This window comes from Camelus ferus, chromosome 3 (genome assembly GCF_009834535.1).
Source record: "Camelus ferus isolate YT-003-E chromosome 3, BCGSAC_Cfer_1.0, whole genome shotgun sequence".
NCBI classification, from domain to species: Eukaryota; Metazoa; Chordata; class Mammalia; order Artiodactyla; family Camelidae; genus Camelus; species Camelus ferus.
In genome coordinates this window covers 60266934-60797129 of record NC_045698.1, presented here as the reverse complement: position 1 = coordinate 60797129, position 530196 = coordinate 60266934, and the positions used below count along the sequence as shown (strand labels likewise).

Genomic DNA, 530196 nt, shown 5'->3' with positions numbered 1-530196 from the left:
AGTACGCTGTCTGCGCTTTCTGGTCTTCCGCTTCGACTAAACTTGCTAGTTTATCGTCTTGGGCACAAGGAACCCCTCTCCTTCCCCCAGACAGCGGGGCACTCCGCCCTAGGTACGCCACTGTAAATGCCACTGTTCCTTTTTGGGGAGAAAACCCAGTAATTGAGTCTTGTTCTTTTCCTAAAGGGACATTTAATGTTGAATAGGAAACAGAAAACAGTGGAAGGCACTGTGAGAAAAACAACGATCTCTAAATCACAACCCTGAGTTCACTGAGGTGGCACTTGCTGTCTGGGGTGAAAGTTTAACGAACCAAAAAACAATATGCCAAGCAAAAAAAAAAAAAAAAAAAAAGCATCCCATAGAGTATTAGTGATGCTCTGAAAGGAAAAGATTATAGGAAGCGCTGAAAGCTTCTCCCAAGAGCTGAAAAAACCACAGCAAACAGTATAGCTGGTATTTTTAGCAAAGTTAGCTGTTACCAAATGTTGAATGTATTCGTTGAATGCCCATTGCACTTAAATACAAACTCCTCACGTGAACTAAAAGAACCACATGATTCTCTCCCTCTTTTCTTCTGAAGCCTCATCTTGGATCATTCTCCCTCTTTTCACTGTATTCCTATCACACTGACCTTCTTTCTTTGGTTCAAACACATCAAAATCATTCCTGCCTCAGAACCTTTGCACAAGCTTCCCTCTCTGTCTGGCACACTGTTGCTAGAGATCTGCATATGGCTTGGCTCATTCTACCATCACCTTCATTTGAGGGGTATCTCAACTATCCCTTTCTTGGAGGTGTCTGATGATTTCTGTGGGCACTCTTATCTATTACCTTGTTTGATTTTCTTTTTCTTATTTATCCCGAATAAAGATCTCTTTTTTATTGAGTTATAGTCATTTTACAATGTTGTGTCAAATTTCAGTGTAGAGCACAATTTTTCAGTTATACATGAACATATATATATATTCATTGTCACATTTTTTTTCGCTGTGAGCTACCATAAGATCTTGTATATATTTCCCTGTGCTATACAGTATAATCTTGTTTATCTATTCTACATTTTGAAATCCCAGTCTGTCCCTTCCCACCCCCTGCCCTATCCCGAATAAAGGTCTTACTTGCTTTTTATGTGTTTTTGTCTGCTTGTAAGAATGAAAGCTCCAAGAAGGCAGTTTCCATGTCTCTCTCATTTGCTGCTCTATACCCAGTAGCTAGAATAGGCTCTGGAATATAGTAGAAAGTTAATGCACATGGGAGGGCGGTGGGGAGGGAGGAAAAGCCCTGTACAGGAAGACTGTGTGAAGAACCTGGAGGCTCTCATATCAAAAAGATTCCCAGAGCTTATTTCCTAATACTTCAAAATCCAACTTTAGAAAACATGAGTTGATCCCATGTTAAAATACAAATATGCCTGAATCGGAGAGATTTTAAACTTCTTCAATCATTTGTAGCTTAGAGGGACTTTGTTCTTCAAGTCATGTTTTGATAAGGAAAACAGAAAGGAAGAGGATTACTAGGCATCTGGAGGTGGGAGGTGGCAGGTGCCGCTGAGAGAGAGGGCTGTTGAAAGGAAAGTTGAAACTTCTGAAAGCAAGCTGGCCTAATTCTCAATTCTGCCTAAATGCAGCACTGATGGAGTGTAAACCTTTTTCCCTATAGTAATCTTGATGAAATCAATTCAATAACTCTAAATTTCACACTTTAGTAGTTTTTTTAAGCCCTATAAGAAAAGTACTGATGTCACACAATTTTTCTTCCTTCTCCAATTTAGTTAGTCTTGCATACTAAGTAAGCCTTATAAATCTTTTCTAAAGATTTTTTAGATCCTTGAAAAAGGTATTTCTCATACTTGACATGCTGAGTTTGGATATCTAAGTTTAAGTATGCATAAGGGAATTTCTTCAAAGGAACAAAACCAAGCATAAGCAGTCTCTACTTCCCCTCCCCTCCAAAAAAGCAGATGCAAGATGTTACTTCAAGATTACCCTGGTGAGGGAGGGTATAGCTCAAGTGGCAGAGCGCATGCTTAGCATACACAGGTCCTGGGTTCCGTCCCCGGTACTTCCTCTAAAAATAAATAAGTAAACCTAATTACCTCCCCCCTCAAAAAAACAAACAAAAAAAAGAGTACCCCAATCTGTCTGCCAGAGGCTTTGGGCCCAGACAGGGAAAAATGAAGACTTGTCAGGAGTTTGCCCTACACCTGGACTCTTTCTCTCCCCATTCCTAGGTTTGGACCCACCTAGGCATCTAGTCAACTGACTTTCCTCTCTTTCACCCCAATATATCATAGAGTTCTCAATAAATTTTAGTGTTTATCATCTTAGCACTTCATAATGAGAAAACAAACAGAGCTTAAACCCAAGCTGTCAAAGGGCCTGGTGCATTGTAGTAGCTCATTAAACGTCTGTTGAATGAGTGATGTGACTGGACAAATATGTGAGAAGGAGGCCCCACTGTCAGACCCAGGATTTCATTTTGTGAGCCAAGGGAAATCATTCTCTGCCACAAAAGGATCAGAGAATCCATTTAATCACTGAGAATACTTTAAGCTTGAGGTTCTGCTCCCAGGTCAGTAAAAGACAAATAATACTCTTGGGCTTTTGGGAAATAAAAAGCCTCAGAAAATCTGAGCAATTCCCTAAACTCTCTCCCACACAGAGCTATCCCTTGGTGCTCCCACTTCCTTGAACACTCTTCTCCAAACTGATTTTCATTTAATTAATCTCTTGCTTACTGATACATAAAAGCCCTCTGCCTCTGAGCTGTCAGACCTTGCTTTTTTCTCCTTTTCATAACACCATAATCCTGCGAGCCATGACACATCTTCTAAATGAGTATCTATTTAACCAGAAGTATGGCTAGACCCTCAGAATATTAACATGGACAAAACATGGTCTCTGCCCTCATGTAGTCCATATCGAATAGGAGAAAGACAATAAATCGTGATCATAGAAAGTACAATGTGACCATCCGAGAGATACAAAGACGGTTCAGAGAAGGGAGAGGCCAGATTACTGGATTGCATCAACATGGCTTTCTTCTTGGCTCTAACAGATCTGTCACATTCACCCTGCTCTGGTTTCCAGGGCTTGCTTATTGTCCTATCTCACAGAACAGCCAGGGGCTCCCAGTGACCTCTGGACCTGAGTTAACCATCCTGTGACTGTGTCACACTCAACAGGAAACATATATAAAAATAGTTTTAAACCTCTATGCCAGGGGTCAGAAAACTTTCTACAAAGGGCCAGACAGTACATATCTTAGACTTGCAGGTCATGTAGTCTCTGTCGCGACTATTCAATTCTGCCATTGTGGTGTGAAAGCACCCAAAGACAATATGTAAACAGGAGCATGGCTGTGTTCCAATAAAAGTTATTTATAAAAGCAGGCAGTGGCCAGACATGGCCAAGGGGCCATAGTCTGCCAATCTCTGCTCTATGCAGAAGCAAAAGTTACTCTAATTATCAGGGTTTTTTGATGCAGGTATCCTAAGTTGATTAATTCACTCAATACACATTTATTGAGTGCCAATGATATAAGATGTTTCAGAGATAAAAGGAGGAAGAAGAATATGGTCTCAGTCCTTAAGAAGTTTTCTGTAGCAGGATTTGCTGTCCTGTTCCACAAGTTACCTTTATATATTTGTGTGTGTGTGTGTGTGTATATATGTACTAGCCTTGATTCTTTGCAAGAAATCTGGACTATTCCCTGTCCTAGGTCTTCATTTTTATAATCTGCTGTCTTTTTTTCTCTACCAATGAGCTCTCATTTATTATGATACCACGGAATGTGCACTTTGTCAAAATCTTGACACTATCTGACCCAAGAGAACAGCCCATGCACTGGGAAGATCCCAGGAACAAGGGGCTCTGCACTTCCTGGAAGTAGCTGAAGCGGGTGATCAAGGAAGAAGCCACTTCAAGGAAACATGCAATGGGGAGGGCTCACAAAACACACCAGAACTAACCCATGTGCCTTTAAGAACGTCAGCATGCCTGTCACAAAGTGCATAGCGAGTCTGTATTATCCAAGAAGCAACCACAACCCTAAAGGAGGGTGCTATGTTGATAAGCCATCAAACGAAGAAATGTTTGTCCCTGTCCTAGTCTCCTTCTTAGCTCTCAGTATCAGGAAAGTCAGACCTTGATAAGGAAAATGTAGAGGAGAGAGGTATTCTAGAACCAGAATCACCAGACATACTCACACTCACACTCACACACACACACACACACACACACACACACACACACACTACATACTTGGACAACTAATTATGTCTCCTTTTCATTTCAGGCCCCTGGAGTCATTAGAAATGTGATATAAATACATACATACATATATACAAACATCAAAACTTTTTCTTTCTTGCATTTTTCACGTGAAATTCATATTTCAGTTTTTCTGTACTTGGTTATGTCTAAGTTTCTCAATCTCAATACTTAACTTTTCTAAAATTAGTGAGTAAAAATAAAGAATGAGTTAAGTATGATTTTATGTTCTACTGAAAATGTTTTAAACATTTATCTCCCTAAGTTAAATATCTTTTTTATCAAGAAGTCCATTAAAGAACCTGACACCTGAGATGCTGGGAGATCAGTAACAGAGATTCTATTTCTAAAGGTATAGAAGAACAAAAATAAAAACATCTCTCATAGTTAGGTCCAAATGATGTCAAGAGACAGTATAGTGTAGCTAGGCTAAGCAAACATAAATTTACTAATCTTTCATGCTTTTGCTTTCCTCATCTGCAAAATGGAAATTTTTATAACACTACTGTAGCACAGGCTGTGGGTAGATTGAAAGAGACAATAAAGGGGGAGGAATAGCTCAACTGGTAGAGCACATGCTTAGCAAGCGTGAGGTCCCGGGTTCAATGTATCTCCTGTAAGAAAAATAAATAAATCTAATTACCTCCCCCCACCAAAAAAAAAAAAGAGAGAGAGAGACAATGAAGCCTGGTACATCGTAAGATTCCAATAACTGACAGAAAAACAATGAAATTTTAAAAAATGATTTCCTCCTCTAGATATATTTTAGATGTAATTAAGAAAGTTTCTCTTGTGAGTTAACCTATCCAATATTGAAAACACTACATTGGTAACAAGATCCAAATAATTTGACAAATTTATAATTATGTATTTAAAAGCATTTTCTCATTAAAAATTTTAAATACTTTATTTTCATTCCTATGATGTGATTGTATCTGTCTTAATTTCTCTGGGTGTATTTTATACTAATAAAGAAAAGAATATATATGTAATTGCTAAAAGCTCCATCAGATGGCTATTAGGATCAAGTAATAACCAAGTGTACATATTATTTTCTAACAAGTAGTCTCATCTCATTATAAATCTGAATATACACAGTAGTAGTATTTGACAATATATATTATATTTTATTACTATTATTATTACCATATGCAATGTCTATTGCATTATTTAGAAAAGGGTGAATTAAGTACAATTGTATGTCCTCTGGAAAATATTTAAATCTTTCTCTTGCTAACTTAAAAACATTTTTTCCTCAAGAAATCTGTTTACAAAACATGTACAGAAAATGTTGTCTGAGACTTTTTTAGATTAATAATATTTTATATTTCTTAAAGAGAAGTATGTCTTAGAACAGTTTTTCTCGGATTCTAACAGGCATTTTCTCATAAATCAGATATGAGTGTATACGGAATTTTTAATCTTTTAAGAACAGCTAATTAAATCATTCCCCCCTCCTAGCTGTGTCTGGTTTAGGCACGCTGTGTGTGGTACTTCCCGCGGTTTGTCATTTTGCTTTAATGGCAGGGGGAGGAAACCAGCAAAGCTCGGTACTCCACTGCATATTAAAGTGTCGCCATGGCAGCGTTAGTCCACCTGTCAGAGTCGTTCTGAAATGACTCAGCCATTCATTTTGTTGAATCAATATTGAAGCTTTTGAGATTTATTACTTGAGGTTTGGGAGCAAGTGAGGCAAACAAATCCTTTCCTAATATCAGATTCTAATTGGGCAAAGATTATGATTTCTGTCGACACTTTATTTATGAGGAGAGACTATAAGGTTTCCACTCCTTGCATAATTATCTTGCCATAAGCTTACATTTACATGTTTGGTAAGACAGTGAAAAAGAATTTAAAGTTTCAAAAAATATTCTGTGGACTAAAATAAACTTACAAAATGCTGAATTCAAATAGCTAATTTCCTGGGAGGTATGGGGGAGGAGAGCAGGGAGGAGAGATGTAAAACTTTTGTGAGAAAATCTTTGACATGATTCCTTAAATTTCATTTTTATATATCCCATCTTAGAATCATAATTAATAAGAATCAGGATAAACATGCTATCTACGAACTGTTTCTATTTAATAATGCCCACTTTCCCCTTCAACAAATACAAAATTATAAAACTGATCTTTCTTTATTTTAAAATACTGAATTTCTTCGAAGACTTTTTTATAATCACAGAAGTCTCTAGTGGATAAGAACAGAAAATGAGTCTGATTTCTCAATCTAAACATTCACTGTGTGTATTTTCAGTTATCACTGGGCTAAATTTCATATAGAGCTCATCGATTTCATCCAACGATGAAATTATGAGAAATTTTTACAAATATAGATCTGCCTGACAAGACCCTCAAGTGCCTTTGAAGTTTCATTGACATATAGGGCAGGCTAACGTGGGACAGGGCCAGCCCCTCTTCAGTATTCCTCCTGTACATCTCTTCCCAGGGCTGAGGAGTCTCCCACTTCACATCTTACGACCTTGGCTAGTCCTACTAGGATCTGAAGAGGATGCTGCAGTGCAATCATCCTCAAAGTCTGCATCAGATAATCTGATGAAGTCATCCGTGTTGGGTCATGGGATCTGCTCTCCCAGGACCCTGAGTTCCATCAAGGACTTCTCCTAACTGAGGTAATGTTTATTTTACCAACAGCAGCAAGCAAACAAAGCCACTGCAAACAAAGCTCCCACTGCCTGTTTCTCACATGGGTGGGAAAATCAAGCCCAGTGGGAAGAGAGATTTGACTGGTGGTATGTTTGGGGATCATGCAGGGCCTTGCAAAGTGTATATACGTGTGGGTGCCTGTTCTACTTAACACAGACATCTCTGCCAGCAGCTTTAGATTTAAGTTTGGAATGCTTTACCTTCCAAATATCCAGTCAGTTTTCCTGACTTAATTTCATACAGCAATAGGAATTTCAACTCACACTGAAATGCATATGCATACTCTGTGCAGTTTCTGGCTAAGGTAATAAAAAGTTTTTGAAGTAGATCATGGTGATGTCTAACATTGTGAATGTAATTAATGCCACTGAAGTGTACACTTAAAAATGATTAAAATGGCAAATTTTATGTTATATTTATTTTATAACTTTTCAACATTAATAATGTTATATATCAAAAACATTAAACTGTACATTTTAAATGGATGAAATATATAGTATGTGAATTATAGCTCAAGAAAATGGTTTGAAGAAAGAATACTCTGCAGAAAGCTTCAGTGCTTTGTCTGTAGTTTGTACATAGTCAGGTCATATCAGAAAACTGACACTGGAATTGTCTCACTTTTCAGAACATCTAAACTCTTTTGAGTTTTCCTCTTTGTAGAGTTCTGAGAAAGAAATCACTTTTTGTTTTTTTTTTTAAGATTGTATCTGAAAGAGCACTGTGCAGACGAGCACAGCTTCAGCACTGCATTAGAGTAATCCTACAGGGAACACTCCCAAACAAAATTAAGTTCTCTAATACTCCTTAGTTTCTCTTTTCTTCCTTTTTTTTCTTTTCTTTTTTTCTTCTAAAAGCAAGGACGTGAATTGTGACTATTTCCTACAAGAAATGTTGAGCTGGTTAATTTTTGATAATTATAAAATCACGGGTGGTCACTAGCTCAAAGAAAATCTTTCCCAAATAAACCCAATTATAAGCAGAGACTTTAACTGTGTCCCTTTATCTACTGCCAGAATGCAGTATCAATAGAACAGAATGCGAAAGCTGCAGCTTTGATATGAAAGGTACTGAAAGTATTCATCTTTTGGTAGTTGTTCTGCCACCATACGAAAAGGAGTAAAAGGAGAAAGAATTATGCGGCATCAGCTTGAATTATGTATGCAACTGGAGGAAAGGAAAGGCAAATCATAACCAGATGTGTCTATGCATACATTTCTATTACAAAAATTTCCTTTGATATTACCAGGCACCCAACACATTCTACTGGCAATGTGAAGTAACTGAAAATAATATAAAAGAAAAAATTTAGACTAATATATACTATCATTCATTTTCAACAGAGAAATACTATCAGAAATGTCTTTAAAGGGGGAGAGTATAGCCCAGTGGTAGAGTGCATGCTTAGCATGTATGAGGTCCTGGGTTCAATTCCCAGTATCTGCATTAAAAAATAAATAAATAAACCTAAATTACCCCCCCCAAAATCTAAAAATAAATAAAGTAGTTTTTAAAAAAAGAAATGTGTTTAAAACATCAATATTAAGTTGAACAACATGAAATTGATATTTTCTTAGGTTAAAACAGTCAAACAAAGGCAAAATCATTGAACAGCAATTTTATATAACTCAACTGAATCCATAATTTTCCTCTGAATTTAAAATGGCAGCTTATTCTGTTCTTTATAATCATCACTCAATAGAATAAAAGTTATTTATTTGATTTCATCTATTTTATTTAATTTTAAATTATTTAACATTTTTAGCCCTTCTCTAAGAATGATTTCCTAAACACATAAATCAATGAATGTTCCTTTTTTACCCTTAATTAATAAAGATCTTGTAAGTTGGGTATACTTCCAATTACTTACTTAAAATTTTCCACTGTTGACCTACTCTCAGCCAGTCGAGGCACTTCAAGGGAGGCCCTGTCTATCTGAGATGATGGTAGGAGGAGGAAACTCTTCCTTAGATGGACTCTGCCCCTATAACCATTCAACAAAAGGGTGATGTAAACGATGTGTGAGGCTTCCCACCTTTGCAACTTTGAGGGGCCCATAAGCAGAAAGTGTGGGCACGCTGAGGGACTGGAGGGTCTGAGAGGGATGTGTAGGGTTGCTGAAGCTTGATCCTAATGGAACTATAGGGCAGAAGCCAACCCCAAGTGGATGATCATCCCACTTCCAATCAGGAACACCACAACTCCTCTAGGGTCTAGAGAGAAAGTTTAATGCTGGAAATAGAAGGTAGTGCCAAAGATTAGAAGCTAGCTCATCTTAGGAACAATGTTGAAAGGAGAGCAGAAAGGGAGAAGAGAAGAGGGGCAGAATGAGACTGAGTTGAAAGAGACAAAGAACTTTGCCACTGAGTGCTGCCTGCACAACCTCGTGCAAAGATGTAGCACTGGGAGTGGAATGGGGAAGTGGACAGGCACTGTGCATATTCCAGAACTCAGCAGCCAGTGCAGAATCAGGATCCAAACAAGTGCTTGGACTATGCTCAGGCTCCCACTGTAGGGGAAGAATTTGCATGGTACTAGTAAAAAAAATGTCATGTTGTCAGTGATAATCTACTCCATACAACAACTGGAAAAATTTCTGTTTGCAGTTCATAAAATTGTGTTCAGTACACAATTTTGGACTTTGGGATTTTCATAAGGATTGCATTAATACTATAGGTCCCTTTGAGAAATACTGTCATCTTAACAATCTTAAGTCTTCCAATCCATGAACACAGCATCAGTATGTCTTTACATTTACTGATGTTTTTTCATTTTTTTCAGCATTGTTTTATAGTTTTCTGTGTATGAATCTTGCACTTTCTTGGCTAAATATATTCCTAAGTGTTAATTCTTTTTGGTGCTATTATAAATGGAATTATTTTCTGAATTTTCTTTTCAGATTGTTCATTGAGGTATATAGAAATGCCAGTGATATAAAAATTTGTACATTAATATACTTCCATATAGGTACATGTATTAAAGAAAAGTCTGGAAGATGTGAAAAAAAAATTTTTAAATAAACTAGCTTGGAAACTTAAAAAAAAAAAAAAAAGAAATACCAGTGATTTTTATGTGTTGATCTTGTATCCTGCAACATTGCTAAAGGTTGCCCTAGTGACAGGTGGATTCTTATATTTGTTCTGCATTCAAACTGTTGCTATATATCGTTTTGGCTAAAGTACATGAAGAAAATCCAGCTTCCCACAGATACTCAGTTAAGATAGGAAAAAGGATTTTAACAGGTTTTTCAGATAATTGTAGATATTTATCTTTGATACTATATCAAGGCTCAATAAGTAGTGGTTTCTTAAAAGTTAGTTGCAATGTGGCTTATGAAATTATATCAACAAGTATTTTTTACTTAGTCACATTAAAATCCCTTGGCCTTACACTTTAAATGGATCTTTTATCTGTGTACAATACTGTAACATTGTACATTGGAAAGATATTGGTTCACTGAGTTATGCACATTTTCTAAGTGTTGATACTTTTCATCGTATGATATTTGAAAAACCACATTATTAAGCACCACCAATTTCATTACAAAATTCTTTGACTTTTGGGAAGCTACCAAATTTAAAGAGGCAATAAAAGTTTTCTAAAATCTAATTTTTGTATGAGATAAAACTTGAGTTTTATCAATGGTAGCAAACACTGTCTTGTTTTCCTTGAAGTAACCAGCTTACTCAGTTCATTTTCAAGAAAATGTTCACCAAATATCCAAGTCTTATTACATAGTTTATCTGTCACTCATTCTTTCTAGTAAAATTGTGTCCTGTGATAAAAATGGCTTGTACAGCTGCCAACCCAAGCAAGGGCACAAGAGATTTTCCTCCCAACAACCTTTGTACTTCGATATGCAGTGGAAGAGCTTTATGCATATTTCTCATTTCATTAGAAAAAATAATAAAAAACAAGTCAAGGTTTGAGATTTAATAATCAAGGAACATTCTTAAGTAAGCTTTTAAAAAACTGAGTATGAAGCAGTGGGCAATATAATGACTACTAATATAGTTTGATGTGACTGCCTTGATTCATGCTAAAGATGCACTTGAGTACTAATGATAACACAGTGAGCAAGGCAAATAACTTCTTAGAATTATTGCAAAAATACTTTTGACCATGAGGACTCCCTGAAAGAGTCTTGAGATTGGGAAGACCATCTTTAGAAAAGTGTGGCAGACCACACTTTGATAAAAGCTGGTATAGCTATTGAAATGTCAGTTTTGCATAGATTGCTTTAACTTCACAAATGTTGAGAGATGTTACCATTCTTCTCATCATCTCCTTGCTGAAGTTTTCCAGTCCCCAAGCAATGCATTCAGGTGCTCATTACACACACCCAACCAGCAATAGCAGTTCCTACTTCCAGTTTTGTGAAATTGGAATTTTAATGGCTGAAGGACAGAAATTTAGAGAAAGAAAGGTGAATATGGCTCAAGGAAGGTAAGATAAGGCGGGAAAAAAAAGATTTACCAAAAACGCTTTTGTGTATCCATATCACATTCACATCCAAAATCGATCCTATCTGACTCCTAAAACCAAATAAAGTAGAAGAGCTACTTTACCAGAGCTAACTTGACTTTCTGTTTTACCAGACTAGAATATGCAATGGTTTTAACAGCTTTTGTCTTACGAGCAATCATAATATTTTTGTACAAAAAAAGTCATTCAAGCTAATGCCTTCTTTTGCATCAGCATTAATTATAGAGCTTATATAAATCATCTTTCACAAAGCCAAGAGTAGCAAACAAGGAATTCCTTTTTGAGGACTCGTATAGTAAAGTATTTATCTTTCAATGAAATGACTGAAGCACTAAGATTAAGAAATCTTTACAAACCGAGTGTTCATTTATACTATGTTATGCTATAGATAACCAAATCTATGGGATAACCGTAAGGACAAGGTAATGAAAGAGAAATTAATCACATTGCTATTAATACAAATTGATTCTTCTACAAAATAACAGATTAGATTTAGAATACTTGAAAGGAAAATAAGTCCTTTCCAAAACAGCAGATCAAAAAAATGAACTTCAGTGTGTTTCTTCTTAACAGATTGCTCAGTGATCAGCATGTATCATTGCCAAACACTGTTGTGTGGAAACGAAGGAAGGTTCCACTACTCTTGCTATATGCCCCACCGAATAAATTCAAGGGCGAAATGCTCTTTGAAGTCAGCAGGCATTCTTTGCTTCAAATAATTCTGAAGGGATTTAGAAGCCAGATAGGATTAAAGCTTGGAAAAGGTGGGGGAGGGATCAGCTCAACCTTAACTGTAAATAAAAGAAAACATGGTGAGAAGGGAGAAGGGGAACTTTACTTCCATCCAACAATTGTGACAGTGGTAAATCTGGCTTATTTAGAATTTAAAGGGGAGAGTGACTGTAAGTACAGACTCACTAATAAAAGTATACAAAAAGGAACCAGTGGAAAATATTTTTAAAACCAAAATGGAGCAACCTCAGAGATTTGAGTGAAAAAAAGTCTTTTTCATCCAAATTAATCTGACATTTTTTCTCTCTGATTCAAGTCAACCTCCTTCCTGTCCAAGTTACTGCAATAGCCTTATAACTGACCTAACTGCTTCTAACCTAGCTCTCTTAAAGGATCCATTTAAAAGGTAGATCATTTCCTCCTCTGCTCAAAGCCCTCCTGTGGTTTCCCATCTTGCTCCAAGTCCTGGCAATGGCCTGCAAAGTCCTATCTGACTTGACTCCCTCTAACCTCATGTCCTACTACTCTCATACCTCATGCAATCCACTCCTGCCTGGTGTCCCTCTGGTACATACACTAGGCATGGGTCCCCTGGACCTGGCACTTAGTTGTTCCTTCTGCCTGGCAAGTTCTCCTCAGGTGCCAACATGGCTCCCAAACTGAATCTCTTCAGGCCTGTGTCAATCACCTTTTCATCCAGACCTTTCCTTAACCACCTGATGGCAAATGCAAACTCCCCCCACCCAAGACACCCCAACCTCCTTCCCTACTTACTTTTCCTCCATCAGATTATCACTAAACAAACCAATGTTCTATTTATTTATTTTGTTTTTATCTCTTTTCTACCACAGGAATATAAGCTCCATGAGAACAAGAACTTGGGCCTGATTGTTTACTGCATATCCCCAGTGCTTAAAACAGGGCTGGAAACACAGTAGGTACTTAATTAATATTTGTCAAATGATAAATGTAATTGCTGTCTATATTTTGTCAGATAAGCACGACTTTCAGTTTAGGTGTATGCATCTCGCCGGTCTATGATTCTTAATTTGAGTATGGAAGCTTTGCTTTGAACCTCTATCTTGGTTTTTCAAATACTGTTGGTTAATCTGAGGATTTTCAAGGAAGTAGTCTCTATCTAGAAAGATGTAGTCTAGAATAAAAAACACTTTCATGTCTTCATTTTGGATATATTTTCCATGTAACTCTTCATTTTTTTTATGCTTCCCGACCCCTGAGCTTCCTGACTCCATGAGCACATGACTCTATTTTGACTTGCTCTCCACTTCTGGATGCCCTTACCCAAATCCCTCGACTGGGTCAACCGTCATGTTTTCCTTTGGTGAAGTGGACTCACTTAATTCTGTCTGACCATCATAGGTCTTTGGAGAGTAGGCACAATAGCAAGCAAGTTACAGGTTATAGGGCATCCACCTTCATGATCCATCTGTGCGGCCATAGCGACTGTAAAGTTCACAGGATACAAGGCATTTCATGCTACAGTCTACTTAATTATAAACATATACTATTCCTTCTATATGTAACAACTAGCTAAAGAATTTAAGAATAGTATTTGTGAGGCTAGTTTTCATCTAGTAGTGTTTGTACAGAATAGAGACATTGGAAGTCATCATTCAAGTCATAGTTAATATTCCTGAATTATGTACTAACATTTATAAGAAACTCTGGATTCCTGAAGTACGCTTGACTCTCCTTTTATCCACATTATTGCAGAGCTGTGATTATGATAACCACTCTTTTAAAATCACAGGGTGAATAGCAACTAGGGAGCTCATCTGGTTTATTTCTAGCAGAACATATCTAAATCATGCAGTCTGGTTTTTTTTCCCAAGACTTCTAGAGAAGAGACACAATAATTTTTCTATACATATATTTTTGAGGACCAGAGATGAGGGGAGTTTTCTTAGGTTTCATCCCATAATCCAGCTTTAAATTCATTTGAGTTTAAGTATTTCCCTAGTGTACAACAGTCTTTTCCAGTTCTGCTTCTATAAAGTAGAATGAGAAGCAAAGGCTGATAAAAGGATACAAGAAGGAGCAGAGAGCAAAAAAGGAGAGATGAAAGAAATCTGGCAGAGGGAAATAAAGAAGAAATATGAAAAGAATTCAATATTCCATTGCGCTTTTATTTTTTGATTTCCAAGAGATTTGATCCGGTTCTTTTCTACAGGCACTCACTATTTGAATACAAAGTACAAACAGACTCAGGAATGACTAAGAGATGGATGGTTGACTACTGGCTAACTGTAGATAAAACAAGTCCAGTTATACAACAATAAAATGTGTTCAGTCTTAATAATTTTATATCATAAAAAGGCACATGGTAATAACATTCAATCTATATAGAGAAGTCTAAGAAGAAAAGGCAAAGTTTCCTGCCATATCTAGTCCTTTTAATCACTGTTAAAAATTTCTTCACTAATTTTCTAGAAAGAAAACTTTTTTTTTTTAAAGTACTGGGGATTGAACCCAGGACCTCATGCATGCTAAGCATGCGCTCTACCACTGAGCTATACCCTCCCCCGCAGAAAGAAAACTTAAATGCATTTCTCTGCATAGATATATGAATGCGTGTATGACCAGGGAGGCGGGGTCGGGGGGGCAGGGCGGGGGAGGGGTCGGGGAATGAGGGGTACGCATTTAAAATTTTATTCCAAAGGAATAAGGTCACAACTCCTATGCAATTTACCTTTTTTCCTTTAAAATACATTTTGGAGATCTTTCCATGTGCCTAGTCAGTGAGTATCCATGAGTAAGGAAACTTAGTCTTTTTAAGCATTGTATCTGCAACGCCTAGAACAAAGGTCTCACATATACTTTTTCTCCAGAAAAAATGTGGTAGGTACATGAATGAATAAATCAGAAAATACAGAAAAACAACTTCATTGTTTTCAGCAAAAGCGTTAATATTTCATTATTTAAATATTCCAGAAATATCCAGTCTGTTACTGATGAATATTCAGAATATTTTCAGACTTTTGGCTATCACTGTAGTAAACAATCCTGAACATATCTGTTAAATCTTATATATGCTTATCTGTAAGTGAGTCTCAGGTAATTACTTAGCAATGTAATAATTCAATCAGTTTCATTTTTAACTTTGATAAATATTTCCAAGTAACATTCCTAACCAGTTGCATCAATTTATACTCATTAAAATACAATTTTTAATCAGGGACAAACAACAAAACCTAAAATGTTTAATGACATAAATACACATTCCCAGGAACTACATATTCCTTCATCTACAGCCTTTTAATGAAAACTGTGTCAGATGAGATCTAAAAAACTTGAAAATCCTTATAGCCTTGCTCAGCACTGGGGACATCCTTTCTCTCAAAGATAAAGTACTTGTTCTTACTGGCCAGCTTTTTGGAACTTGGCCAAAATTCATGGCTAACTGCTTCCTTTGTTTATTCTAATAATAAAATATAATTCTATTATTGTTTTTTTGTAAAAAGTTCCATAACTGCACCTTTGTTAAATATAAATAACGATTCAAGAGCATGCAGATATCATTGAGAAAGTATTTATACAAAGAAAACAGGTAGCAGTCTTGTAGAAGTGCTTGAAATTCTATCACTTGGGGCTTTCACATGGATTCCACTGCCTATTGACATTAAAATAAGAAAAGTAACCTATATGCAGAAAGAAGGTTGTATTCACATTAACATTCATGAAGCCTGAGCAGCTGAAGCCCTACACATCAAGTAGGGAATATATCCTTTGTCTACTGATGAGAAAATGTCTCAGTGATAAATGGTTACAGACAGGGGTGTCATAAGGGCAACAGCACACAGAACAGCTCCGACAAACTTAAAAAAAAAACATTTTTTAAAAAGTCGTCTTCTCCTGCAGTTCTTTTTGTAACATTGTGGAGCAGTGCCTATCCCTTCAAATAAAAGAAAAATATTGCAACGCAGAATTCCTAACCTTTACTGAGGCACTTCCCAGAAAACAAAACAAAACAAAAAAACCCTTTGAAAAAGACTTAAAACAAAGCTTCAAAGGCTTCATGATGAATAAATATTCAGGCATTCTGAAAAGAACTGCGCTGCACCCTGCCTGTTTGGGCCTAAAATGTATATTGTCATAAGACTGCATGGTCGTCAAAGTGCAAAGTCTAATGTCAACACTGGGAGACAGGCACATGACCAAAACGCTTTACACTGGTTTACATAAATTCAAACATATTATCATACTTCGTAAATTTTTGAAAATATCATATATGAAGTCATGAGTTCGTCACTTAACAAACTAATTTCTCATTGATCCCAATTGTGACTTGGTAGACTTTAAGTTAGTTTTCAAAACAAAATAAGTTACAATTTGTAGACTGCCTTTTCTCAGTGAGGATAGGAAGCCTGAGAGCCAGGGCTAGAGGGCAAATTTCCCGGGGCTTAACTCTAGGTGGCTCACTTTCCTCACCTAAAAAATAGGCTAAAACAATCGTTCCCTGCCACCAAAGATTTTTTTCTCCAGTATTTTGTCCCTACTGCAGGAGTCTAGAAGATTCAGCATGAAGGGTAAGGAGCATAGAACTATCTTAAAAAACATGGATGTCAATACTATGTTTTCTCAACCCCACAGAAACCACCAGATGCAGAGCGAGAGGAAGAGCACAATAGCCCCCGACAAATCCTCAGCACCTCCCCTTTCAGTGTTTTGTAGACAGTCTCTGCCAGCGCTGTGTGGACGTAGGACAAAGGCGCAGCCGGCAGGTGGCCCTGGGTCGCAGGGTTCGCCGCGGACTTGACCCTGGAGCAATTACTGGGGATAAGGGGCGGGACGAAGGGGCGGGGCGCGGCGGGGCTGGAACGCCGGCGGAATCCCCGCGCCTGCGCGCTCGCGTAGGCCTGTGGTTGGGGAGCCCCGGCTTCTGGGCTCGCCCTCGCGCCCCCGCCCTCCTCCTCCTCCGGGTCCCTTCCCACCTCCGCCCACTTGACGCGATGACGCACGGCAGGTTTGCGGACGTGGCGGCGGCGCAAGGCCTGAAAGGCGGAGACGTTGGCGGCGGCGGCGGCGGCGGCGGACGTTGGCAGCAGAGAACGGAGGCTCGGCCATGAACTGGCCCAGGACGGCGGCGGCGGACCTGCTGGCCGTCTCCTCGCTGCGTCCCCACTGCTAAGGGGACAGGTAAAGATGGCGGCGAGAGGTGTGGGGTGCTCGGTCCCGGCCGGCTGGGTTGGGCCCCACCTACATCCTCCACGGAGGCGGCTCGGACTCCTCGGCCGCAGATGTGGCCTGGGCTGCCCGCGTGTTAAGAGTCTTAGAGGCCTGGGAGACCTTCCAGGCCAGCCCCGCCAAAGCCCCGTGTGTCGGGGAATGTGAGGCTCACAAGAAGGACTCCCTACCTGCCCGAATCTCGGCGCAGCGCGTTTCCAACCCAAACACACTACGTTTCTCCCACAACTTCGTGTTTGTGTTGAAAATTCGCCCACGGCGTCTCGCTCACGTCGTCCAAGTGTGATGGTGTGACATAGAGATCTGAGATTTAATCCTCGCAGGGGATAACTGGGAAAGAAGAAAACTAGACTTGTGGAATGGAGAAGGAAGGAAGTTAAGTTTTTAAAAACTGAATTGGCCCAGGCGGATACAGTCCCTGTGATACTGTCCCAGTGCTGAACTTAGCTTATGCCCTGTGGCCCTTTTATTTCTCCTTGCTTAAGGAATGTCAAAGAGAAACACCCAAATGCAGTTATGTTATACAGTATGAAGGCGTTTGGGAAATCACTTTCAGTTACAGAGTGACTTGATGAGTAATTTAACACAGTACTTGTTGGTAATTGCTTTTTGCCACGTATGTCATCTATCTAGTGTGCAGGCTTGTTTCAGTTTTCTGAAGAGGGTTTTGTGCTTTTTTTTTTTCTTCTGCCTTTCGAGAATTAAGACAGGTGAAGAGAATTGAGCCAGATGACTTGAATACTGTGTACTTTCTAATCTCTGTAGTTGGCTCAAATAATTATATGCCTAGGCCAGAGTCTAGCTTTTCACTTCAGTTAGGGACACAACTAATTCTTGATTATTTAGAAACGATGCCTAGTTTGTGGTATTCTGCTGCCTGCGTTTCATTACAAAGGGGAGTGAAGGGATTGTGAAACAGATCAAGTCCTACTCTTTAAATATTATTTAGCAATATATTGTGGAGAGATGTTGAAATAAATGTCTAAAATGGCTTTTGGGCATTGCTGAGTGAAGTTCAGCTATACTAAGCCAGTTTGGCGGTTCTGAGAACAAATTGTCAGGGAGAAAAAATCTAAAGGGCAGCTGAGTGGGTCCGTATAGCCACGTGTAAATTGCCATATATTAAGTGGCTCTTAACTTTTTAAACTTTTTGAGAATATGAAAACAATAAAATTAACCAGAAAAATGTATGTCATGTATAAAATTTTGTCTAGGAATCTACAGGATTCACAGACATTCCCTCTAATTAAAGACACAGGATAGAAAAGACTTGGTTAGATAATGGAAATAAAACTGTTAACTTTTTTAGGTGAAGATAAGATACTCTCAGTGTTTTGAGGAAAAAACAATGTTTTTGAAAAAAATAAAACTTTCTTAATTTAGTATGGCACTAAAACAAGTTTAATTTTTACACTTGTTAGAGTTGTCACTTGATAGAATTCCTTGAAGGAGTAGGTGTGACTTTGAAACTGCTTTTGAGATGTAAAATGTGGGTAGTTTTCTTTAGTTTGATGGTTGTTGAGTTAAGAACACCAGTACATTATAATAAATACTGTCGCTCTTGGAGGAATTGGTGAAATTATCTACTTAATATATAGCTGTTATTTATCTATTTATTCAAGAATTATCATTTATTTAATATAGTGGTACTAACTTTAGCCTGTTGACAATGTTTGACTTCCATTGTACTGTAGGTATTCAGTAGTGTTGTTATTTCCAAGTTAGGTTTTTAAAACTCATCCCTAAAAGTTAAAAATCAGTAATGTTTATTTCTTTTACTATTTTTTTTAATTGAAGTACAGTCAGTTACAATGTGTCAATCTCTGGTGTATAGCACAATGTCCCAGTCATGTATATACATACATATATTCATTTTCATATTCTTCTTCATTAAAGGTTATTACAGGACATTGAATATAGTTCCCTGTGCTATATAGAAGAAACTTTTTCAAAAAATACGTTTTTACATATAGTGGCTAACATTTTGCAAATCTCAAACTCACAAATTTATCCCTTCCCACCCCGTTTCCCCGGTAATTGTAAGATTGTTTACTGTGTCTGCAAGTCTGTTTTAGCTATTAGTTATTTATGGGCTCTGAATAAAAAGCTTTGAGTTTTTAGAGCATTACACTGTTGCCATAGAACAGGGTCAGAAACTGGTTTCCAAGGGTTGAATTCAGTTATGTAAAATAGTTCCCAAATTTTATAAGTATGTGTTTACATAGTATAATCTACTGTCATGTATATTACAAATTCAGACTTTTGGAATAGGTCTTTTCTGATTTTTTTCTTTTTCATTTAGTACTTTTCCATAGTACTCACAACTGAACTAAGACCTTTGAGACATCATTTTATCTTGGCTTCCACAGCACAACATTTTCATGGTTTCCTCCTCCTCTGAACACTTCTTTTTCTTCTTTGCAGGCTGATTTTCCTTCATCCAGATACTAAATGTAACAGTTTTCAATGGTCAGTCTTGGTCCTTCTTTTTCTTATTCTGTACTTTGTCCTTCTCGGTAATCTCATCTACACAGCTTCAGTTTCCACCTGTGTGCGGATGAGTCATGAAATTATATCTTGAACCCAGATCTTTCTGAATTTGACTATATGACATTCTTTTTGGTGGTCTTAGAGGAATTTATAATCACAGTCACTGACTTCCCTCCGACTCCCATGCTCTTCTTCTAGTGTTCCAAATCTTAGAGAATGGCACCACCATTTACTCAGTGATGCAAATCAGAACTTGGTGTGATCCTTAATTAATTTCCTCTCTTCATATCTGAGTCACATTATTAGGCCCAAAGTATTTTATCTACTCAAATTCCTCTTAATACCTGTCTACTCTACATCTTTCACAATAATTGAGAACAATCTACTACCCTTTTTTATGTGAACAATTAATATGAAGCTAAAACTAAATGTGGTATTATTTTTTACGTTCTTGTATTTTTTTTTTTTTTTTTTTTTTTAGCAGTGACAGACTTCATTGGTTGGGGCAGGGTACCAACTGGGATCCCACCCTCTCAAATAAAAAAAACACATAGAAAAGAAGGAATTTAGAAACCTTTGTATAATATCTACATCCTGGGCTCCCAGGGCAAGGGGGTGATTGCTGGGTGGAGGCAGGGTCCATGCTGCCTGCATGCCCACATCCACCCTGAACATGAGAGTGGAGGTGAGATGCTCTGGGAGGGGTGAGAGAGCCCCCTGGATGGGGCAGGTTGCCAGCAAGGGGCATGGCATATAGCCAGGCTTCAGCAGCACTTGGTACCATGGTTCCAGGGTATCTTTTTGCTGGCATCATCAGTGATGAACTTGTAGTCGTATGTGAGCTCCTCAGTATGCAGGATGTAGCATGTAGATGATGATGTGCTTCTGGCCCTCCACTTGGATGACTTGAGAGAAGCACTTAGGCTCACACGAGTGGTTGATGAAGTGGGCAGCAATTGCCACGCATCGTGGCTTCCCCCACATACAGTCATCCACTTGGAACATGTAGCACCCAGTGCCCTTCCCATCTTAGAACTTCTCCTGCTTATTGTTCTTTTTTAATGAGAATAGATCAGCTTGATGAAGGTGAGTTGAGAGTGACTACACTTAAGTTAGCTCTCATCTCAGTCTTAAAATGTCTTTTCTGAAGTAGAAATGAACATAGTGACTTATAATTTGTTCACGTCTTTATGGACCGTTAATTGAGTTTCATGAGGACTTGGGTCAGTTAAAGTTTGGTGAAAAGCTGCCAGGGAAGAAAAATCTCTGGTTGAGAGCAAAATCGTGACCTGCATAGAAGGCACATACTGTACTAAATATAAATACTGAAATCAGCGTGATCCAGGGAAGTAGGTAGGTAGTCCAAAAGATATTTCAATCCCATGGAACTTAAACTGAAGAACAAGCCAGAAAGTTTAGGGTCATAAAAATGTTGTGTATGTACATATAAAACATATACTTTGATTCCATCAGATATATAAATTGTATATATGATCACGTTTTTAAGACATAATACAAAATTATTTCCCTAGTTTTTTTCATATACTCAGAATAGGGAAACTTAATTATTTTGATCTAAAAATATTTTTAAAATTGACCTTGTTAAAATGTAATCATCCTCATGTTTTGTGATATATGACGTATATGAATAGATTACCTCTTCCTCCCATCCATTGTCTCCATTACCAAATATGTTCATTGTACTTCAGCAACTATGAAACTTGATCCTAAATTTTTAAATAACTAAAACCGTTCTTTAAAAAACCAAAAGATAAAGTGTCCTGAGTATAAGATTCATGTAAATCAGTCAAATGGATCAGCTACCTTCCAAAGTTTTCTTTGCCTTTTTTCCCTCCAGATTTTGACATTATGGCAGGGAGACATCAGAATCGTAGTTTTCCTCTTCCAGGAGTTCATTCAAGTGGTCAAGTACATGCATTTGGAAATTGTACAGACAATGATATGTTGGAGGAGGATGCTGAAGTGTATGAGCTTCGATCCAGAGGAAAAGAGAAAATCCGAAGAAGTACATCAAGAGATAGACTTGATGACATTATAGTATTAACAAAAGATATACAGGAAGGAGACACTTTAAATGCAATAGCTCTTCAGTACTGTTGTACGGTAAGTTTTAATTTGATTTTGCATATTGCAGCCCAAAATAATTTGTTCATAGCACCAATTGAGATTAATTGTATTCTTCTATCTTGTATTCCACCCCCCTCTTTTCCCTCTTTCCACAGAAATCTGTATCATGTTGGTGGATGTTAGTTTTTAAATTTTTAAGTTGATATTTGAATTTGTGTTTATTTCTAAATCATGATTCTATTTTCAGTATTGAAAAAGATGTGTTTATCTCTCCTTATGCAAGTTGTAAGAGAATTTCAAAATATATAAGGAAAAGTTTTTCCTTGCCCCAGTTTCCTAAGGTAACACACTTTGGTGTATTTCTTTCCATACCTTTTTGAGGGGGAAGATATGTATGTGTTTTTGTTTTTTAAATTGGTTTATGCTATACCTATTACTCTGCAAGTTGCGTTTGCCTTTTTCATTTCTTAATGTGTCATAGCCTTATAGTTCTGACATTATTTTATGGAGCTATATGATGTTCCATAGTATGGATGTACCGTAATTATTAAGTTGTTCTCTTACTCATGGATAGTTAGGGTTTTCTCCATGTTTTGCATTGTGCAGTGAATATCATCACAACTATATCTTCAAATGATGGTACTTTTATTTCTGTGGAATATATTCTCTAAAGTTGGATTTATAGATGAAAGGTATACTTTTTATTTTCCTAGGTATTAAATTCTGTTTTAAATCCATTTTGTATCTGTCATTATGTCCATCTTGCATCCTTAGCATGGAATTTGTTTTCATGTAAACACATTGATATGGCTGCTTTTCAAACTTTTTGTTCTCATACTCCCAATAGAATTTTTTCCATTTTTTTAATTTCCCCAGTAGAATTTTGAAACATGTACTGTGTATCTCCTTGCACATTTTATTTATTTATTTATTTATTTATTTATTTAACATTTTTATTGAGTTATAATCATTTTACAATGTTGTGTCAAATTCCAGTGCAGAGCACAATTTTTCAGTTATACATGAACATGTATATATTCATTGTCACGTTGTTTTCTTCCTCACACATTTTAAAATGAACTTCTTAAGTTAAATACTTCCTGACTTGAAAGTTACAAAGGATTTAATTTCCATAATGTTGTCAGTATTGATATTTGAAAATAAGAATACCGGTATACTCTTTAAATGTATGCATGGAATCCTAAATACTACCAGGATTTGCTACCTGAAATCATTCATTTAAAATATTTATATGAGCTCTTTTTTTAGTAACATGAAATTTTATATCTTTCCTTTTTTCTCCTTGATTAATGTTTTCATTCTCCCCCCTAAATCCTTCATAGTGTAAAATGTTTTTATATTTGAAAACTTTCACTGATTACCTGTCATAGTTCTTTGGTATAGAAACACATATATTTATAAATTTATATATATATTTAAAGTTTCATGTGGCCATGAGGGTAAATGTATTATTTTTTCCTGAATAATAATTGCAGTTATTCACAATTGATCAAAACAAATCCATTACAAATTTTAATTTAATTTTTAATAAAATATTGAAATATTTCTTGATGAGGTAAGAAAAGCTGGGTTTGGTTTTTTTTTTTGCACGACTTGTTCTTGTATGACAATAGCATGTATTGTTAAATCAGAAAATATCGGATTTCACTTTTTAATGCAAATAAAATTGTGAATATGTGTTTTGTAGAGAAATAACAATAATGCGAAATACTGAGAAAGCAGCAAAAAAAAGGCTTTATCATTTTAAAAATATGGTAGTGCTATATCCACTTGTAAATATTCAGCCTCAGGAATTATTAAAAGTATGCCTGTTGTAAAACAATGATAAGAGGAACAGAAAGTCTAACATTGCAATCCTAAATGCAACCAAGTAAGTTAGCTTGGCATAACAGAGAAAATGTAGGGATATTTAGAGAGATAACCTAGGTAGATACTAAACCTTGAAAGCCTAGTTCAGAAAGAGTGTTGAGTAGTTATTAGTCATACTATACAATACCAAACAAAAGAGCGTTTTAAGAGGATAGGATCAGGCTTTGGGGTTTGTCAATGATTATCTTCATTTGCCTTAAGAAAAAACAGTCTCAAAGTAGTAAAGGAGCAAAGCATTCTTTATCATTACTTTTCAGTCCTCTCTCCCTTTTCCTCCCACATATACATTTCAAAGGAATTGAATTTTTCAGTAAGAACTCTTAATTCTTCATTGGAGTTGATCAGTAATATGTAGTTAATCCTGGTCACCACTACCAGCTTAAAAGCCCTCTTTATTTGATAACCTTGTTTCTGCAGATTTGATTTTCCTACTATTAAAATTTAATAATAGCTAATTTGCATAACATACTATGTATCACTATTCTAAATGTTAATACATTTTAATACATTAATCTTCACAGTAACCCTGTGTGGTTGGTAGGTAGTATTATTACTGTCATTTTACATATGTGAAACTGAACTGCAAAGAGGTTAAATATTTTGCCCCAAATCATACAGCTAGAAAGTGTCAGAGCCATGCTTCAAACTCAGTTCACACTTTTAACCACCATCATATAGTGCTTTCCTGGCCTCTCTTTCTTAATCTCATTTGTGGATTTCTCTTACTCAGTATACCCCTCAAATGTTGGCATCCCTCAGGGATCTTTCCTATGTTACCTTTTTCTCCGAGTCTTTTTCTAGTGAATCTGTCTATTCTTAAGACTTAAATTCCCATTTTTGCTAGTAATCCACAAATCTGTATCTCTGGCTGAGCTGAATTTCACACATATGTCTGTAACCGTGTATTGGACATCTTCCACTTGTGTATTTCAAGCACCTCAAAGTCAACATGTTTGTGAAATCTGTATTTTTCTCCCTCTACAGTGTTCTGTGTCTCAGTGAATGACATCGTTCTCCATTGAGTTGACTAAGCTGAAATCTTAAGTTTTATCCTAGACTCATGTTACCTCTCTGACATCAAACAGGTGATAAATGATGAGGGCTTAGATTAAAGCATTGATGGGAATGATGAATGGGACTGATAACTTAAAGGTAGTTGGAGAGCCTGGCATAGTAATTGGTAATCTGAGAAACACTCCCCTGTTCCCCTTCGTCACAATGGCAGATGGATAGGATATGCAGACAGGTTAGGGACTATATAAAAAATACAAGGAAAGCTTAAAAAATGACTGATCTTGCAGGTAGTTGAATAAATGCATTTACACGGAGAAGTTTGGAGAGAAAGGGCTTCAGAAGGCAAGTGAAGGAGACAAAAGTGTCATGTTATATCAATTCTAAGGCTTTTTTTTTTTTTTTAACATATTTTAATGTCTTTGAAGTTAGAACGGTGACATGTTCAGTATTTGGTAGTTGGTTTTTTTTTTTTTTTTTTTTTTACCTTTATGATACATAAAAGAATAGCCCATCTTAGAGTCAATGGCATCTTAGTTTTGATGAAATATGGTAGTTTTAGTTGGGTAAGTTGACACTTGCCTGTACGCTAATTGCCAAATTGGAAGAAAGAACAGGTATCTGTAATCCTTTCTTCACAGATTGCAAGCAGCCAAAGTATGATATCTGTACATGATGTACAAAGAGAGCTATCAAAGGATCCTAGAATATACTTCAATAGCTAGTATTAGTGTTAATGAATTTATGGGTGATAGTAGAGTGGATTTGGTGATTTCTTAAGACTGGTAGATCGAGTGGTACAGAACTGTTATCCACAGTTAAAATCTCTCTGGTGCGATAACTTAATACTAAGTTCAATATAACATAATAATTAAGCTGAATTTTTTTCCTTCCCAAAGTAAATGGAATGAATGAATATTATTACTTCTATTTTGACCTAGAATTTAGTTGAATGTTGTGGTTTTTCTTTTTTTACAGGTAGCAGATATCAAGAGGGTTAACAATCTCATCAGTGATCAAGACTTTTTTGCTCTTAGGTCTGTCAAAATTCCAGTAAAAAAGTTTAGTTCATTGACTGAAACACTTTATCCTCCAAAAGGAAGACAGGCTTCACGTCCTTCATCTGTTCAGTACCTTGCAGAACAACAGGAAGTTCTGTCAGCTAATGATTCTCTTTCTTCCAGTGAATCAGCTGGTAGCTTTTTAAAAGAAGTAGACCGAGATATAGAACAAATAGTAAAATGTACAGACACCAAAAGAGAGAACCTTAATGAAGTGGTTTCTGCCTTGACAGCACAACAAATACGTTTTGAACCTGATAACAAAAACATTCAACGTAAGGATCCATATTATGGAGCAGACTGGGGAATAGGATGGTGGACAGCTGTAGTGATAATGTTGATAGTAGGCATAATAACACCAGTATTTTATTTGCTGTATTATGAAATTTTAGCTAAGGTGGATGTTAGTCACCATTCAACAGTGGATTCTTCACATTTGCATTCAGGAGTCACACCTCCATCACAGCAGAGGGAAATGGAAAATGGAATTGCTCCAACTAAAGGAATACCCTTTGGCCCACAAGAAGACCATAAACTATATAGTCAAAATTCTCAATTACCTGCTGCTCAACACAAAACATAGCAGTTAGTTCACAGTTACAGTGTTAGTGATCACGTGTGCATCTGGAATGTGGTGAATCGGTTATGTTCAATAACCACTTCAGAGGCAGCATTTAGGGAGACTGAAGATGCTTTGTTTTTACCTTTTTTTTTTTTTTTGAGACGTTTACAAATGAATTGAGTATAGAATCCCGATAGTTGTTAGTTGTTGATACTGAAAGCAGTAAATCTATATATAAACGTGTTACATCAATGCTTAAAGCAGAAATGAATTTAAATATGTGTCTAGGAGGTTCTTGGAAAATGCATCATTTTTCTTATTCAAGCCTGGTTATGTTTAAATTTTATTTTTAAAGTCATTAATTTTGGTTGAGGTCACTAATATTAAATTCATTAGGCAGAATAATGATAGCAACAGATGTCAGCAACTGAAGAAAATTTACTACTATGAACCATCAAAATACTTAGTTGCAAAAAAGTTGTTTGATTCTAAAATTATTGATGATAGCCCTTAATACTCCATTTTGAAAGTAAAAAAAAAACACGTTTAGTGTATATTATGAAAACATAAGTAGAACAGAAATAGGAAAGAAACATATAATGTCTGTAATAGAAGCTGAGACATATTACTTTTAAGCCCCCAGAATAATGTGTCACTGTTGGGAAGTTGCCGTTTGGTCACTAGAACACTCACTAGGTTATGTCAAGACCTAAAAGTAATCTTTGTCTCTTAAAGAATGCTGCCTCTCCTTCTGTTTTTTTGTGATTAAATTCGACTCTGATATTTGAAAGCACTTTCATTATTCTTTGATGAAAAGTGTTAACATAGATTATCCTTACATACTGTGATAAGTTGTTGCCGTGTTACGTGTAGTAACATGCCTTAATTACATTTAATGCCTTATATTACTTTATGTAAACTAATATAATTTTTAGAATTAAAGTTAAACATTATTTCAAATGATCCGATAGGATTCATAAGATGGGCTGTATAAATTTGTCTCCATGTTTCCTATGAAGCACAAGTTAATGGGATCAAAACAAGTTTTCATTGTCTGCCTGAGGTCTGTAGCAGAAAAGCAAAGTTAGAGACCTGCGTTAGCAAACAAATTGTTTTATTTATTGAGCCCTTAACCTCTGTTTTTCAGGGAGAAAATATTCAACTTAAACATTTTTTTCCCCTTAACTGGAGCATCAAATTGGGAAGAGAGGCCAAAGGTGTATGGATTGGTCGAAAGGGCTTGATAGTGCCACTTTTTAAGATCTGCTCTGCATCAGACAGAGTCTGGCTAAGTAAACATTTGCATACTGATTCCATCATCTAATTTTTAAAAATGTGTGTTTTTAAAATGTTACGAAAATGATTCATTAGAAGAAAGCTTTGGTGGAGTCTGAATTGCCTGTTTTGTGTATAATAAATATGTATCTTAAGATATATAATACCACCTCATTTTCCGGGCATTATTTTCTAACTTTTAATGTTTTAGCTTTTTGATAAGTTATTTTATATTGCAAACGCCAATCTTGATACAAAGTGGGGTGAATAAATAAATATGTTTAGTGAGGCTGAATGTATATTCAGGAACAGTATTTCATAAAATGACAGGACAAAGTAGTCAAACATTAAAGCCCTTGCATGTATTAGAGGACCTTAGACAATTACCAGAAAGTGTTAATATGGAAGTTAGAGCAAATTGATTTTTTGAGTAAGTCTTTTAGTTTAAAATTTAAAATACTTTTAATGTGCCTTGGGAGTCTTGTAAAGAGAAGTATGATCTTTCTAATTTATGTTCAGTGTTAACTTGGTCAGTTTACATTGTATTTATTAAGCCTGCTGAAAACCAAGTTTAAGAGAAGAGAATACAGATTATTTTAGGTAGAATGGGCTACATGTCCTTTGAAGAATTTTGTTTACATCAAATTGATGAAATTATAGTCAATGATTCCTTTTTGCTAGTGGTACTTTGAAATTGTGGTAGAGAAGTCTGATTTCCAAAATAAATAGCTTTTTAAAAAGGAATGAAGTATACTATGTTCTTGTTGATTAAAAACCATTTCTATCTTGCAGAGTGTCTTGTTCCTTGAAGGAAGTATAACATAACCTTATGACACAATCAGGCAGTTTCCTTTTTCCATATATTCGAATTATATATTTTTAATAAATTGAATATATTTAAATTATATATAATTCTAAAGAATATAAATAGAATTTTATATATAACATATAATACATATAGAATTCTATATGTTATATATATGGAATTCTAGATTCTAATCCTTGAGTGTCATTTGTAAAAGAAAAGATTTCCTAAGCATTTAACAGATAAAAGAATAATTTTAGCTTTTAAAAAGTACAGAGTAATACATCAAAATTTGTAGCAAATGCAGGTTACTTTGTAAAACTTAATAAAAGAAAAGTGATCATTTTATATTGTGGCTTTTAATTGTGTTGAAACCGTTATTTGAATTTACTTCAATGCTTTACATTAGAAGATATATATATATGTAAATATATATACACACACACACACATATATATATGCAGATGTAACAGTAACAGAACTGTGACTCTTTGCATTTGGTTCACTTTAAAAGTTGGGAGTTCCAAGTGAAGAGAAATTGCTATTTTTTAAAAGGGCAGATTCTTTAATTCTTAAAGTCTGGGTACAAATGGTTAAGGCAGTTTCAAACTAATGGATGCCATTTAAATTAAATATTTTTTGACAACCTACTCATAGGAGATTATGGGATTCATGTCTTCAAAAGATCAGTTATAGAGTCTGCTGGCCAGGCCACATTAAGAATTAGAAGATTGCCTAATGTTAAATTAACTTCTCCAGAGGACATTTTGGTTTTTAAAGCTTGTCTTTTTCTGGACTCTACTTACTTGTTCAGTGGCCTGAAGAGTTCTTTAATTGAACCACTATTTAGTCATTAGTTCTTTTTAAAGGTATCTACTTCTAAAACGATCAACTTGGGATTATGAAGGATGCAGTTAAGAGTTTTAAAAATACCAAGACTCAAGGATCCAGTCAAAGTGTCACAGGGTAAAAGTGGAGTTTTTAGAAGTATTTAAATGGTGCATTATGATAGGAATCATTCTTATTTTGAATTATAACAATGTTGCTCAGGAAATCAGTATTTTTCTTCCAAGTATGTGCATATTGCACTGTTAGATATAGAAATCTGAATGCTTTATTTAATTCTTTTATGTATACAAATTATATAATCTTTTGTATAATGTATTTTATACAAATGAAACATGGAATTGTAGACCATTATGTTAGCGTGTACATCTGTAAAACTGGTTTTTAAAACTTTCTGCCCCTTATTTTTCGTATTTTAAAGGATCTACAAAATGTAATAAAGTTTCTATTTTATTACTCAATCTAAAATCGAAGCTGGTGAACTTAATTGAATAAAGCAAAACCTCTCTTCTTTCTATTTGATAGAGATATTATGTAAGATAGACCAAATTGCCAAAGATCTACCAATTTGGATTTCCCCCTTGTCATACTGAAACAAAATCCACTGGATAATTTATAGTACGTCAGTAAAAGGAAATGAAAACAAATTTCAGATGGCTGTTCTTTGGCGGGGAGGGGCGCATCTTGGATGTCAGAAAAGAAGGCCTCATGAGGCATGGTCCACACCTTAGCAAGTTGTGGATCAGTCGTATGTCACTATATTTATATTATCACAAAACAAAAAACCTTTCCATTTTAAGAATATTACTTTTTAAAAATTACCAGTAGCAAAAAGGATTGATAAAGTTATTTGGGGCTTTTATTTATTTAATGGAGGCATTTGTGGTGTAATTCTTTTTTTTCCCCCACTTTTAAAAGCATCTTGATATTAAAGTTGTATTTATAGTTTTTCTTACAAATAGATTTTACTAACTCCAGAGCCTTTAACCAACCATATTAAGACAAACGCACTGATACTGTACACTTCAAGGTGGTGGGGGAAGAAGGGTTAACAGTGTCTTCTGAATTTCTTACCATTCTCTTATATCCAAATCTCTTAGTTTGTTATCACAACTTTAGTCACTTGGAGTTTTTTTTGTTGATGGTGGTTTGTTCAAGAACATTTGATACTGGCATTCCTGCTCAATAAACAGTTATTTTACTAGGTGAAATAAATATTAAATTTGTCTTCTCTATCAAATATAGTTCTGTAAGGTCAAAATAAAACATCTGAACATAAAACAAAAGGACACAATTTTGTAAGAATTTAATGTGTAAACAAATACAGAAAAAAATAAGCATTATAGCAACAAAACACTTTTGCATCTTATATAGAAATTTTAAAGACACTTCAACAAATTTTTTTTATACGTAAGAGGCTTATCTCTGCATTAAAGTTTAACTTCTTATGGAATAACTTCACAGTTTCTGAGATTTTAAGCCAGAAAAACAAGATTCATGCTGGTTAAAGCAACCTGCAAATATTTCCTGCCTGTTTTCGCAATTGGTCTACATTAAACTTATAAAAAGATCTTCCAACTGGGGGAGACAATGCACTTAAATGGAGATGGCTGGGGCCTCCCAAGGCAAATCCTTGCCCAAAGGGGATGCCTTACCATCTGCAGGACTAAAATGGTGGAGACAAACCGAAAGCTAGGAATTTTCCTTGTATCTTTGGTATTTTTGCCCAACTCAAGTGTTATCTGAAGATTTATAATAAAACAAACAGAACTATAGAGATAAGATTTCTATAAATTAAATTGTATTTGGCTACAGTACTAAAGAGGTGAGAGAACTAAAAAAAACTTATGTTAATTATCAATCCCAAGTGACTACTACAACTAGAAACTGTGTGAGGATTCCACTCTGAAGTACAGTAGAGTGCTACTTTAAAATGTTTTCATGTTTTCCATTTAGAATCTTTAAAGTTTTGATAAGCAACTTTAAACAAGAAATCATATGTGATCAACAGTACTGAATAATGGCCTTCACGCTCATCTTGAATTATCTGAGGAAGTATTAAAATTGAAAGGGATCTTTTTCCTGAGAAAGCCATGTTATAAAACAGCACAAGGCAATACACATTTTCTCCAATTTTCCCCAACAGAATATAAGAAAAGAAAATCAGATTACAATATATTTTGTGAGGAAAACATGTTGGTTTCTCCAAATGATTTGCAATCATTTTCCCAGCTACAATTTTTTAGAGAGAACCAAATTTAAATTTAAAACGATCACTTCTACAAGTTGAGAGAATGAATACGTATGGTAAACTTTGAAATTTAAGCAATTTTTATAGGAAACTGCTTACAAGTGGAGAAACTAAGGCACAGAAAACTTAACCAGGCTTGAGTTCAAGGTTGAATTTCATAGGAAAGTTAGAAATAGAATCCAGGGCTGATTCTCAGGTTAGAGGGTACTGGGTGATATCTTCCCAAGAGGGAAAAATTAATTTTTCTTTTGGTAGGTAATACTAATAAATCATTTTTGACATATATATAACATGAATTTCCCTGAAAATCTTTGGCATTTGTGAGTCTTTGGAGGCTGAAGTTTTTTAGATGTCTTCTCCCACACCCTAAAACAAAAAGGCAGGGAGCTAGTTTTTAGTTGAAACAAAATAGATTAATCTTAATTTCAAAATGACCTGAGTTTAATTCTGCATTGTTACATAAATCAGTTGGAAAGCTGAGTCCTGTGAAATGTAAGAGGCCACTACACCTCACAGATTTCACGTACATGCATTCTGCAGTGAGATTTACGAGAGTAGAACCACATTTTTATACAGTACAAAATTAAATAAGATGTCAGTCTAATTTTTGATAAGCCAAGTATTTGAATAATGTAGTAAGTGGGATGATTAATTCATTATATTGTATTGTAGGAAGGTGGTCTCAAATTCAGGAATTTCTAATATTCATCCCAGGTCTTAGTACTGGTTGAGATGTAAGCTGTGAAATTTATTTAGCTAGGATTGGCGTTTTTCCCTGTGCATATGTTTTCAGTCACTAAACATTTCATCTCATAAAATATGCACTTGTAAGAGCTCAGGAAGGTTTATGCAGTGATAATAGCACAGAACATATGTAAAAGTAAAAACATTATTTTCAAGTTTCTTTGTTTTTAAAGTGCTCCATGTGCAATATTAAACTAACTTTGAGATTATGGAAATCCATAATGATGACTAGTAGTAGTTTTAGAAAAGATCAGCAGTTAAATGAGAATAATTTGTTCAAGTATGGATACATAGATTAAAATATGCAAAAACTCTCTAGGCACATTCTAATCCAAATAATACAAAAAAAAATCCATTTGACTACATAAGAGGGATGAGAGGTGTGGGAAGGAATGTCAGAGTGTCATACTGACTGGTATGGTAACTATTATGTAAACTCAAAGTGGTTCTGAATATTTTAGTAACAAGTATTTGTCCAACAAAACAGGAATAAAAATAAAATACTTACTCCCTATCAGAAATAAAATAGAAAACAAGTCTGTCCCAACGTTCAGAAGCTGTATCATAAAAATTTTTGAGAAATTTCATAGCTAATAGGTTGCTTCATCCATGTTGTCATCACTGTCTGCACCAAAATCATCTCCATCTTCAAAGTATGAATTAATGTAGTCATTTTCCTAAGTGAAATGATACAGTCCTCAGTAAACATTAAAAGAATGAGTAGTAACATTATTAAAGAACATAATGTAGGCTGTCCCTTTAATATGTTTATAAATACCAACTTTAGCTAATTAGAAAATACACCAGGCTTGAAAGAAGTGTCTCTGCTATTTCAATGCTTAAAACACACACTTTCACACCATCTCCTACTATTCTCAGGCATCAACTAGCTAAGAGAACATAAATGGATCCCCATTACACCTCAGTAGGATGATACCTCTAACTCATTACACCTTACTAGGATGATACACGGTTTAGAGAGCTAAACCACTAAACACTTACTAACTCAGGAAACAAAGCCAATTTACACTAACATTCATTCGACTACACCAGAACTGAGGTTTTGAGTCACAATGCATAACTGAGCATAAGCAGAGATTTTTGCTTCCTATCAGAAAAAGACCTTAAGATACCAAATCAAATGTAGAAGATGCCATTGTTACATTCCATCCAGGGCCCTTCAGTTGTCTTTGAGTTACAAAGGATTAAGCCCTGGAAACATTCATTCCAATTCTTATGGCTTAGTAAGACTGTTATCCATGTAAATGACTCAAGATAGCTCTACTTTCTATCAAAACTTCAAAAATCCATTTGGATATATCTTAAAAGAAATTTAAGAGAGTTATTAATCAATTGCAGTGTATGGACTATATTTGGATTCTGCCTGGAATGAGCAAAAAAAAAATTTTCCAGGCAAAAAAATTTAAACACTGGCTTAGTATCTGATGATATTAAGGGATTATATTTTATTGTGTTAGGTATAATACTGATACTGTGATGTTAGAGAGCCCTTATTTTTGATTAAATACTGAAATATTTATGTATGAAATGATACAATGCCTGGGATTTGCTTTAAAATAATCCAAAGCAGCTGTGGGCTTAAAGTTGGGGACAGGAGCAGACTGGGTGAATGAGAGTGGTCAGGAGATAGCCCATCTCCCTAAGAACTGATCATTGTTAAAGCTGGGTGATAAGTCTAGTTTTTGTACATGATTGAAATCTGCCATAAAAAATTAATCCCCACATCTCTACTGTGTATAGCAGGAATTATGATAGAGTAAGAAATAGAGACTATTCTAAAAAAGAAAGTCTCCTGGATATCAGCTTTTCTAGTACCTGCATGGTGGGATTTTATATATAAATTTAAATAAATATAAGAAAGGTAACTTGTATTATTCAGATACATATTCACTACTTTGTCCTCCCTAAATACTTTAAGTTGCCGTATCTAGCTAAAACTCTTACCATCTCCAGGAAATTGACTTGGTCTCTGGTGTCAAGAAATCCAACAGTCTGGACCCCTGGCTGAATCCTGAAGCTAAATGTGCCAGGGAGGGGTGGCATGGTTGAGAGTTCAAGTGAGGCCACCATGTAAATGAGATCTTAGCAACAACACTTGTGTGAAAATATAAGAAAGCCAACTTGTACACATAAGTGGAAATGAGTAAGGAAGGGATACTTTATTTCAAATAGAGCGTATGTCACTTGTGTTTAGACATGAGCACCTCCAAGTATGTTCAGCGATTCACATTAGGTAATTTTGTGATATTAGTAATCCTGATACAGGTACAAAGTGAGAACCTGTTGAAACTGATGGTTTAAGTGGTTCTTGGCTTTCATTTGAGCCTTTGCTTTTTTTTCTTTAATTATAACATTCAAAAGACTGAAGAAAGAAAAAAGTCTGTATTTTCTCAATTTTATAAGTAGGTGTTACATAATCTGCTCCATTTTACTCTTTAAAACAACATGCTTATCAAATTGATAATGTATCAGGTGAGTTAATTCAGAATAATTTTTCATTAATTAGTTAACTGTTAAAAAGGGCAAAGAGAATAGCTTTAAATCTAGAAAGGCTTTAATCAAATTTCCCTTTTCATTCCTCACCCAGCCTCACTCAGAATATATACATCTCTGTTAAAGTATAGTTTTTTTTTAAATGAAATATATAAACCCACTGGTGGTGTTTAGGACTCTGTCAAGGCCCAGAACAGAATTCTGAAATTACTAGAATCCTAATGTTTGCTGTTCTTGTTGAATTTAAGGACAGATATTAAATTCAATACAGCTCAACTCAAACAGACTTTATACACAGCATTTCTAAAGCCAAAGAAAATACAGGAACATTCTGAAAAAGAAGGGTAATATGCTCTAAAAATATTAACAAATAATCAGAAGCTTCCATTGATTGGAACAGCTTAGTGATGGTTCAGAAATAGATCAATGGAACAGAGTTCAGAAATACATCTAAGTAGATGTAGGAATTTAATAGCTGATAAAGGATAATTTCCTATCAATGCAGGAAGAAAATTATTTAGGCAGGCAACTGGCTAGTCATTTGGAAACAGATAAAAATGGATCCATACCCTTCCCTGCACACCAACATAAATTTCACAGTAATCCAAAATTTAATGCAAAGTAATTGTAGTATATAATAAAGATTTCATAGTTGGAGCAGTTCAGGTGAAGAAAAGATTCAGAGTGTGATGTGAGAAGCTGAAATGGAGTGAAGACAATGGGTTACTGGAATGGAGAAGAAACTCTCAGCCTAGGTAACTTCAAGAGGCATCTACAAAGTTCCAAAGAGGCCGTGACCCACAAACTTGCCCTGCTTAAAAATATCTTCATTGACTCCAGCTTATTTTGAAATGCACCATGTTTCAAAAAGCTGGAAACCCAAACCCAAAACAGTGAGTCCTGATTCAGTCAGATACTTGAGGTTGGATTATAGTGTTCACTGCACTTTAGGATTTGAAACCTTGTGGTATTGCAGGGATTGCCCCTCAGGTCTATATGACTAAGCCCTTAATTAGCTGCAGGCTTAAAATTATAAGTAGAGAAATCTTAGTTAAACTAATCTGATCAATTTCCTTAACTTGTAGACTTCCACTTACAAAGCTACCTAGAAGGTTACCTTTACCTCCTATATTCCATCTGGTATTATTATAATTTCAACACTATAATAATTCTCTTGAGACCAAGGAGTTGATGCCAGTGATAATAATGTACCCATGGTTCCAATCAACTTGGTTTTTGTTTGTTTATTTTAATTACATACTATATATCTGACTTAATAGATCATCCTTAAGCTAAGTAGCTTTGTTACCCTCCCCAAATAGACCATTACCTCTTCTTGCTCTTCCTCGTCATATTCCTCTTGGTCTGCAGCATCATCCTCATCCTCATCATCACCTTCTTTACTTTTCTCTTTGCTTCCTTCTTTCTCTTCATTCTCCTCATCTGATTTTTCACCATCACCTCTCTTTTCCAATTCCTGGTATAAATGAGCTTCATTAATTCAAATGGAAATCACAAGATTCTGACTTCCATGCTCAACCCCAAGAGGACAGTTACCTATTACCTTATTTGAATCCTCCCTTACTGACACCTCCAGGCCACCACCAAGGACACTGAGTTAACTCAAGAAAGCAAGAACTCACTGGCCTGTCATTACACTGGTATTTTCTTTGATTTTGTTACTTGATAATGGGGTCTCAGGTAAAGCTGGGATATCGGCTCTAACGTGCAATGCTTTATTTTTATAATTTCTATCCTACCTCTTTCTAAAATACTGAGTTGATTCAGTTTATGGAGAAGAACTTTCAGAATGTTATTCTGTCTTCCTTTTAATGTGAAAGGAGAAAAGAGAACATAATGGGAACATTTCAAAATGTCTATGTTTTAGCTTATAAGTGAAATTGTTTAAAGCAATACCAAGTCATCTTGGGGTGAATTATCTTATTTGCAGATTATCCATGTTCTTATCTCTGTTCTCCCTCATTCTTTACTTCCCATTCCCAGGGATTTTTGTTTTTTAATTTATCTGGCAGGTTGAAAAGAACAAGATTAAAACTCAAATCTCAGTCAACATTAGCACTTATTAGCAACTGAGTGTGAAGGCAAAGAAGAGATGCAGTTAGAAAAGCTCTGATTACGTGATAGTTCCACTTAGCCACCTTGTTAAAATCAGTATGCTACCTTCTCATAACACACAGATTTAACTCTAAGATTACATCTTTATCTCTAAGATTACATCTTTGTATTTCTATTATGACTACCAAAAATTCTTTCCATTTTTCCATAAAAAGTGACCTGTTTTCATTACTGTTACTATCCATTCTCCAAATTGTTCTATGCTTAATTTGCATAAATGATAGAATCTCACAAGTTTTCTAGGTGAGGTATAACAATAACTTTAATATTTAATACTCATAATATGGCATAAGATTACTTTAGCTAAAATGTGATTATTCTTAGTCAATAATCAGAACACTAATTCATAAACCTGTAAATACCCTACCCTATTATAAGATATTTGCTCTGTAAACTACAGATAGAGAAAAAACATAATTTGTATTTGGAGTGACTGCAACTTAACTATTCCATTACTGGTTCTGAAATAGTTATTTTTAAAAATGCCTTTAATTACATTCAAATTTGAATTTAAGGAAATCAAAAGCAATGAAAGACTACATTAGAAGATAGACTCAATTTTTAATCAAAATTCAAACTCCACCTTTCCTCTTACCCTCACCCCACTAAGGTAGAACAAATAAGATCAAAGTAATAGACATAAGATGATTTATCTTCATACTGACACGTTAACTTGTAAAAGTTATTACTACCAGTATAATGTGTACAATTTTACCCATTGGCAATCCCTTTGGAAAACTGCAAGTAAAAAAAATAGTGTTTATAGATTCTTTTGAAGTGTTTATAAATACACACACATATATAGTGATGCTATGTTATCATTAATTAATGTATGGAATTTTTCCTTTTCTACTTTAATCAAACCATAGTAAAAAGGCCTACGACCCACAAGTTTGTGTAGTTAAAGGGGAAATGTAGTGCTATATTTAACTCTGTGCAAGGTATATACTATATCTGAAAAAATATGTTATTAGCTATTATTTCATAATTAGCAATAGAATTATTTAAACTAGTTATGTAAAAATATTTTTAAAATACAGAATTCATTCAGTGCTATGTAAGGACTAGGAAGTCTTGATTTCTACTGCCTCAAATATCTTTAAATAAATAACCTCAACTTTGTTTCTACCACATAGACCTAAATCAAACCAATAAAACAGCCAAATCGGTTAACAAATAGCAGATTTACGAAACTTAGAAAAAAGATCTCAGAACACACATATTGTCTCACTACTTCATTCTTTTTGTGTTAAGCCATTAGTTTTGGTTCGTCTACTCAGTAGTTTCCTTTTTCTCTTCTACTTTACAGATTTGTTTCAAGGATAATGTGAATAACACAATGTGAAAACACTTTGAAAACAGTTCATTTATGAACAGAAAACAATTCTCTTAGTTTAAATACTAGAGACCACCCTATAGAGAGAGCTACCTGTATGTCATGCAGAAATAAATTTAAATACCAGTTTACTGCTGTCTGATTATTCACACCCTAATCATGCGATTTGACTGTGTGTCATTCCTGATTCATTACAGAAGTTTTATCAAAGAAAACTTGCAACTACTTTTGCCTAAGAAATAAACAATAATAAAGTCATCTGGAAACTAACGTTGTCTATGGAAGGTGCTAGCTCATCGGGGTTTCTACATTTAAAACTCTAGTTTTAACAAGGTGTGTACTGAAAACGGTGTTAGAATAAAAAACACAATTTGTTCTGATGAGAAACCACATCCAGAGGTACAGATCAATCTTCCTTATAGCACATGTCACCTTAGCAACTTCTTTCCAGGATGCTTTTAAGAATAGTCAGAACCTGTGTTGAGTACAATACAAGATGGCTAGTTCTGCAACCCCATCCATCACTCCACCACAGTTAAACCTGACAGTTTATCACTGTTCCTTCAACAATCCTTCTGGCTTTATTTTCAGACATATGATCTCCAGCTCCAGCACTGGTCAAAAATAAAACTTAAAAAGATGAGTATCAGTTACCATGTAGGTATGCCAACTTGGCCAGGCAAGTAAAAGTTTTAAAGTCTCGATTTCCTCATCAGTAAGTAGGGAATAATAATATCCATCTCTGTTGTTATGAAATCTTAAGGACATAATGGATGTAAATAGCTCATCAAAGAGCCTGCTATAAAAAATGTTCTAAAAAAATGCTAGATGCTATCATTATCATCATAATAATCATCATCACCATCAATGCGAGGTAATACATGCACTGGTAAAGGGAGTAAATTGGTATAATCTCTATGGAAAATTATCTGTCAATATTTATCCATATTATCCATATTATGCAGTACACATAACAACTGAACTAACAGATCCACTTGTAGAAATCTATGCATGTGAAATGACATACTTAACAACAATTCACTGCAGTATTGTTTATAATAGTGAAACACTAGATGAAACATAGTCCATCAATAGATTATTGACTAAATAAATTATGGTTCACTCTTATAGTGCAGCCAAAGAAAAAAAAAATGAGGCAACTCTATACAGACTGACATGAAAACATTTCCAAGATATTTTCAGTGATTAAAGTGAAATTTCAGGAGTGTGATATGCTACCTTTTGTCATTAAAAAGAAAAAAAGCTGTATCTTCTATGCATAAAATGTTTCTGGAAGGATATATAAGAAACTGGTAACTGGTTGTCTACAGGAGGGGAACTGGATGGATGACTAGAGACAGGGATGGGAGGGCATATTTTCAGTTTATTAATCTTTTGAATTTTACATCTTTTTATTTTTTAAATATTAAAAAATAAGGATATAAAAATAAATTTCATAAGACAGGATTTTCCCTTAATAGAATCTTCTACACTTAATATAAGACCAAAAAAAAAGAAATACAAATACACCAAAAGGGGAAACACTGCAAGGTTTTAAAAAGTTATACAATTTAGGTGTGTAACTCCTTCATGTTTCTTTCCCAAGCATAATTCAAATGCAAGGGGAAAAGAGAAATACAGTGGAAAAGAAGGCAGGTGACAGAAAGTGAGGCGAGCTGACAGGTGAGTGGTAGGGAGGACAGGACAGAGCCCCCATTTCTCCCAGCCAGCAATGTTCAGATCTTTCTAGTTACTCTGTGCACTAAATGCACATGTTATTAAAAAGTGAGAGAATGTGGAAAGACTGAAGAAAGCAAAAAGAGGTACGACATTTTTTCAGTTTGTTCTAATAGTAAGAAGAAAACCTTACCTCAATTTTTTTCAATACATCTGCAGTATTAGTGAGTGAAGTGTCTTTGTCTGTATTTTTTGCCTTTTTGGATTTGGGGCCTGCTGAAGTAAAACCACCATTAACACATTTCTCTGTAACAGCAACTGTGTATTATATTTCTTTGCACTTTAATATGCCATCTAGAATGTGGTATGTCATACCATGTAGTCACACAATTTGCAGGCTGAATTAAATTTCTTAAAAAATAAACAAAATAAATCAGCACGTTTCACCAATTTTTCCATAATGAGGACACGATAATCACTTAATAGGATATTTTCTAAGACTGCAGCCAGATACCTCTTTACTAGTACTGAAAATTTGAACTGGCAATTAATATCATTTGGGCCAAAATTGTAACACTGTTCCCTCAGGTAGAAGCACTAAAGGGCCAGTGAAAGGTTCTCACAAATGTATCCCTGCACTGGCTTCCTGTTCACTGATCAGGAATTTCAAACAGGGCAATCTTACCAGATTTGGAAAAACAGAAAATAAATTTCCAGTTATAAAATATATAATCATGAGGATGTAATGTACAGCATAGGGAATAGAGCTTCTAACACTGTAATAACGTTGTATGGTGATAGAGGATAACCAGACTCACAGTGGTGGTCATTTCATAATGTATTAAAGTACTGAATCACTGTATTATAAACTTGAAACTAATATAGATTATTGCAAGTAAACTATACTTCAATTAAAAAACAAATAAGCAAATACAGAATAAATAAGCACTTGCCAAAGGTTAAAGAGATGAGAAAGAGGTTATATTCAGCGCAATATAGCATTATCTTTGGGATGAAGATTAAAATAGTTAAAATGAACACACTTATCATATGAATCTGAAAACCCTAAACAATATAAATAAAATGTTTGAATGGCTTTGGGATATGTAATTTTCAAGCCATAGCAAAAATATTACATTTTGAGGCTACTCTGAAACTTCAAGGTATAAATAGATCCTGCTAGTCGGTTACCAAAACATTATGATATGCGATAAAATTGTTCCATTGTGATCAAAAAGTATTACATAACAAAAAAAAAAAAATGAACTTACACAGACTTTACACCCTTCACAAAAATTAACTCAAAATGGATCACAGACCTAAAGGTAAAATACAAAACTATAAAACTCCTAAAATACAATATAGGAGAAAATTCAGACGATCTTGAGTTTGGTGATGACATTTCAGATGCAACATCAAAGGCATGGTTCATGAAAAAAAGAATTGATAATCTGGACTACATTAAAATTAAAAACTTCTGCTCTGTGAAAGACAGTGTAAAACAGATAAGACAAGCTACAGACTGGGAGAAAATATTTGCAAAAGACATTCTTGATAAAGGACTGTGTGAAACAATAGGAAAAATATACGTTGGTCTCGGCTCCAGATTCCTGGCACAGAAGTCCTAAAACCCTTATATCTTCCTAAGTGATAAGAGCAATAATGACTGGGGTCGAAGACTCTGGTTTCTGACACAGAGTGTGAAAATCCCTTGGAATTTACTGGGTGACAAGTGTCTTTTGCTCTAAGGAGGTGACTCTTGGTGGGCTCCTGGGGTAGCTTCTTGAAGATAAGGCTGGCTACCAGATAGACCAAGCCATGATTAGAGGCCTGAAACTTTCAGCCCCATCTCCCATCCCTTGGGCAAGGGAAGAGGGGCTGGAGATTGAGTTAATGATTGATCATACCTGTGTGATGAAGCCTCTGTAAAAATTCTTTAAGTATTTGGTTCTGAGAGTTTCTGGGTAGGTGAACACATCCACACACTGGATAATGGAACATCCCAATTCTACAGAGACAGAAGTTCCTGCACTGGGGAACTTCCAGACTTTACCTTATGTATCTCTTCACCTGACTGTTCATCTGTACCCTCTATCACAACCTTTATTACACAATAAACTGGTAAATGTAAGTAAATGTTTCCCTGAGTTCTGTGAGCTGTTCTAACAAATCAAATTCAAACTCGGGGGAGGGGGTGGTTATGGGAACCTCTGATTTGCAGTCAGGTCAGACAGAAATTGTGGGTAACCTGGAGATATACTACCTGCAATTGGCATCTGCAGTAGGGAGTAGTCTCCTGGAACTGAGCCTTTATCCTGGGAGGTCTAAGCTAACTCCAGTTAGTGTGAGAACTGAGCTGAATTGTAGAACACACAGCTGGTACTGCAGAGCATTGCTTGGTGGTGGGGGTGGAGGTGGGGAGAACTACATACATCTACTGTCAGAAGTGCTATCAGTGTTGTAGCAGTGTGGGAGGAAAAGAGAAACACAAAACAGGTGTGTGTTTTTCCTACAGACTATTATCCAAAATATACAAAGAACTCTTAAAACTCAACAATAAGAACACATTTAAAAAACCCAATTTCTCCAATGTCTCTCCCCCAACCTCATCTCAGTAAACTCGTACTAATCCTTCAATCTCTAGTTCAATTCCATCTCCTCAAAGAACTCTTCTTTGACCTCTCAGGAAGGACAGTGCATTGTATTCAATGTTCTTATTCCATTTGACCGTAAGTTCTGTGAGGACAAGGATTATTCCCTTTTGCCCAGTTTTATTCCTCTTAGTCCAGTGTCTGGCAATGACAGATGCTCAACAACTACTTACCCAGTAGAATTATGAAAGAACAACACAACAGAAACTTTCACTTTGATATTTTATGTACACCATAAAGTTCTATTCTACTAGTTCCCAAATGTTACCAGTTCCGAATGTTTTAAAAACTTAAAATAGACAGTATAACCATTGAAAAAGTTTCAAATATGCAAAAGAAAATATCTACATAATTGAAGTCTTTCCTAGCACATCAAAATTCCATAATTAAAGAAAGGAAAACAAATAAATAAAAAAATCAAAGAAAACAAAACAAAAAATTAACAAAAAAAAAGGTTCAACAAAATAATCAAGATGCCAAACATATTTTAAGAAAAAGCACTCAAAACTTTAGGTTGTAATTGACTTTAGCTTTAGGTTGACAACTCCATATTAGATAGAATTTAAGTAATAACCTTTTCATACCTGGATTCTTATTATATTAGTTAATGTACCTTTTTTGCATTTTTTTCTTGGCATCAACTCTCTGGGGAGTCTTCTCCAATCTGTGTGTACAAAAGGAGAAATATAAAAATTGCAGTTTCCTCTAGGAATTACTGGTGCTGGATATAACTATTTAAAGAACATGACAGTTGCTCATGCAATGAAAATCAAATCTCTTAATATCTGACTGTACAGATTTAGCCTGGGAACCAAATTATAATAGTGATATATTTTCTCCTATTAAGAAGAAAGGTTCATTAAAATAGCTTTGAAATAGTGCTATAAAATTTCTACAACATTCTTTTAATAGCTATAAAATATTTATATAATTAATTTTAAATACAGAAATTTTCATAAGAAAAATATTTATGGACATGAAGTTATTCATGATATACTGTTAAATAAAAAAGCTTCCAAAACAATATATATAGAATCCCATTTAAAAAATAAATCTAACATTTAAATATTTTTATACATATAGTATTTGTCAGAGAAAGCTCTAGTTGGGAACAAAATATCACAGTAATTCTTTGTGAGTGTTATGCTTACTGCTGTTCTTAAGTATTATTTATTCATGTTAACTATCTTGTATTTTGTAAGTTTTCTGTAGTATATATGTACTTCTTTTGTAATAAAGGATTTTTTTTCAAAAGTTAAAATATGTGATCAAAATTCTAAAACATGCAAAATTAAAAAAACAATTCTAATAATTATCTGAAAACTTTAAAAATACAAATAGCTATGGAAAAGTAAATTTCCTCCAATGAATGATTTTGCCTGTATTAACTAAACAATTCCTTTAATTTGTCACTTCCTTTTCATTTTTTTCCATTTATTTATTGACTTATTTTTACTGAAGTATAGTTGATTTACAATGTTTTGTTAGTTTCAGGTGTACTGATTCAGTTATACACACACATATATATATATTCTTTTCCATTATAGCTTATTACAAGATACTGACTATAGTTCCCTGTGTTATACAGTAGGTCCTTGTTGTTTATCTATTTTATATACAGTAGTGTGTAAATGTTCATCTCAAACTCTTAATTTATCCCTGCCTCTCCTTTGGTAACCATAGTTTGTTTTCTATGTCTATGAGTCTATTTCTAGTTTGTAAAAAGTTCATTTGTATCATTTTTTTTTTTAGATTCCACATATAAGTGATATATGGTATTTGTCCTGTGACAAGTATTTGTCTGACTTTACTTAATATGACAATCTCCTCTAAGTCCATCCATTTTGCTGCAAATGGCATTATTTCATTCTTTTTAGAATCTGAGTTCTATCTATCTATCTATCTCACATCCTCTTTATCCAGTTATCTGTTAATGGACATCTAGGTTGTTTCCATGTCTTGGTTATTGTAAATAGTACTGCTATGAGTATTGGGGTGCATGCATCTTTTCGAGGTAGGAGTTTTCCCCAAATATATGCCCAGGAGTAGGATTGCTGGATCATATGGTAACTGTATCTTTAGTATTTTAAGGAAGCTCCATACTGTTCCCCACAGTGGCTGCAACAATTTACATTTCCACCAACAGTGTTACGAGAGTCCTTTTCATTTTTAAGCATAGAGTTAATCAGAAAAACAAAGCAACATAAAAATGGATTAAAAAATGCTGCCTGCTAATAAAAAAGATTCAGTGTCTTTTGTAGAAAACATTTATATCTCAAGCTATTTTACCTGAACTAATAATTTTTGCTTTGAATATATTTCTATTTTTACAAATGATCCAAAGATGATCAAGAGAAAGTATTTAAAGAGAATCATTTTGGGGACAAATGTTTATGAAGGAGAAGAAATGAGAGACCTAAGAGAATGTTTCCAGAGGGACACAACCTGATCAATGATCAGCACTGAAAAGACAGAGCACTATAACCCAGGAAAGCAATAATGCTGTAAAGGCCATTTATGATTTTACAAACAGGCAGTTTCTACAACACACCAAGGACACAGATGTCAAAGGAAAGTGAGTTAAAATGAGGAGACCTTGGTTCTAGCAGTTCTGTCCAAGTTGCCCTGACAGGTCACTTCTTTTCTATGGCAACTGTTTTTCTTTTCTGCAAAATGAATGAACTGGATGAGATCTCTGCAGCCCCTTCCACTGTGTCTGTAGCCAAGGCAAATTTGCAAATGTTGAAAAAAACTCTCTTAGGTATGGTTCTATTGAAAAGGCATCTTAACAACCAAAACAGTCTATGCCATGGGCTTGGCTTAAAATATCCAGAAAACTAAACCTGTTTTCTCCTCAAAAGCTATAAGATCACCCAAGAGCACAGAAGTGAGGACTATAGATTAAAACTGTGATTCTGGCAAATGAAAGTGGAAAACTCAGTAGTCGGTTTGGTAAGTCCTATTTCATTAAAAAAAAAAGTATTCTAAGAACTTTCACAAAACACTTCAACTCTTCCTTGTTACAATATAAAAATCTTTTCATCTGAGTTTTCAAAAGATAAATGTCACTAATTAATTACAGGAAAATAGCCAGACCCTATTTTCCTATGGTGAAAATAGAAAATTTGTCCTAAAAAAACAAAACAAAACAAAACACAGCGTAGGGTGGTAGCTTTTAAAGATGACTGTAACATTTCCAGTTTTATAATTACCTGGTATCCACTCTTCTTTGTACACTTTCATATATCTTTTACTGTATCTTTCAATATCTAGAAAAAGAGAAAAAAGTATTCATTAGAAAAATAAAAAATTAACCTGAATTTAAGCCATTCATTTAAAATAATTGAAAACACCAGATAACATCTTTTGTTTCACATACAGACAGTTTCCTACATTGTACACAGTGTGTTTCTGGACACATACTGAACAGTTCAAGGAGTATTACATGCTTAAGGAAGAGGCAAGAAGCAGTGGGACATGAATGGCTGAACCTGAGTGGGGACCTAAACCCTAATCATGGTTCTTAGAACCAGACAATTTCACTCACCTTTGAGAATATTCACAAAAGCCCAAAGCCAGGTCAGGAAGCCATTTACACATAAAGGTAAGGGGTCTACTCGGCATCTTCTATTTCCTTCTTGTGATAGTGGCCTCCAGCTCCCAATCTTTAGACCTTACGTAACTGGGAGGTATTAAGTACTGAAGTGGGGGTGGAGGGCTGCTTACCTCCAGCACTTAATACACACACTCAGTTAGGCTTCTCAATGAGCCACTTTTCACAACCCTCTGGGGAAGAGAGTGGGAAAAAGGGCAGGAGTAGACAAGGTTGGACTTGATGGTACATGAATGAGCAGGCTGCAAGCCTTCCACATCACTGCTGACAACTCTGCAGGGACCTTTTGAGCTCACCAAAAACAGGAGAGCCACAACTGTGGCTCCTGTTCTGCTGTGCCCACTTTTCCACAAGAAACTCCCTCGATGAGAGCCCAAACCCTTTTCCAACAGCACAAGTTGGCAAGTGACACCATTACACAATTGCTTGAAACCATGGTTCATCATAAAAACTGGTTTAGGATTATTGTCATGAAAAGCAGAAGGTAATATAAAAGATAAAAATACAAAAATCATGGACCAAATACATACTGATTTTTCTTCCATGTTTAAAAAAAAAATGCTTCCGTAGACTCCCAGATACATTGGTTACCAGTGAGGAGAGGGAAGTGGGGAGGGGCAAGATAGGGGTAAGGAATTAAGAGGTACCAACTATTAGATATAAAATAAGCTACAAGGATATATTGTACAACACAGGGAATACAGCCAATATTTTATAATAACTATAAATGGTGTATAACCTTTAAAAATGGTGAATCACTCACTATATCATACACTTGTAACATATAATATTGTACATCATTATACTTCAATTTAAAAAAAAGCTTCCAAATAAAACTAAGACTATGGTGTTAGACAAAGATAACTAAAATAAGCAGTAGACCAGAAACTAAGAGATGAAGCTTTTCTAGATATTCAACTGTTTGACTTCAATCTTGCTCTCAAGCTTTTCATTTCTAAAGAGAAGGCAGCACAAATGAGTGATTCCCAGCATTTGCATTTAAAATTTTTCTCCAAAACAGCTTCGATATTTTGAAAAAATTAACCTTCAGTTTATCAAGAAAAAGCTATTACCATTTATTAATAATAACAGTTATTACCAGTGAACCACTTTTTGTATTTTTAAGTTACTTCCAAATAATTTACAGAAGAATAAGAGATATTGAAAACCAACTACTGGAACCCAATTAAAAACAAGCAAAGGACCTTCTCCAAAGAAGATATACAAGGACAAAAAGCACATGATATGATGCTCAACATCATTAATCACTAAGGAAACTCTAATCAAAACTACAGTGAGCTACCACTTTATACCCAGTAGAATGGCTGGAGCCAAAAAGATAACAACAAGTGTTGACAAGGATGTGGAGAAACTGGAACCCTCATACAGAGTTGGTAATATAAAATGGAACAACCACTTTGGAAAACAGTTTGGCAGTTTCTCAAAATCTTAAATAAAGAGTTGCCATATGACCCTAGATATGTACCTAATAGAAATGACAAATATACATACAAAAACATGTATATGAATGTTCATACCCAGGATTACTCATAATAGCCCCAATACGGAACTTACCCAAATGTCCATCAACTGATGAATGAACAAAACGTGGTATATACATATAATGGAATATTCAACCATAAAGAGGAATGAAACACTGATAAATGCTATACCATGGATGAACCCTAAAAACATTAAGCTAAGTGAAAGAAATCAGTCACAAAGGAACACATAATATGATTCTATTTATATGAAATGTCTAGAACAGACAAATCACTAGAGACAAAACAGAATACTGGTTTCTGTGGGCTGGGGGAGGGGACAATGGGGAGTGATATGGGTATGGGGATTTCCTTTAAGGATGATGAACAAGTTCTAAAAATTAGATAGCATTGTTGGTGGCACAATTCTATGAGCACATGAAAAGTCACTATATTGTATTCTTTAAAAAGCAAATTTTAGATATGTGAATTTTATCTAAATAAAACTGTTATTTTAAAAGAAAGAAAATTAATGGGAATATTAATAAGAAACTAGGTATAATAAACTCAAATTTATATTCCATTATTTTTCTGGTCTTAAAGGTATATCTACCCCAAATGGGTAAATGCATGCAGCTAACTGTGCATCAACTGTGCATTATGGGTTTGTCATGTACAAATCTTGAATATAAGCATTTCATATATCCTGATTCCAGATTTCAAATAAATCCTTAATTAATTTTAACTCATTACTTCTGGTTCTTCTTGCACTTGCACCACCCAAGTGATTCTAGATTAAAATTTATTTCTATTAATAGATTCAAGCTTATCATCACTTCCAATTCTTCTCCTTGTACTTGCACTATCAGAATCTAACAATTTAAAAGACATTTAGGACTCACACTTTTGTTGAAGAGAAGATGGCACAACTGTAAAACATTTTCATTATTAAATTTATAATTACCAATAAACATGGTCAATCCAATAAGTTGTTTCATTTCTACATAATCTATTTCTTTTCAATCATCTTTGTCTTTGCCTTCAGCATTTGTCCAGGTACAAACTATGTCAAATAAAATTTGGTGCATAAATACCATAAAAAAAGAAAAAAATATGGTCACATGTCATTTTTGCAAGCAGGATTTTTCCAGGTTCCTATCACAAAATATTATGTGATGAGGTACTTTTCAAAGATTAACTGTATGAAACGTCATACTTCCTGTTCATTCTGAGAGATACATTATTTACTCATTGATACCTGAGACTGAGAAAATTCATCTAGGATATTGTTATCTGAAGACTCAGTCTGAGACTTTGCTTATACAATCAATTTCAACAACATGATTAGCAAAAGAGTCTTTATATTCTCAAATACTTTATTATGTAGTTATCAAAGATAAAGAGCCTCTTGATCCAGGTACAAGCCAGCTACTCCCAGAAACCAGCACCAAAATTATGTCCTTAATGGCCCCGTCTGATTCACATAAATGTTTTCATGGTGTGATATACTTTTAAATTAGACATGTGCTTTAATACCAATACATTCAGTTAAGTACATCATCTAGACAAAAGACGAATTTTAAAAAGACTAAATTATACCCTACACTATTCTTTTTTCCAATAAGAATGAATATTTATTTATTCACTTAATCTTATTTAAACTTTTAAAATGAGCTTTATAGTGCTTTTAAACTCAAATAGATAAAAGCATGCAACATAATCATAAAAGTAAAAAAGCCAGTATTTTTTAGGTAAAAATATCCAATCATTCACTATACAACTTCAAGCAGCTATGTTTTTAAAAATTAAATGAATGTCTAAAATGCTTCTTATAAACACAGGTAATATTACTATATTAGACTTCTTTTTTGATTCTTAGCCAATTCTAAGTCTTTTAGGGAGAAGGAAAAATGGTATGCATTTTTAATACTAATGGAATGAGATGATACTATATGAATTTCTCATGTTTTAATGATGTTGTTTTGAAAACTCAAGGACGATATTGATCTCTCTAATTTCAAGGCAGAAGTCAAAGGCAGAAGCTGAAAATCAAAATAGTTCTACTGTGCTAAGTATGCAGAAACGGATTCCCTTCCTTTACCACTTCCCACTTCCAGTCTGAGACTGTCAAACGTTCTCCAACTGTAACTTCTCCTCTCTGTCTTTGGCATAATCAATTAATACATATTTTATATTTCACATTATATCTGATATATAAATGGTAAGCCAAAATACAGTCAAGACTTTAAAAAATTTTAACCAAAATATTAAATAATCGGAGACCTGCTTAAAGACTTATGCATAAGGATAGTAATTACAGCATTACACATATGAGAAAAAAAAACCGGAAACAATCTTAAATCTAACAGCAGGGAACTAGTTATAATTAATAATGTTATAGCCACACAATGCAATACTACATAGTCATTAAAAATCTTATTTCTTAGGAATACTAAGAACATGCAAAAATGCTAACAATATGCTATTAAATGAAGAAGGAAGATACAAATTAATATGAATCCAATTTTATAAAAGGAAAACACATACAGAAGAAAAGTCTGGAATATATAATAAATATTAATAGTAGTTCTCTAGACATAAGAAATACAGGTAATTTTTATTTTTAATATTTTCGTTTTTCATAATTTTTCACTGAACATATAAAACTTCTATTATGAAAGGTAATTTTAAAAATATTGAAAAGCTTAAAATATTTTTCTGTTAAATCAATATAAATATGCTTTTTCAAAGTAGTTGATAATTTCTGACTGAATCAAATCAATCAATATTGAAAATCATGTATCACCTGTATACAGTGAACCACATAGTCAAAGTTCAATACACACCTTGTTTTTCTTCAGGTGTTTCTACAAAATAAGGCATTCTTTTCATTGTTTCTCTCAACTCCTGCTTCAAGGCCAGCACATAATCTTCACCCTCTCCTGTTTTCAGTGGCACTGGTTTATAATCTGTATCCTATTTATATTAAGAGGCAATTTTTAAAAATAAATTAAATATTTTAATATCCGTTTGGCCTACATTCTGAAAAAGTCAGTTTTGTTGAAAAACTACACCTGATAGGTACTAGGTTTTACACACAACTTAAAAGATTTTGAGCTTTTATAATCTATGTAACCTTTGCGCCCATTTCCTACTTTGCTCTTATTTTAGAAATAGGAAAGATACTTCATTTTCCTACCTGTCCTAATTTTCCTACCGACCACACCAATAATCACTTTGCTATATATACAATCTGTTGACTGTGATTCTGTATCTTAAAAATGTAGGCTCCCAAATAAGAGTTTTAGTCTCCTATTAACCTCAATCAGTGGTGGTGGTATTGGTGGGAGCAGCAGCATAAAAATAGTAGTAGTAGCTATCATTTAACTAGTAGTTACTACAAACTGAAGGTACTCAACATTCAAAATCCATGATCTCATTTAAAGCATCATCGATATTTCCCCTTTTACCGTGAGTAATTGAGAAGTGAACAACCTGTAAGCCCATATAACATGTAAACGACAAAGCAGGAGTTTGAAATGATAACTTCAATTTTAAAAAATTACATGCACACATACACATATATGTATGTATGTGCATATATTCATAAAAAAGTGGGTCTTCAAGGTACATAGTAAAGACATTTCTGGTTTCAGAGGCTAAGCATATGGTACATTTCAAAAAATTTTACTCTGAATTTACTCATTCATTCTACAGCTATTTATTGAGTGCCTACTAGAAGCCACACATGGTTAGACAACAGGAGACAACAATGATGAACTAGTCAAAATTCCTGCCTGCATGGAATTTACTGTATAGGGGAGAAAAAGACAACAAATAAATAAATGAATGAGGTAATACACAATTTCAGATAGTGATAAGTGACATAGAAGAAATGAAGCCGGGAAGAGGAAAGAGCGTCTGACAGGGTACACAGCAAATCTTGGGGAAGTCATGTTTGAGCAGAGACCTGGATAAAATCAGGAAGTCATCCAAACAAAGTCTTGGGTAACCTGATGGCTCCAGCCAGGAAAACCAGCAGAGGACTACACCTAAGGGGACAAGGAGGCTGGAATGGCAAAGAAGTGAGAACAATAGTGGTACGAAAAAAGTCAGAGAGGCATCAGAAAGGCCAGATTAGACAGAGCCCTTTAGCCAGTAATGAGAAATTTCAATTTTATTCCATGTATAAAACCACAGAATGTACTAATATTCCCAGGCTTTAGAGGTAATCTCATACATGAAGAAGAGCTTATTGTAAAAGAAATCAATGTAAAGTGATACTATGTCTATACCTGAGATATTTATCTTTGTTTTTAAGCTACATTGAACATCAAAAAGGCAAAATATCAAGAGCAAAAGGTAGATACTCCCTAATGTGAGACATCTAGATCCCCAATACACTTGTCCAGGGTCCTCTACTTACAGAAATCTTTCAAGAAAAGATGTTTCCTTTTGAAACAGGGAAAAGATTCCCGGAGGGAGTATCTGTTTATTTGATTTTTTCATTTTTTTATACCACAACACATGCACATCTGGAAATGTAAGCTTACATTTTAAACTAAATATAAAGCAAAAGCATTAGATTAAAAATTATGCCAATTAAGTTTACAGCATGCTCATTAAATTTAAAAGCAATACTAAATGTAATAGAAATGCTTATATTTTGAGAAACAGTAACAAAATTCAAATTGACTTTAATAAAATAAGGAAATAAGCCAAAAAAAAAAAAAAAAAAAGGTTCAATGGCCAAGTGGTATAGTAGGGAGCAAAATTAAATTCTATAGATACAAGATGAAAAGAAAATTATTAAGTGAAACTCTGGTAGAGTGGGAAGTGAAGACCACTGTAAAACCTAACTTTACTTTTAAAAATATTATTTTACTATTGCAGTGTATCAATAACAGCAATAGTAGATGCAAGAATTGAAAATAATTCTTGGTTCACAAAATATTGAACGTAATCAGGGAAAGATGTATACAGTTTTCTGTATTTTTAAGAAGACAGTCTGAAAGTTAGGAAAGGTTCAGAAAAGGACAGTGAAAATATTTAAATTAAAGGTAAGTGAAACACACTCTCTTCTACTCTCTTACTCTTTAGGATATCATAATGATATCATATATTCAAGTCCTATATAGAATTTAAATTTTTTCTGACACATTAGAAAACATCTTGTGAAAATTCCGCTGTGAATGTACTTACAGGAAATAGTGGGGGTGGTTTCAATACTACATCAGGTAACTTTTCACCTCTGCTAAATCCAACTGCCTCAATATTAAAGGTATAAGCAGCACGTCCTCTTCCTTTATTCCCAGCCATTGGAACTAGTTATGCCAGAAAGGTGGGCAAATTCTGAAAGACACTATTAATGATTAAGATTTATTGAATCACAGGAAAAAAATGAAACCAACATTTTAAAGCAAAATACACTCTACCCCTTAAGTAGCAGGGCCCAGTTGAAATACTTCTGGAAGCAAAACTTGTAAAAAATAAATATGTGATAACCTGATTCCTGAAGCCATCACATCTAGTCATGTTTGGCAGGCGAGGTGATCATGGCCTCAACTATCTTGCCCAGGTCTCGGGTGGAGGGCTCACCTTGGGCCTCCTTTGTGATGCTGCCCCAACCACTGCACAGCTACCTGATGCAACTCTCTCCACCCTCTGAGGTTTGGCAAAAAGATCTCAGATATATGTCCAAAAAAATGTGGACAAAGAAAGGTTGGGCTGATGAAGAGAGGACATTTTGCTTTTTCATTCAACTTGAAGCCTATCAGTATGCATAGATACTTTAAATTTTTAAATGATTATTTACCCTAAAATTTGAGTGTTAGAAAGAACCCTTGAGAGATCTAGTCCAATAACCTTTTAGAAATGGGAATGGGCTCTAAGACTCTGAAGAGGTCCAAGTAAAAATAAAAATGTAAAGTTCAGAGAAAAATATCTGAAATAGTTAAATTAAAGGTAAGATAAACCTGTACTCTTTAACCTTAGGGACAGTAATGATATCACTCTTAAGTTCTGTACTGAATCTCTAAATCATCTGAAACATGACTACACTATACAGTTGACCCTTGAAAAACACAGGGTTAGGGGCACCAACCCCAATGCAGTCAAAAACCTGTGTATAAGTTTACAGTCAGCCCTCCGCATCCATAATTCTCCATTCTTGGATCCAACCAACCTCAGGCTGTGTAGTGCTAGTATTTATTGAAAAAAATCTGCATGTAAATGGACACAAGTTCAAACCAGTGTTGTTCAAGAGTCAGCTGTAATGTGAGAACTCGATATATTATCAGGGATTCCTATACTAGGGTTCTTTCACTACAACTTGGCATTGGACATAGTGAAGATTATAATGCACATTCTTTAAATCTTTTCCCCAATGAGTATCATTAACCCTGTAAGCCCAAGTTAGCAATAATATGCCCTCCCGTATCACCATAACTTCTTTTCCTAACCATCTATCTGTTGGAAAAAAAAGGTCACTGTCCTTTACAATGCTTCTCCAAATTTAAGGCACATGGAAATTACCTAGAAATCTTGTTAAAATGCAGAATCTGAAGCAGTTGGCCGAGGGTGGGACTGGAAAATCTACATTTCTAACAAGCTCTCTGAAGATATCAATGCTACCCGTTTGCAGACCACACTTTAAGAGCAGCAAGACTGTACAACTTCCCATATATAGGATGTGGTTTAACACATTCCTCTATTCCCTGTATTTTCTAGCAACTAGAGGCTTACTCAATTTGGGTTTGAGTTTTTGCAAGAATACTTAAAAGAGATGCTCTATTTCTCCTGCTGCATCACATCAGGATGCACACGAAGTCTCTCTGCGATGTGGGTTCAGGGGCTGTCAGTCTGTTTTATCTGGTATAAAGTTCCTATGAGTTTTCACCTAATGCTTTTTAAATCATAGCCACTGATGATTGTAGCCTAGATCTATTACTCCATTATGAATTGTAATGTGGTGATGTACATCTTTTATCAATCTTTATTAACGGGAATTCTACCAGGAATCAAGTTCCCTCACCTCCTATTTAGTTACTATGAAACACAATTCACACAGAAAAGGTACCTATTTTAATAACCAAGCTCATTCCATTTGTCCACACTAAAGGAGAGGAAAAACATCCAAATAGGCTTATTTTGATTGCTGAGTCACTAAAGCACATGCTGTGCCTACAGAAAGCAGGTCTTCCAAGTATGGAAACAGCTGAACAGAGGAGCTCACATCCTCTCTCTAAAGAAAGAATTGCAGGAGCTCAGTAGGCAAGGTCGAGACCATGAGACTAAATTCCAATCCAAGATTTGCCATTAATTAAAGATTAAGAACAATTGTAGGTAACATTTCCCAAACTTGCCTGCTCATGAGAATTCCCTGGAGGACTTGTTAAACATATAGAGTCCCAAGCGATTGTCAAGTCCTCAAACCTAAACAGAAACTTTGGAGGAAAGCCCAGGGAAGTAGTTTGGAAAACCCACCCTGAAAAGAGACTATATCAGCTGTCACTGCTTGATGGGCTATTCCTTGGGAAATATCATACTCTGCTGACTCTAGAATTTCATATTTATCAAGAAACCTGGGGGTGTATAAACTGATTACCATTAGTGAATGTATTTACTGCCTTAGTAGAAAAATCAGTCCTAGCTGTTGAGACACCCTTAATAATTACATGGCATTCTGGCCTACAAATCCACTTCTTTTCAGTTTGGTTATCATGAGTCAGTTCTCCTATATCTGGAGAAGCCGCTAAATTCATGTTCTTCTCTTGCAGAGATGAGTAGTCCCTGGACTCTGGTAACTGTCTCATGGGAAGAATGGCTCACAAGTGTGGCCTAAGCATCACTACTGAAATCCTTCAAGTCCATTCAAACACTACCTTGTTCTTTTCTCACCCTGCTAAATTTCTTGAATAAACAGTTGTTGTTTTTTTAACTAGATTTCCCCATTTCCTCACTATCCAAATCTTCCTCTACTTCATGTGGGTCAATTTCATCCAACTAATATTGAGCATTCCAGGCAGTGTGGTAGGACCCAGAGAGTACTGAACAAAACCAGGCCCCTGCCTTCAGGGCTTATATTTCAGTGGATTAAAGGACACAAGTAAACAAATAAGTATGAAACATAGTATTATGTGCTCCCATTGTGGGTTGAATTATGTCTCCCCCCAAAATACACTGAAGTCCTAACTCCTGGAACATGTGAATGTGACCTTCCTTATTTGGAAATAAAGTCTTTGAAGATGTAATCGAATTAAGATTAAAGTGAGATCAAATTAGATAAGGGTGAGCCCTCTTCTCATGACTGGTATCCTTACAAGAGGGAGATGTGGACAGAGAGACACACAGGGAAAACACCACGTGAAGAGGAGGCACAGACCAGAGTGCTGTAGCAGCAACCCAGGAGCACCAAGGAGTGCCAGGAACCACCAGAGGCTGAAACAGAGGCACAGAACAGATTCTCCCTCTGAGCCTCCAGAAGGAATATACTCTGCTGATATCTTGATTTCAGACTACTGGCCTCTAGAACTGTGAGAGAACACATCTCTGTTGTTTGGCATCACCCAATTTGTGGTAATATGTTACAATAGCCCTAGAAAATCAATACAGCTCTGAAGAAAAACAAATCATGGTAAGGGGTAGAGAGTAACAAAGGGGTGTGGTCATGACTTTTTCACACAAGGTGAGTCTTTCCGAGGAGGCTACACCTGAGCAGTGTGCTGTACAGGGGCTGTGAGCTATGAGATGGAGGAGTGGGGTGAAGATGGCTACGGACAGAAGGAGGAGCAAGGGCAGAGGAGGAAGCCACAAGCTGGGAGTGTCTGAGGAACGAGAAGATCATGGAGCAGCAAGGAGCAAGGAGAGGCTGGTTTAAGACCAGATCTTGTGGAGCCCTGTGTGAGCTGTGTTTAAGAGTTTGGCTTTTATCTTCCTTGTGATGGGAACTATACTCAGGCAGATGCTGAAATGCAAAGGTCCCGAGTGGTCCTCCATGGCAAAATCTACAGCCCCCTTTCCCTTATTTATGCTCTTGGACTTCAAAGCACACTGCTCATTATTGCCTCTTCCTTTTTAAAACTATCTCTTCAATAGGCTCTAATAAAATTCCCATGAGCATTTTTTTTGTCTGCTTCTCTTCTTAAACCTCCTAAATGTGGATTTCCTTAAGGGTGAATCTTTGCTTATGCTCTTTTTTTATCTTTGGAAAAAGCACCCACTCTCGGGGGTTGATGACCTCTCCCACACAATCACCTCCAGCACTGACCTCCTGTCCTGAGTTTCAGTCCATTTTCTTACTACCAAAAGAATATATGGACAGTGCTTTAAAATACTGAGATCATCTTCTCTCTATACTAACTAGCTTGCCCTTCATGGACAATGTGCCTATTTCTACCCATGGTATGTTATTTTGCGAGTCACCTACATTTGAAGATTTGGAGTGAATTAGTTTTGACTCCTCATTCTGTTCTATCCCTCCTATGAACTCAGTCATCTAACTGTTCCTTCAAAATGTCCCTTACTTTTCATTTTCTCTATCACAATCCAGCTCAGCCCTTTTCTATCTCACTTTTGATGAGCTGCAAATTTTGTAGTATTCCCTGTCCTTCCTGTTTATTTTAATTTACTCTCCCACGTTATTCATCCTAAAGCACAGTTCTGATCATGCTTCTCTCTTCATTTTCCCTCCTGGCTAGAGAATTAAATCCAAACTCCCCATCCAGGTATTCAGAGCCCTTTTTCAGTGGTGGCACTGATCCTTCTGACTCACTCGGCTGAAATCAAATCTTGACTACCGTTCTGTCCACTGGAAACCTCTTCTTCCTTGCCTGGCTGCATCCCTTTTCACCTTAAGATCCAGTTTAAATTCCTCAATATCCACAAGTCATTTCATCCCACCTTGCTCTTAGAAAGATCCTCCTACTAAAATAAATGGATTTTTAAAAAATTGAGGTGATGCATATAGCTACAGTCTTCAATTCTGGAAGAAATAAAGACAATTTCCCTTTTGGGAAATGGACTTTTTCCAAAGAGAAGGAGTTTCACTTCTGTTTTTGTTTGTTTGTTTGTTTGACTGTATTAGCAGGAGAGATTTTATATCCCCCACTGTTCAGCAGAGTGCTCTCTTTACAGCAACAGCTCCACAATCAATATTAAACTTTTCTTATTTATTTATTTATTTACTTACTTACTTAGTTACTTGCTGTGGCTTGATGAGAAAATCTACCCACAGAAATAAAATTCTGTCAGCCTACTATTAAGGTTTTTTGTTTTTGTTTTTTAACTTTCAGAACAAGTTTGGGACCTGGCTGTATGCTGGAATCATCAGGAGAGTTTTAAAAGAACAAACAAACCTACAAAAAACTCAAGCATCACCTCAGAACAACAAATCAGAATCTCAGGAGGTAGGAGTTAGGCATTAGGATTTTTTAAAGCATCCCAGGAGATTACAATGTGTAACCTAAACTGAGAACTACTGCTCCACAGTAAACTTTCCATTATATAGAACAGGAAACTGGGGGCCCTAAGAGGTCAGCTGAAAGTCTAAAGACACAAAGCTAATTCCTAACAAAGACAAGACTGGGTTACAGCTTCAGGATATCTTCCCATTGTCCTTGCATTTACATTACGCTGCTTGCAGCACACTTGGGTTAGTTGAAGACCTTTTAAATCCAAGCAATGTCTTTAATCCTTACAAAGAAGTGAAATAATAATGGCAAAATAGATTGGATTAAAAAATGTGAAATCAGATGCACCACCCTTCCACTTTGGGATGTTTCCTGAAAATTTCTATTCAGAATTGTTCTGAGATAGTTTGATGAGTACAGTTCGAGCATCCAAGAGCTGAAATGCAAAAGGCTATTCTAATTAACTACAGAAACAACCTTGTGGTAGAGGTTGAGCTAACCTCTGAAATTCCTCCTCGCTCAGGCAATTTTGAGTTATAACCGTGGCTTAAATATATTATCCTCCTCATCTCACACAGTCTCTTGCACATATTAGCTAGGTGAATAAACATACAAACAGATACAAGCGGGCTTGGAAGTTAGGAGAGGCACTGAAAGCCAGCGTACATCCCTTTCCTGATGAATGACACCTGAATTGCCCGAATCAGAAACTAACAGTTATGCTGACCTTGTCTCCCCTCCTTCTATCCCCTCATCTAATAGTAGAAGAATCTCAGCTCTGTGTCTCCTCTCATGTTTGCCTTTCTTCAACTCTGCTTTAGTTCAGACCTTCACCATCTCTTGCCTGGACCTCTAATACAGAACAAATAAACTTCCCATGGCGAGACTCCCCTTTCAATCCACTCTCCAGTCATCTCTCTAGAACACAAACCTTGATGCAGCACTCTCCTTCTTAGCTAACAGAGCTTTGGAGTCTAACTTTCTGCCTCTTGCTGCCTGCACCCCCAACCTCACTCTAATCACTTCCAACTCTGCTATACCAGCTCTGGCATGTAGCTTCCTTCTGTGTGGAATGCCTTCCTCCCATATCCACCTGAGCAAGCTCCATCATCATTTAAGAGACTATGCAAATGCCACTTCTCTGTGACCACTTCCTCCACCCTAAATGGAGGTAGGCCTCTCTCTTTTTTGTCTTTTTTGTTTCCCAAGTACCACACCGCTTTTATTACCCTTTTAAAAAAGTCATGTTGTAATTATCAGTTCTTGTCTATCTTCCCAGTAAGTTCTTCAATTATTCATTCATCAAGTATTTACTAAGTACCTTCTGAGTCAGACCATCTTCTGACTACATAGTACGAATAAAACAGTGAACAAAACAAAATCCCTGCTTTCATAGTGCTCACAGTCTACTATGGGAAACAGAAAAGATCTATTTTACAGGAAGTGTCAGGTAGTGATCCATGATATGAAGAAAAAACAGGAAACATGGGTGCTATTATGAAAAGGGTTGTTGAAGAAGTTCTCCTATATTCTGTAAGATATGAGCATAAACCTGACAAAGAGAAGGAAAACACTACGCTGAGAACTAGGAGAGGATATGCAGGGTAAAGTGTGATACAAGCAGAAGGATCTGTAAGTGTGAAGGCCTCTTTGAAGACTTATTCACCTTTTCCTGCCCTATCACTAACCACAGCCTGGCAGGATGTACATAAAAATTGGGTGAATTATTGCTTAGCTCGTGGCTTAGTAAGGATAACACTCCAATTCACCTCCCTTTGCCTAGAGGAAGAAGAAAACTACAGAGAGCACCGTACTTCCCTGCTGAGAATGTCCTAAGAAACAGTGGTCTTTTAAGGCCAGTTCAAAAGCCACTCTTCAACAGTCCCATCCATCTAAATTCTTAAAGCACCTGGTTTTTCACTTCCTCTGGGGTACTTACCCCATTTGCTTTATACTGCAAACATTTGTGTGCAAATATTATCTTCTCTCAAATTCTTGAGAACCCATATCATGACTTATTAAAAATACAACTCTGTTTCTCACACATCATCTAGCTCAGGGACTTGCACGTACGGATGGCCCTGAACAGAGTGACTGGATACATTCTAACTAGATAAGGCAAATATTCAGAAAGGCTGCATCCCCATCAATGACTTTAAGACAATAGGAGAGTACACCTCTTCCTCTATGAAGGCTTATTAGTAGCTGCCACAATAAGGGTTTTTTAATTATCTTTTACAATGCTGTCTCATGGGTCTCTTTATAATTTTTCCTGGCTGAGTAGGGAGGTTAGTGAAGTTCTCAAGAGAATTTTTGAAGCCTAAATGGATGTTTCAATAGCGGGGAGGTGTGGGACAGGGACAGTGACCTGGTGTTAACAGTGGGGGTGATTTCGGTGGCCGGTGGGGCCACGCCCAGTCATTAGCCACTTTTCCCGTCCTCACAAGGTGCGGCTGCCTCCACCTTTCCTTAGTTAAGCCTATCTACCAACTTTCTTAGCTCTCTTCCAAGAGCGGACGAACTAACCAAAACAAGGCAGAGTGAGGAAACAAACATAGAATTTAATTTTTTCAAAGAGAAAAAAAACAACATCACTCCCCACGATACAGAATAAATAAAGTGCTAACAGCTAAGAAAAGATACTGAATAGTCTGTCCTTAGCTGCAAGTCTGCGGCAGTGACTCGTGTTTGAACCAGTCATACCACAGGATTTGAAAGAGCATAAATTCCCTTCTTACTCACTGCAGACAGTTTTAGGTAGTGGAGACTAGGTAAAATCTGGAAACGACGACTTTAAAAGACTGTGACGGGATTAGGAGAAGGGGAGGTAAAGCTATCTCCCAACGACACTCAATTCAGAGGCGCTTTAATGAATTCCCACCCCTGACTTCCCCCACCTTCTCCACGTGCCCCTTTAACTACCCCCCCACCCTCTCCATCTCCTCCCAAGCCCTCACTTGCCTCCTCTGTTACCTGCTCACTAAGTCTCGAGGCTTGAGAAAACTGTGCGGCCGAAGTGCCGGCCGGCAAAGAAGGGGTGCGAACAGAATGTTCCGGCGCTCGGGTTCCACCTCTGGAGAAACGCGCTCCGCCCTCCACGCGGCCTTTCAGCCGCGTTCAGAGCCCAACCAGTTAGCCCCGCCCACTCCCAGCTAGGCCCCGCCCACCGGGCGAAGAGCTTTTTAGCCCTTGGCAGGCTCCGTAGTCGTCCAACCTGCTAGGCCTGACTCTCTGCGCCTGCTGGAAGTGCGCATAGCTGCGCTGGGTCGGTGGGCGGCTCTGTTGCCTCCCACGCCTTGCTTGCGGCCTCTGCAGTCAGACCCCGGAGGTGGGAAGAGTGTCGCCTTCTAGATCTCTCGTCTACTGCAGTGGCCCCGGCGTTAGCGCTCCCTTTTGCAGCGGCCACAGGCTGCGGTTGCTCCAGCGCCCCAGTGCGGGGAAAGCAGGCTCTGCTCTCTGCGGACCCGGCGGGAGAGTGCGATCGGACACTCAAGGCAGCGTCTCCGCGCGTCCTTCCTCCTCCTAGTTCTGCCCCCGCCCCATCCGCATACCCCGCCCCCTCCTCGCTCTGCGCCTTTTCCCTGGCTGCGGGCGGACTGCTCCGTCCCGCTGCAGCGCCAGATTCTGGACAGCCCGCGGGAGGCACACACGCGCACACCCACTCCGACCAGCCTCACTCCTGCCCATCATGTCGGCCCTCGAGTGGTACGCCCACAAGTCCCTGGGCGACGGCGTCTTCTGGATTCAGGAACGCTTCTATGAGTCCGGCAACCGCGCCAACATCTGGCTGGTGCGGGGCTCCGAGCAGGACGTGGTGATCGACACAGGCCTGGGGCTGCGCAGCCTCCCGGAGTACCTGTACTCCTCTGGCCTCTTGCAGGACCGCGAGGCCAAAGAGGACGCGGCGTGCAGGCCACTGCTGGCTGTGGCCACCCACGTGCATTTCGACCACTCTGGCGGCCTCTACCAGTTCGACCGGGTGGCGGTGCACCACGCCGAGGCCGAGGCTCTGGCTCGCGGGGACAACTTTGAGACCGTAACCTGGCTGTCCGACAGTGAGGTGGTGCGGGCGCCGAGCCCAGGCTGGAGGGCCAGGCAGTTCCGAGTGCAGGCGGTGCAGCCCACCCTCATCCTGCAGGATGGTAATGGCCTCTCACGGGCGCGCGCTCTCTCCTTAAGGGAAGGGATTGGGGAGAAACTACCCGAGGGATGCTTGTTGCAGACGTGAGTGCCTGTAAGAGTGCTTGTTTTGTCACATCGCTGAAGCACTACTTCTGCTTCTCCCTTCCCTGAGTCAACAGCCCACTCGGCCATCGATGAAAGGCCATCGCAGCCTTCCCTACCAGAGACTATTCTGGCACCGTGTAGGAATGCTGAGTACCCTAGTGAAAGCCGGCCCAACCCCCTACTCAGTTTCCTGTGTAAGGTACAGCAGTAACACTACAGAGGCTTGTGACTAGGATTCCCATTCTTTTCCCAAACACCTGTCTGACATTTCCAGGCAGTTTTCTAGCAAGAAGACTTTTAAAAAATAACGCCTGTTGGAGATTGCATGTCATGCTCTATGCTTTTGAGAACTGCTGACTTCATCTGCTCGGTCAGTGGTCGCCGCCCAGTACGAACAATTCCCACCTGTAGGTTTAGAAAACCATTAGAGAGCAGTGGTTCCAATCTGCTCTTGCATCTCTATCTTCCAGATAGGTTTCTGTTCTTGATGTTGCCTCACAAGAAGAAAAAGCTTGATAGTGAACATAAAGAGTTAGAAGATGTCTGAGTCTTACATTATGACAGCTCTCTGTTCTGGTTGAAAGCAAGGCCTGAGAAAGATTAACGAGGAGACTGTTCCCGAGATGGTGAAGTATGTGGATTAATGCATAGATAACCTTGGACCTCTTTGGCTCTGAAAAACAGGATGGGGTTCAGAAAGGAACTAGCGGAATAAAATAAAATAGAGTAGTACTATAGTCCTTCCAACCCCACACAGGCACTTAAATTATTGGGTCAATTAGTCACAGCAGTAATAATTGTATATTAATTTTCTCTTTTAGAATGCTTTTGTTGATTTCATTTTCTCAGAGTACATTTAAAGTGAGGCTGCTGACCCCCATTTTAATGGCTTGCCTAGAGTCCACAGAACAAGATAGTGACAAAAGTGAGGATTTGAACCCAGGCAAAATAGATCAAAGTATGCAGATCAGACATAAATTCTATCCCATAATATATTATGGTAATTCTGAGCAGGATGTTAAACCCCCTTTTGTCTTGAAACAATTTTAATTGCAAATTTCATTTATTAAAACGTTTCTCTAAGAGGTAGAAATATCCAGTTGCTGCAGTACAATAAGGCTCACTTTCTGACCAACCAGTAAGACAAATAATGAAATATTTTACAAAAATGAGCTTATCTTACAGATGAGATCTTGATCATTTGAGATATAAAAAATAGAACGCAAGATTCTATACCTCACACCCCACTTAAGTCTTTTCATTAAAATTTTAAATCTAAAGATTTAAGAAAAAACAGTTTAGATGGTTGTCTTATATTATGTGACAATTTGAGATGAAAGAAAACTACATTCATCCTAAATGTGCTTTTTATATGCATATTTGCCATCTTTTTTTTTAATTGAAGTATAGTCAGTTTACAATGTTGTGGCAATTTCTGGTGTACGGCATAATAGTTCATACACACACATACATACATTCCTTTTCATTCTCTTTTTCATTATAGGTTACTACAAGATATTAAATATAGTTCCCTGTGCTATACAGTAAAAACTTGTTGATTATTTTATATATAATAGTAGCTGCAAATCTCGATTAATTAAATGTGCTTTTAATTACTGTATTTCTTTATGAAATTGATGCTTTTATGAGAGGTAGGATTTCCATGCAGTTGATGGTTATTCAGACAAAATTAACTCTGACACCCAAACCAAAAAATGTTACATTAGTATTTAAAATATATTTAAAATTTATTTAGTTACTTTTGCTCCTGTGCCAGAAATAGGAAATCAATGGTGAAAGAATGATAGGAATTATTGTTTTATAGATGAAGAGTCCACACAGGCTTGAAAATCATGCCTGAGGTCACATAGCCAGTTAGGGTAAGAGCTGGGGCTAGAATTCAGGTTTCCTGAAATCCCAGTTTATGGTAGAATTATAGCAATTTGGAGTTGCAGGTTATCTTTGTGGTGCTTTAAGCCTTTGAAGTTGTGAAAAGAAAGCTTACTATTTACTAAACACTTTGAAGGTGGTAGTACTGTGTAAAATTAAAAGTTATTTTTCATTAGGAGCTGGATATCTCACCTTCTCAGTAGTATCTAATTCCCTCTTTCCTCTGAATGATATGGCCTGCTAACTTGATATTATCATAATCCAGATGCCTGGATGGAGATATGAAATATTTATATTAAAAATTCATACACAGTTACACACACATAAACAGCACATACCTAACAGTATAAAGCCTTCATTGTTTTGTTTAGAGAATAAGGAGGCTGAAGTCATTAGCTTATGACATTTCATTTAGTGTATTGATCACCTGTTATGGAGAAGCATAAATCTGTGCACTGTATCACTAACCCAAAAGCTGACTTACATGAAGGAGAAGGAGGACAAGGAGAGATCATCATCCAGTGCATCATCTTTGATGGAAAAACAACTCACCTGAATAACAGTGAAATACTATCTTCCTATAAGAAGATAGCAACCTTAGATTGATAAGCACATTCTTCTTGAATGGGCACACATTGTTCTCCCTATTTTTCACAATATTCAAGTCATATGACATGCAGGCATTTTTGTCCCCTGTTGTACATGTTTAAACAGTTTGTCCAGAGTCACCAAGATATTAGAGCAGCTGTTTCAGGTGGACTTAAATCATTTGGGGACATTAAAAAAATAGATTCCAGAAAGGTAGCAGATTGAATAAACACATCTAATTTGACTCCTCAAAAACTCCACTAAGATTACTGCAAGTGGACCATGGTTTATCTATTTGTTTTATGTATAAATCTACGTTGACTGAGGTACTGTTTTGGATGCTGGGGAGTAAATGAGGTGACTTAAATTAGCAGTTTTATCCTATGCCAACAATGGAAAATGAAGAGTCAATCCAGTTTGTACTGCAGGAGACTTAAAAGGCTCAGGATTTAGCAGTCACTGGTACCTTAGTGGGGACAAAGGGAAGAATACTAAAATAAGTAGAATTGGTTGAAAACCATTTAAGAAGCTGTTGAAATTCTGGAACCCTTCTCCCTAAGTGAATGCCCCTCTTCCATCCAGTTAGTTTGTTCTCTGGGGAGAATAAAACAGGGATTTCTTGATTGAGGGATGCCAGTTACTGTTGAGCTCAGGAGTTCAGGTGGAAAATAGGGCTGTGGGAAAAAAATAGATGGATAGATAGATAAACAGATAGACAGATATTTATAATATATATGTTCTTTACTAGTTTTCCAGAAGGTTGGAAGCCAAGCCTTTACCCCCCAGGTAGGAAGTTAGAAGAATCTTATCTGGAAAATCTGTCCAGCCCTAGAGAAAAGACTAAGATGCTGATCCCTAAGCAATCCTTGGCTTGAATTCTTCTACCTAGGTCACCTAGGCTCCATGCATGTGCTTCAGAAAGCCTTTTCACTAGCCCCTCCCCCCCTTAAACAGACAACCAAGCATTATGCAAAATCTGAGAAAATCCTCTCACATGGGATCAAATACTAAAACAGCATAAAGCAACTTGAGAGGAGAAGACAATCATTAATATCACCAGGGGGTAACAAGCTATTGCATTCAAGATAGCTGAGAGACAATAGGATGTCTTAAAAATAAGGAACAGACAGAACAATATCCACACACATAAAAGAACTCTTGGAATTTAAAATGTCAGAAATTATTTAGTAGAAGGTCTGGAAATTTGAAAAATTTGAAAAAAATTTGAAAAACTTACAAAAAGAACAGATAGGCAAAATGGAAACTAGGAGAGAACCAGTAAAGGACCAGTGTGAAAAATCTGACATTGGAAAAACAGGAGCACAGACAGAGCAAATAGAGAAAGTAGAAGAAAAGAAAGTAGAGATAATTTAAGAAAATACCCCATAATTAAGGGATGTAAATTTCCAGATCAAAATAGTTCATCGGGTTTCCTGCACAATGTTTGAAAATGTATTCAGCCCAAGGTACATTATTGTAAAATTTCAGAACACTGGGATCAAAGAAGAGTCTACAGGCTTCCAATTTAAAGAAAAAAGATCATCTATACAAACCAGAATTGTTTTGGAGCTAGAAAAGAGGAGCTATGCCTTATTTGAATAAAACTGACTTCCAATTTAGAATTCTAACATCTAAATTATTAGTCAAGTTCTCAAAAAATTATTTCCCACAATGCTATTACTTAGGAAGTTACTAAGATATACCTTTATCCTATTTAGTCCCTTCAAAACAAGGGAGGTACTAGGGATTGAACCCAGGACCTCGTGCATGCTAAGCATGCACTCTACCACTGAGCTATATCCCTCCCCACCCCTTTACTGTTTTTCTATCTACTTAAGAATTCTTCAGAGAGGAATATTTGAATCTTTAAGCATAACTGTTGAACTGTTTATTCTTATTTTAATTCTGTCAGTTTTTACTTTTTGAATTTTTATCCTGTTTTAGGTACATGTATATTTAGAATTTTTTTTCATGTGTTGACCCAATGTATATCCTTATAAAATGTACCTCTTTTCTCCAGTAATAGTCTTTATATACAAATTCATTTTGTCTGACAATATAGATACTCTAGTTCTCTTATTGTTAATGTTTATATGGTACAACTTTTCAACTTGTTTTTGTCTTTGACTCTATAGTTTCTTTCTTGTAGATTGTGTCTATCTCTTGCTTTTTTAATCTAGTCTGATAATCTCTACCTTCAAATAGAGTGTTTATACCACTCATTTAATATAATTATTGACATAGTTGTATTTAGGTCTGCTATTTTATTATTTGTTTTTTGTGTCTCATTTCTTGTTTATCTCTTTGTTTTTCCTTTATTTTCTTCTTTTATATTTAATAAATCCTGATTATTACACCATCTTAATTTAACTATTAATTTTGCCTATACTTCTTTGACCATTTCTGTGTATATATATATGTTTGCACTAGAGATAACAATGAATCTTTTAACTTATGATGATTTACTTAAGTTAGTACTGCAGTACATCCAGCACAAGAATAGTTTTGTATTCATATAGCTCAGTTTCCTCCCCACTGTCAAATAACTGAAAAGAGTTTGAAATTTTATGCTATTTGCAAGTTAGCAAGTTAACCTGCCACAGTTTAGTAGATTCTGACAGAAGACTTGAGGTTCCTGGGTAAAGACTGAAAACAGTTTATTACAGCAATAGCAGTAGCCAGAGCATCATTTGTACTGATTCTTCAAGCCTTAATTCCCATAGGGTGACAGAGCAAAGGGCAAAAATATAGAACTCTTCACTAGAATACCATTTGTGAATCTTGTCACCAGGATATTAGTACAGTGGATATTCTGAAAAATGGAAGTTTTGTGGTCAAATAAGTTTGAGAAACTATACAGTCATATCTCCCTTGTATATGTCCACGATGTATGTTAGCATACTAAATGTACATTAGCACATCTTGCAGAAAAGAAAGCTACTTAATTTTCTTTGAAGGAAGAGTTTCCAAAATTATTTGACCACAGAGTCATCTTTTCTGCTTTTCTTTTATGTATTATAACAACCAGCAGAAATAGTGGTCCGCATTATTCACTTTGGCAAACACTGATCTAGTAAACAACAGAAATGAAATATAGGTAACTTATTTTAAGAAGTAGAGTATTTTTGAAATAAAAGTAAAATAACTATCATCCTTCCCAACATTTTTGAAACCATTTAGCATTCTTCTATTCTTTAAGTGATTGAAGTCCAGTATATAACATGTTTATCTGTGAATTCTGTTTCTATTTTTAGGGGATGTGATCAACCTTGGTGACAGACAGCTCACTGTTATGCACATGCCCGGTCATTCCAGGGGCAGTATTTGCTTACATGACAAAGACCGAAAGATTCTCTTCAGTGGAGATGTCGTGTATGATGGATCACTGATTGATTGGCTCCCATACAGCAGGATAAGTGACTATGTTGGAACCTGTGAACGTCTGATAGAATTAGTGGACAGAGGTCTGGTAGAGAAGGTGCTTCCTGGGCACTTCAATACTTTTGGTGCTGAAAGGCTTTTTCGATTGGCTTCTAACTATATTTCAAAAGCTGGGATATGTCACAAAGTTTCTACTTTTGCCATGCGATCCCTTGCAAGTTTAGCTCTACGTGTAACAAATTCTAGGACCTCACCCTAGTATCTATACTGATAATCTATCTTGATTAGTTCTATAAATGAATCCAATTCATTTTGTGTTGTTTAAAATAGTGACCATTTCAAGAAGTGCTTTTATACTCCGATTGTATATTAGAGAAAAAAAGGTTGAGAATGAATAAGCCAAAAAAGGAACTTCCTGGTTTATTTATTTTTTTTTTCCAATTAAGAAACCACTTAAATAAGCTTATAATTTGCCAAAGCTGTCATCTTGTAATATTTGCTCTAGAAATGACATAGAAGTATATGGGGAAGCAAGGAGACATTTTGCAGTAAGAGAAAGAACAGTCCTTGCCTCCCATTTCTCTTATTTCCTAGATGACCTAGGAAAACAGACATAAAGAGTTTTATGTTTATAAAACTTGATATTTTGGTATATTATTTAAAGATAAAGTTTCTTGAGTTTAAAATACATTAGAATTCAAAACAAACATAAACTAATATTTAGAATGACAGCTAAAACAATGCATTGTTATGGTACGGAATTTGTATGCTTCATTTTATTTATTCTTAATGTAATTATAGTGTACATTATGTGTTGTGTAATTTTACTTACAAGAAGTACAATGAATTTTGTTTTATTGCAGAGCTTTAAATATAAATTGCAGATTACTCCAGTAAAAAAGCTGTTATATATTGTTGTTTGTTATTATGTAAGTGTAATATTTTCAATCATAAAAGTGAAATTCAAATGTCTGTAATCTAACTACAAATTGTCAGATTTCTCAAAAGGACACTGTCAGGCAAATTTGAAAATATACACATTGAGAATAATTTTTTATTATATCCTATTTTAATAATAACAGTTATTATAAACAAAGTTTTTCTTGTTAAATAGCAGCTTCAGTATATGTATCATATTTTATAGTACCAAAACAACTATAGAGATCTACAACATCTGATATTAACCATTCTTTTACTTAACATAACATACATATGTACCACAGAAGGCTTTTCAGATTAATTGCAAAATGTGCATTAGACACTGACTTGGAGTGAATTGCCTTTTTTATCCTGATTCACAACACCTATTCCTGTTCAGTATTCTTTGTCTTTGATGGAAAGAAGTCTACATTTAAAAAGTTGTAGGAAAGGTTATCCCACTGTTTAGTAAAATATTTTGGTTTGGTGCTCTTAATAATTTATTAAAAAGCCTTTTGGAATATTTCATAAAGGTTTTTTAAACAGTTTTTTCACTGCCATTTTATTATTGACATGTCCAAAACCAAACTGACACAGCTTTGGAAGTCAGCTTTTCAGTGTTAGGAAGGTCTAGCAATTCTGATTTCTGAAGAATTTGGAACTTCCTACCCTACCACCCCCCTAGGTTCTTTAGTTTTTTATTCATTCAACGCACACACACATAGTCACATAAATGCATTGCATACATTGTGCTAAACACTGTGGAAGCTTAAAAACTCAAAGAGATGATATCCTAGCTAGAAGCAGAAGACAAACAAAACATGAATAATAATACATGCAGGTTGAAGTTAGTACAAATTACACGTGAGTGTCAGGGACATAAATGGAGGGGTATGAAGTTTGATTAGGGAAAGTTTCCTGGAGGAGGAGCTTCTGAGTCAGATTTGGAAGGATGATTTGTTAGGTGGTGAGGGTAGGAAATAAGAATTGGGTTGTTTCTGCATCCTCTGTGAAGAATAGGAAGGGAAGCATTACTGGCTACAGTAGGCTATTCCTTGTGACAGTTTAACTTTCAGGAGTCTTAGATCTTCTAAACACCAAGTATTTAGCATGAGAAAGATGGGTTTGTGATTGTGTATATAAGAATCATCCTTAATGACAGACAAGCTGAACTGCCACATGCCACCAAATGAACCTTTACTTGAAATCAGTAAGGAGGCCATGATTATTCAAATGTAGAATATTATGGGAGTTTCTCTGTGAAAGTCATTTAAGGCAGTAGGTCTGTTTTAACTGATAGTGCAACATCAAGAATATAGATTTGGTTCAGGGCAACTACAAACAATCACTTAATGAGCCTTAAATATAGCCATTATTTTTATATCAATAGCACAAAAGAAAACCAAAAGTCCTTAACCATTGACCATTTTATCATATTTTAGGACTTTTTCTTTAAAAAAAATCAGGGTATAGTAGGCACTAAGTTTTATTGAAAAATATTTAAACCTGATGAAGGCTTTCCTTATTTCTTAAAAGTATGATTTTTCAAACATACTGATTTTATTTTTAAATTTCCCATTTTTTCTAGTTTTTCAAATTGTATCAAAACAAAGACTGTGATATTTTGCTATTGTTTCAATGTGAGTAAATTGGGGAAAGGATCTATCATTCATTTAGTGCCCATGCTATGCATTTTAAAATATGCATTATTTAATTTAATCCTGGCCCCAGTGCCAAGAAGTAACTGAATATAACCTAACAACACAACTTTGGACAAAGCTGGTAACTGAACAAAGGTTTGTCTGCCTCCCAAACTGTGCTCTTTCTCTTATACCTGCACAATAACATAAAATTGGCAAAGTGTATTTTTACTTTTCAAGATACCACATGTGCCAAGAATAAATCAAGTGATGTTAAAGCATAATAATAGCATATTTTAAAAAAGCTTTAAAACATATATTTTCACCCTGACAGTGACCCTTGATGTAATTTATGGTTTGGAGAAATAATAGTATGTAAGTATAATTCAAAGTTGTCAAAATATAAGACATTTAGAAACAATTTTTATTATTTATATTGTTAATAACTTAATTTTTAAAAATTCAGTTTCCTTATTTGGTCTTTCCATTTAACTGAGAAGTCTAAAACAAAACCTTGTGTGTTATCCTGATACAGTTGAATAAATGATTATGTGTAGTTCTTATATGGATAGTAATATGAATGTGACATGCCCAAATTGTCCTCTTATAATTTTCTGATAAGTGTAAGTAAGCATTCGTGTGATAACTATTAAAGTGGACATTTTATTTCAAACTATAGTTGTTTTTTTTTATGATGTTAGCAAATTTCCATTTAATGTCTTGCAAGGGTATTTTCTTTTTTTATTTTTTTTATTGAAGTATAATCAGTTTACAATGTTGTGTCAATTTCTGGTGTATAGCACAATACTTCAGTCATACAGGAACATACATTTATTTGTTTTCATATTTTTTTGACCATAAGTTACTACTAGATATTGAGTATGGCTCCCTGTGCTATACAGTATAAACTTGTTGGTTATCTATTTTATATATATTAATATCTGCAAATCTTGAACTCCCAATTTATCCCTTCCCCCCCGTAACCATAAGTTTGTTTTCTATGTCTGTGAGTCTGTTTCTGTTTTGTAAATAAGTTCATTTGTCTTTTTTTTTAGATTCCACATATAAGTGATATCATATGGTATTTTTCTTTCTCTTTCTGGCTTACTTCACTTAGAATGACAATCTCCAAGTTCATCCATGTTGCTGCAAATAGCATTATTTTATTTTTTATGGCTGAGTAATACTCCATTGTATAAATGTACCACAGCTTCTTTATCCAGTCATCTGTCAATGGACATTTAGGTTGTTTCCATGTCTTGGCTATTGTAAATAGTGCTGCTGTGAACAATGGGGTACAGGTGTCTTTTTGAATTAAGGTTCCCTCTGGATACGTGTCCAGGAGTGGAATTGCTGGATCATATGGTAAGTCTATTTTCAGTTTTTGGAGGACTCTCCATACTGTTTTCCATAATGGCTGCACCAAACTACCTTCCCACCAACAGTGTAGGAGGGTTCCCTTTTCCCCACAGCCTCTCCAGCATTTATTGTTTGTGGACTTTTTAATGATGACCATTCTGCCTGGTGTGAGGTGATAACTCAATGTAGTTTCGATTTGCATTTCTCTGATAACTAGCGATATTGAGCATTTTTTCATGTGCCTATTGGCCATTCATATGTTTTCATTGGAGAATTCCTTGTTTAGGACTTCTTGGACCATAGAGGGAACTTAGAAATGGAAACGTACATGGTGGAGAGGTGAAATAATGCTGGGTTATTGACGTTGTGGGGCCATTATACCAACTCTGGACGTTTATGTAAGCCACTGAGAGTCTGATTTTTTTTTCCTATTACTTTAACTGAATCTAATCCTAACTAACAAAATAGACATTTCAAATTTAATATTCCAAAAATGGATTTTCAATTTTTTTCTTCTCAAACCTCAGTAATAGCATCTTACATCCTTCCAGTTGCACAGGCTGAAATGTTTTTGGAAAAGGGTCTTTAACTTTGGGTTCATGAAGGCTCAAGGGGTGAAGGAGTCTATATAAACTTAGAGGGGAAAAATTTATACCTATAACACCATGAACCTATAACTGAAATATAATATTTCTTTCATTTATGATCACAATCAGTAAACCACAATAGTGTTAGTAGTATCTGTAACTCCTGTCACCAATAAAAATCACAGGTATTTTTGTATCACATTAGTTGTTGCAGAAATTTCAAAATATCTTTAAAAATTATCATCACTTTGAGTTATAGGAGCAATTATGAAGAATTACATATATTTCTCACATATTTTCTAATATTTTGATAATAAGATTTCAATATAATTGGCTTCCTTTGTAATCTTATGTATTTCATTTCACACACTTAAAACATTGTTCTGAGAGGGCAGTTCATAAGCTTCACCAAGGGCTAAAAGAGTCCATGGCACAGGAGGGGAAAAAACTCTTTCCTTTCGGTCACGCTTGACCTCTCAGTTTATTTCATACCCATGTGGCAGAGGGTGCTCGTTACCACCTGTATCCATTCTTCTTATTTCCTTAATATCAGAATCCTAGGGTTTTTGGCAGGGAGCAATAATCTTTCCTGGAAGACTTCATTTCCCAGACACTTGTAATTAAGCACATAGTTTTGTGACTAAACTCTAGCCAAGGAGTTATAAGTCAAAATGTTTTGTAGGACTTCTGGAAAGGTTTAAAAGGTCCAACTTAACTGGCTAAAAGACACAGTGAGCAACTACACCATCATTTGATGGCCTACTTCGGGAATTATTTTACATTAAAAAAGAAACACTGGTAGATTTCTGTTCCTAATTGCTGAATACAATTTCTAAATTCCTGGTACATTCCACTTATAACAAATCCTATTGGTTCTGCCTTCAAATTCTTACTCAAATTCAGAGTTTGAGTACTTATCACTATCTCTACCACTGTTAACCTTGTCCCAGATCCCACCAAATCTTACCTGAATTATTGCAGTAACAAATTCTAACTGGTGTCCCTTCTCCTGCCTGGCTCCCCGCAGTGTTTTCTCAACAAGTGTCCAGAGTGATATTTTAAAATTCATAAGGTGGATCACATCCTCGGCCTCATACCTTCAACAGTTTTTTTTCTCATTCCAAAGGAAAGTTAAGCCCTAATGATGACCTACTTAAGTCCTGATGATGACCTATGTAGTTTTATAAGATGATACCTATCTACCGCATACCTCTCTGATCTCTTTCACCACTCTACCCCAGCTCACTCAATTCCTGTCCCATCTGCCCCTTTGGTGTTCTTTGAATATGACAAACATAATCAAGGTAGGTGTTCAGTAATATATTCATCGAATAAATGACTGGGGAAGAAACTTGAAGGCTATTGGTGGCCACTTTTTGCCTGAGGCTGGAATTATTCAATGTGAATAAACCTGATTATTCCAAATGATCGAATTCCTATGTATAATATTGATAAAATAATTATTTATGGTGCCAATAGGCTAGAAAAACAACAAGAAAAGGTTTCAGTGATAGTGAAAGGAAGAGCTGTTGCATAATCACTCTGACTTAGGCATCTTGCCACAAAACAAACTCTCTTGACTTCCCCATTTCTCTCACAGGTACTCAGAATCACTCAGTTACCCTGACTCTTTCCTATTAAAAGTGTCATCATCTTTATGATATCTCTCAGGCTTATCTCTTACTTTTCATCCCTCTGCCTTCCATGTACTTCAAGATTATATCCTTAACACACAGATCACTTCAGAAACCTCCTACTGTGCTTCCCATCATCTCTCTTCCTTGTCCTGAGCACTACGATAGAATACATTCCCTAAAACACTGGCTTTACTAGATCCTCTCCAGCTCAGTATCATTTAATATTTATATATTTATTTGCTGATGGTAAAAACTGATGTGGATGAAACCTGTAACTAGAGGTAAAGAAGCTGAGGAGTCTGTTTGTTCTTATTGCTGTACTGTAAGTTACCAGCAAAATAATAATAATGATATTTAATTATCTGTAACATAATTGTCCACATAGTTGGTATAGTTAGATACAATTACAAAGCTACTTGACAGTAAGACTTGAAAAAAAGCACTTTTTTAAAAAACTATGTTTTATGCCTATATATGCATCCTCTATAATTCATTTCAATTCTTACTTATTTAACACTTACAAGATACATAGTACTGAATGAAATATGGGAATAGACAAATAAATACACAAGCAGAAAATACTGGGACTGTGTTCTATATTATCAAGGTAGATAGAGATTCTGGTAAGGTATTGGGGAAAATGAGACAGAATGGGGAAAGAAAAAAAAAGTAATTGAATCATTGATCAAGGAATCAATGAGAAATACATTTATTTTTAGGTGATTTGTTTCCACAACTATTTAGGTTACTTCAAGCTTTTAAAAAAACACTGCCATTAAATAGGCAATAAAATGAACTAATTTTTAAATACTTTTATGTTTCTTCTGGCAAAAACTGCAAAAATTACAACCTTAAAATGTAAGCCTAGCAATCATCATGATATTTTTAATAGAAAAGTATGATGTTGAGAGAATTACATAGGAAATGCCAAGGAAGACTCAATTTGACCCTGAGGTTCTATTTCCTGTCTTTTTAGCAACACTTTAACCCTCAGAGTCAGGATGGAAAGCACTTGAGAATCAGCTGTGAGAATCACCATGGAGACCACACCACATTCTCAGGTCACATTAATGAGGTCTCTCCATTCTGACAAGGACGAGTTTCCCACATCTGGCAATGCTGCAACTAGCAGATAGGGAATTAATTGTGTGGTTGCAAGTCACAAATACACACTCAAATTAGCATCAAGGAAGAGGGGGTTTATCTCAGGGATAAAACTGGCCATTTCAAAAACACTTGAAGAATAAAATACAGTTGGGCCACCTGGAAAATGGAAAAAGATGGTTATAAACCCAACAATTTCCTCTCATCCCCCGCAGAGTATTGCGGCCTCTGCTGTTCTCTGTGCTTCTGGGTTTACTTCTGGCATCTCTGCCTCCACATACATTACCTTGCACTTGGCTTTGATTTGCTGTCCTTTGTCATGTCTTGCCCTGACCTTTCAGATCAAGTATTTAGCATCTTCTGACTCATTGGCTCAGTATCTGTATTCAAAAGTCCTGAGGAAAAGAATCAATTTGTTCAGTTTAGGTCAGGGGTCTCCAGGTAGAGCAACAGGCTGTGGTGGTTGTGGAGGTCTTAGTATGTGTCCTCACAGGGGCTGTGGTCATTTAAAATACACATCATCTATAGTTTTATGAAATCCTGAAGAGATAAAGAGGGCTGTGGTGATAATATATTCCCAGCTCCATTCTGGAATCTCACCATTAATTTATTCACACCTTTCCTTTCTCACTGATTTTAAAGGAATTAAGACAGTACAGAGAGAGAGCAGCCAAGATGGTGGAGTAGAAAGACCGTGACTTCACCTCCTCTCACGAGCACATCTAACTGGGTGGGGACAGCCCTACCCATCAGCAGACAGGCTGCCTAAAGACTTCCTGAGACCACAGCAGCTTCTAGACATACTCCTAGACCCTGCCCATGGGTCAAGATCCAGCTCTACTCATCAGTGGACAGGCACCGGCTCTTTCCTCTAGGAAGCCTGCATTAGCCTCTCGGCGAGCTTCATCCAACAGAGGCAAGAAAACTAAGATCCTGTAGCCTTCACATCCAGCCCACCCACAACAGGCCAGACTCTACCCTGGGGCCACCTGGGCACTGGCATTGTCCACTAATAGGCCACCACAAGCTTTCTGACACCCTGGACCCCGTAACCAACTGTGTCAGGAACTGGCCCACTCCCACTAACAATCTGAAATGAGCTCTGGGATCCCTGGGTTGTGCAGCCACAAGGATCAACTCTGCCTGTCAGTAGGCCAGCACTAATCCCAGGACCTGACTTCACCTGCCAGTGGGTGGGCAACAGCCCTGATGAGTCAGCATTAGCTCCAGGGCCTCCTAGGATTCTGCAGCCAGCTGCCTCAAGACCAGGTCCTGCTAACCAGCAGCTAGCAATGCCTGCACAAGGCAGGGCCTGGCAACCAACTGGAATAGAGGCCAACCAAGCCTACCAGATTGTCCACATAGTCAGCCCACCACAACAGAGGAACCCATGCAGCCCTCTAAGGGGGAACACCTGAAGCATATAGCTTGGGTGATGAGAGGGGAGTACATGGCTGGGATGCATAGGACATCTCCTACAGAAGGCCACTTCTCCAAAGTCAAGAACATAACTAACCTACTATATACATAAAAATACAAATAGCAACTTAGACAAAACGAGGCAGCAGAGGAACATGTCCTAGATGAAGGAACAAGACAAAACCCCAGAGTAGAACTAAGTAAAGTGAAGATAGGCAATCTACCTGAGAGAGAGTTTAGAGTAATGATCATAAAGATGATCATAGAACTTGGGAGAAGAATAGATGCAGAGAGAGAGAAATTAGAAACTGTTAACAAAAGAGTTAGAAAATATAAAGAATGACCAGAGTTGGAAAATACAAAAACTGAAATGAAAAATATACTTGCAAAATACTATATGATATCATTTACATGTGGAATCTAAAAAATACAACAAACTAGTGAACATAACAAAAGAGAAACGGACTCACAGATATAGAGAACAAAGTAGTGGTTAGCAGTAAGGGGGTTGGTAGGCGAGTGGGAGGTACAAACTACTGGGTGTAAGATAGGCTCAAGGATATATTGTACAACACGGGAATATAGCTAATACTTTGTAATAACTGTAAATGGAAAGTAGCCTTTTTAAAAATTAAAAAATTAAAAAAAGATAATACACACACAGAGTGTCTAAGTTATAAAACAGCTGAAAAAATTAAGGTTGTTAAATTGATCCTTCTGCTTACCTTGTCATTTGAATGACAACTCAATAAGGAAATATTTACTGATTTTCTTCAGTGATCTCAGCTCTGGACAGCATTGGGGTTGCAGGGGTGAGGAGGACAATAAGTGATAAGTGCTCTGTGATGTTCTAGTTTTTCTAAGTTATGAGAAGTCCAAACCCCCAAAGGACCCTCCATTGCTGGTAATTTTCAACTGGCTCATAGGTATATAGTTTACACATTTTACACACACTTATTGTTGACCTGCTCATCCCCACGCTCAGTTCTTGCCGTTACTTCTGCAGTCACACTCTTACTTCTCAGAACTTGCCTCTTCAACAGTCCTCAAATGAGAGAAGGATTCTAGAAAGTTCTCTTAGGCTAATTTTGGGGAATAAGGGAAGACACATTATGTTTAATTTTTTGTTGTTGTTAAATGGCCAGCATCTTAAAAAAAATAATGGGGACAATATGGCTTTCTTGTTTCTCTTGAAAAATTTGAAACTCTGGCATTTTGGGATCTGTGTTTCCATATAGTATGACCTGAATAGTAATCTCCCTCTTTAGATGGGGAACAAGCTTCCCAATTTGTTATAGTGCCCCTGCTGCGTGCTGTATTACATCCAGCCGGCTCTACTCATTTTACTTCTCTACTTTGCCCTTGTAGCATTTGTGTTTGCAAATCTTGATCTTTCTTAGTTCACAAGATGTACTGTATTCTTTTATTTTTTTCCAAATCTAATCTCTGGACAAACTGGGACACATCTTCAGATCTGAGAATGTTCTGTTGACATTATACTCAAAATAACGAGCCAAGTCAGAGACAAATAATTTCTATTCTCTTTTGGGGACAATTTTTTGCTTACCTCCTCTGACATCTACTTCTAGAGGTAAGGAAACCCACTGTCTGCTTAATTTATTCCAAAAGTTAATGACAGTGTCCCTGGTTTAATCACTGGTCCTGGTCACCATCTGTGCAGGAAATCCAGTGCAAAAAATGCCTCCTTGTGGTTTGCCCTAAAATTGCAGCACAAGGAATAAGGCTCTTTCTGCAACCACATTGCTCATCCCAAATGACATAATTAGTAAAAAAAAAAAAAAATAGCAATGTTAGAAAAAATTGTTACTACTTGGATGTGGGCCGAAGAGATTACTGAGTTTAACAGGCATTCTGGGGATTATCTGATTATGTAAGCTTGTACAACTTTGATCGACTTTCTACTGAGGACGCTATTTTCATCTCAATATCATAGAAATTAACCTGTACAAAACTAATAGTAAAGCAAATCATTCTTGCACATAGCAATGAAAATTAATTAATTTTGTCTCATAGATATAAAATTAATTTCTGCTTTACATGAAAGATTACTACAAACGTTAAATTTTATTGTCCTATGGGTTATTAACCAGTTTTGCATCTATTAGCAGATTCTTTTCAACATTTCTGATTGTATATGTATGTATGCATGTTTTTGAAATTTTCTTTTAAATTGATTCTTTCATCATTAATGACCTGAATAAAATCTTTCACATGTGTCATTTTATAGATACATGAGAGTAAAAATATTTTTTCTTTTTGAACATAATACTTTAGCAATTAAATATCTGATGTTTTGATTATTGTATTTTAATGGCTCTAATTGAAAAAGAAACTCAGACAGGTTACTAAATATGTAAACCTAAATTACACAAAAGTTAGTTGTAGTGATCTTCAGGTAGAAAGAACATTTTGGGTACAGTGACTACAGTTTTTGCATGCAGGATGTAGTCTTTTTGTGGTAAAGGAATCTCCTCCATAAAGATGATTTGCTCCCAAACCCTTCCTTCCACTCTTTGCTGTGTTTTTTTAATCCATAAAGGGGGAAAAGAAATTTTAGAAATCATGTAATTAACAAGTTTATACTGTATAGCACAGGGAACTATATTCAATATCTTGTAGTAAATTATAATGAAAAAGAAAATGAAAACAAATACATGCATGTGTATGTATGACTGAACTATTATGCTGTACACCAGAAACTGACACAATGTTGTAAACTAACTATACTTCAATTAAAAAAAAAGAAATCATATAATTAGGTAAGAAAAGAAAAAAATGTGTGGTAAGAAATGAAGACAAGAGTCAAGAACATTATTTCAGCTATGTCTTTCAGTACTGAGTGTCCTTACAGGCCTAAAATCTTGGAGGTTTGTGTGCTCCAAAGTGAAGCCAAACTCCAAAGTGAGTTTTCATTTCAGTGACTCAGTGACATCTCTGGTTATTAAGGAAGGACATTAATTTACTATCCCAATACAATAGAGGACTCTTTAACTGGACTGGAGTTTTCACCTCTGGAGTTTTCTTCCTTCAGAACTGAGGAATAGCAATTTGGTAGTTGAGGTTGGAGCTTTAAAAAATATGATAATTGAGTGTTTTCTTAAAAAGCCATTTGTCTAGTGGATTCACAAAGAAACAAAGATATTGCCATCTAGTGGTTTAATTGAAGAAATTCAGTAAAACAATTTTTCTCATGAAGTTTCACATTAATAGTTTCTTTATATGACCCTAAGTTAAAAAAAAAATCAACTTGTTTTTAGAAAGTAATTTTTAATATATTTTTTAAAATTAATGTTTCGGATTTTGTCACTCTTTCTTTTCTGGTTATATTCCTTAACTTTAAACTCTGTAGAATATGAATTAGATCAGGCAAGACGTTTTCATAATTTGAAGAAAATATTAACAAAAGACTAATATTCCACTAAATAAATTGTCAGATGTTAAACAAACCACAAACCAAATGTTAAATCAAATCATAAAATCAAATTAATGATCAAATTAATACTTCATGTCATATTTTAAAAAGGAACTATTTAAAATAAATAGGTAGACATTACATAAAATTATAATAGCAGTACTCTCTAAAGTATGGTCTAAAGCTAGGCTCCTATACCAGCATCCTTTGCTTTTATTAAATAGCTCCATTACAGCAAATTGGCTATAAAAGAATATTTTACTAAATAATATATTATTTTATCATTGGTTTTAATTATAAAATAAAAATGTATTTCTACAAAAATCTCCAGCCCCCAATCTTTGACATTTAAATATAAAAATAATATTTGAAAGTCCAGCAAAATATTATTTCGAGGTAAACAGAAAATTCACAGATACTATCATTTATTTTCTGCGTTGGTATAAATTTTTATAGTCCTGTGTAAAAGACAATTACTGTGTGGTTCTATAGGACTATTTCTTTTCTAATAATAGCACAGAGAGAGAGACCACAGCTCCTGTAGATATTCTGACTCCTTCTGGCTGTTATAGGAATTTTCTCCGGTTCCCTTTAGATTTTCAGATAATCATGTACCCAGGGAGCTTCAAAAGGAAAATTTTACATAAAAATTTCTGAGTATTCTGATTCCACTTTTAAAACAAATTTTACACTCTGGGGACCATGATGCTAAACAGTGAACCTTAGCAGAGTCTTCTCATTCTTGGTCAGGAAAGTGCCATGATAGAATCCATCCAGCCTGGGACAAACAAGAGAAAAGATGTCTTTTCATGGCATCTTCTAAGGTAGATATCAAAAATCTAGGATGGGAGACAGAAAATAGACAGAGAGACAGGGATGAAACCTACACTGAAAATCGTACAGGGGCACAGACTGCCTTGACCCCTGGGTAGTGTTTAGAAGGAAGTAGTATTACTATGTAAACTTATTCTCATCTTGCAGCACCACCCTCCAGTTGTCAGAGTTCAGGTAACTACAGATCCTGTTGTGGCTGTTATAGAAAATAAGCACAGACTCAAGGTTTGGAGTAAGACTTATTTTGGCATCTAGTAAGAAAGCTGAATGCAGGAAGGAAGCCATGTGGGCACACACAAGCCAAAGTTGGATGACCACATTCCCAATTCTTGACCACATTCCCAATTTTGCTATAATGGAGCTATTTAATAAAACCAAAGTATCTTGGTAGATTAAGTATGTAATCTACCTTTATATATACCAAGAGCGAAGGAAAAAAAATAGACAATGTATTTTCTTTAGGTATATTAAGCTACCAGGTGAATCAACCAGCGCAAAATATTATAGCCCTGCTAAACTTCAAGAGCTATTCGCAAAGTATTCGATAATCTCTGTTGAAACAGGTCACAGTATTTGTCTAAAAGAAATAAAACATAAGTGTCTGTCAGTTTGTAGAAATGTCAGCTTTTTCTCTGACTATATAATAAACACATCTATTTATTATAGAGGATAATTCCTTTTTCAAGATGTTATTAAAAATATAGAGTCTGACCCCACCTCTCTCATATACTACTGAGTTAGAATCATGAGATTGGGGCTCATCCACCTCTATTTCTAACAAGCTCTCCAGGTCTCTATGATATATCTTAGTTTGAGATCTATTCTTCTAGATGCCATTAACAAGACCAGTAAGAATACTTTTCATGGAAAAGGTATAAAGGCAATCAAGGGTGAAAAAGTGGAACAACATGTCAAACTGAACAGCCACTTGCTGGAGAACTGGCAGAGTGCTATTAAGATTCCCAATTTACAACCTCATTGATACAGGGAATAATTTTTTAATGAGTCTTATTACCATATGTGGTAACGTGATAAGATCTCCGTAAAAGAGTGAAAATACTCAGAATGTAAAGTCATATTATTAATCCAAGAGTTACTTATTGTATACCAACTACATGCTAGGTGCTATGTTAGGCACTACAATTACAGAGAAAAAGCCTTTCCCCTTAGGAAGCTCTCAGTATAATAAACTGATTCTTAAAATGATTCTTCAGTGGGAATAAAAATCCCCGTGGATACTTGTTAAGAATGCAGATGCTCAGTATCTGATTATGAAGGACACTTGGTCTAATTAGTAAGAGAGAAAATAAACAGACATTTATAACGCAAGTGGTAAGTTTTGAGAGATATACAGAAATGTCTTTATTTGATCACTGATCTGGACCAAGAGGGAAGGGTAGATATCAGGGGTAGTTTTTCATACAAGGGGATATCAACTTGATATCAACTCTGAATAAAAGCTAGTAGTTTTCTAGAGGAATAAAGGTGGAGAAGAACATGAAAATGGCATTGAATTATAAGAATGTGTAGCATAGATGAGGAACCAAGGAAGGTTTCTTATATCCGAATTTAGGGGTTAAGAGTGAAGCACAGTGAGGGAAATGAGATTGGGGAAGCAGAACTAGATCATGAAGAGTCTTGTATCCTAAGCTAGAGTTTTATTTTCACCCCCAAATAAGTAATGAATCATTGAAGTATTTGAAGTAGAGGATAACTCCCCCTGAGTTGGGTTTTAGAAAAAGCATTCTGATAGCACTAAATGAGTAGGTTGAGTGGCGGTCAGGGTAGGGTAAGAAAGTAAGATTGGCAGGAAGGCCAATTAGAAGATTATATGATAATTCAAGAAAGAAATGTGAAATATCTGCTTTAGGAATGTTGCCGGGAGAGAGGAGAGAGAAGGGAGAACTGTTAAAGTGATTAACTTGATGGGATATGGAAAAAGTGATTACATTGACGGAACGAGAAAAAGAAGGTACTGTAAAGGATGACTTCCAGGTTTTAGCTGGAGTTCATTCATCTCATCTCCTTTTTAATTGGGAAGACATTTGTTAGTGCTTGCTATGTTCCAAATACCACCATGACAAATACATTGTCTCATAATAGAAGATGCTTTCAACACCCTGCCCATATCCTTTCACCCCCCCCCCCCCCCCCCCCCGCCGAGTTAGCCTGTAGCCTTGGTGTTCAATTCCTAGAAAAACCCAAAGCTTCAAGCCTTGGATATTTCTCTTTGAGGGCTCTCCCTGATCCTGAAGTGTGCCTGACCTGGGCTCAGGGTAAGCCAGAAGTGTTCAGTGAATGCCCAGGAACAACCCTCAACCAATGTGAAACAGGCTGTGGATAACTACCCTTCCTAGCTTCCTAGCCCCTCAGTGGAGGATCTCCAGTAGCCTTCCCTTCCCTGTCTCACTTTATGACACTCTCATCATGTTTTCTGGGATCACCTCCCCAGTAAACTACTTCAACCCAAATACTTGTCGTAGAGCTTGCTCTGGTGGAAATCAGAACTACTACTTTCAGACTCTGATCCTTATTATTATAAAGGCTGAACCTGAGACTTACATGCCAGCATATGTTTCCTCTCTTCATGTCTACTTCAGAGGGTTGAAAATTCATCATGTAGCTTCTTACCCTTACTGAGAACAGTAGTCACGCAAAACTTAAAAGCTGAGTAGATCATCTCTGAATGAGGACAAATGTGATAATGTAATGGCAGAAAGTGGTATAATACATCAACTATTAATTCTTTGCTCAGGTTACCCTCGTACTTTCATGGTTTAGTTCCTGGTTAAGAATTTGAAGTGGAAGTGAGTGATGAAAGGAAAAGGGTAACTGCTACTTGCGGTTATCAAAAATAATATATCCAGAACTCAGCAGCAGCTCATATTTTCCTCTCCTTGCCTGTAATGTAAATAACCTACATTGAAGGGAAATATGGAGGAAGAATATCAGAAATCAGAAGATCCAATTTCAATTCTTTCACCAATTAGCTGTGTGACATTAAGCAAATCACCTAGCTTCTCAAAATCTTGGTTGTCATCTGTGAAAAGAGGAGTTTCAAGTATAGATGACCTGTAAGTTCCTTTCTAGTTTTAACATTTCTGTGATTGCATCAAATTCTGATGGAATACTAGAGTTACTTGAATGAAGGAGCCTCAGCTTCAAATACGCTAGTCTACTTTCCGACTACCTGCACATTTTTTGCACTTTACTGAATTAATGCTTTTTTCCTTTCATTTTCCTTTCATCTGGAATGCTTTTGCTTCTCTTAACAAAATTTCAACCCAACTTTTAAAGTTCTTTGCCTTAATGATTGCAGAAATAATTGTACCCTCCTCTGAATCCTCAAACATTTATTATCATACCACTCATCTGTATGGTACATAGCATTTAGAGCCCAAGAAAACCCTGCAGGAGACATTACAATAGGCATAGGCTATGGGATTAACTGCTAAAGAAGTGGTTTGGACTGTGGTTCTCAACATGTGGTGGATAAATCACACTGAGTTTCTATGACTATTCCTTTCTCTTTCATTGGTCAGACCCACACTATTGTGTCTTAACACTCCAGGTTGAATATAATTAGTATATAAATGAACTCAAATACTTATATAGGCCATAATATGCACAAAGTAAAGCAGTTCATTTGCAGTAAAATGAGTGAAGGGGACTCTAGCAACGAGAGCTCAAGTTCCACAGAAAAGGAGCAGCAGTGCCCTGGCTGTGAGGGGTGCACCATCGATGACGCTATGACTATTTTAAATTAGTTCAGTCTGGATTTCAACAAGAACATTCCAGTAAATGTGCTCTTGCTGAAATTACCAATTTTGCCAAGTCCAACTGAGTTGACCACTTCCTCCTACTTGGTTTCCAGCACATTTTCTCCTGGTTTTCTTTCTTTCTTACATTGATCATTCCATTTCAATTGGCCAGGATTTCGTCTTGAACTTTACTTTCTTCTTAAAAAAAAAAACACACTACTTTTTCTAGTTGATTTTATCTAGTTATATGATTTTAACTACATTCAAATACTGATGACTCTTAAATTTATTCCTAGACTTCACTTTTTCCTGAAGCTTCACACGTCCACACAAACATGTTTATACAACACACATACATTTAAGAATAAATTTTATTGATATAAAGAATATGTTGCATAAACTTGTAAATATTAATAGACAATATTCTTTATTATAAATTTCATATAGTACATCAGTTCTTGCAGAATTCTCTTTGATTTTTGCCAAACCCTTGTGTCTGTATTCAATCTATAGTTGCAACCGATAAACAAATGTAGTTCCAGTATGAATGTCACTAATTCTTTTTATTACGTCAATAAGTAAGATGACACTAGCCAGCTCCAGTACTCCACTGATACTAGAATCCTCTCTGTTCCTGGATTCTGCCAAGTTTATTCCTACCGCAATAGTTTTTCATTTATTCTTCCTCTGCTTTTCAGTTCTTCCCTAGACTGGCTTCTGATCCCATCTCAAGTGTCCTAGAGAGGACTTCCCTGATCGCCCTAGACATGCAGCTTTACATACTTCATCTACTCTTTATCCCATTGTTCTCCTTTATTTTCTTCATAGAGATTTAGCGATTATCAGTTCTAAAAATGCAAGCTATGTATCTATATAGGTATTTACTTATTTGAATGGACAATTCATGCTCTCAGCAAAAAAATTTCAACAGTGCAAAAATATATCCAAGAAACTTCCACTTGCAGGAAGATGGAGTAGCTGTACTTTTCCAATTACAGTTGAAAACTCTGAACATAACATATAAAACAAACATATGAAGATTCTGATAGGTAAAGAGAAAACAGAACAGCTAAGGACTTCAGGATCCAAAGAACAAACAACATAGTGGTAAGTTCCCTGGGTTTCTTTTTGATGCACATAATCCAGAATGAGTGCTGGAGAAACCAGCAACCTGGAAATGCCAATGGGCACTGACAAAGGCCCAGCAAAAGCTCCTCCCTTGAGCCAAAGGACCGGAAAAGGGCAGCCTAGTAAGACATAAAACTTTTCAAAAAACCACAAATTTATCACAGAAGAAACTATGGCTTTACCCCAACACATACCAGCAAAGGTCAAGTGGGGAGCCTTGACTCTACTCAATTATATCTTTATTCTCCTATAGATGAAATTTGTTCAGATACCTAAGTTGCCCCTGCTTCCTGGGACCCCCTCAAATTACCCAGTCAAAGCCAAGTCCTTTCATACACTATTTTTCTGAGACATCTCACACATTTCCCTCATAGTGTTCACAGCAAAAAGAAAAAAAAATAGACTCGTTCAACTACAGGTATTTCTGGTAGTCTTTGGCTGAAGAGCACTGACATTGTGAAGTGGTCTTAATCTCTTTATTATTATCATTATTATTAACTCCATTGATGGTACGTTACATACACTGGTCTGTAATTTCTTTTATTTCACTTAAGGATATATTTCAAACATATTACATATTAGTGTGTACAGATCTGCCTTTTTCTTTTTAACAGGTGCATCATAATTCTGTGCTATGGATATAAACTAATATATTTAACCTGCCTTCTGTTCATGGACATTTCGTGTTTTTCTAATCTTTTTTTAAGTTGCATTGAATAGTTTTGCACATATTTTATGCACAAGTACAAGTATATCTGCAGGATAATTTCTAGGAAGTATAAATGCTGGTTCAAAGGGTATGTGCATGTAAAATTTTGATACATATGATCACCAAGGCTCTCAAAAGAGCTTTCCTAAGGAAGGCTTTTCCTGCTAATTCTCCATAGTAAGTTTGTAATTCCAGACTTAGACGTTTGCAAATCTAGTAAGTTAAGATTTATATCTCATTTTAATTTATTTGAACATTTATGTTATTTTTAGAGAAGCTGAGCAAGTCATATGTTTAAAAACTATTTGTAAGCCTTTTTATGTGAGCTGTCTTCCCATATATTTTAGGTTCTAATACAAAAACATATTAGATGTTATACATAAAAATATTTAATAACTTATATAAAATGTAAATTTTGATATTCTTATTTCACATGGCCTTTTATATTCTATTGAATTTTACTTGCAGAGTTTATTACATAATTTGGAAATACGAATATATTTCATCACCCTATCCTATGCAAGCTATTATTGTGATTGTTAGCTTCTCTGATACATTCACAAAGTTTATGTTTACTTTGATATTCAGATATTGACTAGTTTAAGCTCTAAACATAATTATTTCAGTGTTTCCTTTCTCTTCTAGTTACCAGTTACCACATTTTATTCTTCGGTCAAAATACTATTTTCTTTTTATCACTTTTACATAACCTAGTCCTCCCTCTCCTTCTCTTTTCCCTTTCTCTCTCTTTCTTCATATCTTAGCTGTTGCCACAGTAATCATTTTACATAATTAGATGCCCCAAATTTGAGAGGAAAGAGAAGAATTTTTCAAGAACATTACAATTCATTAAACTAAAGGAACGGTGATTTCCCTCCTGCTCTTGATGTTGTCTGCTTACAGTATGTAGGCGGTAGCTAAAAATAACCCTATTACTCTTCTCCTCTATCTTGTATGCAGTAGCAGTTTAGTGCCTCATTACTAATGAGAATTCATCCAAAAAAAGTAAAATCCTTTGTTTCTGACTGTTGTGATAAGAACACCATTTGAGTTCAAAGACATCCTAGGAATCTACAAACATGAATATCTAAGTGCAACTTATTTGGATTTAAAGAAATGTAAAACCAGACAAAGAAGCCATGACATTTATTTTTCATCAGCCAAAGCTCCCAAAAGCTGGCTACCAGATCGCTGCTGGCTACTAAATATTCTGATTTGAAGAGTAGATCTGAGATTAATAAATCATTTTCAGTTTTATGCAATGCTTCATAGGGAAGCTTTTAATCCATCAAAATAACTCAAAAGGCTAGATGGCTTACTTTTTAAGTGAAAAACAGCCTCTTAATAAGGATTTATATGTTCTACTTTATTCTTATTATATCTTTCAGCATATTTTGGTCTTAAGTTTTTTACTCTTTCTAGTCAATAGTATTACAGTTTTCCTGTATTCACAGTTGGAAGCAGGATGTCTGGATAATCCTAGAGCTATATTACCCTTAGCTCTGGGCACAAGAAGTCCCTGCTTAGGGTCCCATGCTTTGGAACCTACTCTGGTCCTTCTTCAGCAGTATTCCATATAAGGTGAGGTGTCTCAGGGGCCTAAGAAGATATACCCACCTAAGGAGTAGTAGAATATGCTACTTTAAAATGCGCCTCTGACCAAGAAAGTACTTTGAGCTGAAGACAATTAAGAAGCAGCAAATGCAGGAAAACTCTGTCTATACTTCCCCTAAAAAGAATAAAAATTCTGCCTTTACTAGAGACAGACTCTTATTAGCCCAGAGATGGCACCAGAGGAATCTGCAAACAAACCTTATTCCATTAGTTTTCCTCCCATATATTCACCTTTCCAGTTTGCTGTTCTTGAAAGTCTAAAATAGTTTGCCTTTATCCTGTCATTTCTCTACAGATTTATTGTTCTTTGTCGAAGATGCTATATAAGCTGAAGTTATAAGTCACTTTTTAGAACTGCTCAATTTTTCCCTGGGTATCTCCCATGTACACATGGGGTACCTGTAAATAAACTTCTGTTTGATCTTGTTAATCTGTACTTTATTACAGGGATCTCAGATAAGAACTCAGAAGGGTAAAGGGAAAATTATTTTCCTTTCCTACACACCCAAAAGCCACATAACCACTTTGGGACCAAGTTCCAGATACTTAGGACCCCAGAATTCCCTTTCCAAATGGCTCTGAGCCTGTCTCTAGGGCTTTTGCATGGCAAGGACCATACCATTGGGTTGTAAGCTCATGCTTGGCCAAGTGGCTCCTACTTGCCAAGGGTGAGAATGGAGCTTGGACTTGCAGGTTCCACACATGTACCCTAGAGGCCCCTCATAATGTAGGGCAGAGTTGGAAGAAGAAAGAAGAGGCTAAGTTGGTCTGGATCTTCCCACATTACCAGGGTTCAGTATGGAAAACCAAGGAATCAGAATTCTAATTTTGAACCTAGACTTCAGGTCATTATGAAGCTGTATTTGCCAAAGTAGGAAGATAGAACATATTTTATTTAATAGCTTGCCAGCTTGATTTGTAACCTTAAAATATTTGTACAAAAGGTATTTGTAGTCTGATTTGCACTAGCCCTCACAGATGTTAAGGAAGTGCCTGGGGACTAGGTTCCTTACTCTCTGCTGGGTCTTTTATCCTGACTCCAGATTATTCAGTGTGTTTTTCAAATTATTCATGGAGAATAATTTTCAGAAACTCTGGTCCTTTTTTAAGGGGAATTAACATTTATTGATTGTCTTATATGGATATTTTATTTACATTGGTTTATTTAATCTTCACAGCAACTCTGTGAGGTAAGTGTAATCCACATCACAGGGAAGAGGAAACTCAAAAAGTAAATAGCCCTTCAAAGCTGATGATATAGCTAACTGGCTTCATCAAACCCTCTACTCTACCTCCAGTCATCTTTTTACCCCACCTTCTGACTTTTAGTGGATGTCCTTACATTCTATTTTACTAAGAGGGCTGAGACCAGGTATAGTGAAAGTCCTCAACTTATCTTCACCCTTCCTATCTTTCTTTGCTCTAGCTTTGTTCTCTTTACTTAGATAACCCCTACTTTTGACTCTAACACATCTAGTCTTATCAACTTTCTCTTCTCCTCCCTTGCTCCCATCATTGATATGTACCTCTCCACTGGCTTCTCCTGTGATAAAGCATTCCCTATTCTAAAGGAATCTTTTAAAACTTTCTTTGACTTGTTGCTATCTTTACTAATTCCTTAATTTTCTCCTCCGTCTTCACAGCCAAACTTTTTCAAAGTAAAGTTAATCCATACCAGCTTCATCATTCCTTAACTCTTTATAATCGAGACTATTTTCTCTAATTCTATAAAAATTGCATCAAAGGCCCTGTGAGAAACTAATATTTTTAATGGATAGCATAACTAATAAAATGCACAAAGCACAGTAATCTTGTGTACAGTTAGAAGATATTTACATAAGCATACACTCTTGTAACCACCATGCAGATCAAGATATAGAATATTTCCAACACTTCATGAAGTATCTTTGTGCTTCTTTTCAGTACATACCACCAGCTACTATCCAATCCTTGCCTGCCCAAAGGTAATACTATTCCAATTTCTATAAATATGATTACTTCTGCCTGTTAAACTTTACAAAAAAACGGAATCATGCACTACATGTTCATTTGCATGCATTCTTTTGTATCTGACTTATTTCACTTAAAACAATGTCCATTGGTATCCATCTTTTTGTTGACTCTACCAATAGTTCTTTATTATTTTTTTCTTTTATCACTGATAGTATTCCACGGTACAAAAGACAATTTGATTGTCCTTTAACCTTAATGGAAGTCTGGGTTGTTTCCAGTTTGGGGTTATTACGAATAAAGTTATAATAAACATTCTTGTAAAAATTTTTTTAGAGAGACATACTACTTCTTTGGGCATATACCTAGGAATGAAATTGCTGTGTCACGAGGTAAATGAGTTTAACATTAGTAGAGACAAACAACTTTACAAAGTGGTTGTATTGTTTTACTCTCGTAGCAGCAATGTTTGAGAATTGGTCCTGGCCCACATCCTTGCCAGCATTTGATATTGTTAGTCTTTCAAAAAACTTTTATTTACTTTAACTTTAGCCATTTTGGTGCTTGTATGATAATATTCATTGTGGTTTTAACTTGTATTTTCCTAAGAACTAATAATGTTGAACACCTCTTTATATGCTTATTGGCCACTTGGATAACCATTTTTGCAAAAAGCCTATTCAAATATTTTATCCAATGTCTCATTGGCTTTTCAATCTTTTTATAATTGATTTGTAACACTTTGTCAGATATATGTACTGTAAATGTCTTCTTCCAGTCTGTGGCTTATCTTTTCACTTTTCTAATGGTGTCTTTGATGAGAGAAATGTAAACTTTTGATGACATCTAATTTATCAATTTTTAATTTTATGATTAATACTTTTTAAGTTCTGTTTAAAAAATCTTATCTGTCCTAAAGTCATGGAAATATTCTCCTATGTTTTCTTTTAGAAGCTTTATTACTTTTCTTTCACATGTAACTCTATGATCCACCTCAAGTTAATGTTTGTGTATGCTGAGAGGTAGGAATCATGTTTATTTCTTTTGTGTGACATCTGGCTGCTGCAGCAGAATTCATTGCAACATCTTCTTTTTCCTATTGAATGGTACTGGTGCCTTTGTAGTGAATCAACTGACGTATCTGTAAGTCTCCTCCACGGATAGACTTTACTTTCTCCAATGCCATACTCTCTTAATTATTATGATTTACTAATTTTGAAAAACAGAAGACTTTTCTGTGATAGTATTCCACGGTACAAAAGACAATTTGATTGTCCTTTAACCTTAATGGAAGTCTGGGTTGTTTCCAGTTTGGGGTTATTACGAATAAAGTTATAATAAACATTCTTGTAAAAATTTTTCTAGAGAGACATACTACTTCTTTGGGCATATACCTAGGAATGAAAGCAATTAGTCTAAAATAAACAGATGAACACCTAGAAGAATGTTTTCAAGGAAACATTCTAATCGTGTACTACTTGAATTTGCCAACCACTCATACTCTTTGTGAGGGAAAAAAAACAGGCATTGAAGGCAGGCAGATTCATCTTTAAAATATAGCTCTATTATCACATGATGGTGATATGAGACTAAAGGAAAGGATAAGAAAAAATACCCAAAATGTGGAAATAGTGCCAAAGGATGGTTGTATATCATAACATTGCTTAATAGATCTACCCAATAGTTATTTAATTCTCCAGGAAGCATACCTTTGTTTCATTTTTTATTTGCCACTGATTTGGGCTAACATTGAGTAAAATGTTAATGTGTAGATGTTTGCCCTGTAGAGATGCACATGATTTTTGTCTGGTAGGATAGTAACTCCAAAGTCCACAGTTTATTCTGACCTGTAAAGATATTAACCTGCAGGACATTGTAATTTACCAAATTTATTTTAGCACACCTTTTGTGACTACCTATGTATACACAGTTTCTCTAATTTTTCTGTAAATCAGCTTTATCATCTTGCTTGTTTCCTTATCAAAGAGTTAAATAGATCTTGGAAACATATTCATTCTACATTTGTACAATAGTCATATCTTTAAATTTTGAAAATCATATTTTGACAATAATGAGGAACTAAATGTTATTCCAACAAATTATATGAGCTGGGTGACTGGTGATATCCATGGTAGAGAACACATAAGAAGTCTTGTAGGAGAAAATGAGTTTTGACGTAGTATATTATCTTCCATTAAGATGGAAATGTATAACACAAATGTAAATCTAGGCTTGAAGACTAACAGTAGAGGACTAGAAGGAAAAAATTTGAGAAATTTTGGAGTTGTTAGCACGTTAGGTGATTGTTGTAATTTAGGAGATGAGAGGGCCTAGGGTAGCATGGAAGTATTAAGGACATAATCCTATAAAAAAAAATAAGCATTTAGGGAGTGAGTGGAGAAAAGTCATCAAAGGAAACAAGGAAGGAGTGGTAAAAAGTAACCATGAGAGCAATTTTAAAGAGTGAGTGGGCAACAGGCAGATGTGACTCAGGGGACAACTAGGATGGGAATTGAAAAGAAGCAATTGAACTTAGCAATTAAGAAGTCTTTGGTGACCTAGTAAAAGCTCTTCCAGTAGAGAGGTAAGTGGATGTTAAGTCAGATTTGCTGTGGGTTGGGAGAAAATGAGATATGAGGAAATGGATGCTGTAAATATAGATTGCTTCAGGAAGTTTGGCTCTAAAACTTAAATCAGATCATAATAATTCACTACTTAAAACATGCTGATGGATTTCCATTACACTTGAAATAAAAGTCATCCTCTCATCATGGTCTATTAGGTTCTATGTGATTAGGACTCTCTTTATTAATCTGCCTTCTTGTACCACACTGCGACTCTCATTATGCTTCAAACTTATTGATCTTTTTTTCCTTGAATATGCCAACCTTGTTCCTATTTTAGGGCCTTTGCTGTTTCCTCTGTTTGATATACTCTCCCTCCAGACCTTTGCAAGACTTGTGAGACAGTAATGAAAGTATACTGGTCAGATCTCCCTTTGAAAGAACCTCCTGCGAGGTGCATAGTTAATACCTTCCAGCTGCCATCTCAAACTCAGATCTACTCAAACTGAGGCCACACTTAACCTGAGCTGCACCTAGCCAATGAGTACAGCAAGGATACTAAAGCTAGCGTTAGGCTATTCCTGCCTAACACAGGACTCTTTGAACGGGCAATTTTTGCTTTGGGGTTTGTCATTGGCCTAAGATTTTTCTCACAACTACATTTCACTCTAAAGCTCTTCCTACCTAATCTGCCCACCACCCTGGTCTCCTTTCCTTGAAAACATTCTTCTAGGTGTTCGTCTGTTTATTTTAGACTAATTGCTTTCTAAGTCTCTTGTATTGCACCTTTTCTCTTTTCATTAAATTATGAGATATATTAGTTTTCTCTTGCTGCCATAAAAGATTACAACAAATTTAGTGACTTAAAACAGTACTCACTCATTATGTCACAGTTCTACAGATCAGAAGTCCAGGTACAGTGTGGTTCAACTGGGTCATCTGCTTAGAGTCTCACAAGGTGCTCACACAATGTGCTCCCTTCTGGAAGCTCTAGGATGAATTTGCTTCCAAGCTTAATCAGGTTGCTGCCAGGATTCAGTTCCATGCTTTTGTAGGAGTGAGGTCTCTGTTTCCTTGCTGGCTGTTGGCTAGGGGTTGTCTCAACTTCTAGTGGCTGCCCACATTCCTTGACTCATAACATCATTTCTTCATTTTAAAGCCAGGAATGGTGGATTCATTCTCCACATCTCTCTGACCTCTGCAGCCTCAACATATAGAAAGTTCCCTGCTTTATAGGGCTTGTGTGATTAGACTGAGCCTCCTGGATAATCCTCCCTATCTTAAGGTTGGTAACCTTAATTACATCTGCAAAGTTCCTTTTGGCATGTAACAAAACATACTCACAAATTTCAGGGATTAAGGCATGGTCATCTTTGGTGAGCCTATCACACTAGGTTATGATTCTTGTCTTTTATATCTAAATTGTTTTTGAATTCCACTCATTTTTATGGAGTATACATCTCAGAAAGCATATATGATGATTACATTTTCTGAAATCTTTATTATGTTCCAATGCTTGATTTTTGTCTTGACAGGGAACAGAATCCTAAGTTCAAAATAATTCCCCCTTACAGTTTTGAAGGTATTCTCTTCTATCTAATATTTCTGATAAGAAATCTAATGCAAATTCAATTATTATTCTTTATAAGCGATCAGATTCTTGTCTCTAAAAGCTTTTAGGCCTCTTATTTTTGATGTTCTGAAATGTTTTGTTCCTGTGGCTAGGTGTGATTTCTTTTAAGATTTATATTGCTCAGCACTAGGTATGTCTATCAATATGGGGACTCATGCTATTGTTTGGTTCCTTGAAATTTTTCTTCAAATATTACTTTAATATTTTTCTGCCTCTCCTCCATTTGTTGCTCTCTTTCTGGAATTCCTATTAGTCACATGATGAACATATTGGATTAATCGTCCATGTTTTTTCAATTTTTCCATGTTTTTGTCTGAATGCTATATGTTTTGGGATATTTCTTCAAAGAAATCATCTCACGATTGTATTAAAATTTTAACTTCTGCCATCATATTTATTTTCTTATTGTTAGAATGTTTCTTTTTCAAAGTATCCTATTCTCCAATATAGTATTTTCTTGACTACTTCTTAGAAAGCTTAATATTACTAATTTATTATTAATTTCTTTTGGTTCCTAAGCTGACTCAAGAGTCTTCCTAGACAGCTGTTTGTTTTCCTGCGTTTTAGCTTTCACGCCTTTGATTTCCTTCTTATCTCTGATGGGTTTTGATTTTTCATTCATTTTTAAGAGTGGGATTCTAGATAGATGTGAAGAGAGAGAATACTGAAGAGAGGAATCTGGAGGAACTGAAGTGAAGTGGTTTCCTAAAGAGCTTTTAAATTGACATACTGTATTTAGCCCTCTTCTCATTTCTACTCTACTGTATAACTCTAATCCTAGGGTCTCTCTGGGATTCTTGCCAGGCAGAGCAACTCTCCCTGAACCTTTAGTCACCTCCTGCAAATTCTAAGATGCCATTTTGATGATTTGTCTCATTTGTTAACAGGCTTCCAAATTTCTTTTGATCTTTCAGATATTTTTTGAAATACCTTGTCTGCTGATGGTACTTCTCTAGGTCACTGCAGTATTAGAAATTAATTTCTCAACTATTGTTTTATTAAGTTTCAGGAGGAAGACTAAACAAATACTAATCCCACTATCTTTTTAAATCAGAAGTTTTATCTACTTTTGGCTAAGGCTCTGGACTTACCATTCTGATTACCATATTCAGACTATTTTCTCAGATTATCTGCCCACAAAACCTATTCTCCACAAAATGACCCCAAACATCTCACAAAATTCTAGTGTTTCAGAGAGCAGGTGTGAGAAACACTAGCATTTTCTTAGGTATGTTATTCATCAAGTTAAAAAAAAGTACCTATTATACCTGGTTTATTTATACATATTAGGAATGGGTGTTGAGTATTTTCCAGTGCCTTTTTGGATATCTGAGACAATCACCTTTACCTAGAATTATGATTAATTAATTATGATTAATTAACACATTTATATTATGAACTATATTTCCTTTTCAAAAATAAACACTATTTGGTTATAGTGAAATGTTCCTTAAGACAATACCAAATTGATTTTGCCACTATCTAGGATTTTTGCACACATGTTCACTAGTGAACATCAAATATGAGGCAGGCACATACAGTGGTGAGCAACATGCACACACTCTCTTCATGGAGCATGCATTCAGTGACTTTAAGTGCTTTTTAAGATGCCAAGGGTTGTGCCAGCTTTAAAAATTAAGGTAAGAAGCTCTCCATCGTGCTTTTACTTTAAGGCACAAGAATTAATTCTTCAGGGGTTTTAAAAACTTACCCATAAGTCTGAGTAGGCTGGATGCCTTTTTATTTTGTGATACAGAACTGTGGCATCATTTTTTAGTCCTGTCTATAGTTACTAACCTAATTCAGTTTTCTACCTGTTTTATCTTTATTTTCCTTGAAAAGTGACTATTTCATTTTGGTATTAATATTTATTAGCACCGTGAAGTTGTATAAAGTACTTTCATAATTTTTTAAACCTCTCTTTTAAACTATCAACCTTATTAGTGGCAACATTCCCTTTCTTGTTACACTTCCATAACTCTATCAATTTTATTGGTATTGCCAAGAACCAGCTTATTATTAGATTATGAGAATATCCTACCAACTTGTAATTTTAACAATTTTCTTTTTAAAACTTGTTTTCTAATGTTTGTTATCCAACTTTAGCTCATCCTTCTAGGCGTAATATATGCCATCCCTTTCAAGAAGTCTTTCTTCTATCCTTCTCTAAACCTGTACATGTATCCCTTTGTACTTACACCATACTGTTTATATCTTTCCCGTTCCCCTGCTCCACACCCACCCTCAGGCTATTTTATTCCTTTATGAGATTGGCAGTTTAGCTCAGTACTTTGTGAGTTTTCACAGCAAGGTTCCATTTAATGCAACGAATATTTATCGAGCACCTATGCATCACACATTGTATTGGGCACTGTAATAGTGCTAAATGAAAGATGTAATTCTGGCCTTCAATTCTCTCTGCGTGAGAGACGAACAAATGAATATATTAAACATCCTTGAAGTGAGCTTCAAGAGACTTAGTTTGGTAGTGAAGATAACATCATGAGTCTAAGCAGCTTACAGCCCTGGAAAATAAAGGACCTAAGCGAACGAATTCTTTTGAAGGAGGAAGAGGGGAGCGAATGACCCCTTAGGTACAGCTTCACCGTAAATAGCCTAATATTCCAACCTGATAATAATACAAGTATAATCCATATCACCTGCCTCAGAATCACGGCGTTTGTAAGGGAAAAGAAATGCAGATTCACACCCACTAGAAAAGAATGAGGGAAAAGACCTTTTCAACTTGTGTTTAAAAAAAAACTCCCCAGGTACTTAAGCCATCCAAAATTTCAGAATACAATGGAGCCAAGTTTCGCAGACTGCTTTGTAAGCCACTCCCTCCTTTTAGCCGCAGGACAGCCTTTGGGGTGTCTGTTTCCTATCCTTCCCGCCCCTGGGACATTAGCCCACAGGCCACAGGCCTTCCAGCCCGAGGCTCAGCTCAGACACCCTCCGCGCCACGAGCACGGCGGACATTCAGACCCTCGCTTCGCAAAGCCTTCCGGGAAAAAGCAACAGGCCAATCTACACAGCGGGAGAGGCCGGTGTAGATCTCTTTGATTGACACGAAATTTGTCCAATGAAAGCAGAGGACGAGAGACGCTTCCGCCTCAATGGGCAGGACGTTAGCGAGTTCAACCAATCCCGCTCAGAAGTGTCTACCTTTTGGGAGGTCCTTGAGGCCGCCGAGGTCGTTGGCGTCTGTTGAACGGCTTGTGGAAGTCGTGCTGCCTTGTGTAGAGAGTTAAAAGTCGTTCTTGAGAGGAACGTCTCTGTCCGGAGAGAAAATGAGTTTAGCTCTGAGGTCGGTAATGAGGAGGTGGCAATGCTCTCCACACCCCGCAGCGGGCCCCAGGGCGGGTGTGTGGAAGGGAGGCAGCTTGGGCCGAGGCGAGGAAGGGAGTGCAGTTTGGGACGAAGGAAAGGAGCCTCAGGCATCCTTCCTGAGCCTGGACCCCTCACCTTGGGGGCCCTGGTGAGCTCCCTGCACTTCTGCTGAGGTGGTCATTTCTGTCAGGGCACTGGGCTTTAGACCGCCAGCAAACTGGACTGTTGCAGTCGCGGGGAGGGGGTGAAATATCGCGAGGTTTCTTCTCGCGTTGTTTCTGTGAGGAGCTGGGAAAGCAGGCCGTGCAGCGTCTTTCGTTCATTCCCCTTATTCCTTGTCCAGGGCTAGCACCTTAGCTGCCCTGATGGTAACGTACTTACCCGTAAACACGAAAGCCATTCCCCCTTCTCCTTGGGGCCCTGCTTTACGGTATAATCGGAGACCCTTTTTAGTGATTTTAGTAATCCCTTAGATTTCCTAAATTTCTTGTGTCTTTACTTTGAATTCAGTTCCAGCCTCTAACCTTCTGTTGCTTTCTCCCTCACCCTTTCTTGGCATTTTATCTTAAAAATACCAGTATAGTTACGCCACATTAAAAAGGTGCCGAGTTCTAATAAGGTAATCGTGGCAGCCTTGGAAGGGGTCAGTTGTTGGGTTGGGACTTGTCCCTTCAGAATCTGTGGTCTGACCCGGGGAATGTCCAAGCTTCTGTGAAGTCAGGTCTCTTGTGAAAGATCTTCTTGAGCGTTACCATACCTCTTTCGGTCACTTTCTAGCCATCTCTTTTTTATTTTTTGTAGATTGCAGACCACGAAACAACTTCAAATGCAGATAGATAACGTGTCCTAATAAAGTCAGCCAGGTTTTACATTTTTACAGTTTTATGTAATTCTTCTGTTTCAGAACTTGTTCTTATACAAGTGTTGCAATCCCATTTGAAAATTTTGAACACTTTGAGCGGCATCTTTTAAGGAAAACACTTCTGGCTTTTACAATGAATTCCTTTTTTTTTCTTTAAGTTTTTTTTCATAGTCTATGAGAAATTAAATCTAAATTTATATGTTACGTGAAATTCACAACACGGCTCTTTACATTTTTATATAGAATCTACACAAATATTTACTTTTTTGATGTTTAATATTTCTGGTATGTTTAAACTCATTATTTTGGCTGATTTGTTAATATCAATGGAAGAAATTACAAGTGCCAAAATGTTAAAAATGTGTAAACTAAAAACATTTTAAATCCACAATGCCAAAATACTTTGTAAACTAATTGATGAATTAGATGTTTTATGTAGTAATCTTGATAATTATAAGCACTATAAAAGTAAACCTAGTATACAGTGATCATCAGTTGTGAATTTTTTTTTAATAGTCTTTATTGTAGACTGATGGGAATAATAAGTATGAGTACTTTGTTTTTTTGTTGGGGTTTCTGATACCAAAGTAATGTTTCCTATTCACAGTTTTTGTTTCTTTCACAGTAATATTAATGGGAATAAATACCAAGCTAGGAGGAAGGAAAAGTTAGGTCTTCATTTTTTAAAATAATATGGAACACTTTTCAGTTTTAGGTAGTGCAGATTTATAGCAGCTTAGACTACGGAATGAGCAGGGCTTTGGCTCATGTAATGAAAATTTCTTTATATTTTTACAAAATAACTCCTGTTTAGAAATTAGAAAATTATTAATTGGCTAATTTTGTTTATTGCATTTTTGGAATCTTAATTGAATTATTTAGAGACATAGGAGAATAGGATTAAAGTGGACTAAATAGAATTTTTTCATTTCATAGAAATGAGCTTGTAGTAGACAAAACAAAGAGAAAAAAAAGAAGAGAACTCTCTGAAGAACAGAAACAAGAAATTAAAGATGCTTTTGAACTATTTGACACAGACAAAGATGCAGCAATAGATTATCATGAATTAAAGGTAATATATTTTAAAGTATCTTTTTCTGTTAAAATGATTTGCGTTTTTGACAGGTGATTGAAAATATATTTTAAATAACTATCTTAACTAAACTCGTTTTGGAAATATTAATCCATTTTAAACATTTGCCATTAACTGCTATGATAAAATTGAATAGTATTCCTAACATTCACATGGTACATTGAATAGTATTTTAAATGTAAAAATACATTCCTATGGAGGGACTTTTTTTTCATTTACATAATTAAAAAACTTCAAACTGTAGGATTTAAACAGTTCTTAATATATTCCACTTCCCACTTTGGGGGTGTGTGTGTGTGTCATCCACTTTTCAGATTGAGGGAATGTTACTTGTTTTTTAATTTGAACGTGTTAGTGACACAGTCTCAACCTACTTTCTCTGGTGCAAACAACATAGGTGATGTCTGATGTTGACACAATGCTAATGGGGAAAAATGTCAAATTTTAAGTTCTAGAATTATTTATAAAGATACAAGGGGAAATTGGTGTTTAAGGTACTATGGATCTTAAACTAAGCACAGTGAGAAAGGTAGCATTTTTGTAACTCTTTAGGTCTCTTTTCCCACTGTTTCTTTTAGTTACCTAGCTTCAATTAACTCTTCCTTTATGTCTTTCCATTTTTTGCCATTGTTATTATCTTGGTTTGGAATGGGATCTTATTTCATATCTGGAACTTTCTAAATGATTTCTCCATTTCCTGTACACTACCATTAGATTCATCTTTCTAAAATTTTTTCATCATATTGTTTATTGCTCAGAAACCTGTAGTGGCTCCTAATTGTCCACTGCATAAAGTTTGGATTTTTTTTTTTCAATTTTTACTGAATGCCCTCCACTTTTATTACCAACTACTTTTCTCATTTGCTAATTGCTTGCTTCCACCTGATCTTTTCCCATTCAGGTAAGGTAAGCTGCTCTGTTCACTGTCTTAAAGCATATTCTTTATTTCGGTGTGTGTTTTAATACCAGTCATTCTTTTCTAAATACCCTTCTACTTCACTTCATCCATACCTGATCTGAGGAACAACTTGAATCTCTCCAAGTAAGACTCCTTTTAACCAGTAACATGTCTCTTCTCCCTTGTTACGAGTAACTAGATTTCTTCTTTCTCTCAAGTCAGGGTCTTGGACTATTTATTTGATAACTAATTACATATAGTCTGATGAAAATTCTTATATTATCTCATCTGTTGCATAACTTCTTAATATTTAAGCTATGCTTTTTTTCCATTTTGGTTGTTAATCTTTTGAGAACAAGTAACCTGTTAAAATTGTGCACTAAAGTCAGTACAGTGTGTATTCTGTAAGCACTCATTGATTAATTTGTTGTATAAAAAGGTTATATAAATGAAAATTGACATTTAATTTCAGTATTGAAGAAAAACTATCACTGTTATTTTAGAGTATAAAACATGAAAACAAATGTGTTTATTGATGTATTGTCATCTCTTAAGTAGTAAAAACTTATTTAAGAATTAGAAATCACTTTTGTAAAGAGTGCTTTATAATTTGCTTTTCCCTTTTAATCCAAAAGGTGGCAATGAGAGCCTTGGGGTTTGATGTAAAAAAAGCTGATGTACTGAAGATTCTTAAAGACTATGACAGAGAAGCCACAGGGAAAATCACCTTTGAAGATTTTAATGAAGTTGGTGTGTATTTTTAATAGTCTTTGTGATCAGAAGTTGTTAGGAAATAATCTAGTTGCTATCAGTATGTTTAAAATTCTCTGGGTTATGGAATTTTTTTATTGGACATTGCTATATAATGTGGATCTTATTTGGCATCTTTTGGGGTACTTTTTTTTTTTTTTGCCAATTTTCAAGGAAAAAAATAAGACCTATACCTTCACTGTATATGGGATTAATCATTTTGTCTTTTGTTTTAATCTGAAGATTTTAACCAAAGACCTGTTGTGCATTTCTTATGGAAAGATGTCTTTCCAAGTAGTTTGTGCTCATAGTATGTGATAAAACTAAAAGAGTGATCAAAAAATTATACTCTCACAGTAAAAGATAAAATTGACTATTTTTTTTGTTTGTTTGGAAAATATTTCCTAAGACTATTCTATTGTGTGATTTTTATTGGCAAACTGAGAGAAGAGGAAACTGGTAGCAGTTGTTATCTCTGGCTGTAGATGAAGTGCATGTCTTCAGGTTGACAGAGCTTATGAAGGGCTACATACTCTGGATGACCTTAATCTCAGTGAAAAAAGCCATCTCTTTAAAATTGTGGGTAGGGAGAAGATTGTAGTAAGGGAGGCAGTTGGCAGATTGGGAGCAGGAGAAGACATTTAGAACAACCAACTGGGTCATAATATAAGCACATTATGTAGTTTTTAGATATTTAAAAAAATCTAGGAAAAATTCAGTTGTACACAGACACACACACACACAAACCCCTTCTTTTAATTCTTCATCAAGAAAAATATGAGAAACAAAAAGAAATGGCAATTAGTACATATGGAAAAAATTGACTCATATCATTAGTAGTTTTTTTTAATCTGAAAATTCAAACCAAAGGCAAAGAAGAAGGGAATTAGAGAATAAATCTAAAAGAGAAAAAAAAAAAAGCACAGCATAGAAGATCCCTAACTTAATGAACTGATAGATGATTATTTAAAGAGGCAGCTTGTCCATTTTGGGAGCATATTCTTTTTTTTCCTTTAATTTGTAGAATTACTTACTTGAGAGGGAGAGCGCCATCTTTATTCTCCCAGTGTTGAAGCTCTTCTGGGTTTATGATCTTAGTCCAAGTTTCAACTTAGATTGTTTATTTATAGAAACAATGTTTTAGGATACAATGGAAATGATACTACTAGGAGAGAGCTATAACACAAGTACATTTGGTATAATGTAGTGATTTAACATGGACATTTTAGAACCAGATTGCCTGGGTTCAGATCTTGGTTTTGCCACTTACTGGCTGTGTAACTTGGTCATTTTACTTCTCTGTGCCTCATTTTCAACTGTAAAATAGGGATAATTGCACTATCTCATAGTGTTATTATGAGGAATAAATAAGTTAAAAATATGTACAGTGCTTAGAAAAGGGCCTAGTATATAGTAAGTCCTATTAACTATTTTTTTTTTTTTTATTCTTACTTTAAAAATTAGTCTTTGTTTCAGTTCCTGGAAAAATCATGTATGTGTCACTAGAACATAAAAAATATTCTACGCTATGTATTTATATTTTTCTAATTACCTTTTTCCATAGTTGAAGGCTATTTTAAGCACTGTATAATTGTCACATAATTTTACGAAGCACATTATTTCATCTTAAATGAATATAGTTTAAAAATTTTAATTTTATTAGCTGTTGAGCCAGAGTCCCATGCCAACTCTACCTTTTCCTGACCCTCCATCTCTTCTATGTTATTAATAGAACAGAAATACTGAGTTCCTTCTAGAATAAATGGCATAAGTACACCTCAGTTTGACTTTCAAAGATCAATCTTTTGACAGGCTCAGCATATATTTTAGCTATCCTAAGGCAACCTATTCAGAATACCAGCTGTCAAATAAAAAATTATTACTGTTTGCGAATCAAATAGTCAAGAACTATGTATTCTCCCCATTTTTGGATTTTTTTTGAATAACTGACCACAGATGAATATATGTTTTATACTTTGGGACAAATAACTAAATCAGAACATTTGATTCTTAGTTGTTATGTATCATCTATTACTCTCTCAGGATATTGTTCCACAGATATTTACAAGTATTTCTAGGTAAAGTCTGTCACTTTAGATTCTTCCCAATGCTAGTAAAAAGCATTATAATATATTTAATGTAAGTTTAGAATTTAGACAGCCTGAGGCTAGTGAGTAATAGATATTTTAGGAATTGCTGCTTTAAAGTAAGACCAAGATCAGTCAGATATTTATACCCATCTATTTTTGGCATGTACTACTTATTATTTCATTGGCTATTTAAATAGAATATTACTGTTTTTTGTTTTGCTTATTTAGCAAACATGGGCTTAATTTTTAGATATTACGTACTGTGCTGGGATGAGGGAGAGGAATTAATGAAAAGCTATTGAGAGATTGTTTTTTCAAGGAGTTTATAATTTAAATGTAGATGACAACAAGCTGTGGTGCTGTATGGTAAATTGTAATTTTGTGTAGGGCAGGCGTTGGCAAACTGCAGCCCTTGGGCCAAATTCAGCTGTTGCCTCTGTGTTGCCACATCCATTCTTTTATGTGGCTTTTATGCTACCAGGGCAGAGCGAATAGTTTAGACGGAGACCTTATGTGTCCCACTCCCCCCAAAAAGCCTAAAATATTTACTATCTGGCCTTTGACAAGAAAAATTTGTCAATTATTGATATAGAGCAATTGAAGGAGACTTTGCAGAGGGGATTTTTAATCTAGGCCTTTGGGAATAGGAATAGATTTTTATCCCAAGGAGAAAATTATAGGTGTAGAGAAAGGCATTCCAAACAGAAAACAGTAACAACAAAGAGTGATAGCAGAAGTGTAGCGTGTTTGGAAAACTTCAGGTAGTCCCCTGCTCTAAAGGATATGGAAATGACTAGAAAGGTAGAATTGGGCTGGATAGATAGGTCTAATAGTCTTGCATAACATAGTTTGGACTTTAGTCAGCAGAAGGTCATTGTCAATTTTTAAAGAAGACGCTTTAGAAAGGTAGCTCTGTTCAGAGTATTATAGATGGGTGGGAGGGAAGAGAGACCTCAGGCAGAAGATGCAGTTGGCCCTCTCTATCCTTGGGTTCCGTATCATCCATTCAACCAACTGTGGATTGAAACTGTTGGGGGGGGTGGAATTTCAGAAATTTCCAAAAAAGCAAAACTTGAATTTGCTCAATGCCTGGCAACTATTTACATAGCATTTACATTGTATTTACAACTTTTTATATAGCATTTCCATTGTATTAGATATTATAAGTAATGTAGAGATGATTTAAAGTATACAGGAGGATGTGCATAGATTATATGCAAATACTCTCTCAGATTTTGGTATCTGAGGGGAGTCCTAGGACCAGTCCACCATAGATACCGTCGATACTGAAGGACAACTGTAATAAACTTTTTATGCTGAGGGTGGTGAAAGTGAAGAGAAGGGATACATTTATTAAGAGTGAAAAAAGTAGTATCCTCATACCATAGGATCTAATCATTGATTGGGTTTAAAGTTTTAATGTGATTTTTTAAATTTGCTTTTTTAAAGCAGTCTTAAGTGATTTTCATCATGTATAAGGTCTAACTATTTTGAGTCAGTACATTTCTGATAGTATAATTCAATCATTTGAAAATAGAATTTAGTGGTCAGAATTGTGAAATAGATTGAACCCACCTTTACAGCCTGAGCGTCAGTTGATTTATTTTCATCAAAAAAATGCATTTTTTTAATAATTAAAGTCTATTTTGTAGAATAGCAATAGAACATGAAGACATGCAGGAGAGTCACCAAAAAGTTGTAACGTTTTAGCTGTCCTGAATGATGGGTATTTATATTCCCAAGAAAAAGTGAATTCTAAGGCAAACTATTGATAAAAGATTATATAGACACAGAAATCTAAAGTAACTAACACAATTAAAGCACCAGTGGGGTAAGAATTTATACATCTTGGAGCCCCATCTGTTCCCCAGATCACCCTGTTGCTTCTTTAAGTACATTAATATTTTCAGCAAGCTGCTTTTTTGGTTCACCTGTCATGTAAATTATTTAATTGGTGAAGAAAAATTTTTTAACACTTTTTTTTCCTTGTCCTGCTTTTTTGTTGGGACTAAATTCAAAACAAGTTGAGTATGTGCCATAGAGTTAAGTGTGGTATTTTATTTTGGTGTTATGGCTGTATATATGCCAGCTCCTTTTGACTGAATATTTATGAGCTTTGGTGATTTGCATACTTATAGTAATATACTTCAGCTAGTTACTTGGAAGACTTTTTGGATAAAATTAATGGATAAAAGAAAACTATTGAATATATGTGTAGATGATTTAACGTAAGCTTGAATAGGTGCTTACTCTAAAGCTTATTCAACCAAGTATGATGAAATAGCAGCAAAACAACAATTTGAAGGGGCTTGAATTATATTTTTACTTCCGGGTGTATTAAACATTCCAGTACTCTCCATCTACAAGTATTTGCAAGTTTTTAATGATTCTATAAACCTCAATAGGACCGAGTTGTTTTAGTGGTACATAACATAAAAGGTCATAAATACATTTTGTTGTAGTGGTAGACTAGCATGTAAAATTACTTCAGAGATGTTTACTTCAGTATTTTAAGAATTTTATCTAGTAACTTAAAAAGTTTTATACTACAGATTTAAAATTTTTTCTTATTGTGGGTATTGATTAAAAATTGTAATATTAAAATATTGTTTAAATTTACTGTTATTATATATTTTTACATTTAGTATGTTAAAATATATTATTACTATTGAAGTCTGAAATTACTGACATTTAATTTTAATATAGCTGTCTGAGAGTTATTATCTTGCTGAACAAAATGGATTTGACTTTAGAGAGATCTCCTTTCCAGACCTTTTTTTTTTTCCTTTGCTGCAATGAGATTCAGTCCTTTTGATAACTGCTTTTGGGAAACCAAGAGGTTCTTCTAATCATGAAGATACCTGTGGAATTTTCATCTCTGAGATTGTGTCTGTATCAATGATGGCAGGGCATTTTATTGATTTGTCAGGGGTTTTTTGTTTGTTTTTAAGTTGGATTAAATTAGAGGAATAATCAGTATTACTATTAAGTTCAGCCAGCAAATAAATAGCTTTTATCTAGTTGGTTTCAATTGTTTTGTTGGTATATCATCTCTACAACTAGGTTACAAACTCCTAGACTTTGAGCTTGATGTCAGTGGAGGCTAGTACAATTCTTGATAATAGGCCTTAAATATATGGTATAAATACAGTTTTTAATAATTTTGTTGTGTGATATAAGTAGTTATGTTTACCTTTATAATAGGATAAATTGTTGATAATATAAAGGCTAAATTTCAAAATAAGGATTTTGTTTTTCTAATTTTAGGTTTATCTTTGGGTTTGGGGGCTCTTGATTTGGCATTTTTATTGTTAAACTAAGTGTTGATAGATTCACAGCTTTAATTCCCATCTATTATAGATCAGTACCTTTGTGACTATAAAGGTTTACTTTTCATCTTTTTTGAACTACAGTGACAGACTGGATATTGGAGAGAGATCCACATGAAGAAATATTGAAGGCATTCAAACTATTTGATGATGATGACTCAGGTAAAATAAGCCTGAGGAATTTGCGACGTGTTGCCAGAGAATTGGGTGAAAACATGAGTGATGAAGAACTTCGGGCTATGATAGAAGAATTTGATAAAGATGGTGATGGAGAAAGTAAGTTTTAAGTAAAACATATACTTGAAATATTCCTAATGTACACATAGAGTAAATTGTTCTAAAACCAAATGATTTTAAAGACCCTTTGCAAACTATCTCTATTTAGTGTAAGTGTTGTTCATTGTGTAATGGACTTTTTCTGTAAATATTACACATATTCAGTTTAGAATAAAGAGACCTTTAAAACCACAACTGTACAGATTGTAATAAGAGGTTCCACACTTCAAAAAAGTACTTTTCTTTGAGGATGAAATATCTTCCAAATTTCAGCCACTCAGTAAAATTTCAACCTTTAATGCCTTCCTCAACCTACATGCACATCTAAACTATTACTAAGTCCTATTGAGTCTACTGTTCAAATATTTTGAATCTGTTTTATTCGTTTACTGCTGCTGTCCTACTTTAGGCCCTAATTTCTTTATCAGAATGTCATTATAGCCTCCTTCATTATTTCCTTGAATGCCTGCTGAATACAGTGTCCTGTGTGCTGACTGGTGCTACCCAATAAAAAAACTGATGTTGTCCCTGCTGTCACTGACTTTACAGTCTCTTGAAGCCTCCTAATTGTCTTCCATGCCTGTAAGCTTCTGCTCTCTTTCTAATTCATTCTAATAGCATTCTTTTTCTAAAATACAGGTTTAGTGATGTCATTTTCCAGTTCAAACACTTAGAATGATTCTTTACTGCCTACAGAGTAAAGTCCAAAGCCTTCTATGATCTGTCCTACCATAAGTATCTAGTTTTATTTTCTACTGTGTTCTTTGACTTTCTACTTTTTAACCCTCTCTTCTCCCATATAGTATACACACTCTGACAAAATGTACTCTATCCCGTCTTTTCTATGGTGTGCCTTTCATCATGCTATTCTTTAATCTTAGAATCCTAATTGTCAATTTCTATCCACTAAAATGTTAGTCGTTCTCTCAAGATTCATTTTAAATTGAATCTTTTTTCAAAAGCCTCCCTCAATGGTCTCTGTTTTTAAGTTATGAGATTTCCATTGAGGACCCATAGCATTTAGAGGAACAAACTATTTTGACACTTTTATACACTGCCTTCTGTAAGTTATATGCATGTTGTCTCTTCAATTATATTGTGATTCCCTAAAGAGCAATATGGAATCATATAGTGTGAAAGGCCTGAGGCTTTGGAATTACACAGACCTGGATTTGAATTGAATTTTTACTACTTACTTAGTTGCTCTGTAATTTTGTGCAAGTTTTAAAATGTTTTCTGAGTCAGTTTCCCTGTTTATAAAACTGAGAATGGTAATATCTTCCAAGGTGGTTGTGAGTGTTAAATGAAGATATTTGAAGGTACCTGGCATTAAATGTAAGATTGTTTTCCTTTTTTTTCCATCTTTATATTCCCCTGCATTTTCTTGAACATGATGAGTACTCTGCTGTTTGTTGACTTAAGCTCTGAGCAGGAGTTTGTGTTACAGTAGATATATGTTGTTACAGTACTAACCATACATTATGCATAAATAGATATATATATTACCTTGAAAATACTGGCATGCTTTAATAAGGAGATAAGATGGTGGCAAACTAGTTATCACTCAGGTTTGTAGATTTTTGATTATAACTGTGCATTACTGTGCTATCTCATATTTATGTAACTATTAGTTGAGCTTTATACAGCTTTTCTATTTTTAGTACTAGCTCTTTGAAGTGGTATCAAAATAGTTATATTTTAAAACAGATGATCAAAACTTGAGAAAATTTAAATGATTTCTTAAGCTGTCACTCTAATGTTTGGACTTAACATCTACTTCCTTCATATTTAAAAAATTTTGTGTCTTCCTTAGCTGTTGATTATTACTCTAAATTAGCTTTAAAGGAATTCCTTTATGCAAAAGTGTCTCTTCAGTGGTAGAGTGAATTTTGATATGACTATTTCATAAATCTTTAATAACAGCTACTATGTATGTCAAAAGATCAGAGTTATAAATGGTTCCTTTTTCCTATACTAGGCACATGCAAGTTAGATTTTAGTTAATAGCTTCATTTAACATTAGAAGAAAATATCAATTAGGAAGATACCTCTTAAATTCAAACTTGATGTGAAGCTTTCCTTAGAAAATGTGTCCATTTCTTGCATCCCTTGTTAGACTGCTCTGCCTCCTGCTTTTGAATCTGAGTTCACACCTGTGCGCCATTGCTGGAAGATTTATATTAGTGCATCCTTAAAACATTTCTTCTGTCCTCACTGCTTGCATTAGTCCACTTTAAGTCACTGTACAACTGTTGCTTGGGCATCCTATTGCCATTTATTCAAATGATTAACAGGCAAATAACATTTTTTTCCTTTTTTCCAAGTCGTTAATTGCAAATAAAATACACCTAACACATAATCTTTTATTAAGATTTGTCCTTTTTGCTGGGGGAGGTGAGTGGTCTTATCATATTAAAATAGTCTAACTGGGTAGTTTCCAATCTGGGATGTGGGTCTTTAGGAGTGGTGGCCTTCTGAGATATTGCACAGGGTCTGGGATTTCACATATGCATCAAATATGGTCTGTAGACCATATGAATAATAGTATTGCACATGCATACATATACTGGTATTTTTCAGTTATATCTCTAAATGCTATTGTGATTGATTAATATACTTATTTTGCAGAATTTATAGTAGCAATTTGACATTATCTACTTCTCAAACAAGACATACTAAGGATAGCTATTACTGTGGCAAGTCCAGAAAATTATTGTTGAAAGGCATCTTCATATTCAAAAACAATGAGAACTACAACTTTAGTCTGTTTAGTGTGGCTTTGGAATACTACCTTAACTTATATTGAGTCTCTGCAGCTATCTGAAAATCTGCCCATTTTTGAAAAAGTAGGAAGTTAGATTTTATCATTATTTATTAATCTGATCACTTAATCTGGATTTCTTTTTGGCTACAGGCAGAGGTTTGCTTAGATATAACCTGTGCTCTTTGTGTATGTTAAACTGGCAAAGATCATAATACTTTGCTACTTTTTTTTTTGTGGACTTTAGTAATTGGTCTGTCTTAATGAAATTTCACAGTGTTCAGTATTTATGAGCAATGAAAATATTTTTTGTTGTATATATAAAATAAACATGGTGAATGAGGAATTAAAGGAAAAGAAGACATAATATGAAACATAAATAAAGCTGTGGAAATGATATAGAAAGAATCCCTCTCAAGATATATAAAGTAAAACACAGTAAATCTTTTTGGAAAAATAGAAGCAACATTTAAAAAGCCAAAGTAAATCATTTTCTAAATAATTACGATGAGTGCTAACATTTATTTAGTAGTTAGTGTATTTTAGATTCTGTGCTTAACATCTTAGATTGTGGATTATGTCACTTAATTTTCATGATAGCTTTTTTGAAGTAAACACATACGATAGATGCATGAATACATGAGGAAACTTAAGCTCTGAGATACTAATAACCTGCCCAACGTTATATCACAAAGCTAATACATGGCAGAGCCAGAACTTAAACTCATAAATCCATAATGACAAAGAATGTACTTTTAACCATAACACTGTATTGATTTTTGTGCTGTAAAGTGTTAATTACATTTATATGTTTATGGAGTATTAAAAATTGCATACTGTTATAGGAAGCAGCATATCAGTAAAATATTCAACTGGCACTTCAGGTGTTAAAATCTGTTTTTTCCGCTCTGAAGCCAGATGATCTCTAAGGTACTTAATCTACTTAATTTCTCTAAAATTCTTCATTTTCATGACATATAATAGGATTCACCATATGAAATGTTTGACTTATGAAAATTTTGTTTAAAAAGGCAGTGTAGAAAAAAAATGAAGTGCCGTATTTGTTTGATTCAGTAACTATTTTATCAAATGCTTATTTTAAGATAGGCATTGTGTTAGGTTTATTAGATATAAGAACTTGATATAAGATATGATTGCTAGAGAAGGATATAAAACCAAACCTACAAAGGCATCGCAAATTCTCCTAATTGTCTTAAAGGCTCGCTAGTAATAATGGAGCTGGTTTGATTTCCTTAGCCACTTTCTTCCCTTCAGCTTTTTAGTTCACTGTTTTGGACTTAAGTATTCTGTTTTTAGGTATGCAATTATGGAATACTTTAAAATACTTTTGAAATGCTACAGTACTTTAAAGTACTTATACATAAATAATATAAAAATTGTTTGTGGTTTTAGAGCTATGTGAATGTGAAGCTTAATTTGAAATTATAACATTGTAATTTTACAAATTGAGAGAAAAGTTTTTTATCTTTAACAAAAGTACTTTTCAGATTTTGAATATTTTAATCATGGCTTTGTTATGTTGTTAAAATGATTTATAGTCAAATAATTCTAAGGCTGCTTTCCTTATGTTGTTTTCCTTAAAAGTGTACTTTTGTTTCCTGTTTTGGTCTAGATGCCTCACTTTAGATTGACTAAATCAGGGGTTCTTAAATGAAGGTACATATTGGTGAAATTGTTTAAAATTTTTATGTATTTTGATTTCTTTTTTAACTAAGGAGAGAGGGGTCATAGCTTTCATAAGATATTGAAACAGATTCACTTAATTGCAAAGGTTAAAGATCAGTACTACAATTTATAAAATCATTTAAAGTATTTGGAGTATTACAGGTTTTATGTTCTGTTCTCTGTCTGTCGTAGTGTCTTGTAGGCTTTTAATATTGAATGCGTGGATTCATGGTACTTAATCAGCTTCTGGACAGTTCATTCTTCTTAACTCCATAGAGCTTATGTTTGCTTTTTGCACTATATTTTTCTTTAACTATGTTTCTGATGGTGTTCTACCTTAGCTTTCTTTCCACCTCCTATCTAACCAAATCCTGTATTTTTATTTTTAGAGCCCAAATCAGGATTTATTTTTACCTAAATTTTTCTCATCAGTGATAATTTTTCCCCATTATGATGGACTTTTTTTCTTCAACACTGATACCTGGTTTTTGTTTTAATAATAGGCCATGTTTTGTGTTATACAGCATTTGTTCTCTGTCTCAGGTGTAAAACATGACTAACATAATGATTAAAACTGGTTTTCTATATGGTTTCTGGAACCAGCGTACTTTTTTGTTATGTACATATTTTATCTTGTCATTTTTTAATTGGTTAATTTTTTCTAACTTTTAAATTATGACTCTTGTCAAACATAGAGGAAAAAATGTTAGACTAGTACAGTGAACACCTTTATACCTTCTACCTAGATTCAGTAATTAACATTTTACTTTATCTATATTTGCTTTATCTATAGTGTGTATTTTTTTCTGAATCATTTGAAAAATATATCATGAACTTGACCCCCCTAATATTTTAGCATGCATCTAGTAAGAATAAGGATAGTATCTTTCAAAACTATCATGCCATTGTTACTTCTAAGAAAATTAATAATTGTATAATATCACCCAATATCTTCTTCACTTCAATTTCAGGTATTCTAGAATAGGAACCCTCATATCTGTTCTGATATATTACACAACTTCTAGTATGGTGTGGTGTTCACCAAGGCACTTAAAAATGTTTGATTCAATGGAGTGTTTTCATTTATCATTAGGGTATTTAAGAGTTAGAAACAGCAGATCATGTCGTAGTTCAGTATTTTCAGTTGAAGAAATTGAGATGCAGAACTGTTCTGTCAGCGCTATGACTAGAATTTAGGTGTCTTTTTTCTCATTGTAGTATTCTTATTATCAAAATTATCATTCATAATTTGTTTCTTGTTAAGATATGTGTTAAGTCTTGGGGCCCATGAATTCACCTATTTTACAAAGTTGAAGCATTCTTTTCTGAACATTTCTCTTGATAATTCGTACGTATGTTGTTTTTTAAAGATTGTGTTTAATGAGATCACCTATTTATTTCTAGGTTGCTTTCTTAAATATACTTTATATGTTGGAGGTTCTTACTGAATTTTATTTATAGTTTTGGTAAAATAACTACTAGTCTCTCTGTTTATTTCCTGCATTTCTGTCTTGTTTTATGGTTGCATTATTACCTTGGAAATTAAAATTAAATCTGTATCTTTTAAAATTATTGTTTTTCTGGTTACTTTTGAGGTATGGTGACCTGGTTTCAACTAGTTTTTCTTTAAAATAGGCTTTTAAAAACTTTTAAAATGAGTTTTTTGTACTCATAAATATATGAGTACAAAAAACAACAATTAGACTTTTTTCTAATTCCAGTATATTTCATCCTTTAGAATTCTAATTTACATGCAGTCATATATTTAAGCTTACTTATTAAGGAAGGGTTTGCTAAATGAACTAGTAATACAAAGATTATAAAGAGAATTTAACCGTCTAAGAAATTAAACATTTCAAGTTTTTAAAACTATTAAGTGTGAATAAATATTATGATTATGATGGATTTGTTTGTAATTTATATACTATTGTGTCTTTTTGCTAGTTAATATTATAGAATACTAATTTATATTGTTTATCACATTTTATGTATATTTGTATCTATTAAGTTCAATTTAATTAACATATTCAATTTCCTAACAAAGAAGTAAAAGTAAAAAGCTATGTCTTGGTTTATTAAGAATTTTGTATAATATAAAATTTACAGGTACTTAGTGTAAAATAATAATATTGTTCTCTGAAGAAAAATTGTATTTCTGACTTACATTTTCTTTCTTACCACAGTAAATCAAGAGGAATTCATTGCTATTATGACTGGTGACATTTAAAGAATTACAAGGATAAACACTAAGAATGTTGCAGTTATCATCTTATATTCTATTTTTGTGCCTGGAGCTATGTTAAAAAAAAACCCAACTTAGTTCTTTTTTCCAGAAGGACCAAAAATAAGCATCTCACGTTCATATTTTACTACTGTCAAGTTCCTTTGTATGAACAGTATTGTTAGTACTCTAATAGTTTAGCTATGTGTTTATAATATAGCTTTTATAGATACAAAGTTTGAAAAATTAAATCATGTGATACACATTTTTTTGAAGGTTCTTTTTTCAGCATTGGTAGTCACTTTTGTGTTTGTGCACATGTTTTTCAGACTTTCATTAATAAAATGTTTATTTTATTAGTATTTTAAAATTTTGTTTTATTTGTATTCCAAATGTTTGTTAACCCTCAATAGTATCTATGTTAAATCTTTTCTCTTTACACTACTGGTTTCAGAAACAAAAATTGAAATACAAATGGCAATAGAGTAGCACATTTTTCCATTACAAGTTTGTCATTTGATGTTTCAGTACAAAATGATAACTTAATATAGGCATAATTCCTTTTTTAAAAGTCATGTATTTCAGTTTTGAGGGAAAAGGTATTGTGCATATAGACTCACATCCTCATGTATTATGTTCTATAGCACTTTTAGTGTCTTAGTGTAAGTTATGACAATTAAATCTGAATATTACCTTCTTAAACTAATTGAATACAGTTTGAATCATCTAACTTCTTGACAAAGTGAAAGATTTAAATCTTGGAATTTTGATCTGTTAAGATAATTATCACTCAATTAAATGTCACAGTGATGAAGATAGAAAACTGTAAACCACAGAAATCATTTATGGCTCTCTTTTACCTATATAAAGGAACATTCTATGATTCACCAGGGAACAGTGGAGACAGATTTTCCAGGTTTTGGTGAGTTCTTCCTTATAGAAATATATACTGGGGGGAAACATGTGGTTATGGGACATACGTCATAGGGAAATGGTACCTATGTTCATCCTTCACTAATAATCCTGTTCCTGGTGGTGTGGGTTCTCCAGGAAGAAAGTTCAGTTGTCTGTTTTGGTAGTCTTTCTTTAGGTTTCTTGTTTTTAATCTAAAGTACAGTAATAATTTGAGGCACTTTAAATGTTATGAGCCTCCTAGAATATTACAGAAAGAGTTATCCACTAGAAATTTAACAAAAAAATCAGTGGAAAATAGTATAACTGGTCACATTGCAAACAGTTATCTATAAAGCAAGTTAATTGTTCACCATATTAAAATTTATTTTTGAATATGAAATCAGCATTCACAGTAGTAACAATATCTGGGGCAATAAATGGACTTCGAAATTAAAAAAAATGTTATCACCCTTACTGATAACTTGCTTTCTACATCTCAATCACAAAATATGTTAATTTCCAGGAAATTGAAGAATAAAGAAAATGAGGAATGAAACATAAAAGTAAATTCAGCCTTACTGGTCTTCTACCACTTTATTGAAATAAATAACCCAAGCTCCTTTTTGTCATTTGCAGAGATAACTTCTTTATTCTTAATATAAATATTTACTCCTTGGGATGACAGCAATTTTGTTTTTTCAGACTGTGTGTTGAGGGAATAGTGCTCACCTCAGTTCTTATGTTTGTGGAAGCTTTCTCCTACAGAAGGGTATGAATTATTCTCAAGTTTTTTCCAGTGTTAATCAGTAATTGTATAGTAAAAAGGCTGATAAAATGGCTAGTAGAGGTGACAATAGAAGAAAGGAGTGAATTTGCTGTAAAAAAGAGGGAAGTGGAGGTGGGTTTTAGCCATTTATCATTATAGTTATACTTATTATGCAATGGCATTTCATGATATAAGAAAATAACTTTCTTACTAAACTTAGCTAGTGCATTTGCTGTTCTGGCATCCTGGTAAGCATTCATAGTTTGGGATTTGTCAGCTAAGATCTTTTCTTGTATATATAAGTTAATAAAGCCTACTTTCTAAAGAAGTTATGTGCCTATTAGCAGCTCTTGGATTAGGGTCTGGTGGCAAGGTAGTTGGGATAGGAAGGAAATAATATATTTATTACGTACTTAATATATGGCATAGATACTGTGCTAGGCTTGTTTAATCCTTTATTGCGGGAAATTCGTACAGCATTTCTAATGGAAGACTTTCAAATTTAGTTGATGTGTCAGTGTTAGCAAACACCATGATGAGTAGACTATCCAGTGGAGTCGCTGGTTGTCCCAACTCCCCAAGCCATCTTGGTGCTAATCTCTGGAAGTAAGTTCTCTTGGGAATTACTAGTGATGTGTTTTTTAAAAAGGTGATTTATAATATTCTGAAGACCAATATAAATAGGCCAAATGATGTCAAAAATCACTTAAAATATGTAATTAAATTTAAATGACATACGTAATATATAAGGACATTATATAAAGTAAATGCACAAATTCCCTTTTTTTTTTAAAAAAAAAACTCTCAATCCCATTTCCATTCCTCTGAATAGTATCAATTTCAGTTAGACTTTAGACAGGAGGAAGAGCACAACTGGATATTTTAACAGTGTGTAATATAGGGAATAGATTAAATTGGTACTGAAGAACGATAAAATCAGAAAGAACACCAAGATAGCTGAGAGAACAGAGGGTAGAGGTTGTGATTACTAAAACTAGAAGCTTGGAGGAGAGGTCCTGTAGAGCAGGGACTTGGACAGGGGTGCTGGAGGAGAGGGGAACTTTAAGGTGGTGCTAGTATTGTTGGGGAATGATGAGGCTGCTTTGGGTAATCTGGAGAAAACGATGGCGAGTAGAAATAAGTGCTGCTCCTGGAATGAGTAACTGTTGCTCTGGGGATGTTGGTAGGAACTGCCAGCAAATAGGAAACTGCAAGATCTTTCCCCCTTCTGCCTTCCTGTTGCATTCTTCTAGTCCACCTTTTAGTGGAGCCTAACAAAAATTCAGCTGGCAAAGGGAAAATGTAATTTACACAGTCCCAACCCCAGTATTACACATTTTTGTATAGAGTAGTGGTTTGGAGCTGCGGGGGAAAAAAGTTTAATAACCAACACATAATTTTGTTGTGCCTTGTTCCAGGCACACATAGGTATTTACATACATTATATATATTTATCCTTAATAACCTTGGGTAGATACTGTTGGATTGTCTTTATTTTGCACACAAGAACACCAAAGCTTAGAGGGCTTAAGTAACTTGTTCAAGGTAATAGGAACTGAAACTGGAATTTGATCCTAAGTTTTGACTCCAGAGCCCACTCATAGCCACTGGATTGTATTGTTTCCTTACAGTGACTTTTGTAGACCATCTCAGGGTGGAAAGAATCAGACTTTTAAAACTACAAAACTGAGAGATAGAATCTGGAATTCAGAAGCTCAGCAGCAAAAACATTAAACATTTATGTTTAATCTAGCATGACATTCATTGCAGTATGTCTTACTCCATGTGAGTTAGCATTTAATGCCAGACCTTTTGAAGCTCATAATCTTAGATAGACTATGTTTTTATAATTATGGAGGCAACACATTGAAAAAGTAGATGTTTAGGAAAGAATTAATTAATTAAAAATACAATATTAAGCAAATACTTACTAAAAATGCATATTATGGAGTACTAAAGACTCGTGAAAGATTTTCATTTTGAGAGTAAAATTTAGGAAAACATTTTTTCCAATTAACCTTTGTGGAGAAGATTCTATTTTAGGGGCTGCTTGAATGAAGAAAGAACTCTTAAATTCTTGATAGGAAATGGAAGGAACCTTGGGTTTAGGAGTATGGTTGGTAAAAGGATGTGTGGGAGGGTCTTTGAGGCATCTAGCTGAAGGGAGGAAGATTTATGGACCTGATAGTCTAATGCACAGCTCTTGTAAGTCTCAGTGGAGGGGCATCAGTCAAAGAGGGATCAATAGAGATTATTTTAATGGTAGAATGATGACTAGTATAGGATTTGGCTTGCAAGCAGGAATTCTTGGAATGAAATATGGCAGTCATCCGGATGGCAGTTTAGTTGGATCTTGGAGATCTTGGTTAAACAGCCTAGGCTCACTCGTTCAATTGAAATAGGTAATTTGCCTACATTGCCTGATTCTGAGTTCATTCATCCGTCATCCTATAGTTAAAGCATTCATTGAGGACTTTGTTCAAGACTCTGAAAGATTGCCAAGTACAATCTAAAACTAGTGAAATCAATCTCTCGTTTATCTGCGATAATTATGTTAGAGTAACTTCTGTGAGGTATACTGTAAATATTAAATGTAACTATTAGTTGTATTATCTAATCATCTACAAATATCAAAATTATCCTTTTTAGAATTTTGAAAACCTGTCTTGTGCTATTCTGAGAATATGTAAAATATTTTTTTCTTTATGTAATAATTTTAGGAAGATTACTGACATTTTATAGAATCAGAGATCAGCAGGGTTACTTCCATTTTATATTTAATTAAAACTATTTTTAAATAGTTTTTCTTTATTTTATAATAAAAGAATCAGGGATACTTACAGAATCCCTGGAGTCCAATATTTCTAATTTTAATATGCTTGTAACATTTGTCCCGCACACATCACTGTGTTCTTTGAAAAGAGTGGTCATTTTCTCCGTATGGCATTACCGTCGACTGTTTTTACCCAAGGTCTTCCAAAAGATCTGTGTAAGCTAGACAGCTAGTAAATGTGTACTGTTGTAGAACATAAATTCTGATGACTAATTGATGCAAGTCTATTATTGATGGATGGCCCTTTAGAGTAAAAAATCACTCAACATACGTCAGCTAAGTGATAAAAATATTTCCAAATCATATTCCCTACCACGGAGGACCTCCTTAAATTTAACAGCAGGGCAAACATTTGGGTTTGGCCTACTGAGAAGCAATCTTTCATTAGAAAATACATATTTTGCTTGTGTTGAAAACTCATGCATTTAAAGTCCTTGCCAAGCTGGTAGACTTAACCATACTTTAAGCAAGATCTACATTTTCTTTTTCATTTTCTATTAAAATAAGAATGTTCAATTAAATCTGAAATAGCTGGCCAAAACTAAACTTTCCAGGAGACTGTTTCTATACCATTCCTGCTGGGGATAATTATTCCTAACCTAAGTCCTAAGAGATGGTGTGATGTTTTTTCAACATTGGCAATAAAAACAAAACTCCTTCAAAGACGGGGAAAAAAGCCAGCAAGATTTGGATTCTAAGGATTAAGGATTTTCTTTATGAAAGAAGACTTTGTTCAAATCTAATTGGTTGGTTTCACTGCTATAGCCAAGATTAAAAGAAAAAATAACTAGGAAAATTTTTTTAAAAGCTAGAAAATTTAATATCTGTTATAACTACCTTATTTGGTTTTGGGAAAAATTAGATTATAGTTGTGAAATGTTTTGTGAATTGCCAAATTTTATTAAAATATGAATTGTTATAATTAGGCATATACTGTAGCTGGAATTATTGGTCTATGGGCCCAGGTGACTTACAGTTCTGTAGTGTGATCCTGGAAGTTCTGGGATCTTTAAGGCCTTTATCGGACTTGCAGGTGTACCCACACTCAGATAGTTAGGATATTGCTTTGGTGATAAATTGTAAACCCACATTAGTTTCTTCTTTGTATTGTTCATAAGCAGATGAGCAAGCCAAGTGTTCAGTCCATTTGTGTTTAGTCCATTTGAAGGAAATATATTCTTAGGGAGCCTGGCATATCTCAAAGTAGAGAAATACATAAATCATATACTGTTTACATTTGGTCAAAATAGTAATGTTAACTTTTCATTTGGTAGAAATAAACTTAAAATTATAATATTTTATATTTCTTAAATTATTATGATCCAAAGATTAAAAAAAAATCTTTAAAAAGCTAATCTTGTTTCCTAGCAACTGTTAGGGTCTTCACTTCTAAAGGATTAATTCATGTAAAAAAGAGGTAGAAAAGACAAAATTTTTTTCTTAGAGTTGTTTTCCATTTTATTGATAATTTATATCTCATCTTTTTCCAAAGAAGGATTTATAGCAACCTTCTCCATAACAAATACATTAAGGTTATTAAGTTAGAGACAATAAGTTGCAAACCAGATGAAAGGAAGAAGAGACAAATCAGAGTCAATTTCAGTTATTCAGCGCAAATTAACTGGCTAAGATACAGTAGAGACCTGGGACCATGTTTACCTCCCCATCATAAATAGTTACTTTTTACCACCACTGCACTCCCCTTCTTCCTTTCGTCTCTCTGGGATTGATGAAGTGCTGAGTTAACTGAGAAGCCATCTCTGGTTGCAGTGGGGAGGGGAGTGAGAATCTCCAGTAGTCCCTCATTCTCCAGCACATGTCCCCAACTTCTAGCACTATGGGGGAGGGGAAATGCTGGACTCCTCCTGTGCCTTAGTGTTGTCCTCTACAGACTAGTTAACTTGTTCCTAATAATCAAGAAACTTGTTCTAGGAATCCAGATCGAGGTAAAAGTTGGCCAAGAAGTGAAAAAATAAAGAGCTTGGTTTGGGATATGAGTTACTGCATCAATGTAGATGTTTCTGAAGTGCAGATTAATTCACATACTCATTATCTGCCCAATGACATACCCCATGTATTACTTTCTAAAGTAAGTCTAGAAACATGAAATTAAAAGAAATTAGGATTGCTGTAATGTGTGGCCCAGTATCTTAAAACATGGCTCAGGATTCTGATGAATTGGGGCATTGAAGAATACACTAACCATATCAATAGCTACTCAGAGGTTCCTAAGCATCAAGGAAGCCAGAGATTTAGGGGTGGTATCGGAGAAGCTGGCAAGAGTTGTCAGGAAAGGATGTGTGGCAGAGAGACATTGATGGCAAAGGACTGCTGAGTAGTTATTGGCTTGTGCGTTTACAATCTGATTTTGGATATTCTGGGATTTCTAGGACCTCTAGAGTGTGGAAAACTATCACCTAAATTTCAGTTTTTGTGCTGGGATTGACTCTACTTGACGTCAGTTTTCAAAAGGGCACAGGATGAAATCTGACTGAGTTCCATACTGTTATAAAGTGACTGTGGGTGGGCATCCACTGATGGAATTGTGTGGGAACACCTGGTTTTGGTTTCATTTTCATTTCAAAAACTTCTGTTTCATTCATGTGTAGTTGTTACACTTATTTCTCCCATTTTGTATTACTTAGAGTATCATCCTATGTAGCCTAAAAATGAAAAGTGTAACTCTTAGTACTTCAGCTTGGTAATATTCTTGTGAGTTTGCAATGAACAATGATTGTACTTTCCTGTCTAAGGAGCCATTTGCCTTGTATACATTCATAAATATAGACCAGTAAGAGGAGTCATTAGCTAGATCCTTGTAATCTGTGGGTCTACTTTTTAAAAGCTTCATAATTCAGTTTTGTTAACTTCTATTAACTAAAGCTTTGTTTTGAGGATGTTCTTTTTAGGGGGAGGGGTTTTAATTCTTGTAATTATGAATGTATTAAGAACAAATTTACATGTAGAGCAGATGACTCTCCATCCACAGGCCTTCTAATTTACTTCTTTAATCAGCCAATTCTTCTCTTAAACCTTCCCCTATGCATTTCCTTAAGGAAGAATGTAAATATATTTAATCTGACTGTTCAAAGAGGAAAATAGGACAAAATGTATTTTAAGCCTCCACCAGGGGGACCTATTGCTGCAACTAAAAAATTGAATCTGAGGAAGAACATGCATTTCACATGACAGTTACATGATATTAGTTTTTATTTTTTTGAAGTATACACACATTTGAAAAAATGTTTTTATATTCCACATGAATATTTCTCATGTTATAATTTTATTTTTACATTATATGTAAAAGTTAAAATAGAAAAATAAGATGAAATGTTCTTGATTCATTAGTTAACCTTATTTTAGTAAATAGCTATAAGATGAAATTTAAATTCAGTATTTGAGAATAATTTGTATTTAAAATATGTATAGGATGACCTACATAAAACAAAAAAATCTTTTCCATAAAACACACATTTCTAAATTTGCCAATTCAATGTATTTTATTCCCTATTCTACTGGCTTTTGTCTGGGATTTAAAGGCTTACAGTTTTTATGAAACATTCTCATTTATACTGTAATATTTATTATCATAAAATGGGTAAGTTCTGTAATCACAAAATTGATATATCTTTTTGCTTCATTTCTAGCTGTGAGGACATTCTCTTTTGTGCTTTAGGATTATACTTTTTTTTTTTTTTTAGCATCAGGTACTATTCTGTTTCTTTATACTCATATCTTAACCATAATATTTTTTATGGTTCAGGTAATTCTGTTTCTGTATTCCAGGTGTTTTTATGTGACTCATGTTACTACTTCCTGATTTTATTGATTAGAAGTAATTTACAGGAATGGTTCTCAGTGGTGAAGAGTTTACAGATTCTGTGGGGCAGATATTACCATTCCTGTTTTTCAGATTAGGAAATTGAGGCTGATGATGATTACCTTACTAATGTAATACACTCTGCCTTCTGATATTTTTTCTGCAATACCCGATATTTTCTCTGCAACATCACAGTTGATTTTAACGTATCCCAGATATGGACAAACCATCTTTCCAAGTGTAGTTCCTCAACTTAGGTTAGTGAACTTATAATTTGAGTTAGTGAACCTTCTGACTGGGTACATTCTTCTGTATGAGAAATGGCTTGCTGTAGATAAAGTATTTGGATAATTTCCATTGTCCTTAGTAAATACCAACACCTGATGTTTTTGATGTTTCAAGAGATGTTTTTTGTAGATACCATAATAATACATGTGGCTCAACAGTATTATAATGATGCCTTTGAATTTCTGTTTACACACACACACACACACACACACCTTTTTTCTCTCCAAAGAAAAGTTTTAATTTTACATTATGAAGAATGGAATGCAACTCAAGCAAAATGAGATGAAAGAGTGTAACAGACATGAAAAGTTCTACTCATTCTAAGAGAAATACCAAGTTTAAGTACACTGAGATACCATTTTCACATATTCTGTTATTTTTGTAATACACTGTGTTTAACACAGGCAGTGGGGGGAATAGATAAATACCAGACATTCTTCCACTGCTGGGATTAAAAATTGGTACAACCACCATGGAGGGCAATTGATAACATCTATCAACACTATAAATTATAGACATCACTTGGCCCAGCAAGGTGTTTCTTTGAATTTAGCCAATGGATATACTTGTGCACATGCAAAATTATTTATGTTTAAGATTATTCATAGGTTTATTATAGCAAAAATTGGAAATAAGTGTTCCTTGATAGGAGATTGGTTACATGGAATATTATACAGCTGTTAAAAAGAATGAGCAAGCTCTATACTGGTATGCAAAGAACTTTAAGCAATATTAAGTGAAAACTGCAAGGTGCAGAATAGTCTTATGTATTCAGGAAATAATAAGAATATTCATATTTCATTTTATATACGTGAAGAAACTCTTAAAGGATACACAAAGGACTAACACAGGTGATTATCTGCTTGGGATTGGAGGCAAAAGAGGCAACTGGGTATCTGAGAGATGGGTAAAAACATTTTCTTTAGAATCATGAGACTATTCTACCTGTTTTAAAAATGTGTATGTGAGAGAAAATGAAAGAGAATATGTAAATCAGAGATTAAGTCGATGCATATACTTTTGCTTCCTAAAATGACAGTAAAGGGCTGTTTTTAGAAAGGCATACATCCACAAGGACAGAGAGAATGGAAGAGGAAGAAAGAGCAAATTTCTGGAAGCTAGAAAGCAGATAAATGAATGGTACTGACTCAGCAGACCTAGAAAGCCAAATTCTTTGCTGACAGTGGGAAACACTGAGAAGCTTTCACATTGCAGAATATCCAAAAGGTTCAGGAATTGGCTTCTCCAGCTACCTCTGGAAATTAGATTGAAGGTGGGGCTAAAAATAGGAAGAATAGTTGAAAACCTCTTTAAGAAGCAGTTAAATCCCAGGCAAATTCCCTTCCCCAATCTTCAGGTTTAGTTTCTGAAGTGGGTTAAAAAAATACAAACGCACCAAACTCCCTGGTTGAGATGTAGTAGGAAGAGATAGGAGAGGAGTAAGTAACTTTTTGAAAACAAAATGAGTATTTGCATACTGAATACCGAGACTCCCTCATCTCTCTTTCCCCACTTGGTGCCCAGAGTGTTGACAATTCAGTCTAGGCTGAAGATGCTTCTTTATGAAATTTAACTGAGAGAAAACGTATCTGGGAAATCCAGTGAAGTGACAGCCTAAATACTGTTCAGTAAAGCTCACAGTTGACAAGGACTAGTATGAACTTAGAGCTTTCAAACAACTTTTTAGTGCCTCATTCTTAGATATGAAAAACCAACTATCACCAATTGAGGAAAGATAGACTGTAGTGGACGCTGTGTTGCACTACTCAGATTGGCCCTTCAAGAACTGAGGCATTCTTTCTTCCAGCTGCTCATAATGTTGACTACTGAGGGCCCAGAGCTGAGCAGTGAAAAGTCACTTTGCCCAGGGTTACATCTCCCCAGAGCACATCCAGTCTGGTTGAGATGTGGGATGTGAGTTGCAGTCATAAAGACATGGTTCCCTTGGCTCAGTTGGGGACAAAAATGGAGAACAATTCTAAAGGGGCGTTCCCTCTTTAGCTCCCAGTGGAATTGGCTGTTGAAGCTGCATCACAGTTGAGCTTAGTTGGCCCAATCCTGCCTCCCTCACTCACTTAAAGGTATTGTTCCCAAAGGCATTCCTCAGTTAACCACCTGCTCGTAAATCTCTGCATCAGGAAAGCCTATTTACAACAGAATCCAAAACAGATAGAAAAAAAGTGGGAAGAAAAAGATCAATAACCTCAGATAAACAAGAGAAGATATTCTATTCACGATGCAAAGGAAGAACATCAAAGAGCTTCTAAAAATAAAAATACATATAATGGCAGAAATGAAAACAACTCAACAGATAAGTTGGAAGATAAAGTTTAGGAAAATCTCAAAGTAAAACAAAAGGACAAAGAGAAAAGAAAAGGTGTTCTGAAGGTCAGTCTAAATACCTGGCATCTGAATAAAAATAGTTTCAGAAAGAGACAACAGAAAATAGGTGTCATAGGGGAGGGGATAAAGAGAAAGAAGTCATCAGCAAAATAATTTAAAAAATGTCTCAGAATTAAAAGAATATGAGTTTCCAGACTGAGTACTTGGCCCATGAATATAGATAGGGTATCTCACAGCAAAATTTCAGAATGCTGGGGGGCAAAAAGAAGATTCTGTAAACTTCCAGAGAGAATAGATAGGTCACATAAAAGGTATTAGGAATCAGAATGATTTCTTATCACAATGGAAGCTTGAAGACCATATATCAATAGGTTCAAAATGGTAAAGAAAAATGATTTCCAAGCTAATATGCCATATTCAGACAAACAAGTGTGAGTTAGAATAAAGACATTTGGAGACCTGCAAGTTCTGAAAAAATTTACCTCCCCATTTGTCTTCTTTAGAAGTTCTTAGAAGGTATACTCCCTTGAAATGAGGATGTGTAATAAGAAACCTCAAGATGTAGTGTCCATAAAAGAAGAATCTGAACACAGAAGCAGAGCAAAATCTCTACGTTGTGGGTTAAGTGCAATACCAAGATGTTGACTGTGTCCTAGGCTTTAGAGTAGACTAATCCAGATTGGAGCAAGTTCGAAAGCTCTGGCAGGAAGTATTCAAGAAGATGAAATTACTAGAATACTTACCGTGTATAAAAAATGGAAAAGAGGTTTAACAATTTTCAGAGAGTTTGGGGTTAAATTGGTGATAACTACACAGAAAATTAAGCAAACGTAAAAACGAGATTGCTACTAACTCCAGGGATATGAAAAATTATGCGAGAAAGATAAAGAATGTCTTTATTGCTTAACTGTAAAAAACACATACATAGTCATAAAAGATAAACATTGAATTTTGATATAACCAAAAATAATGAAATAATATTGAGAGGATGAGGGAAAAATGGATGTGTGTGTGCATGTGTGCACATGTATGTGTGCATGTGTTCATATGTGTATATTTGCTGAGGTTAGAGGTAAATGCTCATCTTCTACGAAGAGAAGTAGCAATATAAGAATGGAGCATAATTTAGTATTAAGAATATGAACTTTGGGTCCAGACTGCCTAGGTTTGAATGATAGCTCTGTTACTTTTCAGCAGTATGACTTTGGGCAAGTTACTTGACTTCACTGTACATCAGTACTCATCTGTAAAAGGGGGATGATAATACACATCACACAGGGTTATTGTGAGGAAAATAGATATATGAGCTTAGACCATCACTGTACTGCTATATAGTAACTGCCATATAAATATGTTCAATTTATGTTATCTATTAGGGACTGACTCGTGCCCTCCCCTACTACCAAACTGATGTGTTGAAGCCCTAATTTCCAGTACCTTAGAATGAAACTGTATTTGGAGCTAGAACCGAAGGGGTAATTAAGTTAAAATGAAGCCCTTATGGTAGGCTCCAGACTAATCTGACTGGTGTCTTTATAAACAAAGATTAAGATATTCACAGAGAGACACCGAGGATACATAGGGACAGAAAAAAGGATATGTGAGGACAAGTATGTCCTCACACAGATGGCACACAGAGAAGGCAGTCATCTGCAAGCCAGGGAGATGCCTCTGGAGAAACCAAACCTGCTGACACTTTGATCTTAGGGTTGTAGCTTCTCGAACTGTGAGAAAGTAAATTTCTGTTATTTAAGTTACTTGTCTGTGGTATTTTGTTATGGCAGCCCTAGCACACTAATACATTATATTCCAAAAGATTCACTTTAAAGAATCTAGGAGTGGTTGCCTCTGGGAAGCAGGGTATGATAGTAGGGAAAAGAGATTGCTTTTTTTAAATGAAAACTTCGTAGAACTCATTGACATCATAAACTATATTTATAGCTTTGATAAAAGCACAAACAAAAAAATGGAAAGCAGCATCTGATAAATCAGAGTTATCTCTTTGTATTTTTTTATCTGAGTCATTAAGAACTCTCTGTTCTCCTTCAAGCACTGTGGGCATCTGGGTCTCCATCAAAGATGCCACCAAATAGGGACGAATAACCCTTTGGACACTTTTTATTAATGCAGGCTAGACTTAATCTAGCCTCAATAACATCCAGGTAGCTAAATGGGACTCAATGCTCCTGGGTAGGAACCTGAATTCATCAATAACTCATTTGTAGCTGAGCCCCCTCAGAGAGAATTGTGAAATGATACTGCATATCTCTTACCTCACTTGACAAGAGTGTATCTGTTAGGGATATATATATATATATTTTTTCATATTATATTTTCATATAATTTTCCTTGTCTGGCCTCTGATTTCTCTTCCTGTGGCCCCCCCCCTTTTTTAAACATTTTTTTATTGATTTATAATCATTTTACAATTTTGTGTCAAATTCCAGTGTAGAGCACAATTTTTCAGTTATACATGAACATATATATATTCATTGTCACATTTTTTTCTCTGTGAGCTACCATAAGATCTTGTATATATATCCTGTGGCCCTTCTGACATTTTTACTCCAGGGTTTGTATAATCAGTGTGCTTTTGATTGTAAGTAATAGCCAACTAGAAGTGTTTAACCATAAGGAAATATTCTCTCACATAAACAGAAATCTTGAGATGGTTGGTTCAAGGTAGGCTGTCTAGCTCAGTGACCTTATTAAGGACCAGGTTTCTTTTTTAATCAGTTAACTCCATTTGCCATTCTTAGCATGATGAGTATTCTTGTCATAGGTGCAAGATAACTTCCTGCAACAGTTCCAGGCCTCATGTCCTCATAAACAATATCCAAAGGCTGCATGGGAGAAGAGGACATTCATATTTATGTCCCTCTTTAAGAAAGGAACAATTTGCCAGAAGCCCCTAGCATGTCTCTTACATGTCAATGACCATAACTGCATTGCATGTCTCTCATTCCTAAACTAAGTAGCCAGAGTAATGGAATTATCATGGTTGGCTTAATCCAAATAATTCTCACTCTTTGAAGTTGGGAGGGAGCTCAGGCTCCCCTGAAACACATCTCTGACTCGTACTTGAATAAAGTTAGGAATATATTGGCAAGGAATAAGGGAAGAGAAGGGCAAATGCCATGGAATAGGAAGAAGAAGGTTAAGGGTGATAGAAACACACCGATTCCTAGTGAAGGAACCCTTAGTCCTGACTTCTCAAGACATGGCTTATGAAATTGCAGGTCTTTTAGAGAAGTCCAGAAATTGGAATAAAGCCACATCTAACATGTCATGGTATAAGAGATTAGATGACTGAAGAATGGAGCTAGGTGAAGGGTGTGAGCATGTGTAGGTGCATTATAATCTGAAGTTCCTGCAGAAGGTGGATTTTGTGCTTGAAGATTGTGGTCAAGGCTCTCTGGGCTGCAACCAAAAGAAATGACAACCACATAGATCACAGGAGAGCTTCCCTACATCACTGCCTGAGATTATGAAACTTCGCACACTCTTTACTCTCTCTGGAAGGGGAAAAGAGAAGGAAGGGGAAAAGAGAAGGAAGGGGAAAAACAGTTTTGACAGAGATTTTGAACTTTGCATTGACTGAAGTCAGTTTAAAATGCAAATAGACTGAATTATATTTAATTGACAAATTTTTCTACTGGAATGGGGCTTCAGAATAAGAAGTGGTCAGTTGCAGAGAAAAAGTACCAGTTTTTTTTCCAAATATATAAATTTTGGCCATGCTATGTTTTACACATTTAAGGATTAACTTTTTTCTTATTAACCTTTTGGGGCATATTGTAAAAAGTGGGAAAGGAAAGAAGAATGTGAAGATGGAGATGCATAGGGGTCTCTTGAGAAATGGTTCCATGGTTTTACAGAACATCAGTTAGAATTATGTAAAAATAATGCAAAATTATTTAGCTAACTACTTTTCCCCCCAAAATTAATATAGTTAATAAATTATTTTTAGTATTTTTAGTAAACCTAATATGATGTCATTTAAGTGAGTTTTTAAAAATGCATGCATCAAAATGATTTTGTATTATTTGAGGATAACCATGATTCAGTACAGAAACAACCAACCAGGTTACTTATATTTACTTTGTTTACATTATGTTTTCTCTTTACTACATATGTTTAACCAGGTGGAAAACAACAGAAAATTTCCATTTTTTAAAACAAATATAACCTGGTCAGGAATTGAATTTACATTCTAATTACATTATAATAAATCAGGAATGTTTACAGTCGCATCTAGCACTCAGTTAAAACTCAACACATGTATAACAATAATAAGAAAATTTGTTGGCCAAAATGTAATAGCTACTAAAAATACATGAATAAATTTTAATATCCAGACAGGAAGAAACAGACATGCAGTGTGTATTTGAGGCACATGTATCATTTGAACAGGTGCCAGAGTTATGTAGCTAAAGATTAAAGTGTGATTTAGAGATATATTCTGCTCCGTATGCACGTGCATTGCCTCCATTAGCATTAATGGAATTTACATGCACACAGAGGAGAGAACTGAAATTTGTTGAAAGGCAAAGAAGGAATGATTTTTAATTTTGTCTATAATTCTGGGAGTGTGGGACTGTATTATTAAAAACTGTGAAGGGCCTTATTTTAGGAACTGAGATACAGAAGCTCTATATCAAACTATTACATGTATACTTTGTTTGTATTATTAGAGAAAGGTGAGCCAGGCAAGTTAAAGAATCTGTCAAAGGCTGATCTGGGATCATAGTACTGTAGAAATGGGAAACAATATATGCATTTTAGATGTAGATTAATTTGAAGAATATGAACAATTTTAAAAACAATTTTTAATCTGGGACAAAATGTGATGTTATTGTGTCCATTGGCGAGCACACATACACCTCCCCCCCAGTAACTTACAGTATCCCACATCTAAGCATCTATCCCCTACCCAGGCTTTAGGAAAATATAAATATTTTCAGCTTATTTGAGTGTATTTCTTTTTCTTGCTGCAAGATTATCAAATAAATTATTGAATTGAAGGAAGGTCTCAAGGAAATCTGGGGGAAAATTGGAGGGAAAAGTAAATTTGTATCCTCTTATTTACTACTTCCCAACAAATGGCTCTCATTAAATGTACCTATACCTTTAGTGAGTATCAAGAAGAAGTAAATTAGCTAAATAATAAATCATATCAAGATGGTGACAAGTGATAGACAACTTTCTGTGGAAAAAGTTATATTTAAAAGTACAGTTTATTTTGGAAAGTTCCTGTGCAATATATTCATTCATTCGTTTAAACATATTCTTAGTGAAGGTTTACTGTGTACCAGTCACTTTTCTGGCTCTGCTGACCCAGATGCAAATAAAACAAAGTTCCTGAACCCATGGATTTTGTTTTATTTTATTTTTTTATTTTTTTAACATTTTTTATTGATTTATAATCATTTTACAATGTTGTGTCAAATTCCAGTGTTCAGCACAATTTTTCAGTCATTCATCGACATATACACACTCATTGTCACATTTTTTTCTCTGTGAGTTATCATAACATTTTGTGTATATTTCCCTGTGCTATACAGTGTAATCTTGTTTATCTATTCTACAATTTTGAAATCCCAGTCTATGCCTTCCCACCCTCCACCCCCCGGTAACCACAAGTCTGTATTCTCTGTCTGTGAGTCTATTTCTGTCCTGTATTTACCCTTTGTTTTTGTTTGTTTGTTTTTGTTTTTGTTTTTTAGGTTCCACATATGAGCAATCTCATATGGTATTTTTCTTTCTCTTTCTGGCTTACTTCACTTAGAATGACATTCTCCAGGAGCATCCATGTTGCTGCAAATGGCATTATGTTGTCGGTTTTTATGGCTGAGTAGTATTCCATTGTATAAACATACCACATCTTCTTTATCCAGTCACCTGTTGATGGACATTTAGGCTGTTTCCATGTTTTGGCTATTGTAAATAGTGCTGCTATGAACATTGGGGTGCAGGTGTCTTCCTGAAGTAGATTTCCTTCTGGATACAAGCCCAGGAGTGGGATTCCTGGGTCATATGGTAAGTCTATTCCTAGTCTTTTGAGGAATCTCCACACTGTTTTCCATAGTGGCTGCACCAAACTGCATTCCCACCAGCAGTGTAGGAGGGTTCCCCTTTCTCCACAGCCTCTCCAGCATTTGTCATTTGTAGATTTTTGAATGACGGCCATTCTGACTGGTGTGAGGTGATACCTCATTGTAGTTTTGATTTGCATTTCTCTGATAATTAGTGGTATTGAGCATTTTTTCATGTGCTTTTTGATCATTTGTATGTCTTCCTTGGAGAATTGCTTGTTTAGGTCTTCTGCCAATTTTTGGATTGGGTTGTTTATTTTTTTTCTTATTGAGTCATATGAGCTGCTTATATATTCTGGAGATCAAGCCTTTGTCGGTTTCACTTGCAAAAATTTTCTCCCATTCCGTAGGTTTTCTTCTTGTTTTACTTCTGGTTTCCTTTGCTGTGCAGAAGCTTGTAAGTTTCATTAGGTCCCATTTGTTTATTCTTGCTTTTATTTCTTCTAGGAGAAAATTTTTGAAATGTATGTCAGATAATGTTTTGCCTATGTTTTCCTCTAGGAGGTTTATTGTATCTTGTCTTATGTTTAAGTCTTTAATCCATTTTGAGTTGATTTTTGTATATGGTGTAAGGGAGTGTTCTAGCTTCACTGTTTTACATGCTGCTGTCCAGTTTTCCCAACACCATTTGCTGAAGAGACTGTCTTTATTCCATTGTGTATTCTTGCCTCCTTTGTCGAAGATGAGTTGACCAAAAGTTTGCGCTGAACCCATGGATTTTACAGGTGAGCAATGTGCATTCAGAACTTTTATGTCCATACTGTTTGATTTAGTTATTATATTTTTATTAATCTCTTTTGATATTTAGAGAGTTGCACACAGATGAATGCACACAAATTCCCATTGTATCATTATTTGTAATGCAGAAAACCTATAATCTCCTTAAATGCCAAATAATATAATGTCATGTATCAAATGCCTAGATACTTTTTGTCTATAATAAGAAATAGATTTTCTATAAGAAAAAGAAGGCTAGTGAAAAGGAGTACTTTTAGTTGTCTTGATTCTTCTTGCCCTTTCTGAAACTTTTGAGCATATATTGCTTTTTAAATTTAAAATGATTTTAGGGTCCTTTTGATCTAAACAGGTAAAACTGATAGATTTTGGGGGTAGAAGATACTTGTGAAAAGCAAGGCCTCACTACTTCTTTTGCTTATACAAATCATCTTCCTCTGATTTCTGAAAGGTTGCTAGTGTCTGTGCCAGAATCTTTTACTGAATTTTTCTATATCATAAGAAGCTGACCCAGAAATATTTGAGGTGCTAGATATGAGCTGAGATGTTTGGACCAGACTTGAGCCTTTAGTGAGAAGAGGCTATGAAGGAAGCAGGGGTGGTTTCCACTTCTAACCCAGCAATGTGAATTCCCAGGTGTTCAAATGCAAAATATGTCATAATGTGTTCACAAGTGTTACATTCTACTTCCAGGTGTTTAAAAGGAGTGAACTCCCCACCTCCTCTGAAGTTAAGTGGCTATATTATGTCTTTTGGCTGATAAAATTAGAGCACCAATGATGTGTCAGCCACTGGTGGGAATGTTAAGAGCTGTGTGTGTGTAGTCTGGCATTCCCTTGCTGTGATGAGCATAAAGCTGTATGTTAAGATGGAACTTCTGTAGCCTGGATTTCTTAGTGACTTAGTGACAGGATTGAAATCTCCTGTGATCTACCTTTTAGTATTTAACAGGGAAAGAATTAAACTGGTTGTATTAAGTTACCACGTTTTGGAGGTTGTTTATTATTGTATCATAGTCCACTCTTGTTGGATCGATAAAAAAGTAAACAAAAAATATGATTTTTCGGTATCTTAACAACACAGATTTCCATTCACTGATCAGTCATTGAATAGTTGGTTTTTCAAATGAATGTATATATTTTTGTAACTGAAATAGCTATCATACACTATTGAGTCAGGAAGAGTTGAAATCGCAGACATCAAATAGCTTATATTTTCAATATTGACCCCTTCTAGTGCAAGGAGTCTTTCTAAGTTTTACCTTTAGCTTTCTCTGCAGGTCGCATTAGTCACAGGTAGTTCACAAGATGGTGTAGTTGTTCCAGCAGGGCTGTGAAATTAAATAAAACTGTGGTTCCTCACATAGAGCTCCTAAAACCCTTGTAAACAAGGGTACTAGGGTAATCTTTTGTTCTAAAATTTAGTCTTTGACCCCAGATCCTGACACAGAGCTCCTAAGATCCATGTAATTTCCTGAGTGAAAAGAGTGTCTGATGCTGAGCTCCTACAACCTGGAGTTTCCTGGGTGATTAGGAATGTGTTTTGTTCTAATTTGGGGGTTGATCACAAGAAAGACTAAGCCGTGCTTAAAAACTTGAAACTTTTAGTCCCACTTTTCTTTCTCCAGAGATAAGAGGGGCTGGAAACGGAGTTAATATTCCATCATTCCTACACAATGAAGCCTCCATTAAAATTCCCATAGTACAGGGTTTAGGCAGCTTCTGGATTGGCAAACACATCCATGTACCTGGAAGGTGGTGCATCCCAACTCCACGGTGACTGAAGTTCCTGTGATTAAGAACCTCACAGATCTCGCTCTTAGTATCTCTTCATCTGAGTGTTCATTTGTATCCTTTATCATATCCTTTACAATAAACTGGTCAATGTAAGTATTTCCTTGAGTTCTGAGAGCTGTTCCAGCAAATTATCAAGTCCTAGGAGGAGGATCATGGGAACCTCCAATTTTTAGCTAAGTTGTACAGAACTTGTCAGTACCTGGGGGACCTACTACATATAACTGGCCTCTTAAGTTGAGGGCAGTATTATAGGACTGAATCCTTAACCTCTGAGGTCTGTACTAACTCTGGTTAGTGTCATTATTGAACTGTAGGACTCCCAGCTGGTATAAGGAAATTACTTGGTGTGAGAATAAGCCCCACATATCTGGTGTCAGAAGTGTTGTGAGTGTGCTAGTATTGTGAGAGCAAAGAAGAAACACACAGAAGTAAGTTTTCCTTACAATGGCCCATTATCTAGAATCAAATCTGCTGATAGAGGAGCAGAGCACTGCCTGTGAGTTCTTTTGTGGCTCAGCCACAAAAAGCCATCTACAAAAATAGGGCTACTGCTTTAGATGTGGGTAAAAAGATCTTTGAAAACTTGACCTTGGGGAATGGTTTTATTTATTTGTTTTATTTGTTTATTTATATTTTTTATGTTAAACTAGGAGTTTCTGAGTATGATTCTGTGACTCACAATTGGCTTGAGGTCTCTCATAGGGTTGCAGTCAAGATATCAGCCAGGGCTGCAATCTCCGGAAGGCTTGAGTGGGGTTGGGGGATCCACTTCTTATGTGGCTCACTCACTTGACTGTTGGCAGGAGGCCTCAATTCTTCACTGGCTTTTGGCAGGAGAACTTAGTTCCTTGTTACCTGTGTCTCTTCATAGGGCTGCTTAAGTGTCCTTATGTCATGGAGGGCAGGCTTCCCCCAGAGCAAATGATCCAAGAATAGAGAGCAATGAGAAAGCTATGCAGACTTTTATGACCTAGTCACACACCATCACCTTTGCCATATGCTGTTCATTAAAAATGAGTCACTGAGTCCAGCCCACACTTGGGAGGAGGGAGATTAGGATCCACCTTTTGAAGGGAGGAGTGTCAAAAATTTGTGGACATATTTTTAAAACCAGTATAGAGATTACACTCTAGAATTAGTATTTATTTATTATTTATTAGTTATTAATTACTAAATACTAACAATTAATTAGTGATTATTAACTCTTCAAAGATGATAATATGATAAAATAATAAAGTAGAAATGTTGAACAGCCAGAATTCAGTAGCTAGAATTCATTATTTAACTTTTAGTGATTTTGAAACATTTTGAAAATCATAACATTATTGCTAATGTTTTAAATATTATTCACATTTTGAATATTCTTATTTTATAAAAATGTATTCTGCCTAAGTGAGATACTAGGATATCTCTCTACTTTACCTATGTATGTACCTATTTAGCTCTGAACATGTTTGATCTACTAACAGCTCTGTCAGTAACTGTGTTATTTTGAGTAAGTTATTTAATCTCTGTAGAATTCAGCTTTTTCATCTGTAAAATGGATTTAATACTATCTATTTTATAGAATTTGTCTGAAGATTAAATGAAAAATATTAAAGAGCTAAGAAAGTACTTGAATATTTTTATTTCATTTTATGAAATACATTTTATACATTAAAAATATAACAATTTATAAGGGATTAAAATGAAAAGTATAAGTTTAGCCTAGAGTGTAGCAGACTTTAGTGAATGTTTGGATAGAAAGAAAAAGTTTGTATCTTAGCCAAGCAGATAATTTTAAATTGTATTAAACATTGCTATGCTTAAAGAAAATGAAAAACTTTAGCTATTTCTTTAGCATGTACTCTACCCTCCTGCCAAACTGCTTACCTTTATCCTTCTTCATTCTTCCTCCACTCTCAGGCAACACCTTCCCCAAATTTCTTACATTTTTCATCCAGAGCAATTTAACCCTCTCTTTGTTCTCCTTTTATCTTTTAGGCCTGTATTTTCCCATCCAAATGGCTCATCAGGATATTTTCCTAAAGAAAGATAATTCTTTCTCTCTTCAAGAAGAATTCTGGTGCCAGCTATATAACATGTATTTTAAATTCTGCTACTTATAGACTAATTCTTAAAATATCGATTAACAACCCATGACTATTGACCATGCATCTTTTGTTGTAACTATGATTTTACTGAGCCGATGATCTACTCAAACAGGAAGGTGTGAAATACTAGGTCTGGTGCACACCATTTGTATGACACTGGCATATTCTTAATTACTGTGGAATGATGTATCATGAACATTGTTTTTAATAATCCCAAATATCACTTTGTATTTCATGTCACATAAATATGACTAATAAAAAATTTAAAACCTCAATTTACTAGGAGGCAACTAACCTCAGCTTGAAGTTTTGTTTTTTTTAACACTTTTTTATTGGTTTTTTTAAACATTTTTTATTTATTTATAATCATTTTACAATGTTGTGTCAAATTCCAGTGTAGAGCACAATTTCTCAGTTATACATGAACATATATATATTCATTGTCACATTTTTTTCTCTGTGAGCTACCATAAGATCTTTTGTATATTACCCTGTGCTATACAGTATAATCTTGTTTATTTGTTCTACAATTTTGAAATCCCGTCTATCCCTTCCCACCCTCCGCCCCCTTGGAGAAGTTTTTAAATATAGTTTTCTTGGAGGACAAAGGTGAAAGCCAGGGTTGTTGGCTCTTAGATTTTTTCCCAGGATTCTGTGCCTTCGATATCTAATTGCAGAGGTTTGGAAAAAATGATTAGTGGTCAGGATGATGTCTGAGGTGCTGTCAAGTCTTGCCATCAAAAAAGCTTTTATTATGTTTTGTATCCTTTACTTAATGCTTCTTAGTTTCATCTTCAGATCTGAATAAGAATCACTCCAGAGGTCTATGCCAGACATATATACCAAATTAGATACTCACAAGATGGAACTTAGAAATCCGCATTATAGCAAGTTCTCCAGTGCTTCTTTTGTACAATAACATTTGCTCTGCTTAGTAAAACAGAGTTGGAAAGATTTCCAATAGCAAACTTGAATTCACAAAAAGGATTTTCTCATTCATGATTAGTTAACCAAGAATTATATTAAAATGAAGACTCTCCCAATTGTTCTAATTGAAGTTTTATTATAATTTGGTTTGTTGATTGATTTTGTGTTAAGGATTCTATTTGTACCTTTTAGTCAGTGAATGAGGCAATGAATATTTAATGACTGATTTTGCTGAGACAGGTATTAGGAGAGTGAAGAAGTATAGAGTGAGAAAAAAATCTAGAACCCATGTCTCCTTACTTCTAGTCCAGTGCTGTTTGAATTGGTTTTATCTTTCTAGTATTGTTTTTTCCTGTCGTGCACTGTTTTAGTTTTAATATAATTAAAACTTTATTTGACTATTTTGATTTTAATCTTTCTCAGATTTTATTAGAGATGTTTCTTTTTGTGGTATAGTAGAAAGATCACTGGCTTTGAAATCAGACTGAATTGTGAATTCTAGTTCTGCCACTTTCTAGCTAAATGATGTGAGCAAATATAAGAAGTTCTCTGAGCCTCGATTTCCTCATCTGTTAAATGAGGGTAATAGTTCCTACATGATTAGGTTGTTGTAAGGATGAAACAAGTAGATACTTACATTCCCAATTCCTTTACTTTTTTCTCAAAGAACTTTTGGCCATTTAAAAAATCTTTAGATTAATTTAACCTGACTAAAAGTATTCATCATTTTCAAATTCTCATTTGTATTTACATTTTTCTAATAGGCAGTTTGAAGATGATTAAAGGTGTTTTTTCCCCTGATTAATTGGTTGTCCTTTCTGTTCATAGTATGTAATATTGATCTACCATCCTTTGTAAGGAAAGCTTGTATCAAAATTGCAAGATAATCAGCACTCTCTTACTCAAACCCTATCTCTTTTTTTAAGCAAGTGTTGGGATACATGCTGTAGGAGGTGTAAAGAAGAGAATTATAAGATATAATTAGTGCCCTCTGGTATGTTGGATTCACCAGTGGAGAGACATCATAAACAAGTGGAAAAGTGAATAAAAATAGAAGATTTAAAAAACATTCACAGCAACTTTGGAAGAGCTGCCCTAGGTAGTACCTGAGTCAGAACTCCCACCATTAGCATAAATATGTGCTAATGCAACTCTCTGAAGAATGGTTGACTTTCATATGAAATAAAAGCGTTCATCTGAAGTTGATACTGGCAACTAGAATTACATTGTTTCCCTTTTCTGTCTCTAGGGCAACCCAGGGAAGGCAAAGGAATACTCATCTTATTGTCTATAGTTATTTACCAATCTCTGTTGTAAAGTCTTGAGACATAAAACTTGACCTTCCTTCTTAGTGCTGGAAATTATTCTTGAGAATAGCATTAAAGTATGAAGTATTTAATCTTTTATCTGTAATGACCATGATAGGCAAAAAGAAGATGGATTAAAATGATCAAGCAAGTGGAATGTTTTATTTTTCCCACTTATGATATGAGAGCACATGATATAAAATAATTACTTAGAATTCTAAATGCCTTCCAAAAAGCAGACAGGGAAGCTGGATACCCAGACAAAGTAAAATAAAAAAATCAAACAAGAGTTAAACAAATTAATTAATTTTAGGCACTTATTTTGAATATTTCAGGTATATTTTTTCTTCACACTCTCTTGCCACCAGTGATTTAAAAAATTTTTTTTTACATATTTTCTACCTTCTTTATTTCATTTATGTTTTGTGAGATTTGTCTACGTGTGTGTTTGTAGGGGCTATATAGCAATGTTACTTACATGAACACTTCCCTACTTTCCGATTCCATGAGATATTCCAAGCCCATATTGAACTTTTTCTGCTCCAGCCCTTGAATCGGCTATTTCTCCAAGGAAGTCTGGTTCATTTTATTGATATCTTTTGAAATCAAGATCTGGGGATTAGGTGTGTTCATTACTATTATGGTGTCATTTCTTCTAGACCCTCTTAATGGACACATCAAGGAAACATTCTCTCTCTCTATGTCTCTCTCCCTTCTCTCTCTCTCTGTATAATAAAAACCACAATTTCTTACTGATATCTCTAATTCCAATCCAACACCACAGGATTCACTTTAGCCTTCCTTCTTTCATTATCTGTAAATAACAACAGTGAAATAGATACCTGGCTTTCATTATCCACAATATATTTATTTGCTAAATCAATATAGAATGTATATAGTTTAAGAATAATTTATTAATTAAGGTATAGTACTTACGTACAGTTTTTTTGTCTTTAGATTTAAAGTATATGTTAAAAATGTTGTTTTCCAATGTTACTTAGGTTAGTTCCTTTCCTCTTTGTCCTTTTAAATAGAGTTATATTATTCCTTTCTAATAGAAAGGATATTAGGATAATAGATTCATTTGTTGCTATTTATATTCTCTTTTGGGCTTTCTCCAAATCTTGTTTTATTTTAATTATTTATTTATAATTTGTTTATGTGAAACAAGTCATTGTTCTAAAAATCAGAGTTATACAAGAAGTTAAACTTAAAGATATTTATCCTGTTCCTATTCTTTCTTCCTTTAATTCTGTTCCCATCCCTTGTAGGTAGCCAATTTCATTAGTTTTTGGTTTATCTTCTCTATATATGTTTTCTTATATTTTGCTTTTCTTTTTCTAACATGAGTTTCAGAATACCAGACTCTCTTTTGCATTCTGTTTTCTCTTAACCAAATATCCTGGAAGTCACTCCATATCAGTTCATAGAGATCTTCCTTATTCTTTTTTTTTTTTTTTTATAGCTGCATAGTTCTCCCTTTGTGGATACAGCATGGTTTATTCATCATTATTCTATTTATGGACATTTAGGTGGTTTCTAATATTTTGCAGTTATAAACAATGCTGCAATGAATAATCTTGTGCGTGTGTATTTTTCTATTGTTGTCATAGATGTGGAATTGTTGGTCCAAAAAAGTACATGCCTATGTAGTTTTGTTATGTACTGTCAATTCCCCTCCAGAAGGGTATACAATACTGTATGAAAATGCCTGTCTTCCTACAGCCTCACCAACAGAATGTGTTCCCGTGCTTCTAAATTTTTATGAATCTGGTTTGTGCAGACTTAAAATTTAATTCTCTAAAATTTTACTGTTGATTTAGAACTAACACTTTGAGAAATCCTCTTCATTTTGCAGGATCTATAAGGTGGCTTCTTTGAGATCCTGTCAAGTTTTGTAATTTTTTTGGTTATAATCATAAGGTTTTATCTGTTTATTCGCTCACTACCCATTCAAAAAAATGAGTGATCTCTATTTCCCAGACAATGTGGTAAGACACAGTACTTGCCTTCAAGTTGCTTATTGACAGGGAAGGTGAGGTAGGCAAATAGATAGACCATTATAATACAATGTGATAAGTATCTCACTATTAGAAATGGAGTGGGATGATCAAAATAAGTACAAAGTATTTAGAGAGCACTAAAAGGGAACAATTCCTTTGTATTTGCAAGAAGCTTCCTGGAGAAAGTGATTTCTTAGCTGGGTGGATCTGTAACACCTTGTAGAAATGAACCAGCGGAAAGATAGAGTATTGATGAACTTTCCAAAAAGCCACAGTTTCGTACGGACAAGCATTTTCAGTGAGGAAGGAGAGAGCCAAATATATTCTGGAATTGCAAGTAGTTTAATGTGATTGGCATATAGAAGTCATGTATGCACTCACAGATGCAGTGAAGTGAGCGAGGAGCAGAGGGAAATACAGTTCAAGAGGCATGTTGAGAAGTTTAGTCTTTATCCGGTGGACAAAGGAGACGTACTAAAATGTTTTGAGCAGAGTAGAACTACAGTCAAGATTTTTATTGTGGTAATGGCAATGAGATGTTTCTAAAGAACTTGTGGTTTGTCCTCAAAGTGTTTAGCTATGTTGTATACATAGAAATATGTTCAGTCATGTAAAAGAAAGAATAATCCCTAGGCCAAGAACTGACTGTTCTTAGAGAAGTAGTGACTTTAAGAAAGGAAGAATGGACCAATCTGAATGTGGTTGGAGGTGGTATCTGAGAGGAGACCATTGTGTGTTTCAGTGGCTTTAAGTGAGTCCTTTTCTCAGGGCAGGAGCTGCTCTTGGTGTGCTGGGCTTTTCCAGTTGAGAAAGAAAACCATCTCTACCCATAACAGTTTATGGTTTGCACTGACATGATTTTACTTACTATTTTGGAAGGATAAAGTTGCCAATAACTTTGTTGTTCATTTCATAAAGGTCCTGGAAATCCATTTAAACCAATATTAGGCTATTCAAATTAAAGCAGTTTTAAACAGCTATTTACTCTTCAAGATTTACTTTGAAGCTCTTTTTTCAAATCTTTCCCCTTCCTGTGTCTACTAGTCTTAAACTATCAGATCACAAATATGCTCAATTATAATCAAGCCCTTCTTCTCACATCCAAATATCCACTTCAAACCAGACCCCCCAAATTTTATACATATCCTGTCTTTACCTTTCCTCTTCTGAAACACCATCATAATTCTTGCCAAGATAGTGGTCTCTCATACTGTGGCAAGCAATAAACTCAGGTTTGCTTTATTAAAATTGCTTTATTTTGGTTATTTTGGTGGTGTTTCCAGTGTGTAAAATACATAAAAGATTCATTTCTTGTTTCATCTACAAATGCTTTTGGTATAAGTGGTGACCCATAATTTGGAACTATAGGCCTAAATTAACAGTTCAAGAATATCTTTTACCTTTATAGATTTTTCTCTTTCTTTTAACATGACATATGACATTTATAGTCAGAGGGGCCTCAGGGAATGTCACTTGTTCAGTCATAAACATTGTTTTTCAAATTAGTGAGTCTGGAAATATATTATGACTTGAGGAATAAATAAGTGAACTATGTGTTCTATCCAATCAGCCTACATCAACCAAGAAAGACTTTTGAAAAAAGCTGTATAGATTTTATGTAAATTTGGTATTTATGAGCACCAAACTTTTAGCACTGACATCTGCCTGAGAAGAAACTTCATTTACAGCAGTGGCAGAAATGAAGTTCACTGTGAACTAGTTTTGGATACCATATGCTTTAACATGCTGAAAGGAGGGGGGAAAGAGGCATTTTAAAAAACAGATTTTTCTTGCTCTCACTGTGGATGATGTTGCATGACAACATTGTGACATCATAATTTTATTTGCTGTTGCTCCAATGTAGCATCAAGGCATGTAAAAGCACCTTGGATGTGTGTAGTGCTTTCCTTCCTTGGAACTTAAGGCACTTCACAGGCATTTTCTTTCTAAACCTCACAACATCTCTCTAAGGTATTGCCAAACTGGAGAGAAATTTCACAGTTTAATCATGTGGAACACATTGGTAAATATAGATGTGCCTTTTAGAAAGTTGCTTCAAAGTGTATTTTGCAGCTCACACGACGTTTCTCAGGGTGTAAACCAGTGGTGTAATGTAAAGCTTTTGGCCCTCCCCCACGTGAGCTGGGAGGGGAGATGTGCTTGGCAGCGCACAGTGGCTCAGGAGGAAAGGAGGGTCCTGGGGACAGGCAGGCTGACTCTTCTGTTACACGTCCTCCCCTTTTCTTCATATCTCCACTGAGGGGTGCCTCCTTTTCCTCTATCTAATTCTTTCCTTTTCAGCATCAAAAAAGAAAACTGAGTTAGAAAATTTAGCTGTGATTAAAAGTCTGATTAGATTTTCAGGTTAGAACACAAAAGTCCACTTAACTCACAAGGCCTGTTGATTTAATCCTGGCAATCTAACCAGTACTTACAGTTTTAATGGAAGGCAAGTTTTTCTTAGGACGTGGGAATGTGGCAACATTGCAGAAGTGCCATTTCTTGCTCTAACCTCTGCAAATCTCCTGTGAAAGGGAACAGGCCCTTTCTCTGAATATTTCTGGCTCCCAAACCCCACCCTTTTCCTTCCTAGTCACCCACACCTCCCAATGCCCTAGAAAAGATCTCCTGATATGGAGTAGAGACTGGACGTGAGTTCTAGTTGCGTCCTGGAATAGCTGTGTGTGAACCATGCATTGTGAAAAGTCTCTGAACCTTTTCCCGTATTTGTAATGTATACATACTATCTAACTCACAGGTTGTTGTGAAGATTAAATAAGATAATGTGTATAGAAGAGCTGAAGAGCTGTCCCTCAGACAAGAATAAGGCCAATCAGAAACATTTTGACTCTCCAGTTTTCTAAGGGATAATTTGTTCCACCCTTTTGGGTATCATCCAAACCAAGACATTTTTGAGAGAGAAAGACAGCTCCAGGACAATAACAGGTGGAAACTGGGACTGTCCCAAGCAAACCAGGATGTATGAACAATCTATTCACAGAGAACTTTCAGATGGGAAGTGCCTGTGCCTAATTGTACATGTTATTGTGGATATGGATCAGTTTTATGAATAAGAATATCATTTATTGCCACATGCGAGCTGAACCTGTACCACTTATCTTTTATTTTCACAGCTCCTTGTACAGCTTGTATTTGCTCAAGTGTGCTACATGGACAACAGGTGGCACCTGAGACCATTTCAAGTGTGATGTAGCAAACATTAAATTTTTTAAAGTACTGTGTTAAGTCTATATTTTTGGAAGTAAAATTTTTTATTTTAAAATAAATTTATTTAAACCAAGTTTGAGTTGGTTTAAAGAAAACAATTAAGTTAGTTATATTACATTTGGATTACAGTTGGATTTACAATTACATATACTACAGTTGGATTCAGATATAGGAATGTTGACCTGGAATGATGGATATGTGGGGAGCCCTACTTGATAATACACAGCCAGTAGAATGAAAGAATAAGCTACTCAGTATTTGAATAAACAGTATTATAATATATCACCTTGAATTCCAGGAAAAGTGCTTTGTAAGAGCTGGAGATATAACATATACCCAATCGTGGCCCAGGTGAGGGGAATAGAAGTGGAGTATTTGCAGCTAAGATTAGTCTTGGATATATTTCCTGGTAAGTCCTGGGTTTCACCACTATTTTTGTACGTTATTAATGTAAACTATGTATGAATAATTGTTAAAACTTGGCAAAATTTAATACATACACTGGTTTAAACTTTGGGGGACATTTTATTCGTGTTTATTCTTTGAGAGACATGATTTAGGATGGAGACTTAGTCTTGTCTTGAGAATTTCAGGAATAAAGAGTCTTCAAACGCTTTGAGTAGTTCATTTAATTCTCCAGGAATCAAAAAGGTCTTCCTAACATCTAGTCTCAGTCTCTTCTAGTTTGAATGCAGCCTCCAAAGAAACAGAAAAATTGAGGAGGTATTTATTGCCATTTTGCCTCTCGGTACTTGTTACCAAGATGCTGACAGCAGTGGACTTCCTAATCCTCACCTTAACTTGGTTTGCACTCAGTTTTCTTTTTGTTTCTGACTTCTGACAATGGAAAGCATGAATGCTTCTTACTGCTTTTGTTTGTTTGCTTCAAATGGAGACAGTTTAGATAATGTATCAAGACACTTTGGTATGAATGATGAGGTCAGCCATTAGCAATTATACTCTTTCCTAAAACATGTCAAAATATTTGAGAGATGGTCATTCACAGATATCTGTGTGCATTTGAGCTTCGGGTTTGTAAAGGTTTACAAGCATTTATGTATGGTTTTATGTGTATTTTCAGAGGGTTTTTTTTTTTTTTTCTCGCGGAACTTTGAAAAATGAAGAGAATTAAGTTGTTTCTAAAAAGCCAAAGCAGCCTGCCATCTCTTTTTCTTTTCTGGGCTGCAGTCCAATTTGCACAGCAGTTGCAAAGAAAAAGCAAACGCATCACTAGATTCAGCGAGAAATATTGTAACAGTATGTAATCTCTGTCAAGATAAAATTGCTTTGTGATTTACATTACAATAAATCCTGACCTTTAAGTGCTGCAGACTAAGCTAATCTGTGAAGTACTTTATTCCAGCACTGAATCAGCGAGTGAGGCTCAACCAAATTGAGTGCATTCTTCCCACTGTGGTGTGGGTAAAGAGCCTATATATATATCGAAGCAGATTACAGAGCATTGTTCTATGTGTACTATAATAAGTAGAATAATTGAAATATTCAATCTGTTTCATCATTGTGAAATAATAGAATTATTTTAACCTCCCTTCTGTTTGCCTATTATGGGAATTACAAGTAGCTTCATTTAAATATCATTAGGGCCTGATTTAGACAGATGAGAACAGAGAAATTCAGAATTAAGGATAAAATACCACATGACATTTCAACCTTAATTCTTTTCCCATGCATGTTACTTATTTTCATTTTCTCTTTCTCTCTTTCTCTCTCTCTCTCTTCTTCTTTTTTTTTTTTTTTTTGTAAAAGAGTTAAGATGTTACATTGAATTTCTCAATGCTAGCTTTGAATTTTTGGCTTTTTGTCTCCCCAAGTTAAGTAATAGGCTTATCAATCACTGGAAAATGGAATTTTCTTAGAGGTATTATGAATTAAAAAAAAAAACTAGGATTTACCAAATTTTGGAGACTTTTAACCATAATTTTTTCAAAAAATTTTTTTTTCCTCCTTTACTCTCTGGGCTTTCCTTTGGATTTCGATTTATACACATATTAGACAACTTTATATTGTTCCAGAGGTCAGTGACACTTTTTTTCCCCTCAGCTTTTCTTTTCTCTGTGTTTCATTTTGGATAGTCTCTATTCCATGTCTTCAAATCCACTTTTTTCCCCCTAGTAGTGCCTAGCCTGCTGTTAATCATATCCAGTATGTATATTATATTTATATTTTTATTTATTTATTTATTTCAGGTCCCCAATGTTTCATCTCTGAAAGTTCCATTAAAAAAAATCCGTTTCTCTTCTCATTGCCTTCATGTTAGCTAATTCTATCATCTCTGTCATATATGCCTCTTTTCCTATGTGGTGAATACTGAATGGATAATGAATATTGTGCTTTTTTATGGGGGGGTGAGTTTCTTGGTATTCCTTTAAATCCTTTTGAAAATAAAGCTTTTGTCCTGGCATGCAGTTAAATTCTTAAGAATCAGATTCCTTTGAGGCTAAGTTTTAAGCTTTGTTAGGCAGATCCAGAACAGCCTTTGCTGTAGGGCTAATCTGGCCCTGTGGCTAAGGCAGGGCCCTCTGAAGACTCTTCCTCATGCTTAGTGTATTACAGGTCTTCCCACTTTGGCTGGTGGGAACATGGACTCTTTCCATCCCTGTAGGAGATGTGGGAATTGATACTGCTTTTTGTTTCTTCTTTATTTGGTCAGAGGTACTATCTTTTCTTGCATGTACAGATTAGTGCTCAGCCAAAGCTGAGCCAAACCCTCCACAGAACTCTGGAAATCTCTCTGTGTGTACCTTCCTCCTCTCTGGCCTAGAAATTCTACCTGTCTTGGCCTTTTCTGAATGCCAACTTTTGTGTCTTCAACTCAGAAAGACCCCAGGGCTCATTTGGGGTTCTCTTCCCTCCCTGAGGACTGTTGACTGTCTTCAGGTAGCATGCTGGAGCCTTTCCCTCACAGAATTTCCCTTTTCTTAGGAACCTCACTCCTGTGTCGCCTACTGTTTGATGTCTGAAAACAATTTCTTCCTATGTTTTTGTCAAGTTTTCTGTTTTAGGTGGAAGGCTCCCTGTTAGTCTATTATGGCCAGAAGCAGTTGTCTCAAATAACTAGAGTTTAAAATATAGTTTAGGGGGAGTAGGTATAGCTCAGTTGTAGCATGCATGCTTAGCATGCACAAGGTCCTGGATTCAATACCCAGTACTGCCATCAAAAAAAAAAAAAAAAAGTAATTTAAGATTTTTATCTAACTATTTGTTCAGCAGTTCTTGCTAGGATACATTTCTGGAGACAACAAAGTAAGAAGGTTATTAAAACAAATTTTAGATTTGTTACAATAAACTGTAACGGCTGTCAATGCTCATTGTCCACCCACAAAACCATGGGATGGGATAATAATGATGGGATGCCATAATCCCCTCAGCAATTTAAAATCAGATTTTATTTTTACTTCTTTCAGAGTTAAACAGAAGAGAGTGTTTTGTGGAGTGCTAGAGGCCTCTTCCATTGTTTCTTATGGCAACTGTTGCTCTGTTCTATTTAAAATTTTAATTTAGTTAAGGGGAACAGTTTTTACTTTAGTAAGGCAAACTTTTGTTATTTTGTGTATTTTTTATTTTAGTTTTTATAATAAATTTATAGGGTGCCTTGAGGGTGGCCCAATTTGCATCGTAGGGGGCCACCTAAGAAACTCACCTGGGACAGACCACTCTGTTCTGCCTTGGAGCACTATTGCCTGGAACCAGAATTGTTCATGAGACACCCCACATTATAAATAGAGACATCCTCAGGGCACCATATCAATGTATACTGGAGGGTCTTCTCATGCATTTTGAGGGGGAAATAGCAGATTTGATATCCCCAAGATGACAGTGTACTTCTGATGCTAAAAGGATACTTGAACACTTAGCTGAAAAATTAATATTTTTAAAGGGCAATTTCATAGTTTCAAACAATCTCAAAATTAAAATATAGTGATTTCCTAGACTATGTGCTTTAGTGCCAAAAAAGAATATGAAACTAATAATTTGAAGGAAAGAGTATATAAAAATATTGATAGATTGGTATAGATAAGGGCACACAACACACATATACACGAATAGTCTTTCAAACTGCTATTTATTTTCCTGCTAATTTTTAAAAAGTGCCAACAATGGACTGTTATAACCTGATGATTTTGTAATATTCAAATTTTCTGTGACCTAATCTGCAGACTAGAGTGTAAGAATAGCTCACCAATCTTTTGTGATATCAATCAAATATTTACCTCTGAAACAGTGATTTCATTTTTATTAGGAAGAAACCTTGTTTCTTAGCCTGTAACACTTTCCAATGATTTGGGGTTTTTGCCATCCTCAGGTCGTCAGACTCCTCTCCACCTCCGTATACATGACTGCTGACTGCACAGGTCATGTAACTGTTGATGTTTTGTCCCTGTCTGCTTGATTTGGAGGTTTAACAGGATACCTATTTTGTTTTAGATGTTGGATTTTGGTTTTGCTGTTAAAATTGTTTTCTGTTTTTATGACAGAATTTGGGGAGTTTCAAAACTACCCTACTGCCACTCCATCTTCCCAGAATTTCCCCCTACCTTGAATTCTTAAAGCTTTTGTTTCTTCATCTGTTAGAAAAAAGAGAACAAAATGATATAACATTCTTTCCAATTCTAAGATCTGTGACTGTATAACATAACCCTAATTGGGCCCAAAATTTTGTAAGGAGTACATGACGTATAGCCTCACTCTCATATTTTTATGTCTAAGTTGCTGTATGCTGTGATTATATTTTGTCCTCTGAGTCAAAACTCATCCTTATATCCATCCAGCTATCCATCCATCTTAATAACAGTGAACCTCTGCTATGTACTAGTTTTGCTTCTCCAGGTACTGATCAGGTTTGCTGTGCTATTTGAAGCTGTAAATAGCCACAGTATAAATGTCATTTCTGAGATATATGATCACCTAAGCAGATCTGATTGTTACTTGAAGGTGAAATGTGAGTGTTATGGGGTTTTATTTTGGTTGTGGGGTGGGGTCAGGTGGGTAGGGATAAACTACTCCAGCTTTTTGACATAGAAGATTTCTTTCTTACCATCACAATCTGGACCACTTAGCATAATCAAACCAGGGTTTGAAGTTTCTCCAGGATTTAGCAATCAGTTAAAGAAAGTCAGCTGACCCCAGTGGGTTAGTAACCAGACTCAATGAGCTTGGAAGAACTGGATAAATCTAGGCTGGTGGCAGGTCACTGGGGTATACCTGCAGGACTGTGATAATTTAGTGTTATCAAATAGCCCACGTAGGCAGTTGCCCACTCTGTTCTGATAAGGGACTGTCCTGCCGAATAGTTGTTAGGAGAGACTCCAGCAAATGGAGGCAGAAGACACAATCAGGGAATGCACAAGGGTATCGTTTCCGGCTGTGCTTCATTCCTCCAGAAAGATCTTGAGTTCAACAAATGTAGATTATTTACTTTTTACCATATTCCCTGAGTTCATAAAATTTATATAATAAACATTTATGGAATACCTTTCATGTACCAGCCATTTTGTTAGGTACTTTCTCTTTTTTGTTAGCATAATTTTTTCTTATTAAAGTCATACTTGCCCATGCTTAAGAAGTCAAACAATATTTCAAGACATTAAAGTTAGCTGGCCCTGGTTTTATTTCTGTCCTCTTCTAATTCCGTCTCTCCAGAGGCAACTGGTTTAAATTGTTTTAAACTATTTATTCTTATATTTGCTTTCCTATATGTAAATAACAGCTTTTATTGCTATTTCTTGATTTGTCAGTTTTAAATATTATTTATTGACTTCCTGCTCTAGATTATGGTTTAGCTCTCTTATATCCCCATCCCTTCAACACAGATGTATTTCCCCTTCCCATACCTTCAGTAAAATTATATAATCATTTTTATTTAAGTCAATATTTGTTTACATTGTTATGATCATGTAAATATTATATACAGATAGTGAAACATATGTTATACTATGTTTCATTTTCTTTCAGGTATAGCATATTTCCTCTGAAATTTAAAAGAAAATTCTTTTTTTTTTTTTTTTTTTGTTTCTTACTTTTCTATGTAAATGTAAGTATCATTAACCCATTCCCAATTCTCTGACAGAACTGAAATCCTAACACTGTGTGTAAGGTATCCCTTCTAGAGGCCTCTTTCCTCCTGCTCTGATCTGCACTGGTTGCTCCTCAGGCCACATGGCTGTCAGCCTGAGAGTTCCACTCCTATGTCTGTTACACCTTTTTACTGTGCCTCATTTGACTCTAATGCTATTGCTGACTTTTTCATTCTTTTAGTCTCTTTAGTCTCTTCATGTTTCAGTTTTGGATTTTTTTTTTTCCAATGCAATATTTTCCAATTTATTAATTCTTTCTTTCTTTTGCTTGTCAAAACTTTTGTTACACCCATCTACTGATTTGTTAAACTGTTATTTTCTTTTTCAGTTCTAGAATTTTTATTGAATTCTTTTTAATATAGACTTCAATTTTGATGAAATTCTTCATCTTGCCATTTATTTTCTTGAATATATTATTATAGCTATTTTGAAATTCTCATTGACAACTCTAATACCTAGACACCTGTGGGTCTGCTTCTATTTTCTCTTTTTTTCCTGTTCGTTATTAGTAATTTTTGTCTTCTTGGCATGAATAAGTTTTGACTTAATGCTGGACTTTGTAAATTAAAAATTATAGAAGCTCTGGATGACTTTATCTTTGTATAGATATAGATATAGATATAGATATAGATATAGATATAGATATAGATATTTCCCCCTGGCAGGCAATTAGAGGAGGGATCACCTTGATGTATTTGTGGGTAGTTATTTCTAGTCTCTTCTTCCTCTTATAGTATTTCTGTTGTGGGATTCCAGCTAAGTCTGGAGGTCTTTACCAAGAACTCTTATCCTTGGCAGGCTTTGAACTCCAGTTTTTGTCTTCTTGACACTGTGGTCAGTTGAAGACTCTGCTTTGATTTTAACTCCTAACTGCAGTTTTCTGGTTAGTTTCTTGGCTCCTAATCTTGTACAACTTAATAATCTGCAAATACCTTGAGGATAGAAAATTTCAAGGAATGTCAGGTTTACCTCTCCCTTTAGGATACTGGATCCTCAAATTTTGGAAGCCTAGGTATCCCTGAACTTAAATTTGGGTCTCCCCAAACCATGGAGACTGACACAAACTCTAGGCCAACCCTTCTGGTTCAACTTTAGTGACCCACAATGAAAATCAACACTCTGAGGGGAAAGAGCATCAGTGAATATAAGGCTCACCTCAGTGAGTTTCCCCTTTTTCTGTGATTTTGGCTCTTCAAGTCCTCACTGCCTTTGTTGTTTCCAATGCTTTTTTTTTTTTTTTTAAAGCCTTATTTTTATCTAGCTTTTAGTTTGGAAACTTAAGACGTTCAGGATTTGACTTTTTTTCTTGTATTATTTCTATCACAATTTATTTCCTTCCATTTTCCTTGTTTTGTTTTTTCCTCCTGAAAACCCTGATATTTTGATACTGTGCTTCCTGGATGGATCCCTTAATTTTTAACTTCTTTCCCTCTTATTTCTCATTTCTATGTCTTTTCTCTTGGGCCAGTTGATTCAGAGAGGAATCTTCGATGTTATGTCTTGGGGTATGTGCTAAGAATGGCTACTGCTACTCTGAGAACCAAGTAGGAGTTGAGGAGAAAGATTGTTCTAAACATGAACTTGCACTCAGTGCCCCTGGTTTCAACTTGGTACTTTGCCCTTGCCTTCAGCTGTAACTTCTGTCTCTGGTTCCAGAACTTCCCTGGTTCATCCTCTCCAGATAGTAAACTTCAGTCTTTGGCACAGATGGAGGAGAGAGTTTTGTGTATCATTTTGTCTTCAGTCCCACTCCACACATAGCTTCAGAGTCCTTGGTGCTGTGAGTTCTTGAGACTCTCCAGGCTCTGTAGCACAGTTAGATTTTAGACTTAGGTTTCAACTACCACTGAAATGTTAAGACATTTGCCTTTTACTCATTTGCTTTTCAGCTTTTAAAATTATCTTGTCAAATTTTGTCTCCTACATTCTTCTTGTTTTTGTTGTTCTTATAGATTTTTACTTAAAAGTTTTTTTTGTTTTCTTGTTCTTTTTTTAATCTAGAGCTTTGGGGATGGACCAGAGAACAGGTGTGTTTAATCCACCATACTTAACAGGACATTTTAGGTGCTTTATATACATCACAACATATTTCCACAGCAGGTATTAATATATATAAAGAAAATGCTGAAGGAACATAGTAAATGACAAAGTTGGAATTAAATTCAGTCTGTCACCAAAGCTCTCATTTTAGAATAAGGGTTTTTTTTTTTCCTTTTTACTTTGAAATTTGAGCTTTACTCACAAGTCTGAAGAAATCCAGTCCTTTTCAAAATCAAGTGATTTATGAAAGAAGAATTTTTTTGCAACATGCCTTCACCTTCTCTGTTTAGCATTAAGTTCTTATATTCTTATTACACCATAATGAATTATACATTTTCAAAATCAAATGTAATTTTACTAGTATCTTTCTCATTGTAGTTTTTATTTTGTGCTTGAAATTACTAAAACTGCTCTGAAGAAATTATTCTCTAATTAAGACTTTTCTCTAAGTTAAGATGATTCTCCCCAATAGACTATATCCATTCTCTTTCATAGAAATTAAAGTTTCTTGTTTAACCTTTGTGTTATGTTTTGCTTAAAGCCCGAAAATTTCTAGGAAGTTTCTTATTCTGTTTCCTTTTGGGCTACTCCAGAATTCCCTTTTGCTTCCTCCCAGCATATCTTTGACCCTGGAGACGTGTAGTAAAAATTTCCCCATATATTCAACACACAATTAATGCTTTACTCTTTCTTATGGGTAACAAGTAAGATCTATGTGAAACAAATAAGATCTTTTTTCAGAAGACAGTTTTGTAATGAATGGAACATATAATGTCTGGCAAGATTCTGTAAGAAATCTCCATCTAAAAATTGTGCCAGCTTCACTTTAATATTTCTGCTAGGGAATGGAGAGGGCCCTGCCTACGGGACAATTTCATATAAGGAAATAGAATTATATGGGCTATCGTCACTTCCAAATATTTTTCTTCCTTGAGAGTCATAAAGGACCATTCCACTGATGCTGAAAAACTGGGTTTGAACTGCACAGACCTATGTATACTCAGATTTATTTCTATAGTAAATACTGCAGTACTATATGATTCACAGTTAGTCGACTCCCTGGATGCAGAATGGCAGACACAGAGGAATTGTGTTTTGGAAGAACTGTGGGTATGGAGGACTGACTGTAAGTTATATGTGGATTTTTGACTTCTCTGAGGGTCGGTGCCCTTAACCCGTGTATTGTTCAAGGGTCAGCTGTGTTTCCCTCTTGAGGCTGTCACTTACTTTCAGGCAAAACCTCTTTGTCTGCTCTTCCTTTCCTATTTTCAAGAGGTAGGAGAGTTATATCTACCAAACATTTGCAGGAAATATATCCAGATAATCAAAGAACTGAAACCAGTGTGGAAGCATGTGGTGTTGGATAACATTGTTTGAACTGAGACTAAATTGGGTCTCAAATCATTTCATTGGTCTCTAAATCTCTTGCCACTCTGAAACCTCCATGTTATTATCTGTTTTGAAAGAATTTGATTTTAAAATTACTTTTCTTTTCATCTATTTAAAAAAATTTCTACTTCCTAGGAACTCTCTCACCTTATTAGATCAGAAACCTTCACTTGCTCTGTATCCCCTTTGAGTGATTTGTATGTTTGGTTTACTCTATTTTTCCTTCAAGTTTTCCTTTTTTTTTTTTTTTTTTTCCTGTGGTGATCCTTGAACCATTCTGTGGTGTTCTGTGTCTCCCAACTAGATTGCAAGCTCTTACAGTTAACAAAGGAATGCCATGCTGGCATTACGTAAAAATATGCTCAATAAATGTTTTTCCCCTAAATACGAAAATGTGTGTTTGTATTTTAATTCTGTAGTGTGTGTTCTTTAGTGAAGAAACTGATGAAAGAGCTCGTTTCCATGGGGGATCCTGAATGGTTTGCCATGAGCAAAGAAACAACAGGTGGCTCTGATACAGGAGTCTTTTTAAACTAGGGTAGTATATCTAAGATATTCTCCCTGATATCCTACTGGCATACACAGACCAGAGGAAGATAAAAATGAAATAATTATAAGGAAACAGTTTCAAAATAAAGTAGTGAAAGCCTAGCTGAGTAAGTGGTCTATTAGCAGACAGAGGAAGACTGAAGAATTTTTCAAAACAAGCAAGCAAAGGGAAATCTAGAAACCACAAAAGAATACATATCTAGATCTATTATAAATCATAGTGACCTCTTCTATAACAGGGGCAGTTTCCAACAGGCAACTCTGGGCAAGAATTTAAAAATTGGTGTTAAAGCTAAGCAGGGAAAAATTAAATTGTAAGCAAGAATAGCTTCAAAATGACTTTGTTTCAAAGCCTTTTAATGATAACAAAATAGTAGCAAAGAGGAATAAATCCCTGAAGGAAGAAAGGCACAGGTAAGGATTAAAATTACAAATGTTAGAAAAAGGGAATCACAAATTAATGATGCAATTTTCCCTGCAAGTGTAGCAGAAAAAAAGATGTAAGTCATTTTGAGGAATTGAGTCTCCCTGATGTATAAAAATCACTTTTTCTCTTTTAATATATAAATTCTGCAGAAATGTAAGTTTTGGGTCAAACTTGGATCCTCTCTTTCCTGCCTCATGTGTGTCTTCCTCACGTCTTTTTGTTTGATCTGTTAGGAAGGAAGCTGGCATGACTTTGCTGACATGTGTGCGAGGCCTTGCTGATATTTTAGCCTAGACTGGAGGTTGAAGTATCAGAGACTACAGGGAACCTAGGAAAAACTGAGGACTAGCAGCTGGTAACTCAGGTGATTAGAACAGAAGATGGAGAAAGATGGCAGAAGCAGATGGGTACCAGTACCTTCCACATACCAGGGTCTTACAAATATTTGATGTAAGAATGAAAAAGATGAATACAGTTATAAACATTGGAAGAAACTGTCCCACACCAAAACAGATAATAGAAATAGCTACAATGCTTTCCACATGCTAAGTGTTCTTCTAAATATTTTTGTACCTTATTTAACATGTAAAACATCTTTAGAAGCTAAATATCATCCTCAATTCACTGATTAGGAAACCGAGCTCAGAGATGTGAAGTGTCTAGCCCAAGACCTCTCAGCCTGTAGCCACTGGAGTCAGGTCTGGAATTCAAGCCCATCTAACTGTTGAGCTGTCCAATGCTGTGATGATGCCTCTTCTCCCTGAACAAAATGAGTAAGGCAAGGACGTTCCGCCTGTTTCTTACAGGATGAACTGGGTTCCAACAGAACATGGTATAGTGTTTGTTGTTGTTGTTTAACACTCTGTAAAACTGCCTGTGGGACATCTTCATCTGGGTGTTCCTTAGGCCACAGTCAATGATTAAAGGGCCTAAAACTGATCTCATTGTCTTCCCTGAAAACCTCATCTCCTTTTCCTCTTCTTTGTTTTTTCCTTCATTATAGTTAATGGCACCATAATCTAGCCAGGAACCTGTAAATAATTCTGCTCTCACAGCCTTAACAGCCAGTTTTGTCACTAAATCCTGATCTTTCACCTGTATGAGATCCGTGGGATCTGAACCTTCTTTCTATTCCATTGATGATGCCTTTGCCAGGCCCTCATTTTGCTCACTTGTGCTACTTCAAGAAGCTTTTGTTTTTTTTTTTCATTGCCTCCCACTGTGGCCATCTCCAGCCTAACCTGCAGCTGGAGTCATTGCCCCTGGTTGAAAACTGCTGCCCTAGGGGAAAAAGAAATCTCTTTTGCTCCCATGACTTTGTTTACCATCTGTCTGCTGATAAATCAAAACTTTGTATCTCTAATCCAGGTTTCTCTTCTGAGCTTCCATACTAACATTTTCAACTCAGTAAACAATACCACCATCCACCCAGTGCCTCCAACATTCTCCCTCTAATACTCATCAGTTACAGGTTCTGGCAGTTCTACTTTCTGAATAGCTTTCTTTTCTGTTCACTTTCCTCCATCCAAACTGCCACTTTTACGGTCCAGTCTTACACTTCTGCAGTAGCCTGAGCCACTGAAGCAGCCATGATAATGCCCTAACTAGTGGCTCTGTATCCATGGTTTCCCACTTTTAATTCATTCTCCCTGCATATTATAGTTCATAAACTGTTACATATACTTTTTTCTTTTACATTTTAACTTCTCTCAAGTCCAGATATGTCTTACAATTGATTTAGTATCTATAGTTTGATTGGCAGCGTTTTTTTTGTGTGTGTCATTTATAAAATGATGGTGTATTTTATACTCAGTGGCATCTTAGAGCTGATGAAATATAATAATAGGAAAAATTATCTTTCTGAATAAGCTACTATTCTGCATAGAACCTTCAAGGATTCCCCATTGTCTTTAGAATAAAAGTCAAAATTCTCAACATGCCTATGAGGCCCTGCATAGCTGGCCCTTGTTTACCTCTGTAGAATCATTTTGTGCTAATCTTCTAGTTAGCTGTCCTTCAGCCACATTTGTCCAACAAACATTTACTGGGTGACTACTATATGCTAGGCCTATGACGACATATCAATGAACCAAAAAAACAAACATGGCTGTCGCCTCATGGTGCTGACTGTGCATTCATAGTTGCCTGGCCTATCTTGAATTTGCCATGTTATTTCTTGCCTCAGGACCTTTAAATACGCTAGTCCCTCTCTCAGGAAGGGCCTTCCTCTCCCCTCCTCCACTTTGCCCATCTGCCTAGCTAAAAGCCCTACCTATCTCCTACTCATTCTTTAGGGCTTATTTTACAGAGTACTCCCCAACAGTCATCCTCTTCATTACCCCCAGGACTCCTGCACTTCTTTTCCTGGCATTTTCAGTACTTACTTGGGATCTGTCTTCCCCTCTGGACTGTCGGGTCTGTGCAGGCAGGGTCTGTATCTGTCCAACTCACGGCTTTCCCTCCAGCCCTTAGTCCAGTGCCCAGATCATATTAGGGCCTCTTTAAATATTTATTGAATGACTAAGTAGCGGGATTGGAAACATGAATTCAATTTTGAATTACTGTGAGTTACCCTGAATTTGTTATCTCTTGCATATATTATTAAAACAAAACAACACAAAATGGAACCATCAACATATGGGGTTAAATGAGAAGTTTTAGGTTGACAGGTGAGAGAAGAAGATGCATTATCAGTTTCAAAGCTGAGATGCACAAAAGTTGGTATTAACTATTGTAAATATGTCCTTCCATAAAATAAGTGCTATAATACTCTAGCATCATTATTTTCATTACAAATCAATATACTGGCCAACATTTGTACAGCAGTTTTTGTGTCTTGATGGATTAGATCATATTCTTCCTCTGCTGGCTTTAAAGGCTTCCTTTTCTTTGGTCTACCCTTTGTATTGAAGATGAGCTGCCTTAGTGCATCATGGATTAGCTCAGCAGATTATACTTACGAACTAGTTGTAGATTCCATTCCAAGTGGGGAATTAGCCTAGTACTCCAGACATAGTCTGCTGTTTTACAAATATGGGTGCAGTTATATTCCCAAGAAAGCAATTCAAAAAGAAGTTTACTAATGTCATTTTGTTTTTAAATGTAGCACATTTTCCTTAGAGTTCAAAGCAATCTTTAATTGCTTGTCTTTATTTTGCTCTAAATACAAATCTTTCTTCCTTTATATATACTCTAGTTCATTACATAATTATGTGTTTCTTGTAATTGCCTCTACATTTATATTAGCATTATTTTCCTCTTGTTACCACAGAAAATTTTGAGAACTAGCCTACAAACAAACAAAAAAAACCTTGCCTTTAAAATACTCCACAACAGGTAGAGAAAGAGCCATGACTTTAGGTTTTCTAGTTATTAAATTTTAGCTTTCCTGTTTTTAGTAACATCTCTCCAAATCCTTGAATGAAAGGGCTATAAAATGTGAAATATTATTACCACAACCTATAGCAACAAACTACCTCAACATAGGTATAATCAAAAGGAAAATTTTTGTAAGCACATTCATATTCAAAGATCTTGTGATATAAGCCAACCTCTGTAGGGGTATTATTTTCAAACATAACAGGTTGACATTATATAATTACACACTGCTGGATATTGAAATATCAAAAAAGGAAAAAGTGCTTATAGTAGTACTCACAGCACACTATTATGAGTATTCACATTTATCCACACATCTTTAGAGAATTATTTCTAGTTACATATTACAGACTTTAGCAAAGATTTAGTGATTTATTTAATATCAATATTAGGTTTTGACATCAAAGTCTTAGCAAGCACAGGGAGGCATGGTCCTAAGACTCACTTCCACTCCACAAAGGGGCTCCAGGGTGAACCTCTTCTCCATTGTTCTGCATTTAGTTTGTTAAATAGACATTTCATATATGTATGTAAATATTAAAAATCCCACTTAATTATTTTTACAATTTGTGCTCTCAATCTGCTTAACTTTTCCCTTTATGTTGTTTCTTCTTTTGAGGATATTTTTCTTTTCTAAGATGAATTCTTCTTTTTTTGGTCCCACTTTACCATCCACTTCTCCTTTGTGCATCTTCTGTAGACATGATGGGGATTCGTCAGCACTTCTGATTCCTCAAATTCCTTTTCCACTATTCTCAGTGCAACCTTTCTCCCATTTAATCTCTGGATTGTAACCAGTTTTTGCCTTTCTCCCTTTCAAATGTCAGACTTCTAATCTTTCCATTCTCTTTGCTTAACTTGAACTTTTTAGTCTGTGCAGTGCACTATGAGATGCACTTTCATAAGTATTTAGGCCCCAAATGCCATATTCTTGGAACTTCACGTAGTCTCTCTCTTAAGGTGATCAGCTTGATAACCTTACATCTCTTCTCCCTACTATGTTATGTAGGTAGAATCTACTGGCTGCTTTTGAATTTCTCTCCTTTCTAGACTTCTTTTCTGAAATGAGATGTATATAGTTACAGGTGTATTATTTCATGTTTAATATTCTTGCAATTCTTTTCTAAAGTGACTTACCTATGGGAGAGGGTGACTGGGAGGAGAGGAGAGACAGAGAGCTAGAGCATGAGACAGAGACACAAATACAGTCTATTCTGGGAGGAGCATTAAGGTGGCATTTAAGAACGGTAACTATTTATGAGTAAATACCAGTAAAGAAATGAACTGGTAGAACATATAATAGTCTAGGCAATGGTAGGTAGTCAAGGGAACTACTCCCTCCCTTATCAGCAAAAGTCAGCCAACCATGCAATAACAGAATAAGTTGTCTCAATTAACAAGCCTGGATTTAAGTGGGTACATACTCGATAAAAGTGAACCAAGACTCTTCATAGTGGTTATAGGAGGCTCAAAGAGGCCCTGGAGTTTACTAAGCTAGCCATGTCACTAATTCGGTCATCTCTCCTTAGTTCTCTTGCTCTTTCATTCTGTTGCCACAAGCCAAGGATCCAGATGCTAGGATCAAAATAAGTCTTCAACTACCAGGATTTTGGCCCGTACCCCTAACCCATTCAGGGGCTGAGTTATAACCACAGTAAACATTTATAGATAGGAACTATAACTTGCAAAAGAAATTCAGTTACCCTAGTTTGTTTGCTTGTTTTTTTAGTAAATTATACTTGGTGAACCCTTACTAGGGGCATCTTTACTGGCCTTAAAAAACTTCTGTAGGTGTCATATTGAGGTATGTGACTGAAGTCATTATCTTTCAACCGAAATAAAATTGTAAATCCTGTTATCACCAGAAAACTAGAAAGAGGTGAAAGTAGGCATCAAATAAAAACCAAATGCAAATAGTTTGGAGATATAGTGTGACTACTTTGCTTTATCTCCCATAAAATCTGCTCTTCACACCCTGTGTGGCCACTTTGGGGTGTTGGTGTTCATGAATAAAAGTATTACTTTAAAAAACAAAACAAATTTCTTTGCTCTAATTAGACAGAATGAAAGCCTTGTGTTACAATTTATATTATTAAAATTTTGACATTTTCTAATGGCATAAAACAAGTTCTATTTTTAACGAAGTCCTATATTAGAAAAGTGCTTGATGAGATTTCCAAGTTCTAGTGAAGCTTGAGTTTTTGTAACTATTTGATACCAGAAATTGTGGTGTAATAAAATAACTTAGGTAGTCCCTGGTTCCATTTTAAATAGTAATGGACCTCTAGAACTATATGCACCCAGAATAATATGACTAATGATTAAAATTTAAAAAGATAATAATTACTAAAAGCATCATACATAATGGAAATTGTGATCTCTGGACAACAAAATCTTTAGGGTAAAACAGTCAAGTAGGATTTACCTACATCAAAACTACTTGAAAGGACTTTTTAATCTGGACCTTCATGAACACTACAAAGTTGCTGAGAATGACTGAACTGTATAACTGTATTTAAGAACAGCAAATGAAAAAGGACATAGAATTCTGATCTCCATGTTCAGTTATTTCTCATTAAGGAACTAAGAGGAACTGCTGTAAGCCCTAATTTTTTCTTCCATAGTTTACATAGTTTTAAAAAATATACTGTCTTATAAGATATATCTTTTTCTTGCATCAGATTCTTTATTTTTTCTTTTGAAATGTACAGTTACAAATGCTCAAAATTCACCTTGAAGAAAGCTTTATTTTGGAAATTTTGCTTTTTCCTTTTCCTATTCAATTTTCTAAAAGAAATGGCTATTTTATGCTGCAACTCTAGGTCTTATTCTATTCAAAACATTCTGGGTCTGTGTTCATTCTGTAAATATTTATTGAGCACCTTAGATGGTCAGGCATTGTGTTAGATACTATGGATACAATAGTGAATTAGATACTATCCCAGCCTCAGGGAACTTAACATGCTTGTGGGGAGTACAAACAAAAAGGAAATTGCCATACAGTAGACAGCTGGGATTGAGGTAAGAAGAGAATGCTAAGGAAACATATAAGAAGGGCATCTAGTCTAGTCTTCTTGGGTCTAAAAGGGCTTCCCAGGAGAAAAGTTAGTGAAATTGAACACTAAAGAGTGAGTAAGACTCAGCTAGATCAGGTGGGGAGGAAGAGTAGAAAGATTCCTCCAGGAAGAAGAAATAGCATGCAGGCTTGTAAACTGACTAGGTTTCCTTTTATTAAATATGTTTTGTATACTGGGGTGATGGGAATGACATTCTAAATAGCTCCTAGCAGAGAACAGTCACTACTCATTTTGTTTTAGTGCTAAAACTGATACCTTTGTATGGAGATGCATGGAGCCTTTTCATGGTTGACTACCCCCAGTAATAGCAACTAGCTGACTAATGCAATACAGTGAATGAAAACATATTTGTATGAGCTTGCTTGTAGTCATTAATAATCTGCACAAAACTGAAAAAAAGGAAGCACTTGGAAGGAATATGGCTGTTAACAGTTATAATGTGTTTGGCTGCAAGTAACAACAACAACAACAAAAATCCAACTGAGATTGGTTAAAAAATTCTGAAATTTGTTTTCTATAACTGGTAAGTCAGGAGTAAGCAGGCTTCTTGTCTTATCATTGCTGATGTGAAGTCATTGAGGATCCAGGTTTTTTCTGCCTCTGTGTTCTAGGATACACAGCATCAACTTCATCCCATTCTTGTTCTCTCCCTTGTGGTTACCATCAGGGCCTTCAGAGCTATGTGACTTCTTGTTCACATCCAAAAGGAGAAAGTGAAATCCTCTCCTTCAAGTATGGAATCAAGTCATTCCCTTCAGTCTAACTTGTGTAGCTTAGGACACATCCTACCTTAGCCCAAAAGCAGCCTTGAGAGTTACACAAATTTCTGTTTGCTCAGTGGAGAGGTACACCTCGAGACGGTGAGGAGTCAGGACATCCTCTCCTGAGTCATAGAGAGGAGACATAGATAGCTAAGGAAAATCATCCTTCTGTTAGGAAGGAGGAAGGGAGATTGAATGTGGGATAGAACAACAGTGTGTCCAACCAAGTTGTTTGCTGCTTCTTCATATTTGTTTAATTTAAATTCAGTCTCCTGACCAGAGAAAAAAATACTTCTACATCACTGGGGAAAAAGGGCATGACTCTAATGGATCCTAATTCTTTGAACTACGCGTGGGTTGGTAATTAGGCACAGATGAAGTAAACGCTGAGTTGTGGAGACCGCTGTTTTATCTTTCTTTTCCTTCACTTCCTGAATTGTACTTTTGAATTTCTACATTGGTTTTTGTGGTCCACATTTACCATAGAGTAGAAAGAAATTGCAGGCAATTATTTTGCTGTAAAAGTATTTTTAGATGTTTTGTGGGCTGTGTATCAATTACTGTATAACATAGAGTTAGGAAGGAATGTGCAAAATATATTTAGCAACCTTTTATAATATTTTAAGAGCATTTGATTCTGACACATGCTATATAATTTATAGAGATGCAGGTTACATCATTATAAGGTTACATATTGGGAAATCTACGAAAAAAATTCCTTAACAAAAATACCTTCTTGAAACACAGACTGAGGAATGTTCCCTCAAAGGAAAAATATGTGATGATTGCTCAGGTTTTTCTTTTCTTTTTTTTTTTTTTTCCACCTCTTTATTTTCTTTGTATTTCCTATGCAACTATAGTTTTGTAGCTTCTCGTCATGACAAATAGGTGACCGACCCAGAAGGAGTTTATGTCTATTGAATGATTGACCCTTATTTTTTATTCAGGACTATTCTTTCCCTCTGGCTACACAGGGTGGAGCGATGCGCTTGCCAGAGGCTGGGCAAAGATAAACATAGTGTCTTATGGAAGTGGCAGAGTGCAGCTACATAAGCGAGTGCAAAAGGGTTTTTTTTTTTTTGCAAGTTCGTTCAGGGTAAACTTTGATGGGCAGAAGGGAGAATAAAACTAGTAAGTTAAACTAGAAAAATAATGATTTGCATTTAATATTTGGATAGTGACATATTTTTCAGAGTATTTTTGTATACATTATCTCACATAATGGAGTAATCCTGTGATAAGAGAAGGATGGTAATATAACCATTTTACAGATTAGGAAATCTCTATATATGAGGGTTAAATGAATTGTCCTCAAGTTTAAGAATGAGGTTTAGGAACTTAAACTTTTCCTCCGTGTGTGCGTGCGCGCACGCGTGTGTGTGTGTGTGTGTGTGTGTATTTTCTAGTAAAATAATTCACTTCCCTCTCTTTTTTTCAAGAGAACAGAACAAAAGACAAGGAAAACAAAAGACAAAAGAGAGAGTTGAATAAAAAAAAAATCCTGCTATGTTAAATATACATAATCATCAATTTTTAAAGTATACACATTTGCTGGATTATGAGCTCTTATAAGGCAGCAATTGTGAATTTCTAGAAATTGAATGACTTAAAATACCTTAAAAAATCCTTTAAAATTCAGTATTTTCAGAGAAAGACAAATACCATACAACATCACTTATATGTGGAATCTAAAAAATGATAGACATAAACTTATTTACAAAACAAATAGACTCACAGACATGGAATTTATGGTTGTTAAACAGGAAAGAAGGGGAGGGATAAATTAGGAATTTGGGATTAACATATACACACTACTATATATAAATAGATAAACAACAAGGGAAGCACAGGGAACTGTATTCCGTATCTTGTAATAACCTAGAATGGAAAAATCCGAAAAAGAATAGACATATATTAAAAAAACACAGCATTTTAATTTTTACTCTTTATTTTTCTATCAGGTAGAGCTCTCACACATCCCCTTTAATCTCCTGCAAGCGCTTTTCTTATGCCTGTGCAATTATCCTCTTACTCCACCCTTCCCCCAAACCTAAACTTACCACTCTTATGAGGGTGTTTGAGGCTTAAATTACTTGTGAAGCTTCCACTCAAGGCCTGGAGACCATTAATGGGCTCTCTCATATTATTCAGAGGCATCTATTTAGAAAATACATTCAGGGGAAGGGTTGTTGCTGGGAGTCTTTGAAATCATATGTGTCACATGGTGGTTTACCCATTCCTCGGAATGCTCCCACATACAGTCTTAAGAATTTAATGATTGACACAAAGTTGCCTCTCACTAAACAGCTATAGATAACTATTGAGTTTGCTGCCGGAGTGACTGTGTTGTGTGATTTTGTGCTTTCTGAATACAAAATAGGTCTTTGAGTAAGGTATGCTTTTTGACAGCTGCTGATAACATCTGAGAGACAATTTAATTCCTCTTCAACTAGAGCAGCAGAAAATAAAAAAGTAAACAGGCTACATCACTACTCTTGCTTATTTGATGAATATCAATAAATATGGATGAAACACCTGAAGGAGCACACGAATGCCTAGTTAGCAAATTTGCCAAGTATGCAGACAATGGGTGTACTGCATGATTATGTTTGTTGAAAATAAAAACGGGAGACACATAAATAGGGCTAGTGAGAATGAAGATTCAGTGACAGCATCGCATAATGCTCATAAGGCATCTTTCATCTTGGGTAGTTGAAAGCATTTTAAAAGTGTCCTCATGACACCCTTCTGGTGCTAGTAGGTGGTAAAGAAATAACGGCTCCATTTAAAACAAAAGGGTTGCTGAAATGGGAGTTGAAAAGCGAAGTGAACTGCTCAGTGTCTCTGTCTCAGAAACGGAGACTGAGTCTGTCTGTGGCAAGTGTATGGTGTCATTTGCCCCCGAGCAATCTTTTTCTAGCTCTGTATAAATTATCTACCTGGCAAAAAGAAGACTGAAGCTGGGAGCAAAAATATGCTTCTGTGGGTGTAATTGTATTCGTGGCCAAATAGAATTTGGACTTCTTCCATTAGCAGGAATGCCTGGTGGTAGTACTAACTTTAAAACCCCGAGTCGTCAACAAACAGAAGGAGCCTAGCTGAACAGGATTAGAGAGGAAGAAATGAAAAGATAGAATGAATACACAGGCGCAACCAAGGATTTAATCTCAAACTTCCTTGAGGAAGATGAGTTTGTGGGAGGATTCTTTCCTCGGGGCTGGGCTCATTTCTTTCTCTTCCCTTCCCCAACTACTATTCTTGTCCCCTCTTGCTTCCTGGTTTCCCCAAAGTCAGGCCTGGGAACAACCAGCCTCCAGGGCAAGTTTCTTCATGGTGAGGAGTAGCAGTACTGAGGAGAGTCCTTCCTCCCGCTGAGGAGGCTGGGCATTTCCCTGCAGCACCTTGCTGGGTCACACTTTCATCTCATCTTTTACTTCTCTTGTCTTCCCTCACACCAGCTCCCACCACACTGGTCCTTGCTTTTGCTCATATAAACCAGACATGCTCCTGCCTCAGTCTTTGTACTTTCTGTTTGCTCTGCCTGGAATGTTCTTGTTACTCAAATACTGTTTTCATAATATGCCTTTTCTGGCCCCTCAGTCTAGATTTAGAGTGACAAGTATCATGTTTTGCTGGGACTGAAGATTCCTAGGACATGGGACTTCTAGTTTTAAACCCCAGTCAGTCCCAGGCAAACTACGATGCCTTGGTCATCCTAGTTTTAAATTGCACCTCCTTCTATCTGGCTTCCCTCCTTTACTGTTTTTCTTAGCATTTATCACCATCTATTTTACTATACATTTTATCTACTTGTTTATTATTGCTTGCTTTGTCTTCTCCCCCAATGCTAACTCCATGGGGGCACAGATTTTTAAAGCTTGGTTTTTTTTTCACTGTTACATCCCCTGCGTCCAGAATGACTCAAAGTAGGTACTTAGTAACTGTTTTTGAGTGAATAAATAAATGAACGAGAATTTTAGAAAGTGTTGATCATATATGAAGAAACTATGTTGAGGATATATTTCCTGAAGTGAATTACTGAGTCCATGAAGTTTTGGTCAAATGTAATTTGATTCTCGATTGCATTTTTTCATAATGAGTGATACATCTCTTGTTTATAATAATGTATGTAAGTAATACAATTATAATGTGCAGTACAGGCCAGTCACAGTTCTTACCAATTACTGCTCCATCTAAGGAGATTGCTCTGCTTAAAGCAGCCCCTAGTTGAGAAAAAAGCCATATGTAGTTCATATCTTGGTATGATGGCATTACCTACCCCATCTTTATGTCACTGCTGGTTGACTCAAGGAAGGACAATGTATCTGGTCTATAAGCTGTCCAGTGAATGCCCTATGAGGTGACATTTCTTGGAAATTTAAATAATGTTTTTGTTCATAATTTAAAATCAAAGTGCTATTTAATTCATTTAAAAATGGTTTTGTAAAAATTGACAATAGAATGTAGCATTACACTTAAATATCATGTTGGTGGATCATTTGTATGGGTTTAGGTCAACTGATTTTAATCTATTGGAATGTACTTGTAATGGAAATTCAGTTAGTTTTAACCCATGCAAGTACCTCATTTGCCCCCATGAAAAATTAGGCATATGTTTGATTAAGAAACATAACACTTTTCTTTCAATCGAGTTATCATTGGATGACTTCGAAAGGCAAACATACAGAAAACCAAGTGAATTATAATCTCTCACTGAACAAGAAATCAGAAGTCATGAGCTGCCATATACTTAGGATGGCATTCTTGGGTATCTGACTTTACTGATCTTAGACCTAATGTGGAAAGCCTGGCCAAGTTGTCCCATTGCTCTGTTATTTGCAAGCATTTGGGCCATCTCTCACATGTCCACGTTGATGAGGGGCTATGGGGAGAGCACTGAATCTGGGTGCAGCCCTGGGTCCTTGTACCTTCTCACCGTTTAACTTTTCATGTGACCTGACGTGATCACTCAATCTCTTGGAACTCGAAACTCATAATCTGTAAAATGAGGATGATAAAGGCCTACCTACCTTACCAGGTTGGTATAAGCTCAAAATAGGAGTGGAGATGCTTTGAAAATCATTAGGTGCTGTGTAGGGTAAGGTGAGGTGAGAGGTGAGGTGTTGTCCGAGTGCACGTGTCGTAGGTGATTGAGCAGCTGCTGCCGGATGGTTCTGAGCGTGGCTCAGGTTCACACCTGTATTCCACCTCACCGGTGAAGGTTTTCCCTCTCACCAGTGATATCCAGATAGCCTCAGGAATGGAACCTGCATTTTTCCCCTTTGGATCTAGGAGTCACTTAGATTTTGTTCTCGAAGTGCTTCGTTAGGGAGCTACTCTAGCAGCTTCTTATCTGGTTTAATCGAGTCACCGTTAGAGAAGCAGGTTTTGTCTTCTGTAAAATAGGCGTCAGTCTTCCATTTTCAAACTAGATTCTATCTTGGTAAATTGGTGGACAAAGAGGCTAAATAACGTAGTGGTTAAAATGGACCCTGGAGCCAAGCTGTTTATGATCAAATCCCACCTCGGCCGTTTACCAGATACTTGTCATTGAACAAGTGATCTATTCCGTATGTGTCTTGTTCTCCTCTACCTCACAGAATGTATAAGAATTAAAAGAGTTAATAACACAAAGTGCTTAGGACAGCTTCTGATGTGTAGGGAGTGCCATGTAATTGTTACTATGGTACTGACACCTCACTTAAATGGGGTGACTTAGGCCTCACCCCAGGCCTGGTTTCTGGTATTCTTTTTGTAAGGATCCACCAAGAGCACACTAATTATGCTTCATTTCACTTCCATGACACAATGCAAATTAAGTATGATCTCTAGGGGGTTGTATCCTCCTGCCAGTCTCTCCTCTCCCCACAGAAAAATCCATGGACTTCAGGTATAGTTTTGGATTATTTAGAAGCAATAATGTGCAGGACAGGCCAGTCACAGTTCTTACCAATTACTGCACCATCTAAGGTGATTGCTCTGCTTAAAGCAGCCCCAAGTTGAGGGAAAAACCACTTGTAGTTTCTTGCTATGACGGCATCACCAATCCCATCTTTATGTCACTACTGGTTGACTCAAGGAAGGACAATTGACTCAGTGCATCTGGGCTATATGCTGTCCAGTGAATGGCCTATAAGGTGAGTTTGTGAATAGGTTCTGGCAAAACACGGATGATTATTTAGGCCAACTCAGATGTTCCATTTGGGTACATCTTACTGAAGATGTGTGGAGAAAGCAAGAGTTATTTTATTAGCAGCAGTAGGGCTGAGTGAACTGAAGTGGTGAGTAAGCAGTCATTACTTAGAGGGTAAGCTATGAGCAGGGAGAAATCAGGCATAAGCAGAAGGCAAAAGGTACACTATATACAGCACCGAACGAGATGGTTGGCTTGGTCGTGGCTGAAGCAGAAGCAGCAGAGGTGTTGGTGACGGAGGGAGACTGACAAAATCCTTCTGTTAAGATAAAAGAAATTTTACAATTGATATTCTTATGTATTCTGTTTCATTTGCTTAATGTAATTTTTGAGAGTCATTCATACAGTGTGTGTTTCAGAAATCATTCCTTTTAATTGCTGTATTAGTATTCCAATTTATGAATACAACATAATTTATTTATTCTTTCTCCTGTTGATGGATATTTGGATTGTTTCCCATTTTGGGGGCTATGAATATTCCTGTATAAGTCTTTTTTGTGGCTATGTATTTTAATTTCTCTTGATTAAATACCTAGGTGTGAAATTACTGGATGACGGTATAGATGTATGTTTACCTTCACGAGCACATATCGACCCATTTTCCAAGGTGGTTGTACCATTAATACCCTTAAAAGCAAAGAACGAGCATTCCAAATTGCTCTACACTTTTGCGACATTTTATATTCCCATTTTAAAAAGTTGAGGTTTAACTGGTATATAACATTATATAAGTTTCAGATGTACAACATTATATTTGACATCTGTATACACTACAGAGTGATCACTACCAAAGGTCTAGTCACCATCCATCACTGTACAATTGACCCCTTCACTCTTTTTCTCTACCCCCAACCCCTTCTCCTTCTGGTAACCACCAATCTGTTCTCTGTATCTATGGGTTTGTTTGTTTTATTTGTTTTTGTTTTTAAATTCCACATATGAGTGAAATCATGTTATTTGTCTTTCTCTGTCTAACTTATTTCACTTAACATAATAACCTCAAGGTCTATCTATTTTGTCCCAAATGGTGAGATTTCATTCTTTTCTATGACTCAGTAGTATTTCACTGTGTGTGTGTGTGTGTGTGTGTCACATCTTCTTGTTATTTTTTTTAAGTTTTGTTTATATTAATGTTTTTGGAATTATATCCTACTGTGGTTTTCATTTGCATTTCCCTAAAAATTCATAATGTTGCATGTTTAAAAACTTTTTTAGTGACCCTTTGCAAATGTTTTTCTATGAGATGTTTAAGTCTTTTAGGCATTTTTTTTAATTAGGTTACTTGTCTTTTTATTGTTTTATTTATAAGAGTTTTATATACCTGATTCTTTTTTCAGGTAAAGGTCCTGAAAATATTTTTTTAGTCATTGGTTTGCTTATTCATTTTCATAATTTTTTAATAAACCATTAATAAAACCAGATGAGCAGAATTTTAGGCACATTTTGAGACTGTGAGTGTTCCTCAGAAAATTTTTAAGACAGTTTATTGTATGAATCAGAATATCTCTGAGTAAAATATTTCAGGGAAATCAGCTTTCCTGAAAATACCATTATTTTTTAGAAAGATAGAATTTAGTTTGGAGTCAAGAACATGAATTGTCTATGTGATATCTATACTCTCCAATTACTGTGATACTAATTCATTAGTGATGTTTATTATATACTGGTGGTTGTTAAAAATGTTCTCGTTGTTTTAGTCATGGGACCATTTTCAGGGAAGCAAGATTTTATGCCATACATAGAACACAAATGAAAGTTGTCATTTTAGCAAACAGAGCAGGTATGGATTTTAATTTATAGAGAGTTTATTTTTTAATATTAATTTGATTTTAAAATGAAATAAAATTAATTGGATTTTCTATTTAAAATGTGGAGCACATCAAATCATTGCCATCTTGAATTAAACCATTTACTTTCTCACTTAAATAGCTATCTTCTGCTTTTAATTTTTACCCTTTAGGTTCTAAAGTACCAGGATGGTATTTATTCTTAATATATATGTGCAAAGCAAAATTTTCCTGACCCATATGTCACCCAAATTTCATCCGATTCATATGTCATCACATTAACATTACTACTTAAATTATGGTGGCTTTGGGCATATGTCCCAAGAAACTGAAAGAAGTAGAGTCCTATATTTAGGACACCTTAAAAATCAGCTTTCCTGAAGATGCCTTACTTTTTTCAAAAAGATTGACAGATACAGATAACACACTAGTCAAGAGCATGGCATTTAGAACAGAATGGGCTTGAATTTAAGCTCTACCATTTACAAGCTGTGTGATCTTTGGTAAATTACTCATACTTTCCGTGCCTCAGTTTTCTTATCTGTAAAATAGGGATAAGGCCAGTCACTATCTCACAGTGCTGTTGTGAGAGACAAATGAATGATAAATGTAAAGCACTTAAGAGGCCCTCTATGTTAGCTGTTATTATCATTCTCCTCCATAGGAACCTGTGAGGGTGCCTGAGTGTGCCCCTCGTTTCATAAATAACACATCATGTCTTATTTTGGCTGTTTCCATATTGCAAATCTACTCTGACTCTAACCTTCCTCTGCTCAGAATGCTTTCTCTGGTCTCAGATGGATGACCATCCTTAGGTTGGAAGAGCTCCTCTGCACCTTCTATTTGATCCCATACATAAGCACAGATGCTCCTCAGTTTTCCACAATCTTCCAGAGACCTGGCTATTAGTTTTACCAAACTTTTCAGAAGTTTCCTGATTAACACAAGGTAAGAACAACAGAGATAATAACTTTACATTTGTACTAGAGGAATTCTGGGTTCCAGTAAAAACAACAAAAGGTCACCACAAAAAATACAACTCCCTATACCCTACTCCACAAATTAAATAAAATGTAAGTTGGGGGAAGAGTGTATGAAACCAGAACAGCATGGGATGCCAAACGGTGCTGCAGGGTGGCAGGTGCTGTGAGAAAGAACTGGGAATAAGATTTTCTGGCAGAAGTGGAACACAAAAGACACCAGCAAATATTCACCCTCCAAAAGAGGGGGCCCTACCTGGCTGAGAACTGCTGAGGGCAGGACTGAGAACAAGTAGGAGAGGGCTTTAGGACTTGGGGAAGCACTGAGAAAAATTGGAAAGATACAGCAGAAGATAGTAAAGAAAATACCTGTCACAGTAAAAACAGAAGGCAGATTCCTGGAGCTAAGAAACTGGCAAAACACCCTTACCTCTCTTCTCCCATCCACCAGGTTCTCCTGATAGTAAGTAAGCCAAAAAAAAAAACCCTCATTCAAATAAGAAGTAAAAATGCTGCATCCACATACAAAAGGAAAAGCAGAAAAGCTAGAGCTCGGCAATGGAAGACAGTTCACCAGAAAAACACTGCCACAGTCAGAAAATTGCAAACAATGTTCTTATAAAGGAAGGATATAAATACACACACACACACACACATACACACACACATCAGTTGAAGCTATAAAAAAAAAATCATGAAATAGAAATAAAGGAACTCAGAGAAAAAATGGCCAGACAATAGGAAGATGAAATTGGGACTTGATAGCATTCAAGAAAGAAACTGAAGAAAAAGGCAAAATTATTTCAGAAATGCAGACTAAACTATGAAAAGCACAAGATACTAGATATCATGGAACACAGTAAGGGTACAGGGAAGAAAATGAGAAAAAGGAGACATAAGACAAAAATAAAAGACAGACTAGAGAGGAAAATGATAGGCATAGATGACAAAGGAGATCTATAAATATGTAATTATAATTCTTGAGGATGAAAAAGAAAATAATGTAACGTAACAAATATTTAATATTATAATTTGGGGGATATCCCTAGTATCACATAAGATTTGAATTTCTGTATTGAAAGGATATATCATATACCTCGGAAAATTAATCCAGAACGGTTAATATTAAGACTTAAAGAAATAATAAAATTATTGAAGCTTTGGGAATAAAAAAGAATCCTCTGCATAACTAAGCAACAAGTCCAAGTTACTTATGAGAAAAAAAAATCAAGTTGTACCAGACTGCTCAATAGTATTATTCAAAGCCTGCCAAACATTGTAGAGCTCAGTACTCAAGAAAGAAAGTATGACCCATGGAATATATGATGGTATATCTATATCTATCTATCTGTCCATCTACTTGTCTCACATGTAGAAGTTTCAGATAAAAAGTGTAGAACAAGTAAGAAGTTTAAGATGCACTTTTTTCAACCTGGAAGCAAAGGCAGAAGGATCAGTAGTAGGCAATACATAGATATAGATATAGTACTAAGAATTAAAAAATATATAAAAGTATAAGGGTGATATGATAGTGTATAAATGTTATATGCCTTGACAATGCAAGAATTGAACACCTGAGGAAAAAAATGAGAGGAGGACAGATGGTAGAAAATAGTTGAGTTCAATAGTGCTTCACAAAGTAATAACTGGAAGTAAAGTAATATTTTAAAGTGACAAATCAAATGGTAGAAGTGTAAACATATTCCCAAATATAAATACTCTGAAAAATAATTATTGGCTAAAATTGGATGATGGAGGAAAGGAAGATCAGGGAAAAAGAGATTAGAAAAAAGTAGAAAAATTGGTCAAAGTGTTATTCCTTAAAAATATCACCATGGTCAGAAGTTTCCTATGCTATTTAAGCTGTTCCAGTTTAATAAATAAAACATTAGAATATGTACAAATTCATTTATAAAGGAATATAATACTGATACCAAAACAACTTAAGTTTCACAAGACAAAAGAAAAAAACCCTACAGCTCAATATCACTTCTAAATATTGATGAGTTACTATATTAAATAAAATATAAGCAAACAATATTCAACAGTGCTGTAAAGAAAAAAGAAATAGCACTTCATAGCCAACTGGGGTTTATTTTATCCCAGAAAGGTAAAGTTGGTTATATTAGTAATAGTAAGAGATTTAGGGAAAAAAATCAAGTGAGTATGTCTATAGATGCTGAAAAGGCATTGGGCAAAATTCAGTCTCCATTTCTGATTCATTAAAAAAATAAAATGGCAGTTGATAGATTAACTATACTTATCTATACATCTATCTAAATATATAAATGCATATATTTATAAATATATACACATATACACACATACGTGCATATTTGTGTGTCATCATCCCCCAGACAACATCTTACACAATAAAGGAAGCATTGGAGGTATTCTCAGTGAAGTCAGGAATAAGAGAATGACACTTGTTTTTAGCACTACTATTTAAAGTTGTATTGGCAGTGCTAGCTATTACAATTAAACAAGAGAAAAAAATAAAATGATAAGAATAGGAAAGGAAAAGCAATATGTGAATGAACAACTGGAAAATTCCGATAAAATCTATAAAAATAATTACAAATAACACTCAGAAGGTGGCGGGAGGGTGTAGCTCAGTGATAGAGCCCATGCCTAGCATACACAAGGTCCTGGGTTCAAGCTCCAGTACCTCCATTTAATAACTAAACCTAATTACCCCCCCACCAAAAATAACAAAAAGAAAAAATTTAAAAAAACACTCAGAAGGATAACAGGATATAAATTAATGTGTAACAGCTTTAACAGGCATTAAAAAATGGATTAGAAGATATAATTGAAGAGAAGACCCCATTTACAATAGTAACAAAAAGATAAAATATGGTACCTAGATAAAAATTAACAAGAAATATGCAAATCTTATAAGTTGTTCTATATATTTAATGCAAACCCAAGTTGTTTCTCAAGTTTTTAGAGAGAAAAAAGCAAGAGGCATACCTAAAACCTCAGCACTTCCTGTCTATTTTTAGAAAAAAATTATTGATATTTTTATTGGAGTTGTATTAAACTCATAAGCTAATTTAGGGAGAGTTTACAAATCTTAGAAATTGAGAAGAAAAAGATCAGAACTCAACAGAAAAATGAGGAAAGGGCATGACCATGCACAACACAGAGGGAAAGTGCCTGTGTTTCCTAGACAGATGAGAAGATACTCAACCTCAATCGTAATAAGTGAAAAGTAAGTTAAAATGACGCCAAGATGTATTTCTCATCTATCAGATTATCATCACCCAAAAGTTTGGTAATACATTCTTGTTGTAAGACTGTAGAAATAGGCACTTTATTGATTGCTGGGAAAAGAGGGTGTAAAATGTACAACTTCTCTGGAAGGAATTTGTTTGTATTTAACAAAATAATGGGTGACTTTTCCCTTTTTACCCAGCAATATGAATCTTATGTATAAATCTGTCCAAATTGTTGGAATCTTCCTGTAGCCATGGGAAAATCCACTGTAGTAACATATTCAGCAATGAGATCTTTCAGCATAAAAAGAATCCAAGGGTCCTTGTGCATTATATGGCACAAAAGTCATTAAACATTGTACATCCTGCATATGTTTCATTGCAACATGTTAGTTTTCTGAGCCTACATAAAGATATTATGGTGATACACTTTTCACTTACATGAAATACAGCCTCATCACTGAATGCTAGGCAATCTGCAAAGTCACATCCATTAACCATGTGAATCTGAACATGGTAGCAGTGATTATTGTTGCAACATATTCGTCTCTGTCAGGACATGGAGCATGTGCTAGTATTTAGGCTTCATCTTGAGCTGTTGTTGGAGAAGGTGTCGGGTGCCAAGAATGCCAAATAAAACTACTCCATTTGTTTATCCCAGAGGCAGAGGATGTTTTGAACTAGTGAAGATTTGTAGTATCTTAAATGGAGTGTTCTTTGTACTTCAGTGCAGAACCAAATTTAGCAAACTCTAACACACAAAAAAAGAGAAATAGATGGGTATCTCGACAATCTTGTGCATACTCCATGCACAATAACCTAGTTACTGAGTGTAGGTGAAGCTGTTACTGCCCTGCCTATGTTCCTGGGCACCCGCCGTTAGTACGTGCCTTCTAGCCTGGCTCCTGGTTGGCGTCCAGGGGTGAAGTTCAGCTTATCCCAGGAGCACCTTCTAGTATGTCTTAATGCTCCACGGTCCTGTACTCTGAACTATAAGGCCCAATGTGAGCGGAGAAATTTTTACCATCCCAGTCTCACACATGATGTCTCAGTCTTGTCCATTGATCTTGTCACTTCCACTTCTTTCTAGAAAACCCTCAGTCTTCATTCCACGTGTGTATTTGCTCCAATCATATCAGAATGTAATAGATTCTGATATGATTATTTTCAACATCAGATTATTTTCAAAATCTGGGTTATTTAATCTTAAATTAGACCATGAGGGGGTTTCCTACAATCCGTTGTAGTAGAAGGATTTTCAAACCTAGCTGTGCTTCAGAAGGATGCGAGGAGCTTTCCAAAAATATACGTGTGCAGGCTCCACCCCCAGAGATTCTGACTTCAGTTCACTTTTCTATCCTTGAATCTAGTACAATATCAGTTATTTTCCCCGTAGCTCTAAATGTTAGTTTCTGCTATTTTGTGAGTAATAATTAGATTTATCACACATCCTCACCCACAAGGAGAGCAACAGTTTGCAGATACGCTGCAATGAAAACCAGATATAAAACAGGAATTTTTCTTTAAAGGAAAGAGTCTGCAGAGGTTGAACGCAGCCTTTTCCATGATCTCAACGAACACTTTAAGTCTTTGGAGTCATAGCTTCCCAAACATTGCTACTTTATATCTGTGTAACAAAGGGACTCAGAGTGGTATTTTTCTAAAGACAAATGAAAAAGTGGGATATGATTTCACATTTTGGAGGACCTAAAGTTGCTTCCAGTTTTGAAATGGCAGTTTTTCCAGCTTTGAGGATCCAAAGAGCTTAGAGCCAGAGTGGCTCAATGTACCGATGTACCCCTAGGCATCCCTGCACCAAGAAAACGTCATGCTGAGACGAAGCTGGGGGAGAGTTAAGCCAGGAAGAAGTACCTTTCTCTGTTACACAATTAACATCTTATACACTTTGTCCAAAGTGGCACAAAGCATTAACGGTAATAAAAATTTTAATGCTCATAATCTTTAATAAGAGGGAGGAAGAACAAACAATATTGCCATTCAAATTTTGTAGTTGGCAGAACAGTGCAAGCTAAAAAATAAAAATCAAATGATTTTCTTAATTGTCAAGGGAAAAGATCCAAGAAAAGAATGCACATTAATGAGAAATGTTATAGAATAAATGTCTCAAAAAATGAAAATATTTTTGAAACTTTTGGTTTGCCCTATAACCTGAAATTTTAATGATGACCAGAGTTGCTTTGTGAGACTAAGTTCATCTTCACCTACACAACATGTAGCATTTTAGATCAGTTAATCTCAATTTAGCCTACTTGTTTTTTAATTAATGTTTTCTTATAAGGTTACATCAACTCATTTAGTTTTTTCTAGAAATCTATTCATCTTAAGTTTATTTTGTTCCTTTGAAGGAAAAAATTTTACCTTAGAATCATCTGTTATGAAAAGAATATTTTAAAAATAACTGAAGAAATAATTTGTATCATTCTTACGATTTTAGTTAAGACCCAAAATGTTGCATGTATACAGACCATGATCTCTGAACTGGCTTATGTTTCTGTCCACAGACTGGATTTTGAGGGGTTTATCTCTCCCTATTAAAAATTAAAAATTCTTTTGGAATAAGATAGTCAAATCTATCCAAGAACTTGTGTGAGAGATTTGGGTGGTATTGTCTCAAGTCATTAGTGCACTTCTTTCCCACTGCTTCTGTGCTCTTCTCCTTAGTGAATTTGCTTTCCCACCATAAGTCACTTAAGGAAAACATTTATACCCTAACAAAGAGAGCTTCAGGATCAATTTGTTAGTAGACAAAATTCTCACTCCTCCCTCCCTCTCTCTATCTTTTATTCATTAGTTCATTCATTTGCTTACCCTAGATACTACCATAATCAAAGAGGCGTATCTTATTCCTAGACTCTTCCTCTGTCTGCCAAGAAAGTAACAAATGTTGACAGAAGAGAAGCCACTTAAAACAAATACACATGCAATTTTGGCTAATATTAATAAGATACATGTTTAAAAGAAGCCTGTTTTCGCCAGACTATCTTATGTTATTACTACATTAGAGATTAAACTGGAGAGAATTCATCTCTCTGAGAAAACATTCAGATTCAATGGAAAATGAGTAATCATACCAGATTTCTGCTTTTTCCCCCTTGACCATGCTTAGTAATTTCACTAGTGCCTTTAAAATTTTACACTTCATAAAAGTCGAATTCCAAATTCTAAGGTCATTTGTGTGAATGAGAAAATATTTTTTGGTGAGGAAATAAATTTATACATGGTACAAAGAAATGTGAAATTTAATCTCTGGGTGGCAGCATGTATTCACTAGCAAAATGTCCTTCTTAAATAATGCCATTTCCTTTTTAAAAAAATGGATTAGGAAGTTGATAGGTCAGCAATATTCCATGGTTTAGAGTGGCAACCTCTCTTCATACATTTTTTCCACAGGTAATAAAAAGTAGAATTAATGATAACATAATTAACTGGAATTGAGTATGACTGTGAATTAAATGCAAAGGAATTTGGTTAATTAATACACCAAAGTCAGATTTTAAGGCTTTCTCCAGTGAATTTCATGATGCGCTTATCTCCCTATTAAACATTCTTTTTAATGCCTTGGAAACAGTACCCAAGCTTATAATAATTACAAATAATATGAATTTTGAGCTGTGGTGAATATATTAGATAACAGAATCAATACTCATTGGAAAGATGGAATAAAACCAATCAGATAAAATTTTGCAGCTATTAATGTAAAGTCCTAAGATTATTAAAATAATATAAAAATCATAAAATATTGTATTACAAAACTTTACTGTTATGGTTTATCCTAAATGGAATATGAGATTAAAAAAAAAGTAATGTGTCTGTTAAGGCATAAGATTACAGGCTGCATTATTTGAAGCATGGCATTATTCACACCAAGGGAGACACTCTTTCTGGAAAACTGTCTGCAGATTAGACTAAATTTGTATTATACTCTAAGTTCTAAGTGTGATACTCTAAGAGGGACATTGACATGTGAGAGTATCAAAGAGAAACAGGGAAGGTAGAATGTGGAGAGTTTGGAAAGTATGTTCTAAGAAAACACTTGAAAGGTGTCTGGATGTTTAGTTTGGAGCCACAAAGAACCTGGGTACATGGCAGCAGTGTTTGAATATTTGAAAGCCTGCCATGTTGAGGAAAGAGACTTTTTTTGTTGTTTGCTTTGGAATAATTGCTATAAGGTATGGGGGCTAGTTGTTGGAATAAGGAAAACCTTTCCAATAAGAATTAGAACCATTCAATAAGGAATTGCTTGCTGCTAATTCCCCATCTCTGAGAGCTATCCAGTGTAAATGGTTATCTGTCGAGGATTGTTGTAGAAGTCCCCTCTACTACTGAAAGCCTACAAGAGCTTTCCAGGCCTTAAGAATTTTTACTTCTGCTTTCGGAGACTTAGTGATATATAGACAAACTATCAAGATGAGTGTCTGCACGTTTACTTTTGTATTTGCATTGATGGAATTTTGGTCACAATATGGCATATCCAAATTTTTAAATAGGGTCTTTTATAATTTTTTTAAGTTGCAACTACTGATAGACAAGAATATAAATTTTAATGATGTTAGATGAGTGAAATAATGTCATCTATAATATACTGTGGTTTGGATTTTAGAGAAGATCACTGATTTAAAACAAACCTAAAGTCATGTATAGAAATAAAATATTGTATCATAATAATTTGTTGAGAAATGTTTTCCCTTTGTTTTTCGCCATAGTTTTTTTTTATACATTTGATATTTCACAAACACTGAGTTGAAATGACACTTAGATTAACTCATGTTTATGCTTTTGTGTGTTATTTGGAGAGGCTCCAATCTTCCCAAATGTATTTTCCCTGATTTTTAAAAAGTGACTTCATTTTCTAATGAAATATTTTAATGTGAATTATAATGTGGAATTATTTATCACTATCAGAGAAAATTATGCCTACATTATATTGATTTATATTTATAATTACTATCTATAGATTAAATAGTAAATATAATAATGTTAGCTGGTTTATCATTTATGTCCACTGCATTTTTTAGTGTAATATTGGCTTATTTCTCATTTAATCAATATTAAAAAGCAGTGACCACTGTCTTAAAACATTTTTTTAATAAGAAAAGAGAGTAAAATGAAGGCAACAACAGTACTTGAATTTTTTGTTTTGTCTTGTTTTGTGTTGTTACTGAGGGAGAAGGACCCATATTGCCTTGGCAGGAACCTAATACAGCATTAATTTCCCCCACTACTATAGGTGCTTATTTTCAAAACAATTGAGAAATAACAGAAAATAAAGATACAACAAAAGGTTTTAGGAATTAAGTTAAAACTTTTAACGGAGGCCTTTAGGCTTTTATTCTTTGACTAGATTGTATCCTCAACAATTTATTTTCACCAGGGGCAATGGACAGAGTTGCCCTTTATCCACACTTTTATTTTCTATGGTAATAGGGCCTTTGGGTGAGGCCATCTATATATTCCATAAATATAACTGTTATTGTAAATGGAGTGGAGCATATAAACTAGCATTCATTGTTGAAGATCTTATAATGTTTGTCACTCACCTAGACTTCTTGTTTACAGTCTCTGTGGACAAAACTGAGGTTTTAGCATTAGTCTGACTATACATATTCTTCTTTCTCTAAATTGTAGTCATTCCCTTGTGTATTCAGTTCTACCCCTGAGGTTACACCTTTCATTTTACATTAGCAACTCACCATTTCAAATATTTATATATTCAGGCTAACAGCTGTCTAGGGAAAAATAGTGTGTTTTATACTTATATCCTTCTTACCTGCTCCAATTTTTTATTTATTTTTTATTTTTTGAGGCAGTCAGAGCAGGCAGCATGGCCTCCTTTTGTAATATTTGGAAGAATGCATTAAAAAAATCACCCTAAAGAAGAAATTTGTCTTGTTTAATTAATTTTAAGTTCTTATAAAGGTTTGAAAGGAACTTAATTTAAAATGTTTTTAGTAGTCATGTGATTCAAAATGAGAAACTTTGTAAAACTACACAATGAAAAGCAGTCCTTCAATTATTTTCTCACACATGCTCAGTTTTTGCTTTCCTCAGGTAGCTTACTGTGAATTTTTAAATATACCCTCACAGAGTTTTGTTTATGCATATGTTTGCTACAAATATAAATATTTAAATTACATACCATAAAACAGACATTATATTATATATGCTATTCTGCATTTTTTAAACTTAGCAGTGGATCATACAGATTTTCCCATAACTATATAGAGCACTTTTTCATTCTTTTTTACAGCTACATAGTATTCTGCCATATTGATGTGCTATAACTGAGTCAACTGATCTCCTATTGATGGGTGCTTATATTGTTTCCAATCTTTCACTATTACAGTGCACAATGACTCACTTTAATTTCACACTCATTTCACACTTGAACAATGATATTTGTAAGATAAATTCCAAGTAGGATTTTAAAAATTTTGATATTCTTTTCAAGAAACAGGTTATTATTATTTCTTAAAGATTCTACAAGATTGACACTAGTCCTTTCTCTCTTTTGCAATGTAATCATGTGGAATCAAAAAGTTTCCTGCCCCTTTTATAAATGCCTGGCCTAATCTTGCACACTTTTCTTCTGTATCTGCTCTAGAGACTGGGCCTCCTGAAGCAGAACCCCTGTCTGGGTCCATTTGAGCTTCTACATTCTGAAACTGTCTTTGTTTTCAGAGAAGTACTGCTTTTACAAACTGTCTCTCTGATGCTACATATCTTCTTGAATTACCATTTCATTGTTTAAGAACAGGTCTCTTCTAAACATGAGAGGAAGAGTTCTTATTCTTTTACTAAATTGGTCAGCCAAAGAACAGCTTTTGGTGAATAAAAGATATTCTCATTTTAGCAAATGAAGGGGAAGTTCTCCCTCCAGTCCAATGCAAAATGTTGTTATTCCTTAAAAATGTTCTAAGTGCTCAAAGTGCTGGAAACTGTTCAGAACATACCACAGAACCCAGTTCCTCCCTACATTCAAAATGTTTACATTCTAAAAATGACAAGAGAGGGAAGGTTGGGAAGGTAGCTAGATCCGGAACAGATGGGCACATATGCCCTCTCTCCTTACCAAATGCAGTCCTATGGATGGCTCAACAGTTAATGTAGATTTCTCTTTACTAAATTTTATAAGTAACTCTGCTGTGCACAGCCAAATGACTTGAAATGTGAAGATGTAATGCCTCTTTGCTGTGCCCTGCTGTTCAAATGTTCTCAGCTTTGACAATTTATCTTGCTGGAAAATGTCTTCAGAATGTCAGTCACTTCAGTTTCCACGCTTGCCATTTGCATGTTGCACACCTGCTGGTATCTTTGGTTGTGATCTATTGTTATTTTTCTGCAGGGGTGGGGAAGGTACAGTATTGCGCTTGCAGACTTGGAGTTCAGTTTGTGTGTGGTTTGGAAAAGATTCTTGACAGTCCAGCCATTCTGCTTGACATCAATGTCACCTACAAACAAATGTTTACTGAGAGCCTGGTGAATTTTCAGTGCTTCATTAGTTACTTAGGGAGATAATCACAGCTGAATGAAAAGACAAGTTCTTTATCCCAAAAGGATTAGGTCCCACATGAGGATACACATTGATATATAAGCACACAGGTTCACAAAAGAATATTCACAAACAGTATCATCCAGCAAACACAGGTACAGATATTCCAGTTAAATAAAACTGTGGTAATAGTGGATGCATCTGATAAGGAGTAGGAGGAGATGGGGGGCATGAAGGGGACTAAAACTTTGTGCCCTATATTCTTCTCTATTGCTTGCTTGTTTGTTTTTTTTCAGTGAGTCTGTAATGATTTGTTTCAATAAGCATGTTTAACTAAAAATGAATAATTAAAAAAAAGCAATAAAATACTTTTGTATAACATTGTGTCAATTAGGATAATTATGGCTGCAAGTAATAGAAAACCCATCTTAAAAGTAACTGAAATAATAAAGCATTTACTACCTGACATAGTAAAATCACGATTGTGTCAGGGCTGGTTAATCCAGTAGCTCAATAATGTCATCAGTGACTGAATTTCTTTCCCTCTGCTCTGCTGCAAGAAGAGATGCCCCGTAAGGGGTCGTAGTGCTGTTCAGAAGCCGGAAACAGGAAGAGGGTACATCCTTCTATGTCATATTTTTCAATTGTCTCTAAAATCTTTCACTTTTGAAAAATTTTAAGCATACACCCTTCACCCAGCTTTAACAATTGTCAACAACATTTTGCCAACCTGTTTCACATATTCCTTTCCTCCACTTTTTTTACTTGAATATATTAAAACTAACATCATATATTTTACCCATAAGTATTTCAGCATGCATTTACAAATATGGACTTTTAATGTAATCATATGCCTTTATCACATATAAAAGTAATAATAATTCCTTCAAATCATTTACGCACTAATCTATGTTCAATTTTCCCTGACTAGCTAAAGGAAGAAAAGAATCTAAATAAGACCTACACACTGCATTTGGCTGTTATATTTCTGTAAGTCTCTTTTAATCTATAATAGTCTTATTTTGTTGAAGAAACTGGATCATTTATCCTGTAGACTGTCCACATTCTGAATTTGACTGATTGCTTCCTTGTGATGCAGTAAACTTGATCCTCTTCCTCACATTTATATTTAAAGACTTAGATTCAGATTCACTTTTGTTTTATTTTGCAAGAACATTTCATAAGTGATACTATGTACTTCCTACAAATTCACATCAGAAGATAGGAAATATCTGGTTGTCCTATTTTTAGTGGTATTATGATTCATCTGTGGATTCAGAAGTTGTCAATAAGACCCATTCTTTATAAAGTTCCACATCAACTTTTACGTAATATTTTGTCATCTATTGATGCTTGTTGCCTAGATTCATTTTTTCTCTTAAAGGTTGAATTTACTAGTTGGAATTCTTGAATAAAGAAGAATTTTTTCTCTTAACTATTTGGTTACTCAAAATACAAGAAAGGGAGAATAAATGCTTGATACTTCCTTCTCCTTATTTTTTATTTTATCCTAGCCTTTTTAAAGAGAGATCAAATTTACCCATCCATTCATCTTCAGGAGTTTCCCCTTACTTCTTATTGGCCACTTTTGTAACACATGTCCATTCCTAAAGTAATCATTTGCAAGAGAAGTAGAATTAGCACAATTAACTTGGATCAAACAAACTTATCTACTTGGGGTTGAATAGAAACTCAGTCTTTTGAGAAGAAGATGGCTGACTTATGTTTGAATGAATTGGGTGCTGTTAGTAGTGAAAAGGTAGAGAAATTGCTAGTGGGTAGACAACCACAGTGCATAGTAGAACATAACTATGTCTATATGCATGTGATTGTCACCTCCTTATTTTTGATCACTAGCAAGTTAACTAGCATTTACTGAAATAAACCTTACCCTTTACCTGTGTACTCTGAGTGCTCTTTAGTTTCTTTGAATCTTTATTTTTACATCTTAACAAAATCCACTACAACTTTTACTGGCTAATCTACCTCCTTCCCCCTCCTCCAATGACTTGCCATTGCTTTGTGATCCCGCGACCTGACTCCTTCCCTGGAACCAAACTGAGATCTTGCTATCCAAGCCGTGTTGTTAGTATTTGAAACCTTTATGTGAGGTTTAAGCAGAGAAGAACACTAGAAAAGCAATTTTTAGCATAGATGAGTCAAATTTCCAGAATATAGGATTTTATCCCAAGTTAACTATATTCTAGCTACCTTGAATGGTAGTGTCACTACCAAGTTGATGCCCTTCTAATTTCTGTGCCTTTCTTTTCTTCACCACATGAGGGTGATTTCTTGACAGCCTCAGGTCAAATTCTCTATTGGTTTGCTCACATATTTGAAGTCGAAATCAGACTAAGAGACTGATTATGGGGGCAATACATGGGTGGGAAAAAGTAGGTCAATCCAAAAAGAGTGTTCTGTGTGGCTTTCTGTGAGGCAAGGCAAAGAAATATAGTTTGGAGGAAAGCCAAAATAATATTCCAGAGAGACTTGTATAAATACAAGATGAAATGGTGAAGGGTGACTGTAATGGGAGAATTAATAACAGCCGTGTGGCAGCCAGGAGAGTTGGGAGAATAACATCCAGCTAACTTTTGTTGAGCATTATGATTTCCTAAGCCATGTTCTAGGCACTCAACATGTATTAACTTATGTAATCACACACAGTCATAAGAATATTATTCCCATTTTTTTCCAGATAAATTTTAGGACAGATACTATAGAAACCAACTATATGACTTTCTGAAAAAGGCAAAATTGTGGAGACAGTAAAAAGAAATCAGTGGTTGCCAGGGGTTATGGGGAGGGAGGGATGAATAGGTGGGGCACAGAGGATCTTTAGGGCAGTGAAACTATTCTGTATAATACTATAATGGTGGATACACATCATTGTAGGTTCATCAATTATAACAAATACACCACTTTGGTGGGGGACATTGATAATGGGGGAGGCTATGCATATGAAGGGATGGGGTATATAGGAAATCTCTGTAACTTCCATGCAATTTTGCCATAAACTTAAAACTTCCCTAAAAATAAATTCTATTATTTAAAAAAATGGAGATTTGTCATTAATTGGGAGCTTCCTAAGGATTCTTGCTCTTAAGAGCTCATGGTTCGCCATCTTCTATTTTTCGCAAGACCTGATTGTTCAGATTTTAAAAAATTCCATGAGTTATCTTTTATCTTTTATTAAATTACTTTTTATGCTTATGTTAGCCAGAGTGGACTTCTATTGCTTGTAACTAAAGAACCCTAACCGCATACCCACACACATTCACTCATGTTTTATAGCTCATTTTTTGAAAAAGCATTTGACTTACAAATTGTAGTCACACCTTGGCCAAATGCAAGCAAGTTTTAAGGTTATTCCAAACCAACTGAAATTTGAACACACTTTGAACATGACTTTTCAAGGTTACCAAACTGAAGTTACCTTCACTTTTTACAAACTCAAAGCCATGAAAGCATTAGAAGATATTTGTAATACGTGTAGGTAGACGTACTATTACAAACATACTATATATTTTGTGTATATAAATTTTACCTACAGAATGACAATTTTATGTGGTTCAACTTATTACACACATGAAAGAGAATCCATACTTCTTTTATTTTCTTTTTTAAAATTTCTGTGTTCTCAGGAGCCATATGTGTAGGCAACAGAATGGATGAAAGGGAACTCATGAAAATATAGAAAAAGAAGAAAGGGTGAACATAGGATTTAGAAAGGAAGAGATCAAGAATGCTTGAAAATATAGCCAAAAGAAGGAGAAGGGTTACATGCAAAATGGAGAGAAAGGGCATGTGGAAAGTTGAGTGTCTGCCGGGCACACCTGGCCTCTCTCAGCACTACCAGCATGCTGGATAAGTCTCTGGTGTAGTGATCTCCTCTTATAGGATCCAGTTCTGAAAGCTTGCCTAGCGATATGTAATTTCTAAGAGGAAACATATTTTCAAGTAGGAATACATGATACTTTTTCTTTTAAGTACTTATCAGTAAACACTTCAAAGCCTGTTATTAATAATAACATGTTTACATTTACTCCGTTTACTGAGAGTCAACTATCTAAGAATTCACTTAATCCTCCTGACAACCCAGTGTGCTAGGTTTTTTTACTCTGATTTTACAGATATGAAATCTGCAATTTAAAGAATTTAAATAACTTTCCCAAATCTTTTTGCTGGTTAATATCTGAGTAGAACTGGAACCCTGGTCTTTATTTTCATGCCTACCTCTCTCTCCAGCAGCTGCCTCAACTACTTTTCTTTTTATCCTCTCTTTAAATTGAGGGGAATGCTAAAGAAGTAATGCTGGGATTCATTCTTTGGAGTAAGGCAAAGAGAGTATGAATTTTCTTACATTAATGTTTGTCTCTGTAATGTTTACTTATGGATTTTTTTTCATGATTCTAATCTTTACTGTTTTAAACTAATGACCTAATTAAACATTTACCACTTTATTGTTTGTACCCTTGTGTCCTTGTTTTCTATATATTTTGATAACTGTCTTCATTTTTTACTTTAAAGTGGTGAATAAATACATTCTGTATTTCTCAGCTTTTTTAGAATCACATGAAGCCCTTTTGGTAACAGTCTATCCTACAAGAAATCAAATTGTCAACTATTTATTAAGTGCAGATAACAATGTGCTCTCTCCTATATTAAGTACTGTTCAGGAAGCAGAAGTTATAGAAGAATGTTTCCTACTCTCAGGAAGCTTGCAAGCTAGCCTGGATTATAAAATTAACTAAGGAGAAATAGTAGCAAGCAGTATAGGACTGTATTTGCTAAAGTATGAAGTGGAGATTGGAAAAACTGTAAGAGTTTGCAGAGGTTGTTGGGGTTTGGAGTTGCCGAGGGGCAAGTGGGTTTTCATTTGGGTCTTTATCGAGATCATCCTTTGGACAGACGGAGAGAAGATCAAACATTCCAGACGTGGGGAGCATGAGCAAAGGCTAGAAACAGAAATGCAAAATACCAGGAAATAAGAATGAAGTGATAGATAGAAACCTTTCTGCTTCCATGCTTGCTGTTTGATGTGTGTCTTTCTATGTCATGTGCATTTAGGATCTGTCAGCCATAGTTCTCTTGCTTTTCAATATGACCTTTGTTATTTCTAACTTGTTTTATTGTTGTATGGGCTACATACTTTGGACTTTATTATTTATTTCATGGTCATGAAATAATAAATGGTATTTTTTGGTTCAAAAATTGTTTTATCTGTACATTCCAGTGTGTAGCACATTACGAGGCATATGATTGGTGCCCCGTTAATGTTACTAGTGAGATGATCAATTGCATATGATGCTTAGTCAGGTTAAAAACTTATTCTTCTGAAGTCACCTCTTTTACATAATAGAGTGGTGTAAGAAGGGACAGACTCAAGTGGATGTCACTGTCCCAGTGATTTGTGACAGTGGGTCAAAATGTTTTCTTTTCTCATGTGTCTAAAGAAGAGGAAAGGTGAGGGCAAGAAAACATTCTGTCACTTTAGAGAAAATGCCACAATCCTCTAAGTGTGAGTTTTTCAAGTGATAGCAGGGTGCATGGCTTTGCTTCCCTGACGTGTTGTGACAAGATCCTAGAGACTGCGGTAGACCTGTGGGTGGTCTCACTTGCGAGCCCCTCAGAGATGTGCTCTCCTTGTAACCAAGCCATGAAATCAAATTTTGTTTGCAAACTGACTGGCTTGTACGTCTCTTTGAAAGAAAGCATGTCGCAGGTATTTATTTCCGGCACAACAGCTTCATTGGCCATAACTAATAAATTCTTTACACCGAGACCAACTTTACTAAGCACTGGCATGGGTAGGAAGTGCTCCTGGAGTGAAGACATTTCAAAGACATTTTAATACACTGGCACCATGTGGAGGGCATTAATCTTTCTCATGAGTTCCTCTTATTGTAACAATGGGAAAGGCTTCTAATGTGCGAACCTCGTTAAATCAATCATCTTGGGAATTTAGATGCACAGTGTGATAAAAGCAACAACTTTCTTTACCTTATGGCAATTTTCCGTATGTTTTGGAAGTTAGGATTTAGGGAAAATAAGCTCTTTGATGGATTTATGATACAGCCTCAAATGTGTTATTTGAATTACTCACTTTATTAGCCAAAAGAAATAGAAAGCCCTGAAACGCCAATAAAGGGTATTTCATTTTTAGATAATATTTATTGTTTACAGGGCTGCTTTGGACATTCCTTTTACATCTTTTAAGCTGTAACTACACTGATGGAATATAATAGGAAATATATTAATTTGGAGCAAGAAGCTGTTTATACTGTTCTTTATTTATTTATAATTCTCTGCTTTTTTTGTTTAAGAATTTAACTGCTATTATCTGACAAAGCAGTTTTATGAAGAAAATTTAAAGGTGTGAGGAAAATGCTTAAGACGATATGTCCTCAGAGATACAGATTTTGCCTAGACTTCTTCCTGTTTGTATATAGAAAAGTACACTGAAAAGGAACACTAACTTCCAGAATATTTTAAATTTGGACCTAAATGCACATGGGTTATGCCTACACAACTACAACATTAGTACTGGCAGGTGGGAGTGACAAATTTGTAGGAGGCACTGTTTTAATGCTAGCATGAGATTGGCCAGAAGAAATGCACAATTAAAACATTTGCTTTAAATTTCTGCTGCTATATTAGGGAAGGAAATTAATTCAAAATGTTAACTTTGATTTGCTTTTATCAAATGCCATCCATTATTTACCTGGCTGCTGGAGTACATCTGGGCATTTCACGGCAAGATAGGATGAACAGTATGGGACGGTCTAAAGGTTCACGGAGCACATTGGCATGATTGTTTGTAGACTTGTAGCTAAACCAACTTGGAATTAATTTGGTCAAAGGTTATTTATATTGCTAGATTTCTCCTGAGCTCTCTGCCTGAACTATGGATGTTGGTTCCAGGAATACCTAGATTGGATCTATAGACCAAGTGGGAAACTCTTGCTCTGAACTCAAGAATTCCACAAATCAATATGATATTGAACCAGTTTTCTCACTGCTTTCCCATAGTCCCTGGCTTGATATTTTTGGAAGTTATATTAACTCTTTCAGAGAAATTGATGCTAGATCTGTATGAGACAAGCATTTTCTAATTATATCATATAATGTTATGTAGCTCTTTTCCAGTTTGAATTGCACTTATGTGGTACTCAGGTATTAAAAACAGAGACAAAAACATTTACTATATTGTTTAAACTTAGTATGCTTAGTATTAGGAAATTTTAAATATCAAATAATTATATTTCAAAATTTATAGAATATGTATATATATACATACACTATAAACATTTTGCAGAACTGAGATTATATTCTGTAGTCTCAGAGGAGTGTAGAGCCATTTAAAAAGTCATAATTGTATTACTTTCCATCCTGAAGGACCACTGACTATAATCTTTCAACATTTGTTAAACACTGGTTTTCCTTGGAAAACCAGGTTTAATTAAGCACTATAGCCTTGAAAGAGAAGTACAACATTCTAAGTATTTCTACATGGCTAAAAGCTTACGTGACATCTAGGTAAACTTACACTATCTATTAACTGACAGCTTAGATCTCCATGGCTTAGAGGAAAGTGACAACTGTGGGAATGAAGTAAGCCATCAAGATATATGGTTATCTAGGGTCTAACTGAGCAGTGGTCGTTTTCCAAATATACTTATCTTGTAAAGGTGGTGGTATCATGTGTTTTCGAATAAGAATACCATTTTCTTCTTCCTTCTCCTCCTCTTTGCCTCTTTCTATCCTTCATCACCTTCTCCATCTTCATACTTGTCTGTCTTCTGCAGGGTTAGAACCTAATAGGCTACCCCTAGTAGGCTATTCTGTGGCCTTTGCTTGCCATCAACCCTTTAGCAAAATTTCCCTCCATGTTGATCTATTTACTAGGTACTTAGTGGAAGTGGCTTGCAATGCAGCCTGTGTTTTTTGGCTATGGTTCTCTGCAGGAGCTGGAGTGAGCAAGTCCCTAGTTTTATTTACTTGGTCATTGTATAATTTTTGAGATTGAAAATGTGGACTGATGCTTACCTGATCACATTCAGGAAACTCTGAAATAGAAGCTTTAATTCTATTAGAAAAGCTTTGAGAAAAGATGAGATAAATGAGAAGAATATGTCCCTGAACACTGATGCTTGGATAATAATGTGGCTGGAGAAACAAAAAGCAGAGGGACCCTCAGTGGCTACAGGACTGGTTTCTTTTTGGGGCAGTGCAAAGAGCAACCACAAAGCAAAACCTCCAATCACAGACAAGGAGGAGCGTGAGCAACTTAGGAGACAACCGGAAGTGGAGGGAAGAAGGCAGGTGCTTTGGTGGAAGGCTTGGAGATAAATACCACTTTATAGTATTGATTATTATGTTATACTATATATTACGTAGTTTTTGTAATTATACTACATGATAGTAATAAAATACTATACACCATTATAAAATTCAGTATTCTGTCAAACACATTATGATAAAATGCTATATAGACATAATGGTGGTATTATTATTATACTCTTATGCCTTCTCCCTGCTGGCAAATATGCCCAGGAAACTTTCATATGTTATATAGAATATACTTGCTCTATGTATGAAGTTCTGATTTAAATAGGATAAGAACAAATTACGTATGAGTGTGTGCCAATCTATAACGATGAAATTCTAAACTTGCTTTAAAAGAGGAGCATGCTTTGTTAATGTGGTCTGATTTCCTCTCTTCCCCTCTTCTGTGAGAGCAGAGGCTTTGGCTCTTGGTTCTCAGCTTGGTCAATCCCCCATTTTACACTTGTCATCACACTGTGTTGCTGTGGCCCCCAGCTCAGCTCCATCTAAGTAGAGGCGTACCTTCACTCCCTTCCTGCTCTATTTCCCAGGCCATCCTGGTATCTGTGTTCTGCTTGCTGCTGCTTGTTCACTCTGATGCTTTTCTTAGTGACTGATGCTGGCTTTCACACCTTCTTTGATAAGTATTTAAAATGTTTTCCAGGATCCTCCTGAGCTCAAACTGATATTGGTAACTCTTTTTCTCCTTTGTGCCTTTGATGTTTATAACCTTTCTTTTATTAAATTTTTCCATCTATTTCAAATAAAATCATTTTAGCCAGCAGATCTCCAGAGTGGGGTTTAGGTTTGGAGACCACCTTGTGAATCCTGCCAGTGGCCTCAAGTGTTAGAGCTACAGATGGACATTCCAAACTCAAGTCATTTCCAAACTCAGCTCTTGCCTAGGATGTTAAAAATTCAAGAGCTCTAATACAGTTGAATGACTTTGGACTGACTGATAGAGTAGATGTCTACAGTAAATGAACGGTGGAATGTTGGGCAACTTTCTGGAGACTTGTAGAAGCTAGGATGAACACAGAAGGAAATATGATAAAAATTAAACCAGGAATTGGAAAAAAGGTTATTAAACAGTGTTGAGGCCTTGAAGAATATTCAAGATTGATCCCCATCTAGAAGGAGCCAAGAAAAAGGAGCACCTGGTTAGATGGTAACTTTTGGGTAGATGATGGGGAAAGGTTACTTCAGTGGTTGCTATTGTATCTTTGTGTGTGAGAATCAAAGATGACTGATTCTCAAAGAGTAGTGTTGTATTTTGCACCGAATGAGCATCACCAAAAAGCAAAGCCAAATACAAATAACTACAGTTTAAAGCATAGTTCAAATGTAAGTGGCCAGGCAAAAGAAACAATCTACATAAGGAGTCAGGGTTATTAACAAACACAAATGATAATGAAGAAGGCAGGAAGAGGGTTATAAAAAGAGGGGTAGGAATGACTCCAGTTCTGACAAGTGGACAATCGCAGTTGTTTGTTCACTGATGGCAATCTTGGAAGTTAAAAACAATTGGGGGAAAAAAACCGTGGTAAGAGTCTGTAGAAGCCAGTCCACATAGCTTTCTTTTAGTAATGGTCTATAGTCTCAGGACAGAAGAAACAGAAGAGAACAGTCAGGAATTTCAGGCTTTGGAATTGGCCTGGCAGGTAATTGGAAGGCGTTGAGGTGGAGTGATTAAAGAGATTAGTGGACTAGAAAGACCATGGTTGACAAAATGAGGTTCTGACTTTCTAGGAGAGACTAATTGCTAGGAAATAATTCTCATGAGGGGGGTAAATGATGTAGGCTGTCATGGTATAAATTCTTAAGTAAGTTCTAGTGAGATACTATCTTCCTCTCATTTGGAATCTACCCTTCAAAAATCACATTAAAAATAATTTGACCCTTCTTTCTGTTTCTATTTCAGCTTTTCATTTCTTCCTTTATACTGTAAAGGAAGTTTGTAGCATTAACTTTTCATTTACCTTTACAATATCATGTTGCTCTGTGAGCGGTTTAAAGACATGGTACCTGTGAGAGATGTACCCTCTACCTTATTCATGTAGCAATCATGAGCTAGAAGAAATCTTATGTTCTTGATACACGGAGAGCTGTATGAATATAGCAAAAATGACTGGTCAGTCCAATTTGATGCCTACTTGGCAATATACCTGGGACAGTGCATAAGTGAGAAACTGGAGTCCTTAATTTATCAACATTGTGGCATTAATGTGAATCATAGCAAATCATATTTTATGATTTCATGTTCAATTCAACCACAGGATATAGACATGGATTATTTTAGATATAAATAAAGAAAATATATGGAAAATTTCTCATCTATGTGCCCATTGTAACTAACTCATCTGTATAATTCAGCAACATGATTTTGGGCTGAACTTGCTAGAAGTTGGCTCATGTCAGCTGAAAAATTTCCTGATCCCTTCTTTGTTTATTTTTCATAACCTAAATTACCCATCTACACAAGTAGCATAATTATATTTGAATTTGAAAGCATGATACCCTTTGTCACAAGCTTTTACAGTGAAATTTGGGGCTATGACACTGTCTTTTTATTGTTGTCAAAACAAATGTGAGCCATAGGCAAATGAAAATACTGCATAGCTAAAATGCCATTTTATGAACAAGTTATAAAATTCACTGTCTACAGCCTATATCTGAAGGACAAATATGATTTATGAAAATAATCATTTATCTTTAGAAGTCATTTTCAGTCTCTATACATAGTGGATTGAGTAATATCTCTTCAGTTAGAAAGTGGTAAAGATGTCAAAAATTTAAGGTGGTCTTAAGTGGCAAAGGACAAATTTGGACTAGTGTCTATTTATGACTATTAAGAAATCCAAGAATTTTGTCCATCACCTTACGGGGCACACAGTTAGTGCCTCTCAGCTAAGAATGACTCCTCCTGTGTGACCAGCTAAACTCTCTGGCTATGAGGCCTTTATTTTCTGCCTGGTGTGGATACCTGCTAGTTCTTTCCCAGGTACCTGCTTTTTGTGTTTTCTACAGACTTTTCATCCTCAGTGGCCACCTGGTTTATATTCCTTTTGTTTGATTTTAGCTCCCATCTCCCTCAGTTCTGAATAGTTTTGCAGAGATCAGCATATTCTATTTCTTGCTGAATGCCTCCCTTTCTTTGAGTTACATTTTGTTGTTTTTGTACTCTCATTTAATCTTTTTCTTGCCTCTTTTCTAATTAACTCCATCGTTGCCTCCTTCATTATGCTTGTAATGAGGTCACAGAGGTGTTCTGAAATTTCTGCTTTTCCCATCTGCTTCAAGGTTCCAATTAGTTTTCTTTGGTATTCTAAAGTTTTTTTTGTGTGTGTGCTTAGTAGAAGCTTCCAATGAGGCTAACTCTAGGATGGCCTCTTCTTCAGTTCACATGAAAACTTTAAAGATTATTCAGGCTCTCAATGGTGTAAAAGGCATCATTTTCTCTAGCATAGGAATGGAGTTAGAGACAACAACAGTTGAGCTACACAGAAAATTTAAATATCTTCTGAAAGAGTGTGAAGTCTGTTCTTCCAGATTGCAAGTAGATGCAGGTGAGAAATTTCAGAAAGACACTTTTATCCACACTTGGACGTGAAGGGTATGTAGCTAACACAACAAAATGAATTTTAAAGGAAATTTGCAAATAATATATTTTAAGGAAAAAGTTTCTTGACTTTAGTATCTTGCTCCTGGAGCATTATTTTCATGTAGAATTTTTCAGTAGACTGTTGGTTAGCCTTTGCTATGGATATGAATTCTGTACTCCTCCCACCCCCAAAATTCATATATTGAAGTCCTCACTGCAATGTGATTGTATTTGGAGACAGAGCCTATAAAGAAGTAATAAAGGCTAAATGAGATCATAAAGCTGTGACCTTAACCTGATAGGGTTGATGTACTTATAAAGGGGAAGAGAAACCAGATCTCTCTTTGCATGTGCTCTGAGAAAAGGCCACGTGAGGACAGAGCGAAAAGGTGGCCGTTTGCATGCCAGGAGGAGAGTTCTTATCAGAAACTGAACCCAGCCAGAATCTTGTCCTGAACTTTTCAGTTTCTAGAACTGTGAGAAAATAAATTTCTGTTGTTTAACCTACCCAATCTATGACATTTTGCTATGGTACGTAAGCAGACTAACATAGCCGTTAAAAGTAATTCTTTTAAAGAGAGAACTACTCGTGTAGTTTGTGAAGCACTTTGTAAAACTAAATACACTAAGATCTTAATTTAAAGAGTACAGGAGAAACTGGAACCCTCACATGTTGCTGGTGGGAATATAAAATGACGCAGCCACTTTGAAAACAGTGAACATTGAGTTACCATATGACCCAGCAATTCTGTTCCTCCGTATAGACCCAAGAGAAATGGAAACATAAATCCACACAAAACTTGTACATGAATGTTTATAGCAGCATTATATCTAACAGGCAAAAAGCAGATACAACCTAAATATCCATCAGCTGATGAATGAATAAATAAAGTATGGTATATCCATACAATGAAATATTATTCAAATCTAAAAAGGAGTGAGGTACTGATACATACTACAACATGGATGAACTTTGAAAATATTAAATTGAGAAGCAAGTCACAAAAACTACATGTTGTATGATTCCATTTATATGAAGTGCCCAGAGTAGGCAAATCCACAGAGACAGAAAGTGGATTGGTGGTTGCTGGGGCCCCGGGAGAAGATAGGGAGTGTTTGCTAATTAAATGGTGGTGGGGGGGAGGGGAGAGTAGAGGTTGGAGGAGGATGAAAATGTGCTGAAGTTAGTCCGGTGATGGTTGCACTAGCCTGTGAACATACTAAAAAACCTGAATTGTACATTTGAAGTTTGTGAATTATATGATATATGAATTATATCTCAATAAAGCTGTTAAAAAAGTGTGCATATCCATACATAAACACATACACAGAAGCACACTGTAAGGCAATACATCAAAATATTAATAAGGGTTTCAGCTGATTTTCTACTTGCTTCCTCTTTTCTATACTGAATATACTTTTTAATAAACAGAAAATAAATAAATATTATAAACAAAGTAAATGTTCTCAACTCTCATGCCCAATTAATGAAGAATTTAAACAGCATTTTGACTTAGGGTAGTAAATTTAAGAAGTAACAAGGTTTGTTTGTATATAGGTTTCTTAGCCCCAAATTGCATATAGGTTTCTTGGCCCCAAATTGCAGAGTGCCCTTCTGCCTCCAGGTTTAGGGAGTGCACCTTTCACATGATATAATCATTTCCTGCTTTAAGGGAGACAGAAAGGAGAGTCAGAGTGTCCCTTTTATGTTGGCTGTTTCTTAAGTAACTTTAATTCAATATAATCAATATGCCATTGAAACATTTTGGTGTGGCCTACCCTGGGCCCCAACAATAAGCAGTAGACATGGTAATACCAAATGTGGAGAATGCCAACCCAATGATGTTAAGAGGCAATAATCAAGCAAAAGCATTTATTTGGGATCAAAGAATTGCAATCTGGGGTACACAGATTTGGGTAGCAATGCAAACAGGTCCCTTTAGAGAACAAGAGTCATGGACTTTAAAAGTCAAAAAAAGGAAGTATCTGCATAATTTGCTTTGCAAAACAGAATTTTGATTGGTGTTGGCAATAGAAAAATGGTCTTGGCCGAACATGATTGGTTGCTAGGGCTATCACTAAGCAAAAGTCTGCTACTGGAGCAAGTGCAGGTATTCTTGCAGAATTCTTAGAGTATTAGGAATATTTGCAGTTTGGTTCAATTATAAAGTTCATATTTAACCCAGTGAGGATGTGCATAAGGTCTACTTCCTTAATGGCTCCTGCCTTCATTTAAAAACCCCTTGACAATAAGTGAGTCCATTTCATTTCATCTTTCCCATTAATAATAATAGAAAACACTTACAAGCTGCTTTATTTTGAGCCAGGCACTGTATTATGTGCTTTACTGGAATTACCTCATTTAATTTCTTTAATCCTCACAACAGATTTTGTGAGTTAGAACTTCATCACTGATTCAGATACATCCGACCTTGACTTGCAGCATGCTCCAGCTCACCTTCTGAGCAGTTTCGGTCACCATCATATTGATTTTCCATGCCGTGCCATGGAGACATGCCTTATTCCTTCTGACTCAGGGCCTTTGTGCATGCTGTTCTCACTGTCCAGAATATTCTGTGTACCCAGTCCCTTCTACCCCCAACTCAAAGTAATTACCTCATTAACTTTTACTTTTAGATCTCATTTCAAATGCCCCCCTTCTCAGGCTTTCCTTGATCCCCAAATCCAGGTGAGATTCCATTAATTATTTCATGATGTTATAATACTGTATAGCTTTCTTCCTAGCAATAATCTCAGTTATAAATATATGTATATTTGTGTGTTTATTTGACTCATTGTTATTTATTTCCTACAGTAGATTATAAATTGATGGACGTAGAAACCATACCTAGGTTTCAGTTTTATGTATTTATTTTTGATCAGTATTATCTTTTTTTACTGCTTTAAAAATTGAAGTATAGTCATTTACAATGTGTCAGTTTCTGGTGTACAGCACAATGTCCTAGTCATGCATAAACAAACATATATTCATTATCATGTTCTTTTTCATTAAAGGTTATTACAAGATATTGAATATATTTCCCTGTGCTATACAGAAGAAAATCTGTTTTTTTAATCTATTTTTATATATAGTGGCTAACATTTGCAAATCTCAAACTTCTGAATTTATCCCTTCCCACCAGCTTTCCCTGGGTAACTGTAAGATTGTTTGCTATGTCTGCGAATCTGTTTTTGTTTTGTAGATGAGTTCATTAGTGTCCTCTTTTTTTCTTTTTTTAGATTCCACATATGAGTAATATCACATGGTATTTTTCTTTCTTTTTCTGGCTTACTTCATTTAGAATGACAATCATTATTATCTAACTAGGACTTAGCACATTGTATGGCATATAGTAGCCATTCAATTAATATTGCTTGAATAGATTGTGAACTTGGAGACTCACTTCTCCTGTTTATTTCTGAGAGTCCATCAGTTTATAATTTTCTCAGTACATCTATGTCATCCCTTCTCATTACTTAGAGTGATCACAGGCACTCCAACAGTTTACGACACTCAGGGTTTTTCCTGAACAATAACAGTCATCAGGCTACTGTGACTTCCAACTTCCATCAGCCTCCAGGATTCACTCCTTTCCCTATTACTAGCATTGCTCTAATAAGAACAAAGGCTTTTAATTTTGTAGATTCATGATCAAATGCAGAGATGTGTGCCTTTGAGTTGACCACTGTTCAAGTCAAAACCTGGAGCAGTTATTTTTGAGACAAAAGGATGAGAAGTGATCAAAGGCTGGGAATTTTTAGTGCAAATAAGGATTGGTTCATGCATTTTAAAGGCATGACATTCATAATATCAGAGTGCAAGATGAAATTGCTAATGTAGAGATTGCAGTTCAAGAAGGTAGTAAAACTTTCAGCTTCAAAGGCAGGAAAGACCAGCAACTTGATCACTTCTCTCTGTCTGCTTGAGGGAAATTTAAAAAGGAGACAGAAAAGGAGACATCTCTGAATTGGGTTTTCAAAAAGTCAAGAAATTACAAAATTGAATCTACTGTTAGATTTTCATTATGTAAAAATATTCTATGTGTATAAAAGGGAATTGACAAGATGAAATTGTTTTTTTTTTTTGAGGTAACAAGATTATAGGTGAATGTTTTCCTTTATTCAATTTTGATTTACTTTCATATTGTCATATGCAATATAGAACACATTTTTCAAGGAAGTCTAAATCTTCTGTAATTCCAAGTTATAATTACTGTGTATTTATTATAAGCTGAGTTCCCTATTATATTATTTTAGTTATTCCCAATGACAACTTTGAAAAGAAGATGTTGAACAGGTTAAAAAGAAAAGATAGAAATTTGCTCCAGTTCTTATACCTTGTGAGAGGTAGAGCTGGGATTTGAGCCTTGCTGGTTCTGACTCCAAGCTGTGTTTTGACCCATTGTTCTCTTTTACCTCCTTTTAGAGTCACTTGACACAATCTCCTCAAAGACTTTACAAATTCCCTGAAACTGATGAAAGCGTTTCTTCCTCTGCTGCGTTGTTACAATTAGTTATTTCAGTAAACATTGGCTATATGCCAGTGATTGTTCTGGTTTCTGGATGAACAAAGGTGAACACAATGGATGAAGTCCTTACTTTTTGTCTATTGTAGTAGAAGAAAGATAATGAACTCTGAAAATAGCAAAAAGGAAAGCTACAAGTTCACATTGATATGTAGAAAATGAATGTTGGTTCATTTTCTACATATATAGTGTTAGCCACATAATAGTGACTAATTATTGGATTTCAGAAACTGTTTATTAAGTAACATTAATGTGAAGCCTTCTCTGAAGAGGAAACATTGAAGATGGGAATGACAAGAATGATTCCAGCTGAGGAGCGAGCATGTACTTAGGCCCTGTGGCAGAAACCATCATGGTGCATTGAAGTAATGGAAAGATAAAAGCAGTGTTCTGAGAGCATGAAAGATGGAGAGAGAGGTGGTTGGAGAAGCAGTATGTAGCTGGGTCATGCAGGGGATTTGTAAGCCAGAGTAAGGAAGATGGATTTTAGTTTAGTGGACATAGGAGGTCATTGAAGGATTCCAAGTCAAAAAATGTTATTCTAGCTGCTGTGTGGAAAAATGGATGGTAGGGGAGCAAGAGTAGAAGCGGAAAATGAGTTAGAAGGCTGTTAAGACATTCCCATACACTGACACTGAGCGATGATGGTGGTTTTGATGGAAACAGTGGTTCTCAGACTGAAGTGTGCATCAGAGCCACCTAGAGGGCCCCTTAAACCACAGGCTGATGTCTCATCCTCCTCTCCCATCCGTTAGGTGTCTGATTCAGTACATCTGGGATGGGGCCCGAGAATTGTCCAGCAAATTCCCAGGTGATGCCGATGCTGATTTTCTAGTGAACAAAGGTGTTAATAATACAGATAAAAGGGGTTAGGCTCAGAATGTATTTTAAAGTTGGAGTGATAAAACTTGCTGATGGGTTGAATTTAGGGAGTGAAAAAAGAGAAGAATAAACACATAGGGTTTTGCAGAAGTAGGGCAGGGCTTTTCACTGAGATGAGAAGGAGCAGTGTTTAGTGGGATAGGAATAAGGGAAGAATCAAGATTCAATTAAATTAAGGGAAAATTATGAGGACATTGTATTTTATACTTTTATACTGAATTATATTAAATATACAGTAATTACAGTGACTCAAGTCCTTTCACTGAGCTGAGATGGGAGAAAGGTTGGTGCATGTGAGAAATAACTAAGGAGGACTCTATGTGACAGGATTGGCTGGAGTTTTTGTCTAGGGCATGTGGATTGCAAAGTGCTTTGATGAACCAGGACAGTTTACAAGATGAGTGACAAGACAGGAAACTATTTATTAATAAATACAGGTAATAATAATAACTAAACTTTTTTAAGGGCATAATGTTTAATGGGCATTGCTGAGTGCTTTATATACATTATCTAATTTAACTCAATACCCTATACAAGAAAAGCTCCTTACTTCTACTCTTTTAACACTTCTGACATCAAATTGTGTGCATTTTTCCCACCAGCAAGTCTCCCTTTCTTGGAAGATGCCAACTGGGCGTCATCCTACAATTAACTTAACCCAATTCTGACACTGACTAGAGTTAGTGCAAACCTCACAGGCTAAAGACTCAGTCCAAAAAAGTGCCCCTTACTTCAGACACCAATCAAAAGTCCCAAGTTGTCACCTGTAGTTCTGACCAACCTATTATAAACTGAAGGTTCATGAAGCCCCCTCTTCAGCTTTGATCTTTTGCTAGAAAGGTTCACAGACTTAGGAAAACGTTTTACTTACTATTACTGGTTTTCTATAAAAGATCCAACTCAGGCACAGCCAACTAGAAGAGATGCATAAGACAAGCTATGTGGGAAGGTGTGGGTTGTTTCTTGCCTTCTCTGAGTGTGTCATCCTCTCAGCAACTTGATGTGTTCACCAACCTGGAAGCTCTGCAGACCCCTTTGGTTAGGGGTTTTATGGAGGCTTAATTACATAGACACAACTGATTAAATCATTGTTTATTAGTGGTTAATTCAAATTTCATCCATTCTCCTCCACCATGACACTGGGGGGGTAGGCTGAAAGTTCCAACTCTCTAATGCATCATTGGTTTCCCTGGCAACAAGTCCTCTCATCCTTAAGGGCTTGCTGCATTAATATAAACTCAAGTGTGGTTGAAAGGGGCAGGTTACAAACAACAAAAGATACTTCCTTCACCTTTATCACTTGAGCTATTTCAGGAGCCAAGGACAAAAACCAAATATTATAACAAAAGATACTCCTTTTACCTTTATCACTTAGCAAATTACAAGGGTTTTGAAGAGCTGTAAGCCAGAAGTCAGAGAAGACCAAGATACATATCACTTACTATATCACAATTTCATACCCTGTGAGACAGGTGTCATTATTATCCCAATTTTGTAGATGAGGAAACAGTCTGAGAGGAGAACTTACCTGAAGTCACACAGCTAGAAAATGATAGAGCTGGGACTCATACTTGGGTGCTGTTTAATTTCAACATATTTTAGGTTTTACTCTGTACAAATTTAAAACATTTATTGGAGAGGATTAAATAACTTTTTGCTGCCTAGTCTATAAAATGTTTAAAGTCAGGCTTTAGTCAGGTGCATATCTCTCCCCATTCCTCCATATGGCATTACTTCTATTGAAAAATCTGAATCCAGTTATATCACTTCAGTTGGTAGCTCCTCTTCCAGGAATCTAATTCATTGTACCTTGTGGACTGTGTGCATGGTCTGTGCCTGAAAACAGTATCTTCACTACAGAACTAGCTAGACTTGATATCACTGTATTTTTTAAAGTGTTAATACATTAATCATATGTCTGAAAGTGTTAAATTCCCTTAAATACTTTTTCCTTTTTCTTTTTCTTTTTTGTGACCATTATGCCACAAAATTTCAAGAAGTAAGGAATTTTTAAACGTGAGAAGAGGACATTTAAGAAGAATGCATTAAATCTGATATGCTTACTAGCAATCTAATTTGAAAACCTCTCAGCCCATTTCAGACTTAGCCCACTTCTCTGATCTAGTCCTGTATGAAGCTAAGTTCTGAGACTATGCATAGATTAAATTAAAAAAAGGAGAATGCTGACTTTTTTACTTAGAGGGATGTCAGTAAGCATTGGGAGACAACCACCAAATTATCTATAGTGCTTGATCCCATGAAATAGATGTAAGTAAAATTTCATCCAGATTTAGCTAACATTCAGCAACACTAGGGTCTACCCAAATTGAGTATACTAATACAGTTTCTTTTTGGGTTAATCTACTTTTGAAAGTGTATCCTATAGAAAAGTGTGCTGTGGCATCATTCCTAACATTTTGGTTTTCACAAATGATTAGCTCTACCATAGGAAATGGAGAATAAATAAGAGCAAAAGATCACAAAATGAGACTATATTGTCCAAACATGCTATGTATGCCTTGGCAAACAGAATGCATATATTAAGACAAATCGCATCTAACTTTGCCAGAGAACTGGATCAAAGCTGGCACAGAAAAGAGTTTTGTTGGACAGATCAGTCAGGGACGCTTAACAGTGGTCTCCTTGAAGTAGGGGGACCATATAATTTATCATCCAGACTGGAACACTTTTGAAAGTGGTAGAGACACTACTAATAATTACATTAGATTAATAGAAGTGAATGAGAAGTTTTCCAGGAAACTGAATGTATGGTTGGCCTCTAAGGAAGCCAAATTCATCATTTCCTCTGCAAAATATATTTTACTTAGTGGCCAAAGAGCTAAAAGGTGAAAAGTCCTGAACTTGGAAAGAAGAATGTTCTAAAATCCAGGTCTCTTGAAAATGCATACTGTTAAAATGACTAATAAAAGTCAACATATCAAGAGTCTTTATCTTTAGGGCCACAGCTTCCACATTTTAAGAGTGGTAACTTAGGCATTGATGTATTGCTGTGGGAAATTTAACCAACTTAAATACAGCACACCTTCAGTAAAGCTGTGAGGAGTCTTGGCAGCCAGGGTCCCCAGCTCATTTGCGCCAGGCAAGCCAACCTTGAAGGCTTTCTGGGCCGGGTCACATGCACTGGAATTATTATTTTTTTAATCGAGGTAAAATACATATAACATAAAATTCACCATTTTAACTATTTACAATTTAGTGAGTTTTAGTACATAATCTGTGCAATGATCACCATTATCTGGTTACAGACATTTTCATTACTCCGAAAGGAAGTTTTATATCCATTAAGGAAGCAGTCCTCATTCCCTACTCACCCTGGCTCCTGGCAACCACTAAACTGCTTTCTGTCTCCAAGCATTTTCATTTTCTGTTTTTTTTTCATGTAAGTGAAATCAAATAATATATGGCCTTCTGTGTCTGACTTCTTTCATTTAACATATTGTTTTCAAGATTCATCCATGTAGTAGCACATATTGATACTTCATGTATCAATTCCTTTTCATGGGTAAGTAGTATTCCACTGTATGGGTATATGATATTATGTTTCTCTGTTCATCTATTGATGGACATTTGGGTTGTTTCCACCTTTTGGTTATTTTGAATAGTGCTGTTAAAAATGCTCATTTACAAGTTTTTGTTTGAACACCTGTTTTCAAATATTTGAGGAATGTACCTAGGAGAATTATTGGATTGCATAGTAATTCTATGTTAAGCTTTTTGAGGAACTGTGGAATTAGTTTTATAGGTAGGACAGCTGTATGAGTATTCTCAAAGAGGTCACCTGGGAGAGGGAGTTGGGGTGGCCATCTAAGTATGGGACTATTTCCTAAAAAGATTGAGGCCCAGACATGGATGTCACTTTCTAACACTTAGTGGGAGTACCTTGGTCTGGTTATTTCTAAGGCAGGTAAACTCAAGAAGGAAGCCTTGACACTCGACTCCTTATTCTACCAATTGATTTATTTATTCAATAAAAATAAGTAGGAAATTTGGCAGGAGCTTTTGGTTAAGAATTTTCTCTGGGTCCTACACTTCTCTTGGTGCTGCTGAGTCTCTCTTATTTCTGGGGTTTAGTCTGAGTTAACAAATCTTCAAAATTTACAGAAGGAGAAATCACTATGTTTTTTATTTTGAATTTGTCAAACACCACTATCCTTCAGAGGCTGATCTTTCACTATCTTAAGAACAGTTTATTTCCTTGTTTTGATAAGAAACTGCTATTATAGAAAGAAACTATCTTAAAACAGTAAAAGCACACAGCCATTTTTTTTTCTCTTTGGAAGGATAATTTTATCTTTATAAAATCTTTTTTTTATTGTTTTTTCCCCCACAAAATGGTTTATTTACTAGAAATAAACCTTTCTTTGCATAGGAACAGAAGAACCACAGGTCTTTGGAAAGTTAACAGATTAAGAGTCTGTGATTCTGACTATTTTACCAATATTATTTCAGAAGTTTAAACAGAGGGTTGACTAGCTTCCAAAATTAAACTGGGAATTCTGTGACTTACTTTGGTTCCTTTTGGATGGAGGGTCCAGGAAACAAGTTTTATTCTGTTTTTTGTTTGTTTGTTTGTTTTTCAACTAATAAACTGGCATGGAATACTTAGAGGAGTTCCCTATGCAGTCATCACCAGTTATGATTACATAGTGGTTTTAAATTGTTTCCTAGCTTTACAAAATTTCTAACTCTCTGCCTTTCAGAATATTCACACTACAGGTTTATTACGCATTAACAGAAAAGATATTCTATAGGTATGAATACTTTTGAGCTCATATGTGATAATTTCTTTACTTTAAAAACAGCATTTTGGGGGGAGGCGGATATATAAGAAATATTTATAGTCATGATTTTACATGGGTCAATTGATTATATTTTAGTATTCCTTTATTTCAAGATATCAGATGAAAATATTTTCCATGCTGTTTCTTATTAAGAGAATTTTGAATATTGTTTTCTTTCCATTATTGTGGTATTTATTTGAAAAACAAATTAGCTTCCCATTATGCTCCCAAGCAACAAACCTTTATTGATTAAATGAAACAATTACAATTTTGCTTTATTAAATTTCAAATGTTTCCTGTGTTTATAAAACTATCACCATCTATAAATAATAATAAAAAATTCATGATTATGATTAATAAAATGATCAGAGGCAATGACAATGACAAGAATGAACTAGTGAGCAAGACTAGCACAGGTAATGTTTCATGTAGAAGAAAATGTGTATTATACACTGGAAACCTTGCAAAGATGTTGGAGTTTGGCACTTTGATCAGATAATTAATTTTTATCATTTCAGAGGTCCAGGCTAGTCATATTGTGTGTGTATGTATGTGTGTGTGTATTTATATATAACTTAAAAAAATACTACAGGATATACAATGAAATGTAGATTGTAATTTTTTCAAATTTTTTTTTCCAGTTTTGTTCAAACACTATCACTGTAAATCTTGAGATCTAAACATAATACTTTGGTGTTCTGTCTTGGAAAGAGGATGGTTAGCAAAGAAAAATCCTCCTGAAGCACCAGGCTCATTTGACTGGGAAAGAAATAAAAATAACCAGGAAGGGAGAACAGCAGCAAAGGGATAGCATCTGTGTCATTTTTTTAGGAACCGCATCTCATGGACCCATTCATTAAAATTCCAATGTGTCTATGCTTAATTTCTATGAAGCTGCATTTTAACCCATTAGATTTAGAATAGAAAAAGAGAGAGAAGGAGAGAGAGGGAGAGCCAGAAGGAGGGACTGAGGGAGAGTGTCCCCATTATAAGTGTTTCACATCCACTACATTGGATAATAACTACTATGGGGATTGTAAACTTTCAGGCACAGCAATATATTTTTGAACATCTGAGATACTACACACTGAAAACACCACGAAATAAAAATAATCTTTTCACACTTCCCAACTGGCTGTTTATCAACTTTTTCCTTTCCCACATTTATGCATGAAGTATCCCTTCACAGCCAGAAACCCTGTGGTGTTTTTGGCTCTGATTTGGACAGTAACTTGCTTATTTTCAGAGTTAATGGCAGAAAGCAAAGAAAAATGTAGTCCATTAGTGTGTTACGTTATGTAAAGAAAACATGATTGCTAAATACTGCCATCCAGTATACTTTCCAAGCATTTATTTAAAACTTTTAATTTCAAATCACACATGAAATCGAACAGCTCCCCAATAATAGAATTTTTAAAAAGTTGACTCTGTATGTCTTACAGCAATTGACCCACTTATTTAAACTTTCTGTAAACCCGTCCTCTATCAAGCAACCTCCAAGGGGAAACATACACATGTATATTTTTAAATAACCACAACAAATATTGAATATTGACTTTCCTGGTTTTCTTTCCTTTTTTCCCCTAAGGGAAGAACAGTGTATGGTTTAATTCTTTCCACGGCTGTGAGTGTGTGTGTGTATGTGTGTGTGTGTGTGTGTTTTGCAAATTTAACAAGCATGACAATAAAAGATGAGCAAAGTCAGTTGCTGGACAAAAGGGTATGTGATTCAGAAACTTGCTTTGAGGTTCATCAGGTACAAGTTTTTATAATGGATACTGAGGGTGAATAACATTGCTAGTTTGTAGATAAGCCTAAAGCTAAATATACTCTGTCTGCTGGAGGACTACAAAGGCTATGATAGAGCTACTAAAGCAGATTTTTATTCCTTAAGCAGGGTATGTTCCTGCTTATATGCTATTTTAGAAGCAAAATTCAGTGCTAGCTCACAGGCCAGTAGTTCCAAGGAAATGTTTTGTTTTGCTCAAAAATTAAACTATGTAATACTAGAATTAAAAGATATCTTCTCTCTGTTCATATAAAACCAAACAAATATATCTTAATGGTCTAATTTTATATATATATATATATATATATATATATATATATATATATAGGCTGTTATGCACTTATTCTGTATGTGTTTATAAAGGTGTAAGAAGGAGTTTTCAAGAGGACACTTGTAACTGGTCACAGTACTTACCTCTTGAAAGCTGATTTGGATTGAGGTGATGATCAAGTGGGACTTTAGGGTTCTTTGCAGTGTTTGCATTTCATGCAAATGCGTAAGTGTGTCACTTGAGAAATTAAAAATTAAAATAATTTAAGAAGTTACCTTTTCTAGGTACTTGCCCTTAAGCAGACTATCTAAGCTATTTAAGATAACCATTTATTTTTCTACTTAAAATTTTTTATTGACGGAGAGCTTCATCCCTAGTCATTCCAGTATTTTTTAAACTACAGGATTGAAAAAGTTTCCTTTATCTCTAAGCTAAATTAAGAGAATGTGAATATATTGATGCATTTATTTTCATTCTGTTTTCTTTGTACAAGGTGAATATAAGTGAAGGATGCTGGGCAACATATCATGAAACAACAGTGCAGTGCTGAAAATTTCTAAGAGGTAATGGTAGCATTCAGGACAATGTGACCATTAGTATCCCTAATAGCATAGGTTTACTTATGGAATATGGGTTAAGAGCAAGAGTAGGAACAATAATAGATTTTGGGTATAAGGCTTTTAATTGTATATATCATAATCAAAAAGACTAGGTTTGCAGGTAAAACATGCAAAATAAAAAGTTGTGCAGTGGAGTTTTCATGTTCATTTGCACATGTAGCAGTTACTTTCAGTAGTGATATTTTTAAAATAGAAGAGACAGCAACACAATACAATACTTATGTAATTTGGATGAACCATTCCCCAGGCTCTTCATGCAAGGACAGTCACATAGCTTTTCCTCAGCTAGGTTAAATTAGGACTGTCTCAAGCCTCCACATGCCTGATTGGCCAGAAGTTCAGTACCACATACTTGGGGAGGCTGACTAGTTTCCAGGATTGTCCAAGAATTTCAGGGATTATGCAAGCCAAAGGAAAGCGTTTCCAACAGCCCTCCCGGGTGCAAATAAACCCTGCATCAGCTTTGCACCCTTGACTGCCATCAATTTGCTTTTCACTGACATGTTCCACTGTTGTTGAGCTCTGGTCTTCCTCTATCTGCTAAGTCCACAAAGCAGCAAACTTTGCTGGGGCTCACCATTGTGCTTTCAAAGGAGGATGACTATGGTCTCTCAGAGGCACGCAGTCCTGGGTCTTCCCCAGTGGGCTCTTCGTGCTCAGTTTTTTAAATCACACACACTGCTCTTCTCCTTTGAGGCCCCATTGCTGGGGTCGTTTCCGAATGTCTGCCTGTTTAGAATCCCAAAATTAACCTGTCTACCTTTCCCTTTCTCTTTTATTAGACACTGGCATTAACTTCTGCACCAGGAGTTTACTCTCTGGACCAGGCTTTGCCCAATCTTTTAAAGCACTCTTTTGTTTATTAAGATATATCTGCTTCTGTTCTTTTGACTTCTTACCTGGCCTTCCCTCATGTTTATCTGACAACTCTTATTACATCCCTGATTTCTATTTACTTGCTTGCCTGCTCAACTTACTATCAGGCTCCCTGACTACCATTGCCCTTTATCCAGTATGACACACAAAGGCCTTTCTACTATATCAGCAAACTGTTTAACAAAATGAATGTCTTGAATTTCTAGTAACTGAGAATTCCAGCGATTGAGTCCCATGAAACAAGTAATCACCAAGTAGAATAGGATCATGTATTATTTAAATTGCATAACTAAATTTATGAAGAGTTGATTTACATAGAAAAGGGCTTATGTATAAAAGCACAACTTAACTATGTTCAACTTTTCTTGGTTTTAAATTTATGACCATATTAGTAGGAAAAAAATCCCACTTATTTCAAGTCTGCCTTATACCATGAGCATCACTGGTTGTGATATTAATGTGGCCATATCGTAGTATGAGCAGACCCCCACCTCCTTCTTTAGAAAAAAGTGCAATTAAAAATATGTTGGAATATCAGAGGCCATATATTCGATTTACATAATCTAACAATTTAATACTGACATGTCCATATCATCTTAGAAACTCTCATGGAACATCATAATAATTGAATATATTAAGGAACAACATCTTTATATATATTTTGTAAATGGCTTCTTCCAAGATACCCCAATACAGTTTTACTTAGAAGATATTAGCATCAACTTACACTTGATAATATTGCTACCCCTTTGGCTTTAGTTCTGCTTAGCTGGCTGGGGTTTCTCTGGATAATAATTAAGACTCTCAGTTCAGAAAGCCTAATAAAGTTGCCACTATCCTTTATAGCTATATTGTTTGGGTCACTTTTACCTATAGGTAGTAATCCTTTTGTAAGGCTTAAAGATTAGTCTAAATCTTCCTTTTATGTAGTCTGTAGGTCATCTTAGCTTGAATCTGTACCCATAATGCTCTAACCATGTCACAATATCCTGTGACCCAAATTTCCCTTTGAAAAGCTGCTGAAACCAAGAAATAAGGGGAAATGGCAATTATTAGTTGGCCATGGCACATATTTTCCTTTTCAGACCTTTGAATTATGCTTTTTTAGCAGATCTGTGATAAGCAGAGCAGTGAGCTTTGCACAGCTGTGGTTTAACCTCAAGTACTTTTGTCAAATTTTGTTTTTTTATGAAATGTATTTCACTTCTGACATTCAGAATATTGCAGCTTTGAAGAATTAGCATGGACCTTCTGCAAGCATTTTATTTTGCTAATGAACTAAAATTGATCTCTGTAATTGAAAGATAATGATACTATTTTACTGTAATGACTAAATATCAAGTGAAATTCTGCACAAGTGAAATTGTACACAATTCTGGATATAAATACGACCGCTTTATCTTAATTGTGAAATCAGATTGTATAGCCCTTGAAATTGTTTAATTGTTAAAGAAAAAATCAGACAAAATGAGTAGTGGGAAGGATGCTGGACTGGGTGTCTGCAGACTCGAGTTTTATGCTGGACTCTGCAAAACCTTGGACAAGTTGCTTAATTTTCTTGAGACTGTTTTTCACCTATGAATCTGGTAGAATAAGGTTATTTAAGGTCTCTTTCAACTCTTCCATCTCTAGAATCTGAATCCCACCTAATTGATTTTTCATAGTAAAAAATCTGAACAAAGCTGAACTGTGAAATATTTGACAAGCATTAACAGGATTGAACATGTTTTAGATGTTCAGTGTTCTGTTGGAGAAAAGAATAGTTAAGAACTACTCCTACCCCTACTCCACCCCCTCATAACATGTACTTCTTTAAATTTGAAACACTGTGCAATTGCCAGTTATTCTAAACTGCTTTTATATTTCTTGTGGTAAGGACCAAAGAGAGAAGGCTTCAGCCTATAATTTCACAGGGCATGTTGTGCTTTATAAACTCAGTAGCGAACAGTGGGTTGGTTTGGAGATCTGGATCAACTTAGGTGGTGTATAGTACAGACTATACATTGCTAGATTTATCCTTGATAAACAGAGTCATGAGATTTTTTTTTTCCTTTTGGGGGTAAGAAAAAGCGAGACAGAAAAACAAAACTGCGTGCAATACCAAAGCACCTGCTTTATTAAATCTTCCCCAGGGAGGTTCATTATTAAGCTCTGAAATGTAAGCTCTTACTATAAATGGCAGATAGTAACCTGTATTCTCTTCATTTGTAATATGCATATTTTACTGATTTCTTATTAAAATCAAATTTACCAATTGGCTCACACACAACAATACATTTCTTTGTAGAATTTTATAGGTGGATATAGAATATTAAATTGTATAGAGAATGTTCACATAATCATTAAAAAATATTCCTCTGAGACAAAGCATATTCATTTTTATTGCCTTTGTATTTCTAGAGTATGTATAATATAACTGTCTTAAAAATATCAGAGAGAAGATTTTAGAAATAAGTAAAACAGACTTGCTTAATACCTGGAAATATCTAGCTTTATTTTTACTGAGGGGTAAAAATAGTATATGCACATATATTTCAAAATGAAAAGGTAAAAATAAAAATGCAGTTGTAGAGCAGATAACTTGAATTAATAGACTACTATTCATCTACCTTAGTGTTTGCATGGGGCTAGCTTTTAGCCATTTACATTAATAAACTTTTTGCTAAATAACTTCTGAGTTATAATACTTGGTTTCACTTAATATATCTTTTTAAAAAAGACAGATTTTTTTAAGGTATAGGTATTCTATTGTCTTGTAAAAAAGAATTATGTTCTTATAGACTTTTCTTCTAAATAAACAAATCCCTTGCTTGCCACTCACGACTTTTTAAAATAATGATGATTGAAACACTAAATAATTCAGTTTAGCTTAGACAGGAGAAAATAAAACTTTTGCTACAATTCAGAAATTTCATTACATTCAAGGATTGTGGTAGACAAAAGGTCTATTTTATCTAAAACTGAAGAAATGAGAAAGGATTCAACCAGAGTGGGAAATCTATTAATTGAAGGCTGAGGTGAAATGATAGTGGACATACAGTGTTGGTTTAGGCAGGGAGGAAGCCCAGAAATACCCTGGATGCACCTGTAATCATGACAAACCTAAGTTAATTTTTCTGTAATTGGTTGGCTTACCTGAAAAAAGGGGACGGTGGTAGAAAAGTAAATATAAGGCAAAAACACAGTGAAATCTGCTTAGAAACCCTTTACGTTTGAAAATTATTTTGAGATGAAAAAGTTATTTTCTGTAGAAGTTTAAGTAATATATTAAAGCAGATCTTAATGTAATAACTTACTAAAGATCTCCAGAAATAGGAATGTTATTTTTGGGGGGAGGATTCTCAACGTTCAGAAAAGTGCTATCTTATTTATGGTATGAATTGGAATCAAACCTATTCCATGAAATCAATTTTTTTCTAGAAAACTGATTAAAAGGCAATTTGCTTAAAAAGCTTATAAAAAAAGAGGTAATTATACTCCAATAAAAATGTGGGAGAGAGCACAAAATTATCAAGGTTTATATATATAATTAAAATCTTTTTCCACCGTTACTTTCATTTTCCAAACTGACACTATTTTAAGAACAATAGAAATAAATTGTTTTTGGTATTTTGGAGATTACCTTCATCACAGTCATTCTCCAAACCAGTTAAAAAAAAAAAGGGCAATGATATTACAGCTGTGAGACCAGAACATTGAACAGGTTTGTTGAATTCTGTGCAGGAGGCTAAGGAACCGGCAAATGCCTGAGTGAAATTCCTCTTGAATATGCTCCTGTTCTGAGCCGGTTCTTCAAGCACAGGCAATTTCAAGTTCCCTTATACTAGGGCTCTTTCTTTCTGGATCTTGTGACCTAAATTTGCTAATACTATACAGGCAATCGTGAGTTGCACTTTGATTCATTAGGACTATGGATGCTCTTCTATTTTAGAGACTGAATTAAGAAGGTGAATGTCTGTGGTGGTCTCAATATTGCTAGCTAGTGGGATAAGGCCATTTTCCCTGTATTTGGCTTCTAACTAGATTCTGTTATGATTTAAGAAAACTGCAGCTCAGAGATTATTTTGCACTCACAGAATAGACACATGATCATGGTAAGATCATGGTAAGAGATAATGAAAAAGGACAGCTTGGAAATGATAGCATTAGAGATGCCTTTAGTACAACTTGATAAATACAGTAGGAAATTCTTACGATATAAGTGACATTGAGGCTTCTGAGGATGGAGAGAAAGGGAGAACACCTTAGGGCTTTGTTTGGCTCTTTTACACTAGGTATGATTTAATATTGCTTTTTACCTTGAGATTTAGGTGGTTTGGGTTGGGACAGGATTCACCTCAATGGGCATAATCTTTTCAGCATTTAGTGCCCCTACATTCCTTATTCTTGCTTTAATATTTTTTCTCCTGCACACTTCCAGACTTTCCACACTGTACGTATTACACAAGCTCTCTACTAGAGAGATGACAGCAAAGTGATGTGGTATTAACTTGAGTTTGCTTTACTTGCAATGATGAGAAAAGTTATTAGAAATAAGATAACAGCAGTTTACAAAAACTGGTATAGAGACCAGTAGTTCTCAAAGTGTGATCCCTAGATCAGCAAGAGCAGTATCATCTGGAACTTGCTAGAAATGAGAATTCCCCTCTCCCTGCTCCCTGCTCCCTGCTCCAACCCCTGCTACTGAATCAGAAACTCTGGTATGGGCAGGTCCTCCCAGCGAGATTCTGTTGTGTGCTGAAGTTTGAGAAGGAATGCCTAGAGACCAGGGTTCTTTTCTCAGTTCTAACACTTTCTAGCCAGGAGCTCTTGGTAAATTTGATGAAGTTTTCTGAGTCTCTGGTTCTTGCGTCTGTAAAATGAGAGATCACCACCAGTGACCCTTCCGGCTCTAACATTCTGTGAGCCTCGGATGCTAATTACTTGGTGAAAAACAATGTGGTAGGGAAGAGCACTGCCTATACACCCAGCTACAGTGATAAATCTGGTCTTGTTCAGCTACATGCTCTTTCCGCATGTTTAATGTACAGCGATCCTTCTCAATCCTTATTACCTCTGTATCTTCTTGTAGCAGTGACTATAAAACAAAATGAGCCTACTAAATAACTCAAGACCAATTCAAGTGCGAGTAAGTAGAATAGATTACAGTGATCTTACTTTTAATTGTTGAAGGTGACACAAAGCATCAGTGGTATTATAAAATGTTATTTAAAAGTACACGGCTTTTAGTGAAATGGCTTTCCCCAAATTCACCATAAACTGAATGCTCAGAAAGTACATAATTAAGTCTAGAAGCACTAATAGGGTGACATAACCCTCTTTTTACATTATATAATTTATTTGACGTTTAGAAAGTAACAAACATAGTTTTCATAAAGCACACTTCTGGTAGCCAGGTGGAAATTAGTTAGTTCAAATAGCCAAAGGATAAACTTCTACTTTGGGATTTTCTGCTCTCCTAAAAGCAAGTTTTAAATGATAACTTGATTTCAGTTTATTCAAAGATTTGTTACATGGTTTGGAAAGCTATAGCTTCTACTGCAAAATGCTAAATGCATGTCTTTATAAGTATTAGATATGAACGTGAGTATTTATATCTTATAAACTGGGATCTGGGTCTCCTCTGAGAGACTAAGAACCCTGGATACTAAGAAGTGTAGGTGTTGACATTGTGCATGTTTGGGTTAAATTAGTACTGCAGATAAAGTTAACTTCTTTTATCCCATTATTGTCCTAATCTGACTCATTATTTATATATATGTGGCATGCCAATTTTTAAAAGGCACACTAGTGATAAATCTGCCTTGACTAACTTGAAATAATTGGGCAGAAGGCTCCTAATGTTAATAGTATGATCTGACTTTCCTTGTCTGTGTCTGTTCGTAATCTCATTCAACCGAGTTGAATATGATACACACTTGGTTGCTTTGTTTAAAAGGCTCTGTCTATATATACACATGCTTTTTTTCTTAAACAATTGAATGCTAATACTTCTAAGCTTGTTTATAGTATCATGAAAGCATACGGATATGGCAATTTTTATTATTGATTTTGCTTATATTCTTCATATATATAAATCTGGCAATTTTTTTTTAAAAGATACTTTTAAGTGAGGTCTTGGAATAGCTTCATGTAAAATTATTTAAGAGCAATTTCAATTGAGGGTGATTCTTCTGCATTTTGTAGGAAGTGATTATACTCTCACTTACAATAAATGCTTCCAAATTATTTTCTTTTGGCTTTAGATGGACATTGACATTTTTTTTTGCATCAGAACCTGTTCTTAAAAATATAAAAAGAAGACAATAAATGGTCGGGCTTTCTTTTAGAGAGGCAATGTCATTTGTCCAGAAGGGGGAGCTCTCGGTCCGCATGCAGCAGAGCAAAGCAGACAGTCTAGTATCTTACCTGCTGCTTGGAAATTGTCTGACAGGAAAATATCAACACAAACCATGCGATTTGCCGCTGGAGCACGCTGGACCTCATCTGCTTAAAAAGATGCACGGATATAGTCATCACAGTTCATAATTTAATAAACTGCTAAAAAACCCACACATTTTCATTTTAGCAACTTTGGTCTCACAACTAAATTCACATTGCTACAAAGACATTTGAATTTTGCACTAATATGTCATGAGCACTGCACCCATTGCAAATTAATGAGTCTCTGAATAGCACTGTGCATTTGTCATTTGAATTTATGCTAATGCAATGAGGTCTCCTGGTGATGCTGATAGTCCATAGCAGCTGCTCGAACCACAGAATGTACCGGCACTTCCCTTCTACTTTATACTGCCACCTCTTTTCTTGCCTTTTCGGGCCTGTCGCTGAGGTGGCAATCCTGTCGCTGGTTATTGATAGAGCTGCTAACTATCTTTGACTTTACACTATTGGCCTGACCCCCAACACTAAGCAGAAGTAATGGATCAGTGTTGAGAGAATTATGTACATCACATGGTGACAGCCTCGGACCAGGAGGTCAGAAGGAGTTCATTGGGACCCAATGGTATTTACAAAGAATGTTGGCATGGAAATTGGTAATATTTTTCAGTGATATTCTGTAATTAACATCAATAGGTCAATCTAAGAAAATAAGTGTAATTTTTATAATCATAATGAATAGCATTTGTGTGTGCAAAAAAAAAAAAGGGAATGATCCTTTCAGTTTTTTTCCTTTTCTTTTCAGTTTTATTGCAATCTAAGAAAATGGTCTTGGCAATATTGTTGGTTATCAGGCCATGTGAGTCTTTACTATGGTTATACAAATTGCTGCTAGGTCAAAGAGATGTGACAGCCCAATTGGACCTAGTGGAGAAATCATTGATGTAGGCGGCATATGTATGGGAGGGAGACACACAAACACCTATTTTCATGGGACCCAAGTCAGTGAAAAAAGGTTCTTGGTGTCTGTTGTTATTTTCTTTCCCCAAGTCTTAATTATGAGATTAAAATTTTTTCCTAGACTAGTGTTCCTATTTTACTGGCTTCTAGAATGAAGAGTGAAAGTATGTCGATTTTATTCTAACAGATTCAGGAAATTAGATATGGTGTTTAGAAATGTCGAAAAATTAAGCAGAAAATAAAAAGCTAAAAACAGAATTATACTTTAGATTATGGATTATGGACCTATTGAAAATTGTTATGGTGTTTAAGAAATGTTCTTTTTTTCCTGGGGCTGAAGAAAAGCAGCAAACTTTCTCTTTCAAATAGGAGAAAAACCAAAAAAACCCCAAAAAACCTCATCTTAAAAAGGGATGAATAAATGCACACCCTGGTTAAAATGTAGTATTAGCATTCATTTTTTAGATTGTTAAAGAAGCTAAGTAAGAGTCAATTCCTGAATTATTTCCAGGGGAAAAAACATTCCAAGGCAGACAAGTATAATTATTTGTTAAGTGATGTAAGGGAGTATGGAGTATAGAAGTAAAAATGACCTCTTAATCTCAAATAGTACCCAAGAGCAAGAAGACTCTTTTCTTATGAAACTTATAAAAAGAAGAGGATTTTTATCCTGACTCCAAGCCTAGTAAGCTGCTCAGAGCACCAGCCCCAGGAGATGAAAACACGCCTGTTTCTTTCTACCTGTTGGCACCAACCTAGGGGTTAAAGGGCCACTGGAGAGAAAGGAACTTGACTGAGACGGCAGCACACAGAGTCTTTACTAGAGTGCCTCCGTCTTCCATCAAGGAGGGGAGACGTTTTCACTCTTCTTGGAAAAACTTTGAAATGTAAACTGTTTCGATTGATGGCTCCTTCTGGCCCTGGCAACTCTTTTTGGTAGCTGGTGCTCTTTCTGTAATACTTGTTAAAAACGTCTCCGTAGCAAAGATGTTGTTTTTTATGTGAATTTTTTTTTTTTAAAGTCAGCGCATGTGTGAGTACAGACAGGCTCTCATCTTGCACGGCAGAGACTGGCAGGTGAACACCTACTCCTGTTGCCCTTATTCATTTGCAATACTTTATAAGATTAGTCTCTTTGAAAGCTGTTTTCAGTCTAAACTGTCAATCCTCTTCGAATGTGGTCCCTCTCACTGGGAATGACTTCTTAGAACTTGCGAGAATGCTGTGGCCTGAAAGTCCCTTTCTTATCCCAGAGATGCTTCCAGTCTCTGATAACTTGCCCCTAAACCTTCTACAACAAGGCTGCCTGTGGGCAGCTTTAAAAAACTGGACACACATCTAAGGTATCATATGTTTTAGAGCAGTTTTTCAACTACATATACAACTTCCACCACCATCCATATAATTATATTCATTTTACCTTGGTTGGAAATTATATTTTTGATCAATCACCTATGGAATGATTGTGTATATGTGATTTTTTTTCACATTCTTATAACATTCTTAAACTACTTCCATGTGCAAAGAATTTAGGTGGTGAAATTGATAAATATGCTTAAAGAGATTGATTTGGAGAGTGAAATTGGCCAAACTGCATAAACCAGTGTGAAAAGTATCCATTTTAATCTAAATGTTGACCACTTATATTGATCTGATGAACTTACAATGGCTAAATTTATTTCTTTATCCTGTGCTGTATAGAGTTAGGTCCATAAGTTACACATTCTTATTTGTTATTGTTATTGTCTTTGTCTGATCATACTGGGTGCATTAGATTATTCTTCTCTGTTTTGTTGCTGTTGCTTTTCTGAAATGTTGTACTCCCTCTTATGTACATGAAGAGGAAAGCCCTGTGACCTCTTTCTGAATGGAGCCAACCTCTCCCCCAGTGTTTTGCACTCTGAGTTCTCCCACTTGTCAGACACTTTATCCACCAACAGCACATTCTGAGGCAGTGAGGCTGTGAATCAATAGAGATTTGACTTGCAAGTTTAAGGCAGCCACTGATGGTATGTATGATTTTAAGGGCAAGAAGCCATACTGGCTGTAGTCCTCTTCAGCCAAAAGGCTGCTCAGGTGCTCAGAGATGCTTCTTTCCCTCCATACTCTTATTATGCACATGTACACACATACAATGACACACATACACACACCATACACACTTCCTCACACACATGCAAACACACATACAATTCCTCATACACACACACACAGACACACACAAAATATATATACATATTACCTCATATACTTACACATACACAAGTCTGGAATTATATTCTGTTATTTTTAATTTTTTAAATTATAAGTGAATAAGAAACACTTGTGTAAAGTTATAAACATTTTCTCAAACATATTTTAAAATTATTTTATAAAATACAGGTAAGTTTAATCTCTCCTAAATCAATATGAAACATGTAACTTCTTTCTTATGGCACTAAAAATTTAAGTACTGATAAATTCTCTTTCATGTCAGCATTCAAGTACATGTGTATTTGGTGCATTATGATTCCTGAGCAGTATGTACAAGCCCTACTTCAAGGTCCCTGCCTTCAAGAAGCTTATAATATAGTATAAAAAGAAGATGGAAACAATAGAAACAATATAATGTAAATATAAATAAATACAAAAGGCATGAACAAAATAAAATTTTTCTTTTGTATTAAAGTGAAAAGTGCTAGGTAGTATTTACTTTTCAGAATAATGTTCTTGATTTCTTACATGCAACTCCTATATTCTTTGTTTTTCAGAATATGTGGGAAAAATACAAATCAGAAACTAAATGACAGAATGATTTGCAAGGTCAGTGCTTAGCTTTCTTCTCCCAATTCCCTCTTTTTTCTTCTCCTTCATCCTGTTAGGGATCTCAGGGGTACACCAAGACCCTATCCCCATTGCCATGGGCAATATTTGAGCTACTTAGAAACCAAACATAATATGAGACCTCTCTGCAGGCTCAAGTTGGAAATCCTGGGGTCAGTGGACTTTTTAAAAAAGGATGCAATTTTCAGTAAATTCCTGCCTTTATAAGCTTTCTTTCTTTATTACAATGGCTTAAATTTACTGAAGAGAATTATGGCAATTCACTCTCAGGAGGGCCTTAGTATTCTCATTTGTGAAGTAAAGATAAACTTGTAAAAAATGTAAACAATTAGATGGTATCCGAGAAACCTAAAGAAAAAAATTCTCTTTTCTATGCTTCCAAATGATAGTGTCATGGAGTTCCAATTTTGATTATTTTAGGAACCTGGAGTTAAAAAAAAACCAAAAACCAAAAAACAAAACCTAAAAGGTTTTAAATCAAATATGTTTTGAGTTTCATTAAAAAGTAGTGGAAAGAGAAAAATAAATTCAACCTGGTAAGATGTTTACTTTAGAAATTTAAGATGTGGATAAGATAAAAACAGTAAGAGTAAGGGAGGAGGGAAGGGGGGTGGGGAGAGAGAGAGGGAATGAGGAATTTAAAAAAAAATTGATTTTTGTGTTAAGAACGCTTAACATGATATCTACCCACTTAGCAAATTTTTGAGTGTAGAATACAGTGTTGTTAACTGTAGGCACTAGGTCGTACAGTAGATCTCTAGAACTTACTTACTCTTCTTGCATAACTGAAACCACATACTAGTTGAACAATGCCTCCCCATTTCCCCATCCTCCCAGCCCCTAGCAAATACCATTCCACTCTCTGCTTTTATTATTCAGCCTTAAAAAAGAAGTAAATTCTGCCATATGTGACAGCATGGACGTTATTATGCAAAGTGAAATAAGCCAGTCGCAGGAGGACAAATGCTGCCTGACTGCTTCTACAAGGTGTATAAAATAGTCCAACTCCTAGAAGAGGAGAGTAAGAAATGTGTTAGGGAGTAGAGGAGAGTGGAAGTGGAAAGGGAAGTTGTGTGTAAATCACTTCTCTTAAGTGCCTCAATGAATCTCTGGTATCGTCTTCCAAGTTTTTTAGCCCAGTTTTCTTTTACTGAATCACTCACCTTTCTGCTTCTTTCTGCTGCAGACCCTGAGAGGTAAAATTAAAAAGATTCTTGAACTTCAGAGGTACAGAATGAGTATGCACCATCCCAATTGTGTACACTACATGTGAGGAGGGGCAAAGATACTTTAAAACTTACAAATGCACTGATAAGAGAGAAATTATTGAAGAGAGGAAATTTGGGACTGTCATCTAGCATTTATTTAAGGTCACTTGAAAGAGCTCTTTAAATTGTAGATGAGAAAGAGAAATTAAAATGCTGAGGACATCAGGGTGAGGGCCTAGCTCAGTGGTAGACTGTGTGCCTAGCAAGCACAAGGTCCTGTGTTCAATCCCCAGTACTTTTATTAAAATAAGTAAGTAAACCTAATTACCTCCCCCTCAAAACAAACAAAAAAATAAAATATTTATTAACAATGCTGAGACTACTATTTGAACAGAGACTGCATAATGTAATGATAAGCATTTGTGGGACCTTATTCAATTCATGTGGGCACATAGAGTAAATTTTGACACTTTTGTAAAAACCAGGGAACAGAGTGTTACATGTGAACTCAGGCCCTGTAAAGAGATGCAGCTGATCTTGAAAATATGATCCATGGCCCTTAAGTTTTGGTTAGGTGACTAGCAAACTTCAAATTTGCAAGCCTGCAAAACCCATGTCATGTCCCTTGGCCTCTCTGTGTTCCCTTGAGGGCCCAATTTTCAAGTTATGGTCTCTGCAGGGCAGGGCAGGCATGTAGAAAGTACTTGCCAAGTGATTTATTTTGCTAAAATATGATAATCGGCTTAGTAGGACTTGGTAGCTTAAAAAATCGTAAATGGTATTAAAAAGATGTCTACATTTCTGCATCTTTCAAATAAAAAAAAAAAGAACCTTCAGAAATCTCATCTGGCACTATGAAAATAGACTCCACAGAAGTCTTCCCCTTCCTCCTCCCACTCCCCAATTTAAATCAACTAATTAAGAAAGACTGTAACTGGAAGGGAATGATTAACTCATTAACTTAATCATTGTCATACTTGTGAATATGGACTTGTACCAGAGTTAAGAGGTTAATGAATTCAAATATATTGTCAAAACTGTCTATGGTTTTCAAAGAGGAAGATTTTATGTCCTATAGTTTATATACTTAAAAGTTAGAACTCAACTGTGACAAAGTTTGACATCAAGTTACTGAAATTGTGTAGAAAATGGTGAGTAGGAAAAAAAAAAAAGATTCTCCTTATCATTGTTACCAACACCAGTGCTACCTTCAATGCAACTGCCACTAATACTACCATCATCTTCACATAAATATTTCTTTTTCATCTGGGTGGCTGGGAATTGACTTGCTTGGCCATAGGCTGTCCACACATAGGGATGTTTGTGAGATCCCTAGATTTTAGTGTTTGATCATCTTTTTACCATGAATGTTTTGTAGCAATTTTATGTCTAATATATGATAACATTTTCTGAAAATACATATCCAGCCCAGCTCTCTCTGAGCCCATTACCTACCTTGTTATTCACCAAGTATAGTAGGTACTGAGCTAGATGCAGTGGATCCAGTGGTCCACAGAACAGACATGCTCCTGTCCTGGCCATGCTTACAACCTGGGGGGATGCATCCCATAAATGGTACAAATAAATATCTAATTATGAATTGTGATTAATATTCAGTAAAGCACAGAATATGATGAGAGATTTTCATCTTTCATGATGGAAACTGATGTAGATTAGGAAGCTTCTCTAAGGAGAAAGCTATTATGTTGGAACCTGAAGAATAAACAGAAATGGCCCAGTGAAAGATTGAGAGGATGATAATTTCAGGCAATGGTAACAGCACATGCAAATGTCCTGAGGCAGGAGAGAGCTTGGCACTCTGATGAAACTGAAAGAAGGCATGTGTGCCGGCAGGATAGTGAGAGAGAGTTGGTGATATAATATGAGACTAGAGAGGAAGACAGGAGAAGACCATGCAGAGACTTTGCTGACCATGGGATTTAAGATTTTGTTTTAAGAGAAATAGAAAACCATTAACAAGTTTTAAGAAGCATTGACATGATTAGCATTCTGTTTAAAGAAGATGATTATGGTAACATTTGTGGAAAATACACTGGAGGAGGAAGCATAGTGGTAACATGAGAACAGTGGTCTAGCTGAGAGAGGATGATGCCTCAGAAAAGAAGGTGGAGATGGAGAGAAGGACATGAATTCAAGATACGATAGATTGATGGAGTATGGATATTGACTAGATGTTGCATGGATAGGTCGAATTGATAGAGCAGATGCCTGCTGAACAATGAGTAGTTGGGAAGGGTTTGGGAGAAGGCCTCATTTGTCAGAGATTTTCTACCCCACTAACTATACACAAAATTGCATGATAATTCCATCCTTTGGGGAGAAGTACAATGCAAGACAGCCATGTGGCACAACTCCAGGGGGTCCATCACAGTGTTGTCATGTGCTTGGTGTCCCCTAGAGTTGTGCAATGCAGTGGCCCTTGGGCTGTGGAATATTGAGCATGCGCTGTTGCCTGTAAAGATTATAAAATAGGATGTTACAGAATGTTGTTTGTGTTGAGGGCTACCTTGTATGGTCCCTTCTCTTAAGGGGCTGGCTGGGGACTTGAAAATGCAACCTAGTGTGGAATTGTGTCAGGAAGGGGGCACCTTTTGCTAGTTGGCCTATCTCGGGCAGGGGGACATTTAATAATTCACTGTTCAAAGGGTTACTGTTGTGCAATTTGTATGCCTGAAAGAGTGATCTTCTAATTATGTACTAGCAGTAGCCATGCTTCCATTAGTTGGATGTTACATGTGTATCACAAATTCACCTCTTCAAACCATACAAGATGTTAATTCACTGTCTCAAATAAATTGAATGTACTTTTAAAAAATTTGTAACTATGCTATACCATTTACTGCTTCAGCAAAGTAGCTCCTCAAAGGGATGGGTAACCTTTTTCAATGGCGGGCCAACAATCATTAGCAAAAACAAGAAAGAAAATTCCCAAAACCCCAAACCAAAGCAGTTTAATCTATTTTTCAGTAAGAGATATAAATATAAATTTCACAAGACATACAAAAATACAATTTTATATCACGGCCAGTTAAGGAATGAGAGACACTGAGGGGAAAGAGAAAGGGGAAGAGTATAAGGACAGAATCTTTTATTCATTGTGTTCTGAATCCTTACATTTCTTTGTTCTATTGCCTAAGCCTTAACTTTACTTTCCAAAGGCTTGGAAAAGCATCTTTCTTCTACCCAACAGCTATTGAAATCCATGACTGTTGTCTGGCCACCATTCTACTACTTTCTTTCTTGGCCACTTGGCCACTTGGCCAATCTGTTACTGTTAAACCCATGCCTCTGCTTCTGACTCAGCCCATAGTGGGAACCTGGGATCTGGCACCACCTTAAACCATCTCTCTCCTGGTGATTTAAGTCCTGTTGCTTTTGCAGTGTTCAGGTTTCCTTCTCACAACCAGTCTTAAATGCTAAAACCAATTACTTCGGACATACATGCCTCTTTTCTGAAAATCTCAGAATGAAGTACAAGATGTTAGGACCTCAACCTTGCAATTAGAATTCTATTTTGGACATTTGCACAACTGGGTGAGCTTATCAGTCAAGAAAGGGATGTTGGCTAGGCAATTAATAAGGAAGCTTGCCAGGGGCTTAATGAAATGAGGTTCATGACTGGTTTCAGTTTATTGTCTGGTTCTCCCTCACCAGTCTAATTAAAGCAGAGATTTGAGAGCTAGTGGGGAGAATTGAACATTATCCTGATTAATTTTCATGCTGGTAAGCCCTTAAACTGATTTCTTACCTTCTCTGGGCTTTATAGTCTATAATAATTTGAAATGCACAGAACAACTGCCTAAATGCTGAATCATTTTCCCAAGAGATTGAAGCTTCTAGAAAGCTCAGTGGAGAGCTTTCACTTTATGTAACCTGGAGTGAACTTCAGATGATGCTGCCAAATTGGAGGGCTTACCTGCCTTAGCTGGGCCAAAAGCCCTATGAATGCCAAGGGCCCGCACAATATCTGCTCAATGACTGCTGCCGACTGCCTCATCCCAGCGGCTGGTGTTGAAGCAAATTCGTTTGGAAATAGGCCAGATTCTTCTGTGTCTCCTGGGGGGCTCTAGAATTTTATAGTGCATGTTTATATTTGTATAATCAGCAAATAATTAAGTGGGAATTAGTGTGTTTTATTAAGTATAGTTAAAATTATTGCCTTTAAACACCAAAGAAGACTATAAAATATAACTTCCAAAATTGTGTGTAATAATAATAATATACTATATAGTGTTCACTATATGTAAACACTGTTTTAATTGCTTAACTTATATTTGTTCATTTAATCTTCACAACTCTATGAGATTAATTTTCTCTTATTAACCTCTGTTAACATATCAGGATAGCAAGGCAAAAAGAGGTTAAGTGATTTGCCTAAATTACACAAAAACTCAAGGTCATACACAACCTCCCACTTTTCTTTTTTTTGTTTTCCTGAAAGAATCTGGCATAACAAAATTCATCAGAACTCTATGTGGGCTACTATTTACAGAGGTTTTTTTTTTTTTTTTTTTTTTTTTTTTGTAGGAAGAGGGGAAAAAAAATCAGGAGATGGATGCTTGATTTAGACACTCATCGAGCTGAGACTTAGTGATCAGGAGAGACGACTGGAAGACTCAGATAACAGTGTAGAGTGTAGTAGAGAAAGTGTAGGAGTGTCAGAAATATGCAAGATACAAAGAATATATTTCTCAGAATTTTATGGGGGTAGTTGATAGTCAAAGCAGTGAGTAAAGATGGAAAATGAAATAACTTGAGGAAAAGCAAGAAAGGCTAATTCAAGGAGCTTATTCAAGGATTTGATGGCACAAATGCAAACTGACACAGCTGTGTTACACCAGCAGCCCAAATACCATGAGTAGTGTTGCTGTCAGTGATGTGATTTTCCAGAATGATGAACAACTATAAGTATACTTTCAACCAAGATAAAATACCATCTTCTCTTGCTTTCAATATAGTTACATTCTTCAAATACCATGGATATCAAAACAGCATAAAGCATACACTGTATTTATATGTAAAAGGAATTTAAGCTGTAGTACCTGCCCTCATAGAACTCATAGTGCGACAGTGAAAATATCCAAGCAATTAAAAATGTGGTGAGTGTTAGGAGATGAATGCTATTGGAGTTCTACAAGGGGAATTCAGTTTAGTATGTGGAATCAGAAATGTCTCCTTGACAAAGTGACATCTAAACTGAGATCTTGAGAGTGAGCAGAAGTTTGCCAGGTAGAAATATGAAAATGTATGGGGATTATTTTGGATTATTAGCGTGACTGGAGAGGCCTGACGCATTCACAGGAATTAACTGCCCAACCAACTGGCTGAATTGTGAGAAATAACATGTCATTGTTGGTTTAGGCCATTACATTTTGGGGTATTTTGTTGTTTTGGCTTCACATGGCTAGGCCAAGGTGTTGGTGAGCTAAAAATGGTCTTCTGATCATCCTGATACACTACTGACATCAGAGTCTGATTTTTTATGCTTTTGCAGACTAAAAACTATGAGTACCGAAGATTGGATCAGGCATTTAATTATTTTGCTGCCACCATAACTGAGGGTGCTATTAGCATTTAGTGACTGGGGGTCAGGGATGCTATATATCTTGTACCACAAGAAATTATTCAGCATCTCTTTTCAGTGTAGTGTTGCATCATTACGTTCTCCACTGTTCTGCTAGTGAGTGATTAGAATCTTCTTTTGGACATGCATCCTTACCCATCTGGATTTCTAACCACTTCCTGTCCTATATTTCTTAGGTAAATACTCTGAATCTCACTGAACTTGGTTTGAGTCTTTAGCTGTTTGTCCTAAAAACCTGGATATCTTTTCCTCCTAGGGGTTTATCCTCAGTTTTGAATCACCCTTCAGTCTCACTGTAGCACGCTCATCCATTAATGGTTGGTCCTTAGCCCAACACTCATCTTGTCTCTCATAGTCTACACCTGATCTGCACAGATGTAGTCTCAGTCTTCACCTATGCATCTAACTTGTTTTGCCCTGAGCCCTAGGAGAACCTGTGGCATCCACAAAATTGCTTGAAGGAATGAATGTAGAACATGACTCTATTTTCCACTTTCCTAATGTGGGCTCTCCAGGGAAATGATACTGGTTTGTTCACTTCAGTAATCCTTTAAAATATCTTCTTATCACCAATTTCTGGGCCCTTTCATGGTTCTAGAATTACAATTTTGCTACAAATGTGAATCTAGTTAACATAGAGTCCATTTCTTCTCAGTTTCCTAGGATTCAAATCACAGAGGTTTTATTGTACTATTATGCCAATCGCCTCATCAACCAGCACAGTCTACTGAACTAAGAGTGGAGCTCTCCCTCTGAAAAACAGGGTCTGGGTTAGATTATTTCTAGACCCCTTCACTAATGCAATATCTGAAATTCTGAAATTCCTCTCACGTTACTTCCTTGTATGTACCCCTGAACTGCTGGCTTCTCTCTGCCTCTACTTGGTGTAATATCAGTTCTTAGATAAGAAACTGGAACCTGGGAGAGTAAGGTGGGACGTGAGTAGGTAATTTCTATTTGCACGCCTGCTTTACACATATGCTTAATCAGCCTTGTAGTTTGAATAAGTAGTAGAAGCACTGCTATGTATTTGAGCTATTTTGAATCATTGAAAACATTGTGTCTCTTTCAAAATTGGCCACGTCTTTTTTGATTTTCTTCCCACCCTGAACATAAAACAGGTGCACCAGCAATAGCTGGCACAAAGTGAAAAAGTTTTTGCGTTGAAGACTGATCATTTCTTGTAGTTCACTTTATCTTAGTCATCACTGTTGATTCAGAGATATTAAGTATGGTAATAACTTGAAGCCAAATTAGTCAAGATTTGGCCAGCGCTAACCAGGGTTTGCTTTAACTGTGGGAGGAACTTGCAAAAGGCAATATTGATTATGTCTGGGATATGCCAATTATAATTTGACATTCTGATTTCTGCTTTTTGTTTAACTTAGAAGCAGATTCTGCTTTGCTCTGTTTGTGAAAGACAACTGGATGAGTGAAGATTACTACTTGCAATAAGACTAGAAATTTATCTGGAATTAGAGGCAGAGATAAAACAGTATCTACCCTTTGTTCTTTTTTTTTTTTTTTTTTTTTTTTTTTACTAACTAGATTACTAGTTTATTATAAAACTATATGATAAAAGATACAGATGAACATCCAAATGAAAGAGATGCATGGGGCAAGGTATGCAGCTTCTATGCTCTCTGAGAAAGCCACTCTCCCTGAATCTCCATGAGTTCACCACCCCAGAAGCTCTCCAAACCCCACCCTTTTGGGTTTTTATGGAGGCTTCATTACATAGGTATGGTTTTATGGAGGCTTCATTACACAGGTTGATTAAAACACTGGCCTTTGGTGCTTGTTTCAACCCAGCTCCTATCCCTTCCCAGAGGTCAGGAGGTGGGATTGAAAGTCCTCCAATCATATGGTAGGTTCTTCTGGCAACCAGCCCCCATCCTTAGGTGACCTAGAGGCATTCCAACAGTCACCTCATTAACACAACAAAAGACACCTTTATCTCTCTCACCACTTAGGAAATTCCAAAGGTTTTAGAAGCTCAGTGCTAGAAATAGGCATGAAGACCAAATCTATTTTCTTTTTTTTTTTTTGCATTTTTTTATTGAGTTATAGTCATTTTACAATGTTGTGTCAATTTCCAGGGTAGAGCACAATTTTTCAGTTATACATGAACATACATATTTTCATTTTTTTTTTCTGTGAACTACCACAAAATCTTGTATATATTTCCCTGTGCTATACAGTGTTATCTTGTTTATTCTGCATATGCCTGTCAGTATCTACAAATTTTGAAATCCCAGTCTGTTATAAATCACAATATTATATTTGCCTATCTTTATACTGACACCACACTCTCTTGATACTGTATCATTATAGTGAGTCTTAAAATCAGGTAATATTAGTCTTCCAAGCTTGATCTTATTTTTCAAAGATGTTTTTGTTATTTTGGGTCTTTTGCATTTCCATGTGAATTTTATTTATCTTTTTTTTCAGTTTTATTACGTAGAATTGTTGTAATTTGACTGCACATATACAATACATTGCATGTAAATACATATATACAATATGCTGCACACTTTTTTAGTTTATATATATGTATTGATCATGGTTCTAAGAACAGTTTAGAGCTTTAGCTTTTTAAACTTACATGTTATCAAAGGAATAAATACAAAGACAAAATAAGAATCAACAAATGCAGTAATCCAATCATAAAGGACGGTCAAATGTGCTTACACATATTCAAGAAATCAATCTTCTAAGTTATAAATAATCAAAGTAGTTCATTTGCGTCCTTTCTTTTTTTTAGATTCCACATATAAGTGATATTATATAGCAGTTTTCTTTCTCGTTCCAGCCCACTTCACTTGGAATAACGATCTCTAGATCCATCCGTGTTGCTGCAAATGGCATTATTTTATTCTTTTTTGTGGCCGAGCAGTATTCTGTTGTGTATGTGTGCGTGTGTGTGTGTGTATACTACATCGTCTTTATTCAGTCATCTGTTGATGGATATTTGAGTTGTTTCCATGTCTTGGTTATTGTAAATAGTGCTGCTATGAACATTGGGGTGCATGTGTCTTTTAGAATTATATTTTTCTCTGGGCATCCTTTGTTCATTATGACTCAAAATGGGTGGAGGTGAGGAATATTACTGAACCACATTTTCTTTGTTAAAAGAGAAAGATAAAAAGAGTAAGAAAGCCAGGAGTGTTACTTGAGATGAAAATTAAAACAAAATATAATTTAGTACTTGGAAGATTCTAGAAATGATATATAGAGTAATGAGAAAAGTGATTTTGTTACCATGAAAAAATGGGAACTTAAAGGATGCAGAGTGAGTTAATATATAGAAAATGGACATTTTAGAGCAAAAGTTACCACTTTGTGACCAGTACAATCTATAACCCATGACAGAGACTATATTTTGTCTGAGGTAATTCCCCTTTAATATGCACAGCAAGATATTAAAATGTGACTCTTCCTCTCTTAGATTTGTCTGAAGGGCTACCTTCAAGAATGAATTATGAGAGTTACTCCCCTATTTGAGAACCAGAGAGATGACTCTGAAACCCATAGAGAGGAACAAGAAAGTGAGGAGAGAGCAGGGCTTTGTGTGGAGAGTTTTTGCAGAGAAATGTGAGTGCTAAGATTATCCCCTTCTTTGACACGGGGGTTATTGGAGTTTTGTGAGAGGTTCAGCTCAGAGAACTAGATATGTGTGTCCCTTGTAATTGGGAATAGAGAGGGACTAATGTCTGATTCAAGCCTGAGTAAATTAAAGCAGCTTTAAGGGAAAAGGACCGTATTTGGAAAGTTTCTGTGTGTGCTTCTGTTAGGGGGACAAAGGTGCATGAAGCATAGCCAAGGGGAAAATTCAGTAGAATTATTAACCTGAAGTCATTTCAACATGAGAATCTGCAAAAGAAGATGATGTATCAGGGTGAGGGGACCCTAGAGTAAGGGGCTAAGGTGTAAGTCCCTGAGGTCAGAGGCCACGGAAGGATTAGGGACAGCTTGCCATAGCTTGGTCAAAGGAATTGCATTTGCAGGTGCCCAGCATGAAAATCTCCAAAGAATCTGCAAAGGTACCCATGAAAGAATGAGTCTGCTAGGCCTAAGGAACATTTCATGGTACCTTTTCATGACAGTATAGTCAAGGAAGAACTTTCCTATCTCTTTTACCTTTCCTTCTTCCTACTACACATTTGATCCTAGAAGGTCAAGAAGCAGCAACAATTGAGTAAAAGAGAAGAAAAATTGAGGGAAAGAGAAGAAATAGACCACATTCCACTCCTAAAGGCAGGTGGCCCATCTGCTGACAGCCTTAGTTGGAGAGCTGTGGGGAGAGGCTTACTTGTGAATGAAGGTTGAAGGGTTAATTATTGTATTGGATTAAATATTGTAATTTCTCAATAAAGGGCCAGAATGACCATAGGAATTTCTATTACAAACAAAAGACTAGAAAGCTATGAGGCTGCCTAACTTTCAACCCAATGACAAGGGTAAAACTTGCCCCTGTGATTATGTTTTAAAGGACAGAAGATAGAAATCGTACAGATAACTTTTGCTTATGTGCCGTGAGTGCTTTTTCAGACTACTGGCTCTGGAGGAAAAAGCATGGGTCCTTTCTTGAAGGAGCTATGTCTTTCAGCTAAAGATCCTGAGCTTTAGATTTTGTTTTGTTTTAAAATCTCTGATCTGCCATTTCTTAGCTGTAACCTAGAACAATTTACTTAACTTCTCTGAATCTTATCTGTAGAATGGAACTAATAATACTTTACCCTAAAGGTTGTGAAGATCCAGGGTTAAGCTCAAGAAATACTGTTTTTCTCTACCTTTGAACTCCCCTTTTCGGGATAAAATCTGAATCTATTATTTAAAAAAAATACTTCATGAAAAATGTGTAGTAAATGGTGTGGGGCATACTAAAAAAAATCTATTATAGGTCTTGATGCCTATTTATGGATATATAATTCTTTCTAGAAAACAGACTGCAAATTCCTTGAAGGCGAGAAATGGTAGTTAAGATGAATGTCATAAAATATGATAGCCAGAGTTAAAGTGGAGAGATCATTGATGTGGTTATTAGAGACAGCTGTGAGGTGGTTGAGTTCAGCTCTACAGTAAAATCAGACTTAAACTGGATTTGATAGGATTATGGCATAGCATTAAGTATGGAGGATAGAATGTATAAGTATTTCCAGATAGAAAAAAAAAATAGCTTGAGCAAAGGGAAAATGGGCAAAGCATAATTTGGGGATCATGAACCGGTATTTGCCATGGAGCAGAGGACTTGAATAGATTTGGGAATCCCCTTGTAGGAGAAGGAAAGAAGCCAGTTGGTGGAAGATCCTTATGAACGAAGCTCTTTTGCGTGGCACATATACCTTAGTCAAGGTGAAGACCTTGAAGATTTTGGGTGGAAAAATAGCATTGCTTGAAAAAAAAATTGATCAAGTTTGGTTTATAGGATAGATTAACTGGAGAAAAGACTAGAAACAGTGAGACCATTTACAGATATTACAACAGTTAAATCATGAGGATCCTGAATTTTGAAGGTAATAAATAGTTGTGAAAACGGAAAGAAAGGGATGAAATATAATGAGAAAAGAATCTACAAGATTTAGAAAGTATTTGCACTTTTAAGCATTACACATGGAAAAGTGTTTAGACCAGCTCTATCCAATTGAATTTTCTGTGATGTTGAAGATGTTCTCTACACTGTCCAGTATGGTAGCTATTAGCCACATGCAGCTATTGATAACTTGAAATATGGCTAGTGAGACTGAGGAATTGAATATAAAATTTTACTTAGTGTTAATGATTTTAAATTTAAATTCAAATAGCCGCATGTCCCATGTGGCTAATGGCTAGCGTTTTGGACAGTGTAGCAACTCTTCCACAATAAATTGAGTTAGTAATTGAATAGTTGCCTCCTAGCCAGTGATTTGAGTTTGGCACTATTGCTGTCTTTGGCAATTAGTACAACAGCTTGAATATTTTATTACAGTTTTCTCTGACTGCTTTGTGGAAAAATGAAAATGCTATCCCTAGCCTTAATAAATATGGGTTTCATAAATTAGGTACAATCAAGGCATAGGTAGAAATCATTAAGTGTCCTGAAAGCAGTAAACTTCTGTCTCAACCTGTGAAGTGAATTGAAAAGAAAATAAAGATAATGACTATATACAAAAAAGATAGAAACATATTGCAAAACAATTCAATATCTAAATAATTTTAATATTATTATTATAATCATTGTTATTATTCAGCAATAATTCTTGTAGATACAATGACATGGAACATTATCATTTATTTTTCTCACTTTATATTTGTTTATAATTTCAAAAATGTATTCTATATGAATACAGGCATTTCTTCTATATATTGCTTCTTATAACATTGAAAGTTATTGTTATTTTAATTTTATTAATGAAGAAAAGTGACTAATTTTTCTACAGTTACACACCTAGTAAATGACACAGGTTTTTTTTTTTTTTTGGAGGGTTTTCCTGGAATGGTCAGACTTTTATTAATACTTTTTTCCAATACCAAGGTCATAAAATGGCATCTACATGTGATTTCTTTTTTTCTTCAGAGTTAGATTTTGAACAGATCCAGTTGATTTCCAAATTTCTGTTTTTGGAAGTTAATAAACAAGGAACAACAACAACAAAAAATCCTTTAGCTATCGTGTGCAATAGTCCATATTTTAACATGTTTAACTTTGGTTGTTCGAATCAGATTTGTTCTCTCATTATTAAAGCTAGACTTAATCACACATCTGAATTGTAAAAACTTGATGATAAATTATAAAACACAAAGCATTATTGTATTAGTAAATAATTATTATGTTTATTAATGAAGTAAAAATTAATTTAAGGTAGCACATATATTTTCTCATGCAATGTAATAGAAAGGTATCATCTGTAAGAAATTCTACACTTGACTGTAATTTTTATTACATTAAAAAACCATTCCTGATTTTTTTTGAGACTAAAATGTTCCTCTTCTATAATTTCATGAAAGTAGGTAAAAGAGTGATTGTTTTTGGCCTTACTTTCAAGTTGTTGACAAAGTACCACAAATCTGGTTCTAAATTCTTCCCAAACAATCAGTAGCAGTCTTGCTCTGGTACCTATTCTTCTGAAAACCACCGATCACTAAACTCCACACTGAAAGTCAGCTTTGTTCAAGAGTCCATGTTTTGCTGTCAGCCTAGGCAATAAATTCATCTCTGTTTCATAAATTGATGAGTGGTAGTTTCTTCTCTCAAAATCTCTTTCCTACTATTGTAGGTGAGTCATAGGTGAGCCTCCTGCTGTGACTAGATGGGTTTGGTAGGGGAATCAAATGACCAAGAGGTTATCTAAAAACCTGGCTAAAACAAGTTTATCTCCTTACCTTTCATTTTTGTCCCCCTCGTAGGGAGATTCAAAAGGAAACATTGAAAGATGAATAGGGTGACTAATTAAACTAAACCTCATAAATAATAAATATTAAATATCTTTCCTCTGTCTCCTCCATCTCTTGGGGTTCTTCTAGTACCCACTGAGAATGGACTGAACTTACATAAGATCCAAGTGAATGGGAGTTCTTTCTAGACTTCAAAAAATAATTTGCTAAAATATGATTTCTTTTATTATATAAAATACATAATATTTATATAAACAAACATTTGGCTATTGATTAACACTAAATTTCATAAGCTTTATATGATTGATCTCTATTGTAATTTATGTTACAGAATATCCTTCTGCTATTTGTAATTCCTAATAAGAGACTAAAAATAACACTGACCCTACTTGATGGAGAGTACCTCATTCATTGACAGTGGTCTGTATATGAATACATGGACATCGTGGTTATTCCCTCAGGGCTACAAAATCCTTGGACCTGCAGAACTAGGATGAGAAATCTGACAACACTTGGTGCAATGTAATACCACAAAAACATGCTCAAATTAAAACCACGGAGTTAAACTTTATTTTAAGAATAAAGGAATAAGATTGCTAATGTGATTCCTAGGAGGGACTAGAAATGGGGCAAGTGGCATAAAATAAAGGATATAAATTTTGATTGGGGAGTTTTTCCAAGTCATGTCTCCCACAAAATGTAATCTCAATCTATTTTATCATTTGTGAGTAGATAATGATTACTTCTATGGGATCAAGCTTTTAGCACATGTACTACAGGGAACAAGTAAAATAAACTAGGTACCAATAGGCAGTGCTGTGCTGAAGTCCACATGTATTGGCTCACAACTTTTTCAGGAGTTTGCTAGCTGGTTGACATCACATTGAAAGCCTGAACTCTGCCAAGATGGGAGTATTTACAAGATGAAAATTGACAAATACTACACATTAAGATTCCTTCTCACCACCCCTCATTGTGCTCTTCTGTTTAATTATAGTTATCTTTGCTTGAAGATACATTTTGACACCAGTGTATCTCTATGAGCCGTATGAGCCCCATACTGAAAAGACAATATTCTCATTTCTTTGTGGAAAAGGTGTAACAGTGGACAATGTGTTTTCTGACTAAACTGAAGTGAAATTATTTATACATTCTAAAGTAAATTTTAAGGGATCAGTCCTGGTCCAGCCTGACTTCTTTTTCTTTTCTTTTTGTGATTACACAGAGAAACTATAAGTTTGTTGGTATCAGAAGTGAAGATCTGTTTTTCATAGTGGCTGCACTATTTTACATTCCCACTGACAACATACAAGGGTTCCAATTTCTCCAATCTCTCTACCTTGTCAACACTTATCTTTTTTAAAAAAATGTTTTTGTTTTTTACTGAGTCATTTTAACATGTGTGGTGATATCACTGTGATTTTGATATGCATTTCCCTGATAATTAGTGATGTCTCACATGCCTGTTGGCCATTTGTATGCCTTCTTTTGAAAATGTCTATTCAGGTCTTTTACCCATTTTTTTTTATCAGGTTATTAGTATTATTATTTTTGCTATTGAGTTTGTATGCCATTGAGTAATAGTTTGACTATTTACCCTTTATCAAATATATGGTTTGCAAATATGTACTTCCATTCCGTAGATTGCCTTTTCTCTCTGTTGATTGTTACTTTTGCTGTGCAGAAGATATTTAGCTTAATGTGGCCCATCAAAATTAAAAATAGAACTAGCATATTGTAAGCATATAGGGTAGGTAGTCCCCTGAGAAAGAGAATCAGGCATGGCTTTCTTGACTTATGCCATTTTTTGGCATAAGCCATTTTATTATCTAAGCCTGGCCACAATACATGCCCTTGAATGGATCTCAGTAATTAATGATCTTAAGGGAAGTGTGGGGATGCAGAAACAAAGGAAAAGCAGTCGAGAAACAATAGGCCAGCAATAAGACAGAATCCTAATTTCTCCTCAAGGAATATACATAGCAATCCGACACATATCTTTAAGTTCTGCTGTAACTAGCCTCCCACTCAAGTGGAGGATGGGATGATGAAGTTGTCTTTTTCTGATCCTTGTGACTTCAGTCAACTAAAGCTTGGACTCTGTCAAGCTTTGCTCCAATTCTGTGCTGAATTCTCCTCTGCTCAAGCCCCTTCATAAATATGCATGTACTCTTACCTTAAAATTTCCCCCATTTTGCTGTTTGGAGAGACACTGCTTTGGGAAAGTTCCCTGGTGCTCTCCCTAGTAGCTGCAAGTAATAAATCCTCCCTCCTCCCCATCTTTGGCTTGGTTGTGTCTTTTGGCTTGACACCCACCAAGAGGTAAACCCAGTTTTCGGGTAACAATATAATTTAGCATTCCCACTTCTGGGTATATATACAAAATAATTGAGATCAGGATCTCAAAGTGATATCTGCACTTCCATGTTTATTGCAGATATCACAATAGCTGAAATAAACAATCCAAATGTCCATCAACAAATTAATGGATAAAGAAAGTGTAGTATATACATACAATAAAATATTATTCAGTCTTAAAAAAGAACAAAATTCTACCGTTTGTGACAACATGGATGGACGTGGAAGACATTATGCTAAGTGAAATAAATAAGCCAGTCACAGAAAGACAAATACTGCATGAGTACTTATGTGAGAAATCTAAACTAGTAAAACTCACAGAAGCAGAGAGTAGAATGGTGTTTGCTGGAGGAGGGAGAAATGAGGAATTCTGGTTCAATGGGTATAAAGTTACAGTTATACAAGATGAATATGTTCTAAAGATCTGTTCAACACAGTGCCTCTAGTTAAAAATACAGCAATGTGCCCTTAAAAATTTGTTAAGAGGATAGCTCTCATGTTAAATGTTCTCACCACAAAGGATCAGAAACAACCCTTTCCCCAAGCTCCACCACCCTCCAAAAATCCCCAAAGGGTCATGAGGAAACTTTTGGAAGTGATGAACAGTTTTATTATCTTGATCGTGGTGATGGAATCACAGGTGTATACATATGTCTAAACTCACCCAACTGTATACATCAAATATGTGCATCAATTATACCTCAGTGAAGCTGTGAAAAAAGAAAAAGGAAGTGAAAGTCTAATGACTACATCTTAATTAACTTATTTTTCCCTCTTATCCTAGAATATTGGTTAATATTACAAAAATGAGAAATTCTGGGTCTTTGAGCAAGCGAAGGATTCCATTACCTCAAGTAATTGTAAAATCTTAACAAATTTTCAGCAGAGATGACTGTTTCTTTTTGTAGGCTAACCTTTTAGGAAGTGCTTCTATGCACCAGTTTCATCATAATAAATGAGCAGTTAATGATTATCTCCTTTGTGTCCTCTGTGATCTCTATAAATTTTGAAGCCAGATTCAGTACAGCTACACCAGCAATAAATTAGAGAAAAAACATTCCTTAGTACTCTGCGGAAGGGGCTTTATGAGATTGTGGTGGGGCTGGAGGGAATTTGCAGTGCTTAGAAGTTTCACCTCTACAGAATCTGGTTGGTTGCTGATCAGTGTTAAACAAAGTTAAATAACCATTTGGATGAACAGAGGTAGATTTTTAAGGCTCTTTTTATTCTTCTTTTCCTTTTCAGTTGATCACTATAGTCTGAGAAATTATTTGGAGGTAGATCTCATTTCCCATTTTAGTTTTTCTTATAAATATGGTACATCAATTCCTATCTCTGGCTGCATGTTAGAATCACCTATGAAGCTTAAAAAAAAGAAATTTCTTATGCCTGGCCCCTATCCCAGAACAATTAAATTTGAGAGCAGTTGAGAACCACTGCTCTGAAATGTAAGCTTTTAATGGGTTCAAGATAACTTAATTTTATTTTATTTCATCATTTAAGGAGTTAATTTCTAAATTGATTATTTTTCTAACTAACATATTTTCATATGGTTCTCTTAGCTTTCCTTTTTTGTGTACATGAAATATTTTTGATCAGATGACACCTATTGGTAAGCTGCTGTTTTGTCCAGGACATCAGTTTTACAGGCTGTAAATCTGATGAACAGTTGAACGTGCTTTGTTTTCCTTGATATAAACAAGAACCTATTAAGACATCAGCACATCTGGGGGAAAACACGCTTTTAATAATTAGATTGTTTTTGTTCACTTTGAATTAAAAGCTATCAAACTTGACATGTATCTTTAAAAAACAGAAATGAATCTTTATGGGTAATAATGAAATCTGATTTTGAGAAGAAAGCCAAGTAGCCAGAGAGCCTTAAGGAGTTTTCCTCATTGCCATTTTATCACAGAAAAGGACCTTTGAGGATATTGAAATTTGACTCTTGTTTATTGATCTCATAAGAGCTACAGTTGCTGTTAAACATGGTTGTTGTGCTTTTTGCTTTTGTTCTGCTGGCTTATGCAGCGGTTTGTTGATTAAAAAGAAATCCTCAAGACATGAGGTAAAATGAATGCCATGTTCTAGCGACTGGTATATACCAAACTCGAGGCAAATTCACATGAGAAAAGTGCTCGACAAAAATATTTCATCTAAGATATTTTCCAGCTGAGTTGCCTTCACATTCTGTTCCCACCACATTCTCTGAATTGCACGGTGGAAAAGCTGAGACTTTTAACTTATGCTCGGCAAAGTACTGGGAACTTGGGCAAAGAAAACCAGGTCATTTTTTTTTATTGCTGTCTTTCTGCAAGGGTTTAATTCTTTTTATATTGTTTATATAAGGAAAGAACAAATTTAGGAAGAATTTACTTTATTTAAGAACTGTCAGCTACCCCAGTTCTCATGTGGTATAACAATGGACCTTGTTATTATTGACAAATTAATATAGATCAAGTGATAATAATCTTTGTAGCCCTAATTTGTGTTTATATGTGTTGCAAGTATAACAATATAGGAAACTTAATATCATACTTAAGAAAATGTTTATTAATAGCATATGTGCCAATCAACAGAGACCTATGTATTTCATTGAGAGCATATTGCCTAAATTTTGCCTGTTATCATTATTGATTATTTATTTCATGCCAACAATATATTCGGGTCTCTACAGTAAATAAAGTTTCTTTCTTAAGTGCTTACTGTCAAAATTACATATTATTCAGCAGGACTATTCAGGCATGAAATGAGCATATTACTAGATTCCTCTGTGTTTATATTCTGTCTTCCTTTCTCATTTAGATCATGAACCATTTGGCAAGAACCATGCTTAATTCTATCTGCACTTATAGAATAGTAAGTCAAGGAAACCTTTGCAAATTTATTGAAGAATTCCATCAGGGGAGACAAAACAACTTTACCAAAGAGATTGTGCAGTATTTGAAGAAATCTGGGGAGTTTTGAAAATGGTTGACCTAGAATGTTCATTCATGAAATATTTATTGTCCACCAGTTTTATGAAAGGCATCATCCTCTTTCTCTCTCTTAATATATATTTATATGTTATAAATATATAGTATGAATACACACACACACACACCCCTATATATATCTCCCATGGAACTCAGAGTCTGGTCAAGGTAATTAGGTGAATACAAATAACCATAAGGCAAGACAGATTGTGAAAAGTGTCAGGTAGGATTTATACTCATTCCTGATTCTAGTGTTAGTTAGTTATGTGACAGCAGGCAGATCACATAGCCTTTCTGGGACTTAGTTTCCACATCTGTAAAATAAGTGTATGAACTATTTTATCTCCAAGATCCTTTCTAGCCCTTAAGTAGACATTATAAAAAGAGGGCACATTTATATGACATAGATTTTACTGAAAATATGGTCATTCTTTAGCAAGAAATTATCATTGAGAAATTGATAAATATTGTGCACCGGTAAGAGCTAAAGAAAGCTGCCATGTGGATCAAATGTGAGGAATCAGGATAAAATTCCTACCTTGGTACTCTTCTTTCCCCCTGGTGGAATGATCTTCCCCCAGACTCACTCCTGGCTCTCTTCACCAACCCCAGATCTCCGCAAACTGATTATGTGTTCTGAGAAGCCTTCCTTGACTAGTCTATTCACAAAAGTCTCCTCACCCACACCTCTCTATCCCATACCTTGCTTATTTTTTCTCATGGCTTTTATTACTACTATTACTGTATATTTTGGTTTATATGGTTAACTATATGTCTCTCTCACTAGGATATAAGCTCTATTATGAGAGAAATTTTATTTATGTGGTTCATTGCACTTTCACCAGCATCTTGAACAGTATCTGGCAGCATTGAAGGCACTATACATTTTTAGAAAGTATATTTCCTTATAATGACTCCAGTGTTTGAACAATAGCCTTTCTTCTTTTTCTGCAATATCTGTTAATTTTCAGAAGTGCTATACTAGCTAAATAGCTTACTAATTTGTACTAGCCTTTGTAGATGAAATTTCAGTTTTATTTCCTTCCTTCCTTCTTCCTTTCTTTCTTCTTTTCCTTTCTTTTGAAATATGGGAAGGAATTTTGAATTAAATAGTAAAGAATGTGGAGCCTTTACTTTCTTTTTGCCTAGATATCAAACTAAAAACCTTATGTGACTGAACTTTCTCATGAGTTTCCTGTTATTGCCAAGCTTCATCAAAACAAATATAAGAAACAATTCTTGCAGATTGTTTTTCACCTTATTTTTAGGATAACCTGAAAGTACATAGACACTAAATATGTATTATGTTTCTTTTTAATATTAATATTAGTTTTTTGAACTATAAATTATTTGTGTCTTCTCAGGTCAGAACAACAGATTGTATTTTTATTTTTGATTAATTCAAAATAAAGCATCAGTACAGTGAAAAGCTGAACTGTAGCTAAATTTGGTTCCCATCATGATTCATTAGAATACTTAGACAGTCACATTGTCACTGGCTACAAAGTCGATGGGAACAGTTGCATAGGATGAGATAACTATAGAGTCTCCTTGGGATTCTATAGGTGAAAAACAGTTTGTTTTGTTATCTGGAAAAAAATGTGGTTAAATTGCCTATATCAAACTTCTCCTCCCTCTAAATAAGGACTATCCAAGTCCAAACAGAATAAAAGAGGTTGTTTGTTTATATTGAATCTAAATGATAAATTTATTGCAAAAGCTTAAGTTATTTGAATGAACTAAGAAAAAAGAGAAGCAGTCATAGTTATTTCATAATGCCTGTTTCCAGCATAACCAACAGTGATTTATGGCTTATATTTTATATTATATCCAGTCATATTTATGAGTTCTTGCTTTTTATCAATTATCACTAGTACACCAAATTTACTTCCAATGACACAGATATAGTTTTAGACATAAATTTGGCTGTTTGCATTTTGACTTCATGAATTAATGTAATTATAAAAGAAAATAAACAGATTGGTACATCAGTTTTCATCTTTGGATATAGTCTTCTTCTAATCTCTGATACTCTACATATGTATCGCTGGTCTTTGCTCTAGAAAGAAGTCAGAGACAAAGGCACTTTGTGTAATTTGCTGCTCCACCCACTATTGTTTTAATGTGGCTCCTGGAAATGGACGGCTTGGATGGACTGTGTTCATGTGGTAATTGTCTGCTATTAACATGAGAAAAAACGAGAGACTCCAATTTCAGACACTATAGGCTCCTTCCTCTTCACAAGCACAGAAGAATCAATCAGGATATGATACTTCTTCACCGTCAGCGTTAGGCTCAGATTTCTGTAAATCTAGGTAGTTGGTTTTATATAACCAAAGCGATTGTGTTGGTGCTGGGGCAGTGATTGCATTTGTAGCTCTGTTCATTTTAAAACTGACTCATGGCTGAATTATGAATGGGAGACTGGCTTAGAATCTGCAAAAGGAAAGCATTATACCAGTACTTCCTGGTCTTAGCAAAGGCAGATTTTATCCATTTATGGACTCTTGGTGAGTGCAGTAGGACAAGACTATTAAGCTGTTCATTTTACTAGTTAACAAAATCCTCTGTTATTGTGAGAGGGAGAGAGATGGGATGAGGGGGAAGGAGAAGTCTCCCTTAACTAGGTCTCATTTAGTTGCCACTGCTTCTCTGGTTTAAACTTTAGTGGCCCTGGCATGGCCAGTGTCTGAAGGCCGGCTCCTCTGAAGTATGTACAAACCAACTTCTTGGAGAAGCTCTGGTGGAGCAGAGTTGCTTCACTCTGTCTTCCCTGCTGTATGGGTTCACATTTGAACGGCAGTCTCCCTCTTGGGTGGAATTCAGGTTAGACAGCTCAGGCCCAGATACTCCCTGCAGTGTTCAGGTCAATCATGGAAAACTGGTGTGAACCTGCCAGCTGTTACCACGCTGCTATTCTTCTCCCCAGTTCTCTTCATCTCTCCTGAAATAGGCACTGAGCAGATGAGCAAGTCTGATGCCTCAGAAACTCACAGTGAGGAGAGAGAGACCAGTTTCCTTCTCCAAATATCCTCCAAGTGATTCTTGGTTTCCTCCTTGTTTGTCTGGTGGGGGAAGACACACCTTTCCCTCACTCATGAGGAGACAAGGGAATCTTCTCACTGCGAAATCTGAATTTCCCCATAAGGCTAATGATCTCAGTGACTCTCTCCTTTCTCCTGGCCATGGCTAATCTGGATGGCAGAGGCTGTAGCAGAGCAGTAGTAGTTAATGGATAAAGTCTTCTCAGCTGACTCTTCAAAAACCTCAGTCATTGGTAAATCTCCAATTATTGGTAAATCTCTTTAAAATTTGGAAGTGTTAAGCTTGTCCTTGGCTTTAAGCCCTAGTTGCTCACTTCAGGATTATAGAAAAGTCTAACATTTGTCAAACTCTTGTCATAAAGTCTCACTTTATGTTCAGAATCTGAAGCAACTACTCTTCCTGCATTAAACAAAATTTATGCTAACAACTCCACACTTCAAACCTGGTAGGTCAAGTAAATCAAGTGAGGAAAGTGTATTTTTATTTCCTCCTAGAGGTGACATTTAAACTGGGGGCAGTAATATTCCTATCCTTTGTGATAAATGAATTATGTAACTGTTGAATTAGGCAAAGTTTTCATTCATCCTGTACATAAAATATGACCAATGTATATATTTCAAGCATCATAAAAATCAGGGTACAATAGAAACAAATTCCCTGTAATATTTTATATAACTAGATTCCATTGAAATGATCATTTCAAATAGAGTGATTCCCAATCTGTATGGTCCCAATGATTCTGGCTCCAGCTTCAAAATTAATAATGTTACTGGTATGAATGACAACTATTTTCCACATACCAATGCAAACATTAATTTTAAAAAGAATTTGTTCATTACACTTACATTTAGTCTTTGTCCATGTCATTTTAGGGCTCTAAGTAAAAGCAGAGAAGTTGTTTGACAAAGAAAATTCAATGTACTTGATTGAGATTTATAAGGGCAAAATTATATGGGGATTATTTCTTACCTGTGAATAGAGTACATAAAGAAAGTGGTAAATAATATTGGTATGTACGGAGGCTAGGAACCTGGTTTAAGAAGAAGAAAAGTGAATCAGTGATGCATTGGCCAGTGACAGAAGGAAGAGGGTAGGAGGTGGAACACACAACATAGTCAAGACATGTCAGCTAGGTGTGTGGGGCAGGTGAGAAGGGAACAGAAGTCATGTAAATTGAATGCTGTCAGGGAATACTTGGAGGGGTAGATGTGTTGTTGAGAGGTGGAGAACATGAGAATGTCTTTACTGATGAGGGAGGTTCCAGTGAGTACTGTGATAAATCTAATGCATGACCATTATACATCTATGCATGATATATTATATTTATATATTATCACACACACATATAGGTGCATATATACATATATGAGTATGTTTCTAAATTTTATATTCTTGATCATATGATTATATTAAAAGAACAATCACAAGTGTGTATGGTTTAAAACAGTGTGTGGATTATATTCTCTCACTCTATCAGTATGGGAATGTGAATCCTTGTCTTACCACTCTATACCTGAGAGAGAGGGAACCTGGAATATCACTTGTTGCTTGTTAACCAGGTCCTTATCCATTCCTGTCTCCCAAGACTTCCTGTTCCTCCATCCTAGCTCTCTGTAATGCTAAAATGGAGTTGATTTGTGGACAGTAGAGTATCACGAGCCACTTCATTGCAATTCCACCTCTGTTATGAAGGGCTATTCTGGTTACAACATCAGTTTATCCCCATCTCACACCTGTTCTGAACTTTGGAGATTCCTGGAGACTTTTGTTTCTTTATAACTTCCTAAGAATGGAAAATGATCATCTCTGACTTTTGTACCACTTGAACTTCTGAGACTAGATTAGAGCCTCGTGTGACCTATGGAGGGTGGTGGTGTCGGTGTGGTTGGGTAGGACTAAAGTTTTATTTGCTTAGTACCTGGCTGTAGAGCAAACCTAAAGGAAGGTGTGCCGGAGTCCAGTCTGTCTTAGGGACTGTGCCTGTTGGGCCTGATCTGGGTTGGCATCAATGTTTCAAAGGGATCACAGTAATCTTTATTATTGAGTGAGTTCTGACTAGATTAAAGCAGGAGACTGGCCAGTATGTACGCAGGAAAGGAGACTGATGATAGATGTACTGCAGTCAGGCTCCTAATCCAATAGGACTGAAATGGCTCCAGGAAACCAAGGGTGACCCTAGCCATGAGAAAGGAAGAGAAAATATGGTCAGTTCTAGGGGTCAAAAGACACATGAGTATTTGGGATCTCCCCCAGGAGCTCTTCACACCAATTTAGGTCAGAAGGACTAGTGATTCTAGACTTGACCTCCTGGCTGAGGAAGTGACACCTAAAACACTGCCAAACGTTGCTGGAATGGTCAACCTGTAGGGGTTGAAATTCATCAGTTTATTGCTGGTCATATCTAGGGAAGGCAGGAACCAACTTGGCCCTTTGTTTTTGTTCATATTGGGCCAGAGACATCTTTACAGGGCATGGTCTAGTTGTGTTGGTGTCTTCTCATTCTTTATATCTAACTGAAAAGCAAACTTTTTGAGGGTTGTATGTGGATTTTTCTAACAACACATACAGCATTGCCAAGAAGGAGGTTGAGATACATGGGGAAAGTCATTGATGGCACAGAATCTAGCCAAGATAAGAGTCAAGTCCTTTAAGATTGGAACATAGTATCTTTAAACAAAAAGTGGGAGTGGATTCAGAAGCATCCTCTGGTGGTTTCTTTTTTCTTAGGATGGTTTATTCTTGCCTGAAAAATTAAAAAAAGCTCCAGAAGTTTGGACATGTATTTTATTTATACACTTTTACTCTGAAATGCTCTGGCTCAGAGCTTGGAAAGAGGAGGATTTGCAATAAAAAATGTGCAGAAGTGAAAGCTCTAAAGAAAACTCATGACAAAGGCACAAGCATTTGTATTTTATGTTTGTAAATGACTCAAAGTAATGAAACCTATTATGGTGTTTTCCCACGTGAAGCTGAAATCAAAAGCTTCTAATCAGGTCTGTCCTTAATGCCATCCTCCAAAAATTTCATAAGGAATTTTTTGTTTTCACTAAAAGAGAGATGGAAGTATCTATTTGCATCAATTGTAAAGGGAGGGAAAAATTAGTAAATTCTCTCTATATTGGGTAAAATTGGAGGTTGCTGTAAGGACAAACACACGCGAGTGGCATGCCAGGACTGCTTGCAGAGAAACTCATATGCTTAGGTTCAGTGTTTGGCCTCAGGCCAAAGGCTGCAACTAACAGGAAAGTGTCAGCATCTCAATATAATTGCATGTCCCGGAGCCTATTATTGCACTAATAAAAACGCTTTTCAATAAATCTGAGAAAGGAAGAGAAAAAAAAAAACACCAGGAAGAAAGGAATTGCCTAAAATACTTTATTATATTTAATAAAATTCTCATTAATGGAAAGAGCAGCTTTCTGCTAAATAAATGTGCTTTAATTTTATTTTCTGATTAATGTGATTTGGGGCAAAATGCAAGTAATACTTTTTTTTTTTTCCAGCATACTTTCTTAAGAGTAAAAATGTTTTCTCAAGGAGAGGGAAGAGGCAGGAGGACCAGGTCGCTGGAAGCTTAGAGTTTAGCTGGTAATTATGTCACTGATGTACTAAGTGACCTTGGGCAAGTGATTTAACCTCTCCATTTCCATATGTAAAATGTTAAAGTTTCATGCTTCAAAAATCTTCGAAATAATAAGGTATTTGACATGTGTACTATCATTTATAATGGGTGCAACAGAGAGTACGTATGCCCACTAAGAATGATCTTAGTCACACACAGCAGCATATCTGAGATGCTTTTTTCTTTTGGCATATTTCATATCAATAATGAACATTCAAAACACCTTTATGGGTATCCTTATAGGAACGAGCCTTAATCATGCTAGTATATGAATGCAATCATAAAGATTTTTCTTTTGTGTTTTCTCTAAAAGAAAGAAACAAAAATAAGAGGAATAACTAAATTTTGTGGCTCACTTACTATGGACAATGTTCACAATCATAAAGGGGAAGAAAAGGAAAGGACATTTCTTTTATATTAAGCTTCTACCAAGAGCCAGGTGTTTATATGCATTACCTTTTCTCTTGGTGTTTGTTTAGGAAAATTTCTGGCACGTAGTAGATGCCCAATAAATATTTGTTGGGTGAACAAATCACTTAAAAAAATTCTCAAAATAACCTTATAAAACAAACCTTATCTCCGTTTACGCAGGCGAGAAAGGTTAAAAAAACATAAATATTCAATTAAGAGCACACAATTACCAAGTGGCAGGGCCAGGATTTCAGCACTCTTTTGTCTGACTCCAAAACGAATAACAGGACTTTGGCAGTTTTTGATTAATAGAGGTTACCATTCCACAGTTTATCAATTATTACGATGACTTTATGGCATGAGAAAGAAGTTGACAGGATGAAATTGTGAGTGAACCAGGTTTTTTCGTCTGATACGCAGCAAGTCAAACGCTGAGACGAGAGGTTTGCAAATGAGAAAGGGCTTATTCACGAGGCAGCCAATTGAGAAGCAGAGAGAACAGATCTCAAATTCACCTGTGTGGGATAAAGCTGAGGCGTGGGGAACCTGGGGAAAGGTAATTGGAGATAAGAAAAAGATGAGGCGAGTCGTTCTGCGCAGGCGTAACTAAGCTACAGAGGGCGCTAGCACGATCCGGGCGTGGCGTTTTCCGCCTTCTGACGTCAAAAGGTCACGGAGCAGACTCCCGCGCATGCCCAGTTAAAGGGTCCGCGGTCCTAACCAGTCTTAACCGGCTGGAACTGGAACTGAACGCTGCTGACTCCTGGTTTCTGAGAAAACAAGTTGGGCAAACGTCTTACTGTGTGGGCTGTGAGACGCTTGGAGGGCATGTAAGTTTTTGTAAAAACAATTCAAGTGAGCTTGGTCAGTAAAGGCAGGTTACAAGTCTGGATCTAACGGATGATTACCCGCGGTTTCAGGGCCACTTACAACCTTTGGACTTAAAGTATCTAGTTAAAACCTTCCATGTAAGAGCTATTTTTGAGTGAATGTGTGAGAGAAAGGGGCGGTGTTGAATGCCTGTCCCTGCTAGAGAAGCGTATTAGCTGCATGGTTCGTGTAGGGTCTTGTGGGCCAAAACCAGGCCACAAGAGCATTCTCCATGCATGGTCGTGGGTAGGAGGAGCTGATGGTGGAAAATTTGAGTTCTGGAAGTAAGGAAGGCTCAAATTCTCTTCTGAGCTGGGAAACCGAGAGGATAAAAGAAAACAGCAGGTGAGAGAAAGTGGTCTGGGCAGATACTGGAAGGAAACTGCTGCTCATGCCTGGGCTTTTCCATCTGACTACTTTGGTAAATGACTGGGGCAGATAACACATTCTGTTATTGGTGGAAGGTTGTCTTTGCTCTGTATGTTAGGTATCATGTATTGCCTCTTGTTTCCAGTCCACCCATCTTTGCCCTGTTTTGTACTACTGGAGTTGGAACCTGTAAACATCTTTCTAAGCCAGTGCTGGCAGTGTTGAATTTCTTGGTACAAAGGGTGGTTTCCCAGTGAGTTTTACCAACACCCCAAAAGGTGGCTTCCTGGGCAGTTTTGCCAACAGCAGCAGTGGCTTCCTTGGAGGGTCTCACCAGAACTCCCAGGCACAGCTTCCCAGAGAGTTTTCCTGGCGTCCCAGAGGATGGTTTCCTCTTCGGCATCCCAACAGGGCTGGCCAGCTGGAAGCTGCCTGTTGGCAGTCCAGGTGGCTCCTCAGTCTCTAATGAGGTTTGACTCTCAGCCCTAGGGATAGCCCTTCTCCAAATTTATTCCTTTGTTGAATACTTTGTCTTAGCCCTAGAAGTAGTGGCTGCTTCCTCACTCTGCTGTTCTCATACTATTTATTATTCTCTTACCCCTTTGTAGTTAATCCTCTGTTACAAGCTAAAAATTCCTTATTTTACATTTTCTCTGTTCACATTTCTGGCATGGTTTCTTTTTCCCTACTGGGCCCTGATCAGTACACCAGCTTGCCTTCAAAAAGCCAAGTCTGAGGCAGAGGCCTTTGTGAGAGTTGTTTATCTGGGGATGGAATCTTAGGGAGCAAAGACAAGGACACAGGGGTGAAACAGGGAGGAGGAAGAACCAAAACAACAGTGTGTCATCAACTCGGTCATGCCAACAGACAGCTGGTTTTTCAATCTCATGGGCCTTTCTAAGAAACCTATGAAATATATTTCAGAGTGGATAGGAGAAAGAATGGAGAAACATTTAGCCATTGGCTTCCTCTCCCATTGTTCAGGGTGAAGGCCTATCACATTGCATCAGCTCAAAGATGGTTGAAATCTGTGTAAAACTGGTTGCTGCTGTGGCGGTTGGAATGAGAGGGGAAGGCAGCAGAATGTGTAAATTGGTGCATAAGATGTGTTTGGTGTAACTACCAAAATAAGAAACGGATATTTAAAAATATTTTCTTGAATGTATTATAAAAATTTAGCTACACTTTCAGGGTGAGAAAATTGTTAGTAAATCAAAAATGTATGAGCTGCAACTTGCTTCCTTCATTTAAAATGTCTAAATCTAATAGGGATGGGTGAGTGGGAGATCAGCCCTGTATGATACAAGCAGTGAGCAGGGCAAAATGCAAGTGATGTTCAATAATGCCATGTTACCATAGGAATTTACTAGGTGACATTGCATTTTACTGGAGCAAGGGGCCCACTGGTTCAAGAAATGGCATTATCTTTGCCAAAGCTAAGAGGTCATAGCAAAGAAGAGGAGAAATTGTCAGAAATTCAAAAGAAATATCGAGGTAGGTCAAGTTGCTAATCATTTAGGGAACAAATTAAAACAAAGGGTGGAAACTGAGTGTTCCAAAATTTTGTTATTCCTGGGGCTATGGATGTTATTGGAGTGAGAAAACTGTAGCTGTAGGTGAATTCTGAAACTGAGTGGGGGTAGTTATGGAGGAATAGTGATACCCTATATTCGTTACCCTCACCAGTAGACATCTTCTGGTCTCCTCCTATCCGTTTTCTGCCTTCCATCTCAACTCAGTGGGAGAGAGAAGTCACTGTCTTCCATATTCTTCCTTCAGGCCGCTTCCTTGCTTTAATGCCTGTAACTTTCTCCCGTCCTCTTCATCTGAGGCCTGTGACATTTTTTTTTATGACTGGTTTTATCTTATTTCCATTTTCTAATCTGTGAGCAAAAATTACAAGGCTTGACAGTTATTTTGAAAATATTTATACGTTTTGATTTAGAAATCTTCAAAAATTTTTGATTTTTTTATTTTAGAGAAATATTTTTAAACGATTTAGCATTTTTGAATTCCAGGAAGCTAGAAGTTTATGTGAATCATGGCAAAAAGATATACAGTTTTCTGCAAAAAGGTTAATTTTTCCAAATAATGTAAAGGTTAGTAGTAGAAGGAAATTGCAGACAAAATTTGGAGATGGCAATAAGAACCAACATTGATTGAAAAGTCAGTTTTTGTGTAAGTTCCTTCATTTGGTGCTTAGAAGTACTACAGAAAGGCATTATCTTAGACTTGTAGCTGAAGAAACTGAGCATAGGGTGACACGAGTAACATGCTCTAGGTCATACGGATCAGCCTTTCTTGGACTCCTATGTCCACAATCATTTCTTCCTTCTCTGAAATCTTGTTGCATATTCCACATGTGGGGTGCTTTTGGCCCTTCTGATATTCAAACCTAGACCGTCAAAATATTTTTAAGTTTGGATTCATCAGTTAGGTTAAAGACAAAGAATATATCTTTAATATCACTGGTACCTGGTAATGCTAAAAGGATGATGAGCTCTGTGTGGTACAGGGAGACGAGTATGCATTTGGTGGATGAATGCCAATTCTGCCACTTCCCAGCTGGTAATTACAGGGAAGTCAGACTTTTTGTGTCTCAGTTTTATTATTTTTTAAAATGGGCCTAACACAACCTATCTGGTAGGGTCTTTAGCATGATTAAAATAGATGCTGTAGCTCAGCAGTTCCCAAAGTGTGTTCTTTGGAATATCAGTTCCAGAAGGTGCTCTACTGCAAGGAAAATTCTTGCTTAAATTACTTTGTAAAATGTAGCGTACTGCATAAGCCTTCTAATAAGTCACCATGCAAATTAGCATATTGAGGAATCTGAGAAGTGCGCAAAGAAAGTAGGCTATTTACCTTTTTCAGCAAGTATTTCTCATACATGTCTGACCAACCAACCATTCTTTTACTTAACATATATTGAATAAGTAGAAGATACACTGAGAAAACACTTTGTGCACTATTATGGTATTCAGATTTTAGGATTTGATCATTAGATTGAAAAGAATTGCATGGCCACAAAATAAGATTGGAATTTAATCTGAAAATGTTATTAAATAAAGAAAAGCAAAGTACAGATGTTTCCATGTGTGTTTAAAAGAATTGTATTTATTCCTATATTGTACTGAAATTTTGGGAAGGATGCAGTAAACTATTAGTAATATAGTGTTCTCTGATGTTGTCAGTGGTGGATAGAAGTCACGTATACATACAGATATATTTACCTTTTTGTACAGTTTCAATTTTTTTACTATGGGCAGGTATCACTATTAAGAGGACAAACTAAGAATGCACCTTAATCTTTGATAATTTTTAATTGATTAAAACTTCAAGAAAACTTTCATAGTATTAAATCATTTGCTAGTTATTATTTTTGTACAAAGGTATTTATGATCAGCAGGACCGGTCTCTAATTTGTTATGTGAGCTTGCCAGTTGGGTAATATAAGTGTGTACCAGTTTTTTACTAGTTAACTTGCAAGCTTCAGCAAAGATGCTGATCTTCCAGATTACTATATCCACATCTCCTACGCTACAGAAACCAATACTAGAGATCCTTAGTAATATTGATCTGTAGAATTATGTTCCTAGTTGATTATTGACTGAAATAAATGTGCAGCCTAAAAATTGGGAGTTATGTTTTATTTGGTGGGAGGACTCGAGGGGCCTCTGACAGCCTGTCAGATTGCTCTGAGGGATTGCTCTGAAGAGGTAGGGGAGGAGCTAGGATATATAGGAGCTTTACAACAAAGACCACAGTAGTTTGAACAATAAAAGATGACTTGTTATCTAAAGAAAACCAGGCATCTCAAGTTAAAGAATTTAGTGCTTTTCTATGCATGGGAGGAAGCAAACATTTGGGCTCATTGAGCTCATTCCTTTGACAAGCATCTAGCTATCTAGGGCCAGTATCCTGTCCTTTATTCTGAGTCCCCTCAGGGTGCACCCATTGTGAGTGGCTGCAGAGGCTGGGATGCAGGCTTGTCTTCACTGGGGGGTGGCAGCAGCCACCGATAACTTGATGATTTCAGCATTCTTTGTTTACTGATACGGTTTGCAGTATTTTTTGTTCACATTATTTAATCCAGAATCAACTTACTATATGGTGTTGTCTTTGAGAATCTCAAAATAATTTGTGGAAATTTTATTAGTTGTATGAGATTTCATATTTCTTGGCTTAAGAAGTTGAAACTACATTTAGGCTAATAGACTGATTCTGAAAGGTCACATTGTGGCATCTTAACAGTTTCAAATCCAAAAGGTACAAAGTGTTATAAAGTATATCCTATACATCAATTTCTTACAAAGCAGAAGAGGTGGATTTGAATTTGCTGTGATCGATAATATAAACAGGAAAGAAAGAAAAAGCTTCTGTTCCTACTCACAACATAAAGAAGGTAATTTGCAATGTATTTCCAGTATATGAGGTACTTAAAGCACATTTGGCAACACTTAGCAGTAAGTGGCAAATCATCGTTATGTCTCTGGGTACCTACATACCCTCATCCATCCGGTGTTGGGGCATTAGAACAGTTCTGTGGCTGTATCTGCTCTGTAGTCTTGCCAGTCTTTTGATTTTTAAATTTTGCCTTAAGTCAACCAGTCTGGTTTTTAAAAGTTGTTCCTTGAAGATGAGTGGAATCTACTGGTTTCATCCCTAGTAGGGGGAGAAAAATAGAGATGGCTTCTTGTTTTACTAGTATCCATCCATCCTTTCCCTGCCCAGCCCCCTGGTTCATTCTTCATTACTGATTTCCCAATGGGCCCCACCCTCCGATCTCTAGCTAGAAAATTCACCATTTCTTAGTGGAGTGGAATTTCCTGTTTGATATCTATCTAAAAATAAAGTTAGAGGAAAAAAAGAAGAGGAAGTTAAGAAACGTCAAAAGGAATGCTCTGGAGGACATGTTCTTCAGAAGTGGCAGATTAACATTTAAACCAATAAAGGAGAGAACAGAATAGCAGTTTCTCTAGGTGTCTTTTTAGTCTTTCTTGTTTCTTTCCCAGTGCTCTCAATTTTGAGAACTGGTAGGCAACAAAGAATGGTTTTATCAGCCCAAGAACAATGTGCTAAAAGTACGAGTGAGGAAACAGTGATCAGTTAGATGAAGTTTGGAATATTCGGAGAAATCTGCTCTTTGTTCCCCACAGTTGGGAACATTTGAGAAACAGTTACATATTTCTACCAACATTAGGGTTAATCTTTATTGATACTTAAACATTTTAGAAAATTATAAAGCAGAGATATGATGAAGATAACCTGTATTAATTTGTTTTACCATGTGTTAGGCACTATCTGAAGTACTTTATATGTAGTAACTCGTTTAACCATAATGTCCACTCAGTGAGGTAGGTGCTATGAATATTATTTCCAACTTAGATAAGGAAAATGAGGCAAAGAAAGGTTGAATAACTTGCTTAGTCTCAGAGCTAGTGAGTGATAGGATTGGGTCCCAGGCAGTCTAGTTCTAGAACTAGTGTCCTTAGCCATTATATAATGCAACACAATCTCTTGATGAATATAAAAAATTACAGATGTAAGAAAATGATTTTACGTAATATTTGCATATTTCACTTGCTAGTCTTACGTATTTTATCTTAGAGAAGGAAGGATTTAGGAGAGTGGTAGTAGTGAGAACTAGTATTAATTGAATATCTGCTAAGTGCTGGGCCATTTACATGCATGAAGAAGTGGAGAGAGCATCTGTTTGGATGCTTCATTTAAGCTCAGGGGTTAGCAAACTTCTGCTGTAAAGGGCTAGATAGTAAATATTTTAGGTTTCGTGGATCATATATGTCTCATTTCTTCCTCTGCCTTTTCTTTTTCCTCTCTTCCTACTACTTTTAAAAATGTAAAATTATTCTTAGTTTGGAGCAGTACAATCCACATTTTCTTTTAGATCCTAGTTTTCCTAACCAGCCTCAAAAATTGAGCTGAACTTGCTTGCTTATATGTTGAAAAGGTAGGATAAGTTTCAGAAGACAGTTCATCAGAGTTCTGATTCCACTCAGCAGAGACCCTCTTTGTATTGAATTTTTCCTTAGGCTTCTTCCTTCTCCACTGTGAGGTGGCTGGCAGAACAACTAGGGTTTCATGCTTCCTTATTTATATTTGAGGGATGATATGGTGTGGAAGAGGGGGCTTCTGCTGATAAACACAAAGCACAAATCTGAGCATCACTCTGGACAGACCTTGTCCACATCTTAAACTGATTCCTAAGACCAGGAATTTATGATACTGATTGGCTTAGGCATGAGTTGCAGGAACTCTCAAGTTGCAGCAAGAGAGGTGGGGTTTTCTGTGGCTCCAACTCATTAGTGTGGAATGGGTCCTAAGATTTTGCATTTTTAATGATATCCCAGGTGATGTTGACAGTTTCTGGTCCATAAATCACACTTTGAGTAACAAGATTTATCTAAACCTAAACAGTGTAACTGTCAAATAATGAGGTATTGTTAGAATAAATTTTGGGCAGGTAATCACAATGTCTAGAATTTTTTAGAATTATATTTTCTATAACTTAAAAGTCATGCATGCACAGTATGTGGGTTAGCTTCAGGATATGAATAATAGCTATTGCCAAAATTCTATAGTAAGAGAAGATGTTTTTCATAATATAGAAAAATGTAGAGCTCCCAGGCCAATCCTGGAGGGAGGCATGGAGAAGTAGAGATAAATGTGGGAGAGGAAGCCAGAAAGAGAGAAAAATAGACAGACCACCTTATGTGATCACACTTGAATGCTTGTGAAAACTGAAACAAGTATACTGATGCTCATGTGGAGTGAGGCAGAGGTAAAATTTGGGGAAGCCAGAGCCTGAAAGACAAAGGTCACCAATGTGTGTAAGAGGTGCCAACTCAAAGGACTAGGGAGTTCTCACAGCCCAGGTAAAGCCACCCAGTTTTAAACATCCCAGTTATATGCAGTATGTTATTAATGACTACAGCAACTTTCTGAGTTGGGTATTAATCCTTGGTTTTAAAGTGAGAAAACTGAACCTCTGAGATGTTGGAGAACCTGCCTATGGTTTCACAAAAAGCAGATTAGGAACTTGAGTCCCAACTAGTCTAATTATAAAACTCAAAGCTCGTTTGATTAAACTAGCCATTTTCCTCCCAAATTGAGCAGAAACCCTCAAAAACCTTCTATAAAATGAAAAGTTAAGCGGGTCCAGCTGTGGCTTAAGAATGTCTTTATGGAAGGATTTGGGGGCAACAACCTGTTTGCAGGTATGTTGTTGCTGGGAGTGTGTCTTTTTACTTAGGCTGTACATTTGTTTGAGATGGCTTTTTGGGAGTCAGGTAAATCTCCTCCAACCCACTCTTTCATGGTGTCCCTGTGTGGGACCTCAGTGCATAGTAGAGACAAAATTGAACTTCTCTCTTGCTGTCTCTGAAGCATCTCAAAAGAACCTTAAAGTGAAAACTGCTTAAGTATTTATTTCCTGTTACTCCTAATTTTATAAGTGAGGAAACTGAAATCCAGAGGTTTAAAGTGAACTGTCCAGGGCAACACAGCAAGTAAGCACAGGAGTGACTCCAAAGTTTATTAAACCGAAGTGCTTAGAGAGAGATTAATTTCTTTTGTTTGTATTTAAAGTACAAATAAGAATTAGGACAATTGCCTCAAGTGCTGAAGTATTTTGAAGTTTGTGGAAAGTAGACTATTTTAGATTTAGAATTTGCTTTCTCTATAGAAGCAGGATCAAATGAGGCATAATGAGATGCACTTTCAGAGTTTCTCTTAGTATAGTAGAGTTTTATTATTTATTTTGGTTTTATAATGTCTGTTATAATATAATTCTGAAGATTTGGTTAATGTTTTATCAGAACAATGTTTCTTTTCTTTTAAATGTCTGATTTTACACAAGGAACCACATTCTTATAACTTCTGCTACATACAGAGGCCATTTTTTAACCAGCAGAATGTGTTTCTGAATTTAGATTAAAATCAATGACAGTTTAAAGGAAATTCACTTTACATAAGAATGTTCTTTTTTCTTTTCAAGCTTTACTTAAATTAAATGACATATGCATCTATGTTATTTTGATTTTATAACTGTCAATTATATTGTTGTTAATTACCAGTAGGGCCGTGTTCTAAAAGTATCTCTTAAGAAATATTGAAGAATAAATTCATCTGAATTCAGTATTGACTCTGCCTTCTATTAGGCTTTTAGCCAAAATGTGGCTCAGTAGGGTGAATACAGTAACTGTAGCAATATAATAGCTTCACCCTTGGAAATCCTTTGGCGTAAAATGGTAACCACAAGGTCAAAGGGACATATCTTGACAACAGTGCCTTTCACTGGTGCAGACGGTCAACTAAAGGACAACACACAATGTTATAAGCTAGATCTATAATTCTAATGGCTCAACTATTTGGCAGGAAGCATCATACACATAAAAACATAAAAAATATTCATGTTCCTCCAAATCTTATTTCCCTGGTAGAAATGAAAAGACAAAGGACTGATACAAGAAGAGGGAGGGAGAGAGACAGAGAAAGACGAATGGAGAAGAGGGGAGGGGAGGAGGCTGGAGGCTGTTGTAGTTGGTTTGTTGGTTTGGGCTTCTGTAAAGTTGTTCAGAATTATCTTATCTTCTGTATACAGAAGATATATATACATATACAGAAGATAAGATATCTTCATCATAGTTTAATTTGTGTCCTTGAGTTCTGTTGCTCCTCGCTTCTTTCCCACACTCATCACTAGAATAAGCAGCGTACTTATTCTACTGGCATTAGGTGAAAAATCGCATACATTCTCTAATACTTCCTCTGGAAAGCATTCTTTTTTCATTCTTGATTTAGGGATTCTTGTTTTTCCTATTAAGGAAAAAATTACATGTTCTTTTTTCTTTTTTTTTTTTTTCAGGTATATTAGTAGCTATAATAAGTGAGAGGACCACCTTGCCGGTAATAGTATTTACTTACAGAACACAAGCAGTTTCTATTTGAAGGTTTCAGGTCCCAAATGTTGGTATAACTCCCTAGTGAAGAAGGTAAATATAGTAAATCCAGATTTGCTATGGATAGACAACTTAGGGATTATTTGTGTTTTTTATTCTGTTGACTTACAGTTTCAGTCTTCTTATTTTCTATAGAATTAAGCATGATACGTTTCATATGATATGAATCAAATATCAGTTCACATGAAGTAAAATAAGGAGCCATCACTTAAAAGACTTTTCCCCTAAATCCAAGGCTGGACGTATTGACATTCCTACATTTCCCAACACACCTGGTGTTTCTCCTCATTCCATTCTGTACTTAAGGGAATCAGAATATGCCACCTCAAAATAGACCATGTTGGCATAAAGATTTTTTGAACGGAAGGCAATTAAACAGCAGACACAGGAAGAATTATTTGTCCTCCCCCTTTCTACCTAAAGGCAGGGCATATATTTAATTTCTCTTTGTGGGGGTGTGCCCCCCTCTCTCCTGGAGGAGTAGGAGAACAACCGTTTGCACTGGAGGCAGAGAGTGGGCACTGAGATGAGTCTGTATAAACAAACTTTATTGAGATAACCCTCATCTTCCATTAATTTCCTCTCACATATTTACCTTCTCACAGTTTACCTCCCGTAGAAGCCTGGATCTCTTTTACTTTGTCTTGTCACTTCTCCACAATTTATAGCCCTTTAAGTTGGTATATAAGCCTCCAATTCTAACCACTCCTTTGAGTTCACTTGTATGTATGCTCACTGTATGTATAAAAAAGCTGCTTTTTCTCCTGTTAATCTGTCTTTTGTCTGTTTAATTCATAGGGTCTGACTAAACCTAAGAGGGTAGAAGAAGTTTTTTTTCCCCCTCTTCTACAATGCCTATCTGGAAAACTCAGATTTCTATTAAACAGAAAGTTTGTTGCTTATTTATACTGAATAACTCTATGTGATTAGTCTGTTCAGTATAAAACCCAAATTATGATAGAATGGTCACTAGTCATATCTTTTTTATTTAAAAACTAAAAAGTTTAGCACTGTATTTGCTTAATTGAAAGACTGTATACAGGGAAATAATATTTTTTGCTATGTTAAGGTCTTTGCACTCCACCTCTCCTCCTGCCCAACTCAGAACTTGCCATCTTGATTATTTGTTTCAGTAAGTTAAATGAAAGCATTTACTGAGAGACAGTGAGTCAGTGAACCTAATTCTAAGAATGATGTGTAGATTAGTAGTTTGGAGATTTGGATTCTGTTTGATTCCTTCTGATGGATCCAGGGAACTGGGCACTATGTAAATCTGGAGGTCAGGGACTGGATTTGTATCCAAGAATAGGGTGGTGATGGTAGGGGCTGAAGTTCAAGGGGAGAAGCAGTCTACAACCAGGGCATCTATTCAAAAAGTGAGATAGGAAGAGGACAAGGGACTAGACTGAGAAGTCAGGGGTGCTGAGATTGTAGAATAGTGGAGTGGCTGAGTTGGGGACAGGTTTGGAGAATGATGGAGAGAAAAAGTAGTTCTGTGCCTTGAACCAGTGTGCTGAGTTAATATAATGGATTATAAGCAGGGATAACACATGTTAGTCCTGGTCTTATGTCCTGTGTGATTTTGGCCACATTTCCCTTTTCATGAACATATACTATTTCAATTCCATTTTAATCTCTGTAAGAACCAAATTACTAAGCCTCTTCACAGTTTCATTCAGTGATCCATCTTGACTCTTGGTAAGAGAAGGACTAATTTTTCTTTCTAAATTCAACTTGATTTGTTAAGATATACTAGAAAGATAGAAGAAACTCTGAGCAGGTAGAAATCTAGCAGGCAATCATCAGGTTTAATATTGTTTAAAGGAAGATTCATGTCATTTTTGATTGCTTAGGGCAGTGTTTCTCAAAGTGTGTCCAGAGGAACACTTGTATATGATAAAAAGTAACTCATTGAGAATATATAGAGTTCTTTAATTCAGGACTCCTCAGAACCATTACTATGCTAAGTAATATGATGTTCAGTACTGAAACAATTAATTTCTTGAGGTCATTTCCATCTTGAAGTTTAACAGAGCTATTAGAATCATGTTAACCCAATACAGAATCAAGATAGGATAAGAAATTATTTTTCAAATAATTTTTATTCCTCTTTTCCCCAGATAATTATTTCCAAGAGAAAGCATCAGGAGGTTGATTCCAAGTGTTCAGTGGTTAAATTCTGTGGTAAATTACCTTGGCTTCTATTGAAGTAATAATCTGATCATTATGTGGGGAGAGATTAGTCCATTATGTTTTTGACATTCGTAGAGCTTTAAAGGCTGTTGCAGCCACTAACTGCTTGGGAATTCTGACTCCTGGGGTCTACAAGGTCCTGCCTCCTTGGGCCAACTCACTTTCTTTCATTTTAGTTCAGTCACTGGAAATACTGGAAATTAGCACGTTCCCTCAGTTTCAGATTTCCTTTTCTATTCTGCTTCAGAAAGGGTCTTTGATTATCATCCTGTTGGGTGAAATGGTTTTCTAACCCAGTAAAAGGCTGACACTAAACAGAAATGAAAAAGGAATCACTTTCTCTCTAAACTTGCACTGCTAGTTGACTGACAGATGGTCCTCTGCTTGGGCGTTCCCTCAGAAGGGCCAAAGCACCGTGAATTCCAAATAAATTTTGCTCTGTGAAGTAACACTGTCAACAAGAAGCTCTTGAAAGGTTTGATTTTTTTTTCTTTGCCCCTGAGAACAACAAGGTAACACCTATGGACAGAATATAAATTGGACAATTTTGTATTTAAAATTGATAAAGTAAATTTTTTTTAATGCCTAATTTAGAGGAGGTTCTAAATACTGGTTATTGGTAAAAATTTAATCTACACACTATAAATACATACTTATTGACATGTCCAAGAAAACATAATCACATACTACTTTAAAACGTCACATTTATTAGTAGGGGGAAAAGGGAGCCTTTCAGTTTTCCTTGTTCCTTCAAAAAGTAAAGAATACCTTAAAACCCTTTAACAGCATTTCTTTTATTAGTAGCTGAAAGAAATCTCGAGAGGTGGATACTTTAAAAATAAAAGGAGCAACCTGAAAAGGTGCTCATCTTTCTGAAACCTCTATTGTTCAGTAATGCCTAATGTTAGACATTAAAGGTTTGCATGTTCATCATCATATTTTATTGAAGTTGGTAATAATTTACTTATTATCTGCAATGGGTTTCTGAAAAATATTTCTCTTTCCATTAAGGATTTCATTTCCAGCATTTGCTTGTCAGTTAAATCCTCACATCGTTAATGTAACTTCTCATCATAGGCAAAATTGAATATTCATGCCTAGCTCAAATCACTGTTATTTTGGCCTCTTACTTTTTTTTCCCCCCTGAAAGTATAATTGTTAACCCATCACTTTACAGCTGAGATTGTTAAATTTCCTGAGACTGCATTGGTTTGTGAATGTAACTTGGTTTACATTTGGTCATTTTTCCATGGGCAGTAGTTTCTGCTCTTAATCTTGACCAGGTCCAGGCACGTCATTTAGCCTTTTGCTCTTTGCTAGCTACTTTAATTAACTCTTTGGTAGTATTTCAGGTCCTGAAGCCATGCTATTTTAATCCTTCTTACAGTGCCTTACCTGCTTGTGTGCATAGCAAATAAAACCCTTTATATTGATCATCCCCTCAAATGTCTGACCTTCACCCAAGGAATTAATTTCCTTGTCTGAAAGACACTTGAAGAGTGTTTTTAGATGGTCAACCTTCGACTAGATGATCTCTCAAGCCCTTTCCAATCATAAGCTTTCAGGATTCTATTTGCTGATTTATCTTACTTTAGGTGAATCAACATTTATGAGGCTTGCCTTCAAATACACTTTTTGAGGTCAAGGACCACATTTTCCTTAATCTGTATTATAGAAGGATAGAGTTTGTCCTGCCCCACCTCCCATACACCATATTTGTTCCTTACACATACCCATCTGCCTTCTGAGGCCAAGTTCAGGTTGAACTAGGATAATAGTAAGAGGCCTTTGGTAATGTACCACAAGGTAAAAGAAGAGATAAAAACTTTTTTTGCATAACTCACAGGAATGATGATATTCTGGAAACTGGTGATCCTTGGTGTTTTTAAAAGAAGTCTGATTGTCTTGTAGCTGCTTGATTTTAAATCATAATTATTGAAAGAATCTTTCCTTTGTCTCTAGAAGGAAAAAAAAAAGACAAACCTTAAGGGACAAATAAGGAAAGCTTTCTTAAACTTGATGAAACATTGGCAACTAGTCTAAAGTTGAATATGAGAGGATTTGAAGGTAGCAAAGGGTAGGGTGGGTGTTGGTGGGAAGCAAATGGTTTTAAAGAACTCTAGGACCTGTCACGAAGGAGAGAGAAGAGGTTCGGGGGAAATAAGAAGGCAGAGAGGATGCAAGCCTGCTGTATCTACTTAGGAGCGGGTGTGGCTGGAATGAGCTAGATATGATGTAGAAACATCGGGTGGATGCTGTATGGATTACAGTTTATGACTTGAGCCTGAGTATGCTTAGGGATTTTGTTTGTTATTGCTTAGTTAACAAGATATTATTTTGATAATGGATTATATAGTTTTATCTTTCTACAAAGGTTACATCGTTAATATGCAATTAATATTTATTTAGGAGGTATTTATTCTGAAACATACATAGTGTCAATGATTAATGCAAGTCTTCAGAATGTAAACTCCTAGAAAGTAACCCCCCTACAGAACATGCTGTTTATGAGACTAAGTGAATTCAGTTCTCTCTTTGTCTTTCTCCCTGATGGCACACATATTGTTTCTGGTCGTACTTAGCCATTTACTGGTTGGCTTACTATCAGAATTATTTGGGGAAAGAGAGAGCCTAATTAATATTAAACATTAACAATAATTTGAGCTTATGTTCACAGGTTTCCTAGTAGAGGAATGTGCCAGCCCTGGGTGATCAGTATGAATTAATGGTGGGTTCTGCTGCTGGCCAGAATCACTATATACTGTTTAGCTTACAGATTATTTTGGATAGTATTTTTGATATAGTAGAACTTTTTGATATAGTAGAACTCATTTCACTAATCCACAGATCCAGTAATTCTCAAACCAACCTCACCCTTCTCTCTCTACTTTCAGTAAAGTTTATTAATAGCAGAGAGCTGTCATGAAATCTCATATTAACAAAGAATTCATTACCTCTGCAAAAAAAAATGCTAGAGTAATTTATTGGTCTATTACTAAATAATCTAATAAAAATTGAAATGCAAGTCTATCAGGTAGAAAGAACTACTAGTACACTGTTTTGTGATATGAAATCATAGTGGTTCATCTTGTCCATACGCATAAAAAGTACTTACACTGGTTGATTTGCTTTGTTCTTTAATAAAGTTCTTCATTAGTATGATAGTAAAACTTCAGAAGAACACTTAATAGATGAATTTTGTTAGATTACTAGGAACAGTCAGCAAAAGTAGGAAGGATGTTAAATGTCTAAATGGGTGGAACCAACATAAGATTGTTATGTATATGTCTAATTTTTTTTATCTCCACCCTCCATAACAATCCAGTACGATGTCTTACCACATTTACAGTTCGTATAACAGAACACACTGAAAGAGGGTCCATAAATGGCAAACTGTAATAAATTTTCCATACAAATGACGAGTTAACTATCTGGGGAAAAAAAAGCAACAGGCCAGAATAAGTGATTTGAACTAGGCATGAATATTCAATTCTGCCTATGAAGAGAAGTTACATTAGTGATGTGAGGATTTTACTGACAAGCAAATGCTGAAAATGAAATCTTAATGGAAAGAGAGTTTTTTTTCCAGAAACCCATTGCAGATAATAAGTAAATTATCACTGATTTCAATAACACATGATTACTGCATAGCAGCTAATTCATTATATGCTACTTGAACTTTGGTTGAACAATAGTGTTTCACTCTGAGTATAACTCAGTTCAGCAATTCACAATTTGAGTGCCTACTATGTGTATCCTGTGTATGGATATCTTAGTTAAAATTGAGAAGAAACCCAATTCTGCTGTAAGAGCCCTCCACTGTGTTTTAATCAGTTGAGGGAAGTGCTAAATAACTGCAGTAATACCACATTCACACAGCAAATATCCAGGAGCACCTGCTAAATTTGCCCTCATTGTAACTGCGTAACAGGATGTTAAATGGGAAAATTTGACTCAGGGACCAAGATATGGTAATATAAGCCAGGGAGATGTACCACATGCTGTATATTTTAGATTAAAATGATTGGGAACTGGCTTTAGAGCTGCTGAGCCCTTTGATTATTTTGAGCATATAAAAAGGTAGAAGGCTGAAATTTCTAGATAATTTGGTGAGTAGGATTTCTTTGGGAAAAGCGGAGTTATGATTCCTTCCCTCTCCCTTACCATCCCAAATCAGGACAGGTGGGGAAATGCTTTATAAGTGTTTTGTAAAATTGAAAGCACACAGTAGACCAGGTTAGAATCTGAGAAAAAATGTAAAGCCTTTGGCAGCTAAATAGAGGCAATGTCTAGGGATCTTGATGCTGTACTTCTCTTACCTCTACCACAGCCAAAAGAATTTACATTTTAAGGAAGAGATGTGTCACTTCAGTAGAAATGTTTTTTGGGCACTTTTATATAGGGATCCTGCCATAGGGAAGCTCTTGTAGTAAGAGGCTGTGGAGTGTACCACCTGGAATCTGCAGCTGAGGTGTGATCAGCAGCCCTTGGCTAAAGAGGAGGGACTTTCTATGACAGAAGAGTGGCGTTCAGAGGGACTTGGATGGAAAGATTGTGGAGAACTTGTAAACGTATCCTTAAGAGAAAGAGTCGACTTTTAAATATCCATCTGTTCTAGAGAGTATGATGCCATTTTATCTTTCTTTCCTCTAATACCTTCAACCCCAGAGGAGCTGGGAAACTGTGGTTATCCAGCTGTTAGAAGTATAGAAATCCCAAAATGGAGAGAGAGAGAAAGAACGAGAAACAGCTACTCTTCCTTTCCTGAGCTAGATGTCTTCTCAGCTGGGAAAATTAAAAATTAAAGGATTTAATTGAGACATAAAAGTGTTGTGATATGGAGGACTTCTTTTTCCAGAAAGATAGAGTCGATATTGTTTCCTATATTTCCCTCATTAAGTAGGGCTAAAATCCTGGACATTAAATATAAAACAAACCTAAGTAGACTGAACATTGTAGAGAGGAAGACAGAACTGCTAGGGAACTTGGGACCTGAGGGGTGACATGGTAGTGAGTTCCTTGGGTTTTCTTTTTCTTTTTTTCAGTAGATCACAGACTGGGTATTCCTCCATTTCTGGAGAAGTCAGTAGTCCAGAAATGCCAATGGGTGCAGACAACTTAAAAACAAAAAAAGAAAAAGCAAAAAATAAAAAAACCCCACACAACAACTTCCTGCTCTTTGTCACTAAAGGACCAGTCTACCAAGACAGGAAATTTTAAGATAATAACTTTTCTACCTAGCCAACTACAACAGAAAAAAATGGTTGCCCCTCCACCACCTGGAATCTAAAAACAAACAAACAAACAAACCTCCTAGAACTAATAAATGTGTTCAGCAAGGTCACAGGATACAAAGTCACAAAATCAACACACAAAAATAAATTGTATTTCCATATACTATGAATGAACATATGAAAATTGAAATTAAGAATACAATATTATTTGAAATCCTCTTAAGAGAGAAATACTTAATAAACTTAAAACATGTTCAGAATTTTTATAAATTAGAAAATTAAAAAATCTAAGTAATGGATGTGATATGTTCACGGACTGGCAGACTAAACATAGTGAATATGTCATTTCTCCCCAAGTTAATATATAGGTTTAATGAAATCCCTAACATAATCCCAGCAAGAATTTTATAGATATAGGCAAGTTTTTTTCTAAAATTTGTATGGGAAGGCAAAGATACTCTTACCACTGAAAGAATTTTGCAAAAGAAAAATAAAGTGGGAGGAATCATTTAATCCAATATCAAGAATTATTATATAGCTATTGTATTCAAGACTGTATAGTATAGAGGAGAGATAGGCTTCTAGATAAAAGATCAATGGAACAGAATAGGAAGCTCAGAAGTAGCTCCCCTAAAATCCTAAGGCCAGTGATATTTGACAAAGATGCAAAAGTAACTCAATGGAGAAAGGGTAGTCTTATCAATAAATAATGCTGGATCAATTGGCTATTTATGGGTAAAAGTATGAACCTTGACCTAAACCTCACAACTATGAAAATTAAGTCAAAATGAGATTGTAAATTTAAATTAAAAATATAAAATTAAAACTTTTAGATGATAAAACACAAGAAAATGTTTGAAACCTGGGCTTGATAAAGAATTCCTAGATGTGACACCGAGAACATGATCCATAAAAGAAAAGAATAATAAATTAAACTTTATCAGATTTAAAAACTTCTGCTTTGTGAAAGATTAAGAGGATGAAAAGATAAGGTACAGACAAGGAGGAAATATTTGCAAACCATACATCTGACAAAGGATTCATATCTGGAATATGTAAAGAACTCTCAAAACTCAATAGTATAAAGAGTTCAGATAAATAATTTGGAAAATGGGTAAACTGGGGAGGATAAATGGATTCTAAATAAGTATGTGAAAATATATTGATCATAACTAGGCATTAGGGAGATGCAAATTAAGACCACAAGCAGGTATCACCACACACCTATTAGAACAATGAAAACAAACTGACAGCATGAAAACCTGCCTAGGATGAAGAGAAACTGGATCTCTCATACATTCCTGTTGAAATTGTAAAGTGGTACAGCCATTCTGAAAACTAGTTTGACCGTTTTTTTTTAAAAAAAAACCAACCCAAACCATTTTCTGTATGACCCTGCAGTCCCAGAGAAATGGAAACTTATGTCCACACAAAAATGTGTACATGACCATTCATAGAAACTTTATTCATCATAGTCAAAAACTGAAAACAACCAAGATGGTTCTCAGTAAGTGAATAATTGCCCAATCTGGTACATCTATACTATGGAATACTACTCAGCATTAAAAAGGAATAAATTATTTATACTTGCAACTACTTCAGTGGATCTCAAGAACATTATGCTGACTGAAAAAAAAAAAACCCAATCTCAAAAGGTTACATTAAATATATTCTTGAATTTACAAAATTATGGAGAGGGAAAGAAAATTAGTGGTTGCCAAGAGTTAGAGGTGGCATTGGTGTGACAGTTAACAGGTAGTTTAAGGGAGATCTTTGTGTTAACAGAATAGTTTGATAGTGTGATTGCAGTGGCGGGTACACAAATTAATACATGATAAAATGATGTAGGACTGTACACAGATTCTATCAATGTCAACTTCCTGGTTTTGATACCATACCAGTTATGTAAGATGTAACCATTGCAAGGACTAAGTGAAGGGTCCGTAGAACCTCTCTGCAACTTCCTGTGAATATGTAATTATTTCAAAATAAGAAGTTAAAAAAAAAGTATTTGTGACTTAAAGTGATTGTTATAGTTTCTATGACCTGAAAATAAGCAGAAATGTCATAGAACTTCCAATTTTTGTACCAAGTGGGGAAGAATTGCTGTGTTCATTGGTCAATCAAAAGAGAAGATCAAGTTGTTTATATGATTGTACTCCATGATGACTGCTTGCTCATTGTACCCCTGATTACTTATAATACTTGCTTTCTTAAAATGCTTTATTCCTTTGTTTTTGATGACATGACACTCTTCATCTTACCTATGTTTCTTCTCAAAAAGTCTTTTTAGTATTCTCTCTTTAATTTGATGGAGACATCAGCCGTCTAGTCACCTAAGTCATAAACCTTTGACTCATTAACCTTTGTTTCTTTCCCATCTTCATCACTCTAGTTCCACTTCTCCATATAATCACTCACCAAGTCCTGTTGACTCCACTTTTTGACATTTTTCTTACTACTACTTTCCTTGTTTTTCCCTTCATTTTCTTTCACCTAAATTACTATGACCATTTCAACATCCACTTACATCCCTGTAGGCTTGATCATCTTAGCTCCATCCTCCAGCAACCAGCCAGAGTGATCTATCTACAATGCATTTGACCCTGTCATCTCTAGCCTAAAGCCTTTCAATTGTTACCCATTGCTTAACAGGAAAATTTGCAACCCCCTGACTTGCCAGCCAAGGTTCCTGAGTCAGCTATCTCCCAGCCTCTCTAGGCTAACTCTTCTCTATAGCCTGACTCATGTTTGTTACAGATTCATTCTCTGTGCATGCATTGTTCATGATCTGTCCTCTGGCTTTATTGTTGTCTTTGCTTGGAGTACTTATATACACATATACACACCTCTTATAATTTTAAAGGCTCAATTCAAGACTTGAGGCTTCCAGGAAATCTTCTCTGACCCTCTTAGGTTAGGTCATGTTCCCATCTCTGTGCTTCCCAAATTGCTCTATAACTTAGTCTGTGCCTGTTGCTATAAGTGTAGTCTTAATTTAATCCAGGCCTCTACTTATAAATTATCTCAGGGTTTTTCAAGGTTTGTTTTTTATGAACTCATAAGTTACCTTGTGGCATCTGGCATCTCTCATTCATCATTCATTGAAATTTGATAAACATTAATTACTTCTGCATTGGAACTATGTTAGGGATAGTAAATGCAAAAATAAGTGAGGCATGGTTGTTGCCCTAACTTACCTCAAAGTATACCATACGCATTTTGTATTTGGTCAGATGGGGAAACCAGGGAAGGACTCTCCTGGGTAAATTAGCAATCAGTTGGCACTTTGTTAGCATCCAGATGAACCCTAGAGAAGTTTTGTGATGTGGAGTTATGCTATGGGAGGACTTGCGTTTGTTTGGAGGTTTCCAGTGGTCAACACATCCACACCCCTTGGGCCTTTAAGAATGTATGGAGCCACAGACTCTTAGAGTCAGTTTGTGCCACTTAATTTATCCTGAGCATTTCAACAGTAAGATCGGCTACCAGATGTGGCATTTGGAAATCTGATCTTTCTCAACAGCACTGTTCACAGCTTAATGAAAGACCTTTCTTAAGAGTGAGAGGATTTATGGCAATTGTCCACTGGTAAAGTCAAAACTTAAATTTTTTCTTTCATTAGAGTCTCACACTGCTTGCTTTTGACCATCATTTCTCTCTTCTTCCATCTTGATTCTAAATATCATTCTGTTTTTATTGTTATTTTGTTTGGACAGGATTAGGAAATCCTACAGTAAAATGTTGTAGGAACTACAGAAGACTGAAAGTGCTTGGTATAATGCCTGATCCTTTGTATTATTAAACAATCAGTGTACAGAAACAAAAAATGGTGTCTTGGCAATTTTGTTAGGTACCAAAAGAGCCCTTAAAAGACAAATTGGAGAAGCAATGCTGCCTCTCTCTTTATAATATGACAGAGAACTAATTCAGCTTCTTTAGCAGAAACTCAAATAAGCCCAACCCTTTCAAAAAGCCTTTATATTCAATGTAAAGGAAAATGTGTCTTCAAATCCTAAGAGTTCAGCTTCCACTGGTTTCAATAGGAGCTGTACATTCAGAGCCAAGGGCTAATTTTGGTCTATGTGTTTCCCCAATAAGTTCTCTTGGGTGATCATTTTAGCTGCAGCAAATTGTTTCCTCTAGCTATAAGAGCCAGTGTTTAAAAGTTTAAAGCAATGCGAATAGGCCAAAATCTAAATCAATATTCTGTAGGACAAATAAAGAGAAAAGAGATTTAAGCAGCAGGCACGTGGTATGCACTCCAAATCCCTGGTAGGCAGATCAAGGAGGTTTCAACAAGAACTTAAAAATAAAAGAGCCTAAAAAGCAGATGTTAACAAAACTCTTCTCTCCACCTCAGTGAGAAGTGACTGGTTAGGTTTTCAGATCAAGACATGCGGGTCAGAAAGGGAAATGCCGTTGCATAGTGTCAAGTGAGAACTAACAGGCAAAAGGGATTCAGATCAATAGGCAGCAGCTTATTTATCTTCCTTAGTGCCAATTATTTTAACAGAGTTTGTTCTGACTTTGTTTAGCTTTTAGGTATATTACTTTGGTTCATGTACAAGTTTATATGAAAATTACGTGGTATGAAGTCTGTTTTTCTCTTCACCTCCCCTTCCTCCTTCAACTCCTCCTTAGAAGTCCCCTTACTAATAACATTTAAAGAGAGGATGGCTTGCCTCTCGACCTCTAGGGCTCTGAAGATGACTCATTATCTTTTGCCCTTTGAGGACCTTGAGTGATTTTAGCATCAAACTGGTGACTAGAAGGAAATAGTACATTGAAAGACCATCCAAAAGCAAGTTAAGCACAGGCCCAGTTTAGCATAACATTTGGCTTCACTATAACAGCAATTTGATATGTGATGGCAGGAAAAACAAACCACAGGAATGCATAGGACCTTTAATATTTTTTAAAAGAGGGTTTAGTATACGATGGTTTAATTGCTGAGATGCCAAATGTATTTTATTTTAAGAAAATTAACCTTTTAAGAATACTCCATAGTAATAAGTAAATGCAGCAATAATAAAAATAAATGAATTTGTAGAGTGACATGTTTGAAGATTGTATTTTTATATCTATTATCCCCTGAGCCTCTAAAGCAGTTTGTAAAAGGATTCCCTAGTTTTTTTTTCCCAACATGCGTTCTTGATAGGTAAGTGCAAATGATCAAAGAAATCACATTTTTCAGTGAAAGAGAAGTATTCAGTGATGAAAAACTAGGGATGTCTGAACTACAAAGTAACCATTCTTAAAATATGCAGTGATTTATATATTTTGTCAGAATAAAAAACAAAGAAAAATGCAGTGATTTCACCTTAAGTTTCAGAAAATTTACCAGGGCAGTATCTGAGGAGAAGGATCCTCCTTGAATAAGTAAGTGTAACTGAATCACTCAAAATATATCATAGGTACCCCTTCCACTGCCCTTTGTATTTTCTTATCCTGTGGGAACTGAGAGTTTTCTGAATATTTTGGCTCTATTTTGAGATACTAATACTTTAGTCAATGAGAAAACACATGTAAAAGTGCTTCAAGTATGAGTTCTTTTTCATTACAGATGGTATCTCTGAGTTTTTCTAGTAATTTTTGTAGCTTTTAACCTTCTTCCCCACCCCCACTTTTTTTTAAACCTCTCGGTTACTGTATTGTATTTAGAGTTGTGCAGGGTATACTGAAGCGTGAAGTTCCCTCCCCATTGGAGAGTGAGTCTGTTGCCACATTTGGCAAAAGGAACACGCACACATGAAAAGTTAAATTACATGATGGTATGTCTGGAACAGTGAAAACTTACTAAGGAAGTCAGAGGAATTCTTCATGTGGGGCTGGAATAACAGCTGAGGTCTGTTAGAGATTTCTAGAGGTATCTAGAAGATTTTGAGGTGAGGGGTCAGAAGTGATAACAACAGAGAAAGGAGGAGGCAAACACCGCCATTTGAGACGTGGAGGCAAACTAATGAACCTGTGCAGAAGTAGCAGTTGATTTAACCTGCTGGTTAGCTTGGCAGGAGAGGAAGGTTTGTGTTAAAGGGCTGGAAAAAACCATGGTTGAAGGGAAGATTGAGGCCTGTCTCTGGAAAACAGAACATTAAGCTATGGAGTTTGAAGATTTTTTGGCAAGATGAGCCACTGAGGTTTCTGAGGAGGGTCATGACTCAGTGAAAAAAATATTTTAGACAAATAAATCTGGCAGGAGTGTTCAGGAATGGGGTAAGATTAGTATTAGGGGTAGCAATTAGGAAGTTGCCCTAGGAAGCCAGGCACCAGGTGATAAAGGTCTAGACCTATTCCAGCTATGTACAAAACTCACAGATTTCTATGTTTTGGGAGCACAAAATTTTGTAATGTTCCCCAAGAGCCCATCAGTCTGAGTAGCGTCAAACCAAATAGGACACATAAATTTTCTACAGGGTTTATGGATGTATCTGCAACATTAACTAAAGAAATAAAACTGTTATAGAGTCCGTCTTAACTGAAACGTGAAACAGCATGGACCAGGACTAGAAGAAACTCAATTTATATAACACTTTAAGACTGTAAGTAAAAATTACTACCTTATCTAGGAGGGAAAGGATTTTTGAGCGTTTTGGAGACTGGCCAGACTTGCCTTGCTCGGATCCCCTTTATTTTCCCCTGGGGCTTGGCTTTCCACAGATTGGTAGAGTTCTTATTGTCCACCTCCTGAACTCCTTCAGTGGCCCACTTGTTGAGTGAAGACTGCACGTAGCCTTTCTTGAGAAAGCAGAGGGACAGCTGATCAGTGTCTCAGCTTACAGTTGGTTAACTGGCAGCACTTGGCTTCTTGTTTACTTTTCTGGAGCTGTTTTTTTCAAGGAATTATTACTGAGCAGAGGGGTTTAAACAGGAGCTGTGGCTTTTCTAAATATTGGTGAGGTCAAATATTACTGAACTTTGGGATTAGTATCGATTTGGATATATTTAACTTTTGATACTTATACTCTCTGCAGCTCTATTTTTTGTGGTCCTCATTGTTCCTGAATGTCTCTTTAAGTTAAGATGTTGTTTAGGAGTTGGTAGAGCTGGCAGACTATGACATTACATGCTGTATTATTCATTGTTTGGTGATTAGATTTCATATCTGTGGTAAAAATAAACATGATGCCTCTCAGCTTACTTCAATCCATTCAGTATGCTCGTGAATGGCTTCCTGTAACTGAATGACTCCCTTTAAAGAAAGGATGAAGAAGGAGGAGGAAGGGAAGGAGGAGGAGAAGGGGAGTTAGAGGGGGACGGTCAGTCTCAATCATGAACTACACGGCATAATTTTTAGAAGCAGGTTGAATGGCAATTTCAGTTTACAGAGAAATAAAACAATTGCCTAGTGGCACTCTAAACATAAAGTGTTATTTTTCTTTGACAGCTGTGGTTTTCTTTCTTATTCTTTCATTTGGAAGCAGTCATTTTAATATATAGACATCTCAGGTAAAAATCAGGTTGTAAATTTTCTCTTTAAGATGGAGGAACCGATTTCTGGCTATGATGGTTTCAACTTTACTTTATAGACGTACCAGTAGGTGTTGCTATGCTAGCACTAATGTGGTCTCCATTAAAACTAACTGGTCACTTTGTGGTGAGTAGGTCCCCAGATAATTCTAATTTGTGTGTTCCTTCTAAGAAATCAAAACACTGCTACCAAACAGCAAAGGCCTGATGGGTGTATTTTGACTGTAAAAGTTTTTAAATGAAGATCTTCTATTCTGCTATATCAATTCACAAGACTGGAAAATAATTTCATTGACTTCCCAGGAGTTAAGATATTTGGTCTTTGGAGGAATAAGTGATAACCAATTTGTATAACTGGGAAAAAGATAATTTTTCTCCTTCACTGTCCCTAATTTCTGCACTTCATTCATAATACGTATTATCATCATCCCAGTGTCCCAAACCCACATTAAAAAAAAAAAAAGAAAGAAAGAAAAAAAGAGGGCCTCTCTGCCTAGTATAAGCTTCCAGGCATAGATAACCTTTGAAACATGTTCTTTGTCAGACAAACAAGTGAATTTACACAAGACCCATCTCAGCATCTCATGAATGTTTACATTGAAAAATGTTCTCAGATTCCTATGTGTAGGAAGAAACAAATGATTTCCTTGTGCTAACCTTTGTAACTCTGCCGCCTGTACTTATTATTAGGCAGAAACAACAGACGCTACTGCTTCTGTTTTTGACTCAAAGTTGCTAAGCAAAAACTAAAAACTTAGAAGGGAAAAATATTTTCAATTTTTATGTTCAAATATGAGGTTCTTCAAAAGAATTTCTGATAATTTATTCTTAGACAATCAGCCAACCACTTCAATGTGTTTTGATGAAAAAAAATAGTTTGTGTACGTTATACTGCTTTTGCATCTGAAGTTTCCTCAGTTGTACCTAGTAAGTGAAAGAACAATGAAATTATGAACCTGTCAGCTTTTTTTCTTTTTTAATTGCTAGACACAGCAGAAACCTATATACTTCAGATGAAAGCTCTCGCTTTGATCTGAAAACACTGTTTAAAGAAGGTAAATGTATATTCTGATGAGACTAAAGACATTGGGTAAAAAGGAATAAAGCTCTTAGACGGAGATGAGAGAAGGCTGGGAGAAATGTGAAGAATGAATGGGAATGTGAAACTGTTGTATTTTTGTTTTCATAGTTGAAATTTTCAACAATGTAAAGCAATAAGTTCACTGATCCTTTCACAGGTAGAGAGAATTACATGAGCCAAAGAGAACATGCATTTCTCTATAAATTGCTCAGTGCTCATTTTAAAATGATCTTTAATAAAACAGTGAAGTGCTTCTGTTGTAGAAATCTCTTAGCACTTTCTAAATAGCAAAACAATAAAGTACCTTGAAGAGTAGGGTTCAGAGCAAAGTAAATAAAATGAAACATTTTTCTATATTATTTTATAATGAATTTTTAATGATTTTTATAGTTATATGAATTGTGACCTGTGACCTTTTCCCCCTGCCTCCTTCCCTCTCCCACTCTTCTTCCTGCTCTCTTCTCTCCATCTTAGTGCTGTCACTTGGGGCAACTTCAGCATGTGTTAGATAGCTTCTCAAGGTGAAGGAAAAACTTCCTGTAGAGTTTCATTATTGAAATGCTCCAAAGTCATGGGTGGTGAGTGTGAAATGTAGAGATGTAGATTGGTTGGGAATTGACTCAATGTTTGTAGTAACTGGAGATGTAGCATTCTAATCATTCTCTGTACCATCCCATGGAAGCTGCGTTTAATTCCAGCTAAATGGCCCATGATATGGACTTCACTCCCCTTCAATTTGGTTTCTCCCCTCTGGTGAATTCTTAGTCAGAATTTCCTACTATTTAGTAACTAAATTAAAATTGGAAATTGTAGGCAACTGCATATAATGCAATGATATATCCATAAGCATTGAAATTACTTAGAACATTTCATGTAATGAGTATTCTAACATGATAATGCAGTTAAGCTTTGGGATGGAGAAATAATCTGGTTAGATATAGCAATAAGCATAAAGAATCACATACCTTTATTTCTGAAGAAAAGATTTAAAATATAGATGCTTTTTTTTCCCAAGAAAGTACTGATTTAAAAATAGTTAAGTATGAAATTTTCACTCAAATAATAATTGATTATATTTATGAACTGCTTCATATGTGCCAGATGTTTAGCCAAGCATTTTACATCCTTATTTCATTTAATCTTCTTACCAATTTAATAAGGTGGATACTGCTATTACTCACTTTCTTACATATTAGAAAACTGAGAATAAAAAAGTTTAAGTAACTTGCCCAAGGTCACACAATTAGATGGTGCTGGAGCTAGGATTCAAATCAAGGTATGCCTGATTCTAGAGTTTGGGTTCTTCACATTATATTATGGAAATATAGCCAGAATATATTTATACATTTAGTCTTTATTTTCATTTATTTCATATGAAGTGTTTATTTAAAAATGTGAGCAAACCCAAAAGATCATTGAGAGTGACATATTTATTAAGTTTAAGCAGAGTTTCTGCCCTGCAGGTGTTTGTGATGGAAAGTCAAGCACTAATATGTGACACTGAAATAGTCACTAAAACATGAGACTATAGAAGATTAGAGCAGATAGAAATAGTGAGGGAAGGCTTTCTGAAGGAGGCGAGACTTTTAACTGAATTCTGGACAAATACACAGGTGTCAGAAGTCACCAAAATAGAAGAACATGAAAATATTAAAAGTGAATGAATTGCTGTCAGGAAAAAGTGAGGCAAATACACTAGCTCAGCATTTCTTAAACATGGTTGCACATTGGAATTACTAGAGTGCCTTTTAAAAATACTGATTCCTAGGCCCAGCCCTTAGCCCATTTAAAAAAGTCTGTGGTGGAGAGACTTGGGCAATGGCATGTCTTGAAAGCTCTCTAGGGAATTCTAATACGCAGCCAGTGCTGAGAATCACTGATAAAACTGTATTGGTGTATTTGTGATGGGGTCAAGTAGGAAATAAAATTGAATGGGCACTTTGCAACTACAAAAGATGGCAAGATTTTCATGTTAGACTTGATGGTATAGACACATGGGTATAACTGGATACTCCTGACCACGAGAGGTTATTTCAATTCAATTCAGCTAACAGGAATTGAAAGCTTATATGTAACTGTAGAGGGACATGACAAGGTGAACAAAATCTGATATCTGCTTTTTAAAGTTTCATAAATATAGTAGGAGGTATACTGCTAGTTGTACTAAAGCATATACATGTTAAAGACTATGATAGAAATGCAGAAGTGCTCTGACATTACTTAGGAATATATTATTTCTGGTTGTAAATATCTGAAGATTTCAAAAAGGAGATAACTCTCATTCGAATTTTGACCCTAAAGTAGAAGGGGATTTTTAAGAGAGACTTAAGGAGAAGAGCATTCTTGGTATAGAAAGTAATAGAGCTCAGAGGCTTGGAGTTTATGTGGATGAGGATGAGATGGACAGTGGAAAGGAGCTGAGTGAGAAGGGGAGAGAACGCAAAGAGAAAAAAAGGCTATGAGGCCAGCAAGCTGAAACATCCACCTGAACATCCAAGTGTGGCTCCTGACACTTTATGTAACGAACCCCACGTTTGTCCTCAAAGTCTGCGTGTGCTGTGCATGAGGTGGGTGCAGTGCAGCTTAAAAGATTGTCTTGGGGAGAAAATAGTAAGAGGAGGAGGAACCTGCCACTGCAGAAGGTTACAGGTGCTGAAAGGGGTTATGTTTAATTTACTGCTCGTTCTCATTAATGTTTGCATTTCCCTCTTCCTCCCCCTTTCCGGATGCTGATATCCTACTAGTCTTTCGGTCTCACCTTTTCTGTTAAGCTTTTCTCTGAGCCTTTTTAAGGACGACTTAATTTGAACTTTCTTTTCATTCTAATAGCACTGTTTTAATGTGAGTTTCACCATTTTAAAAGTTTTATTAGTGTATGAGTATGTGTGGTTTTCCATTAGATTGTGAGTTTCTTGAAGGAAGAACCATTTTATTGACTGTTAATACAATGTGGACACAAGTGTATGAAAGCATAAGTAGATTGGCTTGTTGATTATCGAGAATATAAAATATTTTTAAAACTACAATATTTTAAAATAATTTATTGAGTTCTTAAAAATTTAGGTCATTATTCAAATTAATCCGTTCCATAAACCTGTTAGATAGACATTATTAACTCCATATTTTAGATGAGAAAACTAAGAGTGGCTAAGTAACTTGCTCAAAGTCGTGTAATTAGTTACCAGACTCTGAAGCTCTGACTAGAACCACTATACCATACAGCAGTGGTTCTTAGTCTTTAACAAGCATAAGAAGCACCTGGAGGGCTCACCTTAATTCAGTATTACAGGGTAGGACCCAAGAATTTACTTTCTAACAAGTTCTAGGTGACACTGATGCTACTAGTCTGGGCACCACATGTTGAGAACTATGGCCCAGAGTCTTGTTTGAGGTGTTGCTCTAAAATCATGTATTTTTAAAAAGTATCCCTAGATGATGCTAACAGGAAGCTAGTAGTGAGAATCATTGATCTTGATCATGAAGCACCCTGAATGCTGATTTGACTTTATTGTGGAAGGAATGCCATGATAATTATGCTGTGTGATGAAGAGGGGAAAATGAATTGGTGAACATGTTAGGCCACATGTGTTAGACTAGGAGAGAGACTGAAAGTTGATTTTTTTTTCCTCCTCTTCTCTGTCATTTTGCACACTAGAGCCCATCAGATTTTTCTAAAATACTGCATTCAAAGTGTTATTCAGGTATCTCCAAAGCACCGAACAAACAGCTGGCTTTTGTAACCTGGTCCCACCCTTGCTTATGAGCTGCATTTTATGGTAATACTTCAGCTCTGACCAGCCAGGCTTTTCACCATGCCCAAGACAATCATCATGCTTTTGTTTCTTTCTTTCTCCTTGATGATTTTAATGTGCACTGTCACCCCTCAGTTCTGCCAAATTCTATTTACCCTCCTAATAACCCTCAATTTAAAAAACTTAAAATGCAGAATTAACACTCGTATGGTAAAAAAACAAATAGCATGGAAAGACTGATAAAGAAAACTTAACTCTCCCTTGCTTCCTAGCCCCGCAGTCCTACTCCCCAGAGGAAAGAGCCTTTGACTCTTAGCTGTTTAACTCTCTATGCTACTATTTGTGATGAGTGATTTTAGAAACTCTACTTCCTACTCTGCGCATAAGAATATAGGCCTGTTATATTCCTCATTTTCCTTCTTCAGTAATATTTTATGTAATCATACCCATTTTCATTATTATGACTAAGTGAATATTGCTGTCTCCAGATCTAAGTCATCATTCTCATTTTCTTCTACAGATTTTTATGTTTTTTTCTGAAGCTTCTAAAGTCTTCCTTTTTTTTCTTGCTATGGCTTTCTCTAATAACTCTTCACTCATTTTTCGAAATTTTTTATTGTATCAGGCATTTTTTTTTCAAGTTTTAAAAATGTTTTTTCTGGTGTCCTCATTATTCAGTGTGCATTTTTTTGTTCTCATGTGTACACCAAGCTTGCTATAAAGTAGTTATCTTTGGACTTCTTTAATACCTTCCTATTTGATCAGTTCTTTCTTCTCAGAGGTTTACTTTTTTGGCTCATGTCTTTCAATTTGCTCCCTCATTTTGCTGGAGCACATTCCCAAATAACTGACTAAGAAAAGATTATGTGAAGAAAATTGTATGCACACTTACATATCTGATAATGTCTTTGTACTTGACATTTTTCTTATAGGAAAACTTTAGTATTCTTTTTCGTAGTGCTTTGAAATATAACTAGGGTTTCTCCTGGTATGACTATTCTCATTTATTTATTAATATTTTTGTCTTTTAGTGGGGTATTTGAAGCTAGAAACCAATCTCATAAACTTTGAATTTTATTTTATACCTTTTTTTTTGGGTAATTTCCTTCTCTCCGTTCGTCTTGTTCTCTCTATATGTCAGATGTTGAACCTCCTAGAGGTTCTATTTTATATAGTTTCTGTCAGAATTTCCGTCTTTTCCTTGTTTTTTGCTTTTGAGAGATTGATATTTTATCTTCCAACCCATCATTTAGATTTTTATTTCATTAATATTTTTAATTTGAATGTGCTCTTTCTTGTCCTCTGACTATTCCTTTTTTTGGGAGCACCTTGTTTATGTGCAGTGTAATGACTAAGGGTTTTTTAAAAATGCTTTCAGTCATTGTTTTCTCTGGGGTCATATACTCTCATTTTTTACCTCTCACATCTTGAACATTTTTCTTAAGTCTGATGATCTTGTTCATATTTTAAACTAAGATCACAAAAAATTTGATACCTGTGTTTTTAGAAGTGGTTCATGGACTGTAAAGGATTATTTTATAATTAGTATTTGCAGGGCTGATGCTTATTCTAGAGAAGTACTGTGTGTCAGAATGTGGTCTTTCTCTAGGCTCATTCAATTTTCCCAGAGGAAAAATATTCTTTCTTCCTCCAAGGGTATAAAGACCTAGGTGCTGGTGTTTTCTGAAATTGGTGGCACATGAGTCCAGAGTTAGTGGGAGCTACTCGATGTTTTTATTAACTGCATCTTTTGTTTTTTGTAAAAGCTTTCTAATTTACGGTTTTGTTCACATTAATTATCATTCTTCTATCTGCTTAACATTTTCCAAAATTTTGTTGAAACCTCTTGTCTACTGTCTACCAGTGAACCCTCTCCAGATTCCATGCTGGGAACCCTAGGCAGTGTAGTGGGATCTTTGCTAGGCATTCTCTCAGTGTGGCTTGGGCATTGTTCCTGAGTAAGTAGTATTTGTTATAGGTTCATAACTTTCTATTTTTTGCTGTTACTTTAGTGAGGTTTTGGGGGGAGCACAGATAAATTTGTATGTACAATTCTCATCTTTAGCCCAAACTTAAGGCCCAACTGAATACTAAATTTTTTGATAAAACCTTCCTTTCTTAACTTCTTGATCCATGCTGATAGATCTCAAAGTTTCTACTGTAATAAAATCAATTTTTTCATTTACCTCTTAAAATTATTTAATTTTTTCTATATGTTAATTCCAGATTTTTGGCCAAATTATGGCTTATACCTCCTTTGAATTCTCTCAGCACCAATACTTACACTGGATAAGTAGAGGATAACTTGAAAACAATTGTTGACTAATTAGAATTAGGAAATGAAGAATGAAAGAGATACATACATGACTAATAGTAGAAACCTTGGTGGTAAATTAATAGGAATACTGGCAAAGAACAGAGAAATTGGGGAGGAGAGCCAGTGAGTGAATGTAGTGGATATTTGTCTGACTTTTTTGCACAAAATGCTTGAATACACTCTCTAGTTTGAGGATATTATTTACCTAATTAATCTCTCTCCAGAGCTGAGGGCAGTAATTCACTTTCCAGTCTCCTTTGCAGATAAGATAGAGTCATGTCATTGAAATATCACCAGTCAAATGAACTTCACTGAGACTTCAGAAGTGAACAATGGGAAAAAGTATGTGAATAACTCATTTCAGGTAAAGGTGGTGGCAGAGACATCTGGCCTTCTAGGTTAGCAGTAGAAGAGTTTCTGCTGTCCTATTCTGGGTCCCTTGTGCAGTGTAGGTGGAGTCTTTGATGGGTAGTCCTTCAGTTGGTTTGGGTATTGCTCCTGACAATATAGCCTCTAAGCCTGACACTTAGGTGATCTTGGGCACTCTGTATTGATTCTTTAAGAATCCTTTTGTGTCTCTTTGCATCTAAGAACTCTGAATAATAAAGCAAACAAGATAAAGTATGCATGTGTGAAATAAGGTAGAAAGTAAGACAAAAGTAGGTCTCATAGTTTTTTTTTTTAAACATGTAAACATATTATGAAATCAAGAAAAACAGATCTCTGCCAAGAAGTGGAACCAAAAATAAGAGGACAATAGGCAGGTAAATTTAACACTGACCATAGTAGAGGAAAGGAGAGAAACATGTAGCTTCCCATTTTATAATAATATAAAAATACAGAAGGAACCAGGAATGCTCATCTAATTTGGTTCTGGAGAAAAATGCTTTTAAAAATATATTCATCCTAGTCTGAATATTTGAGCCCTCTCTGGAGATTGAGCATATTACTTCTTCTGATTCTTCTTAGGTTAATGTTTGTAGTAAATTATGTAACTGCTTATTGACATTCTTTGATTTGATTTCCCAACTACTTGGCATTGCATGGAAGAAACCATGCTCTGAGCAAAAGTAAATGCTTGCTCTTCTCTTACCATGAGTGAGTTGACCTCAATTAAAGCAGCCAAGGAAATATGTTGCTTTGATTGGAACTTCTGTTTCTACTATTGTCTAGGAAGGTTTAGCTAACCTATATAGGGAGAGACAAAGATGAGACAGTTAATGTATGTGTATGTAGGGGAATGTACTAGGGAAATATACCAGGTAGGGTGTAGAGATGGGAGTATGTGTAAGGAAAATAAATTTAGTTTAGTTTTGGACATGTTGGGATTTCAAGGGTAGTGTGAAGTATAATTGAGAATATGAAACTGAAGTTTGGATGGAAATTTATGCCTAGAGACAGATAAGATTCATTAACAAGAGATGATAATTGAAGCCAGGAGAACTGATGCCATTTTCAAAGAAAGAGAGTGGAGAGAACAGAGGACCTGGTACTGAGCATGGGAGGAAACGCCTTTTTAGTGGGCATTGGAAGAACAGACAAGAAAGAGACCCCTTACAATGAGAAGCAGAATGGTGTTTTCATGGAAATCAAGGCAAGTTCTCTAGTGATAGAGAATGGTGAGATTTTCAAGCACTGTGCTTTGTATCCTAATCCTTCTATTTCATGATACATGAGAGAGGCTCAATGGATGTTTGTTGAATGTAGAAATAAATGGTCCAGAACATAAGGATTGGGAAAATCCTTACTCTTAAGGCAAGAATGAGAATGTAGGGATAATAAACACATTTAACCTAGACTACACATTTGACAAATTTGGGTGGATAAAGTAATATATAAAATAGGATTCGTATCAGAAGGGCAGCAGAATGCAATGAAAGGATTGTATAAAGTGGAATAGACCTTTGTGTGACTAAGGGTGAAAGGAGGGAAACAGTAGGAAGAGAGGAATTAAAAATATTACAAAAAATATATTAAAGATATGCCTGTGTCAAAAGTTTTCTTACCTGGGAAATTATAAAAACAGCATTTACAGATGTATCTCTCTTGATACAATGCCATTAAAAATATTTCAGATCTGGTTTACTTCATGTCATAGTACAGTATAGAATCTTCAACCATAGGATTTTGAAATTCCTCATACTTCTTATCTTATGAAACAGAACCCAGGAAGTATGTTCAATCTTAAAGACTGGTAGAGATGAAAGGATTGGCAAGAATGAGGATTAGCCTGCGGTCACTTTCTCTTTGGTTTACTAATGAACTGAACAGTTCAAAAGATATACCCCCAAATCAAAAGCACAATGAATGGATGCAACTTCTTGATCCTCCCTTTGTTTGAATCAGCTTAGGTGCAGACTAAACTACTATAGCAAAGTGGACCTAATCTCTAATATCTTAAGAGTGATAAAAGTTTATTTCTCTCTCATGGGAAAGTCTGTAGATGGGTGGTCCAAGGCTGTGAGGGAAGCACTGTCACCCAGAGTTGCTTTAGTTACCACCATTTCACAGCTGAGGGACAGAGAATTCAAGGCAAATAGTCTATAAAAAAGTGACTCAGAAATTGTATACATCCCTTTTAAACATCTCCTGTAGGCCTAAATTTAGTCATACGACCACACTTAGCTACAAGAGAGGCTGGGAAATACAATCTACAGTGAGGCACCCATTTCTGTTACTGGGTTTTATAGTCTTCACAGTCTTCGATAAACATTCCTCCTCATAGCGTTAGTTAGGTGTTTCAGATGGGAGAACTGAGGCAACGAAACAGACAAGTGAAATGAATACTTAATGAAACATCACAACATACTGAATAAATATGAGAGAGATTAAGTACAAATTTACAGAGGCATCTATTTAAAACGGCAATTCTATTTGGGTGCCTGTTTGAGTTTCTACCATGCAGCATTTTCAGTCAGTGTGTGTCTGTTTTCTCTGGGCAATTAAAATTATTCAGTATCACAATCTTAGCTCTGGGACCAGAAAAAAGAATCTAAGAAGCATTCACTGATAGTCTGATTCAGAACAACTGCTTTTCCCTTTGGTCTATTCATGCATATTTCAATCGGCATTAATGTAGAGTACCTCGCGGGCTCTCTTCTACATGAAATCCTTGTTCTCAACTTGGCAGCCATCCTGGCACTAGGTTCTAAATGGTCATTCTGGGATGGTAAATTAGCAGTCCTCAGCTGAGGGGCCTAACAATGAGGAGATTGCTGGAGGCAGGTGGTGTTGTGAGGCCTAAATCTGTTGGCATTAAGTGACAATTCATACTTGCTATAGGAGCAGTAAATTGTACTGTTTTAAAACAGGAAGTCTGAGTTAAAAGCTGTGTGAAACCATTATACTGCAGCCAGCACTCCAGGCTCTTCTAATTAGGTCATTTGGAAAAAGATGGCCTTTTAGTTTCTGTACCTCTTTGCTGGGGACACATGTTCCTAATTATCATTTGTATTTTACTACACCAAAGCTGTTGACAAGCTGGGCTTTTTTGTGTATGTATGTGTGTGCATGTGCATGCACTCTGTGAAGTTAACATTTTTGTGTTCTAGCAGTGGGCAAACAGAAGAAGGTGGAATCAGTGTGCACAGTAATTTTAATGTCAGACCAGCCAAAAATCATATGGATTTGGGTGAAGAACACGCTATTGGACATTTTTGATGTCCCCAGTTTATATTACACCAACTTGACTATAACTTTGAAATTGCTGTATCAGTATTCCTTCTGTTTTGGGTTGGCAAGAGTGAGATGGAAGGGAGAAATAAACTTCAGTCCACACTGTTACTGGAAATATACCTGCTGGTCATGCTTGAAATTATATCCAGAACCAAAACCAAATCTTATGATGATCTTCTGAGGCTCGCTTGTCCTTCTGCATGCTGTTTTTGGAATGTTTACATATGCAAACAAATACTGTCTTCTAATGACCACTTCTTCCAAGAGTAGTTCTGAGTAAAGGCACAACATGATTATCTATGGTTCAAAAATATATTCCATATCTTAAGAGATAGCCGAAGAAGCGAGGCATTCCCTAAGGCCAGCTTTTCCGCTGACTCCCTTTTCTGTTATGGGAAAAGTTTCTCAATGTGCTATCAGGTTCTTCATCTAAAATTATAAAATCATAAAATCACATTGCTGGCAGGACTTGGAGAAGTCTTCTAGCTCAGGGTCTGCCTTGAGGCCTTTCTGAACTTAAATCCTCCTGGAATATAATGGTCTACTCTTAATCTCTCACAAGGGAGACTTGACAAGGAGAGATGGTACTATCTAAATGTTTAATATATAAATTACTCTGGCAGTTTGAGGAAAATGTATGGAAGATGGTTTGAAGTTTATTATGAAATTGCTAATAATTTATTCAGCTCAATTTTCTCTTAGAAGTTCTGTACTGGGTAATGATGGGTGTCTAATGGAGCAGTTTCAGATCTGGAAAGGAAGCTGGCAGTCATTGTATGACAGAGGTTGGCAACTTGCAGAGGCATCCTGAACTGAAGTTCTGAGCAGCATAGCCGAGGTAAGCCCTAGGTGAAGCTATCATGTAGGTGAAGTGTTTCCAGCGATCCTGGAAGATTTGGCCTTTCCTTTTCTTTACTACCCTTGGTTGGTTAGCACTGTTCTACTGTTGAGATGTTTATCAATAATTAAGGCATCAATTGCAAGTGGCTGAATGGAGGGCATCTGAACAGAAGATACGGTTGAGGGTGGGTCTCCAGGAGACAGTTATTCTGAGCAGTTCAATAGCTGGTTACGGTCGTATTTGTGAGAATGCACCTAGCACATCTCCAAGTACAATTACTGTAAATGACCAAACTTCCCCAGGTATTGCTGGCTGAGCTCTTTCCCCACGTTTGCATTGAGGTCACATTTCCCAACTGGTAACTGAGCCAGGCAGGAATACTAAGGCAGGCATTCTGGGAGACACACAACTCCTCTGATAACCATCTTTGCCTCCTGGACTTCCCCACTGCCTTGCTGAACCTCCCTTAGGCTATTGAATTGTCTGGGAGGCTTCAAACCAATCTTTTTTCCCTTTGCCTCACTCAGGATGTGCCTTGCATGTGGATCTCACTTCTCTTCTAGTATCCTCTGGCTTCCTTCCCACTCTTACCTGGTCTTGTCCTAATGAAATCCTCAACTGGCTGATTATTGTCCCCTAAACAATAACACAATAAACACAATAAAAACAATAACACAAAAACATAATAAACACCAGGCTGTGGTGCTTTAAAAAGTTTTTTTGAAAGCTTGGTGATATTCTAAGAGAATAGCAATGTGAAAAAAGAAAACTTACCACTGGTTCAGGTCCCTGAATTCTAAATGCCATCTGCCATGCTCATCCCAGGGAGCATCTTTTTGACTGGCTCTTCTTAGCCCCTTGCCTCCTGTGACATTGCTGGGAGTCATTCTATTCCCCTTAGAAGGGATCCCCTCAAATCAGTTCTTTCTGGAAGTCTGGGCCGCATGTCCTTGCCTCCTTCCTCATTTCTCACCCTAGCCAAAGAATTTAAAAGGAAGTTAACACCATACTGGTTTCCACAGAAATGCTGTAAACAAAGCCGTCATTAGGCTTTGTCTGAAATTTTCTCTTTCAGCATAAGACTTTGGCTTTTTTTTTTTTTTTTTGCATAAAACAAAGTATCATTACAGTGATCTCCACCCCTCTCCCCCAAAGGAGCACTCTTTACCTAAGATTATATATTGCTTTTACCCCTAGAACAGAAATTCTTAAACTTGTCACTGTTGACATTTTGGACCTAATAAATCTATTGTGGGAGGTTGTCTTGTGCATTGTAGAATATTTAGCAGCATGCTGGTAGCGCCACCACCCCAGTCATGACAACCCAGAATGTCTCCTCATTTTGCCAGATGTCCCCTGGGGTCAGAATCACCTGTGGTTGAAAACTGTTACAGTAGCATAACAGGCACAAACTGAAGGCAGCTTTTAAAATACTATTTTTGCCCCTATATGGATGACCACCTGCAGTGCACATTAATTGTAATGTTAACCAAAAAAGGTAAAGTACAAGGAAGATTGTGTGTGTGGGTATGTGGGTGCAAGCACATGCAGTCATCTACCTCTGTTATGCTGTGAAAAGTGAATTAATTTACATCAAAACAATATTGTTGGCTAATGCAGAAAAAGCCCTGAAAATTCCCCATTCTCTGCTAAACTAACCACACAGCCAACACATTGATATGTATATGGAACTATATATTATCTTCCAAAAGTAACAGAAATCTACTTCCATCTTTACTTTTATTGATAGAGAGAAATTTGCTTATATGACATAGGCAGCTGCCTTTTCAAGATCATATCTCTTGGATGTGTCAAGGATGCCTATGCTCTGTGGCCATCTTTGTGATGCAGGCTATTTCTGGTGGTAGATTATACCTGGAGGGAATGAGGGCAGTGTTTACAGCTGACAGTGGTTTGGTGCTGATTTCTTCTGGTTACGCACAACACACCACCACTGTCTCCTGCCTTGTAAAATTGCCACCACCTGGCCTTATCTAATGTTTTAGCCTTGTTGGTGAAACTGTTTGTTTGCTAGAGTGGCTCATTGGAGTCTTTGAATCATTTAACTATGACTCCAAAGGGCAAACAATTTTAGGGGTGCCTATTCTGGTAGATAGGTAGAGGTGAAGTTCTGTCTACCTCTTTGGGTCATTGTAGATTTGACCTGGAACATTTCTAAGAGCAAACAATCTAAGGATTGGACAATATGTGACTATCTTATTTGCCATGTAGGCTTTTCCCCATGTATTTCATTCTCTGTCTTACACATATCTTCTCCTCTTCATGACCTTCTAGTTAAATCAAAGAGCCAAGACATGCAGTCTAGCAGTTACATGATGGTGCAAAGCAGAATAAGATTGAACATCCAAATGAGTGGCAAGCACAACAATTGTCAGAATTCACAGAACTGGATTATTGTTGAGGGTAAATTTAATATGGAAAGTGCTCTAGGAAGCTTTAGAATTTGGATTAGGCTTCAAAGGTTGAGCAGGATTTAGATAAGGAGTAAAATTTGTGCAGTACAGTTATAGGGGTATATGTGTGTTAAAATAGTATGAGTGAAAGCTTAGAAATGGACAGCTACTGGGAGTGGCCCTGACAGGGAAGATTTTGACAAGAAGGAGTAGGGGACAGTTTGGACAGGTAGAATGGAGACCATCCTGTGGCATTTAGTTTGGAAGCTTTGGGGATGTTCGTACAGATTTTCCTTCTGCAGCTGTAATAACAGCAGAATCACTAAAATCTGACTTGGATGGGAGTAGGGAGAGGTACTCACTGCTCTAGAAACAAGTTAAATCTAAAAAGCATTACAGTTCAAGATTTGTAGACACTAACCAGTATATATAAAATGAATAAACAACAAGTTTCTTCTGTATAGTACAGAGAACTATATTCAATATCTTATAGTAACCTGTAATAAAAAATATGAAAATGATTATATGCATGTATATGTAGACGGAAACATGCTGTACACCAGAAACTGACAAAACATTGGAAACTGACTATACTACAATAAAAATAAATAAAAAGCATCACAGGAAGATCCATTTACTGACAGTACAACAAGGAGACAAAAGTTCCTTTGTGAGAGTTTTGCTCTTTAAAACTAAGCAGGAACTTATGCTAAAGCAAAAGAAATTCCTCTTTTATGACGTGCATAAAAAACGAGTGAGCAAGAATGTGAGGCAGTCCTTGTGGACATTTCAAGGCATGGAATTTCCATGGCTTTAGAGCATCTCACAATCCTTTAGCATTCAATAATGTCTGTTGTAGAAGTGGGCCGCCCTTATAAGAGGTCGAATTTGAATATTGACCTTTTATAAGCTATTGATCTTAAGTCATCATAGGCTGACTTTATACATATGAAGGATGTTGGCCAGGTTGCTTCTAGAGTTTCAGATCAAGTTATCTTAAATAAGTATTAGTTCTGAAAGACTGGGAATAAGGATGGGTTATGACTTTTTAGTTTTTTTGTTTCCAAGGAATTCTCCCACTTGAAAACTTAGGTTTATAAAATTCCAAAAGAATCTGAAAAATAAAACTAAGTTCCAACTTAAAAAAGACATCATAAATGTTAATTCCAAACATTACCTAAGATAATACTTTAAGAATGATCTGTTACTAAACTGACTGCAGAAGATTATTTTTTAAATACTCTGCTTTGTTCCAAAGGCAACTATTAAAAGAGGTTGTTTAGTATTGAGGACCTTTCTTTGAGGCATTTTTTTTCAATAAATCATATTTAATGAACCTAAAGTGGAGAGAATTGATTAGCTTATAAAGATCAAAAGCTGGAAAGTTTTGGAGGCATGTAGAGAAGGGGGAGGGAAATCTTTGTCTATTTTTCATCGTTCCACCTAGGTAAGGTGAAGGAGTTGGGAAAGAAAGGAAAGCAGAGTATTTGTTAGACATCTCTCTTTGAGTAAGTGATGATTCGATGTTAGGGTCTATCACCTCACTGCCATCAACCTAAAGAATCATCTGAAAATGAATAGTGACAATGATGCCTGGTTCTTACATAAAGATATCTCTCTCCCCTTGTGTTTTTGGAAATCATTATCCTATACAATCAAAGTGGCAAATTGGAATAAGCCAACCTGGACTACATTAAGTAGCTGGTGACATTGGGTAAGTCACATGGATTCTCTGTACCTTACTTTTCTTTTCAATGAGGCTGCTCCTCTCAAAGGTCCATTTTCTGATCTAATTCCTTGTTTCATCCTCTAAACCTATGCCTCTAAAATTCTTTGATGTTTTCTATTTTATCTTAAAAATACGACATTTTCCACTCATCTATGATTGTCTCAATATAAAATAACATTTTATTTTTTATAAGAAATCACTTTTTTTCCAGTTTTATTGAAATATAATTGACATAAAACACTAATGTTTTAAGATATGTGTTGATTTGATATGATTATATATTGAAAAATTATTACCACCTTAGTGTTAAACACCTGTATCACATCACATAATTACCATTTCTTTTTTGTGGTAAAAACATTTAAGATCTACTCCTTTAACAACTTTCAAGTATAAAAAAATTAAAAATCAGTGAGTCCAGTGGATGCTATAATAATATGGGTCTTTTTTACCACATGACTTCTATAATCTCCTGGCATATAACAGTGTAATCCCAAAGGTACTTTAGTTTGGAGGGTAGAGGATTAAACATTGTGAGCTGATATCTGCTCTTACCAGTAAGGATAGGGTAGGTAATACTGTGGCAGGAAATAATCCCATGATTTTAATGATTTAAAATAATGAAGGCTATTTCTTCCTAATGGGAAATAGCCCCCACTGGTCAGCTGGGGAGCTCTGCTTGTTCTTAATCAGAGCCTAGGCAGAAGGAGGCTCCATCTCTGTACTTTTGTGATCCATGCTAGGCAAGGCAGGACAATGGAGATGTGGTGAATCATTCAGTGGTTCTTAAAGTCACTCACAGTTCTTTGACCACAAGTCACAAGGCCATGACCAACTGCAAAGAAGAATGAGGGAATGCTGTTCTAAAAAGTTCCATAAAACAAAAAGCCAGAAAAATGAGTATAGGACTAATGGTTGCCACTCAACTAAAATCAAGAATGGGACAGACAGAGGTGCCTAGGAAATAAGAACAGTTTTGGAGATGTCACCAGAAGGTGCCATTGGCCCTGGAGCCTCTTTACAAGGTGAACTGACACAATGAACTCCTTATTTGTGTTTTGCTTTACTGTTCAAACACGTTGCTTCACAGTATCTTTCTCCAAAGATTTTGAAGACTACAGTACAGTACGGTCCTGCTAGAATGATCCTAAGATCCCTGAGATCACTTCCAGAGACTACCTTGACTGAAGTTGTGGGGCTTTTAGAACCATTTGGCCATACATGACAGTCTCCTGCATGGCTTTCTCTCAAAGCATATTAAGTGTAGCCGTTGTCTCTGGATTTTACTAGTTTAAGTTTCAAAGGGCCACCTTATCTCTAAGTTCTTAGAAGGTACTCATTATCAAAAGAAGAGGGCATCCTCCTCGTTTTGATACTAAAGAATGAGGGAGGACCCTGAAGACACGTTTGCTGTGGAGGTTGTCTCTAGCCAGTCTAGCTAGGGTCCTTTTCAGTTGCTCTGGGACTCTAATGTCCTGTTGCATCATAGCTAAGTGCCATGCTAGTTTTACACATCTTCCTTCCAACTACAAAGTGTCTATTGACTATTAGGGAGCGTTTTCTGAGCACATCTTTTGTAACATGATGCCTGGCACTATAGAAAATCTGACATAAACTGAGCCACTTCTCTTTTTTTGAAACTCTTGGGATATTAAAAAATAAAGTAATGCCAAAAAGGATCATAGAAACTGTGATGAATTTAAAGTTGTTGGATGAAATTCTTCTTTTAAAACCTCTTGCCAGCATATGAAAGTCTAGGTATAATTTCATTTGGAGATATGGAAAATCTAAATTTGAGTCTTATTTTGAATATGAGGCTTATGCCAAATGGTTCTTTTGGATTCCCCATCCCCACTATCCCCATAGGTCCTGGAAGTAAGTGTAAGACATTCTGTCTGCCCTTGAGACACTCAAAAGTCAACTTGGGGAATCAGTATTAAAAATAGTAATACAGGTGGGTATATAATAAAGTGCTTAGTTGGCAGCAGATACTGGATGTAATTTTTAGAGTTCAGAAAATGGAGGAATCGTTGTGGGTTAGAGTATTTGAGAATGCTTTCATGGAAGAGTTGGGTTAAAAGGATTTTCGGAACAGCAACAACAAGAAGATAATTGACTTCCTCCTATAAATTTACATTCAAATAAAACTTGTTCTACTTTACCAGTTTTACTTGTTGGTCTAATCTCAGCCCCCAAAGCTCTGGATCTGAGCTCTTTTGAAATCCTGTATAATTTAAGCCCTGTGTTGCTGTCCCTCTGAAGTTGGCTAATATGTGAACCAATAGCCACCAGGGATGCAGATCTGAGAGAAAACAATGGACTCTGCTTACTCTTCCCTTTGAGTCCAGGAGGGAGCTAATAACTTTCCTTCCCCTGGCATGCAAAACCTTGCAGGGGATGAGCAGCATGGATGACTGAAATGATGTAGCAAGCCTTCTGGAGGGGCTTCTAAAGCTCTTCTGTCTTTGAAGTAAGTCAGGATACCTCATGTGGAGCTATCCCAAGCATGATGGGACCAGACCCACAAAACATTCTTGCTGTAGTGGGGCTGTGAGCATCCCCTACAGCCTCCTCTTTAGACGGCAGGAGCCCAGGGAGCACTCCCCATGGAGTCCCCAAGTCTGTAAGAGCAGGAAAGAGCAGTTACCACCCATTGAATCCTGTTCCCCAATGTGATGCTGACTGGAGGCAGAGAGGGCTCATCAGACTGAACTTTCTTCCCTTCTAAGAGGATATTTTTTCCTCTTTAAACCAAATTTAGATTTTTTTTTTTTTGAAAATGAATTTTTAGACTCTGGTTTTAGTTAGAAATTTCCATAGGGAACAATAGAACTATAGTACATTTGTAATTTAAAACTTTGCATTGTTGATGAAGTCTTGAAAATAACAAGACTAGGCAACCCAAACATCTGTTACTTTCAATTTTTTCTCTCTTAACCTGCAGCAAACTTGTTGCCCTGATCTTGGAAAGTGGGCACTGTCTCTGATCAGTATTTTAAGGAACTTTGGAGTGCACAAGAAAATACAGATAAGATTCTCTGCTCCAAATTCATAACGCATTGCAGATTGAACTGTGGGTTTCTGAAACAATGAAAAATGGTTGTGCGTTTTAAAGCAATTTGAAGGAACAGTCCCCAGTCCTTGATTTAGGGTATTTAAATTAATGTTAGTCACAACATAAAGCTCAAGTTCAAAATTTGTGTCTCCCTCCGATTATCACACATCAGATTATTTGAAATGGAGACAAAACTGAATTTCTCTGAGGGGAAATGCAATGCTATTTTGATGATCAAAACTCCCAGCACTCACTGAGCTGGGGCATAGAATACACTAGCTGCTTGGGCATAGCTTCTGAGTCACCAAGAACTGGCAGCTCTCTGCATAGGCCCAGGAGAGCCATGGATATACAGGTTACTTTGGTGTTGGTAAAGCATTCACATCCTGGAACAAACCCCAATATGCCACTAATATTATTAATATTATTATTTATTATTATTATTATTATTATTATTATTAATTATTATTATTATTATTATCATCATCATCATCATCATTTTCTGGCAAAGACAAATGTGACATTAAGATGCTTACTGTTTAACAAAAGTGCTATTACTATATAAGCTGTCAAGAAATTATCACCTTGCTCAAAATTTTAAAGGCCATTTTCTTCCCCTTTCACAATTTCCTTCTGACACACCTGTTTTGTGCAATCTGCAGCCTGGTGGTGCTGGGAGGAGACTATGTGTAGGGGAGGAAAGACTTCCTCTACTCTCCTAGGCTTGATGGCTGGGTCTACGAGATAAATGGACAATATACAGATTAATAATACATTATATAAATTTATTGTTAATATTACATGTAAGGGAGCATCACAGGAAAAAAAAAGTAAATACCTCCCCCAAATGGTGAGATTTGAGAGCTTATATACTGTCTTAATAGGGGAGAAGAAAGGAAAATGTAGGCCACTTAGGGGAGAGTAAATGATTTTTAGGAAAGATATAAGGCACTTAGAACAATAGATGGGAAGTATGATTGTTTCTGACAAAAATCTGTCTGGGAGTGATGTGGATTTAGAGTCTCCTCTCCGGTGATGAGTCAGTCTTCCCTGGTTGATGAAGTTCTTGTGGAGGTGGTAGGGAGGTTTATGACAGTTAAGTTCCTTTTAAAGGATCTTTCTTCTCGCAGTTAAGGGGAGTTCAGAGAAAGGGGAGGTCCTGGGCTGGTCTAGCTAAGAATGAAGGATAGACAGGTGTGCAGGCTTGGTCTGGCACTGTCTCTAAAGGACAAGATACAGAGATCTTGGGATCTGAAGTCAGATGCTCCAGGGAAGCTTGAAGTTAAGGGGTAAAGCAATGGCTTCCAAGCCTCTGAGCTTCTGCTAGATGCTTTGCTAGACTGACAAGGTTCTACGTCTTTTCAGTGCTCTGTCCCTTGGGGAGACTTTTAGGTCTTAAGTAGTCATCTCTGCTTGGCTCCTCAGCTTCACAGTGGGCTGTTTTTTCACAGTGGACCATTTCCTCTTGTTAAGGGGAGTGCTGATCTCCCTGGGAGCAGCTATGGAGAGAATATTCCAATTTCCTTTTTCTCCCCCTGCATTCTGTAAGACGTCATTCTTGTCACTTTGAAAAATGAACTGTTTCTTCTTGATTCTTAGAGCCAAGAGTTTTTCCCTACTTCTCTTATGAACTAATGACTTCTGATATTGTGTGTATCATATGTCTGAATCAGTATTTAAAACTTGATTACTATTAGTTTGGAAATCTAGAGTCTGACTTTCATAGCAACTAAGGTATTTTCATCTTTGCAGCAAGTACTGCTTAGTATTCTACCATGCTTTCTTCTTCAGTTGTATTCTTATGATGGCTATATCCACCTGCTAACTCAAACCAATGTAATGGCCTGTGTGACTGGAGGATTGCTGTGTCAATGTGAGAAGAGTTTTCTTTATCTCTGGTGTCACTGTAGATTGTTTTCCACATGAGCAGCATCTCAAATATAGTTTACTAATTTGGTACTGTGTTTTATGAATATAAAAGGTAGTTGAAAAACAGGTTTGCCAGAGAATAAGGAAACAAGTTAATGGCCAGCCCCTACTTTCTCTTGCTTCAGAAGTGAAAAATGTTTTTCATCATTGTTAATTACAGTCAAAAACACCACAAATTTAAGCAGAATTCCATGCAACTTCAGAAATACTTTAAAATAATAAATTTCACTTTAAAAGGTATAGAGAATTCCTGATTTCAGTAATTGCTCTCCATCAGTCATGTAACATAGCTTATCTTTTCTCCCATTCACTCCATGTTCTGCCCCAAGAGTACCTATCTCTTCATCTTTGCCCATCACTTGCATTTTCTGTGTTCTAGGATACTTTTGAGATCATCACTCCTTTCTCACCTACATTCTCACCTACATTGTGATCTCTAACATCAACCTTTATAGCATTTGTGTACACATAACCTTCTCCAGAGGAAAATTTCTGGTGCCCTTAGGTTACTGGATGTCAACTTAATTGCATATGTCTTCCTTACCCTTAGGCCTTGTCCTTGGCTTTGCTTTCACAGATACATTCATACACAGGGTTATGTTCACATGATAAATACGTGTTCATACACATGTATGCAAGTTAATTTACATGACACTTAGTAAAATTGTGTTGAATCAATTACACTGAAGAAAGTGTGTGTGTGCATAGGGGATGGTTTATTTTGCTTGTGCTGTATGGAAGCAGGTACTAAGGCGAGTTTTCTTGGTTCCTGAAGTTTCTATTGGGTACCACCAGACATTTTGCTTTCTGGATAATTCCTTTTCAAAAAGTTTGAAGAAAAGTTGAACAGCAATTTTGACTTACCTGTAGGTGGAAAAAAGAATAATTTTTACACTTTATAGTAATTTTGGATTTTTCACACGTGAATAATTCTATGAGCTTTCAAAGCAAACACTTAAGAATTTCCTGTTCTTTAGATGGAAATGGTTGAAAGTAATACCATGTTTGTATTTTGCTTTCTGTAATTATAACTATATACACATTATTATGTATTTGTCTAATCAATATCACTAGGAATTTATAATTGATTTGTTGCTTACTTTATTGCCTTTTTTAAATCTGTCTGAAGTCTGTATCTTAGGCACAAAGAAAATACTCTTTCTTTTTGAATCTCTGGAAAATCCACTTATTTGCTTTTAATGCTGGAAAAATTTTTATTTTATTTTTTGTTCAAATAGGCATTTATTTTAAGTTGAAAGATAAAGCATACTTCTTTTCCAAATGTCTATTCTTTAATATTACCTTCAGCTGTGTTCTGTGTGGGAACTGGCTCATTGTCTTCCTCACCCCACCCACTTTGCCCCAGAATGGTTAGCATTTAGTCAGCATTGGTCTTTTATGTACGTGACAACATGTCCAGAAAATTTATGATAGCGTAAAGCCTTGTGCAGGGGATTAGATAGTCTCTCCCTTAGAAAGTGGAATGTCTACTAACTGGTAAGAATAAGCCCCCCCCCCTTTTTTTTGGTATTGGGAGAATTTTAGGAGTTCTGAAGACTAGGAGGAAAAAAAAAAATCTCTCCTAGTCTGAGAATACTGTGTTGAGGAAAGTTTGGCAATTGAGTGAAAAAAAAAAAAAAAGAAAGACACTGTTTTATGATTCTGAGACTGGGATATAGCTGTTTTTAGTAGGCTATTAAAATCTAGAATAGCCTCCTTTTATTTCTTGGAGAAATAAATCAACTGCAAAAAGGTACGACTTTCAAACCATAATAATAAAGACTGAATTTTAACTTATGAGGTCATGCAGTAGTCCTACTGACTCAACTCTAACTCAGTATTTTCCCAAGCTGGATATTAAGTATTATTTTAGAATGTAGTGAAACAAACATGTAGAACATAGGAAAAATATTATTACATCAACCTCATGTTTGATGTTTCCCTGCTTCTCTGTGTAGAGTTTGTAACTGCAGTCTTACTCTAAGCAGCAGCACTGCATCTCTGAACATGTGTGTGTCCCCAGATTATTTGAGACAGATGTTAACAAACTGGGACCACAGGCTAACTCTGGACCATCACTTGTTTTTGTAAATAAAGTATTATTGGACATAGTCATGCCCATTCATTTTAGCCTCTCCTATGACAGCTTTCAAGTTGAACAGCAGAGTTGAGTAGTTGTATGGTTGGCAAAGTGAGAAATTTTCTGGCCCTTAGAGAAGAAGCTTGCCAACCCCTTATCTAAGATACCAATTTTCTCTTTTCTTTCACTGATGTTTTCACAGAAAACTTTAAATAATATATATTTTCCCTCCTGTGTCTAACCTTCTTTTTGAAAGCAAAACTAAAAGCAAAACAAAGACCAAACCAAGCAAAACCCAAAAACAAAAAGAAAGTCTTTACAAAAGACTGTCAACCTCACAGGATCATGAAATAGTCTTTTTATAATATGCTGATGTTGTTGACACAACATTGTAAACTAACTATAACTCAATAAAAAAAAGTAAAATATGCTGATGTTAATTAAAAATTTTATTCTTGTCCAGGTAGCATAGCGAAAAAAGAGTTATAGTATAGGAGTCAAAGAACTTATGTTCCTATTTCAAATTTGCCATTCTCTAACTCAGGGGCTAGCAAATTTTTTTGGTGAAGGGCAAGATAATAAATACTTCGGGCTTTGTGAACCACATTTATTTTATTTTTGCAAAACAGGAAGTGCCTGGATTTGTTCTGCCATCTGTAGTTGGACTACCCCTGCTCTAACTCGAGTGCTCCTGATAAGGCAAAACCTAACTGGGCAGCATTTTCAGGAGACTGAAATCAACAATACCTTCCAGTTTTAGTATCTTCCTATCTTATAAATGAAAGCCAATTTTTATGGTTGACTACATTTAACATGGATCATTTTCTTACCACATGGAAAGAAGAGTCAGAATAATATGTGATGTGGCATGGGATAGAAACTCAAGTTTTACATTTCCTGGTATATGAATTTCTATTGCTTTGTGATAAATTGATTCTGAACTTAGAAGTGTAAAAACAACTCTTTAATCTTACTGTCAGTTTTGCAAGTCACAAATTCAGGAAAGGCTTGATTAGGCAGTTTTCACTTGAGGTTTCTCATGAACCTCCATGGGCTGGACATCCAAGATAGCTGGCAGTTGATGCTGGTCATCAAATGGGAGCTTAGCTGAGACTGTTGATTGGAGTGCCTACATATGGCCTCCTCACCAGGGACATCTCAAAGTGGTCCAGCTTTTCACCCCAAAGTGAGCATCCCCAAGGAATGGGGTAGAAGCTGCATGACCTATTCTGACCTACCCTGGGAAGTCTGTATGTACTCTATTAGTTAAAGCAGCCATATTTTTCTCAGATTTAAGTGGAGGAGAGTTAGACCCCTCTCCCAATATGAGGAATGTCAAAGACATTTGGGGCCATATTTTAAAATCACCACACCCAGCTTTGATAATTTTTAAATTTATAACACTAACATGGAATTAGTAGAATTTTTATATCTGCTATTTTATAATTAACCAGTTTTTAAGGCAAAATATCTTAATTTGGATCTTCCATCCAAATGGAAATGATATACATATATATATATATACATACACACACATACACAATAAAATATTATACAACCTTAAGGAAATCCTGCCATTTGTGACAATATGGATGAACCTGTAAAACATTAATCTGAAATAAGGCAGACTCAGATACTTCATGATCTCACTTATTTGTGGAATCTAAAAAGGTGAAACTCATAGAAACAGAGCAGAATGGTAGTAGCCAGGGCCTACGGGGTGGGGGAAATGGGGATATGGTAGTCAAATGATATAAACTTTCAGTTACAGGATGAATAAGTTCTGGGGACCTAATGTAGAGCACAGTGACGATAGTTAATAAATTATTGTAAACTCAAAACTTGCGGAAAGAGTAGACCGTAAGTGTTCTCATCACATACATAAAAGAAGAAAAAAGAGAACTATGTGAGGTGATGGATATTTTGATAAGCTTTATTAATCATTTCAAAATGTAATCACTTCAAAATGTGTATGTATATGATAATATCAAACTGTATACCTTAAATATGTGCAATTTTTGTCAACAGTACCTCAATAAATCTGGGAATAAAACAGAAAAATGAGGTTAGAGAAGAAGTGTTGTTGATAGGGAGCTCATGTAGGCCTTATCAGCCGTGGGAAGGAGTTTGGATTTCACTGAGTAAAGAGGGAAGTAATTACAAAGTTTTTGAGCAGAGTAGTGATATTCTGGGACTTAGATTTTTTTTCAACCCTAAGTTTTTGAGGCAAAGTTTTTAAACTAAATATAGTTGATATAGAAAATTATATTAGTTTCAGGTGCACTGCATAATGATTTGACATTTGCATATATTATAAAATGATCACCACAATCCAGTAACAATCTGTCTCCATACAAAGTTAATACACTATTATTGACCATATTCCTTATGCTGTATATTACATCTTCATGACTTATTGTTATATAACTGGGGTTTGTACTTATAATCCCTTTCCCGCTTCCCTACCACCCTCCTGTCTGGCAGCCACCCACTTGTTCTCTGTGTCTGTGAGTCTGTTTTTGTTTTGTTTTGCTTGTTTGTTTTGTTTTTTAGATTCTAAATATAAGTGAGATCATGCAGTATTTGTCTTTCTCTGTCATATTCACTTATTTTGCCCTCTAGGTCCATCCATGTTGTTGCAAATGACAAGGTTTTATTTTTGTTAATAGCTGAGTAATGTATGTGTGGGTGTGTGTCTCTGTAGTACATCTTCTTTATCCGTTTATCTACTGATGGACATTTAAGTAGGTTGCTTCCATAACTGAGGTGGATATATCCTTTTGAATTAGTGTTTTTTGTTTTTGGGTTAAATACCCAAAATTTCACCGAAAGTGAAATTGCTGAATCATATGGAAGTTCTGTTTTTAATTTTTTGAGGTACTACTGTATTTGCTTCTCTAATGAACAGTCCCACCAACATTGCATGAAGGTTCCCTTTTACCACATCCTTGCCACCATTTTTTATTCACTGTCTTTTTGATGATAGCTATTCTGACAGGTGTGATATTTTATTGTGGTTTTGATTTGCATTTCCCTAATGGCTAGTGATGTTGAGCATCTTTTGATGTGTATGTTGGCCATCTGAAAGTCTTTGGAAAAATGTCTATGCAGGTCTTATCAATTTTTAATTGGAAAGTTTTATTTTTTAATGTTGAGTTGTATGCGTTCTTTATGTATTTTGAAAATAGACACCTTATTGAATATATCATTTGCAAATGTATTCTACCATTTAGTAGGCTGCCTTATTTTGTTGGTAGTTTAATGTGCTGTGTAAAAGCTTTTTTTAGTGATGTAGTCCCTTTTGTTTATTTTTGTATTTGATTCCCCTGCTTGGGGAGACATTCAAAAAAATATTGCTAAGATGAATGTCTAAGAACATACTGCCTATGTTTTTGTCTAGGAGTTTTATGGCTTCAGGTCTTACATTTAAGTCTTTAATCCATTTTAAGTTTATTTTTGTATGTGGTATGAGACAGTAGTCCAGTTTGATTCTTTTGCATATAGCTGTCTAGTTTTCTCAACACCAAAGATGGAAAAGACTGTCTTTTTCCTATAGTATATTCTTCCCTCCTTTGTTGTAGGTTAATTGATTATGTAAGTGTGCATTTATTTCTAGGCTCTTTATTTTGTTCCGTTGATTTAGGTGTCTGTTTTGGTGCCAGTACCATATGGTTTTGATTACTGTAGCTTTGTAGTTTAGTTTGAAATCGGGGATTGTGAACTTACAATTTTATTCTTCTTTCTCAAGATTGTTTTGGCTCCTCAGGGTCTTTCGTGTTTTAGTTATTCTAGTTCTATGAAAAAATGCCATTGATCTTGTGATAGAGATTGCACTGAATCTGTAGATTGCCTTGGGTAGTATAATTATTTTAACAATACTAATTCTTCTAGTCCATGAGCATGACACATCTTTCATTTTGTATCATCTTCAATTTCTTTCTTCAGTATCTTATAGTTATCTGAGTACAAATCATTTACCTCCTTGGTTAGATTTATTCCTAGGTATTTTATACTTTTTAATGCAATTATAAATGGGATCCTTTTCTTAATTTCTCTTTCTGATAGTTTGTTTTCAGTGTATAGAGACATAACAAGTTTATCTAAATTTTGTATCCTGCAACTTTACAGAATACATTTATTAATTCTAATAGTTTTTTGGTGGTGTCTATAAGATTCTCTGTATATAGCAGTATCAAGTCATCTGCAGTTACAGTATTACTTTTTCCTTTCCAATTTGAATTCCTTTTATTTATTTTTCTTGTCTGATTGCTATGGCTAGGAGTGCCGATACTATGTTTAAAAAAAAAAAAAGGTGACAAGAGTGGGCATCCATGTCTTGTTCCTGATCATAGAGGAAATGTTTTCAGCTTTTCACTGTTGAGTGTGATGTTAGCTGTGGGCTTACCATATACAGCCTTTACTATGCTGAGGTATGTTTCCTCTATACCCACTTTGTTGAGAATTTTTATTATAAATTGATGTTGAATTTTATCAAAAGATTTTTCCTGCATCTATTGAGGTGATCATATAATTTTTATTCTTCAATTTGTTAAGTGGTGTATCACATTGATTTTGTGGATGCTGAAACATCCTTGCCTCCCTGGGATACATCCTATTTGATCTTGGGATATGATCCTTTTAATGTATCATTGAATTTGATTTGCTGATATCTTGTTGAAGATTTTTATATACATGTTCATCAGGGATATTGGCCTGTAATTTTCTTTTTTGTGTGATGTCTTTGTCTTATTTGCTATCTGGTTGATGCTGGCTTTATAAAATGAGCTCAGAAGCATTTCTTCCTCTTCATTTCATTATTATTATTTTTTTTTGTGGGGGTGGAGGGTGGGGAAAATTGTTTGAAAAGGATAGGCATTAACCCCTCTTTAAATGTTTGGTAGAATTCACCTGTGAAGTCATCTGGTCCTTTTGTTTCTTGGGAGGTTTTTTTTTTTTTTTTTTTTTTTTTTTAAATTCCTGATTCAACTTCATTACTGGTAATTTGTTTATACTTTCTATTTCTTCCTGATTTAGTCTGGGGAGATTTCTTCTAGGCTGTATAATTGTTCATAGTAATCTCTTATAACCTTTTGTATTTTTGTGGTTTAAGTTGTAGCTTCTCTTTGATTTCTAATTTTATTGAGTTGGGCCCTCTCCCTTTGTTTCTGGTTAAGTCTGGTTAAAGGTTTATCAATTTCTTTTTAAAGAAGCAGCTGTTAGATTCTTTGATTAAAAAAAAGTTGTTTTTTTTTTTTTTTAGTTTTTTAATTTATTTCTGCTCTGATCTTTGGGTTTTATTTCTTCTTCTTTTTCTAGTCTCTCCAATTATAAGATTAGATTGTTTATGTGAGATGCTTATTTTTTTCCTGAGTCAGGCTTATATTACTATAAGCTTCCCTCTTAGAACTGCTTTTGCTGTGTTCCATAGATTTTTGGATCATTGTTTTTCCATTTTCATTAGCCTCCAGGTATTTTCTGATTTTCCTTTTGATTTCTTTAGTGACCCATTGGTTGTTTAATAGCATATTGTTTAGCCTCTTCATGTTGGTGTTTTTTGGCAGTTTTTTCTTGTAATTGATTTCTAGTCTCATACTGTTATGAAAAGAAAAGATGCTTGATAAGATTTCAATTTTCTTAAATTTACTTAGACTTGTTTTGTGGACTAGCATGTGTTCTATCCCAGAGAATGTTCTTTGTCTACTTAAAAAGAATGTGTATTCTGCTGCTTTTGGATGGAATTATGTGTATCTATTAAGTCTATCTGGTCTAACATGTTTTTTAAGGCCTGTGTTTCCTTATTGATCTTCTGTCTGGATGATTTGCCCACTGATATAAATGGGGTGTTAAAATTCCCTTTTGTTATTGTGTACCTGTCAGTTTCTCCTTTTGTGTTTGTTAACGTTTGCTTTATATATTTAGGTACTTTTATGTTGGCTGCATGTATATTTATAATTGTTACATCTTGTTGGGTCAATTCCTTTTCATTATGTAACACCCTTATTTGTCTCTTGTTATAGTCTGTGATTTTGTCTGATATAAGTGTTGCTACCCCAGCTTTCTTTTTGTTTCCATTTACATGGAATATCCTTTCCCATCCTCTCACTTTTAGTCTGTGTGTGTCTTTAGATTTGAAGTGAGTCTCTTGTAGGTAGCATATATATATATGGGTATTGTTTTTGTATCTATTCAGCTACTCTGTGTCTCTTGATTGGAGCCTTTAGTCCATTTACATTTAATTATTGATAGGTATACACTTACTGCCATTTTGTTAATTGTTTTGGGGTTCTTTTGTAGTTTTTTTGTTCCATTCTTCTTTTGCTCTCTTCCTTTGTGATTTAATGACATCTTTAGTGTTATTTTTGGATTCCTTTCTCTTTTGTGTGTGTGTATATCTATCACAAGTTTTTGATTAGTGACTACCATGAGGTTCATATATAATAATTATATGCATAATATATATTTGATTAGTATAAGTTGATGATGTCTTAAGTTAATGTATTCTAACAGTTCCCCACCCACGTTTAATGTTTTGACATGATAGTTTACATTTGTTTTGTGTATCCCTTAACTGCTTATTTTGGATATAGATGATTTTACTACATTTGTCTTTCAGTCATCCTACTAGTTTTATAAGTTAAGTCTACTACCTTTACTGTATGTTTGCCTTTACCAGAGATTTTTCCTTTTTGTAATTTCCATATCTCTAGTTGTGTTTTTTCTTTTCCATTTAGAGAAGTCCCTTTAACATTTCTTGTAAAGCTGGTTTAGTACTACTGAACACTTTTAGCTTTTGCTTGTCTGTAAAATTCTTTATCGCTCCTTCACATCTGAATGATAGCCTTCAAAGTAGAGTATTCTTGGTTGTAGGTTTTTTTCTTTCCTGTATTCATTTCTTTGAGTACATCATGTCACTCCCTCTGGCCTGCAAAATTTCTGCTGAAAAGTCAGCTCTTATGGAAGTTCCCTTGTTTGTAACTAGCTGATTTTCTCTTTCTACTTGTAAGATTCTGTTTATTTAATTTTTACTGTTTTAATTATAATATGTCTTGGTGTAGACCTCTTTGGGTCCATCTTGCTTTAAGACTGTTTTTGTTTCCTGGACCTGGATGTCTTGTTTTCTTTCTCAGGTTAGGAAAGTCAGCCTTTATGTCTTCAAATATGTTTTATGCCTCTTCTCTTTTTCTGGGACCCTTATAATGCAATTGTTAATACACTTGATGTTTTCTCAGAGATCTCTTAAACTGTCTTCATTTAAAAAAATTCCTCTGTATCATCTAATTTACTGTTGATTCCTTCTAGTGTATTTTAAAGTTTCATTTATTATATTCTTCAGCTCTCTTTGGTTCTTCTTTACATTTTCTAACTCTTTAATAAATTCACCCATTCTTCTCCCAAATTCATTGAGCATTTTTATGATTATTACCTTTGACTCTTTATTACCTTATGATTTTTTATGATTATTACCTTAAACTGCTTATCTCTACTTTGTGTAGTTCTTCTGAGGTTTTGTCTTGTTCCTTCATTTGGAACATATTCTTCTGTTTCTTCATTTTGCCTAAATCTCTGTGTTTATTTCTATGTATTATGTAGGTCAGTTACAATTCCTCATCTTGGAGAAATGTCCTCATGTAGGAGACATTCTATGGGGCCCAGCAGCATATCCCTTCTGGTCACTAGAGCTTTATGTTCTAGGGCTGCCCCTTACATGGACTGTTTGGGCATTTCTGTTGTGGCAGGGCCAGTAGGTAGGTCTGACCTGCCCCCCTCCCCCCACCCCCAGTTCTGTTGGCTTCTAGGCCCTGCCTCTCACAGTGGCTGCTGATCCACTGGTGGGTGGGGTCAAGTTCTGGCATGGCTGGCTGCATGGCCTGAGGGGTCCAGGCCTGGTGCAGCTGGGTTGGCTCTGCAACCTGGGGTGGAGGTGTGTGTGTGCGCCCAGATCTGATGCCAGCCCTCTGACCTAGATTTTAAAAATCACTATGGCCCCAATGTAAATAATAGCCTATAATTCTGAGGGGTTGCGTGGGCAGGAATGGAAGCAGAAGGCTCAGTTAGGAGGCTTTGGTATTACTTATGCAGAAGATGTTTGAGGACTGAATAGAGCATTAACAGTGCAAGTGATGAGGGAAAGTAAAAATGAATAACAGGCTATTCCCATTTTCTAGGTAAGTAAGTAGAGACTTAGAGAGTTTAACCAATTCTTGGGGAAGTGGTAAACTGGTATTCTGTATTCTACATCTAATTTCACAGATCAACCTCAGCTAAATGCCATATAGGCTTGTCATGTTTAAAATTAATGAAGTTTAAATAAGTGAGATATTACTGTAATTCAGGTTTATTAGGCTAAATTAAGAGATGTTAGCCATGGTCCTATTTTTAGACCTTTTCTTTGATCATGCCTGTTCATTGTCTTCATGTAGAAAATATTTAAAATACAATAAACTGGGTGAAATTTAAATTATATCACCATTTTTATGATTTTTATGGAAAATGGGAAAATCACTGCACATTTAAAACCCATAGCCTCATACAAACATTCTCTATAATTCTGGCAAAGTTTAAGAGTCAGTCTGAGAAAGTCTGCTATTATTTCTGGGAATTGATAAATAATCAGTGATACGTCAGAAATGCTTTTCTCCCCTTATAAGTTCAATAAGGATGGAAGTGAGTACTGTAAACAGTTATTTTGGGAGTAATTTAGAAGCAAATCTAAGGAGTGTACACTTTTCATTGAAAAGTAGTTGTTACTAGAACTAATCCCCTTGTGATATTTTAGCAAGCCTGGAGAGTCTCCCTTGATTAGCTCCCTCTTCCTTTGAGCAATGGAAGGAGATTCTTTCATTCTTTTCTTGCTGCAATACTTAATAAATGTTTATAGGAGAAGAAATTACATCTTTATCATCAAGTTCATGGATGTTTTGTATTTTTTTTATCTTTTTTTTTAATCATGTTCACTGAAGTTTTGTATTTTTTTCACTATGTGTACTTCCTTTGTGATCTCTTAGTTACTTGTGACTCCAAACCCTCTGTGTTCCTCAACTTACAGTTTATATCATACTTTCTCTCTTCCACACAATCGAGATCCTTAAAGTAAGCATCTTTCAAGGAGTGACAAACAAAATACAGCTGCAGGATCAGTAATTCCCTGTGAAGCAGCTCTGCCTGCTGTCACTGTTGACTGACAGAGGTGGTGATCCATGTCAATCATTGAAACAACACCTTGGCAAGACTGCAGTCTGCTCCTGGAGTTTTTGTGTACGGGAACACTTTGAGATAATGAGATTTTCATATATTCCAAGCACCACTCTCAGTACCTAGAACATAGTAGGTACCCAGTAAATATTTATTAATATTAATTATAAAATCATATTTTGAAAGCTTTACTAACATGTGGTTGGTAAATTTGTTGCAGAATGGAGCAATGCAAGAATTTCCTTGTCAATCTTGGATAAAGTTTATTAATATTAGAATAAATAAATCTCCAAGCAGGCAGAGAGTTTTAGCAAGACTCAATAGATTGATGTAAACTTATATTTTTAAGCCATCAAACTAAGAAGAGGTTAAGACTAACGTTTACTTATTAAGATAATTTCCTAATCATTCTTATAAGAACTTAATGAGTGACAAACTGATGCTGGATATAAATTTATGATTTCCCAAAATAACATTTGATTGGTTTGAGTGATGTCTTACATCAAGTAATCATAGTTAATTTTTGCTTCTGGAGAGATTTGACTTTACCAGTCTATCATGTCATCAGATGTACTTCAAGAATGATTTCTTTGTCTGTTGATACAGAGTTAAAGAATTCCTATGGAGATTCTTGAATCTATAATGTGTATTTTTGTCAGGGCAGATGGGACAAGTTTAGAATAGTGGCAGAAAAATTATGTCTTTATCTGAAATATACTGCAAACACATAAAGAATGATTTTTACACTAAAAACTATCTTTAGTCATATAAATTAAGGGCAATTTAGGATTTTTCTTATATACCAATTTTGGTGCAAAAAGCAATAGGTCACCTGCTTTAAGTTTAAAGAAAGTGAATAATACTGTGACCTCAGTTTGATTGGAAATATCAGCAGTTACCACAATGAGAATACAAGTTATAAATAAAATTCACTGATAAAACAAGTGTGAAAATTATTTTTCTTGTTATATTCATTTTTATTGATATTTTTTATTTCATTAACATTCAATATCTGCAATTAAGACCAATGTTTGATTTTAAGTCACAACATAATCCAGGTCTAAAAGACATTTCAGAGAGTTAAAGGGTACATAACACATTACATATAAAGTACAGATAAAATTGTTGGGTTTTACTTTCTCATTTTCTTTTCTGAAGGGTTAATTTTGAATGATTTTCTTTTTCTTGGTAGTGAACCAATTACCCTAACAAACAAATTCCTAACAACATAAACAGTACAATTACAGAAAGCACAGTGAAAATTGGAAATAGGGTAATCCTTGATGTCTAGAAACAACTCAAGCAACATAAGGAAATGGAGAGCTTAACCTGGGTGAAGAAAAGAGTATTTCCTGTATTATCCTGTATTACTATTTCCTGTATTAGCACTTGATGCCAGGGCTAATATGAGGAGTCTGGATCTGGTTGTCTCATGACCTAGATTCCACTTTTGACATTGGATCAGGAATAGCACAGTTCTTTCATTGTTAGCAGGTCTCTGCTCTTCTCCCTAGCATGGGTGGGTGCTTATCCTAACTACCACTGTGTTTCCTCAACTTATCCCTGTCCTTGAGATATAGCAGTTAGCCCATCACACTGGTTCTCAAACCCTGGCTGCACATTGGAAGCACCTGTGAGCACTTATTTGTGAACTACCCACATTCTGGCTCTTCCTCCAGAGATTCTGAATTAAACGGCCTGGTTGGGGCTCAGACTTCAGGATTTTTGGAAAGCTCCTTGGGTATTTCTAAAGTGCAACTAGAGTTCAAAACCACTGGTCTAGAAAAATTTGAAAGAAGAAAGAGAACACAATTTGTGGAGTTCTGTCTTCATTCTCACCCTCGATTTTGTGTTTTTCCACAGGTCCCTCAGGGCCCTAGGAAACCCAGTAAAACCAGTCTCAAGTGAATCCAGTGAAGGTAAGTTGTGGTTTCTGACTCTTTCCTAAACTGCTTTCTGGGTTCTGTTTGCCCAGAATCTTCTATATGAGAAACTCAAAAGAGAGGTAAGGGAAAGGTGAGGAATCCTGATGATACTTGGCATCTTACTGTGACACATGCTGGAATGGATTCGTTTTGAATGTTTAGTAAGTGAATTGGGCAGAATGGAGGGTAATGGATTGGCATACCAAAATGCATATACAGCAAAATCCATCAAAGCAAACACTTAATTTTAACCAATAATATCATAGTAAGTAAGCATTGGTATAGGATTTGGAAAACCTTAGATTCAAGTGCTGACTTTGTTACCAGCTATGCAACATGCACAATTTACTTGTATTTTCTGAGTTTTAGTTTCCTTATCCATAACATGGAAACAATATCTGTTGTGCTTTCCATAATATGGTTGTTGTGAGGATTAAATTAAGTTACAAAAGTGAAGTAACATTTTATATTTGGTGTCAGCCTGATTGGGTTCTAGTGAGAGCCCTCTTCCAGGTTGCAGGCTGCTGACTTGTATTCTTACACAGTGGAAAGAGCAAACTATCCCTCTAGCCTCTTATAAGGACACTAACACATTCACGAGGGCTCCATCCTCATGACCTAGTTGTCTCCAAAAGGCCTCACTTCCAAATACTATCATATTGAGAATTACATTTCATAATGTTAATTTTGAAGAGTCAGAAACATTCAGTCCATATTGCTTTCTGAAATGGAGAGATAGCTAATGTCATTACCACTGTTTACTGAGCGAGTGTCATGTGCTGGGTGGGCACTGTGCTACGTGTTTCACATACTTCATCTCATTTAGGCCCTCCACCGATTTCTGTGTGAATTAAGTTCTATTCTTATATTTAACTTTCTTGTGAAAAAAACAAAACAAAACAAAACTGAGGGACAGAAGGGCTATCATATTCCCCTTAAACCCAACTCTTTTGACCCAAATCTCTTGCTTTTAATGAACTATACCATTTTCCAGTAATCTCTGTTTTAAGGGTTTAATGGCATGTTGATTTGGGGAGAGCTGGTGAAAAGAGCTTGCAAGGGGGTAGGGATGAAGGATAATCTAGGGTTTCTTTCAGAAATAGTTACCTTGGCTTAGTGCAAGGAGTCATAGTTGAACAGTATGGAGAGTGGGGCTGCACATGCCAGCTGAAAAGTTGTTCTTATAAGAAACTGTGGATGGCTGGTATTTTAATCACCCTGCTCCTGATAGTGAAGTGTGACATCACTGGGGCTTTGAGAATATCAGAAAGCAACATCTTGGGCTCAGACATGAGCATTTGTCCCAGCAGCAGTGACAGTGGTCTTCTTGGACCTTGGACATAACTCAGGGCACTGGGCAGGAGAGGAAGAACCTGATGGATGGTATGCTGTAGTAGACTTCCCTTGATAATGAGGACAGGCAACATTCCCTTGGAATTTTCCAGAAGCAACCTGTGGGCACTTTGCATCCTCAAGGGAAGACAAATCCCAGTAAAACAGATGATTCCTGTGAATGTGACATCATAGTACCTGTAGGATGGAGTGGCCTGAATAATAGCAGCAAGAATGATAAAAATAAACTTAACATGTGCTCTTCTAAATGCTTTACATATGATTACCTTAGTCTCTAAAGCAATTTGATGAGCTAGAGAGCTAGGTATTTTATATTTTATAGATAAGAATATCTCAATTTTATAGATAAGAATCTTGGAGATAGATAATTTTCCCAAGTTCACACATGTTTGTCAATGCAAGGTGAGATTAAATCAGCTATTTTTGATTTAATATCTCAATTTTATAGATAAGAATCTTGGAGATAGATAATTTTCCCAAGTTCACACATGTTTGTCAATGCAAGGTGAGATTAAATCAGCTATTTTTGATTCCAGAACCCATACCGTATACTATACCTTGTTTTCTTATTAAAAAAAAAAAAGCACTAGTTGAAGATGTTGTACAGCTTTTGATTAGAACCACCATGAGTATTGAAAGTGGTGAATGTCAATCAGGCTAATATGCCAAGAGCATTAAAACCAGTGTTGAAGTTATGAATATAACAAAATAGAGGGGTGGGGCTTTTTATTTGGTATTACTCATAGTTCTTTTGATCCCATGACCTGCAGAAATTGCTAGTCATTTAGGAACAACAAATTAAATTAATTACCCTCTTAATTCAGATTAAGTCAGAAAAAATGCTTTGAATAAAATAAATTTTATTTGTTTTGCACTAGAAAGGACAGCATTGATCATTGATTCCAAATTATAGTCACAAACTTGTGTTGATTTTAAATATCAAAGAAGTGGATCTCTAATCCTTGTTGTATAACATCTCAATTTAAGATTTAGATCTGGTTGGGAATATGAACAAATTCCATCTAATTATAAAGAAGATAAATGTTGAAATATTGAGAGCCGTATACACTGAGTATGATACTAGAGCAAAAGGGATTCAGTGATTTGATTACAATACTTAACTGTAATATAACTTAGCACACTGCACTATATCACCTATTTCCAGGATATACGGGGTGTCTTCTTTCATCATCAGAGTCCAGCTGACTCCTCAACACAGACCTGGTCCAACATTGTGGTACTCAGCATGAGGTCACCTATAACTGCCAGTTTCTCTCTGCCCTTAAAATCTAGTTGTCATTTAAACTTTTTCCTCATTCTTGTGACTTAGTCCTGCTGTATCTGCTCTGGTTTCCAGATACTGACATTTTCTACCATGGTGGCACCCTAGCTTGGTAATTTGTCCAGCCTTTTTCTTGCATAACTCAAATCTTTTCCAAAACTCCAACCTGATGACTGGGAAACCATTCAATGTTCTCTGTTGCTGACCATCTTCCTATACAGACTTGTGACCATCTTCAGCTCTTGAACACTGATAACTACCTGTGTGAGGGGGCTGCTTGTGACTGAAGTGGTTCTCAAACCTCAATTTTCATCAGAATCTCTTGATGTCCTTTTATAAAATAGGGCTACAACCACTAGATGTTCTGATTTAGTCAAACGAAGTTGGAGCCTAAAAATCTGCATATTTAGCAGCTCCCCTAGGTGAGACTCTGCAGGTAAGTGGAGGACTACACCCAGATTGAGAAACATTGCTTCATTATTTGTTGCTACACCAGTGATGGTTAACATTGGAATTCCTTTCTACTGGATCGGTCATGCTTCCCCAAGGTCTTATCACTTTATCCTACTTCATTTGTACCTCAGATCTCATCTTAGATGTTGTTTCCTCTTGCTCTGGAGACTGTTGGATGCCTCTTCTATGTATGTGTTATTATACATACTGTCCTTATCTCTACCTAGCACATATCTCACTATATTTCCCTATTCACTTATCTACATGAAGAGTTAACTTTGAACTCTAAGGGTAGAGTTATGTCATGTTCACCTCTGAATCCTCACTGCCGGAAGAAGAAGTCAAGAAATAGTTATGGAATGATTAGGTCTAAATAGTTCTAGATGGTGTCTGGTCCTAGTCCCTTGTTCAGCCGAGTCATCTAGGCTACTTGAAGGTCACAATTCATAAATTGCTTTAGGGATGCTGGTCTAGACATATCTCTAAGATGTAAGAGAACTGAGGTTAGGGTCAAAAACCTGGCCTTGACCTATCCTGTTGATTACTAGACTATGGCAGAGCTTCCAACACTAGTTCTCCCATAAGGATGCACCTCAAGTAAAGATGTGAAACCAAGCCCATGTGATTTCTTACAATTCAGCATATTCTAATTTTCAGTGCAAAATAACACATTCTGGACAGAGGCACTTAAACATTACAGAAAATGATAAGTTTTCATTTCAATTCTGAAATGGATCTGGTGTTTAGAAGTGATTGATGATAAATTTCAGAAGGCATGTAAGTTTCCTCATATTTTTTCCCTTCTAATTGTAGGCAGTCTCTGATTCCATGCAGTGAAACCTAAATCTCAGAATCCATGCATGCTAGTTTTTTTTTCCTTTGTATATATATAATTTTATTGAAGTATAGTCAATTTACAATGTTATGTCAATTCCCAGTGTACAGCATAATGCTTCAGTCATATATGAACATGCATATATTTGTTTTCATATTCTTTTTCACTATAAGTTACTACAAGATATTGAATATAGTTCCCTGTGCTATACGTTATGAACTTGTTTATCTATTTTATATATATTAGTTAGTATCTGTAAATGTCAAACTCTCAATTTATCCCTTCCTCCCTGGTAACTATGAGTTTGTTTTCTATGTCTGTAAGTGTTTCTGTTTTGTAAATAAGTTCATTTGTCTTTTTTTTTTTTTTTCCAAATTCCACATATAAATGATATCATATGGTATTTTTCACTTTCTGACTTGCTTCACTTAGTATGACAATCTCCAGATCCATCCATGTTGCTGCAAATGGCATTATTTCATTCTTTTTTTTTTTATAGCTGAGTAATATACCATTGTATAAATATACCAAAACTTCTTTATCCAGTCATCTGTTGATGGACGTTTAGGTTGTTTCCATGTCTTGGCTGTTGTAAATAGTGCTGCTCTGAACGTTGGGGTGCATGTATCTTTTTGAATTAAGGTTCCCTCTGCATGGACACAAGCAAACATGCATGCTAGTTTTTGAAAGGACTTTTGAGATGATCGTTTTTACAGATGAGGAAAGTTGGGTCAAATACTGTGTCTACAGTGTGCAAGGAAACAAAACAGAACAAAAACTCAAACTGGAGTCTATCACATGCTCAGGCTCACATAGCTACTTAGTTTTACATTTCAGGTAGATCCCAGATCTTCAGATTTCTATGAAATTCCCTACTCTGTCCAGAAGTTTCCATGCTGAAGTATAATCGAGGAGGCCACAGTATATACTTATTTGATTCAGTCTTGTCCTGCAGCCAGCTTATTTCACTCTCCACTGGGTTTTCATAATTTTTTTTTGTAATTAATTTTTCCCCCAACGTCTTGTACTGTTTAATAGTTGGCCTGTTGAGTGTGTGTGTACTTCAGGGATAATAATCTTATTACTTATTTAAGACACATATCTGGGGTTGGCAATAAGGGAACATTTAAGTGGCACTGAAGAAGGAAATGGAGGGCAGTTGAGAATGGCCATACTTAGGCAGTTAGATGTTTTTTGACTCATGCTTTATGAGCATAGATTTTGTTTTTGTATATCTTCTAAAATATAATTAAGCAATTGCAGGCTGATGGTTTCCTCAAATGGAAGTAAGCCGAAGTTTGGATAATATAATATGGAAGGAGTATTTTTCTACCTTTTTTCCCCCTGGCACAACTTTGCTGAGCATCTTTATGTGTCAGGCACAGTATTGGGCACTGGAAACATTTTTATTTGGGTAAAAACATGGAAGGCAATTTAGAATTTCATCTTAGATAAAATGTTAGAGGTACAATTTTAAACAATAGAGAAGCTATTTTTCATCCTGTATTTCACTCTTCCTGGATGTCTACTCTTGGAGGGGACTTGATTTTTTCTTACGTTAATCTAAGATTTACTTTGTCTCCAACTGTCCTTGGAGGAATCTTCCTGGATTAGCTGGAATCTTTAAGTGCAAATTGTGTAGAAGATTTGGGATGACAACAGAGCTGTCATTATGTAGATTAGATGTTAGCTGCTAATGTAATTTCTGAGATAAATAGTTAGCCTTCCATATCTTCAGCTTCCACATCTGTGGATTCAACCAACCAGGGATCACAAATACTTGAAAAAAAATTCAGAAAATTCCAAAAAGCTAAACTTGAATTTGCTGTGCACTGGCAACAATTTACAAAGTATTTACAACTGTTTATATAGCACTACATTGTATTAGGCATTATAAACATGTGCATAGGCTATATGCAAGTCTACACCATATTATATAGGGGACTTGAGTATCCCCAAAATTTGGTAAGGTGAGGTAGGTCCTGAAACCCATCTCCTTTGGATACCAAGGGACAACTCTAATCTAAGTAAAGATTTAGATAGAACAAGTGTTCTCAATACATTGGAAGGCAAGTTCTGCCTTTGACAAGCCATATTGTCTGGTCAGCTGATTAAAATTGAATTATACCATATTGGAGAAATCTCAGTAAGTATGAAAAAGATTTAATAATGCTGAATTATTGCTCTTTTAGGATAAGAAGGAAGTCACACACAAATCAATAAATGATACTGGGTAACTCTTTGTCTCTGGAAGCTAATACTTCTAAATGGTTACAGTAAGGTTATGATAATATTTCTTGTGCTGTTAATTATTCTAAAACTGCTGTGGATTAGTCAGTTTTCTTAAAAATGGACAGAGTTTCAGGTATCCCTCCACTAAATAGAATATCTGAAATGCAAACTAATATCTAAAATCTAAAAGAGTGGAAAAACACAGAGGACCTCTAAATTGATGAAAGTTAGAGTGCAGAAGTAGACACCTGGAAAGTTTCAGTCTTAAATGAAAGGGATGCACACACACAAACATAATGAACATATACACATAGACATTTTTTTAGATGATAAAGAAGAGTGAGAGGTGGTTAAACTCCATTCCAATCTACCTAGCTCACCTTTCCACTGGACAGACACAATGATTAGGTAAAGTCTAATGTCATTTAAGAGACATTCATCAGATCCTCCTTCTTAAAGTAGCATTCCTTTTATTATCTTTGTATTGAGATGTCATCTTCATAAGTTCTTTGTCAAAATATAAATGGAAGGGTGACATGTAGGGCACACTGTGTAACACAGACATTTCTAGGATTAATTCAATGTTTCTAAGCATGTAGGCAGAGACTTGCAATTCTAGAAAGATGAGCAAGTGGGACATGAAAAATTGCAGAACAAATAGTTCTACCTGCCTTCTGTAGCTGCTTTGAAGATTAATGACGTAATGCTTAAAAAAATGCTGGGAATAAAAGGTTCAATATAAATGTTTGTGTACTCTGCCAAAAAGAGCTCTCTTTCAGAACTGGTATTTTCAAAACAAATGTAAACACCCAGTGTTCCTGATGCCTTCATTCCACTATTAGGGAGCTGCCACATTGATAGCTGGATAAAACGTAGATATTTGATCCTCTGATGTTTTTCTTGCAGTTTCCCTGAGACATTCTCCACAGGGATGAGCCATGTCAAAGTGGGTCAGTCATTTCATACAGATGTAAAGTCAAAGGATAAGCACCCAATCCAGGAGTATCAGATAAGGCTAGGTTATATGTTGATGCTTAAAATTCCAGTGCTTAAGAGCTCACAAAGCACACACAGACACATGCTTACACATGTTAGTAGATCTAGATACAACTTAATCTCACTTTTGCATACAAATGAATTTGGTATAATTTTGAAAACTGTAAAATAATCATTCGTGGTTTGCTGTTGGTTTTGTTTCTAATGATGCATTGGGGTTAGGAGTAGGGGACCTGTAGAATGCTTAGGGCAGGAAAGGGTCATAATCATGCCCTGGCCAGGAGAAATAGCACCATAAGTGCCACTTCTTGTAACTGTAGAAATAGGTCAGGATTTTAAGTGGGGAAGACTTATTGATTGTAATCTGTAATTTTGTTCCTACCATTTTTCTCCATGTCAGAGACCTATGCTTTATCTGTAATTGTGTGCTCAAAGAGTGAAACCTGGATCAGATCACCTGTTTGCATCTTATTCTGCAGCATGGTCTGATGGAACTGTAAAAGTGTGATTCGGGAATTTCAAAGGGAGTGGTAACTTACCATGGAGAATATAACAAATGAGGAAGATCTGGGCCATATTCTTATTTTTGGGGGCTACATTGAGCAGAGAAGAGGATATTGAAGGGAAGAATGGGGGGGTCTCCATTTCTATAAAAGTGAGAAGTAAGGGTTTTTGAATATTGTATAGGGAAAGAAACAGGGCTTCTACAGTATAGTCATAAGTTAGAAAATCTATTTCTTATTTTCCCAGATTCCAGGGTGGGATCTGTTTCCTTTACCACTTGTATTTCTCCCCCCAAATACTGGACTTTGCATTTTAAAATAGAACATCTAGAAGTAATATACCTGAAAATTCTCCAGAAGGAAATTTTTATACCTGTCTTGCCTATGCAAGATCCTAGATAATAAATGTTTAACTATATCACTAAGACATTTTATAATTCCAAGCAGTTGGGTTTCAGAATGAGAAAGGGAATTTTCAGAGAATAAGAGAAGACAGAGGTCTTCTAATACTGGGGTTGTTTGGAGAAGGGTAAGTGTAACTCTTCCAGGAAACAAAACCAGAAGGCCGGAACCACCTTTCCTTTTGTTCTTGTCAGTCCGCAAGAACCTCTGCTTGCCCACAGAAGGAAACTTGACAACACTTTGGCCTATAAACACTGGCATACCAACTGTACTAAATCTCTGCCCAGCTATTTTGGGTAAGCTAGAAGAAAAATAGCAGACTGCATAGGAGGAAAGTTGGGGGCCCGCCAAGGCCATGACGTACAGGTTTCCAAGCAAAGCTATAGCTGAATCAGAAAAAGCATGTCTGAGTTGGGCTCAGATACAAGGCCTCTTCCTCTCAAATTTCTCAACTTATCTCACAGGAGGAAGCAGTGTGGATTCATAGTAGCTCTCCACCTCTCGGAGTTCATCCAGCAGGCCATCAGACCATATTTTGTTGAAGTTTCATGAAACCTGGAAGGGGATGTTGGTGGAGGTGGTCCCTGTGTTGTTTTCTTTTTATTTTGCCATTTGACCATCAAACAGTTTATATACTCTTGTCAGTGAAGCCAAAGATTCCCAGTGGAGAAATAATGAAAACCACTGGTATTTTCCTAAAGCTGTTTGATATTTTAACAGCTCCAGTGAGTGGCTGCACAGCAGTGGCATTCACACTGCTATTAGCATGGAAAATAAAGGGACTTTGAAAAAGAGTATGTTTCTTGTGTTAGGTTGTTCCCAGTTTCTGGACCTGATAGTTAGATGAGTGGTTTATTTTTCTTTATCAGATGTGGGTGAAATTGGTAGCAGGGTCATCTATTGGACATTGAATAAAATAACTCAGAAAAAAAAGTGACCAAATTTTAAACCCACTCGTAAATAAATCTAGGAGCCTCTCTTGTTTTTCATAGGAAGGATCCAGACTACATCTGTCAAAATCTCTTAGCTTTTCAGAAAGATGATTTTCTGTCCTAAATGGCCAGGTAACTTGGACAAGATTTTAAAAGTGTGTGTTTTAAATATAAGCATTTTAGGAATATGCTTCTTTGTTCAGGAAACATTGTAACCAAGGTTCAGTAAGTTCATTAAAACGTTCAGTAATGATGGGAATGTGCATCTTGAAGTTATACTGCTAACATTTTAAAGTATGAAATTTTCACATGTAGAAAAGCCATATTTTTAAGACCAATTGTATTAGTCAGCCTGAGCTGTAGTGAATACATAAACTGGGTAGCTTAGACAGAAGAAACTTATTTCTTCCAGTTCTGGAGGCTAAGAAGTCCAAGATCAAGTTGCCACCTGATTCATGTCCTGGTCAGAGTGCTCTTTCTGGCTTGCAAACTGCCACCTTCTTGTGTCCTCATATGGCGGAGTGAGAGATCTGTGATATATCTTCTTTTATGAAGACAGCAGTTCTGTGAGATCAAGGCTCCACCCTTATGGCCTCCTTCAACCTTAATTACCTCTTAAATGCTCTATCTCCAGTGCAGTCACATGGGGGTTAGTGCTTCAACATGCGCATTTTGGGGAGGACACAAATGTTCCCATAGCACCAGTTATGGGTAGCGTGAAACCTTTTGATGTCAGTAAGCATTGATTCAAGAAGCAGATTATTCATGGGCCACATAGAAGTAAAGAGCCGCTTAGTTTTTATAATTTCTTTTCTGTGGAAAGGGACATAGTTACATAAAAGAGTGCCTCCTTCTCTCATACTGCCAATGCACTTTGAATTCAAAACGGGATATAAAGTAGAGTCATCATTTTAAGAAATTATTTGAATTCCACATTCAGCTTGATTTCAAGAGAGGGCGAGAAAGGGGTGGGGGGAGATGAAAGAAGAGGGAAGAAAAATGTTGAGAGAAAGAAATGAAGACAAAAGTGATTTCAGAGAAGGAAAGACACTCAGGAAAGAGAATGAGAAACCCATATAGAAAAGTAGATGGCAGTTCACAGAGGATGGAACAATTAGGGATGAAGTTGGAGGATGAGCCTGTGGCTGTCTAGCACAGGGGTTGGTAGAGGCTCTGATCTCAAGTACCTGGGTTTAAAACCTGCGCCATCTCACCAGTTAGTCGCTTTGTGGCCTTGAGTAAATTACTTCATCTCTCTGAGCTCAGTTTCCTAATTATAATGCTTTTCTCATTATATTACCTGGTGTTCCCAAGGTAAGGATTCAGTGAGATAATACTGTCTAACAAATAGTAAGCGCTCAGTAAATGTTAGCTATTATTTTTACCATTTGTCTCCCTTTGACATATGATCTATAGCTGTTGTCGATAACCTCAGAGTGATCCCCAAGTAAGGAATTATTTTGTTCTGTGACCTGGGGTCTGTTTCCTATGCTGGTTATGAACTCTTAAGTTACCTTGCATATGATTTTACATCAGGTATGTTGATTTAATATGGAGTCCCCCTACAGTCTCCCCCTCACCCTAGATTATAGGTATTAAAGGTGGTATCTTTGGGGCATGAGGTACTGGGTTCCATCCCCAGGACCTCCATTAAAAAAATGTTATTTTTGGTATCAAGACACTAACTTACTGAGGCTCATTATAGTTGAGACTCTTAATGGATAAATGTCACTTGATATATCCATTCATGTATTTAAGATAATGGTTTGGCTCTTTGATTTGAAGTATTTTGAATCTGTTTGTGCTAAACATGATTTGGGGAAATTACAAATTGTCTTGATCCTAAATTTCCCCTTTATTAAAGGGATACTCAAGATGTTTGTAAAATCTGTTTCATCACATGAATGGAGGCTCTAAATCTGTTCTTGTTTATCTTCCTTTTTTTGCCTTTTTTTTAGTCCCAAGTTCCTGTGTTTGGAGAGAAGCAATTCCTTTGGGGACATTATCTTATGACTAGAAGCAGGAAGTATCAGTGACTTACTTAGAGAAATTTGCAGTTCAGTTTAACAGATGATGTAGTTGGGAAGAGGGTCATCTAAGACAGATTTGGGAGATGCTTGTTATTCAGCTTGGTGTTCTGGAGGCTGTAGTCCCAATTAATGTGGCTCTACATGTGTTTTAGAATTTGTAGAAGGTATATAGGTAACTGGAGGCATGACAACCAAATCCTGGTCATTTTATTCACTGTCATTCCTTTTTACTTTCTGGTTGCATTTTTATTTTCTCATATTTCTTCTTACTCTTGGCTGTCTTTTTTACCTGCTTACTGCCTCCTTTCGAAGAACATGGCCTGTTTGGATTGTAACATTAGTTCTGAGAAGAGACTCATAACACAGGCCATGGAAAGGATTGCAGACAAACAGAGCAATAAAAAAGAATGCAATTCAAGAACATATGAAATTAAAACTATGCTTCTGGTCACTTTCTGCCTCTGTTGAGAACTCTTACAGCAGATACTTTGTTGTTTCATTTTACATAGTGATCGCCTTTCTCTTTGAATTTTGTATTCTCTCCCTCTCTCTGCTGTTGGCTATACTAAAGATTGCATATTCATACACTATTACCGTGTATAAATGAATAAATGTACTCTAAACCGTTTGATATATTACACCAAAAACCTCATCATCTGAATCCTATCTAAGGGGTTGGGAAAGTGTGAGGATGGGGAACTCAGGGGATACACTTTGCAAAAGTTATAGGAGGGCAGGAAGGAGAGTTTGGATTATAGAGCACTAGAGTTCCCTTGAGAACTGTTTATCCTTATTATGACTATTTGCATTCTCTGCAAAGGTTTGGTTTCTCTTTCTCTGCATTTCTCGTCTTCTGAGCCACTTTGCTTCTAGGGTTGGCCTCAGGATTTCTCGGTTGTAGTTCTAGGCCCGTGTGCTTCTTGCAAGGAGTGCCTCCCTAGATTGCCTCGGCAGCTGTGCACTCAAGGATGTGGCTGGCACACTTTCTCTCCTATTAGTATCCTGTTCAATTAGTGTTGCATGACAGGCTGAGGGAGTGTCTATAGCCTGGTTGGGGAGTGACAGCAGAAACCTGCTTTTTGTCTGGTGACCCTACAGGGACTTCTCCATCAGGATTTGAATCTCTGGTGCACAACTTGCTGCATCTCATTCTCTGCTAATTTGCATCTTAAGTGAAGCATCTTACTTTCTAGTCATCCATATTTATGATCTATCATAGTACGTGGGTGACTCCTTTCAGGGCAATTTTCCAATGCCATTAGGTTCTGTATTCCAAATTAGGGACACCCTGATAGAGGCACATAGTTTAGCAGATTTTAAACAAGGATAAATAAGAATAAAGTAACACTTGTAGCAAAGTCAATTTTGAGGGAAAAATGCATTTTATGTCAACATCTGATCACCTTAAATAGCCTAATAGTAGTAGTAATAAAAATTGCCTTAATATTTGTAGAGTATTTAAAAAAATACCACTTTCACATGTATTTTTTCATGGGTTCCCCTCTTAAAGCCTGTGAAATTTGATAAAATGGGTGTACAGATGAGAGAACTCTCCAGGAGATAAAAGACATAAAAAATTTCAGAGCAAACCTGAAACCCTAAACCTCTGTGTCCTAATCTTATACATTTGTCACTATTATGTATTATTTCATAGAGCAATTTTAGATTGGATAAATGTCTAGAAAATTCTTTTCAGTCTAACAGTAATTGAACCTCCATGTAGGGTGTTGTGTCAGGTTTTGCACACATAAAGATGAGTAAGAACTGAACCTTCATGTTACTAGTTTCTGCCACCAATATTCATGCTCAGAGATTAGCTTGGAGTTGTACAGTCTGGATATACAATTTAGCATCACCTCTCTCCAATAGCATTCCAAGATGGAACTAGCTCCCATACTAGAACTAGGGTTTGTGTTTTCTGCTAAGCCAAGAAGAACTTGCATCCTGGTACATACTTTCTGTTCTTAGGTTAACAGGCATAATTCTTTCTATGTGTTGATGAAAATGGATCCTCAGGAAGCCTGGATGGCAGTTTCGCCATCTTGATGTCCTGTGACAGGTGTGTCAGCATACACTTAATGTGGTAAACTTTGTCTTGCCTTTACTAGAACAATATGGCTCTGCTAGGGGAGGAGAGTGTGTGTGGAGTTTGGAAGGAGGGAGAAAGGTTAAAAAAAATCTGTGGTTTAGAGTGATTTTAAGAGATAAAGGATGATTCTTATTATCCCTCATTGGAAGGTTCTTTCCCACCTTGAAAAATACATTTCTTACCTTGTAATAGTGATCATCTGATTACTCTCCTTTCTTGTTTGGGTGTTTGGTCTATAGTTCAAACCCTCTAATTTCTTCGTGTTAGCTTAAAATACTGGTTTTCTCCCCTGCCTCCTGCTTTCTTCTTACCTTCTTAAAGGTACAAATGACCTAATTGCTTAAAGAAATGCCATCATTCTTTCTGTTTTCATATTTTTTAACCTCACCATAATAGCAGGCAGAAATTACCAAGCTGTCTTTCTTAAAACTATCCTTTTTTTTTAGACTTGCAAGTTTCTAATCCCACAAATACTCTTTTCTCCACCTCACCATTCTTATTCTTGCTATAAGCTCCTACGTGTGGACACCACCTAGATTAAATTCTTTCTCTGTACTGCTGAATATTTTATTTATATCTACTGATTGAAAAATCATCTATATGACAATATAGATTAGTAGAGCCTGCAGCATTACTTTAGATAGATGGTCCACAACTTCCTTGGAAATACCTTTATTTAAAAAGTCCTCCAAATCCTGATATTAAAAAACAAAACCAAAACAACAAAGTGTTATCTTTCCCAACCTAAAGCTTTTCTTATTCCTGTATTTTCTTTCTTGGTTAATGTTATCATCATCTACCTCAAGTTGAATTGAGACAACTTGTCTCCTTCCTCATAATCCGAATGTATTTATTTATTATTAAGACTAATCCAGTTCTTAGGTGTCTCTGAAAGCTCCAGTCATCTTTCCCAGTTTACTATCCTACTCTGGGCCTTAATCACTTTTCCTTTAGACAATTGCAACAGCTTTGTTACTTTCCCGTAATTTCCTTTAAACTTTTTGTGTGGATATGAGTTTCTTTTCAAATAGATAGAACTCTTATAAAAAAATCTTACATTTCTTTTAGTAACCTGGACAGCTCCTTATGCATAGTAGGGAACTCAATAAATATTTGTGAATTTGTCTTTTTTTAATCACAGTTGGGATTCATCTGAGTTTAGATGGCCTAGAGGCAAGCTGGGTCTTTTCAGGAATAATTCTGTTTGAAGTCTCTTCTGTCCCCTGGAAACCTCCTGGCATAGAAGGCTCCTCAGGCTAGACCTGCTTCAGTGTGATAGGAAAGGCTTATTTCTGGGCATTAACTTTTTGGACTGTGCTATAATATTGGACAAATACCAGGTTGCATTGTGGATATATTCTACCTCTATGTGAAATCTTCTTTGATATTTAAATATTCACATCTGTTAGCATTTACATATTCAAATTAGTTGCATTATGAGTACGCAATGCATTGTGAGTATGTGAGATATAAATATATAATCTAATTTTGTACTGAGGTAAAATGTTTCTTGGCACTACTGATAGAACTTAAGTATCCATGTGATAATAGGTAGCTACATGAGTTTAGGTACAGTGGATTCTTCTTTTGTATGTAGGTCAGATTCTTAAATGAATAAGTGGGGCAAAAATTGCACAGAATCAAAATAACACTAAAATTCCCTTAAGTTGTTACATGGGAGACTGGCATAACCTATTGTTTCAGTGAGCCCCAAATATCCACATTTTTCCACCCAGAGTTTAAAAAATTGCTCTTTAGTTGAGAAACAGATGACTGACTAACTTTTGTTTACAGGACACACTAACCTGAAAGTACGTACTATTAACCCCCAGAATCATACACAGCATGATGGGTACTCAGGCTATGAATTGTGATGACAGAGGGGACATGTAGTCACATCTCCCATTTCTAGCACCCTAACCTACCCTGTGTACTCATTGAGTGAGAGAATGAGGAAAATCACCTGCCCTCTTTAATTTTTAAGTTGTTGAGTGCATTTAAGTAATTTTTTATGAGTTGAATGATCTTAGGCTGCAACTCCATTGAATATCCGATCATTTATGTGTAGAATAGATGTTGGATATTGTGATCATTTTTGTATAATTAAATGCCCTTTGTTGCTTAACTTGTGTTCAGAACACTTCTAACATCTGAAACAACTTTTCATCATTAGCAATGAGTCTTGAGACATAAAATTTAGATTCTCTCGGAAATTAAAAATTACATCATCTTTATTATTATTCATCATCCCATCAGGACCTTGGTCACATTAACAAAGGCATATGACATTGTACTCTGAAAGTTTTTAGCTTCATCAGCTTCAAAAAAGGAATAACTATTGAATTTACTTTCATTGCCCAATTTCTTCTGAAATATTATAATTTACTGTTAAATAATGGTTATATTTTGCCTCAGTTTTTCAAATATGTTTCAGTAAGTTTGTGAGACTCCTAAGGATGCAACATTCTATACTAAGAAATTGCTAATACAAGGTGAATTGTAATGACCTAAGTAACTTTTTAGCCTGGTCAAATTTTCTTAAGATAAGTGGGTTTGAAGTTAAGCAGGGTCAAAGGTAATTAATGTTTTCTAGCAGTAAGGATGATAAATACTTGCTTGTTAAGCCAATTACATCAAGACAAAACCTGAATATGAAGTAAGGGTGTACTGTAAGTAAGTTTTAAATAACATTCATGTGACAAATCCACTAATTTGCCACTTGTTATTCCAGCAAAATTTGAAAAATTATATAGCTGAAGTTTCTGTAAGAAACACAGTTTACTGAAGAGCTGCCCCAAGAGAAAACTTTAGACCTCAGCTTTGCCTGTTGATTTTTGCCAAGTAGTCACTCGGGGTCTATTTTGAAACAAACTATGATCGTTCACACCAAAGCAATAATTGGTACAGAAAAATTAGAGACAAACATTCTGCTTCTTGGTAATATAATGCTGTTTGCTTAAGATCTGCAAATACTTGCTGCAGAGTATCAGTGGTATTGGCCTAAAATATGAATATAATAGGAAAATTTGTGGAAGAAATGACAGCATTCCCCGTTGAACTGAAATTTAATGAGGATGGTGGAGAGATGTAATTGTGTGTTCTACCTGACTCAACTTGTAATTTAACTGGAATTTGTAATATGTGTACTGAAATTTCGGGTACTTAACAAAATAAGTTACAATCTTGCTTCTCCCCATTTGGGGGCTTAAAAAAAGAACGAAAATTGGAAGAATAAAAATTTTACTACATGGTCCATACTTTCACATCACACTCTTAGGAATTTTTAAGATGAGAAATTAAATTTACTTGAAAGTTAGTTATGGTTTATTTAATAATATCCTTTCAACCTTTTTCTTTTATTGATGAAGTAATTGGAAAGTTCTGTGGAGGATGAGAAAGTATCTCAAGATTATAATTAGTTGAGTTTTAAGTCTGATTTTCTGTCTTAAATACTTTATTTATTCATATATGTATTTTTTTCTTACTATGTTACTTGTTTTTGGTGACTAGGCTTAACTTTTCAATTAACTTGAGTTCCTTTTTTACTTGGAAATTGTTTAGATATGCTCTGTGAAATACTGTAGTAAATTTCCCAGCATGAGTAGACTAATTTTCAACAATGAACTTCCCAAACTGTCCTAAAATGGTGCATAGTATTAATGATAAAAACCAATCACATTTCTAGAGAAATGGATCTCTCTGTGATGGAAGAATGCTCAGACAGTTCTGGCTTTCAAGTTAGAAACTCTCTCACAGATACCTTTTCTCTTCTGCTTCGTGATGATTCTCTCAAGCCCCTCCTTCAGAGTTTCCAGTGACATTTTGAAGGTCACAACCTTAAGTAGAACCAGGTAGACCTAGGTTCAGGTCCTGACTCTATCCACTACTAATCATGAGACTCCTATCAAGATGTTCTACTGCTCTAGCTAAAACGTATGTTGATAATACAGAAGTGATGACAGTAACTCTTACTTTACAGGGTGGTTTTGGAGATTACAGGGGCTAATGTTTCTAAAACACATAGCACAATGCTTGGCCCACATAGTAGAAGCATACTAATAATTCCTCCTAGAATTAAGAGCAAGGCTTCTGCTTGTCTCAGTTTCATCAGTTACCCAAACTTCTTCATATGTATTCTGGTAAGAATCGATTCCACATCTCCCAGTTTGCAATGAAGGCAGAGAAAAATAAATCTTCCATACATTTTCCTTCCATTTCCCTCCTCAGTATCCTGTTCTTTATCTGAGTCCCAATTTTTCCTTGCCTAGTTGATAATGATGTTAAATAACTGAAATTATGATGATGCTGATAAGGGCAACTCAGAATTTTGAGCACTTATGTGCCAGGAACTATGTTAAGTATTTTGCCTGCATAATAATAGCTAATCTGCAAAGAATCTTGATATGAAAAAGATTAATATGCTTATTATATAAATGAAACATATTTAGCCCAGTGAATAAGCAATCTTTTAATACTTTTTATGAATAAACTAGCAGTATCAGGTACTACATAATAATGAAATTGGAGGTGGGATTGTAATTCACATTTTTCAAGATCAGTCCCAGAAATTCATTCCTACATAACAATAACAGTATCAACAATTAACTTCACTAGGTGCTTGTGGCAGGCATTGTATTAAAACTTCACATGTGTTATCTCTTAATTCCTATTCTGTTAAGTAAGTACTACTATGATTCCAGTTTCACATAGGAAGAAACTGAGGGTAAGTACCTTGCCAAAGTTTATAAAGTTGGTTTGTGGGGGAGCCAGGTTTTGACCCCAGATAATTTCATTCCACCCTTAAGTACTATGCTGCCCTGTTCCCCAGTACGTGTGATGTTGTGTATATATTATGGATTGCACATGAGTTGTATATCTTCTTAGCACTAAACAAAATTTAAACTGTCAGAAAAATCTTTTTGTTGTTTCATCTCTCTCCACTTTTGCAATCACTGCCTTCTGTGATTAGTACAATTCCATCCTTTTCTCTGCCAAACTACACCTCTTTGATTCTTCCTTGCACAATTTGAATCCTGGCTCCAGATCGTTTTTCTGGACTGACCAGGAAAAGAAAAATATGGTGTGTAATTCTTATTACCAATCTTCCGTTGCCCAAATTTACTAACATAAACGTGCGTGTTTATGTGATTTTTGCTTATTTTCTGTGCAGTATCAGGTGCATAGTTGCCTCTTTGTCTGCAGTACAATTTTCATAAATACTGAGTTCAACAGAGGGTAGGAAACAAGTTACATCTTCACGTCTCTCTGAAGTATATTGTATGCCGTAAGAGCTCAGTAAATGGTTTTTGATGATTTTATAAACCTAATAGGAACATAAACAGAAATGGAAACTGCCTTTAATGATTTTAAACCTGTGTGGGCCATCTGCATATTGTCTGTGTACAATTCTGCATACTAAGTGTTAATTTTGAGATTCCCTTTTACTCTGGAGGCATAGTAGAAATGATTAGGTTGAGAATCACAACTCTGATAATTAGCTCAGAGATTCTGAATCAGGATGTGTGCTGCAAAAAAAGTGATTTTTTGGAGCATTTGGCCCTAAGGGGTTGGATAACCAGCTGTCTCAGATTTTACACCTACCAACATCTGGTTCGGTCAATAGGTACTAGGAAATGTAACAGAGTTGGAGGGAGTTCTTCTCCTAACTCTGTCTTGACCTCTGGAGAGTGGGACAAGGCCCTGATTTTCTTTCGGGAACAGTTGGAAAAACATAGAATTACTTATATTATGTAACATTTGCAAAGTGCTTCCCAAGCAATTTTTTTTAAAGCTCTTGCTTTCAACTCTATCTGAAGTGAATTTGTATGTTATTTCCATTTTATAGAGTTTAGTAAGGTGCAGAAAGATATAATTTACTTGTTTTGGTACCCAAACGAGTTAACAGTAAGCCAGAACAAATAGTCATATAGTTTTAGGGGCCATTGAATTTTTTTCAGTTTCCATGTTATCTTATTTCAAAGACAAACAAAACAAAACAAAACAAAAAACAAACCAAGAGGGGAGAATAGTGGAAAAGACGAATAGTAGAGTGAGCAAAGAAGAAAGATTTTAAAAGGGAGATGATTACTTACTTCTCAGTTTTTGAATCTCAATGTATGTTGGTTCTGCAGTGGTTTACAAATGTATTCATACTCTATGAAATATCTAAAGAAAACATTACTTCTTTATTTTACAACTTATATAAATTGCTCTTGCTCACTGGTATCTCCCCATCTGCCCCCAACTGTGCTATGTAGTGGAAGAAAAAAAAAGCCAAACTATAACTTTAAAGTTGAAGGGTTTATGGCTCTTCCAGTTTAATTGATCTTTTGATTAGTCCACAGACGTCTTCTTTTTCCCAAATAGTACTTGGGTTTGGGAGAAGTACTGATGCTCTCAGGACACTGGAGTGTAAAAGGGGAGCCCTTGATCTTGTGCTGGTTTTGACTGCAGGGTAGCTGTGTGGGCCTTGGGTGAGGGTGGGCTGGTCTCTGCTGAAGTGTGGTTGATTGATAGTGTACTGGGTGTCCTGGTCTCTTGCCGTAGTTCATAACTGGTGTATCTCCTGTGTGGGGTTTTTTTTTTTTTTCCTCTCTCATGGCCTAGTTTCCATACTTCCGAGGAGCCCATCTCCATTTCTCGTGGACCCCATCTTGGCTCCTACTGACTCTAGGAAAATCCTGGGGGAGTGGGGGATGCTGGGACTATCATTTGCTATCTGCCTTTCCCTTGATATCTGCTTGTTCCCCACCAGATCTCAGCTACCTCTGCTTCCACCCTGGGGCACAGGGAAACTTCCAAGTCTCTTCTGTACTACATAGGAGGGAAGAACAGCTTGAGAGTGTTAACTCAGGTTCTTTGTCTATTGCTGTTACTCTCCTTTGCTAATTCCTAAGTTGAAGGTAGTGGGGGAATTGCACCAAAGCTGTATCTTCCTAGATTCCCAAATAAGAACTGGTGCAAAAATTTTTTTGCTTTTAGTATTCCTCCCAAATATCTAACACATCTCTCCTTCTTCCTGGACTTGAACTTAAAAGTGCTGAAGTCAGGACTTAAAAATCTCATTCAATTCTTGTATCTGCTTCTACTTTGTACAGTTTAACACCCGGTTCCCCAGTCACCTTGCTATTTGTGTTCTATTTGAGAGGATAACATTTTTATTAAGGAATCCACACATTGTTGGAAGCATTTGTCCTCGGTGTATCCATGTAAACAGTACAATCTTGTAGTTGGGCCCTTGGATTCTAACCTTGATCCTATGACTTTAAGCAAATTATTTAACCTAAAATAATCTTATGTTCTTTTTCTCTAAAATGGGATAATAATTGTTTGTATGTTGTACAACTGTTGTGTGAAAATTAAAAATTTGCCAAGTTGGTTGTTCTTAACTTCTTTATTTGCATCTATAATTAATTTGTTTCTGAACAGGAAGGTAGTAATTTTTAAAAACTTGTAATTAAAAAAATTTAACCCTATATATCCCTTGATGGACATCAGAAGATATTAGAGTTCTAGAACACACAATCTGATAATTATAACACACTGTCAGTGTCAAAAAGGAATTAATGGGGAATATGCTGTAAAAACTTTGATAGGTTCTATGTGTGCCTTACAATGGAATCTAAGTCCATATTTGTGTTTAATCATACCATAACTATATTTATATGCACACATATAATTAGTGTATATGCATAAAGCACATATATATACATATACATATAAAATGCATATAGCAAACAAACATACTCACATATGTATATGTAATTTAGAAAAGCTGATACAAGATGAAAATCCTAGCTCAGAAGTGCCCAAAGTTATGAGTCTGCTTTTCTAAATAAATGAAGCAAATGAGATACATATTTAGATTTCTTTTTGGTAAGACCATATATTTTTCTATGCCATTAAGGAGGCTTCTCCATACTTATTCTCAGAGTCAGCTCTGACTTGGAGGTTTGCCAAAATAAAGTCCCACTAGCCACAAAGAATCGTTGTACTTAGCTGATCTCTGTAATACTAGCTTTCGGAGACTTAATTCCCAAACTAAAAGATTTTGCTTAACCTTTTACAGATAGAATCACTTAATTTACGTAATGGAGAAGGAGAAATCTAAGAGAAAGACAGTTACAGCTAGACTGCTGTGATGATCTATATGATATAATACATAAACTTTTTCTTTTTTAATGTTAATATCTATCTCCACAAATCCCTGAAGATTATGCCTTGGTAAAAAATAATGGCGTGGAAGAAATATATTTTAAATATTTGTTATAGAATCCATAGTATACTTCTGAGTAGGCCTATTTTCAACTTTAATGAAAATGATCTTAAAAATGAAAATATCACTAAGACACAAATACTTATTGGTATATCTTTGAAATGAAGCTTTTATCTTGTGCATTACTTTTAGAATTATATCTAATAATGATGTAAGAACTAAGAGGAAAACAATAAAAATAATCAAGATGCATTTTGCAAATGTTAAGCAAATTATACACACATTCTGTTGTTAAAAAAAAAAAGAAGACAAAGTCATGAACATCAAACTCAGTATTCCTGACATAAATCCTCTTGGATATATAGCAATTTTGTGTTATATTCTATTGTAGGGGATTTGATTTCAGCCTGAAGACGTCTTTTATAGCAGTCTTCCAAAGATGGGTATTTCTGAGCTAGAAAAGAGCTTCACCTAATTTTGAAAGCATCATGAAAGACACAAAGACAACATGATGCCCAAAATGAATGACCAAGCTTCGAAAGCAGAGTTTCTTCTTGAAATTGAATTCAAAAGAAAGTTATATATTGGCTGCATAATTTTGTACCTGGAGGACTCCTTCAAGATTTCTTGCCTCCCTGAACAAGCATAATTTTAAGATAATTTGAGATTAACAGTAAAAATAAATATTTACTAAGTGTCAGCAATGAAGGAGACATTGAAATCTAGTATGTCTTAATATTTAGTTAAAGAGAATTCTTTTTTATCATAGTAAGTTAGGCTTATTTCCTATTACTGAATGAGAAGTATAGTGGCCTCATGGGCTGAACTGGGAAAAAAGCCAGTTACACATATATGTACAACTAACTTTGAGGCATTTTATACATTTTCTAATCCTTCTTGGTTTCTTGTGGGCAGTTTATTTTTTTGGTCACCCAAATTCTTCCTTGATAATTTCTAATCTAAAAGATATGGATTTCTTTTGCTTGTTTTCTCAAACATTGCCCTAATTTTCAAGTTTGTGAAGTACTCAGCTTTGTAACAGGATAGATCTTTTGGCAAAGGTTCTTTTTTCCCTTTTTTAATCCTCCCTCCCTCCTTCTCTCCCTCTCTCTCTTCCTTCTTTCTCTCTTTCCTCATTCATTGCAGTTTTCTTCCCATCTGGAATCTCCCCTCCGTATTAAAGGTAGTATAATCTATGTTTTATTATTTGAACATTTGTAAGTTCTGCAATTCAAAATTTGTCAAAACAGTTGCAGGCTTTTTCTATTAATAAATGGAAAATCAAGTATTAAAAGCATATTGTATACCTATAAAAAGTAAAATATGTTAAAATAATAACTTCCAACATTCTTTTGAGTACTTTCCAGAGCACTGACAAATCAAGTCCAAATATTGTTCTCCTCTGGAGTAGGGTGGATATTGTTTCCATCAGATGCTTGAGACTTAGCTCAGAAAGCAGATAGGTCATATTGGTACTGTGACTTTCTATAGTTTATATGTAGCAAAATCTGAGTCTTTTACCTTGATGATTTCTGAAACTATTATTCAGAAAAACTACATGGAGGTTAAAAATTGAGTCAGTGTGTTTTAGCAAATAATTTTATAGCTCAGTGTAGTTTTATAAATAGCCTCTGCACTAGTGATTCCAGTCAACTTTTCTCCTACACTTCCCTACACCCACCTAGCCCCTTCATCTTTAATTTTAATAATACATGTAGTTACATTGAAGAATTGCGGGCCTAGAAAAATCGTGAATTCAGTAAAGATTCTCCTTTATTCTACTTTCTATCAAACTTCTCCTGAAGAAGTGTTAATTTCCCAGGAAATTTGACTTCAAAACAGAGATAAAGCTTCAAAGTAGAAGTATGACAGGACATGGGACATTTTGGAAATAGCTACTAGTGTGTCTTAAGTGTAGGGTATGGATGAAGGAGAGGAAGTTACAAAATCTGCCAACAACGTTATCATAAAAGACCTATTTTGTACCATGTTAAAGTGTTTGAACCGTATTCTGGAAGCAGAAGACCTGCTAGAAGATATTAAGTGGTGAGGGAGTGGGGGTCATGACACACTGGATTTGTATTTTAGGGAGGTGCTTCAGCTGCAGGTTATGCATGTGGCAGGGAGCTCTCCTAGGAAGCTGTGGTAGTGATCTAGGTTAACAGTAATGATGAACTGATACAAGTTGTGGCTATGGGGAGGGAGAAGAGGGAAGCTACATTAGAGGTCAGGTCTTCAAGGCTTGGAGTTGTGGTCCAATACTTGGGGATTGAGAGCCCAATCCACTTTTGCTATTAGTAACATCTGCATTTCTAACTTGTTCCAGAAACCTAATCTCTATCTTGTGCTCCAATTCTGGTATTCTAGTGTTATTGTACATTCATTTATATAAGACATTTAGCTCAGTTAATTAGAATATAGTGCTAAAGAAATAAAGGGGAGAATTTACTCTTCACAAGAATAAACTAGTTTTACACAGACCCATACAGTTTTGTAGCCATAGACTAGACTTCTAATTCTTAGAGGGCATTTAAAAGAAAACTAGCATTCTATGGGCTATAGACCATGTTAGGCAACAGCTTCCTGAGGGCTCTGTACAAACACATTACCATCATGGAAATAAATGAAACAAACTAAATCAAACTATTCCCAAAGTATTGGGGGCTGTGGGGAAGTCTGTAGCACAAGTGTTCATTGCTCAAAACAACTTTGACATACTCTTTGTATTTGTATACTTGTACTAGGAATCTTGCTGCAGAGGTCCGCCCCAAAACAGATTTCTATGCAAATTAAACTGAATTGGAAAAGGGAAGATAGTCAAAAGATATACATTCCTTAGACTTTCCCTAATTTCTTGAATTGGTAGTCTAGAACTGTTCAGGGCATGAGGAAGTAAGAGACGTTGTAGGATCTAAGGACCTTAGCTGGGATTTACTGTAGAAGTTCTTGTCTGGCCTGCTTAGTATTGAAAAGAGCCTGCCTAAGGACTTTGCTAAACTGCCTTGGGGTTGACTTGGTTGCCTGATTGAGCACACAGTCTCCCTAGGACAGGACTTCAACCTATTTAGTTAAACTTCTCTCTCAGCTGTCTTCTGATCATGTCAGAAGTATTGTAGTAGCTTTCTGATAGAGAATGAAAAATCTCATCTGTCATTTGCCTAACTCCTGGAAACAAGTGTTGAGGACAGACCTGGCAAAAATGACATCAGAATTGGTTGGCCAAGATAAAAATGGTAGCATTTGTTCATGTTTTTGTATATGGCGCATTGATCAAAGTGATGCCAAGGGAAGTAGAATTAGTGAAAGAGAAATCACAGTGTTGACAGAAGCAGAAAAAGAACTTTAGGGGAGCCTGAGGTCAAGAAAGTTTGTCTGTGATATTTGCTATAGAGTGAGTGAATATGTGTCTCCTTTGAATTCTTTGTGTTGAAACCTAATCTCCAATGTGATGATATTTGAAGGTGGGTCTTTGGGAGGTGATTAGGTTATGTGTGGGGAGCCCTCATGAATGGGATTAGTGCCCTTATAAATGAGACCTTAGAGAGCTCTCGCCTTCCTTCTGCCATGTGAAGACAGTGGGAAGATCAGTCTATGGACCAGGAAATGGGCCCTCACCAAAGACTGAATCTGCTGGCACCTTGAGCTTAGACTTCCCAGCCTTCAGAACTGTGAGAAATTTTTGTTATTTATGAGCTACCTAGTCAAAGGTGTTTTGTTATGGCAGCCAAAACAGATGAAGACACTATTGCAAGCAGTAGTTGAAATGAGCCAGCAAGGGGTATGGAAGGTGGTTGGAGTGCCTTTAACTGTCATATTAAGGTGTTGTCTTCTTGAGCAGTTGCAGGTAGTTAAGCATCAAAAGAGATCCTGAGAGCAGGAAAGGGAGGTAACCACACGGATTAGTATATTAGCTCTAATTACTCCAGGATTTTTTTCCCCCACTACTATTATAAGCTTTGCTACATTTCAAAATCTAAATGTAAACATTGGAGCAGTGCTTATTGTTATGGTTTTGTTAGATTTATGAACTGTTCATAAAGTGCTTAGATCTAAGCTGGCTTTACTTTATGTGCAGAGTAGTAGGTAGAAGTAGGCTTTAAGCAAATAACTGGAAATTGCAGAAAATATTGCAATATGTCAAGTGATTTAAGTTGTCAGAAAGGATCAGAGATTAGTTACTGAGTTTTGTGCTTAGTTTTCTTTTTTTTTTTGCCAGATAATACTGAAAACAGAGGTTAGCTATTACTCTGACTTTAATTCTCTCTTCTTGATTGAAATTGACATTTTTATGTGGACCACAAAACATACAAAATATAGCCATATTCTTCTCAAAAGATTTCCCAAATAAAATTCAGATCATACACCTCTCTGATGCTGGCAGTGGAGGATCTGTACTGATTTCTTATAGGATATAGTTTTAGTAACATCTCTTCATGCTGCTGGAATATATTTATTTAATAAATATTTTTGAAGAGTCTACTACATGCTAGATACTCTCTTGGTGGTTAGGATACATTATTGAATAAAAAGATTAGAATCTCTGCCCTAGAATTTACATTTTTAGTAGGAGAAACCAGACAATAAATAGACAAATAGTGAGTAAATTATATTGTGTTAGGAAGTAATAAGTACTATGGATAAAAGAAAAAGTAGAACAGGGTCAGGAAGATGAGGTTATAATTTTAAATTCAGGCTAGTCTTCACTGAGATGACATTGGGGAAAAAACCTTGAAGAAGGTAAGGAATAAAAGCTATGAAGGTATGTGGGGTAAGAATGTCCCGGAAAAAGAGAGTAGTCCATGCAAATGTGTATTAGAGAAACAGCAGGGATCCAAGTGTTTCACTGTGTCCAGATAGCCTTGTAGCGTTCTGATGGGGGAGAAGTCAGAACTCTGCTTCAGTCAGTAAGTACCTAGTAATGTCTGCTTAGCACTGAACATTTTGCTAGAATTTTAGGAAGATTAACATATTTCCTGACCTCTCAGAGCTTACACTCTATTAGGAAAGGTATACATTAAACACATAAAATCTTAGTTGTAACCGTGAAGAGTTTTCTCAAGTATAAGGATACCAAAGAATAGTAAAAAAGTAGAATTTAACTTAACCTGTCACTCAACATTGATTGTCTTAAGGAAATGACTTTCTGGTGAGATGTGAAGAAAAGATAAGTGAGCGGGGCCAAGGAATGAGTGTCACTTCCAATGTAGAGGAATTAGCCTGTGCAGTAGGGACTGAAGCAGGAAGGAGGCCAGCAAGTTTATGAAATTAGAAAAAGGTCAGTGTGTTTTGGGCATGGGAAATAAGGTAAGTAACTTGAGTTGAGGCATACGGATACTTAGACCATATTAAAGAGTTTGGATTATATCCACCAGACCAAATGAAGTCATTGAATGAGTTGCATGGAGGTGTTGGCAATATAGAAATGAGAGCTAAGTGAGAATCAGCAGAACTGGGTTCTAGTGTGGGCCGTAGTACTAACTTGCTGTGTGAATTGAGTAAACAAACAAACAAACAAACAAACAAACAAAAAACCTGGGCCTCAATGATTTTATTTATCTATTTATTTATATCCATATCTATGTCTATAGCTATATCATCTTCCATGTTCCTTTCCATATCTGTATCTATTTGTTAGATTACTTTGTCTGTGGAATAGTGTAATAGGTTGAATTGTATCCCCCAAAAAGGTATGTTGAAGTCATAACCCCCCGACCTTGTTTTGAGGCGGGGTCTTGGCAGATGTAACTGGTTAAGATGAGGTCATACTGGAGTACTGTGAGCCCTTAATCCAATATGACTGTTGTCCCTTTCAAGGAGGAGGAGATTTAGAGGCACACAGAAGGAAGACAGTCATGTGAAGATAGTATCAGAGATTGGAGTAATGCTGCTACAGACCACGAAGTGCAGGGCTTACCAGTTTAATTTCATCTGCAAAGTTCCAGTTTCCAAATAAGGTTATATTCATAGGTACCAGAGACTGGGACTTGAACCTATTGTTTTTAGGGGAAACAGTTCAACCCATTATACCACCTGCTATACCTATTCTCTAAAGAACTGCCTGTACTAACAGTTTTGAATTTCTTACCATCCTATTTAATCCTGGATAACTTGGTTTCTATTTCCACCACTCTAAACTAGCTGCCATGACAAAAAGTCACCAATGATCCTCTAATTGCCAAACTCTTTAGATAATTTTTACTCTTCATCACACTTGACCAATAAGGAACATTTGAATCTGTTGGCTGCTTTTCTTCTTAACACTTCCTCATCCTTTAGTTTCAAGCCTACATTAAAATTTTTCTTACTTCTCTGAATTTTTGATTTTCTTTGTGATACTGTCTTCTTCTACCCGCCCTTTAAGCACTGGTTTCCCTATTCAATCCCTAGAGCCTGATCCACTTTTTTCGTTAATTCATCCATCCCTATAGGTGTCTTTACTCACTGAGTACAAGCTGATGACTGTCAAATTTGCACCTCTGGCCAGGGCCAACTTAAGCTCAAGTTTGCAATATTGAAATGCCTTTGGGATATCTCTGTTGAATATATCCCAAACTGAACTCATTGTCTCTATCTCCTAACCTATTTTGGTTACTCTATTCTTTATCTAGTGAAAGCATCACACTTGTACCATTCATCTGAATCAGATACCTGGAAGTTTAATTAGATCCCCCTGCCACTGTTTTTCTTTACAGTTGATTAGTCACCAATCCTTATTCTTTTTCACCTCAGCTGCAGTAGCATTGGTTCTTAGAACATTGCTGGGCCTCCCATTCCCAGCTTTCTACTTTCTCAAGCTACTCTCCACTTCAGAGTGACCTTCCTTAACAGGAACCTTAAGATGTAAATCTTCTGCTTAACCCCTTGAATTATCTTTTGCTGTTTAGAGGATAAAGTGCAAACTTCTTAGCCATGGTATCCATATCAGCCTTCTGCCTATAGCCTAGCCCATTTTTCACCTGTCAGCCTCTAGATGATGCTTTATCCACACCCCGATGGCTGCTGTTCTTCAAACATACCAGGTAATTTTCTCAGCATGCTGGCTTTACTCATCTCTGTGCTCTTTAATAAAAGCCCCCTTCCTCAATGTGCCTGGATGAACATCCTTCATCTTCCTTCAGATCTAACTTCTAGCATTATATTTTTCTATGTGCTTTCTCTGATTGTCTCCATTCCCCTCTCAAATAAATTGCCTTCACTCCTTTGGGATGTTCTGTCATATCATCTATGACACTTCATGGATTTAATGTGTGTGCATCTGTTTTCCCTTCTACACTGCAAATATCTTGAGGGCAGGGACTATCTTTATTGATTTTTTTTATTCCCAGGGCCTAGAACAGTGCCTTCCCATAACTAATGCTTAATGAATGCTTTTTGAAGGCATAGCATATACAATTTACAAGTACTTAATTTTTAAAAGGAGCACGGTAGATTTTGGGATTCTGACTTCTCTGTGTACCGAATTATTTCTCTGAGTTTATCAGAAAAATGGCAAATCTGGAAGACCATTCAGGAAAGAAAAATATGCAACTGAATATGACATTGCTTCATAGTGTGATAGATATTAAAATAGTGTACATTAAAATTTTTCCATAGTCTACATTTCAGTATGCTTTCTAGTTAACACTTTTACATTAAAAATTCTAAATTGATCAAAAGATCGTCACTCAACCCTCAGTAGAGACCTTAGGAAGGAAAGTATTTCTTTAAGTCAGCAGTGGCTGGTGAATTAGTATCTATTGTCTCTGATGGAAAGGAATTAGTCACTTTTTCCATGTCATCATCCTGGAGGACAGAGGGAGGTAGTGACTGCAGGCAGTGCTTAAAGAGGGCAAGTCAGTACAGGTTCCCCCACCGTGAGGAGGCTGCTCTCAGCTCGTTTTGAATGCTTAGTGCTTTATTATGTTGTTTCCGGATGGCTTTCCTCCTTCCTTTTCTCACTCCTTGGGCCCCTCTTCTAGGGCTCAGTAACACAGTAGAGATGCTTTTTGACAGACAAGAGATAATCTTACACTTGACTTCCAATATCAAGGCATTTTAACCGGCACACTTTATATTGAATAATTCATGGGTATTCAAGCTTTACTTCACTCCACAAAGAAAGTGCTTTCTCTTAGCAGCCACAGTAGATATGAGCAGCTAATTCATTATTTAAAGAGATTAAGTATTAGCAACTGGTACTGGCTCTTCTGAGCTCTCTTTATTCCCTTTGCTCATGTTATCCCTAGTCTCTCAGCTGCCTGGAACAGTTTTTAGATTGATTTTACCATATCTAAGTCTTTTTAAAAACAGATCTACCCCAAAACCTCACTATTTTCAGACTGCTTTGTCCTATTTTAAAAACGTAAAGCAGTGTCTGTTAGAACTCTGTGAATCTCTGCAGGCTCACGGGAATACATACAATTGCAACACTTTGCTTTCAGTTAAGAAAATGTGGCAGGTGGGAGGAATGCAAGAAATTCGAGTTTGCTCAAATTTACAGACCACTTGCTGCAATAGGCCAAGGAAGGCTTGGACATTTAAACAGGTGGTGCAAGTGGACGAATCCTCAACTTTCAAGTATTGTTACTCTGAAAGGAAAAGTCCCCATGGAGAACTGTCCTCTTTATATTTTTGGAGAAAAAGAGAGGAGGAAGGGTTTGAAATGTCTGTTTCTTTTTTGTAGACAGAACCTCAGGTTGGATCTCATTCAGCACAAATTTTCACTCTTTCATTTCCAGTTAAGAAGAGAGAGGAAAATTTGTCAAGGGGTTATGAGGTTTTACTTTCCATAGAGCTTGCCAGAGGGTAACATAACAGTGTAATCGGGTCTGGAATGGTGGAATAGTAGGAAATATTAAACTTTTAAAAAGTGACTGATTCTAAGGAAATATATTTCTAGGATATGATATGAAAGAAAACATTGAATATGTTGTTTAAAGCAGTAATAAATGCTTTTTCTTAATTTTATATTTTAGATCAAGGTTAGCCTTTTTAGGAGTGCTTTAAAGTAGATATTCCACTAGAGTGATAAAGTAAGTTTTGTTTTTTCTACTCCATATGGCCTGAAAAACTGGATGCCTCTAAAACTAAGGAACTATTAACTTATGTAGCTTTCTTTTTCCATTTAAATTATTAAAAGGTCATGGATTGTAAATGGATTCCCTATATTTTCAGGATGTTCTTGAATTTTGGATATCTTTTATTTAGTACATAGGGAATATATTTGTGCATACTTCATTTCTTCATAAATTTCTTGAATAAGAAAATCAGAAAAGTGTATAGTAGATGATCAGTGAAAATGTATTTCTTGAATAACTAAACCTTAAATAAGTCCAGATCTGGACCATACTGTGAAAATCCTTGCACTGAAAGGTAGAAAAGTAAGTCTACATCAAAGGTCAATTGCCCTTTTATTGTGTTAAAGGCAAGATCTTGTGAGCTGACAGATAACAAACAGAAGTAAGACACTATCCTTACCTCATAACACCTAGTGTCCTCACTAGCCTTAGAGCTGTCAGAGAATAGGGAGAAAACTCACAGGAGACTAGAAGACCACCACTCTAAAAGGAAAAGTCCCCTGGGAGAACTGTTGTTTCTTAAGCTGAGATTCTATAACCTCTCCTTTGTCTAATGTGCAACAAGGAACCCAAGTTGAAGATTTTTCACACAGAAGAGTATGTGATAGGGGAATGGGTGTAGCTCAGTTGCAGAGCATGTGCTTAGCATGCATGAAATCCTGGGTTCAATCTCCAGTACCTCCATTAAAATTTTTTTTAAGTTATTAAAAAAAGAAAAAGTACATGATTGTAAGTAGCTTGAGTTTTGAAGTTAAAATGACCTGTGTCTAAGACACAGTTCTACCATAGAGTAGCAGTTGCAACCTTGGGCAAATAGCATAATCTACCCAAGCCTCCTTTTCTATTTATAAAATGAGATTTTTAATGCTATCTACCTCATAGGTGTAAGAATTAATGAGATGATGCCTGAAAATTGCCTAGCATAGTGCTTAGCCTAAGAAACATTAAATAAACCTATTTTCAAAAAACTGTTTTTGGGAAATTAACCTGGCACTGACATAGAAATTTAATTTGCAATTGAGATTGCAGAAGTTTAGAAAATTGCTGCATTGTACAAAATTGGGAGCTTTATGAAATGCTATACTGTATTTGGTCCTAATTTAAATAGATATTCCAGATCAGTTGTGCCAAAAGGGAGAGAAAACACTTTCATACTACTCTTGGACTTAATTATACACATCAAAAGAGACCTGCTTAATATGATCTAGTAGCTACTGCTTCTATTTGGGTGCTTTTACATATCTTCTTTGAGGTAAAATATTTTAAATGAAAAAGTGTAGCTTCATTTTGCAAAGTTTTCTAGACATTTTAAAGTTTTTGTAGAAGTTTGATAGTATGTGTTGATTATTTTAAGCATTCAACTGTGATAGAGGAATTGAAATTATGATTCTTGAATGGGAAAAACGATCACAGAATGAGGGCCCATCTATCTTAATTCCCTAGTTTAAAAAACATATTTACGAATCTGAAATTATGAGTTGAGACAACATTATTGGAAGCAAAATCTCTAGTCCAAGATCAGAATTTAAATTGTGAATCTCACATTTTAAGATTTACCTATCATTAGCCATCAGCATCTTTCTTCTACTAGATTTCTTCTAGAGACATATTTTAGACAATATTACCTTTTTCTAAACACACACATGCATATGCACATATTTGTAAACACAAAACTTTAAAAAGTAGGCAGCCACCCCCACTTCCTCTGTGTTGATAAAATCTCAATAAAGAGAAGACAAAATGGGGAAGACTAAATATATATATTTATAAAAAATTTATAAATCATTCTAAAACTTTATAAAAGGAAGCTATTTTTCCCCTTTGTAAGCATGCTTACTCTAATATGGATTGAAAGTGCTGACAGCCAGTCTGGAGGAACAAATTGTATTTGGCAGTTCTCATGTGCTATTAGTGAAGGGAGACCATTCCTCAATGGTGGGGCCACCTAACAAGTGCCGAGTTGACTACCACTCACAATTATTGAATGCTGACAACGTGCCCTCCTTAAACCATGTTCTGGGACTTAACTAGGAACCAGTGCTGGAAACTGAAGAAGCTAACAGTCCCATGAAAAACCTTCAGTTGAGGGCAGACCCTAGAATATTTGTGTTATTTTGAAGTGTGGGAAGTATTCTGTTGCCAGTGATAGACAAAGATCTAAAGTTTGGGAATAACGCTAATTTTTCATCTGTCTAAGAGAATTCAAGGTTATTTCTGTAATGATATCACTTGCACTTACATGTGTTCTGGTACGATTTTGAGAAGAGTGAGAGAATGCTGAACTGCACAGATTCAGCAGCCTCTGGTAAACTGCCATTACTGCTCGGTAGCTAATAACTGTGTGCATAGAGTGTTTCTTGAACTGTGGTGTTACAGCTACTTCCATTGCCTTCTTAATTTTATCCACACATTTTTAATGAAAAGGAGGTAAAATTAGATAAAACAAGGGTGCTTAGAGTTTACATATATATGTTGAGAGTGATGCTCTTTATATAAAACTATGTTACAGCCTGTAGATTCTGTATATTGTAATAAAAATGAATTAAATTTATTTAGGAATATCCCTTAGTGTTATGTAATTGCTCAAGTTACCGAATTTGAGTAGAATTCTAGAAAATTCAAAATTCATATTTAAGACATGCAGTTTAATAGTAAAGAAAATATTAGCCATATTTATTTTTCTCTATTAAAGCAATTTTTTGAGATCCTTAAAAGTATGATTTAATTCTCATGCTTAAAAAATACGTTTTAAATGCTGTGCTAATAAAAATAAGACAGCAGTATTATTGGTTAATTTTTCAGATTTTCTTTTCTCTTTTTTTTTTTTGGACAAGTCTAGTTTTGCCACTGAATCGTATGCGTCTTATAAGCATCATCTGACATGTTGAATACAATAGAAAAAAACCAAATTGGGACACAGTGTCCTAGGAGATTTTAACTATAACTTTCCTCCAAATGAATGATTGTCCTGTAAATACTATTGCAACAATGCCTCAGATTGATTCAACCTTCAATATTTGGCCAGCAACAGACCTTACCTCTGATACTCTAAACCTGTCCATTTTCTGAACCTCAAATTTCCTGATTTTTGTCGTATTTAAGAATGCCCACTTCTCTGAGATACTGATATTAGGGTTGATAAACTCAATTATTGACCAATTCTTTCCAGACAGTGTAAATGACTCTTCCAAATGCTCTTTGAAAGAAAGAGTTATATTTAATGTCTAAGATTTTGATTTATTAATTTTTATTTCAGTTGACTGCTTAATGTCTAAATTCCACATTTACAATAAACTGAATTAGCATATATGTACTGATTGAAGAGTAGTAAGATATTCCAAAATTTCTACAAAGAACAGGTGTGTTTTGAAATAATGTGAGCCTAGCAGGGTTGAGGAAGCTGAATGTATCTAGTACTACACAGAGCCATAAGAAAATAAAAATATATTGCTGGCCAACTTTGGTGCTAAGATTGTGAGTTTTTAAAGTTAAGTATCAAGATAGACATAATAAAACCCTTAGAAATTACATTATATTAAGATGAAAAGATGAGATAAATAAATGAATCACCTAAATTCTTGTGGTAATTTTTAATATATTACCCCAATTTTCCTCTCTATAGACAAACATAATGAATAAACTCAACAAGTTACAATTGGTTAGATTCTAGTATCTTTAGGACAACTCATCCTTATGATTATTGGTATTCTACCATTGGCCCATTAATATTTAGATGATTTGGTTTTGAGCAGTATCTCTTTAAACAGCTTAAGAATTTTTGCCACTTTAGCTGAGAATAGTTTCAGAACAAATGGAAACCATTTTTGTTTTGATTGATATTGTTCTTTTAAATAGAAATTCAAACCACGGATTCTAGAACACTTGGATCAAAACAAAGCAGAGTGTGGTCTACTCAAATTTTGTCTACAAAGTCTATGCTATTACACATTAATTCAAGTTAATGTGGATACGTTTGGGGCATTTACTGTTTAACACAGTTATGTGTTAATGTCTGAGAAAGCTGGATTAGAATTACTTCAGAGTTCCATAATTTTTATGGTTGTTTTTATGTTAGTCAACTGTATTTTTTAAAAGTTAGCTCTGTTATCATCCATCTTCTTGTCAGTGACAGATAACATAGACAATGTAGAATACCAGTATGCAAAATATAGTAAGCTTTGGAAAACAACACATAATTTCTGTTGTTTATCTGCCTATCTATCTATCTATCTATCTATCTATCTATCTATCTATCTATCTGCAAAATTTGTTTTATATATTACTACTAGATAAGCAACAACAGGCCAAGATTAAAATTTGGCCATGAACCAGCTACAAGATAAATCATTTTGCATATAGGAAATCCAAAGTGATTTCTTACGTGAGGTTGAGATACAACACATAAGGAGAATTTTGTCAGATACTAGGCAGGCATGCTACTAGAGTCCCAGGACTTAGATTACAAGAGAAGAAACAGTATGCCTTCTTGAAACATTTTATATATATGGGAATATGGCCAATGAAGGCAGATGTAAGGTAAGAAACCATAGGTTTTAACACTTGATTTTTCTCTTTAGTTTGTTCCAGGTCCTGAGAATGACTGAATAAGTCTTGAAGTTTGCCTGTTTGCAAAAGTCTGTCTGTATTGTCTGTCATCTATCCATGTATCTACCACAGAAACTTTAAATGTATACAAATATGAATTAATTGATATTGTCAGGACATACAGTATTTCATGTATATACATAAGTGATTTTTCCATATAACTGAAGCGTATCCCTATGTGAACTACATTTAAATACTCAGCAATTTGAAGAAAGAATGTCTTCAGAGTAGCTTCCAGAAATGCTTCTAGAACTTCCTAAAAATAATACATAGGCAATAATTATTTCCCGCTAACTCAGGGTTAGAAAAGTGCCTTGGTTCCTGATACACTGAAACTTGCAAGAGCCCTAGGAGTGTTTGTTCCTCCCTGAGGAGGTAAATTATGTTTGGTCTGTTTTGAGGGGCCCAAATGCTAGTTTTTTGGGGGAGAAGAGCAGGAATCCTTGTTTAGACCTCATGTCTAAACTTTGCTCTTAATGAGAGAAGTTGTATAGGTGGTGGGTAGGGGTAGTAGAGACAGAATAGGGTAACCGCTCCAAACTAAAAAAGTATTCATTTCCCACTCCATTGTTGTTTCCTTCATGCATAATTACTTGGCCAGAAAAACCAGAGAGAAAGGATACAAACCCTTCCTTGATCGCTGATATATTAAACATATGTTTTGTTTGTCGATTTTGTGACATCTATTTTGGCTGCTTGGAGACTTATGAGACTCTTGTTTATATTCTTGATAGGTAAGGCTTCTTTATTGTTTTCTATAGGTAAGGCTTCTGGATATCTGATGTGTTATTCTGATTATTTTAAGAGACTAAGTGATGCTTTAAAATCTAGAAGCTTGAGCTTTATTTCATTTGTCTGTGGAGAAAATGAGTGTTAAGTAGAATCAACTTTGTTACAGAGCTTTACCCACTCAAGTAAAATTTTGAGTTAGAAAATGAGTTGCAGACTTTCCAGAAAAGCTTAAACCAAACAATTTTCGTTGAAATTTGGGGCAAATAACTGTTAGTTCTTAGATCTATAAAAAGGAAAAATACCTGAGGTCAAAGCTAAAACCTAATTCAGATCACTCGTATTAAGCTCCATTTAAGAGGCTCATAATTTTTTCATTGAAGGAAAAGCTTTTTTTTTTCCTGCTTCTTTATATAAAATACTCTGCTTGTTACGGAGATTTTGTTCTTTGGTCTAGTTTTTATAGCTGGAGCCAAATTGAATTGCCATTTTTAGAGCCAAACTTGTGATTGAATAAATTGAACCATTATTACTGGAAAGAGCAAAGAATGTTTTGAAGCTCTTGAGGTGTTGAAGACATAACATCTGCAAACAAAAAAATCAAAACTATTTTAATGTGTAATGATATGACTGGACACTTACTGAAATTGTTTTAATCAGAGCTGAGAGAAACAAACACATGAGATTTGAGCCCTTCCATGATAAGATAGGCAAATAGCTCACACACTGCTTTGTTAATGCTTTTGAGAAGACATTGCTTAGGACTGGGACAAGTAGGGTAGGATTTGAGCTTCTAAAACTACAGTGATTTTTTTACTTAGTTTAACATACTGTAATGAGAGACACAGAGGTCCTGTTTTGAATTATTAAGCTATTACTTTTGAATTTCATGTAGTCAGATATTGCAGGGTTTCCATTTAACATTTACTAAACCACTTATAGGATTTCCTTCTGGAACTGGCAGAACTCAGCTCGGGCAGGGAGCTGATAAAGTTGTAGCCCTGGATGAGAGTAAGAAATAAAATCTCTTTGCAATCCTGTCTTCCAGGGAGGATAGATAAACAAGTCCCTTAAAAAATGTATGTCTATTGTATTACTCTTTTAGTACTCTTTTGGCTGTTTTTTTCCCCCGTTACAGTGCATTTTGAGGACCTAATACCAGCTACTAAAAAGTTATGCTATACTAAAAACAGACATTTAAAACACTTAGGTAGTAGCTAGTATTCAAAATGTTATATTAATCTGAAATTAATTTCAGTGACATGAATATCTAAAGAACTGTTGAAGAATTGGTTGTATTATTTCCACTAGGCAATGTTCAAGGTGTAGGAAAGCAAACATGTAGCTACGTGCAGTTATTTCTCTGAAATACCTTTGGCTTGAAATTATTAGCCTATATCTGCCGATTCAAATAGCTGCTTAGAGAACTCAGGATGTGAAGACATCCCTCCTCTTGTAGTAATTTATTTTGTTTTAGCTTCACAGAATACAATTATTAATAGAAATATTCAGAGCTAATGTCTTATGTAAGAGACTTCTATTACACATTTATTTAGCTTCTAATAAACCTAGCGTAAAATTACAGAATTTTAGATTTGCAAAGAATTTCAAATGACCTATTACAATCATTTTTCTGCTTTTAAATAAGAGGGAGCATTCTAATCATTTGGAAAAACTGTTTATCTTTTCTTAAGTCTCCTGAGATATGTACTTTGTTTCAGTAATTTCCAAACAATACATCAAGTTGTGCTGGTAGATTCTATACATGTAATGGGCCTGTGGCCATTGTAAGTCCTTACTTGTAAGCACAGTTATGGGGGGGATTGGGGTATACTTGAGAGGAGTGATCTTTATCTTGCTTTTAGTCTATTGCTTTTTTGTCAGTTTCTTCCCCAATGCAACCTGATAAAACTTTAGGGAAATGAGAAATTTTCCTTTTCTTAAGAGTAGAAAAAATTAAGAGGAGCCTTCCTTTATGTTACCACTGGGCGATTTCACTTTCTCAAAATTTTTAGACTTTATGAATTTATATAAATCCATTCTAAATTCTTTGTGCTCCAACTGAGTCTTTTCTGGTCCTCAGAAAAGACAGGGAAGAGCTGCTCCCCATCACTCATAGCACAGCTCTCTGTGTACTTGGTGACTTTTGGCTTGTGGTTGATCTGCTGTGACAGAAGCAATGTGTGACTCATCAGGGGCTGCTCTTGAGTCAGCAAGTGATAAGCAGCTGGATTTATCTCCAAAAGACTTCTCAAGTCTGACACTCACACTCACTGGCTTAAGAGCATGGGAATGAACAACAGAGGATGATTTCAGGGGAGAATTTTTGTCCTCATCTGAGCCTTCAGATTATCTTGTTTTTAATTAAACACCCAAACCTCAAGTTTCTAAAAGTTTGACCCACTTACTTTCTGATATGAAAAGATGACTTCTAAGTAGTCCTACATTTCATATCGAGGGAGAGGACATGAGGAGGGACATAAGGAACACCAGAAAGGTTCTTTGTCAGTGGTGTGTCATCAGAACCAGAAATTCCTTTGGAAAGAGCAGAGATTAGTAAAAAGTGCTTTGGAGACAGATAGCTCTGGACTTGAATTTCTGCTCTTTCACCTAACAGCTGATGGAAATGTGGGAAGGAGAAGGTTGGAGATAGCAGAGGTGAGGTGCTAAGGACTGGGCTAGTCAAGATAGCCTTTGGCAATTGTGTGTGTGTATTGGGGAAAGTTGGGGTAACAGGAGACTCTGGACCATAGAAAGGTAAGGAATAATAGCACCAAAAACTAATACTAAAAATTTTCATAATGATAACAATAAAAAAAGGAAGTTAGAGTAAAGAATGTCTATCGATACACAAATGATTGGATTTACTCATTTTCTCTCTCTACATATGTATGCATGTATAAATTTATGTATATATATGTATGTATGTGTTTAAAATTTTTAATCTAATTTTATATGTATGTTTTCCCTAAGAACCTCTGCATACTAGGTATTGTATTAGTCATTGGGACTACAAAGACAAATAAGCTATGGTCTTAGTACCTTAAGATTGCACACTCCTTTGTATCTTTCAGGAAGTTTTTGCATACATCCTCAACAAGTTCTGACAGATACTCAGTCTTGGCAGAGTATGCAGGATCATAGGAATCTGCAGGGGAAGGTTTTACAGAGTGATGTCCTCTATCTTGAGCTGGTATTTTTCCATGTGACTTTGGAAAGAGTGTAGAAATAAAAAGTCCAGAGAAATCATGACTACCACAAGTGAGGATTATTAGGTACCAGAAGGTATAAATGCATGTTGAAGGTGTTTCTATCTCTTTTCTAAACTGCCTTGGAAAAAAAAATTCTTGCTCCCTTGAGGAAGTGCCAGGATTTCTGTGAGCCCATTTGCAGAATCACATTAGCTGCATGTGTTAGTTGGGCACTGTATAGAGAACTCTTTTAAACAATTGTGAGGCCCACTCTCCTTCCAAGTGGTAAAGTCAGGAACCTTTCAAGCACTTCTGTGTGCTAATTATAATATAGATGTTACAGGGTTAATGAGCATTTTCAATTCTTCAAACAAGCTATGTAGATAGACACTCAGGAAGGCATTTTTCCAAATGAAGGGGAAATGGAGAAACAAATTTTGAAAAAAAAAAGTCATCAGAGATACTATCCATTATCATTAAATATAGATACACAGTACAGAGTGCAATTAATGTTATTTTTGATTCCTGGCAGAGCTTAAGACGGTGGTTTGTCCGACTGCTGTAGGACATCAGTGAGTGGGACTGGGCCTCATTAGGAAGGAGAAAGGAAGAACAAAACTGCCAACTCAAGAAATAGAGCCCTGTGATGCAGACAGTTAATGTACTTTGTCATGTAACACTGGGAACTGTAGATCTCCGTGGTCCTGAAGAGGATACAGGGAAAACAGGGCTCCCAGATAGGATGTTTAAGGGCATAGTGGTTCTGAATTTTAAGAGAGTTCAGTAAGGAGCAGTCTTTGAAAGACAGCCTTGAAAACTGAGTTTCACTTTAGCATTAACAGGTTCAAACAAGAAAGGTTGGTGAAATCTTTATTTCAAATGCATTGAATAACTAGTGTGACATATTTTAGGTATTTTGGGAAAAAATGACTCTGGTACAATTTCTTGCATAAGTATGTCTCTCTCCTTTGCACCCACATTGGTGTGAAGTACCCAAATTTTAAACAACAGCGAAAATAAAATCAAAGTCACTTTATTTTATACATTCTAAAATATGGAGTATATCCCATAAATCAAACCTGTCAATACTGGAACATAGAAATCATGCAGTATGAATTTATTTTTATCCTTTGTGTGTAAAAATATAATAAACTGAACATTCCATTATAAGCATTAAGTTATCATAATGTTTTTAAATTAATAATGGGCCCTAGGAATTTTGAGATATGAAGGACATTTTTATTCCTTAACAATACACTCATTTTTTCTGTTAATAACATTATTGTGTCTGCTTCTCATGGTTTTTCTGTCTTTACACGTGTGACTTCTTATTTTGAATATATTGCCAATATTGCCTGTAAAAGTTCCCCTTTTTACTTCATAATCACTATTTCTAGACTCTGGTGATTTTCAGAAACCAGGTAGCCAAGAATGTTACACTGTCAATAGAGTAAGAGTAAACTCTTGAATAAAGCATGAGATTATTTTGTGCCTTAAGTATATAAACTTTAAGACGTGGATTTTGTGACACTGATACTAATTTTGTTTCTCCAGACAACTTTTATTTACTTACTTTTTCTGGTAAAGCTGTATTCTGGACAGTTGAGCTTATTAGATAAGTTATACATAAGGTACACAACTGTATTTTAATTCTGTGGTTCTCTTTGCTTGGTTTTTGTTCCTAATAATGTTAGCTCTAATATTTTTATTCATAGCTTGTGTGAATTATCCCAAATAATATCTGAAAAAAATGGTACATGAAACCAGGAATATACTTTCCTTATATTATAGTTTCCTACAAAACTAAGCAAATCATCTTTGCTTTGAATCTCTTATTTTTATTTTTTTTGGATGCATGAATAAAAGTAAAAATAATAAGGAACCAATCTCAGAACTTCAACAATGTAACACTTAACAGTATTGAACTATACACTTAAAAATTTATTTTATCACAATTAAAATTTGTTTTAAAAAAGAATAAAAGTAAAATAAAGGCAGATAAACAAAGAAAATTACTTGAAATGTTCAATGATCCCACTCTAGGAAACACTCAAAAAAAAAAAAAAATCCCAACACGTTGCAGAGGTAATATAGCAGCATTGCCTCAGGAAAAAAGGTAAGAAAAATAGAACTAATAATAAAAGCATGTAAGCAAGACAACTCTATTTAATTACAGAATTTAGAATAATGCTTTAGGTACATTATTCCTGAGTAGCCATCATGACAGTAGCAATTATTTAACCACTGTGCCCAGAATCACTTTATTATAGTATTTCAATGATGCTGGAAGTTTTTAAGATGCTGTACAATACATATATTGTTAGAAAAATAAATAAGAACATCTTTCCGAACATCTTTTCCATACAGGTTTTGATAGGAGAATAACACAATTCAGAGTTTAAATGGAGAGAAAGAAATTATTGGAAAAAGAAAGAGTGAGATTTTATTGCAGAACAGTTAACTCTTAATTCTTTTTGCTACTAATAGGGGCATTAAAGTTATAAGAAAAGTCTTTAAAACAGATAAAATGACAATTAACTCTAAAGTTAGGAATGACTTTTGGATGAGAGTATGAGTGACACCACAATAAATGTACCCTGTCCTACATGAAATGTTAAAAAAAAAACTTGTAATTTTTCAAGTATTTCTAGACTTTAAAAACTCTGGCAAAAATGGCATAAAAATTTCCTTCACTCATTTTCACCATATATTAACATCTTAACGTAACCATAGCACAATGATCAAAGTGTGGGAATTAATGTTTATGTATCACTACTAATCAATCTATAAACCTCATTCATATTTTTCCAATTTTCCTACAATTTTCTTTTTTTTTTTTTTTTTGGCAGGGGGAGGTAATAAGGTTTATTTTTAGAGGAGGTACTGGGGATTGAACCCAGGACCTCATGCATGCTAAGTGTGCCACTCTACTGCTTGAGCTATACCCTCCTTCCTCCTACAATGTTCTTTATCTGATCTAAGATCTAATCCTGAATCCCCAAATTGTATTTGTTTTTATAACTCTGTATTCTCTTCTAATCGGGCATTTCCCCAGTCTTAAAAAGAATACTAACCAGTATTTTGTAGAATAAATCTTAGTTTGAGTTTGTCTCACGTTGCTTCATGTTCAATTTTATATTATGCATTTTTGCCAAAAACAGTAGAGAACTGATTTTTGTGTCCTTCTCAGTGCATCATATCAGAAGATACTCTTTAACTTCTGACACTATAAAATGTTCCAGACTTATATTATGTTTTCCCTAGCCCAGTCCTGGTTACTTTTCTTGGAGAATGTCATTTAGAAACCAAAATCTGAGTGTTAGGCATGTTCATTACTACTACTTGGTAGTATCAGCAGCAACAGCAGACTTTGTACTGATACATCCAATCCTAATCCAAACCTCAAAGGTCTGTTCTGACCTTCTCCCTTAACTTGTTTTTATGTCCTTCCTATGACAAATGAGGTAGCTGTCTCTCCTACCCACAATATATTTAATTATTTGCTAAATCCTAGATTACACGTAACATATTTTCACAATTTTTAATCTATATTCATGTGAAAAACAAATTTGTTAGGATACAATATTTCTGTCTTTTCTCTAACAGTATTTAATGAAAAACACTGTTTTCCACAGATACTTAGGTTATTTATCCTAACCCCAATACGTTTATTTAATATTAAATAGAAAAATTGCATTTTCAGAAAGAAAAACAGTGTGACTGAGGATCATTTATATCTAAAAACAGAGTGAATGCATCTGAGTGGTTGGGGCTGTAGCAACACCCAATATTACTTATTTAATATTGTTTTTGGTTTTTACTTTTTTTCCCCAGCTACTGTATTGTCTGTATTAGATAATTTTTTTTTTTAAGCAAAAGCCCTGTAGTACTCAGTGTAAACTCTAATGGCCAAAAGCACATTTTCTTATTTTTCATTTTGAATAAATTATAATGAATATAATTTACAGAAGAAATTTTAATGATTAATTTGGAGAATTGGAAATAAGAATACAATTTATGTATTTATTTTGAATATATTTTTTTTCTGACTTTGAAAGTAATAAATCTTCATTGTATAAGCACTGACTGATAAAGAAAAACATTATAGAAGCTAGTAAAAATCATTTATTATCTTGTTACCTAGTGATAACCACTGTTAAAACCCTAATACATGTTCTCCACTTTTATATATGGTTGTATGGATATCTATATGTGTAGTTTTAAATTATACTCTTAACTTTATTACATTATAAGTATTTTCCTTGTCACTAAATATTCTTCAAAAATATGATTTTCTTTTTTTTAAACTTTTTTATTGAGTAATAGTCATTTTACAATGTTGTGTCGAATTCTAGTGTAGAGCACAATTTTTCAGTTATATATGAACATATATATATTCATTGTCACATTTTTTTTTTCGCTATGAGCTACCACAAGACCTTGTTTATATTTCCCTGTGCTATACAGTATAATCATGTTTATCTCTTCTGCATTTTAAAATCCCAGTCTGTCACTTCCCACCCCCCGCCCCCTTGGCAACCACAAGTTTGTATTCTATGTCTATGAGTCTGTTTCTGTTTTGTATTTATGTTTTGTTTTGTTTTGTTTTTGTTTTTAGATTCCTCATATGAGCGATCTTATATGGTATTTTTCTTTCTCTTTCTGGCTTACTTCACTTAGAATGACATTCTCCAGGAACATCCATGTTGCTGCAAATGGCGTTATGTTGTCAGTTTTCATGGCTGAATAGTATTCCATCATATAAATATACCACATCTTCTTTACTCAGTCATCTGTTGATGGACATTTAAGCTGTTTCCATGTCTTGGCTACTGTAAATAGTGCTGCTATGAACATTGGGGTGCAGGTGTCATTTTGAAGTAGGGTTCCTTCTGGATTTATGCCCAGGAGCGGGATTCCTGTGTCATATGGTAAGTCTATTCCTAGTCTTTTGAGGCATCTCCATACTGTTTTCCACAATGGCTTTCCTTGCTTACCTCTCCCACTCTTAATGATTTAGATGTCTTCTTTTACAATTTTGTGTTTATTCTTTTTGTAATTCATGGCAGTTATCTCCTTTCCAGTTATGAGTTTCTCATTTTTGTAGCATCCTGCTTCTTTTCTATTTAGAGTAGACCTGTCAATATTTCTTTTAGCATGGGTTTAGTGTTGCTAAACTGTTTTAGTTTTTGCTTGTCTGTGAAGTTCTTTATCTATTCTATTCTAAAGGATAGCCTTGCTGGATAGAGTATCCTAGGCTGCATCTTTTTTTCATTCAGGACTTTGAATATATCTTGCCATGCCCTTCTGGCCTGTGGTGTTTGTGTAGAGAAGTCAGCTAAGAGCCTTATGGGAGTTCCCTTGTAACTCACTCTTTGTTTTTCTCTTGCTGCCTTTAGGATCATTTTTTTATCCTTGACTCTGGCCATCTTGATTATAATATGTCTTGGTGTGGGTCTGTTTGGGTTCTTCCTGTTTGGGACCCTCTGAGCCTCCTGTACTTGGATATCTGATTCCTTTAGGTTTGGGAAGTTATCAGTCATGATTTCTTAAAATACCTCTTCAGTCCCCTTTGTTCTTCCACTTCTGGAATCCCTATTATGCATAGATTGGCATGCTTTATATTATCCCATAGGTCCCTTATATTTTCATTGTTTTTTATTTGTTTTTCTTTCAGCTGTTCTGATTGGGTGCTTTCTGTTGTCCTGTCTTCTAGATCACTTATTCGTTCCTCTGCATTATCTAGCCTGCTTTGTACAGCTGTTAGGTCAGCTCTCATCTCAGCAAATGAGTTTACTAATTCTACTTGGTTCTTCTTTATAGCTTCTATTTCATTTTTGACATATTTTATATCTCTAGACACTGTTTCTTTTAGTTCCTTCAGTACTTTGATCACTTGTTTTTTGAAATCTTGATCTAGTAGGCCATCAATGTCTATTTCCTGATTATGCTTTCAGGGGATTTCTCTTGATCTTTTAATTGGGAGTGGTTCCTCTGCTTCTTCATATTGCTCATATCTCTCTGGCACTGTGGCTTAAGGAGTCTCAGTTACCTAGTTCTCCTGGAGACGCTGTGCTCCTAATGAGTTTATTGAGAGGTCTTTGTGTCTTTGCCCTGTTTCACGAAGTCAGCTTGCTGTTTCCAGAGGCCCTCTGTTGGCGCCTTCTTCTGTGCTGCTCCCAGTGTCTGTTGGCTAGCAGATCGTGCCCCCTCCCAACACTGGGTCAGGTGCTGAGCTCTTATCTGGTGGGCAGGTGGGCTACTCCCCCTCCCGATGCCGCAGTCAGATGCTGCACTCAGGGGAGGCAGGTGGGCGGATCATGCCCCCTCCCAGCACCGTGGTCAGGTGCTGCATTCCTGCCAGAAAAGCAGGTTGCCGCCCGCCCTTTCCCAGCGCTGGTCGCTTCACTGCTCTGTGCAGCTGCCCACTCTGCCTTGGGTCGGAGCTCCGAAGGTGGGCTCGGGGAAGACTGCAAAATGGCCCCGCCTCTGCTCTGGGCCAAATCTCAGCTCCTTGTTTGTCTTGGCGAGTTCTCTGAGGTGCCAGGCAGAAAGATCCTATCTGCCTCCAGCTGTAAACAAGTCTCAGTCCTGCCTAGGAGGTTGCAGAGCCCCTGGGTGCGGATTCAGGTCTCGGCCCCACCCCCACCCGGGTGCTGTGTATAGGAGAATATGGCAGCTGTGCCTGAGCCCTGCCTCTCTTCTCGTGAGAAGTGCCAGTAATGGCGGCGCAGGTCTGAGGAGACAAAGGCTACGGCGCCCCTTCCCCCAGGGCACACCAGCCGTGTTGCTTTGCTTTTTTTGCAATTTATGGGGGACTGAGGTTGTTCTGCTCTGTATCCCCTCCCAGCCATGGCGTGCAGCCCCCTGCAGTCCCCCGGGGCTGCCTCAGTGCAGCCACCCCAGTCCTCTGCCTGCCTCAGGCCGCCTACCCTGGCCCCAGCTGCTGGCTCGCGTCTCGGGCTGGGTGTTGCAGGGACCCTTTGTGTCCATTTAACTCAGTTCTGTTGGTCAAGGGGTCCTCAGGGCAGATCTGAGCCTTGGAGGTTCCCTCTCCGTCCCGCTGGCCTCTCCGTTGGAGAGGGGAGACCCAGCGAACGAGTGCCAGTCTTCCTTTGCCGCTCCCTCCCCGTGGGACCCGTCCCGCACTGTTTTGCTTTTTCTTCTTTCTTTTTTCCTATCGGATTTTTGGCGTCTTTGTCTTTTGAAGAGGGCGATGTTCCATCGGAGTTCGGCAGGTGCTCTGGTTGGCTGAGTGGGTCCGTAGATGTGAGTTTTGGTGTATTTGTGGGAGAGGGTGAGCTACAAGCGTCCTTCTACTCCGTCATCTTGCTTCCTTCTCAAAAATATGATTTTCAATGGCTGAATATTTTTCCATCAAATACCATCATTTATCTAGCTGTACTCCTAGTCATGAAGTTTGAGGCAGTTCCCAATTTTTGTGCTTTTATATAAAGAACTTCATTGCCTTGCCTCTTAATAAAACTTTACATGGAGTTGATGGTGAAAAAAATAGTGCTTTTAAAATGTTGTTAACAAAAAAATAGGACCTCTTCAGAAAAAAATTAGCAACAAATTTTTTGTGAATGAATGGAAGAAAGGGAGGAAATGGGAAAGGACAAATTCACACCAGACGGAATATATGGTAAAGTTGTTCTGCCCTGAGAAAATGGGTGATAGAATGTGTTGCCACTTAGCACAAATTTTCTGCAAAAGAAATTTTACTGGGTCCATCCGTTAGTTTTTGCTGTGTAACTAGTAGCTTAAAACATTATACTATAAAAAAGTTTTCTCACAATTCTGTACCTAGGTGGGGCAGTTTTTCTCATCAGGGCTGGCTTGGGCTTGGACTGGATTGTCTGGGATGGCTTCAGTCATGTATCTGGTGCTTCAGAAAGAACATGTGGTGTCTCTCCCCATATGGTCTCTCATCTGTCAATGAGGCCATCCTGGGCTTATTTACATGATATCAGAGGCCTCCTGGACTGTTTATGAGAGTCCTTTGAATTTTTCCCATATTGCTTATCAAAGAGTAGGAAAAAATAAATACCTAAGTTTGTTGGAGGACAGTCTGTTCATGAAATTGTCTCATTTCAGTTGTTTTAAGACTTGGAGCTTCTTAGGGAAAGTTCTGATAAGCAAGCTTCAGGTCCAGATATTCTCATTCAGTAGGTTGCAGTGGGGTCTAAGAATCTTACTCAGAGTAAGTAGGATAGTCTGATGTAGGTAGGCCAGATTTTAAGAAAATTGTTCCAGGCTATGACTCAGTGTATCATGAAAGCGCAAGAGAAATCCATGAAATACATGTGAATGTTAGATACAAAGATTTAAAAACTGATAATCTTGACTTGAAAAGGAAAAGTTGTGTCCATTGCATTCTTTTATTTAAAAAAAAAATTCCCTTCTCTCCTTTTGTTGTCGCTCACACTTCCACAAAAGTGAGATAGGCCAGATTGGAAAGGCCTTGGATCTAGAGAGTGGAAGTGACTCAGAGCTGAATGAAAACCAGGAGTCAAAACTCAAGAGCAAGACTAGAGGTCTATTTCTTATTTGGGGGAAGTATATATGGATTATAAAATAAGGAAATCATTCCAAAAGCAAAATTCAAACAAATAAGTAAACAAACTCTTAGGGATGAAGGTACTTTAACCATGGACTGAAGAGGGTTCCAGATGTGGCATATAGAGATAAGAGAGAAAAAATAGATGATGGATGGTGATCTAAGCATTAAAACTGCTAGATTAAGAAATTTTACAGGTAGCTATAAAGCATGCAGTTAGTGGAATATTAGGATTCAGGGTCAGAAAATCCAATACTTTGTGGAATGTGGTATTGGTTGGAAAGAGTTATCCAGTTCTGGAATACCAAGGTCAATGTAAAATTAGAAGTAAGAATGCTTCTTAGTTCTGATACATCAAATTACTGTCATAAGGCTTTTTATATATTCTCCTTTCTTAGGACCAAAGGCTGACTTCTATGATTAGAGAGGCATGGGAAAGAAAATCATAGAGAAGGACATTCCCTTAGGATATTTGTCTGTTTTGTTTCAGGTGTATAACTCTAATCACATAAGATTAAACCAGTCCAGTGTTAACTTTTTTCTTTAATCACTTTTTCCAACCATGTCAAGCAAGAATGGTTAATCATTCTATTTCTGTTATGGCCAGTATTGCTATTGATAATTGGAGTATGACTACTTTTCTACATGACTTATCTAAACTACTGGTCTCCACTTCTTGAGGCTGGGAGCTTTATTTATTTTACTTCTCCATTGTATGACACAGGGCTGAACATAGGAGAGTTTAACAAATGCTTTATGAATATGTGAAAGAAGAGATTAATTTAAAGAAGGGAACTTGAAGAATTTAAAGCTTTTGAGACTGAGATCTCAGAAGACTCAGGGCTTAAAAGGAAGATACTCAAAATGTATGAAATATATTACTGAAGAGAATAACCACAATTATATCTTTGGTCTATTTTTAAATTGGATTGTCTATTATTTTTTATTTTTTTAACTTTTTTTTTATTGATTTATAATCATTTTACAATGTTGTATCAAATTCCAGTGTAGAGCATAATTTTTCAGTTATACATGAACATATATATATTCATTGTCACATTTTTTTCTCCATAGGCTACCATAAGATCTTGTATATATTTTCCTGTGCTATACAGCATAATCTTGTTTATCTGTTCTACAATTTTGAAATCCCAGTCTATCCCTTCCCACCCTCCGCCCCCTTGGCAACCACAAGTTTGTATTCTATGTCTGTGAGTCTATTTCTGTTTTATATTTATGCTTTGTGTGTGTGGTTTTTTTTTTTTTTTTTTTTAGATTCCACATATGAGCGATCTCATATGGTATTTTCCTTTCTCTTCCTGGCTTACTTCACTCAGAATGACATTCTCCAGGAGCATCCATGTTGCTGCAAATGGCATTGTTGGTTTTTATGGCTTAATAGTATTCCATTGTATAAATATAGCACCTCTTCTTTATCCAGTCATCCGTTGATGGACATTTAGGCTGTCTCTGTGTCTTGGCTATTATAAATAGTGCTGCTATGAACATGAAGTAGGGTTCCTTCTGGATATATGCCCAGGAGTGGGATTCCTGGGTCATATGGTAAGTCTATTCCTAGTCTTTTGAGGAATCTCCGTACTGTTTTCCGCAGCGGCTGCACCAAAGTGCATTCCCACCAGCAGTGTAGGAGGGTTCCCCTTTCTCCACAGCCTCTCCAGCATTTGTCATTTGTGGATTTTTGAATGATGGCCATTCTGACTGGTGTGAGGTGATACCTCATTGTAGTTTTGATTTGCATTTCTCTGATAATTAGTGATATTGAGCATTTTTTCATGTGCCTATTGATCGTTTGTGTGTCTTCCTTGGAGAATTGCTTGTTTAGGTCTTTTGCCCATTTTTGGATTGGATTGTTTGCTTGTTTCTTATTAAGTCATGTGAGCTGCTTATATATTCTGGAGATCAAGCCTCTGTCGGTTTCATCTGCAAAAATTTTCTCCCATTCTGTAAGTTGTCATTTTGTTTTACTTATGGTTTCCTTTGCTGTGCAGAAGCTTATAAGTTTCATTAGGTCCCATTTGTTTATTCTTGCTTTTATTTCTGTTGCTTGAGTAGACTGTTCTAGGAGAACATTTTTGAGATGGATGTCAGATAATGTTAGATAATATTTTGCCTATATTTTCTTCTAGGAGGTTTATTGTATCTTGTCTTATGTTTAAGTCTTTGATCCATTTTGAGTTGATTTTTCTGTATGGTGTAAGAGAGTGTTCTAGCTTCATTGCTTTACTTGCTGCTGTCCAGTTTTCCCAACACCACTTGTTGAAGAGACTGTCTTTATTCCACTGTATATTCTTGCCTCCTTTGTCGAAGATTAGTTGACCAAACGTTTGTGTGTTCATTTCTGGGCTCTCTATTCTGTCCCATTGGACTGTTTTTGTACTGATACCATGCTGTCTTGATGACTGTAGCTCTATAGTATTGTCTGAAGTCTGGGATAGTTATTCCTCCAGCCTTTTTCTTTCTCTTCAGTAATGCTTTGGCAATTCTAGGTCTTTGATGGTTCCATATAAATTTTATTATGACTTGTTCTAGTTCTGTGAAATATGTCCTGGGTAATTTGATAGTTATTGGATTAAATCTGTAGATTGCCTTGGGCAGTGTGACCATTTTATCAACATTGATTCTTCCAATCCAAGAGCATGGGATATCTTTCCATTTTTTAAAGTCTTCTTTAATTTCCTTCCTCAGTGGTTTATAGTTTTCTGTGTATAATTCTTTTACCTCCTTGGTTAGATTTATTCCTAGGTATTTTATTACTTTGGGTGTTATTTTAAAAGGAATTGTTTTTTTACTTTAGTTTTCTGTTGATTCATTGTTAGTGTAAAGAAATGCAACTGATTTTTGAACGTTAATCTTGTAACCTGCTACCTTGCTAAATTCTTCGATCAGCTCTAGTAGTTTTTGTGTGGATGGATTGTCTATCTTTTAAAATTTATTTGTATTTACATATTCCGGATCAAGTCCCTTGTCAGATACATATATTAACAATATACTTTCTCACCCTGTGACTTTTTAAAAAAAAAAAATCAGACCTGAAAGAGTATACATTGTATGATTTTGTTTTATAAAGTTCAAAAAAGCAGACAAAACTTACCTATTGTAATAGAAATCAGATTAATACTTACCTTTGGTGGATGAGAAAGTGAGAATGACTGAGAAAGTGCAAGAGGAAGTTTCTGTGGTGTTAGTAATATTCTACATTTCAATCTGGATGGAGGTTCCATTTGCACATGCTTTTCAAAAATTATGCAGTATGTTTAATATTTGTGTATTTTATGTTGTATCTCAGTAAAAAGTAAAAGTCAAAAAAGAAATTAAGTGCATGAAAGAGCCTTTTAAACAGACATGCTTTCAGTCACTGTCAAAGGAAGGAAGCTAAATCATTTAAATGAGGGGAAAACAGACTTGGATGTTTTATGAGTGCTCTCTCTCTAGTAGGAAATAAGTGTGGCCCTAAACTAAGCAGCTATTTTGGATAATTTAGATTTACTAACCATCATCATCTGTTAACCATTCAGATTTACCACATAGGGGTATCTAAATAGTCTGTTGAGGGGATCACATCAGCCAAAAGGACTGTGCTTGTTGCATTCTGGTTAATTTGGCTTCTTGAGGCATATCATAAATCATGAGGTGTAAGCAAATTTTCAGTCATTAAACTACTTCCAGTTAGCACTCTGCAGGAAAATCTTTTTTCTTTTTTTCCCTCTTACTTAAAATTGGGTTTAAAACTCTTCAGTATTTATTACATCCAACTTGTGATCCCAAATGGAAATGTTCTTTAGCCTTGATTACAATAATCTGTAGAACTCTTTGCCTAAATGGAGAGTCTGGTTAGATTTCTTTTCTAGGTGACTGCTCTTCTATTTATTTAAAGGGAGGAAGATGCATAAAGTTTTACAGTGACAACATCTTTTTCTTGTGTGGTCCCTGTGTATATATCATCACACAATATTTAACCACTTTCTAAAATTTTTCATTCTAATTTTAAAGAGTTGTAAAGGATATAATTCCCAGTTTATTGTAAGTATTAACATTGTAAACCAAAATTATAGCATCACTCTTTTAAAAGTATCCAGTAGAATGTAACTGCAATGATATCAAACCAACATCATCCATTTAAAAAAAAGAACAGTGTCTTAATAGTTGGAGATTTTTTTCCTTGAACTCATACTGCCTTCCCATTTTCCCCAAAGGATTTAACCTAATATAATACACTTTTATGCTTGAAAATGTTTTATTGTATAATTATCTTAATTTTTAGCAACATAAATATTTATATTAACTGAGATTAAAATCTCTATTTCCTGTGACCATGAAGTGTAAACGTTGAACTTTTTCACGACTGAATTATCATTACAACTATTATTGCTGCATAATTAATCAAATCAGTATGCAAATTTATAAATCTTGAAAAAAGTAATTATTAAAATTTAAAGGTTTTTTTTCTGGGGGGTTAAAGGCATTATGTATTCATAGATGTATCTTATTTATTAATAGAATGAGACAAGTTTTACATCTATTCTACTTGTATTTTTTTGTGGTTAAAAACACTGATAAATATTTTCACATAAATAAGTAGATGGAAATAACATTTATTTTTTAATAGGAATGTCACTATTTTTAATTCATTAGTCAAATGTCAAAAATTATATAGTGATGTATCATTTAAATTATATTTCAATCATCAGCTTGATCTGGACTTCCTTCACTTTCACTGTAAGCAGAGTGTTAGAAGTCATCTGATTTACAAAAGGACTACCCAGGCATTAGTAATTTCCTTTCTCAGAACCATAAATGCTTTTCAAGTGACATCTATTACTGTTACTTTTTGACGTAAAGGCATCTTGTTTAACTCGATGTACTCAGAAAGTGTTGGTGAAATAAAAATATCATTTACTGTAACACATCCATGCAAGTTTTTTGATAAAGGCCTTCTTTCTTATAAAGTATTTTAAATATAGTTCTATCAAACTTTTAACTGTGGGCTTAACTCTTTCTGTTCATGGAAAATGTTCACCTTATAACCTAATTGGAAATATAAATTTCCATTGTCAAATAAATCAGCCAAGGCAGACTTACTTCCTGTCACAAAATGTCTGCCTTTGTTTTTCAGTTTTGAAAACATTGGTGTGTTCTTACGATAACCACATTACTTCTGATTTCCAGAGTGATTCTGATGAATAAATAAGAGATTATTTCAACATGTCTTTGTTACTTGGATTCAGTAAGGTGGTTGTACATTTAATATCTTGTGCCCGAGCTCTCACAAGACTTCTCCCTCAGGAGTGTTGTCAGTATGCAGGGGAGGGACAGGGTAACAAAAATTGTCTTCACTCCTGCTGCCCTACTCACAGTATATCTCAATTTAGGTAATTTTAATGTGGGCCATATTATCCTGTCTTTAATTTTACTCTTAGCCGTTTATGGAGATAGGTATAATAAAAATAAGGACAGACAGAAAGCCGTATCATGTGTTTACTGTGCCTTGATTTAAGAAGTCTTTACAGATTTCTTATTTATTTATTTATTCATTATTTTTATTTTTATTTTTTATTTTTCATTTTTTGTGGGGGAGAGGTCATTAGGTTTGTTTGTTTATTTATTGGAGGTACTGGGGATTGAACCCAGGACTTTGTGCATGCGAGGCACCTACTCTACCACTGAGCTATACCCTCCCCTACAGATTTCTTAATATCAGTATTTCAGGTTGTTCCTTTGTGCACCAGGGAAGTTTATACTTCAAGGCAGTGCACCGTGGTGAGATTCAGGATGAAAAGAGACAAGTATGCCTTTCCTTTTCAAAGTAGGAGAAGAGTGATTATCAGAGGGCAAATGGGGAAGGAGACTATGTTAAATTCCCAGAATGATTTCTCTGATAAGACTATGTTCATTTCCTGTTTGAAAATAATACATGTATATGCACAAATATGCATATGAATTACATGTATGAAAACAAATTAGCTAAACTAATTTTGAATGTCAGCCTTTTTAGTATTTAAATTTGGCAGATGAAAGACAGAACTTTGTTATTTTATTATTCTTTTAAATTGACAAGGAGGTGTGAACATACTTATATTTCCTTTTTTTTCTTTTACCCCTTCAATTTTTTAAAATACTTTATCTTTTAGATCAGTTTTAGGTTCACATCAAAATTAAGAGGAAGTTACAGAGACTTCCCTTATACTCCCTATATTCATTACAACTGATGAACCTACACATTTTATCACTTAAAAGTCTACAGTTTACATTATGGTTCATTCAGTATTGCACATTTTATGCATTCAGTCAAATGTATAATGACATATATCTATCATTATAATATCATACAAAGTATTTTCACTGCCCTAAAAATCCTCTGAGCTTTGTCTGTTCCATTCTACCTCCCACCCCCTGCAACTACTGATCTTTTTACTGTCTCCATAGTTTTACCCCTCCTTCCAATTTTTTGTATATGCCAGAAAATCATAGGATGCTATAATATTTCAACAGATCTGAAAGTTAGGAGAATGACTTACAGAGTTAAAACTAAAAATCCTGTCTTTTCTGAATAGGTTACCTGCTGTCTAGCTAGAGACTAAGGTAGGAGAATTCATGGGAAATAGAATCTCTTTGAAACTTAAATAAGGACATCCAAAATAGCATTGGATTTAGTACTTTGAAGAATTTAGGTTATGAATAAAAAAGAAAGGAATGTAGATGCAACTTTTGCCTCTTTTTATTTAAAATTTTTGATATATAAATCAAAGTCTTAACTCCAGTGGTTACTGCATACTTGATTGGAGATAGAGGAGAAAGTATCAGAAAGAAATAAGAAAATACTTGCATAAAAATATGGCTTATTAACTTGAATTCATGGTAGTATTTTTTTTTAAAGTGTGCTAGTTTAAAAGTAAAAGCTATAGAAGTCCATTTAAAAATTAGGAAAAGAGCAGAAAGAAGAATTAGATATTACTCATAACTACAACACTTAGAAATAGTCACATAATACTTTTTTCCAGTTACTTGTCCATGCATGTATATTTTCATTTAGTTGAAACCATCTTCCATATACAATAAGACTTGTAACACCTTTCATTTATCATCATATCTTGTCATATAGCTAAACATTTTGGAAACATAGTTTTGGTAACTATATAGTATGCCATCACACAGATGCATCAAAATTTAGGTCATTTTAAATTTTTGCTCTTGATAACATCTGCTGTGATGAATATCCTTTTCTATATATCTTTTCTAGACTTCTGTTTTTTTCTTAGGATAGAATTTTAGAAATGTGATTTTTAGAGTAAAACAGGAGACTTTAAAAGCTTACACTGCTGATTTGTTTTACAGAAAGGATGCTCAAATTGACAGGTCACCACCAGTTTGAGAGAACAATCATTTCTCTGTGTCCTCTCAAGCACTGAGTATTAGCTTTAAAAAGTCTCTGCTATGTAGGTGAAAAAGGGCACCTCATATTGAAATGCATATTATTCCTAACTCATTTGCTAATTCTTCTCTCACTCTCTTAATTGGTTAGGTTTTATAAATATTGATAGATATTACCTGCAAAAGTGTGGAGATTGTGTAAACAAAACAGTATACCTAAAACTCCCCAGAATTTTGGTACAGATATAATGTAGATCTAATAATTCTGAAATATGATTTTCTTTTCAAGTATTGTTAATTTCAGTAAAGTTTAATGTTGAAATTTCTTGTCTCTTTCTTTTTAATGGTAATTTTTTCCTTCCATACATGCCAAGTTTCTCTAAATGTCTTTTTAATTTAATCTTACATGTTAATACAATTAATAATACTTGTATTACAATGTGATAGGCAGACTGATGCTCCCCAAAGATGTCCATGTCCTTATCCAGTCATCTGTCGATGGACATTTAGGCTGTTTCCATGTCTTGGCTATTGTAAATAGTGCTGCTCTGAATATTGGGGTGCAGGTGTCTTTTTGAAGTAGGGCTCCTTCTGGATATATGCCCAGGAGTGGTATTACTGGGTCATATGGTAAGTCTGTTCCTAGTCTTTTGAGGAATCTCCATACTGTTTTCCGCAGTGGCTGCACCAAAGTGCATTCCCACCAGCAGTGTAGGAGGGTTCCCCTTTCTCCACAGCCTCTCCAGCATTTGTCATTTGTGGACTTTTGAATGATGGTCATTCTGGCTTGTGTGAGGTAATACCTTATTGTAGTTTTGATTTGCATTTCTCTGATAATTAGTGATATTGAACATTTTTTCATGTGCCTATTGATCATTTGTATTTCTTTCTTGGAAAATTAGATGTCCTAATTCTTGCAACATGTACATACGTTACTATACATAAGAAAGGGGAATTAAAGTTGCAAGTGGAAGTAAGGTTGCTAATCAGCTGACCTTATTTTAGAGCAATTATCCTGGATTACTTGGGTGGGCCCAATTTAATTACAAGAGTCCTTAAAAGTGGAAGGAGGAGGCAGAAGAGGTCAGAGGAATGCAATGTGAGAAGGACTCTGCATTGCTGGCCTTGAAGATGGAAGAAGGGACCCATGGATCAAGGAATGGGCATCTTCTAGAAGCTCGAAAAAGACAAGGAGATACAGTGTCCCCTGTAGCCTCCAGAAAGGAATGCAGCACTGCTGACATTTTGATTTTAGCTCATTGAGACCTGTGTCAGACTTCTGACCTATAGGAATATGATAGTAAATTTGTGTGGTTTTAACTCATTAAGTTTGTGATAATTGCTTACAGCAGCAATGGCAAACTAATACATAGACAAACACTTTTGTGGTTCATTACTTGTCTGGAATATTAAAAACTTACTTGATTGATAAAAATTTTCTCATTTCATTATCATTCAATTTTGAAATTTTTTTGCCAAAATACTGATTGATATATTTACTACAATTAGATTTTACAATTAGATTTTTTTCTCAATTGACCTTAGTAATATAAAACAGATGTTTACTTATTAATATCACTTTATATTTTTATCCACATTATTTATGATTTTCATTTTATGTAATTATCAAAATCCATTACTTTTATTATTTCAGTTGCCTTTGTGGAGTTGGCTCACATTACTAATTTTAATTCCTTTACATTTTTACTGAATAGAATTGAAGGCTAATATCTCAAAAAATGAAGGATAATACTCATATTTTTCTCCTCTCCTGAATCATGCCAGATGACTTTTCACATGAATATTTCTATTAAAATGTCCATGATATTTGGGCTTCTTCAGGGTCTGAATTTAAAAAAAATCTCTGCTAGTCCAGTTATTTATTCAGTAAACATTTATTGAGTGCTATAATATGCCAAGCTTTTTGTAAAATGTTTATGATACAATGGTAAGACCAGTTTCTCCTCTTAAGGAAGTTACAGTTGTATCAAGACAAATGTACCAATTAGGATAATGGCAGGCTAGACTTATGGTCAACTTGCAAAACAAAACAAAACATGGGGAGCCCCCATTTTCTTTCCTCTGAACCACTGTAAAATTTTAACTCACCTGCCATCTTCCTGCCTGATTTATGTATACCCCTTTCTTAAGAGAGAAATCAGACTAATTCACTAGAACATAAGTCAGATCATGGCAGTCCTCTTCTCAGATACCCCCAGTGGCTTCTTGGCTCACAGTAAATGCTAGAGTCCTAAGGCTGAAAGGTGAAAGGCCTCACATGTCTGCCTGTCTCTCCTCACCATGCTGACCCTGACCACCCAGCTCTAGGCATATGGGCATCCCTTTCAGTTTTGAACACATTCAAGCATGTTTTGGCCTCAGACTTTCTGCACTTGCTGTTCTCTCAGTCTGGAGCACCCTTCCTCTGGGCATACACCAACCATGTTTCCTCACTTCCTTGTGATTGCTACTTAAATGTCACTGTATCATTAAAGCTTTCCATAACTATCCTATTTAATAGCAGTTACCCAATGGTCAGGATGTCATGCCCTAACCACCCCCAGCCTGCTTTATTTTTCTGCCATCTTGTATTTTACTGTTCCCTGTGGCATATTATGTGCTTTATCTCTCTTTCTGCCTCCCTTGGTAGGTAATCACTAGGAGGCATTATAGCTAATGTGATCATTGTTGTATTTCCATGGATAGAATAGTACTTGGCACATATGGATGCTCAAATATTTGTTGAATTAATGATTGAATGAGGAGAATCTGATTCAATTTTGGGATTCAAAAGGATTTTCTTGTGAAAGTTATCCATGAAATTAGTTCTGAAAGATGACAAAGAGTGACTTTGAAAGGAGAGGAAAGGGTATTCCAAGCAGAGGAAAAGGCAAGCAGCAAGGCAAGAAGCCACTAGACTTCCCCTGTCACAAGTATAATTACCTTCCAAAGATGTTAGACTGTAAATGGATTAAATTTATATCAGGGATACTGAGCCTCACCTCCAAGAGAACCTGTAAATTGTTTTATGTGCACGTCTTATCTTCTAAACTCACAAAGGCAATTTTTTTCTATTATCAATGAAAAGAAGATGAACATTGAAGATGAATAGACAACCTATCCAAGACAATAGAAGTGTAATGGTTTTTTATAGGATGAGTGAAAGGACTAAACTTGCCCAGGTGTGTTCATAGTACTATGGTTTTGGTATGGAGGGACCTCAGAGGAATTGAGACTAGCTTGGGAAAAGCTTTCCTATTATTTGAACAAAATATTTATTTTTGCTTCTGGCTCAGTGTTTCTGATTTCAAATTTCAAACAAAATTTTAGTGACAGTTCTGCTTTACACTGCCTTTGTAAGTTTTATAGATATTCAAATCTAGGGAATGGTAGAATATGTCAGTAACTCCTACAGAAGATAAAGGAGAGGGAATCTTTGAAAAGCAGTCACTCAAGGCTGAGAGTGTTAGATGCAATGTTAGATGATACATAGAATTACAGAAACATAGTATGGTATAGTCATTGCCTTAAGGATAGTTAACAGTTTATTGAGAGGAGTGAAATGAACCATAATGATGTTAATGTCAAAGTCAGCACATATTGTGGGTATACTATATCCAAGCACAATTATAAGTGATTTCATAGAGTAATTATTTAGTATTTATAACAGCCTTATGGGATAATTACTATTATTATTATTATTTTACAGATGAGGAAGTTAAGGTTTAGGGAGACTAAGTAACTTGCCCGAATTCACAAAACTGGGAAGCAGTAGAGCCAGTACTTGAACCCTGATCTGCTGACCTCCAAGCTCATATACACCATTTTTACCTGAAAATACAAAATTACATATTTTAAAGAAATATATAAATGAGTTTCAAATGGGAATATATACAAGCAATAATACATGCAATGCAATAATAATATAAGCAACTGAGTATATAATATGTACATATATGTAATACTGCTTTATTATTGGAGCAATTAAAAACAGCCTTTGTTCTTGTGCTTTGACTAATCTCAAATACTAAAATGCAGAAATTACTAATATTACTCTATATTTAATTATCTTTTAGGGAGTGGGTGAAAAGTTTTAATGGTTTTATCAGACTTTCCTTTTTCCTGAGAAGTCAGAAAAATCAACTTTTTTCCCAAAATGTATTTACTTTCCTTTATTACTTTTATATTGAGTAAAATCTGTTATTAAGGAATTTAATGCGTATAGTACTCTGGGTTGACATCTATCTTTTTAAATAAGCCACTTTGTAAAAATTTGGCATTTAGAAAGGTGCATTAACTTTTTCAGGGCCCCGTTTAGTGCTCTGCTCCAGTAATTTACTGGTCTGTGATACATCCTGCAGTACTTTGCTGGCAAAGTGAAGAATGTCATCTGTTAAAGCTCCAGAGACTATGCTGGCTTCTGTAGAAGCATAATGACTTAAAACAAAACAAAACAAAACAAAACAACAACAAAAAAAACACAACTCTGGAGATTCTGCTGAAGTTTTTTTGCAAATAATCCTCAGTATTTGTTTCATAAACAGACTCTGTAAAAGTCTGTTTCTGAAATTCCTAAAAATTTGACAAAATCTCATTAACTTGATGTCAATATTTTAAAACCAGTTCTAATTTGAAGACTAATTCCCAAGTCACCTAAATTGAATTATCTGTACAAATACAATATTGGAAATTTGGCCCTAGTGCAAAGTACCTCTAGAAATAGTTAATAACGAGCAACTGTTTTTTTAAAACTCTGGAAACAGAGTTAACTCACAATTTGTAAAGCACCTAGCAAAAAGCAGAAAGGAAGAGGATTAAAGCAGTGTTTACATTTAATTTTTTTCCTTTGGACTCTTTTTTTCTAATCCCTTGTCAAATAGTAATTTGTGTCAATAGCTAATGGTTCGCCTGAAGGAGCAATCTCTTTGTGTTGGCTTGGGTCACTTTAAATCAAATAATGTTCAATCTTTCTCTTTCTCTTTTTCTCTTTCTCTCTCTCTTTCTCTCTCTCTCTCTCCCCCCACCTTCCTCCCTTCCTTTCTCCCTTCCTTCCTTTCTTTCTATTGAGTTATAGTTAGTTTACAATGTGTCCATTTCTGGGGCACAGCAGAGTTTTTCAGTCACACATGAATATACATATATTTGTTTTCATAATCTTTTCATCATGAGCTACTACAAGATCTTGACTATATTTCCCTGTGCTATACAGTATAAACTTGTTTATCTATTCTATATATACCTGTCAGTATCTATAAATCTCGAACTCCCAGTCTGTCCCTACCCACCCCCCCCCCCCTTGGCAACCACAAGTTTGTATTCTATGTCTCTGAGTCTGTTTCAGTATTTAAGTTCATGTGTCTTCTGTTTTTTTTTTGAGTCCACATGGAGTGATATCATATGGTATTTTTCTTTCTCTTTCTGGCTAACTTCACTTAGAATGACATTCTCCAGGGACATCCATGTTGCTGCAAATGGCATTATGTTGTCATTTTTATGGCTTAATAGTATTCCATTGTATAAATATACCATATCTTCTTTATCCAGTCATCTGTAGATGGACATTTAGGTTGTTTCCATGTCTTGGCTATTGAATTTATGTATGTTTAATTCAAATATGTTTCTCCTTGGTCTCTTGTTTTAAATCATTAGAACTTTACTTTCCTGAGGTAGAAATGATAGATACGTATTTATATGGGTGGAAAACAAACTGCCGTTTTATTTCGTAAAATCAAACTCTTTATCTTTGTTAAAACCAGGATCTTCTCTTCCTGCCATTTTCTCTTGATAGCACCTGAATGAGCCAATGAGCTCAGACTGGAGGAACCTCAGTCTTCTTTCTCCCTCCATTTTTAGTGAGTGACAAAATATGACTTTCTTTTGTGACACTTTTTTCATTGTTTTCTATTTTTACATGGCTATTGCTACAAACCAAGTTGGATCCTTATTGTCCAATACCTGGAAGTATTGTAGTGGTGTTCCTGTTTACAACCCCAATTTCAATTTCTCCTGCACATCCCATTCAGGACACTCTGATTAACTTAACCTCTTGCTTGAGAACCAATGATGATTTTCATTTTAAAAATAATAACTTGGGTTCTTGGAACTCAGTCAAGGGTCTTTTCAAGCTGACCTTAAACCTACCTTTCCAGACGTACTTCCACTTCTTTAGTTTACCATATATGCTCTAGGAAAATGGCACGATAATGTTCTCAGTATATCATCTGATTTTCCTGTCCTGTCACCTGTGCTCATGATATCTTGAAAATGGTCTTTAGCAATTTCAAATAGATCAGCGTGTATAACTTGTGCTAGGTTTATATAGATCTGGGATATAAGCCCAAGAGTGGAGATCTTGCTATTAATCACTATGATATTAGGCATTTATATTTGTTTAATACTCAAATGAGTGATCCATACCACTTTTTCCTAATTAATGATAGCACTATAGCATCCTGGGAATAAACACTTTGAGTTAAATATATTTGAGAAAAAAAAGTTTTCTGCCTAATAAACTTGTGAAGTGGTATAAAGGATAAATAAAAGGGTGGATTCTGGTCCCAGACCACCAGCATTCAAATTCTGACTGCTACTTGCTAGCTCTTAACCTTGAGCATGTTATTGAACCTGTCTCTGTAACTGTGTCTTCATTCATAAATTTTATCTATTACATATGTTTATAAAGAGAATTTAATCAGTTAATACATGTAAAGTGCTGAGAATGGTATCTGGAACTGCAAACTAATATAAAAGTAAAAAAATCTAGTTATTAAAAATGATATCAACATATTTCAGAATTTAAAAATTTAGAAAGCCAGAGTACATTGTTCTTCTTGCCTCTTTAACTTAATTTGTATCCAAATTTCTTTACTCAATACATTTCTTCCAATGAATCCCAATCTTTGGATATCATTAAATGAGAAGACCCTTTCTCATTGTCACTTCAGTAAACTAAGAGCTGTAGATGTTTGTGACTTGGAGTAAGCTGTCCCTTCTAATAACCCCACAGCTAAAATTGCTTCTGCTGATCCAGAGACTCTCTCTGTATTGCTGCCATGGTCTTTGAATATGCTGAAGGTCAGAAAAACAGATAATATAAATAGTTAAATAAGATCATTAATCAATACTGTATGCCAGTCACTGTTCTAGATATTGTTCTATCTCATTTAATCCTGACAACAATCTGATGAAACCGACATCATTGTAATACTGTTTTTTTTTTTTTTTAATGAAGAAATTGAGGTGCAGAAAGAGTGAATAACTTGCTTAAGGTCATATCAGAAAGTAGTGGAACCAGTTTGATGTGAGAAGTCAAACCCAGTCAGTCTGATTCCAGGCAACCCCCTTTTCCCACTACTTTCACATTAAGCCCCTGTGTAGCTAATAAATATACGTACCTCTAGTATTAGTTTATTTTAGCTGCCATACAGTTCCACAGACGAGGTGATTTAAAGAACAGAAGTAAATTTTCTTACAGTTCTGGAGCCTAGAAGTTCGAGTTCAAGGTGTCTGCAGGTTTGACGTCTCCTGAAGCCTTTCTCTTTGGCTTGCTCATGGCTGCCTTGTGCTGTGTCCTCACATAGTCTTTACTCATGCTTACCACCTGTGTTCTGTGTTTTCAAATTTCCTCTTCTAATGGAACTCAGATTGGATTAGAGCCCTACCCTAAGGGCCTCATTTTGAGTTTAATCACTTCTTTAAAGGCCCTATCTTTAAACATAGTCACATTCTGAAGTACTGGGATTTAGGGCTTCAAAATATAAATTTTGGAAAGATACAATTCAACTCATTATCTCTGTAATCTATCACCCCGCATATCCAGTCCTGGAATGTGCTGCATTTAAAGAAAAAACAAAAAACAAACCAAAAACGAAAACATGCTTCAGGCAAAAATTTCAATCTTTATTCATACTTCTCTCAATTTATGGATATCTGATGATTTTGTCAGCACTAACTCTTATCTGTCGTCCTTTCCTATCTTCGAACATTCCCACCTCTTTGGAATCTCTCACCCTTTCTCCCATCATAGCACTCTCATCTATGTCCACTTGTACCTGCTATTTTTTCTTACTAGATCCTGTCTTCTCTCAGGGGTGGAGGCCCTGGGAGAGAAGGTCTTTGTTGTGTTTTATGGTTTTGTTCTGGGAATTTGCATATACTGACTTAGTTACCTTTTCCCACCCAGTTTCCGGCGTGACTGGCAAAGAGGGAGATGGAGGGGTGTAGACCTCATATTCATTGCCCCCATCCTGCCACATTAACTTTTATTGAACACTTCACTGTGGTTTTACATCCATCATGTTCTTCACTTTCACCTTCATTTTATGTTACCTAAAATTATTCCTCCTATTTACAGATGAGAAAACTACTGTTTGAAGATATTATTGCTTACTAAGTGTCTCAGAGCTAGTAAATGGTAGAGCTAGAATTCATACTTCAGAGCTGGATTCTTAACCCTGCTGATAGATTTGATTATTGATGAACTTTTATCATTGTATATGACACTGCTGAGCAGTTTCTCCTTATTTATGATGGTGGAGAATTTGTAGAAACTTTTTTAAAGAGGATTATTACAATATGTAAGTGTGACACTTTGATCTTCATAATTGCCAGATATTAAATAATATGTAGATTATCAAAATGAATACATTTAGTTACAAAATGGCTATATTGTTGGGCAATTGCTGTCCATAAATAAAAAGTCCTTCTTAGAGCCTCTGGGCTGTATGCAGGTGCTAAACATAAATGAAACCCTGATGGAATTTGAGAAAAAGAATTCCATGTTCCAAGTGTAAGTAGGAAAGCCAAATACCGCACTGATTCTGGCTCTGGGAAAAGTACATACTGTTATATTCCAGCACATCAGAATTTTCCAGGGATGTGCCTGGTGTCTTGGAGTAAAGCCAATGTGATTTTTCTGCCATCTAAGTCTTGCTTCTTTATAGGTCTCTTGGCCATGTTCATTATGTAAATCATAGCTTCCTGTCCCTGAATTGAGACTTTTCTTTCTCTTCTTTCTAAATAGTGAGGAAACACCCTCACTATTTTCCAGAATCTTGCATGTATAATCATCATTTGTTCCTTTATAGCTTCAGGCTTGACTTTATACTAATGTACGACAGATGGAACTGACGAAGGGAAGTTAGTTATGTGCACCCATACCATCAATAATTGCTATTACTTTTATTTATTAATATTAATATTTAAATAACAACCCCTAGGTTGTTTATTTTTGGTGAAGAGAGGAAGATTTTATGTTTCTATTTTTCTGCTTATACTAGGAAACTAAGACCCAGGCTTTAAAAAAAAAAAGACTATGGTATTATGATACTCAATTTCAAATACATTTTACTGGTCCTCAATCTTAGTTTGCCTGAAAAAGTTTTTAAAAATCTTTGGAGAGATGTTGTAATTTTTCAGTCAATTTAGAAAAATCAACAAGTCCACATCAACAACACAGAAAAAGATAGAAATTGATATCATTTAGAATCACTAAAGGCTATATACCTATGATTTTAAAACATCATTTAATTAGAATAAATGATCAGTATTAATTGATTTTCATGATCAATTTTTAGTGTGAAGGATTAATTGAGTCTAAATAAAGTAATATATGGATACTCAAGATTTATGAATAAAATTAAAATAGGTATTGGATTATATAGATTCTAAGAAGCATGTATCCAGTTGAAATAAAGTTGCTCAGAAAAATCCCAGTATTGCCTAAATAGCATAATGAAGTGATGGCTGACTCTCAACCTTAGAGGGAGAGAACTTTTTAAAGTCAATGATAAGGGGCAAATTCTTTAGTTCTAGCCATAATGAATATTTTTGGTGGGATTTATGTATCCTGAAGTCCCCAAATCCTATTCTCTGTAAATTTATATTCTCTTATTTGTAATTACTCCTTAATCACTCTCTGAAGACAAATTTTTTCCCATTGTTTTTTATTTTAATTTTATTTTTAATTGAAGTATAGTTGATTTATAATATTGTTAGTTTCTGATGTACAACATAGTGATTCAGATATATATATATATGCTTTTTCATATTTTCCATTATAGATTATTATAAGATATTTAATACAGTTCCCTGTGCTGTACAGTAGGACGTTGTTTATTTTATATATAGTAGTTTCTGCTAATCCCTAACTCCTAATTTATCCCTCCCCTCTCTTTTTCCCTTTGGTAATCATAGGTTTGTTTTCTATGTCTGTGAGTCTGTTTCTGTTTATAAATAAGTTCATTTATATAATATTTTAGATCCCACATAAAAGTGATATCATACAGTGTTTGTCTTTCTCTTGTTGACTTACTTCACTTAGTATGATAATCTCTAGGTCCATCCATGTTGCTGCAAACGTCACTATTTCATTCTTTTTTATGGCTGAGTAATGTGTGTGTGTGTGTATAGATATATATACACATACACACCCCCACCCCACATCTTCTTTATCCAGTCATCTGTCAGTGGACATTTAGGTTGCTTCCTTGTCTTCGCTGTTATAAATAGTACTGCTGTAAACATTGGGGTGCATGTATTTTTTTGAATTAGAATTTTCTCCAGACATATGCCTATGAGTGGGATTGTAGGATAATGTGGTAACTCTGTTTTTAGTTTTTTTAAGGCACCTCTACACTGTTTTCCATAGTGGCTGCACCAATTTACATTCTCATCAACAATGTAGTAGGGTTCCCTATTTCCAATGTTTTTGATGATAGACCATCTCTTGTACCAGCAAGTTAAAAATTCAGCCATATATCAAAGTATGGAATATGGCAGACCGGGGGATATGGCCATGTCAGCAGGTTTGGAGAGCAATCAGAAAAGCTTGCAAAGTGGCTGAGTAGTTCTCCAAATCCTGATTAGGATTCCCAGTGCAGAGTAATGGGGACCTGACTGAAATCAGTGCATTTATTTCTTTTAAAAACTGGCAGTAGGTTTTGTGTTGAGGGTCCCCAAGACCACCCTTAGGCATGAGGATTGAAGGGCTCACAGGATTCAGAAAACTGTTAGTTATATTCACAGTTGTGGTTTTTTACAGTGAGAGGATACGGATTAAAATCAGCAAAATGAAAAGTGCTTGTGGGGCAAAGTCTAGGGGGAACCACTGACAAGCTTCTGGGTGTTTCCTCCCAGTGGAGTTACCTGGGGAAGTGCTTAATTCTCCTGAAATGATATGTCAACTTTTGCCAATCAGGGAACTTCACCCAAGCCTTGGTGACCTATTGGCTTTTCATTGGGGTTATGTCATGTAGACATCCCCAAGACTCACCTCATGTGCTCAGACCCCCATCCCTGGCCCTGGGTCAAACTGATATAGTGTAACATACACAGATACTCTTACCAGACAGATTATTCCAAGGGCTCAGAGGTCTTCTCTTAGGAGCCAGGGCAAGGGCTAGTCGGAAAGACAGACCTTTCTTTGAAATGTGGAGAGAAGCCCAAGCCTGATGAGTTAACTTTTTCGTGAACAAGTTTATAGTTACAGAGTGGTAGATAAATAGGTTATTTCAGTACAACTTTATTCAAGTATGCTTCTCAAAGTAATTAAGGAAGTTGTAGGGCTCACATCAATGAGAGTTCGACCTGTGGGAGAAACTATTGTTCTAAATCTTTTATTAGTGGAGAATTTAGTACATAATCTAACCCATGTAACTCAGTATCGTATAATAAAGGAAAAAGTACATTTTGCCTTAAATCAAATATTTGTATCCTTTCCCTTCATGGGAACTCATATTTCTTTGGAGGAAACAGAGAACAAGATATAGAACCCCAGTAATTTCAAATAGGAATATAGTATTTTTACAAGAAGCATTGATTTATAAGTCCAACCTGAAGAGGTGCAGACAGGTTTATCATCGAGCTGTAAATGTCTACATGCATAACGGAATACAGGGTCTAATTTCTAAAATGTATTTGAATGATGTATTGCTCATTGATAAATGCAGCTGAAGTCAAAGAGAAGAGTTCAACTATTTTTTTTTAAAGGTTGGTCATACAATGCATTATTAAAGCTTTTAGATAAAAGTCAAAATATTATCTAATCTAGTATTATGGGGAAAGATGGAGGAATACGTCACCATTTTTATTCGTCTATTTGCTTTCTTGGTTTTTAAAACTAATAATTCCTTTCAGTTTTGGAACAAACTCATATTCAATGGTTACAGAGGACCAGTGGTTAATATTAGAATTAGCTTATGAGAAATGTGTGTTATAGCCAGGATACTATTACCTTTTGCTAGTAGCTCATGCTGGCACTAATTAACTCTAACACAACAATTGTAGAAGCCATGAAAACCTCTTTTATGCATACTTTTGAGATCTATTCTCCCATGAAAGTGATTTTTTCAGTTAAACCTAATATCCACCATTATAAATTCAGAGACGTATATATTTATGTATATTTTAAAAGAGCCAAAGTACTTGTGTTGTTTCAAAAAAAAACCAGTAGAACTTGAGTAGACACAAAAGAATATGACTGGTTTTGATTAAGTCATAGCTGGAAGAGGAAATGTGATAATGGATTTTTGATGAAGAGCAGAGCAGTTTCATGCAGGGGTAGTAGTAGGTTCCACTTCATTGGAAGATATAATGATGGAGATGGGATTGCCACAATTCTCACATTTCTCCAAATAAAGCTTTCATAAGAAAAGATCAAGATTTGAATCCAAGAAATCTGGAGTTCAGATCTTGAGATTCAAGAAAAAAGATTCTTAAATACTGATTTCGAGTGAGGAAATAAAGATAGGCATCTGAAGTGCCCTATAGAGCATCTCTTAAAGGACTCCATTTCCAAAAGGCCATTTTAGTAGTTCCCTCATGGTTCTTATCAATTCTCCTTTTAATAGTTGTTTCTCTTATCAAACTTGACAGTTCTAGATAGATGAATGATAACTTGATTGGCAGCTTGACATTGCTAGATAAACCTACTCATTTTTGGAATGAATTTAGTGTCCAGTGGGTCAGAGGGCTGCAGATTGAATCTGTCAGAAATTTGTTCTTATTTTCAATAAATGCTTCTATTTCATTAACAATAATCTAGAGAGCTAGAATTAGGGAGAAGAGTTTTATAATAACTAATTGTTGTAACTGTTTCTTAAATTTGGGTATTTAAAAGATTCAGGGTCAGAATAAGCTGTCTATTCTTAAGTAGTGCCTTCTGAAGTGATTTTTCCTGAAAGACATCCCAATTTGCTTTTTAAGAGTCCAGATTTTCAAAAGTATAAATGGACAATGATTCTCTTTTTGAAATTTAAATGTACATATGTCAGCTTACCTTCAAATGAAGACTTGCCTTCTCTCTGGAGAACATAGATTGATAAATAAAATTTATTGCTTTATTGTCAGCATTCCTCAGGGTAAAGTGTAACTCAAGTACATGATATAAGATTTTATTAAAACAAAGTGACCATAAAAATTGCAACAGCTACCTTCTGATTCTCCCAAATGTAGAAGATTAGCAAAAGAGCAACAACAACAATTCAGTTAAATTCAAGATAGACTTATTGAGGTCTTACTTAGTGGAAAATACAGTATTATATCCTTGGAGAGATATCAGAAAAACTAAAATCAGTGTTCTAATACAAAAGAGTTAATGATTTTATCATAGCAAACAAATATAACAGCTATTGTTACAAGGAGAGGCAATAAGGGGCCCAAGAATTTCTTATGCAGAAAAGGAAACTAGTGTGAGCTCTAAGATCTGGAGACAATTCCATAAAGGAGGTGGTGAGAAAAACTGATCTTGAATGAGTACATAGGCAGGAAGGAAAATAGGGAGGCTTTGGCGAAAATTATAAACAAAACAAGATGGTTGGAATGAGCAAATCAAGATCATACATGAAAACTTTGCAGGCTTTGGCTTTGCTTGGCTATATTGGATTAATAAAGCTCCATAAAGCACAGTGTTTTTGTACTTTAAATTTGCAAGAAAATCTGAGTATTGTATTTACATTTTTCCTACATTTAGGCTCTTTTGCCTCTCCTTTTTAATGCACTTTCACCCTGAATATTTGGATGCCACATGATAACTCTTCAGGTTTAGGGGAGCCAAATCTTGAACATTTGAAGTCATTTCAAGTATCTATTTTTGGTGTTGACATCCTCTGCTGTTAGACATTACAAACCTGAATGTTGGAAGAAATGCAGTGAGTGCTTATTGAAGGTCCTTTTTCTAGTCCTTTTCAGGAGACTTTTAGGTGATTCAGGCTTTCCCTCTGGATGCCGCAACATAGCTCTTGTTGGTATCTCTGCACTGATCTATCTTCATGTCCATGTGATATTTGTGGTGAGGCATCATAAGGTGTTGATTCATTCCCAAATGTTCACAAATAAAATACATCGTATCCCTGCTGTAGAGCCATTTCCAGAGTAGTGTTAGCTGAAATTTGAGATCGGGGTTGGGAAGTACATGATAGCATAGGGAAGAGTGCTTTAGGTAAATGACCTATTTCTTTTGCTGTTTCTTCAACTCTAAAGGCTCCAATAAGATGTGATGGATGGAAGTAGAAAAATAACTGTTACAGAATTCATTCAGCTAGGATAGATGGGGATAACAGAGGAGGAGAAAAGGAAATAAATCAAACTATAGGTCTCATATGGTAAATCAAACCATAGGCAATTACTCCCAAGTATTTCCTGTGGTTGCAACCTGCCACTTTATCTAAATTGCATGTAAGATAGTAGATAAGTCTCTGGAATAAAGTGTCTGGATTTGAACTCTTGACTTAACCATTACATAACTATAGCTTTAGGCCAAGTTACATAACTTTATTAACTGTAAAAATATAAAATCCTAGTATGTATCTCAGAGTTGTATAGATTAATAACTCTGAGGTATATACTAGTAGATACTTTGTAGGTATTTAGAGTAGTGCTTGGCTTATAAGTAGGTGCTCAGTAAATTCTAGGAATTATTACTGAATGGAGACAAGTGATTTCTAATATAGATCAGTGGACTTTATAATTCTAAAATATTTTCAGAGTTGGAATTATGACCTCTATTTATATTTTACAGAGTACCATAGTGGGGGCACCTGAATCATGCAGTAAGTAGTTTGCAATTTACAACATAATATAGTAGCTGGTTCATGAAATATCAATCGTAAAAGGGTGTTTCAGATTCTGCAGAAGACAGAATGGATAGAGTTAGCAGGCGGGACCATGGAAAGCAAGTAGTGCTTTTGGAGTAGGTCACATTTAGTAATCTATGTAATATCCTAAGATTAGAAGATGAAACAAATGTATTATTGGAAAATGTTGAAGGTCAATAAAATTAATAGTCACAGACTAATATAAGTTAAACTGAAAAGTTAGAATAAAAGATGTCAGAACTTATACTGCAATCAGCTGCAACAGTTTAGCATTCTACTAAACTCCATCAGCATATACTTTGGCAAATAAAGAATGTGCTTACTATAAAAACTCACCTTTAAGATAAATGGCCTAGCTCCTTCCTAGAAACTGCTATTTTTAAGTATTTTTATGCAGAAATCCTAAAGCCATTGCAAATCACAAACATCATGTTTTGTGCTGATAAAGATATCTAATAACTCTCTCCCCTTTTGCTTTTTTGAAATGCCTAAAGGAGCTATCTACCGCACCCAGCTTAGGGAGGTTGGATCTTAGATTTAGACCGTTAGATTTTCCAGTGAGGGTGTCAGACAAAATACTCATGAACTTATTTGTGTTTCCTTTTTTAGTCTGAATAGGAACTGAGGTAAATTGTGACAGACATCACTATGATTTGTCAATATCTGATCCTCGAGAGGCTATACTTCTCAGTTACCTGGCAGATAGAAGACTAGTTTCTAATTCTAACCAATGCAGTGTGAGCAAAAGTCATGTGTAATACTCCTAGTTCAAGGCAGTGAAAGGTCCTTCTGGATTCTAAACTGTCTTCTGCCTGATGGATTGTGGAGGCAATCCTTGGGATCCTGAGGGACTTAGATGATAAACCACAAAATCAAATCAGCCTGTATTTCCAGGTCTCTGACTGGAGGATAGCTGAGTCAGGAGTCGTCTGGGTTTGTAACAGGCTTAGCATAACAGAAAAATAAACTTTTGTTGTATTAAACCACATAGATTTTGAGACTGTTAGCATAGCTTAGCCTTTCATTTCCTCACTAATGCAGAGGGATAAATAGTACTTATTTTAGAAAAAGTGACTTTTGTTTAAATATAGCTTTGGTTTTTGGAAAATTAAATTACTCAAATTCAGAGAAAAATAAAAAAGCGAAAACTTAGAATTACAGCATCACTTGACTGATCTATTATTTATCTATCTTAACTCTCCCATTACTTTTAAATTACCATTATATATGGTGAAACATCTTTAGGGAAGCAGAATTTAGGCTGATAAATAGAAATGAGTTTCTGTTTATTGATTCTTTCTATTCTTTCCTTTTTGGGGGAAGGAAGGGGAGTTCTAATATTTCCCTCAGAATTTACTTTTTGGATATCTTTTCCACCTTGCCAAAGATTACTTCATACTTCTATAGTGTATAAAAGAGATTTCCAAACCTAACACGTTAAAACAGTGATGTAAATTAAAGAGGCAAAAAGAAAATGAGGCCAAGATTTACTATCTACTTGTTTTCTTGTCAAGGAGTTTTTGATAGTTAAAAAAAAAAAAAAAAGAGAGAGTGGTATAGGTTTAGGATGAAATGTTTAAAGAGGAAAGCAGGAAGTATTTTGTTGGCATTACCAAAATGTTGGCCCAGGGTAGGCAATATTTCATTTGCTCTTTTTCTACTCATTTGATACCTCAGTTATTTCTATATTGTCATATGCCCTACCTAGATGAGCATGTATTAATACAGTAAATTTAGATTTCTTATAATGACCAGTAAGTATGATGTGGCAGATTTCATTTTCCAAAAATAGTTGTACCAATATATATCCTAGATCACATGCTTTTCTTACAATGTAACACTGATACTCTTTCATTGAGAGGTGATTCTGCTTTCCCTCTCCTGGAACTCAATTCAACAACTGCCTCTACCAAGAGAATGTGGTACAAGTAATGCAGTGTGACTTCAGAGGCCATATGGCTTCTGTCTCTTTCTCTCTCGGGATATATGACAAAGGAAGCCATATTCACCACGTGGGAAGTATGGCTACCTTGAAACAACCATAAGGACAGAGAATCCCCAACTCTTCCAGTCCCAACTCTTTGAGTTTCAGCCCAGGCACCAGATAAATGAATGAGTGTCATCCCCTAAAGACAGGATATCATTAGATTCCATTCATATAAAAAGTCCACAATAAGCAAATCCACAGGAATAGAAAATAGATAAATGATTGCTAGAGGAAGAATTTTACTTTTCCTAATTCCTAATGAGTGTCGTATATGTAACCTAAGTCACCAGAGAAGAACTGATGAAAAAGAGATAAAATTATATATGCAGCATTCTTAAGGAATTTCGATGTGTTTATGGTTTGTGTACATCCATGAAGATGACTGTTCTGTTGTACTTCTCTATAGCACTTTGAACTGTACTCCACATAGAATAATTATAAATATTTGTTAAATGAAACATTTAATCTCAAAATATAGATTTGCCTTCACTACCTAGGTTGTGATGCAAAATATTTAGTTACACTGTCTAGAGTTTTGTCAATATAAGTCAGTAATTGTGCACTTGTTATTGTTAATTGAAATACCAGCTATACGTATTGTGAGAATGGTTAAAAAAAGTGAGATGTCCCTATAAATATGACATATTACAATGGAATAGCATTAACATGAGAAGTTGCAGCCAGATGTCAAACTTTTGCTTAAAATGTCTTTCTAGTGGCAAATCTCTTGTTAGGTATCAATTCAGAGACCTAGGGTGAGTCAGTCAGAATGAAATCTCCAGTATAGACTCATACTTAATTTATATATACTAGAATGAAGAAGTAAACACAACAAGAGAGCACAAGGTCTATTCCAGTTAGCTCCCTGTAGCTCTTAGAATATGTATGTCTCTATTCAGTTCTGAATTAGCTGAGTTACCTGTAGTTAAGTTTTTTTTTTTGTTTGTTTGTTTTTTGTTTTTTCTGTCCAGGGTTGCTGAGGCAACGTGGTGTGTTACATAGTACTTCAAAGTATAAAAGAAGACTTAAAACTAACCATTGAGAATTTATCCTCTTTCAGTTTTGGAAAGATCCAAAATAGAATACACCTGCAGGGGAATGTAACTGAATTCCATTAGCAATCATCTGCCAATATTTGAATTTTGAAAGGATGATATTAAATGTCTTGTTAACTATGCTCATAATGCCAAGTTCTGAAATTCTGCTGAAATAATGTTAAAATAAATATGAAATAACTCAAACCAGCATCAGAGACACATTGAAACATAAATGAAAAACAGCACACAAATCTATGTAGCCTGTTTATATCGCCCCAGAGATTTAGGTAAAGAAAAACAAACATAACCTTTTCAGCTGTTTCTCACAAGGGAAAAGGAAAATGAAACATTTGATTATAATTGTTTTAATGAGCTGTGATTCAAAATGATGAAGTTGTAATGGTTTGGGTAAAAAATATTCTGTTAATGAGCTTTTATTTCTATCAAAACCTGCAAGATATAAAACTCTCCAAGGATAAAGTTTAGTGGCAAAGCAATGTTTACTTTCTGAAAATTAAAATTCCTAATATTTATCTGCTTTATTTTCAACAAACACACTTATTAATTATCGGTATTACCATTGAAAAGAGATATGTTCAAAGAATACATACTGTACAAGAGACATAGAATGTTTATGTTACTAGTTTTCACATTGAACTCAGCTATTGGGTAAACTTCTTTGCCTGATTTTGGGGAGGCTCTTAGTTTTTTATTTTTATATTTTGTATCTCCTACTCTACTTATAGGCACAAACAGCATAATCAAAAAAGTTGTTCCACGTGAAACAGTAAAACCACCACATTCATTTAAAGTAGGACGTTGTAAGCTGATACTTGTTTTAGATATCTGCTATTACTTCTTCACTAATGCATATTTCCAAAATGAACACTGTAAAGGAAAGTTCAATATATGGTAAGCAGATGTCTACCATTGATTGCAACTTTTTAACATGATTTAAGATAAAATAAGTGATGTAGGAATTAACATTCAATCTTACTATTAAAATTACAAAGATTAAGTCTGGACTATTTAATTTATCTGCATATTAGAATTATAAGTAGTTGTCAATAAGAAACAGAAAAGAAATATATAATTGTAAACGGTTAGTGATAGAGATTCTATTTCAGTGATCAGGGAGTTTGGTAAGACTGCCATTGAGGGTCAATGATTTGCTAAGGGGTCACTCTAACAGTGCAATCCCAAATTAAAGTTCATTCTCATCAGTGGAAAAAACAGCTTTCAATTTTGAACTTTTACACACAGTCAATTCGGTTTAAACTCTAAATTTCTGTTTGCTAATGGCCATATTCTATTTGGTGCCTCTCTCTCTCTCTCTCTCTCTGTCTCTGTCTCTCTGTCTCTCTCTCTCTCTCTCACACACACACACACACATACACACACACACACACACACACACACACAGAGTTATCTTTTTCGTCTAGCTTTGCAGTAGAAAACAGAACAGTTTAACCAACTGTTAAGAAGAAAAGGAAGCCAGTGCCTCAAACTTCTCTCCTTAATCTGATTTCTTTCCCTCTTATATCTCAGTTTCACAGGTTTATGAATACCATCAGACTCCTTGTCATTATCAATGATTAGATATTAAAATAATTTACTTATAAACCTAATATATTGAGAAGAAGCTGGCAAATGTAAGAGGAACTTTTATTAATTCCTAGGAGTATGTACATCATGAGTCAGATGCAGAGAAATTAGAAAATAGACTTACCTATTATTTAAAGGGCAGAAAAGGGATAATGGCAATACTACTACTAATAATAGTAATAATAGCAACAACAACAACTACAACAGCTGGTAGTTTGGATTGCTTACTTTATGCTGCACCCTGTTCTGAGCATTTTATATGTATTACCTAATTTCATCATCACAAGAATATTATGAAGTAGTAGGTACTGTTTTAATCCTCATCTTACTAGTAAGGAGACTATAGCACTGAAGAAAATACCTTGCTTAATGTCAACAGCAAATGTCAAATTGGAATGTCCTAATAGAGGGAGAGATTAATTTAGGGGTTATAAGGCAGTTAAATTAATATTAAACTTTATTAAGCTGAAAATGAGTTAACAAATGATGTTTTTAGTACATTTTTAACTGTTTACTAGGTATATGAATCCGTATGTATTATGTAGTATGTAATGTATTTCTAAACTTTGCAGAATAACAATTTATTCATGTAACAAATATTTTTTGAGACATTACTATCACCTACCAGGACATTCTAAGCACTGAGAATAAGAGTGAATTTCCTGCCCTGATTTATTTTATATTCTAGCATTATCATATCGTACATATTATTCAGCAATTTATTTCTCTCATAATTGTGTCCTTAGGATTAGTCCATACACGTATAAATTATTTTATGTTTTCAGTTAGTATATCATTGTACAAATATACCACAGCGGATCTGTCTCACTACTCATAAGCATTGAGATATTTATCAATTTTGTATTATTGCAAAGGATGCATCTCTGAACATGTAAGTCTCTTTGTGTATATGTGTGAGAATTTTTGTCCGATATATATATATATATATTTATGTATTAGTTAAAGTAAGCTGTTTGTGTTGCCATAAGAAGATAACTCCAAATCTCAGTGGCTTAATACAAAAGAAATTTGTTTCTTGCTCATATGAAGTATGTTGTGGATTCAGGTGACTCCTCAGTGCAGCTCTTCTCCGTGTGGTTGGCTCAGCATTCCAGGCTGCCTTGATCTTCTGTTCCTCATACATTAGCACATGCTTCTAAGATCATCTGGGCAAGGCAAGTAGAAGCTGAGGGTTCTTACAGTGGCAGTTATATATCCAGCAATACATGACATCTGACATTCCAGTCTCTGAACCATTGGCCAGTGCTAGCCCCACGCATAGATAAGGGGACTGAGGAGTATCATGCTTCTGTATGCCCAGAAGGAGGAAAGAATAGTTTACTTCCATAACCTAGCCATGGAATTACCTTGTCATGGGGTAAACACATTCTACACTTATTCACCTTTGAGGAGGTGAATCCCTCCTCAAAGTAATAGCTTCAAGTTTACATTTCCATTAGAAGTATAAGAGAATCCTTGTTTCCCTGCAGACTCACCAAGGCTTCATATTATCAGACAATAATTTCTTGCCAATCTGATGTATGTAAATTGTTATCTCATTATTTTAATTTGCACTTCCCTGTGAGGATGAGTATTTACTAAAGTTTTCTAAAATAGAAAATGCATCTATAGAGTTTGCCTTTAGGGAGGGAAGGAGTGAAATGAGAGTAGGGATGGATATAGAAGACTTAAAGTTTATCTGAGTTGCTTTATTTCTTGAAAATAAGACTTGAAAAAAAATACTAAAAAGTGGGCAGTTGTTAAATTTAAATAAAATATGTTATAGAGCTTTACTTTTTTTGGCTTCACATTAAAGCAAGTCTAACATTATTGGGTTTTTTGACTCTCTGTCTCTTACCTCCATGGATGGTGCTGTGTTTTATTGTGACCCTGGTGACAAGACATGCCTAGATTCCCAATAAGTGCTCTTGAGACTTGGTACCTCTGTCTAGCCTCTTGGGATTTGGCCATCAAGAGAAAGAACATACTTGCTTTAATTCGGGGGAAAGTGAAATTGTACTTGAGAATCCATAAATGTGAGATTCTATGAGAAAGAGTATAGTGGCTCTTCCCGAAAGCACGGCTAGAGAAAAAGCAATGACAGAGAAAGCAGATTTTGCCATCTGGAAAAAAAAAAAAAGATTTGAAATTTGGATAGTTTATGTAGATAATTATTTTTAATGACCTTTGACTTACATGTGTGTTTTTAGAAGGAAAGTATAACTACTTCAGTTTCAACATTACAGGTTAATTCAGCTAATTGGGCTACTTTCCATGTAAATATCTTCTTTGGTCTCAATCTCTTGGTCACTGAATTTGAAACCAGGATGTCTCTGCTTCTTATTTTCCCTGGAGAAGTTCTGAGTAATACATTTCTTGTGAAAGATACAGTCATACCAGTTGATTTTGAGAGTTTTCTTCTTGTTTTTCAATAAACAATACACTCTAAATTCTGACTCAGAAGGTTTGTTTATTGGTTTTCCTCTAGCTTTTTCTTTCTATGATTTCAATATGTTGTCCACATCTGAGCTAAAGAAAAAATTTGACCTTATATCTCAGAGTTTTAAATGGTTAAAGGCACTGTGTTCTGGAATTAATTATTCTTTCGTATTTTCTTTGTTTCTTTATTTCTTTTTTTACTGACGTATAGTCAGTTTAAAATGCATCAATTTCTGGTGTACAGCATAATGTTTCAGTCATACATATACATACATATATTCGTTTTCATATTCTTTTTCACTATAAGTTACTATAAGATGTTGAATATAGTTCCCTATGCTATATAAAAGAAAGTTACTTATCTATTTTATATATAGTCGTTAGTCTTTGCAAATCTTGGGCTCCCAATTTATTTTTTCATATTTTCTTATCTACAAATGTTCCCAGAGTTAAATTCTTGGCCATTCCTCTTTCCTTTTTGTGTGCTTTCCCTGAATCAACTATGACTCATGGTTTTGACTTTCCCTTCCATGTTGATGGCCCTCTTTACAGAACTTCTTCTATTTATAATTTGGTCAGGTTCCAAAAGGTTGGTTTAAGTCTGTTTGGTTTAAGACACTTAAAATGAGTAACTGCTAACACTCTCTTATGGTTCTAGGCAGAGCTGATTATTTTTTTCCTCTCTTCTGGCTCATAGCTTTGAATCATAAGAGACACTTTTTCTTCATGTTCCCAGCTTCTGAGGTCTATATCTCAACTGCTTTTGAGACTTGTTCCCTTGGTGGACTGCCTGAAATTAAACACACTAAAATTTGAGATCATTTCTTTCCAATAAGCTGTGCCTTTCTTCTTTTAAAAAGAAAAAAAAAGGTTACCGTTGAAATCACTGGAACTCAGGGTCTCTGAAATGTCTATACCCTCTCATCAATTTTATATCATATGTTCATTTTCATCAAATCCTGTTCATTCTTCCTCTAAACTTTCTCTGAGGTCTGTGCATTCCTTGCCATTACCACTATGAATAAACTAGTTTCAAAGCTAATCATCATGTACTTTGAGGATTATAGCAGAGTGGTCCCTGCTTTCAGTCTTCTAGAGCTCCTGTCTCATCTACATAACTGCCAGTCCACTTATCTTTCTAGAGGGCCAGTTTTACATGCCAGGCTTTGGTTTGATAGCCTATATTGATTCACAGTTTGTTACGAGGTAACTTTCAGACTCCTCAAGATGGCGCTGGATTGCATAATAATCTGGTTTCACACTAATAGCTAAAGTGTATTTTGTATTTTTCCAAAGGGAATTCTGAATTCCATCAAATTAATACATTTCCTCACAGATGCATCCTGCACATTCTCTACTCCAAGCTTTTACTCCTGGTACTGACCCTGAATTGCCTTTTAGTCTTTCACCATATAAATCTCATTGATATTTCCAGATCCAAGTTAAGTGTCACTGCCTCTTTAAATCCTGTTTAACATCTTCAGTTTTCAGTGATCTCTCATCTAAAACACCCTTTTATTGTAAATATAATACAAACTTAAAAGATTTGAGAAGTCCAGAAAAGTTTCATGAAGTTAAATCTCATCTAATGCAGTCTGGTTTACTTTGACTTTCATCATCATTTGTCTTTTGGAACTTCAGGTATGTCTTATCACCCAGTTTCAGTCTTATACCTTCAATTGCATACAGAGCCCTTCCACCTGATGGCTGTAACCGCAAACAACTGTTACAATTTGGCATATTTTCTTGCAGTCTTTTTTATATGTTGCAGCATTTTTATATGTTTAATACTTTTATATCATAACGTTACCTAAAACTTTAAACAAAACTTTGAATGGCTTTACATTATTCTAACATAAATTTTCCTTACATTTCACTATATGTCTTTAAAATATTTCTTACTATAAATGATACTGAAAAGAACATTTTTAGATATAAATCTTTGCCTAATTTCAGATGATTTCTTTAGGTTAATCTCCTAGAAATGGAATTATTGGTTTAAAGGTATGAAAATTTTGTAGTTAAAAAATTCGTATCATCAAATTGCTTTCAAGTTAGGTCTTTAATAATTTATCATTTCAAATCAAGATTCTGTAAGAGTGCTTGTATTTATTGTGATGAAATAGTGACTTAATAGTTCTTTTTCTTCCCGAGGAGATTTTAAATGGTTACAAGTGGTAAAACTTTAGGAAAGTTGTTAATCTCTCTAGTCTCCAGAATATTCCATAAAATGAAGGTGATAATAATATCTACCTCACAGGTTTGTTATGAGGATTTAAAGTACATAAAATATTTTGCATACTACCCTACACAAATATGTAGTCAACAAGCAGTAGTTACCAGGGTTTTAATTGTCTATGTATTATACAAGTTATATATTATTCCATTTATATTCTTGTACTATAGACTACATACATTTGCTAGCAAAAGAAAATTTCCCAAATAGTTTCTTTAACTTAATGCTAAGAATCACATATTAAAAACAATTTTAAATATAGATGCCTCAAACAGTAAAACAGAGACCCCTTTAAATTATTACAGCTTTCATCACTCTATTGCCCACTCTTCTTTGCCTTGAGAAGCCTTCAAACCTCTAGCAGCACTATTGTTCAGTTCCTCACCACTCTTCTTGCAATAGTTCCATACAATAAAACATGCAAATCTTAAGGTGTTTCCTTTACACTTCAGTGCAATATGATAGGGAGGCATATCTAGGTTTTGTGGAGCCTAAAGCTCATATAATTTTAGATGAATATTTAAAAGGAAAATAATATAAACTTACAAATTAAAAAATTGTCATCATCCCTACCATATCCTTCCAAGAGGATAGGAGAAGCCCTAAACTTTCTTAGCTCCATGGAGAATCAACTACTGTTTCTTTGCATGCCTCACTACACCTAGCAAAATACCCTTCACACAGTATGTGCTCAGTACACATTTCTTGACTTGAATACGAATTGAGACTTGAATAGGAATTGGAGAATAATCACAGATGACTTTGATATTGTGTATAGATAAAAGTGTTAGCCACATTCACAGTGATCCCCACATACTAGTGATGTAGAAATAAGAATCTGCTGACAGCATGTTAAATATAAAGAACAAAATCCACCCGTTGATTTTTCTAGTGATAGCCATTATAACCCCTTGATGTTGAGACGACAAAGAGAATATACCCAGCTCTAACAAAACTTACTTCATTCCTGCTATGCTCACAACTTGAGACACTCACTCACTAGGATCTATTTTATTCTCCTTCTCTCTAGAAGTATTCTAGTGGAAATGAAGAAGTTGGTTGCCAGTTTCATTGATCGAATTGAAGCCGATCACAGATTTTAATCATGAGTAACGCTGCTTTAATGTTTAAGGAAAGATACTTGGTCTCCTTAATAAGGGATCATTTTTCAAGCTCTTTTTCCAGTTTGGGACAACTGATGATTAAGAGTTTGTGAGATCATTCCAGGCCAGCTTAAGCACTGTTACTAGATGTAAAAACAATTGTTTCTATAATATTATGAAATCCAGAGAGGTGAAGCCCTGTTTTAGGGTTTGAGTGCCAAAGGGCAACAGCAACAAAAAAAGCAAGGTGATTAAATATTTACTTGTTAAAGAGCAGAATGTTTGCAGCATGATAATTCTACCTAGAAATGGATAGATTCTCATATACATGCTAAATGTGACTTTTGCAAAGATCAACCCTCCTTTGTGGAGGGTCTGTTTCTGTGTCAGGCTGCTGCTGCTTTCTAACTGTAAGCTTCTTGTTTTGGAAACTAAAGTTTCAGCAAGTTACCCTGCTGTAGTCATCTTGGCTCTAATTATTGCGCTTTCATAAAGTCCACTTCTTGTTTATTTTTTAAGACAAAGAACTTCAGATTAGAGTATGTATCTGCATCCTTCACAGCTACTGAAACTCTTTTTCACCTGAACACTTTATTGAGAACTGTTTAGGAACCTGGCTTCATATTTCCTTTACAATAAAGAACAAAATGTTCCTGGCACGATGCTTCTACTTAGGAATGGATAGATTCTCACATACTTAAATTCTGAAAGGTACAGGAGATGGTCTGCTCTAAACGACAGGTTGTCATGGTTACATTCTTCTGTGGCTCAGATGGGGATAGGGGCCAATTATCAAGTTTTGTTTGGTTGATTTTAAGTAGTTTGTTACCTGGATACTCAACAAATAAGAAAACTGGAAAAAAAAAAAAAAAGACTTGTTTTCTTCTTCCCTAGAAAGAAAACAGTCATCATGGAAAAAAAATCTTCAAATTTCAAACAACATGGTAAATTATTTAGTTCAGATAAAGAGTTTCTAAACTGTTGACTTTATTTAGAGACTAGCACAAGGCCTGTGAACCGAGATAGCTTTCATGCTGTGAATTGGATTTTTTGTTAACTCTGTTGATCCTATAATACCTGCTTTAAATAATTCTACTCCTTCTTTTCAAATTTGTCTGGTGCTGTCAAATTTGTATGTGTGTATTTTTATAGTTACTCCTTTTGTCAGTTTTGCTGCTTGGCCTTCTCCCTCCCTCCCATGGTGGAAGTGGGATTGTTAATTAATGATATTCCAGAGGCAATTTCTGGAGTGACTATTGGAAAACCCAATTTAATTAACAAAATGATAAATACCCCACTGCAGTAGTGCTGCAGCGAAGTTCATCTCTGTCATTCAAAATCCATGATTCTAAAACATCCTCCGACATTTTGGTGAGGATGTTGGGCAGTTAAAGTCTGGATCTTTTATCAAAGATTCCACAGGAAGCCAGAGAAGGAGAAATGAAGAGTGAAAAGGAGAAAGAAGAACTGGACAAAATTAAAATGCTATTCTGTCATTGTAATAGTTCATATGGGCACTGACAGGAGAGCATTTTAATTTTGTCAAGTGTGTCTGCTACTCATTTATTCCATCTCCTGCTTGTTATCGAAGTTTCAGATTAAATGTAAAGATATGAATGTATTGCTATAATAAATTTATAAGTGGATATTTAAAGAGCAAAGATTTGAATGACATAAATGAACCTCAGTGTAGCAGTAAAGTGGATAGGATTTGCAGAAAGATGCCACAGAAGTCAGAAATGACTGCTGGAATCACCTTAATTAAAAAAAAGAAAAAGAAAAACTTGAGCTGTGTGAGCCTCCACAGAAGGTATCTAATATGAAATTAGGCTTACTTTACATTATTTATGCACTTTAAAATAATCTAATAAAAGCTTTAGAAACTCTGATTAAACTATTATTCAGATGTAAGACAAATACTTGGACAATGGAAAATTAGGCTGTTACATTTGGGGGCAGAAGGTAAGATTCTAGACAAAATTAAACACCATGTTATTTAAGAAGTATGGATTTATTTGTAAGATATCTATAAAATAGTAATTGTTCTTGAAATTATGTTTTATTAAGTGAATAGTAATCCCAGTGTTATAAACTGTAGAAAGAACACTTTCTGAGGATGCCTTATTTTACAAGCGGCTTAGTATATGTTTAGATTTCACAGTAAAATCATATAACCTGAGACACTCCTGTGAGGTTTGCATAACACTGGTATTCACAATGAGAGAGAAAGTAGTGGATGGAGACACCCAGCTATGATTACATGATGTATGGTTAAGACTCAGTGCAGAGCTGGAAAGAAGCAATGAGGAGCTAAACTAAGGATACAGGGATAAATTATTTGACATGATCCTGAGCAGACCTGACTTTTGTAATGACACTCAAACAGCAGATAACCCTGAAGGCAATCTGAAAAAGAAGAATAAGGTGGTCATACTAGCAGATATGAAAGGAGATGAGTAAGCTTTTCTGAAATGTCTGAACCACTGTTGAAAAGCATGTCCTTCAATTGTGACCACTGCTTCTTTTTTCTTCTCATGCCTGCTGCCCTCCAGCTAATACAGGGATTCGCTTTTGCTTATCTGCTTTAACACAGAAGAACCCTGGTGGGGATAAAGTTATAAGGATTGTAAAGAAGAGGGAAAGAAAAATGCATACAGAAATAACAGTGGAAGTTTCAAAATAATAGCATGAGAAAGACCATGTTTAGGCTGTTTTTTAATTTTATCCAAATAAATATTACTTTCAAAATAATATCTGACGAGCGTAGATAGAGAGTAAGAAGATGAAAAACTTCTCACTTAGCCTCTGATTCAGTATTTTCAGTTGAGTATAGATAGTAAATCTTAGGAGCAGTTCAGTTAGTCCAATGCTTTAAAAATGTCTTACAGGACTGATAAAGCTCATGCTTTTAGTAGGCCTTTTCAGTAAGCTGGGGTAAGGGGAGAATCTTGGTCACTTTAGCAAATGACCAATGGCAACAGATTTTGCCTAATAAGTAGATTTTATGTGGTAGATACCCCACCAAACTTATAAACAATTAAATTAGATTTTATTATAAAGTCAAGCTAATATTAAACATTATTATTTTTAAACTAGATATTATTGGTTATATTACTGCTCAGAGTGGGAATACTCATTTTAAAGTATGGGACACATCTTGGATAAACAATGTATGGAATTGGATTTCCAAAATGTACGTATGTAGCAGGGTCACAATTTATTAATTGCCATGGGAGGGTGCAGTCTCTAAGTAACTAATCTTTCTCATGACCTCCCTCATCACTGAGTGGTGTGCAGGGAGGTGTGGTAGGAAGAAGTTTTGACAGTCAGTGGTCTCCCAGCCTCTTCATATTTGAGACAGCCTCTTTTATAAAAATGCTAACCCTTTGGATTTTTTCTTCCATCCCCAGAGAGCATCTGGGTAGATTGGTGACAATGAGAATAGTGTGACTAGTCCCAGTCCCATCTGGCCTCTATGGTTGTCATAAAGGCAACCACTACTGAAGGCCATGGTCCTGGCTATTTGCATGTAGCATACTGAAAGCTCACTAAAATGTCTTGATCTTGATTCCTTTTAACCAGTCATCTCAGAACTCCATAACCCTTACTGAGGTATGCAGGAACTTCTAAACCCCTACCCACAGACCATGGATAACTAGGAGCACTGTCTCACATTCACATCTCTGGCCACTTTCCTGTACCTCCCTCCTCTACTCCTCCCTCCCTTTTCCAAAACTATTCCTAGAATCTTGCAGCTTCTCTCAGGCTTTGGAGAGAGGCCACTTGCCATAATGTTCCAAAATTTCGTCAGATATAGGCTCCTCCTCACGTTTGGCCCCTTTTTACTCTATCTTTGGATCTTATCTTTAATCTTACTCCAGTAGGGCCACCAGGGAAGGGCTTTCTACTTTGTCTTCATAAATGGAAAAAAATTTACTATAAGTTATTGTGTTAGGGTTCTCCAGAGAAACAGAACCGATAGTCAGTCTCTTTCTCTTTATCTCTGTCTGCCTAACTATCCATCCATCTACCTATATCTAGAAAGAGATTTATTATAAGCAATTGGTAAACATATGTATAGAGGCTAGTAAGTCCCACCATCTACCCTCTGCAAGCTGGAGATCCAGGGAAGCTGGCGATGTAGTTCAGTTGTTGTTCAAAGGACTTGAGAGCTGTTGGTCTAAGTCCCTGTCCAAGGGCAGGAGAAGACTGATGTCCCAACTCAGGAGTCAGGTTGAGAATGAATTCTCCCTTTCTCCACCTTTTTGTTCTGTTCAGGCCCTCAGTGGATTGGATGATGCCCATGCACATTGGGGAGGGCAGTCTGCTCTAGTAAGTCTAGCAGATTCCAATGTTAATCTCATCCAGAAATACTCTCACAGACACATCCAGAAATAATGTTTAACCAAGTATCTGGGCAACCCATGATCCAGTCAAGTAGACACACAAAATTACCAATCATGGTCATGAACTCCTTTATAGTTTCACCACATTTTTCCTATTTCATCTAACTCGAAATGCAATGCCCCCCACGATCTTTACATTCCCATCAAGCCTCATGTGAACTCATCCCTTCATACCTCTCTGACATCGTCTCCTGGTAATTTTCCTCTTGCTCATTCTTCTCCAGGTTACATGGACTCCCTCATTTTTCCTTGAAATTGTGAAGGGACTCCAGCCTCAGGGCCTTTCACTTATTGCTTTTTTGCTACTTGACCTTCAGAATTCAATAAATTTATAGATAAAACTGATGGCCCCTTTGCAGTCCTTGCAGACATGGCTGTTCCCTTCCCTCTCTGTCACTGCTCTCCTGAAGTTGCTTGAATCCTTCCTAAAAATGTTTACCCCTCTTTTTCCTTTTACTACTTATGTATGCATCTATGAAAATAAAAATATTATTTGTGTGTTTAAATATTTTTATAGATGGAATCATGCAGTATGCATCATTCTGTAAATTCCTTACTTTAATTCAACATTATGCCTTAAAAAACATTCCATTTTAATATATGTAGATATTTCATAGTGACCCATTTAGAAATGTACCATCATTATATATCAGTGTCCTACTGATGGATATTAACTTATTTTCAATTTTCCTTAGTAGAAATGCTGCAAAGGACATCATTGTTTAAATATCCTTGCACATATATTAAGATTTATTTCTAGTATATATGCCTAGCAGTGAAATTATTGGACCTAATGGAGTTAATGAGTATTGCCAAATTGTCTTTCAAATTTATACTGTTGCCTGCATTCTATACTAGATCCTCTGAACTACAGTCTGACCTACTCTTAGCATTTAGAATTTTTTGGTCAATATTTTATAGACAAAACACTATGTTATTTTGAATTTGCATTTCTCTGATTTAACTGAAGGAGATTCAGTATATGTTTATATGTTCACTGGCTGTTGGGTTTTCATCATCTGGGAATGTTTATAGTTTTTGACTATATTTCTATTTGGTAATCACAGTTCTCTTATTTGTTATATTTTATATGTTCTGGATACTTTCACCTTGTTGTTTATATAGGATACAATTATCTTTCCAAGTATGTGTCTTGAAATCAAATGAATGTGTCTTTTAGCTTGGTTTATGGAATCTGTTGTCATAGCATAATTTTAAACTTTAATATAGCCAATTTATTTCCCCCCTTTTATGTTTGCTATTTAAGACATACCCTTCTTTACTAAGGCCATGAAATGTTCTCTAAAATTTTCACCAGAAATTTTTCAGGTTTTATCTTTTGTGTAATAGTTTTTTAAGCTGTCTGGAATTGATTTTGTAAGTGATGTGTGGAGTAATCTAGTTTCCTCATTCTATTTGTTTTCCCTATCTATAGAGAAATGAGACATTATTTTTCATATAATTAACAAAATGACCTAGCACTTTGTATTAAGTAATCTGTTCTTTTCTCACCAAAGTGCAAATACTTAACAGTATATATAGTTGCCACTTATGTATTGGTACATTTCTGGGCTCTTTATTATGTTCTATTGTTCAGTAAGCCCCTCCCACTCCTGCTTCTCTTTCTTCTTCAAGATGGTCATAATTACTTTAGCTCATTACTCTTAGATACAAACTTCTGAATCTTCAAGATGGTCATAATTATTTTAGTTCTTTATTCTTAGATACAAACTTTCTAATCTTTTCAAGTTTCATGAACAGTCTTATCTGGTTTGGGAATCATACTTAGGCTAAGTTTATGAAATGAGTTTGGTAGCTTTTATTCTTTTCAAGTCTGTTGAACAGATTTCATAAGATAGGAATTACCTGTTGATTGAAAGCCTTCAATCATTTCTAGAATCATTTCTAAAATTGTCTCTAGTTCTTATTTTTTTCATGGGAACTGGTTTTGGATTAGTGATTTATGTTTATGAATATTCATAATGCTTTAAATTTTTTACTTACTCTGTAGTCAGTTTTCATAATGTATATTCTTATAGGAAAGTAAATTTTTTTTGAAATGTTTAAAATGGTCATTTGTTTAGAGTGCTATGATTTAAAAAGCTCTACTCTTTCAATGATTGTATTCATCTTTTTTAAACTTCTAATACTTTTAACTTGTTCTTTCTTTCTCTGCCTTTTTTGATCAACCTTACAAGTGTTTCCTACTAGTTCTTCTAGTGTACCAATTTTCATCAATAATTTCTATAATTTTTTTCTCTTTCATTAACTACTACTGTCTTACTTCCTGCCTGTATCTTGCTTTAATCTTACTCTGCTCCTTTGCTGGTTTTTGGAGTTCTTTGCTAATTCTTTTGAATCATTTTTATTTATTTATTAACAAATATATTTTGGGTTATAAACAACTTAATTTTGCATTAGATGCATTCCACAAGTTTTTTAATACAATTTTTCCATTGTCATTCAATTATAAATATTTTATAGTCTCCTCTTTACTTTTACATCAATGCATTATTTAATTATTTGTTCTTTATAGTATGCTTTATTTAGAGATTTATTCTTTAACCTGAGTGACATTTAGAAATATTTCCAAACTACTGCATTGTATTTTTATTGTTCATTTCTTACTTAACTGTGGTTGGAGAACATGGTCTGTGTTGAAGTGATTTTTTTAATATTTGTTGGGATTTCTTTGTGTCCTAATACTGGATCAATGTGTGTAAAAGTTTCTATCTGTGCTTACAAAGAATATATGTTTTATATTTGGGGGAATAACAGTATTCTAAATCTATGTAATAAAGAATCATTTAAATGTGCTATTCAAATTTTATATATCTTACTTTTTTGTCCTTTTTGTCCATTTTTTCAGTTTCAGAAAGAGAAATGCTAAAATAGTCCATTTCGTTTGAGGTTTTGACATTATTTTTCTTGTAATTCTCTAAGGTTTTTCTTTTATCCATTTAAAGTTATCTTTTTAGGCATCTGTAGAGACAATTGTAATATCCTATATGTAGACTGTTTAAATTTATATAGCTTCCTTTTTTATTTCTGTTAATGCTATTTGCCCTTTATTTTGTCTGCTGTTGATCTTGCTGCATCAGCTATGTTTTACTATTTACTATGAGTCAGCTTATTTACTATGAATGTCCCTTCTCTCTGAGAAATAGGTACATTCTAATGTTTATCTAGCAACTGGCTGGGATTCTAATTCAAACTAAGATAACACTTAGCACCATAATATTGCTCACTACAAGATTTCAAATATTGCCTCTTTCTAATGTCATGACCTCACTCTGGTTATGAATTGTGGATTGTGGATTGTCTCTTGAGGTCAAATTCTACATTTGGGTTTGTTCCTGGATTGTCCTTGTGGCTCTCTTTGGAGGTATCTGGATCACTCATAGTTCAGTCAGCTAGGGTGAGACAGAAGACTTAACCTGTAACCAATCCTTACATCCTGTAACCAATATCTACTTTCTCGCATTTGAAGTAGATTCCTAAGGAACAGAAGAATAATGTGTAAGAGAACCTGCAGATTGATTATGTAAGGATTAAGGTCAAGTTTCCCTGAAGACTTTGGAAATGAGGAAAGTAAGATCATCCTCAGAATGTCAAATTCAAGTTTTTATATAAATATATCAAGTTGGGAAATGTTAAGTTGCTTCCAAGATAGACCATAGCAAATTCTGTTCTGAATGAAGGTGTTAAAGAATTTGTCTAACAGTAAGGGGAGTAGTTGGCTCTAAAGTCTAGAGAAAGGAAAAACACAGAGATAAACTTTGGGTGTGTCCTTGCAGCTTTCCCAAGGGACAAAGCCTTCACTAGCTAAAGGGCTTTTAAGCTGTGTGATCCCGTTCGCAAAACCATGATTTCTGAGGAAAAGAGTACAGCAGGTGTAGCCAACAATCTTCAAGTATTCCAACCTAATAAAAAGATTGTCTCCAATATCAACAGCTGGAGACATAAGATTCTCTTATCCTTGATGTCATTCAACATTGATTTAGCTAACTAAATTCTCTTGTCCTAATTCTGTGCTCATTAAGCAAGCTTTTTATTATTATTTGGTTTCCCATATAGGTCTGCTTTTAGGTAGAAAATTGGCTCACATAAGCATTCTGATTGCTGAAATGTATTTCTCCTCACTATAAATTAGTAACTTACTATTCTGACTACTTTTCTTGTATTTTTTTTCCTTTAAAATAAGACTGCATATGGTTAAAGGATGAGCCTTTTAATTTGAAACGTAGTCATTTCTTTAATGGTTGTATGGTTTTCCATTTTATAGTAGTTCAACAAACATTTCATTAATTTAGGTAGTTTGCTATGTTTTGCTATACAAACAATGCTATGACATGTTTTATGAACACATGCAATGGTGTCAGATAAATTTTAAAAGTTGCTTCCCATGTTTCTTTTTTTAAATTGAAGTATAGTTGATTTACAATATTAGTTTTAGGTTTATAACACAGTGATTCAATATTTTTATAGCTTATACTCCATTTAAAGTTCTTACAAAATAATGGCTATATTTCCCTGTGCTGTACAATATGTCCTTGTTGTTTATTTATTTTATACATAGTAGTTTGTATCTCTTAATTCCCTACCTCTATCTTGCCCTCCCCCTTCCCTTTCCCCACTGGTAACCAGTGGTTTGTTCTTTATATATGTGAATCTTTTTCTGTTTTGTGTATAAAATTTGTTTTATTTTTTTAGATTCCACATTTAAATATAGCATAGGATATTTGTCTTTGACTTATTTCACAAAGCATAATACTCTCTAGGTCTATCCACATTGTTGCAAATGGCAGAATTTCATTCTTTTTTATGGCTAAGTAATATTCCACTGAGTAACATTCCATTCATATATATATAATCTATCTCACATCTTTTTTATCCACTCATCTCTTGATGGACACTTAGATTGCTTCCATGTTTTGGTATTGTAAATAATGCTGCTCTGAATATTGGGGTGTATGTATCTTTTCAAATTAATGTGTTCATTTTATCCAGCTATCTACCCAGCAGTGGAATTGCTGAATGATATGGTAGTCTTATTTTATGGTAGTCTTTTGAGGAACCACCATACTGTTTTCCATAGTGGCTGATCCAATTTATAGTCCCCTCTACAGTGTACTAGGGTTGCCTTTCCTCCACATCCTTGCTAACATTTGTTATTTGTAGACTTTTTATAATAGCCATTTTGACAGGTGCGAGGTGATATCTCATTGTGGTTTTTGTTTTGCATTTCTCTGATGGTTAGTTGAGCAATTTTTTATGTACCTGTTGGCCACCATGTTTCTTAATTTTGAGAAAGATTCTCCTATTATATTCACATATTCACATGAGTACTCTGGCACATGTGAAGGTATATTACATTGGGGTTTATATCACCCTCTTTATCTGGATGTCTGTATCTATATGCTTATGTGTGATGTTATATTGCATTGGGGCTTATATAATAGTGAAATGACTGATTCAGTGGGGAAGTTGACATGAGTCTGCCTTGGAGAGGTGGATTTGCTTTCAGGCCCTGAAAAAAAATGATATATTTGAGCCTGCAAGTCTAAGGAACAGAGCCTTGACTAAGGAAAATTCTCAAAGACAATATTTGTGACTCTAAGCTTCCTGTGAGAACTTTCCCAAGTGACATGACATCATTATATACTTAAAATGTGTACTAGTACTCCCATTATTTATTTAAATAACTGAGAAAAATTTGTAAAATTGCTAAATCCTCCCCACCATAGTTTATCCACCAGTGCTCTGATTCCACAACAGCTTTCTGTCTATTTGTTTAATCTAGAGCTTAAGAATTGGTCATATTATTCATTCATCACTTACTGTGATTGCTTCCTGGCTGCACTTCTCACTCACATATTCTTTGAAATCTCCTTGGTGCACAAGGATTGTGGTTGAATTATTGCCTGCCACTTTTCTGAAGGTTACTCTTCTTCAATCCACCTAGTAACAGCAGAGGCAACCATTTTCATACAGTGTGTTTGTATTCACCTTGCTACAGTTGATTGGTCCCAAGTTATATACCTTACCCAAGCTAAGCAATCAGACTGTTTGAATACGGACTTAACCTAATACACCATAGCTTCACTTTGATTGCTCTTTTATAAAATCAAAAACATAAATGCACTTTTTTATTTCAAATGAGTTAGGGAGTAGAGAGAGCTGGTCTATATTGAGCTCTTGACAAAAATAAACATGGCTAAAAAGAGATGTAGATAATGAGAGATTAGGAGAAAAGACTTTCTAAATTGTGTATAACACTTTAGTCCTTGGTTTCAGCATGTTTATTCCTATAGCTCAGCTGCATTCCCTGCTCTTGAGTTCCTTTACCTTTATACTAAATTTTGCCTTCTTACCATGAAGCTAGCATAAGTTTTTGTCTTAGGACTAAAGGAGGAATCATATGCTCCATTTTACCCTCTTCTAGTAAGTTTGTCTTGAATGCAAAGCTCTGACCCTGAGTTAAAGGTTTCCTCCAAAGTCTTCCAGCCCATAACCAAAGAATCGAATTGAAGGTGGTTCATCAAATGTGAGATTACTTGTGCTATTTGTAAAGTTATTTATTTCATGAAAGGAAAGCTTGATCACTTACACTGAAAATTAATTTCCATGTAAAATATTTCAATGTGTTTTATACACACAGACTTTTAAAAAATAAAAACTACACAATTGTTCAATAACTTGGAACAATACATATTTATCTATTTCTATGATATGTATGCATATTTACACAAATACACATACATTTTCTTCTAGGGAAGACTTTAAACCAATTTTGTGTGAATTTTAATGCTCATAGAAAAAACTGAAGCTTTTTTCTATTTAAGAAGTTACTCTTACCTTTTAAATTTTCCCAATAGAATTTCACAGAATAAAAATGATTCTTTTATAGAATTAAAAAAATCTTTTCTCCTTTCATTTTTATCTGTACTATAAATGTCTATTTAGTTCCCATGGAAATGCAGACTCAAGTTTAAAATATCTGTATGCATGTGTTTGTATATGTGTATGAGGAAAAGCATGCTATGAGTAAAACCCTAGTTGTGCAGGCTAATAGTCTGTTTCTGACAATGAGACCAAGTGAATTTGGCAGAAAGACCCTTTCATCCTCTATGGAGCAAGCTCAAGGGCCTAGGGATCTTAGAGTTGAAGCAGAGTTTAAGGAAGGGTTGTCTGGAAAACATGGGGTTTACTTGAATTATTTTACTGCATTTTCTGGACTTTTCATTCTGTGAAAAATTATATATGATTTCCTTCATTAGAAACTTCAAAAGCAAAAACATAAAATAGAACAAAGGCAGAGCCACACTGATACCTGGGCAGACTTAAGCCAAGCCATGGACACTGCTCGGGCACCAGACCTCTCTCATGAGGATGGTGTCCCAGCCCTAAGAGACAGACTGTGATTGTCTGCAATCTTTAAAAGTCCCAAAGACTCCATGGCCTTAGAATCCTTTTGTGAGTCCCTACCAGAACTCTAACAGCAGAAGAGTCTTCCCAGATAAAGCTCCATCTATTATTTCTTTGACTTCTTTCAGGCATGGATAGCACAGGTAAATTCTGACATTAAGCTCCAGCCAGGTTTAAAGAGCATTCATATCATCAAATAAAAACACTCCGTGTGTGTTTATAAGAGTGTTGTTGAACAGATGAGGATGCTGCCAGCTAACTTGTTTTTGGCCTTATGTTACTTATTCATTAAAATTTATAGGCATTAAGTTGGTAAAAAGTTCCAAGCAAGAAAATTTGCCAAGACTAATGTACTTGTTCTTGATACTTCCATTTAATATTTGGGAGAACAAACAGATATTGCTGCCTTGTCATTTTTAAAGGCCAAACAGATGATTGCTATAGGAATTATTTTTGTTTAAAATCGTATTTTATAGAATCATAAAAATATTAAAGATAGTAGGTCATGTAATCCAAGTAACATTTCTAAAATAGAGATATATATCAACTTCTTTAATTCATGTCCATGAACTTTGGCTTTCCTAGGGAATTTAGCAAGTTAGAAAGCAGTCTATTCCATGGGTGGCTAACTTTAATGGAGAGTTTCCTCCTTAGAGCAAGCTATTCTTTTTTTTCTTCTGTATGATCAGGTATGTGTTACTTTTACTTGACTACTATCACAAGTTGTTACAAGACCATTGATGAACCAAACCATCCCAGGTGCTTAAAATCATGGAGGCACTGTATTTTTCAAGCAGAGAAATGAAAAATCAGCTTCTTTCTTTTGGTTAATATCCTTGTAAGTTTATACTTTGAGCACCAGTGCAACCCAACAGAGAGCAGTGATAGATTAAAATTGATTAGACAAAGTTCAGAAGACCTTGTCTGCCTCAAAAGTAAACATCCCAAGGAGCAATGTGGCAAATGGTGCTGAAACCATGAGCTTATTTGTTCTAGTGCCTCTCCAGACAGATGGAAACAAACAGGACACATAAGACTAACTGGACTCCTATGCAAGAGAGTAGCAGGAATCAATCTCACTGGATAAAATTTGAGGCTAGTACAACATCTCCCTTCACCCATTCTACCCTAACATATGAAAGACTTGCAAGAAAAAAATGACAAAAACTTTTTATTTTTTAAGATCTATCAAAATTTAGATCTTCTATGCCTTTACTGACTGCGGAACTTTTTACTCCCATTTCATGTCCTGCACACATGTCTAGCACAGCACCTACAACAGGAGTGTATCTCCTGGCCAACAGGTTTAGCTCCCTTGACAATGTTGTGTTTCTTGGTGTCAGATGCCATATTACTCAACTCTGGGTAGATGATAGCCTAGTTCTTGGCACTGAGGAGGTACTTCATTTATATTTATTGGATGAAGGAAGGAAAGGAGACGACATTCTCTTATTGCAAGACACTTATTCCTCTTTCTGAGCAGCAACTTTCTCCCAGATAGTAATTCATCTTGTTTGGCTTAAACTCTGCGGTTCTTCCTGCCCTCTAGCTTTGAAATCTTGTCTCCCAGAGCTCAAAACGTAAGAATACAACGTGTGAATCAAACTCAGTAAGTAAATCAACCCTAGAAGTCAGAAGATACGCTTCATAACAGCTTGTTTTGTGACTTGACTTTATTGTTCACCGGGGTAAAAAAGTTAAAGAATGATCCAACACATTGTATATAACCATCTGAATTGCTTTCTGTGAGTACACTGTCGCTGATCTAATTTTTGGTAAATGTTAAGCAGGTTGCTGTGCTAAAAAATATATATATTGAGATAAAACCATGGATTAAGAAAGATGTTGTTCTAAATCCAATCTTGTAATTTTCATTTAATGGGTCTAAATTCCTTGAAGTCTCAGACTTTAAAATTGACTTGCAAAGATCTTAGGTTATGGCTCTGAATCCCTTCGGAGGAGGTGCTTATGAATATTAACTGTACTTTAGGATGCACCGTGTTTGTACAAGACTCATTTGAGCACAGAATTAGTGAGAGGTGAATGATGAATAATGGGCTCAGTGTGTGGAGTTTAGATATTCTAAAGAACAGACTCTGTATGGTATTGTAAAATGTCTTGTAGCTTCATTTCTGATTTTGAAATGTTACAGTGCTTGCTTATTGTCACAGCATGATCTTCAGCACAGTTGGGTAGTACTTTTTTAAGGTAATGCAAATGCATGAGTGTCAGAAATACTTTCAAATATCGGGGACTGCATCTTTAAGGAGTGCATTTGGCATTAAACAGCCTTTTCCAGCTAATGAATTTCTCAAGTTACAAGAATAATGGCCTTTTTAATCTTAGCAAGAGTAATTAAACAGACATTTGTTATTAATGATGTTGTTAATGGCAGAAGATACTGAATTCTCACTTTAGACATTATATTGGTTGAGAGAGATTATTTTGAATATCAGACATATGAATGTATGATGGTTTTAAAAGGACAACATCTCCTTAAGAGCATTGTAAAGTACTAGTTATTTAAAGTAGGAAAAAAAAAAACCTGTCTTAACTTTTGTTAATGCCAAGAAAACTAAACATTTCCAAACTGCGTCAGAACTAACTCTTAGGGACAAAGAACTTTTGTTTGATTAGTTCTACTTACCTGTTGAAATGGTGTTTTTCTTGTGTTAAGATAGATATGTGGCAGCCCACAGCTTGAGAAAGAATTACTTACTCAGTCTGCTTAAAAATAGAAACACAGATGATATTGGGTGGCTACACTATGTTCATTTCCCTTTCCTAACAATTCCTCAATTCTGTTCAGAAATCCGTTTGATCTCCAGCTTTGGGAGGGTTTCCTAATTAATCCATTCATTCATTCAGCAAGTATTTACTAAGTGCCAATTATGGCTAGGGCACTGTTCTATATACTGGAAATATAACTATGAAAATAGAATAAGATAATATAAGACAAAAACAGAAATAACACAAACAAAAGCAATATTAAAGAAAAGATAAAAATCCCGACCTGCTGTGATTGGGGTTAATGAATTAATCAAGGTAGACCCAGTCAGACCACAGCGTCCCCTGCTGATTCTCATGGTTGAGTGCTAGTGATGGGCATGTGGGCCAAATGACCCCAGTCAGCCCAGAGAGCAAGGCTTTTATCACTGCTTGGGGGAAAGAAACATTTTTTTTCCCTCTCTCCTAATAAACATAGACAAAGCAGCAGTCAGGCCAAGTTGCCACTGGCAGCTATTGTGTGACTGTGAGGGAATCCAGGCTTAGGATGAATCAGAACTTAAGGACCTAAGTGGAGGTTTCCACTGACTGCTTTAAAAATGGCTGAACAGATATAAATTTTTAAATGAAATACCTTTGTGGCATATATGAATTTCTGTTTTCTTTATTATAAGCATGTAAATTATGCCTTGATCTTAATGCTATTGAGGACAAATAAAAGATGTTTTGGGAATTTGAGAATCAGGCTAATGGGTGTATTTAGAGCAGTCATATTGAAGGAGCTGCAAGGATGAGCTCACATGGATTGTTAGGCGTCATGGGATTGGATTTTGAGGGTGCCTGATCAAGGGGGTCAGTATATAAGACTAGATAAACAAGAATTCATTAACTTAAGGGCATTGTATCTTCCCAAGGGATTTAACATTCTGTCAAGGACCCCAGGGGAAGAGGAAAACTCATTGCTGGAGTGCATTTTTGAAGCCTGGATATAGTGACGGTCCAAACTGGATAAAATAAAATGGCTAAATGGTGATGGCAGACAGTGGAAAAAGTGGGTAAAAGGCTCAAGAAGTGGGCATGCTGGAATGCATGTATTATGTAAGGTCAAAAGACCTGCCGGAGGATTATGTTATGTTACAGCAAGGGCCTGGGGAACACGCCATTCACTTAGGCTATCGGAATTTCATTGGTGAAGTTTAGTGGTGGCTTTTCTCTGCAGGCCAGGCTGATGGCAGACGTGGGAGTCATTGAGTTGAGATCTTCACCAACTCATGAGGATGCTGGGTCTCTGGGGCAATGCAGCTGAGGTGTCAGTGCTTAACCAGTAAAATCTGGGGAGGGTACAATCATTTTAAGAATTGGCAAGGTCAGAGGGACAGCCAAGGGGTCTATCCATAGGGAAGTGTGGTAGTTAATAGAATATGGCTTTCCTAGGTCAAAATAGACAGATAATATGTGAGCTACTTAATATATATACAATAAAAAGAAAAACAGATGAGAAAGTATCTGAGGCGCAATGCTCCAAAGGGAAGCTACATTCTCTTGCCCAATTTTGAGACCTGAGTTTTCAGACACAGAATCCAGTGACTGATGAGGTGGTTGGATACTTCAGAGAATCCTTGGCAATACAATATCAAGTGTATACTATAATGATTCCCCTGATCTGTCCCCAAGAGGATCTATGAATATTTACTTAAGTGCCCATGCACTGTGGAAAGGTGAATACCAGACATTTCCAGGATGATTTGACACAAGGTCTGAATTGACACTGAGACCTAGAGACCTGAAGAATTATCCTGTCCCTTTTAGGGTAGGTGGAATATAAGGGCCAAAAACTCATGCATGATACTGACTTCATCTTCCTTCTCTGCTCCATGTCACAAACCTAGACTGTGTCTGTGGCCTCAGAGAGATGCAAGTCAGGAAGCTATGAATCCAACAGTCTTGCTTGTGTGTAGAAGTGGCCCAGTTCCTTGAGCAGAAGTCTTATGATTTACATTTTTACAGCTGAAACAACAGTGCTGGTCACATAGAAATACTGGTCACGTACGGGCGGTATTAACAACTAAACTGTGTAAGGTGGTTGTGTTGAGAAGCGCTTGTCTTCAATGTTTTAATAAATAACTCTGAGCTGTTGTTAGTCATTTTTATTACAAATATGACTTAGATAGTGGAATGATTTGACATTCTCAATGAAATTTCTTCCAAGCCAGATACTCAATGGGAAATGATTTTTCTGTGGTAAGGAAGTACTTTAGTCAAGCTTGGAGGCAGCTCCCATAGTGACATGTGATAGTGTATGCTTCCTTTGGCTTTTAAATCTTTTTATCTTTATAGCTCCTGAGGGGGCGGAAAATGAGCAAGCTTTAACAAATCCACCAAGCTCTGGAGAATAGAGTTTACAGAGTGTTGAATTATGTGCCTCTTTGAATCCATGATTTCAAGCTCTCCTGCCTCCGTTTCCAGCTGACACATTCCAAGAAGCACTGGTCTGCATTGCATTTTCTCATCAGGGAACTCAGCCATCTTAGTTTCAGGGTCATTTGAATCACATGGTTAACCTGATTCTTTTTTCATTTTCCAAAATATGACAAATAGGGCTTTTTGTTTTTGTTTTTGTTTTTTTTTAAAGAAGGGGAAAAAATCTGGCTTCAGTTGTTAATTTCCTCTGTTCTGTCAAGATTAGGCCAGTAGTTCTGAGTAATTCTGGCTCATTTTCTCAAGGGACTAAGCCTGAAATAATCCAGTGTTTATTTTTATACAAATTCTCACAGTACTACAACATTTCAGTGACTTCCTGGGATGTTTCTAGTTTTTCACAGGCCAAGAGGCCATTCTCAGAGGTAGCTCCTTCATGTAAACCTAAAAATGGCACTTTCCCACATTATAGTTTATCAGGAAGTTTAAAGTTCAGTAGTCCTCCTCTCTTTTCTTTCTCATCACAGAGAAAGGAAAAAATAAGGGGCAGTTCCAGCATCTTAGCTCATTCCAGCATGGTCATTCCATTTCAGTATTTTGGAACCTGGGAAAGGGGCAGGGAGATTGTAGTGTATCTTGGCTAAGAGATGGCTGGACTGGGAAACAGGACTCTCTGTCATTCCCTGTGTCACTCTCTGTGTGACCCTGACCTCTTCCCAGCATTCCTGACCCCACCTCTAACTTGGGGAAAATGATACATGTCATGTAACTCACAGCATTCTCCCAAAGTCATGAGATACTAAGCTGAAAAAACGGGAATTATGTTTGGAAGGCCAATACCATATTCTGCACACTTGGGTCTCAATCTGCCTTTCTGGATTTGCCCTCCACTGCAGTTTCTCAAGAACCCTCACTTTCAGCCCAGAGAGTGGACTCACTGTCTCTTCTACATAATGTACAATACTCTACCTCTCCCCCTTTCTTCAGTGTCTACTGCTGCTTCTCAGCCTATTTAAGCTCAATCCAAATGCAGTTCTTCAGTTCAGCCTTACTCTTTTGTTTCCTCTCAAACTCCCTTGATATTCACTTGCATACAAATTTGTTGCTATTGTATTTGTAGAATCTATTATAACTTTTTTTTTTTTTGGTATCCTTTATCTCTTCTAATACTAGGTGAGAACTGGAAGCACTCAAATAGTCTGAGCAAACAATTTTTAGGTCAGCTCTTTAGCCTTTCAAATTGGATTTTCATTTCATGACTCTCTGTAGACACACACACATTGTTGAAGTTGCACACCAAAATGTGATTATGGTATATGCGTTTAGGCATAGAAAGTGGACAGTAGAAAGGTCTGTTCAAAATATTTAGCATAGAATGTTAAATTCAACCCTAGAAGGCAAAAAAAATCACTTAGCTGTGTCAGGTTCAGAGCTATATTTAAATTTATTGTTCCATAACAAGTCTAGTCTCTTTCAGTGTATTGTTCTCTGTACAAGGTCTCCCTGTAACCATGCATTATAATAGACTGTTGCCAGCACTCTCAAAGTTTCAGAGATGGATTCTTGATTACTTGCTTCCTGCCCCAGGGATTCTTGCTGTTAGGATTGTCATTAAACAAAGCAGCCTCCCTGGCATTGTATTCTGACAAACAATTTGCACCTTTGTAAACTGATTAACAGAGTAAGTTTGTTTTGATAATTGATCCTTGACTTGTATTTTAAAGGACAGCAAAATTTTAGACAACTTCTATATTTGTTACAAATGCTTTTCCTGGAATTAAAAAAATAGCAATTTAGAAACTTTAGTGGAAAAAAAAATCAAGAAACAAATTAAGACTGGGGACCATTATTTCAATTATTATGGATTATTATGGATTTGAATTAACGTGATGACCAGCCCAGCTTCAGACTTTATCTTCTTAAAGTCATCCCCTCCCCTCAACCCAAAGTGAATGATGGGATCTTTTTTTTTTTATTGAAGTATAGTTGATTTATAATATTAGTTTCAGGTATACAGCATAGTGATTCAATATTTTTATAGATTATATTCCATAAATTTATTACAAAATAATGACTATATTTCCCTGTGCTATATAACATATCCTTGTTGCTTATCTATTTTATACACAGTAGTTTGTATTTCTTAATCCCATACCCCTATATTGTCTGTCTTCTCTTCCCTCTCACTATTAGTACCCACTAGTTTGTTTCTGTATCTGTGAGTCTGTTTGTTTTGTTGCATACATTCATTTGTTTTATTTTTTAGGTTCTACATATAAGTGATAACATAGAGTATTTGTCTTTTTGTATCTGACTTATTTCACTAAGCATATTTCTCTTTAGGGCCATCCATGTTGCAAATGGTACAATTTCATTTTTTGTGGCTGGGTACTAATCCATTGTGTGTATGTGTGTGTGTATGTATGTGTATATACACCACATCATCTTTATCCATTCATCTGTTGATAGGCTTTTTGGCACAGAGGAAATGGCCCTAATGCAGTACCGCACACAGTGCAAATTTTATAATCTGAAGTATTATTACTGTGAACTAGTCTGTCTGAAGACCAACATCAGAATCTTTGCTGTTTAACTTGATTTAAAAAAATGCTTCACATTGACAACTATTCTTCACTTAATACTCCAAGTCAGTAATTCTTCTGTCTGTCATGCAGGCTTTGGCAAGTAAGAGGGAGAGAGGTTCATGGGATCATTTAACAGCCATTCATTTAATTCTCCTGTTTTCTGGTGTTTAATTACATTTTGTTAACTAGGTTTTTCTATTTTTTGTTTTGTTTTTAATAGCTTAGGGGACATTTATACAAATAACAGATATCAAAGAGTTCCAAATAAAAAAAGGAAGCTGAAAGTAAAAGGATTAGGGATAGTAACTGATATATTTGGCACAGGTAGAAAATTTGGGTAACTGGTCATTTTGGTGGCTTGATGAAATCATTGTATTTTTTTTACCAAAAAAGAGTGTTTATATCTATATCTATATATAGATATAGATACAGTACATTTTAAGAATACATATATTGGTACAGTACATTTTAAAAATGGGAGGGAGATTTTTGAAGCTGTTGAGAGTTAACATGACATTAGCCCTTAATAATAAAAAAGACTGCTCTTTCCACTCTAAAGGGACTCTAGGATTGGAGTCCTGTTCCACAGACATTTGGGGGAAGTGTGACTAAACATAGTTGTAAACAGACTTAAAATGACAAACATTGTGCCACATAAAAAAATTTATTTTCAATATTTCTTGAGGTAACAAAAGGAGGAAAAGCGTAGATTTTCATTCCATAGTGTATAACATTATTATAAAGAGCTGAAAAATACATGATTCTGACATCTTGAACTCAAATTCCCCTAGGAAATGGCCAGAGATGGATTTTCATAGAATTAAATTCCCATTTTAAAATCTTTATAAGCACTTTTCTTCTTATTATTATTCAGGTAGTAGGCCTTTGGGCATTGCTTGGGAAAGCAGAGTGAAAGGGTGTATGTTCTTAACTGGCTAATGGAAAATTGAGATAAACAAAAGAGTTGCTTAAATATAGATTTTTCTCCTCACATAATTTCTCACATTAAAATGCTTTTAATATTCTGTATTCTGATTTTCCTGAAGGAAATATTGTTCTACGAGTTTCCAACGAGACATGCTAAAAATAATGTCTGTGACAGAAATGTTAATTTCCTATCTAAATAATTAAATTTAAAACTATTGCATCTTATATTTCAAAAAAGATCATTAGATTCTTTCCCTTAAGGGAAAACAGACCCAGAGAACATAAAAACTTGACAAAAGTCACAGAGCTAACAATAGCCAGGGTTGGGTTAAACCCAAGTCACTTATCTCTTCTCTAGTTCTCTTTCGAAACATTGTGCTGAGCCATCACTGCTTATTTAAAAGGCTGCCTTCTTTCATTCCTTTGTAAGAGAGAAGTCTTGTTGAAGTCTGCATACAGGACAGACAGCACAGTAATTTATTAGAATGTTGGCAACCATATAGGAGTCCATTAGGTTAGATTTAGGTTGTGGGACATTTTGATTTTTATTTAGTAGATTTTTATTCTGTGTAGGTTACAATGTTGTGTATGGGCTGGAAAATACATGATTATAATTTTTGTTGGAAATCCCAAAACATACTTGGCCTTATATCAAATTATGAAGTAAATTAAATTTTTCTTTAAAAAATGTTCAGTTTTTCCCTTAGTGTCATTCCTTTCACCATCACTATAGGGTCATTGATCGGGACCTACTAGCTTTTTATTTCTATTTGACTCAGTTAAATTCATTAACATTAATTAATCTACTCTCTATAGACACTGTGCTTAACATTTGAAGAAGACAAAAATTAGAACATTGGACTATCCTGAAAGATCTGGGGTACAGTATACTCTTGGGTACAATGTGGCTTGAATATCACTTTTTCTAACTTTATTGTTTTATAAATCAAAACATGGGTTCTAGGTCCTTCTCTGCCAATTCCATGCAACAATTACCAACTGTTCCAAGTTTGTATTTTTGAAACCCATTTGTCACCTCTATTGGACAGCATAGTGCAGTGGTTCTCAAATGTTTTGAACTCAGGAGTCTTTTATAGTCTTAAAACTTACTAAGGATCAAAAAGAACTTTTGTTTTTGTGAATAGTATGCACCAATATATGCCATTTAGAAATTAATTCTGGGAAAGTTTAAAACTGTTTATTAATTAATTTAAAATAACATTAAAGCCACTACTTCACATAAATATAAAGTACCAACATATTTTTATGAAAAAATACCTACATATTTAATGAGAAGAATGGCATTATTTTACATATTTGTAATATCTTTAATGTCAGTTAATAGAAAACTACCTCTTCTGCATTCAATCTGTAGTTATATGTTTTCTTGGTTAAGTAGATCAAGAAAATCTAGTCTCACAAACATAGTTAGAAAAGGAGAGATGTTCTAACTAGCATTTTTAGATAATTATGAATATTCTTCTTTGATATTACACCAAAACTCAACAAGTGGTAATGATTTCTTAAAGGTTATTTGAAACCTTTGATAGTAGAAGATGAAACCATAGCAAGAAATTTTCATACTTGTTACTTTAAAATCCATCGGTCTATCTTACATTTTAAGCTTACCTTTTACCCATATGTGATTTCATAACACAATTATTGATGATTTGGAAAATACTGATTTACTAAGCTATGCATATCTACCAAATGTTGACACACTTTATTATACAATATCAATAAAGCACATTCATTACTGTCACCAACAATTTATCACAAAAGTTTTTATATCTTGGGAAGTTGCCATGGTGATAGATACAAATTTTCCAAAATTCTAAGTTCTGCTTGAAAGCTTAAATTTTAACTTTGGCAAAAATACTGTCCAGATAATTTTCACTGAAGTAATAGTCATTTTTGTCCTTTTAAAGATAATGTCTGTCAAATAAGTAAATCTGAATAATCAAAGTTCATTCTTTCAAGTAAGAATTGTGTTCCATGAAAAGTGGCTAGCTCAGTGGAAAGTTAAACAATTATATAGTGTTTTTCCCGGAAACAACTACTACCCTTCAATATGCAGAAAGGTTTTAGGTGTGCTTCTCATTTTGTCACACAGAATATTAAAAAGATGTATACTCAAGACTTGAAATTTAATGAAGCTGACTTTTTATTTTTATGTTTTATCATGAGTGTGGCAGTGACAAATACAATGACTACTAATACAGCTTGTTACCACTACTTTGATTCACTCAAAAGTGCCACCAGTTTACCCACCATTTCTTTTGCACCATTAGTGAAAACATCAACAGAGTTAACAACTACAACAACAAAAAAACCCTTAAGATTATGAGAGAATTAGTTTTGAGCTTTATGGACCTGAAAAGGAATCAGGGATCCCCTGAGCTCCATGGGCCATACTTTGGCAACTCTTGCTAAAGTAGACAGAACACCATATTGGAATACATTCTAGCCTGATAATTATTGGCTGTTATGATTATGAAAAAAAAAATGCTTTTCCAGTCCTCAGTTATTTACAAAATGAGAGGTAGTGGAAATCTTTATGTCTTAAATTCCCTTTTTTTTTTTTTTTCTTTCTGATTTTCTTTTGTTTGCTTCCATGTTGCTATTACCTGGCAGGGCAGAATAATTCTGAGTCTTGAAAATATTCATTTACCTGCTGATCAAGTTGCAATTTGTGTCAAATAAGAAACTAAGAATGTTAATTTTTTTTTAATGGTGTGCCATTTAGGGATGGGAAAGTCATTTCTTTATGATTTTTCTTTTAAAATATGAAATAATTTTCAAACTTTTTGCTATTCTGTGATTATAATTTTTGTACTTTTATATTTTTGTATTATTTTAATTTTTGTACAAGAATCCGAGGCCTCCTAACAGTAATCATTGTAACCAATTATTGAACAAATATGTTAGGCAGTATGCTAAGCTACTTTATTGTCATTATTTTATTTAACATTCTGAAGTGGTCAATAAAATAGTGAATTTCTCCCTAAAACTAAAGGACATGAATTACTAATAATCGAAAGAAATATGACAGTTTTTTTGAGACTATAAAACATCAACCCTTTACATGTACAATTTTAACATGAAACTGGAGATATCATGTGACAAGACTGTTTTTCTTATCTACATCTTGTGACTTGAATATATATACAAATGTATATATGTAACACATACAAACACATAAATGTGCTTTATCTGAGCCACACATCAAGAGTTTTGCAAGATAAGTAGTAGTAAGCGGGTAGTTCAGGTACACAGAAGTAAAGATATCATTCATGAAATGGTCATAATGAACAAATTTGAAAGTAATTTAAAAAACAGAAGTGTGCTTCACTTCCACTGTTTGCAGTTGTGTTTATTGTAGGCCATGATCTTTTCTTGGTCCCCAAGGAAACTGACATCTGTATTTGATTTAATGAACTTCTGTTTGTCCATAACCCATACAAAAGAAAAGACCCTAGTGCATCTATGAGCATACCAGAATCTCAAGTTAGGTTCCCAGAACTCAGAGAAGGCACTCTGGGAAAGAACTCACAAGTTTCCACATGTTTTGACTAAGTCACAAAATGTGTTCCCCTTTGAATCTACATTTATATTTAGATGGATGAAAATAAGTGTTTTGTTATGTTTTATTATTATTTTAAGCAAAGATCAGTGTCTTAACATGATCTTGCATTAAATTATGTCATTCAAATCTATGTCCTGCTACCTTGTGTTTTGGCCTGAATTCTGAGTAAAGGTTTAGAAAGGATATAACTACAGTGGTGTATAAGGAAATCAAATAAGTTGTGATTATATCAAAACCAACCTCATACAGATACCTGCTGTTAAATTTTACCCCTCTACCTATAAGAGATTGCTAATACACTGTTCAAAAGCTCTTTAGGGGAAACATTTGAAAATGTAGTTTTGTGCTGATGCTAAACTTTAATAACTAAGGCTTCTTTCCATGTTTTTTAAAAGCCTAACAATAATGGCTCAGTAATTACTGAACTAATGTTATCAATTCCAACAGATATCGCATTTATTAAACAGAAAATGCTATGTTGCTGTTCATCAGTTAGAAATGTGTGTAATTGAAATATGAAAATGAAGTCTGTTGGAGTATGTGATTCATCATGAATTCTGCAAGCCCTACACTAACTCTCCTTTTCCTAATTAAACTGTCAAATTGAAATCTTATAATTAATGCAACCACATGCCTTACACTAGGTTTTCTACCCGCCTGTAAAGCTCAATTCAGCAGAACTTTGCAAGAGCCTTCTTTAGGAAGAATGCAGTTCTTTGCTTTTCTGGTATCTTGAGCAGAAATTCGGCCACCCTCCCCCAGCATAGAGTATTGTGTAGCACGAGATTTCTGTTCTCTGCATAATTAGGAGCGGAGTGGGCTGATGGGTGTGTCAGGGGAGCTGGTAATCCTTGCTTTGAGTTTTTCCTGATGAGGCAGTAAACAGGAAGTTGAGAGCTTCAGTGAGGTCTTCTGTATTCCTTCTGGCATTGTATATTTCTACCCTGTGGCTAGGTTTTTTTATGTTGTTGATGCTAAAATTTAAAGACTGAGGTGGCTTTTTTTTCTGATTAGAGCTTTGAGGACATAAATTTTTACCTCTATTCTGTAACACTTGATGGTACAAAGTGATTGACAGGAATTTATTTTATACTCAGGGTAAAAAAATATACACATGTAACACACACTCTGGACAGAGTATACATACTGAATTATACTTTGGCAGAGACATATCTTGGAGATATCTTACTTGAAGAGAGCTTATTTCTGCATTTCTCTGTCTAATCACTTGATAGTAAAAAGATTTCATCTCTTGTGTTAACTCTGATTCATTGGTAGTTACTCCCTGGGCTGTTATCTTAAGAAGGATTGGGAATTTATCTCTGGCTCAGCTGGACAAAATAGGGCTCGGATCAATTATTATGGCTGATATGGTGAGTCAATGGATAGGGGCAGCAAATGACTCTTAATTCCATCTCTGGCTTTTTGGTCATTATAGATGTTTTTGTCAAATGCCTTTTCATCATCTGTGGTGTCTCTAGTCTCTGGTTTTTTGTCACATTCTATTTCTAGTCAAACTTGAGCTTGTCTTAAGTTTTCCTAAGAAACAGTTTCTCTCCTTTGTTTCCAAATTTAATAATCACAGACTTCTGAACATCCAGACCATTCTTTTTCTCAATTTCTGCAAAGCAATATTTTATTCACTGATCTAGCCTTATACATATTGAAGTTTTCTTCATTTTCTGGTTCAGTTGGACCCAGAGCCTAATTTCACTTAAAAAGTTGAGTTGGTGCTTTGCATTCAAAATTTCTGCATTCATGGTTTCAACTAACTTCAGATTGAAAATATTTGGAAAAAAATTCCAGAAAATTCCGAAAAGCAAAACTTGAATTAGTTGGGAGCCAGTGACTATTTACATAGCATTTACATTGTATCGGGCATTATAAATAATCCAGAGGTGAAATGAAGTATATAGGAGGTTGTGCATATTTTATATGCAAATACTATGCTATTTTATATAAGACTGGAGCATCCCTAGATTTTGGTATCTGTGGGTGTCCTGGGACCAATCTGCCATGGACATCGAAGGAAAATTGTATCTAGTTCTCAATTTGGTCAATTAATATGCACAATTATACTTATTTCACCAATCTAAATATAGATAGCTAGTTTGCCACTTGTTGGTACACCCTAGTCAGGCAGACAGCTGGAGCAGTTTATGGAGAGTCACAAAACATCTATGTTAATGATAAGAGTTCAACTTAGCTTCTCTCTATATCAGTGAAACTGAGAACTGAGTTTTCCTTTGCCTAAGAAAAGATACAGTAATGCCCTTTGTTGTTCAGGCCTCTGTTGACCAATAGGTTTAATAGCCTGGTCTTATTCTTTCTTCCCATCTCACAGTGTAGAGATTATACTTACCTAGACCTGGGCTTCACTTCGGGGATTTATATACATATATTTGTAAAACGATACAAAGACATATAGGTCTGGCTTTTTGTGAGTATGTGGGAGTGTATTTTATTTTACCATTCCCATGCCAATTAACATGTAGTTTCACTACTAGCAACAATGCTATATGCATATCTTTATTAACTATTAGAGTTTCTTGGGCTTAGATAACCTGTAAGTACCATTAAAGTTTTTATAGATAATATCATTCTGATCTTCAAAACAGTTGTTTGAAGTTATAATCCAATAATCCAATGTATGAACATCTTCATTGCACTACAGCATTGCCAACCCTCAATATTTTAAAATTAAAATGTTTTGTTAATCCATGGAAGGAGAAATGGTGTCTTGTTATTGTTTAATTTGAGCTCACTCCAGTACTAGTGATAGTGAGCATTTTTTTCATTCATGTATTAGCTATTTGTATTATTTCATGGATTGCCTATTCATATCCTCTGCTCATTTTTCTATAGATTCTTTCTATTTTTCCTACTATTTTGTGGGAACTTAATTACATACTAAAAATGTCAGCTGATTTTTATGCATTAAATATTACAAGTATTTTCTCCAAAAATGCCAGTTACATTTTATATTGTTGAAAGTGTATTTTGCATCCCAGAAATTTTAGGTAATATTTTATTTTTCAACCTATCACTAATTTTCTTAGAAGTTTCACATAAAATTTTGAAAGCCCTTTCCATTTCCACTGTATTCTAATTCTTTTATAGATTGGCTTCATATCTATGGATCTTTATCAAATACACTTTTGTGAATTGTGTGAGGTAGGCATCTAATTTCTATTTTTTGTGTGTGAATGTTCAGTTATCTGAATACCATTTATTAAATAGCTCGACATTTAAAGCTGATCTGAAATTCCACTTTTTCCATAGACTGAATAACCATATCTACAAGGATTGATTTTCGTGCTTTATTTGATACTCTGAATGGCTGAATTATATTTCACTTTCTGTTAATTTCTGGCTATTTTCCAAGTCACTAATGTGTATTCAGTGATTTTCTCCCTGAGCACCTTGACTGTCTTCCTCTGCCTGTTCTTTCACAAACCAGGGCTGCTCAGGTGCTGGCTTTGTCTCTAAATACCAAATGTTGCATTTTCTTACCGAATTCTGAGTGAAGAGATGAAAATTAAAAATTTCCAGTACTTTAAACTCTTGATAAATCTTTCTGCTTCTGAAAAAATGCCAAATCCCTAGACATACATTGTTATTAAAAATATTTTAAACAAATAGTAATCTTGTTGGAAAGTAGGAGGTTCATCTTCTTCATGCAAAGACATTGTAGTGCCCTGATTCTTTTTTCTTTTAATTTTTTCTTAATGAAAGTAATGCATGTGACTTTTAAAAATAACATGTATACAAAAAATTAAAAAATCCCATCATGTAGTGATAGCTCTTACAACTTTTTGATGCATGACTTTCCTTTTTTTATGCTTATACACATCTTAATATTATTTTGCAGAAATGAGCCCATACTGTGCATATTGTTAATTTACCACTTTTTCACTTAATATACTGTGTGAACAGTTATTTTCAAACATTATATTAATGTCCTTGTATTGATGTACCATGATTGACTTAACAAATCCACTATGTGAGGATTTGTCATTTTTCATTTATTTTTAATATTATCAAAAATGCTGTGTTTGAATTTGTGTTGAACAAATTTTTAACTAAACTTTGTGTGTGTAAACATATTTACAAGTATGTCCTTCATAAATTCATCAGCAGAATTATTAGAGCATACGTTATGTACATTTAAAAAGAATTGTTATATCCTGCCATATTACCCTCAGGAAATGCCAACTAAGCTGACATTTATGTCTCTAACACAGAATAACATTTCCTTTAGTTTCTGTGTATGCGTGGGAATAGACTTCATTTGACTGTAATCCCAAATGGGCATCTTAGAGAAAACATGACGGTGGCATGCTGAATACAGAGCTGGAAACTGTGGGCATTTATCCAATTCACACTCTTGGAACTGTTCTGGATCTCAGAATGGTAGTCTGTCCAGTATTTAAATGGATTGACTTAAAAATGTTTGCTGGCTGGTGGCCAATTTTGGATAATGTTAGATGGAAAGGGATTCTCAAAAGAGAAATTATGGGAGGAGAAAAGGAATAATTGTTTTCTCAGGGGACTCAGGGAGATATCAGTGCTCTCTGATAAATGTAAATGCTATCTGTGTATAATGATTTATTGTCTGTTTCTAGTCTTCCAACTTAACACTTCTAGAATGGCTTAGAAACATAGCCAACATAGTCAGAGAGGGTAGGTTCTAGGCTTGGCTCTGCCACTTTCTGTGTGTATCAACTTGAACAAATGAGGTTTACCTTTCTGAATCTAGATTTCCTAAACTACTAGTCAGACTTAAGTGAGATAATTCATATAAGCCTTTCAGAAAGTGCTTGGCACATAACAAATATTCAGTAACTATCAGTTAATATTATCTAGTGATGGAGTAAAAAATAGTTTCTCTGATGTCATAGATAAGAGCAGTATCTCTCATACCATTGGTGATTTTAAGTTTGACTGGACATTTATTTTCTCCTAGTCTTCCTTTGGGATCTGCTGAGTAAACCAATTAAGGGGAGGGGTAGGAGAAGGAGAAATGAGCTATGACAGAATGATTATGCATTCAGTTTCTATTTGGAAGGTAAACTGCTTATTTGGATAGACAGGTACAGAGTATTAGCTGCATGCAGAGTACTAGAAAAGAGTGAAACATGTATTTATATATTTTTATTAATTTGAACTAATTTATGTAAACATATATTATTTTGTGTTAATTGTATATTGCCCAACACATTCCTCAGCCAAATGAGGCCAACTGGGAATTCCAGCTATGTCCACTTCTCACACAAGTTATTGTCTGTGTAATCAAAATAGTCATTTCCAGTTCTCTCCTGTCAGAATTTTGGCCCCAGTATTCCAAAATCACTTTTAGTAGCCTATTCTAGTGTGGCCAAGAGAGTCTTAGGTTCACCTTAATTATATCCAGCTTTCATTTAAATCTGTTTTTTTTTTTCTTTTTCCTTCATAGACAGATAAAAGCTTGACATTTTCATGATAAAAATATCATCTATGTAAAGATGATAATTAATCTCTTGGGTCTTTATTTGGTAGACTAAAAACCTTGATCCCTTTAAACCTTTCAATTCATTTGTGTAAGAATTGGCTTAAAGTGCTTTTAGACTTTGTATCTTGAATTTTTGCCTCTTAAACTTCGCACATCATTCAAAAAGAGTGTGTTTTTCTCTTTCTCTGTCACAATATGATTTAATTATAATAAAGTTTAACAATAATGTAGTGAATACAAACATCAACATAAACTCAAGGATGTCTTTTTAACATCAATAATTGTTCATTCATTTACTACACATCTATTGTTTACTGTGTGCCAGCCTAGGTGCTAGAAAATCCATGTTAACTATGACACATAGTCCCTACCTTCATGAAGTTTACATTCTAGTGGATGGAGGGCATAACCAGAAATGAGTAAGTTTAATAATGTGCTTCAGACAGTGGTAAGTGGCCTAAAAAAGTAAAGCAGGGTATGATGTATGAAATCAGAGAGAAGAAGGTCAGAGGCTATTTTAAAAAGGGTGGGCTGATAAGAAATGACATTTTATAGGGGACAAAATTATGTCAAAGAACTGGCCATACAAAGATCTGGAAAGGTGACTTGAGCCAGGACAGATGGCATCTGAAAGGTGATAGTACAGAGTTTGAATTTTACTCCAAGAATGATTGGAAGTCACTGAACGCATAAGAACTGGACGGAGTTGTGATACAATATTTTATCAAATTCCTGTGGTGTATGTGGAAATGGACCGTTAGAGCAAAAGCAGGGAAAGCGGTTGACAACATAGTTTCTCTCATGCTCCATAAATATCTTTTTAATCCAGTATGTATTTTTTTCCTCCACTGCCAAACATAAAGAGTACAAAATTCTGTTGGAATTCTGTTACTACAAGTCTTGAAAAAATTAATGTAAATTGTCTCAACACATAGTTTTCTCATTGGTCAAGTATAAGATTCAGTGCAAGATCCAGGAAGGCTTATCCTCAGGGATAAACTTCAAAGTGATCATAGAACTCAGTTATTTTTTTCTTAGCCATAATCTTGTGTCCAAAGAAAGTTGAAAACTACAATGGGTATGGAGACTGAAATGAAATAATTGGAAGATACGGTCCACCCTCTTCATGAAGAAAGAAGATACAAAATAATAACATATGTTGATGATGTAACTTGCAAATTATCAAAATATGGTTGGCCTGAGTTTGATACTTTTGTTCTTTGCAGTGTCAAAACCCAACCCTTAAATTTAGATTTCTTCTTACATAGAACAATGATTCTTGGGCCTACATCCAAATCTAGTATTTTTAAATTCATTTTAATTTTCAGTTTTCCACTTAAAAAAACCAAAGCAACAGTTTAAATGTTTTTATGTTGGTATAATTATTAATGTGATAAGAATATTGAATTCTACAATTTTTATCACAAATATAATGCTCACTGTTTTATATACTTTAGAGTGAAATTAATTGCCCTTGGATAGACTAGAAATCTAACCCCCATATATGATGTTTTTCCTCTATGGTAAGACACATTCTGAGCTCAGACCCTGATTCACAAATGTGCTTTTGGATATTAAGGTATTTGCAAAGATGGAGACTGTATTGTATACACTGCATAGAGGAACTTGAAGTTCAGATCAAGAATAGAGTGAGGTTGATTAGGAGTAATAAAATATGTATGTTTTATGTAAGAAATGGTTCATGTTTCCTCTGATTTCACTTGGACCTGACTCATCTGCTGCTTGATATTTAGTGGGGCTAGAGGTTTTTTTTTTTCCTAACCTTTGGGGCAAGGTGGTTTTGTGTACAATTATGCCCTAAAATGGAGCCCTTAAGCTGTTTTTGAGGGGTAAAAATAATCATAGCAGAACAAAAATGATTCACCTCTCACTTTGCCTGAGAAAGGCAGACAAAGAAAACAGAGTGAAAATATATTTTGACCACTTAGAAAAAGGCTTGTTGGAGGCAACATTACTCAGTTTGAATATTTTTTTAAATCCCCCTTGGTTTCATCACTAAAGCATCAATCTTGTTAGCGTATATCCAGGAACCTGCCTCAGTATTTTCCCATGATAATTTATTTAACTTGTAATTTCTTAAGAAAAGGAGCTCATATTTTCCTCAGTTCTAGCCATTGGTGGAAGTGATTTCATCATCCCGAGTGATGAAAGCATTATAGCTCCCAGATTCCACGAGGCCTTTGCCTCCCTGGCTAGAAGGGCATTGTTGCTGAGTAAACACTACTGTACATACTACTACAATTATACTGGATTAAGTGGCAGTGTAATTGCATAATAAGTTTACTTGGCTGAGGAGGAAAATGCAACTTACAGAGAACTGTGATTTCCCAAAGGGCTAACAAAGCAGAGAAAGCATTTGAATGGTGGAGATGAACAGTGTTTTATTCCACAATCCATGCGATAGTTATAAATCATCAGTAAGAGCATTCTGATTTATACTCTTCAATAAGATGCTGCTACCCATTTTGAAGTTTGATATAGGTTATTCTTTTCACTTGTCAGTAAATGATAATTGACCATCATCTTATTCCTGTAGCTTTAAAAAATAACCCCTGCCTTGGAGACCCCACATTGTTTTCTCCTTTTTACAACAATCAGAATGCAGGCACATATTGAATAATTTTGGTAAAATAGTGTTAGTTACTCCCCAAAGATACCAACTATAGTTTACCCTTCAGAGTTGTTATTTCAGAAGCCAATGGTACACACAAACTTTGTCTCTCCTCCCTGCAGGGTGGGCAGTAGGCAGTGTGTTTAGTGCACAAAACTTTTCAATGCCAATTGCTGACACCAAAAATGTAAACTAAAAAATTGAAGGGTACATTGTGCCATTAAGTTGATACCAGTCTTTATTCAATATGCACTTTATCTAAATGGATAATGTTCCCTGAAGAGTTTTCAGAAATAGTATTTTAGAGTAGGATATACTATATCCTATATATGCTATACTTTTCATGATTGAGTTGCCAGATCCAGGAGCTATTGTGAGAAAGTTCTGGAAAAAGCCAGAGATGAGATTTTTACCTTTGATTTCTGGCAATAGTTAACCATGGGGAAATGTTTTCAACTTATTTGGTCTTATCACTCTATTCTCTTTTCCTTGGTTTAGGAGAAATGCAGATCTTACTACTTTAATACTAACTGCAGTAATCCTGGTTATCATTACCTGAAATCAATGTTTTTTGCTTAGATGAAAATCTGCTGTTTCATAAGGAAATGTTTCTTCATTAGAAATTATACTGACTTTAAATATGATCCTGTAGAAACATGAAAAATCAGCTTGCTATGGCAGTTTTTTTGATAAATATATTTTGATGAATCTTGTCCAAATATCTGTTCTATTAGGGAGAAAGATTCTAAGGAAAAGGGTTGATACTTTCTCTTCAAAAGTCTTCCCCTGCTAATAACTTTTACTTTCTTTGAAAATCCATACTTTTACACAATTAGTAATTTCAACATTAATCTTTGTTTTTCATTTTTTGTAAGTCAAAACACCATATGAGGTGGGTTTTTGCAAGAAAAGGATAATGAATGGAAGGAAACGAAAAGACAGTAATTTCCTCCTTCAGCACATTTTCTTTTTACTTAAACATTTGTGGAAGTGAGAATGTATCTGTGCTTGGAGCATCAAGCTTCAGTCATAATGGCTTCATGCTCTAAGAACCTGCTCCAAAACCTGCTCTCTGTGTAGCAGCTCAGATGGAAAGACCAAAAGTGTGTAACTCTGCTGGCTCAGCAGCAGGACAGTGCTCAGCCACCCCACATTGCAGAAAACTTCAAGCTAAGAGCTGTAACACCAACCTCAGGGATCACTAGAGTTCCAAAGACCAATTGCTGTGATTCCATGCTAGACATTAAATCATATTTTGAATATGCCACAAAATGTTTCCTCCCTCTCTCTGCCTCTTTCCCTCCTTCCCTCTTTCCTCTTTCATACACACACACACACACACACACACACACACACACACACACACACTCACTCACTCACTCACTCACCCTTCTTATGAAGTATTATCCTCTGGAAAGAGAGTAGGGAGTTGTTCAAAGTACATTTCACATTCTTGAAACAGCAACTCTGACTTGAAAGGATACTCAGAAATAGTCCTAGTCTGAAAGTACTCACCAAATTCTGAGTATTTACAAAGACTTATTTATCCTGAATCATGGAATATATTGACTGTACTGTCTTTTCTCCTTCTAGGCTACATTTTTTAATTTTACATTTTATTAGCACATTTATTTGAGGAAAAGAGTGAAGAGAACATGTTTAAAGCTCAGTATAAGTCCATGTATGGTTTATTGTTGATTGTTTCCTAAATATAAAATGGAGGGGATTAAAGTTAATGTCTAGCATAAATGCTTGGAGACACCAGAATTCATGATTTTATAGCTGAGAGTTGACTGTACACATTACCATTTCAAAGGAAATCGCTGAAGATGTTTATCTCTCACATCTGATGTTCATGCGTTCCATCCTACCTAGGTATCCTGGATTCCATCTCCAGAATTACCTTCCACATAAACACTGAATAGTGTCCTCTGGATACCTAAGATTTCTGATTGATTTGTTCTCTACTCAAATCTCCTATGTCCCATACTTCACTTCTCTGATTCTGTAATCCATGGGTCAGGCTTAAGCAAGAGGTAAGGATGGTTCTGGCATCTATATGCTTATACAGAAATTTCAATCAGCTAGAGTTCTCTTTCCCTAACATGAAATAGACAAACATTTTTCTCCAGTAAATATGTTTGCCACTCTAATTTAGGCAATTTCATGTTGAAGGGGCTTGTTGTTATATCAGGTCCATGTAGGATGTTTTTGGCTAAAGTAATACTGACTCACCGGGGATCAGTATCATGACAGCCTTAAGATCTACATGAGCTCATCCTGAGTAAACTGCATGTGTGTGTGTGATGGGCCTTATAAATGTAGCATGTCCAGAAGAGAACTCCCAATTCCCCACTTCCACATCTCAGTCGAAAAACTTTATTTCCCATTTCAGCAAATAGCCCAAGTGTTTACTGTCTTTGATTCTTGCCTTTTGTGCTCATTTATGATACATTGGCAGGTACTTTTAATTCTATCCACGAAGGATATTTAGGTATGACTGCCTCTTTTAATTTCCATTACCACCACCCTGCTCTAAGCCTCTGTCATCTCTCTCCAGGACCAAAAGAAGCTTTCTAATGAGTATCCCCATTGTTTTTCTTACAATTCTCTTATTTAACTCTCTTCAAAGACAAATCAGAGCATTTCCTGTCCGATGACCTCCCATTATTTCTAAGATAAAACCAACTCCTGTCCAGATCCTGCATCATCTAACTCTTTTCTCTCTTTTGTAGTTGGTTTCGTCTAACACACCAAAAACATTTCCATGTTTGACAATGTTGCCTTCTCCTCCCAGAATATTCCTTGCCTGCTATTCATGTGGCTGGCTCCTTCTCTTATCATTTGTGAATCCCTTTAAGTGCCACTCCTTAGAGATTATTTTATGCTCATCTGTCTAAAGCCCCATCCAAAGGGCTCCACCCAAACTCCTTCTTCCAGCACCAGCCTGTATCACTTCGCTTTACTCCGTTTTCTTTCCTCTATAATCTTTATACAATACTGTGTTACATACAACTTTCTGTCTACCTCCTCCAAGTGCTGCAAGCTTCTTTAGAACAAGGACTGTAACTTTTCGCCTTTGAATATCCAGTGCCATGAACAGTGCCTGGCACAAAACAGATGCTCAATAAATAATTAATGCTTCTGTAATGAATAAAGTTCTATAATTTGAGATATAGTAATAACATTCATGAAGATACTTGTTTTCTTACAGTTTTGAAAAAAATCCTACAAAACTGATAATAAAATAGTACTTAATAAAACAAATATAATCCCTCTCTAAGTACAGTAACACTTGCCTCTATGTGCAAGTAAAATAGAAAAAACTTATCATACTTGTTTAATTATGAAATTTAAAAATAAAAAAATTATTTTCCAATTTTAAAGGACTTAATGAGTACACAAGCTTATTAAGCTTCAGGTATCCAAGAGGTAAGCCAATAATTCAAAAATCTCAATACAGACCAAACTGGGTACCTGTGAACCAATAGTTCATTAATCATATTAGTAAGAGGTAATATTCACTTAATTCTTTCTGTATCAAATGGTTAACATCTATTATTTCATTTGAATTTCACAAAATGCTGTTGTGCATTATTTCCATTTTGCAGATGAGAAGGCTGAGGCTCAGTGAGGTTAGGAAATCTACCAAAAGTGCCACTACTTGTAAGTAGTAGAAGCTTGAAAGATTGAAACCCAACATTCTTGTTAAAAAAAAAAAAATTGAGGTCTTTGTCTACCCCTTTGATGTCTTTTTTTTTTTTTCACTCCTGCACATCTTTCTCATGTGAGAAACTTGCTGATAGAATGAAACCTCAACATGGCTTTTTAAAAACAGTATTAAAGTGTGCTTAAGTCTGTAAGGATTCAGGGAGCAAGTTTTGGCATCATATCAGAATACACGCCTACCTCATTCCTCAGCTGTGGCTTATTCCTCCTATCTTAGAGGCTGGAATTTTGATCAAACTGGATGATAGGAAAAAAATACATATCCTTCGATAATTGGTCAGAATAATAAATGTCCAGAGCTGGCATGGGACATTGCGGAGGAGTCACCATAAATTTCGTGCCGAATCAGCTTAAGAAGGCAAGCTGAGGCCAAAGAATCACAGCTGTCATTTGGCTGTGGGAAAGAGTTCAGAGGTCCCTTGTACTGTTCATTCCCATGAACTTGAGGTTCTCAGAGGGGCACTCCGGGAGGTGATGCTCCATTTTCTGTAGTAATGTGACCCAGAACATGACAGATTGCTAGTAGTTAATCAACAGGTTATGATAAAAGTCCAAACCTGATTTATTTATTTTGCCCAAGATTGGCTATATTTCCACATACATATGAACACATGTATGCAGCTTAACAGATCTAACAGAAGCCAGTTCAAACTATCAAAATGACATTTCCAACTAATATTTTATTCTCTGGAAAATTTATAGAAATTAGGGAACATAATTAAATATTTCAAGTTCCCAAATAGAAGTGACCTCTACCCACAAATGTTATTTTTATTTATGTGATGTAAAATTTATGTTAACGTTGGAAAAATTAATTAAATTTAGGAGAAATTTCTTTTGTCATGAAAGGGTATTGACTTAATCCAAATATGGAATATTAAAGATGATCATGAGCTTGGAATGCCTCCATACGCAAGGATCTGGTGTTACTGTCAAGATCTTTTTGGGCTTCATGTTCCTGAAATATTTGATTTAGGAATGTCGTGATTGGCAATTTGTGATAAAACTTTTGTGCTGTGAAATTTGATAATGATAATGATGATAATAAAAATAAAATAATATACAATTATCAAGTCAGTGCATGCCAGATACTGTTGAATGTTTTATACTTAATAATTAAAAAAAATTCTTACAACAACCCTGTAGCATAGGAGCTATTATTATCTCCATTTCATAGGTGGGTAAATTGAAGTACAGGGAGGTTGAGTAATTTGCTCAAGGCCAGACAGCTAGTTTGTGATGACAAAGTTATTTGGTGATATCGGTGATAGAGGCAATGGGTTTTGCTATTATTCATTAGGAAAAGAGCTTGGGAGAGCACAGTTAAGTGAGAGGGAAAGTTAGGAATGCTAGTTTTGCCACTAGATTTATTGAAGAGTTCATACCCTTTAGACCAGAAGACATATACCGAAAAAAAGAAAAAGTAACAAACACTTTTTCATATTTTTATTGCACTTTTGTTAAGTCTTTTAGGTCTTGATATAATGTATCAAATATATAAATATACCTCCTATTTACATCATGTTTTGTGGCTCGTTCTGACATTTGATCTTCCATTTTTAAAAAGCCAGTGAATCTGGTAGAACCAAGAACTTGTTAATTTGGGGAGGGGGAAAAAATGAGGATGGTGCTAAATTCTCCAGGGCAATGGTTGATTTATTTTGACTGTTGTTTTCCTATCAGCATACTTTTTTGGTATTATCTCAAAATTGAAGCACCAGGAAAAGGTTGACTTTTTAATGGTACTCAAATAGAACATGTAACAGCAGACATTAGATTGCAGTTTCTAGCGAACAGTTGGAAAATCGAATACAGTGTCAAATGAAAACAAACTTCTCGATCTTTAAATTAGAACAATAGTGAGAGAATCAGACACAGCTGTGGCACTTCAGAAAGAAAAATACTGAGCTGTAGTGTGGAAGGTTGATGCTGAATTGTAAAAAATTGTCATTGGGTTCTTATTATGTGCTAGCTAATTAATGATAATCTTATTTTTTTCCTTTGTACATTTTAAACGTATTTCAAGATGAACAGGCAGACTACTTTGTGTGCATATCTGTGCTAACCTTGGCATCTGAAATAGTTCCTCTTTTATTCTGCAAAACCGAGTATATGAGAGACTCTTCTCTTTAAGCCAATAACTGGGTTGATTCGTAGGCTGGCTCTTATCATTATTATTTAATTCCTCCGTCATATAAAACGTTTCACTTTACCCCATGATCATCAATAATGCCTGCAGTAACTCCCAGTATTGTGGGACCAAAAATTAAAGTGAAGAGACTTCTATACTCTATGACTAGATAATTATTTTAGAATTTAAATAAATGTTGGCTGCATTGTTCCAACTGCACATGATGAACATGATTTCTGTCTCTCTTTAGCTAAGAAACTACTCTGTTTTATTTTATGTTTATTTATATTTTTATATTTATGTCTCTAGCTAAACAGGTCTTAGAACATTAAACAGTCAATTGGTGTTTGGGGAAAGTGTTCGTTGAAAATCTCATAGAGCTATTTTTGCTGTACTTTTGTACACACGTATATATGGTTGGGAATATACGTGGCTTTCTAATTTCAGAAACCACTTATGGGGGTGTGGACATGGTGGTCAGAGTCTTGGGGTCTAGATGAGTAGATAGACACCCAAAAGTCATTAATCTGTAGTTTTTCTCTGGTGGTAGGGCTGTACACATGTTTATGGTAGAGTTGACATGACTACATTTATTAAGATACAGAAGGCTTTTATTTTCCTGGACTTCTGCAGCAAAACCACAATGATACCTTAGAAGGAGACAGCCCCTTCATCCTCACCTCAGCTGCTCTTTTATTCACCACAGCCTAGGGACACCCTTGGTTCCTTCTGCTCATTAAGAAAAAGGTATAATTGTTCTTGTTTACTTACCTTTTGAAAAACATTAAAGAGTTGTTCTAGAGTAAACATCTAGAGTTTACATGAGTATAAAACGCCTCAAAAACACTATGGAGCCTCTTGGTAAAACAGGTTAAGTCAGAATTACATTTTGTCTTTAGACTGATACTGTGACATCGAAAAAGTAGCATTTCAGTGTTTTGGGGTTGATGTACAATTAAGGATTAAAGGAAAGAAGGAAAGAATGACCAAAGTTAGGCAGCAGTCAGAGAGAAACAGTTCAGGCAGTAATTGACAAGTGGTTCCCATTTTTTTCCCTTTCAACTTGCAGAGACATTAAAACTTCAAATGGACTAAAAGCGCTTTCATATTCCTTTGCCTCCTTGTCTTCTGAGCCTGAACACTTTACAAGTTAAAATCTTTATAAGTTTCAAATCCCACTCAACTCTGTCAGCTGGCCTCTGAAATAGTTTAATATTTATTTATTTATTTATTCATTCATTCATTCATACATTCTTACATTCATTCATTCATTTCCATTCTGCATCCATAAAATAAATCTTTGTCAACTTCACAATTGGTAAGGACTTTAAAACAGAAGCCAAGTTCAATTGTTGACAAATATGGCACATAAAAGAGGATAATGTGTACATATAGGCTAGGAATGAGTTCCATGACATAATTAGAATGAATAGAATAAAATTGGGATATTAAGAATATTGCCAAGAAAAATACACTAATAGTGAAAAATGTAGTGATAAGATAAATGTGATGGTTGTAGCATAATTGAGTAATGATTAAAACCTGTTAATAAATCCCTGTAAATCACGACCTTGTGATCAGTTGGTGGTGGGGACTCAATGATCTCTACTTTTGCTTAGCAAGAGGTAGTGGGAACTAGTAACATTTACAGATTTTGGCAGTGGATAAAATCCTCATATTGACTAGAAATAAAGTGTTCTCAAGCATACTTATGCATTTGGTAGCATCTTTTGACAGAAAATGTGTTTCGATGATATTAATTATAACTTAGTCCTATCATTTGTTAAAAAAAAATCCACTAAGGAAGTTGAGTAGATATTTGTTAAAATGAGAAATATGCATTCAGATTTAGATTTTACAGCATAGAGTAATCATTTAGTTGCTAGGGAAAGATTAGATGTTCATTAAAAAATACTTTTGATAATTCTGTAGAAAAGGTAGTTATTAATAATCCAAATGCTGTGAATTTTAAATGAAAAGCCATCTGAAAACCAAGTGTTACAATAAATGCAAGAACCTATGCTTATAATGTTATCTTTTACAATGCTTAACATTTCATATTTAATTAATTTCTTTATTGCTTATATTATTAAAAATCACCTAATTTAAAAAAAGTATCTTCATTTTAGAAAAATTGGAATATAGAGAACACAGAAAATAATTTTAAAATCACCTATTTATTCCTTCATAAGAATAATCACCTTTCTCACATGTGAAAGTTTTAGCATTATTACTCTCTTCTGTGTATATGTATGTAAGTATATTTTCATATACATGTCTATATGTATTTTTTAATAGAATTCACCTTACATTGTTTTTGAAAACTGTCCTTTTAAATTAAAAAAACATATTCCCAGATATTTCTTAGATTTTCTTTTCTCAGTAAATAAAACCTAGTAATGAGATTACTAGATCAGGACCCAGTAAGACTGAAGAGTTAAAAGGTTATATATTTAGGACAACCAGTCTTCCAGCTTATTGTGTCAGATTCTCTCGTCATCCTTAAACATTAATAGGATGTTTCTTCTTCCACCTTCTTCCAGTGGTGTGTCGTTTACATCTTGGGCTCTCTGATCATAGGAGATTCTTTGGATTATGATAAGTGTGGGCTACAGTGGAGCTAAAAAAAAAGTGTAAAATTGATTTTACAAAGTAAGAAGCATTGTGCTAATAGGTATAGCCAGTGCAGTCGTTACAGCTCATGCTTTTGACCCAGTTACTGTTGTTTACTTTTTTCTTGCTTTTAGTGTAAATCATTGCTGATAAAAATAAAGCTTCCTGTCATGCAGTACTAGTGCTACTTCTTCATAACTTTTGATAAAAATGTGCCCCATGAGTGTCTGAGTACCCTTCCTATGTATATAACTATCTGAAAGAAGGTTAGGACTATATCTGTGAAATGGAGCTAGAAGGCTACACTGACATAATAAACCCTGAGTTTAAGACTTCTGAGGCTTAATAGAAGGAAAGAATTTTTCTAATTCTTATAAAGTCTGCTGTTCAGGGGACACTTCCATTCTATGACTTAGGATACAAGCTGCTTTTGTCTGTGGCTTTAGCATCTTAACATGTGGATTCCAAGGTTGCTACAGGAAAAGCAGAGACAGAGGAAGCACAGCAGCTTTTGTTTTGGCTATCTCAGTCTGCAAGCAACATGCATCCATTCTCACTTCTTAGTCCATTTGCCAAACTAGTGACATAGCTTCAGCCTAATTGTAAGGGAGATCAGAAAATTTTATAGAGTGTCTCTGTCAGGATTCAACTAGAGAAGCAAAACCAATAGGAAATATAAATATTAAGAAATTGATTACAAGGAATTAGTTTAGGGAATTCTTGGAGCTAGATAGGCAAGTTTGAAATTCACAGAGAAGGCCCCCAGGAATTGGGTCACAAGCAGGCTGAAACTCAAGGCACAGGCTGAAGCTGCTCCACATAGCAGGACTTTCCTCTCTGTCTCAGGGAAGCCACAACTGTTTTTAAGGTCTTTCAACAGATTGATTCAGAAATACCCAAATTATCTAGGATAATCTCCCTTACTTAAAGTCAACTGATTGTGGCCTTTTAACTGCACTGCAAACTCCCTTTACAGCAACATATAGCTTAGTGTTCGAATTATTGTAGCTAGCCAAGTTGACACATTAAAAAAAAACCACCAAAATCCAAAAAAACATTGCAAGGGTGCATGTGTAATAACAGGTAGCACTAATGGTCTCTGCCAGACTGTGAGATTATACTAGATCTTACGAGGGGTTACTCATCAAGGACTACAACAAAAAGATGTGAAAGAAATGATAAGATCAATAGCCCTGTCCGTTGATTTGTGAGAAGAAAGAGAACCATCATACAATTATATAACATGTAAATTTGATCATCTAGGCTGAATTAATAGATTATTGAAAATATTTAATCTAGAAAAACTTTTTTGCAATTCTCAGAATCCTAATCCTGCCAAGAACCAACAAATACTTATCATACTAACTTATCCTAGCATAGGTTGTTTTGATATCTTGTTTGTGATATTAACTACATTTTTATGCATGTTCTTGTTTTTCTGTTCTGTCTGTTTTGCTGTGCCATGCTGTTGTTACTGCCTGAGCATCTCAAGCATATTTATTAAATTTCTATATCCTTAATCTTTTTTTTCCTTTCTATATTCTTAATCTTAATGCTGCATAATTTAGATTTTACTTGAAATTTAAATGCTATCTCTTAATTATCTTCTTTCCTTTTCTTATGTCTCTTGGCATTGCCTTCATATTCCTCTTTTGCTTCTCATTAGCAGCCCACTGAGCTGCATCATCTTCTCATAGTGGCAATGAACAGGATTGCTTTAGTTTAGTAACTTCTCATTACCACCAGCCAGTTGGTCCTCCCCATTGTCCAAGTCACAGCTTCCGTCACTGTTGTCAGTGTCACCTGGTAATGGCTGATGGTGTTTCACATGTCTCCCTGTGCTCTGAAAATAATACTTGCCAGAAGTTGGCCAGAAATTGTAGTGGACAGAATCAAGCAAGTCTTCCATCTGCTGCCTGCATTTGCTGTCTATATATATGCTGCATATTACCTGAGGAGAAAAAGAGACTTGATTCCACAGGTGAGGAGCCAAAAGCAAGCCCTATCTGGCCAACTTGTGTTAAGCCTTTCTCTGCTGGAAGTTACTCTTTGCCAGTCAGGCAATAAGTCAGAACTAAAAGCTTCAGTAGACAGACAAAGCGATGCAGAATTAATGACTTCTTTGTGCCAAGGTACAAAAATAATATGTGGGCAGTAAACATAATAGTTTTAAGGTCAAAGTTATTCCACCTTGGGACCACTATTAGATTAGCAAGCGATTTATCAGTCACAGAGCTGTTTTTAGTGGCCCTAATGTGAAGTGATTATGCTCACTAAGCCACAGTGTATACTTTTCCTTTATTATCTACTGTATCAAAATCTCACCTTATTATAATACCCCTAAATATGATTTCCATTGTAGAATATCATTAGTGCATGGTTTGAGTAAGCAATATGCATTTAAAAATTGTCTAAACACCTCTTTACATGCCAGCTCTGACAATAATTACAAAATGTCTATATCTAGAAAAACAGGCAATTCAGAAATATCAGTTTGTGCTATTATTTATGATACACATGTGCTAGTTTTCCCTAAATATAGACATTTGGTAATTATCACCAGGACTATTTGTTACAATTCCAAAGTAGATACTAATGAAATAGAAATATAATTTATTTGGTAAAAATGTAAATGCTGAAAAACTCTCATTATCTTTTTGCAAAGTACAGTTCTTAGTTTCCTATTCATATTTCATGTAATAATTTTGGATTAGCCATCTGGTTTGTTGAGGGTTGAAAATCTGTTTAACACCAACGCAGAATTTTTGTTAAAAAATAAGGCAAGTCACATACCAATCACAAATGTTTTTCAGGTATTTCACAGTGCTAATAATGAATAACTTTTAGGAGATGGCATGTAAATTTGCACTTTTATCTTTAGCACCTTCCTTGCTTTTTTTTTCTTTTGTGCAGTATAAACTCACCTGCAACATGCTTTTTTTTTTTTAGATTTTTTTTTACATTTTTTATTGATTTATAATCATTTTACAATGTTGTGTCAAATTCCAGTGTTCAGCACAATTTTTCAGTCATTCATGGACATATACACACTCATTGTCACATTTTTTTCTCTGTGAGTTACCATAACATTTTGTGTATATTTCCCTGTGCTATACAGTGTAATCTTGTTTATCTATTCTACAATTTTGAAATCCCAGCCTAAACTATTTTTCAGGGATATGTCAGTCTAAATGGTTGAAATGCAACAATTATTTTAAAAAATTATGTTGTCCACTCCAATTATTCTAGTACCTCTCTTTCGCTTGTTCAAATGGTTAGCTCAGTACATTAGATAGAACATTTTCTCAATGACTCCAAGTCTATATCCCCAAGACTGAATTACCTCCTCCATGCCCCATGTCTGCAGATAGACTCCCAACTTGTTATCCTTCCTTGATGGATGTGATTGCTCCATCCACCTCTAGGAAAGAGTGTGAATTTATTTGTGCAAATTCATTGCTTCACGTGTCTTAAAACTTTGAAGGTGGGTGTTGCACAAAAAGTGGGTCTTGACTGTTGTGTTTGGTAGACAGTGTTCTCACTAGCGAGTCCCCTTCCATCTATGGCAGGAAATAAACTGCTGCCTGTAAATGGGAGTGTTTGTAACTCCATCCCAAATCATTAACCCCTGCAATATCTTGCTGAATTATTTTTGTCAACATGCAATGCATCTTAGGTGCTAGAACATCTGGTTAGAGCATTCTACCATCCTAGTTTCAGGCAGAATGGTTGTGGGTTGTGACATACCTCTGGAATTGGGCTCTGAAGGCTGAACTTTGGCTCCCATAGTTCACCTGAATATCACGTTAGAAAATATTCTTTGGAGGGAAAGATTATTCAGGGCCTTTCAACACAGATGTGGAGTTTTGTTAAGTACTCCTTCAAACACCGTGGAATTTCAGAAAGATTTCCTCTGCTCCTGTCAGGACTGGGTCCAAAGCTACGTAAGATAACCACAAGAAGCATGTTTCTAGGTGCCTGAGAAACAACTGTGAGGATGCAATAATCAGCTTTAATAAAACAATGCCTCATTTTGTTTTGATGAGAAGAATGCTCAATTTTGCTACATGATCTCTTATTTATCATCTAATCTTTGATGAAGGGAAGGCCAGAGAGTTGCTTTATCCCTTACAGAAATACTCGAAGAATGTCAGGGTATAAAGTTTGAGAAAATGTGTATATAGGTATGCACTACCTTAAAAAGAGATTTAGCATACAGACCTAGGTACCTCTCAGTCTTCTGAATTCCTTTCTTTCTTTCCTCCTCGAACTTTTTAATCTGGAAAGCAATGAAAAATGATCCATATATTACTTACAGGTCAACATTTACAATGTTCTTGTTAACAATTCATTTTTGTTGTTGATTTTAATTTGCCTAAGGTGAAAAGGACATAATATAAATAAGTTAAAAGGCTAATAAATACGTATATGTGTAGACTAAGCATTCCTACCCGAAGCTACACACAGATACTGAGTTGTCACACACAATACTGGCTGTTTGATGACTGTACTGAGCAGTCAGCTCTAAATTAGTCTCTTGCTGCCTGTAAAGAAACTTCAAGTCTTATAGGCATATCAAAGGCACACAGTCCAACACAGCAGAAAAAAATACCATGGAATAAGCTTGGTCATATCAGAGAGGAATATTCTAATCAAAGACCTATTCAATGTTCTAATCTTTTCACAAGAAAAATGATTCTTGTCTCCATTCCTTTTATTGGGGGTAATTCATATCACTAACTGTTAGGGTCACAAAGAGAAAAGTAGTTATTTATATGATCAAGGCTTATAAAATCTCAGGTAGTGCTTAAATATATTTGGCAGTACATCTGGAATGGATTCTGCCCTTCATTGTCTATTTTTTTTTAAGGGCTTCGTTGTGTGTAATATAAATTTCTGTATTTGCTTCTGGAAGAGGATAGCATTCTCTTACCTAAATGATGGAAAAACTATGTACAAAGGGATGGAACTGGCTGGGTGGGAAGCAGCATGTGTACTCTCAGACAAAATAATTACAGTTTGGGACAATGTAATATAATTTTCATAGACCTAGTAATTTCTAAATATTCATTTCAAGGCTGAATTAAAATATGTGGGCTCAAAAAGTGCTTCAGTGATTCTGTCTTCTGCATATTCTCTTGCTTCTTATGTCTCTTTTCCACCCTTCTTTTGCTGTTCTTAAAAGTACATTTCTTGTGACATTGGCCTGGGAAAATCATTGCGGGTTGGTAGTTTTTTATTGTTTACTAGATAACCCATTGATCCTTTGCCTTATCCTTTCATCCCTATGCCAAGATTGAATTCTCTTATCTACCTGTTTCCAACCAGAAGTCTCACTGGCAGGGTGGGGCAGGAGGCAGGGATGGGAGCCTGAAGCACTTGAGTAGGTAGCAAGGCCAATAGGTCAGCACCTCTGAAGGCTGACTTGTTAAGACTAATGTCAAACTTGTGAGCTTGTTGTCAATAGTCATAGATGCTGTTTCCTTTTTAGCCTGTCCCTCAAGCCCAGCTTTCCCCATATCCACACACACTGGACGCTCTTGTTAAAAACTGTAGGGGTAAAGTGAAATGATGGCTACTGAGCTATTTACTGGATAATCCCACTTTTTGACACTGTCCTTTTCATATGAAGTGGAAATGGACTTCTGTATTCCCAACCATGAGATGTTTCATCTAGACTGCCTCCTAATAAGCCAGAGCTTGTGATCCAAAGCCTGTTCCTATGTGAGTTACCACCATTAAGCCACAGAAGGCTGGAGAACAAGAGTGCAAGACAGCCCTGGCCAAAATACATCCCGTGGACTGAGTCCTCCACCTACCATTAGCAAATAGGATCCTCTGGTGCCAACACTAAATTGTTCCTTATCAACAAGGATGGGTTTTAGAAACTGCTACCATAAATTTTTTCTTCTAGTGGTAGTGAAAAACTAGGTTTTAAAAAGTGCCTTTTAATTCATTGTTGTCGGTAAACTTTTAAAGTACTGAACATGTAACAGTGTCTCAAATTTTGACTATTTAAGTCTTTAATGGATGCCATTTAAAAAAAGAGTAAAATGCTGTAATTTTTTTCTTACTGTTCATTTACTCTTAGTGTATCTTTATAAATTACCCCTGTGGTGATTAAATTGCACTAGTATTTTCCAAAAAAAAGTACAATGTTTTATACACAGTGGATACTCTGTACCTACTGGTTTATATTGATGCACAAGGCAACTAAGATTATTGTTTGTACATTTAAAGTTTAGGTTACTCTGTTACCAAGTCTAGGGTACTTAATTTTATATTGCTCTCCCAGTTTGATTCCAGTATATGTCGTTTTTTTGGTCTGTAATGTCTACATTCAGTTCTTTCTCCAGGGGACAGGAGATCCTCAGCGAAGTAGCCATCTCTGCAAGTTCTTCCAGGTTAAGTAGAGGCAGTCAGCTATTGAGAATCTAGCGAAAGAAAATCCTTAGAAGTATCAGTATGCCAAAATATATTTTAAAAACTCATTCTACTTATAATCTATAATCCTTCATCTCAAGGCTGTTAGACACTGCCCTTTTTTTGAAAGCTGTACTTTTGAGTACTGTATGTTAGAACCGAAGTCTCAAAGCATCACAGAAGCCGCTCTTTTCCCTTGCTGCAAGCTTTAGGGTTAGTTTTAATAGTGTACCAGTTGCAAGGCTGCACTAGCTATTGCAAGCTATGGCTAATTCAAAACACAAAATAGGATTGTGAATCCTATTTGGTGTGATTATATCATTTAACCACAATTGTCTACCTTCACATACTCCTGTGCTTTAGTATTGGTGATGACAATAATAAAAATCATAATACCTTTTTTGTAAGAAATGGCGAGCTCTTTAAAATGGTCTCATTATAACATCCTTGTGAAGCATTCCTAGAAAATACCTTCATCTGCATTTCCCCAACTGAAGACACTGATCTTTACAGAATCAAAACATAAAAGGAGTTCCCAGAAGTCAAAATTTTTAACTCTAGAATGACGGTTCACTCCCTCATAGAACAACTCCTGAGAACAATGAAAGAAAAACTAGAAAAAAGCACAGTTGTATAATCCTATTATTCTATGATTGTAATAACTCCTATATTATTGGCAGATTCCTTTTCTAAGAAGTACTCTTTTCCCCCCTCAGTCTGTTCTAGTGCTAAAACTGAAATTTAAACATATTCTTGAAGCAAAGCAAAGCCTAAACTAACTTTGAATAATAATAATATATTGTTTTAATCAGATATAAATGCTCTTTAACTTTATTCTTCTAATCTCCATTATAGAGATAAAGTTCTACTAATATATGATTCAAATGTTCAATTCATTGAGCTGCTCAGGCAAGTTACAATACAGCAAACATAAAGAAGGCTCCTTTGAGGACTGACCATGTTCAGACCAAATTGTCATAACGTTCTTTATTCTCTATTGCACCTTTAAATTGAGTGCCATTAATGCCTAGAATTAAGAACCTCAAGAGGCAGCCTGTACTAGATAGGGGATTCTGCTCGCGAAGTACTGCATGATTATGCTGTGAGATATTTGTAGTTTATTTTGGGCTTGGTGAAATTAGCATCTTTGTTTACAAGAATACCATCTCACTGATCAAGTTGAAGTACATGCCTAATAACCAGCATTCTTAGGATTTTATGTTGTCCTTAATTAGAATCTTCAAAGTTAATTAGGGGAACAAATGGTACTTTTGTTCTGTAAGTCCCCTTTAACAGCTTTCTCACATTTAAAATGTTCCCACATTTATAGGTAGCTTGGCTTCTGCTTTAAAACTACTGGTTAATTGCTCATTGGTTAACTCCTCCTTCATTCACAGAGTGCAATCCACTCTATTTTCTTGGGTGCCTTTGATCTTAACCCCCCCCCCCCATTGTCAACCATTAATATGGTTTATTTTTAGATATGAAATTATTCATTCAATTTTTGGTTCCTGTTTAGGAACAGCATTTAACTCAAGGCTTAGAAAACTGAATTCATGAAACATTGCCACATGCAGGGAGACTATGATAGCTTTGCCTTAGAAAATTGCACAGAAAAATTGAGTTTCCACCCCCCCATGCCTGAGTGTAGGGGCGTAGTGTGGGATGTAATATTCTTTTCATTTGAATTAATATAAAAATAACTGACCTCATTTTGATACCTATTATGTATTTGAATATTTTTATTTATAAAAATATTTTTATTTTATTTTTAATAAAGGACTTATTACATACAGAAAACTGACACTCAGCATAATAAGCTAATACCAAGGATGTGAGATTTTTCAGCCATGATGTCTGTCTGCTTTCTGCCACTAACGGTAATGTAAGACTATTAGAAGTGAACCGAGTAAATGAGAAATAGTCTTTGCATTAGAGCAGGAGTCTGTCACTCTTCTGGCAGCCCTGCCGAGAGCTACACATCAAAGCTACCACACTGTGCTAATAGTGTCACTTATCCCACAGCCTTTACACTGTCCCATATGCAGTTACTATGCAGGGGGTGTGCACATGAGGGTGAGAGGGGAGTTGACAATGTGCTAGAAGAAACCGTAGGAGATAAACTGAATGTGATTTATCACCTCTAATCCTTGCAATGGAAAACATTTAGGAAGAGCAAATAATTGAGGTCTTTGAAAAATATGGTTTTATTGGGGGGGAAAAAAAACCCTGATATAATTAGAAACCTAAAACTGGTGGAATAAAATAATTTTTTAAAAAGTCATGAGAAAATCCTTAGTATGTTCATGTAATTAGAAGAAAGAAATTGCACTTTAAAACAATCCCTTTAAAACTATTTAGTTTTGATTATATGCCTGAAAGAATGTTAAAAAAAAAAAAGCCTTCATTATTGTTTTTGTAGATGGCAATCACAATCACAGATATCTACATTACTCAAGTTGCTGAAATAAAAATGTTTCTATTAAACTAAAAGCATTCAGTGACAATGTATCTATACCACTTACTGCTGTCTTCTTTACCAGGATAATATTGTTTTGGTTGTATTTGATTTTTTGTTATTGTTGTTTTTATATTTAGTAATCACTGTATGGTACCAGATTGACAGGTCAGGAGGGTGAAAAGAATGCAGGCAAACTAAGTGGAGTCAGAGAAACCCCTCCCTGTGGGGCTGCAGTAGGCGAAGCTGTGGCTCTGAGCCAAGCCCGTTATCTCATTTTATCGAGCTCCGCAGAGCGCGGCTGTTTTATCTGCTCTCTCCCAGCCTTGACTGAATACACCAGCCTTATTCCTGGGTGAGTCTACCCACTTGTTCTCTCAGGAACTGAGCTAGCTGTAAATGCTTCTTCTGGAGTCCTTAAAACGATCTGAAGGGTTTGGGGGAAATGTGTGAGAGAGAATTTAAATGATTGAGTTAAAGTTTGCTTTTATATTTCAGACATGCACAGAATTGGTTTAAAAGATTCTCCAACAATGTTTCTGTGATCTAAGAGAATGAAAAATAAGAATTTCATGGAAGATAAAAGCCAAAAGACAGAAGGAGTGAAAACAAATGAACACCCCTATTCCTTCAAATTACCCCAAGGCCTCCTTTGCACATTTTAGCAGTTACACCTCTTGTTTGTATATCCAGTCTGACAGTTTCAGCTAGGTCTAGAACTTTTAAGCAATCAAGGAAGAAATCATAGCAGGGATGCCCTGTAGTTTCCACATTTACTCTAGAGGAGTCTCTGAGTTCATCTTTTGGTGCTTGTTTAATCTTATAATTATAACATATAGGATGATTTGCTCTACATTTTGGGACTTTGAGAACACAAAGATATGACAAGTGAAGATCTTTTAACAAGGACCAGGACAGAGAAGTTTAAAAAAGCAAAAAAAGGGAAAATTGCAAAATATGGGGAACCTTTCAGTATAGGCCAAAAACACTGTGGTCTGACACTGTGCTTCTATGTAGGATAGTATCATAGAAATGAAGTGGATTTTGTCAAACCCAGCAAAGCTATTCCTCTCATCATCCCATCTCAGTTAATGGCACCGCCGTCTACTGTAGCTAGAACCCTCTGAATCATCCTTATTCCTTCCTTTGCCTAACCCTGCCTTCCTTACCTAGTTAGCCAAATTCCATTGATTCTTTCTCTTAAGTATCTCTTCATTTTGTATCCCTGTCCTCATTGCCACTGCTTTATTTTGGATATGACTGCTCCTGAGACATTATTCTTCCTTCTTCATGTTCCTTACCCAGTACCATAAGTTAGAGGCAAAAGAATGTTAGTGTGTAAGCTCTCAATGCTGATGACAAGGGCCTTATTCATTATTTTCTAGGTGTACCTGCCTGTCAGTTGGTCTCCCCAGTTCTATTCTGTCCACACTGCCAGAGGTCCTCTCTGAAATCAGGAGGTTGGTGTCTTAGAATCTGCTATACTACCATTTACATAATCTCCAGTGCCTTCTGGGAGAACAGCATTCATCATGATCAAAGCCTCCCCAGTCTTTCCTCCACAAACCCTGCCACCTTCATCTCTTCTCATCTCCCACATGCCCCCTACGCTTCAGCCACAAGGAGCTTCTCACCATTCGCTGAATATGCCACTCTTTCAAGCTCTGTGTTTTCCCATATGCTGTTTCTTTTCCTGGAGTGCCCTTCCCTTCTTTCTCTACATGGTAGACTCCCACTCATGCTGCAAGACCCAGCTCAAATGCCATCTCTCCTCTGAAAACTTCCTCACTCCGTAAAGGAGAATTCCCATTCAGGGATCTATTGACTTTTTCTGGACATTTCTTTTAAGATAATTGTAGCTAGTGCCACCCCCAGACCTGGGAAAGAGTGGGCCTGATTTAAAGGTTTCTAACACTTATGCAGCTAGGAGAGGTCCATGTGGTCAGAGGGATGTGCTATCCAAAATCCTAACCCCTGCCCCTTTCTAAATTATGCTCTGAATACATGGTACCACAAAACTCTCTACTCAAATGGCCCCAGTCTTATCCCTCAAACTGCCAAGAGTCCTTTCCCTGGGTCTTTGCATCTGATTTGTTGATGTGGGAACCCCTAGATCTGAACTATGGGGGGAATGTTGTTGGAGCTTGGATTTGTTGCCTAAGGTGTCCATACACACGTGCCCTAGTCCCCTCAAGGTGAGAGACAGCTAAGAGTGAGACAGTGAAAATCAGTCTTTAGCAGTATTAAAAGATGGCAGCACAGGGGCCTTTTGAATTTCTGTTCCCACAGAGACACATCAGATGTATTGCTCCACACAGGACAAATCCCTCTGTGAGAAATTCAGAAGCTAGATGAGTGACTCCTACACACTGGGCAAAGGAGAAAATACTCACACTGAAACAGGTAGGAAAGGCTGAGACACACTCTTGCCATGCATCCCACCCTTGGCATACTGCTATACAATTGAGAGGGAACCCTCAGCAAATGGCTTCTCTCTGAGGAGTGAAGGGTTTGGGCTGCACATCTAGTGCCCCGAATTTTAAGATCCCACTCCATGGACAAATACCTGTTTGTTAAAGCTAAGAGCGCTTGCCTCCACAAGACCCACAGAACTGTAGCAAGCAAAGAAGCACTTCTTAGCAGGTGCACAGGTACTCTCCATGACTACCCTTCTGGGGCTCAGGGCAGAGGAAGCAGTCGATAATGTCCATCTCCCAGTCTTTCCCTAGAAGGGGTTTGAATACATACTTTATAAGCTGCTGTCTGAGGATCCAGCTTCTAATTTTCACCTAGGGGCTAGCTGTGTTTCTACCCAGAGACCAGGGGAAACCAATGGACACTTCCTCTACCTCTCCCTCTGGCTCACTCCAACAATAAAACCAAGTTACCAGTATGAGCTAGTCCACACATCTAGTATCCCAGCTTTTATGGCTGCCATTCAAAGGATGGGCCACTAAATCACCTGATAGCCAGTGGGGCTTGCGTTCATGATCTACACAGGGCTATAGCAAAAAAAGTAGCAGATTTTAAATGGGAACTGGAGTACCCCTTTTCCCTGAACCCCTACAGTTATACACCTGGGCTCAGTGCAGAGAGATGTGGCAAAAACTCGTATATCTCCCTGTTTCTCCCTGGAAGAGGCTTCACTATGTACTTTCCCAGCTGCTGCCTGTGAGTTTAACTTCTCATCAGTCTACATCTATATGCTGACTGAGATCCTGTCCTTTGGGACACTGATGGGTCTTGACACATCATCAACTACTTAACTACTAGACAAAAGTTTATATAAGCTTAATGGTAACCACATAGCAAAAACCTGTAGCAGATACACGAAAGAGGAAGAGAAGGAATCTAAGCATACCACTGTAGAAAATCATCAAGTTACAAAGGAAAATAGCAAGAGAGATAAAAAGAAAGAAAGAAAGGAACTATGAAACAGCCAAAAACCAGTGAAGAAAAATGGCAATAGCAAGTCTATACCTTTCAACAGTTATTTTAAATATGAGTGGACTAAATTCTCCAATCAAAAGGTGAAGATTAGATTGAAAAAAAAAAAAAGACCCAACTATATGCCTACAAGACAATCACTTTAGCTTTAAAAATGCACATAGAATGAAAATAGAGGGACAGAAAAAGCTATCCATGCAAATGGAAGTGAAAAAAAAGCAGGGGTAACTATTCTTATATCAGACAAAATGGATTTTAAGCCAAAGACTAACAAGAGACAAAGAACCTCATTATATAATAATAGTGGTCAATTTATCAAGAAGATATAGTCATTGTAAGTATTTATGCACCCAACCGCAGAGCATTTAAATATATAAAGCAAAAATTAGTAAGTCTGAAGTGAGAAACAAACTAGAAAGACAATGGAAAAAGACAATGAAACTAAGACCTGTTTTTTTTTTTTTTCAAGATAAAGAAAATTGACGAATCTCACCTAGACTTATCAAGATAAAAAGAGAAGGGGGGAGGGTATAGCACAGTGGTAGAGTGTGTGATTAGCATGCATGTGGTCCTGGGTTCCAGCCCCAGTACCTCCATTAAAATAAATAAACTTAATTACCTCCTTCCCCCGAAAAAACCAAAATAATAAAACAATTTTTAAAAAAAATAAAAGACTTGAATAAAACTAGGAATGAAAGAGGAGATAGTATAGCTGATACCACAAAAATACAAAAGATTGTTAAGAAACTCCTGTGAATAGTTCTATGCCAAAAAACTGGACAAACTAGAAAAAGTAAGTTCCTTGAAAACTAAAACTTACCAAGAATAAACCATGAATAAACGGAAAATCTGAAGAGACCAATTACTAGTAAAGAAATTGAATCACTAACAAAAACTCCTAACAAAGTCCAGTACCAGATGGCTTCATTGGTGAATTCTACCAAACATTTAAAGAATTAATACCAGTCTTTCTCAAACTCTTCCAGAAAATGAAACTCATTTTATGAGGCCAGTGTTACCATGAGACAAAAACTAGACAAAGGCACTAAAAGAAAAGAAAACCAAAAGCCAATATCCCTTATGAAAATAGATACAGAAATCCTCAACAAAATATTAGCAAACCAAGTTCAACAATACATTAAAAAAAATCATACATCATAATCAAGTGGGATTTATTCCAGATGCAAGGGATGGTCCAACATACACAAATCAATCAATGTGATACACCACATTAACAAAATAAAAGTATGGTTATCTCAGTGGATGCATAAAAAGCATTTGACAAAATTTAACATCATTTTATGATAAAAACTCTTAATGACCTGAGTATAGAGGGAATGTACTTCAACATAACAAAGGCCATGTAGGACAAGCCTATAGCTAATGCAGATAACTCAGTGGTAAAAAGCTCAAGTTTTCCTTTTACAATCAGGAACAAGACAAGGATGTGCATACTCTCCACTTTTATGGAATGTAATACTGGAAGTCATAGCCAGGTCATTTAGGCAAGAAAAAGAAATAAAAGGCATTCAAATCAGAAAAGAAGAAATAAAGTTGTCTGTTTGCTAATAACATGATATTATATATAAAACCTTTGAAGACTCCATCAAAAAAAAAACTATTGTAACTAAAAAAATGAATTCAGTAAAGTTTCAGGGTACAAAATCAATACATAAAAATCAGTTTCCATACACTAACAGCAAATTACCAGAAAGAGAAATTAAGAAAACAACACCATTTACATTAGCAATAAAAGAGAAGAAAATACTTAGGAATAAATTTAACTAAGGAGGTGAAAAACCTGTACATTGAAAAATGTAAGACATTGATAAAAGAAATTGAAGAAGACACAAATAAATGGAAGGATATTCCTGTGTTCATAAATTGGAAGAATTAATACTGTTAAAATGTTTATGATACTGAAGGCAATTTACAGATTCAATGCAATCCCTGTCAAAATTCCAATGGCATTTTTTCATAGAAATAGAACAAACAATACTAAAATTTGTATAAAATTACAAAAGACCTCAAACAGCTAAAGTATTTTTGAGAAAGAACAAAGCTGGACACATCACACTTTCTGATATCAAACTATATTACCAAGCTATACTAATCAATACAGTATGGTACTGATGTTAAAAACAGACTCAGGAATCAATGGAACAGAACAGAGAGCTGAGAAGTAAAATCATGCATATTTGGTCAATTAAGTTTTACCGAAAGAGTCAAGAATATACCATGGGGGAAGAAGAATAATCTTGTCAATAAATGGTTTTAGGATAATTGGACAGCTACACACAAATAAATGAAACTGAGTGCCTATCTTATGTCATGCACAAAAACAATAAACATGGATTAAGACTTGAACATAGGATGTGAAACCAAAAACTCCTGTAAAATAACATGAGAAGTAAATTCCTTGACATTGGTCTTAGCAATGAATTTTTGGAATTGACACCAAAGCAAAGGCTACAAAAGCAAAAATAAATGAGATTAGACCAAACCAAAAATCTTGTTCACAGCAAAGAAAACCATCAACAAAATGAAAAGGCAATCTGTGGAACAGGAGAAAATATTTGCAAACCACATATCTGATTAAGGGTTAATACCCAATATATACAAGGAACTCTTACAATTCAATAACAAAAACAACAAATACACAATTAAAAGGTGGGCAAAGCACTTGAATAGACATTTGTCCAAAGAAGACATACAGATGACCAACAGATATAGGAAAAGGTGCTCTCTGTCATTAATTATAAAGAAATACAAATTGAAATCACAATAAAATACCATCTCACATCCTGTTAGGATATCTGTTATTGAAAAGACAAGTGGTAACAAACACTGTTGAAAACATGCAGAAAAGAGAACCCTTGTACACTATTGGTGGAAATGCAAACTGGTACACCCACTATGGAAAACAGTGTGGAAATTCCTCAAGAAATAGAAAATGAAACTATCATATGATCCAGCAATCCCACTTCTGCATATATATCCAAAGGAAATGAAACTGCTATCCTGAAGCAATATCTCTACCCTCATGTTCATTGCAGCATTATTCATAATAGCCAAGGTATAGAAACAACCTACCTGTCCTTCATTGGATGAATAAATAAAGAAGCTGTGGTGGATATATACAATGGAATATTATTCAATGATAAAAAATAAGGCCTTAGTCCTCACAATCAAAGTCAGTTCTCAGGAAAGAATGGGAAACTCATAATAATAGCAGCTTCATTTTTTCATCCATTTACTTATTCATTGATTCTTATTACTCTATAATGTATCTGTATTTTAATAAGATTAAAACTAAAGAAATTGCATTGCATAAGTGGCATTTTAGAGCTTCCAGTGTAGGGTACAGGAGTTGAAATGATCAAGGTAAGCAAGGAGTCTAGTTCAAGGGGTGAGTGAATCTATGACATCTTGATATCCCAAGGTATAAATGTCTTACTGTGCTGCTTAGGAGAAGGTGTGCCATGTACATTGGATGATCCTGTCATCTTTAGTGTTTCATGTTCATTCATCATGAGTCTTAAGAGTATGAAGTTGTAAAATACATTTCTTTGAGGAAGAAATCGTCTTAGTTGCAAATTACTATAAATGTTAATAGCCATACATAAGGATCAAAGCAATTAAAGTGGAATCTTTTATCATCATCTCACAATGTGCAACTCTGAGATGATACTGGTAGTAAAGTCTTTTAGGAATTTTGTCAATAATGTGACAGGAAGTTCTTTCTTACTAGACACCTAAAAGCTAGAGAAAAGAAAGAAAGGAATGTTTTATTGGGATGAGATTGAATGGAGAAATAAAAATCTTTTTCATTTGTTATAACCCTTTTCTTTAAATGTATTTATAAATATGCTTTCTTATCCCTATAAATTTAGAATCAACATGATTCAGACTTTGATGATTGAGGATATATCATGGTACTCAAGATTACCACTGAAAATGTGAAGTTTTCCTGATACATTTGTGGGCTATACATGTAGCAGGTATAGGAGGTTGAGTTGACTGATTATTGACATGAAAATGTTCCTTGGAAATTATGTGCTGATATCATTTGGTTTTATCATTATTTTTCCCTTTTTTATAAAAAAAAATAGAGCGCTTAAGCATGAAGGTAGCTCATAATTATAGGTGATAATAATCAAGTAACTGAGAAATGGGTATGCATATGTATATGTATATATCTGTGCACACATATGTTTCTTTTATACAGTGTCTAGCTTGGTATGCTGTATACAGCACGCATGAAAATTGTTGTTTCCTGAAAGACGTATGCTGTCCCATCAATGTGGGCTCAATTCTTGTCCCAGTGGTACCAAAAACATCAAATCTTGATGATTGCCAGTGTCCAAAGGAAATTCTTTCTAATTCATGCTTTTGACAAGCTCTGGTCAAAAGAACATGACATTTAGACCTGGGTTCAAATTTTTGTTCTACCACTTACTCATTTTTTGGCCTTGAGAAAGTTACTGAAATCCACTGACTCTCAATGCTCTCATCTATAAAACATCATGTAATACATACTTCATAATGTTTTCCTGAGGAGTAACCAAGATAACATGTGTAGAACAACTGAAGTGGTGTCTGTCTGGAGTAGATGTGTAACTGCCGTTAACTCTTTTCCGTTTTTGTTCTTCCACAGAGATGGCTGAACATGTATCCTAAGGCATCATGACCTTTGTTTATCATATGCTATTTCAGGTTTAGTGCAATAGAGCATTTGGGGGCCATAGGATCTGTTTCAGAGCTAATTGCACTGCAATTTTTATACTGTCACTTTTAAAATTGTATATTGATCCTGCATTGTCAGAGTTCCATTCATAATTTCTTAAAGTTTTTATTGAGTCTTTTTTTTTGCTTTTTTAAGCTTTATTGAGGCATAATTGACAGATGAAGTGTACAACATGGTAATTGGATATATGTGCAAATGTGAAAGGATTCCCACCATCGAGTTAACGTATTCATCATCTCACATACTCACTTTTTTCCCCCTGATTAGAACACTTAAGTTCTACTCTACTAGCAGATTTTAATTATACAATATAGTATTATCAACTATATTCATCACATTATACATTAGATCCTCAGACCTTATTCATCTTATAACTGAAAGTTGTACCCTTTTACCAGCTTCTTCCCATTTCCTCTACCTCCCAGCCCCTGGCAGCTACCACTCTATCTATTCTTTGAGTTTTACTACTTTTTAAAAAATTCCACATAAGATACCATGCAGCATTTGTCTTTTTTTTTTTTTTGGTCTGGTTTATTTCACTTAGCATAATGCCCTCCAGTTTCATCCATGTAATTGTAAATGGCAGGATTTCCTTTTTGTTTTAACAGAATTAATCTTGTTTCTCAAATAAGTCAGGCTGAGATTAAAAAGAAGGAAAATTCTTGGGGACATGGATTCACAGAAAGGGTAGTTTGGGATTATTTGAAAATCATCTGGCCAGTCATTCAATTTTTCAAAAGTTCTGACCTAGGTGAACATTCCTATTTCATATATGGTTATAGATCAAACATTAATTTTGGCAAATGTATGCCATTTGTTCAAGGGGGAGGGGGTGTCTTCTGGTTGGGGAAAGCCTCAAGCGTCGTCCTCTTGGATTAGGACACTTATCCTTTACTAAATCTAGTGTCTCTGTACCTAACTTCTATTCCTCCTTCACCAGAAAGATACAAAGCCCTTTGATGTTTCTCTCTTGGGTCCATGAGGGAACATGTTGAAGGGAAGGAGTACAAAATAGAGGAGCCCTTGTATTGTCATCCTCTTGCAGTCTCTTCTCAATCTCCTCTTGCTCCCTTCTCCCTTGTCTTTTTAAATGGAATTAGCAAAGTGTCTTTCAATCACTCTCTTGTTTTCTCTCTCTCTCTAAGAAACAAAGAAAATACCAATAAGGCCTCTGGGTTTAAATTCATTTAATAGATGACATTTCTCATTCAATTGCTCACTGAACCACGTGGCAAATGAGCGTGTCTAGGTTTGGTCTGCTGTAACAATACCATAGACTACATGGCTGCAGCAGCAGAGATTTATCATTTATTCCTCACAGTCTGGAGCTGAGATGTACAAGATAAAGGTGGTAGACTTGGTTCTTGTTGAGGGCCATCTTCCTGGCATGCTGACAGGCGCCTCTTTTTATCCTCACGTAGTGGAGAGGAAGCTCTGGAATCTCTCTTCTCACAAGGGCAGTAATCCCATTATGGAAGCTCGACCCTCATTGTCTCATCTAAAGCCAGTTATCTCCCAAAGGCCCCATCACCTAATATCTTCATGTTAGAGGTTAGGGCCTCAACATATTAATTTTGGGGGAACACAATCATTTAGTCTATAACAGAGCACAAGTCCTGAATTCTCATGGACAATGGAATTAGTAATGTCCTGAGAAATGTGTCTCATTTACATTACTTTTACTATTATTAATAGGAATTCTTTGTTTCCCAAGTGTTGAAGTATATAGATTTCCTCTTTCCTTGTTCCACTTTCAGCATCCAGTGGTTAGTTTGGGTACTTACAAAATTATATTGTGCTATGAATTTTGTTTTTATTTCATTTTCCTAGCCCTCTTTATTTTTCCTTCTCAAAATCTTTAATGATTTTGCTTTTCCTTTTCTGTTTATTCTTACACTAAAGCTGTTTTTCATAAGGGACAGTTGTCAGTCTTGACTAGTATTCTGTTTGATATGGTGTCACTGAAGGATAGTAAGCCTTGCTTATGAATTAATTACCTAAGAATCTATTTCAAATCTTTGAAACTAAAGTTTAATGATAGAATTTAAAATCTTAAATAGTTTTTAGAAATCATTAATTTGATATTGCTTGTATAGACGAGGACCCCAAAACTCAGAGAAATAAAATGACTTTCCAATCATCATATACCAGGTTTAAAATTCAGTTCTACTGGTTTCAGGGCCATGTTCTTTCCCTTGTCATTATTGTAGTATTTTGTTTCTCCAAAACAATTTTTCTCTTCAAAAATTGGCTCCCACTTCTATTAGGAAGCATTGAATTAAGTCTGAAGTTTAGGTGCAATCCTGCCTGGGTAGATCAGGTTGGACTACCATTTGGGTGTGTTTTGAGCTTAAAATAAGTCAAGGCTAATGAAAATCATCCAGTGGACCTAAAATCAATTTAGCAATTCTTTTCTGTTTTTGCTTTGGTTTTTAAAAAGAATCTGTGTGTGTGGGGAATTCTGAGCAGATCTAAAACAGGCAGTTGCTTGTATTTTTCATAGCCGTGTTTGAAATATCAGATATGACTGATAAAATGCAACCATTTTTGTTTTCCATTGCATGGGGGTATGGGACACACACACATTTTTATTTATGTAGATAAATGTGTATATATATTACATGTATAGAATATGTAATATTTCATATACATGTGTTTGCATGGTATATAATACATAAATATGTACATGTATATACATGTATGTGTATATACATATATGTGCATATACAATATTTATTTATATATATATATATATTTTTTTTTTTTTTAAGATCCTGAGCTATGTTTGAATCAACTAACTCTAAACCCTATGAGATGCAGCAGAAACAAAAGGTGGAGGAGACATTTGGCTCATGCAAATTCACTTAGCTAAACTAGTGGTGGGCCAGTTATTATTACATAGGAATTAATCTGGACTAGGTATAGGTTCAGCCTCATTGTCCCTTTTACCCTCAATCCAAATTAGCCCCTCATCTTTGAGTTAGGGCTGTACAATAAGTACTTTCAATTTTGTGATGATGCAAGTGAGGACTTTGGAGCAGGGATCTAAAAAACATTGCATTTCAGAAGTAAATGCTTAGGAAATTTCACTACAGCAGTGGTTTAGAACCTGATAGATTTGGTGGCTATTATAGAGTGCTTATTCAAATAGATAACTCTCCAGGGGTGGGGAGTGAGTGTGAAATTGTTCAGTTAATTCTTTTTTTCTTTGATTTATTTCTAACCTAATTTTCTCCCTCGCCCCTCTTGTTTACCTCACTCCAGCTATATTGGCCTCCATATTGCTGTGTGTTCCCTTTTCTGGGATTATTCCCCCAAAAGATCACATAGTTTGTACTCTCACTTATTTTAGGTGTCTGCCCAAGAGTCACTTCCTGAGGGAAGCCTTTGTTGACCAAACTTTCTAAAGCAGCACTCCAACACTCTAATTCCTTCATGCTTTATGTTTTTTTCATAGCATTTTTCACTAACAAGTTTTAATATATTTGTTTTTTTGTTTTTGTCTGTCTTTCTGGTGAATTGTAAGTTGCATGAGAAGGGAGAGTTATTCTCTGCTTGTCTCCTGGGGCCCAGAACAGTACCTGTACTAAGTCCTCCAAAAGACATTTTTAAACAGATGAATGATTTCGGGCATTACGCAGTTCCCCTTCAGAGAGCATCTTCCACATGTGAGGACCATGTGCCTTTGAGGAATGCTGGTCATGAGTTGGGATATCCATTCTTTTTCCAAAACTTCATTTTCTTTCAAAGAAGTTGAATCTGAAGAATTTTGTAACTTTGGATTCAGTTTTTACTATCAAATTAAAGCTAAAAATGCTGCCAGGAAGGAGGGAAAGCCAGATTGGAGGGGGAGGAGGCGAGAGGTAGAAGAAGGGGAAGCAGAGAGCTGGGGGAGGAGATAGCTGAAAGATCCAGGAAACCTGAGGAGAGGCAACAAAACCAATTAAAGTTAATGAACTACAGCTAAGCTTTTTATTTTAGTTGTTTTCCCCCTCCCGCCCTCCCCACCAGTAAACCAGCCTCAACTTGGAACTATTTTTCTGGGAGAGACACTTTTAAAAAGCAGATATTTTCTCCATACCCTCACGCTCAGAAAAAAATAATATGACACTTCAATCAACAAAAGCATGAGGGTGTGTTTTGTGCAGCTAGTGGATTTGTCCCTTGGCCTTCAGCCTTGGTTCTGCCACCCACTGAATTCTGGCAAAATCCCAGAATGTCACACATCTTGTTCTCCTCTGTCTTCACATAAGCTGAGAGAAAGTCGGCCCTACTGAGTAGTTATCTGGAGACAGGAGGCGGAGGTCCAATTGTAGTATCTAATATTAGAAATAGAGACGCCTCCAATGGTTTTTGGCAGACTGAGCCTAGAAAGAGTGGCTCTGGCTCTCCCACTCAAATGTCTTAAATAGTTTATATATCTGTTTGATTAATTTGGCTGGAAACCTGACTGCAGTTAATGTATTAGGTATAAAAGTTTAGAGGAAGATTCTTATCTCAATTATATCCATTCTCTAGAATAACTTAATCTCTTCAGCCAGCTATGTTTAACTGATGAGTGCTGATAATAATGAAATACTGTTTATTGTCATATTTATTGAGTATTATTACCCACACCCCTGAATTTGAATATGAATGAAATATACTTCACTAACATTTTCTATTCATTCAATATTTTGGCCAAATATCACATTCAAATTTATGAATCAATTCTGAAACCAAAAAAAGTGGTATAAACAGATCTAGCTTACTTTAAAAGATGTTTAGACTCTAAGCTTCTGACACTCAGGTTTCTCATTTGAAGCATGCTTTCAAGTACTCTGATTTTCACAGTCATCTCTTCTTCAGCCTACTGACTTCACCTCAGGCTTGAAATCAGAATTTCTGTCTTTCAGCTTCCATTTAATTCCATTTATTCCTTTTTGGTTCCCCAAATGATAGTATGTTTGTCTCATTTAGTAGAATTTATGAATCATACAAGTAAAAGTAGCCTTACTGAATATTTGGCTGGATGCTGACCCATCTCTGTCTCCCCGTTTTCTTCTCCACACTTGAAAAAGGTGCTCACTATTGCTTGAGGCATTCCTTTCTTTGTTGGCAAACCCTAGTAATTAGAAAGTAAATCCTTGTGTTGACTAAAAGCATGTATTTTGGAACTTCTGTTCATTTTACGCCATCAGTTTTGCTCATTTGGTCATTCATTCATTCACTCACTCATTTATACATAAACTCAATAATGATTTAATTATTAAGATTCTATCAGAAATGGAGGCTATATTAGGTCATGGCCCTAGAATATCACGTTAGTCTGTTCTGTTACACATTCTTTTTTTGACAACGGTGAGAAAGAAAACTGTGCTTGTAAATATAAATATCCTTGTTTCAACTTTTGCTGACACAGTATAATTTAAAATTCTATTCTGTTTCTGGTCACTATCTTCCCCAAAAGCCTTTGCATGTCAGTATCTCTTTCAAAATGTGCACTCAAATATGAGAGGGATTTTTTACATTTAAAAAACAATAAAACTGTTAACTCCCACATTTGAACACATGCTTTCTCTTAAGATTACTTTTTTCTACATATACTTCAGTGTTGGTCATTATTTACTTATTATCTGAAAGCTTTAGATTTTGAAATAAAGATGCAGTACAATTAGGTCAACAATTCCTCCATCATGTGGTTGGATGTGTTGGGGGGTACGGTTGGTGGAGAGAGACTGACTCAACTTTTCTTTTTATATTTTCCCCATATTAAGGTTTATCTTGTCGAAGAATTATTCTTCCTGCATCCGTTTATCACTTGTTTTAGTATAAACAGTTGCAATCTTTACAGAAACTAATTGGAAACTATAGAGGAAGAGTTGATCATATGATCCAGGAAATATATATGGGAAATAAATGGAAAATGAGATTTATGATTTATACACAAAATTGTTCAGTGTTTTTTATGACAAAATTTGAAATTAATTGCTAAGCTGTTTACTACTATTGTCAAAAATATTTAATGACATAAAGGTTGCTTTCATTGTAATTTTAAGTGAAGAAATACCCAGTTCTATCTAGAGTAACTTTCATGAGTTCAAGAGTTTTTATCTATACTACTTATAGGTAACTGTCCCCAATGCCTAGATTAGTGCCAGGCACTGACAGATAAGCTGTACATGTTTGCTAAATGAAGTAATAAATGAACATGCAGTTTGTTTTCACTTAAAAATACACATACATGCATATATACACAAGAAGAAAACTCATCCAAATACTAGTGATATCAGTCTCTGTGTGTTGGTCATTATATTTTATTTTTACATTTTCAATAATTTCCAAATTTTCTGTATTTTATAATCAAACAAAATTTACTGAGTCGGTAGCCTTCTTATGTCAATCATCAATTCCAACTTGTGAAAATATTCTTCATTTCTGCTTCTGAAATTTGATTCGGAAGCCATGCCCAATAAATTTGGCGTATTTGCCTTTCAAGCATTATACTTTCTGAGCAGGATGGAATCTTCTACAATAGGAGATCATACCCTCCAGTTTGAACACACTTTGAAATAAAGATCTAAATAATTTTAAACCAAGTTCCTATCAACTGTTTTAGAATGTGTGGCCAGTCCATACACTTCTACTTTTTTTTTTTTTTTTAATATATAGTTGGTTTGCAATGTTGTGTTACTTTCTGTTGTTCAGAATAGTGGTTCAGTTATACATTTGTATTTATTTTCATATTCTTTTTCATTATAAGCTATTATAAGGTATTGAATATAGTTTCCTGTGCTATACAGTAGGACCTGGTTGTCTATTTTATATATGCAGCTAGTATTACAAATCTCAAACTCCCGATTTATCACTCTACCTACTTCTTTCCCCTGGTTACCATAAGCTTCTCTGTCTGTGAGTCTGTTTCTGTTTTGTAAATAAGTTCATTTGTGTCTTTTTTTTTTTTTTTTTTTTTTTTTAGATTCCACATATAAGTGATATCATTTGGTATTTTTGTTCTCTTTCTGGCTTACTTCACTTAGTATGACAATCTCCAGGTATATCCATGTTGCTGCAGGTGGCATTATTTTATTCTTTTATGGCTGAATAATATTCCATTGCATATATATAATCACAACTTCTTTATCCAGTCATCTGTTGATAGACATTTAGGTTGCTTCCATTACTTGGCTATTGTAAATAGTGCTGTCGTCAACATTGGGGTGCATGTATCTTTCTGAATTAGAGTCTCCTCCAGATATATGCCCAGAAGACAATTGCTGGGCCATATGGTAAGTCTATTTTCAGTTTTTTAAAGAATCTCTGTACTGTTTTCCATAATGGCTGTACCCAATTACATTCCCACCAACAGTGTAGGAGGCATAGCCTTCTATTTTGTTCATGATTTGTTGTGAAAAGTTGCCAGTGGCTTTCTGGTAGCAAAACATATACTGACTTGCATCTTGACCTGCATGTCTACTGAATTTCTCAGAAAAAGAAATGAGGTTAGTTCCACTTTGTTTGATCTTAGTGATCCTTGTAGTCATTATCACTTTTTCTTAAGTTCTCATAACCCAAATATTTGAAAATCAATTCCAGAATTCTATCTGTGTAAGGTCAAACTTAACTTTCTCAGTTTGAAGATGTTTGCTTGTTTCCTAAGTAGCATGCAGGTACATCTCTCTGATTCTGTGGTCTCTTTGAATTTGCCAAGGATAGATTGACTTTCATATCTGCAGTTGTTGACTAAGTTGCTCTTCCAAGATAACTTTAGAAATACCTTTCAGTTTGCCAGGATGTTGTTTCATTAGATTTAGATGTTTAAATACATTTTAAAGGGCAAGATGCTTTCTCAATATGTCTTTGCATTTTTCATTTTCTAATTCAATGCTAATTTTACATTTCCCAGTAGATCGTTCTCCTTGATAGAGAGGATTAAGGCACCTTTGTTCTTGCTTCCCTATGGAAGCTGACAATAACATCATTATCTCCTGGGATTATACTTTAATCTCTGAGATGAATTTTCTGTGCCATCGTCTACATTTCAACCAATTTGGAGGGACATGTTTTCTTTTAACTTCCTTTTTAAAAATAATTTAAAAATTGCAAAAATGTAGGGAAAAAAATAGTACAAGTATTTAACCTTTATCTAGCTTTCCTGAGTGGTAATCCTTCTCCCACCCACTTAAACTGAGTGCAGATATGTTACCACTTTACATCTAAATGCTTCCATGTGTATTTCTGAAAGAAAAAAAAAAAAAAAAAGAGGGAGAAGGGGAGAGAGAGAATATTCTCTTATACAACCAGAGTACATTTATATATATATATTAGGAAATTGGCATTGATACTGATATTCAGAACAGGCTATCACAAAATACGGCAACTTGGCATATTGAATATCTTAAACAGAAGGAGTTGGGAAAAGAGTAGAAGCAGGAAAGTCACACCAATCTTTTGCCACCCCCTCTCCTGCCCCTTCTTCCTTCTTCCTTGAGAGGAGGTAAATCTCCCATGTGAAAGGTACTCTCCCTGTACCTGGAGGAGGAAAGACATTTTTATAGCCAGAGGAATTAGTAGATCTTGTTAAACTAAAACTTATCTTCTTAGCTAATTCTTCACCATTTACTATCCCTAGCCCAAATCCCTTTTCTTGTAAATTCTCACAAGTTTATTGTTTCTTTATCTAAATTTTATAAAAGGTTTCTGTTCTGGTCACTTCTTCAGATCGATTGTCTTGTGAAGGCTCCCATGTACATGTTAAAATTCAATAACATTTGTAAGCTCTTCTCCTGTTAATTTATCTCTGTCAATTTAATTTTCAGATGCAGCCAAAGAATTTGTGAGGTTTGAGGAAAACTTTTTTTATTTCCTGCAGTACAATATTATTGTAATAAAAAGTGAATATATGATAAGTAATAGCAAAGAACTTATTCAGATATTTTCAATTTTACTAGTAATATTGTTTATAGCAGTTTTTTGTTGTTGTTGTATTTTTCTGGTCCAGGATTTCATGTTGTATTTAATTGACATATCTCTTTAGTCTCCTTTTTTCTGAAACGGTTTCCAGTGTTTCTTTGTCTTTTCATGGCCATGACATTTTGAAGTGTACAGACTAATTATTTTGTAGCATGTCTCTCCATTTTGGTTTGTCTGACATTTCTTCATGATTAGATTCAGGTTATACATTTTTAGTAGGAATATCACAGGAGTGATGTTATGTCCTTCTCAGGAGGCACATGACCACTTGTGCCATTACTGATGAATTAACTTTGATCATTTGGTTAAGGTGGTGTCTGCCAGGTTTCTCCCATAAAGTTACTATTTCCCCCTTCATAATTAGCAAGTATCTTGTGGAGAGATACTTTGAGACTTTGTAAATATCCTGTCTCATCAAATATTCACTCTCTAACTTTCGTATCCATTGATGATTTGTGCCTGAATCAAATATTAGAATGAATATTTCCACATAGTGAATTACTAATTCCTTATTTTTTCCTACACTCATTAGCTGGCATTTTTCTGTAAAGATACGATTCCCCCCCCCCCCTTTTAGTTATTTATTTACTTATTTATATTAGAATGGCCTCATGGATTCTTATTCATTTAATTCATTGAATTCTAAACTGTAAATAACATTATTTCAATGTACAATTTGTCCCAGTTTAGCCAGTAGGAACTTGTTCAAACTGATTTTTTGTGGTATATTTTGGTATGTCCTTATTTGAGAGGCAGAGACATTTAATTTCTTTCTTTCTGGATTCAAAGATATTCTAAGAACATTTTTTATATTTTCCCAGCCCCAACCATGGTATCAGTCAATTTCCCAAGAAGCTCTGTTTCCTATTAGTATAGAATATTTGGAAACCAAAGTGTGGATGCTAGATGTGGCCTTCACTACTGACTTACTGCTTCTAGATTGTTTCAGAAGACACATCACACATATTAACATATACTCACACATGTAAACAAAGCTATATCTCTTTCTTTATCTATCTATCCATCCATCTATCCACACTGATACGTCTAGTTGTAATTCAGCATTGGAGTTCCTTCCTTTATATCGTTGTAACTCTTCTCAGATACTGAGAAATCTGGCTGACTGACTAGATTTTGATATTCAGAGAAGGCCTGATTTTCTACTTAAAAAAAACCAAACCTGACAAGGGTTTTCAGTTACAAATGAAATCACTGAGAATAGGGCAAAATTAAGAAGTAGTGGTAAATTGTAGACAATTACAGAGAATACTGAATTTCTTTTATATTTTCTTTGTTTTAACATATGTTCTCCCTAACCCCCAGCCATATTCCTCATCCATGGAGTTTTTAAATGTTTACACTATTGGATTATTTTAAAGATTATCTTCAGATGGTGAACTTACTTTACCGCTGAGGGTTTTTATCTGTTGAATTGCTGGTTTGAGTCATTGCATTGCATATGTTGTAAAATCAGAAGTGATGTACCATGGCTGGTCAGTGGGTGCAGTTCAGCCCAGGCACAACTAATAAGAGGAGACATGTCTATAAAGGATTTAAAAACAGTAATAAAACCAAGTAAAACCAGTCTGACTTATATTACAACCAAATTTAAACATTTTTAGAGATAAAATATTCTTCCGTGGTTGGGGTGGATGCTCCTATCTTGTTGCACTGGTACATCACTCGAGGTTGGTCAAAATGGCTCTACTGACACTGCATGAAAATACAGCTAGACTGAGCCACTGTCACTGTGTTCTCTGTGCTTTCAAGATAATGTTTCCATTTATTTAAGCTTCCTAGTGGAGAGTTTGTTTCTTTTTTTCGGGTTGAACCGATTTAAGGCAGTGAATAAGTTGCTAGGATTGTTGTTTCTCAAATGTGGATGAGGAACAGACCCTTTTTAAAAGAAAAAAAATATTCTTGTAACTTATTTGGAGGTGCATCCCTGAACCCTAGTTTGAGAAGGAATGACTTAAGAAATACATGTTCATTCTTTGAAAACATTGTCTTCATTTAGTTGTGAATAATCACTTCAAAGAGATTTGGTGAGATTTTTGAAGTTTGTCATCAAAATTACAAATAATACACAAAAAATTTTCTTATGGACCTTCTAATTCTCCAGAATGTACTCTGAGATCCCAGTATGAGACATTGTGGGCTAGAGTTTTAAAGTATGCTCTTGTGTCATTCAAAGAAACTTCTCACACACATTTTTTTCTAGAGATGCTATTGGATCTGAGAACATCTGCAATAGTCAGAAATATGTTTCCCCAGCATTTTGCTTTGATCTTTCTATAGATATCAGACATTCTCACAGATTCTGTGATGTATTAGTTTTACAAAACAAACACGATTTGTGCCTATGTCTTGAGTAGTGTTAATCTGAATTGAAAATGTGTCAAGTTTGTTAACATCCTTAAATTCTTCTTTCAAAATTGTGAAGAGTCCATAAAAAGAGATTGGGTCATGATATAAATCATTTTAGAATAAATGACTATGATTATTAAAGTTTTGGAAGAGATACACTCAGTTGATGATAAGAAGCAGATCCTTCTCACTTTAGAAAAACACTTTGTGAAGAATATCTAGAATCTATTTTCCACTTAGAAAACAAAAATTATAGAATTGGAGAATTAATACTCAGAAATAATTGGCTGAATTCCCACGTATTTACACCTTATTTCTTCTTTGCACCTTTATGAAAACAGAATTCTCAGAGGCTGTATGGAGCCCTTAAGTTTTTTTTCCCCCCAACAGGAACAAAAATGAATGATTATTCTAATTTATTGGTAAAAACATTAACTAGGACTTCAGTAGTTTGAGAATTTATTTAATTTGACTTTGGTCAGAGATAGAGCTTACTTTGAATATCTTTTTAGAATGGATGTGTACAGTGTATCTTTGTAAGACTTTTGCATTTGTGGATGCTACTTAATAAAAAAATTTTAAAGAGCTTACAACATAGTTTGGATGCCAGTGAATGTTGTTAAACAAATAATCTCTGAATCTCTGCTAATTCTAATCAACTCTTTCTTTACTGAGTAGCAGCATACATGTTTTACTGCCTGAAGATCTGGGTTCCAATCTATTAACTAGCTTTCTGAGACTGAGGATTTTACTTAACCTCTTTCATACTCAATTTAGTCCTGTAAAATAGAAGTACGAGTTCTTCCATAGTTCATCAAACAATAACATTGAGAAATCAAATGAGATTAATGCATTTGAAAGTACTTTATAATTTGCAAAGCACTATATAAATTTGTTTTTTACTTATTGCATATGCAAATATTTTGTGGCTCTGTCTATATTTCAGTTCAGTACATCCTAAAAATGGTTATCTAGAACACTGTTTCTCAGCTTGAGTATGCATCAGAATCACCTGGAAGTCTAGTTTGCTGGGCGCATTCCCAGAGTTTCTCTGATTTGATAGATCTGAGGTGGGGACCTGAGAATTTGCATTTCCAGCAGGTTTCTAGGAGATGTTGCAATTGCTGGTCCAGAAACCAAACTTTAAGAACTACTGATCTAAAATTAATTGCTGTATTTTCCCATATATAACAAATACCTAGCCAATAATACTATTACAAATATTGAAAGTAAATGACATTTACCTCTTTAAATACTTTTGTTATGCTTTTCTCCTCATTTTATCTCCATTTCCAGTAAAATAATAGGCTTATTGAATCAGAGTCAGAAATGTTAATAATTTATGATAATTTCAGCATGTTTTGTGTTGTAATTCTTAGTTCTGATCATGATACCATTCTCAGTTGAGCAGATTCCATGGCTCAGAATGTTTGTCCCAGTAGTTACTGCCATCTGAACACAGTAGTGAAGTCTGTAAATATGTACTTTACCTCCTTTGAGTGTATATGAATTTTAGTCTATTCTTAAAATTCAAATACTCTCCAAAAGAGGTGATTTAAATTACAGTAGAGAACAGCAGATTTGTTACGTAGAGTTTCCTACCTACCCGTGCACAAGGAACACATATGTTGTAAATTAAGTTATTTTCAGAATATTTTAACTTTTTACACTTTGGGGAGGCCACATACATCTTAATCTTTGAAAAAATTATGCTAAATCTTGTTGAAAATGAACTTAATGAAAATTTTGATGACAAAGATAATTATGTATTCTTAAGGCTATGCATGTAGAAGAGATCTATTTAGGTTACATAAGTTTCTTTGACCTTAAAATTAATGTAAATAGACAATATTTTTTTATAAAACAATCCTAAATGTACTGAGAACAAAATGACTCAGATAGTAACTTTTGTTTAAGTTTGCTATTTTAAAACCAGATTCTAAGATCAAGGCTTTAAGGAAGTTGGCTAAATTGGATGATTTCTTTTTTCCTTTTTGTATGTATTGTTTTACCAGGGACAGATTCCTTCTTAAATTAGACTAGTTCTTTTCATACAGTGTCTTCAGGAAGTATAGTTGGACCAAATGGCAAGAAATATCAGCCAGAGAACTTATGCATGTTGAAATATATGGCTGAAAGAAAAGTACATTTTGGTTATTTTTGTGGCTCTGAAGGAAAATATCCCTTCCGGTTTTCTACCCTTAGCATGAATCATCAAAGGGAGCTGAAAAAAGTAATGGTTGGAAATATTACAAATGTTCAGAGTAAGTGATTGTCTCTTGAAGGTTATGTCAAGGTTGTCTGGCACTTCCCGAGTGCATGACCACCTCATGCAGACATTATGTGAAACACCTGGAACATTAAAAACAAAACAAAACGAAATCCCAAAACCACATTTTTAAACAAATATTGGAGGAATTTAATTTTATCCTTGTTTCAGGAATTATATTTCTTAGACAAGAGGCCTGGGTTATTGTAATTTGGGCAATATAGAGATCCAACTTTGTTTTTGAGAAATCTCAGGCTGCAAAGATTAGAATTTGGTCATTCATCTTCGCTACACCATTTTTGAAATGATGTCAAAAATTACTGTAACTAGACTATTTTAATCTAGGGAGCAATTGCTATACTGTAGCAATACATTGTCATTTGAATTGCAAAATGATAAAATTCATTCTTCAAAGAAAATTCTCCTCCCCCCTCAACTTATGAAATTTAAACTTAGTTATTATTGCTTCACACCCATAATATCTCTAGATGTTTCCTGCTGATAAAACTACCCCTTATTCCAATGCTGAACTCCATTAAGGTCTGCAGGTAAAAGTCAAGAAATATATTGAAACCCAGGAGAATGAGCCATATGTAGAATGCCAAGCAGAATCACACAAAAGGTACCAACCAAAGAATCCCTGCAGAGTTACAGAGGAGGAGAATCTGGCCTGTGGTTCAGGTTAGAAAGCAAAAAATGAAACAGAAAAATAAATATCATCTGCTGTGTGATAATGAAGAAGTTATATGATGGCAGCTGAAGACTGTTTTTATTGTTCTCACTTAGGCGTTAGGTCCAAGATTACCAATCTGTTCTTGAATGTTATTCAAAATCAGGTAATTGCTAGGACTTGTGACCCCCTGTTAACAAAATGGCAAGATCTAACAGACATCAGTCTTTCCTGGTGGATTTTTGTTTGAATAGAAAAATCTGACTGTAAGTTAATTTAGACTCCATTTCTTTACCTGGCTTTGTAAAACATTTGTAGTATCTCTATGCACTAATCTGGTGCTTAAATATCTTTGATTTTTCTTTTCCACAAAGAAATGGATCCCTTCTATATGTGTGATTAGATGTATCTTATGACATACCATTTGAAATCTCACAGTTTGAGCATATGTCTGCTATTCCTCTTCTTGGAGTCTTTCTTTTCCAAGTAATTTCTTTTTTAGTTTGGATTAAATGCACTATTGCCTGGTTGACAAGCCAAATGACTTCTAAAGGTATCTTTCATGATTACTACATAAAGATCGATAAAGGAAAAGGATTCGTGCATTTGTATTCCACTGTTGATGATAAATGTCAAAGCCCAGTTTTTGCTTCCCTCTCCCTGCACTAATAATGATGACCGTGGACTTTCTGTACTTAGAATTAACCTTCAAAGTAGTTCATTAGGGGAATCAGAGCACCCATTACTGAGGCACTGTTGATTAGATCACATCCTAATTGGTTTAGGGCCTGACGTTCAATTACCTGATTGGTAAAATTTTGGTTTAACTCCTTCATGATTATTTATATTTATCATTGAGTAGATACTTATTAAAACAAAGACAGCTCAAAAGTTGGTATTTAAATACTCCAACTGTCAGTAACCTCAGAATTTACCATGTGGGTCATCAGTATTCTAAACATCTATTACATCAAATGTAAATGGCCTTCATTATGTCTGTTCTAAACTGACTCTGTAATCTCCATTTCTGCCTGTTTTTCTGTCTGCATTAAATAGGGTTGATATATATACCTCTGTTCTTCCTCTCACTTAAATTAAATTCCCTAATTGCAAAATTTAAAATTAGGCCTGTCCTATTTTTGATTTTAAATGTCAGATTCTTGGGCAGCCACTGGCCTAATGGGCCTGTTAGTAATCACTCAATCAATACAAGTTTCCCCTTAATTTTATTGTGTCAGTTTAGTTCAGAACATTAGAACTTCTCCCCTTCTTTGAGGTTTAGTAGCCTTTGCAGGGTGTTCAGTATTGATCCCGTGCTTTGTTCACCTTCTTGTGGCATTTAAGAGGGACCACCAAGTAGCAATTAGATTGCAATCCTTCAGTTGTGGTAAGAATGGAATAGGAGTTCACCAATTACTGTTCTCCTGACAATAATTCTAAGAGGGTGGGGCTCATCTTTCCAGATTTTCTTAGATCCTGCCAATCATTGTCAGAAGCTTTTAAATAGAAACACTTTCAACACTTCAGAAGCTCTTGAAAAAGACTTATACATTTTTCTTTTGTTGTCTCTTTAGATTTCTTACTGCTAATGACTACTGCCAAGATATATAAATGGAATGGTTCAGCTAAGAGAAGAATCATTCTGAGGTTTGAAAAGTTTCTTGCCCCATGACAATTTTTCTCTCATTTCATGATTGAGTTGGGACAGAAAATGCAAGATAGGGAAGCAGAGAATCTCAGCTAATACAGTTGAGTCACCAGAGAGCGCTTGGTTCCTTAAGACAACTTCCCTGATTGTCTTATGGCTTGAGACCCAGAAACTCAAACACTTTGGGAAAGCAGATTCAGACCTGCTAAGATTGAATATGAATGGAATTCTTAAGAACAGATCATATCTGTCCTCCATAATTTATGGAAATGAAAAGCAAAATGAATTCTGGAATAAGGACCTTTTTTTGGAATTTGCAAATAACTGAGGTTATATTAATATCTGTGATGGGTGGGGTAAAGAGCTAGCTCTAGTTTGTGGGGGCTTTCTTGGTTTAGCACTGAAAGTCTCCTGTCCTGGGAACCCCCTCAGTTCAGGGAAAACTAGGACAGTTGGTCACCCAAGAAAGGGATAGGAGAGTAAAGAGACTCTTCTCATACACTTTCTTTCATTGGGCTTTCCTTGAATTAAGTGTTTGTCAAGCATTTCATTATCATATGTTTATGAATATAGACATACATATTTCCCTTTATTCAACTGATTTTTAAAAAACAGTTTGGTAGATATATCACTGAAGAGGAGAGGAGGTACAGAATATTCAAAACCATGGACTCGAACAGCCACTTTCATGTGTAAAATGGAACAGTTCCCATTCATAGGAGATTTTTGGAATGTAGGTCAAGGCATACTTAAAAGAGAGAGTCACTGGTATATCCACACTCCAGCTTAGTTAGACACAGTTATTTTCTTAAAATCAGTGTTCTATAATCTGACCTGCTTGTGGGCAGAGGTAGGTGTGAATTTGTCTTGAAAAAAAACACAGAAAGAATGATCCACCTTGAGAGTTTGTTTTATAGCTCTTTTGACATGGGTTATATGTAGCTATGTTTATAAAGGTTGGTGTAGAAACCAAGATGGGAATTTGAGTCTCTCTGGAATTTTGCTTTGATCAATGTAATAAAACATTCATGAAGATACATTTTCTGTGGAGCTCTTGATTGGGATGAATTGAGTTGATGCAATATGCTGTTATAATGCCAGAGGAACTGAGCAATCAATAGTGGGGAAGTACTGGAGCACTGATATTCAGGGTCCAAAAAGCCAGGACTCAGAAGTAAAACTTGCTTAAGATAGTATCTTATGTAATGCTGTCAGTATAAGAATAGCGAAGGTGATAGGCCTCCAAACTCATGTGAATTATAGTGTTCCTAAAATGAGGAATATTTCCAAATACCTATGGTAAAAGTGGAGAAGAAAGAAATGAAGAGAGTTGAAGCAAAAAGATTATTTAGTACAGTGTAGTGATTATGCTATTTCCATATACCAGTTCATTCCATCTAATTTATATATTAGACTTTTCCATCAAAGAACATCAATCAGTAGCAACTCATATAATGCAAAGGCATAACAAAAATGATTTTAACTAGTGCCATAACAAAACAAAACAAAACAAAAGTTGATCAGTGCTGTGAAAGAGGCTCTAATACCAAATGGTGGGGTTAGGAAAAGTTTTGCTGAAGATGTAACTGATGGGACGAACTCTTGAAAGGTGGATAAACTATCAGTGGGAAGATGGGGAGAATATTTTGGCCAAAGGGAATGGTATTGACAAAAGTTCTGGTTTGGAAGAACACAAGGAAGGATGAGGAATTTTCTGAAATGTAGGATACAGTTTGGAGAGAAATGGTGTACAAAGTTAGAAAGACAGGATAGGTTTATGGTAAGGAAGACTTCAAGTGACAGATGAAGATATGGAACAGTAGGAAATGGGGAAATCTGATAGATTTTAAGTAAGAGAATGGCATAATTGGTGTCTTGATTTAAAAAAAAATTAATCTAGTAAAAATGTGAAGACTGTATTGTGTAAGAGGAAACCATATGCAGGGAGATTAGTTCAGCAACTCTTATGAGGGTCAAAACAAACAAACAAATAAGTAAAGGTGGTGAAGGATTAACTGAAAATAGAGGCAATGAGAATGGAGAGAAAGGATCAGAGGATCACTGATATTAGTACTTGGCACCTTATGGCTTGTGGGGTGGAAGGAGGAGTAATCTGAATTTTGAACAGTGTGAATGGGAGAAAGATTGCTGGTTCAGATAAGTAGAAATATTAGGAGAAAGAATAGATTTTTATTGGGAGAGGTATTGAACATGTTAAATTTGAAAGGACAGTGAGGTGGCCATGGGTAGTTATCGTGAAAACAGCTGAGGCTTCTACTGTGCAATTTTTTTCTGAACAAAGACAAAGTCAGAAAAATAATAAAATAATTTTTGTGGGAAATATATATATATATATAGATATATGATGTATACATGTATTAAAATATATTTGCAACTAAATTATAGTTAAGCATTCTTTTGCTGTTTATTATTATTGGAGGTTTTTTTTTTATTACTTAAACTAAATAACACATTTTGTGGGTGTTTAGAATTAGTAGTGTAGGACAAGGGATTTGGAAGATGCGGAAGTATAAAGTTAACTTGGCATGAAAGTTTAAACTCAACATAAGACCTAAAATAGCCCCTTAAAAGAGAAGTGCTGATTAAAGTGCAGAAGGGGTGGTATCATTAAGGCTGCTGGTTGGGGAAAGGATTTCTTTGATTGCATAAAATGTGATGGCATGGTCAGAGGTGGGAGGAGCGTATGGATTCTAATTACTGTATGAAAGACTGAATGCACATTTTAGCTACTGATGCATATATTATCAAGAGGGAACATATATGCTGTGTCACTTTTCATAAAGGGGAACAAGTGTGAGAGTCTACTGAAATCTTTACTGCAGGATCTGTTTCTCTTTCATATCTTTGCAATATACTGTCTAATGATTTCTAAATGAAACCCTAAAAACATCCTCACCAGCAGTCAGCTCTTTTTATAGCTAAGCCCTGTAGCAGTGGCATATTTTCTACCTCTGTCAGTGGTTGTGATGATGGTGGATCTCTTGGCTAGGGAACTGTGTTAGAAACGATAGGCTAATCTATGCTGCAGTAACAAATAGACCCTATATTCTCAGTGGCTTAACACAACAAATTTTGGTGAAGGGCAGCAGAACTTTTTTCCCGAACAGTGACTTAGAGATCCAGGTTCACTTCATTTTGTGCCTGCACCATACCAACACATGGCTTCCAAAAGGGTCATCAAAGGGGAGAAGAGAGATTTAGAGGAGGCAGTGTGCTCTAAACTGCCTCAGCCTGCAAGTGATTCATGTCACTTCTGCTTATAGCCCTTCGGAGGCTGGAACTAATAGTATAGGTTTAATCTAACTGTAAGGGAGGCTGAGAAATGTAGAGGGCCTTATGGGTATTTGATAAGTAAGTGTTTCTGCCACAATTCAACCTTCCAGTCATAAAATAGGTCCTTGGTCCTTTTATCCCACTCATAGAACAAACTCAGCTCCTCCCCAGGGAGACAATCTAAAATGTGTTCAATCATTGAATCCAACTCAATGTCCAGGAACTCTGGGTTCATGATAGCCTCTGAATTAGGTCTAATTCTGTCTTCACTTTCTTCTAGTGAAGAACCACTCACCTCTTTCAGATTTCTTCTTTTTCTAGAGTCCCACAAACTTAAAGATAAATCGTATCTGTCCTCTCCCCCAGATTCAACAATGGAATACTCTAGTTAGGAGAGGGGAAGGATTGGAAATAATCCACAGCCCTTGGTTCATGCCATGTACAAAGTCCCTCCTTACAGGTTTAGTGAAGCCCCTCTACCTTGAGTGGGTAGAGAGTTGGTCAGGGAAGGGGTGGGAACTTCCTTAATTAGGTCATGATTCTCCTCTTTCCTTTGTCTTTTTTTCTCAGTGGTCACGTGCAAAGTGGATTCTGAGGAATGTACCTTTTTTAACTTTAACTTTAGCACCTTATTCTCAGCTCATATCTTGCTCTTGGAAGGATGGAAGGCAAAGAGCTGTTTTAAGTCTTGAGCAGACAGATGGTTTTTCAACCAGTCATGTAATTTCTTTGGCAATACGGTAGCTTTACAAACTTAATAGATTTCATATCTATTGTTTCCAGTAAGTTTCATGTTCCAGAAACCCATCCCAAATTCTTCTTTTTAGACAGTGCCTGGTAATCTGGTATATGTCTTTGTTTCTAATACCTTTTCCTCTCTCAACTTTATAGTGGGAACTTTGAGGCTATTAGTCATGAATTAAAAGGCCACATCCTTAATTTGATCTTTGTAGTGAACCACTTTATTAACTCAAAATGTTTGCCTTGTCATAAATTAGAGGCTATGCATATGTCCTGGCACAAGTTTTAGAAGAGACAGTGGCTTGGAATTATCTACATTCATGGTTCTCAGTGCCTTCTAGGGGAGATTATCAGGGTCTGGTTGCATTATTTATTTTTATGACTAGGGGGATAGATAATGCGAGTGCTACTGGTGTTTAGTGAGTAGAGGCAAGGAATGCTGCTAAACATTGTACAGTACACAGGGCAGCCCCACGCAACCAAGGATTATCTGACCCAAGATGTCAGGAGTGTCAAGGTTGAGAACCCCACCTCCCACCACACAGATGTATTCCAGGATCTCCTACCCTCAGTTACTCCAGAATTTTTCAGCAGTTTTTAGATACATTGACAGAACCACTCACCTCTTTCAGGGTGAAAGTAAATAATGCAGCAAAAATTTCTATAGTTTTCATAAGAGATAATATAATAATGTATTCCTGGGAAGTTAGTAGCATTTCTGATATATTTTTATTTCTTTTCTTGAAATGGTTTAGAGCAACTGATAATCAGCATTTTCTTTAAAAGAACTAATATTGTTCTGGAAGGTTAACTTCATTTTAGTGTACTGCTTAATGAAAAACACCAGAAAAGAGCCATAAAATGAACTATTCTCTATTAATAATTTATTCCTTAAAGTTACTAATTTTATCTGTAAAAATGTGCCTTTTGAGTTAGAGGATTTATGTCATCTCGCCCTTTTCATCCATCATTAATACTCCCTCCATTTGCTGCTGCTATTAGTGGTGTCTTTTTCCTCCTGGTGCTCATCTTACCTGTAGAGAGAAGGAATGCTTGAAGGAAATGCCCTTGGAGTAATTTCTGTAATTCTCAAGGCACATCTTCATAATAGTCACAAACTGACTTAGCTCAATAAATAAAAGGGGAGATTAATTACAATCTGTTACATTTCTTGCACTGCCTGTGCCTTATTTCCATTTTGCCTGTTTTGATGGTTTTAGATTTGAGGGACATGGATTATCAGTTGTTTTAAATGATGTATTTATTTTTACAAAGAAAAGCAACTAAAATTTACAGAAATTGTCCATTTTTAAATAAATGAGAATTTCACAAGTAGAATGCCAGATTGTTCACCTTTTCCTTTGCCCTAACATCAAACTATTCTATTGTATGTCTTTTTTGTAGTTATGAGTAATACCCCAAATATTTTATAGCACAGTGATGAGTCACAAAGTAGAAGAACTATAAATACTGTTGTTCTTGACAAACAATGAAGCTATCATTTTTTTTCACATTCACCCACCTCATCTGCTGTTTCATTTTAGGTTAAGCTTTTTAAAAAACAACTCTCTTCTACTTTAAACATTTAATCTCCAATACAAGTTATGTTTTCTAGTAAACTGTTTCATCTTATCTGATGCTTCCTAAATGTACCTAAATCTAGCTCATCATGCATTGCTAGCTTCACCTAATCACACAGGTCTGAATTACTCCATTCCTATTTAAAGAAAAAGAACAAAAAGTAAGAATGGCAGATGTGTTTATAATTAATATCTTACTGGGTTAATCAACAGAGCCAAGGAAATGCTTTGAGACTTTAGAAAATCTCAGAAAATCACTGCCTTGATCTATAGACCTCTCTTTAAACACATACGTACAACTCTTAAGAGTGTTTGGAAGATGTGATCCTTGCAAATAGGGTAGTAAATAATATTGTCACAAACTTGTCTCTTTGAATAACCTAATTCCATGCTTAATTTTGACAATTTCAATGAGGCATTTACATTTAAAATTTATAGCCAATACTATATGCAAGTGCATTCAAAATTTCTTGTAGGTTTTTAAAAAAAAATTTGAAGTACAGCTCTTCTAAATCTAAATACAAACAAGATAGGCTTTTTAAAAGTGTATAGTTTGGAATTGTTGAATTGTTGAGTACTTCTGAAGACAAGGATGTAAGAGGTGTGGTAATTCATTGAAGCAGGGGAAGAAGGGAGAGGGGGTGATTTATAGGAAAAACTCAAAGTCTTTACAGTGAGACAACCCTGAGTTGAAAACTCAGTCTCCTACTGTGTAGCTTCCTCAATTACCTAAGAGCTCTGCTCTTTGGTTGCTTCGTTTATAAATGATGAATAAAAATACCTCTGTTTTAGGGGTTGAAGTGTTAAATAAGATGGAGCAATACTTGGGACATTAAAACATGCTAAATTTAAAAGTTCAGTTTCCTGGAGAATATGAAACTCTCATCGTAAAAACACTGTAGCATATAAAAAGCTAAATTTTTAGCTATAGCATGGTTTGCATTTCGCTTTTGGAGTTAATGTATTCAGGTATGCGCCTAGCACATGGTGGGTTGAATGAGAAGATGTTGGCTTAAACAGAATTCTTGGAGTTTAAGTAGGAATTTAGTAAAAGGGAAAAGAAAACAGAATGGGAAGAGGTTCATCAATTATCTCTTGACTATCTTTAAATCTAGGATTTGTGAAGTATTTTCTGTAAGCAGGAGGATACACTACGTGATCATTTTAGGCTTACTGTGCCTTGATAATTATGTTTCAAATACTTTCATTTTGTGTTTGACTAGTCAAGGCATTAACTTCTCTACAACCTAGTTTTTCTGTTAAGAATGATAATATTGACAGTTATTCTGAGTCAGAGTATTTATATCATCTCAGTCTCTGAGGGGGGTCAGGGGAGTGGGAAGGTGAAGAGTTGGGTGCTGATACCCCACCATGTGGGTTAAAGGCCCGTGGTGCTGAGCATCCTGATGTGTTTTCCTAGCAAGTGTCCTCATGCCAGAGGGCGTAAGACATTACATAGTAAATAAAAATACCACTACAAGTTGAAAGAGATTGAAGGGAAGGACAAAATGAGTTATAATTTAGTACTTGAAACTGCATTCCCCACCCCTATTTTTTAAAACGAGGGCTCCAAATTTTCGTTTTGTAACAGGCCTTCAAATTGTGCAGCTGACACATCTGGCTGAACCCTCAGATGCTTAGTGATTCAGTCTGACCTGCTGCACCTTCCTTTCCGGCTGCATTTGGTAGAAGTCATCTTCCTTACACTGCCTTCCACCCTCATTGACTGTCTGTCTCTCTAACATGTTTATTTCTGTTTTTGACCTCAGGAACTTTATACTTCCTGTTGCTGCCTCCCGGTATACCCTTCCTCTCCCTTGTCCCTCATTTCTCAGCCAAAGTACTATTTTTTCAGAAAATTTCCTCTAAGCACTGTAATTGACGGAACCTCTCTTCCACACTAGCTTTTATTTTTCCCCCATCACACCTCCTTCTTTTATTACCCTTATAAAATGTAACTACTATCTGCTTGTTTATTTTGTTTAATCAAATGTAAAATTCCATGAAGAGACATCATGTTGGTATCATTCAATATGATACACTTATACTAATGGGTAGAAAAGGTCCTAGCACATAGTAGGTGTACAATCATTTCTCATTAAATAAATAGCATGCTATTTATTCATCCTAAACATTTATAGAAGATCTACTCTGACAAAAACACTAGGATATGACAGGGATATTAATACGACTCTTCTAGTAGTCTTTAATCCAGTCAGAAGATGGAAGCAGATAGACAATTGGAAATAGTACAAAATAACTTGAATGGTCAAGTTAGTTAATTAAAATTAATGTTACAAAATACCATCTAATTTCTTGTGTAGCAACAGAATAGAGTGGTTTGGAAAAGTGTAGGACCCACAAGACTCCAGGAAACCCAGTTTCTGTATGGCTGTATTCACAGCAGGGAGGGCAGATATTCAGGGAGAATAGGCATTGAGAATCTTACGCTGGGTGCACTAATCATAAGTTTAAAGGCTTGTGGTAGCAGAATGGTTAAAGAGGACTTTGTTTCCAAAAATTCCTTCTGAGAGTGAGAAGAGATCAAGTAAATTGATCTCTAAGAAAGGGGAGAGTTTCAGTCTCCAGGTATGTGAAAAATAACTCAGTTGTAAAAGGTCACTGCTTATCTCAAGGCCTTGGGTGTATATTTCGTGTGTCAGTGCTCCCTAACAAGACGCCAGACTCAGCTTTGGTGACCTCTCAAACCTCCATGGTCTATCTGTTGATCCTATTGTAAACTCTTTGCTTTAGAATTTATTTCTGCCTTTTTGAAGTAGACCTATGCAGATTGTCTCTTTTGTCCTGAGCCTTTTTCCTATCAAAGCAGCTCTCTCTTCAGGTATCCATAGATCCACACCCATAGGTCCACCAATCTTGAGGCCCTGAATCTCTACGTAACAATGCCACCAGTTTCCCTTTTATCTGAGGAAAGAAGCAGGTACACCCAGAAGATTGGCTAAGATGTGAAGAGGTGGAAAGGCAATGATTTTGAAATTATCAGGCGGAATTTCAGTGTCCATTTTCAGTTCCAGTTTGATGCAGCAGACAAGTAACAGATTTTAGGAAGAAAATCCTACAATCCAGAATTTTGGAATCAGGCAACCAGTAAACTAAATTATGGCCATTGATTCCAGAAATAAAAAGCCACACACTCTTTGTTTTGATTTTTAGGCATTTTCTTAAGTCAGTTTCTCTAGAAGTAGAGCATTACCTAAGGCAGTGCCTAAAACTAGGAAAGAGAGTATGTGTTCAGGAGAAATTGCTACATGACTGAGAGAGGAGGACAGGGAAAGTGAAAAAAGCAAAGACATGTTTTCAACTTTAGCTTAACCCCGCAGGGAAGCACTGGAGCGCAAATTGCATCAAAGTCTGTCCCACACTGAGGAAGTAGGACTTCTGTATCCACATTAGTTACTCACTAGCTCAGAGTCACCCGAGATGGGGTGTTTCTCTCAGGTACCTCCAGTTAGGTGATTCTAAAACCTTGTAAGATTATCTGCCTGAGGGTGTTCAAGATAGGTGCTATCATCAGCAGCACTAACAGCAGCAGGTAATAAGGATCCTGTGTATCTGAGAGGGCAACCAGTAATGTCTTTAATGGGCATCCAGCTGATAGAAGTAGATATAGAAGCAGGTAAGTAATTGCATCCAGAGAGCAGAGTCTTCAAAACCTCTGGTAGTTGTCCATTTCAGAAGAGCCAAAATACAAACAGAAATAGAGGAGCGCCCATGCATGTATTAAATTCTGTAGACGGACCCAGGGAAACAAACTAATGAGCTTGGGCAGGTAGATACTAGAAAACTTTGACCCCCAGATTTATTAGATTTGTAGAAACTAATTGCAGTGACTTACTTAAGCATACAAAGGGTAGTGAGAAATTGAGGCAAGGGAGTAAGACATCCACAAGAATAGTTCTCTATTATTCATTTATGTATTTAAGCAGGAATTTATAGATTGAAAATATATTTGGCATTGCTGTGATCCCCTGGCATCACATGGTATATCACTATGAACAGGAAATTTTGGCTTAATTTCACCTTATTGCATACACAATTTATCACTTTTGTGCATATCATGAAATTTCAGATTCTCTTTGAATAGGACTGTGAGAAGATGCACACAGAGAAAGTTTATTCCTGAAAAGAACAAAAGTAGTTCATTTCAGAAAACTTTGGCTCTAAGTGATCGGTATAAACATTTAATATTTTTAAGAAGTCACCACTCATTGGATGAGGAGTAAGATGTTTCTTTGTAGTAGCTATTCAAACCAACCATTCAATAAATGGCTGCATCAGAACTTTCTGAAAAAGAACGTCACAGACTGAGGGACAAGTTTAAAGGATGGACCAGAAGAACATACAACATTTGATCATAGCCTTGGCTGGTATTTGTAGTACTGAGTACACTGAAGGCATTGTGTTTTTGAAAGAGGGTACCCTTTGGATTCAGACACAATTGGTTTTAAATTGTAGCTTGATTGCTTATATGTTTGTATTACTTTGAGTAAGTTACTTTTAAACTCTGAGTTCACTATCCTCATCTGTTCAATGGCCCTTGACAAGTTTTTATGAGGATAAATAGAGTGATATACATGCAGTACCTGACATAGTCAGAAATTGTTAGAACTCTCTCTCTCCTATTCCCTGATACTTGAGGTCTTATACCTCTGCTCCACAAGGTTAATTCTGTCTTTACTCTAAATCAGTCATCCTATCTCTGTTGGTGGCAGAAGTTGTACAGCAGCCTCCATCTTGGAATCAGTGACTATCAAGTGGAGGATGAGCAAGGCTAGACTCTTGAGCACTCCAGGTTGGTGTGTGAGTGGACAAAGGGGGAGCAAGTGGATGGAGGGCACCCAAAGGTTAAGGATATAGTGTGTGTGGGGGAAACACTGTGATTCCCAGTGAAACAGCATTAAATATCCATGGATTCATACATAATACATTCCTTAAACACATAATAGAGTCATAAAGTAAAAAAAAAAAAAAAAGACTTACATTTTATACAGTTCCCTTTTCCCCCTGAGATCTAAAAAATATGATATAATCTCTAATTATACCTTGCCATTTACACACAATCTTCAACAGTTTATTTCTAGCATTTTATATGGTGTTCTTAATCTTATATTTTTTCTTCATAATTGGAGTATAGTTGACTGGGCTTAGCTCTAATAAGAGCCTGATTGGGGTTAAAGATGTACCATAATGGGAATATGTAATGATTTTTTTGTTTCAACTGTATTAAGCTTATGAGACCTATGATTTTTATCACCATTATCAGCATTTTCAATGTTCATTTTCCACTCATTTTGGCAAACTAATAAGGGCAAAGAGCAAAAAAAATTCAAATAATTACATAAATCCTGCTCTTGCAGACAAAGATGGCATGACTGCCCAAACAGAACTCTTGGCTGTCAGGCGGTGCCACCACACATTAGTGCAAAATGTTAGTTGATCTGTGGATGTATGAAAGTCTGGATTTGGCATACAAAAGGCACTTTGGAGTGTCGATGTATAATGCATGAAAGTGTTGGCTGTTGAGAAGCTGAAAATATGAAAGTCAGGGACAGCCTGTATGTATATGAACAAAGAAAAGGAAACAGATATAATAAACCATGGCTGACTTTGTTCTGTAGGTATTAAGGAAGACTTCTGAGTGGAGGTAGTTTTGAGTACAGTCCTTAGAGGTGAGTGGACTTGGATCAGGGATTGGCCCGCAATCTACATATGCTATCATCTTGAAACTGTCAAGGAACATGGCGTATTCAGGAAGATGAATGCAGAACATAGAATGTAGAATGAGATATGGAAGTTAGTTTGGAAACAGTTTGAAGAGCCCTGCTTGCTATGTCAAGGAGTTTGTACTTTACTATGTAGGTCAACAGGTTTTTCATGGTTTTGAAAACGAATTTAAAAGTTAGGTGATTTCTATTAAAAAAATCCGGATTTCATGTTTTTCTTTAGGAAGAACAATACTGAGCCTCAGTTCCTATGAGGCAATATTTGACTTGGACAGTTTGGATGCTGCCTTTTTCATATAGAACTTCTACTGCCCAGCTTTTTGCTTTCCCTTGGCAGGATTCACTCATCTAAATGAACTGCCTGGCCTGGATAGGCATTTAAGTTTATGGGCCCTGAATGTAATGGGGACCATCGGATGCTTGCAAAGATAAGAATGATCATCAGAGAAAATCTATTTCAAATTTTTATCCTAAGTTTGGTACTCTGTGAGACTCTGTACAGTAGAAATATGGGGAGGTCTAGGAACCACAAGGAAGGTGGGGTAGGTTTGCTGGAGAGAGAGAGAGAGAGAGAGATGATTTGGAAATTTCAAATGAGAGGTGGAGAAGATCTGAGTATCTTCTGTATTTTTGTGAATTCCACAGCAGTAGACAAATTGCCTTGCCATGTGCTAAGTACTCAATAAATGTTTGTTTATTAACATTTGGTGATAAACATTTAATCACCTTGTGGACTTCTTGCAGTCTTTGGGCCCTAGCTTATCATTTACTAAGTGCACATAAGGAAGCAGAATCCAGTGACAGCTCTAGAAACCAACACTAGAGATTTTGTTTAAATTGTTTTCGTGTTTGACATGATACAGATCAATGTATTACTGAATCTTTTCCAATTTCTTATTCTATCTGCTTTTGCATATTACCTTAGGAGTCAGTTGTATTGAATATGTGAGAATTAATAAAACTATTAAATTTATATACTTGTAATTGTTTTATAAAACATTGAGTAGATTTCAAGAAATATTTATAAAATATAGGTAATGTACAAATAATCATTATTCAAAGAATGCTTATATATGGATCACAAAATTACAAAATGCAGTATTTTCATTTCTTTGAAATCTCCTGTGTTCTTTTTTCTTAGTTTATTCTATTTCCAAGTAACCCAGAGAAAATCACTATGAATTTGAATTTATCATTTCCTTGCTTTTCTTTATATTTTTAAACATGTTTCTAATGCTAAATCATGTATTCCTTGCTTTTGCGTGTTGTTTTAAACTTTCCATAAGTTGAATAATACTGTGTGTTCAGTGACTTGCTTCTTTCACTCCATATTAGGCTTCAGAAGTTTAGATATTGATTCAGATAAACATAATTCATTGACTTTCCATTGCTCTCCAGCATTCCATTGTATAATCACACCCTGATTTCCTTATGTATTATATTTTTAATGAGAATTCGCTATTATAATAAAGTGCTGTTATGAATGTTCTCCTGGTTTGTATGTATAAGTGTTTCCTTAAGGCTTAAACCTAGTGATGGAATTTCTAGCTCAAAAGAAATATATGTATTCAAATTTTCTAGATAATCTCAAACTGTTTCCCAAAGTAGTTTACCAGTGTGTACAACAAGCAGCAGTGTACACGTCTATATATATTTACATCACATACTTGCCAATGCTTAGTATTCAATACTTAAAATTGTTGCCAATCTAGTGGGTAAGTAATACTTTCTTACTGTAGTTTTCAGTTCCCTGAAAAATAATGCAGCTTAGCATCTTTTCATTTGTTTATTATCTGTTTGAATATTCTCTCTTGTGAAGCATCTGTTCAATTCTTTTTTTTGCCTATTTTCTATTCTTATTTAATAGTAGAAACTTTTTGGAAATTCTGGAGCCTAGTCCATTGTTATATATGTTAAACAATTTCTCTTCTCTGAGTGGGGTCTTTTGTTTAACAGAACTGCTTAATTCGGATGTAGTTCCATTTTCAATCTTACTGTATATGGGTTGCACTTTTTTTGTGAAGGGTTGAAAAATGTTTTTTTTTTTTATTACTGAGTATATGAAATAATCTCCTATATTATAGAATGTTTATAGTTGTGCTTTTCATGTTTAGTTCTCTAACACCACTGGATTGATTTTTGTGAAGTTTTGTGTACTTTATTTTTTCCATATGGATAACCAATTGTCCTAGCACTATTTATTGTAAATTTCATATTTTTACCACTGACCCAAAATGTCATCTTTGTCATAAATGAAGTTTCCTTGAATGTGTGAGTCTTTTTCTGGATATTTTGTTTGACTGGACTATATTTTAGTCTCTGTGGTAATATCACATTATCTTCATTTCAGTAATTTTAAAGTAATTATTGATATCTGGTAAGAGATACATTCCAACTGTTATTCAAGAGAGTCTTAGCAATTCTTAGCCTTTTTTCTTCCATTTTTAGTCAGCTTTTCAGATTCTACTTACAATTTTTTATTCAGGTATAGTTTAGAATTTTATTGATAAATCTGGGAGATTTGACATCTTTATGGTATCAAATCATCTAATCTATGAACATTCTATGTTTTCTTAAACTTTTGATAAATTTTATTGTTACCTCCATAAAATATTAACACAATTTTGTTAGATTTATTCCTTAGAATTTTAAACATTTTAAACATTCCTTTAGTATGTTTCTAAAACATTAAGTAACATTTAAAATATTATATATTGTAAATTTATGTCTGGGATATGGAAATGTAATTGATTTTTGTATGCTGTTTTATATCTTGCAAACTTGCTAAGCTTGCCTTTGAATCAATTCTAATCGTGTATCTATTGATTTTCTTAGACTTTGTAGATAGACAGTAATATATCTGTTATTAATGAAATTTTTATTTTTTTAATTTTCAATGCAAATGCTGTGATTTCTTTCTCTTGCTTTACCTGACTGGCCATGACAACTAGTACAATCATGAAGAGAAGTGATGGAATGGGTAACATTGTTTTGCTTCTGATGAAGTTTTTATTATTTCACTGTTAAGAATGATGTTTATTTTAGTTCTTTCTGAACTACCTTTATCCATTCAAGGAAGTTCCTTTTTATTTCTTGGATGCTGAGAGTTTTTTTTTTTTAATGTGTAATTTTTAAATTATTAAGCAACTTTTCTAAACCAATAGACATGATCATAGATTTTCACCTTTACTTTATTAATGTAATGAATTGCAGTAATTTGTTTTCAAATGTAAAGACAAGTATAAATTCCTAGGGTAACCTGACTCAGTCATGATTTTTCATACATTCCTAGATTTAAGTACATGTATATTTAGATGTATGCATCTGTTATTATGATTCTCTTTCTCATATTGCCCTTGTCTAGGTTTGTATCCTAGATATTCTACTCTCATACAATAAGTTGGGGAGTGTTCCACTTTTCTTACCGTATCCTAGAATAAATTTTTAGGATTTTAATTATTTGGTCTATAACTACTTCATAGGACTCACTGACCAAACTGTCCCGACATGGAGTTTTCAGCATAGAAAGAGTTTAACTAAAATTTTAATTTCCTTATGGGTTTATAGAATTCTTAAGGCATTCTATTTCATCTTTAGGTAGTTTTGTTAAGTTACATTTTTCTAAGAATTTTCCCATTTAAACTTTGTTATAAACTTTATTCATTTAAAAACCACTTATAATCTTTGTGACATCTTTATAGCTCTTTTCACTTATCCTATCTTTAAGTGGCTTATCTTTTTTTTGATTATTTGTGCCAGATGACTGACAGTTTTATTATTGTTTTGAAAAGTGAGAAGTTGGCTTTATTGATTGATTCTGTTTTATGTATATTTTCTTTCACTAACTTCTGTATTTTATTTTTATAATAATGTTTCTTATTTTCTTAAGGTTTACTCTTACATTATTTTTGTATCTTATTTGATCATCTGACTTCTTAAAATAGACATATAACAATTTCTTTCTAAATACTGCTTTAATTGTACCCTGCTATAATGATACATAATATCCTACTATCATTTGGGTTTGAACATTATTATTTTTATTATGTTTCCCTTCTTGAATCATGATTATTTGGAAATAAACTTTTTAAAATCCTAAACATTTGGTTATTCTAGTTATTCTTTTTATTAATAATTTCTAATTTAATTACACTTTGATCAGCAACATGGTCTGTGTGCTTCCAATCACTATAATTTTTTTAGTATCTAGACTTTCTAACATGAATATTTAAAGCAGTATGTTTGCCCTTCTTCCAACAATATAAGGACCTTGGTACTGTTTAACTTCATTATTTCCTATCCCAAAATAAATGATTTTGGTATTGGATTTTGGGGTCTATATTTTCTGACTGCACAATAAATTGTTTACTTCTATTATGAAAATTATAACACTGAATTCATAGAATGCATTGTTCACAGATATTTTTCCCATCACAATGAACATATAATTTCATTGAGTACTGTCCTTGATTAAGTCAACTATTAGCCTATCCTTCACTCTTTGGAAAATCATTGGATTTTTTAATTTACATGAAAATTTTCCCCTTGTCTTTGGTATCCTGTAGTTTCATTGTGGTGAGTTTCAGTGAATATTTTATTTTTCTAACTTGGCAATTTTGGTGCTTTTTGAATATGTGGATTGATGTCTTTCATTTGTATCAGATAATTCTCAGAAATTTTCTTTTCACATATTGCCTATCCCTTGATAGATTTTCTCTTCTTCTGTTTGTGTTTCCATAAATACAAATCTTAGCTTGAACTTTTTAGAGCATACAAATTGTGTGAATTAAGACTGTCATCTCATGTGAAAGCTGGCCTTTGTTTATTTATGTTTTTAACTTTGCATTTACTATAAAGATTGGACTTTAGGGGCTTACAGATTTTTAGAAGTTTTCTTTTACACTTTTCATCAGTTTACTGATGTATCCCTGATATATTTTTTTTTATCTGTCCCTGGTCAATTATTAAATCTCTCTGCTAAATTATTAATTTATTTTTTATTTCTGTGAGTTCTCTTTGGTTCTTTTTGAAATCTGATTGGTTATTTTTCTACTCATTTTAGTATTTATTTTATTTAAAAATGCATTAGTATTTATTTAATATTTTATATTGATAAATCCATTCCTGCTAATTTTATATTTGTTTTCCCTTTTGATATCTCTTGGGTAGAGGGTGGGTTATACAGTCTGGAATATGATCTTACATGTCTTAGAAGCTCATCTTTAGGTATAAGTTCACTCTAGGATGAAGGTAGGTGCATAAGAGAGAATTTCCATTTGCCTTTGTGTTGTATTTGTGTGTAATAACTAGTTTGGGACCAATGTAAATTCAATTTTTGGCTTAAAATTGTGTGAATTTATGCTACAGACTCATGTGGAATCTGTTTTCATTTATGAATCTCAGGGGAGTATTTTTAACCTCACTTCTGCTAGACCTCTGAGGCCACAGCTATTTAAGAATTTTCTCTTAGACTCCTTACCCTGAACAGGCCTGAGTTTTTGCCTCTTGTCCCCTGAGTCCTTTAGACCATGAAAAAGAAACATTGTTTACTTTATTTAGTAAATCCCTCAGGATGAAACCTAGCTTTAGTGATTCTCTTAATACTGTTTTCTGCCTCCACTTATATTTAAGTCTGAATATTCTTTATTTTCTTGTAAATTAATCAAAGGATTTAAGGAAATACCTTAACATTTTTAGAAGTTTTTCAGTGGGAGAGTGGGTGTGCCATATTGCCAGAAATGGAAGTCTGACTGTTTACTTTTTGAGGGGCAAATATTGATGTACAACTTAGAGGAGAACTAAAAGTTTACCATCGGTTTTAGTAATTTTCCTTCATGGGTTTGGTTTCAACACAAGGAAGTCAGATAGGAGAGTGACTTTATGCAGAGTAGTGCACGGGAGAGGCAAAAGAGAGCTGCTCCTGCGAAAAAAATTAGTCTCAGAGAGGACTGGAGGGAGTTTCATAGCCCAAAAGGGAAAGGAAAAAGTCAGTGCGTATATGCCAGGTAGGGTTGCTATATTAAATGCAGGACATCTCGTTAAGTTTGAATTTCAGATGCTATTGAATATTTTTAGCATATGTTCTAAATATTCTGTTTAATCCAGTTATCTCTCACCCCAAATACCTGGGGTATTATTGGTTATAATTGAGTATATGATTTGTGAACACAGTATTATGACTAACTGAAAGCCTTTGAGAAGTACTTTGCAAACTTTAGTGTGAAATACACATTACCAGGAGGATCTCATCAAACTGTAGATTCTGGTTTAGTAGGTTTGGGGTAGGGCACAAGATACTGTATTTCTAAAATAAAGGGTTCTGCTATGAGTGTAAACATGGAATCTCCCCTTCAAATAAGGCAGATTTCAAACAATAATGTCTCATCAACAAATAAGAATTTCCTAATGCTCTCTTCAGGAAATGTCAGGGCAGAAATATTTTTCTTAGGTTTTGAACTTTGCTGTTAAGTTTGCTTATAAGTATAATTGATAAATTTTGACTATGTGTTTAGTAGGCTTAATTCTTGAAGCTAGCCCTTCCTGAAACATATTCTCAAAATGTCACCTCACCATTAAAATGCTGAGACACTGGAACCTGCTGCTGTTCCCTAGCCCAGTTAATATAGATATGCATAGTTCAGGATGCTTCACAGACAACCAAATTAACCTCAGTTGCCACGTGTGATATTCCCTGGAACAAGCCAATATTATACTAATTACAATGAGATGAGTTTTATACCTGCTGAACTGAACTACAGGTAACTCTAAATATGGAAACAGTAGAGTATCAGAACTGGATTGACAGAGACATGCTAGAATAATTTCCATGTATGCTTACTTCCCTTTCTCCCCTACCTCTGGCCAGTTCCAGACTACATTTACAAAAACAGGTGGGAATGTCTGGCATAAGTGGAGTAACTCTCTGGGGTTAGATTTTCCAACATTTTGTTAGAGGCTAGAAATTTCTCTTCCTCCTTTGGAAAACCTGTTCTCAGTTTTCCCATGAGATGAGAATGTTCAGAATAGTATAATATAACATGACTAAGGAATGTGAGCTCTGTATTACTTTATCATCATGATTCTTTTTATCAGTATGTGAATTTTTGTAAATTTTTACATTTGCTTTTATTCTAGTGGTAGTTCAATGTGGTTCATTGTCATTATTCTGAAATTTTGTTTCATTTACTTTTTCCTACCATTGTCATGAAAATAAATACAGATCATGATATATTTAAAAAACAACAATTAAAAAAATGTACTCTTCTAATTCATCATACGTCATTGTTTTTGCATGTGAATGGTTATATCTCATTAATGGCTTCTGTAGTGTAACTCTGTAATTAATATTTATATATTAGTTATAGTATTTGTTCTTACAGAAAAAAAGAATTATGTAGTATAAAATTGAATGTTTTAAAGCATTCAAGTAAACCAAAAATATTTCCACAAAAATGTGTTGAAAGTATGTAACAATCCAGCATGTGATTTTAATTAATGTCCAAGTAACTAAAAATGTATTTAGTTCATAAAGAAAACATATTGACATCTAATTATGGATCATAGAATTTGGTGCAGCAAAACCGTAGTGCATCTGTTCAGTGAAAACATAATCATGGAGAATACTAAGTGGCACAATATATAATGAAAAATTGAAATAATGCACAAATAAGACCATTAAAAAATCACAGTGTGAAACCAAACAGAATTGGAATTTAGCAAGAGAGGTCTGGTAGTTCTAGCTTTATTGATAACAGAGATTGTCAAATTCATGCAAAACTTAACTCATTCTGCTAATTTCAATGGTCATGCAGCAGAATATTCTCTCTTTTCTCCTTTAATGGAATTTAAAATTTTAAAGTAGATGGGAAAACTTAGCCCCATTAATCCACTTTCATATTTGCAGACTTAACAGTACATACAGATCAAGCTAAGGTTTATCTTTTCAATAAATCATTTTTCTTTAATTGACAACGGCAAAGACAAATGCCAAGAATGTTGACTTTATTTTTTTTTTAACAATAACATTGCTTCAATCCCCTTTTCTCTATTCCCATCGATTTAGTTCAGGCCCTCACTTCTTCTTACTGGGATTTCAGATAGCCTCCTCAGTAGCCTACTAGCTGGTTCACTTGGTTCCTAGTGGCTGCTGGACTTCCTGATCTTTTCCTCTCCAATGTATTCTATACCTTACAGCAGTAGTTCTCAGATTTGAGCTTGTGTCTGAATCACCTGGAGGACTTGTTAAAATACAGATTTTTGGGCTGCATCCCCAGAGGTTGAAATTCAGCTGGTCTGGGAAGAGACGCACAAGAATTTGCATTTCTAATGATTCCCAGGTGATGCTGATACTATGGGTCCAGGGACCACTGTCTTGGAGTTTTGCTAGTCACCTTAAGGCTAATCTTGCCTCAGTACTCCATTTTCACAACCCTTTATTGGCTTCTTGTGATCTTCCAAATGAAGCTCAAACATTATGAGGTATTAAAGGATTTCTACCATGTCACACCCCAGTCTATTTTTTCTGCTCATCTCCAAGTTGCCTCTCTCTGGGTACTTAATGTTTTAGCACAACAGTACTGTCTTCATGCTTTTGTTTTGTTGTCTCAATCTGCTTGGATAGCCCTTTCTCTTTTATCTTTGTATTTCATTCAAGTCTCAGCACAAATGCTCCCTCCACATTGAAGCATCTTTGATTCTCTCTCATTTATGTAGGTCATAAATAATGTCACACTTCTCTGAACTCTTTCCACATTTAGTTTTTCTTAGATTAATTTCTGCATTCTCTGCTTTTTATTATTTTTGCTTGAGTACATATCTAAGTTCTTCTATTAGCTCATAAGATACCTTGGAGCAGAGCTTGAATTTTATCTTCTTTCTAGCACAATAGATGTTGCTAATAGATATTTGTGGATTTTTGTTATTTATATAATAATCATGAAAATAACAATAATAAAGATGATAATAATAAAATAACTGATATCTACTGAATTCTTTATAGCTAAGCAGGGTTATAACTTCACATACTTTGTTTCATTTAATGTTCTCATTATCCCTAAGAAATATTTCCATTCTCATTTTATAGATAAAGAAACTGAGGCACGAAGAAGTTAAGTAACTTGTCTATAGTCACATAATTGGTAAGCAGAGTAACTGAGATATGATTTCAGGCAGTAAATCCCAAGAGCTCAGTCTTCTGACTCCTTCGATAATGAAGTTTCTTGTATCATAGAAATGTAGATACTTCAAACTTGGGGCACAAATGGACAAACATGTCTGCAGAACCTTATCTTGTGGTTTAAAAACTGACTAAACATTAACAACCACTAACTCACATTTAGTGGCAGAGTGGCCCTGAATATTCTTCCACTTGTAATGGGTATATGTGATTTATCAGCATCCTTTTAGTGTGTGTGTAGTGGCTACAGGGAAGTAGTTGGTGACAGTCCTGAGCTAGGTTTCACAAAATGGGACACGTGTGAAGGCACAAAGCACCAAGTGAAGATTTGTTCGGTTTCAGGTTTCTTTAAAAATCATGGTGACAATCTAGGGTTAGTGTAGGTTATTTTAATCAATGATCAAGTCACTTCCTTTTAACACAAATAGGGCTCAGTTATTCTAATACTTTACTTTTTAAAGAAAATGAACAAAACAAAAAACCCCACCTCTTTGACCTTTTGAGTTGACAAGTTGTATTCAATATAAAGTTTCTTAAATATTGTACCAACATAAGACAAAGTATACATTTTATACAACTATAAAGTTAAACGTAAAAAATTAAGTCCAACCAAAACTATAAAATCCAAATGTAAACCATTTATATTTCTCATGTTATATTTAAAAGTAGCAAATGCACCCTTTTGTTTAGTGTGTTACTTATTGTCAACACAATTTTTATGCTTTTGAGCATGAGACTACAGTTTGATTCATCATTATAATTATTTCTCCTTTCTAAAGGAATTTTTGATTTTAACTACAGCTTTATTATTTTCATGAGCCAATCAATTAAAAAATCTATATAAAATGTAAAGTACAATAACAAAAAAGATAATTAAGTAAAAATTTCTGCAGAGCATCTTTTTGTAATGTGTACTGATAATATACTGTTTTAAGATGTTACATAGTCAGACTATCCTGCATTGTCTGTTGGGCAGCTTTTTTCTGGTCAGTATGTTTCCACAACTGGAAGCTTTTTAATAACAACTACTGTTTAAATTTAATTCAGAAAACATGCTGGGTGTCATTTGGCCTTCAGGCACTTAGAATATGATCAAAGGTAAACTAAATCCCTGGTTATAAGGCAGTCACATAGATGGGATATAATAGCTAATATCAATATTAAAAGTCCTTTAGAAAAGAAAGCATAATATTAATAGCAACAAGAACAGCAACAAAATTTCCAGAACTTCAGAACAAATATGAATAAACCCTTGTTCTCAGGATCTTTGAGAACCTGGAACCATTCTTTGGAACTTTGGTTTGGATTGCGAATATGGAGTACATAGGGCAATTAACAGAAGAAAAATTTTGCATCATGGACAAGAACTTCAATGGACTGGAGGTTTGTTAGATACTCAAAAAAAAAAAAAAAGATTTGAAGAAGCGAGAAATACTGTATGGAGAAAGTTGGAAAAGTAAAAGATAAATCATGGACACTTTTCTCTCTTACGTTGTGCCCTCTACTGGCACTCTTCTTGAAGACCACTCAGAAAACTTACGTAATACAAGAGGTGACTTCTGACACAAATTGTTGCATACAGAACCTCAGTGTGCTCCGACTGTATTTGTCTTCATTCTGCTGCAACATGTAGTGACAGTATTGCATATATTATGTCTGCCACTGTGCAGTCTTCACCCTGGATTTCTAATTGTTTAAGATCTTTTGAATATCTTTATTCAGTATATCAAATTATATCATGCACAAGAACAAAGGAATAAAGTCCACTTTCTTGAATTCAGGGATAATTCCTTGTTAAATATCCTTTGCTTATACAAACATGAATTAGTCTAAAGAGTTCCATGTTAAGAGGGTTTTAAACTATTTTCCTCTAGAAACTTACTCCATTGTATAACACCTCGCATTTCTGTGTAGGCATCCTTCCTTATATCTTATCTAAACCCTCTGTACTGCAATTTATTCTTTTCCCCTTTGTCTGGCTTTAGCATTGGAACAGATGGCAATCTTTTGTCAGTAATTGAAGACTGTATCTAAGAAACACTGAGTCTGAATCAGAATTCATTTGTTAGGCAAAACTCCTATTCAGGACAAAAGCTAGGACAATCTTTGGAGTTATCAAATGTATCTTGAAGCTCTATTTCCCCTTTTTCTCACTTTCTGTCACTTAGTAACTTCATTTTTTCTTTTCTTGTCTCTATCTTAAGATCTGTAACTGTTAAGCTTACTCACATTGAGGTGTAAATGACTGCTAAAACTTAAATTATAAGCCTTTGGGGGAGGGTATATTAATTTTAACAAGGAAATTTTTTCTTAGATTGAGATTTTTATCACAGGGTTATAATACTATAATTAGATAAAGTAAAGTGGAAGGAGGGTGGAGGGTCGCTGTTGACATCACTGGAATCATTCTGCGCAGGTGATCAGTTGAAATGCTCCACATGCAAGCAGTTGCTCTCTTTATTCATGAGTCATTCAACAGATATTCCCTGGGTGTCTAGTGGCTGGGGCATTGGGAATCTAGTGGTGAATTAGACAGTGTCTTATATTCTTTTGGAGGGGGAGAAAAACAGTAAACAAACTAACGAAAACAAGAAAATGTCAAGTGTGAGAAATGTTAGGCAGAGAATTAGAATAGAGTGAGGTGACTAGAGAGTGACTGGCTGGCTACGTTAGATCTGGAGTCATAAAAGGCATTTCTTGGGGGAGGTCAGGTCTCAATTGAAATCTAAATGTAAGACAGGGTTAGCCATAGGCACTGGGGGAGAATGGTATTCCAGGGAGAGGTAAGAGCAAGTCCAAGGACTCTACAGATAGGGGTAAACTTAGCATGTCAATGTCTGGCTCTCACTGGAAAAGAGGGAGTCTAGAGGATGAGGTTGGGGAGAGAAGGAGGGACCAGTTCATACAGGTCCTTGGTATGCCATTATAGAAACTTAACATTTTATTCTAAGCATAGAGAGAGGCCTTTGGAGCTGGATCTGAGTTACATTTTTAAAAATATTACCAGGTTTGCTCTGTGTGATAGCAAGGATGAAAGCAGGAAGACCAGTTAAGCTATTGAATATTCAGGTGAGAGAAATGGTGACTCAGGGTAGGATGGTGGAGGTGGAAACATAGAAAAAAGATTTAAGAGGATGATTGACAGGGTTTGTTAATGAGTTAAATGAGGAGTGTGAGTGAAAGCGAGGAGTCAAGAGTAATGCCTAGACTTAAGGCTTGACTAATTCAGGAGTGATGCTTCCTTTTTTATTATGGGGAAGACTTAGAAATAGGTCTAGAGGTAAGATCAAGATTTTATGATGTGATATGATACAGTAGTTAGGATCACAGATTTTGAGGTAAGGCATACTTGAATCTAAATCCTCCTGTCTTAGGTACTTTCCAGCTCTATGATCTTGAGCATAAATGGGCATCAATATAAGCATAGGATTGTAACAACAGAAAAAATAGACAATTCATAGAAAGCAACTTAGGTACATCAGCATTATTACTAAATTTGAAATTAGAACTTAAAATTGATTTTTTTCTGTTGTCTAAATTTTAATATTCTTGGTTAATATTTTATGCCATTACTCTAAGATATCATCCCAAATAGCAGAATTTAAGAATTACAAACAGTTGTTATTTTCTGACTAATTCTTTAACTAAAAGGGTTACATTCCTTTGAATATGCCACAGTATTGTTTTAACTGTAGCAGTATATTGGTTCCTAATGGTTAGTTTGTCTATTAAGACACAGAGATTATACCATTGTCCAGTACAAACATTGGTCATTTTCGCATCTTTCATTATGCTATGTGGTTTTCTTTATAAAGTCTAGGAACCCGCAATTATCCATTTTATTCATATACTTTTAACCTTTTATTTAAAAATGTCATACTGTATTCTGCCTTCAGCAAACACTACTCTTCTCTGTTTGGTGTCTTTATCAAACATAATTCATGAGTATCTCCTGCATTTCTCCAGGTTTCTGATGAAAATGGAAGCCTGAATTCTGGACTTAATGATGATGATAAATTATTTGAGGGGAGTATAGTATGAGGCATAAGAAAGAGCAATTTTTTCCACTTGTGGGGAACTTACAATATTTCTCTTTTTTAGGACATGTCTTATGAGATAGCTTACATCTGGGAGGGACAGAGCTTATAATAGCAGTAAGATCATTTTAAAATCATCAAGTGTAAAAAAAAAAAATCCTTGTATGGAAGAGATCTGTTTAAGATTCGAACATCTAGAATTTATATATGCTCTTGATTGGCAAATATTCTGTGGTCCCACATTAGCTACCTTCAGCTTTTTAGACAGATAAAGAAGAAGGGGTCATTTTCACTGATAAGGAGGATGCAACGCTTTGAGGACAAATAGATGGTGATAGAGTACTTTCTATATAAAAGTTATTTTTTTAAAGTTTATTAATGAAAATGCTGATGAAAGTAAGATCAAGGAGGAAAGATGAATTGCATATACCTCTTCCTCTCAAATCATAATGCTCTTAAACATGGCCCATTAATTTCCAGCCTGGAGATCGTATTGATGACGCAATACTCCTGTGGGAATAGACTTTGCATTCAACACATTTTACTCATTCACGTTTAACTCATTCAATATGATCAATTTATCAATATGAATGAGACCATCAGGGAACCTATTATAGAAATATGCATGCTTTGATACCTGATGCATATGCCTCTTTGTTGAGGCAGAAAGATATTTTGCTGGGCTAACTCAAGAAATTCCTAATGAAGGTGCAAAATAAAAATTGCCAAAATAAGTGAGAGGTACTTGTGGTTAAAAGTGTTATAGAGCCCAAAATCCTGAGTAAAGAAATAATTTTATATTTGCTTCGGAGACACACCATTTATTTCTGTTGGCCAACATTCTTTGAAACAACTATTTGGTTTTAATGGATATATATTTTGCCACTCTGCCATCAGTAATTTGAACAGCTTGAAATACTGTGTGTCATCTTATATTGCGTTCTCTTTGAAGAAAACACAATCACTGGATTGTTTTTCATTGATTTAAAAACATTGACTTGCTGAAGTAAGAGCCTGTGTGCAGTCATAATTCTTGTCTTTTCTTCCTCGGCAAAGCCTGTGATAATTCTTAGCATTTCAAGCAGGTGTCATGCATCAGATCCAAGTGCTTAATAAATGCACCAGAAGTATATTTTTTTCTTAAGGGCTTGTGTTTATCCCATTTCCATTTATCTTGTGAAATATCTTCAAATGCTTTTCTAAAATCCTGGGAAAGAGCAGGTTAGCATTTCCACTTGGCAAGCAGAGCTAGTAAGTGTATGGTTCTCCTGTCTATTTTGACCTTAATCAACATTGGTGATTCCTAGCCTGTGTGCCAAGGGTCTGTGAGGAGTGGTGGAGCTATTGGATGGGGCCCACCGTCCATATGTGCACCAAGCTTTTTTTAAATATCTCTAATGTGAAAATGTACTGTGTTTTTTCTAAATGCATGTAAATGCTGCTATGATCAACAAAACACAAATACATTTAAAAGTGATCCTTAATTCATGGTAGCTTTTCATCATTTTACGTTTTCTCAGTAAATGGAAAGTACTGGGTTACTTGTATTTTTATTTTTTTACATTGTGATTGACAGTGTTTAATGCATTAAATTTTAAGAAAAGATGACATTATTGACCAAAGGTACCTCACTGATGCCAAAATGAAATAATTTTTTTATTGCATTAGTATTGCAAGCTGGTCATCAGCCATTTCACTTTCATTTTGATGTACAGCATACTAATGAGATAACTAACAACAACTATAATAGCTGTTGTGTTGGGTGTAGGCAGTCATTTAGTTTTTACACCAATCCTATAAAGTAATTATTATTATTTCCATTTCATTAAAAGGAAACCAAGACTCGAAGAACTTAAGTATATTGCCTTTGGACCAATAGCAAACTAGTAGGTAATGTGGGGTTTTGTTTCTGATTTGGCCATCTGACTGTTTTCTTTTTTGATTGAGTCACATTGCAGAGCAGTATGACATGTGAGACATACATATCAAAGTTGTGCTTGATCCTAGAAGGCTATTTTCTTAATTTTAGAACCTGTATTCATGGAAGGGATATGACTGGACCTGCCTTAAATAATGTTGAACCTAATCAATTAGGATTTTTTTTAAGAACATGTAATCTGGAAAGGTTTGCTTGTCAAATCCATAAAATCATATGAATGCTATTCAAGCCAGACAGAGCAACTACCCTTCATTACTAAACCAGCAACCACCTACTAGACATACATAATTTTGACCTACTAATTCAAATATCAAGAGAGACTAAGAAAAAAAAAGGAAAAAGGAAACAAGCGATGATAGGGAAATTTAAAAGTGTAGGAAAGAAAAGGTGGGAAGAACTGGGTGCAGTTCATGGACTTCAAGAGATCCTGGGCCTTATCAGTAGAGACCCTGAAGGTTTTCAGCTTATTTTAATTTTTCATTTCTCTGGTGCTAGCCTCACCTACCTCCTCTCTTCTGCATCCTTTGTCTCATTATTCTTCTCTCCACTGTGGAAAATCCTACTGTTTGTTTACAATCCAGAGTTTTAAAGAGGCTGAACTAAAATTGGCTGCTTCTGGGACATCCCTGCCAATGGCTAGGATCCAAATTGGCTCTGCCATGAAGAGGCGGCTATGCCCACATAAGGATATTTTGGCTTAGTGCTTTTGTCATCTTGTTGCCAGGCAGACAATCATCCAGGAGTGGGAAAATTCAGCCAGGATAAATGTTGATAGCTGGAGTGGTCAGCCAGTTAGAGTACTAGTCTGAAGGAAAGGCTGTCTGGATGTTATGTCTGACTCCTCATGGGAGGCACTTAATGTTGAACAAATCACTTAGCCTCTTAGTTCCCCATCTGATGGACAAGGACTGCAGTACATATACCTCCTACCTGCCTAAGGATATTTTTTAAGTATTCAGTTTATTTCTTCCAGTCCTGACTGCACAGAAGATAACAGCTTTCTTTTATGAGTTGAGAACAGGGCAGTAACTCTTTCTCTATAGCTTTTCTAATGTCACAGTCAAGTTTAGGATAAAGAACAGTCCTCTCAGCCTTGCAAGAAAGCCTTCCCTTTAAATGTTTTTCATCAACTAATATATTACCTGAAGATGGGAAGACAGGGTGTGTGTACAAAAATCACATGTAGAAAGCATATGTGTAAAACATAGATGTATATACAGTATTTATGTAAAATGTCTTTATCTAGACATTTCAGCATAACTCCTAGTTAAGCCACAACTTTTATAACAGGAAAGCAAATCAGATTTGACTACATTGGCTGTTTAACTGAAGGAGCCACACAGATGGGAAAGAAGCACAGACAAATTGCTTTTGGCTCTGCTTTCCTTTATAACAACATCAGATATTTTTAGTTTCTTTTTCTTTATGCGTTGTGCATGTTTCTGCCTCATATAGAAAGTCATTGCACATTGTCTTCATCAGTTTGCCACCCTTTACGAACAGGCCCACTTAGCATTTCAGTTATTTACTTTTTAAATTTCTAAGATCTGAAGACACCATGGGAAAGTCCATTTTTCAGATGTAGATGATGGGCAGTTAGAAATAACTTAATGTCATAGAAATAATTCTTATTAGTAGAATAGAGAATCTTATGCTTTTGATCTCATTGTGGGTGCATAACAAAATTTAGCACAAAGTACATTTCCAATCTGAGTGGATCTATACACACCTTAGGTCCAATAATTAGATTTTTCTCAATGACATACCCTGTATTAATGTGATGAACTATGAGATTCTTTAAAGATTATTATTCAGATAATGTCCACATGAACCTTTCGTAAGTTGCTACTTTGTTCTCACTGTCTTGAATTTTCCCCTCTGTAAATAGCAATGTATGATGTTACAGTGTCAGGTTGGAAAAAGATGAGAATGGTTACAGGTTCCATCAAGTATTCCCGCAGGTCCTCTCATCATTGTTACTATCCTCCCAAAGTGGTCTATGAACAAGGAATCAAAAACATATGACTCAAACAGTGTGACAATTTTTTAAAAAGTTAATCATAGAGTTACCATATGACCAGCAATTTCACTCTAAGGTATCTACCCCAAACTTACATTCATATAAACAATTGTTTACCTGTGTTTAGAGCAGCATTATGCATAATAGTTCCATATTGAAAACAGTTCAAAGGTCTACCAACTGGTAAATGAATAAAGAAAATGTGGTATATCTATACAATGGGTACTACAACTCAGAAATAAAAAGTAACAAACTACTTTCGATGCATGAAATAATAGAGGTGATACTAAGTGAAAGAAGCCAGAATAAAGACTACATATTGTGTGATTAAATTTACATGAAATTTTTAGAAAAAGAAAATCTATGAAGGAAAAATGCAGACCACTAGCTGCCTGAGGCTGGAGATAATAGTGGAGATGAACTAAAAACAAGGACCTGAGGTAAATTTTGAACTGATGAAAAGTTTTAAACTAGTTGGTAGTGATGGTTGCCCAGTGGTATATATTTATGAAAAATCATTGAACTGATACTTAGAATAGGTAAGTTTGGTGCTATTCAAACTAACCTAATAAGGCTATGATTCTCTGAATGCTTATTATTTTCAGTAGCTCTGTGTCTACCTCATTACAATTTTGCATGCTGTGTATTTCAGGGAAATTGGCATTTGTGACTGTGAGACAGGTACTCCCCTCCCCAATATATCACAGCTGTGTTGGGATTCTGTCTGTTTCTTGAACATGCCAAATTCTGTTCTGCTCCAGAAAATTCTTCTGCACACGCTATAACTTGCTGTCCCTGGAATGTTCTTTTCCAACACACTTCTCAAGGCTGGATCCTTTTTTTCATGTTGTTACTAACGTTATCTCCTCAGAGAAGTCTTCCCTAGCTTTGTAAAGAAAATTCCTGACTCCAATAATATTTTTTGACCACTTGAATTTCTTTCATAGCATTTAACCCAACCTTGAGTTAGTTTTATTTATGAATGTATGCAGACATGTTTATATGTGTACAGTTAGCCTCCTCTTTAATAAAATATAAGTCCTGTAAGTGGAAGTATATCCCAGTGATTGCTACAGTGTGGTTATTTAATATTTTGTGAGGAATTAATAAATGAATGAATTAGAGAGTATTCTCTGTATTAAACCATGGAAGATTAGAAAACTCCCAAATAATTTAATTTAGGTGGGTCTGCATTCCAGTTTTTTTTTAAATTATTTCCATAGTTATGAATGGACTTGCCTCTTCTAGCAAAAACTGATACTCTTGGAAATACTTTGGAAATAACCTATTGCTCTGAGTATTTCTGAGCATGGATATAAATCTTGACTGGCAGAAGATTCCAGTATCTGTGAGGGATACCCTAACTTTCCCATGTCGCTCTTTTACACTCTCACACTATCCTGAGAGGCACAGAAGCTCCAGATTTATTCAGTGCCTTAGAATTACCAGTTGCTAAATATTGTTCTTTGACACCTCATCAAGCTCTTTTAAAAACCTAATTTTACAATTGAATTAGACCTCCTAGTGTGCAAACCATAATACAAAACTAATGTACAGTGAACTGTGGCCTAAATAATGGGCTTCCCCAAACCTTAATCTTCTTCCCAGGAAGTAGCTTCTACTTTGGGGGAAAAAAACCCCCACTTATTACATAATCTGACAAAATAATATAATACAGCTTTAATAGCTACAGTTAATACATTAAACATATGGTTTCTTCAATAATTACTAATTTTTACATTTCACCATAATTATGGTATTAAATCATTCACTCCTTAATTTGTTCTGTCATAAGTTTTTATTTATTCCAGCCTGACTGGTGATAGAGTTGAGACTTTTGCACTTCTCCCATTAGCTTAGTGTCATTGCTATAAAGCTGCTGTGTGTTGTAATAGTTTATTATCATGTTATTTTTGGTGATTTAATTTTCCAGTGATGATCATCTCAATTTAGCCATTCCAGATGCGAAATAGTTTCAAAAGAATATTTTTAAAACTTATCAAGATTGTTGTTTTTTGTAGTTTTGTATAATTTTAATACCATTTTGATAACTGCCAGTTACAATTGCCAGCCCTCTCCAGCTGCCTGTTTGCTACAGGATAACTTCCCCGCTACAGTATTGTGCAGGCAAACTGTGCAGTTGGCTTGAGAAGAGTTGAAAGGCCCTGAGAAGTAATTTTTGGATTGAAATGAATTAAATAGGTACCTGCTTGTTACTTTAACGTGTATGTATAGGTATTCAGTGTCTGTGTCTCTGTGTAAATTGAGGCAGGCCTTGTGACGAATGTGGAAATAGAAAGGCTTTTGACAAAGTGGGAGTGATGTATTTACCTCCAGTACAGAACTTAAGAGAACGTCCAAAGCTCGCATTAAATCATATTTAAAAAAATCAAATTGGCAAACTGGCCTGTGAGCCAACACCTCTTTGTAAACAGAGTTTATTGGAACCAAGGCTGAGATTTGGGCGAGGTTAGTGAGATAAGATCATGCAAGTGGAGGGTTGTGTCTTGTCTATTTAAAACTGTGATATTTTGTAATATATTTTTGTATTACATATGATTTTTTAAAATTATGATTCGTAATTTCTTAGTTTCTCTGAGATCTTCCCAAGAAGTAGTGGATGTAGGAAAGCTTAATAACCCACACTAATTTTGGGAGAGATGTGGAATTAGTATATTTTAGTGTATATATTGGATCCCTGAAACTCCAGTTTTATTTAAAATGCCTATATTAGAAAGGTTGTTTTAAATGGACAATTCAGTAACTGCGTATCTTAATGCTTTTATTTACCTGGAGCTGCAAATGAATAGGACATTGTAAAATTTAATTTTTTTTTGAACTCTGACCATGCTGGTATTGACAACAGTTATATTTCAGGGTAATTGTGTCTATGTAAAAATAAATGCTGTTTTCTTTCAATGTTGTTCAAATATCTACCCTTCAGTTTGATTTATGTAGATTTTTCCTTTCAAAAATAAGATATTAAAGGAATATATGTGTGTGTATATATATGTACAGAGAAAATAAAATCTGTTTTTTCTTTGATTCCTACATCAATCTAAAAAGAAATTAGAAGACTCAAGAAAATATAAAACTATATTTAAAAACAAATAGCAATTTATCCCTACCACTGATGCTTACTTTTTAGATATTTACTGCTCTAAATTCTGAGGCTGCCACTGTTGCCATACCGCCACAATTTTTTGGACTTCATTACTGCATGTGTTGATTGATTGCTCCAGGCTCTTCTAAGGATACTGTGGAATGTAGAGGTGGATGATGATGTAGGGAGCTTTCCTACAGAGTGTGGCAGAGCTGAGCAGCTAGTTTATGATCTAAGAATTTGAATACTGAGTCTTAAGAAGCTAGATGGTTCAAATGTGCTCTGCACTCTATCAAGCTGCTTTTTTCCCAACGCCTCTTGTGCTACTGTGCTTCCTGGTGTTATTTTCCTTCTTATTGTAATTCCTCCCTAACCTTTCCCTACCTTTGAAGGTCTAGCCATGAGGTTATCCACACTTCTTTCCTTGTTGCAGTAATTTACAGAACCCTTTCATTCTTGAGTATTTAAGCCTCTGCTTCATTGTCATTCTTATCAACACTGCTCTCATTCATACTTCTTAGTGATTTCATTATCACAGAGGTGATACTCAGACTTTCAGCTTCTTGACCTCTTCTTCTCCTTTTTTTTTTTTTTTTTTTTTTTTGCTGTACCTTACATTAGACATTTACTTCCAAGGTCATATCAATTAATGCATTCCCACCAAATTATCAGTTCTGAAGCTTTCTACTTCAGAACTCCTATTCTGAACCATGTCCTATTTTTCTGGCTGATAACCTAATTCCAAAACAAAACAAAACTCCCCAAACTGATCCAGTCACATTTTTATTGTCCTCATTTATCCCATTTCATATTCTCATTTTCCTCCTTATCCAGCTTAGACTCCATGGTTTGTAATTATAAACATTACTTTGCATATGCCCTCATTTCTCTTGTCCCTCTTTCTGTTACTAACACACGAGTCAGAATTTAAACCCAATCAGACTAATTCAGTGTTTGAGCTCTTAATCACTACGGTATACATATATTATCTCATTTGAGTCTTATAACACACCTGTAAAAATAAATCAGGAAATAGAAGCTTGGAGAAGCTAAGTAAGTCTTCCAGGATTGCACAACTTTGTAAGTGGTAGAATAGTATTTAAACTTTGCCTGCTTTGTACCTACACCTCAATAGCTGAACCTGCCTGGGGAAAAGTTTATGCTGACTCATTTCACTTTAAATTTCATCATTATTTCAATGGAAACTTGCAGTCTGTCAGGCAGACCTACCCTTCCTTACTCTGTCTTATTTTCCCAGTTCCTCTACCCCTTCTTCAAGCCTCAGCTCCTTTCTCATTCTCAATCTCCTCTAATAATCTTGACATGTATTACAATGAGATCATAGAAGCGATCTGAAAAGACTGTTCTCCGTGTTCTAGGACCACATCTACAACCCCATCCATGTAGAGAGCCCAGTCTTCCATGTTCCATCTCCTAATGTAGACCAACTGAGTGTGCTCCTGTGCCTATCCAGCCCCTCTATTTTCACTAGATCTAGCTTCCTTATCCAAGTTATTGACACTTGTCTCGGTTATATCGTTAAATTTTATCTCTCCACTAGGTCATCTCTAGTGCTGTAATTTCTTCCATTAAAAAATAATAAATGAATACACAAATAATTCAATGGAACAGAATATAACAGAGGGCCCAGAAATAAATCTCCACAAAAGAGCAAAGGCAATACAATGGAGAAAAAGTAGTCTTTTCAATAAATGATGCTGGAACAACTGGACGTCCACATGCAAAAAAAATGAATCTAGATGCAGACCTTACACCTTTCACAAAAAAATTAACTCAAAATAGATCACAGACTTCAGTGTAAAACAGAACCATCAAATTTCTAGAAGATAATACAGGAGAAAATTCAGGTGATCCTGGATTTGGTGACTTCTTTAAATGCAACATCAAAGGCACAATCCATAAAAGGAAGAATTTATAATCTCAACCTCATTAAAATTTAAAACGTCTGCTCTAAGAAAGACGATATCAAGATAACAAAAGGAGAAGCCACAGAGTGGGAGAAAATATTTGCAAAAAACACATCTGATAAAGGACTATTATCAAAAATATGCAAAGAACTCTTAAAACTCAACAATGAGAACACAATCTCATTTTTAAAAAATGGGCCAAGACTTTAGTAGTCGCTTCACCAAACAAGATATACAAATTTCAGATAATAAGCATATAGGTCATCTGGGAAATGCAAATTAAAATAATAATGAGATACCTCTATACACCTATTAGAATAGATGAAATCCAAAGCACTGAGAATACCAAATGCTAGTGAAGATGTGCAGCAACAGGAACTCTCATTCATTGCTGGTGGGAATGCAAAATGGTACAGTCATTTTGGAAGACAGCTTGGCAGTTTCCTAGAGAACTAAACAGCCTCCTACTAGAAATCTAGTAATCTTGCTCCTCTGTATTTACCCAAAGAAGTTGAAAATTTATGTCCATCCAAAAACCTGAACATGGATATTCATAGTAGCTTTATTCAAAATTTCCAAAACCTAGAAGCAACTAAGATGTCCTTAAGTAGGAATGGGTAAATAAACTGTGGTACATCCAGGCAATGGAATATTATTCAGCTCTAAAGAGAAATGAGCTATCAACCTATAAAAAGACATGGAGTAAACTTAAATGCGTATTACGAGGTGAAATAAGCCATTCTGAAAAGGCTACATACTGTATGATTCCAACTGTGTGACCTTCTGGAAAAGGCAAAACTAAGGAGATGGTAAAAGGATCAATGGTTGCCTGGGATTAGGAGGCATGGAAGGATGAATAGGTGGAGCACAGAGGGCTCTTTGGGTAGTGAAGCTTCTCCATATAGCACTGTAATGGAAGATACATGTCATTATGGAGGATACATTTGTCCAAACACACAGACTGTACACCACCAAGAGTGAACCTTAATGTAAACTGTGGACTTTGGATGATAACAGTGTGTCAATATAGATTCACCGATTATGACAAATTCTGCCACTCTGGGGGCTAGGAGGTATATGGGAAATTTCTATACCTTCTGTTCAATTTTGTTGTGAACCTAAAACAGCTTTAAAAAATACAGTCCATTTTTTTAAAGTATTTTTGTGATTTCATGTCCCTCTCTAGTTTCTTTTCCATTTCTCTGTTCTCCTTTTTCATAGCATACCCTTCAAAAGAGTTGTGATACCCACTGTGTCTAGGTCCTCTTTCTATTCTCTTTTGTTCCCACATCAGTAAGTTTTTAACCCCATCTCTCCACCATATTTAACTCTTACTAAGTTTACCAGTGTTTGCCATTTTGTTAAATCCTTGTCTAATTTGACAGACTTTATTTTTTTTTAATGGGTCACTGAGGTCTTCCATCTCCTTTCTTCTTAAAAATCCTTCTTAAGATTTTAAGAACAGCACTCTCTTGGTTCTGTTTCTACCTCTCTGGACACTCCTGAATATCAAATGCTTAATATCTCCCCTGTTACAGCCTCTTTGCTTCTTTAGGTGTACTCCTTCCCTCAGGAATTTGATCTACTCTCAAGGCTTAAAGAACTCTATCCTTTTTACTGGTCTAGATAAGAACTTTGCATTCATCTTTGATTGCTTCTTGAAACCAATTTATATGGAGCTTCTGTTGACTACTTTATACATATAGTAAAAATCTAGAATTTGACCACCTCTTAACATCCTTCACAACTACCATCTTTAAAGCCAACATAATCTCTTGCTTGTATTATTGCTGTAACATCCTACCTGGCCTCCCTATTTTTGCCTTTGACTCCTACAAATTATTTTCAACATATTAGCCATGTTAGTTTTCTGTGCAAAATTCTCACAGTAAAACTCAAAGTTATATGAAGCCTCATATGAATAGTAGATTCTAACAAGTTTGGTCCATGTCTATATCTGCCTTACCAGTCATTCATTAAATACTCTTATTGTGATCACGTCTCAGGGTAAGAAATTCCTCCTGCTTTTTTTTTAAAACACATATTCTATTTTCTAATCCTAATCAATCATTTTTACCAAATTGATATTTTTTGAGCACCCATTATGGTTGTATAAAAATGAATAGAACATTTCCTGCCCTCATGGTGTTTTTACACTTGGGGAAAAGACAAAAATTCAATGAATATTATGGAGAAATAACTATTAGTACTGAGAGTGTTACCAGGAACAGTCAACTAAGATTACCTGATGCAGACATAAACAATCTCAGAAAAGTAACATTTGCTCTGACTAAGGGACGGTGAGCCCGTTTCTTTGAAGTGTTTCCCAGTTTTCCATTCTCCTTTAGTCATGTAATGGACCTTGCCAAAGGCAATATACTGGCATTTATATACAAAGATGATTATCTTTGGTCTGTTTTCCAATAAGGCCCCAGAGCTCTTCCAGCTTCTTATCTTCATTGTTGCCACTTACGACTGAATGGCATAAATTTGCATTGTAGTCACTAAAAAGAATGAAAATAAAATTTGTAATCGGCTCTGAAGCCCACTCTCATTGGTGAAAAGTAAGGTTCTTTGTATATGCTGGCCTGATAGTGATTACTGCATAGATTTTGTATCCACCCAAAAAACATATTGGAATACAAGTAGTGAGTGTGTGTGACAAGTATATTTGCTCTAAATTTTTAAAAAGTAACCACTCCTGAGCTACAGCATTTCATTACTATTAATGAATTACTCGTAACACACATCTCAAGTGATCAAGATAAATTACTAGGCTACAATACCATAGTTTCAAACCATTATTATGTTCAGTGAATCCACCGACTTCCCAGAACAGGTAAGACTCTTTTATGACTTCAGAATTCATGTTAATCTTTTTAGAAGTAGCATGATGTGTTGACAATCATATAGCATTTAGACTCACAGGACTTCAGTCTGGTTCTGTGTTCTAAGACATATCAGTTACATAATATTTAACAACCTACTTAAGAATTCTGAACCTCAGTTTAATTATGTGTGCCATGGGATTGTGCAAAGTGCAAAATACTCAACAGTTTCGAGTTATTATATAACAGCAGTATCAGTGCACAGTGCTTTTCTTTTTCTGTTTTGCCCTTATCTCTTTCAGTTTCTTTCCTGAATAGACGTGGCTGTACAGCACTTTTACAGCTTGCTTTTTCTAGTTCGTCATGAGCTTATTTGGTGAATTAAGAATTTTGCAATTGGGTAGTTAGGATACAGTGTATGATCAGGAGACTGCTGAATCACCTAGAGAATTTTGCAGAGTTGTTGCTCATTTTTTCCAGGGGATTTTCTGTTCTTTAAATCTATAGGTGTGGTAAGTGAAAAAGAAGGACGGGGCTGATTATGATTTCTAAAGAGAAATGGAAAAAAAATGGGAGGAATTAGGCAGCAGGGAAAATAAAACATCTTTAGACAGTACAAGGAAAATGTTCCCTGGAGAGAAATTCTGAACTGATGGCATACATTTGTGATTAGATGGCTCCACGTGTTATACATGGAGAGGGGGCCCAGCTGTAGCCTTGCTACTGGGGGAAGTCTGGGAGGCAATGCGATGATTGAGGCTCTTGCACACTGCTACTTCTAGTTCCAGGGAGAGCTGCTCCAAGGACAGCCATTGTAAAAACAGGATTTGCAGAATTTGAGCTTCACATTGAGACTTGTGGTTATATGATAACTATTGTGTTCATTAATTCCATAAATATTTAGTGCCTACTATGTGACAGAAATAGCAGTAGACAAAACACACAACAATCCTATCACCAGGGAACTCATATTGCATAGAAATATAAGCCTTTTTGGGGAATAAAAATCTTGTCTGGTTCACTGGATTTTTACTCTTCCTTCCCCCACTACTGAATTGTTTGGATTATCAATATAATAACTTGAACCTTCTCATTGTACTTCTATTGATACAGCTTGCCACGTTGGAGGCACTTTGGTGCGATGGAAGAAGGGCCACACTGGGAATCAGACTGTGTAGATGCCATCCCATCAGCCACTGAACTTCAGTGATCACAAACTCTGGTGCAGAGAAATAGGTGGGTTTTTTGATTATTTATATCCCTCCTTTGTTTTCAGTCTGAATGATTTATGCTCTGTCAGGCAAAGGGGAGGAAATTCCCTCCTCCTGAAACAACTTCAACATAAAATCATGCCTCCTTTTGGTAACTTGCTCTCATTTCTTTGCAGCATGAATGGTGGGCACAGCTAGTATCCAGACTTCTGGGGCACCCAGACTCTTTTCAGTCAGGCCTTCTTGGGTCTGATACCAGGATGTGCCACTCTGAGAATAATCTATCAGGAAATTAAAACGAAAGCCTATTCAGTGTCTCCCCAGGCAGGCTGCTCCATGTTTGGGATCAGGTGTTTTAGCTAATGGAAGTCAAAGCATTTTCTGTATCTTACAGTAACAGCAAGACTGAACTTGATTCAAATACTAGAAATCGTTCAAAGTCTGGCAGAGCCTTGTGGATGTCCCAGTATATATTTCTCCTTTTTCTTTAATAATGGAACTCCAAATTATAGTTGGGCTCACAATGACTGAAAGTCAAGGCTGTCTTGCATTTTAGAGTGGCTCCATGAGCCAAGGTCTGGAGAAAAGGATGTGATGTGAACGACTTTTAAATAGTGCCTTTAAAGAAAGAGCATGCTCTGTTTTAAACATCACCCCCAACTTGGCCATGATAGAACATGGAAACAGTGGATGTAGTGTTGAGTTCTTCAACTACAGACAGGCAATGCCACAACGAGTGTTAAAGCAACATTAAAAAAGGGTCTTCAGCTTTGTAGAGCTGCCACACTGTCTTTCAACTGCATGTTCAGATCTTAATTTCTTTCTTAAACCATTGAACTTTATGGCCTTTTTGTGTCAACCACTTACCCTATATCCCAGTTAATACAAAGATAAATGTTTTCGGTGATAAATAGACATAAAAATGTTACATTATCAATAACTTTCTTTGACCTGTTCTGAAAAGGTGACTAAGCCAATCCAGCAATATTCTGTGTGAAACGTATTTATATGTATGTGTATATATCTATATTTACCAGGAGAATGGGTACAATTTTAAGAATGACCAGTAAGAGTGTATTTTTAAAAATATTCATTCCTTTTCTGTATTACTTTTCTTTGGAGTTTAAGTTTTCAAAATGATAAAAAATAAACATGATTGAACATTAAATTCACACAATATTATAAATTCTAAATTACGATTCTGTCATTAATAGTAACTTTGTTATAATCCATGATTACAGAAGAGTCAGACTGAAATAGAGGGCCATAAAGTGCATAGAGAAGGTAAACATTACTGTGTTCTGGATTTTCCAATATTGAATTTCCTGATTTTTCAGCAATAATAATGCATCCATGCTTGCATTCAGTTGCCAAATTTGTTTGTTAAAAGGTTGTTTATGAACAAACAAGAATAATTAAACCCCTCAATATTAACTACATAATATCTTGATGAAGATTTTAAAACAGTTTGGCTAGCATTTTTTCTGCTTAGAAGTGATGTCGCTGTGAAATGTGAGGATAACACTTCATGCGTTACTATTTGTTGTGAAGTGATTTAATAAAAGTTTAAACAAGTCATTACCATGTTGACAGCATTTCTTATCAAGGAGTTGTAATTTTGGTATTGATTGTTATGCTAGGCTTCCCACCCGCTTCCTCTGTCCTGAAAATGTGAGGACACATAAGCATGACCCTCAGAGCATGCTAACAGACTGCCTTAGTTATGGACAGTTCTTGAGTCTTCCTATCTTCTATGTCAAAGAAGGAAAGACAGTCAGCCCTACTTTCTTTCCTACACTGAGGTGGTAGCAAATGTGGAAGGAATAAATAGTATGTACTGATCTTCTAGGAGATCACCAGGCTAGTATCTTTGGAGAATAACAGTTTTGCTCATGTATAGGTATCCTCAATAGAAGCAGCAGCCAGGAAACCCCCTCTTAACTTGTTTATTAGGTTTCAAACTTAAAACCAAGGAATATGTATAAATTAATCTCCTGGTCCCTCTAGGTGAAAGCCTCTACCTTACTCTCACCAAAGAAACAGAGTTAAATTAGATCTATGACATCCATCCTTCAGTAATAATTATTGACCACCTATTATGTGCCACATAAATAAGGAGCTAAGTAGGTGCTATTTCTGTCCTCTTGAAACTTAAAATCAGTTGGTGGATCTTCATTCTTATTTTCAGCTTCTTACAGTATGTATTTTTGCTGAGTGGACATCTCCTCTGTGATCCTCAGATTGCTCTACTAACAACTCTTCCCCATGAGTTTCATCAAGGAGAAAAGAGAGTATGAAATGAGTATGGTGTAGTACCTACAGTTATACAGTTTTAGAGATGGAAAGTCTCTTAGTTTATCTGATGCATACTTTTTTTGGACTAGACTCCTAAATGGATGTCCATTTAATTTCCACTCCAACACCTTTTAAAAGGATATTATACCAGATTTTATTAAATTTCTTGTAAGTTCAGTTTTTATAATTTATTTGAGTATAAAAGGAAATGAGTTTAATGGACCCATGTTTAATCCTAGTGATAACCTACTTCTTCCTAAATTCTGACAACTTAAGAAAATATTAAAAAAATTTGAGAACAAGATTTTCAGGCATAGATTTTTGGTATCCACAATTTTTCCCTTGAAAAGCATTACAGTCGCTCATCTCAAGTTTTCTGTTATTTTCCCCAGTCTTCCTGTAACTTTGAGATAGATTTTCTTTCTTATGTCCTTCCCATTGGAGTGTTTCTATTATATTGTTGCCTTTTTCTCCATTCTCTTTGGCTAGCAGGTAAACATATGGCCTTTTCTCATATAGTGCAAAAACAAATGAAACAAAATAATTTTACTTTAAAATAGTTGTTCTCAACCAGGAGTGATTTTTCCCCCCCTGGGGTCATTTGACAATGTTTAGAGATATTTTTGGTTGTCACAGCTGAGGGAATATGTATGACTGGCATCTAGTGAGTAGAAGCCAGAGACATTTGCTGGACATCTAATAATGTGCAGGATATCACCCACAACAAAGAATTATTTGCCCCAAAATATCAGTAGTGTTGAGCTTGAGATAATTTGATTTAAAATAGTTCAAATATGTATTCATTTTTATTAAAGATATTTTCTTAAGGGTGTTTTTTTTCTATGCCCCCTCTTACATCTAATTAGAGAAGTTACTGGTTATTGAAGTATTTTAGTATGATTTCTTTCTTCACTGATCTATATTTTTAATAAATATTGAAACATCTGCCTATAATAGGCATTCTATGTAAGGTAAGATAAAGATAAATACGTCTTTGGCTTTATAGTTAAAAAGTATCTGTGAATTAAGATAATGATAGTTAAAGGTAAAACTGGGTAATTGTGTAAGAGCAGACAGAAAGTACCAGAGGAAGCTGGAGGGATCGGTTATTTCTGGCTGGAGGGATGTAGAAGATATAATGAGGTGGGCGCATTAGAACTTAGTCTTAAAGGATAGTCATGATTTGGACATGCTGATGTGAGTGAACAGTCGGGAAGTGAGAAAGGAAGAAACACACATGCAGCCAGGGCAGGGTCAAGGGACTGTCAGCGGTGGCCAAGCTCGGCTTAAGGTCGAGTGTATGGTGAGACAAATTTGGGAAGTTCTTCATTCCCTTACTCAGAAGTTATAGGCCAAATTGTTGCTTGTTTTGAAAATATTGCACATCGGGATCACTATAGCAGTTCTTTCTTTACTTCCCTGAGCAAAAATTATGTCAAATTTTCATATTATGTATGGAACAAGTCAGAATTTTTAATTACAATCTTAGCCTGTTTGATGTTGTCCTGAGTTTCCAGGAGTACTTTTTACTGCTTTTTCATCAGCTGATGTTCTTCATAATCAACATGCAGAGACTTTTTTTTTTTCATTTTTGAGTCTGAAAATTCACCTTGAATATGCACATTCTCACAGTTCCAAGGGTCACAATAACCTGAAAATGCATAATTTAGAAGTCTCAGTGATTCACTCCTACAGTTTGGAGTGAAAATAAATTCTACCCTGAGATAATAAGATTTGACATGGAACATCTTTGGAAATATCCACAAAAATATGGCATTGCTTTGAAGGTGCGGTATAGAGCTTTCTTCCTGTGGCCCAGGAGGGTCATCAGATTTCCCTGGGTTGCTTGATTTAAACTGCTGATTCCTAGACCCCTCTCTAGTTGAACATACTGCATTAGAATGGAGAAGGATGCAAAAGGAAATTTTCTTTTTTTCACTTCTTACAAGTGCTATTGGTAATACTTGTGACACTAAAGTTTAAAATCTTCTGTTCTAGAAGCTGGAAGAGTAAGACTACTCAGACTGTGGTTAATCATGTTGTGATGTGATAGTCAAAACATAAAAATAATAAACAGGATTCCAGAAATGTTGCTTTGTGTGGATAGGTGAAGCCTAGAAGAATGGACTGAATCATGTAAACAAAAAGGGTGAAGATGGGAGAAAATGGAGAGAATAAAAGTGAAAACATTTTTCTGTGATTAGCATTATTGAGAAAGAATTACTGTAGTTTTTTCTTGCTTTTTTTTTTTAATGTATTCATTCAGCTGTAAAATAGGGACTTAACATGCATAATCATTAATTACTAAGTCAGTTTTTAGGATCAGCCTACACATGATTATAAAAATACCTTGTTGTTTTAGGGTTCTCAGAACTGGGAAAGTTAAGGACATAAATGCCCCTTCTTTTTCCTTTTATTGAGCTAGGAAAAATAATAAGAAATCATATGAGTTTGCATAGAGATGTCACCTGCCTTTGTCCTCCAATGATATAGAGGTGATGATAACTAAAATGATTTTTTCCCTTATTTTTCCTATTCTCTCTGAATAAATTTCATAAATGCTTAACCTGTTTTGTGGAGTGTAAACATTTTCCCATTGACTCAAGTATTCATGTTTTATTCTATCATCTTTTAAAGTATGTATGTACTAAATGTTCCTCTCAGATTGTCAACTCTAAAGGGATTATGTCTATACAGTTCCTATTGTGTACAGATAAGTTCTTAATGAGTATTTTTGATGATGTGGAGGGCTTCTGTGTACCTGGTTTAAAGGATCAATTCACTGTCAATCTGGTATGGTATGGTCTTTATCATAACATTATTACTCACTAGCATGGTGATTTTTTTCCTCTGTAAAAGCAGTCTGCTGATGCCATCCTACCCTGTGTTGAGGTGATCCTATGGAATAATTATGTAAAGCACTTAGCCTGGGAGGTGCCCAATAATTATCATTTCTCCTTTCTTCCATCGGCCGTGTAATAGCGTTGACTAAAACAATTCCTGGCCTTATTCTCCCTCATGCAAATAAAGAGTAGAGATTACTTTCACTTAGTGTGGAAGAGTGGAATACTTTTCACTATATTCAGCACTTCTCCTTGTGGATTCTCTCCCTGGAGGAAGTCTACACAGCCCTATACTGTTCAACTGAGGTATTGCCCTGTGACTAGCATTAGCAAATGAAATGTGAATGGAAGTGATGAGTCACTTCTTGGCAAAGGTTTCAGAGCCAGTGCATGACTCAGTGTTATTTTATCTTTTAGCCACAAGAACAGGCAGTGCTTCATACAGAGACTGCTCCTTCATTCACCCTGTGTCCAGGGAGACTGCTCTCTGAGCCTAGGGCTAAGATAAAGCAGATCCACAGTAAACAGGTCATGTGCTAGAAACCACAAAGATTCTGCGGTCATATTACGTTGCATAAATAACCCCACAAGGAATTTTGTGAGAAATAAATAGCAAGGAAAACTTGATAAGAGCCACCTTTCCTCTTAAGCCTTCCTCAGCTGTGGAAATAAGTCACAGGGATCCCTTTTGCCGCTCAGTCCTTGTCTGGCCCCTTGGCTTTGCATCCCGTCATAGCCAGCTCTAAGATAGAAATTGTTTGAGGGAATGTGTGCTCCTTTGTAATCTCCACAGAGAAGATTTGCACCATACAGTTTCTGCAAACATAATTGTAGAATGTGAGTAGATGTATTTTACATTTGAATGTAAAGCAATTTTTGTTGAGTCAGTATCCATTGGCAAATGGATACTGCTGGTTGTCAATATGAAAAGGAAACAAGATAGCTGCACCTAATTTGAAGGCTTAAAAATGGAGGGGAAAGACTTGTTCCCACAGCCCAGGAGAAGTCATTCTGCTTGAGCACGATTCCTTTGACAGTGTCAGGTCTAGATGCTCTTTTAAGGGAGAAAGTGTTTTTATAAAAGTATCCTTTTCTGAATTGTTCCCTCAGTGAGTCATCGTATTTAAACTAAGGCATTTGGATTATGGCAATAGAACTCTTCTGAGAATTTGAAGTAAATCTAAATGGGTTTTGAGCCCACATTCTTGTAAACAAAATGCTCCCATTCTATTTTAACTAGAAAAAGGGTCTTTAAGAAATATTTATTAGCTTGTTAAACTGAGCTACTTTTGTTATTTCTGGAACAAGTTTCATAAAAATACTCAAAATTTCACAGAATTCTACCTACCATTCAGCACAAAGGATTAGAGCCCTTTTAATTTCTTTTCCAAAAGCAAGTGTTTCCTCTAGGCACCAATACATCTTAAATATATCTCCATATATTAAATGTGGGTGAAATTAAGGGTAATTACATATTTTCAATGTTAGAATTTTTGAGGAAGTACCTGGCCAAATGGATATATCTTATGCTCAATTCAAAGAGACTAATGAATATTATCCTAACTGAATATATTCTTGAAGATTTGACTTTCACTATTTAATCATTCAGAAATATAGATTGGATTCTGACTCTGCATCAGGTGCCATGAACGTTGTGTCACACTAATGAAAGAGCAGCTTATTATGGGGCATATATTCAGCCTTCATCATTTGTGATGAAATCTCTTGAAAGAGTTTTCAAAGTGATAACTTAGCAAAATAACAATGAAAAAAAATCCAAACAGTAAACTGTGTATTTTGCATTATACAGACCAGAAAAATTTGGTTGCAAAAGGTGCAACTGATCTGAATTTTTAAATTAAAGTCAGCGGTACTAGTTTGTGGATATTGAAACCTCAAGCAAGCAACAGAATGCTAAAGTAGCAGCAATATGAACAAGAGAAACTGGAGTACATTTTTGGATGTGCTATAAGAGGGAGATTCTCAAATGGAAGAGATATGGGCTATTTGGGCTGCAATGATCTCTCCCTTGGACTTGTAGAAATGATATTTTATGATACTGTGAATTCTCTCCTGTAACAGTCTATTTTTTTTTTAAGAATGGCTACCCCACTTAGTAAATCTTAAATTTACAAATTGGAGTTTAAACTTAAATTCATGTGCCAGTAATTGCTATAGATTGCCTGGATCACAGTATTGAGAAGAACTCTGAGATCTTATTTAGGCTCAGCAGGAAAAAAAGGTCCTAATAAATGAGTGATATTTACCATGTTTGGTGAGGGAGGATTGGTGCGCCATATTGAGGGAGTATTGTAAGCACTGTAAGTAACCATTTATTTTCCATATTTATCTTAGAAGGTAAGGGGTGGGGCTGGAGGGGCAGGAACTGGAGCCTGGTGCAGGCTGAGGATGTGCTAGGTAGGTTGGTTTGGGCAGGTGGGCTAGAGCACCAGGTGCTTTTTAATCTCCTGCATCTCTGTGGGACTGGAAGCAAGGAAGTCTGTGCATGTGCCCTTTAAGAGTGGAGCCTCTGTTTCCTACTTCCAGTTCTCCTAGTTGTAAGCCCCACTGGTCTCTAAAATCAACCAAGGGGACTTGTTATTCTGATGCTGGATCCCAGGGCTGGAGTTACCAATGTGGGGCTCCAATACTTGGCTCCTTAGGGAGGATCCTTAAACTTATTACATCTTCCTCCTCTTCTGGGTTGCTTGCAGAGGGTATGGGTCCTGACTAGGTTGCTTCTCTTCCCCTCCTACCCATCTCAGAGTGGTCTTTCTTTCTTTTCTTTCCTTCCTTCCCTCCCTCCCTTCCTTCCTCCCTCCCTTCCTTCCTTCCTTCCTTCCTTCCTTCCTTCCTTCCTTCCTTCCTTCCTTCCTCTTTATATCCTTGGTTGTAGAAGAGCCATTCTGCTAATCTTGAGATCGTTCTCAGAATTGTTCTACATGTAGTAATAGTTTTGGTGTGTTTGTGGAAGAAGGTGAGCTTAGGGTCTTCCTACTCTAACATCTTGATCCCACCTTCTACAGATCTTAATTTTAATGTAGTCCAATTTCTGTATCTCTTTTTTACAATTAAGTCTTCTTGAGTCCTTTTAAAGAAATCTTTGTCTATTATTTAAAGTGATCAAAATATTCTATATTATTTTCTGGATTTTTTATTTATTACCTTTCACATTTAGATTCATGATATGGAAGTGACTTTTGGTCATGGAATAAGGATCAAGAATTACTTTTTTCTTACATAAATATACAATTGGACCAGTACTATTTATTGATAACACTGTTGTTTCCTCACTGCTCTGTATGCTATATTTTTCATGAATTATGTGCTTATATTTGTGAGTCTACTTGCGGACTCTTTAATGTGTTCCAGTGCTCTGATTGTCTATTGTTGCATCAATACCACACTATCTTAATTAATTTAGTAAGTCAAGATCTGCTAGTAAGTCATGCTGGTATACTTGTCTATCATAGAATTTCAGGGTTCCTCCTGAAAGTTTATAAAGTCAAAATTTTATAAAACGCTCCCTTTATCATCAAATTTTCACTGTGAGATAATTTTTCATATCACTGTAACAGTAGATTTATGAGTTACACTCTGTTGCATAACTATATTATAAATGTTTATTTTTATAAACACTACTTAAATACTTTTACTAATGCTACTATTGCTACTAGTATTATTACTAATGTTCTGATGAAATAGGGCTTTATGACCATTTTGAAAGAAAAATAATGCAAAGAATTTAGCCAAGCCCTTAAATGTGTCAGTATATTTTTCATTCAAATAAGAGCTAAAAATATCTACTGCACAGTAGTCCATCCAAATTTTTTTCATTCCTACTTAATGTATATTCTGTGAAAGTACTAAAATCCATAAATAGTATGCAGGATTTATTTGTCAGTTTAATAGATATATTATAACAGCATCTCAAGTTTATGACCAAAATCTCAACTAGCTATTTTTGTTTGCTCACACTGTTGTAGAGGAAAAAAAATTCATTATGTTCCTAGTCACTGTTTGAAAAAGTTCAGCCTTCTCTGTGCATGGTTTTTCTGTATAACACTTGGTGGAATTGTAATGCTTTTACTGTCACCTCTAAATATCATTACACCTTAGAGAATTTGCAGAGTTATGTAACACTGTGATTAAACAGAATCACACTCCTTTCATAGCACAGACTCCAAGTTTTGCTGATGTAGAAAATGCAGAATCCTAAGATCTCCAGCTGTCTTACCTAAAGTTTATAAGAGGAAAGAAAGATGAAACTAGCAGCTGAAAAGAAATTAAGAAAAACCTCTTTTATAATATAAATGAGAGAGAATGGTCAAAAATAAATCAGCCTCCCCTAGCTTCACTTAAAATCCTTTTTAAATAACAATATTTTCTTTCCTTGTTGGCTTGTTGCCATGAAGGCATTCAGAACTCCAATGCAAAATGATTATTAAAAGATAGAAACTTACTTGGAAATGAGCAAGGTAATTAAAAAAGAACAGAATATGTCTAATCCGTGAGATTTTCAGAGGAGTGAACTAAACCATGTAGATCATATGGTGCTTCAGTGAAAAAAAAAATACACAGCAGAAAAAGTATTCTTTATTTCTGGGATAAGAATGTTATGTTTTTCATAGTTGACATTTTTGTCACACTCCAGTTACTGAAGCAAACACCCCTTTCTTCATTAATAATGAAAGGAGTTAACATCAGGGCTCAACTATTTAAGCAATACAACAGAGGTCACTTATACAGGTCCATTACAGTTTCTAATAATTAAAAACAAGAAAAATGTTCATAGTCTCACATGACACTCTAATTTGGTGATTTTTGCACATTTCAAAACTGAAACTTGCAGTTGAGTGCAAAGAGTGTACAGCCCTGGCTGACACATCCAGATTTCCTGTGAATGCAGCTGGAGAAGTCACTAACCTTCATCCCGGAGCTGACACCCCATTTCTGGAGAACAAACTTACCTTCCCCCTACATCTCAGAATACTCACCTGTCAGAATTATGTCTGTGTTATTTAATGTCTGGTGTCATTTCACATTTGAGAATCAAAGAGTATTTCATGAATAATTATTTGCCTGCTATTTTTTAAAATTCTATTTTCAAGTTTCTACTTTACTTCCTAAGCTGTAATTTACTTTCATGGTCCTTTGCTAATTACATAGGTTATCAGATGCTCTAACAAGCAGGCAGTGACAGGTCTGCTCCTAGTTTAGATGATCTCTTCAAAAATATCCTTCAGGTACGCAGAACTGCTGCAACTCAGTGTTTCAGTCTGAGGGGTGTGGACTTGTGGGAAAATGTCATCAACTAATATTTCTATTTAGAGTTAACCTTCATAATTTATTTAATTTTTATTTATTCCTCTGTGTATATATATTTTCATGTATGTATTTTATCACTCATAAATAAGTCAGTTTGCTCAGCTATCCTGTGTACTCAGTACTGTGAGGATAGGGTAGGGGAGAGTTGTCTGGATGAGCCCAAGTTTTACTTTCTCAATTGGACAGATTACCAAAACTTGGTTGGGAAGTCACCCTGGGTTTTTTCTTATTCATTTGCAAGAAGTGTTCTTGTTTCATAGTTTGTTTTTTTTAAATCCTTTTGCCTGATCCTGCTCCTTTGAAAAAGTCACTTTAATTTCTCATATACTAGATTTCTTTGATAATGTTGTTTTGTATCTTTTGTCGTTGGTGATCTGTGATAGCTCTTAATTATCCCCGAAGTATGAATTCACCAATGGGAATCACTTTTCTAACCTATGCTTCCTATGTTTATGTGGAAACTCCCACAAATTCATGTAACTGTAACTTTTTCTTTCTGTAATGGGAAAAGTTGTGATATCCTTGTATTCATGATTTAAGGAAAACATAAGATAGCAACTAAGATGTAAATGGGACTTCAAAGGGGAAGAAGGCAATTCACAGGAAGATGAAAAAAAGCGAATGTTTGGTAAACAAATGTTTGCTGGGCCTTAAAAAGCAATGAGACAGAGAGAGGACTGTAACAGACTTTGCTCAGGTTCTTCCCTGTCTGTCACACCTAGTTCATCTTATACTGTTGTTATCTATGGCAATAGCTCCCTTCCTGGAACAGGTCCACTATGTAAATTCTTTTAGGCAGTTAGGAAGACGGTCAAAGTTTCTTCCTAAGTTTTTTGGGCCTTGACTGTTTTCAGCCGAAAATAATTTGTGTGCCTGAGTGGCACATCCTGAGCTTGCCTGCCCTGAACCCCATCACCCACCTTCATGTTTCAAGAGCTTAAGAGACCTGTGCAAACAGTTTACTTGTAATAGGCACTGCAAGTTTCAAACTTGGGCCCACATGAGGCCAGAGCCCAGGCTATGTCCCACTGAGCTGGAGGACTACACATGAGTCAGCAGGAAGTAAGAAAGTCTCAGAATTGATTTGGGGCTGTAGACCATGGTTCTCAGACTTGGCCTTATACTAGAATGCTCCACACCAGATCAATTAAATTTGAATGTTTTAGAGGATGATCTGGGTATATTTTTAAAGGTTGGTAGATAAATACAATAATGTGCAGCCAGGCTGAGAACCATTGCTCTAGTTTTATTTAAGTCCTGCCTCATTTTCCTCCTCCTTTGCCATCAATTGGTGAGTTCTGTCTGTAGACTCAGGCCTGTTCTAGTTCCTCTGCCAACCACAATACAGGCAAGAGCCTCAACCTCCGTCCCTAGTGAGGTGGCATAGGTACATATGCAGTTAAGTTGTAAGTGATGGGAAATCTGGCCCTTATTCGTTTGAGCAAAATAGTGTTTAATGTTGTCTTTAAAGCTTTCTGGTATCAAATGTAGCTTATGTTGGGGTTCATACTATGTCATGTGGGCTCATCTCTCTGCTTTACTTCCTCTAGAGTGGCACATTCTTAGGATTATTATCAGTGTCCTTCTTCAGTAAAACAAGTGCTCCCAGAAGCCAAAATCCAAGTCCTAGAATTGAGCCTGTTTGGGTCTGATTAGCCTCACTTGAGTTCTGTGTTCATCCAGCAGCATCCTCTGTAAACAAGGTTCTCTGTATGGGGATTGGATTATCCTAGGCCACAAACTCTATCTCTGTAACCTGGGGAAATAATCAGTTTAACTTTAGCAGGAGCTGGGGGGTAAGGAGCAGTGGTTCTTCTAAAACAAAATTAGCATGTCATTGCCTTTGAAAAGGAAAAGAATCCCTTCAAGTTGATCTCCAGTGCCCACAGTACAGTCACAGGAGGACATTTAAAAATATCTCCAGGCTTCGCCTTAAGAGATTCTGATTGCCCCCTAGGTTTGTACCCAGCCCTAGATGGTACCGTCTGCTTTCTGCGCTTTCTCACCATTACCCATATCCTTGCTGGGACTGACCCCCGGCAATAAAATCCAGCTTAGGGGGCTAGAAGCTTAAAGCCTTGCTTAGATTTTGTTAGCTCTTTCTTATGAGAAACAAAACAAAACAAAACAAATCTTGTACTAAGTTATCTTTTGAAGATAAAACCAACTAACTCTGGCCCATTCATCTACCAGGCTTAGAAATAGATTTCTCATTAAGAATTTGGTTAAATCCTTTTGGCTTTCTGGACCTCAAATCTCCCATCAGTAAAGTAGCAAAATGAGTTGTATGATTCTAAAGTCTCTTCAAGCTGTAAAGTTCTATTAATTCATCCTAACTTCATTTCATTTGGTCTATTTTTCTGGAATGATTAAAACATATACTTAATGAGATTTAAATGTTAAAGAGAGTGATTATATCTCCCTGTTTCCTGGGAACTGTCCAATTTTTTACCTTTGTTTCCATAAAATCATTAATTGTTCCATGGTCATTCTCAGAAGTTTCCTGGTTTGGATGACACATTGTATCATCACTGTAGTGACCATGTTTTATGAGAAAACATAGCATCTTTCTTACACTACTAATAATATTTAGCAAGCAGTTACCGTTTGCCTGTTGTGAGTGATTTAAATATTTTGATTTACTTAGTCCTCATAACAACCCTACAGGTCAGATTCTATTATCAACCCCATTTTATAGATAAGAAGAATGAACTTCAGAGACATTAAGAAACTTGCCAAACATCAGAGAGCAAATAAGTGAGAAAACATTTTATTCTCCTGCCTCTCACATTTGATATTTACTTACTGAATTAATTGATTAAAATTAACAAAAATAACAAAAATGAAATCACTAAATCAAAATATTTATCAAAGTTTTAGATCTCAGGTAATACCTATGATTACCGGTTATAACCAGAACTGCAAACTAGAGGATGCCAATTATGAAAATCCAGTGTAGGCAAAATCCTACAAAGAATAGTACAAGGGAATTTGTGCTATCCTACATGTAGTGTGTTTTCCGGGAAAAACATTTGTAGTATTGTCTATCCCACCTCAAATCATACAGTTTAAGTGATAAATTTAGATTACGTAGATATCTATTTACATATATATAGGATGTACTCATTTAATTTTTTCATAAAAGCTGTATATTAGTATATATAAATTATAGTAATTTGGGTACAAGGTGTGCTGTATATACATATATTTGGCATATCTTATATCAAAATTTACCTAATAAAACGTAAGTGATGTGTATGTTTAGATGGAAATATTTCAGTTACCATAAAGTTACAATTTTATTTTATTTTTTGCTGTTTTGACTGAAATATTTGTTTTCTCCTAGTCAAATTTAAGTTGAACTGCTAAAAATTATTAGAATTTTATAGAGATAAATAAACTTTCTCAGTTTTTTTAAGAAGCACTGTGTGACAAACTCATCTGATTCTAATTATTGCCTGTGGACCCCCAATCCAAATTTGGTGCTTTGACTTTCTAGAGGAGAGGCCTAGTAATTATTATTTTTCACAAGTACCACAAATGAATCTTAAGATCTTAAGAACATGAGTGCCTAGGAAGCACTGTTTTAGACTAGGAAAATTTTTTGTTGTATTGAATAGAATACAAAGTTGAAGGAAACTTTGTTTATAAGGATATTGGGTAAATTTTTAAATTGCACAACAGAAATCCATTTAAAATGTTGTAAAATAAATTTTTGTACTGGTAAATATCTACCTTTGTATTCTGTGGGTAGCTTTATATTTGGAGGGACTGAATTTACTAAAAATAAAATTGAAAATCAAGTACACAGTAAAGTCACTGAATTCCCCAGAATGCATTGGTTTTTTTTTTTTTTGATAACTTGAATTTATTGGCATTCATCCCCATGGTAAGAAATAGTGCCAAATTATATGTTTTGCTCTAATGATTTACATGAAAATGACTAGAACTATATTTATTTACCTACTTTTTCAGTTTTTCTAATATTAAATATGAAAATATACATTCATTTTCATTGAACTTGTTAGAAAACAATTTGGAGCATCTTTGTATATTTTAACAACACAAATTATTTTGTTATTGATGTGATTCTCTCAAACTGTAAATTTTGTCATTTTTGCCACAAAGTCACAAGTCTGTCACATTTCTCCATGATTGACAGAGAGCCTTTGATTTAGGCCAGCTGTTGGAGTGCTGTGCACTTACTGCTAAAGCTTTCTGGAGGCCTTGACTATCACAGTTTCATAGAACGTGAATTCCTTTTTGTACGTGTACATATTGTACAGAGAACAGAAGAGCTCACAGCAGCCACTAAACGGCATCTGTTCTTTATAGTGAGATGAAGAAGCTGCAGAAGGTTTGTAGAAACTTGCTGAAGCTTGTTGTCACTTAGCAGGAAGTGTTTAGAAGTTTGCAAAGAACAGAATAACAATTTGTCAAATGTTGCAGACTTCACAGTGAGCACACAATGTTTGATTTCACCGTTGCTCTAAATAGGCTTGCATTTTATATACTTTCAAAATGACCAACTTTCTTTTTTGGTAAAATACCAAAAATTCCAGCACAGGAATTCACAGTCACTCAAGTGGGACACATTCTTCTTTTGCTTTTACTTTTTCCTGGCGTGTTGGGGGTGGTGGGAGGTATAGGGAGAGGGGCCCTAGGGGGAGTGAGTTAGCAGGACAATATAGTAGAAGTCACAGCTACAGCAGTCCTGGCACCTGCCTTGCTGATGGGATGAAGTGGAAAAAAATTCTTTTTCTAAGTTAGAAACTTTATTTTCAGGCTTATGAGAGATTCTTGAAGAAGCCAGTGAAGTGCTAGAGTCAAAACTTTATCATGTGTATCTGAGGAAACTTTTCTAATTATTCTCAAGAAGGATCTTAATTTTGAAACTTGGTTGAGATTTGTTCCTTTCTGGGTTAAACTGGACTGAGCCTTCCTCTGGGCAAACTGGAAAGAAGGAGAGTGTGATTTCTGGAGGTGTCTGGCAGGCTTGTTCTAGAGTGGGTGTAAACGACCATTTGATGAGTTGTTTCAGGGGAACTTTATAAGCACCCCAAGAACTGATGAAGAACCTTATTACTTCCCCAGGAACATCACCTCCCTTAATGAAAGGAAAACAGCCTCTCGGCTCTTTAATAGTCATCAAGTGAAATGCAGGTACTTCTAGGCTTTTATTTTCAATCACCATTTATAGGAGACCTCACTTTTTACCATTAAATCTAACCAGAAACTATTACAAAGCAGTTTAATTGTAACGTGGATCCTCCTTTCCTGTAAAGATTTCATTCTAACTTGGGGTTACCTTATCAAATAACTTGGAAATCTTACCAACAGTCTATCATAAAAATAAACTTTCAGGCTACGTTTGACGGCAATGAATGAAGAATTAAGGAAGAATATGTAATTGTCATTTGCACCATACACATACAATAGAGGTAAATAGCCTCAAGAACTTAAATAATAGAACAATGTAAAACAATTGGAAAGTGATGCACTTTGGGTATTTGCTACCTTTGCTTATAATATAATTCATTTAATTGTATTTATGTAATTTTATTTTTAATAATGGCTCTTCAACAACTAGCTGCAAAATTTCTGAAAATTTAACAGTTGCTCTCACAAACCAGGTCTAGCACACCATTGCCTAACCTTTTTAGAGCTTTTCCTTTATGAGGAGGTCCTTGTATCTATGGATAGCCTTGCCCCGTAGATATATCTCCAGTGTTTTCTGTATATTCCACTTGAAATAACAGAATATCAGGTAATTTATTACAGTTCTGTTACAGCTGTGTCAAATATAACATCAAATTTGCACTTTTTACCTTTCTTCATTCCCCCCCCAATAATTAGTTCTTTCATTCTTTCCAATGTATGTTTCTTCTCTTTCCAAAATTCTTAGTTTTGCAAAGTATAATCATATTATAGTTGCAACTTGCTCACCTTAATCTCAAAAATCCCAAACCTGAGAGTCACTTAAAAAGAAATGCCAGCTTTCTTCTTAAACCCTGAAGAGTTATATATGTTTTTAAGTATAAACGTCCTTAACCCACCATAAACCAGGAGAAAAGAGTGATTGTAATTTACCATCTGTGCCCAAATGACCTTTTTTATTTATTCATTTTTATGTCAATTTATGAAAAATATGAAGAATAGAGGAAAAGTGAAAAACAATTTTACTGGTAATGAGTGAGAATTTAAAACCTCTTTGTGTCAAGTAAATTTTGGCATTCAGATATCAGAACTGATAAAAGCATTTTGTCATGCATCTTAGCTAAACCAGGTAATCCCAAGTTTTGTTACAAGTGTTATATGGTGAAGTTCTTTTCTGTTGAATGACTAATTGGATGAGAATACCATATTTCTTTCTTGTCTTTATAAATATTTTGTTCACAGAGGATATTATCATTTAAAGTCTCGTATTGTGAGATCTTACTGATGATTTTACCATCACCATTATTGTCTAGAATGCTGTCTCTTCACATTCATTTTCTGTTTCATCTAATAACTATGATATGTCATCCTCTGTAAATCTTCTCTTTGCTATTGTGGAAAGAAAATGAAAAGTTTTGAATTTTAAACTTTTTTAAGGAGAGCTAAAGATATACTACAAAGTTAGATGTCTCCATTGTCACCATACCTTTTTGCAAGATAATGTGTGGGTTAGTCACCAGTTGTGGGTTCTGGCCAGCAGGAGTCCCACTGAGACAGAATGAATTACTCAAGACTCTGGGGAAAAGTCAAGAGAGTAAGAGGGAGTCGGGAGCCAACTCCACGAGCCTCTCAAATCTCTCATATTTATTGAGTACAGTTGAAGCAGGAATTTAGGGAAGGACAGGGTGGGATCACAATGAGTACAAAGGCTTTGTTTATTGTTGGTGTTTGGCTCAAGGTCAGAAGATCCTTTTTGGTGAATCATAATAGTGTTGAGCCTTTCAGCTTATCAGGGCGGAAGGTATGAGAACCAGCTGCTTGACAAGATTTTTCCTGGACTCAGGCTGCTGTGCCTGTCTTAGGTTGCCCCCTCAGGGGACCTTACCAGTCATTGGCTAACCAGCCTTCTCACCTCTGAGTCTGCAGCTTTTTACCATTCCAGCCCAAGGCTGTTTTGGGGATAGAAGACTAACAGCAGGTACACCCAGCGTTTATAGCTGGGGGCCTGGGTTGTTGCTAAAACCTCAAGGCAGTTACTAAGCACATCTTCTTTAAGGAGATAAGTGGCTGGGATCTGTTACAATTTGTTAACCCAATCATGGGCTCCCCCAATAATGCTATATTTGGGTAATTCAGTGAGAAACCTAAAATGATGATTGATTTTTCTGTTGCATCTTATTTCTAGTTGATTCTGTTATTCTTTTGTTTTCTTTTTGTTTGAGTCTTTTAAGCATAGTTAAGAATAATTGATGAATAATAATGAAATAATTACTAAGATGCTAAACTAGCAAAATGTTTCAAAGTATAGGAAAATAAAACCACTGAGATTTCATAATGTATCTTATAAAAGGACCCAATTGTCCAACATATTTATTTATTTATCCTATATATACTTTTAAAGTAAAGTGATCTTTGTTCTTGGAAGAATGAATAAGAGTCATATAACATCGATCCTATTCACAAAAGAAACTCAAACTAAGTTGGGTTCAGTGAAGCCTAGCATGACATTAATTATCTCTGCAGTCTCCCACTCATGGAGACTTCTAAACTTTTCTCTTTTCACTCATGTCGCTGCCCTGCTCAATCTTTCTTTCCTTGAATGTGTTTTACATCGTGCTTCAGACACAAGATCCTGGGTGGGAAGGGATAGACTGGGATTTCAAAATTGTAGAATAGATAAACAAGATTACACTGTATAGCACAGGGAAATATACACAAAATGTTATGATAACTCACAGAGAAAAAAATGTGACAATGAGTGTGTATATGTCGATGAATGACTGAAAAATTGTGCTGAACACTGGAATTTGACACAACATTGTAAAATGATTATAAATCAATAAAAAATGTTAAAAAAAAAAAAAAAACAAGATCCTCCATTCTGAGTGAGCCCTCAGCAAGTAATACTTAGTTTTGTAAACTATGCTTTTCTTTGGAAAATCCTAACTTAACACATCTCACCCTCTTGAACACACACAGCCACACACATACAGTTCAAGGCAGTCAAGTTATTTAACTCAAGATGTCTGTTTTCTCAACCTTATATTGAATCCATCCTCCATTCCATCACATTTGCCCCTTCCTTTCCATTCTTACAATTGTCTCCTACTTTAGGGTCTCAGTCCTTCCAGCTGAGATTCTGGTAATTGTCCCTGGTACATTTACTTACTCTTTCCACTCTCCTCAGCCTATCCTCTCCAGGATTTATTTTACCATCTACACACTATTGTGGATTCATTTAATTAAGACATCACTTTTATCAAGTTACTCCATCACTTGAACACCTGCAGAGGTTTTAGTATGAGCCACAGGCTTAGCACCAGGCCAGCTTTATGGGCATATGGTCTGTGTAGTCACGCAGGACCTGAACTGAGAAGGGCCCTATGATTGGTTTCATGTTCTGCTGTCACTGCCTTGAAATTCTTAGTAATTTTGAGCAAGGTGAGCCACATTTTCATTTTGTACTGGGCCCCACAAATTATGTATCCAGTCCTTCTTGGCACTGGAGTCCTTCCTAAATTCACCTCATCTCAAGTAGGTTTCTTGCTAGCCTCATTTTTTCTCATTTTCACACCAAAGTTTTGTTCATTCTGTTCTTTGTGACTGACACAGAATAGGTGCATGATAAACATTTGTTACATGAGTGAAATATAATTTGGAAAATTTACTTTACATTTTTAAGTCAATTGTAAGAATTTTTTCTGCCACAGTTTTCTCTGAGAAACTGAATTCAAAATCTTTTTTTTTTTTTTGAACATCCTCTGTACCTATTTTTTTTTTTTTAAATCAGTTGTCCTGGCCATATGTATTAGTTTATGCTTGAGATAATTATAAATTGAGCTAGAGGAGTGTTTTGGGCTCCCCACTTACATACCAAAGTTCTGTTCAGGCAGAGCTAGAGCTGAATTTCTTTGTTAATTAATAAGGAGCATCCAGTGGCAGCATTCTGCCTACTGTCTTAGAAAGCTTATCACATTTCCCTAGTTGCTAGGAATGCTAGACATAATTTGAAATTCATCGTAACCATATCAGAAAAAAATCTAGAATCCAAGGTTAGTCTAGAAAGAACTTGATTTGTCAGTACTCATAGCCGAATTGTTACTAGATGGCAAAAGTTCACTAGAAGAAAACATAAGCTACCTCCTAGATAAAGACAGTTGAGTGTAGTGGCAAGGTGAATTACCTGCCTCTGCTCACTTCCCTTGCTTCTTGGCCATGGAATGTGGGCATTTACAAGGTCCTGTCATGAAAGGGCAGAGATCTAAAAGAAGGACATGCAACAAGAGACTGAAGGAAAGATTTTTTTTTGAAGCATACATTACAGTAGATATTACTTCCACTCATGTTACCTTTTATAGAAATATAATAATCCCAGTTTACTTTCAACTACATTGGTCTTTACTTTTTATTGTATTTCATTTCTTTATAGTATAACATATACACAGATTATTCAATACAACATACATACAAGATTAATTGTTCCACAAATTATATGATTAAATTTTCACAAATTGAATGTATTTTTATAGTCCAGAGCCTGACTAGCACCAACTAGAACCCTAGAGGCCCCTCTCATATTTCCTTACAATCACAATCCCCTCAGAGTTAAGTCATATTCTGATTGCTAGGATCATAAGTTAGTTTTGCCTGAGTTTGAACTTTAGATAAATAGATAGGAAAAAAATATATATATATACACACATACATTCATATATATTTCTTCCTTTTCAGAGGGTCTCTTACCAGTAGACCTGCTATAAATATTCTTATACATGTCTTTTATGTCTTTGGTGAACATAAGTACACATTTCTTTAGGGTACACAACTAAGGGTAGATTTGCTGAAATCATGGAGAATTGCTGGGCTATTGGTTATAAACATGTTCTATTTTAGAAAACATAACCAGTCAGTGGTTATAGCACTTTGACTCCCATCAACAATGTATGAGAATGATTTTTACCTTGTCACAAGTTATCACAAGGTCTCAGAGAACTACAAATACTAAAGTGAAATTCTGGCACCGAAACAATTGTCTATTGCCTCTGCTTTGTCCCTTAACAGTTTTATTTTTGTCTGTCTTGTCTTTCCAATTACATTTTGAGATACCAAAGGAAATCAAAATAACTTTGCCTTCTCTAACATATTCCACAATGCTAGGCATTTATTAAGTTTGAATGTATTCCAAAGTTGCAAATTTTTTGAAATATTTGAGATAACCTACTTAAACTTAAAATATATATATATAAGCAAAAAGAAACACTTTTCCCTGTGAGGGAAAGTGAAGACTTTAAAAACAGTTTATATTAGCCAACACATAAATACTACATTGAGTTTTATTACTTTATTCCTTCTTCTTAAATGATTGCCTAAACTTTACTCTTCTAAATTTCCATTTTTTCAGCTGAATGGCAAGGATACATTTCCTTAGAGCAATAATTGCCAGTTACCCTGCCATCCATAGGTATTGCTGTCTTGTACTGTAAAACAGTCCATATGTAGGAAATTGCTTTGGAGTTCTTGGGTCATCGACCTGCTATTAAAATGGTTCCATAATTCATGTTAAAGCTGGTGTGTTAGGTTAGACAAAATTCCCAGTTATTGTCAAAAATGTTTCTGACTTTCAGTCAGAACTATGCCATGAGTTTTGAAAAACACGTTGAAAGGATAATGAGAAATGGTGCCTGGGCTTGCGTCATATCTACATAAACATTTTTTTTTAAGCTCTACTCTGACACAGGCGATCTTGTTTGAAGCCAATGTAAATCATTGTAAAGTTGTGGGGAGCCTTTGCTTGGCCATGAGTGAAACAAGCACATGGCATTTATATCAGGAAAGCAAAGAGTTTAGAAGGAATTGAGACCCAAGACTGGGCAGGATTGTGTGGTGGAGAGTTCCTGTAATTCTTGGTTCTTTTCCTCTCAAGCACATGCATACTGACATTTCTTTAAAACTTCAGAGAAGAACTAACTCATGCCTTTCTATAAAAGTAACACGGGGTGCAGACAAAGAGCCTACGATTTGTTAAGGCACAAGATGCACAGTATTTTGAAAATTCTAAAATAGCTTGTGCACTTTTGTTTCTTCACAGTACGAGTACAACTAGAAGTTCCAAATCAGGAGGGTAAATGCATTGCAGTTTAAAAAATATTTGAGAAATAGTAAAGGAAATACAGATTAATTACCTAGGATTCTGTTATCACGTCCTACTCAAGTTACCATTAACCATAGCACTGCAGGTAATTTACTTAGGGTCTAGATGCCTGCTGGTTTAGAAAACTGGAAGAGATACCAACCATCTCAAGACGTTAGACAGGGTGGTATAATGAGGTCCTATTTTTACTGAATTTTTCCCAAACCTGAATCAAACGTATAGAAACACAGCAGATCATCCAGTAGTACTATTAAGTCTCCTCATTCTACAATTCTGGAAGCAGAGATCCAAATAGATTGATCTGATCATTTATTCAACAAACAAGTATTAAATGTTTGCTATCGCAATTCAATGTTATAATAGCTATAATAAATGCATTTTTATGGTGGTCCTGCCAAAGAGGAGAGATTAAGTCTTTGAGTTAGTGTCAGGGTTCAGTGCTTTACTGTCCCCCTTGGGGCAATAGCTCATGACTCCAAATTCCTCGTTATATTCTTTTTTACTCTGCCATGTAGCTTACACTTTTGGATTAGAACATGTAAGTTGTATTCTGTGTAACTTGAAGAGATGTTCTTCACAAGAATAAAACATGTCCTTTAAGGGGCACTAGCTTAACCTTACTATGCATTGCTGAATTGGTTTTCTCTTCATTATAAATACCTCTTGAAGAATATTCTTGAATTTCTGTTTTTTAGTAAACTATGGCACACTGGCATTATATGATATCCACTATAATAATTCATAGAGGGCACAAGGAAAATATGTCTACTTTTTTGTGGTTTGCAGTGTGTATATACAGGTTTATTGAAATTGTGTGCAGCTTATATTCTAGAATGTATTTCAATTTAAGTCTTTCTCATATGAAGGAGATAAAGTTGGTAAATGCATTTTACTTATAAAACCATGTATATCAGTTTATATCTTATTTTAAAACACCAGTAATTTTAATGGAATTCTACTTTTTTCTTTTTAAACGATCAAACAATTGCTTCAGCATGTTTCTCTATTGATGTGGTGCTCATAAAATAGAGTTGAAATAGCATCTTTCTGTTTAATATAGCCCTCATACTCAGACAAGTGGGGCCCTGGCCCTATATTTTAGAAGGCTCTAATGATTATAAACACAAACACTAAACTTTAATAGGGAACACAGGCACATCAGCTTCATGGGATTGGGCACTTAGTTCTGGCACAGCTTTGTAGATGTCCTCAAACATTTACTCTCATGATGAGCATAGTGCAGGCCCCAAGGAAATACTTTTCCACATTTGTTGCCTTTTTCTTTTTTGAAATAAAAGGTAACTGTGTCCAAATGATACAAAGGTTTGTGAGTGGTGTCACTACCCACAAGTTAGAATGTACAAGGATTTGAGTTGGGGTTACCTAAGGTAAGAAGTAAAATTTTACATAACCAAGTATTTTTTCCCAGTTGGGTCAAGGATTCATTTTCTTGCTTCTCTTTGTATTTTAATTTGTGATTCTGGAGAGACCACGAATTAGCAAATGTGGACAACTATTCAATATTAGTTAACTATTGAAAAGACTGGAGAATAGATATACTATTTTTAAGAGGTTTTAGGTTTATTTATGGTATGTGGGTCTGATTTACACTCTTGCCTCGAACCCCTAATTAAATGTTGCTTAAGATTTAACTTGCCAAAAAAAAAAAAAAAAAAGAAAAGAAAAGAAAAGAAAAAAAGACAATGTCTAAACTACGCCAGATGTCTGGAAGAAAAAAAGAAATTTCAGTTACAAACATTAGTTACTGGCATTCAGGACACTTCATGGTATCATCCTGGATATCTTTCAGCATTATTACCGGAACTGACCCTGAGGCAAGAATTTGTGTACTTAGGATGTATTAAGGCAGAAATCCCAGGAAAATTCAGTAAGGGAGAAGGGGAGTGGACAGAGGAGGGGAAGAGTCAAAACTGAGGGTACAGTGTCAGGCAGGTAGAACCTCAGTCTGATTCCAAGGGGGCTCTCGAGTGTAAATTACACATTGCTGTTGGTGCTATGATCAGCAAGGGAGCTGGATTCTCATACTCTGGCACCAATCAATCATTGGCTGGGGCAGCAGAGAAGGAGTGGCAAAATAAACTCCTAGGAGCTTGTTCTTCTCTACTTTGCTGGTAAAGCAGCTCCAGTAACTTGAGGTCAGTTCTCCAAAGGTAAATGTAGAATTTCAGTGGGTCACTGACAATATCTGTTTTTTTTGTTTTGTTTTGTTTTCAGTTACTTATGCATGCTTTACCTCCTTGCTTCTCTACTCCCCCATATCACCCACAAAGGTAAGACAGTGTTTAGACTTCTAAGTACAGTGTTCATAACTACTGTAAAGAACAGCTAGGAATGGGTAACTAATAACTATATGTTAAATTGACCTAATTAAATGTTGCTTAAGATTTGCTACTGATTTATTTTCCCAAATTTTCATCTGGTTATCTGGGAAAGGAAAATTTGAAGTTAATATCAATACTGAGTGTTTCCCAAGCCAAGAAGAAATAAAAATCCAACACAGTTGAGCTTCTTTAGGTAGGTAATATGTGCTAAATCAAAGTGGTAATCTAATGTCTAATTCTGAGGAAGTTATCAACAGTGAACACAGGAAAATGGTGCCAAGGAGTTAGGTATATAGATAGATTTCTCACCAGTTTTGAGGATATCGATAGTACATACTGACATAAAAATGATTTAAGTAAATATTAGCCTTAAGATGTTACTATCTGTTAAAAAAAACTGAAATGCTTTTATTTATTTTCAATAGAAAAAGCATATATAATTTGATGACCAAAGTTCAAAAAAGGCAAAGATTTTACATGTTTAATTCAATAATACATAGAGCATATGTAAATACAATTTTCAGGGAGAAAATTGAACCAAATTACTATGGGGGGCTGTTGTACCTTCCAGTTTTATTCTAAGTTTATTGATATGAATTTCTTTAGAACCCAGTGTTTTTACTAGAGATTATATGTCACACAATCTGCAGGGATTTGCCTGAGGAGTGGGATGAGAAGTCAGCAGTGGCCTGAGGAGACGGAGCATGCCGAGGCCTGCTGGGGCATGCTACCTGGGACGGTGCTTAGAAACCAGCCATCCCTCAGCCCAACCACTGTAGGTGATTTATTTCATGTCTCCCTCCAGGGACCTCACCTGCTCCATGCCTTCACTGTCACTTAGGTTCATGACCTCAAACCTACATCTCTAACTCTGAACTCACTCACAGGGACAAAACTAATATATAGTTAAAATTGGTCACATTTTCTGCCTCAGCATCTCAAGTTCAAGCTATCCCAAACCAGACACGTTAATTCCTCTGAATTCTGTTTCTACTGTAACTCCTCTGGTTAATGTTCTTGCTACCTATAGTTGCCCATGTTATATGCCTTTAAAAATTTTTTTTATTCTTCTGTCTTTTTCAGATCCCACATCCAATTAGTTTTAGATTATTTTATGTTACTTTCTAACCTCATCTTTACCTCTGTTTACACAATTCCCCTAGTCCAGGTTCTTATTCATTCTAGAATATTGAAAAAATCCTTCTGACTGGTCATTCCAACCCAGTGTCTCTCCTCTCAGATTTATCTTTTCAGTACTATCAAGGTTATTTTCCCAATACTAAGATGACTTAGATTGTGTAACACCTTTGTTTAAAACAGACAGACTCCTGAGTACACAGCAAACACCTTTGATATCTGCTCCCTGCTTACAGTCCTTTGCCTGCATGACTCCCTGCTTATCTGTTCTCAATTATTAAGTCAGTTTTTCCAGCTATTTTTCAATATCATATCTCTTATGTCATATTAGAAATCTCTTGCTTTTTCCAGATATTTCCAGGTATTCCATATACTTTCATACCTTCACACTCTTACCACTGCTTAAAATGATCTTCCACATATACTACCTCCATCTGGTGAAACCACACTTACTTTTTAAGATGCAGGTAAACTCTTATTTTTTATATAAAAACTTTCCTGATCATTCCATCATCTCTGATTCTAAAACATTTTGCCTGTAAATAGTACTTGACATATATTAAAGTGAGTTGCATATTTATCTTGATCTTATTCATCTTTGTATCATTAAAGCTCAGTAAATGCTTAAGAAATTTTCATCGAACTGAATTATTCAACTTAAGTCAGGAAGAATCTAATTTAAGTAGAATATGGTCTCAGAATTTTCTGAGTTATAGAAGTAGGTGAGTGAATGTTGAGGTTTATATTTAGACTAAGGGATAACTCAGGTGATATTTTAGATTTACCCAGAGCCATGGGGTTTATTTTTGTGTTCCTACTGATGTCACGAGAAACACACACTTCAGATTTGCCTCAGTTGATTTCAACAAGCATTCATTTAGTGGTTTATTTAGAATTTACTGTGATTCTACCATCCATAAAATGCAAGTAACAAGTCTTGTCCTCTATACTGTCAAAGACATTTGTCAGGGCCTAGTTAAATATTTGATGACTGAAGGGAAAAAAAAGAAGTTTCCACACGTTCTTTGTTAGAATATTCCCTCATCTAAGGTATCTTACATTTTAGGCATAATTTTGCATACAATTCAAGGGGAAAAAACCCCAAGCAATCACCCAATCAAATATACGAAAACAGTAACAACCACAACTACGAAGTAATGTCTGCCTCCATACACACTGCTGTTTTTGAATTATATAAATATCAGAAGACAAGTAACTCGTATGTTCCCAAGTATCTCAGATACATCACATCCTTCTATATCAATCTCAATTGTGAGTACTGGATCTTTAGGTGAAATAGTAGGGTCAAGCCTTTTGCAATGTTTAAACGACTGGCACAGTTCTCCTGCATGTTTTGACCACACTGTAAAATTTCCCTACAGTGTGACAATTGACATTCTTCAGCACAGGAGAAGCGATTACCATCTGTCATGTGACTGCTCTGAGGCTAATGAGAAGCCTCGGACTTGTGGGTTGGAAAGAAATGACTTTATTCCAAGTAAAATAAATCTAAATAACACAAATGCAGTGGGAGTGTTTGCTAAATATTTCTGGAGCCTCTTAAGGAGCTTTGGGAAAAAATGAATCATGTTAGTAATAATTTTTTTCTCTGTCTCCTAACTCTGACAATTTAAAAATATCATACAGGCAGGACCTGCGTTTTAAACTACACCTGTACTACCAGGAGGGTGTCCTCAGGGCTTTGCCTGCAGGGAGGTCACTGGGAGTCAGTGCAAATCAGTCAGGTTGCCTCACTGGCAGCAGGTTACCTCCAGGACCCTCAAGGCACAGGCAGATTTTAGAATAGCAGAAACACTACCAATGTGTTGAAACAAAACAAAATAAGATTGTTTATTATCTTCTTTAAAAGGAGGGCAAGATTTTCTCAAAGTCTTTAACCCTTTGCTCTTATACAGCTGATGTGATCACTGAGCCAGCAGGCTGTGTCTATTCAGGGCTCATCACAGGGAGCTGTAATGGGTTGAGTTTAAAGGAAAGATAAAATCTTCACCCTGAAGTTCTACTTTCTGTCAAACCTTTTAATGTAATCTTAACATCCATTCTGTTTAATAATCTTTTGTCCAAGAGACATAAATAAAGCATAAATATGTGTCTGACTGCAATGAATTAGTTTCCAACATAAGGAATCCTTGCCAAGATTCTGTAGCGATCTGGTCAATGTAGATAATGTGGTGCATTTGAGCAGTAGCTGGCAGTTCATTGTTCTATGAATAGATATAGATTTAACATTTATGGGATGCTTTGAAAAGGATGGAACAAAGCAATGAGTAGCCGGCAGTCCTTGGCGGGTTTGATTTTAGTTAGTTATTTCATATCAGGTCAGTAAATCTTTTATTAGTAGGAATAAAATTTGTACTTAAATATCAAAAAAAATGTGCTTTTCTTTGCATGTATACTTTTGCCTACACATTGTTAATCCTATATATAAATAACTTAAAAGTAATTAAAAGCCCTATTTTCACCCTATGCATTAATTTAATTTTTTTCTTGAGTGGAGGAAAATGTTTGCTTTGTGTTTCCCCTAGGAAAGTTAAATCACCCAAGGTTATTGAAAAGGCATTGACATTGAGGCTGGGAGTTGTGTTCTAGTCTTGCTGTGGCCATTATTTGACTTTGGGCAAGTCACTTACTCTCTCAAGTTTACGGTTCCATCTTCAGTATTTGAAGATTTCGGATCCCTGGTCACCAAAATTCCTTTCAGCTCTAGAATATTACAAAAAACATCAAGATAATGATCTTGTCTTTCACCATCCTGAGTTGGTCACGCAAAGGATTCAGGCCTGTTTACATATTGTGGCTTACATTTATTAGTGATTCTTTTATGGTACTTGGTTTTAATTAAGTTTTCAAAAATTGTCTTAATTAAGGTTTGCTTATGTTTCTTGTTGGAATTCAATAACGGATGTGAACTGTCCCTGTCTCTGAAATGATTATTCACGTTTCTTGTTCATCTATGTCCTCTTCTCAAGGCTGAGGCTTGAATATCAGCAGCACAAATGTCTCTGAATAGTTCCCAGGGTAATTAGGGCCAGTCTCTGCAGCTTCTTGAACTATTTACTTCTTCCCTCTGTTCCCCTTCTTTTTACTTTACTCAGTCCACATTTTTTTTCCTTTTCCTCTTGTACCCCAAATTCCAAACTTTTCTGATCCCTGGAGGCTTTGAGAGTACTGCTCAACAGCCAAACCAGTACTCTGATAAGGCCTGTGCTGTCAGCTGCCCTAAAGTTTTCACGTGGAAAATGCTTGAATGAATTCTCAGCCTAGTACTTGTCACACAGCTGACAGTCAATAAACGGAGGTGTTTTCCCCTAAAGGTAGATATTCCCTATTGTTTTGAATCTCAGTTTCACAGTCAGGACTGAAGAGTAGGTGTGTGTACCAGACACGCTTGAGACCTGTAGTCCTTATCTGTCTCTTTGTTTTGGCCACTTATTCTATGAGATACTGCTAAGGTGACCACATCTGCTTGGGCTCTGACAGGTTGAATGCAGGCATCTCTTGACTATATGTCCTCTGATGATCACATTGAGGATTTCTCAAAGTCTTGGGACTTCCTTGTTGATACTGAGGCATAAGATCCCAAAAGATTCACTTGGCATTTACACAAGTACAATCTAAAAGTTCAGATGGGAGGAGGGAAGGAACAGAGGACTAAGGGCCAGAAATTTACACTCTGCAGAACAAATATTTGACAAATGCAGGGTGGAACTCTTTCCCTTTTCTTGACCTAAAGAGACTTTCCACTTCGGTAGTGAGTAAGTAGGATCTTCCAAGATTCAACAACCAGTTGCACTTGATAACAACTCCATAAAACATCTAATTATAAGCTCATCTGCTCCAATCTGCCTCATTCTCCTCTCTCACTCACACTTCCCTGGGTTTGCATTCTCTAATAAAATAGTAGTACGTGAGCTTTTGTTTCAGCCTCTGCTTTCTTTAAGACTAGACATTGCTCAGTTTAGATAATATTTATAATCACAAAGACTCATTCATTGATAAATTGTGATAGAGTGGAATATAGGAGAGTGGAAGATTATGGAAGTCACGTGCATTATCTAGGTAGGTCCTGCATGACTTTCTTAAATTTGATGCTCTGTGGCAGGGTAGAAATGCATTGAGATGGAATAAGCATCACATACAAGTTCATAAAGATTCTCTTTCCTATTTTGTAGTTGAGAGTCTTTCCCAACTGAGAAGGGTGCAAATACTATTGAAACCAAATCTGCTTTCCAGATTTGTTTTTAAAGATACACTCACTTTAGAATGCTTCTTATTAGTTTGACAGAGATAGGTAGGAAGAAAAGATTTTGGAAATACAATATTGATTATGAAAAATGGTATAGAATTAATACTGGAAGAAAATTCATATCTTTTGTCTCTCTACTTAAGAGTTTCAACTTTATATTTGCCATTCTTAGGTAAACAAGTTTTTAGAGAAGAAAGTAGATATTCACATATTCAACAAAATACTTGTTGAGTGCTCTGTGCAAGATACTGTATTAGGTGCTGGAAATTTAGCAGTAAATAAGGTAATCCAGATTCCTACTTTCACAGAGCTTAGATTCAAGAGGAGTGGAATAGACAAAGTTAGTACACAGAAATATTCACAAGGTAATTGTTGACGGTGACAGTGCAGTGAAGATAATAAATAGAGGGATGTAGAATGTAAATGTTGAAGGAATCTGCTTTGAGATTAGTTAATCAGTATAGACCTCTTTGTGGAGGTGATATGAGTGCTGAATTTTTCCTAAAAGCTGGCTAGGCAATACCTAGTCTGAATTCCCCAAACCAAGAGAAAGACCCACCATGATGTGTGAATTAGTATAGGTCAGGAAAAGAAAGAAGCTCACGGCTTGAGGGTAGTGCCCAGAGCTGTAGTGGTATGAAATGAGATGAGAGGTAGAAATGGCCAGCATTTCATTTTAGGCCACATTAATGAGTTTGAGCTTATTCTGAATGCAGTGAAAAATCCGTTGAAGGTTTTTGATGACATATAAAAGAACACTGTAATCTATTTCATGGCATTCTTGCAAAAATTGGATACTGGTATAAAAAAAAATCTATGAATGACTTTTAAAAAATGACTTGATTTTTGTGGGGAGCAGATTTAGATTCAGAGCAGAACTGAGGGGAAGGAAGGGCTTTCTTGTATACCCCTGGCTGACACATGCATGATCTCCTCCATTATCAACACCCCTTACTAGAGTGCTACATTTATTACAATTGATAATCCTACATTGACACATCATAATAACCTGATGTTCATAGTTTACATTAAGGTTCACTCTTGGTTTTGTACCCTCTGTGGATTTGGACAAATGTATGATGATATGTATCCATCATTATGGTACCATATTTTCACTCTCCTTAGAATACTCTGTGCCCTGCCTATTAACCCATCCCACCCCCTTAACCTCTAAGAACCACTTTTACTGTTTCTGTACTTGTGCTTTCTCCAGAAGGTCATATAGTTGGAATCATACAGTATGTAAACTTTTCAGGATAGCTTCTTTCAGTTAGTACTATGAATTTAAGTTTCCCCCATGTCTTTTCATGGCTTGATAGCTTATTTATTTTTGGCACTTAAAAATCTTCCATTGTCTGAATGTGCCCCAGTTTATCCATTCACCTAAGGAAGCTTATCTTGGTTGCATTCAAGTTTCAGCAGTTATGAATAAAGCTGTTATTAACATCCATGTGCAAGTTTCTGTGTGGACATAAGTTTTCAACTCCTTTGGGTAAATACCAAGGAGTAGAATTGCTAGATAATGTGTTAAGATTATGTTCAGTTTTGTAAGAAACCACCAAACTGTCTTCCAAAGTGACTGTACCATTTTGCAGTCCCACCAGCAATGAATGCTAGTTCCTGTTACTGCACATGTTCACCAGCATTTGATGTTGTCAGGGCTTTGGATTTTAGCCATTCTAATAGATATATACTGGTATCTCATTATTGTTTTAATTTTCATTTCTCTGCTGACATGATGTGGAACATCTTTTCATATGCTTATTTACCATTTGTGCATCTTCTTTGGTGAGATCTAAAGACTAAGGTCTTTGATCCATTTTTTATTTGGATTGTTTGTTTTCTTATTGTTGAATTTAAGAGTTCTTTGTGTGTTTTGGATAACAGTCCTTCATCAGATACTTCTTTTCAAATATTTTCTCCCAGCCTGTGTCTTCTCTTCTTATTATCCTGACACTTTCTGAGTGCACAAGTTTTAAATTATAATGAGGTTCAGATTATCAGCTCTTCCTTTCATGAATTGTGCCTTCGTTGCTATATCTGAAAAATCATCATCAAACCCAAGATCATCCAGATTTTCTCTTGTGTTATCTCCTAGAAGTTTGTGAAAGGTATGAAGTCTGCACATGAGGAAGTCCAGTTATTCTTACATCATTTGTTGAAAAGACTTATTTTTTTCCTCCACTGTATTGACTTTGTAATTTTGTCAAAGATGAATTGACTTTATGGGGGTCTATTTCTGGGATCACTATTCTCTTCCATTGATCTGTCTGTCTGTTCTTTCACCAATACCGCACTGTCTTGATTATTGAAGTTGTATAGTAAGTGTTGAAGTCAGATCATGTCTCTCCTCCAACTTTGGTCTCCCTCAATGATGGATTGACTCTTCTGGGTCTTCTGCTTCTCCATATAAGCTTTAGGATGAGTTTATTGATATCCATAAAATAATTTACTGGAATTTTAATTGGGATTTCATTGAATCTATAGATAAAATTGAAAAGAACTGACATCTTAACAGTATTTAGTTTGCCTATCCATGACATGGAATATATCTCCATTTATTTAATTTTTCTTTTATTTCATCCATCAGTGTTTTATAGTTTTCTTCATATATATCATGTGCACATTTTGTTACATTTATAGCTAAGTATTCTAACTGAGTATTTTTTGAGTGCTAATAGAAATGGTATTGTGTTTTTAATTTCAAATTCTACTTTTTCATTGCTGGTATGTAGGATAATGATTGACTTTTGTACATTGATTTTATGTCCTGCAATCTTGCTGTAATTTTATGTTTGTTCCAGAAGTTTTTTTTTGTCAGTTCTTCAGATTTCCTGCATAGACAATCATGTCAACTGTGAACAAAGTTTTATGTCTTCCTTCCCCTTTGTATACCTTTCATTTCCTTTTCTTCTTATTGTATTAGCTAGAATTTCCAGTACAGTGTTGAAAAGGAGTGATGAGAGGGGCATTCTTTCCTTGAATCTGGTCTTAGTGATTTCTCAGCCAACCTTGATGCTATGCTATCTATGTTTGGGTTTCTTAAACTTAGGTATCCTAAACTTTTTTTTATTGCTTAAGCCAGTTGAGTCAGGATTTCCTATTCCTTGCAGCCAAAAGTAAACTAGCTGAGAAAATCCACACATATATACCACCCCACCCAAAAAAACAAAAAAACAAAAACCCTTACAAACCAGAGATGGAGTGCAAGCAAGATGAAAATATAATTCCATAGTATACTACATTAAAAGTACCTCAAGGGACAGTGGATTCAAGAAATACTTTAGGTATCTTGTTAAATTATCATTATTGTCTCCATTTAAATGCAGTTTCCCTCCCCTGACATTCCAAAGCACCTTATTTACACTTTACCTATGCCATTTATGTTCTGACTTGTAGTTGTATATGAATTTGTCTTACGTGTCTAGCTTGTAATCTTGGAGGTCTATATTTTTACTGCTTGTACAAGTATGTACTTTTATAGCAGTAGGAACTGAATAAGCATTTATTGACTGAATAAATAATTGTATACAGGGCTTTAGGATGTCAGAAAAAGGTGAGGTCCTGGAATAGAGGCTTATCCTACTTCATAAATACAGTTTACAATAAGTAAAAAAAAAAAAAAAGGCATCAAGAAAGAATTTGAACTATATTTTAAATGATTTATTGGGGTTTAAATAAGAAAATAAACTAAAATTTGAAACAGACATGAAACTATGAAAGTGGTATTTCATAGAAACAATCTAGAGGGAGAAAGAAAACAGAAAAAGGGTATTAGAGCAAAATTGTATAATTGTTTAGGTGTCATGATAGGTAGAGATAAAACTGGACAGGTACTTTGGAGTCAGATTGGGAAGGACTTGAATGCTAAAGTGAAGAGTTTATCATTGCCTCTAAGAATTAAAGATGAACTAAAATTTTAAACAGATATTAATTTATATAAAAGTAGTATTTTGTAGAAATATTAATCTAACATTCTCCCTTCCTTGTCACTTGCTATATAAATATAAGGGCTTTTTTTTATAACTTTCTTTTATGAATGGATGTCCTAGTTGCATACCCCAAACCACATGATGACTGAGGAAAACTGTTTTGACCTAGATGTTTTATGAATATATAATATTGCTAATGAATATACATGATCATAGGATTCAGTATAGCAGAGTTCAAATAACTATATCCTTTATGACTCTTCTCCTCCTCTTTGCCTCTGTCTTTCCTACTGCAGCCCCCTTCTCATCCCAGGCCACTCTTGCTGTCCCCACTGGATGAGAGTGAGGGTTTTTCCTTCTGTGGTGTGAATAGAGCTAACCTATACCTGTGGCTGTACACAGAGCAAGGAGATTTAAAATCAGTGGAGTGCTAGTGGAAGAAAGATAACTAAAAAGAGCAGCAATATTATAGAAGTATGGGCATTGAGCATTTTTACTGTTGCTACAATGTTTAATAAGGAACTTGGAAAAAATCAGGGCAGTATAGAAAGTATTTAAAATGTGGACTTTTCCACAGTGTAGTTCTTGTGGAATTAAGTGACATTAAAGCATGTTCTGTGGTGGTTGGTAGACTAAGCAATGTAGTCTGGTCACAAGCCCAAGAATACCTAGGCATAGTCCCAAGAGAAGTTTGTAATCAAATGCAGCTCGCAGAGAGAGTTTCAAATCTTACATGATTTTCATAATGAATGTTTTGGATTACCACAGTATGTTTTCCAATGCTCATTTTCATTTAGATGGTGGGGGGGGTAGTATTTCAAGAATCCATGCTTTATATTTTTTATTTCAATTCCTTAAGGTACCCAGAATTTCCTTGCCAGAAGGATCCATGTAAAAATTAGAATCTATCTTGAAATTCAACTAAACATTGCATCCCTAAATTGTTTCAAAAAAATTGAAAGCTGAGCATATTGTAATCCTCAGAGCTGTCCGTAGACAGACAATATTGCAGAAGTTTTTGCCCATGTGTCTTTGTTTTGCAAATGAATATTCAACATTGCATTAGAGCAACAAAAAGATTAATCTTGGAATTGGAGAACCCTACAGATGCTGAATTGAAAGACAAGTTAGTTAACCTTAGAGAAAGAGAAAAGAAGCATCTAGGAAATTTATTAATGCCTCAAATTTTATTGTGGTTTTTCCATTGACAGTCAAGGGAAAGGGGAAGGAACTAGAGACTGTGTGTAGTATTAATGCTGTTTTAAATGAATGTCTATTGTTGTTCCTGTAAATACCATATAATAAAGCTAAATTATTCAAATATTACTTAGAAATATATTCTTATAAAAGGCACCAGGCACATAGCCAATATCATTGCAAAACAAAGAGGCAACAAGAAATAAAACTGTACCATTTATAGAAACCATGGCTTAGGATACCTCTCATGACTAGAATTGTTAGAATTCTGGTGTAAAAACTGGTAGAATTGTTCTTTGCATTCTCATGCAGATATTGCAAGGAAAGTGTCTTCTTGTTTAATACAGTATTAAGGATAATCTGTAGAAAAGTTCATTGTAAATCCTTGGGTGAATATATTTTTAGCTCTTTCAAAGTTGTAGTTTTAACAGCTTCTGGTTTTCTTCCTGATCAGTTGATACACGTTGGGCACCCTTGATTTAAATAATAGAAAGTCATGATTGAATTTTCTACAAAGTTGAAGACTAACAGTGTCTGCAAAGAGACTTGAAAAATCAAAGTAAAAACATTTCTTCACTTCGTAATTTAGTTTTATATGTTTCAATTAAATGTTTCTCCATTACACCAGATAGTTTAGTAAAGACATCTTTTAATAAATAAGTTATATCTTATTGAAGATGGTTGGTCAGTTGATAGCTTCACCTTCACAGCTTAGTAAAGAAAACCATTATATTCTGCTTAGTGGTGTCAGATGGCTGATGGCAGATATGGTTGGACTAAAAAGTGACTTCTGTCCTTTCCACACTCCATGTTTGAGTTCAGTTGGTTATGAAGTGTGTCTCTCACCTCTCCCTTTTACTGCCCTCCTCTCATCTTATTTCCTTGTCCCTTTAGTATTACTACGTCTGTAATGACGTTTTAGATAATGAAGTGTGCTAATGAAATTTATTTTTGTTTAATAGGGGTTTCTTCTGTAATTTATTCAACTTTCCAATATGATTTCACTATATGCCTTAGCCCATTATAATGAGAAACTGGCATACAGAGAAGTTCAATGTTTTAGTTCCAGAATTACTGACCACATATGACCAGAATTCAGTTCTCTCACTTTTTAACATGGCCCTTTTTCTGTGGTGCTGCCCAGTCTTCAATCAAATGATATAAATATGGTTTGTTGGAAATAGTTCTTTCCAGGAAAGGGTCTCAGGTTCAGCTCTATCTGTGGTCCACCGTGGCCACTCTTTTCATTTTATTCCCAAAACGCTTTGAGGCAAAACAGCATCAATTGTGGCATTGAAGACATAGCCGAATGATTGTGAATTTGAGGCTGTTCCTCCCAGGTCTAAGAAAGCCTCTTTGTAACTGGCCTAGACTTTGCTTTGTGTCCTTTTAGCAAGGCCTTTCTTCAGAGTCATTAAATTCTAAGTAAGCTGGTTGAGAAATTTAAAGAGGAGATGACTGTCAGGTTGTATGTTTTAAAACATAATGCTTATATATTTGATATAAGCATAGATATGATTAAGAATTACATTGCTCAGAATCGTGTACTATTGTTACTTGTTATAGCATTTAATGTAAATGTGTTTAGTAAAACTTTTTATATTTTTCAAATTGGAGATATTAAATGGCTTTAGAATATTTTCATTTTTATCAATTTTGTTGAACATTTTAGAAATAAATTCAAGTTCAACTGAATGAATTCAAGATGTATTGTTTAGTTCCTATTGTAAACATTACTTCAAAGTTAAAAAAATTCTCCAGCTAATATCTGTAAATTCTTTGGTATTTACTAAAGCGTATTTGCTAGTCTTTTCATATCTCCTTAGCTTATTTCTTAAAGAGAAATCAAATAAGGGAAAAAAAACTCCAAGAAGAATTTTGTCGTAGTGAAAAAATATACCATTATAACTTTGTTTCTTCTGCATGATTTACTGCTTTTTTAGAGTATTATTTTTTGATTTTTTTTATTTTTTTGGT

The 530196-nt window shown here is 35.5% G+C and overlaps 4 protein-coding genes, 2 long non-coding RNA genes and 1 other non-coding gene across 16 annotated transcripts; 4 read left to right on the top strand and 3 right to left on the bottom strand.

The window, feature by feature from the left end:
• Window positions 1–17173: 17173 nt before the first annotated feature.
• LYSMD3 (LysM domain containing 3) lies at window positions 17174–29850 on the top strand. The gene is made up of 3 exons (XM_006187973.3): window positions 17174–17312; window positions 21709–21974; window positions 25818–29850. The coding sequence occupies exons 2-3, from the start codon at window positions 21720–21722 to the stop codon at window positions 26481–26483; spliced, it is 921 nt and encodes a 306-aa protein (XP_006188035.1). The 5' UTR covers window positions 17174–17312; window positions 21709–21719; the 3' UTR covers window positions 26484–29850.
• On the bottom strand, window positions 19324–97850 carry POLR3G (RNA polymerase III subunit G). Of its 9 annotated transcripts, XR_004318260.1 has the most exons (9): window positions 61174–61421; window positions 52994–53153; window positions 50638–50767; window positions 45910–45966; window positions 43311–43361; window positions 40240–40322; window positions 36228–36374; window positions 32892–33060; window positions 30679–32005 (listed from the first exon to the last, which is right to left on the bottom strand). XR_004318260.1 is itself a non-coding variant. In XM_014562008.2 (8 exons), the coding sequence occupies exons 2-8, from the start codon at window positions 53108–53110 to the stop codon at window positions 19887–19889; spliced, it is 606 nt and encodes a 201-aa protein (XP_014417494.1). In that variant the 5' UTR covers window positions 53111–53153; window positions 61174–61421; the 3' UTR covers window positions 19324–19886. The 9 variants fall into 9 exon arrangements, 8 of the variants coding, with proteins under 8 accessions (XP_014417494.1, XP_014417493.1, XP_032331814.1 ...); XM_014562008.2 differs by lacking the exons at window positions 30679–32005; window positions 32892–33060 and adding an exon at window positions 19324–19907; XM_014562007.2 differs by lacking the exon at window positions 61174–61421 and adding an exon at window positions 97742–97850 and having other exon boundaries at window positions 30679–33060.
• On the top strand, window positions 61590–71517 carry MBLAC2 (metallo-beta-lactamase domain containing 2). The gene is made up of 2 exons (XM_032475903.1): window positions 61590–62342; window positions 68160–71517. The coding sequence occupies exons 1-2, from the start codon at window positions 61889–61891 to the stop codon at window positions 68543–68545; spliced, it is 840 nt and encodes a 279-aa protein (XP_032331794.1). The 5' UTR covers window positions 61590–61888; the 3' UTR covers window positions 68546–71517.
• Window positions 97745–114242, top strand: CETN3 (centrin 3). 2 transcript variants are annotated; one of them, XM_006187970.3, is made up of 5 exons: window positions 97745–97883; window positions 99705–99840; window positions 101395–101509; window positions 107013–107204; window positions 113835–114242. In XM_006187970.3, exons 1-5 carry the CDS (start codon window positions 97867–97869, stop codon window positions 113876–113878), a joined length of 504 nt encoding a protein of 167 aa, XP_006188032.1. In that variant the 5' UTR covers window positions 97745–97866; the 3' UTR covers window positions 113879–114242. The 2 variants fall into 2 exon arrangements, with proteins under 2 accessions (XP_006188032.1, XP_032331879.1); XM_032475988.1 differs by lacking the exon at window positions 113835–114242 and adding an exon at window positions 108491–109563.
• Window positions 114243–152381: 38139 nt separating this feature from the next.
• On the bottom strand, window positions 152382–168296 carry LOC116659781. The gene is made up of 3 exons (XR_004315124.1): window positions 168231–168296; window positions 155773–155779; window positions 152382–152392 (listed from the first exon to the last, which is right to left on the bottom strand). It is a non-coding gene; the product is annotated as an uncharacterized LOC116659781 (long non-coding RNA).
• Window positions 168297–243596: 75300 nt separating this feature from the next.
• Window positions 243597–518680, top strand: LOC116662232. The gene is made up of 5 exons (XR_004318251.1): window positions 243597–243691; window positions 301904–301959; window positions 493473–493595; window positions 517580–517635; window positions 518337–518680. It is a non-coding gene; the product is annotated as an uncharacterized LOC116662232 (long non-coding RNA).
• Window positions 355053–355124, bottom strand: TRNAA-CGC. Its single transcript has one exon. It is a non-coding gene; the product is annotated as a tRNA-Ala (tRNA).
• Window positions 518681–530196: the final 11516 nt, after the last annotated feature.

Bases quoted from the DNA above. Each gene is read 5' to 3' on its own strand.
- LYSMD3 (XM_006187973.3), top strand. From the start codon at position 21,720: ATGGCAGGGAGACATCAGAATCGTAGTTTTCCTCTTCCAGGAGTTCAT. The intron at 21,975-25,817 runs GTAAGTTTTAAT...CTTTTTTTACAG, and splicing joins CTCTTCAGTACTGTTGTACG to GTAGCAGATATCAAGAGGGT.
- POLR3G (XM_014562007.2), bottom strand. From the start codon at position 53,110: ATGGCTGGGAATAAAGGAAGAGGACGTGCTGCTTATACCTTTAATATT. The intron at 40,323-43,310 runs GTACATTAACTA...GTTTTACTTCAG, and splicing joins AAGAAAAAAATGCAAAAAAG to CAGGCCCCAAATCCAAAAAG. The intron at 33,061-36,227 runs GTAATGGTCTAT...CATTTCACTTAG, and splicing joins ACGAGGAAGAGCAAGAAGAG to GAAAATGACTACATTAATTC.
- MBLAC2 (XM_032475903.1), top strand. From the start codon at position 61,889: ATGTCGGCCCTCGAGTGGTACGCCCACAAGTCCCTGGGCGACGGCGTC. The intron at 62,343-68,159 runs GTAATGGCCTCT...TTCTATTTTTAG, and splicing joins CACCCTCATCCTGCAGGATG to GGGATGTGATCAACCTTGGT.
- CETN3 (XM_006187970.3), top strand. The intron at 101,510-107,012 runs GTGTGTATTTTT...TTTGAACTACAG, and splicing joins TGAAGATTTTAATGAAGTTG to TGACAGACTGGATATTGGAG. The intron at 107,205-113,834 runs GTAAGTTTTAAG...TTCTTACCACAG, and splicing joins TAAAGATGGTGATGGAGAAA to TAAATCAAGAGGAATTCATT.